Source organism: Thermobia domestica, chromosome 2 (assembly GCF_964235325.1).
Source record: "Thermobia domestica chromosome 2, izTheDome1.hap1.1, whole genome shotgun sequence".
In the NCBI taxonomy this organism is placed as follows: domain Eukaryota; kingdom Metazoa; phylum Arthropoda; class Insecta; order Zygentoma; family Lepismatidae; genus Thermobia; species Thermobia domestica.
Genome location: NC_137455.1, coordinates 275,502,364 through 276,047,285, shown reverse-complemented (window position 1 = coordinate 276,047,285; position 544,922 = coordinate 275,502,364). Strand labels below are relative to the sequence as shown.

Below are 544,922 nucleotides of genomic sequence, written 5' to 3'. Positions count from 1 at the left end.
AATAAGAAAGGAAAGAAAATACAATTTTTTCGACCTTCTACGAGAGTTTCCTATGCAGTATGTACTAGAAGAAATATTTTTGATAAGTCTGGAGCCAACACTTGAAAATTATTCAAGTAGTGTGAGTGTCAGTGTTAGGAGGTGTGTGTCACAATTATGAATATGTGTTACCGTTAGAAGACAAACATGTGTACAAAATCTCGCAGCCGAAATATCGCGGCCAGAACCTCACTGCCCAAAACCTAGCGTGCCAAAATCTCGCCTGAGCGAAATAGCACCTGCTCAAAATCTCGCAGATCAAAATCTTCCCTGTGCAAAATCTCGTGAGACCAAAACCTCCCGGTCAAAAATCTCGCCCGACCAGATCCTCACGGGACGTAATCACACCTAGGAAGGCAGTGGCGGATCCAGGATCCAGGGATCCAGGATATGATCAAGAGAGGGGCTAAGCCATAGTTTGCCGCTTTATCCAGTGTAAAGCAGGATTGAATCCCATTTTATCCAGTGTATATCTGGGTGTCAAGGGGGGGCTATAGCCCCTATAACCTCCCTTGGATCCGCACCTGTAGGAAGGAATGCCGCCAGTTCAAAACCTGTCCACAAGAACTTTTTCAGTGTAGACTGTTATATATATATATATATATATATATATATATATATATATATATATATATATTTATTTATCTATATATCTATACCTATATCTCTAAATATCTATCTAATATATATATATATACTAGTTGAATATATCCATGCTTCGTACGGGGGCTGTATTTAGAAGTCAACGCCTGTGGGAGTATCACCATTGATCTCAGCGACCGCGAAAACTATGGATTTGATACTAATATCGGTCATTTTGGGGTATTTTTTCCATGTCTCGGTATCCCCCCCCCCCGCTGACTGTCGGCCCGCATATAATTGTAACTAAATTTGCAAGTCATCGGTAATGGAAGTGTCACCATTGATTTCAGCGATCGCGAAAACTATGGATTTGACACTAAGATCGGTCATTTTGGATTACTTTTAAGTCTCGGTATCTCACCCCCAACCGGTGACCCCAGCCCGGAGCCGAATAGCGTGAATTTGGAAGTTAATGCGATCAGAGTTTCACAATTGATTTCAGCAACCGCGAAAACTATGGATTTGATATTAATATCGGTCATTTTGGGCTATTTTTTACATGTCTTGGTATCCCCCCGCCGACCCCCGGAACGCATACAATTGTAGCTGAATTTGCAAGTCATCGCTAATGGAAGGGTCACCATTGATCTCAGCGACCGCGAAAACTATGGATTTGACACTAATATCGATCATTGATTATTACTTTTACGTGTCTCGGTATAACCCTCCCCTGGGACCCCCGGCCCGAAGCCGAATAGCGTGAATTTGGAAGTTAATGCGATCGGAGTTTCAACATTGATCTTAGCGACCGCCAAAACTATGAATTTGACACTAATATTGGTCATTTTCTACTATTTTTACATGTCCTGGTAAACGTCCCTCTGACCCCCCCCCCTGGTTCGAATTTTGACAAAAACGTTTAACTCTGGTCTGGAGCTTGGACCAAGGTATTCGTGACTAAAATTTGGTAACTCTGGGTCAATTTGTATGGTTCCCAAGCCGGTTCCGGTAAATGCCCCTCTGAGACCCCCCTGGTTCGCCCACAACTGCACAACATAATATTTAATACTCTTGTACAATATAGAGTATCGTTAATTTTAAGGAGAAAACAAATGAAGAACGAAACTAGATTCAATGGACAATAATTCTCTTCATTTGGGGCACAGTGGCTAACTGGTAGAACGCTTACTTCTGATGCGTAGGGTATCTGGTTCGATCCACGGTCAAGTAAGTTTTCCTGGGTGCTCCCGTCTTCTCCCACATTTTCATTCCGCCAATTATTCCATCATCATTCACTTGCCTTAACCATCTGTCTCCCTTACCTTAGTCGTGAGATGTTAAACTGAAAGATTTCACTTCATTTTCACAAGGTTGAACATAAGACTTGGATAAGGCAGTTTAAGAACCAGAAAAAGGCTTAAATTCATAAAATCAGGTTTGAAGAGAACGTACATATAATACGGAATGAAACTTTGTTTCTATAATTTATCTTATCTTACATCAGGCATTTTCCCTTCATGAAACATCCCCTAAATAATATATAGCCGCTTTCCGTTTCAGCGCCTCCTTTGGAAATGAGAACTACTCCTTACTTTTGTGCTTTTAATAAGTTGATTGTTTGCAGTTTAATGTACCTTTCCAGCACCAAGGCTGTAAGAAATGTGAACCTACAGTTTAACTTGAAATCTGAACCACATATGGTCCCACCGTGAATCAAACATGAGGCTTCCGCGCTCAAGGCACGTATACTAACCATTTAGGCACGAAGTTGTTCATTTAGCAAATTTTATACGGGTTATATCAATATATTCTGTACTATAATGTAGTCGATATTTCATAGACAAATCAAGGTATATAATCATAAAAGAGCATTTCGAAAAAAAGTTTTGTAGTTAAGACAAGTGTCGAGATTCGCTGCGTGATGGACTCTCGGGCTCAGGTTCATATCCTTCAACTGGTCTCTAGGGATGAGCAGGAGCAAGTTAGAGTTTTTTTTTTTTAATCGACTCGACTAGAAACAGACACCTTTGAACTCGACTCGAAAACTTTCCTCTAACTCGACTCGAATTCAGGTCGAGTTTCGAGTCAAGTCGAGCCAAAACGGGCCAAATTGTACCAAATCCTGTGTGTAGTTTCAAGTACGTACTCTCTTCAAATATCCTATATAGATAATATAATTATTATCAATGATACTAATAATTATCAATAATAATAATAATAATAATAATAATAATAATAATAATAATAATAATAATAATAATAATAATAATAATAATAATAATAATACATTATTATTATTATTATTATTATTACTATTATTATTATTATTATTATTATTATTATTATTATTATTATATTATTATATTATTATTATTATTATTATTATTATAACATCGTGTATAAACATGAAAGATAGGCGTTTTATCTGAATATTAAAAACTAGTTGACTGCCGACCTCGATAGTCGTAAAGTTTAGGAGGCAAGGACATCAATTACGAGGTTCCAGTTTGAGCAAGTATTCGGGCTCGAGTCAAAAATTGTTAAAAGTTATAGGAGCATGTTCAAAATTGCTCGGCCCGGATTTAGGCTTGTCACGATTCGAGCGGCTCGACTCACAGCTCATTCACTATCGAGCCAAACCGAGAAGTGAGCTCGGCCAATAGCTCACCCAACCGATCCGGCTCAAGCCGATGGCTCACCTAAGCCGAACCGAAACTTGATGATGGTCCACTCCAATGGAGCAGACTCGAGTCATGGACTCAGTTGAGTCGAGTCGAACAGAGCCGATGGATTCTTTTCAACTGATGGCTTACCTGAGTAGAGTCGAACAGAATCGATGGCTCATCCCAACTGAGCCAACAAAAGACATCGGCTCAATCGAGCCGAGATGAGCCATCGGTTCATCCCAACCGAGCCTGCTCGAGCTGTTCACTCAGTTGGACCGAACCGAGCCGGTTGACATCACTATACGAGTTGGGTTTCTGCTTGGGCTAAAAAATTCGACCGTGCAGATTTCAACCTTGATGGTAAGAACTACGCTAGCTAGCTATATACTTACATTGGTGCTCACGACATTTGAGGCTGTCTCGTTATGAAAATCTATTGTCGTCTCATTATCGAGACGAGACAAGATACGAGCAGTGTCTCCTCTCGAGAGCAAAAGCACTCCACATTACTTTTACATTTCTCATGGCTTTGCTTTCCAGTCTAACCAGGCCATGATTTCAGAACGATTTAAAACGAGCTGAACGGGCGAGCCATTTATTAAACTCGAAACTCGACCTCAAAACAGTGACTCGACTCGGAATTCGACTCGAGAAAATTACCTTTGACTCGACTCGTGCCCATCCCAATTGGTCTTGCACACACTAAATTCGATGACGCATGTGCTCGCTCGAGACTTGGGATTCGGTTTCAATTCTTGAGCCCGATTCCGATTAAATGCGTGTCCCTGACTCACGAAGGAAGAAAATTTACACTTTATATATGTATTTCTATACATTGATCACTTGTGAAAGTTCCAAATATGAAACGTTCTTAAATCATTTACCAATAACTCACGAATCATGCAACATGTAAATAAGAGAATCGTGTGGAAAGAAATATTCAAAATGATGTTTAATGAGAAGACAATTCTTTTGTCTTCATTTGAATGATCCTTCTGCTTATAAACGTATGCACCAGTGTCCTTCGGTCACGTTCAAACTTACTACGCAACAAGTACAATTGACTTCGTATGGGAATAATAGGCAATCGAATCGGAATCAACAAAATATGTGTATAAAATGCAAAATAAAACATTTTCGTTGCGCTGTGGGTCTATATAAAATAACTCACTGAAATCTCTTTCTTCTGTTTCCTGTACTACTGTGTAGCCTCGGAGAAGAGACCAACAGCAGACATGTCAAAGAGACGAGACGAACAGAAATACAGATATGAGATTATACAGATATGAGATTATTAGTTCTGCCAATATAAGCAAATACACTTTCCGAAATGAGGGATGTCTTTCACGACATATTTTCGAGACAAGACATTCTCAACTCTTGTCTCGTACAATTAGCGTAACTAGAATATTTTGCTGGTGGTGGATATGTCTTCCTACTTCTTCCCATACCATAGTTGCAACCTTTGATCCAATGGCGTTCTAGGGAAGAACAACGTTCCTGGGAGCAGAGATGACATGGGTCAATGTAAACTTGACCCACCATCCATCGTGACCCACGACCCACCATGATTCACCACCCACCGTAACCCATTCGTGAGATAGCCTACTCATTTTTCTGCAAAAATTTGGACCCCACTTCCCCTTTAGGATATGTATTATAGTGAAAGCAATATCATAACATCCGTTGGAATTGGGACCTAACTATATACCAAAAGTCATTTCATTTGACTGTCGTTTGTTGTGATGATCACGCACACACATCTACATTCAATTTTTTTATACCTAGGTACAATAAGTCATATTTAGAAGTGATTCAAAACATTTTTTCCCAGTAGTCAGCTCCTCAAAAAACGCACAGGTTGTGTCTCAAAAACCAAATTGTAAGTTCTGTTGCTATTATTACCATTACAAATATCAATATCCGAAAGTGCCTGAAATTCTTTTTCACTTAAGATAGATACTCATTTCAGGTAAGTAAAGAGAAACAAATGAAAAAGGAAGAAAAATCGAGGTCTCGAAAGTAAAACGTACCATCTCAGTCACTTTTTAAGATACAATAATGATATTGGTATCGTTGGAAAGGTCATACTCTGCTCCATCTCGTTTATGTCAAGCTGTTTACCCCTATCTCTAGCGGGTTCATAGATATTTGCCATGAAAGGAATACAGTAAAGCAAAATAAACTAAATTCTAAGCAAATTACGCGCCATATTTAAAAATGGCGGCAATATATGTAAACAGCAATGACTTGTAATACTTAGCACATCCATTACCATTAATTTGGCACAAGAACGAAGTTTCTAGCTTCATTGATTGGAAACTTACCCCTATTTAAAGACAGTGCTGTGAATTGTGACGGCGGCCATATTGATGACGTCATATTACATGCCCCTACCACTGATTTTTAGTAAGATTTCCATATTTTGATTGTGTAGGTGGTAGGCTTTTAGAAAAGCATTATGGCGCCTTCTGGTTTTCTAGGGTAAATAAATCGGTCCTAGCTCTTGGACTATTGGTTTTATCAAATCAGGAACCACACTAACCCATGCTCTCTTCAAATACGTACAAAATTCATAAAAAGTAATGCGTCTAAGTTTGTTTCATTTACTTTTTAAATCTGTATAATATTTGCAATATAGTAACTTATTCTCCTAAACAAGATTGAGGTGTAAATCGTGCAGCAAAAACAGAAGAAAAGATACTCTTCAAATGCCGAAATGAAAAGTGTTCGTGGTTTTAGCTCTTGCAGGTTAAATATACAATAGCGAAGAAAAAATAAAACAAGAAAACTTTCGCTGTTTAATAAATGTCATCGGACTGGGAGACAAAGATTATTACTAGTATTATAGCAAAAATATGAATTATATAACAAAAGAATAAATTGTTGTTATGAAATATTCAAATAAAGCTAAACATGCTCCTTGGTTTACGTCATAATATAAAAGTATGGTTTTTCGTATTTGTTATCAACGTTATTAATATTTTGTCGACTTGACATGACAGTTATTCCGCATTCCTAAAGGACACGCATTTGCTTTACCTATAAATATATGTTTTGTTTATCCTTTTCTTCTAAACCATTGATCCTCCCTCACGAATCGGAACCTTGAGACCATTCATCAAACACACTAGGAAGCTGCGTCTTGCTTTCAACGTAGGCCGGAATGATGATAGCTTTCATATTACTTAACATCTGCCTCATGATGACTCACCACACATGACACAATGAGTTTCCAACAATTTGAAGGAGGTGCAGCCAGTAAATTGTCCAGTCCAAGGTGATTTACTATATTCAAAATCTACTTGTGCACTATACAGTACAAAATTACAAAGTGAAATGTTTGCACACCCAACCGGAATATTTGATGGAATTACTGCAGTTCCTAACTCTTTCAACTTCGAACGAGTAGGTTTTGAGCGTTCTACTTTTGTATATCTTAAAGCGTTGTGGTCTTGGAATGAATTTACATTCCTAATATGTAAGAAGTTTCATTGACTGTCTGCATGTTTCCGAAACTGCTAGGGGAGACCAGGGTATTCACGGACACTTAAGCTTTGATTATAAAAAACTTTCGATTTTGAAGATAAAATTAAGATTTTTATGTATAAAAAGCTTGGATTTTTTTTCTGTTTACTAAAGTGCGGATGAAAGTCAAAATTAACATTTTTTTAACAAATCATTGAGATGTTTTAAAAATGTACCTATGTTCGGGATTGCCCCAGTGGTAGGGGTAATCCCGAACATATTGTTTACTTTAAACTTTTCCTTACGAAAGAAGCGAAATGCATTAAAATACATTAAAATTATACCATAATTTAATATTTAAATCTTTAATAAATCTTTAATCTTTATAATCTTTAATTATAATTACAGACATAACTAATAAATATAGCAAATAATAAATACAGCAAACTATTCTAATTAATAAAGCTAATAGCGCTTATTATCAAGGTATGATCTATTTCCCAAACCAATTTCATCAACTTATTACTTACTTTTCAATATATATATATATATATATATATATATATATATATATATATATATATATATATATATATATATATATATATATTGAAAATTTTATTTCACACCATGATGCAATCCCGATTACTCCGGGGTAATGGTGAACATTCTGTCTGGCATTTCCCCATAAGACACCTATGTGGGGTGTCTCAAAAATCCCCTAACATAGGGTATCTCTGTTATTATCAAAGTTACAACAAAATGTAAGAGGGGAAACCGTCTCCAAATATGATGTTTTCAATCTAAAGTGAAGGAATTTTTTAAATCGGACAAGCCCTTTGAGCTGTACATTCTTTATGCGCCCAATGTTAAATGAAAATGCAACGGGAGATGTCATTTAGCGGGAGATGGATACATTTTGTAACAGTATGGTGAATGGGGACATGTTTAAAATGGGGCCTAATCGACACGTTAGCGTGAAAGACAGTCAACTTCATTCACTTAAGTTGTGGGTCAAGATAAACGGCACGTTGCATTTTCGTTTAACATTGATCGCATATATATCCTAATTTTGAAGTCATATTTCGCGTGACTCCATGAATGGATAAGTTTTAAAATACTTCCATTCTATTCAGAATCCTCAAATTCGTATAAAAATGCAGCTAGGAACGTATCCTAGCGTGAGTATTTTTACTATTGACATAAGCGTGCTTCAAAGACTTCAACGTTGAAGTCATTTTTCTAGTGACGTCATGGACGAATAAGTTTTAAGATAGTTTCTTTGGATTCAGAGTCCTCAAATTAGCATAAGAAGCGCAATTGGAAATTTATCCAAGCGTGGGCACTTTTTATTAGTGCCATGATCGGATGTTCTTTTGCTTGCTGGGCCTTAAACTCAAAACCGTGGCAATCAAATCCAATATGTTAGTACTTTAGTCACTATTATTTATAATAATTTAAGTGTTTCTGTTGTGGATAGCAGTAACTTCATTATTAAACAAGTCATCAAGTCATGCATTAGATCATCATTCAATTGCAACAAGGAAGAGTCAAATTGTTTATACCTTTTACTCAAGGCCTTTTGATGCTTAACTGTAAATAAAAAAACAAAAATAAGTACCTATATTTCAATCAATATCAATTACTCATCAATATCCGCAAACAGTATTTTATTTGTGATTATTGCTAAATGTCAAGGTTTATTATTTGTATTGTTTTGGTTACTTGATTGCAGGTACAGCGATAGTTGCTATTTTTATTAATCAAAAATGCAATTTCGCAAATAAAGCAATCAAAACTGTCGCTATATTTTCAAGGATACTTGTGATAGTTGCACTTATTTTGTTTCTTGCAATGAGTATTTCTTTTCGTTGTTCCAGAACTGTATTTATTTACCATGAATAGGGCTATAAAGACTTCACTGTATATATTAATAAGTTGTTATAATTGGAATATTATTGATATTATAGCAGTAATGGTCTATGACATCTTGCAGTAATTATAGCAGTAATGGTATCTTTTCTAATTTAAATGTTTACACATCTGCTTCATAAAATAAGTTTCAGCTGTCTACTGCATTCTCACTAGTACTATCTAAAGAGCAGTAAGAAACCGTCGTTATCGAGTGTGCCAGATAGTAAAGTACTGTATGAATTCAATTGAATTGAAGCAAGAATGCTTGTGCCAAAATTTTAATTGAATATTTAATCCTAGACATCAAGGAAGAACATTTTGTGATAGAATTTTGTTCCAACACTGATTAGTTGGCATCTAAGATTTGAGAATTGGTCATTTTCCTTTCGTATCGTAATGATTTTCCCCTGTTGTATGAAAATTCACCGGCTCACTCGGGATAACAAATTTTGCATTTGTTTTCGAGTATTTTTCGAATGGTAAATATCTAGTGGATAATTGATCGATTTCGCCTAAATACGCACTGATAATCTCCAATAATTTTTGGTAAGTATGGTGGTCAATCTTGCTAATAGAATGTTTGAGAGGATTTTTTTAATAGGATGTTGACAGAAGAAGAATGTTTCGATAATTAGATTTGTCGCCTTTCTAGTGAATTGGAGCAATGATTGATTCTTTCCACTCTTGTGGCAATTCCTCCTTGTTCCAGATAAGGAGATATCAGCTAACCATTTATATAGGCCTTATCTTTGTACAATATTAGAGTTGAACAAAAATTAAAATTTAATACTTAATCGTAATTTTGGACTAGTGATGTGAGGTGGAAGATTTTCCGCGGAAAATTTTCCCCTATATTTTTCCGGAGAATTTTCCGTTCTAAAAAAAATATCAGTAATCAAGTAACAATTCTTCAGCAATCATTAAATTGATTCAATTCATGTATAGAAATGTTAAAAAGTGAAAGGTCGTTTAAAGAATCTGAAAAGTTTCATGGCTCAGACAATTTTCAGTACTATGTAGGAACAAGTTAAACAATTTTTCATGAATCGAAATATTTTCTGTTTTATATGGAAAAATTGAAGAACTTTTTATGAGTCGGAAAATTTTCATCATTTTGAAGCAAAAAGTAAAACAACTTTTTGTGAATCGGAAAGTTTTATTGCTCTGTAGAAAGAAGTGAGAGGAATTTTCATAGATCGAAAAATTTTCATCACGATGTAGAAAGAAGGGGAAAAAGCTTTTCATAAGTCGGACAATTTTGGATATTATATATAGTGATGTTATGTGGAAAATTTTCCACTATATTTAACTGCACATAGAGCTACAAAATTGAATTTTTGTAGAGGAAAGTTAGTCAGCAACAAATTATAATTTTCCAATTGGCTTTCGGGAACCGGAAAGTTTTCTAATATTTCAAGTTGGGAAGTAAAATTTTACAAAGTGTTCCTCTCTCTCTCTTCCTCTGAGAGCTCCTTCGTTGCTGAGCGGTTAACATACGCGCCTTTGGCATGGAAGACCTGTCTTCGATTCCCAGCGGGAGCTCATGTAGTTCAGATTCCACGTTAATCAGTTGATCCCGTCTTATATAGTCTCGCTGTTGAAAGGGACGTTAAACTCAAAATCAACTCAATTGAACTCCTCTCTCTCTCTCTCTCTCTCTCTCTCTCTCTCTCTCTCTCTCTCTGTGTGTGTGTGTGTGTGTGCGCAAAGTGCACAGAACATACATCGAGTTCGTAGAGTACAAATATCCCATTCTATTAAAATTTCAGTTTATTAAAAGTCATGAATATTTTCAGATTCATAAAAATATACTCCACTTATTCCTACATCGTTGTTTAGCCGCAAAATTTATTGGTAATAAATATTGTCTTAAAAAGTTTCAAGTGTATACTTCAATATCGGTTTCCTGTTTATAGACGGCGTTGTTACCATACATTATCAATTTTTTAATTTACAAAAGAAAATGTTTATCTCAAAAGTACGCATGAGGAGTTACCTCAAGTCATGCAATTTCAACCAGCTTAATGAAGTCTTCGATTAATGTGTTTCATCTTTGGCTATTCGCTAACAATAGTGTAAAATTTCTTTTCCCATCCATGTCCATATAAGTGGGAAATTCCATGCATTGTCAGATTTAAAAGATAAAACTGGCAGCCAACTTACCTCTCTCCCGATGGATATCATGGCTAGGTTGGATGTTGACATTGTGTTCTTCAAATATTATTTTACACATTGTATAACAGAAAAATTGTAACTAAAATTGTATCTAATGTTTCAAAAAATTTCCAATAAAAAGTAAAAGACAATGCTTACTATAAACTTTCAAAAATGTATGGATAATAGCTTCAATTATTTTTGTCGCTCAAAGAATTGAGGAGACCTAGCCCCCCACCCCGGCTATATCCGCCACTAATTACATGACCCAAAGATACACATCGGAGCTCCTAGCTTTAATCATGTCGCCAGAGCACTGGATTTGCTTAGAAACCGTGTAAGTGGCTCTGGCCACGGTGTCCAGGCATGTATCAGTGTACTGTACGAAAAGACCAGAGACAGTAAAACGATTCGCAAACTGCGTTATAGGACCATTCCAATGAGGAGGAAAATGTAGATTGTCATTCAAATAGTTACTGGAAATCATTGTGTGCAAATGTAATCCTTGTGGTCATGACCATAAACATATGGAAAACACTTGGAATACACGGAGTTCAATAGTCTTACATTCCATTTATATACATATGGGAATGAAGTCATTGTTCTCATAAAACGGAAGATGAAATTTCTTTTAAAACGATGTCTAAGGAAAATAAAGGGGAAAAATATACAACGGCCTTCACGCTATATGATTCACCTGCTTTTTGTAAAACGAACTCTTCTTGCTGTTCATCGACCATGAATATTCAAAAAAAATTACTCGAAGGAATGTTATACTCGCATATTTTACTCTTGATTTTAATAGAACGTTTCTGTTTTCTTTCATTGTATTACGGGGACGTAGTATTTACCACTGGCGCAAATCTCGGGGGGGGGGTGAAGGGGCCATGTTCCCTCCAATCTTGGAACTGGGGGGACTGTCCCCCCCAATAATCCGATTTGAAATGTGCTTTTTGGAGAAAAAATGTGATGATTTGTGTCCGATTACCACAAAGGAAAGTGAGATGAAATTGATGTCCCCTCAGAATAAGCCTCAAATCTGCCCGCCTCCCAATGTTGAAGACAACTCTGCTCCCTGATCCTCCACAGGATTGTTTCTCAACTTCACAAATATTTTGAGCATCGCTTAACAAAAAAAAAAAAAAAAAAAAAAAAAAAAGTCTTACGTGTGGCCCCCAATGTTGAAGATAGATTTGCGCCGCTGGTATTTACGATAATAAATATGCTATTACCAATGATAACATATGATATCATGTGACATATTTGCCAAATAGCTTGCCTCCGTAAGAAAATACCAAGAAAGTTAGTGAGTATTGTGTACTGTTGTGTACACTTCCTCAGAAATATAATATAAAAACTAATTTGTGTACTTGCAAGTCTTTCAAAAATCCAATAAAATCCTAATATTCCTCAAAGGAAGTCAGGGATTCTCGGACATTCCGTCAGGGAAAGTAGATCTGATTGATAGCATATGGAATGACACTCCAGTAGATGCAATTGAAGGGAGTCGGTAACCACAAGACAGAGTCAAAGACAAACTCACAGCCAATAGTGTGCCTTCTCGTTTCGAGTAATCTGTATAAAAGTGGGAGAAGTCAGCATAGTGTTGTAACAGCGGGCGAAACTCCTGCTGATATTGGTGATCAGTCGTGGTAGACTTACTAGAACACGCCAACTGAAACTATGTATGAATGTTGAGTTGATTTTAGTTTAGCGTCCCTTTCAGCAGCGAGGCTATATGAGACGTGGACCTACTGATTAACGTGGAATCCGAACCACATGAAACTATGTATGAAGAGAATGGAGCTGCCAGGACGGAATGGATAAAAGTAAAAATCTGATAGAGCAAGAGCTAAAAAGTTCTAGTGCACAAAACCCAAGAGGACGGTTATTGCATTAAGTATTTGTCTCCTTTATTCCGCAAGACATAATCGTAGTTTATTAAACTAAAGATTTCATTATTTACAATTTGTCCGCTCCTCAGTACTATAGTTATGCAGGCGCCCTCCCTATTTGTCTTGTAGCTACAGCGGGTGTACCTTTAGTGCACGGGATCCCAGGTTTAGTCTCATATAGCCTCAGTGTTGAAAAGAAATCATCACCTAACATTGAAACAAACAATAAAATTCACCAATAGGAGAATACGGGTTCTTTTCAATAGCAACCAATACGGGCTCTTTTACCTCCATGCAACTTCCAAAACAACCACCTTTCAAGATGGCCAAAAGTACAGTAAAAGCACGACCAGTGGCCACAATAGCTGCAAGGCTACCAATAGTTTTGACCTTCTCACTGAATCTGAGACCCAGGTTGACCAGGAGAGAAATCCACTACCGCCACTACTACAACGACGCAAGACAACACTAGTCCTAATACAGCAAAACCTCGTACGGACGCCACTACTGGATACATCAAATCTCTCACCATTTTTGATTACCCAGATGAAAAAGTTTACAAGTTACGGCATGGAGCCTCATTTGTGTGTAAGGACATGCCGTACTGTGTAGTCTACAAGGATTATATCAAATTCAAATGTCATTCCCAAGAGGACTACGAAGCACTAATACAGTATTGCAAACACTTCAAGTTTCAATATGCCCTAGAAATGGCAAAAAAGGCTCCCTTGTTAAGGTTGTAATTCGACAGTTTCCGATAGATGCTTCACTGGAGAACATAAAGACAGACTTATTGAACAGAAATTATCCAGTCATTTCTGTTCAGCAAATGAAAGGGAGAGGAGGACTGGTAATATCCTTACTTTTGGTCTTTCTAAAGAAGACTCCGGCAGTGAAAGACATTTGTAACTTACGATTCTTAGAATTCTACCGCATCAAAATAGAACCATGCAGACCCAAGACACAAGTGCAGTATTATCGCTGCCAACGATTAGGACATACACAATCTTTTTGTCATGTTCTACGCAGATACATGAAGTGCGCCGGTAGTCATGTCACCTACGAGCGTACTCTAAATCAAAAAAGGCTGCAGTGGAATATCCGAACTGTGGTGAGAGACATCCAGCAAACTTAACAGACTGTCCAGTCATCCACAAAATACTTTCAAGGCGCACTACCCAGCAAAAAGTTCCTCATGCTCAAGACTTTTCATCTCTAAAATCAGACTCTCCTCTAGTAGTGCCGAGACAGTCCAGTACTCAACCTACCTACGCCAGGAAGAGTAGTTCATAAGCCAAGTCACAACAATCACCGCCAATTAATGAAGACAAATCAGAAGACCAAAAATCCAGTTTGCAGGAAATCCAAGATGTATTTCGTGACTTACATTTCACTAAGCTTCTTCAAACGGTCAGACACAGACTACCACGTCTCAAATCAACAGAAAATATTCTCACGAAGCTATCCATTCTTTGTAAAATATTTGACGAAATGACAGCTGAAACGCATTAACGGCGACCAAATTATACATATAGGAGTAAACTTTTGCCACTGCATTTGGTAACTTCCTATTCGCAACTGTCAACTAGGAGCAAACACAGGATGCCACTCTTCAACAAAACTAAGTACTAGTGGCGTTTAGTCGTTAAACTGTGTCGGAAAAAATCTATCACACGAAACAAATACTGCGACATTTGTGTCTGGAAAAAGCAACAACTTCTGCAAAAATATTACCACCATCTACAACACACATGAGAGGCAGGACTTGTAGGTCACTAGTCACCTATTGGAGCACCAAAATAACTCGGAACAAGTGAAATTATTATGTAAACCTTCGACCTAACTTGCTGGAGCTCCATCAGTAGATATTCCTACAACTATGTCCTAAGACAAATCATTTTTTAAAACATCAGATCCTTTGGACGATGTCTCCAAACTTTTTGAAAACAATATTTCTTCCATTAACCTCTTTTCATTTATGAACCGACAGTACACTATTAAATGAAACCATCATGCTGGCTTTCTTCCACTAGTTCAGGTTTGGTTCCCTTAGGTAAGCAAGATTTAATAAGAGCCTCACCAATACTCGTAGTATGATTTTTTTTTTTTTAATCTTTGGCTATTATAAAGGAACGTTCGTATGATGCTTCCACCACTTTCTCATTTTGCTCGTGAGGAGTCCATACGTTTCAGCGAATTTCTTTAAAAAAAATAGATTTGTCTTTGAGGGCTGGATTGGATGTACTGTTGACAAATGTTCCAATCTAGCGGGGCGGAGAGCATCATTGCTAAGGACAGCAACCCATACAACACACTGTGGTGGTCAAATACCACCATTTCAATGAAGTAAAACTGTATCTGATGTAATTTTCACTATATAATCTTCTCTTTGAATTGAAAGCTACCATTTTACTTTACACATACACACACACACTGATACAAAGTCTACACAAGCGTCATTAATTTGTTCTGCCACCAACGAATTTCGAGGTCAATTCCTTCACATCGTTCTGTGCGTATTTTGAGCCGCTCTGTGCGCACATTTCCAAGTTTTGTGCGTCACTGGAAGTGGGTCAAAATCGGCCTCCAAGGTGGGAAAAAATGGCCCACTCTCCGCCACTATCGAATTCAATGTCCTTTCCTTCATATCATTTTGTGCGTGTTTTGTGCCGTTTTGTGCGCATATTTTCAAGTTTTGCGTCACCGGAAGTGGGTCAAAATGAACCTCCAAATACGATGGAACAATATTAACGCAGGGGTGCCCACAAGGGGGGGCTATGACGCAAAGTGCGTCATTGAAATATTAGGGGGGGTTAAAATCTGTATAAATATGTTTCAGGAAGTGTAAAAATTAATCGAAAAGAAGATTTTTTCATGGAAGAGCACTTACGGATAGACAATTGGGAGGGGCGGTGCGTCATGGACATAAGGGGGGGCACCACTGATTAACGTGCTCCGCCACCAACAAATTTCGAGATCGTTTCCATTACATCATTTTGTGTTTGCTTTGTGCCATTTTGTGCGTGTATTTCCATGTTAAGTGCGTCACCGGAAGTGGGTCAAAATGGGCCTCCAACGTGAGAGGAAAATGACCCCTGTTCCGCCACTATCAAATTTCGAGGTCGTTTCCTTCACATCGTTTTGTGCATGTATTGTGCTATTTCAACGTTTTGGCGTCATCGGAAGTGGGTTAAAATGGGCCTCCAAATATTGTGGAACAGCATTAACTTGTTCCGCCACCAACGAATTTTCATATCGTTTCCTTCACATCGTTTTGTGCGTGTTTTGTGCCGTTTTTTTGTGTGTATTTCAATGTTATATGCGTCACCGGCAGTGGGTCAAAATCTGCCTAAAAGTTGAGAGGAAAATGACCCACTGATCCACCACTATCGAATTTCGACGTCGTTTCCTCCACATCATTTTGTGCGTGTTTGTGAGTTTTCTGCGCCTATTTTCACGTTTTGTGTGTCATCGAAAGTGGGTCAAAATGATCCTACAAATATGGTGGAACACTTTTTCGCCACCAACGAATTTCGAGATTGTTTCCTTCACGTCGTTTTGTGCACCACAGGAAGTGGGTCAAAATGGGCATTCAATATGGGACAAAAGTGACCCACGATTAAGAAAATATCGAATTTCGAATTCGTTCCTTCCCACCCTTTAGTGCCTATTTTGTGCGTCAACGAAAGTGGGCCAAAATGAGCCTCTAATGTGGGACGAAAGTGACCCACGATTAAACCACTATCAAATTTCGAAGTCGTTTCTTTCGCATCGTCTAGTGCCTGTTCTGTGCATCACCGCAAGTGGGTCAATATAGGCCTCCAAGGTCGGAGGAAAATGACCCACTGTTCCGCCACTATCGAATTTAAAGGTCGTTTCCTTCACTGTTTTGTGTCGTTTTCTGCGCCTATTTCCACGTTTGGTGCATCACCGGGAGTGGGTCAAAATGGGCCTACAAATATAACGGAACACTGTTCCGCCAGCACCGATTTTCGAGATCGTTTCCTTCACATCATTTTGTGCGTGTTTTGAGCGCGTATTTGTATATTTTGTGCGTGACGGGAAGTGGGTCAAAATGGGCCTCTAATGTGGGACGAAAGTGACCCACGATTAAGCCACTATCGAATTTCGAAGTCGTTTCTTTCACATCGTTTAGTGCCTGTTCTGTACATCACCGAAGGTGGGTCTAAATGGGCCTCTAAGGTAGAAGGAAAATGACCCACTGTTCCGCCACTATTGAATTTCGAGGTCGTTTCCTTCACTGTTTTGTGTCGTTTTCTGCGCCTATTTCCACGTTTGGTGCATCACCGGGAGTGGGTTTAAATGGACCTACAAATATGGCGGAACAAGTTAATACTGTTCCGGCACCAACGAGTTTCGATGTCGTTTCCTTCACATTGTTTTGTGCACCTATTTATATGTTTTGTGCATCGCCGGAAGTGGGTCAAAATGGGTCTTCAAGGTGGGAGGAAAGTGACCCACTGTTCCGCCACTATCGAATTTCGAGGTCATTTCTTTCGAATCGTTTAGGGCTTGTTTTTTTTTATCGATTTGTGTGACTATTTCCACGTTTGGTGCGTCATCGCAAGTAGGTCAAAATGGGCCTAGAGATATGGCGGAATTGTTTCGCCACCAACGAATTTCGAAGTCGTTTCTTTCGCATCGTTTAGTGCCTGTTTTGTGCGTCACCAGAAGTGGGCCAAAATAGGCCTCCAAGATGGGACGAAAATGACCCATTGTTCTGCCATTACCGAATTTCGAGGTTGTTCTTTTCCCATCGTTTAATGCCTGTTTTGTGCCGTTTGTGCGATTTTTTGCACGTTTTGTGCGTCACTGGGAGTGGGTTAAATGGGTCTACAAATATTGAGGAACAAGTTAATGCTGTTCCGCCACCATCGATTTTTGTGGTTTTCTTCACATTGTTTTGTGCGTCACTGTAATTGGGTCAAAATGGGTTTGCAATAGTGATGAGCGCAAGAGTCTTGCACAAGTACCGGCGCTACTTGAATTTTTTATATAATGTAAAAAAGAAGGGGATGGATTTCTTGGTTTCAGCAAAAATGCTGCTGGAGTGAATGTGTTCTCAGTAGTTTATACAATCCGTGTGAGTCGATCTGCTCCTGTAGCTTATAGCAACAGTATGTCGTTTTCTGAATTGGTTGTTCGCGTTTTCTGTAGATATTACTCGTTTTCAAGCCACACAGGTGTCATCTCGCACCATGTGAGTTTTTTGGTGGGCAAACACCGTGTGCGTGGGTTTTCTCGGTATTTCGTTTCCTCCTACTTTCTTCATTCCACCATTTCAGTCATTTCTCATCATCACTGTCTCTCTTAGCCTTGGTGCACAATCGTGGAACGTTAAACTAGATACTTCATTTCATTTCAAAGCATATTAGTGGTGTTCTTCTTCCAAAACTAAAGAGAAATGTAGTATTGAACATCGGTAATACCGTACACCATAGGTACATGGATATTGCCTTGGCTCCCAGACTCAAGCATCTGTTGGAAATTTTCAATGTGAACTCTTAAAACTAATATCGAAATAACATTTTCATGCCATTGACAAAAACTTAGTGCATGTGACCGCAAGTTTAATTTCATGGGCGGATGCTTATACATTGACTAATTGTTTATTAATATAACTTTTAGCCTCCTTAGGTATGCGGCACATCGAGGATTGAACGATATAACATTATACTACAACAATAAATTTATATTATAAAATTGAAAGAGACTATTATTGTGACTCTTAATCTCTTGAACCAGCCGACCGATCTCGATCAAATTTTCAAGATAAATGAGGTTTGGGCCTGGGAGTGTTTCCATCATTTCACGTTGACGGTAAAGCTTAAAGGAGGGGAAAGGGGGAGTTATAAAATAATAAATAAAACTTAGTAACTCTTGAACCAAACGGCCAATCTCGATCAAATTTTTAACATAGATTGAGGTTCAAGCCTGGAATGTTATCTGTCAATTCACTTTGACAGAGCAATGTAGGGGAGGAGGAGGAGGGGGAGGAAAAATCAATATAAATAAAAATAAAAATGACTAAGTTTGTGACAAGAACTCTTGAACCGATCTCAATCAAATTTTTAACATGTATGAGGTTCGGTCCTGGAAAGTCTTTTAGAGTTTGTTTCACTTTGATGGTAGAACCTAGGGGAGGAGGAAGGGAGGGAGATACATATATAAAACTTAATAACTTTTGAAACACCCGCCCGATCTTGATCAAATTTTCAACATAGATGAAGTTCAGGGCTGGAGCGATTTTTAATTTTTTTTTCCTTTGACGGTGCGACGTAGGGGAGGGGGAGGAGGTATATATATATATATATATATATATATATATATATATATATATATATATGTGTGTGTGTGTGTGTGTGTGTGTGTGTGTGTGTGTGTGTAAAAAATTAAAAATTCAAGTGCTGTTTTGTGACTTCATTACTCTTGAAGCAGCCAATCGGTCTCAATCAAATGTTCAACATAGATAAGGTTCTGACTTTTTTTTTTTTATCGAATCACTTTGACGGTAGAACTTAGGGTAGGAGGTGAGGATGGAAAATGTACAAAAATAAATAAAATTTAAAACTCTTGAACCACCCGACTGAACTCGACCTAATTTTAAACATAGATGAAGATCGGACCTGAGGTGGTTTCCGTCATATCACTTTTACGGTGCAGTTTAGGGGAGGGGGAATGAAATATATTTAAAAATGATCGAAAATGACCGATATCAAAATGGAGTCTATAATTTTAGGGGTTGCTGAGATAAACAGTGACACTTCCGATGCTATTTAAATCCAAGTTCAGCCCCGTAGCTTGGCGGAGGGAAGAGAAGATATATAAAAACTATCGAAAATGACAAATATTATTGTCGAATCCATAGTTTTCCAGTTCGCTGAGTTGAATACTAACACTTCCGATACCGTTTACGAGCAAATTCAGCCTCGTAACTTGGGGAGAGGGTAATAATGATAAAAAATGACCAAATATTAGTGTCGAATCCATAGTTTTCGGCGTCGCTAAGGTGAACAATGATACTTACGATCCCGTTTAAATGCAAATTCAGCACCGCAACTTGGGAAAGGATCAAGATATATAAACTTATCAAAAATTACCATTATCAATGTCGAACTTATGGTTTTCGAGGTCATTGTGATGAACAATGACACTTCCGATGTTGTACCTCGCAACATGGGGGTGAAGGAGATATATAAGTTTATTGAAAATGACCGATATTAGTGCCGAATCTTTAGTTTTTGGGGTCTCTGAAACAAACAGTGACACTTCTGATGCCGTTTAAATTCAAATTCAGCCCCGTAACTTGGGGAGGAGGAGGAGAGAGAAATATAAAAATAATCGAAAATGACCGATATCAGAGAGCGCTTTACTAATTATAAAAAGTGACTGACTAACGAAATATATTATTATTTTAAGTTTAACCCAACGAAGTGAGTAATTGATGCTAGTAATCCATATTCACAAGTGAGACTTCAAATAAGTGAGAGTTTGATGCCGTTATTTTGTATTTCCAATACAGGTCAAAAGTATTTATATAGATTGAATTTATACAAAAGACATAGACAGTTGAATCGTTTTCAGTTTTCACTTAAATTATTCTAAAATATTAAGAGGTCTGATTATAATAATTATTATTTTAATTTTCTCTCTTTCTTTTTTAGTCAATATTGCTAAATATATCATCTTCATAATAGTTATTTTGCCATTATTGGCAGGTTACTTACTGCAACTGAGAAGCTTCGACATTCGGTGATCCTCAGCTATTTTCTTCGTCTTGACGTAGCAATTTTCTGTTTTAATACCTTCCTTTAACTAGTCTACTTCGCTCCCTCCCTCTCTTTCCTTCCACAATACCCTCTACCACGTCCCTCATAATACAGTTCCTCCTTAGCCACATCCTAACCAGTTCCTCTTTCTCCTTTTAACAATATCTAAAATTCTTCTTTTTCCCCTACTGCTAATATTTCTAACACCTTCTCATTCGTTTTACGTTCAACACAGCTAATTGTCTCATTTTTTTCTTCATGCCCACATTTCAAAAGCCTGCAATTTTTTAATCGCTTGTGTGTAAGGTCCATGTTTATGCCCCATAGAGTGCATATTGGAATCAGTAAAACGAAATCTCAATATTTAATTGGAAGTTTGTTTAATACAAGGATTAGCTAATCGTGGTTGAAAAGAAAAATCTGACGCCTTTAGAGTGTAAAAATAATTTTGCAATTCATGGTATTTCAATAATCTGTGCCGTCTTGATTTTCTTTCATGCGTCTCAGGTGTAGCTTCTCCAGTTTGGGAATCAGTGGAGTGTTGCATCTGTTAAAAAATATAAACAGATTACGAAACGTTGTGATTTAGGCATATCTTACAAGTAGTGAAGCGTGGGCACCCATTAAAAAAGGAAAGGTCATCACCTATGTTGTAGACTATCATGATACTTACACAAAGTTAAACTTTATTACATTTAGAAACATGCATTATATTTCCGTTACTATTCACGCATTGTAGAGTTTATTATGCCTTATATACATAGTAAAATTTGCCTATGAAAAGTTTGGGACTTCTTAAATGCAAGACTTACAAGACTCTTGCATGCAAGACCAAGACCAAGTCTGGATGTGCAAGACCAGGACCAAGACCACCCTGGTCTTGGTCTTGATCTTGCATTTGCTCATCACTAGTCTACAAATATGGTGGACTAAGTTAATGCTTTTCTGCCACCATCGATTTTGGAGGTCGTATCCTTCACATTGTTTTGTGCGTGTTTTTGGTCATTTGTAGCATTCAAGTTAACGAAGTGGAGCCAATTCAAAATTTGGCCACTTCGGTCACCTGTAGTTCGACATCTTCATATTCGAATTTTAATTATTTCAGAACTTCGAACATTTTTTTACTTAGAAAAAATGTACCATTCAATTAAACCAGGGACGGTCATTTCAAAATTTGGCCACTTGGATCACCTGTAGTGAGACCACCTCAAATTCGAATTTTTACTAGCTCAGGATTTTGTCCATCTTTTGTCTATTTCTGTACCATCAAGAAAAATTCTGTATCATTTAAATAAAGGAGGGAGAGCCATAGCCACATCGATCATTTTTGGTGCGCTATCTTCAAATTGGAATTTTAACATGCTTAGAATTTTGTCAAATTATGTACATTCTGGTACCAGCAATAAAACGTTTTGTACCATTCAAATAAAGAACAAGGGGTCATTTCAAAATTTTGCCACTTCGATCATCTGTAGTGGGGCATCTTCAAATTCGAATTTTAATTAGAGCAAAACTTTGTCCAATTCTTGGACCAAAATTGGACAAAATTCTGAGGTAGTTAAAATTGGAATTTGAAGGTGTCGCATTACAGGTGATAGAAGTTGCCAAATGTTGAAACGGCCATACCTCTATAATTTGAACGATTCAATTTTTTTTCTTGAGTGGACAAAAACGGACAAAAATTGATACAAAACACGAACAAACCGATGTAAAGAAAACGAACTCGAAATTTGATAGTGGCGGAACAGTGGGTAATTTTCGTCCCACCTTGAAGGCCTATTGTCAGCAACTTTCAATGACGCATGAAACATGGAAATAGGCGCACAAAATGGTACAAGACAGCTAATCAGCTTGAAAGTAAATAATGTAGGCTTTTCATATATCAATTGTTGCCAACAGTGTCGAAAATAAATACTAAATATTGCTCTGCTCTCTTTGAGCATTACCCGTAACCCTTCGTTTTTAAAACTGTTTGTTAACAACTAGATCTACACCCTTAACTGGTGTGGTGATTTCGTGTCATATAACTGGCATGCTATGGGTCAGAAAGACCCAGATATTTTTACTAATTTTCTATAATCCCAGAGTAACAAACGAGACCCACAATACGTTTTCTCATTCTTTATTATCTAGTAAACATGAAAAAGACATTATTATAGGAAAAGGTGGTATCTCGAGCCCCTGCGTTTATCTCGAGCCCCTATAATTTCTCGGCAACAATTAGATTTTATGTAGCAACAACAGTTGGTATCACTGCGCTATGCACTGGATTACATGTTGTGGCGCGCTGGCGCCAGTCATTGATAGGAGCTGTCAGATGTATGAACGTGTCTGTCTTCCTCCTGCTGAAAACTTTGTAAGGTATGTTTTTGCACGTTGTCATACAATATATTTTTATATGCCTAAGTGTAATAATTAGGGCTATGCCTAGGTACATCTGTAAGGAATATTGTCGTGTATTGTGATAGAAAATTGGCGGTAAAATGTTAAGGTTAAAAAGTGTTGAATGCCAACATGGCTAAGGTTGAAAAATGAGCCCCCAAACCTGCTGGTAATGTGAGCCCCCTACGTAAAGGGGCTCATATTACAACCATTGCATTACTTTTTTTTTTTCTTGTTACAGATGCCTAGGAAAAATCTCTTTCCACCAAAAACCTCGCACAGAAGATCTTGGAAGAAAGAGGACATGGTTGAGGCCATTCGAGCAGTAAGAAGTAAATCCATGGGCTTAAAAAAAGCAGCAAAAACGTTTTCAGTTCCGAGACCAACGCTCCAGAGACTTGCCCGTCTTAGTGTGACACCAGAAGATTGTGTAAATCTTCGTATGGGAAGAAAACCCGTAATGAGGAAAGACCTGGAAGAAGAATTGGTCAATTATCTATTGATCATGGAAAGTAAATTCCATGGATTAACCAGGGCAGATGTGCGACGATTGGCATTCCAATTATGTGAAAGGAACGGAGTGCAACACCCTTTCAAAGATGGCTTGGCTGGGCGAGCGTGGTTTGATCATTTTTTGAATAGACATAAGAATGTGTTATCCCTATTAAAACCCACAGCAACATCATGTGCACGTGCAAATTCCTTTAATCGCGAGGCAGTGAATGCATTTTTTGACATTTTAGAGAGTGAATTCGAGAATCACCAATATCCACCACAATGAGTGTTCAATGTAGACGAAACAGGGATCACCATCGTGCAAAGTAAAACACCACGAGTGGTTGGTCTCAAAGGAAAAAAACAAGTGGGAACACTGAGTTCAGCAGAAAGGGGAGCATTAGTTACAGTTGTCTGTTGTATGAATGCTGGAGGAGACTTTGTCCCTCCAATGTTCATATTTCCTAGAAAAAATATGACTCCAACACTCATGAAAGGAGCACCTCCGGGTTCAATTGGAAGATGTCATCCATCAGGGTGGATTCAAGGTCCGTTATTTACAGAGTGGATGAGACATTTTATTCAAAGAACAAAACCAACAGCTTCCGACCCCATACTTTTAATTCTTGATGGCCATAACACACATACGAAAAACATTGATGTAATAGAGCTCGCACGTCAAAATCACATCTCAATCATCAGTATTCCTCCCCACACAAGTCACAAGTTGCAACCACTGGACAAATCATTTTTTGGCCCTTTAAAGCATCAGTACAGTGAACAAATAAGACAGTGGCTACGACACAGTGAAAGACCACTGGGTCCTTACGACATTGCAGAGATGTTTGGAAAGGCTTACTTATTGTGCCAAACTGGCACAAATGCAGTGAATGGTTTCAAGGCTACCGGAATTTATCCCTGCAACCGCACAGTATTCACCGATGCCGATTTTACACCTTCAGTGAACGAGGACATAGATGCGTGTATCCCATTAGATGCTACAAATAAAGCGCAAACAGTTCCACCTCATAACCCCCTGCCCATTCTATTGCAATTATGGATTCTGATGACCAGACGAATTGTGACATGAATCCTGATACTTCACCTCATTGCAACACGACATCTATTTCTATTCATTCTTCAAATGGCCCAACAGGACATATACCTAATCCTACTGAAGTTCATATCCTAAGTGCTCGTGATATTGCTGAGGCAGGACCATCTGGACTTTCTGGTGCATTACATTCACCACCAGGGGGCAACAGTAAATACGCAGTCTCACCAAGGGATATCTGGCCGATCCCAAAGCTTAAGAAGAAAATGACTAATAGAGGACGAAAACCTACCAAATCAGCATTGATAACTTCTTCTCCCTTCAAAAAGACTTTGGAAGCAGCAGAAAAGAAGAAGTTACTGAGAAAAGGAGTCACAGTAGATAAGAAGCACAAGACGGGGATGAATGGGACACAGGAGGAAGAAACGAGAGAAATCTCTAAAAAGAAACCTAAACTGTCGTGTAGACGTAAACGTATGCTTTCTGTGGTGTACTCTGATAGTGATCAAAATGACTCTGAGTTTGATTCTGGAGAATCTGTTCTCGAACCTTCTTTTGGTGTTGAGAAACCAGATGATGTCGATGCAGCTTGTTTATTTTGTGCAGGACTCTTTTCTGAAGACACGATGGGTGAATTGTGGGTAAAATGTATTTTATGTGGCTTGTGGGCACATAGTGAATGCGCTGGCTGTGAAAAAGATATTTACGTGTGCGATTTTTGTACATAAATCTTGTTAACGCCCAAATGCAACGATTACTTCCACATTTCAAGTTTTTGTGTAACTAAAGTACTAGATAATGTTAACTTTTTTTAATTTTTCATTCATATGTAAACATGGGAGCTCACATTGCCAGCACATTTTGAATTCAACTTTTGATACATTACTTCAAATCTGTTTTTCTTATGTACATTGGAAGCCAATTTCTTCCACGTATTGCACAATAAACAAAATTGAGTAATAGTTCATTTCTTGTTGAATTTCAGACCTTCAGATAAGATAGGTACCAACTTCCATTAGGGGGCTCATATTACCCACATACGTCACATAACTTACAAAGTGTTACCTTTTGCTAAAATATGTTTTATGTTAACTCACAATCTATTTATCACTACAAATGATGTGAATTATGGTGAGAGACATATCAAGGTATGTTTTCCCCAAGTTTTGCTTTGTAATTGCCATATTTGTGTGAGTTACACCCCGGAAAGAAAGTGGGGGCTCAACATACCACCCTTTCCTCTACACAAAATATTAAAAAAAAAAACTAGAAATATGTCATACAGAGATTTGACCCATACCATACCAGTTAAGGGTTAATTGACGAAAAGGTTTTCAGTGTGTTTGAAAGTATCAAAAAAATAAATAAATATATAAATAAATAAAATAAAAGCGACATGTAAATGCAATTCATAACTGATTCGCAGGGAACCAAGGAATGTACACTAAATTACGATTTTTCATTTTGGCTATTTAATTTACAAATATAAATGTTGTAACCGAGAGGCGTTAAATTAAATATCATAGAAACGCAAAATATCAATTGAGTGAAAACTGGTTTCATAAAGACCAAATTTGGTAATAATAATAACACAGCATTCTAATGGTACGCATTAGTGTTGCTGGAAACATATAAAATATAAACTAGTGAGAATAGGTTATTATTAGTATTGAAGATTTGAGTTGAGTTGAGTTGATTTTAGTTTAGCGTCCCTTTCAGCATCGAGGCTATATGAGACGTGGACCTACTGATTAACGTGGAATCCGAACCACATGAGCTCCCGCCGGGAATCGAACCCGGGTCTCTCACTATTGAAGATTTGAGAATTCAAAGCTGTATTTGAAGTCGCACAAGGGGTGGGCCAAAAACCACATATGACCAATGAGCAAATAGGACAGAGGACAGAGGGGCGTGAAGTATGCAAGGTTCATGAGGGAGGTGCCAGGTAAACAAGGTTAGAAACCACTTGTCTAACGTATGACCATGATTTATGATGGATTTCGAATGAATACGAACAAATTTACAAGGGACGTTTTGCTTTCTTCAAATTTCTTTATTTTTTAAAAATACCTAATTCAATTGCATACATGGTTTTCAATAGATGTGAAGATTTCAATGTCGTTTACAGCAATTTGATATCTCAAACCGTTCTGAAGATACGGTAAAAACTTAAAATTTGCAACGCTGTTAAAATTGTCTAATTCAAAGAACTTGTTGTGTTTACACTACGAAAAAGTATTTTTAAAAAGTTTCAAAAAATCCCCACAAATATGCCATTTAAAGTAATATATCGAACTTTATATTTTTCTTCATATCTCCTGAATGGTTTGAGACGTCAAATTTCTGTAAACGGCATTATGATCTTCATGTACACTAATAACAATGTTTGTAATTGTTTGTGATATTTATCTAAACACTTTTTCAAAATAAAATCATTTGAAAAAAAATGAAAGTTTCAATTCTTTGTAACTTTGTTTCTACTTGTTCGAAATATGTAATATGATAACCATAGTATTCGGCATTAAGGTACTATGGATTTCCATTACCCTATCCGTTGCACTTGCATTATTACTATGGTAGAATCCGGCACAGTTTGGTTGTTTTCAAAGTTTGTGATACTGCTGAGACCTTAGTTTGCAACACTGCATAAAAATGTCGCACAGTAAGTTTCCGTTTTAGCTATGCGTAAATTTTTTAAATGTGTAATAACCTGACGTAGTGCTATTTGAAAAAAATACAACTTTGTTGGGTTGGCAACACTGTTAACTTTGTGGTATTGCAGACTATGCCAAACAATGTTCATTTGTCGATATTAGCCTGATAAGCGTCTTTAATTCGTTAGTTTATAAGTTACAAGGGTGTACCAAGATAAAGGATCCACCCTGTACTGCATTTTCAGTATTTAACATAATGTTGAACGTTTTTAATGTCTTTGTTTTACTTTTAAATCAGTCAGTAAGCGAACAAAGGGACTGTTATAGCCATATGAGTTGTATTACTTGGGAAGAAAATTATACAAACATTATATTTTTCGTAATGCTCCTATAAACATTACTAAAACTCCCAGCTAGACTATAATTTTGTTTTTTAAACAAGGGTAGAGTATTTCGGTATTAGATATATTTACCTATATAAAAGGAACGTATTTACTATACTGCTCACAATTACATGAGCTGCGAATATTCTAAATCTGTGTAACCTTTCCGAAATAGACACCTCTCATTTGCAAACAAATAAATCCTATCCTATCGGGTTCGTTATTGAGAATTTCACTATACTGCAATCTTTGAAAGGAAATTTTAATACGTCAATAATAAATTGAACATTACAAGGATTTATTGGATGGTTTATTTGAGTTCATAGTTATTAAACTTTGAACAGTCAGATATTAAATTTTGATTTTTGGTTGAATTTCGTAACATAGTTAGAACAAAAGAGCTAAAACACACACACAAATATAACAGTAATCTCGCTCATCCTCATGGCCAGTTTGCGTACCATGAGATTGAGGTAGACTGATGTTCAGAAAAAATGTAGACCTCTGGATTACAGGTTCTAACAACCGATAAAACAAAAAAGAAACAAAAAATGCTTCAAACTTTGGTTTTCTTTGAGAAAAACATAATGCGATACCTACAAACTAAACAAAACATTTGGTTCTAGATCCAAAATGTTTGCTTAAGTTCATATTGTTTTGGACCTAATACTTGAATCACTGTAAAATAAAAAAAAAAAAAAGTTACGTAAGTATAAGGGAACATAACCTTGTTCATAAAAATGAAATGGACTCCGGTAGTTTTTGCTAAGGTACTCAAATGTGCTACTCTTCGTTGGTGAAAGGAGGCCACTGTATGTCTTAAGACAATAGCGTATTGCTTCCTTTATATACTTATATATGCATATGGCTAAGGCATAAAAGTAGGAACTCAATAATTGTCCCGCTTGTTTTACACACGTTTCTCTTCAACACTCAATATGAATCATTGCACACATCGTACAGAAACTTTTATTCTTCTATTTATTTTCTTTCTCTCTGCAGTGATAACCTTAAAATCCTCTTCGGTTGTTGCGTGACCCCAAGACCAGTTTTCAGCTGGAGCTCTGTCAAAGTGTTTCGCAAAGAATTCGTGACTGCGATGACCTAACCAACTCAAACTTACAGCATCTTCAAAGCATCTCCAGAATTCTTGCAGCATTCTAAATGCAGTTTGTGGGCGTGAAAGACGCCAGAGCTTTGGATTGGCTTTAAGTCATTGAACGTAAACATGATCAAGACAAAAGCAACACCTAGAACCTAATGCAGTATCTCCACTTTCTCTATACAAATGCAGTCATTCCCTTCAAACATCATGGATTTCCCTCGTTGACGAAATTGACATTAACATTCTATTTGTCACGATGATGTTTTATTTAGAAGCATCAGATAAAAGTCCAGCGTGGAAGAGTAAGTCAAGAACTCTTAAAACGAAATAATCTTTATTCTGACATTATCAATATCTAAGTTCTTTGGAAGCGTTATAATCTTTAATGTTAATTCTATCACAGAAGTGCCAGGTAATATTTCTTGTAGAGCACGAGATATAATGCATGAGAAGACTTAAACGAAAGGACGATTCTCCAATTGAACTCACCGTATTACCAAACCCATAGCCAGAAGTCACTTGCGTTAAAAAAAAAAAAATTCTCATTTTCTTCTGACAGGGCCATTTGAGGGTGACCAGAGAGATCAATAAAAAGGCTTCTATAAAATTCAAATCTCACAACCTCCAGTTAAAAATGTGTTTTGTCTTCATTAAGCTATAATATCAGTATACTAAGAAAACATTCTTAGATTACAATGTAAAGACAAACTTCATGTCTTCATTAAAGTACAATGTGTTTATGCATAATTCAGAATTTTAATAAACTCCTCCTTAGTAAATTATCTTATAAGATACTTTATGTTTCGAAAACAAGAAGTCATTTGAAATTGATCTAGGATAGTTTTTCGCTCCATCTTTCATCGAAAAAAACTTCCACATTCGCTTTGTCTATTTGTCACTGAGTTTGTAACATCCTAAGTTATCAACTCATGTGACACCAATGAGTCCATTTTTTTCCATCTTGCCGATTGCACAGATCCGTCGAACGCTATTGGTATTGTATATGCCTAATTTGTCTGCATTGACATGAACACTTACAACTATCCGCTCCCAGGGTATTGCTGAGGAGCTCCGAACTTAATGTGGTCGTTGTCCACGGAGACTCATTTTGCAATGGTGTCACTGGAACGAAATGTGACAAACGAAAGACGCATTGTGGGTTCATTCGTCATTTCTGTTATTTTTTTTTCGGCTTGCCGTGCAGAATGGCCCAATATGAATTCATACAGAAAAATCACTCGCAACTATGTTTTCCGTGGTGTACTTTCATACGACCGTGTTCAACAACACACCATCTCCTGTCTGTCTGGGTATCCCAGCTTATTTGGAGGATGTGTACAGAGTTCGTGACATTAGATGCGTGACCTCAGTCCATTCCCCAACAGACTTCAAAATGGACATTTTATTCGCACCAACCTAATACTAGCGGGAAGTTGTTTATAAAATCGTACTTAGTTAATAGAACAGTTCTGATTAAATAATATGGATAAAAATGTGGCCATCTACAAGCAAAAGCTGATTAGTTATCTAGTTTCAGCCAATCAGAAGCAAGCATTTGTTGACATTTTAAGCTTCAATTTTGTTGCATTTCTTATGCATTCACTTCTATGGGCAAACTAAATGCTTTTCCTAATTTTTTTCAGTGTTAAGAATTTATATAAACTACAGTACATACAATGTGTTATCTCTATGTTTTGAACTTGGAAGTAAAGTAATACATGTTTATTCAAAGAATTCATTAAAAAGAAGCCACTATCTTCCCCTAGAAACAAATATTGAAAGTACACTCTGTGCAAATTTATTCGGTTGGAAAATTTCAAATGTGGAAACATGAAAAAGAAAAAAAAAACTATTTTCAGAGATAGTTTAAAGTTTTCAGAGAAAGGTTAAAAGAGTAGGAGCCGTATTGCATTAGGCCATTGGTTGCGCCACCGGCGGCGCAGCCGGGGCATTGAAGTATACAGACCCTATTACACTAGGGAAACTGGTGGCGCCATCAAGAAATCGGTGGACGGCTGGTGGACTAAAAATAGTTGAGCAGCTGCTCGGGCAACCATTGGTAACGCAGGACCAATGAAGCCATATCTAGCATCTTGGTGCTAGGTCTAGCATAATTCACATGCATTTAGCATCTAGTATCTTGACTTTAGCATCTTGGCCAAATCTGGCATAATTTCATTCTTTCCTCTGGAGAACAGAAAAAGAACGAAAATATAATGATTCAAGGAGTTGGAAAGTATCCATTTTAGTTGAAGCGATGGTTGGAGCAATAAAACCGGTCAGTACTTCCGCTGTTGTATTGTTTAATTCAGAGAACTGTTCAAAACTAGCAAAACATGACTCTCCAAAAGATATTTACTTGACCACAGTTTTATTACTGTCAACTGAAACCAGAGTGGGATGTTTCTATTCCTGTTCACTTTACAATTTCAGAGGGGAGGGGGTATGAGCCTCAGGGAACAACTAGTAATACACCGCTAAAGCCACATTGCCACGTTAGAAGAAGTTGTAGCTCTCTTTTAAAAAATCTTGAAACTCTACCATATTTCACCATATAGACATAGCCTTGAAAGGATCACAAAACATTTTTTTTTTCCATTTTGCAAGGAGTTGAACGATGCGCAACTTTCTGGGACGTCTTGCTTGCTACCTGCTATCGCCCTCCCGCTGACATAAAAGAAAAACCAGTTTCGCCGCTTCCAAAATAACGGATTCTTTTGGACAGGGAGGGCAAGTGCGCCAAAAGACACGTTTTTCAGGAGGTTGACTGTTTGTCCACTAGAGTGTAGTGCTGCATGTGTGGAGAAACCTTTCTTGCTTTTAAGAAGTAACATGTAAAGAGTAAATAGAAAGATCGGGTTATAAGTTTTTTTTTTTTTTTTTTATGACAGCTACAAGATTCATTTAACGTGACAATGTGGCTTAAAAGAAATGCTTCAGGCCTTTGTCCGAAGCGGCATGTTTTGTATATATTGCTTAAAATGTTATCCATTCATAAAGTATAAATTTGCCCTCCCCTCTTTTCAATACACACACAGAGAGAGAACCGACTCTTTTGCTGAAGAAAATACCCTGAACCCTCCCAAAAAATGCTAAAAGCAATAACAAGTGCAAATATATAGACCCCTATATATATGACAAAACTGTGGGTGAATCAAATTAATGCAAACAAATGGGAAGATGATAATGAAGTTTTGTTTGATGCGACGCAACGCAGTCCACCGCATATAATTAGCCTTGAAGTGTTCATATCGATGGCGGCTTTAGCGGGTATTCCGAGTAGGCACGGGCCTATCCAAAAATTTTGAAAAATATATAAACGCTAGAAGATACAATAAAGAGTAAATATATTTTCCACTATTTATATTAATGGTAGATAATTATTTAACAAATAGCATCAACCACTACTCTAAAAGCAATTTCCTAGTATCACTAATCAATCAAATGTGTATATGTATTCATAAGCGAGGGAGCGAGTCTACCCAAAATTAAAATCCTAAAGCTGCCCCTGGTTCATATTTGTGTATGTGTACGTGCTTGATTCTGAATATATACTTGTGTCTTATATTTGTTAAATTAATATTCACTGGATTGAGTGAAAATATAAAACAGATCTGATGATTGCCAAATTCACGTCATCTTGGTAAGTCATTATTTTTTAATATACTACGTAAAGTAATAACTAACTAAACTAACTAACTCTATGGCCTATGGAACCCGGAGGTTCAGTGCCGCGTTCACAAAAGCTCTCCACTGACTTCTATCCTTAGCTAATTGGATCCAGTTTCTACTTTGTATTCCTATCTCTGCGAGATCCATCTTAATATTATCCTCCCATCTGCGCCTAGGTCTTCCTAATGGTCTTTTTCCTATGGGTCTACCAGTCAAGACTTTGAAAGCGTTTTTACTTTCTTCCATTCTAGCTACATGACCTGCCCACCTAAGCCTCCTAGACTTGACGATCCTAACAATGTTGGGTAAACCGTATAAACTAATTGGAAGTTCCTCGTTATGAAGCTTCCGCCATTCCCCATTCTCGTCCCTCTTGGGTCCGAATATGCTTCTCAGGATCCTGTTCTCAAATACTTTCAGTCTATGTTCTTCCCTCAGAGTAAGCGACCATGTTTCGCAACCATACAGAACAACAGGCATGATTATCGTTTTATATATTTTAAGCTTCAAATTCCTCGACAGAATTCGCGACTGCAAGAGATTTTGAATCGAATAGTAACACGAATTCCCTGCTTTTAGTCGACATTTAATTTCTTCGTGAATATGATTTTCGTCTGTTAATATTGATCCTAAATATTTAAAAGTATCCACTTTATCAAAAGTATTATTTAATATTTTAACGCCTCCACAATTTGCCGTATTACGGTCCCGACACACTTCCATGTATTTAGTTTTCTCTGCATTTACTTCTAAACCCATGTCCCTGCAAGCGTTTAATAATATCTCTGCATTTATTTCTACTGTTCTCCTATCATCCCCTATTAAATTTACATTATCAGCATATGCCATAACCTGGTGAATGCCGTTCAACTCTAGGCCCTGGTTGCTATCTTTGATTTTCCTTATGGCGTATTCCAGCACAAAGTTAAATAATAATGGCGACAACGCATCTCCTTGTTTCAGGCCATTTTCGACGTGGAAGCTCGTGGACAAAAATTTTCCTACCCGGACTTTACTTTGGGATTCACTTAAACATATCTTAATTAATCTAATTAGCTTTCTCGGTATTCCAAGCTCTGTAAGAACGTTGTATAATGTTTCTCTCCTAACCGAGTCGTAAGCCTTTCTAAAATCAATAAATAGTTGATGTACCGGGGTATTGTATTCCCACTTCTTTTCGAGAATTTGGCGAATGGTAAATATTTGGTCGATAGTTGATCGATTTCGTCTAAATCCGCACTGATAATCTCCAATAATTTCATCTGCGTATGGGGTCAATTTTGCTAACAGAATATTTGAAAGGATTTTATAGGATGTTGACAGAAGAGAAATGCCTCGATAATTATTACAGTCACTTTTGTCGCCTTTCTTGTGAATTGGAACAATGGTTGACTCTTTCCACTCTTGTGGCAATTCTTCCTTGTTCCAGATAAGGAGAATGAGTTTGTGTATCTTGTTCCACAATTTTTCGCCTCCAGCTAAAATTAACTCAGCCGGAATTTCATCTACACCCGGAGATTTGTGTTTCTTTAATTTCTTTATAGCGGCTTCCACTTCTATTCGATTGGGTTCTGGAATATACGGTTCTGCGGTGTGTATCTCCTTTTCTCCATGCACATTAGTTTTTGGCTGCGTGTTCAGCAAATCGTCAAAGAAATCTTTCCATCTATTTAAGAGGCTATCCGCATCAGTGAGAACTGTTCCGTCAGATTTCTTTAATATATAAGCACGAGGTTGATAGCCTTTCTTAAATTCGGTGATCCCCTTATATATGTCCCGAATATTTTTATTTTTACTATTATCTTCAAGTTCCTTAATTTTAGCTTTCAAAAAATCCCGTTTCTTTGTTCTAAAAGTTTTGGAAGTTTCCCGCCTGATATCTGCGAAATTTTGTGTAGTTATTTCATTCGGATTTTGTAGCCACCGTAATTTTGCCTGTTTTCTCTTCTCTGCTAGTTTAATGCATTCTTGGTCGAACCATGGTTTGTTCCTACGTATTTCCGCGTGTCCCAATTTTTCTTTTGCTGAACTTTTAATGCTATCTCTAATTTCAATCCAAGTATCCTCAACACTAGTGCACTCCGAGTCTTCTAAAACCGAGAATCTATTCGAAACTTCAATCTGGTATTCCTCTCTTACCTGACTCTCTTCTAATTTCTTTAAATTAAATCTCTCCGTTTTCGGACATTGAGTATTACCTTTATTCAACGAGAATCTCTCCCGTATTATCGCTGCTACCAGGTAGTGATCAGTGTCACAATCAGCCCCTCTAAACGACCGGACGTCAATTATGCTAGATTGTCTTCTTCTATCTACTAAAACGTGATCAATTTGATTATGTGTTTTTCCGTCTGGTGATATCCAAGTGTATTTATGAACGTCGCGATGTGGGAATTTTGTACTCTTCATGATTAGGTTTTTGGATGTTGCAAAGTTCACGAGTCTAACACCGTTGTCATTACTTTCCTTATGCAAACTTTCGTTCCCTATAATCGGTTTGAAAATATCCTCTCGTCCTACCTTCGCATTGAAATCCCCTAATAGAATCTTCATATGGTATCGCGGGAGTTGGTCAAATATCCGTTCCACTTCTTCGTAAAAACTATCTTTTATATCGTCACCCTTATCTTCAGTTGGAGCATGTACATTTAAAGCAATAATATCACACCACCGTCCCTTAAGAGTAATAAAAGAAAGTCTGTCAGTAACAAATTCAACCCGTTTAATTGCTGGTAATATTCGTTTGCGAACGAAAAACCCTGTTCCTAACTGGTTATTTTTATTTTCTTCCCCGTAAAAGAACGTAAAATTTCCGGAATTCTCAGATCCATTTCCTTCCCACCTAACTTCCTGAACTCCTACTAAGTCCATCCTGTATTTCTCTAACTCACTCGTTACAGATTTTAACGCGCCTGCCCTATAGACTTCTAATATTCCATGTTCCAAATCTCATGTCCATTTTCTTTTGCTGAGGTCGTGCCAAGTTATCAGTCCTTGTCCGAGGCTTTTGTGAATGTTTCTGAACAAGTACCTTTTTTTACAGGATGAGGGTGTTAGCCTTACCCAAACCCCCAAGCTGGAGGACCACTCCTAGTCGTCTGTCCGCGACTGCTTATTCAGTATATTCGCAGCTAACCTCTATATCTAGAGGCCTTCTCCTCGATCCGCAACCTGAGGACGCGCCATGCCGTGGTGACAGGAACCCACGTTACACGGACGTAAAGTAATAAATATATTAAATTAGATTATAGTTTAGCGTGGAGGGCGCGGTGGCTAGTGGTAGAGCGCTTACCTCCGGTGCTTGGGGTCCCTGGTTCGATCCCAGCTCGTGCCATGTGGACTTTGTGGTGGACAAACACCGCGCTCGTGGGTTTTCTCGGGGTTCTCCCGTTTCCTCCCACTTTCTTCATTCCACCACTTCATTTATTTCTCATAATTACCGTCTCCTTTAGCCTAACCGGCATAACCATGGGACGTAAAACTTAAAGATTTCATTTCATTTATAGTTTAGCGTCCCTTTTAGGATCAAAGCTCTATAAGACATGAACCTAAAGCTTAGGGATTTCAACCACATGAGCTCTTAGCGGAAATCAAACGCCGGTCTCATGCGCCGAAGACGTGTACGCTAACCATATTGCCACGAAGGAGCTCAATATTTAGTAATATGTATATTGAATTGTAAAACTGCATCTGTATAACTTCCATTAATATAATCTTCACCATGCAAAGCCTTCGCTAGGCACGTTATCTTGCTTAAAACAGAAAAACCATCTCTTGTCTTTCGGTCTCGGATTCGACTGCGGGATAATAGAAATCCGAATGAGATGTTTCTATTCTATTTTGTACAGTAAATCCGTTCCTTCATAATCGTCGTGTTTGATAGGAATAAGTGCGAATAGAAATTTAAGCCACATACAAATATATTAAACTGGAGGTACACTATTTCGCAACTCAGTGGATACAATGTGAATGTATTAAAAGTCTGGTGATTTACCCATCAAATTTAATTTAAAAAAAAAAACTCTCTGTGAACGCTAACCTGAGGATGTTTTTTTTTTTAATTCGATCGCTAAAGTTTTTTTTTCCATCAAGTCTCAGTAATCGTTCGGCATAAAAACTCTGAAGTTTGCCCAAATGTTTTTCAGGCTGTTAATAAGGCATATTATTTTGAGAAAAGGGTCGTCCAGAAGCGTTGTGTAGTGGGTAATTCCAAAGTTTGTTACATAATATTATATGTAATATTATTTGTTACATACATTATATATAATGTACCATTTACCAATTTATTTCATTATCATTCGTGACAGGGTCATATTACTTTTGCACATGAATAGAGTTAACACACTTCATTAAAATAATGAAGATAAGTAGGAGCGGATCTTTCAAATTAGTTCGGAAAAAGAATTTGAAAATCTGGCATAATTTACAAAACTAGCATAATTCAGGACCGCATTTGGCATCATCATTAGTCTCGAGTGTGGCAACACTGCGCAGGACACACTTGGGCGGACCATTGTTCTTAACGTAGTGTATTATACTAAGCATCTGGTGGCGCTACCAGTAGCAGGTTCAAGAGCTGTTTGATCATCGGCGCTCGCTCTGTGACTCATCAGACCGCAATATATTGTCACTCAGTGTAGTGTTGGTAGTTTCTTATGATTCGCGAGAAAATGGCAAGTGACAAGGAAGATGGTGGCGGAGATGCAATGAAGAAAACCAGAGGAGAAGACAAAATGCAGGAATTAGACAAGCTGATAGATCAATAGATAGACAATAGATAGATCGATAACTGATAGTCAAAGATAGACAATAAAGTGAACACCGAGAATTTTATTTGTGAAATTGAACAATATCCTGCAATGTGGGACAGCACAATCGAAGACTACAGCAACAGAAACATTAAATTAAATGCGTGGAAATCAATTATAGTGTTATTCATATCACATTTTGAAGCAAGGAGAAGCATGCTTTCATCAGTGAAGACATTTTCTCATGAAACTATTCGTCTTGTTTTGGTTGCGCCACTGGTGAATGATACGAGAGAGTGTGGTGTCGCCACCAGTTGCGCCAACCGTTGGCGCAACCAATGGCCTAATATAATAGGGCTCTAACTTTTTAAGGATTTAGTTAAGGGGGAGTTATACATGTCTATGCGTCATTTTGCCAAGCAGATCTATAGTCATATTTGGAAACCTTAAAGAATCCAAATTTACATAAAATCATCCAGTTTGCTCATAGAAGTATTATCATGGCTATGAAATTCTGCAAAATTGCAGCTCTAAGCGACAACAGATACTCCCTCGAAGTTGGATAAGTCAACGAATTTTTTTCGTTATATTTGGCCTAATATTTTTGCACATTATTTAATCAGAATGATTTTTAATTTAAGTATATGATTGTCTAAATGGCTTTTCACTAATACGTCGCATGCACATTAATTTTGAATTTCATATAAAATTTACTTTTTCTGTTGGTAGGAACACACATATATTAAAATAATAAAATAGCAGAAATAAAACACGCGGAGAACCTTACTGAATATGAGTTGGCATCCAACACGTATCACGCATTTAGAAGATAAAATCTGAACTTTTGTTGTTTCACTCAAAGAACATTAGGTAATGCACAATAGTGTTTAGTGTTCGGCTCCTTAGAATAGTTTTTACTGCAAAATTTATATTACAATGATCCAAGGGCGTAATTTAGGGGGACAGGAGGGGGCAATTGCCCCCCAAGAGCTTGAGGAATACATATACTTTAATAGATTGTGTAGTAATAGTCTAGCCATAAATATTGTCACAAACTTTTGGCTTTGACTGTAGAACCTGTTCTGCAGGTGACAAGGTACAATTTAGCTCAAGGTCAGCCCTGGCCAGTATGTGTCGAACAGGGAAAGAGAACGGATGGATCTGCTTCGTTTAAGCATGGAATGGAGTGAGTACAAAAATAGAGTTGCAGTGTTTGCCTTGCTTAAGGGTGGAAATTCACCAAGTGAGATTTTCAAACTGCTGAAACTTCTGAAAATCAGCAAAAGATTTGTTTACCGCACAATCCAGCGGCTTACTGAGACCGGCAGTGTACGTGGCCGGCGAAGGGATAGTCGTCCTCGCAGTGTGAGAACAGTGGCAGCTGTTAAAGCAGTGGCTGCTCGTGTGCGGCGAAATCCACTCCGGAAGCAGAAGATCATGGCACGGGAGCTCAACATGGCCCCAAGATAAATATCCAGGTTACTTTCTGAAGACCTGAAGGTCAGAGCTTATCGGCGGAGCACGGAGCATTTCTTGACACCACAGCTGAAGCAGCAGAGGAAACTGAAGCAAGACAGCTCCTACAGCGGTACGCCAATAATGGACATCGGCAAATCCTCTTTGCCGACGAGAAAATCTTCACCATTGAAGAGAGCTTTAACCGCCAAAATGATAGGATATATGCAGCAAGCTCTCGAGAAGCTCGTGGGAGAGTTTCTAAGGTTCAGAGAGGTCATCACCTTTCCTCAGTCATGGTTTGGTGGGGGTGAGCTACGAATGCCGCACCAGACCTCACTTTTGTGAGCAAGGTGTAAAAACAAGTGCCAGGGTATATTTGGAAACTGTTCTGGAGCCTATTGTGAAGGACTTGAGTGACACCATGTTTAACAATGATCACTGGACCTTCCAGCAGGATTCTGCGCCAGCTCATAAGGCAAGGATGACACAACAGTGGTTGGAGGCCAATGTATCAGATTTCATCTCCAGTGCTGAGTGGCGTTCTGGTAGCCCCGATTTAAACCCTCTGGACTACAAACTGTGGGCAGTGTTAGAAGACATGGTCTGCAAGAAAAGACCCTTCACTTAAAAGTTTGAAGCGTTCCTTGGTGGCAGCAGTGGAGGATTTTCCGATTGATACTCTCCGTACTGCAATAGATGACTGGCCCAAGAGACTCAAAGCCTGTGTGCGTGTCAATGGTGGACATTTTGAAGTTTGATAGGTGCCAATTGTAAAGAATATATGTGGTTATAACATATTAAAAGCAGATTGAAAAATCTCAAACCATATTTCATATATTCACAAAAAAGTGTGTGACAGAATTTATGGCTAGACGTGTATATATTAGTTTATCATAACCAATCAACCAGTAATAGCTGAACTGAGTGCAATAATCGTAAGAAACCACATACATGTAATAGATATATTGTATTATAATGTATTTAAAAAACAAATTTACGTAAAAATCTTATGATTTTTAAAAAAGTAATAATAATGAATTCAATTAACACCCACACACCCACACACACACACACACACACATATATATATATATATATATATATATATATATATATATATATATATATATATATATATATATATATATATATATATAGATATATAGATATATAGATATAGATAGATAGATAGATAGATAGATAGATAGATATAGATATATATTCAAATAATTCAATAGAATTCAAATAACTAGTGTATTTAAAAAAACAACTATCTAAATTCATTACTATCAAAATAAACGAAAAAATAAATATTATAAAAATTTTAATTCTTAATTATTTTACATACTCTTTAATTTCTAAAAATCCTATCATATTCAAAACGATCATACTCCACTTTAATGGTTGTACTAATAAAACACTACGTTTACACTATTATTTGCAAAATTAATTATCTTATCTTTGCAAATGTCTTTTCCTTTTAGCACATTCCACTTCATCAATACCTTCCAAAGGTTATATATCAGTTTCTACCCACCATTCTTCTGTTGTGTATGAACAAATAGTTCATCGCAAATTTTATCAATAAATTTATCTTTAAAAAACAATTTCATTTCTAATTTTACTCTTTCACATAAATTTCAACAGCAGCAACATCTGTAATGCATACCTTGGAAAACCCATGCTCATTGAATTTATTATATTCTGTTCATCAGTACATGTATGAAAACCAGTCAATCCTCTGCATGTAAGACGTTTCTTTGCATATTTGTACTAATAGTATCTACACACTGTTCGAAATATTCATGCAACACAACACTCGAATTCTTGCAGTTTTTGCACTATGTTCTATACATGCTAAGACTCCAAAAAATAATGTCACTCGCATGTTTCGAGGGTCATGAAATGTTCTTTTCTTTTCAATTATCACCAACTTCCTCCCTCCCAATAATTTACGATGTTCAAGTGATTTAATAAATGTTATTTCTACTTCCAAATTCAAATCATCAGAAACAAACGGTGCCAAATTCACAGTTTTTCCCATTCAGCCAAATTTAACTTCACTATGAACAGAGCTCTCTGCCAATTGGAATAAATAGATCAAAAAGAATCACTGTCCAATTCAACACAAAAAATAACTTGGTTTTCAGAGAATTTAGACCATAATTCCACACTCAACAAGTAATCACGCATTATAATCTCACTACACACTAACACCAACACACGCACAAAGAAGAAGAAAAATTCATGTTTCAACTTGTTTATGTATGTTTGTTGCACATTTATAATGACACGAACTTCAAAATCGTGCATGTTACGTTCAGATAAATTTATCTTCAGTCCCTTATAAATTAAAGCTACACTACCACTTTGCAAATATGGTATTAATTACCTATTTGAATTCATTTTTTTCCCGTATAGAAACTACGTAAAATCACTATTAATCATTTAAGCCATCAGTAACTTCATCCTTATCGAAACAAAAGAAGTTTTACAAATTTCTTGCTTTATACATGAAAGCAACATATTAGAATTTTCTAATTGGCTGCATAGTAATGGATCATATTTGCTAATTAGAGTTAGAAGTTATATGTAATTTCCTTTATTTGAAGAATCTATGCTCTCATTTTGACTTCTGAAATTCTGTTCATATTTGTCCAAGACACAAACATCAATGAAACGTTTCATAATGTCTGTTTTTGCGAACGCACTCCTTGTGTTGCTAATAACTTACTTTCTTTTGTTCATCAAGCATATGATCAAGTCTAGGTTTTCCATTTTTATCATTTGAAATATATATATGTTTGTAGAAAAACAACTACAGAATCATGAATTGTTGTAACATTAAAATGTCGAATATGTGTTTTTACTTTAGTGGAAATATTAAATTGCGAAGCTGGACGATTATTCTGCACAATCACTTTTATATTTACGTATATTCGAGAAGCAAAACTAGATCGCCGAAGATCAGAAACTATGCAGTCACAATTACCGCTAGCTACTAACTCTGTGTCCATTTCACAGGCTTCTTGGTTCCATTGAATAATCAGAAACTCCTATTGTATACCTCCTTTCCATACAGAAGATTTAAGTGTATCACTACACTATTAAACAACATATCGCAGTAAAAGATACACATCAATATAATTTAGAAATGATTTTCTGACTAGTTTCAGTACAAATTTTCTCCAGGGATAACAAGAGGCTTTGACTTTCTTACAGTCTTTCTGTTTTAACCTTCGACCGGGTAAGCAATTCGTAGAATTGCTTCTAGACCTGCAATCAATACCAAAGAATGATGCTAATGAACAGGCCTAGGCTATTATGCTGCTTTCTAGCGAAAGTATGAGGCACTCGCAACGACTGTTCAGTTCCAATATCAAGGAAGGAAAGCAAAAGAGTGATTTCGGAAATCAGTTGAAATAATAATAATAATAATAATAATAATAATAATAATAATAATAATAATAATAATAATAATAATAATAATAATAATAAACAATGTTATATGTGCGTTTTATCTTTGGGTATACACTGTTTATCTTACATCCATGAGATAACCACCACTGACCATTACAGAACACAGCCAGAGCAATTGTTGTGGATCAATTACGTAAGACCTAACTGTTAGTAAAGGGTATCTCCAAAAATGGATTGACAAAGAAGAATCATCTGATATATTATTGTATCAAAATGACAGAAAAAAAATGTATTCCTCAAGCAGTTAGCCAACCAACAGAAGAAAATACTAAAAGTTCAGGTATAAAAAGAAATGTAAAATTTAAAATCTGTTTTCATCTTTTCTCTGTCGTTATACCACCATTACATGACAATTTTTTGTAAATTGATACCATTAGGTTCACAAATGTTCAAAGAGAAACAGGTGATTAATATAGGTTTTGTCACTTAGGGGAATAATAACGTAAATAATGTCATAAGGCAATTTTTAATTATGACACACAGTAATTCTGAGAAAAAAAAATAAATAAAAGCTAAAATTATGAAAAGTTTGTTTTTGTGGTTAATAACGTGGGTAAGCTGGTACAGTATAGTTAAGGTTCTTACAGGCGCTTCATAGTTGGGGAAGCGGAGACTTGTGGTATAGTCTCAGGTCATCAGCCATGAAGAAATGATTTAGCAGAATAATAATAACTGTAGAAATTTTTGTATTTTTCTTCACCAATCTAATTTTAAATTGTCATACTAATAATAACAGTACTAAATGTATAATGATAACAATAAAATAGTAACGATAGCAATAAGATAACCTTACAGCCACGAATTAGATATTATGTGGAAAAGAAAGATGGCTTCTCTGGTCCTGTAAACACAGTGGTTTTTATTTTATATTCACTGTGTAAGTTTAAAAAAAATAATTCAATAATTTAAATTTTGAAGTTAAAATTTTTGGATTGATAATCTTAAATGTCTAACTAATGAGTAATATTATTAAGTTATTGTTTTAAATCAATTCAACTTCGAAAATAAATAAATATGAATCATTCTTTCTAACTTCTCGTAAAGTTTAATAATTTTTGTCCAATATTTTTATAAATAAAGTGAATTTAATGGAAATTTAATTTAAAATTCTAAAACTTGAAAGATTTTAAATAATTTTCATGTATTAAAATAAAATTTAAATGTTACTTATTTATGTACAATTTCAATAACCGATCAGAAGGTTTTTTGGGGGGTAATTAGATACTTTTGAACTTAATCTAATAAAACTTGAATATTTTATGTTGAGAAACCAATAGTTTTCTATATTGGTGATTTGAAGATTTTGAACTTCAGTTGTTGGAACTAAATAATAACAATATTTTTATTTCAGGATATAACTTTACCGGACATAAGAAATAAGATTCTCAGCTAAGATTTGTCAAGGCGACAGATACATAAATATAACGTCATTATTCATTTTTTAGAGGTGATTTTGGAATCATATACTCCCATCGACTTTTCGTAAGCGTCAGCGTGTAGTGGAAGACGAAATTTTTTGGAAAGTTTATTATTTTTATATGCTAGATATTTCTTTATAGCTGGTTGATTTTTCCTCCAATTTTGTGTATTGCATCAGGAGCGTCATTTGGGGGGCAGGAGGGTGCAATTGACCCCCCTCCCAAGAATTTGAGGAATACATATACTGTAATGGGTTGTCTTCCAATATACTAATACAAAACGTGAAAATCTTATGTCGGTGGTGCTCTTGCCCCCTAAAGCGAAGTCTGAATGATGCTCCTGTATTGCATACAAATTCTCCTAGGGTATATACTTTTAAACGACATTTTCCTTATGCCGACCTTATGTCGACCATATATATATAAAATAGGGTGACTATGACCTTATCATTCCATCATGGGGTGGAGTCAGATTCGACAAATAGGAAGGTATAAGGATTCAACATTCAGCAGTCGCAGTGAGCAAGAGAGTTAAATTTTGGCATACTCTAGGTAGATGAATTGTCATAAATTTAGACGGATTATATGTTCTTTTGTACTCACTAATCATTTTTTAAAGATAATCCGTTGATGTACTTTCTGATTGAAAACAATTTCAAATGAAAAGCCCAGAAATTATTTCAAGAAGATATATTTTCATATTTCTTCACATCATTTCAATCTTAAATATATTTTCCTTACAGAAGACTTATTTTATAAAACTATGCAAATATTTTAGGAAACAAGATAATGAATCTATGTACGTTAACACTTCATAATTTTTTAGTGTATTTTTAATTTTTTGATCATGTCTATTAACATTATTTATAATTTTTAGTGATTTTTTGTCAGAAACAAAGTATTTACATGTTCTAGGTATGATATGTAGTTTCAAGGATTTTATTTTTAGAAACAGAGAATATTTGTGTGATGTACTGTATATATAGCTTTAAGGCTATTTACTCAGAGTTAACTACAACCTTTCCTAATAATAAATTTGATTACTTTCAAGACAATTACCCATATGCTCTTGTAATAATTCACACTATGCTAATAATAAATTGTACATGCTTGATAATTTTGTTTTCTTAAAGATTATATTGTGAATTTTCAAGTATTATGTGAATTCGTCATATGGATATTATGCGCATTTTGAAATGTTTGTACTAGAGACCGGATGTTTAGGCACTAAAAACCTGTAAAATAGGCAGGCAAATAGGCACTAAAAATTTAAAAAATAGGCAGTAAAATAGGCACTAAAATGTAACTCGAAATAATGAAGATAAATACTCAATACCATTAAAAAATAGATTTAGGTCATAGATAATGTTCAAAGAATATAGAAACATACTTGTTTGTTAATATGTTCTTTCATTGTTATGCATTCCATACATGGTGGGTGGACCTAAAATATCTGCACATACTTCGGGAGGTGATTCGTGATATCAAAAGAAGACCTATCGCATGATGCATATCAAAAGGAGACAAAAAGTTCTACTGCATGTTGTGGAATTCCGCGTCGTGTACGAGTAACAGGGGTGCCATCTTGGAATTGAAAATTGAATCCTGACAATTGGAACGAGACATAAAAGTGTGCACATAGTTCGGGAAGTGTTTCGTGACATTCAAGATAACTTTTTGTCTTCTTTACATGGCACGAATCGTCTGTCGAAGTATGTGCACGATTTTCGATTCCAAGTTCACACCCCTGTCACTCGTACACGACGAGAAATTTGACAACATGCAACAGGACATTTTGTCTTCTTTTCATGTCATGAATCACTTCCCAACGCATGTGCACATCTATCTGTTCCGTTCCAATTGTCAAGATTCGATTTTCGATTCCAAGTTGGCACCACTGTCACTCGTACACGACACAGAATTCGACAAAATACAAGAGGACTTTCCATCTTCTTTTGATGTCATTAATCACTTCCCGAAGTATGTGCACATCTTTGAAGTTCACCCTGTATGTACATTGTAACGTAGCACGTGCTTGTACTTACAAACACTTATTATACGTATATACGTGTATATTATATATATTGTATAAATTATATATTTTCCCAATGAAGGCTTATTTTAAAGAAAATGCATAGAATAGGCAACATTAGGCACTAAAGCAATTATTTAGGCAGTAAAGGTCGAAATAGGCAAAATAGGCAAAATAAAATTGGCTTAAATAGAAACTATAACCCCCACATAAACTTTAAAACGTTATTTTTGATCAAATCTTTAATATTAAAGAATAGGCATTTTGCCTAACATCCGGTCTCTAGTTTGTACTTTAAGGATTTTTGGCAATTATTTACCATGACAAATATCTACTAATAAGGTAATATTTCCTTTTTATTTATTGTGTTTAGTATTTTATTAACTATACATATATATACGAAATGTTTTGTCAAGCAAGATTAAAACCATAAAAGCGTTTTGTTTTAGCACTCGAGGACAGAATTATTATGTTTAGTATACTCAAGTGAAGAACGTGTTAGAATTTTGAATCTGTTTAGTGTATTTCAAATTTATTTCAGAAATCGAAGCAAAATTACGTGAATAACATTTTAATAACCATCTTATTTTAGCTTGGTCAGGAGCAATGTTACGACATTCTGACAACGAATCTCTTAAACGAGATAGAACGATTGCTAACAGTTACCTTTTACGACCTCAATTTGAAATTTATCAACTAATATCATCATTATATTTCCATCCACATAGAGGAAACTTGAAACACGATGAAATATTTCTGAGCATGTGTAGTTTTAATATCTTGAAGATTTAATTGCGTATTTTATTTCAGCCATGACGTCATTTTTACGAATACATAAAAAGCACTTAGTACTACAAAGGATACTCCATTTGTATATTTTTGTACTTCTCACTCAGGAACTTTGAAGTAATTGCTAAATTGTGATACATGAAGAAATACAAGAGATGTTCTTAGTACATTTTCTTATAACATGTTGGACTTATATATATATATATATATATATATTAAAAGGAGATTAAGAATATTCAAGGATATGTTTTGTTGAATAAACAAAACTAGATAGTAGGTAGAGTATGCTACGTGGTAGGTAGAGTAGATATTTTAAATGCTACATGAGCAGTATTCTATTATGTCAACAAGACGTAAATTTTGCGAGGTATTGCATATTTTGTCACTTATTGCCAAGTTACAATTATCAATGTTACTAACGGAAGTTTGTACTTTTAGCACAACGAGTATATGAGATTTCACTTATTAAGCAACTATCGAGATTGATATGACGATAATATCCCTTCAATTTGTTCCTGAGGACTAATTGATCTTTTTTCAGATGTCTATACCATATATTGATCTTCGAGACTACCAGTATTAGAAAAGGTTGAGTTGAGTTGATTTTGAGTTTAACGTCCCGTTCAGCAGCGAGGCTATATGAGACGTGGACCTACTGATTAACGTGGAATCCGAACCACATGAGCTCCCGCCGAGAATCGAACCCGGGCCTCCCACGCCAAAGGCGCGTACGCTAACCGCTTAGCCACGGAGGAGCTCAGTATTAGAAAAGGAGAAACAATTTAGTACTAACTACAAATATGTTTTGATAACTTTAAATATGTTTAATATTGAATTGTATCTTTTCCAGGATTATAATATAGCTGATGATTACTATTAAAACATTTTTAACATTGACAGGTCGAAATATATTTTAGCAATATGTTCGATAACAACTACTTTATATTTTCTTTTGGTAACTTATACATTAACCTATACATACTGGACATTCGAAAGATATAGGAAATAATAAATATAACTCGTAACTAATACAAATTACACACCTGCAGTAATGGTAAGTTCGGAATGTTTTGGATCCATGTATTGGAAAAACAAAATTTACAAAAATACTTGCCTGATGATTTTTTTAAAATTTTCCAGTTATCCCATCTTTTGGAAAGAAAGTATTTTTTAATTTTAGTATGCAGATGTGTTATTTACAATTACACATAGGAGTTTTAAGTAATTCTCTCACATGTTCATGTATAAAATTATTTTATGTATTCGACATGCATTACCACGGGTACGGGTAAGTAAAAGTTTCAATATTTTAATATTTGTATTTTCTTAAATAAATTTTAATAGATATTGGTTTAATGCAAGTTCTTTACCGATTTTAACATTTTGTGTGTATTTTTTCTAATATTCATGTATATATTTTGATTTTTACTAATAAAACAAAACGAGATAGATTTTAAACAAATACATAAAGATGTGTATTATAATTTATTCGATGCGTATTTTTTCAAAATAAAGTAAATATTGAGTGGCTGAACAAAAGACACACTATATATTTGAAAGTAATAAGTAATATGCCTTCTAATAAACGTATTTTTAGTGAATAAAATTCTCACAGTGTCAAAGAAAAATCTTCACATATTGAATTTGTGAAGAATCCCCTTATCCCCACTTCAAGAGGATATTGGAATTATTTTATCAACATAGAACTTCCGTCGAGAAAGCAGAATTTCTGAAGGAAGGATACTTTCCAAAAAAAATTTTTCATGCAAAATCGGAACCAGTAATCTCTAAAGAAGATAAATGAAATTTAAAATATCAAATGAAACAAATGATGCCCTCAATATTTATTAATTGGTGAGATACACATGCTTCGTTAATCTATTTCTTCATTAATGAAGTAATCCTCAGTGATAGCATATACTTTATCAAGATTTTTGCCAATTTTCATCTGACGAAGTATCAGTGCGAAAGAGTTTGTTTTATTTTTCTTCAATCTTTACGTTATTTGACTGGTATATCGAACAGTGTAGCCAGTGATAACAAGAAAAATTTTCACCGAATACTGCTGCCAAATATAATTTTTTGGTAAAAGTTAAAATTTTCAAAACTTCTTTTCGGTGAATTTTGAAACAGTTCACGGCCAGAAATCTTAATTTGCTTTAATATGTTACGCCAATTACTTCCTACTGGGAGCCAGTTGTAATAGATCCATGATTACATAAATTTATCCGAGTGTACAACGCATTTTAACCAGCATTTATTCCTTCGTAACATTTCTCACTTTCTGTAAAAATCTCAGAAGCTAAAATATTTTGAAATCATTTTCGTTTTTGCAACGAACAATGTACTTGTTATTCAAGAGATCAACAGGAGTTGATACCAGACATTTTGTCTCTAGCAAACTGTTAATAAGACACTCAAAATACAGTGGGAACACAAGTGTTTTGTGATTTCCAAAGCGTAACTGGGCAAAAGACCAAAACGAACAACAACACATTCAGAATTACCGATTTTTATAATTTTTGGATTTTTTTTTTTTTAATGTATCGTTAACTTACAACGTTTAACTCCTTACATTTCCCACTGAAGTTAGTTGGAAACTTGGAAATTGTAAATCATGAGAAATACTTATTATTATTATTTTTTTCTCCAGGTGACTACTATCAACACCAGGATTTTCCAGTTTACTGATAACTCCCCAAACCAACCTGAGAAACTGTTATTTCTTAGGAATAGTGTGCATCTGTAACCTCGTTGGTATAGAAGCCTCATTAGGTCAGCTTTCATTTAGGCCTATCGCGTACAGTACAATTATGTTCAGCGCTTGTCTTTTGTACAGGTAGTATAGTAATGTGCGTTGGAACGACAATTAATATTTTGTATCGCGGGAGAAGTCGAACGCTTTTCCGCCTATTGCAACATGGAGTGAAATCGCTGTCGGACTGTGAGTCCAGCCACCTATCTTCAAACCGCTTGGAGGGCAAGGAGTCGCACGGAGTGGAATCCCTGAAGTCCTGGATGATTACCAATCCCCCTACGCCAGTGACACCCGAATTATACTCCCTCTTGTGAAATAATTATCATTGTATTTAAGTGATTCGAAGTATGAGAATATCCGCGAAAGGGCATTAGCGATAAAATAAAGTACTTTAATAACATGTAATAATAATATCGCACTTAATACGTGCACTGGGTTTCCGAACAGAGTTTACCTTGACCAAGGTATGTAATATTTACTGTTTTCCGGGCCAATTCGCAATTTTAAAGTTACTAGGAGTAACTGAGTTCGACGTTTTATTCAGCATTCTTTTTCTAAGAACTAGGAAGTAGTGAACGATTACAATTGGCAAATACACCCTTTCTTTATTGTTAAAACATTGACAATGTTATTCGCAATACTAATGATCAATAGAAATCTTGATGATACAATTCAATATTTGGGTTTACAGAGCGAGAACTTTTCTCTATTTAAGGAACGCACATCTAACAATTTGCATATTCATTTTGCAACACTGAATTATTAAAAATACTAAAGCAAGTGATAAATTTATACCACAATAACATATTATCAGGCTGATGTGACTGATGTATGCGACGCTTCTTATCTTCTAACTTCTTCACAATAACAAGAGAATTGAGTTTCCAAATACATGATAAGACTATTCATTAATAATAATAATAACAGAAACTCCAAACATATTCAACGTATTCGTATTTCTTTTATATGGTTGTTAACGTTTCATATAATATATTCAAGGTTATAATAATAGTGATAAAAATAGTAGAAAAGTCATTTTGTATTATTTGTAGCTAGGTATTATACCTATATAATAAAAGTACAATTCATAAACTGTTCATTTCATCTAATGACGGAGAATAACACGGTAATTATTGTTCCGATATGATGACAAAAATATTCGATAAATAAGGCATGGGATCAGGCAGAATACTCCGGCTTTGGATTGTAACGGGAAAGAGAAATTTTAAAAGCTTCTTCTATTTTATCATAGCTGTTTCATTCTTGGATCATCCAATATAAATACCTTCCCTTTGACGTGAAACTACGGTACTACACTACACTAGGCAGGTGTAGTTCACTCCACTGTAGGCTATTGAGGCCCTTCTTTTGTATCCCGACGGCTGCATCTGAGGTAGACGAGTCTTCTTTGGTCATCAAAATACTTCCTCAAGGGACTTAATTTTTGGCTTAAGTCTTTAACCCCGATCCTTGGATTTACTCCTGTTTTTTTGTTCATCTGGTCTGTGATCGGACAATAGTTGAATCTGGCCGTATTAAAGTTCCATCACATATCTCAACTGAATTCACGTGCGCAATAAACACTGATGCAATTGTACTTCTTTTCTTGTGTTTCACCCAGTCGAGATAGTTATTAACGGAAGCTTGCTACTACACAACTATTTATTTACTCTTTCGTCGTTTGTAAACTTGAATGTTATTAAACTGAACATCTAAGAGATTTGCGAAAGAAATGTGAAATATAAAGAATATACACATATTGTTGAGGAACTAGTGCGTATATGAGCAGCGTCATCACCCGGGTGTACCCTTACAAAGTATCACTTTAGGTGGTCTAACTAGCCATATTCTAAGTTCGCATTTCCACACACAGAAAATGTCTCTCTAAAACGTATAAACATGTGTGTGGGGTGGAGCAGCTGTAGTGTGGTATGGTTCTCGTGAATTCTGCGTTTGAACTAACTGGATCCCTGAGTGTTGACCTGTCAAGCTTGGTTCCAAACCAATTTTGAAAATTGCAAAGGCCTTGTTGAGTTGGTGCCTAGTTTACTTCCTACAAAAATCCGTTCTTGAAAATAGCGTAGGTCATTAACCCATTTCTTGATCTCTACCTGTTTTGGAGCGAAATTATATATATTCGAGTAGATAACAGATTTCGGGAAACTTGAGATGACTGTCTGGTTTGTGCTTTCCTAAACATTTTGGGGTTCATGTTTGGTATTTTTTCAATAGCCAAAATACAAAGATATACAAGAACGTTCTATCACCTTCTTCCACTACCTGTTTTTCTGAGTGATCTGTGTATGGTGAAAGTATATAACAGAAACCAGACCATGTGCTTCCTTGGTTATCTGCAGGAGATCCTTGGTTTAGGACCTTATCCGCATGAAGAAGGGAAACCAAAATACATTTTAGTTGCCATCGAAACAAGCACTCGTTATATAGTGACGAGAGCTGTTAATAGCATAACGGCAAATACAACTGAACAATTCTTATTGGAAGAAATTATATTAAAATTCGGCGCCTTTCGTTTTCTTTATCTGTACAAACACCCAGTGCACAGAGCGAACAAACTTCAAAAATTAGCAGAAATATATAATTTTGAATTTAAGTTCTGCACTGCTTTTAATCACCAAGATATAGGATTAGTCGAGGTCATGAATAAAAGTACAGAATTCCTTAAAATCTTTCGTCCAACAAAATAATGAAACATGGCCAAAACTTACCTCACATCACTTTTGGCTTAAACAGTTTCGTCCAATTAAGGACATAGAAATCAAATTTCTTTTTAATGTACGGATACGAACTAAGGATAATCGGCGATTGCCAATTACATACTGTTCCCCAGATACAAATCGAAAGAGACCACCTTGTAAAATTAAGAGAAAAAGTACGCCAAAATCTACTAAGTGCTCATGGCTTGAAATAATATTTAGTTTTGTGGTAGAACTCCATCCAGTTTAAAAGAAGTTATATATATATATATATATATATATATATATGCGCCATGTTCAAAGAACTTTTTCGAAGTGTCCCTTTGTAACTTTCGCCCCACTGACAATTATTATTAAGTATTTTAATAACATACAAATTATTTTCCATTATAACATCTATTTGGTAAGCAGATGACTTTCTTTTTTATGAAGTAAACATCCATTGCTTTGATATCCGAGAACCGTTCTCCTGCAGATAACCAAGGAAGCACATGGTCTGGTTTCCGTTATATACTTTCACCATATAAACTTCTATTATATATATATATATATATATATATATATATATATATATATATATATATATATATATATATATATATATATATATATATATATATATATATATTCTCCGAAGTTTGGAAACAATTCTTTACACTTGTATCTTTTTTTTTTTTTTTTTTTTTGTAGTTTTTCTGGGTAACTTTTTAAAGAATTATAAATGAAACATTTTTTATAAGTATGTGTAGTACAATATGCCGGTTCTGCATCACTCCGTTTTTTGAATTTTTAAAATCAAACACCTACGGTCTTAAACTCTTCTGGTTGGAAAAAATATATTGTACCTCCAGGTCAGTATATTGCATCCACTTTTTCATACGATGTGATGTTGAATTACAATCACGCCACTCATAGAATGGAGGTAACTCCATCCGTAGAGGAAATACATATACTAAACGGAATATTTTATAAAAGTGTACATTTTGTACGTAAGTACATTAGTACATTGTAGCCAATTTTTTTTAAAAAAAAGTATTAGGGAACGTAAATTATAGATGTAAAGAAGCTCATCAAATGTTATGTGGATAGTAAGGATAAGTATTACCTGACCAGGATAATGCGGTTTTTGGCGGAGGGCGCTGCTGTTGTGTTTACATCAGTTTATAGGTAAGCGCAGTGGGACAGCGGAGCGGAGAGTTTCACTCCGCAGTGTATCCAACAGTTTTTAAAAGTTGCAGTTTATAGTCCAATTAATAAAGGAAAAAAATAGGCTTTTGTCGGGACTAATTAGTAAAAAGCTGAAACTTTGCCAGTTACTACATCATAAAGTGAGTATTTCCTCAAAAGTCCTTAACCCTACCCCTCTCGCTTCCCCCCCGACCCTAAATATGCAAATTTGCATATCTACATTGAAATGTAAATAACGCGATTATGTCAAATTGTATCAATATGATTGTTTGAAGTTAGCTTCCTCACATTACGTTCTTTAAATTATGTCCTTATGTGTTTTAGCTGAAGTAAGTATATATGGTGGTATTGAAATAAATTGCTGAAAAAGTAGATTTTTCAATATAATGTTCAACATATTATTATTACTAAAAAACTGATAACGCTCCAACAAAATGTTTCAAAAAACTTTTACATTGTTTTATTAGCTTTAACATGATATATGTATTAATAGGTTTATAGAAATGGGAACGATGTTCAGAGAGTTCTTACCAAATGACTGCAGGTGAGGAAAGTCATCCTTCCGGGCCGGCTAGGTGCACGCAGTAAACTGAGCTTTGACACTGTCTACCTTCATACGTCAGTTTCAGTGAGAGATTTAAGAAGTTTGTATGTGCTAAGTGATTTTGTGTAGTTGAAGTGAGAAGTACTTAATGAGTATCTTGTAGGTTCCTTTTTCTGTAAGATTTTTAGTTTATAATTTGAAATGTAGGCTATATTAGTATGCCTTTAGTATTATGATTTGTTATCTTTAACTAGAACGTAATATTTTATTTACTTACTAATAATCAATTTATATTTTTATGTTTTAAAAAAACCTACAGACATATTTACGTTACGTTTACCTGCAAAATAGCAGTTTTCAAGTGCAAGACAAGCATTGAAATGTTTAATCACTACATGATTATTCACAGTCAATTTTAAAAAATATATAAAATATGTAATATGCCTGGATAAAAGCCTGGATGTATGTGTTCCATTTCAAAAACTATATTTCAATTTAAAATACATAACTCTCTATAACGTTTTGTGATTATACATTTTCGAACTGGCAATATTACTATTTCCTTTTGTCAATATCACTTAACGTAATTAATAACAGCAAGTAGGAAGTAATGTCCCTAATTTTAAACCTGAATTTCAATATCATTTTGATTGATGAAACTCAGTATAATATATTACATTGACAAGAGTAGTAATTTCCTATTGTTCCAGGTTACCTGAGACACTATATATATATATATATATATATATATATTGATTTTATTTGTGTAATTTGTGGAAATGAACTTAACGTAGACACTGTAGTTGTAAAAATGGTATACATTCTACTCGTGACGCTGGTGTACAAAGAAAAGGCGATGTGCATGAAAAGTTACGGAGAAAGAGTATTAAGAACGTGCAAATTTTAAGAATACAATTAATTCAGAGGGACAAAAGTCTTATTCCAGAAAGTCTTGATATTTTTACATCACAAGTTACAAAAAACAAACTTAAGTGAATCCCAGAAAATTGGAAGTGTGTTATAAATCACGATGTATTTGCGTATTTCTGTAAGATCCAGATCGTTTCTGTCACCCATATAATATAGACAAGCCTTGCTCTAAACCTACATCGATTATACGGTTCAAAAAACTTCATAAACACAATTCATCAATGGGAGTGCAAGCATCTTACCATGAAGCCACAATCTACCTAAGATCGATCATTAACACTGACTCCCCAACTATTTATTCAATATAGATGCGTGGGATACGGATGTTGTGCATCCACCATTGTATTAGTCACGTACATAATTCCCAAACACTGATTGTGCATTTGGCTGTCATAAGCTGTTTGACGCGACGCTCGCCCTGTTTTGAACTTCCGTATGCCTCTGTAATTCCGTCTATTGGAGACCGTTACTTCATTTTCTTCCCACTCCTTGTACACCTACACTCCACAGGAACAGGTGTCTTCGAAAAGCACTGCCGTTTGGGTTATTGACGCACCTGTTGCTCGGCTACCCACAATCCTGCCCACCTTCCATTACAACAGTGTGCTGTCTGCCAACATGTAACTTCGAGTGTGTTCTTTCTCTGCAATACTACTAGTTCGGGGTGGTTACATAGTCATCTCGGCTGCTGGCCACACTTTCTTGTGTGGATGGGTAGTCGGAATTCAGTGAACACTCAGTGTACATTGTAGGCACATACAGAAAAAATGTCACTGTCGTTTTTGACGGTTAGCGTGAAGATAGAACATGTTAAAGGGAAGCTGTGATACCTCTACCAACCTCTAAGCTTTTGCACCTCATGATTTTCGTCTCGTTTGGCTTACAATTTTGTTCATTGAAGGAAATTATACGTATGCAGGCAGTCTGAATGACAAAATGCAGTGAGGTGAAAAATTATAAGGGAGAAAAGAAAGACAAGAGATCTATTGCAATGTGAATATTAAGGTACATACTAGATTTGGTCACTTGAAATAGTTAACCTTATCATATTGCATATCCTGTTTTCTGCTATTCAATGTTTTATATCTTTTCTGTTTTTCTCTTTCTCTACCGCTGAAACACGAAGTGTGCTCGGCGCGTTTCGCTGGTTTGTATCTGCTGGAATCATGTTATTCTTCTTTCCCTTCTTTTCTTCTTCCTGTCTGTTGCGTTCTTCATTATCCCTGTATTATATGTGTTCTTCGCTTCATAATATGGTTTTATTCTGTCTATAGATATATTCTGCTCTCTCTCCCTGAAATTGTCAGGCATTCGAACTCGGTAGAGTTTATTACTTAATTTTGAAATTATTGTGGCTGGCCCGCATACCTGTCGGACCATTGTGATGATTCACCGACCCGTTGAAAGGGATAATAAATTAATATTTTATCTCCATTTTGGAAAGTTTCTTGTTTGTCTCTTGTCAAAATATTTCTTTTGTTGTTCATGAGCACTTAGTAGATTTTGGCGTACTTTTTCTCTTAATTTTACAAGGTGGTCTCTTTCGATTTGTATCTGGGGAACAGTATGTAATTGGCAATCGCCGATTATCCTTAGTTCGTATCCGTACATTAAAAGAAATTTGATTTCTATGTCCTTAATTGGACGAAACTGTTTAAGCCAAAAGTGATGTGAGGTAAGTTTTGGCCATGTTTCATTATTTTGTTGGACGAAAGATTTTAAGGAATTCTGTACTTTTATTCATGACCTCGACTAATCCTATATCTTGGTGATTAAAAGCAGTGCAGAACTTAAATTCAAAATTATATATTTCTGCTAATTTTTGAAGTTTGTTCGCTCTGTGCACTGGGTGTTTGTACAGATAAAGAAAACGAAAGGCGCCGAATTTTAATATAATTTCTTCCAATAAGAATTGTTCAGTTGTATTTGCCGTTATGCTATTAACAGCTCTCGTCACTATATAACGAGTGCTTGTTTCGATGGCAACTAAAATGTATTTTGGTTTCCCTTCTTCATGCGGATAAGGTCCTAAACCAAGGATCTCCTGCAGATAACCAAGGAAGCACATGGTCTGGTTTCTGTTATATACTTTCACCATACACAGATCACTCAGAAAAACAGGTAGTGGAAGAAGGTGATAGAACGTTCTTGTATATCTTTGTATTTTGGCTATTGAAAAAATACCAAACATGAACCCCAAAATGTTTAGGAAAGCACAAACCAGACAGTCATCTCAAGTTTCCCGAAATCTGTTATCTACTCGAATATATATAATTTCGCTCCAAAACAGGTAGAGATCAAGAAATGGGTTAATGACCTACGCTATTTTCAAGAACGGATTTTTGTAGGAAGTAAACTAGGCACCAACTCAACAAGGCCTTTGCAATTTTCAAAATTGGTTTGGAACCAAGCTTGACAGGTCAACACTCAGGGATCCAGTTAGTTCAAACGCAGAATTCACGAGAACCATACCACACTACAGCTGCTCCACCCCACACACATGTTTATACGTTTTAGAGAGACATTTTCTGTGTGTGGAAATGCGAACTTAGAATATGGCTAGTTAGACCACCTAAAGTGATACTTTGTAAGGGTACACCCGGGTGATGACGCTGCTCATATACGCACTAGTTCCTCAACAATATGTGTATATTCTTTATATTTCACATTTCTTTCGCAAATCTCTTAGATGTTCAGTTTAATAACATTCAAGTTTACAAACGACGAAAGAGTAAATAAATAGTTGTGTAGTAGCAAGCTTCCGTTAATAACTATCTCGACTGGGTGAAACACAAGAAAAGAAGTACAATTGCATCAGTGTTTATTGCGCACGTGAATTCAGTTGAGATATGTGATGGAACTTTAATACGGCCAGATTCAACTATTGTCCGATCACAGACCAGATGAACAAAAAAACAGGAGTAAATCCAAGGATCGGGGTTAAAGACTTAAGCCAAAAATTAAGTCCCTTGAGGAAGTATTTTGATGACCAAAGAAGACTCGTCTACCTCAGATGCAGCCGTCGGGATACAAAAGAAGGGCCTCAATAGCCTACAGTGGAGTGAACTACACCTGCCTAGTGTAGTGTAGTACCGTAGTTTCACGTCAAAGGGAAGGTATTTATATTGGATGATCCAAGAATGAAACAGCTATGATAAAATAGAAGAAGCTTTTAAAATTTCTCTTTCCCGTTACAATCCAAAGCCGGAGTATTCTGCCTGATCCCATGCCTTATTTATCGAATATTTTTGTCATCATATCGGAACAATAATTACCGTGTTATTCTCCGTCATTAGATGAAATGAACAGTTTATGAATTGTACTTTTATTATATAGGTATAATACCTAGCTACAAATAATACAAAATGACTTTTCTACTATTTTTATCACTATTATTATAACCTTGAATATATTATATGAAACGTTAACAACCATATAAAAGAAATACGAATACGTTGAATATGTTTGGAGTTTCTGTTATTATTATTATTAATGAATAGTCTTATCATGTATTTGGAAACTCAATTCTCTTGTTATTGTGAAGAAGTTAGAAGATAAGAAGCGTCGCATACATCAGTCACATCAGCCTGATAATATGTTATTGTGGTATAAATTTATCACTTGCTTTAGTATTTTTAATAATTCAGTGTTGCAAAATGAATATGCAAATTGTTAGATGTGCGTTCCTTAAATAGAGAAAAGTTCTCGCTCTGTAAACCCAAATATTGAATTGTATCATCAAGATTTCTATTGATCATTAGTATTGCGAATAACATTGTCAATGTTTTAACAATAAAGAAAGGGTGTATTTGCCAATTGTAATCGTTCACTACTTCCTAGTTCTTAGAAAAAGAATGCTGAATAAAACGTCGAACTCAGTTACTCCTAGTAACTTTAAAATTGCGAATTGGCCCGGAAAACAGTAAATATTACATACCTTGGTCAAGGTAAACTCTGTTCGGAAACCCAGTGCACGTATTAAGTGCGATATTATTATTACATGTTATTAAAGTACTTTATTTTATCGCTAATGCCCTTTCGCGGATATTCTCATACTTCGAATCACTTAAATACAATGATAATTATTTCACAAGAGGGAGTATAATTCGGGTGTCACTGGCGTAGGGGGATTGGTAATCATCCAGGACTTCAGGGATTCCACTCCGTGCGACTCCTTGCCCTCCAAGCGGTTTGAAGATAGGTGGCTGGACTCACAGTCCGACAGCGATTTCACTCCATGTTGCAATAGGCGGAAAAGCGTTCGACTTCTCCCGCGATACAAAATATTAATTGTCGTTCCAACGCACATTACTATACTACCTGTACAAAAGACAAGCGCTGAACATAATTGTACTGTACGCGATAGGCCTAAATGAAAGCTGACCTAATGAGGCTTCTATACCAACGAGGTTACAGATGCACACTATTCCTAAGAAATAACAGTTTCTCAGGTTGGTTTGGGGAGTTATCAGTAAACTGGAAAATCCTGGTGTTGATAGTAGTCACCTGGAGAAAAAAATAATAATAATAAGTATTTCTCATGATTTACAATTTCCAAGTTTCCAACTAACTTCAGTGGGAAATGTAAGGAGTTAAACGTTGTAAGTTAACGATACATTAAAAAAAAAAAAATCCAAAAATTATAAAAATCGGTAATTCTGAATGTGTTGTTCGTTTTGGTCTTTTGCCCAGTTACGCTTTGGAAATCACAAAACACTTGTGTTCCCACTGTATTTTGAGTGTCTTATTAACAGTTTGCTAGAGACAAAATGTCTGGTATCAACTCCTGTTGATCTCTTGAATAACAAGTACATTGTTCGTTGCAAAAACGAAAATGATTTCAAAATATTTTAGCTTCTGAGATTTTTACAGAAAGTGAGAAATGTTACGAAGGAATAAATGCTGGTTAAAATGCTGGAATCATGTTATTCTTCTTTCCCTTCTTTTCTTCTTCCTGTCTGTTGCGTTCTTCATTATCCCTGTATTATATGTGTTCTTCGCTTCATAATATGGTTTTATTCTGTCTATAGATATATTCTGCTCTCTCTCCCTGAAATTGTTAGGCATTCGAACTCGGTAGAGTTTATTACTTAATTTTGAAATTATTGTGGCTGGCCCGCATACCTGTCGGACCATTGTGATGATTCACCGACCCGTTGAAAGGGATAATAAATTAATATTTTATCTCCATTTTGGAAAGTTTCTTGTTTGTCTCTTGTCAAAATATTTCTTTTGTTGTTCATGAGCACTTAGTAGATTTTGGCGTACTTTTTCTCTTAATTTTACAAGGTGGTCTCTTTCGATTTGTATCTGGGGAACAGTATGTAATTGGCAATCGCCGATTATCCTTAGTTCGTATCCGTACATTAAAAAGAAATTTGATTTCTATGTCCTTAATTGGACGAAACTGTTTAAGCCAAAAGTGATGTGAGGTAAGTTTTGGCCATGTTTCATTATTTTGTTGGACGAAAGATTTTAAGGAATTCTGTACTTTTATTCATGACCTCGACTAATCCTATATCTTGGTGATTAAAAGCAGTGCAGAACTTAAATTCAAAATTATATATTTCTGCTAATTTTTGAAGTTTGTTCGCTCTGTGCACTGGGTGTTTGTACAGATAAAGAAAACGAAAGGCGCCGAATTTTAATATAATTTCTTCCAATAAGAATTGTTCAATTGTATTTGCCGTTATGCTATTAACAGCTCTCGTCACTATATAACGAGTGCTTGTTTCGATGGCAACTAAAATGTATTTTGGTTTCCTTTCTTCATGCGGATAAGGTCCTAAACCGTCAAACATCCATTGCTCTCCTATACTGCCTGGCGGGAGATGCAGTTCTTGTGGCTTTCTCGGGAGTTTGTTTAAGAGTTGACACTTTGTGCAGTTCTTAATTCTAAACGCTAAGTATTGCCTCATGTTTGGCATGTAGTATTTATTGAGGACGGTCTTGTATGTCTTCGAAAACCCAAAATAGGGTGCTAACGGTTCTTCGTGAATAAAATCGAACCAAGTCCTGTCAAACTTTTCGGGATACATAAAGATAGATTAAGCCAAGTTCTATGGTGAAGTAGGTTGCCTCTTAAGCGAAAATACTTAGCGGCTCTCATAGAACTTCTTGTTGGTTCTTTTCCTTCTAAAACTGCTATTATGTCAGCGCACGGGTCATCTTTGCGCTGTTCTTTCCCTAAGTTCTTCAAAGATCCTTGTTGTATTTGAAGAATGGGTTCTAAAGAATTTGAACGGTATGCATGCATATCCTTGGTTGCTTGGTGTGAATCTGTGGCCTCTTGATTATTGTTGACCTCTATGTTATTGCTGTTTTGTTCTAAGCGACTGATAATATCGGCCGGGTGCTTGTTTTTCCTTCAATATGGCAGATGTCAAAATTATAGTCGGCTAAGAAAAGTCTATAGGGTATGTATTTTCCTACTTTGTCTGGTTGCGTGTTTAGAGAAGCAAGACATTTAGCGTCTGTAAACAATTTAAATTTACGATTAAGTAGGAAATATCTGAATTTGCGTAGAACATATATAATAGCGTATAGTTCTTTTTGCCAGACTGAATTATTAGTTTCGACTGTTGTAAGACAACGGTTACAATACAAAACAATTCTTAGTTGATTTTGGGGTTAACCCTTTTAAATTTTCGCCTTTTTAGGCGTTTTTCTCGAGTCTCAGATAATCAGCAACAGCGTCATCCCTATTTATCCTAGGATCATGGTTTATACCTTTTCTCAGAATGGAACAGCTTTTCAAACGGTATCACTTACATGTCCCTATAATATGCCAGAAGAGAATTATTTGAGGGAAAATCGGGATTTTTTTTACCAAAAAGAAACTTCTTTAAAGTTTGGGGCCCCCTGAGGCTATACCGGGTCTGCGCACAAACCTCCAAAAATTTGGAAAAATACTACGTAATGTACTAATTACTTGTGACAAATTCGAATTTCCTGTCTTGAATAGTAAGGGCGGGAAAATTTTTTACCCATGTTGAGAGAGCATCAAAAAAACGCCCAAAATTTCCCTAACATGCACCCTACAAATTTTAAAAAAATTTCTGACACGCCCCTAATAATCGTAAAATTATGGTTCATACGTCGTTTTGTTCAGAATGGAGTAGCCTTTCAGATGGTATCACCCGTATGTCCCTCGGATATCCCTAAGGAGGGAAAAATTTAGGAAAATAGGAATTTTTGCTGAAAAATCCCTTTTTTCCGGTTTGGAGCCCTCTGACGCGACCCTGGGTAAACATAGTGATCCAGAAATCACTTTCAAAAATACTACGTAGTGTACTGATTGCTTGTGCCAAATACCAATCTCGTTTCTTCAACACTAAGGACGGGAAAAATATTTTCCTCTTCTGGGAATATTCCCAGAAGGTCCCAGAATACCCTATATAAATTTCAAAAATTTCTTGACACGTCCCCAATTATCGTAGGATCACGATTCATACACCATTCTCTTCAGAATAGAGCAGAGTTCCAGATTGTATTACCCTCATGTCCCTCGGACGTCCCTAAGGAGAGAAAAATTGAGTAAATAGGGATTTTTGCTGAAAAATCCCTTTTTTCCCGTTTTGGGGGCCCTCTGGTGCGGCCCTGGGTAAACATAGAGATCTGGAAATCACTTTCAAAAATACTACGTAGTGTACTAATTACTTCACACACACTAATTAATTAATGTGCCAAACACCAATTTCCTATCTTCAATACTAAGGACGAGACGGGGAAAATATTTCCCGCTTCTGCGAATATTTCCGAAATTTCCCAAGGATACTATACAAACTTCAAAAATTTCGTGACACGTCCCTAATTATTGTAGGATGATGATACATACGTCGCTCTCTTTAGAATAGAGTAGGCTTTCAGAAAGTACTACTGAAATGTCCCTATCATGTAGCCGAGCGGAGCAAGAATCACGAAAGTGGGATTTTTGGTCAAAAAATATCCCTTTTTTACCTTTTGTTCCTCTGAACCCCCCTTCTATGTTGACGAAGAGATCCGAAAAAATTCTCATAAAACTAATTGGTCCACTGATTGTTCAGGGAAAATGTCAGGATTCTAGGATTAAAGAGAAGCTCACCAAAAAATGTTGAAGTTAGACCTCAGTAAAAAAAGGGAATTTGTAAAATGATGACGTCATACCCCCTATGTTCTGACGCTCGGAAGCGTATAGACCCTTCCAAGGCTTTCTTGAATGTCTCCTCTCTTGGAAAATAAAAAAAACGGAACTAAATAGCATTCTTAGTTCTCTTTTAATCGAATCTTTAAGACACTACAATCTCGGTCGAAAACGACCGAAAAAACTTAAAAGGGTTAACAAGCTAGCAATTCCCCCAATCGCCGGGAATTAGCATTTGTGTAAAATCTTATCTCTAGCTTTTCGTCAAAATGAGAGAGATGGGGAGTTCAAGATGTCCTCTTTCAGCTTCTCAAATAATTCATCGTGTTTTTATTCCATTTAAATTTAGCATTCTTGGTAAGGATCTGTTGAAACGGTTCTACCTTCGCCGTGAAGTCTTTAATATGACTTCTAAGATAAGAGCAAAGACCTACGAAGCTCTTCAGTATTCGTTTAGTAGTCGGTTTCTTAAAATTCTTTCTAAATATAATTTGCTATTTTCGGTGAGATGCTAATATTTCCCCTGATACAAGGAACCCCAACACTGGGAGTTCTTTGTATAGTAAGCGTGTCTTCTTGGGATTGGCTCTAAAGTCATGCTTTCGTAGTTTTTGGAATAAAAGCTCCAAATCTGAAAGTTGTTGTTCCCACGTATATGAACCAATCACGAGGTCATCTGCAAAACTGGTAATGCGTTTTGGTAAACCATTTAGTATCATTCTAATTACAATAGTCAGCGATTGGGAACTTGTAGCATGATCCATCACGCATCTTAGACATTTATAACTTTTGCGTGTATGATTCACCTCAAGTCACGTATTTAGTACTTTTTGGATGGAATAAGATTGAGAAATATCGAGCGTAGAAATTAGTTTTCCCTTTTAAAACCTGCAGAACATCCTCTGTAGACTGAAATGGGATGCTAAATATTTGGTATAACTGTTACATGCTTGAAGACTCAACACAAGCCTGAATTCTGAACTGGTTACTTTTTGATCGCAATTAGTGGCGAAGAGTAATTACTCGTTTGTGTCTCTGTTATGATTTTAGCATCTCAGTTGTATCTGCTTGTCAATTTGGTCCCTTATTCCTAATGGAATAGGTGGGGAACGGTGATGGAATGACGCACTTTTAGTTATGCGTATTTTATGCTCGTATTCCCTAAAATAACCTATATCCTCCGAACTGTATGAAAAACCTTCCTCTATTTGTATAATAAATTGCTTACAGCTATTCTCTGGTATTCCGATAAGTCGGGATTTACATTGAAAAGATCACTAATAAGTTTTAGCGGTCTGTTTTAGTCTTTCCCGTATCTCTTCTTGAGTTCTAAATTGATGTTTTTTCTTTTCGTCTTCTATTTTGAAAGAAAATTCTTTCACGTCTTCCTCGGTATACGCCACTGGTGTGCCTTTATTTAAAGTTATTATGCGCGCCGTAGGGTTTGAGATTAATAATGTGAGGTCGTTTCCTGATATTCTCATGGTCATTGCCTCCAATCCATATCTATCTAATAGTGATTGCAATGGAGTAATAATGTAAAATGCTGCGTCATGATTTTTCTTTGGCATTGAAACCGGGAAGTAGAAGTGAGATTTTGCTGGAGAGTAATTGCTTGACATTTCTTCCGTCTCTTCTTTTTTCCTTAAAAAAAAAAAAGGCTTCCTAGGATTTCTGTATAGCGATATACAATTATGCTGTAGGTCTATTTGAGAAAAAAGTCTAATAAGAATGTCATTTCCAAAAATTGGACTGAAGTCTGCATCTATAATGCGGAAAGAATGTGAAGAGGTAGTGGTGTCAATTTTAAATTTATTTAGAGCTATTTCCTTCAAAGTCAGAACTTTGTTAGCAATGCACTTGATAAGAGTCTGAAATGGTATTAATTTGCAATTTTGGAGGTACGTCTCGTCTAGAACATAGACTAAGACTGGATCCTGTGTCTATTATTACTGGAAGACTGTTTGAATTTACTATAATATTAAGTAATAATTTATTATTTTGTTCCCAATTTGAAGTGTTCTTGGTGGTCGTTGTAGGTCGCCTGAGTGTAAAAATTGTCCTCCGTATCACTAAAAATTTCGGCTATTGCTTGTTCTTTTTGAATGTGATGGTTTTCTAATTGTGGTGGTTTCTGTATGGCCCGCGAGACTTGACTTTGGCCTGCGAGCCCACCTTTGCGTTTCCCTGGTTGGAATTTTTAGGATTATTCCAACACGAAGATGCGCCGTGTTTCTTCGTATAACATATTGGGCATACAGATATTTTATAGCCTTTCACAAAATTATTTTTCCTACCACCGTTATTTCCTTTGGTGCTACTCTTTGCGCCCGCCTTTTCTTGTCCGTTTCTTTGACGATGTTTTCTTCCGTTATTATGCCTGAAGTTAGTCTTCATGGCATTCTGTGCTACCATTAATCAAAGTTCGGCCATTTGATTGGCTAGCTTAGGGAGGTCCGTATGAGGTTATGAGGGCGGGTTTTGACTGGTGGGGGTGAGGATTTGAAACTTCAGGTTGAGTGGAAGTTGACTGTGGAGGGGAAATATTGTGCAATGGAGGTGCAGAAGGTAACGATTGCGAATAACAAGGAGCAGTGGTTGTTGTGCATAGGTTGGCATTAACGAACTAGGATTCGTGTGGTTATTAAATTCATTTAAAGGAAATGTTGTGGGGCGGTTATGTTGGCCGATTAAAGAATTAATTGCCTGTGATAATTCCACATATGCCTGTGTTCCTCTTCTGCATGTTGTCCTGAGCCTTTTCTAATTCATGGAGTCAATCCTGTAACTACTGTACTGTTTGGAATGATTCCAAAGCTATCTTCTGTTAAAAAAAAAAAAAATCTTTGTAATTCTAATTAAAGAAAATGAATCTTCTGTTCCTCCGAGGCTGCTGACATTTGCTGTGTAATGGCACTTAATTTTCTTAAGAAATATAAGTCGACCGGTTCATTTTCGTTCTGCTGTATTTGAAAGATTTCTAATTCTGCCCTATATGTTGGTAAATTTGGACGAGGCAATGAAATCAATTTAGTTTTAAGTTGGTCGTAATCTAGATTGTCAAACTGATTGTGGTTTTGTAATTGTAATACAAAATCGAGGGTTACATTCTGTAAATACATCGGTAGTATTTCTTTCTTCTATTCTGGGGTCCATGCCTGGAGTATAGCTAAATGATCGAATAACATAAAAATCGATCCGGGTCGTCTGTACTGTGACCTGAGTATCTAGTTAGATGGAGAATATTAACAGGTATTCGGGAGCCTGATTCTACCATATTACTACTGTTCTCTCTATACGTATTTTTTTCAGATCTAGTTGTCGGCATAAATCGAATCAATTTACCGTTAAGAGTGTTATGGGACTGCGGATATTATCTTTATATAATCCTGTCTTATCATCACCAACAATAGTACACTGCACATTAAAAAGAGTTTCTAAGTCCGTTTCTGTTAATAAAAATAGCGTCTCGTAGGAAAGTTCTTAAGAAATGTCTGTTGAATAGACGCCGACACATCTACCATGTAAAAGTCTATTTATGTAGGGTAGAGCAATTATCGTACACGGGAGATTGGACTTTACCATCACCTTTCATGAAAGATCTTGAGTACAAAAGTATTACAATAGGTAGTTTTCTCTAATATATAGATAAAGTAAGGAACCCAATGACCAGGCGTCTTAGGACTTTTGTAGGTGAGGTTATTCTCTTTGACCAGGTGTCGTGAGAGGGAATGAGAGTTTGTGTGATTAGGTGTCTCTCGGTGTCCGGGCGTCGTGAGAGAGAAATGGAACCCAATGACCACGCGTCGTAGGGCTTTAAGGAAAGGTATCCAGGGTGTCTACTAAAATTCCAAAATGAAAATTCGTGACTTTTTCGTGACCTTTTCTTTACTAAATCATAAAATTTCCTAATATTTTCAAGAGCAAATTAGGCCGAATTTTCATCCATGCGATTAAAACTTACTTTGCTTGCGTTTGGTAGCGTCTAAAGCCGATCATAGACGTTTTTGGTGGTGAACTTTGACGTTTTATAGAACAAAATTTTCCAATCTGTACTTACATTTAAACAGTTTTAAAAAAAATCGTGACCCAAAAGCTAAATTTCGTGATTTTCAGGACCATTTTCCGATTTCGTGAGAGGGTAAGGTGTTCCCAATGGCGAGGCGCCTTAGGGCTTTGATGGTTTGATCAACCTGGAGAGGTTGATGATTCTTAAGGTGTGCTGCTCTTTTATCCTAAAATGTCTGCTACTTTCGTTGACCTCAGTCTTGCCAACTGTTTGCGATGGTGGGCGACTCCTCTTCGGTACTGTCGTCTGCGCTGTATTTATTTACTGCAAACACGTGTAATAAACATATGGCTACAGCCTGGTATGAAGACATGCGGAACCTTACAATATGTAGAAATGTAGGGTTAGATTGTTCCTACATTGTGAAAACACTAATGGACTTTCCTGAGATAATTCTCCTACCTAATGACGAGTGTAAACAGTGTAGCATTTTGTTTTAACAAGATTGGACAGAGAGCTGAATAGACTTTCATCAATCAACAAGCAAATATCGATTTAAAAATGTATAGTAATATTGTAGAAAGTAGAATATTTGATTCTACTTTCTACGTCCAGCGTATTTTGGGTGGGTGGTCGGTGATGGTTATTACAGTAAAAAGTACATTATTTTGCATTGTTAAGTACCTACCGATTGTTGCCAGTCCAGAACATAGCGGGTCCATAGGTAGTGGATAATGGAACGACTCTGATCTAAGTTACGAATAATTCCCCGAACCAAAATTGCCCATATTAATTAGCAATAATATAATAAAAAATAGTAACAAAAATTTGTAATGACCTTATAAATCATATACTAACTTATTTGAATATTAATAATATAATGCATGTATATATACATTTTAAAGCTAAGAGTTATATTTCGTTCCATTTGTCATATTTTCCTAGTATACTAGAGGGGTAAGAGTGCTGTTACTGGATTCGAATCTCCGAAAGTATCTCATTTTTATTGTCAAACAGAATTAAGAATGTTTTCCCCCGAAACTTGGCACATGCATTATATATAGAAAATAGTATTTTTCAAGATAGCTTATATTCAGGCACCTGCAACCGGTACTGCTTCAGGGTTCTCCAAATTGTAATAATAATAATAATAATAATAATAATAATAATAATAATAATTAAAAAATTGGCGTGAATTTTTCATATTTATCACAAAATCCTTTTCTTTTGTACATTATAAACACATCGCATGGTACCATTTAAAATCTCGTTTCATTCTGAAAAGAATGGCGTATTAACCAAGACACTTGGATGTATGGTACTGTGTTAGGAAACATATATAAGATCCAACATATTTCAGAAAAAAATGTAGACCTTATATCTGGATAACTACATAATGTAGCAAAACCCAAACTATCACTTATTCCGTAAAAAAATATGAAAACTCGACATAGGGTCCGTTCAAAAATTTTGTGGACCCTGATCCAAAAAATCCAATATATTTCATTCAATTAAACGTTTTCTTGTCTGCTTTATATCTGGAGAACTACAGTACATACAGTGTAACCAAATCCAAACTATCGCTTAACTCAGTATGATGTGCTTATTTCGTAAAAAAAAAAAAAAACCACGATTTAGGGGCCGTTCAAAAATTTTGTGACCCTTGATCCAAAAAAAAAAAAAATAATGTTTAATTCAATCAAACATTTTCTTGTACGTCTTATATCTGGAGAACTACATATAGTGTAGCTAAACTCAAATTATCACTTAGCTCAGTATACTGTGCTCACTTGATAATAATAATAATAAGAAACTCGAAAACTCGATTTAGGGACCGTTCACAAATTTTGTGGCCCCTGATCCAAAAACTAATTATTGGCCAAAATCGCCATCTTTTTATCCATTTTTTAGATCATTCCTAAAATTCTTTATATATGAAATTCGGTATTGTCAAGCAGGATTAAGAAATATTTTTCCCTCGTAACTATTCTAAATATTGCAATAAAACATGGTGCAAGGTAGATTATATTCAGGTACCTGTAGCCAGGGTTGCTCCAAAGAGCACCAAATTTCAAAAAAGGGATTTTTTTGGAGGAAAAGTTTACCCCGAATTTTTCTTCCCTCGTACATCTCGCAAACATGGGCATGATACCTTTTGAAAGCATGTTTTATTCTGAAGAGAATGACGTAAAACCCATGATAATCGAACGAATAATACTGAAGTAGTAGATACTTAACTCAAAGTCAACATTTTCCTTTAAAAAAAAACACGAGTCTAAAAGGGTTAATGGGGTACAGGGGGAGGACTTTTGAGAAAATACCGCGTATTTTGTGGTCTAACGTTCCTGAAAAATTCAGCTTGTTACTAATTAGTCCCGACATAAAACCCTTATTGAATGGACTATTAGATGTTATACGTAGTTCTAATCTCTTTGTGCTTAATGAAGAACACCATAAGTTATATAGTTGTTTTTAATGCAGGAATGGTGAACCATTCCGGCAGTAATGCAGATGTATTGTGAATAGTGACAATGAATAAAAATTACCAATTTAAGAACAACATAGCACAATTGGCAATTCAGCGAGCTTCTACCGTGTATTAAGCAGATTGTATAAAAATTGATTACGTTTTATTCGATTTCATTATAAAACAGGAGCAGCCTGTAAAACGCAGGAATGATGATGTCAATGACTAAAAGATTAATTTAGGGTTGATAGTTTAGAGATTTGCGCAATACCTTGTAACTGTAAGTTTAAACCAAGTTAAGGTTAAGGCTCACGATGATTGTGTGTGTTTTAAGTGTATGTTTATCGGATGACAAATAAATTATTGTTTCGAGTTTTAGCCAAGGAAGAATTCCGACACGTTTCCGCTCGAGAACTGTGGAAGTCCTCTCCGTTGGTCTATTGGCTAGCGCATGTGCTTTTACTGTATGTGGTTCTGGGTCCGATTCCCAGTGAGAGAACAATATTTAATTTTACAATTCTTTACTTTCTTTAATCATCTGTCTCCTCTAGCATAAAGAGTATAATCATGGAACGTTAACTAAAGAAATTTCATTTAATTTTTTTCGAGAAATGTGAATCCTTTGTGGGAAAGGTGAAGAAGAAATTTTTCCTTCATTTTTTAAAGATTTATGGGACTGGATAGCTTGCTTTCGGGATTGATTTGTAAAATTTGATTACAGTGCATCTTTCTTTTAGGATCATTATAGAAATCCAGCCCTTTGGTAGAGTTGGAATAAAAGTATTGGTAAAATATCAGCGTAGTGTAAGCGTAAGTATCATTGCTTCAGCACATAATAAATTCAAAACTTTTATTTATGAGGAAAGAAATTTCCCCTGGACTCCCTCTGAATTTTTTTCAGGTTCTAGCTATCAGGCAACAAAGAATTAATTCTACTAATTGTTTTCACACACGATATAATTTTGAAACTTGGGAGTCTAGTTATCTTTGTGTCTGTAGTATATAATAATGCTGATACGATATTCTATTGAACACCTTAATGGCATTTGCCGATTGACTTCAGAGGACTGAGTTTAGCCTGTAGTTAAAACATATCAGATGTACGGTCTTGCTTAATAAAACCTGCCCCTCCCTCTCCTCTATCTGAAAAGTCCTGTATTGTTATTCACATATGAAATACACAGACAAAGGCATTTGTCTTTAACCAGTTGTATATTTATTTCAACTCTTTAGTATTAAATGTGATACATATGGTTGCAAAAGTTTTTTGTTTCTTTGTTTGGTTAATACAGAACTTAGATACATAACATTGGCACTCATCTTCTTGAAGAATGAGAGTGCTGGACTAAGATTAATAGTAGTTCATGCGGGATCTGAAATAGGATTTAGAGCCGGGGCAGACCTAATCTAAAGATTATCACCAGGAGATGAATAATCATAACAAGTGACTGCAAGAACGATTGATTACTAATCTCCCGCCTGGTGCCATTATGGTTTTCGATAATGTATCGTATCATACCATTCAAGAAGATAAATTTCCTTTGTCCAGTTCGCGGAAAGAAGAAATTCAGCGGTGGGTCCGAAGCAATGGCATTACATTTGATGACCAAATTATAAAAGAACTCTTAGTACTACGAATTTTGAAAGAAAACAGATTTACTGTTCCCAGCCTTCCCCCAATCTCTCCCACCCCAATAGAATTAATTTGGAATTTGGTAAAACAGAAGATTGCAACTGCGAACATGTCTAAAATTCCCAGAAGCTGAAAGAGCTTACTCGAAAAGCAATCAACGAAAAAACTGCAAATGATTGATCGAAGGTATATAAATTTGTGAAAAATCGAGATGACTATTGGCGCAGACATGGACTAATGGAGGAAGAAATCGAAAGCATTATAGTTAATATTGGTCTTTTAGTACTGACGAAGAGAGTAATATGGAATGCCATTCTTCGGAAAGCGGCAACAGTGAAACCGAGACGGCCAGTGAAGAGAGAAGTGATAACAGATACGGCAGAAGGAGGACTATCAGGTGTGCAGTGTCTTTCGGCTTAGATATGCGCATTTGTAGTTACTTTATCATGTTGCTCTTTTTTCTTTCTCCAGACGTGTGTACTATTTCTTACTAACTTGTAATACAATTATGTAGTTACAAGGAAAGTAAATAGGCTCGAACGAGTGAATACGCACAAAAAGGAAAGCAAATGTAATGTAAGCATCCCGGAAGCAAACACTGATGTCCGTTTTTCTGCAAGATGATGTAAACGTCCGCAAGAGCAGGGCAAAGTAGAGCCCTTGACGTAACTACAGGGCGTCTTACCCCGGGCGTTTTTTTTTTTTTTTTTGTGCGGAAAAGGGTTGGGTGAATGGAAAAATTGGCGAGCACGTATCCCATTATGTTTAGCGGCAAACATTTTGAATGAAAGAGTTGTGTCCTAGAGTCCCAGACTGGAACCAACGAAATTTTCAAATGATAAGGGAGTCACGTAGTACATCGTTGGAACGGCATTGTAAAAAGAAACATGAAGCAAGTTCTGACTCTCTATGCTCACCCTGTAAAAAATGGTAGGAAATCAAAATGTCAACACAGTTGTCATGAAAGAGTCTGTGACCACCATTTTGCATAAGGTGCGCATACAGACTCGGGACTTATTGCAGCCTGTTTCTTTTCGCGATACCTTTCAAACGATATAGTACTAGAACCCCACTACTGTTAAAAAAAATGTAAGGTGGACCCTGTCTGGGACCCCGAGAGACACCTTTTTCATTCAAACTGTATTCCCCCCAAAAATAATGGGATACGTGCGCGCCGATTTTTCCATCCACCCAACCGTTTCTGCAAAAATGGCCGGGGGTCAAACTTTATAGACGCCTTGTAGTTATGGCACGTGCTCTACTTTGCTCTGCTCTTGGGACGTTTGCACCATCTTGCAGAAAAACGGACATCATTGTTTGCTTCCGGGGTGCTAGCATTACATATGCTTTCATTTTTGTGCGTATTCACCTGTTCAAGCCCAAGTACTTTCCTTGTTAGATGGTGCAGCTTAAAGGAACCATAATCATACTTCTTTGATTGCTCATAGCGTTGCTCTCGAGACAAGATGAGAATTAAGGTTTTCTCGTCTCGTGTCGTAAATTTTTGTAGAAGTCTTGTCTCGAATCAAAATTTTCTTATCTCGTTTTGTAAACTTATGTACAAAATGTTTCCTGATTTTCATCTTAGTTTCATGTAGAAGTTATAAGAAATCTTCCAGTTTACGACAAGTCCACGAAGGATTGATATAACATCATTTAAACCATATTTACTATTGAAGTAAATTGTGTAATAACCTGTGTATCTTTAAACAGTAATAAATGCTCCTGTGTTCATACTATCACTTTATCAAATTATATAAGTACTTAATTATTAAACATCTAATACTAAATAGTGTTTGAAACATTTGGGTGAACTAGTCATGCCATTAAGACTTGAGAATCTCGCCTCTTCTCGATTCTTGCCTCACTTAATATTTACAAACAAAAAAAAGAGTGTACAGGGGGTAAGAATACCCCATATTTTTGAAAACGGGCATCGTATGTCTACCAAAAGTTCTAGTTTTTGTTCTGAGTACAACACAATTTGTTTTATCCGATGATTTCTTGCCCCGAGCTTAACTTGAATTTCTTTCTATGCATATTTTATAGACTTAAAAATACTAGAAACAGTCACCAGAAAATAATGAGTACACGTCCTACACATCCTCTCGTCAATAACTTCGGAACGAGTCGAATCAACCAATTTTATTTTTTTCTTTACCATAGAGAGCATTTGATCCTTTGTACAATACTGAGATTAGTTTATTCGCAAGTAAATCTGAAGCGTGTATGTACCATTTTCTTTTCTTTTCTTTTTTTTCACGGATAACGTAAAATGTTCTGGAAATAACTTCAATAACTTTTGAAGCTGTGTTTGTCTTAGCTTGAGCATATGCGTGAAGTGGTTTATTACGAACAGAGCAAACAGAACTGTGATAGATAAATTACAAGTAATCCGGTTAGAAACGCCGCTGCTTGCATTTTAGTTACAAAACTGGCCTCACGCACTCGTTTACTGGTCGGGTAATAACTGTGGGTGAACATTTGGTCACATGTTAGTCCAAATATCACTTCTCATATTGAGGTTGTTACGTAATAGTTATAATAGTTTTTATGACTAGCAAAAGGTGCCAAATGCGGAAAATAATTATACATTGCCTGAAATTAATAGTACTGTTGAAAAAATACTACCTATGACTATGTCCTTTAAGCTAGAGGAGATGGACTGTTGATGAAAATGAATATGAAAAATGATGGAATGAGAATGTGGGAGGGAACGTGAAAACCTCGGGAAAATTCATGGACACGATGTTATATACCACACCAGGGACCTCTCATACCAGAAGTGAGCGTTCTACCACTAAGCCATCGTGAACGCTTCTCCCAATATGATAAAGTATACTGAAAGTGATCGATTAACATCTTGTGGAAGGAGACAGTACTCACTTATGTTACAAATGGAAATGATACTACTACGTTAATGTAAAATGGGAATAGCAACCTAATTTTGGAGATTGCAGTTTAATAAAAATAACTCAAAAGCAACGAAAGCGTTGTCGTATCTAACAGTGGAACGATGCGTGAAAGTATTTCGAGAAGATAGGATATTTTAGATGACATCAAACTTACAACCACATATTTTAGCTCCGTTCTTTTCTGCTAGAGATGGACCGGGAATGGACTACGCGACAGCGGAAGTAAGCGTATGTCACAATACCGTACTCCACACACTACAAGATGCAAAAATGCCTGGGCTCGCTCGTATGAACCACCCTTAGACCAGCAATTCCATGAGCATGGAGTACTAAGGTTTATTTTCAGATAGTTTTCGTCTGTTTGATGGCAGTGTTTCCAACCAAAACAATCAATTCCCGATTTTAAGTGAAAAATTCGGAAAATTTCCCCTTTCCCCTCTATTATTACCCTCTTGCTGGCTACATTGGAACAAACGTACCACTACCTGAAAGCTTCTTCTTTGCCCTACAGAACGCAACATAAAAATTTTCAATAGGATAATTAGAGAAGCTGTGGCCCCGGCATACTGTTGATTTTTGTTTCTGAGGCGTAAAAAGTGTCAAAATTTCATGTGTATGATGACAGAGAATTTTTTTCTTTCCCTCTTTGAATGGAAGCCAGCGACTTCAGGATTTCACTGTACCTTGTCAACACCAAATATTTTTTTTAGGTGACTTGAACCCATATAGCAGTAGTGGTGCTAGATACAAAAAATTTTGAAATTTGGTTAGGGAATTTTTTGCAAATTTTTCACCCCTACATTTCTCTCAATAATTTCCCACCCATTGGCAACATTGAAATGCAACTTACACCAAAAAATAGCCATATTCATTCTCTAAAAAAACAAGGCCTCAACCATATCAATTGAATGAATGGTTTCTGAGTAATAAGTCACTAAATGAAAATGTAGGAAAACGCCAAAAATGACCTGGGTCCGAAAGAAATAATCTCCCAATTTTGCTCGTATAGGTACAAAAGAAACAAACGATTTGTAAGTTACGAGGGCTTTGACTCAAGTTCTGTCGATTATTTCAATAATCTGCAACATAAATCAATAATATTTGCCGAAAAAAAAAAAACAGCCATTTGAAAAGAAAAAACAAAAGGAACGATGTTTTTTATTGAAAAAAAAAAACTTCACAGAAAAAAAAACGTTTTTTTACATTACTATTTTTAACTTATCAAACAACTGGACTGATCTTTTTGAGGCAAAATCAGCCAAAACCGCTTGATTATTTAAAAGAGCTGAGTCTCCTCTTACCTTCCGGTCTGCAGGCTCACACTTCATCTCATTGACAATTGTCACCTTGTCCTCACTGGATACTTTATTTGAGAATAAACTCAAACTAACTAGTTCATCCGAAAGGTACCGAAGAGGAGGTTTCAAAGCATTTTTCGCAACCTTACTTAATTCAGGATCAATTCATGGTATTTTGTCATGTCATTCCACAGGGAAAGATCTGACCAAGGAGCATTTGTAGCCACAGGTGTTTCAATCCAATATTTGAAATACACAAGAGCTCCAAATTCCACAAAGCGTTCTAACTGAGATTTTTCCTTTTATGTGGTTTTAAAACCATCATCATCACATATTTTGATAGCGTATAACAGCTTCGCCATCCAACGCGCGTGGTGTACTGCACCTGGAGCTCTCCAATGAACTTTGACTTGAGTATGGCCCAGAGCAAGTAAAGAGAGCTCTATTAATTCCAGATAAGTCACTCTGGGTTGGTTCTTGCTTCCTAAGACAACTAACACACTGATTGCAGAAAGTTTAATAATTCTTTTTCAACTTTGTGTTCCAGCAAAACACAAGCTCCATTTTTCAATCCTATGTTAACTGATGTAGTGTCAAAACACATGCCTACTTGTTACGCAAACCCCGAAACAGATTCTTTTATTCCTTCAAACACAGTTTTTCTTGCTGCTTTCCTTCTGCGTTGAATAGTGCTTCGTGATAATGCCAATAAGTTGGGGTCATGACCTAGTGCTGGTGCAATAGGGACCATTAATCTTAAGGCGTCCCTATCGGAAACTTTATTGCGATCTAATGCACTAGCGACATGTGTAGAAAATAAAGATTTCATCAAGATTTCTTTGCAATTGTCTCAGACTGCAAATCTGTACGTGATTCCCTAGTGGCCTATACGTACTATACAGCTTTTCTTCTAATTTATCTTTGACCGGATCAGAATTTTCTGATAAATCGTCTTCTGAATTTGAAATTGTCACAGCTGGGGATGCCAGGGACGAGAAACTTTGATCTGTACCTTTTTCAAGTCTTTTTTGTTCTTTAAATCTTCTTTCAAGAACTCTTGCTTGTTTCTGATTGTATTTCTTGTCTTCTGATGAAATAAACACATTTCTTTCAGTCCTTTGATCAATTACAAACTTCCTGTCTTCATCTATTTTGCACATAGTAAGTGCTTCATTGTGAGCAATGTCAAACATCTTATCAAGCTGCTCTTGAAATGATGTTTCACGTTTCTTTTGGGCATCAGACATTCTTCCTTTATTTTCTTTCAACAACAGCCATTCATTGTGCACTTTTTCAAGCTTATCAACACAATATTTTGTAAGTCTAGTAGGTATAGCGGCCTTTTACCACAATGAAATTAATTCGTTTATAGTGCTGTGACTTGCATTTCTCAGATTTTTTTTTCATGTAGAAAAAAATGGAATCTGAGAAAAACTTGCCTTAAAGTTGGTAACTTATTAAATCTAGATATTGGTTCTACGTCTCTGATGCCTATCAAAAATACACTGTCCGCTTGACCTGTTGAAGCTAATGGCAAAGCCATATTTTCACACACAGTCCATATTCCACAACAATCACATGTAACACAACAGTCCTCACGACCAAATATTGACAGTTCTATTTTTTTTTCCTTCTTTATACAGTTTTCTTGATATTTATGTCAGAAAACCAGCATCTGGGAAAAGAAATACATAATTAGAAATTTATATTTAAAAAATGAGCAAAATAATGCAATTTTTCAAATTTGTAAGACGTTGAGCACTGCCTTCTAGTCCACCTAGGACACTGAAATTTTGGCAATTGACTATTATTAGCTGCAGTAAAAAAATGAGATGGTGCCCAAGGGTGTGGGATAAATTTGAATATTTTGGGCCATTCTACTGCACTTACATTTGAACAACCAATGCAATTTGTAAAAAAACTTATATTACTTTCAATTAATAAAAACCATGTAAGGAAAAAATAATTCCAACAATGAACTCCCTAACATTATCACCAGTGTTATTTATTCCGATCTAATACAGGGTCATAGCATATTAAAAATGAATGCTTGTCCGTTTTCACTTTTCTACAAAAAGCGCGCAGTTTGTCCTTCATTGCACTATATTTGTATATATATTTATATAATCTCTTATTTTCTTGTTAATTTTATTTGATTGTGAAAAGGTCAGTTCAATTCACACAAGAATACATGAGGTACATATCTATATATATATATTTAAAAATTTCGAATCAGGAGTGATTTGCTTGAATTTCTTAAATTTGTTCAATCTTTGGGAACAACTATGAAACAGAAATTCATAAATTACAAATACACGCAAATATGACTTACCATTAACAAGAAGTTTGAAGAAACAAAAAGACACTTACTACGTAAGCGTTTACAAAAGGATTAAACAGAAAAAAAGAAGTCATCGATATTCATAAGGTGGAACCATAACAAATTCATAGAGATAATAAGTTTTGAGACAATTACACCTTTCTTTAAGAGACACATAAATAAGAATTGAACAAAGCAACTTTCTAATGTTCCCACCACAATTGCACTGCAGTTTTACCTCTCGTTCGTAGAGGCGGTAGCTTCAAGCTATTCACCATTTCGTTTACGTTGTTTTTCTGTTCTTTTCAAAAATTATACTATCCACACAAGTCCACCGCGGTTTAAATCACAAACTGGTACGTTCCAATTATAATAAATCTGATAAAGAATTCATTCGTCACCTTTTTCTACAAACTGAACATTTCACTAGCATTCGACACACACACACATGTATCCAATACATACACTGCTTTACACGATCTTGTAAATATACATTACCCATAGATACAGTATATGGATTTTTGTACATTATTGAAGCTACTAATATGAAAAGTGTTCGATATATTATATCTGCATGTACTTTAATGAGGTCTGCCTTTTTTATGCCTTCTTCCCTCCGAAAATCTTTGATGTGGTAGTCCCCCAGTTTCAGGAGGCATATTTGGACTTGCACTTTGCCGTGGTGTAATAGGTGTAGGAAGAAGTGGTCCTTTTCGAGGTGGTAGCATACCAACCGGGGGTGGTGGATCATCGGGTGGCAATGGAGGTGTACCAAGACCAGCAGGTGGTGGAGGCACTGCTGTTCTGACTGGAAGAGGGATATTCGCAACACTGGGAACCACTGTTTGATTTTGAATCACTGCTGTTCCTGAAACAGTTGGTGCATAATGCACTGAAGACATGTTTGGTGCAACTGTCTGATACGCGCCATGCTGATACAACACTCCATTTGCTGATGGTGTGAACTGAGAATATTCTTGAGAATACACAGCGTTCGACTGCTGTGGAGATGCAGTCGGTACAGAAGTCTGCAGTACTTGTGAATTATTTGGTTGCATTAAGTGAGATGACGGTGGTCCGGAAGCTTGCATCACTTGCTGAATTTGTGGGGACTGAATGACCTGTGGAGCAGGCGAAGCTTGCATTACAGCTGGTGATCCTGGGAGGGCTGGTGTCCCTGTAGCTTGTGCTTGTTGTAGTACAGGAGTGCTTGGCATCTGTGATTGGACTACTACAGTTGACGACGTAGAAGCAGGCATCACTACGAAAAAAATAATAATATAACATAAGAAGGGTATCATTTTACTACGTAAATTTTACTAATATCATTTGTTCATGTCAAGAAACACATCTGCGATCGTTTTACTCTCCTTTATTGTTTACTTTACACTGCGTGCTGCTGACAGCAGAATTCTTGGTCAAAGTTTAAAATAAAGAGAGGAATAGTATTTCAAGCGAGCAGATAAAACTAACAAACAGACTGAATAATATCGTTCATCCCAGATACGCTGATAGATCAAAACAAAATTTCTCGACACCACGCTGAAGCACGTGGTCTGATAAACGTGAATTTTGTTGTTCTTTCCACCGTCAACCCTATACGCAGTGGCACAGCATGTATATAAATATATCTAGAGAATTAATTATAACTTTCATAATAGCTCTACATATTTTAAAACACTATTACTGAGATAGGTGACACATTTTTTAGTATTATACTAAATTTAAATTAATAGTTGCCTTTTGTTTAAGTGGACGCTATGGAAGATGGAACTGCGAGCGACAACAGGGTTGGAATTGAATGGACACTTACTGTAGTCATGCAATAATTTCATTTTAACATACAATCAAAGAGTACATACAATTTGTATACGACAAGGATCACAGTGCTAAATGGTAATGATGGAATTTGAAATGTAAGAAAAACATGTCTCATCCGGTCCTCTTTTAGACACATGTTCTTACATTAAAATAGAAGATAGAATTCCAATTGGATTTGTTTGATTGACAACCTCTCCCGACTCTTAAAATGATCATGGAAATTTAAATGATAGATCACCAATAAGTTCTTATTCCTAGAATTTTGAAAATACGACTCAAACAGCTAGCACATAAATGATAACCAATATTGTTTTAAAGACAAAAATTTGAAATAGTAATTGTTAGTAGAGATGTTTGATAGAGCTTAAAATGAGCAGCAATATCTTTTTAACATGGTTGCTCCCATGTCCGACCTTAGTCGGATTTGGATTGAATTGTATAGCCTATCATTTCAGACTAAAGTCACATTATACTAGATCATCATCTGGCGGTATGTACAAAATTTGTTTTCTGATTTGTAATATACAAGTAAAACCAATTTCTGTTGTGGGAGGTTTTAATTAGGGCACAGGCACTTAAATACCTTTTTACCTGCCGGAAGTGAACGCGTTAATATCAGGTGCAAATGAATTGGGGTAAAAATTTAGATATCACACAATACTGCATCTTGAAAAGTCACTTCTGCAATGGCAAAAAGGTGGGAAGAAGGGGAATTTGTTTTGACTGCCTATCAGCTTATCTGGAATGAATAGTACAGTTTATAACATGTGAAAATAACCTTATAATAATTTGACATTAGAAGCAAGTAATTTGAATTAGTTTTATACTCTGATAATACTGCATATATTAATAGATATCTGACTCTTTGATATCTGATAGGTATCTGTCTTTTTTGTGGTTCATTTTATCTCTCTCATATTGGAAAGGGTCGGGCATGGATAAACTTTCATCATACATAAAACAAACCTAGTTACACGTTACTTGGAGTTCAACGTTTTTTTTTTTTTTTTTTTTTTTTCAGCCTAACACACAACTCAGCACCACGGAATATCAACTAAATATAGGCCTACCTTTGTCACAATCATACGTCGAAATAGAAATTTTAGTTAGGATGCAAAGAAAGCTATGCATTCCTTACCCATTGCGTAGACTGAATTGGTGTGTGCTCTAGAACTACATGGCACATGCGTAAACCGGGAACTTTACTGTTTGACTGATCTAAACCGTAGCAAAACATTTAAAAAATATACATTTGACTTTTAAAAAGAAAGTGTTTAAAAAGTCACATATAAAGTTAATAGCCTTTAAAGACTAATACACATAAATAGTAGAGATAATGTAGAATCAATCACATACAAACGTAACATCACTAAATTCACTTGTTTTTTAATTAAAGTGGGCACACACAATCAAGAAACTAAAAAGGAAACAAGTTTTTTCACGAATGTATTAACTAGGAATGAATGAGTGGAGGAACTTGCAGATTCATTATTTGTAGACTTTATGGTAACTCGGCAGCATTTATTATTATTACGACTAACATCGTTAAATATTCAACCCTTGCTTGAAAATAAAAAGCTTCCATGTATTTCCGGTCTTCCCGTAACTTCTTAGTTTGATGTAAGAATTACAGTGCTTCACTAGTAAACCTGACTTCATGTTTGCCATACAAAGGACACCCAACTTTTCTTATGGAAAAAAGCTTTCATTAAATTTCTTAAATGTGTGATATTTCGATTCTTCACATCTTTCTGAACATGAGTCCTAATGGGCACAACAACCGAGAAGCCCTTATTAAGACCTTAAGTAGAGTTTCCTACTAAGCAATCTTCGTAACTTCAATATAGTCGTTTCTAACTAAATGTCACTTTCATTTGACAAATAAAAATATTGACGTTTCAGATGGTTAAATAGTAAGTAGTTCGACAATTAAATTCTTAGATGACTGATAACCCAATGATGGACTTTTAATACACTTGTGTCCACAAGTTAAGGCACATAATGGAAATGTGATACACGAATGAAAACAGGGGATCGATGGCGATCTTAAGCCCTTTATTTAAGGTCCTAATAAGGGCTTTCCGGTTGTTGTCCCCGTTATGACTTATATTCAGTAAGATGAGGAGAATCGAAATATCGCACATTTAAGAAATTTAACAGAAGCCGTTTTTTCATAAGAATTTTTTTTTTTTTTGTTTTCATGAAAACTGTGCGAATATTATGTTTTCTTAGACCTTAAATATCACAGGAAAGTTCAAAATTACATTTCAAGTTATCGTTTGATACTATTCGGTACTAAAAACATTTCTTTTTAAATTACAGATATAATTTGTGAATACTATTTTTTTTTTTTTTTTTATCTTGATACATTTTTTCTTTTGAGTGTTGTGATAAGTGTAAGATCATACATGGAAAGAGAAAAATCTTAAAACCCTTTCGTTTTACAACTTCTACGTAATGTCCACCAAATAAAGATAGATAAATTTTTAAGTGCAACATGTAGACACTCCCCCCCCCCCCCGCAACGATTGCGCTGGAATAAGCTTTGGCAACTATATATCACCATGTAATATCACAGCTACTAACTTGACGGTAAGGGACAACAAGTTACTTTACAAGCACGCGGAAGTACACTCTAATGACATTATCTGTTTCAAATTTGGTGATAGCCTGGCGCACAATTTAACTTGCTCTGGTTTGCCTTGGTCACTGCTTCAGAATCGTGAGCGACAACGTGTTCGCTATCACAGTTCCAACTTAGAGATGTCTGAGTTATAGTGAAGGAACATGCACCAGTCGATAATGAAATTAGTCAGTGAGTTGCGGACAAAAGCATATAGAATAGCTATCATATTAACAATTTGCGGACAAACTGTTTTTCTCAGCAGATAGTTTTCGTATCTGTGTGTGTTTCCAAAGTTCGTAGAAAATACTTGCTCAATTGCTTTTATTTTAAACATGTCTGACAACTACAAAGCTTGCTATAAAAATGTAAAGCAAAGAGAAGGCTACATCCTTGATCCCTCTTCTGGACAATAGTTCCACGATGGCAGAACCCGTTACTTGTCCGGAGTGTGTTAAAATGCAAACTAGTTTTCAATATTGTTTTCACGGTATCTAGATAGCTGTGATTACTTTAAGAAAAATAGGAAATCGCAAAAGAGTTAGGCATTACTAAGCTCTGTGTAACGACTTCACCTCAAATTTGAAGAGGCTAATGCAATGACTCATTCATTAACTGCACAATAGCCAGTCACAGGCAACTTGCACACATGAAGGTAAACTTATCGCATGATTGGCAAAATTGAAAGATACTATGAAGATACCAATAATACAAGTAAATGAGTGACAATCCAACATGATTTTGTATTTGTAATTCAAATTCTATATATTAGGTAAAATCATTGGACGTGTCTTTAAATCTTACAGATCTGGAAGAAACTGCTAATATAGGTCATACAACTATAACTTTTTTCTGATAAATAAAATATACTACTTCTAAGCTATTCCAACTTTTTTCCAACTTTTGCTAGGTACTGTAACTAATTCTATGTCTTAACGAACCTGATATCTCATCGAAGGAGCAAATGCCATTCGATTCTATTCTGTGTTTAACCAACCTAATTAGAACTAACCTACCTACTTCTTGAAATTCAAGTTTTACGGTGTTAAAAGTCATGTTCGGTCAATCTTGGCCAGTAACAGCTGTCTAATGATATATGACAGCTGGAAGGGGATTGTATGCAAATAAAGTACTATTGAGCGATTCTACTAACTCACATGCATTAAGCATTAGGAAGGTAACAATTCCTACGATGGAAATGAATTTAAAGAAGAAAAAAAAGTCGCAGAACGTATCTAACATGACTTGGCAATGGTTTTAGGTATAGGCACACTGAGCTGTCGAATCATTGCAATTTGTGGTGTTCGCCATTTTCAGGTTGATGATAAATCAGTTTCTAATAACGGAAGCGGAAAAGTAATTTTCACAGAACATCTCTGCAACTGGCAACCCTATGACCATCAAATAAAAGAAAGATGTATGGGGGATAGATGCCTACATGATATAATACGAAAAATAACGAAAATCTATAAAAACAACATTACTACATTAAGTCAAGATTTCTACATGATATGACAAATAATGAAAAATCACAAAAACAATATTTCTACATTAAGCAATCAAATCTAAGTAATGTCTACATAGTATGCAACATTTCACTCAGTTAGTTGAAACTGATCTCCGTCCTCTTGCACGCAAATAGTAATGCGACGTCTTAAGTTACAAATCGAGCCAAATTTAAAAAAAGTGCAAGGGTTTTGCAATGTCTAATAAGGGGATACTCATACATGCGTTTTCACTTTCGAAGGACATACCATCTGCTCAAAACCGCAGAAGCAACCAGCTCCACAACACACTCGAGACACTGAGACACCAATGCGTAAGTACGGCAAGATGTGAGCAAAGAGAATCCCCTAACGTAACGTGAAATAGCAGCACGTGTCCGACGGTCACCAACTGTTGATCAGATCATCCGACAGGAGTCAGGTCTGAGAACGACGCACAACGCTGGTCCGTGCTATAAAACCAACGCACATGCAACGGAGAGATATGCAAACGTCTGTATGAGCGCTACCTAGTGGGTGACAAATAGCGTTAGTTCATCATCCTGAATGAGGTGTGGGTCCATTTGACCAGGTCAAAGCAGGTGTGTGCGATTTGCTATCGTTTTATCGATGAAAGAAAGCACAGTGGATTCACATTTGAAAAAAAAAAAAATCTCCACAAGGTTTATAGTAGTGACGAGTTCCTGTACCAAGGAAAACTTCCTACACACAAAGTGGCATCTAATATCAAAGTAATGTTGTTTACTATATTCAGCACGTTTTAGATTCCATATACTGCCAACATGTCCTTGCTTTGTATGGCAATGAGACTGCAAATGTAATCCACCGAAACAAAGAGCAGTCACACTGCCAAACAAACGGTGGTCTAAATGCCTCGAATGGAACATGAGTCTGGTAAGATTATCATTTAGACACATCCCTAATAAATCGCCATAGGCATCATCCATGAACTGTGCGCCTTTGGTCTATTAAACGGAACATTACAAAACGTCGAGTCACAACATTTGAGAGACTCTGGAAAGTGTGCAAGAACACGGGCTAAACTAGATTAGACTGTATTGACAGAAGCATCCTTTAATGGAAGCTCTGATGTGCAACTGTTCATCGTTAGCTACTGAATATGGTCAGTGATGGAAAAGAAGTTTTACAGTCTGGGGCAGGCGGATCCAATTCATTACGATACGGATGAAACAACCTTCTATATGAGAAGTTGTTTCATCCTCCTGTGACCGAATATCACTCTTATGGTCACGAACAGAAATTTCTATACATGTTAATAGACCGCTAGTCACAGTTTTATAGAAGGAAAAAGATCCGACAATGCATCCTCTTGATATTTCATGCCACCAACGAACAATTAACAAAGAATAGAAGGCTACATTTAAAAAGTATGTCAACATAGTGTCATAAACCACTGTAATTATTACACAATATGTAATGTCATAATTACTCACAATTAGATAACCGCTTTTGCTATTGCTTTTCATATTATCTTCTACAGAGATTTCATACGTATTATGATATTCTTTAGTGCTGCCAATCGCAAAGACAGTAAACTGAAGTCTGTATATTACTTTGCGGTTATGTCATTTAATTTATTACCAGCTCAAACTTCGCAAACCCCAAAAATTGCTTCGTTTGATAATTAACGAGTCTTATTCCTAAAGTCAAAACAAATATGATTACATTATCTCATTTCAGATGTATTCTCAGTAGACAAAACTAAAGGAGACTGTTAAAAAAGGCATACGTTTCAGTACAAACAATAAAAGTGATGCTGATGATACTCAAGAACTAGACGAATACTTTCTCTTTAAGTGTTACTGTTTGTGTAATAAATAGTGTTTTATGTAGAGTTTCAGTGTTGTGTAGTACGATCAATAGTGCTTGGTTTTGGGTTTATGCATGAAAAATAGAAAGTAGTTGCAAATCTTTCCAGTAATTAGGTGAAAATCCAAAACAAAATGAGAAATTAGTGAACATATTAAACGAAGATGTGTAAAAAACACAGCAAATGAAAGTAAAAAGTATGTAAATGGTGAAGGTGAACAAATGAATTAATAACAGTAAGTGAAAAAAACAGAAAAAGAAAGAAAAACTACGGGTAAAATATAGTGAATTATCTGAAAGTAAAACGTGATTAATGCAAATAAGTTTTTAAAGCAGTTTAGCTAACGAGAAACAGGCGAAGAACCAAAAAAGGAAGCAAGGTTTAAAAAGTAAAAATAATTTAAAGAAGAGAAAATGGGAACGTTTCAATATATAAGATAGCGTGTGCAGCAGTGCCTAGTCCCCAGCTAAAAGATATTAAATCAAAAAGAGAGACAGCAGAAAGAGAAGCGACTGCCATATAATGCTGAAGATACAGGCGACGGCAGAGGGAAGTAGAAGCTTTAAAAAATACGTACTGAGACTTTACATGCTTTCACTCTCCTTTTTAAGAGCTGTTATCCCTCTAATGTGCGATGTTAGGCATATGATTTCACTGCAATCCCTATTCAATGGATGAGTCAAGTAATTGCGTCACTTCCGCTGTGAACCTTCGCGCAAGATTCCAAGCAATATGTCTAGTAGGTAAAGGCTGGTACGTGTGTCATTTTGTTTCATGTAAACTGTGATCCTTCCTTTCCTTGTCTTTCATCCACTTGCTCTTCAGTTTCTCTTTTGAAAAATTAAACGAAACTTTTAATCTCTCTAACATTATAATACTAGTTGAAATCCCTGTTCTTCGCACGGGGAGAATATATTTCGGGAATATATCTAAATTCCCTTCCCCCCTTGGGATACTATTTCAGTCGAAATGTAATGATAAAAACACAGAAGACACTCTATTTTCAGCATAAATTTTGAACCCTCCCCCCATAGAACACACCCATTAATGAAAGCGATATAATTTTAAAATGCACCTTGAAGTTGGTACTGTGTTCCAGAAGTCATTTCAAAGGGATCAGCCGGTTTCAAAATCCTGAAAGCTATATATTCCACATTAATCTGAAGTAATTTTTGATATGTTATCCCTCCCCCCTCCCCGGTGGCGATGGAGCTAAACTTAGACTTAAATGGCATTGACAGCGTCAGTATTCATGGACTGAACAGTAATATTGGTCGATTTGGATTATTTTTACATGTCACCCTTCCAACTCACATCTCTTGGGGTGCCTTATTTTTTTAAATTGTAAGCCGTTTGGCTGAAATTGCTCCAGGTGTTCTAGTTACACTGGGATCTATATTATATATAATCTGGTCCTTATTTTTCGCCTTTTTTGAGTTTCACCTTCTAAAATAATTTTATATCAGACCAAAGTAACCCATGGAAAAATTAACCCAACTGAGTAATATTAAGTTCAAGCGATTTCAAGTTTTGAATGCAGTTATAATATACATGACGAAAGGTACCTTGTAAGAATGGAAAGACAATTGTAAGTCAATAAACAGATATTATGAAGATGATAACTATTAAGTGATTACAGATAAGTTGGAAGTACGTAAGACGTGTGTTTGTAACGAAAAGCACCTCAAAACGTGCCACATGACCCCTTCTTATTAAAAATTTTGGACCTGGATCCAAGATGGTGGACTTCAAGATGACCGCCATGATGTCACTATTCAGTAATAGATGCGGTTGTGGTGGACAAACACCGTGTGCGTGGGTTTTCTTGAGGTTCTTCTGTTTCCTCCTACTTTCTTCATTCCACCATTTCATTCATTTCTCATCACCGTCTCCTTTAGCCTAACCGGCAGAACCGTGGGATGTAAAACTCAAAAGATTTCATTTCATTTTTTTTTCTTTCTTTCATTACCCCTATCCAAGATATAGTATAACTCCCTCTATCTGTTCTAAACTTACAAGGTACCTTTGTTTCATATTGTATATTGTATATTGTAAACACATTGAAAACTTGAGGTTGCTTGGGGCACCATTTAATATTATTCAACTGAGTTAATTTTTCTCATGGGTTACTTTGGTATGATATAAAACCATTTTAGGAGCTTAGACTCAAGAAATCCCGAGAGTCGAAAAATACGGAATATACAACGTTCGGGCAACGCCTTCGTAGCTGCTGTCAGAAAATAAAGAACTAAATATAACAAACAACGAGCAACGCCTGTGGCGTTCCCCTGTAAATTTCCAATCCAGCTGACTTACCCGTTTTTGCCTAAACTTAGGTTTAAATGCTATCTGGATTGTCATCTAACAGATTACTGAACCTGAAAAGTATATTCGAAACTAATTTCAGCCATTTTAGACATTTTTCTCACACCTTCTCACTCCCTCCCCTTTCCACGCCGAGAGGGCTGAACTCATTACTGAATGCCGGGATGTCGGTAAGAAGATACACATTTTGTTATGTACATAAATTATTTGCTTACATCACCACTATTTTCATCGAATGTACGGTTCTCTCGCCTCGCTTGGACAAGTGGAAGCACTGCACATGCGCAGAGCTCCGGGGCATGTCTTCTTTCTTGCTTCTTGTCATATGCTATGTTCTTCGGGCGTCCAAGAGCTGCTGCAAGCATCGGGGTTTCTTGCAAAAGTTTTATGCTAGGATTAGAGTATGTATGTACACACTATTTTCCTACTACCTCTTTTCTTCCCTGACAACCTTTCGTTTGCCCTCGATACGCTGGTATGTTTCAGCATTACTCTACGCATTTTGAGCTAAAGTGAATTTTCTATGCAGAACCTAGGAGCAGTGATGGTTAGAAAACAGAAATAAAAAGTTCAATGCCTTTCTGAAGCACACTCCTTACATAAATGATAGAAACTAAGTCTTTTTGCGTTATACTGTAATCGTATTTAAGGAGAAGTATTAATCTCAATCACAGATACATTACACATCCTCCCGTTACTCTGCTTTCGACTAGCAACACTGTTCATAGAACACGGATTGGCGGTACTTTTAGTTCTATATTTTATGCTTGTGTTGCATTTTTCATGTGGAGTGAGTTATTGTTTTAGTGTACTGTAAAGAATTCGTACGTAAAATACCAAGATCTGAGAAGTGTTCGACTTCAACAAGGTAACATAATCAATCTTATTTCGAAGTAAATATTTTAGCAAATGATGACCGCGCAAACAGTGCCAGACACAAATTTGATAGAATTGTTATTAACAACTCTCGCGCTGATTGATTTACGAGCATCACTGCTCTTTAAATGGGAAACGACCTACCCAAAGTTTTCTGTTAAAATAACAACTACTAATTACTCACGAACATTTCAGCGTTCGTGCTATGATAGGATTTCTTGGCTTTCTGAGTGCTCTGTGCGAAATAAAATGTTTTGTTTAATCTTCATTATGTTTGGGGCAAAGGAGTCAGAGTCGTGTTCTGATTTGGGTAATTTCATAAAGAAAGCTCTAAAGCATGAATCATCGAAATATTTGCTACAAGGGAATCTCTCACTTGTTAGGGAAACTTCATTCTCTGTATTTAAAGGAAGATCTCCGAATATTCAAAATGATCATTTTCAATAAGCGTCCGTCCTCTTTAGCCTAAATAGTAGAACCGTGGCGTGTTAAAAATTGCATTTCTTTTTTATCGTACTTCGATAATGGTTGTAACATTTCATCTAAATTAAAATTCAGTGTTGTAACCTCTGAAGATATTTTGCGTAATGTAGTTACTACTATATGTAATTTCAATGTTCAGAGCAACTTAGGACAAATATTCTTTTCTCATCAGACGTCGTCACTGAAGTAGCGTATGCAGAATTTCACCAAGGGGGAGGGGGGAAGTAAAATCAAATTCATGTTATTTCAGTATTGTTTATATACACATCTTAATATGTAAATGTTTATCTTTTCATAATCTCTTTCAAGGGGGTGTTGAAACCCAGAAACACCTTGCGTTCGCCACTGATCACGTGTAGTTATATAGGGATTTATCTGGTGTACTTTTCACGTCCTACACGAACCACCCTTTTTGTTATATGGTTAGCAAATGCAACTTTTGGGAGGGAGAAATCTTGAGTAATCCTAATGTGAAAACCCTTTGGTTATAAGAAGTTTCAAATTTCAAACGTATAATAAGGGTACATTAATACTGTCAAACCCTATAATCCCCCTACTTAAATTAAATTATTTTCTGAAAGTATACATTGTTATTTACATATTGCATGTTAAATATGTTATTCTATCTGCAATTATTGACTTTTCAATCCTTACATTTTTCAGATATTTGAAGTGAAGTGTGATAAGTGTCATTCATAATGTTGCGGTTTCCGTGCTTGTGAATATTAGTCTTCGTGAGATCTCACTGTATGTATATTTTCTTATTTATATGCAATGGTCTTAGCTGAAAATCACCATATACCGATTAACTTACATTAGTCCTATATATATAGGGTGGCCCAGAAGTAGGTATACAGTCCCGTACTGATCTGTCATGACATTTTGTATCATTTACTTATTGTTATCTATACAGGTATTGATTTAGTTTCTTCTTTATTTGTTCTTAATTTATTTTCACTTATACCTTAAGCTCAGAACAAACCAAAGCAAATAAATTCATATATTAATAAATTAAAATGTCATACTTGATCGATGCTGGTCTGTATACCTACTTTTGAGCCACCCGTTATATTTGGAGGAGGTCGGAGAATTTATGTAACATAATAGACACATGAATGAGGAAGATATTTACACATATCTTATTTTCTGTATTGAAATGAGAAAGTAGGCACTCTATCCTTGAGTACGCTGCTGCTGCCTCTAGTACCACTTTCAGCAATTAAGGTCACCGCAAGACTGTTTGGCAAATTCATATCGCCATTGCAGAACTTGAACAATACCAAGCTGATGGTATTAAGAAATCGCCCTTGAACTACGAAACTTTAAAATTCAAACTTTACCTAAATGTACAAAAATGTCTCATTGACGTAAGTATGTACCTTTAGACACGAAGTAGCATAAAGGTTAACGGTGCCATTTCCCTGCAGATGGTGACTCAAGAGTATTCAAGAGTACGAGTGTGCCTAAAAAATTGTATTTTCAGAAACCACTTCTTCAAGGTATTACATAATTTATAAATATATTTCGCACATTACATTGTAAAGTAACAAAAGTGTTATACTTCAATATTTCAAGTGTAGAAATTATTTTATCTTTGGTGAAATATTTTCCAACAATATTTGCATGTGATTCGATGTTGCCATATCCTATTTACTGTGAAACTTGTTCTGCCTTCGGTTGATTGTACTTCAAATACAGACAAATAAATGGAACAGTACAACAAGATGAACTGATATTTAAAGTCTTAAGCATATTTTATTGCAAGGAAGTTGTATATTTTGTTATTGTTAAATTCTAGTCTTTGTTCGAAATAATAAAATAAAAAGATGTAATTCACAAAAATTATTTTCATGCAATTGTCAAATACTAGTCTTCGTTAGAGGATGAAGATGTTGGACAAATGGTAACACTTGAATAACCAAATTAACATGGTTTATTACTGCCGAGTTCGGAAATTATTTTCCTTGACCAGGCGTTGAACTCATCGGCGGTCTCTCTGGGTTAGGATCTTTTTGTGACTTTTTTTTTTTTTTTTTTTCACAGCAATGTTAATTTCAGAAGGGGTGACTAATATATATAAAAACGCAAAGACTGCAGAAATGTTAGATACATGAGACAAATCTCATACGCTATATGACGACCTACACGTACGCCTTCTTGAATATTTTTTTCTTTTAAACAATAGTGATTCGTATTACGTCTGACATACACTTTTGCTACAAACCGTTTTTAATAAGATTTAGCAAGATCTCAACTCAGGGAGAATTCGTTTCGCTTTTCTTTAATTAGGTAAGCATAGGATTTTTATGAAACTGGTGAGTCTACCTCTTTCGGGTGGGAGAGCAAAATTGTGCTGGGAGTATTTAAATTTTGGGATACTAGAACCGATTTAGTAGGTCCTAAAAGAAGTTAATTTTAAAATGGATGACAGTGAGCATCTGCCTGACTCCTGTTCTTTGTACAAGTTATATATTATTATTTGCTCCATATAGGTTTTATCCTTGATTCTTCCAAAATTTTGACCATTTTGCTTCAATATACATTAAATACTTTCTCCAAGTCCATAAATGCCACCTATGTATGTTGATTTTCCAACTCGAATTCTTTTTCCTACCAATCCCTTTGATGTAAGTAGTGCTTCCTGCGTTTCTATATTCTTTCTAAAACCAAACCTTTGCTATTACGTCTATAGAAGAGTCAAGTTAAAATAGGGAACTATCTTTATCAAGATCTTTGAAGCATGTGCCGCGCACACTTATCGTTCTTGAATTCTCACATTCCTCAGCATCTGCTGTTTCTAATACTGTCATTATCTTGCTCTTTTGGAAATTTCGGGTAACCTTTCCTTCTTTATAAATTCTCTAATTTATACATTCTGTCACTTACTATGTATTTTTGCTGGTCTCTCATCTATATCTGAGAGTTCTTCATGTTTCAGGTCTTGTTATATTTTATTGAATTTGGATCTTAGTATGAAATTCCTCTTAAAAAAAGAAAGAAAAAAGCTTGTTGCTTTAGTAGAACTTTTCTGATTATTTTTTTTTTTTATATTTTCACTTTAGTATTAGTTATAGATCTTCTTTATTTATTTTCTAGCATATTGTTCTTTCGGTCTTCGTGGCCTAATTTTCTCGTAAGTCATATACACTTCCTGCGTTAATATCCTTTCTTGTTTGACATTTCTGTCTTATCCATTTTCTTCTTTCGAATTTGCGATTTCAATTGATATGATTTCTTGTTCTTTTATAGTGCTCCTTTAACTTTGTTGTTATTGTTGCTATTTAAGTTTCTTCTGTCCATTAATTCTAGAATTTAAGTAAATTCTAGATTCATTCTTTTCTTGTAATTTCTTCTTCGTGATAAACACTCCCTTCACGGTGGTAAGTAGGAAAAAAACTAAGTTTTACGTCCCACGGTTATGCCGGTTAGGCTAAAGGAGACGGTGATGATGAGAGATGAGTGAAATGGTGGAATGAAGAAAGTGGGAGGAAACGGGAGAACCCTGAGCACGGTGTTTGTTTACCACAAATGGCGCGAGCTGGGAACGAATCAGGGACCCCAAGCACCGGAGGTGAGCGCTCTACCACTGAGCCACCGCGCCCCCGGTAAGTAGGCCAGTTTTTGTGTGTGACCCTTCCTAGTTAATTTTTTGTTCGTTAGTTTTCATGTTATCTATGTTATCTGTCTTTTTTATTAAACATTCTTGGATTTCTTAGTTTTTCAGCAATCCTGTATCGACTTTTACATGTTTTCTTTCCTCACTTTTTTTTAAATACATTTCCGCTCAGCCTTCACCACTAAGTTTGGTCATTGGCCACATCGCTCCTAGGTAACTTCCACAATTACGACAGAAACAAATAGTAATAATAACAACAACAGCTGTCTGGAAACGATATCTAGGTTCGACATATTTAAACCAATGGAGCTGTACAGTGTGATGATGTTTCTATGGTCAGAAGGGAAGAGCCTTGTCATCTATGGTGAGTTGTGTCCAACGTATGGTGACAAGTGTATTATGCTCACAAACATGTGTAACTGGTATGCAAAGTTCAAAGCAAAGCGCGATCCGGATGGCATGCTCTCTTAAGCATTTGTTCCGGTAAAGCGGAATGGAAGCGCATTCTTAGTGGTGTAACGAAAAGTGTGTTTCATTACATCCTGGAAGGAAAGCACCAGAGTATGACGTAAAAACAAAACAAAACAAAGAAAAAACTCTCCCACTAAAAATACATCCCCTCTAGAAGAAAGTTTGTTCATGGTCTTCTGGAACAGCTGGCATGTGATTTGATGATTTTGCAGTAAAAGTACAAAGCATCAATGTTGCTGTATATTGTGTCATATTAGATCGTCTACGAGCTGCTCTGCGCCGAAATAATCCAACAAAATCTCTGGAAGTAATAATCCTGTATGATAATGTGAATCCCCATATTGCTGTAACAGTGTTAACAAAAACTTCAATCTTGGAATTGGGAAACTATGATGCATTTAACATACAGTTCAGATCTGGCTCCGTCACTTTCCTTTTTCGAACCACTTAACGAACACTTGCTGCTCAATACTTTCGCAGTGACAATATGTTATCACGCCCTACGCAGATGGTGTAGCGCCCAGCCGAATGAATTCTTCCTCATGGATATCAAAACTTTGGTGTCACGTTGAGTGAAATGACTCACAAGAATTTTCCAGCTTCAAATTGTACATTTCAGATTTTGTGATTACGTTCCTGTTCTAGCCTTTCTTTTCCGCTGCGCATACTTAGTCTGTATTTTCAGTTTTTTCTTTTCTTTCTGAGTTCTACAACCACATTATATTCTTTGACCAGCAAAATGTTTTCTTTTTCTTCTTTCGTGAGTCTTTCAGCACCTTATTCACTTGCTTTATCTATGCACATCACTGTAAGCTTTCATTTGGATATACATCAAGGCAAAAGTTGAATCCGTTGATTTCGTAACTAGCTCTTTCGTTATTACTGTCGTTTATTAGATTTTAACTTCTTACACATTGTCGTATTTTCTGATTCACTATGAACGGAACTACATTTATTTCGTTTTCTGTTTCGAAATTAACAATTCTAGGCTCACCTGATCTGAAATCATCTTACTCATTTCAATTTACTTAACTAATCCCCACTGGCTGAATTTTTTTTTTTTCTTTCTTCTGATTTTTAACTTACCTGCTATGTTTGGGCACCTGCTGACATTCCATTTTCAATCCATGAAGTTTAATTTTGCAGTAAAGGATTCAGAGTTTTCTTGCTTTAGCAATTTGGGGATAATTCAGTTTTAACAATTGCCACTTCCATGTTACGTGTACTTACAACAGTTTCCCGTTAAAATGAAAAGAAATAGAATTTCTAGTTTATCTTTTACCTTGTAATCCACTGATTTATACCGTTACCAACTACTACCTCAAGAGCGCCTATGCTTCCCTATAGATTGGTCTGTATGCTCCTAAGAATCTTTAATCAGAAATGCTTTTGGTTTTCCATCTATTTAAAGTCTATTAGGATTTTCTAAGTAAAAATAAGATTGGTGAGAAGCTAATAGAAAATATAATTTCTATGAACTACATCATGGAACACCTTTCTAAGTGAATGCCAATCTAAAGTGATTTTTTTTTTTTGAAACAAAAAGAAATGAAATTAAGTTTTAAATCCTATAGTTATGTCCTTTAGGTTAAGGAGGCGGATGATTAATGGAAATGAATGATTGTGAAAGAATTGGCAGAATGAGAATGTGGGAGAAAAGTGAACTCCGAGAAAACCCACGAACAGGACTGTTGTTGACCACCAACTCATAAGGCCTGAGATCGAACTAGGAATTCCTATCATGAGATGTGAACATTCTACCACTGAGTCACTGTGCGCCCTTTTACTAAATTTGAGGTTATTAATGTGATAGGTGTCTTTTATTTTTTCTATCTGGTTATGGCCGAACTAAAGTTTACTACAGGAATAATTCAAAGGTGTGGAACCACTGCTACAATAGCCACAAATTGGATAGCATATGAATGTAACTACGTGTTTCTGTGTGCTATTGTATAGTGGAGACCACAGTATGGTTCAGTATTATCAACGCTAACAATTCGATACAAAAACACGTATGGTTACGATACATGGCTCATTGAGTTCAGCAACTCAAAAACTATTTTGTTTATCTGGCAACAAATATGTGACATCGCACAAAATGGCGCCGTACAGTGTAAAGCGTGTTTTCATTTTGAACGAGTATACAACAACGAAATAGAGTATACGAAAAAGAAACCACCGTTGACTCTGCAAAGACAGTTTAGGCAACTGAATGAGTTGCGCACCCTCCAAGCTAACAATTTTGAACTTTGTAAAGTGTAACACAAAAGGGACAATTCAACTGACGACGTTGAGTACCGATGTCACCAATGAGAATACCGTCGAAACTTGTACGGCTACCATCAGGAATGCCACCCATTCTGAGCATAAATGGCAAAAAAGTTGAATTCAACGAGATACGTATTGTTACTGTAGGTGATTTCTGTACAGAGTTACTAAGGTTTATAATGGTGAATCTTATTGTGGCCCGCAATGTATCTCTGACACATCCGTCGAATTTTCAGCTGTTCTGAGTCGGTCATATTTAATTTAATATGAAATGTAGATAAAGGTAGCTTACATGTAAAACTCACGGGAAATTACCTAACTGGTTAGAAATGCGATTACGGATGCGTTATCGTTAAAAAAAAAAACTTGTTTCCAAGCTATTACATGTTCAACGGTATACATTGTACTTCAAGGAACATGTTCAATATGTTGCCCTTTTGAGCTCTACATATTTGTGAACGTCGTTTAAGAGCCCATACGAAATTTTCTCAAAGGTACATCTTTGTATGCTGATAAATAACTTTAGGTGACAATTTGCTCTCTTCCTACCTTTAGGTGACAATTTCCTTTAAATTTCTCTACCTCTCTTGTTTTCCTTCCATCATATCTTCTACCATGTTGGGGGTACACATGTACAACCCTCCGATATATGCTCCGATTCTTGCTGATATTCTGTGTAGAATTTACACGGCATACAGAGGATATCATTTTGAAAAAGCCTTCCACCAGAAAATACTGATGATGAAAATAATGGCAAAGAAACACTCAATGCAAAACCCTTAGAATTAATTTTCAGCTCTGCTTCTCGGATCATGCTCCTATATACTTCCGGTAAAAGTAAGGATATAACATTGGCTAAAGAATCGATACATCCAAATCAAAGAATCAGATTGGATTCAACATTGAATATGCTTCTTATGTTTATTTACGAATATGACATCTGCGTTTCTATCAGATTTGCTCACTGCTCTGGTATTAATTGTTTGATTTAGGTATCTCATCGTCACGTTGATTAATTAAACACTTTTTATTTAATTTTATTTATTTAGATCAGGATTATGTCCATTATGTGCAAATAGTTCAATGAAAATAATTATCTTAAATTATTTGAGTATGCTTGGTTGCTTTCATCTCAATCAAGCTGTGGGATATTTATGTGTTGCTTCATGTACGTACATGGTGATGCCTTATCTGAGCAAGAGGTTAGGGTTGCTCTACTGACATCGTATTGGAATCGACATTTGCGTTCCGGAAATAAACTTCGGGACACACAAAGTAGACTCAGGACAGTTGATAGGGTCGATTGCACGTGTCACAGCATGGGATCTCTGGCCTGTAAAAATTGAGGAAGACGACTAGATTCAACAATACTTGTGAACTTCAACTAGATTTACGTCAAAATTGTGGGGTAAATGGGAAATTACTGGAATTCAACGGTAGAGAGAACTAGTTCCTATCTCTACTGATATAATTCTTTACAATTTTCTCCCACCACTGACAGTTCACTTGCTACATATTTAGAAGTATACTGTGATTCTAAGGGAGCTTCGTCTTGATGTAGGAGTTATATCATTAATACTATTCATTAATTTTAAATTTCTCTACCTTTCTTGATTTCCTTCCATCATACCTTCTACCATGTTACTAAGAGTACAATTTCTTCTGCAACAATGGCTTAACTTCTTTTTAATTTTCACATTTTATTATTCCTATGATTTCATTGGTGTATTATTCTAGTCAACTAAATTTATCCATTCTCATTAAAGAACGATATTTTTAATCGTTTTCTAGTAATGTTTACGTTTCTGTTTGTACAACGCAATGCCCTACAACCGAGTCCTTTTTGAATTGTAATTCTTCAATCAGTGACTCTAATAGTGTACTGTTTATCGTTCTCACCACAATCATCCGCTTTCTATTTATCGTTTGCTTTCATATCTTCCTTAAAAATTTTACCTAGATATTGAAAAGTAGTCATCTATTCTACTTCGACTTCTGTAATTATCAACGTCTCCATCATTTTAACAGCTTTAATCTTTTAAAATATTTTCATCTCAAATTATTTTCATAGCTTGGCCAAACGTACCAAACCAGAGTCTAACTCGGTAGTGTTACAACAATTCAACCTAACAATACCAATAAATACATTCATTTAATACAGAATGATTAAAAAATTTATTTGCCATCTATTTCGCATGTCTTTCTTTTATCTACTACCAATATATATGTATATATATAATACCAAATATGAATACTGCACTAATTTGCTTGTCATATTTACTAGTATTTTCTCGACATTTTTTCTGATTACTCATACACTTGAAAAACGTAACAGAATTTGTCCCAAACAAATAAGACTATTCTGGCAACAATCTATCTCAGTAGGTTCAAATATACTCAATATTTTTGAAAACAGGATCCTTCAGCGTTAATACAGGGATTCTGCTCATAGCAGACACCAGGTCTTGATTTAAAATACCCTGCAAAGCATTAGCCGCAGCTATTTGGATCTTTGAAACTATCACAAATGTGTCTTCAAGCCGACCTTGAGACTCAGCAACACAAGAAAAAGTCAGCAGGAATTAGGTCCAGACTGTACGGTAGGTGGGAAGCGTTGCAACATGTTTGCTCACGTGCGGAGAGATGATGCATATCTCATTTCGGCAGGTCCACTATATCTGTGATTACGTTTATGCTTTAAAAATCATACTTCATTTTAGCCACATGTTCGTGAGTTTTGGACGTTGTTAAGCGTCTGGAACGTTATTAGTCTTCCACGTTTTCTTTCATGCCTTATATCATCCTCAAACTTGTGTTTGGACAAAGTCTCGTACTCATAGGAAAGTATGGTAGAGCGCTCTCCTCTGCTGCAAGGTGTCCCTGATTTGATCCTAGGCTATGTGAGATTGTGGTGGTGAACATCATCATAATACACAGCAATTCTCACCATGACGCGAAACTGAAAACCATTTCATCTTGATAACGATCCGAGTGCTGTAATGCTATATAGGCAACTGAGCAGAGCCTGTGTGTATGCTTGACATTCCCCGCCAAACACCCCACTTACTCAACTCACCCCTCTTTCAGTCTTCTGACTTCCCCGCAACTTTTTGTGTGTGCACTTTCGACAGAAATGCGATTATTAAATTTATGAGGATTTATTTCTCGCTCAATTCAGTTAACAGTTATCGCACAAAATCACTGTGTCGAGTTAACTTCTGAATATACAAACTGCAAGGAACTGATGGTAGTATATGGTTGTAATTATGATGCTGTGTTAATGGGAAGATAACGGCAATAAAAGGTTAAAAGAAAAGTGCACATTTTATCGTCGGCTGAGTGAAAAACAGAATGGTGTTTTATTAGTTGCTGATGTAAGATATGCGTTATGATTAGAGCTAGGAATTTTAGGCGGAAAAATTGTGGTAAAAAGGTGAAAATTTTGGTAGTAGACAAAGGTGCAAATTTCAAATGCAATTCCATCATATAAGGACTCAAAATTCACTCATGTATTAAAAGTCTACCCAAATCAAATCCCAGAACGCAATGTTTTGTAGTACCTTATTCTTCATATATTTTGCACCACCTATATGCAGCGCAATACGACTACATTGGTGTTTTTCATTAACTTTTATTGAAATATCACAAACATTGCACTTCAGAACAGACTCGTTACTCTGAATATCATTTGCACTAAACTGTAGCAATATTATCTACAAAGTTACCGTTCACTCTTTGTTTCGCATTACTGGAAACACAGAATAGTGGGAGCACACAATACTAATCAAATCGTATTCTGTGCTGAAAAATTAAAACTTTAAATTTGTTCCGGCAGTAAACAATGCTGACTAATGATAGTCGTTATTGGTCAGTTGGACTTCACCATATTCCTTTACTTCACATTTCCTTTCACGCAACAAGGACTGCAATGAAATAAAGTAATGTGAAGTCGCAAACGTTCGGTGTTTGTTGTTTAAATATTATAGGAGAAAAATGCGGCAAATGAGCCACAAAAATGTAAAGTACATAAGTGTGATTACATCGAGAACAGGGGGCGTGCATTAAAAGAGAATGCAATCAAAACATAGTTTAGAATGTTTTTTGAATGGTTTCTTTGCGAGAAGCTAATTCGGGCACTTTAATAGAAAATAATAATACAAATAAGGTGTAGCACTTAAAAATTCCTAGCTTTAGTTATAAGTAATGGAATAACAATTGTGTTATAAGTTCCCGAGGTTCTTAATATTTCTATATGGATCTTGAAAAAGTTCAATGTGTGTTCAAAGTTAATACTAAAGAGAAACAAAACTAAGAGTAATCTCAAGATTAATTTTTCACTGATCTCGACTTCCAAGCTCTCACAGTACCAATTTTGATTTTTGAATTTAAATTATTTCCTCTACCCTAACTTTGACCTTAACCTTTGTGGATATGAAATCTTGCAATACACACAATACAAATTGGAAATAGAACAGATTAAGGATTGTCTTGTGCATCAATTCTAGTTTTCGAATTTAACTAGTATCTTATGTAGTAACTTATTTTGTCATTACACAACCGTACAATACAGGCTACTTACTGATTATATATTTTTTTCTATTGTTCTTGATTCAACCAGGTTTTGTGGGATTTAAAATTCTATCATGAGAGAGTAGTGTTCTTCAACAGTAAACAATTTCTTTCTTAATTCACAATCCTGTGTGTTGTACCAGAAAGTCTTAGAACTCCAAGGATGCAAACCATAAACGTACAACTCAAAATCTCTCGTATTATCAAATACTGAATTCTACTGTATATTTCAGCAGACTTGTTCACCGATGAAATGTTCGAGGTTAAGAAGTGAATATAAGGACTGAAATACGAAATAACAAGAGAATATATGTAAATCTTCAAAAATTTGCCAGTCATGTTCCAGAATTCAACACTGTCCCTCATAGTGGCAAACAGAATTAGTACTTTAGAAATACTATAATAATACCCTTCTTATTTTCTATTCCAATCCTCCTTATTTTTTAATTTTTTAACTTTTCGAAACAAAATGACATTGCGGTAAGGAAGAAAATTATTCCCGTTTGTGGATCACTAACTCCCATAATTACGGGTTGAGATTATCGCGTATTGTTAAACACACAATTAATGTATTTCTTATAACCTATTTGTTTTCATACACACTCCTCGACATTAACTTAAAAGATATTATATATATATATATTTATATTGCGGTACATTCACAGCATTCCCAAAATTTCTGAAAACACGATAATCACGATTTGAAAAAACAAAAGGAATTTAGTATCTCAAGAATATTACAAAACGAAGTATTTCTAGATATTGTTATCGCTGGGAGATATTTAAGTCAGTCAACTATGATCTCGCGAAGAAAACTTCAAAACATTTCGTGGTAATTTGTTCGTCATCGTAAAGAACTCACCATACAACGTCAACACGGTTATGTTGAAGGAGATGATGCATCTCACTAGAATATCTTGTTAAAGGGCTTTTGTGAAGCCCTAATTACATTGTTTCAATTAATTTATAAACACTTGGCCACTCTAATTTCCAAATTTTGATATTATTCTTGACTTACCACTATCTTGAAAACTGTAATAATCAGGAATAAATTAAGTCTTATATTTTAATGATCTGAGAATAATGACACTGTTATTGTTATTTGATTTATACCTAACAGGCTTTATCTTCCGATGACCCAAATTTTGTCATTTAATTAAAATGAAATCAAGCGGGGAATTGAGGTTAAGATGAAATAAACTAGAACATTATTTCTTACTAGTCACCTTTTATGTTTCTATATCTAACAAGTTCAACAAACAATATCACACCTTAGATGTTTCGTTTATAACGAAAAGTGTGAAATAAGCCAGTCACACATCCATATATATAAAATTTACTTGTACTGAAGAAAAACTTCAAGGAAGTTCTCTCTCTTCTTTTTATTTTAGCAACGATTGATTAAGAGATACGTATCACTATATCACGACTATTGGTGAGTAAATAGTCCTAAGATGGTCCATTATATCTTCTGTTGTACGCAAAAGCTCACCTGCAAAAGATCCTTGCGGATACACATAGTTCGCAGTTGAATACAACTGACTAGATTGAGCTGCATATCTTACTGACGGTGGTGGTGAACCAGGAGGTGGAGGAGGTGGTGGATCATCATCATCGTCATCCTCGTCCGCATTTCGCTTCCCCTGCAAGCAACATATACATACATATAATATTCATTTCAAAATTTGTGGCAAAAGATATACACTGAAATCGCGAAGTAACAATACAACAAATGATAAACAAACTATAATGATATAGATAAACAAACTATAAAAGATTTTTAAATTCAGTTCATAGCTTCTGGGTAGTTTTTTGAATTTAGGATCAAGTAAATCTGATTTGACTGGGTTTCGTATATTGGAAGTAAGAAATATTTGGTTTTAGTGCACTATATGGTATATCATTGCTTGGGTTTAAAATAAATTAAAAATGAAGGAGTAAATTTACTGTCTTCTCCCAGATACTTTCTTAAAAGAACTTACGTGGTATTTTTTGTAAAAATATTCAATTTTTATACCACACTGCTATGTTCTTTGAGGTTGACTGAACTTCAAATCAGTCACGACCAGGGAAGAATTTACTTCAGTGAGGGTTAAATTAACCTCCCAATTAAAAAATATGTTCGGGATAACTTTCGTAAAAAAGATATTACACTTTTTGGAAATATTTTAATAAAATATGCATTTGTCATTGCATTTCTGCATAGAAAAGTCACCTTAAGCTACCAAATTTTATACAGATATATCTTAAATCAAATCTAATTACATAGGAAGTTCTTTTCAATTTTCGGTTTGGGGCGACTGGCAGATGGTCGAAAAAAACAATGTATGCATAAATGAAGAAGATATTAGTGTCAAATACATAGTTTTCGGAGTCGCTGAGGTAACTAAGTCACGCGCCCGATGCCGTTCAAGTTTAGCTCAATCATCATGAGGTATGTGGGTTTGTGTGTGTTTTGTGAAAAGACATCCAAAATGACCACATATTAGTGTCGAATTCATAGTTTTTGGGATCGGTACGGCAATTGATGACAGTATGATATTTAAATCCAAGTTTAGGTAGGAAGGAACATCTCAGCTGGACGGGAATTAACAGTGGCAACTAAGGCGTTACTTTTCTTTCTTTCTTTATTTATTTATTGCACTAATTTCTTTACTTTCAAATATTGTATATTGCATAAACCTGGGTATTTCATACCCCGTGCGAAAAATGGGTATTTCTGCCAGTATCATATTCATTCTGAAGATTCACAATTACTACAGTTGTTTGGGTTGCAAGTCAGTCAAGAGTGAGGAGTCAAGAATTTATCCCTCTTCTTTAATTTTAAATTAAATTACATGCAGTGGCAGATCTCGAGGGGAATTACATCGGTAAACACTTAAAGTTTACTGTTACAAGCTAAGGAAAGAAAGCTTCATATACCTACAGAAAGCTGTAGGTTTCTTACCTTCGTTTTTAGCGATAAAATTGAAATTTTTATCTAAGTGACCACGATAAATGTCATAAAAATTATTTACGTTACGGTGTACCTGTTGCTTAAGTCTTTCCCACAATTCCTATTGCTTGGGGTTGAAATCAATCAAGAATGACAGTAGACTTAACTCCTTCATAAAAGAATTCTCAATGGCATTCATAATAAAAGAAATAAAGAAAAGAAAAACAGAGGAAAAAGAAAATAGCGTACAGTTTTCTCAATTTCACCAACAATCTTTTGGCATTCATAATAAAAGAAATAAAGAAAAGAAAAACAGAGGAAAAAGAAAATAGCGTACAGTTTTCTCAATTTCACCAACAATCTTTACTTTCTGAGTTGAAATGATTAATAAAGAAGTGAATTTACATTCTCCCTTCGATAAAAAAAAAAAAAAAAAAAAAAAAGATTCGTAACAATTTTGTAAAAATTATCAGAACTGTACCAGACAACAGTAAGTTTTATTTGATATTACATACTTAACTGCAGTTATTTGTGTTAAAAGTACTGCTACTTACTACTACTAATTACCATTTTAATTAATTATGAAAACTGCATGGCTTCGCAGCATTGAGACGATTAAATGAATTAAGAAGTTTTTTTTTCTTTTTCATGTGAAGTGTAGGAGGCCTAAAATCCTGCTGATGAAGAGGAATGATGAAAATTACTAGCTACATAAAGTGCTGCAGGCAACTTCTCGTACCATGAAGTCTTCAGTTCCACATTGTCCAAGAAACAATGCATAATAATAATAATAATAATAATAATAATAATAATAATAATAATAATAATCAGATAAAGGAGGAAAGAAACAAAACAATATGTTCAGCTTTTACCCATGTTAAGAGGATGCTTGTGTGTGCGTGTGTTGGATGTTTTAGTCATTCACATATACATACCCATATTGTAGAGATTTTTTCTTGTGGCCCTGGTCAACAAGCAGGTTCTCTCTTCTATTTGAGTGCAAGTAGTGCTATCAGCTCATACGTTAAAAAATAATACTGTAGCTGCGTGATAGTCTTGTTCCAATATCTACATTTATTGCCACGATTACAGCAGCAACTATCACTCATAGGGATGGGCACGAGTCGAGCTAAACTCAACTCGAAGCGAATTCGAATCGAGTTTCGAGACGAGTCAAAGGTAATTTTTTCGAGTCGAGTTCCGAGCCAAGTCACTTTTGAGGTCGAGTTTGTAAAATGGCTCGCTCGTTTTAACTCGTAATGAAATCATTGCCTGATTAGACTGGAAAGGTATGAGAAATGTAAGCAGTAATGTGGAATACTTTGTGTTGGTCACGAGGTGAGATACTGCTCGCATCTCGCCTCGTCTCGATTAACAATGATGCGACAATGGACTTAGCCTATAACGAGATAGCCTCAAATGTCGTGAGCACTAATGTAAGTATATACTATAGTTCTCACCACCAAGGCTGAGACCTGTACGGTTAAAGTTTTGAGCCGAAGCAGAAGCCCAACCCGTGTAGGTTTGGGTGGGTGAGCTGTTGACTCGGCTCGATAGGAAATGAGCTGTGAGCCGAACCGCTCGAGCCGTTGAGAACCCTAAACCCGAAACAAGCAGTTCTGAACATGTGTGGACGGCGCCCTCTAACTTTTAACGATTTTTGGTTCGAGCCCGGATACTTGCTCCTCCGGAACTCAAACCCAGAACCTCGTGAACGATGTCCTTGCCTCCTAGACTTCACGACTATCGAGGTCAGCAGTCAACTAGTTATTAGTATTCTTATACAAACCACCTATCTTTCATGTTTATACACGGTGTTATAATAATAATAATAATGTTATGGTAGTAGTAATATCATTGATAATAATCATATTGTCTATGTAGGATACTTGAAGAAAGTACTTGAAACTACACACAGCATTTGGCTCGTTTTGGCTCGATTCGACTCGAAACTCGAGTCAAATTCTCGAGCCGAATTCTAGAGTCGAGCTCAGAGATGTATGTTTCGAGTCAAGTCGAGTTTCAATGAAAACTCGCGTGCCCATCCCTAATCACTCATAAATTATTATACATTCAAAACACATTTCTCTTACAACATGCGATCATTGATATTAAAATTTAGAACTTCACAAACTAGTAAACTTTGGTGACATACATATGAATAAAGGTTTATTGAACGTGATGCAAGGATCATTGACGCATGTGGAATTGCTTTCTGCTTTCCAGGTGGCCTTCCCTGAAGGAGGAAAATTGCTCAAAAACACAATGCACAGCTGTAAGACAGGGAGCCTTTCTTTGAGGAAGATTCCACGGACCCACTTTTTTTTTTTTTTTTTTCCTGTACGTGTCTGCTTCAGATTCAGTGAAGTTTCAACATTTAACAGGCAATTAACGAAAAAGTAGAGGGAACCAATTTGTTTCTAACCAATGACAATGGTCATACGGAAGCCTGTAAGGAAGCGCCCTTTCGGAGGAGTATTCCAAACGACATGCTTGCCACTACAAGGCGTATATTGAATGTAATCGGTAAGCACAAATTCCCATTAGCCTAGAGTAACTATATCAATATTATCGAATTCCAGACATTCTTTCAGTAAAAGCACGACTTCCCAGTTTTTTTTTTTTTTTTTTTTTTTTTTTTTAAGAGACACCATTAATTTTTGACAAGTCTTTTATTTATTTATTTATTTATTTTACTTCAAAATTCTGTTCATAATGAAGCTGTCTAGTTTTAAACGGAAAAATCCCTTCTTCAGTCTTTATCCAGGCTCTCTCCGGTTCTAAAACAGTTCAAACCAAATATCAGGTTAGTTTTAATACATTAAGATTTTATATCATATCACCACTTGGGTACGCTGTTCACGTCATCCTTGGTTTCTGTGTTCAGTTGTTTCGTTTTGGAAATAAAAAAAAAAAAAAACAACAACAACAGACTTTTCAATTTTACTAAGAGTAAGGTATCTTACTGAGCGCAGTATTATGGACCTTTCAAGACAGAGTGTATCTCTCTCTCTCTCTCTCTCTCACACACTCACACACACACACACACACACACATATATATATATATATATATATATATATATATATATATATATATATATATATATATATATATATATATAAATTAAAACAATACTGTGTGTTAAAATATGTAATAAATTCTGTCGTTTCATTCAAACACACTGTAAAATCTGCTATCACTTTGGTTAAACAAGCAAATTCTCTTTTTAAAGGAGAAAGGTTAACGCATACTACCAATACACGTGATTTCTGGTTCAATCCTTAGTGGAGGAGACAGCCTTGGAAAGAAGACAGCAATACCTCAGGTCACATTGCTATATTAAATTCACTGTTGTTATATTTTCGGAGTTGTGTGAGCTAATGATGATTTCAAGGGATGGCCTGGGGAGGAAGTTCTATTGCTCTCCAAAATCTACGAAATTTTCTTAGGTGGATATCCCGGATCACGTTCAACGTATGTTATCCGTATTTTCTCAGTACTATTTTCACCCCCTCTCCATATGAGATGGTAGTGTAATTATGAGTTTGTACTACTGCTGACAAGGGAGTAGGTGCACGATGTACACTTCTCCAAAATATATTTGCGCACTTGATTTTTTCTAAGTTCCTTAAAATAGTGAGTTTGGCGACAGCGCGCTTAAACTTAATAAGAGAGCAGTGGAAGTAATAAGAAAGAGCAGTGACGCCTTTCCAACACACCTTCTTGTTTCCTGTTTTAAGTATTGAGATTCTCTTTCATTACTTAATGTAAAGTTAGTTTCAGAACAAAATAGTACCTTGGCAAATGCAGAAAACGTCACTGTTAAAAACCCAAGCTTTTGACCGAAAGAAAATTGTGAAAAAATAAATACGATTTTAAGGAGTTTCACTTCTATCAATACAACGGAACGGTACTTTTAGATTATGTTTCGGTAGTCGTGCGTGTTTAGATCTTTGTTTCTATTGGAACTCAAAACTTTTGAACCTGGTTGAAATCCCACTGGGTGCTTTTGCTTATTTTTTTAAGTAACATCTTCTGCTCTTCTTAGTTTACAGTTTTTGATTTTAGGATTAATTTCCTTCTAATTTCTTCAGAAGAAGTCATACTTTAGAAAGTCGCCAAATGATATTACCGTTTGTATCCGAAGATTTCCTAAACACCAAGAAAATGAATATTCTGAGCGTTTGTTGTTCTTTTAAAAGTTTCATAGATGCTACTAAATTGTCACTATAGTGTTAAAGCGTTTATTCTTACAAGTGTGTGCATTGACGGGGGAATGTTAGGAATTTCACCCTGACAAAAATATGTGCTCACTTGAAGAAGAAACTTTTCATCCATGGTACGGTTAACTTTCCACCTTCTAGAACGCTTTTGAATCTTCAGGAAGAAAGAAACAGGAAAGACTTTTATTTTGCAGACGGAAGTATTACAATTAGGAACAATCTTGTTACGGAGACTGGTTTATCAAAACTTCGTTACGTATTTACACAGTCCGTGTCTCCGTTCGTTCACAAGATGAAAACATCTGAAGGATCACTTGATGCATTACCACCAAATTTGTTTAGTAAGCAGTATGTTAAAAGTTAGGAATACAGTTCGATTACTTAGGCAATAATAAAACCGGTAATAAAAATGAACAATTACCGGTTTTTACTTTGATCACTATAGACCAAACGCGGTAAGATGTGCAAATAGGGAAGCGGTTTGCTGCTATCGATTAAACATTACAAGAGTATACTTCATCTATATTCTTTGCTCTATACTAAAACTGGAAGCAGTACAAGTCCACTACAATTTCCAGTTTCAGTATTGATCTATACAGGCCAAAAATGATAAGAGATAGCGATAAACGTTTTATTTAAAAATCAAGCTAGCGTCCTAAGAATAGAAAATATCTTGTTTTAACCCTATTGAAATCGGAAGTTTCAGATATAGTCCACTTTCGGGTTTAATGTTATTCGCTATAGAATTAAAACCCGTAATAGATAGCACAAAGCGGTTTCCTCTAGCAGAAAATTGTCCACTTCCGATTTTAACAGTCATCCCTATAGAATAAAAGCGGTCATAGATAGCAAGAAGTTATTTTCTGCAATTAGTGAAGCGTCCCAATAATATTTTCCGTCTTCAGTCTAATCTCTCTACTACAACCGGAGTGGTAGAAATGTAGTAATGTAATTTTGGTTTCAACATTAATTAAGTATCAAGACACACAAACTACTTCTTCATGTGTTACACGTGTCACTATACATACAGTAGGTGTATGTTTGCCCGTCAAACTCAGTACAACCATACGTTATAAAGTACTAGTTACACGTGTACACCACGCGAAGGGGTGGTTTGTAATGGCATAAATATAACATGTGATTACTGGGCGTATATATCTTTCCTGGGGAAAATATTCAATTCCCACACTGATTCTCCTTTATTTATAAGTATTCGAACGTTATGCCAAACAGTTGAACTTCCAGTTCTTAATCTTTCTCCGTTCTTTTTCATGTTTCAGTCCCACAGTCATTGCTGCTGCCCTGATTCAGTTGAAATCAATAGATCGTGAACTTTGTACCGGTATTTTCTGGTGCTCCTTGATACGTGTCAATAAACTCCGCGAATTATTTAATTATAGTCTAATAATTAATATTTTTGACAGCAAGAAGTTGTAAATTATAGTCCCTTATTTTTAAAATTTAAACTAAACCAACCTATACTGTATATTCGGTGGAAATATATTGACTTTCGCGCTGTGGTAGAATCTTAGCGCATTTGCCAAGGACGTCTTGTTAACTTGATTCTTGATAGACTGACCAAGGATTCTGCAGAAATATTTAATATACTAAAAAAAGAACCTACTTTATTCCTAGGTTGCCACTAAACGGAATCGTTTGCGATCTTTGATGGAATTCTTTTGGATCTCTGGTGTCAAGTATTAAATAATTCATCTGTTGCATCTGTGGATAGTGTTTTGCAGGTTCTGAAAGACTGTAATTTGACTAAGCAGAGCCATCCCGTGGATGGACCAAGGATAGCATTTACCCGACTCCGCGCTATATTGGTCCGACGTAGGCACTTTTTTAAGTTTCACCATTAATATTGTGAAACGTACTCATAAAGTTAGCATAGGCCACGTTAAAGACAAGTGTGATGCATTGCAAATTTAAACTTCAACATTGCGAAAATTTGTTAGAAACTTCATGTGTACTAGATAAGGATTTCTAGACTATTGAGCTCTAAATCTGGTTGTCTTATATTCAATAAAATAAAATAATGTATATAATAAGGGTTTCACAAACGACTTCACCAATAACTTATTATGTTACGTTAAGACTGAAGCGATCACTCCAAACATTGTCGAACCGAATGCTACAAGGCTAATTACCATGGGCGCCCAAAGGGGGACAGAGGGGCCACCCCCAATAGCTCACGAAAATGTACACGTGATATAGCAAACTACGTATATTAAACCATGGAGATAGGCCCCTTAGTAAATTTTCTTCGGGCGCCCATGCTGGTTACTGATCTTAATATCATGTAACAGTAGCCTCACCATTTATGTCACTGCTGCGTCTGGGGAACGTAGTTTTCGAAACAAATAATTATAAATACATAACAACATACAAAAAGCAATAACGCTTGAATGAACTCAAGTGAAATAATAAAGAAATCCACAAATATGAATTAGTGTAATCTAAAAAGAAGACTACGACGATTATGATGAGAAATTCCTTTATTTTAAGGCTAGGCACTCTTGGGCCAAATAAACAATTCAGTGTGACTATAAAAGCAGTACTAGAGATAATGGAAATATATATTTTTTTTAATAAATCAATAATACCTGTAAAATTAATATTTTCGAGTCCTACTAGTACTATTAACTGACAACTTTAATTATTGTTCAGTTAATTTTTTAATGAACAAATGGATTGAGTTGCGTATTGGGAAACAACGGTATATTTGTAAACTATGGGTTTTAATATTAAAAACGGAAGTGGCAGCGTTTGCATTACAGAGATAAGGTCGAAGATTGAACCTGTTTTTCACACGCTGAATCCACAAGGAAGAATTTTCTCAATCTATTACAGTTTATGATCCAAGAGGATCAAAAGTGAAATCAAAGTTATATAGCTTCACAAACCTTCCAGTTTTTCTATAAAGATAAAAACGAAAACAAAACCTATCCTTATATCAAGTTTGTTATAATTCGAAATTGATCTAATGACATACAAAAGGTAGCACATGCTGTTTAACATATACCAAGTACTATATTGTAATGTTATTAAGTGGGCATTATTATTATTATTATTATCATTGTCTGAGTTAAATATTTAGCGACATACACAGTAATTGATATAGACAGTTCAAGCTAACAAAAATAAATAAACAAATAAATAAATAAATAAATAAATAAATTTACCGAATTCTCACATAATTGGCCCTACAATTTACGTATGCTGCAAGCCCCGTAAAGCGACAGAATGACCCTACGAATAGACATGCCTAAGAGACAGCGGACGAAAAATCGAGCTGTTACTGAGTTTTACTAGAAGGATATGACCCCAAAAATCCATCTTGGTATACGTATGTCAATCGTTGAGGAACTGTGTAACTTCTAATGCTACTGTGGTGAACTGAGCTGCAGATTTTTAAAAATATCAGACGTTCATTGATGATGAACATCTCACTTCAGCAATAATGACCCAAAAAACACTGATGCCATCCATAACATAGTATTGCAGAATCAAACCTTTGGTGTGTTATAGAAATTATAGGCATTTCGCATAAGAGATTACAACACCCTATGAGGAAGTGTTGAAGATACAAATTGAGCAGAGCATGAAGAAAATATTGACGAGACAGATTCCAAAATCTGAATGCTGAGCACAATCTTCAGCGAGTTCAGTGTTTTTTTCCAGATATACTTCTTCCCCTCTCCCCTCAGAGTTGAAACAGCCCTGAGCAGGAGCTAAGGTATATCAAATAGTGTCGAAGTGTGGCCCAACTTATTTTGATATCTACCAGGACAAACTTTTCCACAGGAAAATGTGAGAGAGTGCTCGCTTGTGATCACCTAATTTATCTTCATGAAGAGGATACAAGCAGGTTTTAGTAAAAATTTTAATTGAAGATATTACTTACATTCATCACTTTGAGCCTGAAACAAAACATGTTTAAAGGGAGTAAAAAACATATCTAATCTACGCTCCCAAAATAACCATATGTGATTGTTCAGGATAAGGTGACGGCCAGGGCTTTATAGAACTCTGAGGGCATTCTTATGATAGACTTTCTAGCAAAAGGTGATACGTGACTGGAGTATACTATTAAGAACTATTAAGGCTATAACCGTCAACGCCCAGCGTCACCTGCAGGTGACACTACTTTGAAGGCATCTTCTTGTTCACCAATCGTCTACCAATGGGTTCTAGTGAACCACAATAGTACCAGCTACCTACCTATGTATGTTGCATCACCACACAAAAAAGTTTCGAAGTCGACATACTGTACAAGGAAGAAGGGACCTCTAAATTAGTGTAACCTGTGTGGCATTGGGCGTTGAAGGGTTAAGTGAAAAGAAATGAGATCGCCGCGAAAACCAGTCTAAAATTGTTTTGATGCACCAAGACAATATAAAGTTCACAGGTGAATCAACGAACTGTGAAGAAATAAAAAGTTTCCCTAATTTTAGTAACCTCGAACCTTTTTTTTTTCTGTTCCGTACATAAATCTAATTTGATTTGATTATAAGTTTAGCGTCCTTTTCAGCAGCGTGGCTATATGAGACGTGGACCTACAGATTATCGTGGGCTTCGAACCACATGAGCTCCCGCCGTGAATCGAACCCGAGTCTCCCACGTCAAAGACGCGTACAATAATAATAATAATAATAATAATAATAATAATAATAATAATAATAATAATAATAATAATAATAATAATAATAATAATAATAATAAGTACCAGCACACACGAAAAAAGACACTTGAATAGGCTGATTAATTTTTATTCCAAATGAAATAACAAAGAAATTTATAAATATGAATTGGTGTAGGGTTTATTAAAATGACAACAACAACTACGGCAAAAGTTTCTTACTTTTTAGGTTAAGTCCTCTTGGGTCAAATAGACAGCAAAGGCGAGTATAGAAACAGTAGTAGTAGTATTGGTAATAATTAGCCAGTTTCTTAGAAATTCGTTACAGAGTTTAATATTTTCTAGTCCTATTAGTGTTATTAACTGACCAATTATTATCCAGTTTAAATTTCCCTCTTCAATGAACAAATGATTCGTGTTCCGTATTGTGAAACAACAGTAGATCTTCAAATTATGTATTTTGGTATTAAAACCGAAAGTGATAGATCCATAACTTCCGGTTGCAACAGAGGGATAAGGTCGAAGGTGGAATCTGTCCGTCAGATGCTGAATCCACATGACAGCATTCTCTCTTTATACTGCAATTTCTGATCCAAGAAAATCAGAATTAAAATTAGTAGTTATATGGATTTCTACAGCTTTCCCTTTTACCATTAATATAAAGGTAGAAATATAATTTATTCCTATGATACTGGATCCAAATAAAGAGACTATTTTTTAGCTATCAATTATTGTGTTTCTTCATGGCGATCAGTGTGGGAAATAAAAAAAAGGTTATATCCGTCAAATTTGAGTAGAGGAATAAAACTGAGGATATTATATTTTGACAATAATGAACTACGTTCTAATATTGATGGAGACATTATGGCTGATAATAATTTTCCTGAAGACAAACTGATTTTTATTTTCAGGTTTACGAAAATCTTATGGAAAACTGTAAGAAGTGACTTGCACTAAATATATATATATACTGACTGTCCCATAAGTCGTGTGTAAACTTTAATTTCATAGTACTCAGCACTCATAAAAGCTAGAACTGTGAAATTTGCAGGCAATTTAAAGAAAGGTCATAAGATTTGTTTGATAACAAAACGAGATCATGGGTGTTTTAGTCTGCGGAGTTACAGGGTCAAAAGTCAAAATGTGATTTTTTCCTTACGGGATTTCAATGTTAAATAGTAGTCTCACATTTTTCTGAATATCCATCTCCGGTAGCAAAAATTGGTAAATTCTAATCCGAAATAATGTGGTAATGAGAAATGTGGGCAATCGTGACACGGTGACCTCTAGCAGGTCATCTGTGACCGTTGCGGAAAAAGCTCCCTTTTCAACAGCTTATGATACAGAATTAATTAGGTTGAAGATAATGTTAAAAAGCATATGCATAAACGATCTACCGAACATCCTTTTTAGCAAAGCGAAGAGGTCAGCAATATCATCATAGGTCAAAGGTCACGTAGTTAAAATGTCATATTTGATATGGTAACAAGAAACTGTGACGTTGGAAATAATGATTTGAGCTGCCATAGAACACATACATAAAGATCCTTCCAAGGAGTGTGTATGGGCATAGGAAAAGGTCAACAATGTCATAAAAGGTCAAAGTTCACGTAGTTAAATTTTCATGTTTGATATGTAAGCAAGTATGGAACTGCAACGTTTGAAAAATGGTTTGAGCTACCATAAAATACCTGCTTAAGGGTCCTTCCTACGGGTGTGTATGGGGACAGGAAAAAGGTCAACAATGTCATTAAATGTCAAAGGTCACGCAGTTAAAATTTCATGTTTGATGTATTAGCAAGTACGAAACTGTGACATTGGAAATAAGGATTTGAGCTGCCATAGAAGATATGCATAAAGTTATTTCCAATTGGTGTGTATTGGCATAGGAAAAAGGTCAACAATATCATAAAAGTTCAAAGATCACGCAGTTAAACATCATAGTTGATGTATTAGCAAGTATGAAAATGCGACGTTTGAAAAGTGATTTGACCTGTCATAGAATACATGCAGAAAAGTGGCCGTAGAATACATGCTTAAGAAAAGGTCAAAGTCCATGAAATAAGATGTTCATAGTTCGTATATTGGCAAGTATGAGACAGCAATGTTTGAAAACTGATTTAGTTGGTATGGTATTTAAAACTAGGAATATTTTATTAGGAAAATGGGAAACTGTGACCTTTGTGGGAATTGTTCTGCTTTCAACATCTTATAGTACAACATTAATCCAACCACAGATGCCACTGAAAACATGCGTTAAATGATTATTGAAGGTTTCGTTTCAACAAAAATGAAAATTTGGATGGTCATAAGGGGTCAAATATCACGAAGGGTTCGTTTTTCGTGTATTGCTGATATGGAACTATGCGAAATGTTAAATTGAATTCATATAATGTTTGAAAGTAAGCTCTCGGCTCATTTTTCTTGACTCGGAAAACCTTTTCTTTTTACATAACATGAATATGTAATTTTAATAAGTTTTTATAGAATGCGCATTATTGTGTTCAGGACATTCTAGGACATAGTAGGTCAGGCGCAAAATTTCCGGTCGCCAGGTCGCCATTGGCGACTGGAAATTCAGAGCTGGCGGCCAGTGTTCAGTAGAAATGATTTCTACTTAATCTTTCAGGGCTGCTCAGTTTCTGTTTCGCACAAAGGTAATTGCTACTGAGAAAACACGAAATGTGAAGTCTTCACAAGCGTTGTAATTCGTCCTTTTTTCCCCACCCTCAATCATTTTAAATATGTATATGAGTTGTCCAATTCAAAATTGATTATCCTGAGTCTGGTTTTGAAATGTTATACCCTGGTGTAATCTCTTTTTAAGTCAAATCAAAGGCCTTGGGAGGGAGGGGGGATGGAGACCTCATAATTTATACGTTGAGAGATACTGGCGACCAACATTTTTGGATTGGCGAGTATGTCTGACTTTGAAATTTTGCGCCCTGTAGTAGGTGCACGATTTTCCTTTGTTTCCTAGGTTATAAAAAGCATATTATTTGGGTAGCATATTCCACTGAAAATATCACAGGTAAATGCAAATCACTCAGGAGTTCTCCAAAAAAAGAAATTTCCTGAGAGCAGACTGTACTATAGATTGTTCGTTATTTTTTTGTATGCATATCCATTGAAATAGGATAATGCATTGAAAATAAACTGTTTCCAAACAATGCATTGTGTTGAGAAGTTTGAGGGAAGAACAAAGATGTCCCGTATTTTCATGAAAACTAATATGGCAGCCGTAATATTGCCTTGATGCTTACCCAGGAAATTGAGAAGAAAATAAAAATAACTCCACTGGAAATAAATTGCTTAGGAAGAGACGAAATCTTATCGTTTATTTACACCCCTTCGCGAGTGAAGCATAAACACGGTCTGGGCTCACGTCAAATAATCAGTCTGTTTCGTTCAGAAGGGTGGTTTGGTGTTACACGAATGATAATCTAGTTGGACAGAGACAGTGTGGCAGTAGAGTGAGGAGTTGAACTTAATATTAAATGAATTAGTGAATCTTGTGTGTCCTGTGATTGTGTAAGAAAATAAAAACTGTTGTATTTCTTATTTTCCCTATACTCATAGATCTACGTGTTTTTAAGTGTGTGTGTGTGTGTAATTGTGTAAGTCACAATGGATACTCTAACAATGGAACAACGTGCCGATTTGCTTGAGTGTTACGTTCTTAGTAGGAAGTCGGTTACAAAAACGCGGAGAAAGGCGCTTGCACAGTGGGATGTGACAATAAGCAATACCTAAATTCTTCGTGTTTGCAAACAGTTTCGGAATAACTGTTTTAGCAAGGAACATCTTGCTCAGCGACAACGAAAGGCAGGACGACCTGTAAGGATCTCTACCGAGGGCACTAAACGCAAAATGGTTCGTTCTGTGCTTAATTCACCAAGAAAATCAATCCGTCGCCGCAGTATTGCACTCAATGTTAAAAGAGATTCGCTGAGTAGGGTATTGCGTGTGCTTGAGGTTAAGGCGTACAGAATGAAGATTGTACATAAATTACAAGATGATGATTTTGGTACCAGAATTTTATTTTGTAACTGGTTGATAGACAAATTAAATGAAAATCACATGTTTTTATTTCAAATTATGTCAGATGAAGCTGAGATTTTTTAAATGGAACGGTGTCTTCATCACATGCACAGTTCTGGGCACCTAGTCCACCGCCGGAAAGAATTAAACGATATGCAGATAAGGGGTATTATGGTATGGATGGGACTACCAGCAATTAGTGTCATAGGGCCGTTTTTCTTCGAAGGAAACGTTAATCAACTTGCATACCAAATATGTTGCGAGAATTACTTTTCCCTCAACTTGATCGCTTAAATCTTGATCCACACAATGATATGTGGTTTCAATAGGATGGTGCTCCAGCACATCGTACTAGGTCAACATTACAAATTTTAAGAGGACGGTTTGAAAACCGTTTAATAAGTATGGGTTTTGATGTTGAGTGGCCAGCTAGAAGTCCTGATCTAACCCTCTGTGACTTCTTTCTGTGAGAATTTCTTAAGCAAGAAGTTTACAAAACTCCTTCAGCAATACTAGAACAACTTCGACAATCGATACAGCATGTCGTTGAACAGATAACTCCGGACACTTTTGAAAAAATGTTCGCGAAGACCCTTATACACAGAGTAAACTTTATGTTTAGCACATCACGGAGGTCACGTGGAATAAATTGCACTATACTAAAAAGATTTACAGTTTAAAAGAACGTCAGTATTTGTTGTACAGATAAGACAATATTTCAAATATTTCTGTGTAGTAAATAGCTATTAATATGTTTCAATAAGAAAAAGACATTTTGAATGGTTTCGCAAAGGTAAGTAATTAACAAAAGGTGGAACTCATACTATGTTCTATTCATTGTTTTAAACATCACAGAAACAGATACATACCATTGACTGCAGTACATGAATTAGGCTTCTTCACCTTATGGCAATATTGACCTTTTCATTATGGTCATGTGCACCCTTGGAAGGACTTTTCTGCATGTGTTCTATGACAGCTCAAATCCTTATTTCCAATGTCACAGTTTCATATTTGCTAATACATCGAACATGAAATTTTAACCTTTCATGAAATTGTTGACCTTCTTCCTATGCCCATACACACCCTTTGGACGGACCCTTAAGCAGGTATTTTATGGTAGCTCAAACCATTTTTCAAACGTTGCAGTTCCATACTTGCTTACATATCAAACATGAAAATTTAACTACGTGAACTTTGACCTTTTATGACATTGTTGACCTTTTCCTATGCCCATACACACTCCTTGGAAGGATCTTTATGTATGTGTTCTATGGCAGCTCAAATCATTATTTCCAACGTCACAGTTTCTTGTTACCATATCAAATATGACATTTTAACTACGTGACCTTTGACCTATGATGATATTGCTGACCTCTTCGCTTTGCTAAAAAGGATGTTCGGTAGATCGTTTATGCATATGCTTTTTAACATTATCTTCAACCTAATTAATTCTGTATCATAAGCTGTTGAAAAGGGAGCTTTTTCCGCAACGGTCACAGATGACCTGCTAGAGGTCACCGTGTCACGATTGCCCACATTTCTCATTACCACATTGTTCCGGATCAGAATTTACCCATTTTTGCTACCGGAGATGGATATTCAGAAAAATGTGAGACTACTATTTAACATTGAAATTCCGTATGGAAAAAAATCACATTTTGACTTTTGATCCTTTAACTCCGCAGACTAAAACACCCATGATCTCGTTTTGTTATCAAACAAATCTTATGACCTTTCTTTAAATTGCCTGCAAATTTCACAGTTCTAGCTTTTACGAGTGCTGAGTACTATGAAATTAAATTTTGCACACAAGAATTATGGGACAGTGTATATTATATTATATATATAAGGAAATATAGAAAAGGCTTCACGTTTGTACGACTTGGCTAAGTTAGAAAGTTGTCAACTACCGTCTAGTACATAAAACACACAACAAAACTTACGACAAAAATAGCAGAAAAGTTTAAACAAATAAAATCCAATGGGATTCGAACAAGGTTCGAAAGTATTGCATAAAAAACCTATCGTAAAAACTGCAGAATGTACGCCAATTGTATTGATAGATAACGAACTCAAACTACCTTTCTGTTTTCCACGATTTTCTTTTTTTCTTTTTTTTTTTTCCACGATCACGATGGATCCTACATGATTTGACTCCGGGCAAGAAGGCAACGTGAGCAGACACCTGTTTCTTTGTTGTCTCGTCTGAGGAAGGAGCTATTTCTGGACAGAGTGTTGACATGTGATGAGAGGTGGGTCCTGTACGAAGCTCTACGGAGCCGTCATCATTGGTTAGCATCCCATGAACTAGTTCAAAAACAGCCAAAACCAGCACTACACTAGAAGAAGGTCCTCCTGTGTGTTTGGTGGACTCCTCGCGGCATCGTGCTTCGGGAACTGCTACCAGCTGGTCAGAGCATCAATGCAACTGTATACTGTCAGCAGTTGAGCCGTGTTCAAGAAAAACTCTGGAACCAGCACTTCTGAATCGTAAAGGGGTTCTCCTGTTACAGGACAACGCTAAGCCCCACGTTGCTAGGATGACTCGGGACACCATTCTACGCCTTGGATGGGAAACACTATTGCATCCGCCATACTTCCCAGACATTGAACCGTCCGATTATCACTTATTCCATTCCTTGGACAATCACCTTAGATTACGCCAGTTCGAATTCCTAGTAGAGAGGCAAAATGCACTTGATACCTTCTTTGCTTTAAGGCCCACCAAGTTCTACCGTGATGGAATCCATAGCCTTTCAGAACGTTGGCAGAAGGTCGTCGATGTTGATGGGGACTTTTTTCTTGATCTTCCAGGTACGTCTTAGGTGACATATCGATGTTTGATGAAAAAGCGACAGAACTTTCTTGCTTACCTTTATATTAAAATACCCTAGTGTTGACTGCAAATTTCGGATAAAGTTGCAAATGTGTGACACCAGCAAATAATAATTACAGACAAGGAGGTAGGAAATTTCTTCGAATGAAAGGCAAAAATATTTAGTAGTTAATAATAATACGGATAATAATCCTGCCTGCCTTCTCTTTCACAGAAAGTTCTAACGTCCCTGTCTGTAACTATTATTTGCTCATGTCATAAATTTACTACCGTATCTATATCTTTGTAACCACGGCTCATAATTATTATCAGCGTAAGTTTTTTTGGGTTTCAATTGTCGCAAAATTAGAAGCCTTCGCAAACGACGCTTTGTCACTAATCACTTCGCTTTCACGTAAGAAATGCAATTTTTCCACCGAATATTTCAGATCAAACGACCATTTTCTATAAATCACAAATAGTTGGAGATACAAGGATGTAACAAAAAATTAAACAAATATATCAGAGGACGCATCAAAAAGGGGCCCTCTGCCTGCTCCACAGAGTCTCTTCCGAAAATTTTATATGGCAAGTTATTTTTTTTTTTACATCATTGAAAAAGATATACGAACACTTTTTTTTTTTCATTTGTTGTACCACTTACGAAATGGCCACCATTTAATTAATTGTGAAATCCTGCAGATTCGCAAACGGTTTAGGTAAAAGGAAAAAATAAAACGTGAGATAGAAAATATATAGAAAGCATTATTAGAGTGCTCTGCTTGCCTCACAGGCCTCATATCATGGAAACCATGACGAGTATCTGAAAATTTTAAATGGTAATGTGATTTGGTACAACAATGAAAAGATCAGGGCTATCAAATACATTTTTATGCAAAAGATTTTTGAGGGAGGCACTGTTTACGAAATGGCCCCTATTTAATCATCTGGTTAGCTTTATCAGACTGTGCAATAATTCACAATTCAAAGGTAACTATTTCATAAACTCTAACCCACATGAAAAATATTTTCCTACAAGAGTTGATTATTTTCTATGTGTTTTTACATGACCTAAATAACTACATGTTTTGCCGTTTAAAAATTTTTGGGTCATCTCCCGAAGCCCTACGATTGGACGTCCTGTGAGGAAAGCAGATCACCTCACTCAATGCGCCCTCTGACATTCTATATAATTTTTTTTTATTCTATTATTTTCTACTCTGTGCTTTTCAAGCGGTGAATCAAATAAAAGAAGTTCCTACGAAAGTAATTTGTTTCTCCTTCCAATGAGGTAAAAACTTCAGTTATTTAAAATTATAGGTAAATCCCATCCATCGGGGGGGATGATAGCGGACCTTCTGGGGCAAGCTGGTCTCCGTTCAACATGTCCCCCGAAATTTTTTAAAATTCATTTTTTGTTACATTCTTTTATCTCCAACAATTTGTGACTTATAAAACAGAATATTTTATCTGAAACACCCAGTGTATAAACAGAGCCATTTGTGTGTGTGAAAGTGAACTAGTTATAATACATTCGCAAGCTAAGATAGATCATTGATTCTAAATGTTGATAATCCATAAATGGATTGGTGCGATTCAAATGTATGTATCTGCCTTTGGTGGGAAACCGCCCCCTATAATACAACCAATGGATGGACTGAGGCCACGCATACTATGTTACAAACTCTATACACGTTCAAAAAACAGGTTGGAATGTCAAGTCAGACAAGAGGCACCGTATTGTTGATAAGGGCTATGTAAAAGTTCACCGTTGGGAATACACAATTCCAAGTGATTTTCCTTTATGAATTCAAACTGGGTCACTGCACATCTAGTCGGGATAAAACTGAGAAGTTGATTTGGACAAAGAGTGGTGAATAAACGTACCATAGGCCGTTAGTGTATAAAATTGCGTGCCGGTTAACAAATTAAAAATTGAGACCCACGATTAACGACGAACAGCACGTTCTCATTACCTCCTCAAGAACACTGTGGGAACTGCCCCTCGGAAATGTATTCAGGCTATTACAGAAGAATTAGCCATACATCATATGACTGTCGTACGGCGGATCTGTGCAATCGGCAAGGTTTAAAAGGTAAACTCAAAAGTTGCGACATGACCTGACACCAGCCAACTGAAGGACCACTGCTATCTGGATGTGTGTAATTCGCTAAGTGTGCGGAATAACTTCGAAAAAATTTCCTGCACCGCAATATCACTTTTGGTTAAAGACGGATTTGCTATGGCAATTACAGTATAAACTGTTTTGGATCGTGATGAACACTCATAATGATTTCCAAAATCTTTTCTCCATCTGCAGAAGGTTTCCTTGCTACTATTCTCATCTATGGTGGCATCATACCTTTCTCTGTCGAGGTAAAACCATCGTTGTAATGTTGAACTCCGTCAAATGCATTGCAAATCTATCCACAACATTCACTCAACACATACGATGTTTTAATGTTTTCTTCGATGCACGCCTATATAGGCACTTCAGTACACATCCTAAAAGGACGGTGTAGACTATAAACGATCTGCAGTATGAAATCCTTCCTCACTTACCCTATTCTCTTGAAATCTCACCGATTGCCACCTCTTCTTCTGGTACGGGAGACCTGTGTTCGGTTCCCAGCAGGAGCTAAGGTGGTTTGGATTCCATGTTCTTCATCTCATTTCATATACCTTTTCTGCTATTTAAAAAACCTCTTAATCCAACCAACTACCTCTTCTGGTATCTAGATTACTTCTTGGCAGGGTAAGAACTTTCCTGGTGTCCGGCCAGTACAACGTGCGGTGAACGACTTCATTCAACCGTAGACTAGATACTTCGTTTGTCAGGGAGTCCAATGGTTAGTTGAATTATGTCTAAATTATGTCGCTCTAGCCTTAGACTGATGATTAACCTGTAATTAGATTTTCATTTTCTTCACCCTTTGAAAGGCCATTTTAGTTGCACCAACTCAATATTAATAACGTATCTTGGATACCTTGGTAACATTATATTTTTAGTTTGACTTATTAGTTTCGTTCAGTTCATTTGGCATATCTCTTTTCGCCGACGTGATGTCCATGCTTTAACGCTGGATCAAAATACATTAGATACAATCAGATCCGCGATCATACACTTTAGTTGTTTGGCCACAAAGAGGCACATGGAATTTTCTTAGGCATATTGCGATAGGCATAATCTTTAAAAACATATTTTTAAAAAAGAATACGCACCGGAAAAAAGTATTATCCATAACCCAAGAAACTGAATGAAAATTGTTAATGTTGAATGAATGTTGTTGTAGCCATTTAATATCAGTATTTCACACTACTATGTGTTTTAGAATAGTGTAGTTCTGGTACATGCTTATGCTATCCTTTCGAAGGCTCGTGTTTCACGCACCTAAACCTGTGAAATGTATTTATTTTAAAAAAATAAATCATCCTTCTTTCCCTAGCCAAACTTGTAGTTGTGATCAAACTTCTAATTTATGGTCCAGGTCAGCCGAACTGGCGTTTTGCGTCAGTCTATGAGTCCGCAATGTCATCCAGCGGGCGAATGTTGCATGTAACAAAGGTACTCGTTCACTAACATCATCCAGTATGTTATAACAATATAAAAAATGACACTAATACAATCTCTAATGTATGTGTCTTATTAATAGCACTATTTTTTGTTACAAATATGGTACATGGATCACACACCAACCAAATAAATGTTGATATATTGTAGATCAGTTGACACAGTTATGCCGTTTATAACTACATTCAGATCCATCCAAGGATCGAACTTGGAGCTTTGCAAACCTACGGCCAATGCTCAACCATTTTCTTTTCTTTTCTTTTTTTTAATTTTTTAGTCTCGCACAAGGAAACAATTACGTATTATGAACCAATTCATGAAATGTACATATGAAGTACATGGTGGGCCAGTGATACAGAGCTTACTTCTGATGCTAAGCGTCCTTGACTCGATTCGGGAATGTGTTCGTGACTTTTCTCGGGACTTCCTGATTTCCTCCTATTACCTCAATTGCACTAATTATTTTATGATTAATATGCATTTATTATCTCCCTGCTTTAACCTACATGGGACAACTGCTGTACGCTGAATTAATAATTATGCGTCACCATACAAAGAATAATGTATGAACATTGTTAGCCATTGAGAAATTTTATGCTCTAATTCGGAAGATTATGGTTAGATGCTCATGAAATTAAACCGGAACCGGAAAAAAATACTATTTAAAACAAACAAACAAAAACATTAAAATCAGGTAGAGTTGTGTCGAAGACTTATGATTGAAGATACACAAAACACACTGTATATACACAAACGGATCGAATTGAGATCATCATTTTTATGAAGTCGGTTTACAAAGACGTATCTCACTGTCAGTTCAAAAGGTCAGAGATGCTACACAGTGTCTACATTAAGGAATTCAAGATGCCGTAGCTCAACGGATTTCAAAGTTAAGAATCTAACACTTTGAGTAACTTAATGCACCTATAACATGTTATTCTATATTGTTGTATATGATCTCTAAATCTGAAATAACCATATTACTTTAAAGTGTCTATTATCGAGAACGACTATTTTGTTTCCCTGACATTTAAGTGTTTTTTTTAATAATTTCCCTGTCATTAAAAAACTTTTGGGCCATCCAGGAAAGTGACATTTGAATGACAATACAGTCGAATAGAGGTGGCAAGTACATTTTATTAGCTTATCGACCCGGTGTGTCAAACAGGAGGCAATTTGCAAGTTGTAAGGCGCTATTACCCTTCACCCCTTCCACAATAAGTGCTCTTATCTTGCAAACTGCACATGTTTTACCTTATCATTGTGCTGAGCACCCAACGAAACTCCCAATACCAAAAATGCAACATCCATCTCAAGAAATGGTTACTTCAAACTTTGCAAAATCTGTTCAATTTTGAATTTTTAACGCTCGTAATACAAACATGCTTGCGATCGAGGATTTCTCCGTTTGCGTAATTATTTCATATGTAAAAACGAACATAGTGTCGATATGAAGTTAGAGTAACGCCCCGCGATCTTCCCTAGTAAGAAATGGAGGGGGGAGAAAGGAAAGGAAATACAGAATGAGACTGGATCCAATACTGTGCGAGTTTGTAATTCACAAACGGGGAATTTGTTGGACGAGGTTTTTACTATACATTCAAATTTTCTAGCAGTAGTGTCCTTCGAGTCTCAAAAGAAAAATTTTTCTGTTTATTTCTATATCTGCGTACGAAATGCGTACACAGAACCAAATATATGTTTGGTAGATATTTTAGACACTAGGTTTAAACCAATACGATTGAACATTTTACTCTCTTCTCCATCTCCTTTCGTGGAAATTCTGAATTTCCTTACGCTATTACGGGAATCTCTCGAAAGTGCGATTCCAAGGAGTCACTCAACCGAACTCAACTTTGTTTCTTGATAGTTTTAAAGAACACTTTCACACAAGGAATGCTTTATAGTATCTCCGCTTACTAATCACTCAACTTTAGCCAAAAGTGGAAGAAAAACCTAATAAATGTGGAGTCGTTAACTACAATATACGCGCAAAATTAAATGAGCATGAATGTACATGTAGTAGTGTGTGTATATATATAGAGAGAAGTTTTGCAAAACAAACTAAATTATTTAATAAAACATCTCCTTCCTAATAGGCCTACTTAAAGTCCTTGACTTTTCCAACATTTCCGGGTCGGTGGTAACCCTGAAATTTTGTACAAGTTTTCTCCTTGCACGTGGACAGCAAATAAGGCGAGGTTTTGGGATTGTATATCCTACGGGAGGATACAGAACTTAAAAAGTTCCTTTCGGCGCTCGCCAGATCTCTGAAACGAATAGATGCACAACTTGAAACTTTGTACAGATGTTCTTGTATCCTACGTTCCAAATAGAGGAAGGTTTCGGGAATTGCATATTTTAATGCGGATGAGGGCTTAAACAGTTTCTTTTGGCGTTCACCAGATCTCCGAAACTACTACACTAGAACCTTGAAATTCTATACAATGTTCTCTTCGCACCCTAAATTGAAAATATGGCGTGGTTTTGTGGATTGCGTATCCGAAGGGTGAGAGGGGCTTAAATAGTATTTTTGTTTGTTTGTCGGCGCTTTACCAGTTTCGAAACGATCAGACGCAGAACTTTGAAAGTTGGTATAAACGTTCTTCTTGCATCCTACGCTAGAAATAGGCAAAGTTTTGGAAATTATATTCTGCGAGGATGGGGGTTTAAATACATTTTGGCGTGTTTGTGTTATTTGCTTGCATTTGATATCAGACACACAGGAATGAAACGCAAGAAGAGGAAGAGATTACAAATACTGTCCGTGGTAACATGTTAGGTATACGCTAGTATTGTATATTTGTGATGTTATGAAATATTTGGAAAACCAAGGGTATTTGGAATGATGTATGGCTACAGGTACAGGTATATAAATTGTAGATTTGAGGACAATGTAACTATAACTAAGAGAAAAAGTGGATAAATGACGCATGCCGGAGATAAATTTTAAAGTTTTGTATTATTATTATTATTATTTTAAAAAACTAGCAATCTACTTATATCTGAAAATACAACCATAGACGAAGAATTTGGTGATTGCTCGATATTTATCAATCCATCACTTACAGAACTATATTAATAGGCCTTACCATTGTATGTCACAATGTGCTGATGCAAAGTATTCAAAAGGCCGTGGTGGCACAGTGGTAGAGTGCTTACCTATGATGCGTGGGATTCCTTGCTTGATCCCAGCCACTGCGAAGTGGGTTTTGTGGTGAACAAACATCGTATGCGTGAATTATTCCGTTTCCTCTCACTTTCTTCATTACATCATTTCGTTATCACCTTCATCAGCTTCCTTAGTGTCGAGCATAATCGTGGAATGCTTTAAAAAAATCAAACTCCTGCATACTTAGTATACTATTTCTAAATCAATATAGAAAGAATTATGTTTATAGGAACAGGAGAATGCCTATATTCAAAAATAATGAATATTTTAGTAACGTTAAAAATGTATGTTTCAACACACAGTAATTAATAGGCAAAACTTACTCCGCACGAATTCTAACGTTAGTCAAATACGTGTGCGCCTAGGAGTTAATTTTGCATCAAACAAAACAATACCAATTTCAAAAGCAATCAAGATAGCCAGCTCAAATCAAATCTACAATTAGAAGTACTGTAGGTTTAAAGGAACTTGTTTAATTGTAGAAACTACTATAGGAAAGCGAAGCGACTAACACAAAAAGCAAATGGAAATGAACACTTCGTTATTCCAGTTTCTTCCTCCAAGCCGACTTGTTGTATCTTTTAAAGTTATTTACAAGTATTCAATTGAGTCTAGCCAAGAAGAGGAGGTGGTTATGCATGTGACTGATGTTTCAGTGTATAAACAAGTTTGCCCGTCGTAGCACACTGTATTTCCTTCTCTCTTCTTATTTCTATTATTTCCGACCAACATATTCAGATAAGGTGCTCAGAAGCACCATGGAAGAGGATCTCAGAACGCTGTTCTTCTGTAATTCCAGACAAATCAGGCATACTGTCATTGTTCGATGACTATGCGCAAGCGATAAGATGAGAAAGTCGGACTTATGGGCGCCACATGAGTTGACAACAGCCACATAGGATCGGCATCCGAGGTGCGCAGTTCTCTGAGTGTACGGAATAACCAGAAAGGTGTCCTACGTCAGATTGTCACTGTTGATAAAAATGGATTTGCTACAACAATTGCATATGTCAGGAGAGAAACTGAACCGTGATTTATATCCAGGGAGGTTTCCACCCCTCCAACCACAGAAGCTGTTTTCCTGAGATAATGGTCTATGGTGAGGTGATCTATCATGTCATTCTCCGTTGAAGCGAAAGTTACAATGTTGGAATGCAATACACTGAAATTTGTTCGCAGGCATCCAGCAATGGTCAACAGACGTGATGTCTTTAGGTTGCATGAAAATGCACTCACAGGTACTCAAAGGACGGCGAAGAATTTTCACAGAGCTGCAGTATGAAACTTCATCCGCAGTATTCTCCTATCATTTCTTCATCCGACTAACCACCTCTTTCGACATCTCGATCACTTCTTGACTCAATAACTTCCCTGATGACAAAGTGTGCAGCGTGCGGTTGAGGACTTCGCATCGCAGACAGATACTATTTGCCCAAACACGTATTCTAGTTTCCTATTTCTCTCTCTCTCTTTAAATGTACACTCATGTCCAAAATTATTATCGCATGTCTATAAATATGTTGTTCTAGGAATACAATTTGGTAACGAATTCGCCCGGTATTTCTAATAATGTTAGTATGTGTATAATCGGCAAAGACAAGTATGTGGAAAATTTCATGTCAAAAGAGAAGTAAATAAGAACAATAAAACGAAAATAAAACTTTCTTGTCCATTTAGCAAAATTCTGTTTTACTCATTCTAATTTTCGTATTTATAATTCTTTTCATTTGAAATTTACCACAAATATACATTTCCCGATTATACACATAGTATCAGTATTAAAAGTATCCTGCAAAATCATCAAATTATATTCTTACAAGAAGACAGTTATAGATATACGACAATCATTTTAGGCATGAGTGCACATACGTTAGTAATATTTCAATTGCATCAATTTGTTACGAAATATTAAATTTGTATCTGTGTTAGAAGCCAATTTTTTGTGTATGGCAAAGCTAAAAATGAAATGAGGACATTGGCAAGATTTATTAAATGTTTCATCTAAAGCGGTGTTAAAGTATATAAAGCAAGCATAGTTGGAAAAAATAATGAAAAAAAAAAAAAATAACGTATTAAAATTAAAGATTATGAAAAAATAATTAAGTAAAGAACAAAGTAATGGTTAAACTTAAAATTAGTTTCAAAATTAATATACTTAAATTAAAATTAAAAACGACACTTTTAACTGTTATGCAATGTCTGAATTGTCTTCATTTGTGAACAATGTATGATTTAATAGATAAAACTAAGGGTGTTGATAAAATTAATAGATTATTATAAAAAGTTACTATTTTAATACAAAACTGATGATTAATAAAAAACAAATTAAAATGATACAAAATTGAAAAACAAATTACCAATTAACACTAGAAGAACGGGATGAGTTAAGTTGGTCCATTGACTAATTTTCTAGTAGAATCACCAATGTCATTTATCATGCAATTTCCTTCTACTCTTGTGACTTTACCCCCCCCCCCCTTCCTTTTTTTTTTAAGTATTCTATTATAAGTGGATTAGACATTCAGAATACTTTGTATCGCCTGAGGAAAAGAGGAACGGAAAAACGAAATTTCACTTGTTTTCCAGTAAGAAAAGAAGTTACCCCTTCTCCATAGACAACTAAATTGAGTGCGCACACAATTTGAAGTGTAAATGAACCTAACAAACAATAGAATCGGCTGATATTTTATTTAGTGCATTATTAAGCATCGAGGCTATGCGAGACTTGGACCTGTAGTTTAACAGAGGATCCAACTACCCCCCTCACCCCCCATGGAAGGCTTTGACATGGAAATACTATCAGTACGCGTGAACCGTGCTTAGGACAGCCTGCGTGATTTCGTACTCAGGACGTAATGATGCGATCCACCAAATCTTGGCCTTCCTTGTCATCATTCCAATGTTTTACACCGGCTGAGCGTCTCAGCGCCGTGCTGTGCTTACAGCCTTCTGTAGATATTCGCTGATATTACTCGTTCGTTCACAAGAAACTCCACCACGCACTCAATGTTTTCTGACGTCGTGATTAATGGTGTCTGGACTTCCCTGTGCCATGTGCGCCATTTCTACTGTGTATAGATTCCCTTTATATACCTGTAAATTGAAAGTCCCGGTTTGATTTGAATGTCCCTCCTCTATGTATAGTTAGAACAAAAGAATCCTGAAGTAGATTAGAAAGTTAATTACTTATCAAAAGAACTATCCTGTATTTGATACCAGTTTGACCTTACAAATGAGTTCATTACATAGCATTAGCAATATATGGTTATCTCCGGTTTAGTTTCAGAATAAGTGAAAAGAAGAAAATAAAAACAGTAGGCTGAACGTGTAATAGTTTCAAACCAAGACCGCTGGTTTTCTTGACCTTTGCTAAAGCGGTTCCAGCTCCCACTGTAGTTCACACACATATGATTAGTACCTCGGTTTGTTCCGATTGAACAGCTTTTTAGATACCGGTGCTTATGTAACACTATAATGTTTCTGTCGGGAGTAACAGGTATCATTTTCATAAATACCAATCCCAAATTTCCTTATAGAAGAAATTTGCCAGCTAAGCCCTGGAACCTTCGTAAGTTGAGCAGAATGTAAAATTTACTCAAAAATAACCTAACCTATACATATGAGGCTACTTTCTTTATTGTATTGTTGCGTAAATGAGTGGCCACTGAAAATTCTCTAACCAAGAAGCGCAGAATAAGACTTCATACAGAACCTTGTTTTAGGTTTGTAGTCAATATGTAAGCCCTGTCTGTTAGCTTCCCATGTCTCCCTGCTTTCGCCCTCTTCTCAGGTTCCGCTGAAGGAGATTGCGTCGATATTACAAGCAAAATACAAAAGAAAACTTTTATGGAATTTGAATTGGATGATCTTACCTTCTTCTTCTTCTTTGTTTTAGTTTTATAACGCTTCTCCTTGGGTAGCTTCCGAGGAGGTGGCGGTGGCGAAGACATCTCTTCGCCGCCCGATGGGGATGTACCTTCACCTGGTCGTATACCATCGGCAAAGGACACAGTCTTCCTCTTTAATTCCGGACTCTCCTCTACCATTATCGGTTTCTCTCTGTGAAGTAGAAATTAGAAAAACGATAATAATGTATGATTCTAAACATCAGTCTTCTTAATTAAAAGTTGAGAATTACAATGGTTGCACATCACTTTTGAATTATTATTATTTAAGTGTAGTTATGCAATGCGACGATACTAGGTATTCGGATTCTTCCCGACCCTCCTTCACACATACACGAAACCTGAATATTCGGCTTGAATTAGGCCGTACTTTGAAGAAAAGAAAGAAGCAAAAAAGTAGGACTAAATCAACAAAAGATATTGTGCGAAATTTAAGTGTAAATATGTTTTAAATCTAAACTCACCACTCTGCCGCTATAGCCCACTGAAATTCTTGTATATTGGATAGCATTCTCTACTAAGTGACCGTGGATGCCATTGCTGTTATTTCCAGCTCGTCGCTCCTTAATTCAAATAGTTTCTGAACAATGCGACCATCACTGGGAATCGAACCCACGAATCCTCAGAAAACAAGGACATATTATACTTATGCATTACAATGTTCATAAACATAAGACATATTTCTTACCACGAACAAGCGGCACACACGGTGAAATCCAGAAGCTCCCTCGCGGAACAGAGCTAATGTTGCGGAGTTGAGTATTCCCTGGTCGAGCTCGGCCACCGAATATGGCGATCTCTATGCTTTAGATGATGGGCTACTTTCCACTTAACTTGATTTAGATCCTGCCAGTAGTTACCGAAAAAGGAAATAGTAATAGTAGTAGTTGCAGTACCACATACACACAAACTGAAACTATAAGTCCCCGTAAGAGTTAATTGAAGCTGGAAATTGCGTGCTCAACTTCTTATGTGAAAGCCTAGAGAATTCGTTTTAGTGCCTACTTTTCGTGAAATTTTAAGGGCAATTTTCATATATACAAACCAATCTGACAGTGGTACTTTTTCATAGCTAATACAGAAATACCAAAAATGTGCGCAACGTACCGAATGGCTTTCACAAGCATACAATAAATTAAACATTTTAAAGATGACAAAAACGCCCATCGACTAAGATACCAGACCTGAACGATCTTCTACATCAAGAGACGACTAAGATTTACACAATTCGTGATATTCATAAAAATCGTCGTTCAACTGTCCGATAAGTTGTTGACGAACTGGGCATCAGCACAGAAATTTTCAAAGAATGTTGACTGAAAAACTTCCACAAATGGTACAGGGGATACGTCAATTTAAGATTAAGACGATTTATCGGGTGAACGTGTTTCGACTAGAAAAGCACTGTTATGAATATAATGGTCAGTTGATGAAAGTATTGCACTAGGAAATTTAGCATGATTTCAAAGATGATGTGCCAGGGCGATGACTTAATTTTCCTCGTCAATTTATTATAGAAACATTTTGATAATCAATGTAGATACGCATCTTTTCACTACCGTTTTACAAATGTATGTTTATTTATTATTTCTATTTCCTCTAGTATATGAAAACGAATCTCATCCTAGTGATTAAAAAATCTTTTTGTTCTCTCAACTTCTTCCCTTATCAATACTTCAATGCCGCCTTCTTTTCTTTCACTCTTTTTCTCTTGTTGATTCACACTTCTTACATTTCGGAAGTTACGACTGAACAAGTATTAACATTCTTGTCTGTATGTACAGATTCTTAGTTTATGGCAGATTTCATTGTCATTCTGTTGCACTTAAAAGTTATGTCGGCCAGAAATATTCTCACAATGTTTAAAATGCATTCTTGAAAGATTAAGAAATCCATCTGCACTAAGATAAAACAATATCAGAACCACCTTGGTAACCAGACACAATTCACTTTAATTCTGTATTCTTAAGACTATTTAAATTAACACTATGCCCCGAGAAACTTTTTTAAGCTCTCTTGTTTCTTGCTGGATACAAAGAGAAGAAACCCTTTACACTGACGTTAACCTTCTCTACAAAGGAAGTATCCACAGCCCACCACCAAAGGTACGAGATTGGGAACGTTTATTACTTATTTCAGAATTTTTGTTCAACTTCTTAAGTTCTACAACACCCAACGCATGTTGCAATGTTAGCTTCAATATTAAGTCACTTCAGATTTTGTACTACTATTTCTCAAAGATATCTTGATCAAAAATGTCTTTGTGCTTAAATTTGTCATTAATGTTTATTACCACTATGAAAAATTATTTTGGTCTCCAAGTTATAAGTGGTACACGAAGTGAAGACTTAAGATTTAATAAGGTTTACTAGTTAACGTAGCCTTACGAAGACACTTTCAAGTCACGGTCACGAGAGTTGTTCCTTAATATTGTTCACAAATAACACACACTCGCTGTAACTGATCACCATCGATTTCGGGTTTTATTACTTAATGTTTCAGATTACCTCATCGCAAGTTCAACTAAAAAAGTAAAATTCAAACAGTATAATGAAGCGTGTTATTAAAAAATCAACAAATTGATAATGGTTAGATAAAACTACGAAGATTATGTTCAAGCTTCTCTAACTGAAAGGAATGGCATTATCTCAACCATTCCGGATAATGTTTCACGTAACGCACCTATAATCATTTAACATATAACTGATGATGTAAGTTGGCTGTATCTAATTCGGAGATTATAGTCTAGAATCAATGCAGTGGTGAACTGATTTGACACCATACTGTTTATGTATAAGACGCATTTCCGTTCTAAGTTTGAAAATTTATCAAGCATTCCCTATAAAATTAGAGAACTTCTAAACAAATTGCTTACAAAATGGTGTCGGATTTGCTTTCATTATAAATTCCCGACACGGTTCCAAATGACATTAACAATTCTGTGGAATAAATGAAATCTTCATTTATCCGTTCTGCGGTTACATCTTAGAGACTAACAGAGATAGGTGTAAATAACAGTGAATGACAACAGTATTTACAGAGAGAAAAGAGCACAAGAATCTCCAGAAATCCCAGACACGACGCTGTCCAACAGATTTAAATGACCTGAGATCGAATCATGATCCTTGGCATTAGATATGAGCGCTACACTACCGAATAACATATTGTTTTCTTCCTACATTATTTGCAACGTTTTCTTTGATCGTGAAAATGTATTACCGTCTTACTATACGTTTCATACAGATCTTCAGAAAGCGGCAGGATCAATTCTAAATGATGTGTGTTGAATTGAATTAATTTACAGGATTACGATTCTAAAGTCTCGGCCTGTCAGGTATCTTCGGAAATTATCTCTCTTCTTAGTGTATATATTGACAAGGAACAGGATTGGTAAAAGTGAAATGGAAGAACCGAGAGAAAACCCACGCACACTGTGTTTGTCTACCACTAAGTCCATGTGGCGCGAGCTGGATCGAACCAGGGATCCCACGCACCAGGAAACAGGATTGGTGTAAGGGGTTACCAGCCAAAGGGGTAATTTAAAATACAACTACTTCTGAGTTATGAATCAATGTATCTCGAAAATCTCAGAGAATGTTCGAATTGAAAGTGACTCAACCCGAGCCGACGATAACCAAGTCATTACAATTTTACTGAAACAGCACACGACGCTTACAGTGCGCTTTTATGAAGACAATCATTAATACCACAACTCAAGCTGGCGAATTTTCAAGAGACTACCACACTGTTGCAAATCACCCAAGACCAATAATACTTTATTATGGCATTATCGAAATGCACATCTTTAACATATATATTTTTTCATACGAGTTCCACTAGCAGACGGTCATCCTTGTAGGATTTAAAATGAAAAGGGCCTGTCAGTTATTTTGATTTTATGTGCTTAGCTGAATTAGAAACAAATCATAATATGAAGTTCAAAGTTTTCAATCTACCTTGAACTTTAACATCAATGGTTCATGATAAGAGGATTTTAGACCATTCATAACAGTGGATAATTGGTATTTCACTGCTCAAACTACAAGACATCTTGATTTGATTTTAGCGTCCTCAGTAGCGAGGTTATATGAGACGTAGACCACTACTTAACATGGGATCCGAACCACACGAGCTCCCACCGGGAATACAAATTGGGTCTCTCACACTACAAGATATGTATATGGAGATTAAAAACATCATACTGCTGCTTCATACAACTTCAGTTACATTGCCTTCAATTGCTGTTATTTTTAAGGAACAACCTGTGGACTGAGATGTGCTTGTACTTTTTCTAACAGAAACTATAATCTAAAACCAAAGCATGTAGTGGTATTATTGTGGCGCCTAGGTCAGAAGAAAATTTTTTAACCTCAGTTCTATGGTAACCAAAAAGCAATTGTGTACTTACAACCACAGCAGCAATGCAATCGAACAGTATTCTCTGCAGAACGGAAACATTTTGTTTATATCAGAAATGATTTCAAAAATTTTCATCTGCTAGGTTGGTGCCAATATACAACAAATTAACACTAATAATTATATTCTTGACTAGCTTTTTGTAATTTTAGTATTACACATTCATTACCTATTATATATTTTAATACTGTTGGCATAGCACGACATGTTTTGTAAATTGGATTGATTTTCATTCATATTTATCAATATTATATGGTTTCTCAACTAAATTACTCTCAACGAGATCTGGTATCGAACTGAAACGTACACTGTACTATATTATATTCTAATCATACATCTGTGTTTATGTAACTTTATGTATTTGAAGCTAAATACAAACTTTTAATCTTGCGAAACTGGCACAAACATCCTTCAAGAAATAAATAAACAGAATACGGTTACTGTAGAAAAGCAAAACGTCGAACACACAAATAAGTGTATTCAAGATATGACAAATAAATGGGTCTAATAATACCTTTTTAAAATGTTACGAACAATGTATCTTATACCCAATATTACTGCACTGTTGCTATATTTTATGAGCTATAGGCGTGATTCCGAATTATTCCGGCTATTTTACGGTGATACATATAAACGGAACACATTTATTTATTTGGTCTAGGAATTAATTCGTGCGGGTGGACAAGAGATGGCGCAACGAACGGAGCGTCCCACAGTTCCGTGTATCCACACATGTGTTGCAAACCCCTGTCATCGCGTATCGTTCGTAGTATAGGGCAGTGGATTAAAGCGTCAACAACACCAGTTTGTAGTTAAGTGAACATGGCGCAATTTGTGCCTGATAAAGTGTTTTTGCGGGGTGTCCTGCTGCATTACTTTAACATGCAGAAAAGTGCGACTGAAAGTCATCGTATTTTGGTGGAAATGTATGGTGACCATGCTCTAGCTGAGCGAACGTGTCAGAAGTGGTTTGCACAGTTTAGAAGTGGTGATTTCGGCTTGGCAGACCAAGAGCGAGCTGGACAGCCAAAAAAATTTCAAGACGAAGAATTGACAGCATTGCTCGAGCAGGATTCGTGTCAAACGCAGGAACAACTTGCAGCAGCATTAGGCGTTGATCAAACAACAGTCTCCAAACGCTTGAAAGCCATGGGAATGATTCAAAAGATGTCACATTGGGTTCCACATGAATTGAAAGACAGAGACGTTGAAAGACGAAAAACCATTTGCGAATTGCTGCTTCAACGACAGAGCAGAAAGGGGTTTCTGCATCGAATTATTACGGGTGATGAGAAGTGGATCCATTACGAGAACCCTAAACGAAAAAAGGCCTGGGTGAAACCAGGTGAACCAGGTGAACCAGGTCCATCACAACCAAAACGAGATATTCACTGTGCAAAGGTTATGCTGTGCATATGGTGGGATATGAAAGGTGTGGTGTGCTATGAGCTGCTGCAACCGGGTGAAACTATGAATGGAGAACGTTATCGACGACAATTAATGCGTTTGAAGCAAGCTCTGGCCAGAACACGACCAGAATGGGAGAACAGACATGATAAACTTATTGTTCAACATGATAACGCTCGCCCACATGTCGCAAAACCGGTCAAAACCTATTTAGAAAATGTCGGATGGGAAGTTTTACCCCACCCGCCGTATTCACCAGACGTTGCTCCTTCGGACTACTACTTGTTCGATTGCATGAACAACGATTTGATTGGACAGCGGTTTACTTCTTCAGAAGATATCGAAACATGGGTCTCTGACTGGATCGCTTCCAAGGATGAGGACTTCTTTCGCCACGGAATCCGTACATTGCCTGACAGATGGGCGAAAGTGGTTTCTAGCGATGGACAATATTTTTCTTAAGGTATTTATGTATTTTGTGTTTGCACTACAGCTTCAATGTGTGCGTACCAACCGCACGAATTAATTCCTAGACCAAATATCTGTTTATTTGTTCAAATAGAATGATATGAAAATTGATAATATTTTATTTGATTTTGGTTAGTTGGACTTTAACGCCCGTTTTCAGTACTAAGGTTACACTTTGTACAACTGGACCTACAATTGAAGGTGGAATCATTCTTGAACATCACATGAAGAATATCTGTGGGTGATGTGTTGTTCAGTGTTCACCTTGTTATTAAAATGTTTCTGGCTGCTTTTTACAGAACTGTGCTCTGCAAAAATAGCATTGATACATGCGCAATATTCTGCTTCAAATGTCCAACGTCTGAGGGGGGTGGTATACACTTCACCAACGCAGTTCTGTATCATCGAGCTGCTCAGCAAACTCCACGAAATGAACTGGTGGGAGTGTACTCAGTATTGCTGAAATATATTGAGCTCACTATTCTTATACAGATACAGTAGTCTCGGTGATCTGAGCTGGATGGGACCGATGCTACCTCGGACAGGGTTCCCACATATTTGGTCAGCACAAATTCCCTGATCTTTCTAGGTCTATACACAATGTAAAAGAGCAAATATATTTCTCTTGACTAGAGAATTCATCATCTACTATACATGCGCATTTATATAGTGCATGTATAGGCAAAGAGAGAAATGGGTTCTGAGAAGTAAAAATCTGTATTTAAAATTCTCTTACTCTTCCAGATCGGTAGTATCCCTGCTCAGATTGTAGGTAAAAGTAGAAAATGTTACTTGTATAGATACAGTATAGTACAAACTATTAACTGTGTACTGAATCTTCTGGAAATTGCTTCTCACATTAACATTGTTCAATTTTGTTCGTATTTTGTTACCAGTCTCCATGGTTATTTCACTCATACCATTTTCTGCAAAATTCTTTTCGTGTAGGCACCGGTAGCTCAGTGGTAGAGCGTTCATCTCTAGTGCGTGAGATTTCTGGTTCGATTCCAGCCCGCGCAAGTGAATTTTGTGGTGAACAAAGTGCTGCATGGGTTTTCTCGACGTTCGCCCATTTCCTCCCACTTACTTCATTCCACTGTTATTATTCACCATATCATCACCGACTCCCTTAGCCTCGGTGCATAACCACAGGATGTTAAACTCAAAAGAAAACGTGTCCCGGACATCAAAGCAATGTTTTGCTGGTGCAAAGCACAAACTACAAAAGATACGTTTTATGTTTAATATTGTACCTTACATAGAACGTAGAGATGAAAAATCAAGTCTTTACAACATATGCTCTAAATGACTGCCCTGTTCAGTAATGCATGCGCGCGCTCTTTTCACCACGTATGAGGCTACTTTGGAAAGCATCTGTACATTGATACTGTTAACCTTGAGCATAATGTTCCTCTTTAGGACCTCTAGTGTATATGGCCTGTTAGTAGAAATCTTTCATCAAGGTACTCCCAAGGGAAAATAACCTATGGGTGATAAATCTGGTGAATATGGAGGCATAATCTTTTCAAAATGACATCGTTACAGAAAAACTCGCGCAAGGATTGATGACTTCACTGAAAGTATGACATACGGCACCGTGTTGCTGGAACCAACACGCGCTCATTGACTTTAAAAAGCGAAATAAACTGTGTAATGTAAAACATTGCAATGTTCACTGAGTTTTCAAGCACACCAGAATCCAATTTTCTGACAGTGCAAGGTATTTCACGTCACAGGTGGAACTAAATGAAATCCTTCAGTTTTACGTCCCACGTTTATGCCGTGTAGGCTAAAGGAGAAGGTGCTGTTGAGAGATGAATGAAATAGTGAAGTGAAGAAAGTGGGAGGAAACGAGAGGCAGGAGAGAGAAAGACGGAAACGAGAGAGAGGAACAATATCCACGCACACGCTGTTTGTCCATCACAAAGTTCACTTGGCATGAGCGGGGATCGAACCAGGAATCCAACGCACCAGAGGTGAACGCTCTACCACTGAGCCTCCGCTGCCCCGTCATACACGTTGATTTTCAGATGTCAAGCCCTGCTGTTTTGACTGTTTAAAATTTTATCACTATAGTCGAATCATGTACTGCACCCTACGATTTTTTTTTTTTGGTCCATTTCCTGCACACAGCGAACATGGTATACACAAAGATGTAACTTCTCCATCACTTCCTAAACGCTTCCATACGACATTTCTGATTGTGCGAAAGCCTCCTCTGGCTTTTTGAAGGCAAACGCTGCATCATTTCCTTAATTTATGCCAGCCTTTCCTCAGCCAAAATGCCCAGTCCCTTCCTGTCTGCAACTGAACCGAATTTCCGAAACCGAAAGATTAATCTAGTTACCGTCGAATTACTGGGCACTACCACATCCAGATATTGCTGCCTGTACTCTTCTACAAGACATGTGTAAGAATGACTAACGAAATAATGTTCTACAATGAAAAGTGGTTGCTCTCGAGAAAATGACATGCTCCTAACAACAATTACAAATCTATTGAAGACGCCAAAGTGTGTGCCACGGAAAATAGACCAAAAGCCGCTGGCAATACTGCCAACCGAAAGCTCGTGGAGGTACTAGATGCCGTTCTTCTACATCACAGAGGTTTGTCATTTAGTTGACATAGATCAATGAATGGCCAGTCCACATGCGTACCCAAGCAAAGGAAGCTTTCGTTCACGCCATGCAAGAACACTGCACAAGTTCGAAGCATCAGAGCATCGAATTTTGAAAAAAATTTACACTATCATCTGTACGAGATACAGACTGTGCAACAGCTACGGACCGTTGACAAAAAACATACAGAACATTTTTCGTAAACTTTCAGTGAAACTGAATCGAGATGATACATGGACGTCTGCAGATGTGCACTGAAATCAATGGAGGAAATTTGATGGAAGTGAGATTTCGAAGAAAAGCAATAACATCATTTTTAGTGAGGAATAATGTTTAATAATGTCTATCAATAATGGCAATGTCCGTACATGTCGTGGAGGCCAATAAAAATCATCAGTTTCATCTGCGTTTGTTTTATGAAAGTTTTAAATTGCCCATTTCCCGTGACGCACCCTGTACAACCACGATACGACAAATAACGGGTATACTAGTTGTTAGTACCCTACAGTGTCATTTATTAATAGAAGTTACTGTTAATAACACCTGTAATTCAATTATAATAATGTTCCTTGATATGTATTAACTTTTCAATCACTATGTAACTCGTCATTGTTGTTAAAGTACACAACGTAACTGGCTCCTAAAGGCGCGCCAGGAATGGAATTTCTGTTTGTTAGCATTAGGGTAGCTTGGGTTCTACAGAATATGTTTGTATTAATAAGACTAGTGTACTCTACACCAAAATCCAACTTTTAATGTATTCACAGGTTGTTCAACAACGTGTAAATTTTTGGCGGCCTATAAGCCTGTGTTCTGTGAATTGATATAGCCACACACATGAAACTATACCCTCTCCACGAAGCAGGCAATGTCCAATATCTATTCATAATTTCTCACGATAAACTTCTAAAATCAATAGCATTATATCATACGTTTCTCCTTGTCTGGTTTCAGCAACTGCTGGACAGTGGTAATCACAATACTCTAGCTGAGCTTTCTTCGAAGCTCTCTGGCACACTGAGCATAATTAGTGGCTCTCTGGCACACTTATAATCTACGACAGACATTTAATGCTTTTCGAAGTGACAGCTCTAGTCGATGCTTATCCTTTTACTCATAAAAGATTCAGCTGTTTCCAACATTAATATTATACTTCAAGGTAGTTACTGAATATCAAATTCTCTCTTATATACTTTTTGAGAAGTAGTAATTGATTTCATACTCCAGTAATTCTTCATACGGAATAGCCGTTGATGCAGCGTGTACTGCACTCTTATAATGTCTACCGCAACTGACGGAAACAACTGTCACGTTCGATGAGCACATGCATAATCAAAATAATCAAGTGTAACTCTAAGTCCATTTCGGTGCGAGCCATTACATACAAATGTTATCAAAACTAGAAATACTTGAAAAAAGCACAACTTCGCAGATGAATACGCCTTTGGGCCCCTTTCGCCATCAGAATGGCTCTGATGCGACACCGAATGGAGTCAAAGAGGTCACGAATTGTAGCGAGTGGGATATTACGCCATTCCGCCTTCAGTGCATCACTCAATTCCGTATGAGAGGATGAAGGTCGAAATCTGAGCCGGATTCGTGTCTCCAAAATGGACCAGGGAAGGTGTTCAATTTCATCCCGATGTTCCTCAAACTTACGCATGGTCCCTTAAAATAGCGACATAATTACGGGCACTGACACAACCGATAAGCATCAGCACAGAACACTCTGAAAACCAGGATACTGCGGCCCACAGAATCACAAAGCCGCCACCATGTTTCACGGTTGAGCGGAGAGACTGCGAATCATACACAAACAGGGCCCATGGCATTGAATAGTCGAGTAGTATGTGCGGACATTGTCATTAATGATAGTATGTCAACAGACGGACGGACAAACCCACTCTATAAGACTTTCGACTCTAATGCATAGCATAGTATGCAAGTCTAAGAAGGGGAAATAAGCATAAAACTCGAACTTCACACACTGAATGTTTGCAACAAGTGCCTTCCCTTTCTGTTTCGTCCAATATGTCTGAATTTCCAATGACCCCTTACCTACACCAAGCATCTTTCATTACACAAAGAACTGAACGGAACAGTTTCCTACTGAAAACCTTAAAACCTTATTGACTGGGATTTATAGCGTCTCTTTTGAGCATCAAAACTTTACGACACGGGACTATAGTTTACCGAATCACCATTTAAGTGTGTATAGAAGGTTTAATATACCCTCCGAGAATCAAATCCATGTGCACAGAAAGCACATGCGTTGGCCACTCATCCACAGAGAGGTACTAATCAAAAACTTATGTTTTTAAAGTATTATAGTGAAACTTAAGTTTTATTTATTGTGAACATTCACATTGTTAGAAGTAATTTTCTATTTTCGTTGTTTTTTTTTTTTTGTTGCTAAATGTGTCTATGTATTATTAAAAAAAAAAAAAGTATTTTCGCGAAAATGCACATTAAACAGCTTTTATATTGCCAAATCAGTAATAAAAGCCTACGATCAAAGATGAATCAGAGACAAAGTCCGTCTATAACAAATGTAAAATCTAATCTTTTGTTGGGTGGAATGAACAGCATTCATACTCGAAAAGTCTATTTTTGTTTACTACAAGTTTAACGTCAATCTTAGACTATATGAAATGTAAGGGCACTTACAGTTTACCGTATTTATCCCATTATGACATTCTTTATTGGTGCAATAGGAAAAAGTTTCGAAAAAGTAGCTACGCGCTTAACGAGAGAAAAGCCGGTGCTCTGTAGAAGATAATGACAAAGAAATAAGTGAATCATCTGATAGCGATAGCTATCTAAACAATTAAATAGACGAAAATTTATTCCTAATGCTTTGTAAGCCTCATTAGTAAATTTCAGTTTTATTATTATTATTGTTTTCGATTTCCGGGGTATAGACTTACAATCAGCATGGACTTACAATTGAATATATATGCTAATGTGAGATTTTGATCACATGCCCACGTCTCCCATTTTCAAATCAAATTCTTAATTAAATCAGACTTCAGAATCAAGTGGGAACGCTAATAATTAAGCAAAATAAGAGCTATTACATACACACTTTTGTTCAATCTACTTTTCCTCCGTAAGACACTGCCTAGGATACATACAAAGCGTATCAAAGAAGTCCAGGGGCATAAGCCAACTATTATGTTACGAGTACAGATACCAAAAAATTAAGAGACAGGTAAGTTGTTGGGAATACGTAGTTTCAATCTAACAGTGGAATCTTTCCAACTGCACCAGCCGTTTTGGCTCCACACTGGAATCGTGTCCTACTTAAAAAGAAGTCAAACGTGCACATTGACGTTTGAGGGAACGTAGAGCACTTCTAATTGGTTTCTCATCGATGCTGTATTGTTGATGTGTTGAAACCCGTACTTAAATATACACACAATATTCACTTAAATTCTTCCGTGAACTTTTATTCTTTATCTGTACCCTTCAGTACTCTGTACTCTATACAATATTTATTCACAAGTATATTAATCCTTTCGTATTTCCTCAAACAATACCTTAAATCAATTTAAATTTTCATAATCTCGTCATAATCTATAACTTGTTTATATTCACATGTTATAAACTATTCTCTCAAATAAACGTATCAGTATGCGCCTCATTTACAAGCACTTCGTGCCTTGTTCAAGTATCTAACAATATGGTGAAGGCTCAAGGGAACAGCTTATAGCTCCGGACTTTTGACACATCCGGTATAAGATATATCTTTGGTAGGATGAGAAGAGCGCTTAGAATTGTTCATGTTTGAAGCAAAATATACGAACAGGGTGAGTATTACGGACTAATACATGAACAGTTAATCTTGTTTGCTCGGGTTTCTCTACAAATAAATGATAGAGCATGGTGGTGTATTTCTATTATGGTGCGATCCCAGCTAGCGCCAAGTGAGCATTTTGGTGGACAAACACCTTGTGTGTGGAGGTTCTCTCGGGGTTCTTTCGTTTCCTCCCACTTTCTTTATTCCACCATTTCATTCATTTCTTATCATCACTGTCTCTTTTAGCTTAGCCGGCATAACCGTGAGACGTAAGATTTCTATTATCGTGCGTTATCTGTATACTATGTTTAATTTTCTGTTACAATGTATCGGTTAATACTAAACAAAATCTGCTTTAACACGCTGTTTGCTTGTAGATGGTGAGAAGATGTTTTAAGATACGTGGTAAAAATTTGCTCTTCTCTTTTGTAAACATTTCAAAACCTTAATTTCAAATTTTGGGATTTACTGTTTTCTGTGAACAAAATACCTACACACGATAAGGCAACACTTTCTGCAAAGTAAAGTAGGTGTATATTTTGAATATTCATACATTCCACTGGATAGTTTCAGTATGCGTCGAGGTATCATACAAAACATCGAATTCGTTGAGAATTCGACTTTACAAAGGTTTGATTCCATTAAACAAATTACAGAACTGTACTCTCCTTGTACTTCTGATTTCGGGGGCGTCGTTTAGGGGGCAGGAGAGGGCAATTGCAGAGAAATACTTTAATTGATTGTCTGCTAATATACTAGTACAAAATGTGAGTCTTATGTCGGTGGTGTTCTTGTCCCCCTCAAGTGAAGTCTGAAATGACGCCCCTGTTCTGGTTCATAAGCAGTTACGAAACATACTGATGCAATTCACAGAAACAGTTTACCTTTGAGTATTAGGAATGTGCTCAAAATATTTCAAATTTCCTCGAGTTCCATCTCAACCAGCAACGGACTGACGGAAAATGAGTTGCATACAATAGCCGTGCAAGGAAGAAACAAATGAGTCAAATTATGTACGTCAGATTCTATAGAAGCAAAACAAACACGCCCTTCAATGGGAACCATTGAAACTTCAGACGTCCCTTCATCAAAGAGATTTAAACAGGTAGGCGCAAAATGGATTGACATCAGAAGAAGTGAACGACGAAGGAATGCTACGAGTGATATCAGTCCGAAGCAGTTAGAGGAAAACAAATATCATTCAGAGCAAAAGACTACAGTAATGCCAGATCAACTGCAGGAACAAGGTAAAATTATTGCGCGAAACACTGAAAACCAAAATATACAGGCGCAGATCAATTTTCTGAGGGTCAATAGGTATAGGCGAAAGAAAAGTCAAGAGGAACTGCAAGGTAAGGAATTTGATTTGAAATCCTATATTTGGATTTGATATTCGTTGTAATTTTTTGTCTTTAGTGTAGGTTCTGATTTTGTAAAGGAGGGAGAAGTGTTAGACATTGGAACATGACATAAAGTACTTATAAATATGACACAGAGCGTTACGTAGTTAAGATATATAGCATGTGAAAACAAGATTAGATTAAAATGATAGATAGATTGAAGATATGGATTGATTTGTTAAGAAGATTACTAGAGAGATTATGAAGGTATAGATGAAATTATATATATATATATATATATATATATATATATATCTTCTTATTCACTTCAATCATAGGTTGGTGGGCAACATGGAAATTTTAACAACTTTTCTCTCGCTTGGGAGAGCTGTTTTATACCTTGATAAGGTCTTTTCTTCGTAACTACGTCTAGATATTCTATCCTTGGTCTTCCGATTCCTGGTTTTTCTTATGCCTTTCCCTCTATCAACACTGTGATCTAATCGGAGTGCCGAATAAGATGGACAAGCATGCTGTTTCTTCTTTTTCCAATTGTCTTCATGATCTGTCGTCCTTCATTAATTTCCTTTAGTACATCTTCATTCCTTTTCCTTTCGGCCCATGATATGCGCAGCATTCTGCGCCAACACCACATTTCAAATGCTTTCAGCTTGGATATTTCAGTTTTTTTCAATATCCACATCTCTGATCCGTGAAGCGTTACGCTCCATACACGTGTCTTAATAAATCGTTTACGAACATCCAATGGCACATTCTTGATGTAAATAGTCCTCTTTTCCTATTGAATGCTTGTTTAGCCTGCGGTATTCTGGAACTTAGGTCTTTTTCACTTCTTCCGTCCGAGGATATTAAACTTCCTAAATAGGGAAACGTCTTCGATTTTCTCCCCATCTAGCTATACGTTTGCTTCTTCCTGTCCTGCATTTGCGCACTTTATCACTTTGGTTTCCTTCTTATTTATCTTCATTTTGTATGTTTTTTCCAGTTGGTAATTCAAGTTCGAAAGTGTTTCCTGCAAGTCCTTTTTGTTCTCCGCTATCAATGCTATGTCATCAGCAAACCTTATTGTGCTGAAAACCCGAACATTTACTTTTAATCCTTTCTCATTTTTATCAAAGAATTCTTTCATAGCCTCTTCAACAGGGGAGGTGAAAGTCCACATCCTTGCCTTACTCCTTTACCTATCCTTGCTTCCTTCTGATCTCTTCCTATAACAGCTGTCTGGTTTCTATAAAATTGGTATATTATTCTTCTGTCTCTGTAATCCACTTTCAGATTCTTCAATGCTCTGAACATATTCCAATTTATGTTGTCAAAAGCTTTCTCTGTGTATCTACAAATGCTATCACAATTGGTTTGTTTATTCTGATGTGCTGTTCCATGATCAACTGTAGACTCAGAATTGCTTCCCTAGTTCCCCCTTTTCCTCCTGAATCCAAACTGTTTCTCCGATAGCATTCTTCAATTTTTCCTTCTATTCGTTGTGCGATAATTTGCACAGTATTTTTGATGCACGGGAAACCAAACTTAACGTTCTGTGTTCTTCGCATTCCCGTGCGCCTCTTCTCTTCAGGAAGGCACTAATCTGCTTTTCTCGAAGTCTCTTGGTATTTTACCAGAGATGTACATTTTATTAGCAGGATTAAATAGTTTATTCTTTGTTGTTAATCACTTTCGTTGGTTTCTGATCTATTCCTGGGACATTACAATGTTGCATTTTCTTCAAAGCATTGTCAAATTCGCACTGTAAAATTGATGGTCCTAATTAATTTTTACCGACGTCTTTTGCCTTCTCTATCTCTTCTTCATTCACTCTACCTCCTTCGTAGAGTTTTTCAATGTATTCCTTCCATTTTATTATTTGCTCTTCTTCTATTAGCGTTGTCCCGTCCTTGTCTATGATAACGTCTGTGCGTTTCTTTTTCTCACCAAACTGTTTTTTAACCTTTCTATATGCCGCTTCTATATTGCATTTGACAATAATTTTCGCAATTTCTTTGCACAAGTTCTTTACCCAGTTTTCTCTGGTCTTCTTTACTTCTCTGTTGATGTGATTTCTGCACCTTTTGTATTCCTCTTCTTTGTTTGTTATCTTGAACTGTCTTCTTTCATCATTTCCAATATTTCTGCTGTTATCCAGGGTTTATATTGGGTTCTCGTTTCTCTTCCTATGTGCTCTTCGGCAGCTTTGTAATCCCGGCTTTCATGGCTTCCCATTTCGAGTCGATGTTATCACCTGCTAAAGCTACCTTAGACGTCTCTTTGTCTGTCGCATTTGCAAATTTCCGTTTCATGTTTCCATCTCTTCTTAGCTTGATTGTGTTCTATATTTTGTTTGGTGCTACCACTCTTTTCTTCTTTAGTCGGAGTTTGCTCTTCATCAAACTAAAGTATGGTCTGAGTCAACGTCTCCTCCTGTGTAACTCTAACTGTTCTTCACTTGATTTCTAAATGCTTGTCGGACCAGTATGTAGTCTATTTGGTATCTTTCTTTGTCTACTGGTCTTGTCCATGTGTATCTTCTTAGTGGTTGTTCGAAGAGTGAGTTCGTTGCAGTCAGATTATCGCTTCTGCAGAACTCAACTAATCATGCACCTCTCGGATTCCTTTCTCCTAGGCAGAAATTCCCAATTACATTCTCTTCTTTGCCTTAGACGACTACTGCGTTCCAGTCACCCATGATGATTAAATTGTCCTGGTCTTGTACTTTCATCAATACTTCTGCCCAATATGGATTATATATCCAGTAAGAATGTATGGATAGTTCATATAAAAGACGTTTACCAGAAAAGGGATTATTGGTGCAAAAGTGTATTAATGATTTAGACAAGACAATTGTAATACAATAGGCACACTTAAGGTATTTCTCTACATTAATTAACAAACCGCTTCTAACAGTATTCACATTCTTGAACTGAGAAACCACTTTAAAATGACTTAAAAATCTTTTCAAATGTGTGTGTATTAAAGAGTTTCCATTCTAAACGAGTGTATGTAATGGTTTATTCCACGTATTTTGTAAAGTTGTTCTTGATGTCGATCTTTGTTTTCAAGTATACGTATACTATACACAAGTAACACAATATTGTAGTACTGCTTTGCGTGAAACACGCTGCATTCTACTATGATTTTGCTTATTCACTGTTTCACAATCTCTCCTTGTTAGACATTTATACTAACACGACATAAGGATTACGTAATGTTCGACATACAATGAATATCCAAATATTTCTAATCGATATACTTAATAGCATTTTGTAAGTTCTACGAGATTATTTTCTTTATTTTTTAGAAGCTGAAAAGTGAAAGAAAGGGAAAAAGAAAGCAAATTTTACTTGATAACAGTCGTGAAGTTCAAGCAGTGAACGATTTTCTACTTTGTGGTAATAGGCTAAAATTGTCAAAAGATTTGATTGATCTGTTGGCAGATAAATATAGATTCTTGCTATTGAATGTTACAACATACTAGTATGTATCATATTTATGGTGTATCTGCAATACACCTACCCTCCATGTAAAGCACGTGTGCTGCTTGTGTGTAGCAAAAAGGATCTTATACAACCTGAGGCTGTTGTATTATGTAATTGAAGTTACAAATATCAACTTCATACCTGGTAATCTAGTATAGAATACAAGACACTTAAGTATAACGTGATATAAAAACTTAAGATTAAGAGTGTATACGTACATAAAACAGAATCTATTACAGTTCCTTTGCACAAATTTAATATTACAAAAAACGAACAATAGTAAAGTAAATACTGCAATAGGTTAACATTTAAAACAAGCCACAATTGGTAAGTCCACATTTTATAAAATCTGACATACATAATATCTCAATAATTATGTCAACTTATCTGAAGATCTCTCGCATTTAGTGTATAACGCTAATGCAGAAGTAGTTACGCATAACATGTAATGTTAACTGTAATCAGACAAATAATAAATAAAATAGAAAAATATGATGTTTCTTCTTTCTTCCAATTTAAACTTAACTTCAACCACATACATACACTACACACAGTTTTAATTTATACAATTCTTCCATTTCTCTCTCTCTCTCGTGAAACTTTATACTAAAATAATTTCTTCATAAAACTATCATGCCAACATCTTGTATTAAACGTTTGAAATAAAAACAACTAGAGCTAGGATAATTCTTTTATGGTTGTACTTCACTGTGCTTTTAAGATTGGACAAAACACTCATATGGATAGTGACATCCGTTCAAGATTGTAACACAAAAAATACTTATGCTTAAACTGATAAGAGGCATTATGGAAGATCAGAAAATCTTGTTAAGACAAAACCATACAAGTGAACTAGAAATCCAGATTCCTTACTAGATAGACACCTTGAATTTGAAATATTTGCACAGAATGCTTATGTACTTCAGACCTTATGGTCTACGTTTCTTTTAACATGTTTCAAACATTAAACATCATTTGAAGGACAGTCAACAACACAATAAACTAGCTTCCCACGGTCCTGAAGTGTAGTATCATATAAATGACAGTAGCGAGAAAACAAATTTTAGAAGAGATGAAAGACTAGTAACAATTCTTTTTGTTTATGTGTCTGTCAGTATTTTATGTATGACTGCTTTTCTCGAATTCTCTCATCTCTTCTGCACGCTGCGTAGAAAATTTACAATAATCGTAATTCGCAAAATATACCGTGGTGAACAAAAAATAACAATACAGATGAAAATTAACTAAATATCACATATGGATATATTCCCAAATTTTCTTACTGTTACTGTAAGTATTACTACCGAAATATACTTCTAATACATCTTTTCTTCCTTCCAAGAAGAGTGATACATAGAGTATTTGATGAATTCTGTTCACAAAACCTATTCCTATCAGAATGTCTTCTGGAAATGCGATGAGATAGTATCCAGTACCTTTAGGAAGATCCTGGTCAAACTCCACTAAGATGCTCATGGATGATACTGAAACATGAATCCTCTTGCTAGGCTTGCACTGAAAGTAACCTGGAAAAAGAGTTACCCTAGCCAGTCAAGGATGTAAATTGAATAGAGCACTTCGCTGCATAGCAGAAGTTGTGGTATGAATCTCCTAAATTATTTTAATATAATATAATGCCAAGACGTTTTTACATATTCCTATGAGACATAAAACATAATTTAGGCAATGCAGAGAAATAAAGCAAGAAACTATCTTTAACTACAACTATTTGTATGTTGCTATATCTTAAACGCAGAATATTTTCATAATAAAACACCCTAGCTTAATACTGTGTTCATTATTTATGAATTCCTTCGAAGCGTGTCATTTCGAGTTCGATTTCCGGCAGGAAATCAGGACATGATCATGGGAGATAGAACTAAAATAACAAAAAATGTATGCACAGTGCGACAATTAAGAAACCAGACTAATTTCTCTTCTGCGAAGTTAGTTTCGGCAAGGAAGCTTTTTCATAGTGGTGAACCTTGCGTGTGACCTTCGAATTTTCTACTATGATCGGCAGACTGGTAATGTTATACCTCGTAACTGTTTAACCAATAGAGCAAAGAGTGAACATTACGTTCTGCGCGCACCTAAGGGAACTTGAAACTGAGAACTCTAACGCGTTGAAAAAGGTTTATGGGGACAACTGCCTTTCTCGTTGCTGTCTCTTTTGAATTGCGTAAAATTATGCCTACATCTTCTGTTTCTTTAATTCTCCGTTATCACTTGTACAACTCTCCTTATTCACCTCCATGAGGTCTGATATTAACCTGAAACTTGCATATCGGTCACTTAAAATGACATCTTGAACTTTGTCTATCATTTCAGCTCTGAAAGACCCACCTACCTATGTTCTTCATCTTCCACAGACTCACTGTCAGCACTGAACCTTCTATGCCATTCAAAATAGTATCAAGAAAAATAATTGTGCCCATGAACCTTATTCAACGTTTCAAATACTTCCGTTGGAGTTCTCCTTAAACGTGAAGAGAAACTGATATTCCCTTTTTGTTCCATTGTTGAGATGGTTATGAGATGTCACAATACCAGTATATATATATTTAACGGCGTCATACGCAACACATAGCGACCGACCGAGCTGGAAATGTAAATACTATTTGATATGAGACAGAGATAGATAGAGAGATAGAGATAGATAGATAGATAGATAGAGAGAGAGAGAGAGAGATCTGAAAGCATAATACATTTTTATTTTAAATATTTGAATGGTTTTCCGAATCTCAATTAAAATTTGGGAGTTTTAAAATACGCTGTAGCGCTTAGCCAAACAAACAAGTTCGTGTATTTTTTTATATGTCAAATTGAACCCCGTGTCAGCGTAGGACGTAGCACAAATCGTATGGTAACACACGAAAAAAGGGCATACATTTCTGAGTGTTAACGTGTTACTTGCGCGAATCGTATATCTGCAGTCACATAATTCCAAAACGTGAATGAGAAAACAATCTATTATTCGGCTGCTTAGTGTACAAGATGTGCTCAAAGGTGGCTATAGCAACTGAAAACAAGAGCAGAACGTTTGGAGAGAGCGTAGTTAAGTGTAAAAATAGTCGGAGCATAATTCCGAAAATTTTCATAGGGGCAGGAGTTCTTGAAAGATGAACCTCGTGCAGGACGATCACTTATCAACGAAAGCAGCGATTGAAAAGGACTCAAAGCAAGACTTGCAAATAAAACTATATGGTTATCGAATTAGTATGTGCAAGCTGTCCTAATTGATGGCCTATGAACTGAAATTAGACAACAATCTTCAACGTCTCAGCATATGTTCCTCGTTATCACTACTATTCAATCACAACACAGGCTCTTTCCTACAAAGAGTTTTAACGTGCAGTGAGAAATGGGTCTTGTTCCAAGCCGTTGTATCAGTGGTTCACGTCAGAGGAACCAGCACCAGACAGATCAGACCCCTCAATGCCTAAAGCTATTGTGTGTTCGGTGAACAAAAGATGTCTACCATCAGATGCTAGCCGATGGTCAAGCGATCAAGTATTGCGCCCAGCTACTGTGGCTTAGGACATACTCCGACACAGGCAGTCTGCATTGGTCAAGAGAGGAAGCATTCTCTACAGAACAAAGATCGCTTTCATACGACAAGGATAATTCTGAAGATTCAAATCTTGACTATTCTCCAGGAATCTCACCAACTAATTATTTCCTTTATTATTCTTAGATAGCCATGTAAAAAATAGTTTATTCAGAAACAGCAATGATCCAGAGAAAGTGTGGTGTCTGACTTCTCTGTCTCCAAAAATGCTTAATTTTATCCGAAGAATATTGATAAATACTGCCTCGTTGGCAGAAGTTCGTAGACTGCGCAAGTAATTTCTTCTAATAAATAAATCAACCTTCCAAATTTGCATGAACGTCTTTGATTAGCTGATATTTTAAAACGAAATACATGGAATTAAGTTCACAAAATTACTGGAAACTTCTTTCTAAATGAATTTGTATTACAGCAGCAAGCAATGTAGCAATTAACGAATGTAGCTTATGTATTATTATTATTATTATTATTTTTAAAAAAAAGTTTTGTATTTATAACACTACGTTTAATCGAAAAACCTACTTTCAAGAGACTGTCAAGGATTTACAAGAAAGTAGCTTGTAAGTGTATACGTACTATTTTAAACTTTTTAACAAGAGTTTGTTCATTATCCAATGGGAATCATGAATGAATTAAAAATGAATAATCTAACAAGAAGGCAAGTAAGTTAATTTTCTAGGACCGTAATTTCATCAAAAGAACATAACTGTGTTTCTTTCATTAAGATCGGGCACAATTGTGTATACATTTCTTCTACTTTCCTTTTATATTACTATTGTTTTACAGACAAGTTTAATATAATACTAATAGTATGAAAGTAAACACGCAAAACAATGTTATTGAACAAACTGTTTAGAAGTTCTTGATCGATCTACAAAGGGTAACTATGCATTTCTGTTCGTTCCAAATATTCATTTTTAATTCTAGTTCTGAGTTCTCCTTTCTTGTTTTCGAAACAAGGTATCCTAATTTTTGTAGATTACTTTTCTAATACAGATGCTTCCAATAAACAAGTTCAACGCAAAATAATATTGCTGTGTAAAGGGACAAAGATTGATTAATTTTATGCTTTTATCACAAAATAAAAATTTAATTTAATATAATTCTGCAGTTCAATATGACACAAAGCAACGGTAAAGTCAATTTTTTAAACAATGAGAAGAGTACCAATGTTGAAAAATGAAAAAGACTTACGAAAACTGCGCGTAAGGTAAACAATTAGTAGTCTTCCAAAATTCAAAAGCAACTTCTACTACTCGGGTTAACAAAAATAAGCAGATTTCACTATTGGAAAGAAAGGATTTGCAGGACAATCTCCTGGAATAAGACATTATGTTGTAACTTGTAAATTCACAGTATGTATATTTTCGAAGTAAATATTACTGAAATGTACTAAGTTATCTTTATATTAGGAAGAAAAAAAAAAAAAAAAAAAACGTTTTGCAATATTTAAACAAGGCAGGCGAACATAAATATAGAGGTTGTGGGAACTTTGCGCCCTATCCCAAACAGCGGGAAAAATGCGCCCGCTATAGATTTGTATCGGGATGTTTGCGCCCTACAATTCGTTTTTATATCGTGTAAAGTAGCTTCCCCTCACACATGAACCAGATTTGGTTCTATCAGAAAAGTGAACCAAACTTGTTCCTTTTTCTGGCGTGTTTACAAGCTCAAGCAGGAAACTCTTTCCCTTGTCATTTCATTATTATTATTATTATTATTATTATTATTATTATTCCTTGATAACATTATGCAGGGAATCCTTCCCCTTGTCATTTATTTTTATTGTGCTTTGATAAAATTATGAAGGAAACTCTGTCCTTTATCATCGTTTGTTATTCTTTATTCAATTATTTCCCTTTTCATCCTTGTTACTGTGTGTTTATATTGCTTCCTCGTTTTCACTCCAATTCTTTGGATATAAGCTTGACTTCTCAGACACTGAACAATATCTTTGAGTGAGCTAGTTTTATATCTGTGCAGTTTTTTTTCAACTCTGTTGTCTAGTCGTACTCGTACATATGCATTTTCCCTCTCTCCCCTTCTAAACCGAGAAAAATCCTATCATAATGTAAAGCACTGTGTTAGCTTCCTGTTTCAGTGTTTTAAGCACATAGAAATTCAGATGGATGCAAGTTAATCCTATTCTTGATCTTGTTGTTCCACCCATCAACGGCATTATTTGCTCGATGCCGTTCCCCTTCGCAGTTCCAGACATCGATCAACACATTCACATTTTGCATCCATTCGTTCACAAAGTAATCTATAAATACTGTAACTTAATCTTTAATTGGCATAGTACTCAGTATTATTAAATAATCATCATCAACGTATTCCCAGGAAATAATAAAGTGCTTCACATGCGGATAACTTTTCATTTTCTTTGTACACAAATGCCAAAGCTAGTTCTTGCACTTTACGCCACAAGCATTGACTCAAATGAAAATTGCAACCCTTAACCGTACAATCCGGAAAGTTGGAAACAAGCGCTAAAATACACACCTCTTCAAAGTCAAGCATGATCTTTTGTGGAGCCCAACCCGGTAAACACTCCTTTGATTTATTGAAAAGGAAGTCGTAAGTTCTCTTTTTATTGTTCAGCAGGAAGGCACAAGCTACCGAAATGATATAGATTTCATTCTTCATACTGCCAACATCTGCGTAAAACGTATACAGTTGAGCAAATTGCTTGCTGCCCAATTTGAAAGTTTCATCCAAAAAGAGTTTTTTTTTTTTTTTTTTTTTTTATGCTGCAATTGTGCCCTTTATCCAGCAAAAGAAAGCTTGAATTTTCCAGCAAAAGAAGGAAGAAAGAATTGGGAAAGGAAAAGAAGTAGCCTGGGATTATTATGCTAGATACCGTCCCGGCATTTGCCTAGTATGAATGAGGGAAATCCAGGAAAAACCTCACTCAAGATGGCTGGCCTGAAAAAGCTGTTACACATTTTCGACCGAGTATCCCCATCGGAAATCGAGACCAGGACCGCTCGCACCAAAGGCGAGAGCGTTAGCGACTACAGTCTTGAATTTGGGTCTCGAAGATCTCCTCGCTCTTGTCGCCTCACATATAATTCATGTTTCTATTGAAGCTATTGTAGTCGGAACTTCCGTCACGAAATCCAATCCACGATTAAACACCGTACCCATTTCTTCGTGGTAGATCTTCGATAGAGGTTCGTCACTTTCTCTGACTCTCTTCTTTCTTGCCATCCGTTGAACTCAAACTTCTGCTTTAGCGACGTCTGGTTGACATTTGTGTTCCATTGACTTCTTACTTTTCCCTTTGTTACTAACTGTTTTCTGCACATATCTTTCTTCTCTCTCACACACAGCCAAGTTGTTGTCTCAGCAATCTGCTTCTTCACATGATACTTGAATCTTTAATACGCAGCACAGGGCTTGGCTTTCGTCGTCCCAGAAGTTGTCACTTTATCCATTATAAAATCTCGAACTAAACGATAATAATAATAATAATAATAATAATAATAATAATAATAATAATCCGTATGATTGGTTGTCACGAACTCCCTCATTAAGTACATTATTTTATTTCTAACGAATTTTATTCAAGTTTCCTATTTTCATTTACCAAGTACAACCAAAAATTGTACAGTAAACATTGTACTCTCTATACTTCAATGGTTCAATTACACTACATGCAAATTTTAACACTCAGTATTTACGATATTTTAGTTTTAAGATGATACATACAATCAATGAAATTGCAAATGGAGAATGTACAAAATCCTCAAAAACGACATGATGTTCTAACATCACATAGTCCAACAATTCGAATAACTTCAAAAACATTAGTTCAATCACATTATTTCCATGGTTACACTGCATCGAGTATTGATCATTATAGGGCTCATAGTGGTCTGGTCTGTAAATAGTTGAAAAGTGACCAAAATCTCATCATGCTCCTTTTTTCCTTTGTCAATTTCTCCATCACCTCTCTCTTTGTTTGCTGTTTTGTTTCATCTTTTTTTTTTTTTTTAACGACTTCTTTTTGAGCTTCCTCCTTTCTTAGTTTTTCTAAGTATGCTTTGTAGTTACGGTAAGCAGACTTAGCAGATGTAAGAAGCTTCTGAGTAAGTAGAACCAGTTCTGGCCTATTTCCGAATTTCTTTATCCCAGACATTATATTTAACTTAGCATTGAAAGTTCTCAAAGCCATGAAATATTCAAATTCATCACCTACTCGTAAAAAGAACATACAAAAAGCATAATACAAGACGAACATGACGAACCACACAAATACACACACACACACAACGTTGAGCAGAGCGTTAACTATTACGAGAGAAAACTAAAAGACTATTATGATAGAAGAAAGAATAGACACAGAAGGGTTATCAACCCCACCTTGAGAGCTTCAGCATCCACCAACCATCCACTGTGCTTTAGAAAGAATAAAAGCTGACTGTTTCACATGTGGCAGCAAGTACTGAAGCTTTCAGTAGAGTAACGAGTAACAAGTTTCTGCCTTTTTCCATTTATTTTTCTTAGAAAACTCCCAATGCAAAACATAAATTACAAGAAAACGTAACTTTACCTCCCAAAAAAGTAACATTTAGTAACAAATTTGAAAAAAAGTAACTTTTAGTGATCAACTTGAAAAAAAGTAACTTTTAGTTAAAAAAGTGACTCGCTATGAGCCCTGTCATTATGAGTAAGTTACTGAGTGAAATTTAATATCCCTTTTCAGTATTGCGACCAGGTAAGGCAGAACTTATTGAGGTGGAATCCGAACTACTTCTTGGATTTGTATCCGATAAACCCCCACTAGGAAGTCAATAAAATCAATTTATTAATCAACTATTTTTTAATTTTTTTTTTCGGAACAGGTGCTGTAGTCTGTAACGTCAGAACGGGGGCGGTGTATTCTTTACGCCACTAGAAAATTTTGTAACTAATAATGCAATTTGATTTTATTTGGTATACTAAAGTATTTATTTTACCTTTATTGACCTTCACTAGTGATTTGGCAAACAACATTATCCTCATTGTTGTCACACCATACAAAACAAACAAAAAAGGCAGATAGACGGCATAGTAAAACGAGTGAACGAGCACGGTGTATATTTTTTTTACACCAAGATCAACTTCCACATATGACAAACTTTGTAACTACATTTCATCTAGGCTACATACTAGGGATGTCAAAATTTTCAGGAATCGGAAAAATTCCAGAAATTTTTCGAAATCGGATGTTTTTAAATTCCGAAATTGACCATCCCTACTATATACCGTATATTTAATGGCACATACATGTTTCATGTATGAAACTATATTTTGCATTACACCGCAATTATTGTAATATATATACACACAATGGAGTCTCGTTAATTCGAACTTAAGTTCATTCCCCTTGAAAACTGTATTGAAAACAATAGTAAAAAATCGTGGATAAATCGAACTTTTGAACCTATGTTTTGGATAATTCGAAGCAAATACAGTTAAAAATTTGTAATGTTGGACAGATGTAAACAGAGAAATACAGTTTTAACGTATTTTCAGTTATCCAGATGCAGCCATAGGGAGGAGTAATACAAAATATAAATAGAAAATCTATGTAATGATAAAGATGAAGGTGAGTTGGAGAAGAAGATAGAGAACGTGTGCCAATCTCATCTTGTTTCAGAATTGGTTGAAAATTTAAGATGAATTATTGATAAAGTCAACCAAATGTTATTAATATCGTATTCCACGCATACATGAAATTCAAGATTTATTGACCGTACAAAAACAATCAAATTTAAGCAAATGAGGTTTACAACTTCTTAAAAGTGAGAACAGAATATTCAAATTGTTACTGGTGTTTAATTGTTTGGGCTATTCAATGTATGTTGTAGTGTTGTACGTAAATATATTTTCCATTGTGCACGTAGTTTGAATTATGTGGAGTCAATGTTGTTTGTTAGTTTGCGGTATTCGATCACGCAAATAATAAGCTTCTTTAAAGATAAAGTCTACACCATATGAATATGTTTTTGATGCACAGTACTTTGGTTTGTTTGTTGTTATATATGTGAAAATGAACGTTGTTGGATAATTCGAATTTTTTTCGTATCCCCTTGGACTTCGAATTAAAGAGGATCCACTGTATATATATAACATGAGAAAGGCATGTTGCAGAAAAATGTACCAGACAGCAACAATTTCAATGTTACAGCATATTACGCACTAATGGGGCTAAGCAAGTTTGCGTCAGTGTAATAATGGATCGAAGAAAGTTGCGTTCGGCACAATAAGAAATCTATATATATTTCAGATCCTAGAAGGCCAAAACAAAATCTACTACTCTACAATTAAAACTTATTAATTTTGGGCGAAATTTATGTATTTTAGATATATTTCGTGCCGCTGGGTAGTTTCGATGTTTTAAAAAATATACTCCTGCCAAATATCAGGAACTTTCGTGAAAAGAAAAGTGCCATGTTGATAAACGTTGCTGTACGTTTTTTCCTTAATGCTTACGAAATATTGTTTCGGATTGAAATAGGTTAAGGATTGAGGATTAATTCGAAATTAAACCAAAATACTTTCACTTAAATGGCATAATTGTCATTTAGTATTAATTCCTAATGTTTTTTCTCCAGTTCGCGACTTGTATTATACGAGGAGAAAGGATTGATTTAAATAAAAAAAATCGATTTAAATCAAAAAATCAACAAAAATGATTTTTATTAAAAAAATCATGATTTTTTTCCACCCTGGTGAAAACCATCATGATCATATTGACACCATTATCAAAATCAGTTTGTAGTACATTGTGAATTTTCTCCCTCTATAATCACATTAATTTTAAATATTATATTTATATTTTCATAATGTCATGTTACATCAATACAAAATAATAAATATATACAGGATCTTTCAAAATGATGGTCGAATTTTCGTCATTGTTGCATTAGATCTGCGTGATTCACCAGTTAACGCAACTCATTTAAATGTAGTGTAACTGAACAACTTTTGTTCGTTATTTGTTTCGATACCTGTTTTCAGATTCTGCCGCTAGGCAGCAGCTTTGCAATTGTGCAGTATGGCTGATATTGTTAGTGAAAAGGCCTTTTGTGTCCTTGAATATCACACGAGGCCAGTTACAATTGTGCAACATTTTTGTAAGCGTTCTGGGAAAGATGTACCATCTGACAATTTCATTAGAAGGTGGTACGCACATTTCAAGGGAAAATGTTGCAATTGCAACGCCAAAAGCAGTGGTAGATCTTCAATGTCTGAGTACGTTGTGCAAAGAGTTCGTGCAACCTTTAAGTCCGAAGAAATCGCTTCCTGCTGAATCCAGGGAACTTGAAGAAATTCTACTCACAACATTATGGTGTATTCTACGTAAATGTCTACCAATGAAACCGTACCGAACTAATGTTACTCATATGATAACTGACGACCGTCGTGCACGAGAAATTCTGCATTGATATGCGTGTATCCATGGGTGAAGATGGCAATCTTTCCGAGAACCTTGTGTTTTACAGAAAAGGCGACATTCCATGTAAGCGGAAACGTAAACACATAAGTGCTTATTCGGAGCACGGAAAAGCACACGAGTTTGTTCAACTAGTTCGGAACTCCCCTAAAATAAAGGTGATGTGTGCTATCAAGAAAATAGTTTCTTCTTTGTCATGGAGGTAATGGTTACGGAATTTATCTTCCTTGATATGCTAACAGAGTGATTATTTCCTCAACTGTATGAAGATTGTAATATTTATGTCATGCAATCGGCTGGAACCCCATAACATTTCCACAGCAAGGTGAGATCATTCGTGAAAAGAAAATTATCACATCGTTGGATTGTTCGCGGAAGTGATGATTATGACAAATTTCTGTCACGGCCACCACGTTCCCCAGAGTTTTCCTGCTGCAGTTTACTCTCTGGGGCTGCGTCTAAGACGCAGTTTACTTTCCTTCATTACGGCGTACCCTTGATGAGCTAAAGGCACGCATAACCAATGCCATCTACACTATTACACGTGACATGGCAGGCGGTGTATGGTATGAAATCGAAGTATCATCTAAATATCTGCAGTGCTGCCAGAGAACATCTGTAATAGTTCACAATTAAACTTTGTGAATTTTCTGACATTTTGCATGTATTTGTATACATGTATGAATGTATCTTCATTATATAAAATACAGTGCTTGTTATAACCTCGACAATCATTTTGAAAACCCATCATAATAATACATTTTGAAAAACCCTGTGCAAGAATATAATTTTTGTATTACGCTAACTCCTTTCCTGCTAGTCGAGGTGAAAGATAAGCTCTTATGACACTTTACTCCTTTTACGTGGTCTCACGGCTCTCAATTATTTCAAAAAGTACGAAAACGACACTAAAAATTAATGTCAAATGAAGTACAACAAAAAAATAACAGATTAGTTTGACAGTGTCTAACATTTGTAGGAATTAGATAATCAAATCTGATTTTAAACAATATGTAATTTACAACCTTTAGGAAATAAACATATTGGACTTGAAGCATATTTTACGACCTTCTTTTCAGTGCTAAGCAGTTCCATTCAACAGATATATTCTGTGAAACAGCGATAATTATTTCCAGATTACAACAGAAAATATGTTATGTACAAGGAACAGACAGACCCTCGAACTTAGTCATACACAAGGCCTACCTAATTCTTTCAGAACAAAATGTGGAGCAAATACTATAACTTTGCTATTTTAGCATTTTTTAAATATCAATTTAAAATACTATAATAGTTAATCTTGGATACAGATGAAAAGATCGCTACGGACTAGAATTTATAATCTTGTTACAGTGGTGTTTATTTTGGCAACTGTCCCAATGTTAAATACAAATAACAACCTGTAATGAGAAATTCGTTTATACGCACACAATTGTGTACTGAATTAAATGGATTTGCTAAATAATATTATCAACTGCAACTTCTTTTATTGATTCTATTCTCTCTCATACAACCTACAAGTTTGAGATAAATTTCAAAATCTAAAGTTTATTTGGTTGAATTATTCATTTATATTTTATTTATTTTGCTAAACGTTTACCTTAGCCTCCCTTTATTGTTTAATTCCATAACACAACCAATCATGAAAACCCTTTTAAACCTCATAACTTGTCAATTCTATGACGTGTTCACATTTGAAACACAAACTATTTATCATGTGACGTTGGTCTAATTTATCTAATTTCTACTGAAGCCTGAGAAACAGTGTGCAGATATACATGATAGTTCATGTGTAGTCGATGGCCGAAATACGATAAAAGAAAGATACTTTGTAAAGGTATATCATAAAGTACCCCTCCCCCCCCAGGCCACAATTCACTTTTATTTTACAATAGTTTTGATAAAAACGACGGAAGTCTCTCATTTGAACACCACATGAAATGAAACTCTCAACATTTAACTACATAGTATGCCAAATACGAAACTTGTAATACCGCCCAATTGTCGAGTATAATCAAATACCTTGTGCATAATTTATTATACAAGTGCTAAATATCTCCCGTAAATCTCTTCAATGACCTTTCTTTATTACAAAATGTTTCCTACGATACATGAGAAGTTTCTTTAAGCTGCACACAACTGAGATATAAAGAAATGAAATGAAAACAATGCCTAATTTTTGAAGATACCTGTATCCTGACCCTTATTGATCTCTTTAACATAAACGCACAGCTTCTTGTTTCTGTCTATTTCACTTAAGCACGTCACTGTTTTACTAAACACAGGAAAGAAATAGAAACAACTACTAACATACCAATAATGCAGATGTACCCAGAGAGGGACACTTTTTCCAACCTTCATTCAACTTCATCACGAGTCATTATATTTGGCCACCCACCTGCCCCTGCACTCATTTCCAACTTCATATTTAATTTGATGGTCATATTTAATATGAGGGTCAAACTCATCAAGATGAGTCCATAAATTTGGGCAAGGATGCTCACTCCTGATAAAGTTTTCATCAAATTAGTATCATTATTAAGTTCCGGAAATGATTTGAATTTCAATACCCAGAAGTTACTGAAATTAGATTATTTGAGTTGAGCTTCGATTTCCTCATCACCAAGGGGCGTATTTATATTTTGACAGTAACTTAGTTTAAACGGTTATGATACAAGTTTAAACTTTTATTATACAAACATGAAAGCAATTTCAACTGGAAGCGATAGCATTCTAGTTACAATGTCCACCCAATGCCTATTTCAACCAGATACTGGGGCACTATGAACAAATGAAACAGATTCAATCTCGATTTCAGTTTACACGATTTCTTAAACAACGTACCTCTTTATATAAAAAAACAAGTCTACATGACGTATTAAATTACTACATTACTTGTAGATACCAATAACGATGAACAGTATGACCCCATAGATTTTTCGAAAACTCATGTTGTCTTCATCTACCTCTAGGTAGCTACGTTCCGGACACGTTTAAAAATACTTTTTTTTTCTTCTTTTTTTTTCAGAGGTGCTGGAACCTGTACGTTATATTCCCCAACAATGTATTTAAAACGGCCGTTATGTTCTTAAGAAGTATTTTACAGTACATTATTTTTATACTTCATACACGGTGGATTATGTTCAACCAAAACAAACAGCCTTTTTGAATTAGAAATAATTCTCATTCACAGTATGTTGTTAGAAAATTCTTGTAATATGATAAAAAAAAATTTCCTCCATTTAAGTGTCGCACTTTATGGCAAGGAATTCCATGGTTATGAACTCGGCTTTGGTTAAGGGACAGTAGAGGCAGGATGACACGAAACGAGCAGTACTCAAAGTAAATTCAAAAATACAAATCTGGCTCTGATATTGAAAGCAGAACTAGAATTCTGCTTTCCTTAGAACTTGAAAAGTTCACTAGCCGGGAATGGGATCTTTAATCCAGTTTTCTTTAAGCAAGATAATACAGGGTTCTAACTGATCTGGAGAAATTATTTCCCTGGCCTTTGGAAGGAAATTCCCTGACTTTAATGACAGGTGTCAGATGACGCTGACATATAAATAGGGAATAAATAACGGTGAATATTTATATATGAGAACATTTATTCTATAAAGACAAATAATCAATTGCTCATACGTACATTTAACTTAAAACACACAAAAAACTGAGCAACGTTCTATAATGTGATCATTAATGGTTGGCTAAGCTAAAATTGGTGTACAATTGATGTTCGAAATAATGCATTTTATAAAATTTCCCTGATTTCCCGTCTTTATTCCGGAGTTTCACTGACCTGCACCATTTTCCCTGAGGACACCCCCCCCCCAAATCCGGACTTATTTTTGTAAATTTAGTCTAATTTTAGGGGCAATTTTTAATCTAATTTAGCCTGAAATTGTGTTTGGACCCCCCAAAAGGCTTTGCACTCCTCCCGAAAGAAATTCCTGCGTACGCCCCTGGTTGAAGTGTATGTGAATGTTGATAACTTCCCGAAAACTGCGGACTTTTGAGAGGACAATATTTGTGCCCTTTCCGAAATTAGTTATAGTTTGCTGATTAAGTAAACAGTATGAGAATAAAGGTTTCCGTAAAACATAGGAAGAAATCAACGCAGTTTGCTGAATAGCAGCAAAATGGGGATCCATACTGTAGCTGGGATCCGCAGTGATGCAGATTGTATTGAAGTGCGTTTCTTGGTGCGTCGTGAGAGCAACGTTCTTCCGCGACGTTCAACTGTTCAATATTTACAACTTGTAAAGAAACTTAAGAGTAGAGTTCATATGCTACGTCTCTCACATACCATAGAAAACAAGAGCAATCGAAATATGAACGATTATTATCTTATAGGGAACTACTGGAAGTTTTTAGTGGTCCTAGACAGAACGTTTTCTCGACTCGTTCTTAGAGCAGTTCGACTCTAAAAAGGCAGACTCGACATAGATTGATTTTTCTTTTTAAAAATAATCTACTATTGTAAATGAACCCATGAATCGTTCTGACTGAATGCATGAATGATCTGAAAGTTTTCCCCGCGGCTTTGTCGATGATGGTAGTTGCCGTTACGATGGAAAACTTCCTCTATGCAACCCACTATCGAATCATTTTGAAGCTACTACACTATTATAATTTTTCGCCCTTGTCTATCAGTGACACATCTAGGGTTATCATCCACCAGAGTAAAGAGTCCAGTCATATTGCAAACTTAACGGTGACGAACATGGATCAGATGGATTGTGTCATGGAAATTCATGCAATTCCTTTTACATACATCCCTGTTAGATCTACTCATGCCTCTTCCATAGATTTCTGCGAGTTTCCGTTGTTGAAACGAACTCTGGGACGTCGACTGTCTTGCTAAGGAGAGCGGGGCAGAATTCAAAGTGGAAAATCAGATAAAGGACAAGAGCTCACAGACAGGACTATCACATTAAGCACAGCTACTGGTGGCGTCACGGTATTTCTTCAGGAGGTACAAGTGACACCTTTATTATTTAACATGTAACTACCTTTTGTATGTTTTTTTTATTCATAAGTTTTGAATAACTGTTTAATTAGAACATACTACTAATTTCATTTTTACAATTGTCTCATCTCTTTGAAAAATATTGGCAAAAGTAATCTTCTTGGGCAAATCCATTTTTGAACCTAACTGTAAAACTCATATTCGCACAGTTTAAATAATAAAGTATTAAAATAAATACACCGATACAAAATTTACTATAAATGAGTAGGTCCCACCAATCCAAACTGTAGAAGCAGAAAACAATATACTGAAATGAATTCCTACGCTTACCTGAACCCTGGTGATATAAGAATTCCTCTTCCTGCGGGTGGCAATGGAATAACTTCAACAGTCTTTTTCTTCTTCTTTTTCTTTTTCGCTTTTAACTTAGCTTTTTCCAGCTGTTCACCATCCTCCTCCCCAGGAACTTCAGAGATAGCCTCCTAGAAATACATAAGGTAAGGATTATACGAAATTCAAACATTCGTTGACAGTAATAACGGAGATTCAAGTGTGGAAGAGCAGGAAATAAATTACATGTATTTAAAATACGCATTGTGAAAACAACAAAATATATTTAACATACGCACAGTGAGAACATTACCCACCCCACTGCTTAAACTATTTTGTAACGATGATCGTGAACCAAAATTATTTTCCTCACTGAAATTAATGTAAATACAATTAATTTATTATTGTGATACAATTAATCTGTTCTAGCCATAGTATCTTTCTTTTAAGTGTTTTATGTAATGAATATAGAATGCAAATAACATTACCCTCCATAAAAGTAAATAAGTAACAAATAAGATTACACAAAACTGGATGATGGCTTAAAAATAATTTTAGTCACAACACTGACAGGTAACGTTTACGGCAAACGCGCAAAAGTGGTAAGACCGAAATTGCACCCAAACAACCATAAGAACAGATATTGTGGTTAATTGAAGCCGATAGCAAAAGATACGAAGAGAATACATGAGTGGTAGGTTATTGACGGAGATGGCAATGTTTCCCACCCTTTGTTTCCGGTAGGACTATCAACATTAATACGTAATGGGAAACATTTATCGAACCACGATTGCATGCCTTTATCAATGACCACCACGATCGCAAGGAAAACGGGACTATGCCTAAGATGTAGTGTCGTTCCTGCAAGAGTGGCAACTTCCATTGTTCTAAAAATAATGTTATCACAGAACATAGAATACACAAATTCTCGGTTGCTTACGAATCAAAATATATTTCCCAATGCAAATCTACACAGAAATCGTTTTCAAGGATTCACTTGTAAGCAGAATATTAGCATAGGATTCGTGTACTTCGTATTTTACGGGATTGCCTTGTATTACGATTATGTGTCTAGGGTTATCGACAAAATTATTTGGGGACGCAGAATTGTCTCGTTGTTGTGGATTTGTATTTAACCCGTTCTCACTCTTAAAATTAAAACTCTAATTGCCAAGAAATCGATAGCTGTCGTTATAAGAGTCATATCAATGAATAGGTTAAGTATGGTGTGTTTCCGCCAGTGGTTCTAGTATTATTTGTTTCTGGTGGGTTACAAAGTCATGAGCTACATATGTAACTTACAATTTTTATATTTTGCACTGACTTACAAATATTTTAATAAAAGGAAAAGTTAAAGTGTTTGTTTAAATTTACGAGAGGATTAAATTTTAAAGAGGAAACGGGTCAATGGTAAGGAAGTAAGGAAACTAACTTACATGAAAATAAAGTGAAACATATTCCGCCTTAGGCTTTCCTTTCCTAGCAGATGTAATGTTTGGAACCGAGTTGTGGGACCTTGCACTTTAGATTGAGAGCGGATGTGACGAAATTATTCGATTCATTCACTCGTAATACTTCAGTATTGAGGGAGTTGTGCCACTTGCGGATGCGGCACTGAGAACGAGTTACTTGATATGACACTGATCTGCTATGAATCGAAATTATTTCATATGTCTTCAAAATGTAAAAGAGAATGTGTTCTCACAGAAAATCTACGGAATAAATATTCCTTATTACACTACGTAACTGTGATGGAAGATATTCGGTACTTTTCTTTCAAAAACATGACCCCTAATTACCAATGAAATACACACGGGATATGATAGGTCAACGAGGAAAGCAGTTACGACGTTCTCTGAGATATAGACAACAAGTGAGTGCTGGGGCTACAGTTAAGCAAATAATAGCGATACGTTATCAATATTTTATACAACTTTTAAATCAGTTCATGTACCTGGCATACACTTTATTCTTAAATCAATAACAGGTCGCAAACTAAATCGATTCCATCCAATATTGTTGCCAGCTAACCTCTTCCTCTGCACTTCGTTTAACATGTTTTTCTTCTGCCTCGTTTTCAGTACTACATACTTTCTATCACGTTTCTGTAAATGTAATTTCTTCACAGTGAACAAACCAGTTTCTTCTCTTTTCAACTCTGCTTTTTGCTTTCCCATTGTTCACAACATTCTTCCATTCGTTTTCTCATTATTCTCCACATCCATATTGCCTTGTGTAACAGCCAGGGTTGAAAAAAAAAAAACGTTTTAAAAAACAAAAAGAACGTTTTTTATGTTTAAAACATGTTTTTTGTTTAAAACGCTTATTTTGTTTAAAACAATAATCTAAATAGGCATATATATTCCATTTTTACACGCTCACAGTTATTGCTTGCCATCTATATTAAACAGTTAGATCAAATTTCTGGAACTTCAATAATCTCGATCCGTCCAAATGTTCAATTACGGACAAAGAAATCGGGGTTTTCCCGATTTCTGTTCACTGAATATATAGTTTCTTTCTGTTACGTTCTACTGGTCGTCTGCATTCTTAATCTTTAAACGCCCATTGACGCAACTGCTGTATCAGGGCTTTAAACCTCAATGACTCAGTCCCTAATTAAGGCTTGAAGATAGTTTTGGAACCAATTTATTCCTGAAGGATGCAGCTTTCCGCTGGTGTGCATCTTATCTATGTGGGGGTACCACGTGGCGGTGGGAGGAGTGTAAATATCGTGTTCTTTTGTGTCTTTTTAAATGGTTTTTTGGGAGCCATTCCCCCTCTTTGGGGAGAGATACATAAAAATTGGTACGTGAAGCAATGAAGTAGGCCACTACATGGTAATATCGTGTATTTGTACTTCTTGCTTATATGGGGGAGCAGGGAGGGGGCAAAGCTAGACAATTTTTGGAGTTTGTTTTTTTGACATAAATTACATTTATTTTTACAAGCACCAATAGCTCAGCCCCTAATTAAGCTAGAAAGATGATTTAGTACCAAAGTATTCCTGAGGAATGAAGCCTTCCGCTAGTATGCATTTTATTAGGGATGGGCACGAGTCGAGTCAAAGGTAATTTTCTCGAGTCGAGTTTCAAGCAAAGTCACTGTTTTGAGGTCGAGTTTCGAGTCGAGTCGAGTTTGATAAACGGCTCGCTCGTTTAGCTCGTTTTGAAATCATGGCCTGATTAGACTGGAAAGCGAAAGTCATAAGAAATGTTCGCAGTAATATGGAACATTTTTAGTGTTGCTCAGAAGATAGGACACTGCTCGCATCTCGTGTCGTGTTGGATTAACAAGACGACTATAGATTTTTATAACGAGACAGCCTCAAATGTAAACACCGGTATATACCACCGGTCCTTACCACCGAGGCTGAGACCTGCACGATCTAACTTTTAAGCCGAAGCAGAAGCCCAACCCAGGTAGTGATGTTAACTAGCTCAGTTCGGTTCAACTGAGAAGGGGCTCGAGCCGGCTCGGTTGAGATGAGGCACCGATTCGTATCAGGTAAGCCATCAGCTCGAGCCGGCTCGGTTGGGTGAGCTGTTGGCTCGGTTCGATAGTGAATGAGCTGTGAGCCGAGCCGCTAGAACCGTTGAGAACTCAAGCCGAGCAGGTTTGAACATGTTTGGCCGAAGCAGTCTAACTTTTAACGATTTTTGGTTCGAGCCTGGATACTTGCTCCTCCGGAACTGAAACCCAGAACCTCGTGAACGATGTCCTTGCCTCCTTGACTTCATATTTTCCGAGGTCAGCTGTCAACTAGTTTTTAGTATTCAGATACAAACCGCTTACCATTCATGTTTATACACGCTGGTGTTATAATAATAATAATAATAATAATAATAATAATAATAATAATCATGTTGCAGTAATAGCAAGTATCACTGATAATAATCATATTGTCTATGTAGGATACTTGAAGAAAGTACTTGAAACTACACACAGCATTTCGTTCGACTCGACTCGAAACTCGCTCGTGGACATCCCTTCATATTATGTATGTAGTGGGTATTTATGTACGGTCGAGAGAGGGAGGATGAAGTTCCAGGGTGTCTACTAAAATTCTACAATGAAATTTCGTGACCTTTTATTTACCAAATCATAAAATTTCCTAAAATTTTCAAGAGCGAATTTGGGTGCGAATTAAGCTGAATTTTCATTCATGCGATACAAACGTACTTTGCTTGCGATTTGGTAGCGTCTAAAGCAGACCATAGACATTTTTGGTGTTGAATTTTGATGTTTTATAGAACAAAATTTTCAAATCTGTACTTACATTTGCACAGTTAAAAAAAAATCATGACCCAAAAGCCAAATTTCGTGACTTTCGTGACCGATAGACACCCTGAGTTCGTTTTTTAAATTTTTTAAATCAATTTTTCATCAGATTTTGGAGGTCATCCCTCCCCCTTTTAGGTACATCCACAAAAATTAGTATGTGAAACAATGAAGTAGTTCCCTACATTATAGTAACCTGTATATGTACTTCTGTTTATAGAGGAAGAGGGGGTCAAATTTTGCTAATTTACATTTAGTTTCAGAACGGTTCCATATAAGGCAAGATATATTTTACTGAAGTGGTCTAGAAGTATAATTTTTGTTCGTATACATGATATGTGCAGCAAAAATGATTTCCATATGGACGTGGTACTGTCGTGGGAGAGAATGTCTAATTCAATGAATGTTTTTCTGCACATTTCTTTTAAATACTTCCTACATAAAACCAATTCGTTACGCAATGGCAGCACTGGCTACCATTTCTTGTATTATTGTCACAAGTATGTGGCCTACAAATTAGCATCATTTTGTCAACGCAAAAGCACACATTTTGCACATTTTAAGCAGCATTTTGCGGTGACTGCAATAGTTGCCAGGGCCCTGCAAAGTCAATATTTTTATGATTTGATTTTTTAATGATTTTTGTGTCTGTTCGTTTCTACAAATACGGCAGGAATTTCACCTCGATGGAATCTGTGGTCTATAAGCTTTCCAACTGTGTATAAATCATGACTCTGTGATAATTAGGAGGGTCACCAGAGGCCCGAACGTGAGAGTCTACCATTTTGTTAAAATCCCTGGCGTGCGTCTAAAGGTTAATTGTGTTGTTATGCCGTAGACACTAATCATTGTTAACTATCCATGTTGCAGATAGAGATGTATCTTGAAAACTGTTTAGTTAAAAGATGTCATTTGCTCCTTGTAGGCAAGTCACTGCTCTTTTCTATGAGTTGTACTGTATTTGTCAGAGTATTTCTTCTAGCTTATGATGTGAGAACTGTTCATTATTATGGAAATGATAGTGACCAAAAAATACTCAAGTTTTGAATTTGTGAATTTGGATCTTAGAATTAGAGATGCAAGGGCTCGGAAAAAAACCGGCTTTTTTGGAAAAAAACTCGGTTTTTTCTGCTTTGCTTTTTTGCTTGGGAAATTTTGGGCTTTTTTCAAAATTCTGCTTTAAATCGATAAAGCAAACTTTGTTTCGTTTCTCTATAACACAGAAAGTCATTTAATTAGTGGTTGATGCCGATAATAATATAAAACCTCGAAAGTAAACCATGAATTTCGAAAAGATATTTTAAACAATTTTACTTCAACATTTTTACATTATGAATTCCAAAGGATTAACCAATGTATATAATAAACACATTTTAACCTCCTATATACAAAAGTAAGCAGAGCTGGCAAGAACCATGGTTGTTTCTGAAAATGCCAAAAACCCGTTTTGGGGGGACAGTTTAAACCAGGCTTTTTTGGGGCTTAAACCAGGTTTTTTGATTTAGATATTTTGCTTTATGTATTTATATTACATATTCACAGAAATAAGTTTGTTTCGCCTTGGTGTTATTATTCAACAACGGGGTTATGCTGGAAGAGGTCCCATAAGCTTAAAGAAGTCCGGTCAGTAAATTTCTTAAATTGAGAAACTCCCGCCCTAGCCATCGGGAAAATCCCATCATTCTTTTAAATGTAAAACAATAACGGGAAAATCCTGTAAAATTTAATTTGCATGTAAAATTTAAAGGTCAACGCATTATAATCAGTACGCTAAAACTGAGTGACACACAATCATAGTCAACGTCTTACGAATAAAATCAGAAAAATAAACACACTGCTGAACAAGACTGCACTTATTTAATATAAAAACACATTTACACGTGACGTTTCGATCTTCTATCCAAGATCCTCATCAGACGTGAGTGTACAGCAGTGTGTTTATTTTTCTAAAACTGAGGTATTAAATTACAAATTTAGTATGTAGGTATCATTGAAAATCTTGTTCAGCAGTGTGTTTATTTTTCTAAAACTGAGGTATTAAATTACAAATTTAGTATGTAGGTATCATTGAAAGTCCAATCCAAGCTAATGTTGGAAGCTAAGTAGGCAATCGATAAATTTTACCAATTTTAATCTATATATTTAAGCAACCTTCGCTTCTTTATAAAACAACAGGCATTCAGGCATGCAGAAATATATAATTTGGTTTCGTTTTGTATGTTTAGGCTTAACATCCTTACGTAATACCGAGGTTATCAAGGAGAAGACTTTCGCTTAAAGTGACATCCGAAAGAGTACTTGGTTTACACATGAAAGAAGGGTTGTGGTTCGACCGAGAATTGAACATGGGACACCTTAATTAAAAGGTGAAAAGGAAATAAGACTAATGCAGATGGTTTGACATGTGAAACGTCACCATGAAGTTCACACGATTCGCATTATTGTTCTTTTTAATTTTTTTAGTTTAAACCAGTTATTTAAAAAAACAGCTGGTGTAAACGAGCCAACCCTAAGAGTAAAAACTTCTTTCAAAAAATACACAAATAACTAGCAAAATTGTATGTAGTATTTTTACTTCAAAATATTCCATACCCTCTTTTTGAAACAAAATAAAATTAAAATAAAACATAAGAGAAATACTTAGATTTGTATGATACAATTAAAGGCTGCACATGGTTCTGTATATTCTTGAAATTCTACAGTCAAGTTTTTTATAACCACCATCAAGGGCGCCCATCAGAGGGGTTAAGGGGGCGCTTGCCTCCCCTAGAGGAAAATGTACTTCAGAATATTGAAAATCCAATAGGATTTTTACATTAGTTACAGCAAAATTTGAAACTATTTTTGAAACGTCGCTTATACTTGCCCCTCCTTGGAAACCACAACATGGGCGCCCTTGATCACCATCACGGTTTACCCAGTCCTCAAGTTTTCTGAATTTTTAACAAGAGGGATTCAACATATCATTACGGAACAAAAAACTAAGGAATATATTTAAGTTAAGCTAAATACAACTGCACAACAAACGTGACTGAGTGGTTGGCTTTTGCGCTTCTATCGGGAAGTCCGGGATTCAACCCAGCATTCGACCATTCTGACAAAGCCTTCCTTCATTCCATCTGAGAATGTAGAAATAGTGCGTGTACTGGCCGACTAGGAGTGTAGGAGTTGGCCGACTTCCTTTCTTATTGTTTTTAAATCGTTATTATTACTAATTACCAGCAGTGACGGTTTTGCGAAAGTTAGGGGATCGGTCTTTCGGACTGAAGCCTGTTCTCCAAAGTTGTGGAATGTTTAAAACGAACGAAATATCTATTAGTTATGCCTTTACTCATAAACTTTAAGCTCCCGTCAAATAAAAATTACGAATGTTTAGAAAAACTAAACATTAGTAGCAAGAAAACCCCTCCCAAAACACTTTTTTAAATTCGCCACTGATTCTCAGTATAAAATGATCTTCAAGGTTGTATCCGGAAGATTATTGCTAAACATATAAACGAAAAGAAATATTAGTTATGCCTGTACTCATAAACTTCAAGCACCTCCCAATAAAATTAGGACGTTTTAGAAAACGAAACAATCAGAGAAACCCCTCCCAAAGTACTTTTCTAAATCCACTACTGATTATTTGTATAAATTGGTATTCAAGGTTGTAACTGGGAAATTATTGCTAAATCATTACACAACTACATTATAACAGAAATGTAGAAGTACGGTTTGACGGACATATTGAAAAACGTATGCCTTGACGGATATATAGAAAAACGTAAGTTTAACTTTCGTGCTAGAAGCTGGAGTACCAAGCTCTTAGAAATGAAACACGGATGACAAACTAAAATGATCTAGAGAAGGAAAAAAATGTCGATAACTCAAAAGTTAAATAACCTGTAAAATTGCCCTCAAATACTACATTCTTCATGTTAGCTTTAATTCGTAAAATATGTGCTCCATCCATCTTGATGGTGAATTACAGAGCTAAATATGGCATTCAGGTCGTGGAAATCTTATCTAACTATAGAATATACTATAAGAAAGCTATTTGGATAGAAAAATCATGAAAATGAAAAAAGCCAAAATTTCCAAAATTCTCGGTTTTTTTCCAAAAAAGCCGGCTTTTTATGTGAAAAAAACTATCGATTCAAAAAAGCCGGCTTTTTTGCATCTCTACTTAGAATAGTGTATAGTGTGTTTAACCTCAAATTATTCTTGGAAATTAAGAAATGTTCAAATACTTCACTTGAATTTCTGTTGGTTTAGTTATACGCACATTGATGTACAGAATTTCGTTCAGTAATTGTTGTTATAATAAGAATATAACTCTGCTTGTAATTTACTTCATGCACAAATCCTGCGGAGGATGGGTTGTTTGTTAGAAAATTAAATTAGCTTCTTCAATCTGATATTTTAGTTGTTTTAAACATGTCCAACCACCATCGAAAAAAAAAAAATTAAAACAATTTGTTTAAAACGTTTAAAACAAACTGAATAAAACAACAGCCCTCGTTTAAAACATGTTTTAAACATATCAACCCTGGTAAAAGCACAAAAGAGTTAGCCTTGTAATGTTCAATCGTCTTGTAATATCATACGAAGACTTCCAATAATTTCTTCTTTAATTTTCCAACAACCCTGCTAAAAGCACAAGCTAACGGCACGAGGATATGGCAAGTTAACGTGCAAACGAATGAATTGCATGATCAAGTTTAGTAAGTGCACAAACTCAAAATTACAAAGTCACAAAGAAAGCTACGGTATGTAGACAGCAAACATCTAATATCCCTCAAAATAGCTCCCTACGATGTCTATACATCTTTCTTTGTCAACAATAAGCTTGGCGTTGTGTATACTATCGGCTGTGTGTAATCTACCAACGTGTACCACCTGTCGCCGAAATACCACTACGGTCTTATTGGTACCAATGCGCTTCCTCTTAAGACTTTCCACTGATACCAATGTAACAGGTCCAAGACGACTTGCTGACGTGAAGACGGTAGTGTTATTATTCTGGTTATAGCGTTGTCCAACAGTGCTGGACGTTTCCGTTGCAGTATACAACTCAGATAGTAATGTGGAAATGACCTGCAATAGTGGCTATTGACAGTGTGGTTCTCACGAACAGAATGACACAGAAGAACATTGAGTGTAATTACTGCTGTGAAGGTCTGGGAAAACCGGAAATTTTGGGTTAAAAAATAAAGTTCTTTGTTTTTCCCGAGCTCGGAAAAAAACGGAAAGTTCGGGAAAATTGAAATTTTCCAATATTTTATTACGTTATGCTTTTAAAATGAAAACTATTGAAAAAACGGGAAGTTTAGGAAAAGTGAAATTTTCGAATATTTTACTACTCTGATTTTCACGAAGCTTTGCACTCCTTGTAAACAATGCAGACTGCAGTGCAGAAATGTTGCCAACTAATTAAACAAAAAATGTTGTATACAATTTTGTGCTAAGAAATGAATAAACAAACTGAAGGAGCAAAAACAATTAAATTAAAAATAAAATGGCATGGGCTTGTGATAGGACAATCAGGAACCATTTTCACTCGTTCGCAGTGGCGTACGCACTGCTCTCCTGAATCTTTGAACTACTATGTAAACACAGACACGCACCAGGAGGAAGAAGTGAAGAATGTTGAATTTCTTCTACCAGTGTAAATTACAACTAAAACTTACTATTCCCATTCATAACGTTTTCTCTAGCTGGGAATCTACCTAAAATCTTAGGATTCAGAGCCACTATTACATGATGACTTAATGTTCCTACTAAGCAGATCTATGGTTGGGTGGATGGATTAAAGTTTATCGTCCCCTTCAACAACAAGGTTCTATGAGATTAGGACCTACAGCCGAACAAATGATCCGAACTACATGTATTTCTTCCGGAAATCAAACGCGGGTCTCCCGCCCGACGACGAGTATGCGGATCATATAGCCACAAAGGAGTTAATTATCAGATCTAGAAACATGTGCAGTTGTACTCACGACATCTATTCAAAATTGAGCTGTTGTGGGGCCGCGGTGGCTCAGTGGTAGAGCGTTCACTTCTGGCACATGGGTTTCCTGGTTCGATCCTAGCTCGCGCCAGTGAACCTTGTGATGGACAAACACCGTGCGCGTGGGTTTCCTCTGGGTCCTTCAGTTTCTTCTAACTTTCTTCATCCCACCATTTCATTCATTTTTTCATCATCACCGTTTCCTTTAGCCTAGCCTGCATAATCGTGGGACATAAAACTCAAAAGATTTTATTTCATTTCATTTCAAAATTGAGCTCCTTGTACGTTTCCATTACAGGCGAGCGAGTGTTTGGAACAAGCAATTGTTCATTCTGCAAGAACTTGAAAACTACTGAGTTTACTTATTTATTAAATAGAGAATTTATTATTTTTATTTCCTTTGTTATATGTAATAAATTACCTATAAAATATATTTTGAATCCTCGTGACTTATCCTTTCATTTGATATCTAACAGAAATGCTACGCCATAAACTAATACCAGTCGTGAGAGTATGAAGACTCTATCGACATCTTATTCAACAAATTCCAAGAAACTTTTTAGATTATACATAGGAATAAAGACACATTATTTAATATGCACATAGTACCCCCTCTTAATTTCACTGCAGCTAGAAAAAAATAAGACTCAAAACTATGAACATTCCTATCTAATATTATAAAAATTCTTAAATGTTGAAGATTCCTTTGTACATTATTTCATTTCTGGCACCGAATATTCGGTTTTTGCATCTTTAAAATGGTCATTTATTCTGATCGCATTTTCAAAAGGCGATATACAAATTATAGCTGAAAAAATTAGCCTCATATTACTTCGTAATGAATCACTAAAACAGGTTTTATCCTCTTTAACTTCTCTCTATCCCCCCCCTCTCTTTTTTTTTTTTTAATCACTATTTCCTCATCTCTAATGAAAGGTCAAACAAAGATCTGAAATACTATAAGGAACTTATTATCTTCAATAAGAACAGCGAGTTCACTTGATTTCTCTTTTTCATTTTCTTAGCCCATTTTCATGAAATGACACAACTGTTTGACAACCATTCTTTGTGAAAAACTTAAAAATAACCATGAGTTAACAACATTGAAAATTAGACCAATAACAGTTTATTCTTCCATGAGCAAATAGTACACAACAAATGCAATGTATTGTGGTAATTAATGTATTGTTGAGGCACAGTAAGAACATTTAGGATCCGACTCAAAGTATGTATCCATATGGGATCGAAATCTTGAACCAAAATCGAATTTGTAACAGAAAACTGTTACAACAAATGACTAAACACACGAAGTGCGCGACATAATTTAAAGATGTCGCCCAAGGAAGCCAGCAGGTTACCTGCTGCTCCTTGTTATTCCGTTAAACATAAACAAAGCATACCCGTACGTGCAGAAGAAAAGCAAATACTTTATCAAAAGATATCAACGTTGTTCAATTCACTTGAAGAAAATTAAGACTTATAATAGCTAATTGTCATGTTCTCATAGAATATTTATTTACTTACTTTGTAGTACTGAAGTTAGTATGTGTACATTCGTATGCTATACAATGTAAGAAAGCACATCAATAAATTGAATTTAAGGGGGAAAAGTACCATCTGTTTTTCATGGATATGCGTAATGATTTAGGTACTAGATGAAAAGGAAATAATCTCCCATAATGATAAATATGCTTGCTGTTACATACCAGCGCCATCTCTTTATCGTTCAGTTGATAATTTGACATAATTCATTGTAATTTCATCTATAATTACAGTTGGGAGAAAAATAACAATGTTCAGTTGCTCTTAAAGGAGGGGGGATTATATAGTATTGGGTATTTTGTCCTATGTCACGGTAATGATGTGAGAGTGAGGCGAGTAATGCACATCGCAGTAGCACAAATACATGCACGTGCTGCAACAGAAATATTGCGGGAAACAGACGAAACAATTTCCTCTTCACCAATCAGCAAATGTCGTGCGCGCAGTGATACAACATCAAGTTACGCGGTTTGTTTCTGAAAGATGCAAAGGACTGTGAAAAACGCTTTAGGCTATATTATGCTTTAAAAATTAAAACTATTTTATATTTACTAGTTTACAGTTAAGATCATTGATTACTTACATTTCCTGTATTAGAATAGGAAAATTTTGTGGCAACAAATAATATGCGCACTACTCATCTAAACACTTTAAAGTTAACACCGTGATAAAATGGAGCTATGGGTACAAAAGAAACTAAAATATAATCATAGTTGGATTAACCCCTTTCTGCCTTATTTTTTTCTTTTAGCGAAACAAAAAAATAATCAGTATTGGAAATCCTAATATGGGAACTTGAAAAATGAATTAACGCTTGAATTTTAGATTTTTCACTTAATTCCGACGAGAAATAAGTAAGTGCCATATATGACACACTTACAACTCACAAAGAACATGCCAGATGACAGCAAAATCTCTTATTCATACGCGTCAATATGTCATGCAGCAGACGAAACAGTCACTTGGTGCCCTTGATAAATCACAAAAAAAGCTAAAGTGAAAACAGGGTATGTGCTATATATGGCACGGCATGCGGTAAGGGGTTAATTAATATACAAGCATTAAAATTATCTTAAGCAATCTTATGAAGTTTCCTCTTGATGGTAGGGAAGTGTTAAAATAATGCGACCAGAATCATTTTAGTTCATATGTCAAAATCAAATATATATTTTTATAGAGATATCTTCCTTGTGCTGCGTAAAATTTCCGTAATTTTGAACCCATTATGAAAAATTTTTTGTTTGGAAATATTGGCAAAAATCCAAAAAACATTTCTTCGCCTGATGCTAATCTTATTTGCTGTAACCTTCTTCGCCTGATGCTAATCTTATTTGCTGTAACCTGTCTGAAGCATATGTACAATCCGCGGCAAAAAACCTGCAACATGAGGATGTAAGTTTATTGTGAAACTACGCCTAACAGCACAGGGAATGAACATAATGTCTAAGTGGAACGAATCACGCCAGGATAAACCTCGATCTCCTCCCGTGCACACTTATTTTGGAGCAAAAGACTTCGGCATTTCACAATAAACTTATATGCTCATGTTGCAGGTTTTTTGCCGCGGATTGTACAATGTATTTCGCGAACAGCAAAAATACTTAAAGCAACATTAGTGGGTAAGAAAGGTATACATGGCCTATCATGTGTTCACAGTGCTGACAGATACTCTCGACACTCCACTGTTAAGGATCTCATTATGAGAGCCCTCATATCCTCTGGAACGCCTTCCGTGAGAGAGCCAATGGGGTGTAGTCGCTCTGATGGCAAGAGACCTGATGGAATGTCTTTGGTGCCTTGGAACCGAGGGAAGGCTTTAATATGGGATTTCACTTGTACCGATACCCTAACACCCTCTAATCTTCCTTCATCCTCGACAAAAGCTGGGACGGTTGCAACTCGCAGAGAATATGAAAAGAGACGAAAGTATAGCAACCTGTTGGACAAATACCACTTCGTCACCACAGCCATTGAAACTTGTGGGTCCTGGGGTCAGGAAGGTCTAAACTTCATTAATGAAGTTGGACACCGTATAGCTATTAACACAGGAGACACCCGAGCTTCATCCTACCTTATACAAAGGATAAGTATGGCTGTGCAAAGAGGGAACGTAGCAGCGATGCTAGGAACCTTCCCTCCGGGAAAAGCTTTGGACGAAATTTTCCTTTTGTAATCACTTTCCTCTCACCAAACTCTCGAAAGAAAAAAATATTATTGTGTATTTAATGACTTTAGATTTCTGGAAACAATGTGTGCAGAATAAAGTGATTATAGTGGGAAAAAAATGTAAATCCTTATAGAATTGTTAATTTTCAAATAGTTGGAATGATCCCCAAATCTATTTGTATCAATCAGTTTTAATTTGTTGTTCCTTGTCGCCTGTATACCTTCAAGATTTTAGTAAATTGAACAATACTTAAAGCAACAGGTTTTAATTTTACTTCTTAGTTTTCTGATTTCTAGTAAAATTCCTCTTTATTATTTGTATATTTTTAGAACAACTCAAAAAGAAATATGATTTTATTTACATACACCGCAAGTGAGTAAATATATTAAAAGGTTGAATATATGAAACTTCCGTTAGTTATTATTACAAACTTGCGGAATACCAGTTTTTCGCACGGGGAGAATACGTTTCATTCTGGACATAAAGGACACCAAAACTGCCACCAATCAACTTAAGGACCCCAAAAACTATGAATTCGACACTAATATCGGCCATTTTCACTTATTTTTACATGTCACCATCCCCTTAGGAATACTAATGAGGACTAAATTTGGATTTAAACGGCATCTCAAGTGTCACTATTCATCTCAGCGGTCCCGAAAACTATGGATTCGACACTAATATTGGACATTTTCGAATATCTCTGCCCCTCCCTTCCCCCAATTTGCACCGTCCAAGTGAAATGATAAAAAAAAACATCCCAGGCGAAAACCTCATCTATGTTAAACATTTTATCCAGATCGGTCGGGTGGTTCAAGGGATATTTGTTAACATACAAAATTTTGTACATAAAGTTTATATAAAAGTGCATATTAGAATATTAAATAATAGTAATTATGTTTTCGTGCACGAGTATTAGTGAAATTCACCTACTGTTCTTTTTAAGTAATAATTTGGTTAAAATTAATAAAACTTTACCAGGGCACACAGCATATTAAGAACTCAGTTTCATTCAAAAGCCCTATTTCTTGCGACAGAAAAGTTTCATGATGGTAGACTTGTATGAATTATAAAAGTTCTGTAATGAATGCACATCCACGAATAAACGACTAAAAAGCACATAAAGGAAGTAAGTGCAGACTTTCAGAATTAATTTTCACGAATAATTGCAACATTTTTTTTTTCTTTTTTTAATATTCTAAATCATAATTATATGATTTTGAACCTGGATTTGCTTGTTCGCGGTTTTTTGGATCTCCTTTCAGCTGTAAGATGCGTGAAGTTCAAAACACAGTTTTATAGCAGCCACAGCTTCCAAATTATGTGACCTAACTTTAGTGGTTCTATGAGTTTAAATGTCTTTTTTCATTACTAAGGTTATTATAAGACAGAACCAACTGTCTAAAGTGGAATGCGAACCTTAGGTTCGTATCCAAAGTTAGTGCTCCCACCGGGGATTGAAGGCAAGACCACGTGCAGAATAAGCACGCGCATTGGGCGTTTGGATGAAAAGAGGTACGTTAAGTATTTCGAAATATAATTTTATTTAAATATCACTTTCGAACCATGTTATACGTATGGAAAAGACTTCGGGAAGAAGAGTAACTGTTAAAATTTCTGATAACCAGTTTTATTTACTTAGATAGGTTGTATAGATACAATACAGTTGGCAAACATAGCTACTTAAGTGGAACGTTTACTAATGTTTGTACAGTCTCTTGGAATGCTTACGCTAAGTTATATTCTACAATATTAGCGTTTAGTGGGGAAAAAGAAAACTAAAGATTATACATACACACAAACACACACACATATTATATATATACGAATCAACAATCTCACTACGCTGAAAAAATGATAAAAATGGATGTAAAATGGATGAGTAGTTTCGAAGAAAATAGAGAAAAAACAGTTAATTTGTAAACTTAAAATGTGATGCTGTACAAGAATCATGCGACTTATTCAGGTGAAACTGATACTAAAATATACCCTTACTAAGCTTTTCACTAGCCAGGTGACAGTACATGGTATATCCTGTGATATGGCCTAAAATTATCATTAATTCATTTAATATTGTCCAAATGTAAGTCATATATTAGTAAACAGATCATATCAAGCTGAATAAGGCAATATGTTTCAGGGAATATTCTCACGTCTAGTTTCGAGAAAACAAACCTGTGTGGTGCTAAAATGTACCAGTATTTTCGTTGCCAAAAACGATTGAAAATTTGAAGAAATTTGTTATTTATTTATGTATTGTATATGTAGCAAAATAGTGACACACTATTTGTAACTTACAAATGAGAATGCTAAGAAAACTTCTACTCATCGAAATTTTGACCGTACAAACTCCAAAACACAGTTTTGAAGGTAGGTATTTCCCGATCCACGTTCATTGGAGCATTTTTTTCTTTCTTTCATTTTGTGTAACGAAATACCTCTCGGAGTTTTGACTGATGTCTTCTTGTATCCAACTCTTTCAATCTACATTCAGAACATATGCCATTACTCTCAAGTGCATTATCTTCTTCTGTGACGGGAACTACATTTCTTTATTACACTGTTCAACCCAAATTTCTTTCCTGAAAACTAATAGGCGATTCTGAAAGGGTTTGTCCCACTGAATTCGAAAATAATAATAGTTTTTGCGTATCAGGTTTCAATTTTTGGAAAACCCGGAAAATGTAATTGTAAGTTTCTACATTCTGGGACTAATTTGGATTTGTTATTAAACATATCCTTTTTATAATAATGATATATATATATACAATGCACACAGCATGCGTTATTCATACATTGCAATATATAAAATACACACGTTCATTAATGGAAAATACATTACTTCCAGCCCTGCCGTAGATGAAAGTTGAAAAATGTTGCGGGAAAAAGTGGAAACTTTACCGTCGGAACTAACTTTTCCCACCTACACCTGGCAACATCGGACGGCGGTGAAACAACTGAGCATCAATATTGTGTTTACAACCTTGCTTGTTGGTGTGGTGAGCTGCAATTTCTCTTGGCGTACTGTGCTAATAGAAGATAAAATACACTGAAACGTATGTTCTTGTGATTCATAACTTGTGGATATTTTGTTGTTGAATTGGGTAACATTTGAAAACATTATTGTGTTTTATATTTTATAGTGGTACAATTTTGAAAATGCCTAGGAAGTATAAAAATGATCCTGACAACTTCTGTTATGTGTGTGGACGGATAACTCCAAAATCGAAGCTCACTAAGATGATGCATGTTGTGAAAAAAGCGTATGAATTGTATTTTTCATCGAAAGTCGACGTAGAAAAACCCTGGGCGCCGAAATTCTGTTGTAAATCCTGTGTAGTAAATCTAAGGGCTGGTTACGTGGTTCTCACAAGTGTATGTCATTTGCTATACCAATGTTACGGTTTGAATCACGTGACCATGTACACGACTGTTACTTTTGTCTATCAAATGTAAAGGGAATAACCTCCAAGGGTAAACGATCAGTACAATACTCAGATCTACAATCGGCTACAAGACCCATCCCACGTGGTGAAGGTTTTCCTGTGCCAGTGTCGCCAGACGTATGGACAGTACACACAGTGATGTTGTTGAAAGTGAAGATGTTATGGATACTGAGAGTGAAGACTCCACATACAATGCACGTACCAGAACCACATTTGATAACGCAAGAAAGTGAACGACCTTATTAGAGACTTGAATCTATCCAAACAAGCTGAACTCTTAGCTTCAAGACTTCAAGGTTGGAACCTTCTCCAAAAGGAATCGAAAGTGATATTTTATCGTGATAGACAACATGACTTCAAGTTTTACAGCAGTAGTGATGATTGCATATATTGTACTGACGTGGAAGGACTGATGCAGGCATTACAAATAAAGTATGAAATCAATGAGTGGCGATTATTCTTGGGCTCGTCAAAAGCAAGTATGAAGTGTGTTCTCCTCCATAACAGTAATACGTATTTTTCCATTTCAATTGGATATTTCGTTAATTTGAAAGAGACGTATCAAAATGTGAAACTCCTTTTCGACAAAGTGAGATATGCTGAACATCAGTGGAATATGTGTGGCGATTTAAAGGTGACTGGTTTGGTGTTAGGGTTACAGTTGGGCTATACAAAGTATTGTTGTTTTCTGTGAGTGGGACAGTAAAGCAAGGGATCTACACTACACACAAAGAGAATGACCTACTCGTACATCCCTCACTTCTTCCGGAATTAAGAATGTGAAAGAGAAACCCCTTGTTGATCCCAAGATTTTTCTGCCTTCCCTGCACATTAAATTAGGCCTTATGAAAATGTCCGTGAAAGGGTTGAAAAAGGAAGGACAAGGATTTAAGTATCTCCACGAAACGTTCCCAAAAATATCAGATGCTAAACTAGAAGAAGGAGTATTCATTGGACCCCAGATACGTCAATTGATGAAAGACGACATATTCGAATCAAAACTGACTGATGTGGAACGGAAAACCTGGAATTCTTTTAAGAGCGTCTCAGAAAACTTTCTAGGAAATAGAATTAAAAAAAGTGTGAACTATGTGCAACTAGGAGGAGTTGTCAAACCTGCATACTATGGGATGCAACATGTCACTGGAAGTGCATTTTCTACACAGTCACCTGTCTTTCTTCCCCGAAAACCTAGGAGCTGTGTCTGATGAGCACGGTGAGAGGTTTCACCAATCCATTCAGACTCTGGAGAAGCGGTACAAAGGAAAATCTGGTGTGCTCGCCGATTTCTGCTGGAACTTGGCACGTGACACGCTTCCCACATCACAGAAGAGGTAAGCTTCGTGTTTCTTTTTATTTGAGTGCCAATGTATAAATGCAGTGATTTCAGCCGCGGCTTTTCCTCACTTACAAGTGGAAACTTTGTAGTTTTCTAGTTTTCATTGTTAGGGGCATAGGAGTTTTTCGCAGTTTGACATACAAAATGTCGCATTTGTTTTTACAAATCTCGCATTTCGTCGCATTTTGAGCTATACAATTGCGCATTTTGATGCCAAGTAAATTAGTTTACAAGATTAAAAATACAATATTATATAACCTCTAATACAGGCTTAATATACGTACTCCATCAACTTGCGAAAAAACCCTTGCCCCTATTCATTGCTTGCCAGTTTAATATGAATGGAAATGCCACGAAATACAAAGATATACATTTTCGTTTATATTTCTGAGGGCCAGATATGCTACGTGTATATTTTTTGCACTACGTCGTTTTTACATCAAAGTCACAATATTTATTAAAATTCATACATTAAAAAAAGAAAAAAAAAAGCCTTACAAATTTCTCAACAACTAGACCTGATACAGCATGTCTGACTTCAGATTCGTATTAAGGTCAAAAACTGTAAAGAACACCTACTTTCATTCAGGAAAAAGAAAAGTGAAAATTTGTAGGACAGTGTTATCAAGTGAGTTGGCAACAAAGGCTGACCTATTTTTCTTCCTGACCCGTATTTACTTATTACCTTCCTACTTTACCCAAACAACATTTAAATCTCCCATCACAACTACTGTATATCCCATTGTTCATTGTTCTCTTCCCCTTTAATAGTTGGTTTCTTATATCCGTATTAACACAAAATCCTCTCCCTTTAATCTTACCATTACAACTGTATAGTCTCACTTCCTGTCCGAGTCGCTAACGCGAGTGTGTGAGAGAGAGTGTGTGTGTGAGAGAGAGTGACGCAGTTTAATTTCCGGTAGAGTTACTCGTATCGGAAACAAACCCGAGTAATGGATCGGATCCCACTTTAAACAGAAGCCTCGTCTCATACAAAACTTCACTCAACCAACTAACCATTATTATCCTATTATTTACAAATATGGCTTTTATTTCCTTACCTTTCAGTCGCTTCCCTCGAATAGATCCACAGGTTTAATATTTCAGGACTTTCGTTTAAAGATTAATATTATTAAACTTTTTCCATCAAACTTTACTTTCTTGGTTTCATTTACTAGTTAACAGTACAATCCTGTGATTCTTTTTATACTGATTAACGTGGAAACCGAACCACATGAGCTCCCGCTGGGAATCGAACCCGGGTCTCCCACGCCAAAGGCGCGTATGCCACGAAGGAGCTCACACACACTAAAGAAAATAAATCAGAGAGAGAGCGAAAGGCACAGAAAGAATGGAAAGATTACGTAACTTTCTCCAAGTATGTATGGCTTTGAAATTTGAACATTACAAAAAAGCTTTGATTAACTGTGATATTCATATTTCCATCCTACTCGTCAACACCGTTGTTGTTTTTGTTCCGTTACAATAAAACTCAATGAACAAACATTTCATAGACTTCGATCAAATGCAATGAAATCTGACATCTTAAGTAAGCTTCACCATGCAATAAAAGTAGTAGGTGGCAAAATAAGTACACTTATCACGCATTAATAATATTTGGTAGTTGTATTTCAATGGCATATGGTTTCTCCTTTCTATAACAATCGGCGGCGGACTATAAAAGATTTCCTTAAATGCAAGAATTAATTTCTGTTGTATTTTAAGCACACGAGTGAAAGAAACTAGTTCTGTTGCCTTTTTATCCAATACAACTAGCTTATTAAAAAAAATAATGAAAAAAAAATATTCTGCAAGAGACTGTTGAAAGGAAAGGACATTCTAGAGTGGTTTATGGAAAGTTGGAGTGTTTCAGAGAAGAAGCGTAACATGCTTTTGCTTTTTATTTATTTATTTATTTTATCGTGAAATAGTATAGAGTAATAGAGTACTTTGTTTATACATGTTTAGCACTGACAAAATACGGATCTTTAGTTGCACATAGGTAGTTTGAGTCTAAGAGAAAATCGAAAAGTCAAGATGGTAAGTGCAAGAAGAATAAGCCATCACATCAAGGTGTGGAAACTGAAAATTCCTTTAAAAACATAACATCATGTTACAGTGCAACAGAAAAATACACTTTCCGAATTGTAGACGCAAATTTTTACGAGAAAACACTTTGTTTAGAAGAATTTGGTACTCTATCAGATTTCAGAAGCTTCCCTGCTTTTACGGGGTACCGAGGAAGGTTGAAAGGGGGCAAATAAAAAAAATGAAATGAAATCTTTGAGTTTTACGTCCCACGGTTATGCCGGTTAGGCTAAAGGAGACGGTGATGATGAGTAATGAATGAAATGGTGGAATGAAGAAAGTGGGAGGAAACGGGAGAACCCCGAGAAAACCCACACACACGGTGTTTCTCCACCACGAAGTTCATTTGGCGGGGGCTGGGATTGAACCCGGGACCCCAAGCACCAGAGGTGAACGCTCTACCACTGAGTCACCGCGGCCCTAGGGGGCAAATAAGGGGAGATGGAAACAAAGAAATGGTTCTATTAATAAATTTCAGCTCACGTCTTACATAGGAGGCCCATGCACCCCATGTCACCCGTTCGTCAATTCCACAAGGTTATTTCAATTGCAAGTAACACCGAATGACTTCCCGTGAGTTCACCCCACTGTAAGCTTGGCAATTTGTTACACGCTAGACACGCTTAACGAATGCAAGTTTACCCCACTGTAAGCTTGGCAATTTGTTACACGCTATTACAATTACATGCATAATTCATATTACCACACGTTTGACACACTTAACGAATGCAAAGTAGATCTTTCTCAGTTATTAGGGCTGTGCGATATGTCGATATATCGATATTCGATATTGGCATTTGACATTGCCTCGAAAAAACCGCGGCGGGTTTTGCTTCATATATATATATATATATATATATATACACCCTAACGCTTTTTGGCTCGCGATAGCAGCTGCATTTGCATTTCTTAACCGAATAAAACCAAACTGCACGATACTCGTATGAGGCAGAAAAACGCCCCGTTTCATGAGTTAAATTAATGTAGGGCTTGGGGACTATGCCCAAAACATTCCATGTTAATATTTACTTTATTTATTTATTTATTTTGTTGCTATTGTTGACTTCATTTCTTAACAGAATGAAAACAAATTTACACAGGATTAGTATGGGTTAAAAATTTGGTTCCTTTTTGAAGATAGTCCAAATCGGCGGTGGGGTAGGAATGTTTCTACGTCTACTTAATCCACCTAAATATTGTACATTTAACTTACATTATCGGCTGCACTTCTTCACCGAATCAAACCAAACTTGTGCAAAAATTATATTGGGCAGAAATGATGTTCCTTTCGAAGGTAAAGCTAAAACCAGTGCAGAGCCGGGGAACTATGCCCTCCAAAATATTTCTCATCATTAACATGGCTGCATTCCTTAACGGAGTCAACTTGATATGCTCACTACAATTAATGTTTGTGCTGTATTGTCATTGCGAGTGAAGAATCAAATGCCAGTGCTAATATCTGCTTAAATCTAAACAGACAGGGAAGACAGGGAAACAAGAATATACTCGTTTCCTGTGCAAAGTAGTAATTTTCCGTTTATTTGTATGTGGTTACTAGATGTAAGTTGAGCCACATAACTCAGCCCACTAAAACAAACAAAAGCCTCCATTCTGTCATTTCACTACACAGACCTACATATTCTGTTTAGGTAGTATCAACACTTCTCTATTTCTTTGGATTTAAGTATTAAAATATGCATTATTAGGTGCACTATTATTAGGAATGACTTAGAACCTTTCTAAATCGATTTCATAAGCAAAACTGAATAATGGTGTAAGACATAAGCTTTAGCCTAAATTTAATGAGAAACATCAACACTTTTAGATACAGATGGTGATCAGAAAAATGGAAATACCTAAACGAAATTGCAACTTACCAGATTAATATGGTGTCGGGCCACCTTTCGCTTTCAGAACAGTTTTGATGCGACGTGGAATGGAGGCATAGAGGTCGTGAATAATAGCAAGTGGAATTTTACACCATTCCTCGTGCAGGCCATCGGACAGTTCTGTGAAAGAGGATGGAGGTGAAATCGTCGCCGGCGTCGTGTTTCCAAGACGGACCACAGATGTTCAATTATGTTGAGATCTGGGGATTGGGCGGGCCAGGGGAGGTGTTGAACTTCATCCCGATGTTCCTCAAACCACGCTGTGTGAATGGGTGCATTATCATCCTGGAAGATTGCGTCATTGTCCGGGAACAATATCCGGACCATAGGATGGAAGTGGTCTCCTAAAATTGCGACATAATCGTTGGCAGTGATTCGTCCGCTAAGTGTGACCACAGGACCCAATGAAAACCATGATATTGCGGCCCACAGCATCACCGAGCCGCCGCCATGTTTCACAGTTGGGCGGAGACACTGCAGATCATAAGCTTCTTTGGGCGTTCTCCACACAAAACACGGCCCGTGGTTGGGAATAGGCTGAAGGATGACTTATCAGACCATATCACACGTTTCCAGTCATCAACGGTCCAAGTTGCATGGTCGCGGCACCATTTGCGGCGTGCGAAAGCGTTATGGTTCCTGATGAGCGGTTTGGCCCGTGCAACACGACCCCGTAAGTTCATGTCATGTAATTCGCGGCGGACTGTGATTGTCGAAACAGGGTGGGGGAGGTGCTGATTGAGTTCCTCCGTCACTTGCTCTGCAGTGGCACGACGGTTCTGCGTGACAATGCGCTTTAATACCCGGCGTGACCTGTCACTCATGATTTTCTTCCGCCCACTGTTCCACTTCCCCGATGTGGTTTTCCCGTGTGTTGTGTAGGCCGTCATCACCTTCGACACTGTCCCACGCGACACACCTAACAGAGTAGCCACTGCCGTCACACTCACTCCACATAACCGCGCACCAACAATCTGCCCAATTTGAAAATCTGAGAGGTCTCCCATTTTACACTACCTCCGTGTGCTGCAGCCACTGGAAACTGCTGTTCCACTGCGCCTGACGTAGTATGGAGACCGACCTAACACACCAACACCAGCGGTCCGGCGCTGCGGGCGCCACAACACCACTGCCAACCCATACATCTGACGTGTTGCCAACTACAGGTGTTTCCATTTTTCTGATCTGTATGAGTTTGCACAAAAACAATAACAAGAAACCTCTCCAGTTCATGTGGGAGATGTCACGTCTTTGCGTAAAGCTCTTTAATACAAAAGATTATCAATTTATTAATAACATGACAGAGATCTCGATTGATCGCGTGTGTTTTTAATTGAATATTAAAATAGAACACTACAAAAGAATAAGTTCAAGTGTTAAATTTGTAAAGCCAACGGATTAACTTAGAAGAACACACACACAGAGAAAAATGAACAATAACTGCCTTGTTTAGAAATATGCGTATTAGCACTGAGTTTTCAACTAGAAATGTATGATACATTGTAGTTCATGACACATGCTATTTTGGAACGAGCTTTTTTATTCATGGAAAGAAAATCAGTTGTTTCGAATGTTCTGCACTAAGTGAACTATGAGCATCAGTTAGGATATTGCATCCACAACTAAATACTCTTTCCGATAGAACGCTGGTACCTACACAAACACTTACGAGCCAGAAAAGCTAATTTTGGAAAGTCACTGTCATGAGATTTCCTCCAGTGAAGATTTTCTTCCATATCTGTAGGCAGTGGTGCTATTCTAATTTTCTAACAATTTGTTATATATATGAGAAAGAGATAGTAGACGGATACATAGAAAGATGTCTCTCTCCCTCTCTCTTAGGAAGCAAATCATATAAGATAGACAAAAGCAAATTTTTCACTAGATGCCACAAGTGACAAGTAGAGACCTACACAGCAACCTAATACAAGGTGTTGTAGGTAGCATTAAGAATATCTTGGAAACGAATTATCCAAAATAGATGTTTGTCAAGTAGTATTGGAAACACCTTAACTTGGCAATGATCAACAAGTGTTGATAATGGTATATATGTGTTTCAAATGTAAATAACCCTCATCACTGCACTGATGTGATCCAATTTTTCATTGTTGATATCTAACCAGCCCATTTGAAATTAAGAAAAAATCGCTTATACCTTGTTCTGAGAGATCATATATCTAATCCTGTAGCTGTAAAAATTTCTAAGAACAAAGCTAAACAAACTGAAACTTTCGCGTTCTTTGGTATAACTGGGTAAAATTTACTGCCATGTCTGGGTATAACAAACGGTTTAGAAAACTCGAAATATATTAACAATGGTTATAGCGAACCGGCTGAATAGCACCACTGTCTAGATGGCACTGGAAGATATGCATCGATTTCCTGTTGCAATAAGGCATCAAATGATTAGCACAAAAGAGAAACGGGAATTCCCCGATTTTGTTTTTGTTGATCGGGTACGTCAATCGTCCATCTCTGAAATGAAATGAAATGAAATAGGCTAAAGGAGACGGTGATAATGAGAAATGAATGAAAATGGTGGAATGAAGAAAGTGAGAGGAAACGGGAGAACCCTAAGGTAACCCACGCAACGCTGTTTGTCCACCACAAAGTTTACTTGGCGGGAGCAGGGTTTGAAACCGGGACCTCACGCACCAGAGGTGAACGCTCTACCACTGAGCCACCGCGGCCCCTATTGTCCATATCTGGATCAAGTATTGTTTGTGCGTGAGCTTAAAATACAACGCACGCACGTGTTATGTTATAGAAAGAACTTTCTCTCTCTCTCTTTGAAACGCATACCGCCACACGTGCACATTCACAAATGCACGTACATAAAATAAACACCTACACACAAATAAAACGCATATTCTATGTTACCCTGTTTCACTCCCATTATTTCCGCAATGATAACGAATATGATAGCTGGGAAAGAAATTAAATAGCTCTTTTTATTAACTTTTTCAGAGGTAAGAGTGGTGGATTAGAAGGCACACAAGTCTGTTTTCTGTGACTAACAAGTATTCTGAGATATCCGCCATTAAAACGTTTTGAGACCAAATTGTCTATAACAACATGAATATTCAAGACCAATCAATATGTTGAATATTCATATTTGATGTTGTCGATATCAATATTGGATGTTGTCGATATCGATATCAGAAAAATATCGAATGTCAATATCGCACAGCCCTATTAGTTATCTTCATATGAAAAAACAATTACTTTTTGGAAGATTCGACACAGCTGTTTGATTCAAAGGCAGGCTTTTTGAAAGAATCACCTGGTGGAACAAAGAGGGTTCTGTTTACTGAGAACCTGAATCCGAATCAGCTACAGTGGAAATACGATGTTATCTACCATAGCTACTCAGTAATACGGAACCGATACATAGAGTTAACACTTTTTTACAAATCTGTGAACTGGTCCAGAAAATTTGAGTTCACATAGTCTACATCCCAGTACTTGTCCATCCAGTGTATTATCTGATTATTTCAATCGCAAATTTCTTGCAGGACAGACGCTGACCCCAGGCAGAGAGTGTGAAAAATGGCATCACAGAGTAATTTACCTAAGGGCTGCCATCTTGTATCGCCAACAGACTACTTTCAGTAGCGGATTATGCATTTACAACATTGGGAAATTACTGAACTGTGATCCCTTTCACACAGTTACAAGTTCTGAATATATATAAACTTCCTTCCACTCATGTGCTAATTTACCACAGAAATTTAAAAAAGTAACACAACAGTAATCAATACGCCGTATTTTCCATACATTGCATTAGGACGAAGGGATTTTAGAACGTTTTAAGAAATCTGAAGAAGATCTTTCTTTATAACCAAATTGCACCACTTAACACAATGATTTCAAGTCTACCTTTAAGAAATTCAAGCTTTTTTCTTCCTTTCTCACTGTGTTCAAAAGCAATATCGCTTTAATACAGTTACTCACACCGGACGAATGTTGTTTCAGCAGTGTCATCATTTATTTATTCAATACTAAAGCCTAACTACAAAGTCTGTTCAATGTCAAAACCTTCTTCAGAAAAATACTTCCCAACTTTTTCAATGTTCTCCAGACTAAAACACGCTGAAGCAAAGTGATTTTATGTCAAAATAATGACTAGAAGAACAGACAAGCTGCATAAACAACGACTATTCTATCAATGAGATGCAGATGGTACTAGTGTAACAGCTACTGCAATATTACCGATTACTGACGGCCTCTGTAGGATCATGTACAAAAAAATCTATCTCGGAAAAATTAAAGTTCTAATATTTTTGAGAAAGCAGGATTATAAAATCCGAAACTATAACAGTCCCATAAGGAATACCGATTATTTTACAGAAGTATTATGGAAACTTGTAAGATCTATGGCTTTTCAGATAAAGAACTTTTGTTAAAGTTCCTCACTAAGGTCTCCAACAGTTTTCTGTAAGTAACTTAATAACCATAAACAACATGACGATTCTGGAAAGCGTATTAGCTGTCCCACTCAACATTACAAAAATCTGAATACAGATGTCTGAGATATAAAAAAAAAAAAATAATAATAATAATAATAATAATAATAATAATAAACAACCTCGAAACAGTTAAAAGATTATTAATACTATTTACAATTATACGACTTCCTTATTTTTTTAAACACTTTTTCTTTTTAATTATTTAATTGATCAAAAGAAATGAGGCAGTGAATTCGCTCACGAAAATTTAGCGTGAGCGAAAATTCTGAATTTTTTATTACTTTGTATTTAGTGAAAACGTGTTAAGATTCCCCCCCACAGGGCAGGCAAGCGCGTACTCCCGCTTCTGTCTTGAAGGATTAATATCGAGGTTTTCATAATCCAAGTGCCTTGTATCTTCACACTAGTTTGAGAAATAAATAATCGTAAGACTGAGTATACATGCAAACCATCTGCAATGACTGGAACCCATCAGTTCAGCAAGAGAAACGAGATTTTTCTGTATTCATAAGACCATGTTGTTGGCGATGATGGTGGCTGGGAGACAACACACGAAGGGAAAATGTGTTAGAATTTCTACGCCTCTTTTAACATATTTTGATGCCGAAGACTACATTGAGCTATTTGGACGAAATGTAACCTGTCATCCCTGTCAATGACGGAAGGCTTGACAAAGAGGAAATATTTTATCACCCATGGGAAATAACACCCTGCCTGGATTTGAATTTATTAATTTCCTTTGTCACACTCAAACTATGGAAACATGTAATTAAATTTGTGACCGAGTGCACCAGAAAAACGCGCAGAGGATAACATATGACTATATTAGAACAACACTGCAATCTTTGATGCCTTAATTACATCGGAAACTCAAATCAGTGTCATGACACCCGAGACTGATAATGGTGGAACAACATGATTTAACATGTCCTGAATGGTTGGGTAGGACGTGAGTAAATCTCGAAATGCAGCCACCCCAACGTGGTGGAATCTGGGTTTATCTTAGCAAAAATAATTTTGCAAAATGGGTGAAAAATTGTAAGCTAATGTTTTCATCTCAAATCTGAATATATACAGTGCGTCCACAAAGTCTGGATACATAGGGAATTCTAATAATTTGTTTTTGTTTTTCCAGATTGAATGATAGCTCTGTCTAAAGGAGAACGAGTCGCGTTGGTACTATTAAGTGGACGAAAAGAATGGTCATATCGCAAAATTGCGGAAGAATTTAACCTTCGACACCCTCATCGTCAACCTATTTGCTATACTGCTGTCGGGAAATTAATCACCAAGTTTAAAGAAACAGTCAGTGTATTGGACAAACCCCGTTTCGGACGACCAAACACTTCAGACGAAACGAAAGAGGCTGTCTTGGCTAAGGTTTACACTAGGTCAAAGAAATTGCTTCATCGGACATCCACGCAGTTGGGTGTTGAAGGTCAACCATCCACAAAATCCTGACAGAGAAGTAGTTTCATCCGTACAAGTTACAGACAATGTATCACTTAAATGAAGATGAACCTGATAGACAAATGCATATGTGTGAATGGTTTGCAGATAAATTGGATGAACATATCAATTTTACTAAAGACTGTGTGTTGTTCAGTGATGAAGCTGAGTTTTACGTCAATGGTGAACAGACAAAATCTTCGATACTGGTCTCAAGGCAATCCACACTGGATGAATACATCCAAAGAGCAGGGCTGCCAAAAAGTCATGGTGTGGTGTGGTGTGGTTTATGGAAAGCTCATGTGCTAGGACCTTTCTTCTTTGATGAACATGTAACGGGCGAGACTTATCTGAACATGCTGAGAGACAAATTGATGCATCAAATTTAGCATTTGGGCGAGGGACTTCCAGACTGGTTTCAGCAAGGTGGGGCCCCAGCCGATTTTGCTGCAGCTGTTAGGAGATTGGTTAAATGACAATTTTCCTCACTGGATTGGGAGAAGTGGTCATGTGGAGTGTTCGCCTCGTTTGCCAGACCTTTCTCCCCTTTATTTCTTTTCTTTCTTTCTCTTTTCCTGTTTTCCCCTTTATAGGGATGTAACTACGTAACTTTTCTGCACCATTAGAATTCAATATTACAAAATTCACTTTTTCGACTCACTCCTTATATATGTTAGGTGCAAGGTACGTTGCATAACCCGTACTTACGATGTAACTGAGTACATGTAAATACCAGTAAGAAGACAGCATCGTTTCTTTTTATCGTACCAACATTATTTCGTTAGTTGCCACCAAAGAAAACAAAGAAACGTGTGTATATTTCGTTCTTTCTCGTCACGGAAGATATTTCTGAACATGATACGAAGGGAGAAGAAAAGCGAGCCCTTTACTGCAAAAATAAAGTCGAACGTCACTGGGTGCCGGACGAAGCTACAGCAGAAAAACAGCAGCCTCACCCCTGTAAAATGGTTCGGATTTGGTGGAATATGTTCGCATTGTTCACTTTGAGCTTTCGCCATCCGACCAAACACTCACGGCAGAGGTGGAACGGCTTGGGCAGCACTGTTGAAAACATGCCCTACACTAGTTAACTGAAGAGTGTGTTCACCCTCCACACATGCCAAGTTTGTGAAATTCACTGAACCTTGCACATAATGATTTTAGTTTGTTTCGCAATTTTCAAAACCACTTTGATAGAAAGACAATGCATGATGCAACATACAGCGTTCGGATTCGGATCAAAGTCCCCAGACTTACATAAACGAGGGATTCACTATCTGGCTGACAGATTGTAAAGCGTTGTAGGAATTGGGACAGGACTGTTAGGATGTTTGACGATGCTTTTACAGCACGTTTTCCAATGTTTGTTTCACTTCTATTTCTTGCACCCAAAGTAAATACTCTTCAACTTTCAACCAAACTGACTGACTCATTATTATAGTTACTGTTATACTTGTACCGTCTGTAGGACGATTCTATCCAATATCTGAAGACTGTTGTTTATCTGGATTATCTGTAGCAAACAGTGCTACTACAAGCAGGAAAAGTAAATACTTTGAAATCCTGTCACAATTAAAGTAATTCGCATCTTGTAAATTTATCACATTAAATATAAATGTAGACAACTACAGTTAACAAAATGCGAAGCTGCACAACTCACATACAAATTAAATTCCTACAAAAATTTATAAGAAAAATTATCAACAGCATAACCAAACACTTCTATAAAATATGCAAGTAATAGTAATTTTATAGTTGTTTTACCTGAATCAATCTGAGTTCCTCGGGATCCATATCAGGGTCGTTTAGCTGGTCGACAATACTACTAGCTGTATCATTTTCTGCCTCCCCAAACAATTCTTTCTGCATATAAAGAAAAGGGAGTATTACAAACCATTTCTCCTAATTAACCATTATTTTACTAATATTTTACTATACACATGAATACTTTAGTATCCACTACGGAATTGTAATATTAGAATGCTGGTGATACTTTTAACTATTCTAACACGCAATAAAATCACTGTAACTTATTTCGGAAGTATCTTTTCCATGTTCTTTTTATTTGTAAAGCTCTTCGTTACGCTCTCCACGTTCAATCTTACACCACAAAAAAATAGTTATTATCACACATATATATATATAAACACTACAGAAAATGTATAAAGGGAAAACCAAGTCCAATAATTGTCAAGTTTGCAAGCTACCGAACCAGGGCTAAGGTGTTCAGCAATAAAAGAAAACTGAAGGGCTTCAACATCACCATCAAAGAAGACTTGTGCCATCATCGATTGGAATTGTTCCGTTCTGCAGTAAGAAGTATGGTTACAAGCAGGTGTATACTCAAGACGGAATAGTTGTCCTTAAAAACGGAACTAGACATTTCGTCTCTACCAAGGATGAATTTAATAGCTTGTGAGGTCACATAGAAATAGCGAATATCGCCAACAGTTAGTGGCATAATATCGCAGCACGAAACGTGTACATATTGTACTGTGTGTGATATGTTAGAGATTTGTTTTTCTTTTACTATTTTATTAATACATATATCCTCTTTTGTTAAATGTATATCTAAGTATGAATATTGTGTGTATCTGAATTGTTTGTGCGCGTGTGCGTGTGTTTCAACGTCCTATGTCTCTTTATGTGTGCATATTTGTCAGTGTTTAAATTCTAAAATACACAGAAGCGATAACTGCAGTAGCTATGTGATTTATGAGCTTTATATTTGTCTGACAGTATTTTCAACAAGTATGGTGTGCTCGCTTTTTCTGAAAAATGTGTGGTTTTGTTGCTATTTTTATTTGTCGTCAATATTTTGTGTTGGATGTGGTTATCAATGATATGTTTACATGCATTTGTCAAGCTCAATACGAGTGAAGCTTCTAGTGATTCTAATGTGGGAATGGATACAAAAGTGTTCCCTCCCAACATCAGCACAGGAAGGCCTCCGTCTCCGTGTTCTTTCACCCCTGTTGTTTCCAGTTTCGGCTCGCCTCCTCCTCAAGGTCAGTGCTATGTTTTTTTCTTTTCTTCTCTCTCACCCCCCCCCCCCCAAGACACCAATAGCCACTCCGTTTCGGGAAGAGCAAGCAATAACCTCGTTTGAGGCACAATTCGCATGTTATGAGGCAATGGAAATGTTTTCTTTCTTTCTTTTTTAAACATAAGCAACAAGGAAACGGTAAATCTCCATTCTATAGTCTTTCTGTTTTTCGCAATACCTGCCATTGAAATATTCAATATTACATGAGCACAATGACTAACAATACAAGCAACAAACATAGCACCTCTTCATTCATTTTAACCAAACTAAATAAAATATGTCCCTCTATTTTCGAAGACAATGAACCTTTCGCCCGATCTCCAAGCGTCTTACGAAGGCCCTCAGTATTTATTGCAAACAGAACTTAATAAACCGAAGCGACCAACGTTCGTTGCTGTGCACATTAATGCCCAGAGCCTTGTCAGACATTATACTGAGTTCGAAGTTCTTTTTCATTCCGTTGAGAACTTGCATGCAATATTAGTTTCCGAGACTTGGTTAAAGCCAACTCTTTCTAATGATCTGGTATTGTTAAATAACTTCAAAATTATCCGAAACGATCGCATTAACAAAGGTGGTGGTGAGGTTGCAATCTTTCTGCGAAATGACATTGACGCAAAAATTCTTTGTCAATCAGGTGGTCATTATAGCTTCGAATCTGAGTACATCATAGTTGAGATATGTATTGAGAACCAAAAATTACTTTTGGCTTGTGTGTACCGCCCACCAGGGGCATCATTTAAGTATTTCGAAGATATTTCTCATATCTCACCACTTTATATGCATAGTCTATGATACTTGGAGACATGAACTTTGATTTATTGTCCTCTAAACGTGAAGTAGAAACATTCCGCGAGATTACTACATCCTTAAATTTTTCCATCTGTCCGCTCGAAGCTATGTTTCATACTACCACCTCAGATTCACTTCTCGACTTAATCTTAACTTCCGACATTGATCGAGTTCTTCATTTCGGTCAATTTTCAGTACCTGGCATTTCGCGTCATGATCTTATCTTCGTTTGCTATTCTATTAAGACTCCCAAATTCAAGCCTAAAGTTGTTTTATACAGAGATTTAGCCAACATTAACAATAAAGCACTCTTGCGTGATGCTGCGTTATTGCCTTGACATCTAATAAGTTCTTTTCCTTCTGTGGGTGACCAACTATCTTATTTCAATGAGTTATTTTTTTATCCTCTGAACATTCATGCCCCCTTGAGAGAAAAACTTGTTTCTCGTTCTCCTTCGCCCTGGATTACAGATGAAATTCGAAGTTTAATGGCTTGTCGCGACAGAGCGTATAGTAAATTTAAGAAAGCACGTAAACTGAATCTACCCAACTTAAATGACAAATTTGAGGAATATAGGATCCTTAGAAATAGATGTAATCAAGCCGTGCGTAATGTGAAGTTAAAATTTTCCTACACCCTGCTTGAGAACAAGAATCCGTCCCATCTTTGGAGAAATGTGAAGCTACTTGGCATTCGTAGCAGCAAAAGAGTCCAGCCGGATGTAGCTGCCCCTTTCTCTGCCGATTATCTTAACAATTATTTCTGTAGAATTGATATTTCTAGCTCACAGATAAATGCAAGATCTGATAATACAGGACAAATCCCTAATTTTGAAGAAAATGTTTTCTCTTTCACTCGTGTTACCCTACAGGATGTAATGAAAACGATTAAGAGGATAAAATCCACTGCTGATGAAATAAGCATAACACTGATCAAGAAAATATTACCTTTCGTCCTCTCCCCAATTACCAATTTATTTAATCTTTCCCTTACTACCGGAACATTCTCAGTCTTGTGGAAGACAGCACGAGTCCTGCCTCTCCCTAAGACTAAGGATGTCCGGTCTGCAGAAGACTTAAGGCCTATTTCAATATTACCTGCCCTATCTAAAGCTCTTGAATATAAGTGACCAAATATGTGAGCACCTTCGAACGTATAACCTTTTAGACACTTTTCAATCCGGGTTTCGTAAACATTGCAGCACTTCTACAGCCCTTACCAGTATTACTGATGATATACGTTCTGCTTTGGACAAGAGAGAGATAACCATACTTACCTTACTGTATTTAGCAAAGCATTCCAGTCAGTAAACCACGACATTTTGCTACAGAAACTTGTACAAAAATTTAGTTTCTCTACTTCAGCTGCTAAGTGGGTCCAAAATTACTTATGCGACCGAAAACAGTATGTGGTGGTTGCCAACTTAGTTTCTGGTCAGCATAACCTCCCTTGTGGGGTTCCTCAAGGTAGTGTTTTAGGGTCTCTTCTTTTCTGCCTTTATATTAATGACTTACCACAATCTCTAAAACACTGTATCACATGTATGCGGACGATGTTCAATTGTATCTATCTTCTTCACCAAGGCAAATAGATACTTGTATAACAAAGATGAACGAAGACTTGAGTAATTTAGCTAAATGGTCAGCAAATAGTTTGATTATAAATCCAGTCAAATCAAAGTCAATTTTAATTACTTCCTAAAGTGCAACGACGTTAATAGATGCTTCACTTGTTCCCAATATAACTTTAGAAGGCGTTAATATTCCCTTCTCTTCCTCTGTGAAAAATCTTGGCGTCATACTTAACAAATATTTAACTTGGTCCGATCAAATTAACGCATCATGCAAGAAGGCTTTTGGAATTCTTCATTCTCTCGGCAAATTAAAAAACTTTTTACCAACACAGTTGAAAAAAACTCCTGTTCAAACCCTAGTGGTACCACATTTGAAGTACTGTGACACCGCCTTAACTGACGCTGATATACATTTACAAAAGCGTTTGCAACGAGTACAAAATGCTTGTATACGTTTTATTTTTAACTTAAAATTCTCAAATCATGTAATGCCATTCTTTAAAAAGCTGCAATGGCTGAAGATGCAGCAACGGCGAAAACTGCACTCGACGGTAATGCTGTATAAAACACTTACTTTTACAGAACCTTCCTATCTTCTAAAACACCTTAATTTTTTAAGCGATTTCCATCAGAGGGACACAAGATCACGTTTTAATAGCCAGCTTGCAATTCCTATTCATAGATCAACTTATTCCTCCAAATCATATATAATTTCAACGTGTCGTGATTGGAATACCTTGCCAACCTCGGTACGTGAGTCAACTCTTTAGCATCTTTTAAAAGAGCAGTTAACAATTTATTGTTATCGAAGCAGGGTTGAATGGACACAGAGACAGAAGAGCCAATAGAGAAGCTTGCCATAAATATATAAAACTCAACATTTATTACATATTGTAACATGTATGTACTTTCGTGTAGCACTATATTATATTTGCGTTATGTGTGCGTGTGTGTGTGTGTTTTACTTTCTAACTTTTTTTTTTTTTTTTTTTTTGCTATTGTTAACTATATTTTTTGATCTTTCAATTTTATATCATGTGTAGGTGTTAGATAAGGCTTCATATAGCCTTAACCTCGACATGTAAAATAAGTCGAAATAAATAAATAAATAAAGTGAGCCATCTACTTTTAGAAAAGCTATTAAACTAGCACTATTTCCACGTCTTTGCCAACAATCTATAAAGGAAGTTGCAAGAGCCTTCTGGAGAATAAGTCTTGGTCAAATTTTTACATATTTGATTATTTTGAGCGAATGACCTGCTGCTCGAGTCACTCTTCAAAACAACACATGAAGAAAACATATATTATACATATTCTGAATCACTGGTTTATACAACTTTTAAACTAGCGACAGATCATTATTTTTTTAAGAAATAAGTGACATATAGGTCAAAATCAAAAAGGCGGAAAGAATCGATTTCCTGAGATTTCTCGGACACAAAGAAGGACAAAATAAATTTCTATGGGTACATGAATCGAGTTTGTAAAAGAGCATGTCCAATTGTATGGCATATTCATTTTCTTAACAATTTTATAATAACTTCCTAGGGCTACTGAATCATGTTATAAGAATGGCTGTATTAGTATAAACAGACATTTTGTATGTCTACATTAGCAACCAAAACTTAACGATTTTTTGTTAAAGTGGCATTCTCTTGTAATTTTCCAAAGGTTTTATTTTATGGACTGATACCCTTTCAACAAAACTCTATTCATATATTATATTATATTATACTTCACACATATCATAATATTATTATAATATGCTAGGTTAAACATTACAGAGCTCGTAAAGACTCTAAATTTTGAAGGAACCGTATGAAATTTAGGCGGCACCTTTCAGATACAAATCCCTACTAATACCTTACCGTGAGTGCCTCAAAGGGGGATTTGCCCCCTGGACTGTCATTTAGAAAAAGTTCTTTTATGCAATTGTGTCTACAGTTTGAACGATTTTGTGACAAAACTGCCTACTTTTCAAGGGTTTGTTCCCTTGTGAAAGATCCTATGGGCATCCATGGCACCAGAGAATGTTTGATGGACAATTGGGGGAGTAAATTCATCCACACACCCCATAGTTACATTACAGTGAGTCAAAGACCTAAATGTAAACTTGAACATTAACTTAAAATGCACATAAAATATGTATTGAAACAAAATTAGTGAAACACAACATACAAAAATGAAATAAAATAAGAATAATATACTGTTTCACAAAATGTTCTTTTCGGTATTACCTTTTGTACACACTTTCATGTTCTCTGTTACTAAAACAAAATACGAAAACTGTCTTGCTTAACGATATTATCGGCGCGGAGTTTCCTTTTGTAGACACCTTCATGTTCTATATGCACGGTCTAACAATAGTCAGTTAGCATAGAGATTCCCCATCACATTTCCCCGAGTATCTTTCTTTCGGATCACGAATTGTTTGATGAAATCTTTCACAGTTTTTATCTGATGCTGCACCTATATTCTCGGAAAAGAAGTCCAAGTGGTTGTGGAGAAAATGAAGTTTCAAAGACATATTGCAACAAATTTCTTGAAAACTCAGTATCAGTTCTTCAACAATTTGGACACATTGTTCAAATTTTCTGTTATCCCGAAAAAAAGTTTACCACATTCTTCAGTGCACCTCACGCTCTTCTCTCGTTTTCGCTCATGGTTTCGTAGAATTGTGGATCTTTCATCACTTTTCTTATTTCTGATCCAACGACTATCCTTTCCTTAAATTTTGCATCTGTGATGCGGGGAAATAGTGCCTTCAGATAACGGAAGCCACCACCCTCTTTACCTATAGCCTTGACGAAAATCTTCGTTAATCCTAATTTTATGTATAATGGCGTTAAGTACACGTTTTCCTGTTCAACAATAGGTTCGTATTTATCACTTTTCTGTCAGGGAGTCAAAAACTTTCTTGGTTTACGTTGTAGTGTTGATCTTTTGCCCTGCTGTCCCATTCGAGAAAAAAAAAAAAAAAAAAATCCATATACCCCGCCCCTAAAGCAGGCCAAGAACTTTAAAATCACCACAAATGTTCCGCGTACTCAAAGTTTTCAAGTAAAAGCTTCATATTTCCGTATGTTTCTTTCATACCTACAGCATAAGCTACCGGAATAGCAGGGTGGCTATTTTTATTGTGTAATAACATGACTTTTAGACTGAATTTGGAAGAATCAATGAATAACCGCGAACCATTCATATCGATATAACGTTCAATCCGGACATGAGTCCGCAAACATCTGTACAGATCACCAAACCTTCGTGAAAGTTGAAAAATTTCACTAGATCACATCTGCGAAAACGATACTAGTTCAGCCTGAGACTTGGACAAGCAAATCCCTAACAGGGTCATTTAATTTCTTTGATATATTAATTCCGGCTCCGACGATTTTTCAGTATAGACAGGATATTTCTCTTCTTCGATTTCGGAATCATGATCTAAGAAAGTAACACATTTATCAATCATCCAACCACAATTTTCTCGGTGGAACAGGCACATGTAACTCTTTGCTGTATGGAAAAGGTCGAACAGCGGAAAGTAAATTTGGGTATATCATTGACTTATTGGTTTTTGAAGTTATTCCGCTTACGTTTGTTAAACAAACACATCAGTCTGACGTGCGGTCTTTCGGCTCACGCCACACCATTGGCACGGAAAATGGTATTGTTTTGTGTGTTCCATTCAACCACCTCAGAAGATGCACTGTACAAGATATACAATTCAAACGTGGAGTCCACTTTTTAGCATCTTCCTCAACTTTGCACTCAAAGTTCAATTCATAAGCTTTTCACACAAGTGGAGTGTAATATTGGATTTAACAGTCACTCTCCCACATATGTAACAAGATCTGTTACAGTTATTCAAGCAATTTCTCGGCATGACTTACTTCACAAAACATACATACAAGTACTTTTTAGACGAACAAATCTAAGAGTAATATCCAGCAACACACTTTTATCTTTGTCCAACAAGTTCAGCTATCAACAATAAAAATGCTGTATATTTCCAGTGTAAAACTTGCCAGTCCTTCCACCAGCAGCAAAATCGCAAATAAGGGAGTCCAAACAATGAACACAATTTCACTGATAAATACTTTTACACAGTGTTGCAAATACGCAGCAGAAAGTGTTGCCAACTCAAGAAGGGAAAATTTATTATTAAAAATTCCCGTTTCCCCCATTTTTCGGAAAATGAAGGCTGACATAAATGAACGACTTATGGTTTTAAGATCAGAGCAAGACATACGACTACAATCAATGAATAACTTCCAGGAAAGAAAACCACTGTAACACAGTGTAATTGACGAGGTGGTTTGATTTTGCGATGGTTCGTTTATTTTTGAATATATCGCGATGGCACTTGCCAATATGAACGGACAAACCCAGTTGATTAAGAAAATATTTACTGCAATGTAGGCATTGCACTTCGTTTGATGTGTCAGAAACTTCCCGTGCATAGCTACACTTAACATATCTGAATCACAGACACAGGTGTTATTGGAGTCCACAGGCTCAGTCTCATTGCCATCTTCCTGATTAACGGTGGTTTTACCTGAAGAGCTGTCATTATTGTAGCATAATAAAAAATTGTATTCGTGTGGATTGCCCTTTAGTGAACTATAATTGTATTTTTGTTTAGTTCGGTATATTACAATGGATGAAATAACTATCACTGAGACGATGAAAGGCAAGCCCAGCGCGGTGTAAGAAGAATTCCAGTATGTGTATCATTTATTTCAGTGCATACTGCGGTGCAAGGTGGATGTGTTGAGTGAGTGCTCTCTGCAAATAATTTAATTTAAAGAGTTCTACTGATTTTTCAACTCATTTGAGACAGCGACATGAATATGAATAGCCAGAGATTGTGATAATACCATCTGTAGGTGATAGAAGTGAATAATTATCCAGTTTAGGCGTTTAGTTACAAATGTAAACAAACAACTGAGCAGAGCTGAGTCTGTTATTGCAATTGTGAAATTATCTTCAACAAGTAAGTTGAATAGTTAGACTTATATGCTAGAAGTTTAATCTAGTACATTACTGAAGTTTATTTTCCTTTACTAAATACTATTTCTGTGATTCAATCTCAGTATTAGTACTGTATATAGCATACAACATATTACTTATGTGTTTTTGCTTCTCCGAATCCCTGTGTTATGGAAAATTAGTGTGCCAATTTCTAAAACGATGACTAGCAGCATCCACTATTAAAACTTGCCGCCATTTTGGATCTCAATATAAGTATAATTAACATAGTGTGCTGTATAGTATAAATATACTGTTATATGTGGTTCAATTTGGTTATCGAGAATTAGAGTACTAGTGTCAAATTCTTTGATAAGCAGGAACCATACTGAACGGATACCGAAGCAGGAACATAAGCAGGAACGTAAACTTTGACGCCATTTTGAATCCCGATTTAAATATATTTAATACAGTAGTGCGATCACAATGTCTTCTTGTACAATTTGTAATTCAAAAGTTAGTCGCTATGATGACGCACTACAATGTTCAAAAAAGAATTGTAATAAATTATTTCATATAGTGTGTTACAAAATATCTGTGGAGAAATATACGGACATGAAGCAGACGGGTATTATAAAGGAATGGGTATGTAGAGATTGTAGTGGTTCTAAATCGAGGGAGGTAGTAATTACAAAAACTGTACCACCGAGCGCAACTGAGTCAATGGTAATTAACAAAAGTACATCCTCAAAATTGGATGACAAATCTTTGAATCCTTCTGATATAGGAATGAAGCTTGAGGAACTCTGTGCTCAAATAGCTCAATTAACAGCTAGTGTTCAATTTATGTCTAATCAACACGATGAATTGTTGAAGAAACTTGAACTAGAGATTAAGGGTAATATTCAACGGGATAAGGATATAGCCAAGCTAAAAGCAGAAAACATAGAATTGAAAAAGCAATTAAAATTACAGGATGTAGAAATAAATGATCTTAATCAGTATGGACGTAATAAAAATATTGAAATACATGGTATACAGGAGCGTACTGGTGAAAATTTAAAGGAAGTTGTAATCGACATGGCTCAAAAATTAAGAATAAAATGTGGGGAGGAAGATATTGATGTTGTTCACCGATTATCAAACGGTAAAAATAAACCAAAAGCAATAATTGTACAATTTACAACGCGCACAGTGAGAGATATGTGGTTGACTAAAAGAAATACGGGTTTAGTTAGTAATAATTTAGTATCTGGAAGTAATGATAGTAGAATATTTGTGAATGTAAATTTAACTCCTAAAAATAAGCAATTATTTTGGAAAGCTAGAACAGCTGCAAGAAATACACAGCATAAATACTGTTGGGTAAATGGCAATGGACAAATTTTAATTAGGAAAAACGAAAATAGCCAGGTTATGATTATTAAAACTGAAGAAGATGTACCAGGATTTCCAAATTCTATTCCAGTGTAATCTTGAAATATGTAGGCTATAATTTAAGATGGCAGTAGTTAAAAGTACGTTTGATATATATTACCAGAATGTGAATGGGTTAAAAACTAAAATTAACGAATTTTACCTAAGCTCTACCATGTTTAATTTTGATTGTGTTGCCATTACTGAATCATGGCTAAGACCTGAAATATTTAATAATGAGTTGTTTGACGATAAATATTTGGTCTACAGAAAAGATCGTAACCTAGAGCGTAGTAATATGAAAGATGGAGGTGGTGTTCTCTTAGCTGTTCACAATAATTATATCTCTGAAAGAATAACAAGATTTGAATTGCCAGATAATGAGGATTTGTGGGCTAAAATTCAGTTATCAGATTTAACATGTATATATATTTGTGTAGTTTATTTCCCGCCACATAGTTCAGAAGAATTATATTTAAATTTTTTTCGAAATATTGAAAGATTTAATGAACTAACATTATCTCAAAATGTTTTTATTATAGGAGATTTGAATTTGACGCTTTTAACAGATTATTTGGATGGTAACTATTTTTTAAATTTGCCTAATTTGGAGAACAATGTCTTACATAAAGTAAATTTTTTAAATTTCTCACAAATCAATAAAGTAAGAAATCTAAACAATAGAATTTTAGATGTTGTATTTACTAATGTATTACACGTTGAAGTTCTTGAATCTGATGTTCATTTTGTTCAACCAGATCGTCATCACCCATGTTTGAATATTAATATTCCGTTTTATAAAAACTGTAAGACACGAAATGAAATGGAAGACGTAGTCTACAACTTTTGTAAGTGTGATTTCTTGAAACTTTATCAGTTATTGAGATGTAAGAAATGGGATTCCTTATATGAGATTAAGGATATTGATAATTGTGTCGAGTTTTTCTATTCTGAATTATATGGAGTTTTAAATGAATGTACACCTAAAAATATCAAGAGGAAACATTCATATCCAACCTGGTTTACTCCTGAAATAATAAAAATGTTAAGGAAGAAAGAACGTTATAGAAAGAAATTTAAAAAATCAAGACTTTACTCAGATTACATGCAATTTATTGCACTAAGGACACAAGTAAAAAATAGTATTGAAATAGCTTTTCGTGATTATAACAACGCAATAGAAGAGCAAATTGTAAAGGAACCTAGGAAATTTTGGAACTATATTAATAAGAAAAAATCTTCAAACATAAATCAATTTGTACTTGAATATAACAAAGAAAAAATTGTTGACAATAAATTGAAATGCGAAGCTTTTGCTAAGCATTTTCAATCAGTATATAGTTCTGAAATACCTAATATTAAACTATCAGATATTTTTCTGAATGATGTTTCTACGATTGTAGATACAATGTCACTGGATAGGATCACTGAAACAGAAGTAATCGAAGCTATTGACAAAATGAAAGGTAAAAGGTCAATTAGTAATGATGGTATACCATCTTACATTTTTAAAGGTTGTAAGGAATTTATTGTTAAGCCATTGACCTACATATTTAATCTGTCTATCACTCAGTGTTATTTTCCTGCAAAATTTAAAATATCAGCAATATGTCCAGTTCCAAAAATTAATCCTGTAAAATTAATACAAGACCATAGGCCGGTAAGTTTGATTTCTTCTCCAGCTAAAATATTCGAATCAGTAATCTGTAAACACCTGTTTAATCACATCTCACGATATCTCTCTGATTCCCAATATGGTTTTAGACATAATAGATCAACAGTAACAAATTTGTTGAATATAAGTCAAGCAATTAGTGAAGCGCTTACCGTAAGGTCTCAAATTGATGTAGTGTATACAGATTTTAAGCGAGCCTTTGATTTGATTAATCACGAAATACTTCTTAAAAAGATTAAAGGATTTGGTATTTCAAATGAATTAATCCGACTATTTAAGTCATATTTAAGCAACAGAATCCAATATGTAACATATAATAATTGTAAATCTAAACAATATTCTGTATATTCTGGAGTACCACAAGGATCCAATTTAGGGCCTTTGCTATTTTTAATTATGATAAACGATTTACCTGATGAGTTTCAATATTCTTCGTGTCTAATGTTTGCTGATGATACTAAATTATACAAACAAATTTCTACAAGAGATGATTGTGCAAAATTACAGAGAGATCTGGTGAGGTTGAGTGAATGGTGTCAAAGAAACAAATTTGAACTCAATATTTCAAAATGCAATGTTGTAACATTTTCAATCACAAAGAAACCTGTTATATTTAAATATATTATAGGGAATCAAGTACTGGAGAGGAAAGAAGTTGTCAGGGATCTGGGAGTATGGTTTGATGCAAATCTAAAGTTTACATATCATATGGATATCAAAACAAATGAGGCGTTTAAAATGCTTGGATTTATTAAACGATCGTGCTGTCATTTTAAAAACATAAAAACAATATTAACTTTATATAACTCTTTTGTAAGAACAAAATTAGAGTACGCTTCTATAATTTGGGAACCATACTACCAAAAACCAAAGCAACAAATAGAAAAGGTACAAAAGAAAATGTTAAAATATATTAGTTATAAAATAGATAATATAACAACTCGTTATGTATCTTACAATATACTTCTCAGGAGGTTTCAGCTTTTGTCACTGGAGGATAGAAGGTTTATTCAATGTGCATTGTACTTGAAAAAACTTATTGATAACCAAGAGGATAATATGTCTTTCTTAGGTAAATTACCATTCTATTGTCCTCGTCAAAACTTGAGGTTCAGACAAATGTTTTATATGCCTGACATCAAAACAAATTTAGCAAAAAACTCTCCATTGTATAGGATATGTGATAGAGGCAATAAAATACATTCTATGGGTCTGGACATATTTCAATTAAGATGCTCAATATTTAAACAAAAATGCCTCCAAATGTTACTTAATAAAGTGTAAAGATTGTTATTATATCTGGTACTTATTGACTGTACGTGAACAAAACAAGAGTAATGGTTGGTTGTTAGAATTACTTTACATGTAGCACATTCTGCACCATTATAAAATTAACAATTTGTGCTTTGTAATTGCCTTCGGGTGTTAAGTACAAATAAATTATTATTATTATTATTATTATTATTATTATTATTATTATTACTCCAGAAGCAGAGTATTGAGACGAAAATTTGGTTGTGTGCGCGAATTGAGTTGGGTTGACGTTGAGTTTAACGTCCCTTTCAGCATCGAGGCTATATGAGACGGGACCTACTGATTAACGTGAAATCCGAACAACATGAGCTCCCGCCCGGAATCGAACCCGGGTCTCCCACGCCAAAGGCGCGTACGCTAACCGCTTAGTCACGAAGCTCAGTTGTGTGTGAGAGAGAAGAAAGATAAGTGCAGGCGACAGTAACAAAGGCAAAAGTACTAATTAAGTCAACGGAACACAAATGTCAACTAGATGTCGCTAAACCAGAAATTCGAGTTCAACGGATGGCAACAAAGAAGAGAACCTGAGAAGCCCCTATCGAAGATCTACTGCAAAGAAATGGATACTCTGTTTAACCGAGGATTTGATTTCGTGACGGAAGTTCCCGAGTATAACATCTTCAAGAGCAAAATGAATCATGTAAGGCATCACGAGCGTGGAGATATTCGAGAACCGGATTCAAAACGAAACATCGTGTGTTGACCGAGGAAAACCTGAGGATGGGCAGGAACTTTTTTTTTTCTCCCCTGGACGAAGGACACGGAACAGAGAATTCATGTTTTCTCGGAAGGTTAGGAAATATTGCAGCTTGGAAAAACCTTCTTTTTGGATGAAAATTTCAAATCGTGCAGGAAGCAGTTCGCCCAACTTTATTCGATTTACATAGATGTTGGCAGTATGGAGAAAGAAACAAATATTGTCCAGGTAGCTCTTGCCATCCTGCTGAACAACAATAACAACAAGAACAAGAACAAGAACAACAACAACAACAACAACAACAACAAAAAAAAAAGAAAAGAAAAGAAAAAAGAAAGAAACTTACGACTTCCATTCCAAGAAATTAAAGAAGTGTTTATCGGGTTGGGCTCCACAAAAGATCATGATTGACTTTGAAGAGGCGTGTATTTATGCGCTTATTTCCAACTTTCCGGATTGTACGATTAAGGGTTGCCATTTTCATTTCAATCAATGATTATGATGCAAAGTGTAAGAACTAGGGTTAGCATCTGTGTACAAACAAAATTAATATGTAAGGGCTACATATCCGCATATGCAGCGTTTTGGCTATTATTCCCGGGAAGACGTTAAAGATGGCTGGGTAGCAATACAGAGTATTGTGCCAATAGAAGATAAAGTGTCTGCAACTGCGAAAGTGAAGGGTATCGAACACATTTTGCCGTTGAAGGATGGAACAACAAGCTCAAGAGCAGGGTTAGCTTACAACCAAATTTCTTTGTGCTTTTTACAAGCACTGAAACAAGAAGCTGCTTTGCATTATGATCCGTTTGGAAGATAAAAAAAAGATATATGTACCACCTGACAACAAAATTGAAAAAAAAAATGCTGCACAGATACAAGTTCGTTCCAAGATATTGTTCAATGTTTGAGAAGTTTACCTATATCCAAAAATTGAAGTAAAAACGAGAAAACAATGTAAACGCGCAGTAACAAGTATGACAAGAGAAATAATTTCTCGCTAACAAAGGATGACACAGGACAGAGTTTCTTACATAATATTAAGGCCAAATACAGATACATGACAATGGGAAGAGTTCCCTGCGTAATATTACCAAGGCACAGTAATAAAAAAAGAAATGACAAGGGAAAGAGTTTCCTGCATGAACTTCTAAACACGCTAGAAAAAGGAACAGCTATGGTTCACTTTTCTGACAGTCCCAAGGGAAGCTACTTTACCACTGGCGAGTCTAGAAGATAAAAAGTGTGTGCAGCCAAAACCCAGACTAGGATAGGTATATCATGAGTTCACTACGATATAAACTTTAAAAATATATAAATAATAGCTTGAATTATTTTTGTCACTTAAAACCGGGGGTTCTAGCCCCCTTCCCATCCCCCGGTCAGGGCTAGATCCGACACTGTACTTTATAAGATACAAAACTGGTTGAATTGTAGGGCACAAACATCCCAGTGCAAATATATAGCGGGTGCGTTTTTCGCTCCTTTTGGAGTAGGGCGAAAATTTCTCGCATCACATAAGTATCTCTGTAAAGCCTATGCTCTTCAATTTGTGTCTGGCGGCCGCAGGAAACAGAACCAGGATTATACTAGGAAATAATCATCCAATTAGGATTCTCGGAGCCCACAGAAATGGTTCGTGGTTGTTAAACTAGTTGCGTAATTTGTTTATGTAAGCTTTTAATTATAATAAATGATTAGTGACATTTTTGATTATTTTGATTTAAATTTTCTTTCATACCTTTCTACATTACCATTCGATGTTCTATTTGAGTTTCCTTTATCAAAAATTTAAGTTTATATACTTTTTCATTTATTTTATCTACCTATAAAAATTCTACAATAGCATTTAAAAGCGCCTGAGCTCCAACCTATAACTTTAGCTTTCAAATCTTTCATTTACGGTTGTGTGTGATTTCACGTTTAACAGAGACAAACATTTTAAGTAACTGTACTTTGAATAGTCTAAATTAGTTAACTATATCTTTTTCATAAAGTTTATGTTATAAAATTATTGTTCAAAGCCTTTATATTTTAATAAGGCTTCTCTAAAATCAATGCATGTGAATTGTGCTTCCGAGTTCTTTTAAACTATATGTTGAGAATGTTTATATGCTTGTGGTCAATCCTTTCGACAACGAGATCTCGGAAACTACAGACTCTAGAAAGATGACGTTTTCACTGATCGATTGGAAATTTTGCGTATTGTCCAGTTCTAATTGAATATTTAAAAAAAAAAAAAAAAAAAAAAAAAACATGGCCATTATTTCTTTATTACATTTTTTAGGGTACACTGGAAGCGTTGAAACAAACAAACAAACAAACAAAAAAAACTAAAGCATCATATCCTATGCGTTATATATTCCAACAGCACATTGTTGTATATTGGGGTTGTATATGTCTCAGGCGTTTGTTTCATGGCCAAATAATAATGAAAAAGGAAGGATAACCATTTCTCGAGTCTAAGATAAATCTTTATTTTTTGTGTTTTGAACAATGAACACTATATATAACTGGCATTATAATTAATTGTATATGTAATGTATTTGCTTATTACATACTGCATGCAAGAAGAAAGAAAACACTGGTCATACATGAATTAGAAACTCCAACCGAAAGTAGGCTGAAATCTTGAAAACGGCGCAAGATACTGAAAAAAAGTAATCGAAAAAATCTCCCCTTTATGATACCCCTTGCCGATTTTATCAAGACGTCTTTCACTTGTGTCTGTAAAGGGACATGTACATATGTAGTGAGGAATGAGAAGGAGATTTATGCTCATATGCAAATGATAAGCTGTGTAGAGAGCGCAGGTTCAGCTAGTGAATTTTGAATATTCGATACCTTTCTCTAGCTCTTAAGCTACAAAACAGTATGTGGGATTGAGGATTTAGATTTCTGGGCTTTCGGCATCTATGGCCATTTAGCCCGTCACGTATGAAGGATGACGTCCCTCGGTGATCACACTATTTGAGAAAAGGGCAGGAAGAAAGGATTGGAGAAGGAAGAAAGTGGCCTGGGACCTATAAGTTAGATACCACACCAGCATTTGCCTGGTGCGAATAAGGAAAACTCAGAAAAATCTCATTCAGGATGGCTGGTCTGAAAAAGCTTTTTATACTTTTTCAACCGAATGCCCCCACCGGCAATTGAACCCGGGACCTCTCGAAACAGTGTGTAATTAAGAACTCTGTAAATAACTTCACTATACTTATAGTTTGGTGTGTTATCCACCTTGTCTTAATTCATCCTTATTTTTCCCTTCATTTTTTTTATAGAAAAGAAAAATTACTTTTGTTTACTTCATTTTTAACTTTTCTTTTTCTAATTTCAAATGGGCAGCTGCCAGGTTCATGTGTGAAATTGTTCTGCATTGAAATATTCATATCTGAATATTTACTATCCATATAATTTTTTTTTTTTTGTAATCTTGCAAAATGCTTTAATAAAGTATTATTAAGAAACAGATTGGTGTGTCTATTAGTATATGTGCTGCATTAAATCTAAATTTTAAATTAAATTCTCGAAACTTTGCCTATTTCCATAATTTCATCTGATGACTTACTAAAATTATTAATCTTGAATGTTGGTTGCTTTGCATGTATATAAAATTATTCGTAAGAATTTCATTCAGAGATTTGTGTAAAACTTGCACAAATTGTAACTGTATGTTTTTATATGTTCATCAATTGTTTTGAAAGATATAACATTAAGAGTATTGACCTGACCTGACCTGACAGTACTGAGAACTTAAGATAAAATTAAAATCAATGGAACAACATACTAAAAACACACCAATCTTTTTTGACTTAATATGTTTCTTAACTCTAATCTTTTTACCATTCTTATATATCTGCCTTCGTATCCGAATTAAACTAGATGTATTTTTATAGTTTTACATTGCCAATGAAATAATTTTCTTACACTTAAAATTAACAAATGCTAATTTTAGATTACATTTCTCGTAAATGTATCATAATTTCTTAGATACAGTAAAAGTATAACGGGAAGTTTTATCTGATGTTTTTGTAATTTTGGGAGTTTTCTTGTAACTTAAACATGGGACATTTCATGTGAAATCAACCAATGAAATGGCAAAATCTGACCTGACGATCTTAGATTTTTGTAAAAATTGGTGCATAGCTTTATGACAGTGGGAGATGAAAAAAATCCCAAATATTACCTCTCTCCTCCTGAAAGTGTCCCCATACAGTGTGTTCAAAAATGACAAAAAAAGGCATTTTTTTTTTTCAGTTACAGTGATTATTAAAAATTGTCATAAAATGGTTATAATGTGCACTAGAGACGTGGAACAAACACCATTGGAAAGCTTAAAGATTGCTCTAGAAGTTGTACTATATTGAAAAAACCTGTAAAATAAAAAATAATACTTCAAAAATTCAAATTAAGATTTGAATTTTGAATTTCGCATAGAAATGTCCCTCTGAATTTGTTCAAAATTGTCCAGATTGTAGTCTCATATGTGTACTAAAACACCACAAAGTTGCATTTTGGGCACTAAATGGGATCCGATTCAAAATTCAACATAAACCAAGCATTGCACGATATTGACCATGTGAATATCTGGGTTCAGATCGATAACCATTTGCCTGGAGCTATTTACCTGCATCAAAGGAATTTATATTCAATTTCATTTGTTTCTTGATGTATTCATTTGAGTTCACACAATTATCCACTTTTGGAGATATTTAGAGAGGTATCAAGTTTCCAAACAGTACTTAATACAGGTTATTATTCTTGTTAAGACAGTATGGATGTTTCTAAATATGTTGGCTACATTGATACATGTTATTTTCATTTCTTTGTTTCAGAATTGCTATTACAGAACATATTATGAAAGGGAGGGATATATTTTCCTCCATTTCACAATATTTGTATGAAATGTGTTATGAAACACAGTGACACTGCTCACAATCACTTCACACACCTGCAGCACAAACAATTAGTCAATAAATTCTTTTTCCTATTTCAATTATCCACTTCCACATATCTGTGACAGCAATCCTGAAACAAAGGAATGAAAATAACATGTATCAATGTAGCCAATATAAATTTAGAAACATCCATACTGACTAACAAGAATAAAGGCCTATATTAAGTGCTGTTCGGAAACGTAATACCTCTCTAAATATCTCAGAAGGTGGATAATTGTGTAACTTAAAATGAATACATCAAGAAACAAATGAAATTGAATATAAATTCCTTTGATGCTGCAGGAAATAGCTCCAGGCAAATGGTTATCGATCTGAACCCAGATATTCACATGGTCAATATCGTGCAATGCTTGGTTTATGTTGCATTTTGAATCGGATCCCATTGAGTGCCCAAAACGCAACTTTGTGGTATTTTAGCACACATATGAGACTAGAATCTAAACAATTTTGAACAAATTCAAAGGGACATTTCTATGCGAAATCCAAAATTCAAATTTGAAGTATTATTTTTTATTTTACAGGTTTTTTAATATAGTACAACTTGTAGAGCAATCTTTGAGCTTTCCAATGGTGTTTGTTTTATGTCTCTAGTGCATATATTAACCATTTTATGACAATTTTTAATAATCACTGTAACTGAGAAAATGCAATTTTTTGACATTTTTGAACACCCTGTATGGAGACACTTTCAGAGGGGAGAGGTAATATTTGGGATTTTTTCATCTCCCACTGTAGTAAAGCTGTACACCAATTTTTAGAAAAAACTGAGACGGTCAAGTCTAAAGACTTGTAGATTTGACATGGAATGTCCCACTTACTTATCTTATTTGTGTAACACACCCTTCTACACACTGACTATTCTTATTTTATATATGTACTCTATTTCTGTTCCTACTGAAGTATGGGCACTTACTCTGAGGAAGAATGCAAAGTATTTGAGAACAAATCCTGGGGCGAATATTCGGATCCAAGAGAAACGGAAATGGGAATGGCAGAAACTTCAAATGATTTATACAGTTTACTAAACATTGTTAGGGTCATCAAGTCTAGGAGGTATAGGTGGGCAAGTCATGTAGCCAGAATGAAACAAAGTAGGAACTTTCAAATTTTTAACTGGAAATCCAATCGGAAAACAACCATTAGGCAGACCTACGCCAACATAGAACAGTATTAAGCTGGATCTCTCAGAAATAGAAATACAAAGAAGAAACTAGATTCAGTTGGGACAGAAGTCAATGGAGTTTTTTGTGAAAGTGGCATTGAACCTACGGCCATACAATTAGTGTAAGATTTGAACAGAATTTTTTCACATATGTATTTTCCGCTCATCCTGAGTTTCGGATAAACAATGGTTACGAATCTATTATTGTTACTATATATAGTGTTATTCAGGTATTTCAAAGAATCCATTATCAATTTCATAGATTTGTACCTCTAACTTGATGATAATAATAATAAAATAACTTTACCGATTGCAGCACTACAGCAATTTCAGAAGAAAGTATGTTGTCATTGAAAATATAAAATACCACAACTTGCACTTACAAGAACTGATGGACCAGAACAATTGAAGAAGCAAGTGAGAAAAACAACAATCTTTCTTTTCAGCTTTTTCATACGGTGGCCCCAGAATTCCTTTTCAAATATCTGAAGATAACAAAGTATGCGTGCCAACTAGCCAATTAGTAAGGCCCTACAGAAACTATCGCCTTACAGTTTCAACTGATACAGGTCGAAGTTCCAATATCAGTGAAAAACTATATACATAAGTTAAAATTAAAAAGAAAATGTTTAACAGTTGTTTGTAACTTTGCTTAAGTATGAACTATATAAATAAAGAAAATACACTAGGATAGTTACTAATATATTACTCTCATTTACAACAGTTTTGATCATGTTCTACAACGTATTACTTCTTGTTATTTTGACACATAACAAGAAATGATAGAGCGCTTACCTCTGGTGTGTGGGGACCTGGTTCGATCCCCTGCCAAGTAAGTTTGTGGTGGATAACATTTTGTTCGTGGGTTTTCTCGGAGTACTTCCCTTTCCTCCCATATTCTCATTCCATCAATTCTTTCATCATCGTTCACTTACCTTAATTATCCGTCTCCTTTAACCTCACACGCATAATCGTGGGACATTCAACTAAAAGATTTCATTTCATTTCATTTTTCATAGGAAACGAACCTCAGATGCTAATCAAGCCTCAGTGATCAAACTTTAACCACTCATTACTACACTAACAACGACTGCAAATCTGAGTTTTACAAGTGTTTCTTTCGTTATATTTCAGGTTAAGTATAACCGATTGTTGAAAAATTGCAATGTTTGAACATCCACAATAAAAAGAGGGCGAGACACTTAGATGTAACACTTTTATAGGGAATCTATACCACAAAGCCTATATCTAAAATACATACATACATAACTGTTATTTTTTTTCTTTAAAATTTTTAATTTCAGAAATGACAGCGTTTTTCAAACTAACTTTTAACAAGTATTTTAATGTATTTGTAGTACAGTAGGCTTGAATGTGCACTAGACCTAGCACGTTTCACATTTAATTCTCTTCGAAATGATTCTTGTTTGAAAGCAAAATCTCCAAAAATAACAGGGTTAGAACATTTTCCGCAAACCTTCGTGAAGTGCAAGATTGGCTTATGTGCCCACACAAAATGAACACTCAGAAGAAAACTCAACATCTAAGAAGTGAATGAATGCTTGTTTTCTACTCTCTAAATATAGTACAACTTTGTACATAAAAATTTAAAAAATCAGCATCTTTTAAATATTGAGTGATTTCACATAGATTAGCTCTTTTGTTGTTACGTGCCTGCTTTTCAAATCGCAATATAACAGGATATAATTCAGATATCACGCCGTTTTGTTAAATAACCCTTGAAACGTTAAAGTATCTTTCACATTTACTGATACTTTTAATAAGGGTTGTAAATTGCATTTCGGAAGATCCTTAATCTTCATATCCTCGTGAACTGCGGCAAACCGGTGTGTGTTGCTTTCTCTGAAATTACTGCTTTGTTTGCTAGTCTTAACCATTACTTGTCCTCATTTATGTAAAGTATCCTTGTCATACTCTCGTTGCCTTTTCCTGCCATGTACACATATTCTTACTCAATTTCAGATCCTGATCTAATGCTGTTAATGTCCATTCTCAAGGAGGCCTCGTCTCTGAGAGCTTCTTTATCCCTACTACTCTCTAGAACGTCTAGTCTCAAGAGTTCCTTTTGTCAGGACGTCTGATCTCTGAGAGGTACCCGTACACACTGTTTGGTCTCAAAAAGTCTTGGATCCTGTTACCCTAGGACGTATAGTCTCTGGGTCCTTACACTCTCACCCACAAACCACCAAATACCCAAGAGGAACTTATATTTGAACAATAATTATTATTACTACTGTACATAATTAGAAATGTTATAATAAAAGGTGATTGAGGAAGTCCAAACTTCCCGTGCATCATTACTTTTAGCTCTACCCTAAAAGACAGATTTACAGTATACTCTAACTTACCCTAGCCACCTTATTCAGTTTATGCCTCTCCTGACGTTCCCTTCTCCTTTTCTCTCTTCGTCTTCTGCTACGACGAATTTCCTCCTCAACAGCTGCTATAGCTGCAGCCACTGATTTCTTTCTCTCTGCAACAACATTAAAAAAAAAAAAAAAAAATTAGAATTTTGACGCACGAAACAGCAACATATTATTTCAGGAATTTTATATTTCTGAAGTACCATATTGAACTTATTACGAGGGTAACCCCAGAAGTTTTTTTAAAGTATAAATACAAAGAAACATTTTCAATGTGTACATGAATTTAAAGCTTGTACATTTATCCATATTTCTCCATAACTGCTATTTCGGTCAATGCATTTTTGTCAATGCTTTTGTATATCGTGTCCTATCACGTCGCCAAGTCCGGACTACACAGTGGGTGGATGATGATGTCCCATCTAAATCGTTCAAGGTCTCAACTTTCTTTCCTCGCGAATTTTAGTACAATAAACTGCAACCTCCCTACACAACTTGGGAACGTTTTTGACACCAATGACGATTTGTTATACACTTCCGTCAATTAGCGATGAATTTCAATCGGCTTTACGCTTTTATGTTGAGAAATCGAATTGCTTGAATCTCGCATTTGGAGGTAGCTCCTTTACAAACGGCTGGCAAGCCGAGATTGAACGTCTTAGCCAGTTGCGTACAGGCTTGATTGGGATTGGACGAAACAACGAAAGTGTTACCAAAGCCGCAGGAACAGTTTTCCTGCTTCCTCAGTGCTTTGGAAATCTTACTTTTGGGATTACCCTAGTATATACCACAGAATTCGAATTTTAATTGACAATCACGTTAAACAAATGCTTCATTATCAACAAAACTTTCCTATCATTTGAAATTACAGTATTTTTTTTATTAAACAAATAGTCAGAATCTGAGTTACGTACCACTGAGCTCCGTAGTCTTTACGAACGACAGCACTTTTTCATATTTGGAAAAGTGTTGTGATTTTACTGTTATAATTTAAATACAGTAGTTAATGATTTCGAGATCTTAGGGGTTTACGAATATATGATGAACTGAATTTAACTATGTCATACTCTTTGAAGACCTTGACCTTACTGAACTACATAAAATATTTAGACATCACACTAAACATTGGGAATCACACATTCTGTGCTTGTACTGTTACAGCACTATGAAAAGCGGGAAAATTTCAATCCAATTCAATTTTTGGAAAAATGATTGAGTTCCGAATTCCCTTTTGCAAATTAAACTTTATATTATTATTATTATTATTAATTATTTTGTTGAAACTAACGAACACTGTCATACTTTTGGAGGATGCTACGAGTTTACTACTTGGTTTGCTGTTATATCACAGAAGCATCACATTCTCTGCTTGTAAAGGAGATTAAGACTACTTTTACACAGAAAAGTGTGTGTCACCGTTTATAGTAAGATCTCTGGTTATCGCTTTATTTATGTAACGCCACATAACCTACAACTTTCCAAACGACATGGCACATAATATAGAAATGATTCTCTGAACATATATATAGTATGATCTGAGTCCTAAGCCTTTGTCACAAACAATTTCTATTGCAGTACCCCAATATAGAAGGAAAATGAAGCTAAAATATAAATACAGGTACAGGTTGGGATTCGACAGCCCATAATTTAGAAAATATGCAGTACTTAGCAATGAAAGATGCATCTATATTCACAAACTGAAGTACTTGGCACAATTTTAACCTACACTTTTCTTTACAAGAAAAATGTTCACTATCTGTTATCATATTATAATTACTGTATTAATAACTTCTCTTTCCCACAATGTGGAAACTCAACTACGATAAATAAAAGAAACTGATTTGAGTCTCTTGTGTTTTACGTCTTTATGCAACACCGAAATTATGAAGAATGTTGGTTCAGAATTACGACCGTAATTTGAAGCCGGAACAGCTGGTGAGTGCGCAAGTTCTCACACTACAGGTCGCTCTCCAGTACATTATGTAGCCTAGAAGAATGAAGTTTTACAGGACCACGCCAATGATCCCCGGCAAAAGAAACTAGTAAAACTGAACTGTGCAAACATCTGTAGAAAGAAGTTGCAGCTAAAAGTAAGAAATTATGAGAGAAATGTTGATACGATCTGCATGAGAAAGGCTGACCCGATGTCAACTCTCTGATGCACATCTCTGTTTTACATTTATTAGTAATACAGTTATATCGTACTTTTGCAAAAAGCAACGTGACTTATACACACCGACGTCGATTCTAATAAAGAGAAATTACATATATTTAAAGACACGAAAAGATGATATGTTGTAATCTCCCTCGTTTCCTCGTATCATGATACAGAAGTTTCAAGGCTCTGTACGCATGTGAAAATTTCCGTAAGTAGAATTTTTTATTATAACCTAAAATCTGTGGCATATTTGTATGAAAAAATACTGTTTAGTAATACTGTAACGCAAAAACTAAATCACATAATATCCTTTACAAATAGGGTATAGAACCTTATTTAGTATCAACTAAATAACAGTTCAATAATAGTTAATTACCTAATTATAAGAAGCATACTACTTCTTACTTCAGATGTAAGTGTAACGTTTGTAAATTTTACTTATACCGGAAATTCCTTTTGTAAGTATGAATTTACGTGGCTTGGGAACTGTCCCTATATGTATTTATTACTGGATTCATTCCCCAGTTTATAGCTTACCAAAAATACGAAACAACCGATGAACAGTTTATCACTAAATTTTCCATATTACTACTGGTCGCAAGTCAATGTTTTTATGTACTAAACAAGTGTTCCTAATTTACAACCAACGTGGTCTTATTTTTAATTTTCTCTACTGGATTTTGCTTTTTCTTCACGTAAGTAGATACCCAATCACCTCACGATCCCGGGTCGACAATGATCAATGCATGTCCTAATGTATTTATTTGAATCCTGTACACGCATATCTGAACTATATCTTTGAACTTCTCTTATCTATAACAGACGTAAATCCACTTCGGACAAAGTTTGGATGTCGTTAGTGTTCACCATGGGTCATTACTCTTTGTGTTAAAAATAACAAAATTACGTCCTCGACAGGTATTCATCATATGAATTCTAACTTCACAGTCTGCCTCACGGAATAAGGAATGAACAGACTGACAGCAAAATTTTTTATATCGTTAGTGATTACAATTGAAAATGATTTTAAGTATTAAATAACTAAACCGTTCTTAATGGGTGAGGCGCCCTAAACATCAATGAAGGACTCTTGATTTCGATAGGATTATATTCTATCTTAACTAAATTAGCTAAGGAATCACTTCATGATGCTGAGTCAACTATAATGAATGTGTGCACCAAACGTTACGCTCCACAACTTTTGTGACAGCCGCTACGAAATAAGGCCCAAGAAATTACTAATTTACAGACTGGCACCCTAGGTTTTATTCCGTACTACTCTTCGCAAACTTTGAAGACCACAACGCAAAGCAAAATTAATAATTTGATAAACTTAATACTGCAAACTGAAACGCAGAATTTGTGTTGACGCAAAACGTTACGGAAAGAGCCCCCGATTGAAGAGTGCTCTTAGTTGTCACGAGATAATCATTTTGTGCATTTATTTATTTTTTTTTTAAAGTGTCATTAGAACATCACACATAATGACGTGTTTTTAATTTTCTCGGCCGAATTTAGCTTCTTCTTAAGTTAAAGTAGTTTACTGAATCGATTCACGATACTAAATCCACATTGATAAATAAACATGTGCAATTATTAAGGATTGAACATTACAAAATTACATATCATTACGCTTTTACTAATTACGAATTACCAGTTTAAAAGATGAGTTGCGTAATTGCCTGCTGATCTTTTGCTGTGTCTCACGTCTTGCATCTTTTCAATGAGTTTTCAAATTTCTCCTGTAACTCCTGTCCGCGAGCACCACAGTGATGGTTTTAGGTCCTACCAAATCGAATGGCTAATAATTAACTACTAAATCTTACGGCATGAAGAAACTGAGGTAACTCGCCATAGAAACAGAACCAATCTACTTGATTCTATCCATGCATCCCCTCTGCCATTCAATTTCCTTCCTCTAGGCTTCTCAGCCACAGTTTTGCATTACACATACATTTCCCTTGAGTTAATGTATTCCGCACCCCGCTCAGACGTCTCGTTGTAGTACGAGTTGCATTGGCATTCGATCGTCTCCCCTCTACATAGGTATGCTTATCTCTTGAAGTTCAAATGAGATGAAAGGTGAATGATGGCACAATTTATGGAACACATATAATAGAAGAAAACGAGAAATCTTTCAATGTATTATACATTTCAAATTACAAGACCCGAAATCAAACAAAAGACCCTTCGCATTGGAGATTAACTATATTACTAATAAATCGAATTTAACTTGGGATCCGAAGCATACCTACTACCACCTACGACCGGGTTTCCAGCACCAAAAGTAAACAAGTTTATACCCTACTAGCTAGAACATTATCATCACCTATACAGTATGTGGTATGTCCACCTCTGGCTTGCAGGAAAGGAACAATGCGATTTGGCATGGAAACAATGAGGCCTTGGTAGGTGGTTGAAGACATGGAACACCACACCTTCATACATGGTGCTTACAGGAATTCACGTAATTCCTGTAAATTCTGCGGAGAGAAGGAATGAACTCTTGATATGACTTTCAATGACATCCCAAAGAAGTTCAATTGGAAAAATGAAATGAAGTCTTTAAGTTTAACGTCCCACGGTTATGCCGGTTAGACTAAAGGAGACGGTGATAATGAGAAATGAGTGAAATGAAGAGAGTGGGAGGAAACGGGAGAACCCCGAGAAAACCCACGAGCACGGTGTTTGTCCACCACAAAGTCCACACGGCGCGAGCTGGGAAAAGTTCAATTGGGTTAAGATGGGCACGTGCACATTCCAATCGCAATCGACGATGCTATACAGTTAAAACTGGCACATATTAGGAACGTCAGCTGCGGTCTATATCTAACTGAATTGTGCGTTCAGATATCGTGCTTTGTCCAGTGTTAGTTGTGCCGTACTCTGTTTTACTAACCTCAATAGCCTATGACGTTCGACATCTTTTGTGAGATGTGGCTGCCCCATGCGTCTTTGGTTCACTTTTGAAACACACTAACCACAGCAGCTTGCGAAGTTTCCGAGATGGTCGCTCCCAGCCGTCTGGCAATCACAACCTAGGCCCTTTCAAACTCTGATATATATATACATATATATATATATATATATACACTGTTGGCTTTCTCAAGTCTACGCACAAGCATCATACTGTTCTAGTGAGATCCCTGTCATCGTCTGGCGAGCGGTTCTGCGTCTTACATCAGCCTTTTATTTCATCTCAGGATTTTATTTTCAGATACTTTCAGTCTACGTTCTTCCATCAAGCGACCATGTTTCACAACCATAAAACATAACAGGCATGATTATCGTTTTATATATTTTAAGCTTTAAATTCCTCGACAGAATTCGCGACGATAAAATACTTTCAACTGAATAATAACACGAAATTTCCTTATTTCAGTCGACATTTAATTTCCTTGTGGATATGATTTTGGTCTGGTGATATTGATCCCAGATATTTGAAAATATCCACTTTGTCGAAAGTATTATTTGATATTTTGAAATGAAATCTTTAAGTTTTACGTCCCACGGTTATGCCGGTTAGGCTAAAGAAGACGGTGATGATGAGCAATGAATGAAATGGTGGAATGAAGAAAGTGGGAGGAAACGGGAGAACCCCGAGAAAACCCACGCACACGGTGTTTGTCCACCACAAAGTTCACTTGGCGGGGGCTGGGATCGAACCCGGGACCTCAAGCACCAGAGGTGAACGCTCTACCACTGAGCCACCGCGGCCCCTTATTTGATATTTTAAAGCATCCATAATTTGCCATATTACGATCCCGGTGAACTTCCATGTATTTAGTTTTCTCTGCATTTACTTTTAAACCAATGTCGCTGCAAGCGTTTAATAAGGACTCTACATTTCTTTCCATTGTTCTCCCATCATCCCCTATTAAAATTACATCATCAGTATATGTCGTAACCCGATGAATACAATTCAGCTCTAGGACCTGGTTGCTATCTTTAATTTTCTTTATAGCGTACTCAGGTACAAAGCTGAACAATAATGGCGATAACGCATCTCCTTGTTTCAGGCCATTCTCGACGTGGAAGTTCATGGACAACAATTTTTCCGCTCGGACTTTACTTTGGGATTCATTTAAACACATTTTAATTAATCTAACTAGCTTTTTCGGTATTCCGAATTCTGTAAGAATGTCGTACAATGTGTCCCTCCTATGCGAGTCGTAAGCCTTTTTAAAACCAATAAACAGCTGATGTACTGGTTAATATATTCTCATTTCTTTTCGAGTATTTATCGAATAGTAAATATCTGGTCGATAGTTGATCGATTTTCCTACATCTACACTGATATTCATCTGCGTATGGAATCAGTTTTGTTAATAAAATGTTAAGAGAAATGCCTCGATAATTATTACATTGTCTTGTCGCCTTTCTTGTGAATTCGAACAGTGATTGATTCTTTCCACTCTTCTTAAATGTATTTTATAGTTTCATGATATGTTGAATTCCTGTCGTTAAAAATTCAGAAACCTTCGGGCTGGGTAAACCGTGATGATGGTTATAAGTCTAGGAAACAGCACGATCAGATGAACAGTCTATTAAGCATATGATCCATAAACAGAAAATTTGGTACTTACCCGATTCTAAACAAGCTTAAAGAACAGTCAGTGCATTATAGAATTCGAAATTTTACCGATTTTTCAGATTCCAAATACTTGATACGTGGTAACATTATTACGTATGTCATCAATGAATGAAAAATTTGTTCGAATATTCATATAATGTATATTAAAGTTAAAACTTTCAAAAATGTACAGAACCACCCGAAACAAGCTCTTGATGTGAAGCTTTTCACTCATGTTTTATTTTTTGTTTCAAAAAGAGGATGTGTGATATTTTGAAGTAAATATACTACACACAATTTTGCTAGCTATTTGTGTATCTTCTTTTTAAAAAAGTACTTATTTTTGTGTATAAGAATTTAAAAAATTATATATATATATATATATGGTTATCCTTTGGAATTCATAATATAAATATGTTAAGAATTTTTAAAAAATCTTTTCGAAATTCATGGTTTATTTTAGAGGTTCTATATTATTATCTACATCAACCACTAACAGGGTGTCTACTAAAATTCCAAAATGAAATTTCGTGACTTCTTTTTTACCAAACCATAAAATTTCCTATTATTCTCAAGAGCGAATTCGGGTGCAAATTAGGCCGAATTTTCAGCATGCGATAGAATATTTTGCTTGCGAATCAGTAGCGTCTAAAGCTCAACATAAAGACATTTTTGGTGGTGAATTTTGACATTTTATAGAACAAAATTCTCCAGTCTGTGCTTATATTTGTACAGATGAAAAAAAAAAAAAAAAAAAAAATCCTGACCCTAAAGCTAAATTTCTTGATTTTCATGACCGTGTTCTGACTTCATGACTGATAGACACCCTGACTAATCAAATGAGTTCTTGTGCTGTAGAGAAGCGAAGCGAAGTCTGTTTTATCAATTTAAAGCAACATTTTGAAAAAAAGTCCAAAATTTCCCAAGCAAAAAAGCGAAGCAGAAAAAAACCAAGTTTTTTTCACAAAAGCCGGTTTTTTCCTCGAGCCCTCTCATCTCTAATGTTTAATAAAACTTTTTTTTTTTTATCTGACTTCTGAGCTTGAGATACAATTCCAATATTTGCCCGGCGTGTTTTGAGGGAAACTAAAAGAACCTTCACTCCGAACGGCTGGCTCTCGGAGTTGAATCCTGAGTGTAATGAAAGATTTTATTCGCATTCTACATTGTGGAGAATTGTTCACCTCTTCGTTGTTTTACAAAATTGTTTACTTAGTTCTTTTTAGAAATCATATAATCAAGTGTCAATGACGCAAAGTGTCTCCCACAAACGCGGATGGATCTTTATGGATTTTCTTGCGAGACTGAAATAGACAAAAATTACAAAGAAGAAAAAACAATGTCTCACGATTACATTTTGAGACTAAGGGGGATGGCGATGGTGAGACGAATGATGATAACAATTAGATTAAAGTGAGGGGAAACGGGAGAACCCGAGAAAAATGTACACAGTGTCTGTCGATCACGAAGTCCATTTGGTAGGGACTGGGATCGAACCAGCACCCGAAGCCATGGTGATTTAGGCAACTGCAGCAAAATCCAAGGAGCTGGCATACTTTTGGCACACTAATGGAAGATTTTGAGGTAAAATTCAATATCCTGCATGAAAATATATATTTACAAAGAAAAATTTTTTGCTGGCGATAGAATTAAATACAAAGTAATACAGCCGTTATTTTAGATAACAAGTGCTTTATAACGGATAAAATAAGTCAGTGCATATGAAAGTTGTAATATTTTCCACTGGTGGTGTATTCCTGTATAACGTACAGAAAGTTGAATTTTATATATACATAGGGAGCACTACTAATTTGAAACCATAAGTGTTATTGAAAGTCATATTGCCAAAACCCACTTTGTTTTCACTACCATCCTTACGCGTATACCCGCTTTCGTTGACGAGCCTTCTCCCTTTGGACGGCCCGGGCGGACACATCAAGTTCGCTCTACTCTGACTCGGTTAGTTAGAATTTGTGCTTTTTATCAGCCACAAGGATGGATAGCAAGGATGGTGTGTGTTAACTGCACTGTAATTTTTATGCCAAACACCCGGACGCCGTATTTATACACAAATCGTAACGTACATAATTTTTCAACAATCACCTCTGATGCCCCCTTGAATTTTATCTATGCCAAGTGAAATGCTTTCATATCACTAGCACAAATTAATTAAAAGACAATAAGAAGTAAATTATTGAAAGAATTATACTTTTTCAACCACTATTTCAAGGGGTGTACCAAAAGAAAACCTGCGCGAATTCCAAATTTAGTTACTTCGGATTTCGTTATAATATTTATTTTGGGTCCTTCGAACAGATGGTTGGTTCTACCACATAGAACATTTCTAGGTAAAATACGTTGTGAAACATTTTTAGTGAAGGTATGAGAGTGTGAATGTAAGTAATTGCTGAGAGTGCACAGCATATTGAAATAATTTTTGAGTTATGATGGAAATATGGTGTGTGTGTGTGTAAGTGTGCTCTTCCACTATCCTCATTTTTGCGCGTATCGTACGTCGCAGACGCGCCTGCACCCCCTCGATACCGCTCGAGGGCCCTTGCTCCGCTGATGCGAGAACTTGGTCAGATAGGATTCGTTCTTTTCAGTGGTCACCTAGCACAAGTTGGTGTGCGTTTTATGCCACACAGTATTTACACTGAGTCAATCTGCAAGTACTAATGGAGCTCATTTAGTTGATGCCTTGTTAAAAGAAATACAACGCTCTAACCTAACCTGAAAATGTAAGAAATGCGTCAAAATTTGAAAAGAACCGGCTGCTCGAGTAATGTCTGTATTTTGCCTTACTACGTTAGTTGTACCTTGTATACATAAAGTCAACTCAAAATGTCTTAGGCATCACTTAGTGTGATTCTATCAGGCATGTTTACAGAGATTTGTTTTACAGTCCATTGGTAAGTCTACGAAATTAAGAAAAAATAAGAAATTAACGGTTAGTATCAAATGCGCAGGATCGGGCGCTTTTTAAATATACTCCTTTCGAATCTCCACGAAGTATTTTCCTGCACGTTACAATATTATTCCATATGCAACCCTTACATAGTGAGTTTTCCAAATGTTGACAGCTTGGCACCCATATTCTTAATTCGTACCGACTCACCCACATCATTTCTTACTATCGTTACATAGTTGTTACTATACACTGTCGATAACATTCACATGTATGAGTTTTCATCCTCTGAGCGTACAAGGGACAATTGATCAAACATAAACAATGATAAGATTCCCGCTTTTCTTTGTTCTTCATTCAAGCTTACGCCATTTATTCAAGAAGACACTTCTCTTCAGTTTCTCAAATTTGTCTCCAATCATGACAGAAACCGTATGTTAAATTAAACAAAGAAAAATATCGTAGCTGAAATTTATCATAATTATCCACTGTTGACATTTGTTATTACTAAATATTTATTGGGCCCGCGTTCACACATGGTCAGTGCAAGGAATTCGCCTATAAGCATAAGCAAGAAATGTATCAAAACGTACCTTATATGGTTTGTCTATCATTAAACTTCACTACTATTCAATATATAATAATTCTACAGAAGTACTACTTTTATGGATAGGGTTAGTTAATAAGAACAATTAAATGCTAATTAATACATAGCCTATTTTGATATAGCAACCTGTTGCTCACTTTGCACAACAAACTTTTCTTTATTCAATAATGTATTGAGAACTATCGCACTATATAACATGCTTTATAAAATATATTGTGAGAATGGTACAAATACTCACGCTTATAATGATACATATCAAAATACCCTGTTACTCTCCGACCGTTCATACTGTCCTCCTCAGAACCACATGAAAACACATCCACAGAGTTGCCAACTCCTCCTTGTTATTGTTACTAACTTTCGAAGGTAAGCACCATATTTAAATTACACACTAGGCAGGAGAATTTTTCTGTCTTTTCTCTGTTCCGATGCAAGAATACGAAAAAAACATATTCCAATGTGCATAATGCCCGACATATATTCGATTATGTGATTACAGAATGCAATGCAACTAATTAGGCTACGTGCGAAGAATTAGGCCTGTAATTATATTTTCATGCTGCGTAATACTTGGATTTATCGGATATTGAAATATCTGAACACTAAATAATAATAAAATATCTCCATTGTCAGTAAAGAAAATTTGTTCCAACTGATAATTCTTGAACAAAATGTTAACAGCAAAATGGCACTTTATTATTATTATTATTATTATTATTATTATTATTATTATTATTATTATTATTATTAAAATTGGAAACCTTATTTTTAACGAAAGTATTCTGACGCGTACGCACGGTATTTTTCAAATAATGCTAAGAAGAAATCATATTCTTATGAATTTTTACTGAAGGCCTAATCCTTTAATTTGCAGATGACAAATACCGACAGTTTTCGCGTGTAATAGACTAAAGCAAATGTAGATGTTTCATGTTATTTCCTAAATTCATACACATACAGATAATTTAACATCATATCCAAAAGGGGAAAGATATTAAGGGTCAGACTTAGTAACGATGCTAGAGTGGGTGGCAACGAGGCGAAGACCCAGACGACCTCCTTCCCCTTCAGACATGTTTATTGTAAGGTAGGTCAAGTAATATGAATAAATTTTCTGATGCAAAATAATTATTATTAATAATAATAAATAACGTGGATATTATGATAAAAAGGCGTTGTGTCCATCTTAAACACAAACTAAATACAACTTCCTTACAAGGCTGTCTATAATCTTTATTATAAATTAACTAGAAATGTTAGTTTCGGAAGTATATCACTTCCTTCTTCAGACTACTACTCTAACTGAAATCATAAATAGCATTTCATCATTTGTTATCTCTGACAATCAGAAATCACTTTTTATTAAAATTCAATATATATGTCCATTGTTGTGACATTTTTAAATTCTTAACATACATAATACATTGTTAACAAATCTTTATATTTCTTTTAACATATATTAACTAAAATAAATATTAATTAACTTCCGAATCTGTAACATTTCTAGTTAATTTATAATAAAGATTATAGACAGCCTTGTAAGAAAGTGATATTTAGTTTGTGAATAAATAACGGTTCTCCAAAAATATATTTCTACCTCTCTACTTACCTAGTGACGAAACTAGAGAAGGGGAAGGGGATAAGCACCCCCAGTAGCACCGTTCGCCCTCCAGATTTTGAATTGTAATATAGATCAAGTAATATACAACTATTATTTTCGATATACAAAATAATAGCAAGAAATAAAGCTGGCACCGTCAATGGCCCTCCTTAAAAATTAAGGTAGTGTCGTCTGTGGTCAGACTTTCACGAATTCTCAAATTTAATATGGATATTACATTTTGTTATTTTTAAGTCCACTAAGAAGTTTAATTTCTTACACAAATTTCTCTAATTTCTTTTTAAAACTGGAGCTCGTTACATGATTTTATTTTCATATTAGGTTTTATAATTAATCACTATATTTATAATTATACACAACATGAAAGTTCTTAAAATATATACATACATATATATGAATAAGTTCATGTAGTATGATAGCTTTCTGCATTTACTATCTGGCTCACTTCCACCTTTTTTTTTTTAAGTTTTTTCATTGTCTTTAAGTTCTTCATTACAATTCAAAAAAAAAAAAAAACTGAGGGTAGGCTTTGCAGAGAGCCTTAACCGCAATGATGAATACGTCAACAGTTGGTTATCAAAATAATAGAAACGCCTGTAGTTGGAAACAATTGCCTGGGTTGGCGAAGACCACAGCAGCGACCAATGGCAATGTTAAGGCAATTTAGTATTATGTGAGAAGCAGTATTACGGTCGTGTGCAGTGACCAGGGACGTCATTTAGGGGGCTGGGAGAGGCATTTGTCCCGCTGAGTGAGATTTATATAGATGTTATCAATAGAATAGTAGTAAGTCAGTGGAAAACGCAAAATTTTACTACATATATCAAGGGGTCTTGTCGCCCCCCCCCCAAAGCAAAATCCGAAATGACGCTACTGCAGTGAACCAAGCAGAAAGTGATAAGAGTAAAATGGGCTAGTTCTCTGATTTTCAAAGAGGGCAAATTGATACAGCTCACTTATGTGTTGCGAGCGGGACGCCAGTGATAAGAGGAACAGTGTCTTAAGTGATGACGGCCAACAAAACTGAACTAAAACCATATCATCAAAGAGAAGCTGGTCGCAAGAAAATTTTTGGGACAGATCCCGCCAAGCATCAAAACAGATTGTCACTCAGAATTCGGGTCGAATTTCGAGTCGAGTCGAGCCAAAATGAGTCAAATCTAGCCAAACGAGCCAAAAGGTATCTAATTTTGTGCTTTTGTGCGTGTGTGTGCGTCCTACCGGTGAGTCAATTAGTCAATGTTTCTGAAATGTATTAATTCTTGTTCGCTTCACTATCTAAACTTACCTCATAATATACATTTGAAGATGCATTTAAAAAAAATACTAAATAACTACGAATAAATTTTAGTATCGATTCTCGTAAATTTTTAAAGAAACACAGAAAGGGCTCGAAGCTGATGAACATTCTTAAACTGTTTTCTACATGTCAAATGTGACTGGTGCTGAAGAAGAAAAAAAAAAAAAACATTCCAACACCGTTATTTTTTTTTATTTTTTTTAATTTGTAAGATTGTCAGCACCAAGTTTACCTGACAGGCAAAGGCTCCGGGGTCATTTAAAATTCAGCGGAAAACTGTAAAAAGGACGCTATGAATGTGATATATTAATCCGGACTAGAATGTTTAAAAATAATAATAAGCCAAAAATGAAATCTGTGGAACTATAGCGTTACTCGTATATAAGAATGTAATTAATGTGGTAACTGATCAGGAGCTACGAACACAATATGTAATGTTCTGGCTGACAAAAAACACAACTGAGAGAGATTTACAAAGCAATAAATGGTACAATGACAGTCAAATGACAAGTTGTAAGCTACTGACCTTCAACAGAACTTACCCTTGTGTATCGCATGAGTTTTGATCTGTTGGGAAGCTAAGACATGTGTATGGATAATGGATATGTATTGCCACGGACGTAAACGGCGTTTAGAATTTTCGAAAAACGCTCAAAATTTCATCATACTTGCGCAAGAAGACGTATACTGATACGCATGTATGATGCGTGAATGGTATAAAAATACATGAGCACAAGAGGCAACAAATAGGTAAATAGATTACAGGTGAAATAAGAATTAGCACATCGCGGTAATAGACGTGCAAATCAGTACAAGAATGTTATTGTAACAGAGTTACAACGATATTAAGACGAGAAACAAATGAAAGATGCGCTACAGTGAAAAGAAAACTAGTGTTACCCATGCAGGTAACTTGAAGCACTTTTTTCAGTGAGTGAGTGAGTGAAGCGAAATGAAAATACACAAAAAAGATGCACATGTGGAAGTAAGAAAAAAACTGCGATTAGCGCATGCATAATACTAACAGTTTGGTACTAAAATAATATTCAAAAACCGTTTGAATTTGGTCTGGATGCTGTTTAACTCATCCAACTTTGAAAAATGCGTGGTGTACGAAACTGCGAAAGTGCTGAACAGATATTGTGAACGCTTGCAGGAGAATGTAACTGTCACGATGCTAGATATTGAAACCATCAACTGATATCACTGTCTGGGATAAATATCACAAGTGTTTCCTAAGGTATGAATAATCAAACGTCTGATAGTGGATGAATCAAACCAGTACACATGGGAGGTACTGACTGGTTATTAAACTGAACATAATCCGAAACAGTCGAGTTGACTGAGTCATTGTCTTGATTATATAACAAAGCAGGATGATATGCCTCACGTACATATCTGAGCACAAGGTATCTAAAGGAATGGTTGGAAGTCGATCTTGAATATATGGAATGTCTTTCTGGGCAAAAATGATATTATATTATTGCAAGGCTTGTTTGCAGTAAGTTTGCCAAGGAATTCCACCGTCAAACGGTACAGAAGGGTTCCATCCATCGAGATAACTGATATAATCATACAGATACGTGTAGTAGCTGTCATTGACCCAAATGTAGAGCGGACTTCCCCCCCCCCCCCATTTGTTGCCAGAGTTGTCCCAGTGTATATTTTTTTCAGAAATCGGTTTTGATCTGCAGTGAAGACTTAACATGACTGAAGGTCAAAACGTTTCATTAGACAACTTGTTCCTACAAACTCGTTCGCTGTGCAACGGAGATTCTGTCCACGCAGAGTGATTTTTGTGATTCAATGGGGTACCGTATCTTAAATTTCTTGAATCACGACAGAGATACCTTGAATTGTATGGTAGCCTATTCGTGGATCGATTTGTTATTTCACATGCAACGCTCCGAGTTATAGTGTTCAGTAATGAATGATAGCAAGTTGCGTCACATCATGTGAAAGAATTGTACCACAATTACTCGTCTGATTTTTCTCTGCATGCGGTGAAGTTGGGAACTAACTTCCTAGTTTACAAGTGGTAGGAGCAAAATGGCAGAGTCACCAGAAGTACTAGTTTCTTTAGATTTTTTTTTTATGGTCAGGTTTTCGAGAAAATCAAAAGGATATGAACAGAATCAAATTTGCGTGAGAGTAGTAAGTACATATTTCAAGTCGTTTTGCGAGGAATAGCCTGTGTAAAACTATATGATATGGAATCAAACATTAAAATATCTAGATGGCTACCCGACCTGAAGACGTACTGGCAACCCTGTAAAGGCATACAGAAAACCATTCCAGCCTTCCCTCCCACCAACCCCTTTGCCAAGTGCCAAAAATATAAACACAACAGCAGCGCCACTACAAAACAAATGCACTGACTCGTGCGACGGGTAATACATCGTTTATTTTCGTTAGAGAAGGCTGATTGACATTTCACTCGAACGTACAAGGGACAAATTAAAACTATTAATACAATTTATAACTATTTAACACAGAAGTTGGCTTCCTACTTTTCCGGAAGTTCTTTTAGTTTGAATTAAATAGATATAACCCGTTAGTAGTTGTTGTTTGGTAAGAAGGTAACCGCTCACGTGGTGCACATGGCAGGTATAAGGCGTCTGCTTTGTTGCACACTGCTGTCTTCTAAATTCGTCACGGATGATCCTACTGTTCGCAGTCACCCCTACAATTATCCAAGTCTTCATCATCCGATTTACTGATTATTCGTAAGTGACGCAACTGCTTGTGAAGCATTGCTTTGAATTGTTGCGTTCGTACCAGGGAACTACAGTTGCCATCACCGACCGCTCTCGCACAACTGTCTCGAGCAGTGTTGGGCAAATTTCAATTGAATTAACAATTAACAATTAATCTGTAAATTTAATTGTTAATTGCAATTAACAATTGAAATAAGTAATGGTTAATTGTTAATTGCAGTTGGCCATTAAAAAAGGAAAATCAATTGCAATTGATCAATTGATTGAAAGTAATTGCAGTGGAAAAGTAATTGCAATTGAATTCTGTAATTCAATTGCAATTGAAATTAATTGGCAATTGATTCAATTGCAATTGATTTCCACAGCAATTACTTTCAATTGATTGATCAATTGCAATTGATTTTCACTGATTAATTTTCAACACTGTAGTTCAGAGAGGGCGTGGGGCAATGAAAACTTTAGCCACGACCAATTGACTCACCACCCGTCGTGACCCACGACCCACCGTGACCCACTCTGACCCACCACCCACCATAAATCACTCTTACCCACTGTGACCCACAGACCCGCCAAAACCCATTGTCATCAACTCTGACCCATGATTCACGCCCTACTGACTAAAGAGTTTAAACTTGTAATAAAACAAGCCTATAAAATTATCACTCATCGGAGTTTGAATTTCTACGATCAATCGCTCAAGCATCGCACTAATACAATAACAGCGGATCTGACCTTTCTAATATAAATAAACTAGTTTGTTCGTGTGTCTGTGTGTCTATCTTTGTGCGGCCTGTGGACGGGACGAGTGGACCGAAAGTTTTCAAAATTTGGTCACGGGTAGCTTGGTCTAGGCCCCAGACCAAGACGAAGAGTTTTTTTTTTTAATTCCTTACTATGGGGTCTCCAGGAGACGTTTTCGGGACCGGCCTGGGGACCAGACAAGTCGACCGAGAGTTACCAAATTTTGGTCAAAGATACCTTGGTCCAGGTTTCACACCAAGGCAAAGCTTTTTCGAAAAAATTCGAACCAGGGGGTCTCAGGGGGGCGTTTACCGGGACATGTAAAAGTAGTAGAAAATGACCGATATCAGTGTCGATTTCATAGTTTTCGCGGTCGCTGAGATCAATGGTGAAACTCCGATCGCATTAACTTCCAAATTCACCGTATTCTGCTACGGGCCGTGGGTCAATGGGGGGGAGGGGGGAAATACCGAAACGTACAAGTAATCCAAAATGACCGATATTAGTGTCAAATCCATAGTTTTCGCGGTTGCTGATATCAATGGTGACACTACCATTAGCGATGACTTTCAAATTCATCCACCGTTGTATGCGGGCCTTGGATCACCAGAGGGGTGAATTCCGAGACATGTAAAAAAATAATCGAAAATGACCGATATTAATGTCAAATTCATAATTTTCGGGGTAGCTGAGCTCATTGGTGAAACTCAAGACCGCGTTTACTTTCACATTTAGCCCCCATCAGATAAGAAACGGGGGCATTATGAAGGGGATCACGAGACATGTAAAAATAATCCACAATGACCGATGTCAATTCCGTAGTTTTCGCGGTGGCTGAGATTAATGGTGATACTTTCATTAGCGATGATTTTCAAATTTAGCCAGCATTGTATGCGGTCCGGGAGTCACCGGGGGTGGGGATTTGCGAGACATGTAAAACTAATGGAAAGTGACCGATATTAGTGTCAAATCCATAGTTTTAGCTGTCGCTGAGATGAATGGTGATACTTCCACAGGCGTTGACTTCCAAATACAGCCCCCATCGGCTGCAGACCAGAGGCATTGTTTTTTTCAAAATTGGAACCAGAGGATTATAGGGATTTTTACCGGCATATGTAAAAAGTAGTAGAAAAGGGCAGATGTTAGTGTCACATTCATAGTTTTCGTGGTATTAGTTGGGGGTTGGTGGGGGCCAGAGGAGATTGTTTCACAATACGAACCAAGGGAGTCTGAGGGGGTGTTCACCGGGACATGTAAAAGTAGTAGAATTTGTGTCGAATCCATATTTATCGGGGTTGCTCAGACGTATAGTGACACCCCCGATAGTGTTTACGTTCAAATTCAGCCCCATCGGCCTTCCCAATGAAAGCACATGTACGTTGTTGGATATATATTCACACAAAATATATCCAATGTTAGAAATGTTTCTTAATTGTTCTCCCGTTGTTCAATTTGTTTACATTGATATTTTATCTGATCCGTGCGAAGAACGGGTATAACAGCTAGTACGAAATGGTAAAGTGTTTGTTATGGACCAAATTACAATGAATTCAATTATATAGATAATAATTATAATTAATAATTATTTCCTTGTTGAATTATAGAGCTCCTCCGTGGCTAAGCGGTTAGCGTACGCGCCTTTGGCGTGGGAAACCCGGGTTCGATTCCCTGCGGGAGCTCATGTGGTTCGGATTCCACGTTAATCAGTAGGTCCATGTCTCATATAGCCTCGCTGCTGACCGGGACGTTAAACCCCAAAAGCAACTCAAAATCAAATCAACTTGTTGAATTATACATATTTTTCAGTGGAAAAATGAATACAATTTAAAAGTCCCAAATCAACGTAAAGTAGACCAACTTAAAGGAAAAATGTATAAAATTTTCCATATAATTAAGCTTACAAACTTAAAATTTCCATGTAATTAAGCTAAATTACCATTTTTGTGTCGTTTTGTGCGCCTATTTCCTCGTTTTCTGCGTCACCGGAAATGGGTCCTACAAATATGGCGGAACAAGTTAATGTTGTTCCGTCAGGAACGATTTCGAGGTTGTTTCCTTCACATCGTCTTGTGCGTGTTTTCTACCGTTTTGTAAGCCTATTTCCACGTTTTGTGAATCAATGGTAGTGGGTCAAAATGGGCATTCAATGTGGGAAGAAAACTGATCCACTCTCCCACCAGTATCGAATTTCAAGGTTGCTTTTTTCGCATTGTTTAGTGCATATTTATACCGTTTCTGCGCATACTTTCACGTTTTGTAGGCCAACAAAAGTGGGTCAAAGGTGACCTACAAATATTGACATATTCATTCCACTTTCAAGGTCCATTTTGACCCTCTTCCACTGATGCACAAAGCGACACAAATCATGTATAAAAAGTGTGAAGGAAACGACCTCATTTGATGGTGACGGAACAGCATTAAGTTATTCCGCTATACTTGTAGGCCATTTTGACCCATTTTTGTTGTCGCACTAAAGTGGAAATAGAAGCACTAAAGTGGAAATAGGAGCACAAAACGGTACAAAGCAGGCACTATACGATGCGAAAGAAACGACCCCCCAAATTTGATAGTGGCGGAACAATGGCTCTAGTTTCTCGGACCATTTTGACGCATTTCTGGTGATGCTCAAAACGTGGAAGTAGGCGAACAGAACGGTACAAAATACACACTAAACGATGCGAAAGAACCAACCCCGAAATTCGATAGTGGCGGAATAGTGAGCCATTTAACTCCCACTTTAAAGGCCCGTTTAACTCACTTCCGGTGACCACAAGACGAGGAAGTAGGCACAGAAAACATTTAAAAAAAATAATCACTAAACGATGCGAAAGAAACGACCTAGAAATTCGATAGTGTCGGAACAATGGGTCATTTTGGTCACACTTTGGACGTCCATTTTCACACACTTCTGGTGACGCGCAAAACGTGGAAATAAGAGCACGAAACGGCACGAAACATTCACTACTCGACGCGAAAGGAAGGACCACGAAATTCGTTAGGTATAGTGGTGGAGCAGTGGGTCATTTTCGTCCCACCTTCGAGGCCCATTTTGACCGTCTTCCAGTGACGCACAAAACGTCGAAATAGACGTACAAAAGGGTACGCGATGTGAAATTAACAACCTCGAGATTAAATAGTGGCGGAACTCTCGGTCATTTTCGTCCCATCTTGGAAGCCCATTTTGACCCACTTTCGGTGACGCACTAAACGTGGAAATAAGGGCACGAAACGGCACGAAAATCCACTAGTCGATGCAAAAGGAAGGATATCGAAATTCAGTAGTGGCGAAACTCTTGGTCATTTTCATCCCACCTTCGAGCCCATTTTGACCATCTTCCAGTGACGTACAAAACGTCGAAATAGGCGCACAAAAGGGTACGCGATGTAAAATTAACAACCTCGAAATTCGATAGTGGCGGAACAATGTGTCATTTTCGTCCTACCTTGGAAACCCATTTTGACCCATTTCTGGTGACGCACGAAACGTGGAAATGGGGGAACGAAACAGCACGAAAATTCAGTAGTCGATGCGAAAGGAAGGATATCGAAATTCGGTAGTGGCGGAGCAGTGGGTCATTTTCGTCCCACCTTCGAGGCCCATTTTGACCGTCTTCCAGTAACGCACAAAACGTCGAAATAGACGTACAAAAGGGTACGCGATGTGAAATAAACGACCTCGAGATTTAATAGTGGCGGAACTCTTGATCGTTTTCGTCCCACCTTGGGGACTCATTTTAACCCACTTCCCACGACGTACCAAACGGAAGTAGACGCACAAAACGGCACAAAACGATGTGAAGGAAACAATCTCGAAATTCATTGGTGGCAGAAGAGCAATAACTTGTTCCGCCATATTTGTAGGCCCATTTTGACCCACTTCCGGTGATGCACAAAATGTGGGAATAGGCGCATAAAGCGACACAAAAGATGCAGAACAAAGTACCTTGAAATTCGTTGGTGGCGGAACAAGTTAATGACGCCGTGAGCACCAATATAAGTATATACTGTAGTTCTTACCAGTTGGCGCGGTGGGTCAGTGGTAGAGCGTTCACCTCCGGTGCTTGAGGTCCCTGGTTCGATCCCAGCTCGCGCAGTTTGTACTTTGTGGTGGACAAACACCGTGCTCGTGTATTTTCTCGGGGTTCTCCCGTTTCCTCCCACTTTCTTCATTTCATTCATTTCCTATCATCACCGTCTCCTTTTGCCTATCCGGCATAAGCGTGAGACGTAAAACTAAAGATTTCTTATCATTTTTTGTAGTTCTTACCATCAAGGCTGAGAACTGCACGGTCCAATTTTTTAGCCAAAGTAGAAGCCCAACCGGAATAGTGATGTCAACCGACTCGGCTTGGTTCAACTGAGCGTACAGCTTGAGCTGGCTTGGTTGGGATTACCCATCGACTGGGCTCAATTGAGCCAATGGCTTGAACCGGCTCGGTAAAGACGAGTCATCGGCTCGGCTCGATTGGAGCCAATGGCTCGAACCAGCTCCGTTGAAACGAGTCCATAGGCTGGGTTCGAGTCAGCTCAACTGAGCCGATGGTTCGAACGGGCTCGGTTGGGGTAAGCAATCAGCTCAATTCGGCTCGGCTCGTGTGAGCCATCGGCTGGAGCTGGCTCGGTTGGATGAGCTGTTGGCTCGGCTTACTTCTCGGTTCGGCTCGATAAGTGAATAAGCTGTGAGCGAGCCGCTTGAGCTGTTGACAACCCTAAGCCCGGGTCGAGCAGTTTTGAACATGTTTGGCTGGAGTCCCATAACTTCTAACAATTTTTGGCTCGAGCCCGAATACTTGCTCCTCCTGAACTCAAACCAAGAACCTCGTGACCGATGTCCTTGCCTCCTGAAGATTTCTTGACGACCAAAATCGACAGTCAACTAATTTTTAGTATTCCGATACAAACCGCCTATATTCCATGTTTATACAGGTACACGGTGTTATAATGATAATTAATTATAGTAGTAGTAGTAGTATCATTGATTATTATATTGTCTATGTAGGATACTTGAAGATAGTAGTACTTGGAACTACACAAAGGATTTAGCTCGAATTGGCTCGACTCGACTGGAAACTCGATCCGAATTCGAGTCGAGTTGGGGGAAATTTTTCGAGCCGAGATCTCAAGTCGAGCTCAAAGATGTCTGCTTCGAGTCGAGTCGAGTTTTAAAGAAAACTCGCTCGAACTCGCTGGTGCCCATTCGTATTGTATGCATGACGGGCATATAGAGTTCTTTCGAGGGGGATAGAACCATAAACATAATATATTTTAAAAAATACTTAGTTTCCTATCTTTCTTCCCAGGGGGGGGGGGAAAGGGATGGTAGGTATCCAGCATTTCTTATAAGTACCTTATTTGAAATATGTAAAACAGTAACAAGTGGACAACACAATACACACACATCTTCTTATCTTCAGTTTTAATTGCTGATTTCAATTACAATTAACAATTACAAGTTTCAATTGTCAATTGCAATTAACAATTAAATGTTTCAATTGCACCCTTTGCAATTGACAATTAACAATTAAAAGTTTCAATTGCCTGGTGACCAATTAACAATTAACAATTGACGAAAATTTAATTGCAAATTTTATGATTGAATTCAATTGCAATTGAAATTAATTGTCAATTACAAATTGAAATCAATTGCAATTGAAATCAATTGCAATTGATTTTCAGAGCAATTACTTTCAATTGATTGATCAATTGCAATTGATTTCAATTGATTTTGCCCAACACTGGTCTCGAGCAACTCTCCGTGTCCGTGCGTAGGGATCGAGACAGGGCTTCCGATTGACGATCACATACCAGTCAATCACGCTCGAGGATCAGTTAACAAACAGTACAAAAGAAACATTCGAAATTTCTGTATCCGTTGGATCTTTGTTCCTTCCATTGCACCAAAATTTATACACTTTCTGACACCAATCAAAAAAAGAAAAAGAAAGAAAGAAAAGAAAAGAAAAAGCGACCTACCACTGAGTCACCGTGTCCCCATATAGAATGGAAAAGAATGAGATTTGCTTAAAAAAAAAAAAAAAAAAAAATCCTTCGTTGTCTCTAGACCTTATTCGGTAGAGTTTTCGTCAACGCAATGCAACAATTACATCTTAATTTGCGATATAACAAGCTTAGCAGTTATAATTGCTCATTACTTTTTACGTTGCGTTGTGATCAGCAAATTGTACGATGAAAGGCTCTGTCTTTAATACGTTGTGAGAAACCTCGTGGTAAATAGGAAAATTTTAAAGATGCGAATTATTACAGATAATCGGATCTCAATAAAGTACATTGTACTATTCCCTGTACTTCTGCTGTGTGTTTACTTAAAAATGCGTAGCTGTTTGGTTGAATCGGAGTTCCTTACAATACTGAGGGGACATGATGCTTGGACCTACAGCCTAATATAGGTTCCCAGGGGGAATCGAAGCTGGGTTTCCCGCACTGAAAGCCCGTACGCTAACCATATAACCAAGGAAGCTTAAATGCTTGTCTAGGTTTTATATTATTTCTGTCCAAATTTATGTGGGTGCATATCAATGGCGAAACGTGTTAGGCTATATGTTTTCAGGGAAATCTCAATATTTGATCAATTTGTTTTTAGTTAAAGTATTTTATGAACACTGTCACAAAAGGCTGTGCTGTGATAAAGTAAAATATACCGATATTATAAGGATAATTCGAGGCTGTCCTAGGTCAGTCGGTAACACGGTGGACGTAAACGCAAGAGAAACGGGTTCAAACCCGGGTCCAAATTAAAAGTCTTGTGGATGCGGCGCACCCACAAGATTATTTGTGTGCCGGAGCAACCACGTAGTCGGCGCGCAGGTTTGTGTTGTTCACATTGAAGTTTGTAGAAAGAGGCGATACAACTTGTATTCTAAAGCTAAAAAAACCTTTTTTTTTTTTTTTGTAAACCAGAATCGCTTTTGATTTCAGCCGAAATTTCCTTCACCGTGGGAGCTTTCATTGCTGTTGTTGCTTCCATTGGATCAAAATTTATGCACTTTTTTGATAGATAATACGTGTATCTTTATTTATCGCCATGTCACTTGTTTTTACGGGTGTTGACACTTTCCCCTCTTCCAAGAATTCCTTTTTCAACAAAAAATCACTTCTCATAGCGGTAAGGCTAACATCATCACTCACATCATTACAGGGATCGCTATATTATAAATATGAACACGCGTTTAAAACAATTTGCCTTGCTTGGTTATTTAATGGACTGTCATCTCTATATAATCGAAAATAACACGCAGGTGAACAGACATACTGAATTTCCCTTGCACAGGACGCCATACTGCACCTGTACTGCAAGCAAAAAAAGCTATTTTATAAATATGTATGAATTATTGTACATTACAGATATATTGAAGGTCTGTTATCAAATCATAAGTGCACAATTTGTTCTACATACAGGGTAATCTTTAAAATTTAGGATTAATTGTTTGCCCGCATCGACAAACCGCATTGCTTGTTACAGAAAATGTTGCAGCCCTGTGTTCGTTTCTATAACTTAAGATCACTGCGTCTTTGCGAGCATGCATTATGTATAAATTAACTATTTGTCATTTCAAAGTACTAATAATTTTAACTATGAGCAGGTAAATCTAAAAAATGAGGTTCTGTAGGAGGAAACTCTTTCAGAATGGTGCAGTTCCAACATTACTTGGAATTACTTATGGTTAGCGATTTGGAGCTACTGAAATTACGTCACTGAAAACTTAGGTTGGCCAAGACTTTAGTAATGTTATAAATTCATGCCTTTAGGTGTTAATTACGGCCAAATGCAACGAAAATCCTTGTTTAAAAAGATTATTTACTAGTTAGATGGGCTATCCATTAAATATATATACTGTATATATAAGATTCTTTAATTCTTTACCCTAGTCCATCAAGAAGATTACGTTAGTGTAATGACCCAGTGTTGTCATTTTCCACGAAAAGAGATAATGTGATTGATTCAAGGATCGCCAGAAATTTTTCGTTTCTCAAGCAGACCGGTTCTCAAGCTATACGGGATCAGCGCAACACTGCGCTGCGAAATTATCTTTAGATTTGATGTTAGTTGCGAGATCTCCAGTGCCAACTCAGAGAACAATACACACTTACGTCCTTAGACTGATCATAGAAAGTAATTCCTCATTTAAATAAATAAATAAATATGTTAGAACTCACTCTGGCCTCTTTCTTCTTCTTCTTCTTCTTATTATTATTATTATTATTATTATTATTACCTAGGTAATGTTTGTGACTCAGAATCTAAGTGCTGGAACTAATGGTCGTATTTTTATTTCAGGTAAGGATTATGGGTCAGCAAGTAGAGTTCAATGATATTGAAACCAGAACAATCATCAAGTTCCTCCTCTCCAGGAAAGTCTGCAAAGAACATCCAGAATAGATACTACAAATAATGGGATTCACGCCCCATGCTATGTCACTGCTAAGAACTGGATTGTCAAATTTATGTACTCCTGGGAGACCCTCCATAGTGATTTGCCCAAAACTACTTAAAAGGTGAATTAAATGCTCTCAGACGATGCAGTTTTGATTTTTAAAAAATAGCAGAGGCTCTAGCACCTCCCGTGAACCCTTAGTGTCATTATTCGTGATCATCCTGACACGAGAAAACTTTTCGCCGAGTAAGTGCCCAGACCTGAAGCATGCAAGGGTGCTTGCTTCCAGAGAGTTTTCAGCAGGATGCCACTAATTTTGTTACACATTTGGTCATGGAGGATGAAATATTAACCTATTTGTATGATCCAGATACAAAAGACGATCTAAAGAATGCTGTCACAGTGGTTCACCGAGGCCAAAGAATTTTCTGGTGCAAAAATCCAGTTCAAAGCTTCTTGCTAGTGTATTCTGAGATCAGAATGGCGCCATTTTTGCTGTTATCTACAAAACGTAACACCATAACCGAGGACTAGCTACTATGCTTCGCTCAGAGTTATGGAAAAAATGTCATGGAAAGTTGTCCCGAAACGTTATCTACTCTTATGCTAAGAGCAAATCATTTTCTCACAGGAGTAATATTGCAATAAGCAAACTGGTTACATTATGTTTTGAAACCTTGAATCAACACCCTATTCTCTTAACGTAACCTAATGTGACTACCACCTACTCCCAAATTTAAAAAAATCTTGAAGGGAAAGAAATGGGCAACATTTCTACGCGACTGCAGCTGCAAATGTAGGGCTTGACACCCAACCGAATTTTATTTATTTCTGAACAAACTATACAATCGAAGCAAAAAAAAAATGCATCGAATTGGAAGTGGAGCATAGCAAAAAAAAAAAAAAAATGCACCGAATTGGAAGTGGAGCATGTTGAATAAATCCATCATAAAACTTAGACCATGACTTGTTTTTCTTAAGAAAGTTAGAGACTGTTCAACAAACCCTAGTAGTAAGAGACTAAACTCATTATTCCTCACGCATGTTTATTGCTGTTAGAGTGAGTGCACCGCAGGTCAAAACAAAGATGTGGCAATTGCAAAAAGGGGCATTGTGTTAAGGATTCCTATGGATACAAAATTGACTTTTTCGTGAATCAAACTAAGAAAATTACTCACAAGGAATGATCTTACACGCTCGTAAAAGCAAAACGGGTCTGAACTGCTGTCGCTGAAAAATCCTAAACAAGAGAGATCACGAAGGAGTTTAGCACCTGTATGCACAATTTTGCGAAGACTGGTACGGAATGAACGCCATGAAGCCGAGTACTACGAAAAATGCCATTTCTTACTGCGCCACATAAAGGTACATGTCTTCAATGGGCTTCAGAACATAGACACTGGACGTAGCAGATTAGAAAAGTGTAATTTGGTCCGACGAATCGCGTTTCTATGTTTACTCCAATAACACAAGTCATCGAGTGTACTGACAGATCAACAAAGAATTCCATTCGCAGGGTGCGGAGTATTATTCAAGCTAAAGGAGTTTTTGTGATACCGTAGCTTATCATACCATGGTTTGGACTAATCTCTAGAAGTGAACAGAGGCGGCTCTGTAATGAAGTTACAAAGCCACGTGCCGTTCCAACACAATAATAATAATAATAATAATAATAATAATAATAATAATAATAATAATAATAATAATAATAATAATAATAATAATAATAATAATAATAATAATAATAATAATAATAATAATTATTATTATTATTATTATTATTATTATTATTATTATTATTATTATTATTATTATTATTATTATGAACATTTATTCCTGTTTAGGAATGAGAAGCGACAGAACGAAAATTTTAATTATTGCAACATGGAGTCTGCAACACTGATTCATGTTTATAAGAGATTTGACAATATTGTGTACGCTACGATGCTTAATGTTAGTCTCTGTTCACTTGTTTTCAATTGGCTTTCGCTCGCGTTGTCCTTTCTTAGGCAACAGCCCTTTAAATGCCTGCTATTATGCACAAGGTAATCACACTTTTAATGACAAAAAAAAGTGCTATCTACCTACCTTCTTGCGGCAGATGAGCAGAGAGAGAGTGAAGTTGGTGGACAGCAGGATGGAGCCTTTCAGCTCTGTGGTGGTTTTGCGTGCTCCACACACTGAAAGTGGGCGTAGGACGAAAGACGTTATAGTCGCGAAAGAATTAATCATACTGTTTCAAGGGTGAGATAACTCCGCAATAGGTTTTTTTTTTTAGGACGCTCATATATAAATTATTATATAGAATAATAAAACACTTAATGCGCTTTAGGTTTTTGGAATTTAATAATACCTATTTTCTACAAGCATTTAGAGAATGAATGAATACTCTTAACCGCATTGTAAATTGATACACCACTGAAATGTTATTGTGGAAGCAGACATATTAGTATACAAGTGTTAGGCTTGTAATTCAAATAAATAAATTATAAAACAGCAACAAGTAGAGAATACCCAATTGTCGAGTCGTGTAGGGTAGTTTAGGAACACTCACGGGGGAAGGTGGTCAATAAATTCGGTCCCCACTGTACCTGAGATATTTTACGCACATTTTGGAGCTTTCACATTGATACATGGTTTCAAACACGTCTTCCGCATGGGATACCAGGGTTCGATTCCCGGTAGGAAGACATATCATTAAGATTCAACGTTAAACCGTTGGTGAACGTCTTGGTACTGAAAGTAAATGGTCAAATAAATTCTCATTTGCTTTACAGACGACCGAAAGCAAATAAATATTTGAGTTTCAATGCGCCACACCTGGTTTGGCAGTCTGTGCCAAGTAAACCAATTAATGCCTAATATAAAATTATTTTGAACAGTGATTTTATGAGGCATTAATTTGTCTTAGCACAACTTCATTTATATATGTATATATAAAATGCAATGAATTATTTTCTGCTTTTATGCACTTCATTACATTCTGCTTTTCAGCACTTTTGTTGGTTAGTTAATATTTTTTTAAAAAGGTTTTCTGTTTTATAGTGCGTTCTCATAGTGGATTATTTTTATTTCATTTTTATATAATTTTTATAGTTTCTCGCTATCTCCAGTAGACTGGTTAGATACCTAAACTAAAGGCAGAACACAAACTTCATATAAAATGGATCTGCCTACGAAACATTCGTGACCAAATCATATATCGGTGTACGCGTTACGGAATTATATACATCGTACTGACACTATCATCTATTGTGTAGTTTCATGGTCTGACTCCCAAGACTTTCATTAGATCATGACAAAACTTATATGGAACCTGTGAGAAAGTACACTCTCTGAAATTAAAAGCTAATAATTAGGATCAATACTTTAATAAGAGCTCTCTTCGAGAATATACATACAATGAAATCAGTTAATTACGATATTAACACTGTCAGCCTTTGAAGAATTGCATAGTCTAATTCCAAATACTATTATCAAATGCTAATAAAATTTATATGGAATCACCGCGAAAGTATACACTAAGTAAATAAATAAAATTTGGTGCACCTATGTCGAAGTTATGAGTGATCATACACACAAATATGATATGAACACTTTCAGCCATTGAGGAATTTTATCTGATGAAATTTACCTGAAACCATCAGGAAAGAATACTCTTTCAAACAAAAAAGAAACATCAAAATCGGTGTATATATGCTGGAGTTATGCGTGATCATACACACAATTATGGTATGAACAATGCCACTCATTGAGAAGTTTCATGGCCTAGCTTCCAAAACCATAGTTACATCCTTATAAAATTTATCTGGGAGCACCAGAGAAGAATACTTTTTCAAAAGATTAAAGAAACAAAGAACAATTAAAATCGGTGCACCTATGTTGAAGTTACGCGTGAAAATACACAATACCTATATGGTCGAAAATCGTGACGCATTTTTCCACATATCTAGTATGAAACTAACTTAACACCTTTCAGGAAGTTCTGCAGACGAAATAATAATAATAATAATAATAATAATAATAATAATAATAATAATAATAATAATAATAATAATAATAATAATAATAATAATAATAATAAATAGTCTGGCGGTGTCAAGTCCGGGGTGTAGGTGGATGCATTACAACCTTCCAGCCAAGTTCTCTTACTTTCTGACAGGTCGTTAAAGATGTGGTCTAGCGTTGCCAGCGTGGTGTACGACACCATTTCTCTTGTTCGATTCCGACCGTTTCTTTTGAATTGTTAGGCGCACTCGTACTAATTGTCGATAGTACAGGTCGGAATGTAGGAATCTGCCCGTGGCAACTGCTTGTGATGCATTATTCTCTTCCAATCACACCAAATGTACGGCATAACCTTCTTAGGCGTCAGTGTGGGCTTAGCCACAGATTGTGGAGCTTCTTCTCACTTCAAACAATCTTTTTTTGCACACTGCTGTCGTAGATCATCCATTTTTCATCACTCGCATCAACCGCTTCAGAAATGACTCGAGTCGTTACGTTTCAGTCGAAATTGCCAGAAATTCGATCAAGTAAATGTTTTTGAGTCAGATCATGTAGTACCCAAACGTCGAGCTCCTTTTTGTAGCCAGCTTTCTCCAAATGGTTTAACACTATTCGGTTATGGATGTTTAGGTCATTGGCGATGTCATGACTACTTACATGCCGGTTTTGCTCGATTTTGTCAGAATATCATTCATTTTCGCAATAATTGATCGCCCACTGCGAGGAGTATCTTGGGCATCGAAATTTATAGAACGAAAGCGACTAAACCACCTCTTGATAACGTATCTTGCCCATAAACAACACAAATTTCTTCACGAATCTACTCATCATTTATATCTTAATCGAAATAAAACTGTAAAGTGTAGCGCGGTTTTGCGGAAAACTAACCCATTTTCACGGCGTGATATTTGCGTCTCTCTCTACAAATTCTAACATTTTTACATATCTACATCGAATTTCGTTAGGCCTGACCCACTGCGACTCATACTCTGGCCACTAGTGCCATCTCGTGTGCAAAAGGCTCAATACTGTTCAGACATATGTTATCAAAAGTTGACTACTATACTGATTTTTCAGAACCTTCCCTCTTTATATATATATATATATATATATATATATATATATATATATATATATATATAAAATCCAGTTTGCTGGACTTGTTCTGTAAAATAAACATTGTTGCTCACATGAAAAAAGTTGAAGCATATGGTCGTTTCCACTTACACAAATGTATTGAGTATATTTACTTTCAATGAAATGCTGACCCTTAGCCTTGATAAGAGCATTACAAATTCCATTGTTTGATTAATTTTTTGATTAAGTAATTGTTCGATTTGTTTGATTAATTTATTCAACTTTTGTCAATCTATGTGACTCCAGTAGCTCGGAAGAGCCTCCCAAAGACCTTTAGTATTCGTTGACATCTATTTATGGACTATTCTGTCAAGTTCATCTTACAAGAACTCGATGGCTAACCAATCCGGTGACTGTGACGACTATTCCATTTGTTGGTGATGTAAGCGTCTTCTCTGCATTGCAGATAGTTACTGCATAGCTTAAAAGAATGTCTGGGGTGGTAATCCTGTTGTAGCAGAAACTTACTGCCCCAAATCCACGTTTCTGATGAAGTTACATTGCCTCACTGAAACGCTGTGAAACACCTTTGTATCAATTATTCTACTAATTTGAACTATCTTATCAACTTGGTAGTCTGTAAAGCATCCCGAAACAGTGACGCTATCTTCTCCGTGCCTTGCTGTAGGTTTACACGGTCGTGATGAAAGTGCTCTTAGGGACGACGACGCATAAACTTCTAATACCGTATTGGAAAGTGAAAAGTAGGAATTTAGATCCCCAGTTCAGAGTGTCATTTATTATTTTGGTCCAAGTGCATCTCTTTGAAATGTTTCCTGCTCTAAAGATTTTTTTATTTTTCTTTCCGGCATTCCTACCCCCAGGATCATAGATCTGAAGGTGCTGGGCCAGCATCCTATTTGATATCGATTGGAAATGTTTTCTCCATAGTTCTATTGATTCTTCCTGAGCAGTTAACGTCTATTCTGCTTGCTTCTTTTTTCAGTGAACTTACCCTTACGAGAAGCTATTTTTGGACGAACAGTGAAGTAATATTTACATCACTTTGTGACTATCTTTCAAGAGCCGACGCACTGCTCCGCCCGATCGGTAAGCGATGTTTCGCAGAGAATGAATCACTTCTCTCAAAATTGCTACTTGAACACGTGCTTCGACCCTTATTTAACAGTTTCTCTTCTGCATTTTATAATATTTGCATGTTCTTTGCACTATTTAACTGGTTCACGCGAATGAAAACAGTAAGATCGTATGTCATCGATTTGGATCCAAGTTTGCCCATGACTGAACAGAGCACATACAACTGTCCGTTGAAATAAAGAGACAAGTACTGACAAGGGTTTATACAACTACTGACAAGGCGTCGTTGAGACAATGCATCATCAAAGTGTATGTTCATTTGCTATCTGTTTACTGGAACGCAGGTTTCCTGAATAAATTTGCCTGATGTTAACAAGAATATGAATTTTCGTATCCTTTTTGTTTTTAAAAATTAGTCCAATAAACATGGTTGGACACACTGTCTTTTATTTGGAAAATCCTGAAATTCAATAAAGTGTACTCAGACTTTTGACAATAACTGTACATATATCGGATATTTAAGATGAAAAGTCTGATGCTTATAAATTACAAATGACTGGATACAGAAGAATAAAACAAAAAGTGAGATACCAACATGTCAGTACGTTCTTCAAATGGAGCGTTCTGCTTGCTCTAAGGGGTTCCCTATCACGGGCTCCGAGGGAAGTAGGTCACCCAAACATTTTACGTTAGTTAATACATCATTGAGTAGATGATGGAAAACAAACAACTTATATAATGCTTTATTTTTACACCGTTCACGAAATAGTTATAATTTAACTGTAAGGTTTATCTGGCCACTTCGGAAACGGTGCCCTACACGAAAAAGGAATCTACAATGACGGCGCATCAAACTATATACCATGCCACTTAAAATTTTGGGTGTCATCAGATACGCGAGTCCGAAGAATGGGAGGCAAAAGCACAGGCGTAAGTGGAAGTGCTTGAGTCCTCTAGAACACTGCTGGGCCACAAGCCGAGTGATTCTCATAATTAAGTGGTCATACCCCTATTAAAATATTATACTCACGCCAACAAGGAGATGGAGCCTAAGTTGTTAACAGCAGTTGTATGTATAGACTATTCCACTAGAAGCATCTTTCTGACACGGTATTGATCGAAGAATTAATCAGAAGTTAGCAGGAACATGGTCGGCTTATGGAACTGGCACATAAGAGTGAAACATTAAGAAACAAGCCACAGGGCGAAAGCAGTGGCGTAATAGTTAACGTACTCACTTTTGATTCCAGGGGTTCTCACAGCTCGATTACACCCAGGATCCTCACTAGTAACCGGATTCTTAGAAGCGAAAGCTGATATATATATATAAGGAAAAAGAAAAGAAAGCGAAGGACCCGAAGTTTGTAGCACTGTACAAAGGGCTAGCTCTCTATGATCCTGACTATACAGATGATAGTAGCACTTGCAAGCCAGATGAGACGTTATTTATTTTGCCTTATCAAGTGTCTGACTATTCTATCTTGAAAATAAAGCACATTTGTAACAGTTAAAGCTTCAATTTGACTGTCGATTCTTAGATCAATTACAACGGAAATAATCCAGACTGACCATACGAGCTGTAAAAGTGCAAGGAATGACACCAGTTCTCCTCTGAATCTGTTAGATGATGATTAAACAATGAAATAAACAAATAAATAAATCGAAGGTAACCATTTGACAATCCAAAACCTTACTGGAAAATTTCAAGATGGATCTGGCGCAAAGGCACAGAATTATACTGAAACTGGTATATATTCTCACAATAAGTTAGAAACTTCTTTCTTGTGCCAAATTAAAGATAACAGAGAGTAGAAGTAACATAAGTGAGTATGGTGTTTACACATTGCCGCCCTATTTAAAAAATGGAGGCAACTTTTTTTCTTTCTTTTTTTTTTTGCATACAATGGCTATTTACGCTTCTCCATAATCATTTCATAACAAATGGCTATGAAACTATTACGCAGTGATGATTTCAGGGGGTAACTTCATCCAGACCCATATCTCCGATCGTACTTTCTGTGGATTATCAGTATTTTTGCAGCGCTTTTCACTCCCCATATACTGAAATTCACCCCGAAGAAAATCTTCTGAAATCATCACTACTATCACAGATAAAAAACATCCAAAAATAATTAAAGGAACACAATCAGAACTTTTTAATCGATACTAAGATCTTTCCCATGTCTTAAAACACAATTAAGCTAGTTTAATGCGGCGTGTAGCGTTCTGGATTGTGTAATAAAGTACTGGTACAGCAAGAGCATTACGCGTTTAACTTTCAAAGCGATTAGTTCTTAACAAATTAATATAGTTCATTTATTTTAACGGGAAAATAAAGGTAATGAGTTACTATGTCTCAGAATGTGAAATAATATCATTGCATTTTTTAAGTATTGCTATTAACATATATCTTCATATATGTCGCTAATCTATTATTACTGTTTTATCTTGTAGAGTCTGACGTGGTGATAAGTTGCTTTAATTTAATGATAATATCGTATGTACACTCATGTCTAAAATTATTGTCGCATGTCTATAAATATGTTGTTGTAGGAGTATAATTTGATAACAAATTCGCTCGGTATTTCTTGTAATGTTAGTATGTGTATAATCGGCAAAGACGCGTATGTGGTAAATTTCATGTCAAAAGAACAGTAAATAAAACAATAAAACGAAAATAAAACTTTCTTGTCCATTTAGCAACATTTTGTTTTACTCACTTTAACTTTTGTATTTATAATTCTTTTCCTACGAAATTTACCACAAACATACATTTCCAAATTATACACATAGTATCAGTATTAAAAGTACTATGCAAAATCATTATCAAATTATATTCTTACAAGAAGACAGTTATAGATATTCGACAATCATTTTGGCGGTTTAGAATTTTTATAAAGCATTTGGTTAGCTGTACTCGAGAGAATATTTACACATTTCTCATACAATGTAAAACAACTGACACTCAACTTGAAATGCTCAAAATACGAAGAATTAAATTTTTACAAATATTTTTAATACTGATTGAGAGCAATATTTATAAATTTCTCGTAACCCAACAATTTTCAAAATAATGTAAAACTACTGGCACTCACATGAAATCATCAAACTTTTTTTTTCAAGTGCATCTAATTTTAGCTGTGCTTGAGAGCAATATTTGCATTTATATAGTTTGCATGTTCTTTGCAGTGAACTTCAACAGTGTGGCCAGTTTGTGCAATGTAAGCTTTAAAATTATGTTCAAAACAACTTCTTCGAATTATTTTCAATCCAAATGACTTTAGAAACAATTACATATGTGGAAATTTCCCCATCAAGTCGGTAACAATTGGAATTATTTAAAACTTTTGACATACGTTAACTTCACCTAGTCTTGATATTTTATTCGTACTTTATATTTTTAAGGTCTGGAATAAAATTTCACATTTAAAATGCTGATGCAGTCATTAACATTAACCGTAGGATTCTCAAGTTATTTTAGGTAACAGGTCATCCCGGGAGGGAGAGAGGGGGAGAAGCTCGTCAAACCTACTTAGTAATATGTTTATACATATAATGAAAGGTAAAGGACTTATTTTAAATTTTCTTAGCCCATAGTCTACATGTACTTAAATCACTTAAGAGTTATTTCGTTTTTTCTACAAAAACCTACAGTAATCCTTGTTAACTACAATGACTCACAAAAACAGACACAACTGCCCCCAATAGTACCTAACTGTTGCCTGCTTCGCCAGTGTGACCAGACACACACTTTAATTCGGGGACAGGGAAATAAAATTACCTTTTATATTCTGGCCACATAATAGTCTGGTATTTAAGATAAAATTTATGATCTTCAAATGAAATGAGTCAAAGTAGTCCTAAGAGGGGAGGGGAAGGGGACTCCTCGAACCCATTATTCTATTTTCTAACCTCCCTATAAACTTATTACTATGGCAAATTGTCTAAATAACCGCAACTAGGAAATAACTATATAAAAAAAAAAAAAGTTGTTAATTTTGAGAACATTTTGTTATCAAAAAACAAAACGTCGCTGCGCCTTGAAGAACCGCTATGTGACATTTTTGTCGAAAATGAGTTATGCCGTGCAAATAAACCTGAAAGCTGTCAAGCAGCGACCCTTATAATGTGATAAGTTAATATTCAATTGTTTCGCCACAACAATGAAAAACTTATAGACTGAAATTAAAGGCTTCAGGTTCTCATCACGTACCCGTGTTGATTAATGTATACAAATCCTCTATTTGCTTATAAAGGCGCAAAAGGTGCTACGTAAACACAAAAATAGTAATATAATATTGTTGAAGGAAGATACAAAATGCCCAGTGCATAATATAAACATAACCAATTTTATTACATTTTTAAAGTGTTTCCGTGTATATTTGGCAAAATTTTAAGTTCGGAATGTTTTGTGCTTCTTCTAAAAAGTTGTGGTTTTAACACACAGCGGTTCTTCCAGGCGCTGCGACGAAAAACTACCTTATTTTTGTTAAGGAGTCTCGCGCCCCAACTTGAGATTCCTAGGGTTAATTACTAGCAATTAAAGTACTAAGTGTTATTTCGCAAGTGTATTTTTCATAAAATAAGATTCAGGTTCTTGACCTACACGTACTTGTAAGGATCCTGCGCCTTTCAAACTCTATTCTTCTACGAATCAACTACGCTTCCAAAGTTTCTTTCGAACTTATTTCCATTATAGACGCGTATTCTGAATTCCCATTTCGTGTTCTTTTACTTCACTTCGTTCAATTTGCAGTTATGCAACAAGTAGTACACCTAATAACAGAGTTGTTTGGCGCTGGGTAAATCCAAAACTAAGACCAACACAACGCCTAGCACACCCAACAGAATGGTTACATGGAGACAAGTGACTTCAATTCGAAACCGGTGCACCTACTCCAATAAGTATAAGATTAATTGTTAATGTAACTCTCAAAAGACACTCATTGTGCTCTTCTCTATGTGTTACTGATCTCTAGGGCTCGGAAGATGAAGACCTAAAAATTGCCTAAAAAGGACCTATAAAAAAAACTAATATCTATATAAAAAAAAGGCCTAAAAACTGGAAACAAGGACCTAAAAATAAGACCCAATTTAATTAGAATTACATATTTAATGAATATAATGTTCAAGAAATACAAGTTTCTGGTAGGTTAACGATCTGTCCTTCCACAAACTGAAATACAAACTAAAGTAAGAAAATTTCCCCACCCTCACTCTCCCTACTTGGAGGACATTGTCACGCCTACTTATCTGACTTGTGATTATTGCAGATCTGGTCTTATCAGTCTAAGTCGTTGAGGAATATCTTATCTTTTGAATTTTCTTAACTAAAGAAAAGATGTTTAAGAGGGGGTGGTGATTCGAGTTAATGACCAGCAAAGTTATTGTCGAAAGACGTTAAGATCTATTAAAAGCTTAAAAAAGACCAAAACTCCGAAAAAGGCCAAAAAAGAGAGAAAATCCACCATCTTCTAACATAGTGACCAAAATGAACATATATTATGTTAAGCCTAGTCTTCGGGCATTCGTCAAAAAGAGGATTTCTCCTCAAGTTCCGGGCCCTACTGATCACTAATCGTCGATTCTTTCTTCCGTTCAGGGTAACCACTGTCAAGAAGAACAAGATATACCTTTGTAAAGGACATTAGTGAAGTAAGATGAATGTGACGGGTAATAACTATGTACACTAATATATAAGCATTTTGAGGCTTCCAATCTGGATTTCTTTACATGTTAATACCTTCTATTGTGCTTCTTTCATGATTGGTGACTTGGTGAAAGTTGTCAATTATGTTATTCTAACTTCTGTTCATAATGCCAATGTCCGGGTTGATTATTTAGAATGAACTAAGGTCTTTTATGTGTTACATGCCTGTCTCTCTATAGTTGCTGACAATTCGTGGTAATTTACGATTCATTATTTTTATTTATTTATTTATGGTAGTTTGTAGGTGTTTGAAATACCTGCTGATAGAGTATCGTTGTATCTGGCAACATGACGTTCTTTTTGTAGTTTTTCTTATTCCACGATTACTGATTTCAAAGTCACATACCTATGGCTAATGGTAATGAAATGAAATGAACAAACATTATTGATTATTCCCATGATGTAAAGCCTAATATTTTCTGCGTTAACTACGGAGGTGAGATCGTTTTAAAACACGCGCGATAGTTTGAAAAATATGAATAGTCGTATATTTTGAAAATATTTAGATTTCCTTAATCTTCGTTATGCTAGCAGAGGAGAACCACGTGAGATGGCAAAACGCGAATCAGCCAAACCTATTCATTGGAGATTACATATCCCCCATACTGAAGCACAGTCTCTGGTGTTCAATTACTGCGTGAGCCTGAAATGTATCGACTGCAATCGAAGCACCTCCCAAGATGAATTACATTAGTAATTCGATTTCTCCATGTGGGTGATGGGAACATGAGTGAGTGCTGTGTGCACAAGTGCTATGAGTGTTTAAATAAAGCCTTACCAACGTACGTAAGGAGAGTAGCCAGGGGTGCATATCTGTGGCGGAAGACAACGTTGATAAAAGCGTAAATCACGTGGTTCGTGAATATAGATTCTGAACTGTCTGATCTAGGAATTTCAAGGAATTCAGCAGCCGTCTTGGAGAAATCTAATTACATCACGTAGTTCACACTTGGCGAGTGCCTCGATTGCACTCGATGTTTTCTCACATTCGCTACTAAACAATAACTGGATGGATGAGCAGGGCCGTGCCGTGGAAAATCAGCGCCCGGGGCGAGAGTATGCGACGGCGCCCCCATACATATATTTCAAACAATTTTTCCTATCTTTTTACCTTTTTTCTCCCGAATTTTTCGACCCCCTTACTTCGGCGATCGGGGCCGTCGCCCCGCTCGCCCCCCTCCCTAAAAAGCACGGCCCTGTAGATGAGTCTATCTTCTGGTATGGTGGATGTGCGACCTCCATGAATAGATAAGGGTTATCCGTATTTCTTCATCTCACGTAATTTCCGTGTTGGCTTAACGGAAGTAACCAAAAAAAAAAACTCGTATCTTCAGTTTATAGGCTGGATACCATGTATAAAAAATACAAAGAGTTGGAATTAGCAGCTTACTTAGATTCGAACATATAGGTATAAAAACGGGCACGCACTGTGCGTATCCCGCTGGAATATTACACCCAGTGATATGCAACCATCACTGATCACATACTTGATCCAACTGAAAGCTTCACTGAAGAAACCGCGAAAGGAAGCGATGGAGCCCATACGCCAAGACACACAGCATAAGACAAACTGCAGGAGTTACGGTTCTAAACACAAGAGCATTTGTATTGTTTCCCCAGACTACACGGTATCATATAACTATTACTTCTTCTCATAACCAAAAAATGGACTTTACGGGTACATATTTTATCGATGAAGATACTATCACTGATCACAGACAAGCCTGGTCTGCAAAGTGATCTTCGAACTTCTATTGATTGGTCTACAAGCATCGTAGCTGCAATGTGAACTGCAATACGTTAAGAGAAACTAACCTTAAGATTCAATGCCACATTCACCAAAGCTATCCACTGACTTCTGTCCTTAGCCAATAGGTTCAGTTTCTACGTTGTTCCTATTTTTGCAAGACTCATCCTAATGCTGTCCACCATCCGCGCCTAGCTCTTCCTAATGCTCTTTTTCTGATTGGGTTTCCACTTAAAATTTTATAAGTATTTCTACTTTCCTTCATTTTGGCTACATGACCTGACCGCTTAGGCTTTATGCTTAATGACTCTAATAATATTACTTAAACAGTACAAACTATGCAGTTCCTCGTTACGAAGTATCCGCTATTTTCATTCTCGTCCCTCTTGATCCGAAAAATCGTCTCTATCATTTATCAGATTTACATCATCAGCATACGTCATAACTTGGTGAGTACCATTCAGTTCTAGCGCTGGTTACTATCTGATTTTCTATATAGCGTGTTCCAGAACAAAACTAAATAATAATGGCAACACATTTTTCTGTTTTAAACCATTCTCGAAGTGAAAACTCGTGGACCAATATGTCCCTACTCTCACTTAATTTTGGGATTCATTTAAACACATTTTAATTAATCTAACTAACATTCTCAGTATATCAAGCTCAATAAGAATACTGTGCAATGTTTCCCTCTAACTGGACGTGGCCTTCTGAAATCAATAAACAATTTATGTGGCGGAGTACTTTATTCTCACTTTTTTTGTAGAATTGGACGAACGGTAAATATCTCTTCGATAGTTGACCGATTTCGCCTAAATCCGCACTGATAATCCTCAATAATTTCATGTATATGTAGTCAATTTAGCTAACAGAATGTTTAAGAGAATTTTATATGATTGTGACGAAAGGAATATGCCTCGGTAATTAGTACAACTACTTTTGTCGTCTTTCTTGTGAATGGGAAGAATGATTGATTCTTTTCATTCTTGTGGCAATTCCTCCTTGTTCCAGCGTTCCTTAATTTTTCCCTTCAGTCAAAATTTACTCAGCAGGTATTCCGTCTACACCTGGAGATTGTGTTTCTTTAATTTCGCCATTGCAATTTCTATTTCTGTTTGGTAGGCTCTGGAATATATCGTTCTGGTGTATGCATTTCACTTTTTCCACGAACATTACTTTTTGGCTGCATGTTAAGCAAACTGTCAAAAAAATCTTTCCATCTGCTGAAAATAATATTCGCATCCGCGAGAATTATGACGTCCGCTTTCTTTAATATATGAGCCCGAGGCTGATAGTCTTTCTTAAATGTGTTGATGTCCTTATACATGTCCCAAATAGTTTTGTTTTTACTTCAAGTTCAATAACTTTAGCTTTCAAAAAAATCAACGTTTCTTCGTTCTAAAAATATTTTAGTTTCCCGTATGATGTCAACGATCAATTATATCATTCGGATTTTGTAGCCAACAGTTTTGCCTGTTTTTTCGTCTTTACTACTTTAATGAATTCCTGGCCGAACCACGTTTCTTCCTATAAATTTCAGCGTGTCCCAATTTTTCTTTTGGTGAAATTGTAATGTTATATCTAATTTTAACCCAAGTATCCTTAACATTAGTCATTCCAAACCTTCTAAAACCGAAAATCTATTCGACACTTCAATATATTTCCCTCTCACCTGATCCTTCTTTATTTTTTATTTATTTATTTATTTATTTATTTTTTTTTAATTAAGTGGATGTCTACCCATCATCACAGGCTTCAGAATCTCCATAAGGTAACATGTAAAATTTAATTCATAAATATCTTACTACATACTGCACCTAGAAACTTGCAATTTTCTATACGAATGCCCAAGAGCAATACACAGCAGATGGTTATCTCAATTTTAAACTTAATGACTTAGATTAATTGTAATAATTACTTCCGTAATGACTACTTCAGAGACAACTTTCATACTTCATAAATTACTACGGGTGACGTTCTTTGAAGAACACATGCTGGGGAGGAATGCATCATGCCATTTTGAGGAGCGAAACTAGTGTCTACCGCCTCCATTTTCATAATCATTTACGCCTTGAGCAGCCTTCCATCCCAGCCCTACCTCTACTTCCCTACTAAGTTCCTACAACTTTACGACGGCAACTATAGAACAAAGATAATGATCTTTGAAACCTCAGTATCGGATATATGTTTCCGATTGCTTTTCTACATCTTTTGTTGCTTCAAACGGAAAGATTCTCCGAACGGCTTTCATCTCTGCCACTGACAACTATAGTACTATACAACCAAAGTAAGTCTAAATGTTTCTTATTTGCCTATTTGTTTTGTTGTCTGGATGGATAGTTTTCTTTTCGTTTTATATTATTCATCACAGAAAACCATAGTATGATGTTTCTGCGGTTAGAACGTATTAATTGTAATGCAGGGGTGGCAAAAACCGTTTTCCATTTTTTTTTTTTTTTTTTTTAATAACTAGTTTGGTTTACCAAAACTCCTTTATATATTTACCATATCCGTGTATGCATTTCTGTCCATGTGTGTTGAAAAAGAAAAAAAAAAAAACTAAAGAACCACTTCCTGGATTATCACCAAATTTGATCAAAATATAGAGCCAAAAATCAGGAGTTGAGTTTGTTATTAAAACCATGTACTCAAACTCAGGCGTGCCCACAAGGGGGGGGGGGTGGCTATGACGCAAAGTGCGTCATTGAAATATTTGGGGGGGTAAAAATCTGTATAAACATGTTTGAGGTAGTGTAAAAATTAATCGAAAAGAAGATTTTTTTCATAGAAGAACACCTACGGGCAGACAATTGGGGGGTGCGTCATGGACATAAGGGGTGGGTGGGCACCACTGCTCAAACTGGAAGTGGTTTAAATAAACCATTTCCGGTTTGATCATTGATCACCATAAATCGAAAACGGTAATATGTAGTGAGATCCGGTTTTGTGCTTCGTAAGAACACATTTAATCTCTATTATTAACTCTCTACCAAAACCGAAAATGATTCAAATTAACTATAATTTTGGTTTCAATAAATATTGATCTACGTAGAGCAAAAACGGCAACAAACACACACACACAAAAAAGCGGTTTCCTCCAATCGAGTAGCTCTCGAGCGTCTCAAGTCTACCTTTCATCTCCTCTTTTGATCTTCAATTGAAACCTGAAGTCGTAGAAATTAACCACTTCCGGTTTCAATAGTGATCTCCATAGAACAGGAATGGTAAAAGCGAGAAGTGTTTTTTTACTTTCTATCCAGCGTTCTAAAAGTAACTACTATCTTCAGTCTTAGCCTCTATTCAAACCGAAAGAGATGGAAATCAACCACTTCCGGTTTTAATGGTGATAGCTATAGAATAAAAACTGTAATAGACAACAAAAGTGGTTTTCTGCAATCAATTAGGCGTCTCGAATCTATTTCGTCTCTAGTCTAGTCTCTCTATTAAAACCGGAAGTGTAGAAATCTACTACAACTTCCATTTTCAATATTAATTGTGAAAATATCGTACCACAGAAACCAAACTCCTTTGCGTGGTCTACACGTGGTACTGCTACTTGTTTTTGAACCATTTTCTTTACCTTATGGATAATCGTGGCCTCTATTTTTTAAACCATAAAATAAGTCAAACTTGATGTCATACGTAAACTAGTTGCCAGTAGAGCACAAATTATTTACTAGTCTGCCCATTCAGCACTGTTCAAGATTGACTAAGCCAAACCGAGTAGCGCGTCTGAACAAGGGATTGAGTTATGGAAACATATATAAGATTATTTGCATAAAGTTAAATCTACTTTAGATTTGTAATAAGGGATAAGAAATTGTAAACATCTGAGAGATTATTTGGTTCATACAGTTATAGTTAAGAAATAGATAAGAGCCTAAGATAGATTGGGTTAGAGCTAAGTTAGGATAAAGCTGAAAGTATAAAACCTTCCATTACGCTATTCTATGACAACCAATTAGGTTACATAATCTTCAATAAAATTCGTAAGCGCTTATACATTTTTGTAATGAAAGTCTTGATTCTGAGCGAAAAGAGCTAGTCGACCTTTGACCTCGAGTTGGGCCTGTTTGCGTTATTAATAAAATATTTATTTAACAAAGTTGTCTGGGTCATGATTTTTAGAAAATCGAAACTTATTTCCAAGAGTAAACTACCCCGTGGATTCTTTGTAGAACAAATGAGTACACTATAGTGTCAGGTTACAAACAGAATGGCCTGGGTCTTTTTTCTTTTCCGTCAGAAAAGAACTCAGCCCAAGACTGAAATACTTTTTTTTTTTTTTTTTTTTTTTTTCTAAAAACTTATAACACAGTATAGGGTTGTAAATACAATATTGATGTATGGAAACAAACAAAATCCGTTGGACACGTTTCCGAGAAAATCTTTTCTTCCCCTAATTTTCACTCTTCGGGAAACTACTCTTATTTTTAGAGATACAAGAAAATGCAACCCCTTTCCTGGAGAATCCTGGAAAACTGACACACTTCCTGTATCCACTAGAATCTAGGCTGAAAATAATTACTTATCCAACATTTCGCTCTCTAGTTATTTCTTTTTTGTACCATTACAACCAACTTTCTGCGGACTATATCTCTGAAATAACGCATTTGTGCACCAAGATTGGTCTATAGACTTTTTCACGTTTGCGTGTGAGGATTTACTTCCCAAAGTTATTTCCTAACACCATGTGTATATATTACACTTACTTACTTTCGAGTAACAAGAACTAGAAATGTCCGAAGCCCTACTTCTACTTATATTTATGACCATAGTCTGAAACATTATAAAATCGCCCACATAGTCTAAATTATGATGATATTACTGCATCCGTCTTTTATTAGCTTGGTTGGCTTTGTGGGTTTAGCGTTTAGCTTCCCTTTCTGCACCAGTGTTGTAAGAGACTGGTGATTACGGAGCCTTCAATGGGATCCGTATCCTTAGTAAGGCATTGAAATTTCAAGGCTCTTCCACCGGGTATCGAACCCGAGATCCGTGCTCCAAAATGAGCGAGCTAGGCACTATACCAGCGGGTAGAACTGCTGTATTTTTGAAATGTTACGTATGTTTATTCACAGGCAATTTGGTTCATGGGTTTCAGTCCATCGTTTCTGTTGAATGGATCCTGAAGTAAAGTTGATTTTTTCATTACTGAAAATTTGAATAATGTTGCCAGGAAGTGGAAGTAACTACCCGCTGCGAATTTCAAGTCCCAGTCACTAGAGGGAATTAAGTATTTTGTATTCATGTAAATGTCTCATACAAACTTAGTGCTGCAAAGGAACGCTAAATTTCAGCCATGATCTGTAATGAACTGTTGATCCTACTACCCACAGTATATTTTTAACAGTTGAGGCAGTGCTATTATAAAGTTGGAACTAACTAACGCAGCAGCAGGAAATCGTAAGAAGCAAAGAGTTCAAATTGTCGTGTTCTTTCTTTCTGGCGCTTACAAGAATGTCTACCTGCTCTGCAGAAACGAAGGAAACAAATAGGATGAGGGTGGCGTTCTACCACACCCATTGGAAAAGGACTTGAGAGGGGGAGGGAAATCCCTGCCTGTCAGCAGCACATCTGTTCGTGAAGACCAAATTGGAGCAGATACATTCAACCACTATGTAATATATATATATAGTCCACTACAATGATGCCAAAAAATGTTCATTACTCGCGATCTACGTCATTAAGCGTGAAATTGAAACAACGATTTAATTTCTATTGATTTTCTCTATTCATATGGAAGATTTTAAGTTGTTATGCACCATATTTCGTTAGATATTCATGAAGTAAAATTTACATGTTATCTTATGGAGACTGAGAAGCCAGTGGTAAAAGTTATAAGATCCCCTTAAACTCCTCCGTTTTCAGATGCTGAATATTTCCTTTTTCCTGGAAACACTGAAACACTGTAAAGCAAGTACATCTTACTAGATTAATATGGCGTTGAATCAACTTTCGTTTTCAGAATAGATCTGATGCGACATTGAATGATATCACAGGGGTCATGAATGGTAGCAAGTGGAATATTAAACCATTCTGCGTGTAGTGTATCTATCAGTTCTATGAGAGAGGACGGAGGTGGAAATCTCAACTGGCTTCGTGTGTCCAAAACGGACAACAGATGTTCAATTAGATTAAAGTCCAAACTGAACAGGCAAAGGGAAATGTTCAACTTTATTCTGACGTTTCTCAGAGCTGTGTGAATGAGTGCATACCATCCTGGAATACGGTTTTAATGCCCGGAAACAACATGCAGGCCGTAAGATGGACACACAATCCCCTAAAATGGCGACATAATCACGGATAGTGAAGCCAACGGTACGCGTCAGCACAGGACCCACTGAAAATCAAGATATTGCAGCACACAGCATCACAGGTTAGTCGCTGGGTCAATCCATGCAAAGTGATCGAGAAAAAAGAAAAATTGCCGCTCGACCTTTTCAAAAAATCCAATTTTTTCATGAATGTTTATCCTATATCAGGGTACTTCAAAACCACAATTAATTATTTTTTTACAACATCCCATGGCGACACAACGGCTGCCGCCATTTTGCATGTTTTCGATTTTAGGCGTTTAAGTTGTTTTGAATATCTCAGCATGTATTTTGTCCTACCAAACTGAAAATTGCTGGACGTCTCCAACTTGTGCAGAGCTAAAACTTTGATCTAACATTTTTGCCTAAAACCATTTGAAGGGGATGAAATCAGGGCCTACAGTAGCAACATTTTTGGATATTGAAAACATGTTTGAGAAGAGGAAACAACTGATGTAGAGGTCTGAATTTGTGTGTGCATGTAGTCCAGGGTCATTAGCTGATCCCAAAGATCGTAAAGTTGGGGAATTATGACAATTTAGAGTATTTCACTGTCCAATATCTCCAACGGGCCTTTATAAGAAAATCTGAAATTTTCGGAATAGTTAGTCGTTTAGTATACCATAACACACAACAAAGCGCGTTTTGTGCTTTTTAGCAGAAGGGGGTCAAAGTACTAAGTAATGACGTCATACTCTAGGAGATGTTTTGTTCATAAAATCTTTTTTGGGCATTGAAAACATGTTTGGGAAGAGGAAACAACTTACGTAGAGGTCTGAATTTGTGAGTACATGTAGTCCGGGGTCATAAGTTAATACACAAAAATTTACAGACCTGTAGCTGCTCCTAAAGGACCGAAAAAAATCTAAAGAGTGCATTTTGACTTTCCTCGCCTTCTGCTGATAGCGGCATTGTTCACCAGTCCTCCTGTGGGTCTAATAAGACAGTGTTACAACAGAGGAAAGAAGCAATCTTGAGAGCCTTGACTGGACTAACCATTCATCCTACTTTATTTTTCTTCACAACAACAAATTTCCAGTAGATTTTATGAACAAAACACCTCCTAGAGTATGACGTCATTACTTAGTACTTTGACACCCTTCTGCTCAAAAGCACAAAACGCGCTTTGTTGTGTGTTATGGTATACTAAAGGACTAACTATTCCCAAAATTTCAGATTTTTCTATCCAGGCCCATTGGAGATATTGGACAGTGAAATATGCTAAATTGGCATAATTCCCCGACTTTACGATTTTTTTAGGCCTTTTGAGCAGCTACAGATCTGTAAATTTTTGTGTATTAACTTATGTCCCCGGACTACATGCACACACAAATTCAGACCTCTACGTCAGCTGTTTCCTCTTCCCAAACATGTTTTTAATGTCCAAAAATGTTGCTACTGTAGACCCTGATTTCACCCCCTTCAAGTGGTTTTAGGCAAAAATGTTCTGAGATCAAAGTTTTAGCTCTGCACGAGTTGGAGACGTCCAACAACTTTCAATCTGTTAGGACAAACGCATGCTGAGATATTCAAAACAACGTAAACGCTTAAAATAGAAAAAGCGCAAAATGGCGCCAGCCCCTGTGTCATAATGGGATGTAAAAAATAATTAATTGTGGTTTTGAAGTACCCTAATATAGGATAAATATTCATGAAAAACTTAGATTTTTTGGAGATGGTCGAGCGGCACATGCTTGATCACTTAGAAAGGATTGACTCCGCTATGTTTCACGGCCAGGCAGTCGCTATATTTCATATGGTTCCTTGCATCTTCGCTATTCACGAAAACGACTCGTCGTTTGAAATAATGTAATCGATGACTCATCTGACAATATCTCACGTTTCCATTCATCAGAAGTTAATGTTTCACGGTACCACTGGCATCGTGCTAAAGCGTTATAGTCTGTTTTTAGCGGTTTCGTCCGTGCAATCCGACTCTGTATGGCTATGTTATGTGACTTGCAGATTACTGTGATTGTCAACACAAGATGTGGCAAGTGCTACTCGAGCTCCTCCGTTATTTCCACCACAGTCGCATGACAATTCTGGGTGACAATTCCCTCTAAAGCTTCGCGAAACCCATCACTGAAGGTTTTCTTCCGACCACTTTTCCTCTTCGCCGAAACCGTTTTGCCTCAGTTTTGTAGACCATCATTACCTTGGGCTGTTTTTCATATATATACAACACATTTCTCACTTTTGTCATGCTCACACCATAACCGAGCCCCAACAATTTGCCCCCTTTGAAAATTACGAGATTTCAACGTCACCTATTTCACAATATCACGTCTACTCAGTTTACTGTATATTGCTGTTTTTGCTTCTCACGCAGAGTCCTAACACACACATCACTAACAGCATAGTGCTACAGTCGGCGCCTTTCCATGACCAACTCAAACATCCAACCTAACCTAAGATGTTTTCTTAGACTGACAAGTACCTGCATGTACGATATTTATTGTCAAGTGAATTTACAGCCGCTTCTCGTCCTCGTTATCTTTACACTTCTTGTTGATCTGATATCAATTTTAAATATCATTACTGAATGTCAATTTTGGCTTTCTTTTGCGTTGAGGAACATAAGAAAGCAGCACCATTAAAATGCTGTTAAGTTACAGAAAATATACGATAGTTGGCTGAAAAGGCTTAAGACAGATGAAAGGGTACGGATAGACTAATGAAAGTTATCTAATATCACTGTCTAACTTTACTGTTATATAATCATAGTTCCACAGCTATTGCTTAATGCTTCCTTCGTTTCTTTTTTGCAATCTATTAAAAACAAGTACATGTAACCCAGTCTCAACTAGAGAGAAAATTGCAATTTGGACTGTGATTCAACATTTCAAAAAGAAAATTATGACGCCGACACATATGAAGACAATATAGGTATTTTGAGAGGAAAGATGCCACTGTCCAAAACTGGTTTGCAGAATTTAAATATCATCACTGCAACCTGAAGATGCCCTCCAAGTAGACACCCATGCAACTCTACTATGGACGAAATGTGGAAAGAGTGCATGAAATTGTAATGGATGACCGACAGCTCACAACCAGGACAATAAGTAAGACGTTCAGTATATCCTCAGTACAATCTTGGGGATCAATCAGATATTATAGCGATGGATCTTCAGAGTATTGAAATTTCATCAGAAACAACGTACCTGCTAACTTTCAGCAGACTTTGCAGTTGCTTTAAGCGGATTCTGAGGATTTTTATGCCAGATATGTAACAATGAATGAAACGTAAGTTAAACATTTCCAACCTCAATACAAAGAACAGTGTATTAAGTGGAAGCGCGTTTCTTCACTGACTCAAAACAAGTCAAAAGTGCTGCCATATACTGGAAAGATGAAGGGCTATATCTTTGAGATTGTAGGAGTGTTTTGTTGGTAATTTTTCTTGCTGTCAACCTGTAACTAAGCAATACTATGCTTCACTTTTCGACAAGCTGCGATTTACAGTCTACAATCAGGAAAAAACTAGGAGACTATTGAAGAAAGAGTCTGCTTAATGTCGAAAATGTAACCGCTTATGATTCAGCTATTCCAATGCCGCAAGTCCAAGAGTGTAACTTCGATCTTATGCACTCTCACCCACTATTTTCCAGATCTAGCCTTCTCGGACTATCACTTGTTTCCAAGCTTACAAAAACATTTTGCTGATACTACATTTTCATCGGACACTGAAGTCATGGAGTCTGTGGAAGCCTTTCTGAATATGTAGGAAGAAAGCTTCTATTTCAAAAGCATTCGAATGTTGCAGGATTGCTGGAGTACTCGTCTTGTAGTCGAGGGGAACTATGTAGAAAAAGTTTGTTCCGAACTCGACATGTAAGTGCATCACTGACTTGCAGATTTTCAGTTAGTCCTCATAAATGTCACCTAATCAGTATCTCTAAGTTGTGGAGGCGTAGTCAGTAACGCGTCTTCCTACTAACCGAATGCCCTAGGTTCGACTCCCAAGGAGGACAGGAATTACACAGATCTGCAAACATAAAACAATGCTAAACTGTTTCGGTTTAGTTAACTGATTCGGTTTAGTTAACTGTGCTGGGATGCGCTGAGTCCAGGAATGACAACCGTTTTGTCCTGGGACGTCAGAGTTTCGAACAAACGGGTGGTCATTGTTGAACAAAAAACACGAATACAAATATGCCATTTACAGAAACGCCATTAACAGCGAAACAAAAATTAATGTGCAGAAACACGCACACACGTGAAGACAAAAAGTAATAGCGCCCTCAATCAGATTGCTTGTGAAATCGTCTTTTTTTATAGGTCAAACTTCGTTTGGAGCTTGTCCTTTTGTAGGTGGCTGCCGGAAGATCCCTAAACAACATCCAACAGTAGTCTTCCATCATCGTAACACTCCAGTTCCTCTGATACCGTCGTCCCATTTCTTTGATATCTTGATGGAAACGCTACCCCTGCTCTTCACTCACTGCTCCCACATTACCAGAAAAGTAGTCAAAGTGGGGGTTGAGAAAATGTACTTTTAAGCTCATGGAGCAACCAAGCTTTCGGAACGCGTGCAACATTTTTTCCGCCATTTCCTTGTACTGTGGGTCCTTTCGGTTTCTCAAAAACATTTTGATGACCACAGTAAAGGCAACCCAAGCCTCTTTTTGAGTTGGAGTCATTGAACTGATGAAGTCTTTGTCGGATATGAGTTTTCTAATGAGTTAGGGCCAAAAAATCCCGAATACTCGTAGTATTTGAGCAAACAGTGTAGCCAGAACTAATTAAACGTTTTACAAATCTAAGATGTAATCTTACTAAATTCGTTTTATGAACAGATTTATGGCTTTTGGTTTTTCTTTGTAATCTCGTACTCTCATTCATGACACATTACGATCAGTGTCAGTGATCCCCATCCAGACCAATATACATGTATTTTCATGTTTCGGGGAGCACAAATACATTTAATCTTCCATATTCATTTTTATTTTCGTGTGATGCATTTGCAATTTAGCGATTTTCAGCCACCTGTTTAACCATGTTACATTTCGATTGAACAAAACTTGACATCCCACGAAGAAACGGGGGTCATTTTCGACTTCGGTGCACCCAGAAGAGTAAATAAAAATCAGCTAAACTTATGCAAACAGCTTTTCTGGTTAAAGACCTGTGTTATTTCTCATTTTACCCTCATTCACAGGTGACTCAGGGATTCATCGAGCCCTGTAAAATATATTTGGGTAAATCTGAAATGAAAGGAAGGCCGAGTATGCTGACTAAATCAACTTCTGTAATATGCAGAAGTCGAGTAAGTAAGGCAAGTCTTACTTCCACAATGGCTATGAGCCTCAATGACGTGTCATGAATGAGGGACACACAAATCAACAAGTATCACATCATTCTCTTCATTCCGAAACTCTGTCTCTCTTCATCTGATGGTCGACAAGCGACTCTTCGAATTTTGAACTCACGATTTGCACCCTTAATAACAACGGGGTGACAGAGGGACCTACTATTAACGTGGGCTTAGAACAACGATCAGTGCTTGAATGCAAAGCAGTTAGCAGCTGCACACAACATAATGCAAGATGAACTTTCACAGTGCTGGCCCTTCCTCACCAGACTATCTAGTCTCCAAGAGAGCTGGAACACAGGAACAAGTCACCGACCCCGCCTAAGCAATTCATCGAAAGCTAAATGATGGTATATTTACAAAATATTAATTTCTGAGGTTCACTGGTAGTAGTAAATTAGCAGGTAGTCGCTTCATCTTTAGTAACTTAAATACAAAAGATGCGTCTTCTGTTTTACACTGTTGATAACCGAGTCGAATTCATACGTATTTCTTATTACAATAAAATGTGCCGGTGAAGTAACACTTCGTTCACTGCATCAATAACAAGACCTCAAAGTACTAGAGTAATACGGCATGTACAGGTTTCACCATTCAGTGTTACTTCGCTCATTGTTTCCACTTCTTCCACCCACTTCTATATTGAATTGGTGAATAATTCACACAAAGAATTCCCGTACAATTTCTTCTTGATTGTCATTATCTTTGATTTATACATACAGGAAAATATTCTCAAGAACGTCTAAGAACAGAAATGGGGAAAAATTAATAAAAACTAGTTGTCATGTAATTCGAATATCAACCAGTCTTAAGTTTAAGTCTACCTAAGCTGATATTGGTTTGGAGAATACGCTTTTTAAATTTTAGTCGCAAGAATGAAATAATACGTATCATTTAACGATCTCTCTGAGTTATTATATATATAAACTTTAAATTAAACAGGTGTATTTCAATATCCAAATTGATTAAAATTTAGAAATCGAATACCAAATCCAACAAATTTACAATACACTTGTATGTATTCGTTTATTTAGTTTCACGTATCATATTCTACAACCATATCCTTTCAGTTAATTACGCTCAGCTTCGTAATTAATAAAATTCGAAGTTGGATTAATATGAAGTCAAATACCATACGTAACCCATTCATTGACGGGGAAATCTATTTTGCTAATGAGAATTTTTCATTTTTATTTACTTATTAATTTATTCAGTTTTAAAATGTACAAAGATATAAGAAGAATGTTTATTTTTAGTATATCAGGAAAATTATTTTCACAGGATGCGCATATTATATTCGCTATCTCCGACGATTTTATAATCAAGGGCATGAACTCAGTGCCTCTATATCATCGATTTCATAATAAAGCGTATGAACTCAGTGCCTCTATATCATCGATTTCATAATAAAGCGTATGAACTCAGTGCCTCTATATCATGTTACAGTTTTGCTCTACACCGTTACACCCCAATAACACAAGATTAGACAATGATTCTTTTCCTTCAATTGGCAACAATTGATTTTGTGTTTATTTACTTCCGCGCACTTACAAATAATCTATTGGTTGAATGTGTTTAGTTGCATATGCTTCATAACCAGAACTGACAAAATACATAGTAACCAGCTATAGAACTTACATTTTTACGTATTTTTTTACCGATTGTACGTATCGAGGAAACAAATTGGTAAGCAGCACCTGAATGAATATTTTAATTATCTGCTAGTGTCACGCGCTACGGGAATGGTACGCACTCAATCTGCTTCACAAACTGCACTACGGAAAACATGTTTCATCTACTATTGTAACAAAATGGTAGGCAATAGAGAACATACTGGAAGGTAATAAATGCCCATGTGCATCCTCTTCTATTTGGCAGAGGATATGCTATAAACACAGCAATTCTTGTCTCAATTACAATCCAGACCACATTGTGTGTATGAGAATGGTAAATAATGTCTTTGATTTCGATTATATTTCGAATATCGTGAATACCAATCTCTTTTGCACAAGCTTCCACTTTTATCTTTCGGTAATATACAAGACGTATTTCTTCGTTTCTTTGACATCATCAATCACTTGCCCTAATCACCCATTTCCTTTAGCTTAAAAGGCATTAATCGTGGGATGTTAAACTGAAAGATTTAATTTCACTTCGTTTCTTTGAAGGTTACTACAATTTTCATTGTAAAAACTAGCGGATATTTTTTTTTAATTTACAATGTTCATATTATCAGTGCAAATGGAATGATACTGAATAATTCCCGGAAAACATTAACGAATATTTCTCGGCACTGTGTTAAAACTACTTGGCTCAGGCACATATTAGCACTCTTCAAATTCCATAGCATTTATGCTTTCAGAACAATTGATATCAAAATAACGATGGTTTCTTATATTTTTCTTCATATGCATGCTTAAGTAATTTCTCAAAAATGAATGTACATTCATGTCCAAAATGATTGTCACATATCTATAACTGTCTTCTTGTAAGAATATAATTTGCTAATGATTTTCCAGGATACTTTTAATACTGATAATCGGGAAATGTAAATTTGAGGTAAATTTTATAGGAAAAGAATTATAAAGACGAAAATTAGAATGAGTCAAACAAAATGTTGCTAAATGGACAAGAAAGTTTTCTTTTCGTTCTATTGTTCTTATTTGCTGCTCTTTTGACATGAAATTTGCCACATACATGTCTTTGACTATTATACACATACTAACATTATAAGAAATACTGGGCGAATTTGTTATCGAATTATATTCGTATAACAACATATTTATAGACATGCGACAATAATTTTGAACATGAGTGTACATTATAATTTCACAAATATGAACATTTCTTAGTTTTCTGATATCTATTTTTAAACCTACGTCAAGCTCAACTAAAAGCATGTATTACTTTTCGTTTGTAGTCCACGGTTACGTGTTTAAACATGTTAACACTACAGTTGTAAGTACACTGTAGCTTTGTTTTATTTTCTTTATGACTAAACATAAGATTTCGAACAAACGACAGGACGCATAAAAGAACACCAAAGCAGAAGAAGGAATATATAGAAGGAAATTTGTATAATTGGCGGAAGCATTTAATTCGTCAATGCATGCCAACAAAACAGTTCATTTATATAAAAGGTATTATTAACAAACAAATTGCAAGTATCAGTGCAATTACTCGTACATACCTTGTAATGCAATAAACTATTCTTTGCTATACTACCAATACTACATATTGCAATGGTATTATAAAAATGTCCTTTGTATTTCAGATGGGCAAATCATTCAATAGATAAACATACATGCATATGTACCAATATAACCTAAGGAAATCACAAAATACTTGATACTGTTGGTATAAAATTACCGACATACTTAAGAAAATATCTTTCAAATACTTATCAATATGATTAACCTTATTATTTCAATGTGAAACACTGAGATGTCACAGAGCACAGAGGTCTTTACCACATTGTTCAATTTAGGTGTTACTACACACCATTGGCGTTACGTTTAGTGCAGTTACAGTATCTGCATTGACATATGATAATGATATCATGTACTGAACACAATAACTTATTTCAGATTCGGAGATAAGTTTTAATTTTGTTTTCATCACCTTAAACACTTGTTTCTTGCGCTTACCATTTTGTTTCTACCGAGACGCTCATTTACTGTATTTTTCTTCTTTTACATAATACAAAGACTATCAAATTGAAGAAGAAATATACGAATTTATTCTCATGTATAGAGATAATAAAACCTATGTAACCTTCACTTCTTTTGGACAAAACATATATAAAACTGATTAAGTCAGAAGTATTTCTACTTCATCTCGGTTTTGTAAGTAATTGGCTTTTAAATAAAACACAGTATGAACAACAAATTATTTTGATACTAATTTTATAGTCATACTCAAAAGTAGATTCTTCTTAAAAATATTTTATCTTAATTTGAATGAATTGCCTAATTAGAATACAGTATTCCTTCTTAAAATCAGTTTCTCTTTAATCTAGAGAAACTACGATGAAATCGGCCTATCAGTCTTAAAGACGTAAATACGTTAATAAATTAATACGCTCTGCATCCTGACAGACTCCAACTGAGGTCATGTCGGAAACCTAATAAGTAGTTTCTAAGAAAGCGTATCATATAAACAGCATAAAGGCCGATTACGTAGTTCAATCTATACGAAGATCTCTGCACGCCTGGAAAGATGCCTACGTAAATTGCTTATGATGGACGATTGTGCACATCCTTCTTCCTTTATGTTTACGTATGTTTCTTCGTTTTCCGGTACGTGATTTCCAACGCAATCTAACTTTGCTAATAATATTCTTGTGGCTGTAAGGAAAGATACTATATCGTTACTCTGGAGAGTTCTATGTTACAGTATTATTCACAACAATACAATTATCTCCACAGTAACACAAATGTACTATTTATTATTTTTTTTTCGTAAAAAGAAATACTTACTATAAAACAGAATTTTAAAAATAAAGATGCAAACGAGGTGGAAAATTGTCACATTTTAAATAAAAATAAATAGCATGTTAGTCGAAATATTCAAAGGAACAATATCAGATATGCATACGACAGCAGATGAAGTATGTTAATATTTGGTGTATTAAAATATCTAAATGCATTTAATGTAATTTTAGTGGAGTGAAGCAATATCTTCCGCGATTTTACCAATTAACGCTGAAATAAGACTTAAGTGATTCAAAATCTAAAATGAAAGGAAATTTATTGTTTTACTGAGTCGTATAGTTTGAACAAGAAACTACAAATTAGCGAATACTTCAGAAAAAAGCTTAATGAACTCGAACTAGTGTGGTATCTTTAACTAATCAGAACCGAACCAAAGTGAATGAGCTCAAGTTTTGTACAATCAGCAACAAAAATTTTCTCTCTTTTCTGAAAACAATTTTCTACTAATCACAACTGGCAGATTTGAATTTCGTCTTACAGTTTTATAGAGCAATAAGTTAGAAACTTAATTTTTTCATGGGTGTACTATTATCATCACTTTTTCTTTTCTAGAAGGGACAAAATCTTTGTCCTGACTGTACAAAAAACAAGAAATTTGGAAATACGTTTTTCACGCATACCAACGAAAATAAACTAAATCTTATTTTTACGCATATAGTAAGTATATAACAACCATACAACCAAATTCACTATGAAAAACAAATTAGCAATAGTAAAGAAAGATGTAATTGTAAAATCTATTGAAGTAATCTACATTTCTTTTAATAAAATTTGTTGTCATGCTTCGGCAATAACAGACGCTGCAATAACAATTTACACTTAAAACTGCTTTAGTTTTCTTTGCAAAAGACAGTTTTTTACATTTATTTATTTTTTATTTATTTATTTTCACTTTTACACCCTACTGCTCAGGCATTTCTTCAGCTTTCTACAGTGATATTTACCCTACATTTTTCTATTCTATAGTCTACATTATCCTGTTTCAGAAGATTAACTGGTCACAGTCGATTCTTCCGAAAACTATTTAATTTGAACGGTTGAACAACTCAAAGCAGAACATGTACATTTTGAGACAAAAGTCTCTAACGTTAACTAATGACAAATTTTGAACTGTATAATTCTACAAGTCTGTTTTATAAGTAAGATATACAACTTTGAATGTCATTTAAAAAAAAAAATCATGGAATAATAATGAGCAATATAGTATCTACCTTACTTTGCCACGCTCACTATTTCGTTACGACTTTGTACATGCGGCACATTAACCACCCCCGAAGAAACTCAAGAAACGGATACTCCTACATTATTCTTTCCTTGAGTCTTATAATAGTCAACTGCTCTAAAGGTGTTCCGCGTGTGGGAAAAAGTTTCGATCATAAATTTAAAAAAAAAAAAAAATAAATAAATAAATAAAGTTTTGCAGACCTTTTACTACTTATACGAAACTAATTACATTTTCATAATTCTCTCATTGATGTTTAGGCTACGGAATGGTGATAATTATTTTCCTCTCTTGCATTTCCTTAACCATATTTTAATTGCATGTATGAATATCTATTAGATCTAAGTTCACGTTATTAAACTGAACTTTTATTACGTTGTTATTATTGGAGTACTTAGACATAAGATAGTTGTTTCTTATCAATGGTTATAGATCATTAACATCCTAATGTTAATTTAACTAATTGTTCTCTTATTCTGCAAAATGGTGAAATAGTGACAAACTGTTTAACGCACTTCTATGTGTGTATTCCACTTTTTTGACAAGATGATACATTAAGTCTCAGTGCCCTTTATTGTAGTTTTCGCAAGTGTTAATATACCAGTAAGTTATCAATATTACGTTTTATACTGTATATATTATAAACATTATTCTTCTGTTTGATCCATTACGGAACGCCACGGTCTTAATCGCAAAAGTTGGAGATGCGCAATCCATTGCAGTCAGAACAACGACTAAGGACAAAAGAGGAGTCTAATGTATGATCACACTTTTGACCTACACGGAATGGAAATAAGACATTTAATTTACTGAGTAGATATTTAAAACATTGGAAACGAATAGACATAACAGAAATGCAAGTATAGTCATATGGCCTTAAAAATGTTGAGGTTCATATGCAGCACCGAGGTTATGAAACGAAACCTACTATTACAGGTGGGCTCCGAACTACGGCTTGAGCCTGAATTTGGTGCAGCTGCAGGTGCTCACAAGGAAAGGACATGAACCTGTCAACGGGAACTTCCTAATCAAACCTAGTCTATTCGATAAACATAACAAAGATATGTTCATGCACAAAAAATTAAGTGTCATGGCTAACGGAGTAAGTCCCTGGGGCCCATTGACCCTGTTAGTAGAAAGAAAATTGTAGACTCGCAGTGAAATATCTACTGCATCAACACTGTTCATTGGGAAGTCATGTTTTATAGTTCATTCTCTTCAGCATGAAGCAAGCTTTCCAGAGCTGCTATGTATTGGGGCCCCTAACATACTTGAACACGGAAAACTGGGAGAATGTCGGGAAACCGGGAAACTTCCCTCAGAAATTTCTCCCATCAACATTGGACCCCTTTGAAGTGGCCCAAGGTAAAAACACACAATGTATCTCAAACAATACTATAGGGATAAGAAATGTTTGCACCCAGTTTTGTATTGATAGACGGAATAGATATGAGGGAACAGCTTGTATACCAATACACGATTTTCCTTCATATCTATTCCGTCTATCAATACAAAACTTGGTATACACATTTCTTATTCCCTATAGTATTTTTCGAGATATAGTTGGATTGTGTGCTTTTATCCAGGGCTACTCCAAAGGGGTCCAAAGTTTATGGGAGAAAATGGGCCCCAGGGACTTACCCCGTTGTCCATGGCACCTAATTTTTTGTGCATGAACATATCTTTGTTATGTTTGTTGAATGGACTAGGTTTGATTAGGAAGTCCCGTTGACAGGTTCATGTACTTTCCTTGTCAGATCATACAAGACCAACCCTCATAGTATATACCGTTTCCCACTGCACTATCTCCCCTCCGAGAGAGCTCGATTGCAGGACTATGCCACTAGCCTTGGAGAAAAGAGGAAGAGAGAGACATATAAAGAGGAAAGAAAGAAAGTGTCACTACCTATTACCCGCTAAGTAATATGAAAATAGAATACATACCTAGTTTTGCTTTGATACTATTTTCTATCATCTCAGGAGTAACAGCACTATCTTCAGTGTTACTTTCCTCTGAAAATAATAATAAAAAATATCAGAAAAAGAATGTACAACACGACTATTTATTCTCATTTATTTTAACTCTTTCTGAAATTAATATATAATTTTATCACTAGAGATGAAAAAGCAGGCTTTTTTTTTTTGGGGGGGGGGATAAAGGAAATTTTCTTTTTTTTACTTTTTATGATTTTCTTATTTAAGTATTATATTTTTGACTGTAGCGACTTTAGAATTAAAAAGATGACTTTACAACGTTAACTACTTACGAGTTCTATGCTTAGTCCAGGGCTTGCCAACTGATTTTCGAAATGGTATTTTGTTAGTAGCCAGCAAGTAATACAACCCAACATATTACGAGGGTCATGTTGGTTGCCTACTCACCATACTAAGTATCTGAAAGTTACAATTTTTGTCGTATGTATTGAACAAGTTCCCTAGACTTGAACTGGCAAACAAGAAAGTGTCGTAAGCGAAGAAACAGATACAAAATCATATTTGTTTTGGTATAGAATTTCGCTTACATCTCTTTCTCCGGGAAACACTATTGTGAGCTTCGGGATATTCTGTTACAACCTAATATAAGTTCAGTTTACAACATTAAATACATGAACAGTCAGTATGATTAGGACTAGCCCTAGGCAAGTTGTCGCCCCGTGCAATGGCATCATCCGCCCCCCCTCCCGTTTTCCCCAGAATGAACAAATCTTAAAAGCTATGATTTTAAATATGCTACCCCATCATGGACAACGGAGGAGAAAGAAGGGACACTTTCATTTAGAAAGGCCTAAACACTGCAAATATAATCTCGTTGTCTCCTTTATATATATATATATATATATATATATATATATTTGGTCTAGGAATTAATTCGTGCGGTTGGTACGCACACATTGAAGCTGTAGTACAAACACAAAATACATAAATACCTTAAGAAAAATATTGTCCATCGCTAGCCACCACTTTCGCCCCATCTGTCAGGCAATGTACGGATTCCGTGGCGAAAGAAGTCCTCATCCTTGGAAGCGATCCAGTCAGAGACCCATGTTTCGATATCTTCTGAAGAAGTAAACCGCTGTCCAATCAAATCGTTGTTCATGCAATCGAACAAGTAGTAGTCCGAAGGAGCAACGTCTGGTGAATACGGCGGGTGGGGTAAAACTTCCCATCCGACATTTTCTAAATAGGTTTTGACCGGTTTTGCGACATGTGGGCGAGCGTTATCATGTTGAACAATAAGTTTATCATGTCTGTTCTCCCATTCTGGTCGTGTTCTGGCCAGAGCTTGCTTCAAACGCATTAATTGTCGTCGATAACGTTCTCCATTCATAGTTTCACCCGGTTGCAGCAGCTCATAGTACACCACACCTTTCATATCCCACCATATGCACAGCATAACCTTTGCACAGTGAATATCTCGTTTTGGTTGTGATGGACCTGGTTCACCTGGTTTCACCCAGGCCTTTTTTCGTTTAGGGTTCTCGTAATGGATCCACTTCTCATCACCCGTAATAATTCGATGCAGAAACCCCTTTCTGCTCTGTCGTTGAAGCAGCAATTCGCAAATGGTTTTTCGTCTTTCAACGTCTCTGTCTTTCAATTCATGTGGAACCCAATGTGACATCTTTTGAATCATTCCCATGGCTTTCAAGCGTTTGGAGACTGTTGTTTGATCAACGCCTAATGCTGCTGCAAGTTGTTCCTGCGTTTGACACGAATCCTGCTCGAGCAATGCTGTCAATTCTTCGTCTTGAAATTTTTTTGGCTGTCCAGCTCGCTCTTGGTCTGCCAAGCCGAAATCACCACTTCTAAACCGTGCAAACCACTTCTGACACGTTCGCTCAGCTAGAGCATGGTCACCATACACTTCCACCAAAATACGATGACTTTCAGTCGCACTTTTCTGCATGTTAAAGTAATGCAGCAGGACACCCCGCAAAAACACTTTATCAGGCACAAATTGCGCCATGTTCACTTAACTACAAACTGGTGTTGTTGACGCTTTAATCCACTGCCCTATACTACGAACGATACGCGATGACAGGGGTTTGCAACACATGTGTGGATACACGGAACTGTGGGACGCTCCGTGTTCGTTGCGCCATCTCTTGTCCACCCGCACGAATTAATTCCTAGACCAAATATATATATATATATATATATATATATATATATATATAAAGGGTAATAAATCTATTATGTTAATGAAAGATAAAGCAAACACATCTGCAGAGGAGATGTTAATTCTTTTTATAGAATTCAATCTCAATATACCAGTTTGCCTTTCCAATGCAAGTAGCTCTTTTATATTTATTTCTTGATATTTCCTTTTCCACTTTCAATGATAAGGAACTTGTTTGTTACAAAGACAATACTAGTTTTCATATCAGAACTGCGATAACTAACTAAATAAAACACATGTTCGCTACTTTTTCGAGAACTGAGTTCTTGTATTTGACAACCATCAAGCAATTTATGGTGGGATTTGTTTGAACATCTGCTTTAGCACTGTCCACGTAACAAACTAATGCAAACTTAACATGATTTACAAATGTAGTATTCAAATAGAAGATCAGGTTAGTAAATTTAACTACCATCATCATGAAGTCTGTTTCCAACAAGAAATATTCATTTTAAGTAATATAGATATGACAGATTTAGCCGCCCCTCAAAACTTGCCGCGCCATGCAAATGCACATATTGTAATTATGGTAGAGCCGGACCTGGGTATGATGTTAGTTTAACGACAGTAAAAGTTTATTTACAGATTTTTTTTTTTTTTTTTTTTTTTTTTTTCAGAATCTATTCTTTATATTGTGTTAATCTTTGATACATAAATATATTTTCTCCGCGTAACCTCCAACACAAAACGTGTCTTCAGCTCCAAGAAAGTTAGTTTTAACTGTAGTTTAACTTCGGCATAAATTCTAAACAGTAATTTTGTTTCACTAAGTCTAACTATTACATTTTTAGAACAGTTACTACTAACATTATTAAATTTTTACTGGAGCATTTTTGTCGTAGATTATCATTCTTAATAACTCTATAAACAATGCGCTCGAGCTGGAAAAGCCATTGCGTTCTCTGATTTGCGTTTTTCCTTTCCTATTGAGTGACAGTTTCTCTTTGATTACTGAACTTCTCATTTTTCTTCTTCAACGCGTTTTCGTGTACTAATGGTAAAAGTAAGATAAGACGAACTGTTATTTCTTCATTAAGTTGAAATATTGCTTAAAACCAAAATTTTCCAGGGAAGAAAGCCATGAAAAACTTTTTTTCTTTCTCTAAAAGTCTTAATAGATATACTCTGGCAAAACCAAAAGTAATTCTGTACATATAACGACTCAATTAGTTTGTAAATTATTTAAAATTTAAAAAAAAAAATAGGTATATATTTGAATCAAAGACACACTTTTTCTGCCAAAATTTCAGTATAAAAACAGGGATGCATGTACTGTCAAATTCTGAGTTTCTTCATTGAATATCCAGGATGTGTCTTAGAACTGAATCCAAGAAATTGGCACAACTTTTGAAGTTTAAAAAGATTCGAGTATATAAGGTATGTATAACAAATATTTTACGCACCAAATTACGCAGAAACACAAAATTCCAAACTGGCACAAAATATGAAAAAAAAAGTTACACAACCTTTTGTTAGCCATTTAAGCTTCTATATTTTATTATTTCTCTTCACTCTAATATCTCTCTTGGAAGTTACAAAAAATCCATGGACTCAATAAATATATATATATATATATATATATATATATATATATATATATATATATATATATATATAATATTAAACCAGCCATGATAATGTAGAAACTAAAAGAGGGAGAAAAGTGAAACTTTGCACGAAGCAACTATAAGGAGGGGGCATATTTGCATGTATTAAACAGAAATACCCAATAAACAATGTTGCAAGCCCAATATAAAGTTATATTTTTCAAATGGCATTACGTCAGATTATTACATATTTCAAATCAATATTCAAACGAAAACTTAAAATATTATTATTCAGTGTTGCAAACTAAGGATGTTACAGTATCACAAACATCCAAAGGAAGCCTTTAACATACATACATCCCAATAGAGATAGACAGGATAATACACATCGGAACCATCTCAACAATAGATACCATGTTCATGGTATAACTTGTTTCGAATGAATAGGAACGAAGTTTCTAGGTCTTGAAAGTTTGAATTGTTTTGAAATGCTTTATTTCGAAAAAATGCTTAGATACGTATCATATCTAGTCACTTGTACGGTTTGCAATCGACATACAAATTATTTTGCCATTTACAGCACTTCGATATCTCAAACGGTCCGGAGATATGATAAACATTGATAAAATTCGCAACACTACAGAAAATTGCGTGTTTGTTGAAAACATTCAAAATGATTGTTATTTTTCCTTCTCTTTTATAGCATTACAGCAATAGCTTTTTGTAGCTATAATTACAAGTTCTCACGACTACATGATTTAAGTAGTGTTGCAAATTTGAGGCGATAAAATAATTTACATGTCCATTACAAACATATAATAAACTAGAACTGATACTTATTATTTTTGTTTTTTGTTTTTTCGAAATAAAGAGTTTTTTAAAAAAATCAAATATTTAAGCTCTGGTAACTTTGTTCCTGTTCATTCGAAACAAGTTATGCTAATACCATAATATTCAACGTGAAGGTGCAACTAAAAACAAAATAAATTACGTGTCTCTTTATTTTGATTTTTTTTTTTTTTTTTTTTTTTTTTTTTAATATCTCAGTTTTCTTTATATGTTCGAAATTTCGGAAGGTTTCCCCAGCAGGAAAAGTTAATAACAAACCCGTTTTTAATATTTGTGTTAGATATTAGCTTCAAATAAATAAATTAGAAAAAAAAACATTAAATCGACCGAGATTATGAGAATTACCAACTCTACTAAAGTGGGAAATTTTCAAGAACGCGAGGGAATTCTGCAGTTCAACACGAAGCAGCGACATCTATGTTATTGAGAAAAAGTGGATTCAATCTACATACGAAACTTTTAACGAAACATTTCTAATATGTCTTATTACGTGCATTATCTGCAAATTCCAAATACATGAATCTATGCCAAGTATTAACGTATAGATAGAGCAAATAGTGGAAATTACCAGGGTGGAAAAAAATCATGATTTTTTTCAAAAAAATCATATTTGTTGATTTTTTTTTATTTAAATCAATTTTTTTGATTTAAATCAAATCTTTTTCTTCGTATAATACAAGTCGCGAACTGAAGAAAACACGTTAGGAATTAGTATTAAATGTTAATTATGTCATTTACGTGAAAGTATTGGGTTTAAATTTTGAATTAATTCCCAATCATTAATCTATTTCAATCCCAAACAATGTTTCTTAAGCATTAAGGAAAAAGTACAGCAATGTATATCAACATGACACTTTTCTTTTCAAGAAAGTCACTGATATTTGGCAGGGGCATATTTTTAAACAATTGGACTAGCTAGCGGCACGAAATCCATATAAAGTACATAAATTTCGCCTAAAATTAACTAACTCACTCTATGACCTATGGAACCCGGAGGTTCAGTGCCATGTTCACAAAAGCTCTCCACTGACTTCTATCCTTAGTAAACTGGATCCAGTTTTTACTTTGTATTCCTATTTCTGCGAGATGCAACTTAATATTGTCCTCCCATCTGCGCCTAGGCTTCCTAATGGTCGTTTTCGGATTGGACTTCCAGTTAAAACTTTGAAAGCGTTCCTACTTTCTTCCATTCTCGCTACATGTCCTGCCCACCTGGGCCTCCAAGATTTGATGACCCTAACAAAGTTTGGTAAATGGTATAAATTATGCAGTTCCTCATCATGAAGTTTTCGCCATTCCTCATTTCTGTTCCTTTTGGTTCCGAATATTCGTTTCAGGATTTTATTCTCAATTACTTTGTCTGCGTTCTTCCCTCAGCGTAAGCGACCATGTTTCACAACCATACAGCACAACACGCATAATTATCGTTTTATATATTTTAAAGCTTCAAATTCCTCGACACAATTCGCGACGATAAGAGATTTTGAACTGAATCATAACACGAATTCTCTGTAGGAATTTTCTGCAGGAATTCCAAAATAAGAAAATCAAGATGATCAGTTCCAGAAGAAGAAACACTTATGATTGTTAAAAATATGCTTTATGTGACGTGAAAAACATTTCAAATGCGAGTTGTCCGTGCATTTAAGACATCTATACATAACAGGCACGTTTTTATACTTTTCTGTTGGCTATTTTATTTCCTCTGACAATTTTTCCTGCACAGGCACGGCAATTTTTTTGCGATCACATCGCAGATCGCGGCATGTTCTGCAATGGGGTCAAGTATCCACTTTATCAAAAGTATTATTCGATACTTTAACGCATCCAAAATTTGTCGTATTACGATCCCGAGGAACTTCTTTGTGTTTAGTACATAAATTTGGCCCAAAATTTTAAAATCTAATTTTTTTAGAGGATCGGACCCTCTATCTGGAAACAAACAAATAGACGTGTACACAAAAGAGTTTTCATCTTAAATGTCCATGGTGATTTCCCCGTTGGAATAGAAATTTTAAAACCTTGTGTTACAAAGAGAAGAAAGCAGGGTTCACCCGTAACCCGTTCAAACGGGATTTTCCCTGATCGTTCCCTACATGATACTAGTTTTCATACTGTGCTTACATACATTTGAGTCTCATTGCATTATGATTATTATCTTCCATAATCGAAATAACAGAAGAGAAACGGGATCTACTTACTTTCACTTTAAATTAATTCATTTCGGAATTTGATTTAAATCAACGATTTTTATTTAAAAAATCAAGTGATTTAAATCTTGATTAAAATCGTGATTTAAATCAGACTGATTTAAATCAATCCACCCTGGAAATTACCTATGGAAAAGAACGAATTGGTAGCACGATCGTAATGGAAAACCGTCTTTACCCTAGAACATGTTCAGTTCACGTAAAAAACAAATCGCTCAGTTAGTTAAAGCAACGAGTCTGTATGCCGCAGGTAGTTGGTTCGAATCCCATAGATGTGCAGTTGTCATTTTTATTACTATGCTTATTTTATTTATTATTTTATGTGGGAAAGAAACAAATTGTAACGTGTGTAAAACTCATAACAATATCAAAAAGAAAGAAAAGAAAAAATATCGTTGTCGCACTTGCATTAGTGTGCCTAATTTTTTTTTTGTAAACAGTTTCGTAATTATTTCCTCTGCGCTCACTGCCCACTATATGCTCGCTGGTTTATAACGAATGTATCTCAGTAAATGTTAATTCTAATTTGCACAATTTTATAAAGTTTCACATTGGACATTTTGATAACAGATTCCCTAGGTGTTTAATTACTTTTTGTCTTGTTTTGATCTCAAGAATCACCTCCAGAAGCTTCTCCACATGTTTGTACTCATTTCCAAATGTCATGAGTAGATTTAGGATTTCAAGTTGCAACCCTGTATCTCGAAAACGAAGCTGAATTTGAAAAACTGCAACAGGACTTTTTGTTTTCTTTCGATGTCACGAATCACTTCCTGAAGTATGTACACATCTTTTAGGTTCACCCTATTTCTTTTATATTTTATGAAATACAAACAAAATCCACTAAGTCGTGTTTGAGAAACTCACTGGGAATAAATTCAACTCCAAGAATAAACTACTACTCATATATTTTATGCCACAGTCTTTTCTGAGAAAATCGTCGAGAAAAGGTCACCTCCCAGAACAAACTACCCCTCGTGAGAGAAATATCTGATACCTCAATATATGGTTGTTAATTAAATATGATTAATGAAAAATAAACAAAATTCTTAAAACCATTTTTGAGAAAGTAGCCTTTTTCGATTTTCGGCTGTTAGTAAACCACACTTATTTTAGGCGGTAGGAAAAGGAATGGAAAATCTCCTGTAGGAATACTATGTAAACCCAAAGTTTAAAATTTGGTGCAGATACATTGAACGGTATGGCCTCTAGGCGAGTGCACAGAAAAGTGTAACGAACGGACGGACCGGAAGAATGGGTATCGAAAAATAACATTTTTGGTATGTAGGAGCCATGAAACATCCGTTGAAATCTGAATTTGATATATTATTTTCACAATCACAATATTTTCTTCTCTGTTTTGTTGCTCGAAAAAGAAAAGCGTTTGTTTACCACAAAAGGGTACACAGAGTTTACCAAAAATATTCAATTACAGGATACGGGCCACCGCACTAAATTTTTTCAATTCAATTTCTTAACTGTGTTAGGCCGCAGTTGTTACTGAAGTGTGTATTTGAATAATACGAATAAAATTATCGTATTATCCAAATGTTGATTATCGAATAAAAAACTTCGATTGAAGAAAATCCAAACTACAAAACTAACTCACATTTTGAGCACATTTTTATTAGACATATAATAGAGCAATTAATCCAATAATTGTTTATGAAATATAAAAAAATCAAATGAATCATTTTTAAGAAAGTCGTTCAAAAAAAGAACACGTCAGGAGTAACCTACCTCTTGTGAATTGTTTCGGACAATGAGTTAAGATATACTTTTGGTTATTAATGAAATATTTATTTGCGAAATTTGAACAAAATCGTCTGTCGCTCGAGAAAATTGTCGGGAAAGACCTTGACCTTCCAAAATAAACTATCCGTCGTAATTTTTTTTCCATAGAAATAACTTATACTAAAATAAAGGGTTATTAATGAAATACTTATTTATGAATTATAAATAAAATTGCTCGAGTAATTTTTGAGAAAATCGTGAGGGAAAAATAACTCCCCGAATAAACTATCTCTTGAGGATTCTTTCAGGATAAGTGAGTTATTCCATATTATTAGGTTTTTAATGAAATATTTATTTCTGAGTATAAACAAAATTGCTTGTCTCATTTTTGAGAAAATCGCGGAGGAAAAACACCCCCAAGAGTAAACCATATTTTTTTCAGGACAAACGAGTTTTGCCACATCGTTAGGTTATTAACGAAATATTTATTTTTGAAATATAAATAAACTCTTTTGAATCGTTTTTGAGAAAATCGCCCAGACAACACACTCCACCAAGAATAAACTACCCATCGGATATTTTTTTTAAGGACAAATGAGTCATGCCATATTGTTAGGTTATTAATGAAATATTTATTTATGAAGTATAAACAAAATCTCCTAGGTCGTGTTTGAGAAAATCGTTGAAAAAGGCTCAGAATAAATTACCCCTCATACATTTTTCGGATCAAATGACTTATGCCATATTGTCAGTTTGATACTGAAATATTTATTTATGAAATATGAACGAAAACGCTCGAGTCCATTTTAAGAAAATCACTGAGAAAAAACTCACCCCTAAGTATAAACTACCCCTGGTAAATTTTTCAGAGATAAATGCCTTATACCACAAAAAAGGGTTAATTAAATATTGATTTATAAAAAAAGAAAGAAAACAAGATCGTTAGAGCCAGTTATGAGAAAATATCTTTTTTCTATTTTCATCGTACAGGAAACTACCCTTGTTTTGGGAGTAGGAGGAAAAAAAAAAAAACAGGAAATACTACCTAGGTATGAAAATCTTAAACTAAAATTTGGTGCAGGTAAGTTGAACGGTATGGCCTCTAGGCGAGTGCACAGAAAAGTGTAGCGAACGGACGCACGAATAGATAGATGTGTATCGAAAAATAACTTCTTCGGTATTAGGAACTATAATACGTGTAAATTCGTTGAAATCTTAAATTTGATTTGTTTTTCGATCACCATACTTTCTTCTCTCATTTGTCGCTTCAAAGTGAAAAGAACTCAGAACTACACATAAGATACACTTATTTTTACACATAGACATTTATTGATTTAAAACTGATTTAGTTTGTGTAAAAAGTCATTTCACTTCCAACTGAAAGGTTTTACCAATACGGAAGTTTCAGAAGTCTAGACTGCATTACGTCTATCAGCCTATTTTTACTTCTGCAACCGTTGACAGCTGTAATTTCGTCCAAACGCTACATGAAATAATTCTTGGTTGATGTCATTGTGTTACTGTTTTAGTATTGTTCTCTTCGGATTTGATTGAAGTTTTGTCTTAACGGTTATACATTTTTTTTTCTTATTTCATCGTTACACGTAAGAATAAAGTATTGTGGTGAGTGGATAGATTCGAACCTACGAACATTGAGTTTTCATTCTTCCAACACTTTACCAATGGACTAAGCTTTGTCTTCACGTCAACGCACGGTTCACGTCAACGCTCATATATTTCGATAAAAATTTGCATTGCTTCGTAGATACGTAGAGCAACGTTTAGATACACATTTTAGAAGAGTGCAGTTTGGTGTATATAATAATTTCATGCCAGATAAAGGCTGGATAAGTTCTGATAAAATGTTTCGTAATTATTCTCAATAATAGGCTTGCTATTCGGGGTAAAGTTCTAAGGTTCAACATTGATTAGGAGTTCTTGCTATTAATATCCTTTCTACAAGGTGTACAACTTTGCTTCCGCCGTTCCCCCCCCCCCCCCCCAAAAAAAATATGACGCTTTAATGAAAAAACTGCTTACACAGGCATTACTCATAGTATTGTTCATCGCTGGCCACTACTTTCTCCTATCTTTCGAGCAGCGTACGAATGCCGTGTCGAAAAAGTTTCATCTTTGGAGGCGATTCACGAATCGATATACTTTTTGACTTCTTCATAAAATCGGAAGTGTTGGTCAGCCAGGTCATGCGCCATTGATCGAAACAGGTGATAATCAGAGCGAGCGATGTCTGGAGAGTACGTCGGGTGGGGCAGGGCTTCTCATCTTAACGTTTCCAAGTACGTTTTGACCACTTTTGCAACGTGGGGTCGAGCGTTGTCGTGCTGCACAATCACTTTGTCCTGCCTCTCGCTGTATTGCGGTCGTTTGTCCTTTAATGCTCGGCTCAAACGCATTAATTGCGTTCGATAATGATCACTTGTGATTGTTTCATTTGGTTTTAACAGCTCATAGTACACGACGCCGAGCTGGTCCCACCAAATGTAGAGCATGATCTTGGAGCCATGAATATTCGGTTTGGCCGTCAACGTGTAAGCATGGCCGGGATATCCCCATGATTTTTTGCGTTTAGGGTTATCGTAATAAACCCATTTTTCGTCCCCGGTCACAATGCGATGCAGAAATCCCTTCCGTTTTTGCCTCTGAAGCAACTGTTCACAAACACACAAACGCCATTCAACGTCTCTCGGTTTCAACTCATACGGGACCCAAGTTCCTTCTTTCTGAATCATACTCATGGCTTTGAGCCGTTTTGAAATGGCTTGCTGTGTCACGCCCAATGATCGTGCCAATTCTTCTTGAGTTTGACGCGAGTCTTCACTCATGTCTCCAAATCTGCGTCTTCAAAAACTCTCTGTCTTCCACCACTATGCCAGTCTTCGACGTTAAAGTCGCCGTTCTTGAAGCATTGAAACCACTCACGACACGTTCTCTCACTAATAGCGTTCTCACCATATGTACTTGAGAATATTCGATGAAACTCAGACGGTTTTCTTCATATTAAAACAAAAAATAGAACCTCCCGCAAATGGCGAGAATTTGGCTCGTAAACTGATATTTTCAATCGAGAACAACTTTACGATGCACTCACAAATCGACTAATGCTTGAATGGGGTTATGTTGACAGAGGTCCAAGCTAACTGCCTGACGTCTGCGATCTGTTTATTTCGACCGCTACTTACCATTGTAGTCACCTATCGGTAAACGACGGAAGCAAAGTTGTACGCCTTCTAACAATATTGGCAGTGGACAAAAGTTAGTCCGTGTTGAAGCTTTTTGCTCCTAATTTATTTATTTTACTTTATTATTTAACGAATATATTGAAAATATATTTGTCAGCAGGCACGTATGCAGGAATTTATTTCGGGAGCGGTCCAAAGCTATTTGGGGGGTCCGACTTTAATGTTAGGATAAATTATAATAAAATTTTTAAAAATAACCCCTAAAATTAGGCTAAATTTACAGAAAAGTTGGATTTCAGAGAGGGTCCGGACCTCCTGGATCCACCCCTAAATGCGTCCTTGTTTGTCAGTAACTTTTTCTCATTTTGAAACCCTCAAAAACTTTGAATACACAGTATATAAATGAAAACGAGTTATTTTCGATAAAATATCACTTCAAGGAGATACGACATTTTTATTGCACATGGTGGTATCCCATGTTAACAAGGGCAAGAATTCCTTCCCTTTGGTTCTCTGCCATTGCGCTCTATCGAAAGGTTAGGTTTGTAAAACATTACTCCTAAGAACAAACGTGATTGGCAGATAGCATTACTGAACAGAACTCCACAGAAATGCATGCTGAACTTACGTTTATAGCTACCTTTTGGTGATTTGCCCTCAAGGTCAATCCAGTGATAACTCAGTTCGGTCCCTGTTCTTAAGCCGTGTTCGTATTACTTCGGACAGTTTTGACGTATTTTTTCCAACCACCACAGCAACAGACAATCACGGCAAATCATAGCATACAATACATTTAAGCAAGTATATTTGTCGTGAAATTACTACACACATTACCCAAAGACTCTTATTATATGAATCTATACATTTATTTATATAGATAAAGCAAAAAGGGGAAACTACCTATCGAAAGAGTAAATTAACAGCACGATCATAATGAAAAGCATGCCTCGTAATATAACAGACTTCTTTCGTGTAAGAAATCGAACCTCAGTTGGTCAGAGCAACTAGTCTGTACGAATTAGTTTGTCAGTTCGAGCCCAGTACAAGTAAGGGTCTTTATTGCTACTGTTTTTCTCTTTTTTTGTGACGCAAGATCAAATTGTGACATCGCGATATCAAATGTATTTGGTTAGGTAAGTTTGTCTTAGCTAAACTTTAAATATCAGTAACCGTCGAAATTATTTCATTAACCGATCAGTTACTGAACATTTCAAACACGTCACACCAGTGACATAACATGAAGGTTAACCTCTCCTCCGCAGTCTTTAGTTATGCGTCCGTACTTTCAAGAGCGGACCAAGAGCCGAGCAACCCGGGCGACTGCCCGGGGCGCCAGACTCAGAGGAACACCAAAACGAGCCTCAAAAAGTAAATTTTATATAGTGTTTTCTACACATTTTTTGTTGATATTCTTGTAAAGTTGCGGCAATTACATAATCTTTTTCCATTTCACCATGGAAGAAGAGAGTTTCATAGTACCAAGGGGGCTGTATCGACAAAGGGAGAGATGGCATGTAGAATAGAGTGGAGAGGGAGTAAGTATTGTTTGTTTGTTTGCTTGAGTTTAGCGTTCCACGGTTATTCCTTAACCTTTTCAGGTTATTCCTTAACCCTTGAGCCAGCAATTCAAACCTCTCTAGCTCAGCTCCTAATTAACTTAGAGATATGATTTTTGTATGTATCTCTTTAGAAAGGATGGAACTTTCTAATCCTGTGTATATCATTCATGTAATGGGTCCCGCCGGGAAGGGGGAGAGGGGCAAAGTTGGGTGTTTATAGCTTTCCCTCTCTCCCTTCAGAATTTGGGGGAGGTACCCCCTTGTTGGAGCTACAAGGATAAAAAATGGCATCCATAGAGACAAATGAACATACTTACTAGCCATACCCAGTCCATGACTTTTGGGCTTGAGAGGGGTGAATAGGAGGGGTATTGAATTTACCCTTTTTCTCATTGTATATTTTCTTATAAAGACAAAAAAATATTTCAAATTTGAGGAACTCTGGCAACATTGTTATTCATCGTATGCAAGAAAAAAAAATCTCACACTTACGACAGATATTTGGGACAATGATACACAAAAGTCAAACCCGTCGGTTCAATACAAATGGAAAAAGAAATTCGGAACCCCACGCCTACGTGATACATCCTGTATATTATTCAATATCCACTGTAATGTACTCTAACGTTGACAGCCCTAGCGACATTCCTAATTATCACAGACTCACAAACCATACCTCGTTGAAAACCTTATAGACCAGCCATTCCAACAATGTAACTTTTGTGTGTCTCGGGCCAAACCAGTAAAAGAAGAAGAAGACGAAAGTCAAAATTTTGGGTGGAAAATCAAATTTTTCGAAATTTGTCGGAGTATGGCAACTCTGTTATTTGTCGTACGCAAGGAAAAAAATCTAATTTACGCCAGACACTGGAACAACGATATAAAAAAATGAATGGTGTAGGTGCAATAGGAGTGAAGAAAAAATTCGGAACATCCAATCTACGTGAATCGTCCTGTATTTAGCTCGAGAGATTGTGGTATACGCTCATATCGGCAGGCTTGGCCACGCTCCTAATTGTCACAAGCATATCAGCTATACCTCGTTGGAAAGCTTATGGAACAAACATTCCAACAAGGTAACTTTCGTGTCTGTCGAGCCAAACTAGTAAAAGAAAAAGAAGACGAAAATGGAAATTTTGGGGGGAAATTCAAATTTTTCGAAATTTGTCGGACTATGGCAACACTGCTATTTGTCGTACGCAAGGAAAATAATTCTCACATTTGCGCCAGACATTGGAAACAACTATGTAGAAAAATGAAGGGTTTAGGTGGAATAGCAGTGAAGAAAAAAATTCGGAACGCCGGCCCTACGTGAATCATTCTGTATGTTTTTGAGAGATTGTGGTATAAGCTAACATTGGCAGACTTGAACACGCTCCTAATTGCCAAAAACATATCAACTATACCTCGTTGGAAAGCTTATCGAACAGATATTCCAACAAGGTAACTTATTGAACAAACACACACACACAGAGCGAGAGAGAGAGAGAGAGAGAGACAGAGCGAAAGGACAACAGTTATCACCTCAGAACTCACCGTTCTATTTTTAGCCTGGTCAAGGTCGGCTATAATTATCAGTTGAACCTAAGGGTCGTAAATATGCAATACAGGGTATCCGAGAAGTCCTTCCCTGATTACAGAAATTGATAACTCAGGCTAGAAATAAGATAGAAATATGAAACTGGTGTTGAATTGTTTACAAACTATAAAAGTTTTTGTCTGTGTTAGGTTTGTTCTGTTTTACCAAGTCTCAATTTTGTTTGTTTTAGGTTTGTAGTACGTAAGTAAGAAGCCCAAGAAGCCATGCCAACCAACCAGGAGAAGGCACAGTGTGTCCTGTGGTACCATGAGACACGATCACCAACCACGGTGCAGAGACAGTTCCAGACAACATTTGGGAGGGCTCCACCTGATGTCAAGAGCATCAAAGCCTGGTATGAGAAGCTCAAGAACACAGGGTCGGTTGCTGACCTTCCGAGGTCTGGTCGACCAAGAACCTCAGCAGACACGGTGGAGGCTGTGCGGCAGTCTTTTCTGAGAAGTCCTAAGAAATCGGGTTATGTCAAGGATGAGGTCTACCGAACACGTGTACCAGATCTTGAAACCCTGCAGCAACGAATAACCACAGTCGTTGCATCGATCCCTCCAGTGATGTTGGCTAATGTGTGGATGGAAATTGAATATCGCCTAGATGTGCTACGTGCTACCAAGGGTGCTCATGTGGAAGTGTACTGATGTGACCACAACTTTTATAGTTTGTAAACAATTCAACATCAGTTTCATATTTCTATCGTATTTCTAGCCTGAGTTATCAATTTCTGTAATCAGGGAAGGACTTCTCGGACACCCTGTACATTTCTTTCAACTCCAAAATCTTCCTGCCAAAGCAAAAGGAAAGAAAAGCAATGATCTTTCGACGAACAATGTTAGGTGAACCAATGCGAGTTTATTCTCTGCTGTTACTACGATAGAATTTTTCTGCATTCCTACTGCACTTACACGGTTTATTTTTTGCACAATTGTACACAATAACGGGGATAAATGTGAGATTTATTTTTCTTGCATACGACAAACAACAGGTTGCCATAGTCCGACAAATTTCGAAAAACTTTATTATCCCCCCAAAATGTTCATTTTCGTCTTCTTTTTCTTTTACTAGTTTGGCCCGACACACACGAAAGTTATCTTGTTGGAATGTTTGTTCCATAAGCTTTCCAACGAGGTATAGCTGATATGTCTGTGACAATTAGGAGCGTGGCCAAACCTGCCAATGTTAGCGTATACCACAATCTCTCGAGCAAAATACAGGATGATTCACGTAGGTTGGATGTTCCGAATTTTTTCTCCATTCCTATTGTACCTAAACCCGTCATTTTTTAATATCATTGTTCCCAATGTCTGGCGTAAATGTGAGTTCTTTTTCCTTGCGTACGACAAATACCAGTGTTGCCATAGTCGGACAAATTTGGAAAAAATAGATTTTTTCGCAAAAATTTTGATTTTTGTCTTCTTTTTCTTTTACTAGTTCGGCCCGAGAGACACGAAAGTTACCCTGTTGAAATGGGTGTCTCATAAGGTTTCCAACGAGGTATAGCTTATATGTTTGTGACAATTAGGGGCATCACCAGACTTGCCAATGTTAGCGTATACCACAATCTATCGAAAAAATACAGGATGAATCACGTAGGGTCGGTGTTCAGAATTTTTCTCTCCATTCCTATTGAATCTAAATCCTTCATTTTTTGATATCATTGTTCCCAGTGTGGGGCGTAAATCTGTTTTTTTTTTCTTTCTTGCGTACGGTATATAACAGCGTTGCCACAGTCTGACAAAATCTGAAGAAATGTATTTTTGAAAAAAAAAATGATTTTCGTCTTCTTTTACTAGTTTGGTCCGAGAGACACGAAAGTTACTTTGCTGAAATGTCTGTTCTATAAGGTTTCCAACGAGGTATGGTTTGTTTATGTGTGACATTTAGGGGCGTCGCAAGCCTGTCAACGTAAGGGTAGACGAAAATTTCTCGGGAAAATAGGAACAGGATGATTCACCTAGATTCTATCTTCCGATTTTTTTTTTACCTAGCTATTGTACCTTTGCCCTTCATTTTTTGCTATAATTATTATCAATATCTGGCCTACAGGTCAGAATATTTTTTCTAGCGTACGACTAGAAACAGTGTTGCCAGACTCACAAATTTCGGAAAAAATAAAATTTTTCAATTTTTCTCTTTCTTTCTTCTTCTTCTACGGGTTGGGTACGGTAGTCTCAAAGGTTATCTTACTAGAATCTTTGGTTCATAAGCTTTCCAACAAGGTATAATTCATACCCATGGAAGAATTAGGAGGGGTGCTAGGACCGCCAAAGTAAAGGTCTACGCTTTTCTTGAAATCCCTGCCCGTCCTGAAAAGATTAATGGTCAAAGGAGATGTGGATACTGATTATAGTGGAATCCGAAGCACTTTTATCGTTCAACAGTAACCCACCGGGAATTGGACCCGGGACCACAGAAGGCGGCGTGCTAGCCACTAGACCAAGCGGGGGGGGGGGGGGTGGAGTTGGTATGGTTTATAGCGGGTCATATTTTTTGTGTACTTTTCCTAAGTAATGAATGTCTTTTTGAAAAAATGGGTTTCAAATATCAAAAACACTATGATAAAATGTAAAATATAGGCTAGTACTAGGGGGGAGGGCGCCAAAAAGTCACTTTGGCCGGGTGAAAATTTGGCCTCGTCCACCCCTGCGCACTTTCTATATATTTTTTGGCCTTGCAGCTTGTGCGGTCCCCATGCCACAGGGTTGCGGGGGCACTATTTACGCCTATGTTCGAACGTAATTCAATAACTGTTTCAGATATTCTACCATTAGCGTGGAAACGGGAATACATATTTTTCTAACAGTCCTATAGAACTTTCACCCAGAACGCCAGATGCAATTTTTCAGAAGGGGCTCTGGCTAAGTATGAGGAGGATCTGATGTTTCCTAAGTAAGTTCCTTTCAGTAATTTTGCTATTTCTTTAACGGCATTGTAAATAAACTATCTACTGATAAACATTGTGAAACTTTATAAAATTCTGCAAATTAGATTTAACATTTACTGGAATACATTCGTTATGAACCAGCGAACATATAGTGAGCACTGAGCACAGGGGAAATAATTACGAAACTGTTTACGAACAAAAATTAAGCACACTAATGCAAGTGCGACGCCTTTTTTTTTTATCGTCATGAGTTTTACACCATAAAAAAATAAATAAAATAACCACAGTAATAAAAATGACAACTGCACTTCTATGGGATTCGAACCAACTACCTGCGGCATACAGACTCGTTGCTTTAACTAACTGAGCGATTTGTTTTCTTACGTGAACTGAACATGTTCTAGGGTAAAGACGATTTTTCATTACGATCGTGCTACCAATTCGTCCTTTTCCATAGGTAATTTCCACTATTTGCTCTATCTATACGTTAATACTTGGCATAGATTCATATGTTTGGAGTTTGCAGATAATCACGTAATAAGACATATTAGAAATGTTTCGTTAAAAGTTTCATATGTAGATTGAATTCACATTTCTCTCAATAACATAAATGTCGCTGCTTCGTATTGAACTGCAGAATTCCTTAGCTTTCTTGAAAATTTTCCACTTTAGCAGAGTTGATAATTTTCGTAATTTCGGTCGATTTAATGTTTTTTTTTTCTAATTTATTTATTTGAAGCTAATATCTAACACAAATATTAAAAACGGGTTTGTTATTAACTTTTCCTGCTGCGGAAACCTTCCGAAGTTTCGAGCATATAAAGAAAACGGAGATATTTTCAAAAAGCTTCAAAATAAAGAGACGCATCATTTATTTTGCTCACAGTTGTATTTTCGATGCGCATTATCCTGTGCATCTCCGTTGTGGTATATGTGCGTTAGAGGCTTCCGAACTTTGGATATTTGTGATACTGTAACATCCTTAGTTTGATACACTGAATAATAAATGTGGTATTGCAAGTTTTCGTTTGACATATGGATTTGAAATATGTAATAATCTGACGTAGTGCCATTTGAAAAATATAACTTTATATTGGGCTTGCAACACTGTTTATTTGGTGTTTCTGTTTAATACATGTAAAGATGGCCCCCTTCCTCCTTATAGTTGCTTCGTGCAAAGTTTCGCTTTTCTCCCTTTTTTAGTTTCTTCGTTATCACGGTTGGACATTATAAATGGTGAACCCTATATATGACTAAAGCAAGAATACAGGTATCATATTGATCTGTCCCCCACGGCACATATTAAGAAAAAGAGAAACAGCACGGCAATAAATGGAGAAAATGTAATCGCACAGTATAAACTGCTTCCAGTTGGTTGCGAAATAATGCACGACAATAGCTCGAATTCTTCAATAGAGAGAGAGCACAGGATAAGAAAATGAAATCTTTGAGTTTTACGTCCCACGGTTATGCCGGTTAGGCTAAAGGAGACGGTGATGATGAGTAATGAATGAAATAGTGGAATGAAGAAAGTGGGAGGAAACGGGAGAATCCCGAGAAAACCCACGCACACGGTGTTTGCACAGGATAAGAAGGTGGGACCGAAATAAAAGGTAAAAGTAAAACTTATACAAGAAATAAAGTTAGTGTAACACATACAATAGTGGTGGGAGTTGAATGGTTACACTGTAAGAAAAGCACAAGAAGAAATGATGGGGAAACAGTTTAGAGACGGGATCTTCGTAAGAGAACTTCACGGAATGAGAAAGCACTAACGGCAAGTATAAAAAATCAAGAAAATAGATAGGATGGAAGATGATAAGAAATAAGCAAGTAAGATGGCTAATGGCAAAAACAAAGGCAACGAATAAAGTTTATCAGGAACTGGAGAAAGGTAGTTACTGAGAATAGCTAAAGCTAAGAAAGCATCAAAGGATTTTAAATCAATAAAACAGATGAAAGACGACCATAATAGTTATATACGATCAAAAGACGATAACTGGAAGGTGAATGGATTACTTTAAGAACATACTAAATTAGAGAACTAGAATGAAATGAAGGCGGAAGTAGTGATGATCACGAGAAAGGTGAAAGAGATAAAACTGGAAACAAAGTTGAAGGCATGAAAAAAGGTAAGCATCTGCCGCTGATTATCTCGCAACAAGGATCTGGACAGACTTGGACGAAGAAGAAACAGAGCTGTATAGAATCCTATGAAGAAAGAAAGGAAAAAAAAAAAAACTAGCCAGATGTATGGAGAAAAATATATACTACTATCAATCTGAAGACAGAAGTGGCGTGCACGATCGCATAAATTACAGGAGACGAAACACAACGTTTTATCGCATGAAGATTTAAGGAGGAATTCTTGAAGAAAGGATAATGCAGGATAAAGCCATAGAAGTGGAACTGTTTCTTTTATACAGAAAACGGTACATCAGATACAACCTTTGCGATAAAGTAGTTGATGAGATGGTATATCTAAATAGATGCAACCAGAGATCCACAAAGTGTTTATGGATTAGGAAAAGACATGCACCAGTATGCCCAGATAAGAGTTATGGAGATACATGAGAGAGAAAGGAATATCGAAAAAATATGGGTGACTTTTGAAGGAGATAGGAGGGAGAAATGACAGAAGTGAAAGGCGTGTGTGAGGATTAGTTGCGATCGAGATCAGCTCTCAGTCCGCATTTACTCAATTTGATAATAGTGTGATTGTGAGGAAAGCACTACGGAGTATACTGTTCGCGGATGATGACGTATTGGACGAAACATTTAAGGGGTAAGTGAAGAAGAAACTGAAATTTCGAGACAGAAAATATACTGTTAAGTCTAGAAAGTTAGTACCCTGGATCATACTTTGAACAGGATGATGGATCAGATACAGAAATACTGAACGAAACAGGCTTGTTTTGATTGAAGAATGAAGTAGTGTGTGACAAGTAAATCAACTGTAGTTTGAAGGTAAGGATATAAAAAGTGGTAAATCCTGCAACGATGTAGTCGTGAAGTTTTGGTAATTACAAAACCCCAGAGAAAATGGAAGTGACGAATAAGAACGTTAAAATGAATGTACGGTGTGACGAAGGACAGTATAAAGAGCGACTATGTAAGAGGCATTGGTGATACCCTTAAGTAAAACAGTTGCAGGATTGTAGGCTGATATATAGTAGGCACAATGAGCGAACTGACAAACATGTGGTAAAGAGGAGGTCTGCAAGTAGCAGGAAGAAGACAGGGGCAGAATTAGTGAAATAAATAAGATGGCACAACAAAACGGAAGAGGACAAAAAGAAGAGGGAGAATGGACAAGAGAGACGCCCAAAACAGAATGAAATATTAACATTATGGAAGTAGTAATTATTTTCCCTACTGTAATTAATATTTGTTAACTCTATTTAAGCTACTAATCTACTATAGATTAGCATCTGTTTTCATTAGTATTATTTAATTATTTTATTTCACTAATTTATAGAACAATCAACACTTGATTCAATGAACAGTAACAGATGAGTAATAAAAGTTATACATTTGTTCTATACGACTTTAACAGAAATTAAATCAAGCTGATATAACAGGGCGATTTTATATTTAAAGCTAGTACATTGTTTTTTAAAAAAAATATGAATGTTCAATCACCTCGAGAAATTTCTGAATTGTACTGAGACAATGTCGAAAAGAATGTTACATTTCAGAAATCTATCTGGTCAGTGTAAATTAAGGAAAGGTATCAATTTTCAATGCCTCTACAGTGAAATGTAAGGCCAGATAAACGACAATAGGATGCCGCATTATAAGCTTCAAGTAAATACTTAAATAAAATAAATATTGCTTCATGTTTTTTTATTATTATTATTATTATTATTATTATTATTATTATTATTATTATTATTTTATTTTATTTTTTTTTAACATATTAACCAAAGTGTTAAATACATTAAAAACACTTGAGTAACAGTTTAGGCAATGCACTTTCTTCATCTGACATGTTATGAATGTACAACCAAAAATAATTACTTAAACTGAAAGTGAAAGTAGGTCAAGCCAACTCCTCACAGAGCCATTCGAGTACTGCGTTCATTTTTACATTCATATATACAAAACGTAGGGCACTAAGGCCTCTTTTATGCACGCTGTTGTGGCAGCGGTTTTTCAATCACTGCGTTTTCCAACATTGAGTCAAATGAGTTGTTTTATCCACAGGGCTTATCTCCAATCACCGCGGTCTGAAAATCTTACTGCTGGTATTTACAATCCGCAGCGGTTGAAATGTTTCTATTGACAGTGTGTCATACGGGACTTTCTATCCACAGCAGTTTGGTTCGCAAACTGCCAGCAGCGCTACCAACCCCCGAGGTCATAGCAACATTTTCAACTGCTTATCTGAAGTGATTGAATTTAAACACGAGTGACTTCGGAACGTTTCACTGATGAAATCAAAGCGAGACTGTGCACTTGAAATAGGCTTCGGAAAATTACAAAAACGAAGTTACTGAAATGTCTTCCTTGATTTTTCGTACAAATTCCTGTAAGCACCATAGTACTGTTATTAGAAAGGACATTCCATCGCTTTTCACGCTTTTTTCTACTCTTGTACAAGTAATATAGAACCACTAGGTCGATTTCACCTGATTTCAAAACTCCACTGAGTAGGTTTAGTAACATTAAATTTGACATATTGCTCCAATCTCCCCCACCGAAATCGTAAACGGCACTAGCGGATCTGCGGAGGTCGAGCAACCGTTACCACATCTACGTGTATAAAACACGCCTAAGGAGTATGCTGCTTATGGACGACGGTTTATTAGGCGAAACATTTAAGGAAGTGGTGAATAAGAAACTGCAATTTCCAAAATGAAATTTCTGGAAATTTCCTTTAACACTGTCAATGGGCAGATATCCAAAGTAAAGACAAGTGTGTATACATGTATAATTGGGGAAGTTACGTGACAAGCGACTAATTAAACATTTATTTTTATTTTTTAATTTTATTTATTTATTTAGTTTTTGCACGTGTGGATGTAAGAAGTAAAAGAAAAACTTAATTGAATCTAGGAAGAGGCGGCATAACCTCCTTTCACTTTCTGTTTAATTTTATGTTCATTATGTGTCTGATCACGGCGATGATACATTTCCGGAACGGGTTACATAAGTATTTTTAATATATTTAGTGTTCTGGTCAGTATGTTTATTACCACTTTTGATCTGATGTGTGTGTTACGTACGCGCAAGTAGTTTTCTGCGATCGTCCCATGCACGTGCATAGCACGCGCATTCTTTATTTCAATGTATACATTTAGAATAGTGTGCAGTATATGCGTAATGACTATATGGTATATTTAAAATGGAAAGACACAAGGTATGTCTTGATGTTTTTAGCTGAAGTCCAAAGGAGGTCCTGTCATGAAGGAAAAACCAAATCATGTGTTGAACTACAATAGAATTAAAGCTAGTGTGGACAGAAGTGATTCATTAGTAATTAACTATCCTTTCAGCACGAAAGAACTGAAATGGTGAAAAGAAACTGTTTTTCCATTTACTGATTATGTTCGAAGCAAATTACTTGTATTCTCTATATCAAGAACACAAGTGTAAGGAGAAAAATGGAAAAATTCATTTAGCAGATTTTCGACAAGTAGTAGAGGAAGCTCTGGTCCAAAAGGCTACAACTGGAACCAAAAATATTCCTGGGAGGCCATAGGATCCAATATGTCGATTGACAAGTATTTTGTGGAGAAGGTTCAAGCCACGGAAAAGGAAGAAAAGTCGAGAAGATATTGCAAAATGTGTTCTGACAAAGAAAACGCAATAGACGGCAAAAAGGAGGAAGAAAACACAAGACAACGTGGTGATGTTTTGAAAGCAAAGTTGGTCTCCGTGTGTCACAAAACTTCAAGCTGTATCACACCAAAGCCGTTCATACGTATAATTAGAAATCTTGGTTCAAAAATTTTCAGTTTCAACATCAATAAAATAACAAGCCAAAGCGAACTGAACTCAGAATAGCCTCTTTTGTCGACCCGAGCATGTCTCTGACCACTAAATATAGCGATTTTTAGTTCCTAGGCGATGAGCAACTTGCCCACCGAATTCCGTTCATATCCGGCCCGTAGTTACCGAGAAATAAAGTCCCACATATAAGACGAGTCGAGCCTGTTCCTGCCCAAGCCCTGTCACAAAATATAGCAATTTTTATTTCCTAGACCATGGGTTTTTTGCCAACTAAATTTGGTTCAGATCCGACCAGTAGTTGCTGAGAAATAAAGTACCACATACAAAGTGAGCGGAGTCGACCTTTTCCCTGGCCAATCTCGGCTATCAAATAAAGCATATATTTATTAAAATATTTCACAAAGATAAAGAAAGTATCTTTATTTTGATGTACAAGTCTTGTATATTGAAGAAATATATTTAACATTTTCACTTTCTTTATACAAAAAGAAAAAATGCTTGATTTTTGCATCATTATGTATTTAAATACCTTGGAACCAAAGCTATAATGAGCAACATACAAGTACAGATCCGTATCAAGCTGATGAAAACACCTCGATTTGGAGAAACACGTCAATATCCCGGTTGGCAACAGTAAGGCGGCGATCGCAACGCCGGGAGGTGGTGTGTTAGGGCAAACTCTACAGTACTTGGGGAGCAGTAGAACCATAGTGTGTAGTAAACTGAGCAGACGAAGGGATGTAAAATAGGTGACATCTTTGACTTCCAGAGTAAATTTTTGGCGATAGGTTATGAGCTGAGAGCATGACAAAGATACAAGTGTGTTGGATGTGTCAAGAGGGACAGTAGCCAAGGTGGTGATGACCTATAAAACACATGGCAAAACCATATCAATGAAGAGGAAAAGTGGTCGGAAGAAAACTCTCCGTGACATGCCCTGCCGAGTATTGAAGCAGACTGTCACTCAAAATCGTCTTGCGATTGCAGTGCAAGTGATGGGAGGGACTCACGCAGTACCTTCCGTGCCCTGTGTCGTTAATTACAGTTCGCCATGAATAACATGACCTGGACATACAGGGTCGGGTTGCAGGGCCAAAACGTCTAGATCAATGCGTCTGCTGTCGTGCACAGTAGTGTGTCTAAATTGTAGGTGGGTGAGTGTCGTCAAGCGGCGGCTCAATTAAACCGTTACTACGAAAAGTATGTCATAGCCCTCTTCCATGTTCGTTTTTCTAGGCATATGCATAGCGAAACAGTGTCGGAAGAAAGGCTTCACATTTGAGGTTAACGATTGTAGAAGCTATTATGGCCTACTATAAAAACCAACCTCCGGTGAAAAAGTCGCCAGGAAAAGAGCTCCACGTAAAATTACACCTGTAATACTATAAGGGATCCGTTGATTAGCGTTTCAGAAAAATCCTCCGATCCGACACGCGATGGATCAGCGATTCAATTTGGCACATTCAAGTGTGAACACGCTCATTCTTAATTAATCTGGCTTAATTACATCCGTAAACCCTAAATAAACTTCCTGCACTACATTGCAGAACGAAAAATGAACTGTAGAAAACTGTATGAAAAGCACTTGGCGGGGTCCAAATGGCAGACAGTAGTCACAAAAGCTGAAAAATATGTTCATCTCACTTTCTTTTTCTGAGTCCAACGTCCCACATTTATGCAACAAGACTAAGGGAGGCGGTGATGTTGATGATAAATGAAATGGTATAATGAAGAAAATGGTAGGAAACGGGAGAACACAGAGAAAACAACGAACACGGTGTTTGTGCACCACAATCTTGGCACGATTTGGGATCGAACCAAGGACCCCATACACCAAAGAAGACTACTGAACTACCGAACCAACAAAGTTCTCATCTCACTGTTGGTAGGCGCTTACATGTAGTGATACTTATAGAAAGGACCGCTGCAACTTTGTTCGTCTCTACCGGGAAATTTTCCAGTGTGTATTTATGATTGTTTTGGGAATCAGTTTTGTGGGGAAGTTGTTGGCACAACAAGCTGATAAAAACGTGAAAGCGAATGCAAGTATTTTCCAGGAATTCATTATGATATCTTTCGAATTCAAATTCCATAATTGTAAGGTGTGGACCATACGGGTGAGGCTTCAAGTCATACCAACAGAGCAACTCTGCATTTTTATCACGAAACGAAGCGGGAATTAGGAATTGATGTTTTATTTCGATTCAAGACATTCCTGTGAAGAGTACTGATGCTAGTCCAATGGATTTCTGTGGCTTTGGCCTATCAAGAAGATATATCCAACGCCGACGGCTGCGCACCGTCTGATCTCTAAAAAATTTGTGGAGAGTGAGACCGAATTCTCTTGGCCCATGCTTTGCCAGATTTTGCTCCACTCGATGTCGGACAATTGACCACAGTACGGTAGATCGAACAGAATACCATCGGTAGTAGGGGCAAGCTTATTTCTAAGGTGAGTACCTTTTCAACATCGCACAGTGGACCAGGAACTCCGAAAACCTGGTCGAAATAGGAAGTCGTGTTTCAATTTTATGAAGCTTGGTATACATAGGTTTAGAAGGTCGCTTAGTACGAATTTGATACTTAAAGGGGAAAATTCAAAATGGCGGATCCAATATGGCGGACACAAATTGCAAAATATGTGAATATGTGTAATAGGGGTATAGATATTACAGAACAATTGTATGTGAAAACAAGAACAAATGAAATCATGTTTGTCATACATTATTAAGTCTCGAAAGATCGCAAACTATCGCAGCCACTTTTTATACAATCTATACCACAAAACAGTCTTTTCTTTTATGTGCGAATTGTCTTTATTAAATGTGTTTTGGTTTCTCATGTGTTTCCCATGTTAATTCTTTATAAAACGTATTGTCGGATTTCCTGTGCTTCCTTTTTTACATTCTCATTTCACATCGTTAAATTCACATTACTCATTACTATGTATTATCCTCAAGGTTTGAATGTAAAGCAAAGTGAAAAAATAGTTACAGAGGTACTTACATGGCTAGTTATTCAGTCAGACTCATTACTTGTTGCATACATGGGGGGGGGGGGGCTTCAGGAGGGAAAGGACTTCCCGAAAAAGTGTCTGTTTTGTTCAGACGGGCTATCGGAAGATCGAAGAAAGGGGATCAGATGTCAGTAAGAGACGGAGCATAACGTCTTTCACTGTTTTCTTGCTAGAGCACTTCCGTGAGTGATATTCTCGGTGCTGCTTAATGTGCTTATTTCTAACCTCCTGGGCCTCTTCGGACATTTATCCTATCGGAAGCAAACAATGAGCAATGATGGACTGGCTATAAGCAAGAATCTTAAGAACTGAAGCCGGCATATAGAACCACGGATAATTTGCAGTTCCTGGATATTATTTGCCCACTCTTCAAATCTGTCTGCGTCAATGTCCAGCCTTAGAATAATGCCTGTAATAACAAGCACTTCTCGATGAGTTTCGTGTGGAGGCTCGTTATCATGGCTTCCGCTTCCGCATTCTGAAAAGAACCTTCTGGCCATGTTGCCTTCATTTGATGTTCGGCTGCCGTCTGCCCTTGTCTCATCAACAATGAGACCTAACTCAGCTTTCTTTTGGATGTCATCCTTCCTTTTCTTCACGGATGATTGATCTTCTTTCCGGACTTGCCATTTCTGTATGTTAAGTCTTTAGGCTACATGAAGCAGCCACTCCACGAACCTAATTCAAGCATGTAATATAGAAAGACAAAATCTGAAGGACTTGGGATCTTCAGGCTTGCTGATAGAGGTCTTCCTGTAATTGCTCGTATCTTTAGGTTTTGTGACATACATAACAATTTTGTGCAGTATTTGCCGTCTACCATCGTCAAATGGATGTCGTGTTGCATGTCGTACGTGCTTACAAGCGGGATAAATATCATGCCCCAGTTTCTTCGCTTCACTCCAAGGAAGCTGGTACTGGTGTTTAGTTAAATTTGTTTCCAAAACAATGCCAGAGCCTTATCTGAATCGTACAAAGTTGCCCTATGTATTTGGATTGTGTCCAGGACTTCCTAATCTTGGTCGCTCTAGTTGGAGTTACCTCGATTCCTTGTAGTACTTTAGACTTCCGAAGTTCTCTTTGTTCTCTGTACTTCATCGCGAATGCGTAAGCAAGAGTGGTTCCACTCTCGGTTTACTGAATTGCCTGTTTTTCTCCTCTTTGATATTTCACTCTTTCTGCAAGGTCTGCCTCTGTGCGTCCGACTTTTGCCGAGGTCGATGGCTGTGGTTCCCTATCACTCAGATTAGTATCAGTATCCAGCCAATTCGCATACTGCTTTTTGGTCAGCACTACGTAACATCCCACCATCTGATATTTCATCTTCCGCGAAGCGCAGGAGCTGCTGCTTTTTGGTTTCTCTGTTCCCTTCTGCATTCTTCAGAAACTTAAATAGCTTTCTTTTAGTTATTTTATGTGACATTACTTTGAAAAAAGAACAAACTTGGTATTAATATGGTGTATTTTGGTTAGGAAATTTCACACACTATCCTCAGTAAATATGCACTTACAATCTTAACGGGCAAAATTGGTTCACTGTTCCAGAAACATAAATAATTCGAAAATGAAATTAAATTTTTGAGTTTTACGTCCCACGGTTATGTCGGTTAGGCTAAAGGAGACGGTGATGATAAGTAATGAATGAAATGGTGGAATGAAGAAAGTGGGAGGAAACAGGAGAATCCCGAGGAAACCCACGCACACGGTGTTTGTCCACCACAAAGTTTACTTGGCGGGGCTAGGATAAATAATTCAAGTACCACATTAGCAAGAAACCTCACCTTGTATCCGCTTTTTCCGGATTACAAACCTACGAAACCATAAAAATGTGTTTTTTCTTCGTGATTTACAACTTACTTCTCCATAAGCATCCATAGAATTGATAAATTACATATAATGTGATAACTACATGTCTATCATTGAATTATAATATACACAGATGAAATAAACAATAGTTACTCATTCGTGGATATGACGCTAATATGCGTAAAAATATCGCGAACTTAACCTTCTCTAACAAAGAAAATACATATTAATACAGAACATTTACGAAGTTCACTTTGGCGTTCACTCCTGACCAAAACATTGAAGATACGTCAGTAACACTGATAACTGTACATGACTGGGACCTTCCTGGATTATAAATGTTAGGTGATAGACCCTTTCATAAACTTTCATTTTTGGTGTTTTAGCCAGGTTTTGGGTGTTTCTGGCCCCTGCGCATCAGTCCGATACGTATCAAACAACGTCTTATGTTACATGTTAACAAGGCATGAAATTTTGCATAGAATAATACTTGATGCACAGAATACAAATATCGCACTCCCTTCAACAAGTTTCGGAAATTCCCCTCTACAAGGGTGAACGAAGTAGACCTGAATCGTTGCACATAACGACATGTTATTTGAAGAATTTTGGAAATTCTACTTCATAGGTATAGGAGGCATTTAATACGGACGATGCATAAGGATGACTTCTTTTAACAAAGCATAAAAGAAATTCCAACTCGAAGATATGAAGAGGAAATTTAGTTACTTTTGAATCGCTACACATAAATCTATGAAGTTTGGTATACAGTATGTGCATTTTGAGACAGACAACAGGGATAATTAACCCACTTAGAAGAGTTTTGCAAATTTCACGCAAAGGATGGGAGGTAAACTTAATATTACAGTTAAGATGAAGAGGGAAACTCTTTTAACTATTACAAAATAGTTAAAATATTACGAAATTCTTTAAATGGATTTCCTGATACCAGAGTAGGAATATCGAACAAAGTTATACGAATTTACTATTAATAAATTCTGCATCAAAGGGGTCGAGAAAGAGATTATACAATTAATATAACATATTCCTTTTGAATCTCTTAGTGCAAAGAAACAAATTTTGGAATATACATACAGAGTAGGTAGCTAGCAGAAATTCAATATAGTGAATGCAAATAAGAATGAAGCTTCTGTGAGAGGCGGCTCTGGGTTGAAAAATTTCCGGAACTCAAATCAACGAGATTCTCGAGTAGTAAGTCGGAGAAGTCGCAAAAACCGATGTTCCAACAACCGAGTTCAACTGTACTTTTCACTTACCTCCTTCCGGGAAAAGGACGGATACTACTATTAGTATTGAGATAATTTATAACAAGATTCCTCTCTTTTTCTAATTCCTACAAGGTGTTACAAAACCTTGAAATTATGGGGAAGGTAATAGAATATGTACGGTACGTAAGTAAAATTAACTTACTTAATAAGGATTTAGTAACACGTATTTTTGTTGAGTTTTACGTTTCTTTGTTTTATTCAATAGCTTCTTTACGCCTTCAATGTCTTCATTACGTTTAGATGACTTATCGCTTATTAACACACAAATACAATTGATGTTCGGTTGACAATGGTGGGAAGTAGCTGTTAACAAGGAACTGGTTCTAGATGCCAGATACTGCAAATCGACAAAATGAAGGAATTCACTCTAATGACACTCTTTTGAGACACTACAGAGTTCACTTTCTCTTAACTTTATAAATGATTTTACCCTACTTATGTGAGTCCTGTCCAAAAGTAAAACTGAACACGTAACTCTCTCAGAACGGCTATACCATCGTCTAAAGGTAAAAGCGAAGAAAGTATCTTCTTCGTTCCTTTGAATTTTCCCCTGAAATCCTACCTATCGAACTATACAAGGTGTTCGATATCACCACAAAACGAGGCAGATGGATTTTCACACGCAAATATGACTAAAATTATTAATCAACATTGGTGCACGAATGCGTCATTTTGAAGTTATTGCCAGCCGAAAATTAGTCAGAACGATATAAAAGAAAAATGTCATATGAACGAAATGTCAGGTAAAAGAACATAGCAGCTATTTTGCACCTCGATTCAGTGCCAGTGGATATAAAATATTAGCCAGTCTTTAGATTTTAACCTATCACTTTTCGTTTCTGTAAGACCTAATTGATCTCCTTCTATGCTTCGAGGGTAACCCTGTTGCCGCCTCTGTTCCACATCCATTGGTACATTAATGGAATCTAGACTCGAATAAGTACTATGATCTATCCAACACTTCGTTTTCGAGTTCTGGTTCTTCATTTCATCATTTCGACCAATCTTCGGCGGGGATATTGCAATTGTCCACTCCTTTTGGTCAATAATACTCTTCATATTTTAGTGTGAAGCTTCATTTAACCAATTTTTTTTTTTTTTTTGGCGGTGTTTCCTAACACCTTTCTAATTTTGGGAGTGAATAGACTTTCAGTACTTTCGCGTATTATTTTCCGAATACATTTTGACACATATGAACAGAATTACTATCATTTACGTTATCTACATTGAAATCTCAAAGAAAGAATGACAGAATATTATATATTTCTTACATCCGTTACCCAAAAGCTACAAAAATAAAATTAACTTACTTAATCGAGATTTAATAATAACTGGTACTTTTGTCGATTCTCTGCGTTTCTTCCTCTTCTTCGTTAGTGAAATTATTTGCTTCTCTATGCTTTCCATGTCTTCATTACGCTTCGGTGATTCATCCTTGGTTGTATTTTCTTCCTTGGGTGTGGAATTTTGTGTATTTGCCGCAACCGTTGCACTTTTCATAAGAACGTTTGTATAGTGTTGAAGATAATCGGTAATTGTCATTCCTACAAGAAAACATAAAAGTAAATAGTACAGAAAATATGTTATTACACAGCAACATTGGATTATAGTTATATTAAGTGATACACGAGGTAACAAAAATATGGAATTACCTGACAAAAAGCACTTACCCTGACTAATATGGTGTGGGAAATCTTTGGTTGCAAAATAGCTTGCATTCTCCTGCAATGGATATAGAGAGGTCTTATATGGTTTTCAAGGGAATCTTGTAACATTCCGCAAAACGCGCTCGCACATTTGTCTCTAACACTGACAACAAAGACTTAATAAAATAAGAGGGTTGCGGTGGCTCAATAACAGAGCGTTCACCACTAATACGTGGAGTGCGCAATTAGATCCTAGCTCGCGACAAACACCGTGTGCATAATTATCTCAGGGTCTTCCCGTCTCCTCCTACTTTCTTCATTCTATTGGTCATTTTGGAAAATGGCATCACCATTGCGGAATGAAGTTTGAACAACTGGATGTACTATGATTACTCAAAATGGTCACACAGATGTTGGTAGTGATGATGTGTCTGCTAGAATACCATAATGTAGCTGCTCAAACCACGAAGGAAGCCTAGCTAAATAATAATAATAATAATAATAATAATAATAATAATAATAATAAACTCTTGGCAGCAAACAACCCAGATTGTGCGCTTGAGATGGCGTTCTCCACATGCAAATTCGGCCGGAAGTCTAAAACACTGTAAGGATTGACTTATTCGACTAAATGATTGTCTTCACTTGTTCCACAGTCCAGTTTTTATGACTTTGGATTCACTATCTTCTCTTAGTAGCATTTTGATCGATTATAAATAATTTTAAAATTCCAATTAGTCCATAAATACATTGTTCGTGAATTAATTCCCTTCATACTGTTTAGGTAGCAGCAGTCATTTTAGCAACTATAATTATCTACATTTCGTCACAATCCTATGCAATGTTTTATGCCTCTTATCATTCAATAATACATTCCGTTCATGCTGGTGATTAGCAGATGTCGTTTTCCTGGTCGTGCTATATGCGGCCATGATCTTGGATATGGTGCCTTGAGACATATCTAAAATCTTCGCTAGTTTGGTTACGGAGGTACCTATCATGAGTCCCAACAATTTGTGTTCGAATTCTATTACCTCTGATAATTCAATGGTAACTGTACACAACGCTGTTTCGGATGCAAATTTTGCTTGCCACGTGTTGAGATTGTACCGGTGGTTGAACTGGATAAAAACGGCAGTGACACGTACAAACTCCGAAACAATAAACATGTCAAGATCAGCCATGCATATCAAAACGTTTCTATATTTTTACCACTTCTATACATATCCAGTTAGTTAAACTTTCTTGTGTGTGATTTCTACTATCATTTTTCTGTACAGTATCGCTTTTATAGGTTCAAATCAAATAACAAATACACAAATAAAAATATATGCTGTCAATGTCTTCATAATTTGAACAGCTTTCTCCACGTAATACTATGCATATAGATATTCTTTCTTACATAACCGTTACGTACGAATTAAATCGATCAGGATCAAACACGACACAGCGGAAAAATGGAACTGATTCTGCGGGGATTCGAATTACTGGGGTAATGAGGGAAAATTACTTTCTGTAAAGAAACAAAAGTAATCCATGGGGGACATGTTTATATGGAGCTGTACTGCGAAATTCTTGTGTGATAATTTTCTTCTCAACTACAAGTCAAACATACTATTTGTATTAAATTCGTATTAAAAGTAATCCAGTAGGAACATTATTATTAATTACTGAAGATGCAGACAGACCTAATTAATTAAATGGTTTACGAATTTCTTAGGAAAAAAGGCTGTAATAATTGTCTTCCGTTGCCATATAATTCTGCGGACAATAATTTCTGATTGAAATTTGCTGTAATTGTTGGATCAGTTAAGGACATCAACTGAAGATTTATTTTTAGATTGCAGAAAGTACTTTCCATCCCAAATAAATACGAGCTGAGAATAATTCCTGTTCGTTATGAAGAAGTTACTAAAACGGTGGGAGTATAAAGATTATCCGTGTCTGTATCTGAGTGTGTCCGTAAAAAAGACATAGTAATACATATATTTTTGCCGAAACAAAAATGTTTCCCTGTATTATGGGTGTGACTCCTATTGAGAGGTGTCCGTTAATGGATGCTTCACTGCATTGTAAAGAATAGTTAGGCACATGTTAGAGTAAGCAGGCATATGTAAGACAGCATCTAATGACAGTATGTAAGAGAGAGAATAAAAAAGTAAGATTCAGAAGTTTAATCTGCGCATTCTCCTTGTAGTATTTGAATATTGTTTACCTCCGCTACTAAGTTTTTCGTACAGCCGTTTTGAAGTGAACAACACACTTATTTGAAAAAAGAATTTTATGGGGTTTAAATGTTCTCTTGTACCTTACTGTACATTGTATATAAACAAATACAAAGGTGAATCAGAAGCAGACTAGCTTCATGAAAAGGGAGGTGATAAGATATTGGGAAGGGCTCCACACCAATTGGTCAGAGAGGATGTGTTCGGAAAAAAAAACTTCCTTCTTGAGATTACTTAGCCTATGAAACCATCATCTACATACACTAACACCAACAGATAGAAACACAAGACTCTCAACATTAACTTTTGAGAATATCAAGGTGCTGTTTCAGTTAACATTGGATTACAGAAGACAGCTGTAACAACCTGGCAATATGTCTGTAACTTCAGGTTAGAAAACCTTATACCTACTTTGAAATGTTACTACGAACAAAGATTCACAAAATACACGAACTGTTTTATGTATTGTTGAATTAAAACCTGCGAAAAATATTAAAAAAAAAAAAAAATTAGTGATTTTGTTTTAGCTATATATATATTTATATATTTATATATAGGGTGTTTCAAAACAACACCGACAATGTTTGGGAGATGATTCCTAACACCAATATAAGACTAAAAGTATAGACCAACATGGGTGCACAAGTCTAACCGGCATATCCGTGGAACGTAAAACTGAAAGATTTCATTTCATTTCATTTTTTTCAAATGCTTCCTTACGGAGTTATAGGTTGCCGAAAACATAAAAAAAATGAACTTTAAACGTCAATAGCTCCAAAACTATGGGACCTACCGTAGTCGGGTCAAGACTTCACTTAGAAACTAATATGTGCCCTATCCAAAAATCTATGTTTGAGAATCTTAAGTACTCACGCAACAATTTTTATGGAGGAAGTTTGACTACGGGCATATAATTTGAAGTACTCACCAACTACCTCTATAAAAATTGTTGCAGAAGTACCGCAGGATTCTGAAACATGCATATTTGGGTAGGGGACATACTAGTTCGTAAGTGAAGTCTTGACCTGACTACGGTAGGTCCCATAGTTTTGGAGTTATAGACCTTTAAAGTTCATTTTTCCATGTTTTCGGCAGCCTGTAACTCCAAAAGGAAGCATTTGTGCACCCAGGTTGGTCTATACTTCTTGTCTTATCTTGGTGTCAGGAATCACCTCCCAAACGTTGTCCCTGTTGTTCTGGAACACTATATATATATATATATATATATATATATATCAAAATAGTACTTAGGAATTACCCACGAAGAAAGATTAGACAAAATCTGCGTGATCAGACGAGACGAGATCTTCTAGTAGAAACGGATACACTTTCCGAGATGAGACATCACTTTCATGACACCTTCCAAGACAGCTTAAACTCTTGTTTCGTAGGCATGTCAACTAAGGAACTTATTTGAGGCATTATGCTACACCTGAAACCAAACTCAGGATGACACGCAGATGATGCATGTAGTGTTTTTACTTGGCCACAAAGGTATACTCCTACTCTGGAAAGCTATTCGTTGAAGTTATTGGTATGTGAAGTGATGTAATATATGTATTTTTAATTTTCAATGTTTTTTCTTTCCTTTCTCTTTTTTAAGCATAAACATGTTGACAGTATATTTGAATGAACACAACATAGTTTGTCACTAATCTTAAAAAAGTAATTTCAAGTGATTATTACACCACGAATTGTATTATGTACGGATTCATAATGAATCTGCTGGGTCTAACGGTTATAAGAGGTATCGGTTCTGACGAGTCTATAGATTTTTTCGGGGAAATGGGCTGAAGGGTAATGACCAGAGCTCACATTCGATCGAGTAAAACAAGTCATCGAGTAACGAGCGGGCAGACGTGTCCCGTTTACCCGAAAATTCCGAGCACTACCGGGAAACGATATGAAATGTAAATCAATATCGAAAAGACGAAAGTTAAGAGAATATCCCGTGGAGAGACGCACTTACGGATCAGAGTACAACAAAGAAAGCTTGAAGAGATCAATCAGTTCAAATATCTAGAAAGTCTTTCGATGAGAGACGTTTACTGCATCAATTAGATCAGATCATGAACTGCTGTTGCTTAACAGGCATTCAACAAGAAAATATCACTCTTAGCTAGCACGCTTAATACTGAACTAAGGAAGAAGTTGGTCAAATGATATATATTGGAGTATTACACTGCATAGTTCTAGGACTTGGATATTACGGAAGTTCGAGAAGAAATACTTGGAATGCTTCGAAATATGGTGTTTGAGGAAGATGGAAAATATAAAATGGATAGAAAGAGTAACAAACGTAGAGGTTTTAAAAGGATGGGAGAGAAGAGGATGTTTTTAGCCAGTAATCTTCGTAGGAAAGCAAATTGGATTGGACAAATTTTCAGAAGATATGTCTTCTTCATAACGCTATAGAGGAGAAAATGGAAAGAAAGCGTAGAGAAGAAACTCATAATTGATCGATTTGGGGAGGAGTAAAATATCAGGATTAAAAGAGTAAGCTGAAGATCAAGAAACGTAGATGAAACAATTCCAGACTCGCACCTAAGGAAAGAAAGAAGTCCCTATTAGTTTCAAAACCTGCAGACAGGCAGAATACTTAATAATAAAGAACTCACCCGAACGGGATGAAACTTAGCATGGTGATACTCCTTGACCTGCTACATAAGCGCATGAAATATTTGTTATGTGGGCTTTTCGTTCCCGAGTTTTGGGTGTCAAATTTTGAGTCAGATTTTCAAAAGGCTATATTATGTTGTGCACGTTTTCTGTTCACAAGTTATGGAGCAGTAAATATATATATATATATGTCAATTTATTAGGGGTAATAAAAACGTAAAACATTGTATTAACAGCATTAAAAATCAGAAGATCAGTCTTGGAAAATAAATAAATAATTTAAAATCATATGAAGGTTTTTTAATTTTTTTTTTTTAATGCATAGTTTACTTTCTGGGAGGTTATTTGTCCTCATAACGAAAAGACACGTGCGGACACAATGCCGCTCATAAAAGGACCTTGAACATAAGAACTAAAAAATGACTTCTACAAGCAAAAAGGAGAACGAAAGATTAATGAATATAGAATACAAAATAAATAAACACCAAAATTAAAACAAAGGTCTTGAATTTGATAAAATAATAACTAACAAACATACAATAAACAAAAAGAAATAAGTACATAACAGTAATAATCATCAAACAAAATAATAGAGAAGTCTCAGACAATGTTAACTATCTCAGTCTCACGAATAAAATAGATAAAGTCACTAAAAACAGCCTTATGTGCCAAAAACAGGCGTTCTCTAAGATCACAGTATTCCGGATTTGAACAATAATGTGCTTAATACAAAGCAGGTTGATACATTCTTCGTAATATGGACGGTTGATGTCTCGCACTAAATAGAAATTTGAGAGATGTTTGTGCCCAATATGCAAGCGCTCCAGGATTCTTTAATTTGGCAATTATTACCAGGCATCTGCCAATTGTTCAAAATAGTTTTCATGGAATAGAGCTCATTATCATTGGTCTGGTTTCAAGCAAATAACAATGACATACAGTCCTGTAGCTATGGCACCTCACAAGAATGTCTTGCATGAGAAAGTGTTACATACGTACATTCTGCAGGCTTCATCCAAGGACGTTTTGAGACAGCGCAGACATGCTCACGACGCAGTGAAAGCTGAAGCACCGAAGATAAGAAAAAATTAACTACAGTTAATTTAGAAAAGAATACTGAACATGGGTAATGCAAACTATAGTCTGAGCTGTTTTTGACTACAACGATGGCACAGCTAACAGAATTCTTATCTTTCGAACCATCCACATACGTAACATTAAAATCACGACACTACCCTAACTCTTGCTGGTATTCCTGAGTTATGTGCTCCTTATCATTATTCCAGATGGCATGTACGAGAGGAAGGGATAAAAGATGAAGACAAAGGAGATAGATAGAAAGATTTTCTGTTTCATCATGGCCAACGCATGCTGTTAATAAAGTAATGTCACACAAAAACAATGATAAAATAGAAAATTATGAAAACAGAGAAAATAATATAAGGCATATCCCAGAAAGTTTTGCTCTATTTTTGTGTCACTGTTTCGCTAAGACCGGGTTTAATAATGAATTGATATACATATTGTGGAATGCGAGTAACTTTCCTCTATTAATGTGTTGCTATTTTTCAGCTAGGACATCCCGAAAAATAGAATGTGCCAAAACGTGACAAGGTGCGGGAACGAATTCTGCGTTGTTAGTTAGAAAACAAGACGAAATTGCAGAGACTCATCGTAACATCACCATGAACATTGAAACAAACAACTGAGAAGTTCAGGGATATCCACAGCACAAATGAAAAACCAGAAAATGAAAGAATAAATGGAACAATTGACAAAAATTTGGAACGGAAAGTACTAAAACAAATCAAAACGACACCTATTGTTCTCTATGCGTGATTTAGGCAAAATGTGTGGAACAACAAAATCGACCATTGAATGAATAAATATAAAATAATAATAATAATAATAACAATAAAAATAATAGGAACAACGTAAGTCCTACAGAAAACAAAAAGCGCCAACGGTATCAATTAACAACAAAATATTGCTATTAAACAAGCAAAATTGTTATATCGCTTATTGATTACCAAAAGAATCAGTCTTGTATTCGATGAAAAACCTTACTGCAAATATAATCTTTCCAGACTTGCAGGACCACTGTATCTTAGTCTGCATATAGAAATAATTCTCTAGATGCTAAAAAGACAACCGGCATTGAAAAATTTGGCCAGTTTTATTCAGAGCACTCTACTCAAGAGTAACACGTAAAAGGTTAACTAATCACAAGGTGGAATTTATGAAGAAAAATGCCATCTTCTCAACTCTTCTGAACTTTGATTGATTGAGCTATACAGGGCAATCGTAACAACAAAGGCTGCGTAAGGCGCAGAGAAGTGTGATGAAAATTTCACATTCTTCAAGATGATGTGGTTGTAGGCCAACAAAGAGTACAGTGCAATCTCTCATGTATAATATCACGAGAAACATTTGCTCATTTTCCAGATTCGTTTACTTTCCAGAAAAACAATGTCACACAAGCCTGACATTTTTTCTAATAATAGGTAAGATATAAAAGAACTGTGTTTTCATACTTCCTCAATCTTATTTTACTGCCTATCGATACATGTACCTAACTTTCTGGGACAGGTCTTAAAAGCTGGATGAAATATAGAATAAAACAAAATTAGAAAACAAAAATTAAAATTAACACTAGAATTCATGAAAACTAAAAGAAAAAATAACACAGCAAAAATAAATAAAAATATCAAATAATCATAACTGAACTAAACTGGTTAAAAGCTAAACAGGAAACCTCAGAAAACGTTACCTAATTATTTCAATCGTACCAATACACGAGAATTCTGGCACTAAAAAGTGTGTTATCGTCCAAAACCGGACTAGGAATTTTTGGCAGTACTAAACGTTCCCCCGGGATCTGTGTATTCCGGGCATCTTATAAGAATAGGCCGAATACTTATTAGAATAAGGCGATCTTCATAATATGGACGGTTGATATGATGTACTAAATAGGGAAGATAAGTAAAACGAGATCCAATAAATTTTTCGTGGACCTGTCCGTATAAAACATTGAAATCTCGGTATTGTTTCAGCAATACTCCAAACTCTTGCTGATATTGTTCGGTATTTGCATGTGGACCATTGTGCTTGGAGGTACAATACGCACATCATAAATAAATGCACCCAATTTGTTGATATGTCAAAGCTAACTCCCAACGGATGTCCAAATATCGATATACTGTATTACTAGCTTTAAACCTCAAGTCACCAATGTAACTCTGAACGAGATACTTACTAACATCACACCCATAAAGTTTCATGTTTAATACTCTAAATAATGTCAAATTAAGTAAGAATTTCTTCATTTTATAGACTGGCTCACTCCAACCAATTAAAATAAAATAAAATAATATGCAATGGACATTTTCTTTCTGTCCAAAATTTTAACTTCATGATTCCATCATATGAAACTAGTCTTCAATATAACAGAGGCCAAAAATCTCAGAAAAATAATTCTTAGTTACGGAGACTATTAGATTCCTAGACATCGGTATTAAATTCAGCAGAGAATTTAGTTTATTTTTACTTGAGGAAATGTTCACTCAGAGTAAATCTCACTGTGCTCTCCCCCTGAGCGGATTCCTTATCGAATCTACGACCAACCTGCATACCAGAAATTAGCACTCTACCATAAAATCACGTGCTTTTCCAGCATTTTTTCTTAAGTATGAATAAAATTCGCTTCGTAAGGTCGGTTGGTGACCCAAATATGACATTAATTAGTGAATTAACTCAGCTTCAAACAATGCCCATTTAGTGAAGATACTAAATAACATTATCACAACAGCTTTCGTGTCATACGTGTAGCTTACATTACAGATATTATACGAAATGTTAAACTTGGGAAGTGCGTATGTAGGTACGGACTGAAAGTAACACTAGTTACATACTGTATGTAACTGGTTTAATAAATTCAATTCATTGACTTTACAACTTATTAATACTTTAGTATATATATATATATATATATTTAAATAATCTTGCACATTAGTACACTAAAACCTTGTCTTTAGATATTCGAATCTATTCAAATAGTTTATTATAAACAAATAGCCATACAGTTTACTTTTCAAATTTCCCCTGGACCGACAGATAACGTACAAACATGACGACCATTGTTTTAAGTGTATAAGTAAAAGATCGAAATTCAATCGCAAATTTGTCCTCGTTAGAATCAACACAGTGAAGCTGTGTTTTCCGTAATCAGCCAGCTCTAAATTATTTACAGCACAATAATAATTAATAAAAAGGAAATCAGTGGAAGTGCCCATTGATGGCCATTTGAAGCAGAATGCTGTGAATAAGCCTCAGTTAAGAGCAACGCTACGTGAAGTGGTCAGCAAACTATGTGATGGAAAACTAGAAATGAGGAACTTGGTGATAAAGCTATTTTCCTTTGTACTCCAATGATGTGCAGTGACGAGCTAAGAATCGTTACAATGAAGCTCTTCATCGGCACTATGCTCCACGGGTTGTTCATATCAAAGAGGGTTCTTCGATAGTTTAAGGATATTTTTCGTTTCACGACTCTTTTGAAGTGCGTATAAACGACACAACCAGGATGCATTCCTTAACCTTTTCAATGACAAAGGGAATCCTTTAATCACTATTTCCCGAATGTACATTTACCAGTAAAGGTTGAGAGAATTAGTACAACGGAATGAAACGTTCTAGGTATAATCGAATTTATAGTATACTTAAAACTACATTAAATTTCACCCCAGTCGATTTAATTCCAAAGTTATATCGAATCTTTTAGTTCGCCTATTTTACATATTTCCTCCGAAGTAATTTTTAGCAACACTAGCTACTAGACAATATGTCGTGAAGAATGTGCCATTGAACTTGTTGTTTACTTGTAATGCAAGTGAATTTCTTCATGATTTACTACTCTTGTTGGCCATTCATCGACAGCATTAGGGGACTAGCCAGTAAGTCTTCTTTATTTATTTCTCTCTTCAGAGCTCTGTGGCGTATCTTTCTACTTCCTAAGGTATGGGTTCATCTTCTAAGGGATCGTAATCTGGATCTGAAGAGCTCGAAACAGAACATTTCCTTCACAAAGGTAAGCTTTCTATGTTGAGCTCAGTGCTGTCTGCAATGATGAAGTCTAACAAGTCCAATGTTGAATTGATTTAGTGTTTAATGGCCCTTTTAACAGCGAGGATACATGAGAAGGAACTTACTGATTAACGTGGAATCCGAACCACATGAGCTCCCGCCGGAAATCGAACCCGGATCGACAAGTCCAATGTATCAGATACAACGACGCCTATTCTGTAGCCTTCAATCAGTATATCAACAATGTTTTGTGCGACTCTTTGCTCGCGTTCGTTTGTTAATCCAGCTTTGATTCTCTTTCACACTGCTCTTGTACTGAAGTGGGTGCGGGAATTTAGGGCGAGGGGGCTCTTAACTGGAGACATACCAAGGTCCGGAAGCTCAATTTGTGCAACCACCTCAAAAAACGTTGTTCCTTTTGAGGCTTTACGCGTGGAGGACGGGAGAATAACCGCTGAAGATGTCTCTACTATTAAAATATTATCTCATTGCATCGCGGCCAGAATTTTGACAGACCATTTGAAGTTGTCAAAGTCGGTTCACGGTTAGGTTCCTCGATAGCTGGATACATAGAAGATGGGCCCCGTATAAGAAGGCTTTTACACAATAAGAACATTCGTCCCTGATCTATTCTGTTCACAAGAAAAATTTAAAATTCACTACAAATCAGCCTTTTCCGTTTAGAAGTAGCCTCGGAAGTGACATTTATGAGTGTCTAAAGCATACCCCACAGACTTCTCAGACGCTTTTGATAGTGAGATACAAAGATTGCAAAGGCATGTAGAAGTGGATGGAAACTATGTTGAAAACTAGCAGAAACATATAACTCGAAAATTGAGCATAATTGGAGTTATACGTAAACAGCTCACACTTTCGATATGAACCTCGGTAAAATATGACCCAAATTTCTGAAAGTTCTTAAGTTTATTAGATTTATGACATTTATCATTATTAAACTGAACATTTTTTGTAAGGTGTTTCAGCTAATTAGTGTATGGGTTGTTCATAAGCAATAAATCTACCTTCAGTTTTACTATTTAACTAAACATATATATATATATATATATATATATATATATACTTTATAAACAAGTTTTATGGAGCAAAGAGTGCTTCTGAGTTGACACAAGTACATAGCCCAAGCAAGTCATTAGAATAAAAATTGATACTTAATTCATAACTTTGTAACTACGCATGCCAGTCAACAGTATATGTACCACCTAAATTATGTCATTCTAATAAACCATACTATTTCTGCCTGATACTTCCCAGTACCTACGATTCTTATTACTTTGCCCTTTATTTTTATTAGAATCAGTAATAACATATTTTCATACAATCGACTTCGAAGATTCCCGTCAAGAGAAGAAATGCTTGTGTCATTTGCTATATTCATAAAACAAAAGCCGTATTTTTGATTACTTCTTCTTCACAATATGAATATCTTGTTCTTACTAAATACAAAACTAAATTCTGGTAAATAAACAGAACCTAGTTTAGTTCTTTAATAATGCTTCTGAAATTAAGAGTTCAGAACAAAAACAGCGAACTTGTATTTAAAAGGAAAACTTTGAAATTAAACATACCAAACAAAATTCAAAATATCGTAGCTTCTTTCTGACGAAATTATGTGTACTTTTCTTCCATCGCATTGCACATTCCGTATGGTCTACAGAAGTACAGTACTAAAATATCAACTTCAGATGTTAACAATTTTTTCATCCTGAACCCTTTATATATTTGACAAAGGGCAGTAAAATTCCCTACTCCTCTACAAACTAATGTGTATGTTAATTCTTACCTAATGCTGTAGCTCCTGAAACGACGGCTGCTGCTGCTTTGGCTTGAACTGGCGACAAGTTTTCCAACCCAGGTGCCTGAGTAATTTCAGCAGCTGCTTTTTCTGGAGATAAATGAATCGGATCTACTTTAGTAATTGGTAAAGGAGGCGCTGCATCCAAAGGTAACGGAAATTTGGCTTCCGTTTGAGGGACCGACGATGGAACTGCAGGAGACGTGACAGGAACGGTAGCAGTAGGAGTGGCAGTCAAACTGTTAGATGCGGGAGTGAAATTCGCTTTGATAGACGTTGTAGTTGTTTTATTTGACGGTTGTGTTGAAATCGAAGCCACAGTAGAACTAACAGAAGATGGTGCCTGAGCAGACGTAGGAAGCGAAGGTTTACTTGGCGGTTCTGGTGGTAACGGTGGCTTCACAGGAGTAGGAACTGTTCCAGCTTTGGACAATGTGGCTGTGGCTGCAGGAACTACCTGCAGTACATTTCCCACCTGGACTACTTGCGTAGTTGTTGGTGGTAGTGTTTCTGCTGGTACAACCTGAAAAAAGATTACATATAAAATAATTAACTTACCCATAAATGTGATTTAGTATTAACACTTAGAACTAATTGGCTTTCATTATATTTGTTGTGAATAACTACAACTATACGCTTACATACGGGATATTTGATACTGAACATGAAATATTGTTGTAAAATGGTTTGTATGTATATATATATATATATATATATATATATATATATATATATATATATATATATAAAGTAATAACTGAAGACCCAGCAGTAACAGAGCCGAATCATATGAAAAAACATGAACATACTGGATATTCGACTACTAGTAATTATCTTTTCTCTGTTCGATTGGTTAGTAACTGATTGATCCATTATTGGATGTTTAATGGCAGAAGTCAAGAGCGAGGCTAGTTGTCCTTGTCATGATAAGGTCACATTCTGTACATTAAAAATTCACAATAAAACTTTTAAAAAAGTGAAGTTCAAGTTTATCAATTTGATATATGCCAAAAATAAGACATTAAAACAAAACTAAAACTCAAAAAGAACATGAAAAGGGTAAAAGAATAAATAACAAAATATATATAATTAGAAAGTAAGTCAAAAATACCAATAATAATAACACACGTAACACAAAATTATAAAAAGAAATCTTCCGGGCGCATTATCTATTCTGATTTCACGAATAAGTGAGAAAATGGTCACTGCTAACCGAATTATTCTCTAAAACCTGATTAATACTTTTCGGTAACCCCAAACGTTCCCTGAGGTCAGAGTATTAAGGGCATTCCACAAGAATGTGCTGAATATTCAGTGGGATGATACAATCTTTACAATACGGTTTAGCGCCACACACTAAATAAAAAATGAAATGAAATGAAATCTTTGAGTTTTACGTCCCACGTTTATGCCGGTTAGGCTAAAGGAGACGGTGATGATGAGTAATGAATGAAATGGTGGAATGAAGAAAGTGGGAGGAAACGGGAGAACCCCGAGAAAACCCACGCACACGGTGTTTGTCCACCACAAAGTTCACTTGGTGGGGGCTGGGATCGAACCCGGGACCCCAAGCACCAGAGGTGAATGCTCTACCACTGAGCCACCGCGGCCCCCCCACACACTAAATAAAAATGAGTGAGATGAGGATGTCCAATATCCAAGCATGTAAGGATATTTTATCTCGGCAACTAGTACAGGACGTAGTCTGCCAATTGTCTAAAATACATTTTACTGAGTGTTTTTTTTTTTTTTTTTTATTCTTATTGTTCTGATTCAATCCACCTGCCGGTAAGAGTAAATCCGTTAAAAGACATAATTGCGGAGAAGCGAGCACGGAGGTGTGTGCTCTAGTGCAACACTGGACAATGAGGCGCTTTTGACTGCTATGTCAGCACACAAATTTCTTGGACGTGTGCCGGGACCGAACCGACAGTGGTGGCACAGCCTAGTTGCTGTAGCTGATGGCATCTCTCAAGAACGACCTGCACTAAAGGGTGTTCGGTAAAGGCATTCTGTAGGCTTTATGATTCAGTGCCACGATGCAGCGAAAGCTAAAGCGCCTGATCGAGAGCAAGTTTAACTGCTGTTAGTTCAGCAGTGAATACCGAACATATGCGATGTAAACTCAATTCCCGACTGCCCTAGTATGACGAAAGCACAGCCAACAGAACTGTCACATTTGAACCATCTGTATAAAAGACATTAAAATTAGGATACAGTTTCAGTAACGCTCTGAACTCTTGCTGGTATTCCTCAGCTGTTTGGTACGTGATGACAATCGAAGGACAAACCTTGATAGAATGAACAGTCACGGTGGAAGAGCACAAATATGTAGCAACAGCCATGCAAATTCGTCTGTAGTGAGACTCTCATGCATAAATGTATCACGGACGTGTAGCCCAAGAACGTGCTGCATATTGGTCATACAGATCAGGCCACCACGCAACGGAATGCTAAAGAACGTTCAGAAGAAACTGCACATAGGCTACATAATTTCTGAAAATTTCTCACGAGGATTATTCGTTTGCTTCTGCATAAAGGCTAACAACAGGACTAGAACGGAAAACATCGGTAGCTAGCCGAATGCCATGGAGCCAGTTTCTCACAACTACTAGTATAATACTTTACAAGCTACGAGTCTGAACTTTTCAATTTCTTATAACTTCTGTTTCTCAAAAGTTTAACACACGAACTACCAAAGGGGTCATTTTGACCCCTCACCGTCGTTCATCATCCTTTAATTTGAATATACAAATTAATTAAAATATACAAAACATAGGGCACCACTTTTCTTCTCTCTAACCAGTGTGATTATATCCTGAATAACATTTTTCAATTATTTTTGGTTTTCTTTAAAAATGCCGATTTACCTAGAGCTACCACGGGGGTCATTTTGACACCTACCTATGTACTTTGAAAATGAAAATGAAATCTTTGAGTTTTACGTCCCACGTTTATGCCGGCTAGGTTAAATGCGACGGTGAAGATGAGAAAGGAATGGAATAGTGCAATGAACAAAGTGGGAGGAAACGGGTGAACCTCGAGAAAACCCATGCAGGCGGTGCTTGTCCACCACAAATTTCACTTCTAATTTATCTTACCCTCGATAAAAATGCCTTTTTCAATTCTTGTTTATACTTTTTATCAAGGTGTATTATTGATGTCCCCGAAATAATTGTGAACAACCATTGATTTGTGGTGGTTGTTTGAAGAACGTGTTTCACTGCTTGCGAATGATGGAGTCTTCAGGTAGTAAACGACATGCAGCAGCAGCGTTTCTAGCACAGTTATGGGATATTGACGATAGTACTTCTGATGATGAGGCCAGTAACAGCTGGATTGAAAAGGAAGATGTTACAGACCTTGGAAAATATTTTTTTCCAGTAGTTATGACAAAGAAGTCAAATATACTGATTCTGATTCTAGTGGGAATGATTCAAATGAAGAATATCAACAAAAGAATTCTTCTGAAATTACTGGTAGGCCAAATGAACTGGGGACCAGACTGTGTGGGCGATAGTGAATATAAACTACAAGAGATGCGGAAGATTACAAGAACATAATATAGTTCGTATCAAACCAAAACAAACATCACTCGTTACGCGTAATATGGATGATGCTTGTGCAAGTGCATCCAGACTGATTGTAACCAATACTCTACTGCGAAATATAAAGAAGCGTCCAGAAGTTTAGGCCCGTCGAGTTTTAGATGATCCTAACTGGTCAGTTTCTCTCGATGAGTTTAATGCAATTATAGTTTTACTGTATTTCCGTGGAGCAATCAGGATGAAGAGCGTTAAGTGTAAAGTGTCTCTGGTCTGGAAATCTTGGGATTCAGCTTCTTTCGGAATGTCATGCCCAGAAACATATATCTTATAAGGTTTATCTCAAATCTAATAGGAGCGAAAGACGTAAAACGTATTGCGTCTTATATTGCCTTTGCTTATTTTCTGATATTTGGTATCAGTTGATTGAAAATTCCCGAAGGTACTACAATCCCCATACTTATTGCACTATTGGTGAGCGATTCCTTCCAATGAAATCTTGTGGTCTATTTATTCAGTTCATGGGTAGCAAGCCGGATAAATATGGCAACAAATTTTGAATGCTTGTTGAAGTGAAGAACAAATATATACTAAATAGTTTTCCATATCTAGGAAAAGATGAAAAGAGGCTAACGAACATCCCCCTTGCTGAACATGTAGTTTTACATCTTTTGAAACTCGGGATTGCATGTAACTTGAGACAACATTTTTACGTCTTTATATCTTGCAAGGGAACTGAAAAAAATAACCGAATAAATTTGCTTGGTAATATCCGAAGCAGCAGAAGAAAAGTTCCAGCTTCCGTAGGCTTCCATAATAAAGATTTGTATACCACAGAATACTCAAAACCGTGGGCGATATCACACTCACCACATATCAATGCAAGAAAAAAAAAGTACTGATATTGAGCCCTCTTCACACTAACGTACATGTAATGAATGATCATGAAATTAAGAAAACTGAAAGTTTTGTTTTACAATCAGGAGAAAATTGGTGTAGATATTGTAGAGAAGATGTATAGTAAATATTCTGCTAAGGTTGTTAGAAGAAAATGGCCGGTATAGCTCTTTTATAACCTACTTGGTTTGGCCGCCATAAGGTGTTACAAATAGGCATATTAGTAGACAGAAAATTGGAGAAGTTCAGTCTTTTGAAGTTGGCAAAGGAACATTCTGAGAAAGTAAGACAAAAGCGTGTTTCGAAAAATTTGCCAGCAGCATCAATAACTTCTACTGGGAAAAGGAAGAAGTACCAAATTGGGACATGTAGCGGAATCAGTGGATTGAAATTTATACCTATATGCCTCAATATAATACTATTGTCAAAATTTTGATTTTCTCTTGAAACTTGTACTCGATTATATACTCACATTTTATATTTTAAGTAAATGCGTAAACTATTCGTATAATAAATGTTCCTGAGTTTATCTTTAAAAATATTTCAAGTGTACATTTATTCAGATAGTGTCCATTTTGGGCGCGGGAGAACATTGTTTGATACTTGGTTAAAGCTAGTGTCGTTTCTAAAGCATATTAATTTTTATATCAAGTTGCATCAAACGTCTTGGTTGCTAAAGGAACTCTAAATTTCAAAGTAAAAAACCTCTAAAACACAAGGGGTCAAAATGACCCCTTTGGTAGTTTTTGTATAATTAATTTCCTGGTAGTGTTAACAAGAACTTGTGAACAGGGCAGACTTTCCACCAGTTACTTATTAAATCCACAAGTTAGCTGACAAATACGTGGAAAACCAAATACTATACGAAATGCCGTCGGTTTGGAAAATTTTGGCGGTGCTAATAAATGCATTCGAAAATAATAAAAACAGAGTTGAAATTAAGTATGTTGAATGAGATTTATTTTGGAAGCAATTTGACACAGGCAAGCCAAGCCCATCCACTCATTGAAACACACGAAGATTAATCATATGTTTGGGACATATGTATATATCAGCCTAACATAAGTAAATCTACATTAATAAAGTTAATACTATTTTCTGTCACAAGTTATGTATAGTAATTTATTACAGCAAGCAAATAAGGAATAATATATGTTTTAACAAATCATTTTATACTGAATTCCAATTACTTCACATCAAGGAGCATGTAGTAAAACACTAAAAACATAGACAAGTGAGATGAAAAAAGTCCAAATGCAAATTAAATGTTCAAAAATAAAAATATTAAATTACTTGAACGCTCTCTTTGGGATGCATACTTTAATTTTTGCATAGAATCAACTGAATTTTCTTTCTTCATTGACAATATTAGATAAATTAATGGACTTTTTTTTCTGTACAATTGCTTGGACACAGTTTGGACTGGGTTTCACTCTTTTCTTAATTATTTACACAGGAGAATATCTAGCTATTTATACCTGTGAAGTTACAGAAACGCTACTCAAGCCTCCATTCTTGTGAATACATACCAGTAAATTACAAGCTAACTGAGCCACACTAGTGTTTGTCCTTAGTAATAAAGGGAGCCTCGTGCCCTTACAATACTAGTCCACAGACTTGTAGCTACATTTTACTCTTGTATATTTACACCAGCATAACAAGTGTATGAACAAATATTACTAATCTAATAGCTTTGAGAAATAGGTCCTAGGTGATGAATTGTGTCAAGTTGTTTCAGCAGGGAGGAGCAAACAGATGAATAAGCAGTAAACTGTAGCCTTAATTTGGATCAAATTAGACTACGATATAATTTCAACAAAATAATGCGATCAGCAGCCAGGCGCAGTGGAAAAATACACAAAGCAAGTTTATAGTTCAGACACAGCAATACTTAAGATTCCAAATATATGGTGTTCTCTTAAGCGATGATCAAAGATCAAGCCAAAATATCGGACATTCTCCTTCCCACTTATCTTCGAATTTTTATTTGGCTCTACTTTTTCCCCTTGTTATCTCATGAAAAATCTTACTGCAAGGGCTCAAAAAAAAAAAAAAAAAAAAAAAAATATATATATATATATATATATATATATATTATATATATATATATTGTTTCTGTGCATTGTTTCCACTATTTTCGAATAAGCAGTTCATTTTCTATCCCAATTCGGGATTCTTTCATTTCAACCTTTTCTTTATATAAGTATGGCTAGAACAAAGAAATCCCAAAGCAGGATGAAAGATGAAGTACTCACAAGAAAATAGTGAAGATAATCAACACAAACCACGCTGAAAATTTACATTGTGTATATAAAATTTCTACGAAGTACATTACTGATGGAAATAAATTTTCTTCGGATGATTCTCTCGAAAACCATCCTAATAATTTTCTTTATATTTCATAAATATTTGCTGCCAACTTTACAATATGTCACAAACAATTCCCTTGCAAAAGAGCACGAACATCACTTTACATATGGGACTGAGTTGTTTTTGGGCGAAATTTTCCAAAACAGAACAATTCTGTTCATATATAAATATTTCAATAATAACTCCACAAAATGGCACCATTCATGATTCTATTTTAAATGAAAGTGAGAAAATTTACAGCACCGTAGCCCATGTCCTTTGTTTCTCACTCTTGCATTTATTTTTAAGAGGTTTCATTTTTAAGAAAAGCGTAACAAAACACACTATACTGGGTCGTTACACATAAAATGTCTTTCTTGAGTAGTTGAAAAGATGGCCAATTTGCTATAACTACAGACAATATTTTAACACGCTCAGGATTTCTTACAATCATTTTACTTGCAAGTAGCTGTAATTCCTAAAAATTGCTTGCACTTCCAAGCTTTCGGCTCTCCCCTAAAGCCTTGGTCACGGATATTAGAAACAAATAAACACGCAAGAAATATTAGGAACATAAATGGAATAGACTTACTTGGATATTGGAGGAGGAAGAATCGCTAATTATATTATCATTGAAAAAAAACTTTCTGTAAGATTTAAAATAATGTTAATTCTATAATATTAGACGATTTAAACTAGCACCCTATTATTTTTGTTTGCTTTAAGGCATAAAAAAGCAATGAAGAAAAAGAAGAACCTATATATCATTACGATATACGAATACAGATTAGAACATAATGCTGAAGAAGCAAGTTCAAATATATGGCGTGCATTATGTGAGGGCACAGTATGCATCAGCACCATTCAATGTTGATTTGTCAAATACAAGGGAAGATATATGCATCTAAGAAAAATAATCTTAAGGAAGGCTGCCATTTGTGCTTAACCCTCAAGATTCGGACTAACTATCCAGCAAGACCACACAAAATCAACCCCAAAATACAGAGGATCTTCGAGTGTCTACTGCAACTATGTGCCATAAACTGGCTACCTTACGTGAAGCGAAAAACTTTGATACGTGAGTACTCCATGAGCTGACATGTGTTCAAAAAATGCATCACTTGGAAATCTGCAGTTCTCTTAGTTTAAGATATCAAAGAGAGCCCTTTCCACATCCAAGTCAACTAATTAAAATGGGTGCTATACGATAATCGTAAAAGGTTATCACAACGCCTTGACGTTAACGAAGCTCCTAAACAATATCCAAACCCGTACTCCCTTCCAATAAGATCATGCTGATTGTCTGATGGACAACTCACCAGGTATGCTTCCCAACTGTACATGTATTTTGTATACTCTGATAACAGATTTCGATAGCCTTCCCAAAGGTGCAACATATCTCAAAGTTGTAGCTACTAAATGAGCAAAAACAATGAAGTTATTTGACAATAAAGATTTCAGAAAGTTGAACTAAGATAATGATAAAATTTTAGGATAAATTCAAGTAACTTCAAAGTCACTTCAAGTACTTTCAGCAGTCTGCGAGAAATTTTAGTGATACCATACATCCCCATTGAGGCTATATAAAAGTATCATCATCAATGCTGTAAATAATGCAGTGCTGCCAGCTCGATATGCGCTTTTTTTATTTTCAAATGGCATTACGTCATGTTATTACGTATATAAGATAACTACACAATGTATATCTAACACGTAGTAGCGTTACAAACTTCAAAAATTATTTGAGGAGATTGAATGATATAGCTTTGATCAATAGATTCTAAAATACATGAAAAAAAAAAAAAAAAAGATAGTTTCTAACGAAAGTAGTTCCAGGACTACCCTAATCTTAAGTACAGAAGTATGTACACTGAGTCAATAGTTCTGTCAGAATATAAAATTTATCGATAATTTTGTAAAGAACATTCCAAATGGAGTAGTTTCCAAATTATTACAACACGTCTCTCACATTGAAATGTTTCAAGTATACAAACCGTAGAATATTACAGTGAATTAAACAAATAATTATCAAAGAAGCAAGCAGGGATACGAGAGCGTCGAAAAAGTAAGTAAATGAAATCAATCTGTTAGTTCTCGGCGTGGTCTTGTGGTTAGCATACCGAAATCACAGATGGCACAGTAGGGTTCGAATCTTATCAACTCCATTTATTTACTTATTTATTTTTACGTTTGGTGAAAAACAATGAAGAACAGCAGACAACTTTATACGTATGCGAAATATCGTAAAATGCCAACACCAAGAAAATAGTATCAAAGCGATGGCTTTGATATCATGTTATGTAAGTATAGGTTTCACTGGAGACTCGCTGCTACAACCCCGACTCAAATGTTAGAAAAACTGGTAGTTTACGATTCAAGAGACTATCCTAACTTCAGAAACAAACATCGCTGTTTATTTCTATACCACCATAAATATTTCATGTGTAACGACCCAACATTACAGAGTTAAATTAATTGAATTTTCTGTACAAATGCAGAAGTAAACGTGATAAATATATATGAGAGCTCGGGCGAACATAGTGGTAAGGACCACTTTCTGTGAAATTGAGTTATTAGGTGAAATGGGTTGGGATCGAATCACAGAATAGTATGTGGGTATTATTATTTCGAAACTGTGCCTGCAAATGCCAGGGGAAGCTTGTTTGGTGCATGGGAATATTGAACCTTCCTTTCCAGTTAATCGAGGGGGCACCGTAGCTCGGTAGTACAGCGCTTACCTCTAGTGCGTGTGGTCCTCGATCAATCCCCGACCAAGTAAGTTTGTGGTGGACAACATCGTGCTCGTGGATTTTCTCGGGGTTGTCCCGTTTCCTCACACCTTCTCATTCCACCAATTCTTTCATCATCATTTACTTGCTTTAATCATCGCCCCCTTAGTCTAACAGGCATAATCGTGGGACGTTAAAGATTTCATTTCATTTCATTTTCCAGGTTAATCGAAAGTTAGAAAATGTGACACACTATTATGTTCTCTCAAATCGCTCGTATATATTGAAAGCCTAAACATAAATTACATCACTGCTTCGGTAAAGAGGTGAGTGCTAAAATATTACCTGCAGCATATTGCCAGCTTGAACCACGATTGACGCTTTAGGAGTTGAAGGAGTAGTTGGCACTGGTGGAAGTTCTGCCGGAACAACTTGTAAAACATTACCAACCTGAAAATTCCCATAATTAAATTAATGCTATCACATTATTCAAACAGCATTAAGTTTGTATTTAGAATATACTTTGTGTAAATACAATTAGGTAATACATACAACATATATCAAACTGAAGTCCGCCATTTCTTAATTCAGTTACTCTTTGGACTGCCTCTGCAAATCCAACTAAACAGACGGGGCACCCACTACATATTCGGCTACCACAATGGCGAAAAATCTAATAAATCATTTATTTTGGATATATATCCAATTGACGGGGCTGATTGTGTGCGACATCTTTGTATTTTAGCCCACTGGTTAATATGGGAATCGTTTGTGTTTCCTTTGAAATCAATAGGAATCTGCATTCTTTAATTTTACTGATTTCTTTTTTAGATCTACTTAGATATCCCTTATTTTGTATAACTAGAATTTGTCATATAGAATTGTAATATTTAATAACAAAAATTCATTCTGAAAAAGCAATGAACATATAAATAGATTTGAAGAAGAAATAAGCAAACTCACATAATCAAAATTTCAGTTAATTTCGAAGAAAACAGAAAAAAATATCCCACATAAATAAATGGGCTAAAATAAAAAAAAAAACAGTGTAGGTAGTCAACAACGTTAACAAGCTTTTCCAGGCTAGAGAATAATTTAAGCATTATGTATTTTGACAAACGTATATTAATTAAAGCGGAATATTAGACATTTTACTTTAATAAAATTTACTGTAAAATTCTTTTTCGGGTATTATCTAAGGCTTGAAATAGAATACTTAGTTTTTTGTTCTAAATTTTACATCCTTTGAAGAAAAAAAAAAAAAAAAAACATGAAGAACGTATGATTTATTAAGTAGCCTCTCACTTCAGATATTTACAACTACTTACATTTATGTTTTAAAGTCACATTTCAAGATTAAAAAACATTTCATTAGATCGAAAGCACTAGAAGGTGTCCACAATGTAAAAGTAAAGTAATGTTGCTTCTACTCTATTGCACCAATATTTACAGCAGTTAAGTTTTCACACAGTAAACATTTGGGAGTTTTTATGTACAGCTAATATCCTTCAATGTTAATAAGCAGCTGTTAAATTACACTTCTCGCCAAGCACTCTAAGGTATTTATGGAATAACTAATAAACAGGACCTCTCAAATTTCTCCCAAAAATCTGTGTTTCGAAGCATATATCATTTTCGATGAAGGAAAAAAGACAAGAATCAGGAGATATCGGCAGATATGCTCACACTTGTACTGTTATTCTTACAGGTAGTTTTTTTTTTTTTTTTTTTTTTTTTTTAAATTCAGGAAGTTACGTGCGTAAATAGCATCAGCTACTAATTTGGCACAATGTACTTCTAAGTCATACTAAGGAAGGTTTCAGCCTTAACCATCTTTTCATCAACGAAGAAATGTCAATCTACGGTATTTCACTTTGACTAAGTAGCTTTCATGCTTCAGTACATCATGGAATTTTCACTCCAAAAATTTAACTTTGTGTCTGTTTATCTTTGCAGATAAATATAATATTGCTTCACCCGGGAAGCAGTCTTCAAAAAGTTATATACAAACGTGAGTCACAAGTCTTGCAATATTTCCCAACCCAAACAGCAGGCGTGTGTATATGCCGTTATCGATCGTAAGTACAAGGTCAAATTGGTCCAAAAGATAGTATGGCAAACGGACTATTTAACACGGAGGTCATTACTCAATCAGTATCTTCTGTCAGTTTTTAGAGGCAGTGACAACGAGTACTCAGCAACGTCTGATACGTGAACTGTTACTGTATGAGTTCGAACTAGGGCACAACGCTGCGACAGCAACCCAAAACTTTGTCATGCGAAAGGGGAAAGTGCAGGGGACCACAACACAGAAAGTCGTTGTTTCAGAAATTTGTACAAAATGAAAAAATGTTTAAAATTAAAAATGTCCGAGGACATCAGGACAACAGATTCTGAGCTCATATGACACCACTGAGGAAAATTCATCCACCAGCACACACGATATTTGGCAAATCACTTCGGCATGTCCCAGCCACTGTAGTGTGTGACGTTCAAGTAACTCCAGAAAACAATCAGGAGCTGCTGTATTGTAACACACAAGATGATCTCAATTTAGGCTCAGAGGAGAGTGAATATATGCTGGCAACTGACGCAAAATCTACGCGATGTGCGTTTCCTGGAACGGAATTGTCACATGTCACGAAAAGAGAATATTTTTCTGAAATTCACATATGCAAAAACAGAGGTTGAACAGGGGCCAACTTTACGAACAGGGTCGTTTCGAGTGTAAAGTAATGTTGTGTGTATGGTAGCACTACGATGGGTAATTCACTTCTACTCCATTCTTAAAAGGTTGCACTATCAACGCTGACCATTATTCCAAACAGTTGGAGCGGATGTATGCTGCACTACACCAAAAGTATACTGAATGGTGAACTGAAAGCGCCCCTGCTGTAACATAACGCAAAATCACGTAGAACTCGTAAAACACAAAAAACAGGAACTTGATGGTATCAGACTGATGCCAAATCCGGTATATAGTCCTCATCCTGCCCATTCGATTTACAACCAGTTTCGGTCCACTGCGCATTGCCTGAAAACACAATCAACCGGAGCTGGAAACTGCAATGACTAACTTCTCTGTCTCTATAAAGACAAGACGTGGTATCGACCTGGAATCGAAGAACTGGGAGGAAAGTAGCTGCAGACAATCCAACATGAGGGACTGAACTTTGCATGTTAACCTGCTTTCATTGTACTGTAATCAATACAGGTACACTCATGTCCAAAATTATTGTTGCATGTCTATAAATTTGTTGTTGTAGGAATATAATTTGATAACGAATTTGCACGGTATTTCTTACAACATTAGTATTCGGCAAAGACATGTGTATGGCAAATTTCACTGTCAGAAGAACAGTAAATAAGAACAATAAAACGTTCTGTACATTTAGCAATATTTTGCTTTACTCATCCTAATTTTCGTATTTATAATTCTTTTCCAATGAAATTTACCACAAATATACATTTCCCTATTATACACACAGTATCAGTATTAAAAGAACCCTGCAAAATCATTTTCAAATTATATTCTTACAAGAAGACAGTTAAAGATACGCGACAATCATTTTGGACATGAGTGTACATCCGCGCCGACTACGTGGGTGCTCCGGCACCCACACAAATAATTTTGTGGGTGCACCGCGCCCACAAGATTTCTAGTTTGATAGAAACAAAATTAGATAAAAATTTCTCATTCTGCCATTATCTAAAAATAATAAGCAATTAAAAAATTGAGGTGGAAGTTAAAATTTCTAACCTCTGAAACATATTTGTTTGTTTCAAATATGTTTGTGCAGAGGCAACCAAGCAACATACTCCCCCCAACCATGCCTGTCTCTGGCCTAGTCAAAGGCAGTCCCATGACAGTGTTCATAAAAGGAAATCAATTTAAATATATGATTCATTTTTTACTCCATTGAATACATATAACACGGCCCGCCATTGATATGCACCCACATAACTTTTGAAAAGTCGGCGCCGTTGCACAGGTATATTACCTAGTTGTGCCATAAATACTGACACAACATTGGAAATGAATTATTACGAAAGTTTTTAAGATACTTTAATATCCTTAATGTATAGGTTACTTACAGGTCTAATGAATTGGTTTATAGCACCAATTACTTTTCAAATTGGTCGCCTCTGGCTTTCATACAGTTCTTAAGTCTGCGTCCACTCATCTATAGAATTACGCTCTGTCTCTATAGGGAAACCCGCCACTGCCTTCACCAGGGAAAGTTCCAGACTGTCAATATTGGTATGCTTCTCCTTACAGACCATGCTCTCAAGCACTGACCACAACTTGTAGTTTAATGGCTTGAGGTCAGGGCTGATAGCAGTCTAATCATCTGGAGCAATGAAGGCTGGGACATTTCTCCTCCGCCACTCCTGGGTGGAGTATTCATTGCGGGCTGGTGCGCAATCCTGTTAGAAGGTCCAATGTTGCTTCCTGAACAAAAAGTCACTCACAGGCTTCACAGCAGGGTTCAGAACAGTATTTTCGTATACTCTGGCTGACGCTTTCATCCCTTTTTCACAAAAATGCAACTTGGTGGTGCCATCATACGCCACTTCCCACCATACCTTGACTGATATCGGATGATGACTGCTATGGATCTTCAGGGTTTTCTCCCGAGATTCCTGGGAAGTTCCCCGAGATTCCTGGAAAGTTCAAGCATACACTTGGTCATTTTGTCGATTGAAAGCTTCGTCAATGTTGAATATCTTTTCATCTGTGAAAAGAATTCTCCTGTGTCCATTGTTTGCGTAACGCTGCAATAGGCGTTTTGCTTTTATCACCCTCTGCTCTTTTTGACATACATTGAGGAAGTGACCTGTACTTCGCCGGTAAGCCTTCAACCCAAAAGTCACTTCTTAAGACACGAGAAACGTTCAGGAAATGTTCAGTTGGAAATGTTCAGCTCACGAGAAACCACTGACTGCTTTCGTTACAGGATTTCTCTGAAAACGGGCCACCAATGGTTGCACTAACTTTTTGGTTCTTACTCTACGTGGGCGGCCTTGCCTTGGGCAATCATCAACTGTCCCAGACTCCATGAATCGCTTCATGGTTCAATACAAGAAAGATTTGCTAATATTCAACTTTTTAAGTGTTCTGAATATCACGGGGCTGATTAACACAATTTATGAAGAGCTATTTCTGCCACACGATTTTTGTAATCGACCCACTCCATAGCTACACTTCCACAAACACACACTCTCTATGACAGCTCAACTCACAATGACCCACTCCACTCTCTTGCACAGGCAGATTGACTGCGACCTTAAGAACTGGATGTACACCCTGCCTCAAAACTGGTGTCACTATTTATGATATGACTAGGTAAATACCAGAATATTGCAAGACTTATACATCTGTACTTTTTAAGCAAATCCTTCCTTCATAACCTGAAATAATGTAATTATTAGTGTAATGAAAAGAATGGGAGATAAACGTGAATATTTTTTAAATCCAAAATTGTACGCCTGGGATTGAATACGGAATCCCCTCACAACCTGAGACTTAAGATTTTCTCCTCGATGTTTTCCCAGCAGACGAATGAAATTTCGTTTTAAAAGATCGTTCACCAATACCTCGCACAATGAAAGATATTAGTCATGTACCAAAAGTCCGAAGTTTGCTCTGTTAGAAAGCGTAAGTATTTTACAAAATGGTGCAAAAACAGCTCTATATCTTACATGATTCAGTAAGTTGACACTGTAATACTTGCTTATTTTAAATTAAAAAAAAAAAAAAAAAAAAAAAAAAAAAAAAAAAAAACATTGACATTGTCATGTTCTACTTCTTACATTAAATAACTACCTTATGTCTTTTTTTAAAAGACTTCCTCTTAATTTATCTGAATTCTTCAGATCGAAAATCTGTAACTTTTTAAAGCATGGTTTATATTGACACTGAGAAATGTAAGGAAACCAAACTTAAAAATAAATAAATAAAAATTACCTGCACAACTCGAGATGATATACCCGCTGTAGTACTAGAAGTCTGTGATCCGATAAAGGCTTCAGGGTTACTCCAATCTGTAATATCAGATGCATCTTCCTTTCCTTTCATGTAAGGCAAATTCTGTTGAGCAGAAATGTATTCCCCCTTTCTTGTTATACCTTTATTTATCTTTTCACCAGTAGTATAGGAATACTGATTGTCAATTTCAGATGCCGAGACAAGAGTCTTAACTGTCCTATCTTTTCCGTAAGTACTTGCATCCCCTGAACCATCCTCTGAAAATGGTGGATAAAATGGATAATGACCTGTAGTATAAGCTACACGCTGTTGTTGGAAAACAGGAATCGGTTGGGGTTTTTCAGGAGTAACAGGTTTCTTAACACCAAGTTCTATTTCGATCCTGTCATCCAGTGATAACCTTTTGGGTGAAAATGGTTGTTTAGTTCGTTCTTTCCTAGGAGTACCTACTATTGGTACAGGAGGCTGAGGTTCTTTTTGATTATTTTCTGGAGGTAAGGGTCCATCAATTATAGGAACGGTTTTTAAATTTGAAGTTTGCTGGACAATAACAGGATGAAGAAAAACTTTATCCGAATTCGGCAGCATCACATCAGGTTCCTCTTGTTTCATGATGGTTCCCAAAAGTTCCGAATCACTAATGGTTGAATCAGCAACAACCCGTTTAAGACTAACAAGTGGAGAAGATGAGGGTGAACTTATTTCCATATCTGTAACACTGTCCTTCTCTTTCTCGCTACTCCTCTTGGTTGCATCGTCTGAAAAAGGCCGTTGATGAGGCACATCAGGTAGTGGAATGTTACCAACAGGAAGAGGAATGTTTTCAACTTTGTTATAACGTTCCTCAAAGCCTTTTCGGGATGGACTCCTTGGACTAGGACTTCTCCATCCACGATCTTTGTCCCTTTCAGTTCTTCTTCTGTAGTTCGGACTATCCGGACCTCGATGATATTCTGGACTGTAGCTTGCAGATCTCCTTCTATGAGGTGGAGTAGGACTTCTGCAGCGCCTCCTTCTGTCATCTCTATTTTCCCATCTTTCATCTCTTCCGCCACTTCTCCTACGCTTGTCCAACATCGCTCTTTCTTTCTCTCTGTCTCTCCACGATTTCTCTCTTCCACTAACGCCATCTCGACCTCTAAAGCCTCGATTTCGAGGTGACATACTGCGAGATCGTGACCTACGAGGAGATCGTGACCTCGACTTTGACTTTCTCCGTGGGCTTAATCGATCTCCACTTTCGTAGTTTCTTCCTTTCGGGGAACCACCTCTCCCTCTCATTCTTCCGGGACTGGCGCGTGAATTATTCGTATCTTTTCCTCCACTTCGGAACCATCGATCATCACCGGGACTACGATCATCTCTTTTACGTATTGTTGGACTATGGTTACGCCTATGACGAGAATCACTACTACTTCTATGACGATGGTCAGGACTTCTAAACGGATGTGGTTCAGGACTGTATCTGCCTCGATGATGGCGATCTGGACTTTGAGTACTCCGTCGAATATGATCGGGACTGCGATCAGTTCTTGAATGCACATCGGGACTCCGAACACCGTGACGTCGTTCAGGACTTAACAGGTTGCGATTTTGAGCATCTGGACTTCTGCTACCACGAAAATGAGGACTTGGACTTCGTTCTTGGCTATCAATTTTATTGCGACCGTGAACTTCTGGTTTTTCATTAAAGAACTCTGAATGTGACCGTTCATTCGTATGAATGAATTCTTCCTTTTCACCAACTTCACGATTAGGCGGGTACCCCCTATTGCTACTTTTGTCACCATATACACTATCCTCACTAAAGATTGGACTTTTTCCTCTTTGATCTCGATTTGAGGATTCTTTCTCTTCAAACGAATGCTGTCGGTCTCGTTCTGAGACAGAACTAAATCTCTGCATGTGTACTGGTGGACTTGAATTCCTGTACAACCGTACTCGCTTATCAAATATTTCGCCGTCACTTTCTCTTCCTAGCTCCGTCTTCGCAGTCGAATCAGTATTGTTACTATAAAGATCTTCGCCCGAAAACTGACGTCGTCGATCTGAAGGCTCATCCCATATTCTTTCTCTACTGTTGCTTCTCCAGTGACTAAATGAATGGCGTTCTTCAGTCTTTTTTTCAGGCTGCTTCTGATTCCCGTTACTGCTAACACTGTCATTCTCTTTAGATGGTTCGCTATGGAAGTCGGACATTTTATCTGGTTTGAATGAAAGACGAGGTTTCTCCTCTCCTTGATAACTATTGTCCTCTCTAAATTCAGGATGACTAGTTGTTTGAAGACGAGAATGCGAAAGTTTTACCGTTATAGGTTTGAATTCCAGAGTGCCAAAAACACCAGTTTTTGCGTTCGTTTTTGGAACTTGTTCCTCCACATTCTGACTTTCTTCTGCATTTAATTCCGGTAAAGAGACAGCAGATATATTAGATAAACTATGAACTTCATCTAGGTTTATATCTTCTTTTTTTAGTTCTCTCGTACTATCAGGTTCAGTTGATCCCTGGAAATCACCCATAGCGTCAGATGAAACATCGTCCAATTTTAAATTTAACGAATTTTCTTCCTTTTCGGATGCTACTGTGCCTTTACTTTCTTCGCTTACATGATCAAGACTTATGGTGCGATCATTTCCGTTATCCCCAGATGGAATATTTTCTTCTTCACGACTCCATTTCTCTGTATCATGTTCAATTTGATGTTTGTATTCATTTTTTGGTTCTGAATCTTCACTGATTTTCAATTCGCCTGGTTCTTCGTCTCCCGGTCTTTCAAGACACTGATGATCTTCAAAACTCCCATCCAATTCTCTATCTGAATCATCATCTTCCTCTTCAATGCCATCCTTATGCGCCTTGCCTTGATATTTTTTATCTACATACTTATGTTTCAATTTTTTATCGTGTTTTTCGCTTTCACCTTTGTTCTGACCATGATCTCTCTGATCATCAGATTGATGAGAAAGCCGGCGACGTGGTGGAGATGGAGAATGTTCAGATGTGGATGGTGATCTTCGTCGACGTCTCTTAGGCGTTGCCTTCACTGATGGGGATAATGATCTTGATTTTCTTCTTCGTTTCGTTTCATCTTCATCGGATACATTGCCAGATGTTTTGTCATCTGCTTTTCCCGTCTTCGATTTGGGTTTGTCAGGAACAACAGGAGTTATCTTTGTACTTGAATTGTGGTCCGATTCCTCTTGAGTATCTTTACGACTGTTTTTCTCCTTTTTCTTACTTCCTTTAGACCCTTTGTCTTTTCTTAATATATTTAGTAATTGTGGTGGTAAATCTGTGGCTTTCGTCGAATGAAGTAAAGTTAAGAGGGCATCGCTACTCATCGACAGTCCGGAGAATTTCTTCGCTTTCTGTACAAGTTCGGCAATCTCGTCCGAAGATCCTTTCTCGTCCTCACTGCCGCTTTCACTACGGTGTTTCTTCTTCTTCTTCTTTTTCCTTTTCTTCTTTTTCTTTTTCCTTTCTTCAACTGGAGAAATAGAGCTTGTGTCAACACTGCTTGTACTTCCCCTGGTTTTTGAATCTTTCTTCTTCTTCTGTCGGCGACTTTCCATCGACGTGTTCTCTTCGCTACCTTCAACTTTAGTAGATTCCTCTTCACTGTCAGATTCGTCAGTTGTCACTTTCTTTTTCACCTTCTTTTTCTTTTTCTTCTTTTTCTTCTCTTTCTTCTTGTGAGACTTCTTCTCACGTGGCTCGTTTTCGTCTTCCGATGAGTGTACCTCCTTCTTTTTCTGTTTCTTCTTTCTTTTTGTTTTCTTCATCTTTCGAGGAGCTTCATTTTCCGAATCAGATTCATCCGAGCTCACAGATTTATTGCGACCTCTCTTTTCTGATGTCTTATCAATCTCTTTGGCTTTTTTCTCTTTCATTTTCTTCCGTTTAGATTTCTTTTCATTGTTGTCGTCTGATGAACTAGATACTGATCTAGCTCTTCTATTCTTCTTTCTTTTATTGCTGATAGCCATTTCCTGAATTATGCTCTGCAGTTTGTCGCTTTCTTGGATTTTGTACAATTGCTCGACAGGTCTTTCATTAGGCTGCTTGCTGTTATCCTTTTCCTTGAAGTCGTCTTCACTCAAAAGTTCTCGTTTGTTTGAAGTCTCAGCGCTAACTATGAAACTACCCTCTTTGAATTGGCTGATATCATCATCAGTAATAGTTTGTTTCCGATCCTTTTTCTTCTTTTCTTTTATTTCATCTTCCCGTTCACCAGCTCCAGCTCGACATGTCTCGTCTCTGACGCTTTGTTTCTGAGTCTCTTCTCTGTCACTGTCTTCTGTATCCATTTTCATATCTTCTTCATCGAAATTATCTTCATCCACAAAATCTTCAGCAGCAGTGTTGCTGTCATTATTTTGTACTGCCTTTATAAATTCTTCATACTCTGAAACAAGTTTGGCGTCATTTTTCACTTGAGGTTCCTGTCCCACAATTCCTGTTTTTCCACCTTCAATATTTTCAGAGGAAGAACCTCGTTGCGAAACTTCATCATGGTATTTCACAACTTCGTCATTTCCTCCATATTCATTTTCATCGTCATCTAAATGTTCCTCACTTTGCTCATAGTCCTCTTTTTCATCATACTCCTTGCTAACAATTGCCATTTGTTCCACTTTCATTTCTTCACTGTGTTCCTTCATTGTCTGGTCAGATATATCTTCTGTTTTCACCTTATCAGGCTTAATGCCTTCCGTCAAGTAATTGTTATTCCCTCCAACGAATTCATCAACATTTGTATTTTCGAAATTAATTTTTCCTTCATGTTTTGCTTCTTCAGGCTTCTTAGGAGTACTCACAGGACTTTTGTCTTTGTCTGATTTGCCATCGTGAGGAACTTCCGAATCGTAGTCACTGTCCCATTTCGAACGGACAATCGAGCGCTCAACATTTTGACTTTCCTTATCCTCTTCTTGCGTTTCATCTTCGCTGTGATCCTCTTCGACACCCGGAAGCTCTGATTCATTATTGGAAAGTTTGACTGTTTGCTCAGTTTCGGTAATATGGTTGTTCTCTTCGTCTTCTGGACTTTCCTTGATTCTAGTTACTTCGGATCCTGGAAGTGTTTCAGCCAAGAAAGTGTCCACATGCTCCCACCACCAGCTTCGTTCGCGATGTTGCTCCTCTCCTTCTGCGTCTGACAGTTCTTCCTCGCCTTCGTAGGACTGCTGAAGAGCAGCTAGTCCAGATACATGTCTATCATTCGAATTAATTTCATTATCCAATCCACTGCCATCTATGATCTTTTTCATCAGTTCTACGATTTCAGGAGGCTCACTAGAGAACAACTCCTTTCTAGTTTTGTAATACCCAGGAAACATAGCTGGATTTTCACAAAATGCCACAGCAGGTCTGCACTTTGTATACTTTACCATATAAGCAGGATATTCCTTTTCAATTTGTTTAATGCCTTTGGCTATGTAAGGATAACGTAATTTCTGCTCTTTAAAGCCTGGTGATCTACTTCGACTTCGTCTTCCCCGTGAACCACTTCTTGAGCGTTTATGCCTGCCCCGGTTTCTTCTATCACGAGATCTGTTAAAAGAAGAAAACCATAAACTTCGTTATATAACTATCAACAGTATAAAAATAGAATAATGATTACAATCTTACATGTTTAATATTTCTACAAAGCAGAATATTTGGAACAATCGTCTATTTAAAAACTAGGAATATGCACCTGCGGGTAAACAGCCCATGTTCATAGTTTCTAGAATCATATTTGCACACATGCATAATCATAACTAGTCTCAATACAAAGAACAAAATGTGATTATTTTCTAATATGACATGTTTGAAAGTAAAATATCCAGTTTTAACATACCACAGTATTCATCAGTGTGCCAGTTTGCCGTACATGAAATTTCATCGACACTCAAAGTTTTCAAATGGAACGAACTGCCATCATGAAATAATTTTCTCCACTAAATGCTCTTTTAATGTCAATAACACACTAATATAAAACAGAACAGAAAAAATATAGTTTTGTTTGTTCAAGAAATAAGAACGAAGTTAATATATTTGTTCCACAATTTAAGAAGTCTTATGCTGTATGTACAAATTCAAAATCAAAGAATATTAACTCATTCAAAACTAATTGCTATATAACTTGCAACAGACACTTTCCGCAATTTCCGAAATCCTAATGTCCAAATCCGTTATTGGTTGACATTTCTTAAAGGTACTGTGGGTAGCAAAACGTTTTTCAAGGGAGAAGTTTTTCTTCGTTTTCCACATTAATTCGTATACAAGAACTTCTGGTTTTAAACTTATTTTGCATCACATTTTTTATCAGGTCCCAAAGTATTGTAAAGAAATGGACTGAGAGGAGAATTAACATAAAATTCAGTAAGAAAGATTAGTCATATTATCTTAGGAATAAGCTTTTTATCTTCTTCCAACATCCCTAATACGAACTGATGGCTCGAAGACGTCAGAACTTTCTTATCTTCCCTAATACTTTGAATAATATACAAGAGAGTGTATGGATAAATGTCAGTGGCTCACGGAGCAACACTACTACAAGTATATACAACAAAACTTCGCGATATTTTTTTCTAAGTCTCTATAGATGTACTCGACACGACGCACAGTGGTCGGAAACTGGGAAAAAGCAGTCAAAAATCGATTCTGTCAACTTCGCCGCCTATGAAATCGGTATTGATGTTTGATTATAAGTATCTCTCCTGCTTCCAAACCCGGAGTTTCAGGACATAGGAATATTTTCGCTGTCCATAAAATGCATGTAAACATGAACAAATAAAAATGCCAACAAATCAGTAAAAATGAACCAAACAATATGATATGTTTTAACCATTTGTATCGTTTCTGAGGTCGATGAAAGTGATTGAATAGTACAATGGACTCAAATACTGTGTGTTTAATGAAAAGTTTTATTTGTTATCCATTGTCATATTATTTATATAATGGCTTTGTTAGTGTTACCGAAAAGTTACATATATGCTGATGTTATTAGCTCCGTAGTCTAAGCTTATCCTTGCTCATCTGCAAAATAAGATTTATTGAGTTTACCATGAGTAGTACAAAGGTTGAACATTAGAAATAGCTGCACCCAAGTGCACCTGAAGGATTCAGCCCCATCTAACTGGAAATGCGTGATGAATAATGTTGTTGTGATCACAGTTGAGATCCGTTATGTGAGTCTTACAAAGGAAAAAGGCATGTTGTCTTGTACGTAATTTGGATTGTGGTTCGTCCTTGAATCAAAGTTGTAGTGAACTCATATATACTGCAGTGATAAACTATCAGTCATGTAAAGCTGCTATAAATTACACGTCAGTGCAGTAGTATATAAGAAGATTCAATATTGAATCTTTTAATTTTACCGAAACAACATAATCCTGAACTAAATTACATTCCAGTTAGTATTAGTGTTTCTTCGAAGATGGTGCGGGTAAAAAACCACGAACTTTAATTTTGTATCCTAAGCCCAAACACTCATTTGTTTTACATCATCTTTTCATTAGCTGCACATACAATTAGAGGGAAAGCACATTGAACCTGTAACCGCTTCTTGGATGAATATTAACTTCTGTCTTAACTTCGTACTGACTAGCGATATCCAATTCACGTAAGGCGTTAACATGTTATGTTTTCAATTTATAAACTGAATGTATGATATGATTCACGATGGTGGATTTCAAGATGGCGACTTTTATTGTTCTATGTCCTCCCCAATTGTTCCTCACCTTTATTAATTTCCTACATTGTTCCTTTGGTTATATTTTGCAGTATTTGACATTTATGTGAGGGGTTTCTACACTTCTAGACCACCCTGTATACATATAACTGCAGGGGTTCTTCGAATCACTTTTGCAGTAGTTGCAATCGATTTAGAACGGACAATTACGTATAGAACGATAGACAGACGTCCGTCGACTTCCACTATTTCGGAATAAACTATTTTTGTCCGCTTTTTCCAAGTTTCCGACCACTGTGCGACGTGCTGGAACAGCCTTGAATAAGGTATGCAAAGCACATAGAAACTACCTATTCTCCCATTCGTTATCTCAATTGCAGCCTTAAATGCTCATGCAAAATATCTAACTTACATATTCCTATATCAAGTATTATAGGATTATTTGACGACGCCTTGGTGTCTGACCTGAAGATATGCAGAAATGTAAAGTTTATACTAGGTCCATACACTGATATTTGAATGATCTTTTGAAGTTCAAGAACGAAAGCGTATCTTTGAAAGCAATGAAAAGGTCAGAAGCTGTAGAATTCCCTAAAACGCCGAATGCTCTTTTACGGTACTCCACAATCGCACATTTATATCTCCAACAAGTGAATTAGTTTACTTCTAAAAGCATGGTGATAACCCATAAACTAAAGTATATGCTATTTTGTCACGTCAAAGCTGCGTTTTCCAGTAATCTTACTGTCTAGGAATATAAATGATACCTTCATATTTTAGCAACAGTGCGCATTGATGTATGTCATTACACTTTAACAACATAATAATAATTCTGCTTTTATAATGCTATCTTTTACTAAGAATTTCTATAAACTACTTTCTTTCATACCCGAACTCATACTTTGCATCATAAAAGCCACATTTGAGCACGCAACATCACCAGAAACCTGTAAGTTCTGTACAGATGAGGTATAAATAGGATGACACTCTAACTCAGAAGATAATGGCTTGTTATTTTGATTCACAAAGGCACTAACTGTTCCTTATACTGTGGCGGATGCGACCATTTCCATACATTTTTACCTTTCATGTGACTTATTACCACTTGCCATCCGTTGTTATTCCTCGAAAAGACGCTCCAGTAAATGTTGCAGGGAGTAGAAAATTTGTCACCTAGTACTTCCTTGAATCCATGATTTAGAATAATAATAATAATAATAATAATAATAATATCTAACAATCAGGGATGAAAGTGGTCTTGGAATACTTGGAAACTGATATGCTTGCTATCTGCACAGGAACATGGGACACAACCAACTTTGAAAACCACACCTGCAATACCTCTACTCTTTAGATCTTCCCTCTGCAACATGAACAACCATGCTAAACCAGCAGAACGCTGTTAATATGCACTTCCTAGCTTCTCGAACAGCTTTCTATAGAACAATATGCTCTTGTAAATAAAAGTATGTTGAGGACGACTGCATAAAATATTTTGCTTTTGTCACACACGCTGCGTCGTATCAGCTTGCATCTGCTACTTCTTTTCCTTTTTGAGACACAGCCAATTTTTAGTCTAGGTTTTTAAGTTTTGTTAAATTTCTAAGAACCCAAAATGATGTGAATTAACACATTTTACCTTGAAATTTTCCAAAATGTCCCCCCCCCCCCATTCCCTATTTACACCTTACATTGCATCAATGAGACTTTGTGGAGATATATTTTAGATTAAGATAAATGTGAGAGTGTCAGAGCACAGAGAACTGCAGTACCGAGGGTAGTTAGGCTAACGTTCTTTGGAGTCGCTTTTACTTACAGCAGAGCATATATACACACAAACATTCACAACCAAGTGTTTCCATTAAGATGATTACGTATAATACAATATATATATATATATCACAGTAATAATTTTCACAAGAATACGAATACATATTCACGTACGCAAATGAAGTATGGTAACGTAGAGGAGATAGGGATTTTAAGGATGGGTTATTCGAACGAAATTAAGTATAATATTCCTCCTGTTACACAGTAAATAAACACCTTGTTTACTTACGCAAATTCCGCTTGGAATGGGCCAAACTAAATACACAAAATCAATATGGTGGTAGGACGGAAGAAAACTTTTTTCTTAATCATTGGGAATAAGGGCAAGGAAAATGATAAATATTCATATATAAGAGTTTGTAGACTTTGCAACTATTTATTCGTAAGTATGGGAAGGCTTAGAGAATGGCTATGTCCATCTATCTGTTTATCAACAGATGTCATAGCACAAACCGTAAAAAAAAAAAAAAAAAAAAAAAAAATAATAATAATAATAATAATAATAATAATAATAATAATAATAATAATAATAATAATAATAATAATAATAATAATAATAATAATAATAATAATAATAATAAAAAAAGATCGAGTACTTCTGAACACTGCAACGCAACAGAGTATAGTGCTTCGATCTGGGACGGTACCTCGACGTTCAACATTAAAACTTTCGACGGAAAAGACGTTGAAACTTAAACACAGAATCAATGTTTCTAAAGAACTGCTCGACCGCGAACACACGATGCTCTAATGCTCCACAGCGACTGAAACTGCATTGGCTGAAACTATCAGACTTACAACGTCGTTCAGCTCTAAGACCTAGTTGCTATCTTTAATTTTCCTTATAGTGCATTCCAGAGAAAACTGAATAATAATGGTGAACCGTGTCTCCTTGTTTTAGGCCATTCTCGAGGCGAAAGCTTGTGGAAAGTATTTTTCTACTTGGACATTACTTTAGATTTTATTTAAGAACATCGTAGTTAACCTAACTAACCTTTTTGATACACCCAATTCTGTAAGACGCTGTATAGTGTTTCCTTCTTAACAGAGTCGTAAGCTTTTCTGATATCAAAAATTATTGATGTACCGGACTGCATTCCTATTTCTTTTCGTGAATTTGACGATCGTTCAACATTTGGTCGATAGTTGAGCATTTCGCCTAAATCTGCACTAATGGTCTCCCAATAATTTCATATGTATATGAGATCTATCTTTATGACAGTGTGCTTGAGAGAATTTTATAGCATGAAAAAAATGAGAAGCCTCGATAATTATTACGATCAGTGTTTTGTCGCTTTCCTTGTGAATTGAGACAGTAATTGATTCTCTCCACTCGTGTGAATTTCTCTTTCTTTCATATGAGAAAATTTGTTTACCACAATTTTTTCCCTCCAGTTAGAATTAAATAAGCGAGAAATTCGTCTACACTCGGCGTGAGACTTGTGTTTCTTTAGTTTCTCGTCTACACCCGAAGACTTGTGTTTCTTTGATTTCTTTATAGCAATATCTATTCCTGTTTACTATTGTAACACTAGTTTTCCAATTTGTTTTGTCTCTGCGAGGAAAAGGGAGTATCCCAAGAAAACCCATCGACACGATGTTATTCACCACGAATTTACTTGGACAGAGATAGAACCAGGGACTTCACACATTAGTAAGTGTCTATACTGAGCCATCGTTCCCCTCTCCCTACATAGATATACTGACTTAAATTCAACAAAAAGTCTGTAACATTTAGAGAACAACAGAAGGTAATATTTGACACAATGTTCACATAGGTAGTTTGCAGCGGGTATTCTAAAAGATATTTACAAAATATAGATAAAACTCGAACAGAATGTTCTATTTCGTCCTTTCGTATTGAGTGTCCTTGTCCCGAATTAGCTAACATTGTGGGCATCAATTTCCCTTTACATCGTTTCTCCACAGTAGCTGTCTTCATGAAATCTTTCTCGTGATCATCCGATACATCACTGCAGCCTTCTAGAAAGAAATCCAGATTTGAATCCCTAAAATACATATTTTTATTAACTCCTTCTAAGCTTTGATAATTTGATTCATGAATTCCTTGTTTTTGGTGTCTCTCGTACCTCCAAGGAAACTTTGTGTTACTTTATTGCAACATAACGATGCTCATTACTGTCTGCAGTTATGCTTCAAGCCTTCGATTTTGTTGAAATTGTCATATCTTAGGACCCACAAACATTATCTTTAATTTTAGCATCTGATACACAAGAAAATTTGTCAGCAAGATGTGCAAGCACTTTCTCTGTTGGGTCCATAGCCTTAACACATGTTTAATTAGGCCCACTTTCAAACTACTGTCCTTGAATTATAAATACAGAAAAGAAAATTCACAGAAATATCCCCAATTTACACTTACTTTGTATTTTCAAAGAATCATAACAAATCAATTTACTTTTGTAGAAATCGAGATGCTTTCTCACTGAAACTGAGTTTAACATCCTACAATATCCGAATAGTAAGTAATGCAAATATCTGAAAATGTCAGAAATTCAAAAATAATGTTGTCAACTATTTACAAAAATTCGTTGCAAATTCATATTATTCAGCATGTTCAAATTACTGGAAAACTATCCCTGACAGCGAAATTTTGATATCAAATTTGAATTTACCACTGTAAATTCCCTTATAATTACTAAGTTTCATCTTAAAACCTTTTTAACACACTGGAACTCAATATGCATCTCTCACGATGTAGGTGCATATGCTAACATATAACCACGAGGGAGTTCGCGATTTGGCTGTCTTGCAAATTTTACAAGTTGAAAGGGGAGATCGAACTTTTATGTTCACTGTATTATTGTTTTACTTCCGTAAAGGGAAGAAAACACGTCAAGCGTGTTGAAGTTGCATAAGTTCACACTGACAATGCTCTACAAGAACATACTTGCCAACGATGGTTCACGAACCGTAGTGGTGATTCTGATCTCAACAACGTTCCTCAATCAGGGAGGTCCAACGATCTTCATGATGATAAAATGAAGGCATTTGACTATCAAGCCCACGCAACACGATACAAAATATTGCAGAAACATTGAACATTAATCATTTACGCGTGACTATCTAAAGAAACTGGGATGTTTGATGTTTAAATTCCCCATGAACTCAAAGAAGTTAATTTGACGGCGCGTATTAACGTCTGTGATCGTCTAATCAAATACTAAGAAAACGATCCTATCTTGAAGTAACTGATAGTTGGTGATCGAATCCATCGCCCAGAAATGTCCAGAGCTTGTTAATCGTAAACGAATTGTGTTTCATCACGACAACCACACCCAAGTTTGATCACCCATCAAAAATTACTGATTCTTGCATTGGATGTGTTGTCACTCAGCATACTTTTCTGACCATGCACTATCGGATTTCCACTTGTTTCGCTTTTTTTTAGCATTTTTTTGGGTGGTATAATATTCAATTCAGATGAGGCTGTAAATCAGCACAATGTTCAGTTTTTCAAGTACAAAGACAAGTCTTTTAGTGACTTTTCGACAACTTAATATTATCATCGTAAATGTTTTAAAAATGCTAACAATTCGCTTGTCTTGAAGTTCAGAAGCTTCCACGCACCATTATTCTCCACTTACATCTTTCTTTTAATTTACGAAAAGTCTTATTGAATATGATATATCTATTGTAATCTTTTCCCCCCATAGTTTTCTCTATCCCATGCATTCCACTTTTTAGCAAGTTTCTTGTAATTCTTCATTTTTAAAAGATTTTTTTTTTTTTTTTTTTTCATTGGTATGATCTGAATTCAAGATCTCACCGTTAGCTTATATAACATCTCCCAATGAACACACAATCCAAGAAAGAAATTAAGAGAACTACTACTTATTTAAGCATAATTTACATAATTTTCCTAATGTGACTGGACTAATTTTGATAAATAAATGAAAACAGATAATATTCGCAGAAAGAAACCTAACATATTTTTAATTCTTTCCCAATAGAACTTTATCAATTAAAGCAAAACTATTTATTGTAACAATCTGAAACATTTTATAACTCCATGGAAACAATATGGTAACACAAATAAATACAAAAACAAAAAGATTATTATTCTCCATTCTAATAATAATAATAATCTGTTGGTGTTATGGTGTAGAGGTTGAACTGCGAGCGATCATTATATTCACGTAAACTTAAAAAATACAACTACTGAAACAAACTATCTTCTACAGTATGCTTATGCTGACCAGTCCTTGTGAAAAGCATCATGTTACGGATATACCTGGTATCAACCAAGAATTTGGTATAGACATATTCTATGCTGAATATTACTGCAGAATTCACGTTACAAACGAACTCATGAATCATTTCTTGTAATAACAGAAGGATAAAGAAAAGAGCACCGATTGCTTAGCAGTAATGTCCGCAATGGTAAGGCAGATTTTATCCATCTCCAAACGGAATGGATGAAATTCAGCATGAAGTGCTACTTCGTCCAGATGCGTCTCGATTTATGAGGGAGATATAAGGATAAAGGGACACTGATTTCAACTGGAACTTCTCTTCGGACATGTACATAAAAGAGAGAGAGAGAGAGAGAGAGAGAGAGAGAGAGAGAGAGAGGCAGTAACCTGAACATACGATTGTCTTCTTGTTCTCTTATGTATGATAGTTTTGATTGCTGAGGTGAGTGTGTAGTGCTTAGCAATTGTTAAAGTTTTCATTTTATTACGAAGCACACTTTTGGAGCACTTTCTGTTAAAGTATATATATATTGTTCATTGTTCTAGCGGTCTGATATAATCTAAGTAAGTTGAATTTCCCCTTACCATGGTTAATTTTCTGTATTTTAGCTTCTATGTATACTTTCCGTTAAAGAATGTTTTTCTTTGAATTTTACTTGTATTCTTTTATGCGTATTAATTATGCTAAATGTTTCTCCTTATGATAAATTCCGTAGCACTTCCTTTGTCACTTTTCTGTTCTTCTTTGTAACTGATAAATTTCCATGACTAAGTCAGCTTTGTATTTTCTCTTATGCATTGTCCTCCTGAGCGGTTTCCTGCAGTCCTGTTATAATGTTTTCCCTTCTTTTTCTTAAGGGATTCATGAAAGCTGATATTAATCTTGTAGTCTTTTTCTTAAGAAGAATTTCATAACTTTAATTTTAGGTTAAGAAAATTATCCTAAATACTCCTTTTGCATAATTTATAGCCTGATGGTTTCTTCCTTTATGAGTGAGTCTGATTATGAAAATTTTTGTTTTCTCCATTTAGTATATCCAGTGCGATTTTGAAGAAAGGAAAAAAAAAACCTTTTCTATTCTGGCTACATCATAGATGTTTCTCTTATCCAATATTTGGTGCCCACGTGGTTCTGTGTATGTGCAGTTTGTTCCTCAAATAAATTTGCAATGTATGATTATATTCAACATGACTCGTTTCGCCTTTTCACTTTGATGGTGGTGATGGTGAAAAAATCGAATTGGAGATTTTAAAGAATCCAGGTGTTTCGTGGCCCCTATACGCCAAAAATGTGATTTCTGAATGTTCATCCGTTCCTAAGTATGTACATTTACCTAGAAGCCGTATCATTCAACGTATCCACATCAAATTTTAAATCTAAAATTTTTATAAGATTCTTCACGGGACTTTCCGAATTTTCTTCCTACCCTCAAAACTAAAGATAGTTTATTGAAGGGTGAAAATGAAAAATTGTTATTTTCTCGAAAACGGCTCCAACGATGTTGTTTATATTTCATTAATAACTCTATACTGTAATGTAACCAGTTTCTCTGGAAAAAATTAAGAAGGGGCTGTTTACTCTTGGAGGTGAGATTATTTCGGACAAGTTTCTCAAAACGACTCGGGCCATTTTGCTCATTTTATAAATAAATATTTCAGTAAATAACCTGACAATATGGCATAGCTTAATTTCTTCTGAAAAAATCTTCAAGGAATGAGTCGCTTTTTGAGAAGTGAGTTTTTTTTTTTACTATTACGAATGAGTTTTTTGGACGATTTTGTCAAAAAAAAAAAAATGAACAAGGGACAGTTTACTCTCGGTGATAGTTTTAACAAAAGAGACACTGACCAAAGCTTAAAACTTTACTTTATTTTAAATTATAATTTGTAACTGTTTCGGATATCTAGCATATCCTTCTTCAGACACATCGAAATTAATGAAAATACAGACATATATATAAATGTTGTTATAACAGAGTTTAAATTCTTTAACCGTCATATATATATTCATTGTTATAAAAAATTTTTAAATTCTTTTAACAGTCATATATAGAATCATTGTTGTACTTTTTTATTTTTATTTATTTATTTATTTTTCTTATTTACCGAGGCCTTCAGCACATCCTATAAGTCTTCGTGTTCACTTTCCATTTAATCACTTCCTTTATTTTTGGTTCTTATAAGGGCCTTTTATTTTTATTTTTATTATTATTTTTTTTTTATTTTTATTTATTTATTTTTTTTCTCTATGTTATTCAAACTTCCTTGCCATGATTCATTAATTGGTAATCCCCCTGTCCAGTTCATCAGTTTATCTCTTCCTACCTTCTTTATCCAATCCGCTTCTTTCCACTTCCTTATTATCATTCTTTTCTCCATCTCCAATACTTCCGTCTTATCCCAATTAATTGCGTGATTCGTCTCCTTAACATGTTTGTATATGGCATTGGTATCTTTTTTCTTTCTAACATCATCTTCATGTTGTTTTATCCTTACTTTCATTCTCTTTCCTGTCTCTCCTATATATGACATATCGCAGTCCTCACACCATACCAATTAACTACTCGGTGACAGGTTTGCTTCGGACGATTTTCTCACAAATGATTCAGGCAATTTTGTTCACATTTTATTGATCACCTCACAATATGGTATAAAGCGTTCCTTATGAAAATTCACAAGAGATATTTTATGGTGTGATGGCAATAAGCTGGCAGTTTCCTGTATTGATCATCTAAGTCGACGTTCATTAACTCGTTGTGATCTATGGTTTGCATAATTTTTTAGCCTGCAAATGTAATTTATCGGTGTTCGTCACTGTTCGGTGTTTTGCCTTTAAATTCTTCGTGCAGAAATGTAGGTTTTTGTTCTGTATTAAATATTGTGGTGTTTCTATTATATGTCATTATTTTCAGATTGTTACTTTTCACTAGGAAACATTATTTTTAAGTCATTTTTGGGTGAAACATTGGTATGTGTAAAAAATGTAAAGGATACTTTAATTTCCAACAAAATCTGACAAACGCAACAATTTCTTAATAATTTGTATCAAGTTTCGAAACTGTAGATTAATAATAATACGTGTTTGCTTTGGTTCAATTTTATTTCTACTTAAGTCGGGGTTGAAGGTGGTCCAGTAGTAAAAGTGCTCATCCCTACTGCATACGATCCCTATTTCAATCACAGCTAGCGTCAACTGAGTTTTGTGGTGAACAAAAACCGTGTGTGGACTTTCTCTGAGTTCTTTTGTTTCCTCTCACTTTCTTCTTTCTACCATTATCATCACAGTCTCCCTTCGCCCAGGAACATAATCGTGGGACGTTTAACGTAAAAAAACTCAAACGTGTTGGAAGGTACTCCGGCAACGTCCCACAAAAGGCACAATCCAACGGTGAAAGTATTGGCGGATTTGGAGGGAAAAGAACCCCGCATCCTGTTCTTCACATCTTCAATTATTCGAAACTGTTGTCCTCGTACGAAATACGAGAAGGAATAAAACAAACGATAACGAAATTGTAACAGAGATTACAGACGAGGTCTGAGCTGTATGGGAGGTGTTGTTTCAATAAGAACTCATGTAGTTTCCGACTAATTATCTGCCATCAATGACAAGGGCGTTTTCACTTTGAAGCAGAACCCTCTTCATGTTGGTCAAGGCGAACAGTTATTATATAACATCATGGACCAGCTGCAATATAAAGGTTCACGTCCACAGCATGAACATCTGGAGTGAATTTCCAGAGCACCGGTACCATCGATACTTCATTATATGCGCATGACCTTTGTTTCAAACCACTTTCTAAGGATAGCTGGCATACCTCCTGGCCTGACTGTAACTATTAACCACTGATAGAATATTGCAAAAAGATCAAGGATTAATCACCTGTGACGATCCGATGCTAAGCCCATTGAAGAATCTGTTGAAATCACTAACACAGAGTGAGTTGTCTTGGTCTGTTGTAGTGTCATCTCGTGACACACACATCATCTCTGTATTGTCAATTCTGTGCGTGGATCGATGATTATGGTCTGTGCCAGAATAGCTCTGTTCATGGCAAGTGGTTTCCTAGTCCGAAGATTGTCCAAATTGTGAGACAATGGATTTATCTACTGCAAACGTTGACCGAATTGTCACCCAGCATCTGGGAATGAGCACGGTTTCCTTGAAATGGGTGCCAAAACTTTTGACACCTAATCAAAGGCTCATCAGATTCAACAATTCAAGGGACAATTCCAGAGTCCGAATAAAGTTCCAAGCAGTGGAAACACCCCTCATCTCCCTCTCCGAAGAAGGACAAGTCGGTGCTCTCAACTGGAAAAGTGATGGTTACAGTTTTCTGGGATTCTAAAGGGATAATGATGGTGGATTATCTTCCAAAAGGGGGCGACCAGTGACTGGAGATTACTATACACGTCTTCTACGACAGTTGCATGCTAATATTCGGAAGAAGTGTCGTAGGAAACTGACAGCATACATGCTTCTCCATCAAGCAATGCCCCTAGCCACAAGTCAGTCATCGCAATGGCTGCAATTTATGATTGCGGCTACTGCGGTCCCCTGCCCACCTTATTCATCTGCTTCAGCACCTTCAGACTTTAATCTCTTTCCGAAGCTCAAAAATATGTTGGAAGGTACTCATTCTGACCTTGATGATATCATGCATGCAGTACATGAAATTTTACACGTCTTCAACAAATCATTTTTTAGTTCAGTGCAATTAGATAAAAAAAGGGGGGCAAAACCCGGACATTCAAAAAAAAAAAAAAAAAAAAAAACCGAAACCTTTTCTAAAATGATCATGATACTCCATTCAGTGACTCAGAGAAAATCCTTAAAAACGTCGTGTTTTGGTCACTATGGCCGCTATATTGAATAGTCTATTTCCAAAGCCAAAAGTTTTCGTGGAGACCTAGTATTCCCTTTAACTGACTATAACACAGGTTGTAAACACGGCAGAGATATGAACCATACCTCGTTGGAAAGATTTTAACTAGTTGTTCTGACTCTATGAAAATTGAAGAAATTTACATCTTCCGGAAGTGAAAAATTGAGTTTTGGGATTTTATTACAACATTGTATGCAGAAGAAAAAAAAAACGAAACCTTTTCTAAAATGATCATGATATTCTATTCAGTTCAGTAACTCATAGAAAATCCCCAAAATATCCCGCGTCAGGTTTGGTCACTATGGCCGCCATATTGGGTAGCCTATTTCCAATGCCATGCCATTTTAACGTGGGTTCCTGTCACCACGGCATGACGCGTCCTCAGGTTGCGGATCGAGGAGAAGGCCTCTAGATATAGAGGTTAGCTGCGAATATACTGAATAAGCAGTCGCGGACAGCCGACTACGAGTGGTCCTCCAGCTTGGGGGTTTGGGTAGGGCTAACAACCTCATCCTGTAAAAAAAAAACACTTGTTCAGAAATATTCACAAAAGCCTCGGACAAGGACTGATAACTTGGTACAACCTCAGCAAAAGAAAATGGACATGAGATTTGGAATATGGAATATTAGGAGTCTTTATAGAGCAGGCGCGTTAAAATCCGTAACGAGAGAGTTAGAGAAATACAGGATGGACGTAGTAGGAGTTCAGGAAGTTAGGTGGGAAGGAAATGGATCTGTGAACTCCGGAAATTTTACGTTCTTTTACGGGGAAGGAAATAAAAATCACCAGTTTGGAACAAGGTTTTTCGTTCATAAACGTATATTACCAGCAATTAAACAGGTTGAATTTGTTACTGACAGACTTCCTTTTATTACTCTTAAGGGACGGTGGTGTGATATTATTGTTTTAAATGTAATGCCCCAACTGAAGATAAGGATGACGATATAAAAGACAAGTTTTTACGAAGAAGTGGAACGGATATTTGACCAAGTCCCGCGATACCATATGAAAATTCTATTAGGGGATTTCAATGCGAAGGTAGGACGAGACGATATCTTCAAACCGATTATAGGGAACGAAAGTCTGCATAAGGAAAGTAATGACAGTACGACAGAAAGGAAAGTTAGACTCGTGAACTTCGCGACATCCAAAAACCTAATCGTGAAGAGTACAAAATTCCCACATCGCGACGTTCATAAATACACTTGGACATCACCAGATGGAAAAACACATAATCAAATTGATCACGTTTTAGTAGATAGAAGAAGGCAATCTAGCATAATTGATGTCCGGTCGTTTAGAGGGGCTGATTGTGACACTGACCACTACCTGAAGCAGCGATAATACGAGAGAGGTTATCGTTGAATAAAGGTAATATTCACTGTCCGAAAACGGAGAGACTCAATTTAAAGAAATTAGAAGAGAGCCAGGTAGGAGAGAAATACAAGATTGAAGTTTCGAATAGATTCTCGGCTTTAGAAGATTCGGAGTGCACTAGTGTTGAGGATACCTGGATTGAAATTAGAGATAGCATTAAAATTTCAGCAAAAGAAAAATTGGGACACGCGGAAATACGTAGGAACAAACCATGGTTCGACCAGGAAAACTAGCAGAGAAGAGAAAACAGGCAAAATTACGCTGGCTACAACATCCGAATGAAATGACTACACAAAATTTCGCAGATATTAGGCGGGAAACTTCCAAAACTTTTAGAACAAAGAAACGCGATTTTCTGAAAGCTAAAATTAAGGAACTTGAAGATAATAGTAAAAATAAAAACATACGGGACATGTATAAGGGAATCAACGAATTTAAGAAAGGCTATCAACCTCGTGCTTATATATTAAAGAAATCTGACGGTACAGTTCTCACTGACACGGATAGCATCTTAAATAGATGGAAAGATTTCTTTGACGATTTGCTTAATACGCAACCAAAAACTAGTGTGCGTGGAGAAAAGGAGATACACACCGCAGAACCGTATATTTCAGAATCTAACCGAATAGAAGTAGAAACCGCTATAAAGAAATTAAAGAAACACAAATCTCCGGTTGTAGATGAAATTCCGGCTGAGTTAATTTTAGCTGGAGGCGAAAAATTGTGGAACAAGATACACAAACTCATTCTCCTTATCTGGAACAAGGAAGAATTGCCACAAGAGTGGAAAGAATCAATCATTGTTCCAATTCACAAGAAAGGCGACAAAACTGACTGTAATAATTATCGAGGAATTTCTCTTCTGTCAACATCCTATAAAATCCTTTCAAATATTTTATTAGCAAGACTGACCCCATACGCAGATAAAATTATTGGAGATTATCAGTGCGAATTTAGACGAAATCGATCAACTATCGACCAAATATTTACAATTTGCCAAATACTCGAGAAACAAAAGTGGTAATACAATATCCCGGTACATCAACTATTTATTGATTTTAGAAAGGCGTACGACTCGGTTAGGAGAGAAACATTATACAATGTTCTTACAGAACTTGGAATACCGAGAAAGCTAATTAGATTAATTAAGATATGTATAAATGAATCCGAAAGTAAAGTCCGGGTAGGAAAATTTTTGTCCACGAGCTTTCACGTCGAAAATGACCTGAAACAAGGAGATGCGTTGTCGCCATTATTATTTAACTTCGTTCTGGAATACGCTATAAGGAAAATCAAAGATAGCAACCAGGGCCTACAGTTGAATGGTATTCACCAGGTTATGGCATATGCTGATGATGTAAATTTAATAGGGGAAGATAGAACAACAATAGAAAGAAATGCAGAGATCTTATTAAACGCTTGCAGGGACATGGGTTTAGAAGTAAATGCAGAGAAAACTAAATACATGGAAGTGTGTCGGGACCGGAATACAGCAAATTATGGATGCGTTAAAATATTAAATAATACTTTTGATAAAGTGGATAATTTCAAATATCTAGGATCAATATTAACAGACGAAAATCATATTCACGGAGAAATTAAATGTCGACTAAAAGCAGGGAATTCATGTTACTATTCGGTTCAAAATCTCTTGTCGCGAATTCTGTCGAGGAATTTGAAGCTTAAAATATACAAAACGATAATCATGCCTGTTGTTCTGTATGGCTGCGAAACATGGTCAGTTACTCTGAGGGAAGAACATAGATTGAAAGTATTTGAGAACAAGATCCTAAGACGAATATTCGGACCTAAGAGGAACGGGAATGGCGGAAACTTCATAACGAGGAACTACATAATTTATATGGTTTACCCAACATTGTTAGGGTCGTCAAGTCTAGGAGGGTCAGGTGGGCAGGTCATGTAGCTAGAATGGAAGAAAGTAGAAACGCTTTCAAAGTCTTGGCTGGAAGACCAATCGGAAAACGACCATTAGGAAGACCTAGGCGCAGATGGGAGGACAATATTAAGGTGGATCTCGCAGAGATTGGAATACAAAGTAGAAACTGGATGCTGTTAGCCAAGGATAGAAATCAGTGGAGAGCTTTTGTGAACGCGGCATTGAACCTCCGGGTTCCATACGCCATAGAGTCAGTTAGTTAATTTCCAATGCCAAAAGTTTTCGGAGACCTAGCACGAAATGCACTTTAACTGACTATAATGCAGGTTGTAAACACAGCAGAGATATAAACTATACCTCGTTGAAAAGATATTTAATTACTTCATTACTACTATATTAATTACTAATTATTTAATTAGTTCATATTGAGTGAATATTAAAGAAATTTACATTTCCCCGAAACAAAAAAAAAAAAAAAAAAAAAAAGGAAAATTCTGTCAGGTTGTAAAGAAAGATCTTGCTGTTTTCAACCTTCAATTTCAAAAGAGCATATCTCAGCTCAAACAAACCTTTATTAATCGAAATAAAAACCATGACAATCAATACACTTTTGCCAAAGAGAAACAAATGTGTTAATGCCGGTAACATAGAATTCTGGAGTTCTAGACGCGACGGAGTCGTTGAAGGTCGCTTCGGCATTGTTTCGGCTTTTGAAGCATTTCTCGCGGAGGGAGCTGTCGAGATGCTTGAAAAAGTGGTAGTCGGTGGGCGAGAGGTCTGGTGAGTATGGTGGATGAGGCAGTTTCGTAGCCCAATGCGTTCAACTTTTGCAGTGTCTGTTGTGCAACATGCGGACGAGCGTTGTAGTGGGGCATGGATTGGTCCCTTTTTGTTGACCAATGCCGGGCACACACGTCGAAGCTTCTGGTGCATTTCGCCGATTTGTTGGCAGTACTTTTTCGCCATAATAGTTTCGCTCGGATTCAGGAAGCTGAGATGCATGAGACCGGCTGCAGACCACCAAAGAGTCACCATGATCTTTTGTGGGTGGAGTTTCCGTTTCGAAACTGATGAGGAGCTTCGCCGACGTCCAACCACTGCGCCGAACGTCTCCGATTGTCGTAAAGGATCCACTTCTTATCACACGTCACAATCCTGTCGAGAAACGGGTCGATTCTTGTTCCGCAGAAGAAGAGAAGACTACACCTCAAAACGACAATTTCGATGATCTTCGGTCAATTCGTGCGGCATCCATTTATCGTGTGTTTTTGACTTCCCAATCTCTTGCAGGTGGTTGGAAATTGTCATAGGTGTTACACCCAGTCTTCAGCAAGCTCTCGAACAGTTGTGTGTGGATTGGCTTCGACTAAGGCCCTCAGTTGGTCGTTGTCAACAGCAGATGGCCGACCACTGTGCTCGTCATCTTCCAGGCTCTCGTCACCGCTGTGGAATTTCTTGAACCACCATTGTGCCGTACGTTCGTTAGTGGTTCCTGGACCAAACGCATCGTTGATATCACGAGCTGTCTGGGCAGCTTATTGGCCTAGCTTGAACTGGAACTGGAAAATCGTGCGAATTTTCCTTTTGTCCTGCTCCTCAAAAAAGTGAAAAAAAGTATTTTAAAACAAAACCAATTCAACGAACAGATAGAGTGAAAATGCGCTGTAAACTTACATATATAGGCACAATATTGTAACGACACTTGAATTGAAAATACATAATTGAAAATAGAAGTAACAAAAACAGCAAGAACTTTCTTTACAACCTGATACAAAATTTCTCAGAACAGAAGTGAAAAATTGAGTTTTAGGATTTTTATTATAGCACTGTAATGAGAAGAAATATAAAATATGTACAAAACTATTAGCTACACCTTAATTAAATTTTTGGCTACACCCTAATATTAATATCTTACAAAAGCTGGGATTTTGAAGATTCATATAATGCATTAAATTCCCTGTGGATCCATATTGTACGATTTTCACCTCTGCATCCACAAATTTTGAGTGAAGTTATCAGTAGTAGGTATTTGCAGACTTCAATAACCTCTGCAAACCTAAATATTGGCTACTTTGGAGAAAGGAAGAACGGGAAATTTCCGGTAATTTGAGGAAAATTTTAATATATTTTAATATATATAGTGGCTGATACAGGATACGATCAAGGGAGGGGCTAATACATAGTTTGCAGCTCTATCCAGTGTAAAGCAAGATTGAAGCCCATTTTATCCAGTGTATACTTGAGCGTCAAGGGGGGAGGGCTATAACCCCTATACCCCTCTTGGATCCGCGCATAGTCCTTGCATGTAGGAATAGTCGGAAGAAATTATCATGTATCTGCAAGCATGAGTAATTCTTCTTTAGTCAGAAAGTTAATCCAATTCCCAGGTTGAGACTTTTTCTAGTGGTTGTAATATTGATTAAATTTTTAAATAGCGTATACTTATTCACCCACTTAGTCATCATCATCCTATAGAAGGCAATGGGAAACCACCATGAGGTACTTTGCCCTACGACCTTTGGGTCAAAGACCTGCATTCAGCAAGAACACTACATTATCATCAATTCAGCCAATGATCCTATAAAACTAGAATCTATTTTACTAAAAAACGAATTCCCGAAGTTTGTAAAACAAAGTTACTTCATAGTTAGACAAAGTGAGTTCTTTGGTGCGGAATTTGGATTGACCTGAAAATTGAACAGGCTTTGATAAGAGTTATGAAAAGTAGTTGTGGTCTCACCTGGGGACGAGGAATTTTGCTTCAACTATTACTACATGGGTTCATTCTATGCCTCCATATTTAAGAATAGTGGAAACTGAGAAGAAATCCCTGATGTTATGTCCGCCTCCTCCGAACATGTTGACTTGCGAGAGTCTCGTCAAACTGACACCCAAGATGTCTCTGTTCCATCAACTGGCTCCGAGAACCATTCGACAGATCATCCCAACTTACATCAATATCTACTGATTTGGTATCTAATGAAGACGTAAATTGTGATAAAGCATTATTAGAAGTTAGATTTGCCGTGATGAAGAAGATTAAGGGAAAGCAATTCAGTGAAATTCATCTGAAACGCAAGTCAAGTGTGAAGGCTTTGGGCAGCTTAACAAGTTCAGTAACCACGTAATGAAGCAATCTGTGTAAACCCAAACTAGCTTTTGTACTGCATGGTATCTCTGAAGAACATTTGTTTGAGATCTTCAAATATGAACTATCTGCGTATCCTCCCTCCTTATTTGATAAAGGAGGTCTAATGAGGAAAGGTAGTAAATCATTGACAATATCCGTTTTGTCCTGAACTTCGACCCAGAAAACAACAAGTATTGCCGCAAAACAGGGTGTATTCTACATAGTTATGGTGGGTATATCTTCCATCGTGTTGACGGCAGCGTCCAGCCACGTTCAAAGAAATATGTCAGCAATATACTGCATACGTTGTCACACATTACGGGAAAACTCTCGTCATTTTTGATGGAAATAACGAAGGTATAGGGACAAAAGATGAAGAGCATCTGCGACATGCAGGAAAGACATAGAATTAGAAGATAATATTACTGTTACTTTAGGACAGACTGCATTCACAGCAACAAAATGAGTTTCGGACATCTTTGGAGTAACACCTCTAGAAATCAGGATGCAAGGTACTCCAGGCCAAGGCAGATGTGCTGATTACAACCACGGCTACTACAGAGGTCAAGAAAGGCTTTAGAGTTATTTTGATTGGTGAAGACAAAGATTTATTAGTTCTTCTAGTTGCTCTTTCTCCACCAGATACATCTTTGAAAATGATGATGCCAGGAACGAAAACTTGACCTGAAAAGATTCACCATATTGAAACTATTCAAGATGATATAGGTGATATGAAGGACTTTCTTCTAATTGTACATGGCTTCACAGGATGCGATTCAGTTTCGTCACTTTATCGTCCCTGCTCTGCTTTTTTAATTCTGCTTACAAAAAGTTTGAGTAATAAGGAACCTAGAGAGAAACTAAGTATTTTCACTTTCTTTCTGACACTGTATGAGTCAAATGTTATCGGGAACTTGGACACTTTATGTTTCCAACTATATGAGAAGACAATTGCCAAACAGCTTATACATTTGCAGTTTAACTTAGCTGTACTTCCTCCTACAACAGAAGCCGCTCGTGAACATTTACTCCGAGTCTTTTATCAACTGCAGCAATGGCGTGGTGTTAATATGGACACTTTACGCTAGGGTTTGAAAATAGTCAATAGTTATCTACGTCCCATACCAATTTCGAAGTCCGCTGCTCGTGAAGACTTACTACATCTTATCTCTTGTTCCTGCACCGACGACTGTGAGAGACGTTCTGAGTACCGGAGAGGTATGTGTAAATGCTCAATCATGTGTATGTACTGCGTATGGCATGTACGTAACAACAGGAACATAGAAGAGAAAGTGAAAGTGGATGGAGATTTGCTAGTTCCCGAAAAGGATATCGAAGAAGAGACATTCCAAGATGCCAAACATCCTCATCTGGAATAGATTCAAGTAGTAAACGTAAGTTACTTTCAAATCAAAATTATCTAAGTTTGAAACCTTTACATAACAGAATTACTTTTTAGGTCTTTTTCTAGTTCAGACATTACGAATTTTTATACGTTACTAAACATGACTTTTTTTCAACAATTTTGTATACATGGCAAATTCCTCCGATTAATCGAATTGAACATTTTTTCAAAAATCCCTCAAATTATGGGATTTTTTTCCTTTTCCCCTTCCCAAAAACAGTCAACATCGGAGATCTGTAAGAGATATTGAAGCCTTTTCACATGCCTATCCATTGATAACTTCACTCAAAACTTGTGAATGCACACGTGAAAATTTTACAATATTTGGACAAGAGGGAATTTAATGCATTACGTAAATTTAAGTTTAAAATTCCATCTTTACAAAGTGTTAATATTGTGCATTTTTAACGTTTTACTGAGAAAGGTTTAGCCAACAATTTGCACATATTTTTGTATCTTCTCCCTACAATATTGTAATAAGGATCAAAAAGCAAAATTTCTTACTTCTGTTCTGAGAAAGTTTGTTGAATTTCCCTTTTTTCCCTCTAGAGAAAGTGAAAATTTCCTCAACTTTCATACAGTAAGAACAACTAATTAAATATCTTTTCAATGAGGTATAGTTTATATATCTGCTGTGTTTACAACTTGTATTATCAGGGTGTCTACTAAATGTTCATTTTCAAATTCCAGGTTTTTTCAAGGTTTTCAAGGTTTATTTTTCCTTTTTTTCCAGGTCTATTCAGTAGAGTGACATTTATTGTAACACGTATAAGTTAATGCAATTTTATATAGTTCTTAACAAAAACTGGTTATAATTAGAGAATGCATATGGCAAGTGATAGTTTCTTTAAGTGACAAGATGAAAAGAAAAAAACTGATTGAAATGTAGGTTCTCAAAACATTTTACACAAGAAAATGTTTAATTAAAATATCCACTACCAGAAGGCCGGTTGAGAAAAATGTGCAGTAGCTTTAAATATCCTTATGTAGGAATACTATACAGGGGTGAACCTTAATTAAACCGACAAACTTCGGGAAATGATTCTCGGCACCCAGGGTTGGCAAGGTAATTTACTTGTTACGTATTTTACGTAAATTACGCGTAATTTACTAGTAATATACATCATGTAGAAAACCAGTTTTTTACGCAGACGTAGAAAACTATATTTCATTCATTAAAACTAAGATCATTTTGAATAGTCGGTTATATTGTAAGCTTAGTTTTCTTATTTAAGCATTAAAACATTATTATCTTCTAAACATTATATTTAAAAGTAATGATTTCATGCCAAATCATAGTAATAAAAGATAATTTTGGATAGCCCCTCGCCGGCCCACTACTACTTTCCACCTATTAGCGGACACACAAGCACAACCACCCACCATATAAGCACACACATTAAAAATATGTGTTGGTTCGGATATGTTATACCTTTGCAGCTTTTAATATAAAACTCGAAACATTTCAGTATACCGGTACTTTGAAACTTCTATTAGAAAAGAAAAACAGATTGACTGTTAGGCTCATTTCACCTTCATATTACACACTAACACACACACATAACTGATACGAAAAATACTGATCAGAATATTGAAATAATGAAATTTTAGAATAAACATTTGTTTTTCTTCCACGTCTCAACGATACTATATATACCACTTTACTTAGCACTGGGACATATTGAATTTTCGATGTAAAAGTTATTAGATTCTCATTTTAAACACACACAATTGAAAAAATATAAAAGCACCCAACAGAACATTATACTAAATTTTCGGAATGAACTCATTTATTTTGCTCTTTTCTTCCAAGTCCAACAACACTAAATATATTACTTCCCTTAGCACTTGACTATCATTTGAACATTTAATGTAGACATTTTTCATGCTCATAATAAATAGACAAAACTGAAGAAAATACTCAACAGAATATCAAACTACTTGTTTCTTCGTTTTGTTTGTGTGTGTGTGTGTGTGTGTGTGTAAAGAAACAATTTGTCTTTCTTCCTAGTTCGAATACTGAATATATTTCACTTGGTTCCAATAAAACTGCGTATATCATTTCATTTAAAACTTAGCCATTATTTTAATTCAAAAAAAAAAAAAAAGTTACATGCCATTTCAATTATAGTTTAGTACAATTCGAACATAATACTCTTAATGACACCAATATTCATAACTTGAGTGGTCTTGTAATTTGAGGGTGTAGTATATTTGAAGTAGTTTCTTCGAACGTTCGAAGCTGAGCCGGTTTCTTGTGACGTTATGGACAAAGGACCAATTTGAGAAAAAGTCTTTCAATTTGCGCTGAAGATGCTAGGATGTTCAGTAACTTCATAGCAAATTCCGACAACTCCTTATGTTGTCGAGTAGCGAAATACCAGAATGTGCGTGGTGTTGTAATTCCCTTCTTCATAAGTTCTTCAAAATTTCCTCATTTTCCCCGATATTGCTGGTAGCTAGTTATTCCTGAAGAGCCGAGGTTTTCCAACAGAAACTCCTCTACTTGTTCGTGGTGCTTTTCTCAGACATTGCAGAAAGTCGTCACAAATGGAGATCACGAAGGCTTACCATTGTTGTTATATTGCACAATAGTTTCTTCCATGGCTTCTCTGGCATAAAACTTTTCTCGATTACAGAGGGTTTAAAACAAGCAACATGATGAAATGGGTTTTGAACATTCACGCATGCAAACCGTATTATACAATGCTACTTTACAAAGCCAATACAAAATTCCCAGTTTATGGTTACGGATTAAGTATTGCAAAATCCAGCTAGATTCATACAATTTTAGGAAGAATTTTTTTTTAAAGCTCAGCGCGTAGAACGTTTTTCTTTTAATTTGTAGACCTGTTTCTAATTTTTTACGTACTTTACGTATTTTACGTAAATTACGCGTTTTTTACGCGTATTTTACACGTCACGTAGAAAACCTTTTTTTACGCGTAATTACCCAACCCTGTCGGCACCCAAACAAGAAAAAAAAAAGTTCTTTTAACTCTTCTCCAGGGCGCATAGTTTCCGAGCTAAAAGGTGCCGAAAATGTGGAAAAATGAACTTTCGACGCCTGCATTTCCAAAATTATCCAAAGTAGAGAGTGCTGCTTAAAATCTCACAAAGGAAGTCATATGTTCAGAACAGATAAGACTTCCTTAAAGAGATATTAAGCTGCACTCCCTGCGTTGGATAGGTTTGGAAATATAGGCATCGGAAGTTCATTTTTCCCCACTTTTGGCACCTTGTAGCTCCAAAACTATGTACCGTGGAGAAAAATTAGAGGAATTTTTTTCTTGTTTCGGATTCGGGAATCACCTCCCGAAGTTTATCGGTTTAATTAAGGTTCACCCTGTATAATAGTAAATTTCCGTCAAAAACATTACTTCAAATAAACTAATATTATAGTAGTAGCACGTGAGTGTTGATGAACAATGACAAAAATGGCGGGAAAATAGCTTACTCACCGCTAAGTTATGGGATAAAATACCACAAGAGTATTTTATTACAAGCACTCCCCTTTAAAGTACTCTTGTGGTATTTTATGCTAAGTACTGGTAGGACTTAGCGGTGAGTAAGCTATTTTCCCGCCATTTTTGTCAAGCTAGTATTAGTTTAGAAGTAAAAAGAAAATGATCATATATAATACAAATTCTTGATGCAAAGTAGTCTATATTGTTAAACGTTACTGCACATTCTTCTTGGATGGGGACTGGTCATCAGTTACATTTAAAAATTTATTGTAACATGAAAGTTTAAAAAAACTGAAAAAAATATGGAACCCCACACATTATATGAACAAATATAGAAAACAGCTTTCACAGTGAGCAGTTTTTTACATTTAACTTCTAGAGTTCAACATCCCTTTTAACTTTTTCGTCTGTTCTTCCAACGCATCTACTTCTGCTTCGGCGTCAGTTAGTATTCTTTTCTTCTTTAATTCCAACTCTTATTTTCTTCTTAATGTTTCTTTTCTCGAGCTACTCTGTCTTGTTTTTCACCGCGGTCTTTCAGATATTCATTTCTTCTGCTTGATGCATTCCTCACATACTGGATCATACCCTTTGTGATATTCATATTATGTATGTCACCAGCAACACGTACAGCATCCAACACACTTCTCTGGGCAATCAAGCACTCCTCTTGGAGATTTCCAACAATGCACTCTTTGTTAATGGAGAAACTCCTTTCCACTGCTGCGTTGCTATGGAAAAGTATACATCATATACATGAATGTTTTAAACGCATTGGAGACACCTTTACTTAACAGATCATGGAGAAAAACGTCTAATCTGTCATTTTTGTAACTGAAATTTGACAGTTCTCGTGCTGTGTCTTGGTCTGAACAAAATTTTAAATATTCCCGTTTCACCATATCAGCATTTACAGGTGTTATTTGCTCCTTCTCGACTAATGTCTCCAGGGCGAGTGTGATACGTGATTCACGACGGGTTTCGTTGGTCATAGTTTCTCGAGACAAGCAATTTGCGGCTCTTGTTACATTGTATTTTAAAGGACATTTTAGCATAAGTTTTTTACAGGTTCTTGCAAGAATCTTCTGCATTCTTTCTTAAAGTTCAATATATCAACATTCTTCACTCTTTTAAGCGATGTAACCGCAGAAAATCCAACATCAACTAGATTAAGTGGTTTTAAGATGTCCTTATTAAAAAAAACTGACCTCAATAGATGTTTTTGATAAGTTTTAGCTACTTTTAAGACATCATCTTTCACGAAGCGGCTTAAACTACGAATCAACGTGTTTAGGTCATTCCATAGAAACGGTAGTAATGGACTGTCTGTCTGGTACTTAGTGAGGAATTCTTCTAGTTCTACAGATACGGACTGAAGGAACCCTAATCTAGCAGGCAACAGTACATCAGAGATGTGGGCTTTTACTTTCAGACAAGTTTGATGTTTCAGGAGGTTTTGTTTTCACTGCATCAACATAAAATTTAAAGCACGAATCATAGTTATGGCACGGTTGATAACTAGAATTCTCCACCCACCTAATAGAACAAAACTTAAGAGGAAAAACTGCTGTTCCAGATGCTGCCATGAAATCTGCTGTTCTTGAAGGGAAGCCCTTGAATAAATAGTACAACGCTCTCAAAAACTCTGCCACATTCCAACCAGCTTTGGTATGCGCAGTCTTAAAAGCCCCATTAACAATATGTAAAGAGCACGTTCCTGTCTCCAAAAGCTGTGGACCTTCATTTTCTTCACTCAGATAGGCCTTCAAATCACTCAGAAATTTCAAGTTAACGTTGGGGCCATCAAGAGAAACCTAAAGTAACTTACAAATATCGAGACCCTTGTCCCTGAAAGTATTTATAAATGTACTTAACAAATCCTGGGCAGTACCATGGCCGAGGAATACTAATGTTAAATAACGTGTTAAAACTTTATTTTCGTCACTGTGCTAGAAACGAACTACTAAGTCCATTTGACTTTTCTGTGAGATAGTGTTTACGCTTTCGTCGAACGATACTGCAAAAAATTCACAATTCACATTCACCGCCTGCACTCTGCTCACGTCTGTCTGTCTTTCTCAACTACATCTCCACTGAATAAGTTATTATTGGCTTTTAACTTACGCTGTAGTATATAACTTTCTTCTATTTTACAAAAATATACTTATTCCATACCAATCCCAAAAACAATATTTGAAAAACAATTTTAAAACTTCCAGGTTCCTCGTCCAATTCCAGGCTATTTCCAGGTTTTCCAGGTCCAAAAGTAAATTCCAGGCTAATTCCAGGTTTTCAAGGTTTTCCAGGTCAGTAGACACCCTGATTATGAATAGTTAAAGTGAATGCTATGGTTTCCACGAAAACTTTTGGCGTTGGAAATAGGCTATCCGGGATACGGACAAAATCTCGCGGCCCAAACATCGCCGCCCAAAATCTCGCCGGCCAGAACCTCGCGGGACAAAATTTCGCCGGGCCAAAACCTCGCGGGACAAAATCTCGCCGGGCCGAAACCTCGCCACCCAAAACATCGCGTGGCCAAAACCTCGCCGCGAATGAAACTTTTCTTTAAAATTACCCAATGAGTTTCTTAATATGCAATTCCACATTACAAATAATAATAATAATAATAATAATAATAATAATAATAATAATAATAATAATAATAATAATAATAATAATAATAATAATAATAATAATAATAATAATAAGAAGAAGAAGAAGAAGAAGAAGAAGATACAAAACATCGTGTGCGTGGGCTTTCTCGAGTTATTCCCGTTTCCTCCCACTTTCGTTATTTGATCATTTCCTTCATCCTGGTCATCTACGTCTCCTTTAACCTACAGGACATAATCAACGGACGTCGTAAAAACTCATATATTATTTCATACTTTCATAAATATTATTAGATTTTTGTTAAAATTTTAAGTTTTTGGATGTTCCAAAGTTCACGAAACTAACCCCGTTAGTTGTCATTACTTTCCTTACGCAGATTTTCTTTCCCTATAACCAGTTTAAAAACATCCTGTCGCCCTACCTTCACATTGAAATCCTCTAATACAGAAATAGAATTTTCATATGGTATCGCGGGACTTGGTCAAATACCCGTGATACTTCTTCTGAAACGCGTCTTCTATACCGTCATCCTTATCATCTGTTGGAACATTTACATTTTGGTCAGGCGAGATTTTGGGTATGGCGATATTTTGGGGCGCGAGGTTTTGGCCAGGCGAGATTTTGGGCCGCGAGGTTTTGGCCAGGCGAGGTTTTGGTCCGCGAGGTTTTGTACCCAAACCAGGCTATCCAATATGGCAGCCAACCCGACGCGGGATTTTTTGGGACTTTTTTTGAGTTACTGAATAGAGTATCATGATCATTTTAGAAAAGGTTTCGGATTGTTTTTTGTTTCTTCTCCTTACAATGTTGTAATAAAAATTACACATCTCAATTTTTCACTTCTGTTCTGAGAAAGTTTGTAGAATTTCCCTTTTTCCTCTCTAGGGAAAGTGAAAATCTCATTTTTCATATAATAAGAACAACTAATTATTTTTTCAATAAGTATGATTTATATTGTCTGCTGGGTTTACAACTTGTATTATAGTCAGTTAAAGTGAATGGTATGGTTTCCACGAAAACTTTTTTTCGGTTGAAAATAGGCTATCCAATATGGCGGCCATAGTGACCAAACCCGACGCGGGATTTTTTGAGACTTTTTCTGAGTTATTGAATAGAGTACCATGATCATTTTAGAAAAGGTTTCGAATTATTATTTATTTCTTCTCCTACAATGTTGTAATAGTGATGCAGTACATTGCAAAAGCGAGCAATACTTGTTTTCTGATGATGATGATTATTATTATTATTGACGATTCCCATCGCCATATCCTTTAGCAATTTCACTATGTTTCATAAAAATCAGAGATTTATTACAAAGATTTCGTTCAATAGATATTTCAATATCAAGGGGGAGAATAAATTCATTCGCTCTTGACTGATTGATTTTAACTTCAAACAGTAGCCCGGCAACTTGACCCTATAAGGGGCCTGTTTGTTGGTGTTTGTGACCCTATGTATGGCATATTCGACAGAATGAAAATGAATGTTACGCATAAGTGCCTGAGGCTATCACGTTCCTTTTTGGCTCATTGCTAGAACATGAATAGAGCAAGAGTCTGATGATATCACTTTGCACCCAGACATACCCGTTTGGTCAGTGTAGCCAACGAACTATAAATACAATGTGGAAGATGGTTTCTGTACCACTGGATGTATATCCATAAAACGTGGGATAAACATCATTCGTCATTAGAGAAAATATACTGTGGACATATTCCTCTCCCAAGTACCCAAGTTTGTCAGTGTTGCCAACCAATTGTAAAATGAGAAGTTGAAGCAGCTTCCGTACAATGAGACGTTTATACACCAAGCTTGACAGAAACATCACACGACACTATAGCAAAAAGGCGTTGAGTGTTACGGTCTCCTAACCATTCTAGGTTGTCAGTGTTACATACATCCAGTGGTACAGAAATCATCTACCACATTGTATTTATAGTTCGTTGGCAACACTGACCAAATGGGTATGTCTGGGTGCAAAGTGATATTATCGAACCCTTGCTCGAATCACGTTCTAGCAATGAGTCAAAAAGGAACATGATGGCTTTAGGCGCTTACGCGTAACATTCATTTTTATTCTATCGAATATGCTATACACAGGGTCACAAACACCGACAAACCGGCCCCTTATAGGGTCAAGTTGCGGGTTTGCCCGTGATTTGAAAACGCTGTCGTACTTCTCATAGCAAGAGCTTTCAGAAAATATATAGGTTTTCCCCAGGTACTTGGTCCCGATATGGAATCATCCCTAGTAAGTCATATTTTTTTAAAAAATGAATAATTTATTTACGTTAAGTTTTCGTGGAACGTATTTTTAAATGGAAGGAAAGTAGATTCAACTTTCATTCTCCATTGATTTTTAATTTCATGTAGTGGAGATCACTGAGAAATCTCAAATATAACATATGTCATATTGCTTCAGATATATATATATATAGTGCGGCAATTTGAAATCGAGGCTGATTTTTTCTTAATATATGGCGCAGATATGCAGATGAGCTGTGGTGCAAACAAAAGAGATCTTGTCTACCAGTTACGTGTATGGGCATGGTGAGTGTACATAGATGTTGCTAAGTTGCGTAGAGAGTTCAACATGGAATAAAGAACGAACATTAAGTTTGTGCGCGTCTCGGTAAGACTGCTATAGAAACTGATCAAATGTTGCAACAAATGTACGGAGCCAACTTATTTATTCCGTGCGCACATATTTGCATGGCGCAGGCGTTTCAGGGAGGGATGATAGTCAATTGATGACAACGAATATCTGGGTGCAGCAAACGCAGTAGTACGGGAATTAGTGGAGAAAGTAAGAAACTGATTATAGAAGAGCGAAATGTAACACTGCAAATCTTTGGTGAGCAGTTGCACGCAAATTGGGAAACTGTGTGGCAAATAATCCCACGTTCTTAATACGAGGAAAATCTGTGGCCCTTTCATGCCTCATTAGTTAACAAATGACCAACAAAGAAACAGGGTTGATCATTGCAAAGAACTAATTGTTACAGCCAATAGGGACTCTAACTTCCTCCTGAATATCGTTACTGGGATGAGAATGGATTTTTCAATACGACCCGTCGACAAAACGTGAGAGTGCAGAGTGGAAGTCTTCTAACTCTCTAGAACTCTCCCCCCCCCCCCTCCAAAAAAAAATCTCCGCTAGTCAAAATACAAAATCAAGCTTTTGTTCATTGTTTTTTACGATAGTGAGGGCATTGTGCATAAGGAATTTATTCCTATAAGACAGGTAATCAATGCCTCATTTTACCTTGTGGTACTGAGGCGGTTACTGCAACGTATCACACGCGTGTGAGGCCTGAGTATTAGGGTGATGTTCAGTGGCGTTTCTCCATGACATTGTCCCAAATCACAAGGCAGTGTTTGTGGCTGACTTCTGTCAAAAAAGGGGATCCTGTGTGCTGTTCCACCCTTCCTACTCGCCAGATCTGGTCCGTGTGAATATTCTCTGTTTCCTAAATCAAGTCTGCATTCAAATGTTTATCAACCCAGGCTCTCGGTTCCCCGAAATATAGGTTATCAAATATCTGAGCAGTACATCCCAAATAATTTGAACACTGATTACCTAATTTGTTGCCACAGGTACTATACACAAAGGAACAGACTGTTACACACTCAGTAACGGTACGAAACTCGTACGCGAAGAGACCTCGCGATCGAGGTTGAGGTTTAAGTCGCGGTCGCACCTTCGATACTGGCACAAACCCATGGATTCAAATGAGTAAGCGCATGCCGAAGAGGTACGCTACATCGCGACCTAGAGGTCGACCGCGAGAGTGAACTACTGGTCGCAATGATAAACAACCGAGTTTGTTTTTACATCGATGGTAAGCAGAAGCATCGCTGTGGTTCGTGTTCTCATTGATTCTCCCTGATGCGCTGCACGGAATAAAGTCTTCATTTGTTTAGAATTTCGTCTGCAGTGTGCCTACGTTCGAGAGGGTTTGCTGCACTATTAAATTTGATTATGAAAGACAAGACATATTAACAGAACTAGTCAGGAATGTTCCAGCGTTATGGGATAAGAAACACAAACATTACAATAGGCAAGTTTTAAATAGATAATGGAAGAAAGTAGGAACTGAAATGGGAATGTCAGATAAATTATTCATATTTATATGAGAATTATACTGTAGCTTATTATATAAAGCAGTGGCCGTTACAGGGAGGGAACTTTCGGGCTGAGTCCGTAAATTGTGGGATTTCTAAAGAAAAAAGAATTTACTGTTAATCATATATATGTTTAAAAACTCCACCCCCCAATTCCGAGATTAATATAAAAAGGGTTTCTTCTAAATTCGTTACTGGTATATGGTAAAGAAATACTTGTAAAGACAGACACGTATCCATAGGGAGGAAATGTCGAATAATGGAACTGCAGTGACGAAACAATTGCTGAAGTTAATACTCCCTCCACCTCGAAACCTGAAGGCATACTTTTTTTTTTAAATAATAATAATAATACTGGGAAATGATTTCTCGCCTGAGTGCTGAAAGAGGGCACAGAAAATTGAAAAAATCTTTGATTTATTGATAGTGATGGACAAGAGACGAGACTCAAATATTTTTTCGAAACAAGGGACGAGACTTTGGCATTTCTCATATCTCGTCTCGCGTCCCTCTATATTTATATAAACTGTTTGGTCCTTTCAATTTCAAAATGTGGTTTCGCAGTAATTTTTATGCACTGGCGGAATAACTTCACACGCGTCACAGGAATGTTTCTCCTCAAACTGAGAACTTACAGCGAGGGTGCGACCTCCTCGCTATGTGGGCCCTTCATCCACCGCGACCTAAACCTCGACCTCGATCACGAGGTCTCTTCGGTCTTTACCCTAAAAGTTACCAACCACTCAATAACCCAATTTAGTTACAATCCACATCGAAAATTTACTGAAAATCAAAGTAATGACCACGCTTGTTGTTTACAAGTTGATTTCCAATTCCTTGTGACTACCATGTTTCACAATTTTATTACAAGTAATTGGTTGACTTTGCCACCAATGGAAATAATGTACAGTTGCTACGTTTATGATTATTTAAAAATCAAAATCATCAACAACTTTGCGTTTTTTTTTTTTTTTTTTACAACTATGCATAATTTACTTGCAAATAATAGAAGATATACTGTATAAATATATGTATATGCTATGTATGTAGGTAGATATTATTGTGTCATAATAAACAGTAAAATGGATCAAGAGTTACTGAAAAATGGTTTGCACAGAGACAGAGCACCCCGTTTTACACCATTTGTTACAAAGTAGAACATGTAAAGCTAGATAAGACAGCTTCATCAGTTTTGCCTCCCCCCTCTTTCCTCAACTTTGAAACTTATCCCTCACTTTCCTCAGCTTGGAAAATTTCGGGATCTTTTCAAAATTCTGTTTTAAATTGATAAAGCAAACTTTGTTTCGCTTTTCTGCAACACAAAAACTCATTCAATTAGTGGTTGATGCAGATAATATAAAACCTCGAAAATTCATCATGAATTTCGAAAAAATATTTCAAACAATTTTAATTCTTAACATATTTACATCATGAATTCCAAAGGATTAGCCAAGGTATATAAGAATTTTTAACCTCTTATATACAAAAGTAAGTACTTTAGAAAAACATACAAATAACTACCAAACTGTATGTAATATATTTTTACTTCAAAATATTCCACACCCTCTTTTTGAAACAAAAAATCCCAAATCCGTTTTAAAACCAGATGGTCAATTTGGTGGTGCCAAATGGGGACGGGGGTGACATCACATTTTTGTTTGAGGCAATTTTCAACGAATTTTCCCGCCCTTAGCTTTCAAGATATCAGACTGAAATTTTGTACGCGCATTGTGTACATCTCTAACTATTTATCCTTATATATATATATATATATATATATATATATATATATATATATATATATGATTGATTGATAGATAGATAGATAGATCGATCTCTACGTCAACCCGGGCCTGGGCCCGAGAGGCTCAAAGGTTTCAAAAAGGGGACAAGGCATGAACCATGATCCTACGATAAATAGCAATGAAGTAGTACCTGCTGGACTGAAAGTCTAAAAATTTACCTCAAAATGCCAAGATCGTAAGAGGGTTAAAGGCTGCACATCAAGAGCTTTGTTTTGGATGGTTCTGTATATTCTTCAAGTCTTACAGTAACTTTTATATGACCATCATCACGGTTTACCCAGTACTCAAGGTTTCAGAATTTTTAACAAGTTCAACATTATTAAGGAAATCCCCCTTTTTCTTAATAATAACTACCGAATACCTTTAAGTTATGTCAAGCACAACTGCACAATATTAGTGAGTGGTTAGCTTTTGTGCTTTTATTGGAAAAACTCCGGGATTCAATCCCGCATTCGACCATTCTGACAAAAGTTTTTCTTAACTCCATTTGTGAATGTAGAAACAGTGCGTGTACTGTGAATCTTGGCCGACTTCCTTTCTTATTGTTTTTGAATCATTGTTATTACTAATTACCAGCAGTGACGGATTTGCAAACGGGGTTAGGGTGGGGGTGGGGTATCTTTCGGACTAAAACCTCTTCCCCGAAATTGCGGAATTTCAAAAACAAACGAAATTTCAAGCTCCTCTCAAATGTAAACTAAGATTTTTTTTTGGAAAAGTTAAACACTAATAAGAAAACCCTTCACAAAATAATTTTCTAAATTCGCCACTGATTATCAGTATAGAATGGCCTTCTATGCCTGTACTCATAAACTTCAAGCTCCTCCCTAATAAAAATTAGGGATTTTTAAAAAGAACACCATTAAGAACCCCTCCCAAAATACAGTACTTTTCAAAATCCGCTACTGATTATTTGTATAAAATGATATTCAGGGTTATGTCCGGAAAGTTATTAATAAATCATTGCACAGCTACAGCATAACAGAAATGAGAAGTACACTTTGACGGATATATTGGGAAATAGAAGTTAAACGTATGTGCTAGAAGCTAGAGTACTAAGCTCTAAGAAAAGAAACGCTGATGACCAAAAATTAAATGATCCAGAGAAGAAAAAATGTCAACTCAAAAATTAAACAGCATTTAAAACTGCTCTCTAATACTACGTAATCTTTGCTTTAATTCATAAACCATGTATTCCATCCATCATGATGAATTCCAGAGCGAAGTGCGCATTTAGGTAATGAAATCTTATTTAATTATAGAATAGAACTTAGAAAAATCATGAAAATGAAAAATTCCAAAATTCCCATTTTTCCCCCCAAAAGCCATCTTTTTATGTGAAACAAAACATCGATTCAAAAAAGCCGTTTTTTTTTTTTGCGCCTCTACATTCTAGGATGGAGGTCGACTTAAGTGACACGAGTGACATCTGAGCGACGTTGATAAACACTTAGTAGCAAAGATCGACTAAACGTAGGCTGCCTTGCACCTTGTACTTCGATGACTGCTTTCGACTTTATGCAAAATAATGTTTGTGAGTGTGCATGAATATGTATATATGGATGTAACACTAGCTTAATTACATCCATATTTATATTCCTTATAGGGTAAGGGTTGTTTTATATTCCTTATTTCTAAGTAGAACGGCTTATTTTAAACGATAATTTTATAAGTGATTTCCCTTGATAAATCACTAACTTAATAATTTAAAAACTAAAACATCCTAAGAAAGGCAAATTTGAAATTCTCACCTGCTGTTAATGCGCCTAACCAGACAAAACATACGTTACAGTTAAAATATATTTCAATTTCTGAATTAATTATAATAAACACAAAATAAAAAATAAATAAAACTACTACCCACCTACTCCTTCGTTCATGGGATCTACTTCTTCTACGTCGTGATCTGCTTCTATCGTCGGCAAGTCTTCTCAATCGCCGTATATCCTCAAAGCGATAGTCTGTTACCTTAAAATCATTCCAGTCCGTAGGCATTTCCGTTGAGCGCTTTTTTTCGTTACGTCTTTGTAGTCTACGCTTTTCATCTTTTTGGGTCCTTTCACTATCTTTCTCCTTATCACGTTCCCTATCTTTAGTCTTATCCTTTCTATCTTCCCTGTTCCGCTCATAATCTCTTGTTTTCTCACTTTTATCTATCACACTTTTATCCACATTTTCATTATGAACCGGACTCATTTGTTTTTCGTCATTTTCATCGCCTTCCACTTTTACACTTACATCCACTTTTTCACCGGAACTATCTAACACACTGAAGTTACTTATTTTTGGTACTTCATCTGCTAATTCGGGTTTTACCTCCATTAGATACGATAAAGGAGGCCTTGTACTAAGAGCTACTCGCATTCTTTCTTCTTCTCGTTTGATTTCTTCAATAGCAAGCACCTCTTTCTCTTCCTTCTTTCGCTTCTTTTTCTGTTCTTTCTTTTCTTCGTCTTCATCACCAAATGCACTTGTCTTATTCATTTTTGCACTAGTTTTCGCAAATCCAAACGAGAGTCCTGAGCCACCACCTTGTTTTGTCATAGAAAACGCTAGAAGTCTTTTCTTCGCTTGCATTTTTCCAAGTACAGCCGTTTTGGGGGGTGGAGGCTTTTGAATTTCTGGTTCTACAACTGAAACAGCAGCAGGTGTCTCTTCTGCTGGCTCAGTAAGGGTTGTTTCAGATGCTACTGCACCAGCCTCTGATTTCTCAACGTCATCCTCCGGAGTCACTCGACTTGGGGAATATTTCGAATCATCAGTCTCTTCCGGCTTTCCTTCTCTGTCATTCACCTGGTTCAGCACCTCCGTTGGCTCTTCAATGGCCGCGGGTGGAGGCGAGAACTCAAGAGGAGGTGCCTGATTCATGTTAAATTCTGGAGGTATAGGATGAGGAAACTCGGGGTGACTTGGTCGTGGAGGAAATTCTGGGCGAGGACAGAAGTTTGGAGGAGGCATCCTAGTAGGATGTCTAACTGGACCAGGCATACCATGTGGAGGACCTGGTTGCATATGAGGTGGCATAGTAGCATGAGGACCTGGCATACCTGGTGGTGGAGGTCCAGGCATACCCGCAGGAGGTGGACCACCCATATGAGGAGGATAATTTGGAGGGAAATTTTGTGGACCACCGTAAGGTGCCCCTGGCGGTGGGCCATAGTTAGGATTAGGGTGACCGCCCTGCATGGGAGGATTAGGGCGGCCGCCTTGCATCGGAGGATTCGGATGACCACCTTGCATTCCAGGATTCGGGTGACCGCCCTGCATTGGAGGATTAGGGTGACCTCCATGCATAGGAGGATTAGGGTGGCCGCCCTGCATCGGAGGAGGCGGAAAATGCGGTGGACGTGAAGAATAATTAACAGGCGGACCATGAGGAGGACCAGAGAAATTAGGAGGTGGCATATTTGGAGGACGATGCATGAAATTAGGGCTAGGGGGTGGTACAGAAAAATTTGGTCTAGGTGGTGGTTTTGAGAAATCTTGGTGACCAGGCGGAAGCGGAATATGATCAAACGATGGTGGCGGAACAGGTCCTGACATATGTGGTACCATTGGTGGAAGTACTTTAGGTAAAGGAGGATCTGGCAAGTTCGTCTTGTGTTCTAATTCATTTGGGGGAAGTTCGCCTTGAGCTGGCATTTCATTTACGTCATTTGACATATCGTCTTCTGGTGGATCTTCTTCCCTTGAGAATTCTTCTTCGAAATTTGTTACTTCCCTTGTCGACCCATTGTTTTGTGGTCCATCTTCTATTTCAGACTGTCCAAATGGTGGAATTGTTTCTCCAGGAAGAGGAATGTCCATGACCTGATCCTGACTTTCAGTTCCTCAAAAATGTTCACGTGATTCTACTTCACACCTGAAATTAAGAAAAATAAGTATGAATATCTACTATAAATTAATAACGAATACAATATTAGACCAATTGAATCAGTGAGTAGAAAAAGGAGAACATTCCCCAACACGTTACTTTTGAAAAACGAAAAGTAAAACTGCTTACCGGAAATATCATTGCTTACGTAAAAATGTGTGTATGGGAGATTTGTAGCGTATGTTAAGACCTTCCATTTCCCAAAATTACAAAAACGTAATGGGATTGGATATTTAGTTATGGAGAGATTGTAATTGTGGAATGTTATCCTTTATTTTTGGAATGTTCTTCTTTTTCTACTCACCGATTTAATTAAACACTGAAATACAACTGCAAACTCTGCACTATTACATCTTCACCCAAAACATTCATGGATTCTGACCACGGAAATTGACAGCGAATTGCGAAGTACAGAACTGGATTGATGTGTTTCAAATGTTGTATAAAGTTTTAAAATTACAGTATAAGTTACTTAATTTACATTTATTGACAAGTGTCCTTGACAGTCACGGTACGCTTTCGTTCCATTTTGACGTTGTTTTACAAACAAACAAATAAATAAATAAATAAATTATATAAAAGACAACGAAAATAGCATACCCCCATTTCCATGTTGTCAATGTTATGTGGATATCTTCACACAAGAACAGTTCTGCAGAAATATAGAGAAATAATTCAAGGAAGATATATCGCACACCCACACAACTTAACAAATGGAAATTTTGAGTTATCATCGCTCAAAAGAGAATAGAGAGAAGCGAGCTCTACTTTGTGGTATTTCCGCATAAACGTAACTAAACAAATTAACCCCTAGATGGCAGAAATACCAGTATTCCACGGAGCGATTTTGATAGGTTAAACTTTAAAAGTCATGTTCCCACGAATGTGTAATTTTGTCTTGTAACAACAGTCTTCCACTGAGTGTGCGACATACAAGTGAAACTTTGCCTAACTGATTGTAAAAATTCGCGGAAAGAATAGAAGTTGACACAAGCAACTGATTACCGTTCTTGTTTGGCATTCGGTACTCCTGGGTTTGAACATGGCGGTCGGTCGTCCTGCTCCTGACAGGATGATGCCTTTAAATACAGGACTTCAATTAATTTCGTTCCCTTTTCTGTTGTTAATATTGTTTTCTTGTTAATATTTAATGATTCTAATGTAAATTGACTTCGGAGCGTATCTGAAGTTTGTTAAATAAACAAATTTCATGTTGTTTCAATTTTTAGAAAAAAAATTGTTAACTAAAAACGAACTAGTATAAATCATTATTTAAAAAAAAAAATGGACAATTCAGTAAAATTATACAAAACAAAGCATGCTTGATAGCACTGTACAACTGACTCCTCCACATGTATACAGGCTTCTTCCAAATATGTCAACAGCAGAGTTGCTCTTATCATTTTCGTACAATGGACGCCATCATATTAATGTACTATTTGCTCGATTTGAGTATTTCCGAGCAGAATCAATGTTACTGGACACATATATTAGTTTTTGCATGTTATTCTGCTATCCAATGTTGTATTAAAAAGGCTTTACTCGATCACTATTATCTATTTTCTTTCTGTACTGCTGGCTGTCCCCTTATTTTTAAACTATATTTATAGAGCAATATACGCAAGCTGGGATTATTATAATTCTTGTTACCATTATATAAGTAAAACCTGTTAAATTAGGCATATCACTAACTCACTCTCATTTTTTGTAGAACCTGCATTCCTTATTAAGACGTGTTACTTAATTCTCTGAAAGTCAGAAACCTGTATATCTTGAAACTCGGTCAGACTAAATCAAGTTCTAACAGACCAGATAAGAAATCAGTTTCCCCCCGTAGAACATACCGAATACCTAGTAACATCGCACCTCGCCTCAGTAGCCGCAATCCCCCCCCCCCCGTAGAACATACCGAATACCTAGTAACATCGCACCTCGCCTCAGTAACCGCAATAAGTTTTATTATTATTATTATTATTATTATTATTATTATTATTATTATTATTATTATTATTGATAAACTCCATCGAAATACATCCATTCTATCATCAGTAGATACTGAAGTTTCAGCAAAGTATGGGTATCCTATTTCTGCTCAACTCGCTGCTTCAAATAGTACAACATATTTTCAATTGGATCTGAATTTGGGCACTTTGCTGGCCGGACTAAGTACAAGGTGCCTAAATGTTCTTCAAACCATGTTTGAACTCTGTGAACACGGTAGGTGTCAATCTTGCAATATGGGAGTGTCCACTGCATATTCATTATGGAGATGGAGAAATAGCAATATCTGGTCATTGAGAATGTTCAAATAAATAACGATGTTTCAAGTTCATATCCACATATATGAGTGGGTCCAAGTCATGGTATAAAAAAATCCCCAACATAAACACGTAGCCTTGTCTTGCTTGAATCACATCCTCTACACGATGCGAGTGAAATACTTCATTGGACTTTCGATGCACTCCATCCTTGCATTATAGACAAAATTCAACTTTCCCAGTCTGCTACAGTACACTATCTGTATGCCTGAGTCTATTTAAGACGTAGAGCTTTATACACGATAATAAGAAATGGCCTCTTTCGTGACTCGACTCCAAATGTTCACTGGATGAAGTTTCCTTCGCAATTATCTTTCCGAAATGGTTGGGATAAACCTAGATTCACGGACTATAGTATTTCCAGTCGGATGTGGAAACTATTTTCCTTGGCCAGGTGTGAAACTCGTCGGTGGTCCCTCTGGGTTAGTATTATTTTGTGACCGCAGTTCTGATACCGTTTTCAGTTCAACGCATGTTAGACTACTCCTTGTAGACACGCTGAACTGTTTGCTTTAATACCTGAACAAATTAATTTGTGTCCCCGTGGACGTTTGTCATTCAATCACTACTTTGCTTAAGCCAGTATGTTTTTCCTTGCAGCTAACTTCAATACTCACTCCAGTAAACTGCAATCGCCATACAACAGGGATCATTTAATCACACGTTTACAGTGAAACGCGATTAATAACGACAGAAACACCCCAATGAGAGTTACAGATTGTGTATGGGTTGCGTGTATATGGTCTACTAGTCATGTTATGCATTGCTGAGACAAGCTAACTTCCTTCTCATTAATTCCAACCTCAAACTATAAGAGTAAGTCTATAGTTTCCAACAAAAGATATTCCAAAAAAATTTAGTATGATTAGGAATTCAGGAAAATATGTTACATAAAATTGGGAAGGACCAAGTTAAAATTGGGAATTTCCTCATTACAGGACCATTTCAACTGCAAACAATTGAGACGACTGAAAATTTTCAGAAAAATAATAGACCATATTGAATACAATTCTATATTTTGCGAAATTTATTGTATAATTTTTATTTAAATCTTTGGTAGGGAGGTTAAGTCAGTCCTGATATATGATTGACTTCAACTGCAAGAGGGAATTATGTGAAAACCGCACTACACACACACATCATATTGTATTAAAATCGAACAAATATTTACGAAAGTTATCACAGAAGATATATTTTTTTATAACCTGGTTGGGGAGGGGGGATTTATTATTTCTCGACTGACTAAACTCAAGTAGTGATCATGTGAAGGATCAAAAAGTATACGCCATATTCTATGAAAATCTAGTATTTTTATGGAAAATATCTTCGATATGTTTTTTAATATGGGAGAGGGGGCGGAGAAGTAATCCATATCACATTAGAGAATCAAATTCACCGCTCATTTTTGACTGATTTTAGTCCCAAGCACAAGGGATTGCAGAAAGAGTCAAAGGAAATACACAGAATATTGTATTAAAATCAAGTTAGTTTTAGAAAATTTATCGCTGAACTCTACAAGAAATCCAGAGCGAGGCTAGGAGGCTAAATCCACTATTTTATTTTATAGATTTTAACTTCCTGCAGAGGATATAATCGGGAGACCTGAAAGAAAATGATCAACATACTACGCCAAAATCGGAAGCTTTGTAACGAAAATTATAGTGGAATATATTTTTTAAATAAAGGAGGTAGGATGAATTTACATTTTCATTTTTGGCAGATGGTAGCTTCAAGTTGAGGAAATATTCACATTATTTAAAAACACGAAAGTCTTCATAATCGAAAAAAAATACAATGATTTATATCGGAAAACTGTTTTCATGTACATGTGTGAACTTGCAACATGGGGTTGATATTATCCCTTTTACCACCCCTCATACTTGATGGATTCCAACTCAAAACAATAGGATTATTTCTTTAAGCGGAAGGAAGACACGTACGAAATATGATCAAAATTGGATACACCTTGCAAGTTATCGTGGAACAGACGAACGATACACACACAAATATCAATCGAGTAGAATAGTAGCAATTGAAAAAATTAAAGTTCAATGCTTTCAAGAAATGCTGTGTAGCACATTGCTAACATTTCAAATGTACCTCTTTGACTGTTTTTCGTAGGATACAAGCTGAAAAGTTTCGAAATACCGTCATTATAGAACAATGACATTCACTATCAATCTTCCCATCTACCTCCCAAGAAAAAATCTATCTACTTGTACAAAGTGAAGCCGTGGATGATTTTTCACAGTAAGATTAAAAAAAAGAAAAAAAAAAAAACCTTCACGGTCTCTCTCAGATTGAAGTAAGTTGAAAATCAATGGCAAAGAACACTGTTCATTTATTGATAGAATAAACTACAGAGTCTATGTCTCAGCTATAAGAGTCAAGAAATGCTTTTAAAGTTCTATTTACTTGAGCTGTTTTGTGTTTTATGCAAAACTTTACGTGCAACAACGAAAGTGTAATAATTACGGAAATGTTTGGGAGGTGATTCCTGAAACCAAGATAAAGTAAAAAGTGTAGATAAACCTGGGTACAAATATGTTTCCAATTTCTTTAAGAGTCATTAAGCGCAACCCCTACACTTAAACTGTGCATTAATGGACTCTATGACAAAAGTAATGGCCATTTCCTTCTGCTTCACTTTGATCCGACATTTATTCTAGTTATGGTTATTTTTGTATTTCTTCGATAAATTTTCGGTTGGTCATACAGTCGAAAAGAAGCATTTTTACACCCTAGCTGGTTAATACTTATTGTCTTATCTTGGGGGCCGCGGTGGCTCAGTGGTAGAGCGTTCACCTCTGGTGCTTGGGGTCACGGGTTCGATCCCAGCCCCCGCCAAGTGAACTTTGTGGTGGACAAACACCGTGTGCGTGGGTTTTCTCGGGGTTCTCCCGTTTCCTCCCACTTTCTTCATTCCACCATTTCATTCATTTCTCATAATCACCGTCTTCTTTAGCCTAACCGGCATAAACGTGGGACGTAAAACTCAAAGATTTCATTTCATTTTTGTCTTATCTTGATATCATGAATCGCCTTCCAAACGTTGTCGGTAATGTTTCCTTGTATGCCTATCAAAACGCCATTATTAGTGGTGAGGGTGTCTAGTTAGACGATGGTTATGCAAAATGCGACATCTCTCTCTGTTTCAAAGAAGTCAAATTGTAGATGAGCGGTTAATTCGCCCAAGTGTATCTACGGTGGCCAATATGTTTAGTGTGTAGTGAAGAACAGTCTCCAACATGATGAGGGCCTACTGAACTCATGGCGGCAAAACATTGGTGCAGACGAATAGTGGACTGAAGGAAAGCCTAAGTGGCGGATCGTGAGCAGTGAAGAGGACTATCACTAAGGACCACAAGCAAATGTGACAAAAGGGACTGCTAAATGCAATCAGCACTTATTGCGACAGTACGATGCGAATTACACGACCTGAACACCCATTGGTCAACACTGTAATGAATCATTTCTAGTTCATACAAAAGAAAAAGTTTAAATTTCTGAAATGCAGTCGCTATCCAGATGACTGCACGTTGTCTAACAAGTATCCGAAATTAGTCAGTAAAACACAAACTTTTAAGTAACCATCGAAATTTATTTTGTCACCTTCAAAATATGCCCCATTTGAAGCAATGCATATGACAACGATTAATTCGATCATCAGAACACTTTTTGTGGTCATTTTCCGGAACAGCCTTTAGGCTCATTTCACGTCAAATAACCCAGAAAAAAATCCGAAATGTCCCACCGATTCAGATTTTAAATAAACTTTGTGTATTTGTTAACACTACTATGGTATGAAGACCTGCAAATTTTTTCTTCCCAAATCCTAGTAGTTTGTGAGAAATACGAGACCAAAGTTTCAGAATTTCAGGCATCCCAGTCGTTCTCGAGGCCATCTAGTATTTCGTAGAGCTTATTACAAAAATTCATATCTCAGTATCTACACAATGTATCACTTGGAAATTTCTACCCGAAGTTCATGTAAATTTGTAGAGCTTTTTTAAAAATCAAGATCGCTGTACATTAAGAGTGAAAAGTGCACTCTTGCACTTAGTTATTTTTTTGTGTAAATTTCTAATTTTACGTAACGCACATTATCACTGTGGGGCGGACCAATCACCTCGCCGTTTTTTTTTTGTTTTTTTTTTAATTTTTTATTTGAACCTTAAGGTATGTTCTAAGAGACTGTAAAGTACAATTAGTTTTTATTATTATTATTATTATTATTATTATTATTATTATTATTATTATTATTTTTGAATGCTTCGGTTAGTAATTCTCGCTTAACCCTTCCAGGATAACACGCCAGCTTGTTGTGTCGTCTGTAAAGTGTTATTGCCATTGATGCGAGCAGGATCTTGGCGTATAATTGCTCGATTCAGTCACACAGGTCTCAAGTAATCACTAAAGATATATATTTCTGCTTGCCGAACTATTACATAACCAAAGTGAATTTAATGTTAAAATTGAATTAATTTTTCAAATCTGCAGTCCATTATCTGTCAAATAACGTAGAAATGAAGGTTATATAATAATAGTCAAGGGCAAGCCAGTGCCTGATACAATTCGTGTCAACCAAACTTAACCTAACTGCGAAAACTAAAATACAAGAGTTTAGTAATAATGTAAAGTTTTATATGACTTGAAGATTACACAATTATTTAATATATTTGTTGATGTATTTGCCAGAGAACTTTTGAGACACCCTGTATATGTAACAACTATGAACGTAAGATCTTTGACACTATAGATACATACATCAACAACAAATATATTAAATAAATGTGTACTTTTCAAGTCATACAAAACTGCATTATAACTTAAAGCTTGTACTTTAGTTTGTGCGCTTGAGTTAAGTTTAGTTGGCACGAATTGTATCTGTCCCTGGCTTCGCCTTGACTATTATATATCTTTCACTTCTACGTTATTTGAAAGATAATGGACTGTAGATTTGGAAAATTAATTCAATTTTAACATTAAATTCACTTTGGTTATATAACAGTTCGGCAAGCAGAAAAAAAATATACAGTATATATATAATTTCGAAAATAAATGTTTCTAGTCTGGTTATCCCGCTTCTCTGAACCCCCACACATTTTAACACAAACAATATGTACACTTAGTGATTACTTGAGACCTGTGTGACTGAATCGAGCAACTATGTGCCAATATCTTGCTCGCATCAATGGCAATAACATTTTAAGACAACACAAGCTGGCGCGTTGATCTTGAAGGGTTAAGCGAGAATTACTAACCGAAGCATTCAAAAAACCACTAATTGTACTTCACAGTCTCTTAGAACATATCTTAAAGTTCATTTTTTTATTAAAAAAAGAAAGAAAAAAGAGCGGCAAGGTAATTGGTCCGACTCAGCAATAATGCGCATTACGAAAAATTAGAAATTTACACAAAAAATATAAATATTTTGTACTGCAAAGTGTACTTTTCACCCTTAATGTACATCTTGATTAAAAAAAAAAGGCAAGCTTCATAGACACAAACTACGGGTAGAAATTTCCAAGTGATACATTGTGTAGATACTGAGATATGAATTCTTGTATTAAGCTCTACGAAATATTAGATGGCCTCAAGAACGACCGAGACAACTGAAATTCTGAAACTTTGGTCTCGTACATTTCTCACACACTATTAGGACTTCGGAAGAGAAATTTTACAGGTCTTCATACCTTAGTACTGTTAACAAGTACACGAAGTTTTATTAAAATCTGAATTGGTGAGTGACTTGACCTGGGTGATTTGACGTGAAATGAGCCTTTAGCTCCTTCCATGAATTTCATTTGATATGTTCAACTGAGTCAAAACGCCCTCCGCGAGGTCGTAATTCGAGTTGGTAAACAGAAAAACGTCAACTAGGGCCATATAATGTGAATATAGAACTTGATCAAGAACATTTGATGATTTTTTTCCAAACGTTCGGTCACAATATCCGCCTTGTGTGCAATCCGTAAATTCTTCTTCCACAGTTCGAGTCTTTTGCGACTATTTCCACGTAAACGCCCCATGACGCTCAAGTAGTGCTTTTTGTTGACTATATCCCTTTGACAGAAATTCTGAATGCACACAACGATACTCGAGAAGAAAGAAAAAAAAAATCAGCATTACCTAGATTCTGGAAACTTTTGACCTTTATTTTTTGCTTATTTTTCCCTTCTCCATTCAGCAGTCTACCGATCTGTTTGTATGTCAAACTTGTCAGCCCGTCTCCCATAATAATGCGTTTCACAAAAATTAAGCTCTTTCGGAGTAAGTCGAGCGGCGATGCGTCTCATGCCTCAATTATTAATAAAAACGGTACGAACGACTTCATGTGAAATGCTGAGGTCAAGCGCCATCTATCTTAAATTGCATAACTATTTTCCATCACGATTTTTTTCTCTGTCTGTCGATGTTTTCGGTCACAACAAGGCAAATCTCCAGATACTTCTTCACCTTCTTTGAAAGCTTTAGCCACTCTATGCTTTAGTTTTGGATAAAACTGATTCACCATAGGTCTTCTTCAACCCTTCTAACGATTACAAACACGAAATTCCGTCGGCAACACAAAATGCCAGGCACTCTTTGCTCAATATATTTATTCACTGTAAAATCGCAAGACTATTACATGTTCACGAATTACCTGACCTATTGCGCTCATATTGTACAGTCAAAAACAATATTAAGTATAGATTGGAGCTACCATTTCTTATATCTCCAACCTATACTTAATATTGTTTCTGATTGTACATCATAACTAGGCATTATGCTGCCATTTTAAAGCAGAAAAAGATATGCCGGCTTTTTAAAGAAGAATTTCGGATACTTCTGGATAAGGAATTGGAAAGCGAAGCACTGTGGACACATTTCAAACAACAAATAGGCTTACTTTCTTTGATGGACTGGCTTATCAGTTAGATTGAATACGGTTGCCAGAAAATATAGGCGCAAATTAATTTAAAATCCCCCTTAAGCATTGAGAAATCTAACTGGTTTTAACAATTATTTCATACACGGATTAGTTAACAAAGCAAAATGCGCTTTTTTAAAAAAAAATAAAATAAAATAATGACAGAATTACTACAAAGGATAGAAGCTCATCTTAACTCCAGGCGCGTTATCTAGATGATGGAAAAGCAAAGCTGTGGTTTTAGTAGCGTAACTGAAGCACTTACTTATCTAAAACGGGTGAATCAGTTCTGTCTTATTGACGTTAAATACACTTTTGGGCAGATCGGAATTAATTCTCAGTGTCTGGACTATACCATCTATAATACTCACAAAAGCATTTACAGATTTAACGCGCTCTTATGGTCTCAACGATCTACTGTTCACATTGGCCAGACTTGATGCAGCAAATATTAGATTATTGGTATTTTACTACAGTAATCATTATTATGATGACGCCCTGATTTTTGAGGAATCCCCAGGAAAGGTAATCGAGAATTCAGACCAAACTTTGGAAATAATTTAAAAAGCGAGATTAACTTTGACCCCTCAAAAGGGAGTTCTGCTTTCGCAAAAAATAAGTTTCTAGAGCACAAAATTACCCCAAATAAAATCAGAGAGAAACTGTGACCGTCAAATCAATTTAGTAGGTTTTTCTTTTTAATTTATTATTTTATTTTATTTTAACAGTGAATGCCTAGCTGCATCCAATTTTTCTATGCTAAGATCAAAACTATTTCTCATACTATCGCCCTACTCACATTTTTGTTGAAGAAACACTTCGTTCGTCTAGACAAGAATTCGAAAAGACTTCTCGTTTTCATGACAGAAAAACAGGGTAAAATTTTCTCGAATAGATTCCTGCTCACTGCGTCTTTCCTCCGGTGCCAATGAATAATAATAATAATAATAATAATAATAATAATAATAATAATAATAATAATAATAATAATAATAATAATAATAATAAATCATCGGTATTCTGCTGTTATTGGTAGGTCACTTGCCGCAACTGAGAAGCTTCCATGCTCCACGGTTTTTCGCCAACCTCTTCGTCTTTACATACGACTTTTCTGTTTTGTTATCGTCCATTAATTGTAGTCTCCTTCGCCCTTCCCTCTCTTTCCTGTCACCATACGCTCTAAAATATCTCTCATGATACAGTTTCTTCTTAGCCAATAGCCCAATCAGTTTCTCCTCTTCTCTCTCAATCTCGTTCTCACTCACACACTCACTCACTCACTCACTCACTCTCACTCTCTCTCTCTCTCTCTCTCTCTCTCTCTCAAGACAGCAACATTAGATTGTAAACAAAACTTAAAAACTGTTACTTTGCATCGATGTTGATGTACTTTACATCGACGACATCAACTATTTATTGATTTTAGAAAGGCTTACGATTCAGGTGAGAAACACTGTACAACGTCCTTACAGAATTTGGAATAGCGAAAAAGCTAATTATATTGATTAAGGTATGTTTAAATGAATCCCAACGTAAAGTCCAGGTAGGAAAATTTTTGTCCACGAGCTTTCACGTCGAGAATGGCCTGAAACAAGGAGATGCGTTGTCACCATTATTATTCAACTTTGTCCTGGAATACGTTATAAGGAAAATCAAAGATAGCAACCAGGGCTTAGAGTTGAACTGTGTTCACCAGGTTATGGCGTAGCTGATGATGTAAATTTAATAGGGATGATAGGAGAACAATAGAAAGAAATGCAGAGGTCCTATTAAACGCTTGCAGTAACTTTGGGTTTAGAAGTAAAAACTACCATTAAGAAGACAATGAAGATATATGCAGTTGTATGCTTGATTCCAATTACCACTTCAATATGAGGCATTCATTCTTTGGAAAATTCTGACGTTAACTCATTCGCTGTAACAAGGTGCTAATGTTGAGTATTAACAAATTTTATACCAAGCAGTTGTTTCCCTATATTATCCCCTACATAAAAATATAAATAAATGAAGTATGAATAATTAAAATGTTATATGCATTTCCAAGATTCACCAGTTACGAAAACAGGAGAGTACATAACTAAGCTTCAAGCAAAGAAACGTTTCAGTATAACTAAAAATAATTTACGATAATGCTAAAACTAAATTATACAAACAAATAATTTAGTATGATTCTTAGAACAATAAAAAAAATCCATAAAAAATACAATCATATTTATTGGCTACATCGGATAAAATATCGAATAAACAGTGCACACTAAATTCTTTTTACGTAAAGTCACCGCTTTTCATATAATTAGTGAAAATACAGACACTATAATTTCTTGCAAGATTAGGGATTCTGCTTTACTATAATTGTTATCTACCTTATTGCAAGAAAGGCAATACGCGTAATTAATTTGGACAGACTAATTTGTTAAAATACAAATACTACCGACAGTCGTAAATTGGATCTTTTCCAGCACTTTTCTCTGTCTTATCAAAAATTTAAAATCGAATTAATCATTATATCAGGTTGTCCAAAAAGTACTGAACTTTTGGAGGTCAAAATTGAGAATATATTTACTGTGATTTGAAAGTAACATTATGAAATCATATATGCACTACTCTGTTCGATGATCTGCTGCCATTTTTCGGCAAACATTTTATTCCAGTCGCTATAGAACTTATGTGGTTTTCGATCAAAAGAAAAAAGTAATATTTTATTTATTATTATTATTATTATTATTATTATTATTATTATTATTATTATTATTATTATTATTATTAACTAGCTTAATATCATTCAGGGAGGTCTGCAGAGACCGAAACAAGTGATAGTCTGATCGTGCCAGGTCCGGGATATACGGTGCGTACATTGAAACAGCCAAGTTTTCTCAACCTCTGATAAATTGTTAAAAATACATGCAGCTTGGCGTTCTCAATGTGGAATGAGATATACTTCCTGATTACTAGTTAAGGCTGTTTCTTTTGAATTACTAGATGCACTCGTGCTAATTGCCGACAGTAGAGATCTGAGGCTACCGTTTTGCCCAGCGGAAGCACTTTTGTGATGCACGATGCCCTTCCAACTCCACCAAACGCACAGCATAACTTTTCTGGGCGTCAGCATGCGCTTCGCCGCGGATTGTGGAACAACAACTCGCTTCGATCACGATCTTTTACGCACATTGTTGTTGTTATTCACCTTCCATCATTCGTGATGAACCACTTCAAAAATGACTCGAGTTCGTTAGGTTTCAGTAAACAGAAATTCAATCGAGAAATGTTCTTGAGTCAGATCATGTAGCACCCAAACTTTTTTTTTTTTTTTTTTTTTTGCCAGCTTTCTCAAAATGGTTTAACATGGTTTAGTGATGGATGTGTAGGTCATTGGCGATGTCATGATTGCTTACATGCTAATCTTGCTCGACTTTTGCCAGGATATCATCCACTTTTCTGTCCACCCACAGAAAGGAGCATTTTGAACATAGAAATTTCCAGAACGAAAGCGATTGAACCATCTTTTGCCTTTTACTTTTATTAACGTACTTTGCCCATAAATAGCACGAATTTTTTCACCTGCTTGCGCAACATTTGAGTCTTTATCGAAATAAAATTGTAAAATGTAGCACAGTTTTGCGGAAAATTCACAGTTTTGCGGAAATTGAATGAATGACGCGTTGTGCCCATTACCGAGGTACCTCAGTTGTATGGTCTTAGTTTCTGGATTCATCATCGTAGGCGACACTTATTATTGAATTACTACGGTAATCAAAGCTGTTTAGATGTAAATGCTGGGCAACTGTAACTGGAAAACATCAATTTCGAACAGACATAAGAAGTTTTCAGAAATGTTACCAAAATGATATCGTCTGATGGCAGCGATAAATAATTGGCGACATTACGTAAAATCACACCTAAATTAAACACACATGAAGTTTGGTAACAACTGACCGACAGCAATTAACAACAAATAAGACCATCTGATTGTGATTGTCATGACAGGAAGAAGTTATAAAGGACTAGAAAAATGAGAAAGAATTGAACAAATAGAGAAGGATAGATTGAGAAGAATAGGTCAGCGGATAGAAAAGGAAAAAAGAAAATGGATAGAAAGGAAAAAGGGTGGTGTTCGGTTAAGTGTCTCAGTGTGAAGACTAAGATGATGGATGTGAAGGAACTAATATATTCAGCGGAACAGTAATTATAGAACAGAGTATATATAGATTGGTTGGATTAGAGTTTAGCGTCTTTTTCAGCACAGACGCTACATAAGACGAGGACCTACAGCTTAAAGTTGGATCCAACTTACATGAGCTCCCGGCGGGATAGCAGTATACGAGGTCTATCCAGAAAGAAATTGAAGTTACACAAAATGCTATCAACGAAACTGTCCTTGACTTTCTGCTTGCCAGCTGGTAACTGGATAATCCTGTCTTGTATCATTGTGAGTGCCAGTTTTGGAGTAAACCTGTTTCCGACCTTGTGGCGATTTTGTAGTATCACGGAAATGAAAATTTTGGAAGAGTAGCGTGTGAGGATCAAATTTTGTTTCAAGTTGTGTAAGACATTTACAAATAATTTGAAAAAAAAAATTGCAGGGAGTATACACGAAAAAAAAAAAAAAAAAAAAAAAAAAAACACGAGCCGAACTCGGTGTTATGACTGATTTGAGCGTTTCAAAGCAGGAAGAACATCTATTCAACAAGAGACAAACCTGGGCGCCAATCAACATGTGGTGACATTTACGTTCACGAAGTGCGCGATGTTGTATGGAAAAACAGTCGTTTGATTGTCCGCGAAATGGCTGAGAAAGTAACAAATAGTAAATCGCCCTGTCATATGACCTTAGCTGAAAAACTGAACATGCATTGTGTTGCTGCAAAATTCGTTCCAAAGTTGCTGACAAATGTGCAAAAAGAAACACGTCTGGAAATCCGTGAATGTCTTTTGAATCATGAAAACGAAGACAATAGTTTCCTGAAAACCATGATAACAGGTAACGAGACTTAAATCTACGGCTATTGACCGAAATAAAGGCACAGCCATGCAATGGGAGGGAATTTTCGCCGAGACGCAAAAAAAGCACGTCATAGTCTCTCAGTAGCTGAAGTGGTGCAATATTGTTTTCTTTGATTTTTGTGGTGTTTTCATCATGAATACATCTCATGTATTCAAACCATCAACAAAGAGTTATTTCGAAGCGATGTGGTATTAAAAAGAGACTGTAAGAAAGAAGAGATTGGAAGCTTGGAAAAAAGGAACACAGATGTTGCATCATGACAGTGCTCCAAATCATTCGTTATTCCTTATTAGGAAGATTTTGGCGAAAAACAATAAGACAGTTGCACCTTAATCACCACATTTGCCTGATATGGCACTTGAAGACGTTCTTCTATTCCTCAAGTTGAATTCCACCGTGAAAAATCGCCGTTTCCAATCCACTTAAGAGATAACAAAAACAATCAGTATGAAACCTCCAGGCTACTATAAAGAAGTCCGTTCCAGGTTGCATTCCAACAGTGAAAGATGCGCTGGGAACGGTGTATTAATAGTAGAGGGAACTGTAATATTTTCAAAAGCGCTTAGGCCATTGTGTGTCCCTGAAGATGAGTGGCCAAGAGTCTCACTCGAAATACTGGATGAAAAATTGACGAGGAACATTACTAGGTGAGTAATTTAAGGCATTTTGAAGGAGATAAATCTGCATGACTTCCACAAACATATTATATTACAAATTCAATTTCTTTATAGTCAGACTTCGTATATAAAAAAGAAGGCAATCCCTAGAATGAAAAAAAGATAGTTCTGAAAAGAAGAAAAGACGTAGTTGTACAAACAGCTGACAAAGGGCATACGGTTATAGTAATGGAGAACTGGGATCAATAGAATTTAGAATAAATATGTTATGAGACTTACGAGTGTTGGGAAAAGTTGGAAGGATACGAGACCTTAAACTGAGGTTATAGAAAATGTCGGGAAGGCAGAGCTTAAAGGACTAGTAAATGATATGGGTAATTAATATTCCTGAAGTGTAAGATTTCCAGAAAATGCATAAAAAGATATGAAGTTGAGACCACTGTTGGACTGTAGAAATTGATAGAATTCTGGGGAAGGAATTAAAAAAGTACAAAAGAGACTTGAATAATTCATAAGAGGGGTTAACGTGGAGGAAAGCACAAAAATGCTAACAATTGTACGCTTGAATAAGAAAATATACTATAATGAACTAATTTAGTATGTTATAAGGGTTGTTAATGTTCTATGTCATGTATAGATCTAGTTAGCATTAAATAGTATGAATTATTTTATATTTTATTGCCTATTTATATTTTATTACTCAATTTATTTTGTTAATATTTATCTGAAATAAGAGTCGGATTTTTTGTTCTTATACATGATTTGTAAGCAGTAGCCAGTAGCAGGTCACAGTTTATTGACATATCGTCTAGCCTCGTATTTAAGGACAATACGAAGAGGGTGCCACAATATTTTAGGTTAGTGCAAACAAGAGTAGTGGTGTTTACAGTGTGCTCTGTGGATTGCATGTGAGGAAAAAGTGAGGACACGGTAAAAATGCGAAGACAGCATGTGCGTGACGCTGGTCGTAGCCCGTAATAATTTAGATGTTTGGATAGTTTTCATACTAGATCTCAAAAACTACGCAAGGTTCTGCAATTAGTCCCACTTTCGTTTGCGTTCAGTTGTGCAAAAGTTTGCGAGTGGCGCCTGTTCCGTCTATCTATCTTCATGATCACTACCACGTCTATATGGGATGGGGGTTAGTTCCTCTTGCACCCAACACCAATCATCTAACTGGACCGCGGTATTAAGACACTCAATGCATCAGCAAAGTATCATTGAAATCCAATCCCAGTTAGGGAAGTTAATGTGTTTACAAGGTTGCTTTGCATCTATCTATATCTATTTTATAATGGATTGCATGGTAATAACCCGTACATTATTAATATTTGCACACAATTATTTTAGAGGTGTGTGGACTACATAATCAAGTTCAGTAGAAGTTATTTGTAGAGAATTTTTTCGCATATATTTTACCCGTAGAACTTTCAAGACTTAGTCCTCAATTACCCAATTGCGCTAGATTTAGTAGTATTCGTGTTATTAACAGTAACATTTCATGCAAATATTAACAATCACATTAGAGTTGTCTGTATACTTGTCCCCGACAGTTACGCTGGAAAATAACTATATATAACGATTTTTTTTAAAAAAAAACTTTTTTTAAAATGATACCGAAGAGTGGAGACTGCAGATAAACCGGTAACAAATAGAAGCAACAACTTAAGAACAAGAAGTGCTAAATTACTCCCAGATTGCTTATTTGATACTAGACGCATATTAGCATGCTACAATATAAAGAGGTAGCGAACCTGTTTGCACTTCCCTTTAAAAGGAAGAACTTTCAATTACAATTTCTTATAAACTTTTAAAATTTTATTTTACTTTTATTAAAATTGTTGCAGTGCTTGGACTTCGGAGTGCTGAAAAAAATTGAACTTGCCATAGTCGATACATTACAGAATGACTACACAGATTTCATGGACTACATCGTTTACGCATAAACATAAGATTATCAATTTTTTACACGAAGAAGTAAATCTACGTAATAAGAGACGTTTCGTTCAACCAGCATAATGAAACCAGATAAATATTTGGAGTCTTCAACGGGTTCTTAAGGCAGCCATTTTAGATGAAACCTGATGAGATGTTTAACTGAAAAACGCAGCTCCCAGAAAAGTGGGAATAGACCTTAGATACTGCAAACTTGAAAAATGTGGAATGAAAAACAGATTCGCCCGAAAATTTGAAAAATGCTTAAATTCAGGACAAAAAGAAATAGGTATCAACGGGCGATAAGTGCAGCTCAAGTTAACCGTGCATAATGCTGCGGAAAAAAATAGCAGTGTATCGTAATCACAGCAGATTCAGAAGTAATAAGTTATCGAAGCAATATGAAAGGTAATAAAAAAGAGACCATAGAAATACAGCAGTCACAGAAAATGATAGAAAGTTCATCAATGAATTACGAAAGGAAACTGACAAGCCGGAAAGCTTTTATACGCGAAAATTTGACAGAATATAGAAACTAGGAAGAGTACGTCAAAAGAAAGGAAAAACAAATACGACAGTAGAAAATAAGTGTGCAAAAATTCTAGTAAGGGAAAAATGGGTAGACGGAAGGAGTATATCGAAAATAAATCGGGCAATGATTAGCCTTTAAAATTCGGATTAATCACCTAGATAACAGAGAAATTCTGTTAATTTTAAAGTAATAATCTTGGAATATCAGGAAAAGATATGTTCTTAAATTATCTGAATCGGATTAGCCTTGACAAAACTGTATCAAGTGTCTAATATTCTAGAGTAGAAGTAGAGGTGTATATATATTTAAATAGCAACCTACGCTTAAAAATCGTTAAGGCAACATGTGCATCTGAGCAAGTTAAAAGGAAAAAAGTTTTTATTGTATTTGTTTCTTAATTAAAATATGAGTTCCCACAGAGAATCGAACATGGGGCCATGTGGGCTGTGTATCAAAGGCGTGCTAGCCATTAGACCAAGTGGAGATGGATTTTCAGCATTTCAGTATATGGAGAAATCAAGTAAAAAAAAAAAAGTAATAAAAATATATTGTGCATCTTGTAATTGCGCTTACGTCAGTATACTTCGAACTTTCCATAGCTGAAGACTAAACTGGACTCAGAAACAATAAAAAACAGTCAGGCTGTTTTGTTTTTCGTGAAACTTATCTGCTGACCACCATTGGTTACATTGAAAAGTATCTAACTTATAGAAAATACGCACATTTTGAAACTAACTATTGCTTCGCTGATAACGTCTCCATTAAACTTCAACCAATCAATCAATGCAGTTAACCGTTATAGATCTTAACATATGCATTTCTAATGCAATAACTATTTATATTTAAATGTAAAAAGTCATGATATTACGGTACCGAGCTCGCTGGCATCGCAGAAACTTGATCGAAAAGCGCGAAGCAGTTTCAGTGGTGTCGGTTGGATTTTCGTGAGTGCAGTGAAACACTGTGTAACGTGGTGATATCAAGCCGACGGGAATTATCGACCTTTGACCACGGGATGACAGTTGGCGCTAGACAAATGGGGCATTCGATTCCGGAAGTCGTCCGGATATTGGACTCATTACTCATCATCACCGTCTCCTTTAGCCTAGCCGGCATAACCATGGGACGTAAAACTCAAAAATTTCATTTTTCTTCTCGCTTCTCTCCACGATGTGAAGGGTGGACCGTGCGAAGGGGTACCGCATTCAAGGCTTTAAAACCCATCAACAACAATGCAATGGCCGCTTACGTGTGCTAAATGATAGTGATCGGTTCGTCCCGGCAAACAGACAAGCCACAGTGCGTGAACTGACAGTCAATGCAGAACGTCCCAATAACATGTCCCAGAGGTCTATGCAGAGCAATATGATCTCCACACAGTATTGCTCCCACATCCTACACGAAAACCGCCATTAAACGCTGACCATCGGCAGTGCTGCTCACGTGGTATTAGGAACACGTGGACTGAGTCTTACATGACTAGTAACGTAGTGCGTGGTCAGATCAGTCACGTTTCCAGTTGGCACGCGTGGATGATAGGGTTTGGGTGTGATGGATGACAGGTGCGGGTGTGGACCCATGACGCCATGGACCTAAGTTATCAAGAAGGTCTCTCTACACTGGTAATGGCTTCGTAATGATCTGGGTTTGGATTCTCTGGCCCGTTTGAAACTCATGGTGTAGTGTGGAACATGAGGAACATGCATAGTTCACTCGCCACTGGTTCGGCAGATGCAGACACGTGGAGTGGCAACAGCGACCCCACATCTCACGCCCCTGTGAGAACACGTAAAAGTCATTGTGTATCAGATCAAAATCAACAGTGTGTGTGAACTGCACCAGCGCAAGACGTACACCAGAACCTGCGTAAATCCTGATGTGCTCAAAAGGATGCACGAGGAAAAGATTTCAAAATTTATCAAGCGAGCTGGTCACCACAATAAGCACGTAGTATAACCGCTGATCGTCCAGACTGAAAAGGGAATCACTCTTAAAAAAGACGTGAAAATGACAGTCATTGTGGTCATATGCCGTCTAGGCAGAGTCACTGCTAACTTTATCCAGATTTTTTGATTCAACTTGTATGAATGATTCACTACAAAGATTTTAGCCTCTGAAAGCACATACTAATAAACAGTATTCTCTTAGTACAATAATGTAAGTACAACACATGATGGTAGTAACAGCGGACGGTACTGCTTTGCTTAGCACAATTTTCAAAAGCATGTTATAATGTAGCAAACAATATTCGCAGCTCTGTATCTATATTCACTTTTATGAGTAATTAAATTTTGTTAGCCGCAAAATTAGAATCCCATGTTCAAAATAATCTGTCTCTCTCACTAAGACGATAATGGAGAAACGTACCAAGGTGATGCAACGTATAGCCATAGCCTTTAATAAACATCATAAAATTGTCCTAAATGAGACACATTACTGCTTTCTGAAACACTGTCACACTATTTCAGAACAGTATTAGCTTATATATACTAAGCAATTCATTGATGTTTCATCATACAGTGTATATATATACAGATGGTGATCAGAAAAATGGAAACACCTGTAGTTGGCAACACGTCAGATGTATGGGTTGGCAGTGGTGTCGTGGCACCCGCAGCGCCGGACCGCTGGTGGTGGTGTGTTAGATCGGTCTCCATACTACGTCAGGCGCAGAGGAACAGCAGTGTCCAGTGGCTGCAGCAGACGGAGGTAGTGGAAAATGGAAGACACCTCAGATTTTCAAAGACGTCAAATTGTTGGTGCGCGGTTATGTGGAGTGAGTGTGACGGCAGTGGCTACTGTGTTAGGTGTGTCGAAGGTGATGACGGCCTACACAACACACGGGAAAACCACATCGGGGAAGCGGTACAGTGGGCAGAAGAAAATCATGAGTGACAGGTCACGCCGGGTATTAAAGCGCATTGTTACGCAGAACCGTCGTGCCACTGCGGAGCAAGTGACGGAGGAACTCAATCAGCACCTTCCCCACCCTATTTCGACAATCACAGTCCGCCGCGAATTACATGATAAGAACTTACGGGGTCGTGTTGCACGGGCCAAACCGCTCATCAGGGACCAGAACGCTTTCGCACGCCGCAAGTGGTGCCGCGACCATGCAACTTGGACCGTTGAGGACTGGAAACGTGTGATATGGTCGGATGAGTCATCCTTCACCCTATTCCCAACCACGGGCCGTGTTTATGTGAGAACGCCCAAAGAAGCTTATGATCTGCAGTGTCTCCGTCCAACTGTGAAACATGGCGGCGACTCGGTGATGCTGTGGGCCGCCATATCATGGTTTTCATTGGGTCCTGTGGTCACACTTACCAGAAGAATCACTGCCAACGATTATGTTGCAATTTTAGGAGACCACTTGCATCCTATGGTCCGGACGTTGTTCCCGGACAATGACGCCATCTTCCAGGATGATAATGCACCCATTCACACAGCTGGCGTTGTTGCAGCGTGGTTTGAGGAACATCGGGATGAAGTTCAACACCTCTCCTGGCCCGCCCAATCCCCAGATCTCAACATAATTGAACATCTGTGGTCCGTCTTGGAAACACGACTCCGGCGACGATTTCCACCTCCATCCTCTCTCACAGAGCTGGGCGATGCCTGCACGACGACTGGTGTAAAATTCCACTTGCTACCATTCACGACCTCTATGCCTCCATCCCACGTCGCATCAAGGCTGTTCTGAAGGCGAAAGGTGGCCCGACACCATATTAATCTGGTAAGTTGCAATTTCGTTCAGGTTTTCATTCCATTCCATTTCGTTTCGTTTCAATTTTTCTGATCACCATCTGTATATATATATATATAGTGTTCGAAGTGGAAAAAAACAGAGGTGGTATGTTTTATTACCATTTTGATTCGACATACCGCCTATCTAAATACTGAAAAACAACGAGGGTATGTTGCCCAAAAGGTTGCATTTCTGTTTACACAATGATTCAAAACCATGAACGAGTTTCTCCATAGTTACGGGGGGGGGGACATGGAGAAACTTTGCCTCCCGCCCCCAACTTTCTAAGAAAAATAAAAAATATCTCCTTATGTTTTATTGTAGTGAATTATACATGAAAATAATAAAACCGAGTTTTTATATTAACATTTTTTTAATCAATTTCCCGTGGGAGAACTCGCGGACCTCCTACTCGACTGATGTGTATTCCCGACTCCCGAAAGATCCGACCCCATAGCAGACAACCCTAAATTCACATATGCTCAAAATACAGCAATTAAGACATGAAGATGCACACATACATAAGAAACAATTGAATATGGCACTTAAAATATAAAACACTTAATATAAAACAATACGCGAAACAACAGATTTAACATAAAACATTTAGGCAAAACAAAAGATTCAGATTCTTTTTTGATTGCAGAAACTATATTTTTTTCTCGTAAATACCGAACTCGGTTACGTATTTCTTTATCATTGTTGACACAAAAGTAATCCCGGCGAAATTATGATAATACTTTCCAATTTCAGGTTAAATAAAATGAGTCCCATCTTCCATACACTGCCTTTTATTTGGATTGGGCCCATGGCTCATTCCTTTCTGTTATGTGACCCTTATCTGCAACCAACACGACTTCTTGCACAGAAGCAGGGAGTAAACTTTTCTGTAGACACCTCATTTTAAAAACAAGAGATAAGAAAGGGTATCAAAAATATCGGTGTTGTCAACTTAAAATCTTTGACGTGCAAAGATATTCGACAATTACTGTGTATAAAATGGATTTAATAAAGTATATTAGCACTCCCTTTCCAGGATGGTATTTCTTCATCACTGGAAAACCAGAGGCGGTATGGCATACCACCGCATACCGTATCACTTCGACCACTATATATATATATATATATATATATATATATACAGGGTTCCCACAGAAAAGTGAAGATCCTTTTCCCTGACATTCCCTGACTCAAATTCTTGTTTTCCCTGACTTGAATTCTTCAATATCAATGGGAAGATATGTGGTAAATCCTATCATACACTTTTTTTAACGCCCTCCTCCATCCCCATAGCCGTCCATCACACTCCTTTAATTACCATTTATGTATTTATTATATTAAACAATTTAGACAAAATTTAATATTTAAGTATATAACAATATTATATATGTATGATACAATACCACATACCTTGACATTGGAAATTAGTTATTTTTTAGCTTGACAAAACAACAAAATACACAGTCAAGAAAATCCTAACAGTGACAGTTCTGAGATATGTATTACACACATTTTAAACAGAACTATGTTTTGCTTTCAGTTCTTGAATTTGTTGTACGAGAGCGTCCTGTTCTTGTTTATAACATAATTCCAATTGTTTCTTCTTTGCTTCTGATTTCTTGCCTTCAGCACATACTTTTCTTTTTTCAGCTTTGACTTTACCTTCTTCTGCACTCTGGATTCGTTTCTGCTGAAGGTATTCATCATAGCGTCTCCGAGCTAAAGGAATTGAAACAAGCATTCTTCGATCAATGGGAACAGATTCTGCACCTCCACAGTACATAACTGCGTCATGCACCCGCCTCTGTGCAGCTAGAGAGTTTTCTATTGTGTGTTCTACAATATGTGTCTTATTGACTGAGAACCCGCCCTCCACTGAAGCATTGCCGTGAGATAAACATATTTTCAGAATATGCCACAAATCTGCATACTCTTGTTTCTTGGACAATACCTTTGCAAAGAAGTCATCTAACCTAGTGCTGCACATTTTCTCTTCATAGTCTCTGAAGTCAACTGCAAGGTATCCTTGGATTTCAGTACAGAAAGACATAAACTGACTCTTTGCTTTCTCAGCTATAGAATCAGATATCCTGTTATGCTCATCTAGAGTTTGTAGAATGCATTTCATCCTAGTCTGAGCACGTTCTGGATTGTTGTTCTGTAGACTGGGATACAAAGCTGACAGAGCATGTACCAGTTTGTACTTCAGAGGGCTCCTTTCCACAATCTTCTTGATTGTACCCAGCAAAAAGTTTCGACACTCAAGCCTGAAAGATAGTTTATCTTTACTGATGCTTTAAGCTCTTTCAGTAGTTTTTCTGTCTTAAAACCAATGTCTACCTTTCTTACTTCCAACAAGTTTTCATTGGATGTCAAATCTAATGCAAGAAGCTTCACTGCACTGTCAGCAAGTTTTATATTGCTTTGTTTGACACAACGAGTCATTAGATTCCTTAAAAAACTTAGAAGTTCTGAGTACAGGAAACAAACAAATGGCTCAGGACTCTGGAATTTTCTTAAAAATGGTTCACACTCTGCTGAGACAGTCTTGAAGAAACATAATTTACACTTCATCAAAGCATCACCTGTACCTTCCACAACAATTTTAAATGGTTTACTCTTGATCTCTTTATTTGTTCGTACAAACTGCTTCATGTCATCAAAAATAAGTAAAGCACGTTCCACACACGCTACGTTCTCTACCCATCTTATTGCACACTGTTTTAAAGGAAACATCTTGCTACCAGTGGAAGCAGTGTAATCTGCACGACGAGCTGGAGAATCACAAAACAAATAGTATATGTCACGAAGAAAACTGTGCAAGTCCCATCCAGCAGACTGAATACCACTTTTGATTGAACCATTGATAACATGTAAACCACACACTCACACCAATTTTTATATATATATATATAATCTGGGTAATCTTCATTCAGTTTTTCTTTCAAGTTCTTTAGGAAGCAATGATTAACATTGGGCCCATCCATTGACACCTGCAGCAAGTTGTTTGGCGGAAGAGGGGACAGTCCGCTGAGAAAAGATTGCAGTAGATCTGTTGATGTTGCATGATCCAAAAACACACTATTGTAATACTGATTTGCCACTCTATTTGTACACACACACATATATATATACACACACACACATACATAGACTACCTTATTTCCTCAGTATGAAATAGCAACACTGTACTATCACTATCATCACTGGGAATAATGTATCATTGCTTTTCTCTTCACATGTCCACATTTACATACAGTACTCTATCCTTGCACATTTACGTTCCCTGACTTTCCATGACTTTCCCTGATTTTCCAGAATGTGGGAATCCTGTATATATATAGTATTAACTTTATATATTTTCATGACTTCATACACTAATACTTACATTCACTCACAAGACTCTTCTAAAGGAATTGTGCCAGTTTGGAGTCCAATACACAATACTCTGATTTTTAAGAATTAAATATATGCTTACATTCTGCCAAACACTACTTAAGAAATTGAATCAAAAACGGTACACATTCGGACACAATACAGACGATTAGATCTTCACATTACAATACGAAGACAATATTCTGTAATATTCTGTGGAAGTAACAAGAAGCACTGCTATCCTAAGAACTACTGTGTTGACATTCTCGACAATATACAAACCAATAGGAGACAGACAAAGAAAATACCGAAGAATGATGTGCAATGTAATACGTCATCACAAGAAAATGACTTCCAAATCAAAACAAAACTATGTTACAGTACTACAAGTATGAGTGATACCACGCTTCCGGTGAAAAAAACAAATGAGTCATTCATTGTATTAACAAGAGAAAGAAATGTCACATTTCTACAAATAAATGACGATATATCATAACAATAGAAAATACAATACAAACTGTAAATTCTTTAAACAAAAACTGAAAATGGCATACATCGTAAATAATAAAAACTAAAACGAAGATATTTTTTGCATAGCATTAAAACCTATAAATTCCTGCATACAACGCCCTTCAAATTTTATGAGTACGGTACTATTTGAAGGGTAAGGGAAAAAAAGGATGAATATGTCAAAACTGCATTTTCGAGAAAACGGCGTTTTTGTATTTTAAACCGCGTAAAAAAGAACAGGGTAGTCAAATCTTTTGATCCTTTTTACACGGACATTTCGACATCTACGCATTCATGGCATATACTGTCAAATAGTACCAAGCGTCACCAACAGATAGGACAAAGCACCCGATAAAGGACACATATGGACATTCCTTGTTTTTTCCCCTTACCTTTCATTTGAACTACTTACATTGTAACCTGAAATTCAGGTCAAACTATTCTTGCTTAGAAGCACCATTAATTATTCTTTCTATTCAGAGCATTCGACAACCAGTAATTTTGTTGTCTAACAACGATAAAAACTTCAGTAGTGTGTGCTTTAAACAACAGTACAAATATAATGTTTTACCCCTCTCTTCTTATTGTTTAAGTCTTATTTGCAATTATTGTAGCTTAAATAATGCAAATATGATCACGTAAATTATACAGGGTGGACATAAAGTCTCTCTCTGAAAACAAACATTAATAACGGGAAAACAAAGAATGATAGAAGCATGCTGTCTGAAAACATCGCTTGCATGATACTTCAAGATTTTGTCACAGTCTGTGCTGCAATCTACTTCAGCTGACCACAGCACGGCAGTCATTTGTTTCAAAATGGCGTCAGTACAGCAGAAAGCAAACTGTAGAAAGCACAGCAGAAAGTACTGTGCGTTGTAGTATCATGAAACAAAATCTCCCGTCACAGTTCAACGAACATTCAGGAGAGAATATGGACAGTAACCACCAGATGTTAAGGGCATAAAGGAATGGTATAACAAGTTTATTGCAACAGGAATTGTTTTAGATTGTGGTAGAAGCGGTAGACCTAGTGTTAGTAAGGAATGTGTGGAAGCTGTTCGTGTTGCCCGACACGCAGGTTCACATGTGACATTGCATGGGAGACTAATGGAACTCATGTGAAATTTCTCTCGATCAGGTAAAAAAAAAAAAACTTCCTGAGTTTTCCTATTATTTACCGCAAACCCCATGCTTCTATCGTTCATAGCCTTCTTGTTATTAATGTTTATTATCAGCGAGAGATTTTGTCCACCCTGTACATTAGCTAACAAGGTATTGGTAAATAAGTCACTTTTTGAGTTCCAACATATTCATCCTAATGTGAATGACTTATTATTGCACTAGTGATGTGCATTGTTCAATCGAGCGATCCTCCCTCTTCCTTCTCGCTAATTTCAAAGCCAAACTATAATAGTAAGTCTCTGATATCCAACAAAACACACAGTCTGTTCTACAAAAATCTGGGTGTTTTTAATAAATTGTTACTGCAATTGTAATATACAAAATTGGAGAGAATGTACTCCCTCATTATTGACAAACTTCAAAGCCACGTAATTGAGACGGTTGGAAACTCTCAGGAAAAAAAAAAAGTAATATTTGAGCAATATACAGGGTGGCCCATTTTAATATTTCCACGGAAATATCTCGAAAACGGTTGAACATAAATGAACCAAACAAAAACTCAAATAGGAAATATCATGGGGCAAATCGAATGGTGATGTCGCTGTGCCCCCTAGGGCCGCCCTTCATGGCGGCCCAGGGCCCAACTTTAAAATTTTTTAATGGAAACATGGCGCGAGTGATACCTCGTTCGATAGATCTTTAAAAACTGAAAAGCGTTGTTACAAAAGATTGTTCATATCGGCCACCGTATTCAATATAACCGCGAAGATATGTTGCCTGTATCAGACAAAACGTCCAGTACCCCTAATATGAAAACGGTTGAACATATATGAACCGAACAAAAACTTAAATAGAAAATGACGTGGGGTAAAGCGATTGGTATTGTCGCGGTGGCTCCCAGTGCCACCGTTCAAGGGGGTCCAGGGTCCAACTTCAAAATTGTAAATTGAAACATGGGATAAGTGATACCTTGTTCGACATATCTTTAAATACTAAAGAGCGCTGGTGCAAAAGATTGTTTATATGAGTTACCGTTTTCCAAATGACCACCAAGACATGGTACCGGTATCAGATAAAACGTCCAATTCTACTAATATGAAAACAATTGAAGATAAATGAACAGATTGTTACTCGTATAGGAAATCACAGAGAGTATTTATCATTCCATGGCTCGAGAATGTTGCAAAGAGGAAAAGATGATTAGAGTGGAAGTGCCATAATGCAAAGGAGGAAATCTAATTCCTAGAAAATTATCGCTTCAATCTCCGTAGTGGGTGAAGCTGGAAGGAACGGTGAAATTCCAAAGAGAACTTTAGTTTTTGCAAATTGCATCTACGAAACAAAGTTACCTGAAATGTATTTTTATAAGAGATAGATGTCTCTGTAATGGGATAAAGTATGTAAAATTCTTTATCTTCGATTTTGTTTGCAGGCAATGATTTGATGCAGAAATGAATCAACTGAAATGCGAAACAAATTTGATGAACAATGCAATTTTAGAACAATGTGTACAAACGTTGATTTTGTTCAACAGTCGTCTGCACGATGTTGGTTCGATTCTGTTCTTTCTATGTCTTCTTGAATGTTATAGAATATGAGCTTCACTGAAGTGTTATTCACAGTTACAGTCAAAATAACTTTCAGCGGTAATCTAAGTTGTAATCCTCAGTAACCATACGGATGCCTCCGAAACATCTTGCACGCATTGTATTAAATTATCAGGGGCAGGCAAAATGTTTGCAAGTTCTGAAACTGTATTATTAAAACCTTTGCTTCTCTTTTCAGATGCTTCTTTTTTCCATCATTTCAGATGTTCCTTTTTTCCATCCAATCATACTTTGCAATACAAATAAGTGTTAAACTTGAATTTCACCTTATTTTTATTTACCTTATTTCACCTTAAATTTATTCATTACAGTACGAGTCACTTGTACATCTAACTGTTTTAGACAAACCATACCTATTGTAAGTAAAAGTGGGGTTCTCATTTGAGATTTTACCATTCGTTCCCGCTTTACCCACTTACGAAGGGAGCTTAAAAAGATAATGTTCTAAGAATCACATTTCCTCTTTTGTATTATATCAATTATACTTTAATAATCTTTTTCTCCGTTGCATTATTCTCGAGCCATGGAATAATAAATATCCTCTGTGATTTCCTATACGAGTTACAGTCTATTCATTTATCTTCAATTGTTTTCATATTAGTAGAATTGGACGTTTTATCTGATACCAGACAGTACCATGTCTTGGTGGTCATTTTGAAAACGGTAACTCATATAAACAATCTTTTGCAACAGCACTCTTTAGTATTTAATGATATGTCAAACAAGGTATAACTTATTCCATATTTCAATTTACAATTTTAAGGTTGGGCCCTGGACCCCCTTGAACGGTGGCACTGGGAGCCACCGCGACAATACCAATCGCTTTGCCCCACGTCATTTTCTATTTAAGTTTTTGTTCGGTTCATTTATGTTCAACCGTTTTCATATTAGTGGTACTGGACGTTTTGCCTGATACAGGCAACATATCTTCGCGGCTATTTTGAATACGGTTTCTGATATGAAAAATCTTTTGCCACAACGCTTTTTAGTTTTTAAAGGTCTATCGAACGAAGTATCACTCGCCATTTAAAATTTTAAAGTTGGGCCCTGGGCCCCCATGAAGGACGGCCCTAGGGGGCACAGCGACATCACCATTCGATTTGCCCCTTGATATTTCCTATTTGAGTTTTTGTTTGGTTCATTTATGTTCAATCGTTTTCGAGATATTTCCGTGGAAAGATTAAAATGTACCACCCTGTATATATATATATATATATATATAAAGGGTAAGGGGAAAAAACAAGGAATGTCCATGTATATGCTTTGTCGGGTGCTTTGTCCTAACTGTTGGTGACTCTTGGTACTATTTGACTGTATATGTCATGCATGCATAGATGCAGAAATGTCCATGTAAAAAGGGGACAAAATATTTAACTAACCCTATTCTTTACGCGGTTTTCAATATTAAAACGCCGTTTTCTTGAAAATGTTGTTTTGTGACATTCCTTCTTTTTTTCCCTTACTTTTTTTTTTTTTTTTTTTTTTTTAAAAATGGGAGTAAGTTTGTCTTCATCTTTGACTGAGAACCCCAAGCAATGAGGATCATGTGAAATCCTCAATAAATACATACACCATACTGTGTCAAAATTAAATAGTTTTACGAAAATTACCACAGAATAGGTATATTTTTCTAAATTCGTTGGGAAGAGGACATAAGTGCATTCTATCGATCTCGACTGACTAAATCTGAAGAGTGAGAATGATTCCGAAGCTTTAAATAAAAAGCACGTAAATTTAATATTTTTACCACACATATAATAGAACACACACTTGAGGTGGTGCCAACCAAAACGGTATATGTCACCATCTTAAATTGAGATTTTAATTGAATATGATTAGAAAAAAATTACCTAATTGTATTCCTAGAAGTAGCAGAAAACTGTCAGATATTTCGGATACATACACGAGTATTCTTTTACGAGGAACAAGGAGGCTGAATACATATTACCGAAAAAGTTTTTCACATGTTTCTGTCTTCAATATGAGTGTAACCCTTTAAAATTTACGTCGATTTTAATATACTAAATTTTATGTGAAGCATTATATTTCTGTCCCATTAAATTCAATTATCTGTAAGTGCACCTACAACAGAAATACCTGTATTAAATAAATTAATTTCTATTCTAGATATGTGAGAATATTCTCCCCGGTGATAGTCTTCCTGTATTTTCAGCCTTATACACAAAACCAATATGGAGCTCATGTATATGTAGTATAGAAATATGAAACTAGTAAATCGTCATGAATGAAAATAGAGCAAAGTAATAAAGTTATATGGACAAGGTAGCAGTTCAATTTTTATTAATGAAAATGGTAATAACAATATCCCACTCCCTATCCAAATTTCCCTTTTCACTATTTAGAATAAGCCTCTCAAACATTCCTTTCAATCGTTGATGTGGACGATACAAAACCTTCATACCCTGCACATAATGTATGGTATATATATGTTTGAATAGCTTCTTTATGATCCCGTAATTCTTTTACATGTTTCTTCACTCTGATACTGGTATTCCTTTTAATTATACAAGGCAAGACCAAGATGCTTAATTTGTAAATGCCACTAAGAAAATTTTTATCAACAAAATAGTTTTTGAGTTAGTTCAAAGACCTTTCCACATTTTTAGATGGTTTCAGACCACCTTTTAACTTACGCTTCATTACAATTTTTCTTAAGTCTATACGACAAGCTTGGAAACAGCAAAAGGGAAATTCATTTGTCTACTTGTTCATTCTGTATTTTAGTGTCACTATCTTTAGAACTTTTTACAATACTGAATGCATTTCGCAGCCAAACCTTTTACATTTACTAAATGCACTTTGTTGCCAAACTTCCATAGTGGCCATTTCTAAGACCTAAATCAGTTACATTAGAAGATGAAGTCACTAATCTGTAGTGGATATTACTTTTCATTTGCATTTCTATCCAATAAAATACACAATTCGAACCAGAAAAAATACCTGCCCTATATTTTATCACCTGAAAAAATGTAGTTTGCATATAATCCTATCATGGTCGTACAGTCTTAACATATTGCCAAAAACTATGGACATGTACCTTTTTGAAATGCTGCTGCTCACTTTTAATCGGTAGGAAGAGTAACTCATCCCACTTTAGCAGCCTAAATTCACTGCTCATTCTTCATTGATTTCAATCTGGGATTATGGAAAAGAGTCGAAGAAAACGTAGTATCAAAATTGAAAGAGCTTACGAAAGTTATTGTATATATATATATAACTGGGCGTAGAAATAAATCCACTACCTTAGTCTTTACTAACTCCATACACCGGTGACGATTGGGAAGCACAAAAGAAAATGTACAACATACCACACCGAAACCATAAAAAACGAAAATTATCGTGGAACATATTTTTTAAATAGAGTGGGTCGGTAATTTATCCTTTCCTTCTTGATAGATTTGAATCCCAAGATGTGAGAATGATCAGAATGTCCTAAAGAAATATACAGCATGTGTAATAATCGATTAATTTTTGTGTCCTATATTGGAAAACTGTCTTGGATGTACATGGGACGTTTAAATGAAACGGTCACAGTGGGACCGCGTGTGGATATATTGGCGTGATTTTTTAATATTATACACTATTAACCTATAAACTACGGGATATTTTGTTTTCAAAATACCCAGTTTCTTGTCTTAACTACGGATATTTCGATTTCGAAATGGTACTAAAATAACTTTTGTAACACGTTTTGTTTCATGTGTCTTCGATAAATTGGAGTAAAGAAATGGACTTCTTTGTAAACCCTTACGAAAACGCTTTAAATGTAGTTTATAGGTTAAAGGTAAATTACCTTCGTAGTTTAAAGAGTTTACCTCCGTAGTTTAAAGGTTAAGCGTGTATGTAAGTGTATAGTACTAATAAATTGTCTGTTCTATATCTTTTTCAGGAATATACAGTGAAAGATGGCATCTGAAATCCTTTCAAACAGGATCAACGTGTGGTCATCCAAATTCTCAGTGAGGAAAGTTGTCAACTCACGGAAGTCTATCGATGAAAGACCGTGTACTGTAAAGCTTGCGTGGAAAATAACTGTCGTGGATTTGTCCAGAATGTTTCGTAACGAACGAGAAGAAACTACTGACACGCTTCGTTCTGGCCAACCACAAATTGTTGCAACAGAGGACAATTGTGCAGCGGCGAATGACATAGTTTACTCCAATAGATAAGTAAGCTTTTACTTCCTCTCAGAGTTACTCAACATAAGTATTAGTACTGTCCATACGATACTGAGGCAGCTTGGTTATTACTAGCCAATTCTATATGAAGAGAATTCGCTGTTTAGTGTCGCAATGCAACAAGTACCTGAATGCTCCTAACGACTTCTCAGAAACAAATACCATTCAAGGTACACATTTCCGTATTTCTTGTACAACGTTCTTGTAAATACATTTATTGAGGCAAACCTTCTACCATTCAACTCAATCAGTATCTGCGTGTCCATCTATAATAATTTCCTAAAAACTCACCTGAATTTAATGAAACTTGGAATAATCCTGCCTTCGACTTACAGAAACAAATTTTTCCTTTTGTTTGATGTTACAATACATCAGGAATAAGGGAGTAAAATAAGGTAAAATCTACCCCATGTTGTAAGTTTGAATATGTAAGTGCATGACAATTTTTCAATATAAACCACATAAAAATTATTCGATTACGATAAAACACAGTGTGTAGTTTCTACTGGGTATTCTAATTATCCTCACAATTTGATGTTCAAATCTGCCAAGAATGAAAGGGTGAATTACCTCCCCCACTTTAAGAAAATGTTCTACAATAATTTTCGTTTTAAAAAATTAGATTTTGGTTTAGTTTTTTTTTCTTCTTACAAATTATCCCCCTGTATAGAGTTAAAAATCAGTGAAAATGAAGCAGTAGATTCACCCCTCCCCCCGGATCGTTGAGTTTGACACTGAGTTTCGTAAAACTCAAATGAGCAATGAATTTAATTCCCAAATGTGGGATGGATTATTCTTCCCACTGATTAAAAAAGTGTTCCATAGTATTTTTGGTAAAAATATTAAATTTTCATGTAATACACAGTATTTTCATCATGCTCATTCCTTAGATTTAAAATAAATTGAGAAAGAGCGAAAGCACTTATCTCCCTTCTTAACGGGTTCTAAAAAGTATGTTCTGTGAAAAACTTTTACAAAATTATTCAATTTTGACACAACACAGTGTGTATGTTTAATGAGGTTTTCACATGATCCGCACTGCTTAAAGCTGAAGTCAGTCATTGAATAATTCTTTTAAAAAAAATCAAATTCTTATAGAACATAACGTGTGTTCTGTTGGAGATTTGAGACTTATTCCTATGGTTTGTGATTCAAATTAATGAGAAGGAAAGAGGAGCAGAATTACTCGCTTCAACAATGTACAACGTCACTAGTTACTGTCCCAGATAATCTCATCGAACGGGTCTGAACGCTCCTAGTATTTGTCCAAATTTGCAACATTGGTTGAATTTTACTAGATTTTACCACCTTACTCTTGATCAACTGGAACCCCATACAATATGTTTATTTAACACAAAGAGTGGAAAAGTGACTGGACTGGGATTCGAACCCGGGACCTCCGGCATACCGTGTGGATGCGTTAACCACTACGCCACCCAGTTCGCTTCCCAGAATAGCCATTCACTCGAGGCCGGTGTTCTCCACTTGGACAACGTGAGTTGTACCACAGACCACTGCTGTGCTTGGACAATCCCTGTGTCCATATACTGAACACCTACGAGGGTTGTGATTTCATATATATCAATGAAGGAGGAAAGAACCGATTTTTTTAACACACAAGGACACAGGTATATGGACAAAGGGTTGTCCAAGCACACAACAGTGGTCTGCTGTACAACCCACGTGGTCCGAGTGGAAAGCACAGATCTCGAGAGTGAGAGCTGTTCTGGGAAGCGGACTGGGTGGCGTAGTGGTTAACGCATACACAAGAAAATGGGTTGTTTCCGCTTTCACTGCTAAACATGGTTATTTTTTCAAGTTGAGGGATGATACATATCAACAGACAGACAACAAATTCCGATCAAGTCGAATGGTAGAAGGTTCGCTACGCTCGCTTCAATTACGACTACTATAATTTATTATTTTATTTCATCAGACTAATAATGGAATAATATCTTGATTTACACAATAATGAAGTTTCTTTTTAACCCATTCAAAATAACGGTATGTTTGAAAACCTATGTAACTGGTTAACATATGCTGATGTTACTTTTACTGATGTCAACCGGCTCGGCTCGGCTCTGTTCAACTGAGCAATCGGCTCGGCTCTGTTCAACTGAGCAATCGGCTCGGCTCGGCTAACTGAGCCGAGGGCTCGAGCCGGCTCAGATGGGTGAGCTATTGGCTCGGCTCACCTCTCGGCTCGGTGGTGACTGGACTGGGATTCGAACTTTGTGTTTATCTAGACTTGTTTTATTACTTTCATTTGTTTATCAATAACTGAAAAAATATTTCTAAGCGAACTTGTATTTTTCTTTGTTGTTAATCAGGACAATGTTGCGCCCAATCGGCTCGGCTCGGTTCAACTGAGTCATCGGCTCGAGCCGGTTCGGTTGCGATGAGCCATCGGATCGGATCGGTTCGGCTCAGCTGAGATGAGCCATCGGTTCGAGCCGGCTTGGTTGAGGTGAGCCATCGGCTCGGCTCGGTTTGGCCGAGGGCTCGAGCCGGCTCGGTGGTGACTGAGCCGTGAGCCAAGCCGCTCAAGCCGTTGAGAACACTAGTTCCTTTATTGAAGGAAGCCTAGATTCGGTTTCCACGGGGGGGGGGGGGAGAGAGGTACATAGGATTTAGTTCGTAGAGCTGCACTCCAATCAAATAAAAATATGAATCTTAAACAAATGCTTTCAAAATCTTACAAGAATATGAATACTTTATGCCTTTATGAGTATGTATTACTCAATTTTAAAGTTCCAAATGCTTCCTTACTTCAACTTTAATGCAAACAGCTAATTTAGTTACTATATACTTTCTTCAACTTTCCTCTAATTTAATTGTTATATACTTTGTTTAAATTTCTTCTGTAAATTGCTATACGCTGTATTCAAAATTCCCATTTCGGTTCGTTGGATTAGGAATTGATGGAAAATGCGCTTCCTCTGATATACAGTCTCGGTTTGGATTCTTGGTTAAAGCATATTGTTTATTACACTGCAAAGCATGAAATGTGACGCAGAACTAAATAATTCACGACCCGATCAATAATGAATTACGACCAGATTATCTGGTCTTATTAGGAAGTACATGGAATAATACACTGAAATATGTTCATGCATTATTTAAAACTTATACACTTAAACTGTCAAGTCGATCACAAAACATTAACAGATGGTTCCATGAATTTCTCACCAAGATGATAACATGAAATATTTAGCAGAGAAAACACAGGAACTCAACTTGCACCTTTAATTTAGCATCCCGCAACTATTCCCTGTAGGTTTAAAAACAAATTATGGTATAATTCATGAAATGACAAAGAATGGAAGGAAACGAGAGTGCAAGGAGAAAAAAGTTACGATGTAAGTTACAATTTTACACAAGAAACAGATATTTCATATATGCGGTAATCGCACTACAACTATCCACCAATCTAATGCAACAATGAGCTATCATGATCAGATTCAAGATCTGATCTGATCAAAATCTGCAAATTATACTATTCATTACAAAAACAAACGATTCACCTATTGTAACACAAATCATACGTCAGACCCAAATGGATTACACATGAAAAGAATTTCTAATAAGGTATTAGATTTATATATATGTGAGGTGATTAACAACTCATACAAGAATACCAAACTTCTCTAATCACTACATAATGACAATTAAACCTAACAAGTTTACGTAGAAATCTACGGAGTTAATAATGTTGAAATATCTTACAGCTACTATGAACGTGTCAATGAAGTACATACCTTTCAGATACACCCAACTGCTGAGATCGAAGTTAGAATCTTCCCTTCCTTCTTCGTAGTCCTGTTGAGCAATCATAGTGATACGTAAACACCACTGTTGTCCTCATTCTTTAGTAATTCTCATCACAACTAGAGCAGAAAGAAAACAAAAAACTTAAATTATTAAATAATATCTATTAAGAAAGTTCATGAGAAAGTATTCACTTTTATGTCTATTTATATCTTGCAAAACATTAAAATTTTACTATACTTCTTTTGGAAATTCAAGATTTTGAGATTTCCTCATTGTTTAGTAACATATTCAATCAACTTTTATGTCACAAAAAGCGAAAGCTTATTGCTCAACAATGAGTATATTTTGAAAACGCTGATTATTTTAAAGAAAATAAGAATTATAATTACGTTATAAAATTTTACCGTGCTTTATTTTTGCAACATTTGCAAGGGAAGAACTAAAAGTCTTTGCACTTCATTTTTCTAGCGTGTAATACATTTTTATACAAAATCGAGATGTACAAGTGATGTAGTAGGCTTTTCTTGGAACGACTCCTATGTATCTTTCAATTTTTTCCATTACACGGTGCTATTATCAGTCGCCAAAGATGGCCGAAGTGCTCAGGGCCTCCACATCATATAAAAAGCAGTGTTAGTCATTTTCTATGGTGCAAGGGACACAGCCACAAATATCCACAGGGAAATGGATCCGGTGGCCGGGAACAAATGTTTAGCATTGCGAAGTGAGCACTGGTGGTGCAAGGAATTTGCAAATGGACGAGAAAATGTCTAGGACAATGAGCGATCGGGCAGATTTCGTTCCTTGATGACATGGGACAACGTTACGTGAATTGACGAAACAGTGAAAGCGGTTCGACGTGATCATCTGAAGGTCACTGCCACGGAGCTAGACATTTCCTATAATAGTGTTGATGAGACTGTCCATCTTTAACTGGGTTACCACAGGTGTCATATTGATGGGCTCCTAAGTTTCTTCCTCTATGCAACGCAAAACAGCACGTGGCGAACTAAACAAAAGCCAAACCTTACTCTTGGGAATAGGAGATTACGGAGCCTCCCCTTTACACTTCAGACTTTGGCCCCAGTGATTTTTTTAAAGTTTCAGGCAGGATAGAGGTTCAAGTATGACACCGAAGCGCAGAATGTTGTTCGTCGTTGGTTTCGTGGTTAGATGGCCGTCTACTTCCCAGCAGCCATCGAAAAACTTATGGTACAGTGAGACAAGTGCCTCAACAGATGTAGTGATTACATAGAAAAATAGACAAAGAAGCATAGAATATGAATAATTTGTTTTTCGATTATGGTTTGTAATTTGGCAATAAATCGAAAACTTTTCAATTTCCCCTCGTAGAAAAACAAAAATGGTGATCATATATCCAAGAACGACAGAAATATCATATTAAAATTAATAAAAGTAAAACCAAAATAAGTATTACGTCCGTAACTTGTACTAAAATAAAATACACAAAGGGTGATCAAAAAGTTTTGCACATTTTTTTTTTTTTTTTATTTGTTGCAGAAGGAGAATGAAATTTTTTGTGAACATACTTGGAACATTTAACTATACACTGAGCCTACTCAATGTTGCCTCCATCAGCTGTGACGCATCTGGTTTAACGTTCTTTCCATGATGTAAATGCACTTAAAATTCTGGGGATTGCCGTTTACACCATCGCTTGACACAGGAAATAAGGTCTTTCTCACTACCAAATGTTTTACCGCGCAGGTGGGCCTTCAGACGTGTTTTTCTTTCAGGTTAGGACAAAAACAACCATGTTTCATCCTGGGTAATGACGCCATCAAAACACTGTTTCCACTCTTCAGTAAATGTCGTTATGAGACCCTCGCACACATCCTTCCTCATCTTTTTCATTTCTCTTGTCAATAATCCAAGCAACCCTCGTGCACAGATTTTTCTGTACCCTAGTGATTGTACCATTGATACCACACTATCCAATGACAAACCAGTCATTTCAGCAAGCTGTCGTGTCGTCACACACATGTCATTTTGGATGATTTGACTAATGGTCTCCTTATTCACATCACTCACTCCCGTCGATGGTCTACCGCATCGTGGATTGTCCAGTAGAGGGAAATCACCCTCTTTAAACCTCTGCAACCACTGCTGGATACTGCTGCGATCCAATGTGTCCTCCCCATAAACAGGGAGCAACTTCCTGTGAATCGATGTGGCAGAGTCATCGCCGGTCTTGAAGAGGAACTCCATCACCGACAGTTGTCGCTACCTGACCATCTACTTCACGGTCCATTATGGCTCACCTGTAAATAAAAGAAAATACTTTTATATACCAACTTATAGCTAAATGTTCCAAGTATGTTCACAAAAAATTTCATTCTCCTCCTGCAACAAATAAAAAAATTTAGAGACCACTGTGCAAAACTTTTTGAACACCCTTTGTAATTTAGAGAAATGTATTTCCATTAGCACTATCAAATGAGATCTTGACAATATTTATATTTTTTCGAATCAAATTAAATATAAACAACAATGAGGTGGAGGAGGTTCAGTGGTTCAGCACTTACCTCTAGTGCGTGATTCCTTGGTTCGATTCCCGGCCAAGTAAGTCTGTGATAAAATTGTCTCCGTGTATTTTCTTGAGGCTCTTGTTTCCTCCATTCTCATTCCACAGATTATTTCATCACCATTCACTTACCTTAATCATCCGTTTCCCTTAGCCTAAAAGGGCATAATCATGGGACGTTAAATTGACAGACTTAAATAACGGAAGATGTATTAAAATTTATAGTGTTGGATTTAATTAAAATGAGTGTGTTTTTGGAATAGTAGGAGACTGTTTTCTATTTACAGGACAAAGAACATTATTTTGAATGGAATTAAAGTGATAGCTCACATCGCACATGAATGGGTAGAGATGCAAGGGCTCGGAAAAAAACCGGCTTTTTTGGAAAAAAACTCGGTTTTTTCTGCTTTGCTTTTTTGCTTGGGAAATTTTGGGCTTTTTTGAAAATTCTGCTTTAAATTGATAAAACAGACTTTGTATCGCTTCTCTATAACACAAAAAATCATTTAATTAGTGGTTGATGCTGATAATAATATAAAACATCGAAAATAAACTATGAATTTCGAAAAAATATTTCAAACAATTTTTCTTCAACATATTTACATTATGAATTCCACAGGATTAACCAATGTATATAATAAGAATGTTTTAACCTCCTATATACAAAAGTAAGCAGAGTTGGCAAGAGCCATGGTTGTTTTTGAAAATGCCAAAAACCCGTTTTTTGGGGGATGTTTAAACCAGGCTTTTTTGGTTTAAACCAGGCTTTTCTGACTCAGATTTTTTGCTTTATGTATTTATATTACATATTCACAGAAATAAGTTTGTTTCGCCTTGATGTTATTATGTAACAGCGGGGTTATGCCGGAAGAACTCCCATAAGCTTAAAGAAGTGCGGTCAGTAAATTTCTTAAGTTGAGAATCTCCCGCCCTAGCCATTGGGAAAATCCCGTCATTACTTGAAATGTAAGACAATAACGGGAAAATCCTGTTATTGCTTTGCATGTAAAATTTAAAGGTTAACGTACCATAATCAGTACGCTAAAACTGAGGTATTAAATTACAAATTTAGTACCAGTACGTAGATATCATTGAAAGTCCAATCCAAGCTAATGTTGGAAGCTACGTAGGCAATCGATATATTAAATATTTTGCCAATTTCTATCAATATATTTAAGCAATATTGGCTTCTTTATAAAACAACACGCATTTAGGCATACAGAAATATACAATTTGGTTTGTTTCGTATATTTAGGCTTAACATCCTTACGAAATACCGAGGTTATCAAGGAGAATACTTTCGCTTAAACTGACATCCGAACCGCTACTTGGGTTACGCATGAAAGAAGGTTTGTGGTTCGACCGAGAATTGAACATGGGACACCTTGATTAAAAGGTGAAAGGGAAATAAAACTATTGCAGGTGGTTTGATATCTGGAAACGTTACCATGAAGTTCACACGATTCGCATTTTTCATTCTTTTTATTTTTGTGCTTTACCCAATCACAGTTTACCCAATCCTCAAGTTTTCTGAATTTTTAACAAGAGGGATTCAACATATCATTACGGAACTCCCCCCCCCCCTTCCAAAAAAAGACTACGGAATATATTTAAGTTAAGCTAAATACAACTGCACAACAAACATGACTGAGTGATTAGCTTTTGCGCTTCTATCGGGAAGTCCGGGATTCAACCAGCATTCGACCATTTTGACAAAGCTTTTCTTCATTCCATCTGTGAATGTAGAAATAGTGCGTGTACTGTGAGTTGGGCGACTTCCTTTTTTATTGTTTTTAAATCGTTATTATTACTAATTACTAGCAGTGACGGTTTTGCGAAGGTTAGGGGGGCGGTCTTTCGGACTGAAGCCCGTTCCCCAAAGTTACGGAATGTTGCAACAAACGAAATATCTATTATTTATGCCTTTACTCATAAACTTTAAGCTCCCGTCAAATAAAAATTACGAATGTTTAAAAAAACTAGACATTAGTAAGAAACCCTTCCCAAAATACTTTTCTAAATCCGCCACTGACTCTCAGTATAAAATGATTTTTAAAGTTGTATCCGGAAGATTATTGCTAAACATATAAACGAAACGAAATATTAGTTATGCCTGTACTCATAAACTTCAAGCACTTCTCAAATAAAATTAGGACTTTTTAGGAAACGAAACAATCAGAAAAAACCCTCCTAAAGTACTTTTCTAAATCCGCTACTGATTATTTGTATAAATTGGTATTCAAGGTTGTGTCCGGAAAATTATTGCTAAATAACTTCACAGCTACAGTATAACAGAAATGTGGAAGTACGGTTTGACGGATATATTGAAAAACGTACGCTTTGACGGATAAATAGAAAAACGGGCAAGTTTAACTTTTGCGCTAGAAGCTAGAGTACTAAAAGCTCTTAGAAATGAAACACGGATGACAAACTAGAGAAGAAAAAAGATGTCGATAACTCAAAAGTTAAAATAAAGTTAAAAAGCCTCTAAAATTACCCTTAAATACTACATTCTTCATGTTAGCTTTAATTCGTAAAACATGTGCTCCATCCATCTTGATGGTGAATTTCAGAGCGAATTATCACATTCAGGTCATGTAATTCTTATCTAACTATAGAATATACTATAAGAAAGCTATTTAGATAGAAAAATCATGAAGTTGAAAAAAGCCAAAATTTCCAAAATTCTCGTTTTTTTCCCAAAAAAGCCGGCTTTTTATGTGAAAAAAACCATTGATTCAAAAAAGCCGGCTTTTTTGCATCTCTATGAATGGGATTATGGTCACAGAGATGACCGACATATAAAGAAAATCAAATAATCTTATACAGGAACGAAGTTCATGGTGTAAGGTATGTTTATTTGAGAGTATACTTCGGTCACCGATTTCGAGAAATTGAATAGAGATAAATCTGACTTATGCTATTTCTTTATTATTATTATTATTATTATTATTATTATTATTATTATTATTATTACGATTATTTGCCTTTAGTTCCGTACCTGATACACACATACAATCACATCACACGCACACATGTTTCTAGTTACGTGTGTACTACCATTACCCACGTGGATTTGAAAACTAACGCTTAAAAGGTACAGCCACGAACATAAATAAGTAGAGGCTGGAGCTATAAGAAATAAAGACTCTTACCTCTATTTATTTATGTTCGTGACTGTACAAAATGTGTATTTGCATTTAATAATTCTGCACGAAATAAACTGTCTGAAAAATAAATATTTTCTCACATTTTCCCCTTCAGTTCTTGCAAATGAACTTTTACGAACGAACGGTGTACCTTTTAAGTCTAAAATAAACGCTAATTCAAAATATTACATTTACACCGTTTTCCTTTTCCCCTAGATGTGAATTTCATAGTGCATAATCATGGAATTAAATTACTAAATTAAATGCTCATGCTTAATTCCATTAGGTATAATATTATCAGCGAAGTTTGTGTAATATGGAGATGAGGATATCAAAATTTGTTCACTATTAGTCACGATTCCGCTCTGAACAAAGCCTTATTCGTAATCATAAAAAGAAAATTGAGTTGAGTTGATTTTGAGTTTTACGTCTCTTTCAGAAACGAGGCTGTATGAGACGAGACCTACTGATTAACGTGAAATTCGAACTACGTGAGCTCCCGGGTCTCACATGTCAAAGGTGCATACGCTAATCGCTTAGCCATAAAAAGAAAGGAATATTTTCATATGCTTGCAAAAATTCTTCCTAACTTTCAACAAAGGAAATAGAAAACGTACAATAATAGTTCCCTAGTCTCCCCTCTAGGATTCTTGCCGTAAAGGATATATTATTAAAGTGTAGCCTCCTTCGTGAACACACCATCTGCAGCCATGGAGAAAATTCTTGATTACGTGTCAGACATAGCTATTGATGGGATTTTCTTATACGCAAAAATATCTTAATACAGACGAATAATTTGCGACCAGTCCATTTGTCTTATGAATACACATGGCTGGTTCGGTAGATTGGAGTTTTAGTATCCTTCAGCGCCAAGACTACATGAGACATGGGGGTAACAGTTTAAGGTAGGATCCCAACTGCCTAATGCATCCAATTTTAGTGCTCTCCCACTGGAAATCGAACCCGGACCTCATGTACCTAAGGCGCGCAATGGTCACTAAATCAGCAGGAAGAGTCTGAATCCATTTGTGTTGCACTCATATACATACGAGGTATGTAAATAAAGTAATTACACTGGATCAAAAAAATGAAATGAAATCTTTGAGTTTTACGTCCCACACTTATGCCGGTGAGGCTAAAGGAGACGGTGATGATGAGTAATGAATGAAATGGTGAAATGAAGAAAGTGGGAGGAAACGGGAGAATCCCGAGGAAACCACGCACACGGTGTTTGTTTACCACAAAGTTCACTTGGCGGGGGCTGGGATAGAACCCGGGACCCCAAGCACCGGAGGTGAACGCTCTACCACTGAGCCACCGCGGCCCCTACACTGAATCAGAATTCAGAGACTGACAACATTTCAAGTCCCATAACATCTTCCTCCGCGTCCTCCGCCAGCACACACACGTCAACATCTCATGCGGCCTCAATATGAATGATGAGTCTGCCATGTTAACAGGTGAAGTGGGACGTTCATGCTGTGAAATGAGCTGTTGAGCCGTGTTACGAACAACTTGGGTACAATGTGACCGAGACAGTGCAAAAAAAAAAAAAAAAAAAAGCCTATGGCGATGCTGTTTTGCCACGATTCCAGTTGTTTAAGTGGTACAAGCCATTTTTCGAGAGTCAGTGGCAGATGAACCTCGGTCAGGACGACTATCAATATCCAGAAATGAAACGAATGTGGAACGAATTCGAGATTTTGTGCCCATTACCCATCGGTTAACTTGTCGAGAATAATAACAGACAAGCTGAGTTTGAACCACATATCCTTCCATCAAATTTTGAATAGCGAACTGGGGTAAGAAAAATCTGTGAGAACTTGGTAAAGGAAAAAAACCTACTACCTAAACAGTCACAACACGGAAAACATGTGCCTGATCTTTTGACCGATACTGAAAATGATCCCGACTTTTTAAATTTATATATATATATATATATATATATATATATATATATATATATATATATATATATATATATATATATACAACAGGTGACAAGACTTGGATCTTTGACTATGATTTCGAAACCGAACGCCAAAGTGCAATGTAGCGCACTACGACCCAAAAAACCGCAAACAAGCAAATCCAGGTTCAAAATCATGTCATTATGATTTAGAATATTAAAAAAAAAAAAAAAAAAAAAAAAAAAAAATTGCAATTATTCTTTAAAATTAATTTTGGAAGCCTGCACTCACTTCCTTTATGTGCTTTTAATCGTTTATTCGTGGATGTGCATTAGCTATAGAACTTTTACAGTTACATACAAGTCTACCATTATGAGGCTTTTCTGTTGCAACAAATAGACCTCTTGAATGAAACTGAGTTCTTAATATGCTCTTTGATCTGCTGAAGTTTTGAAATTTATCCAAAATTACTTCTTTAAAAAAAAGGAGTATATAAATTTTACTAATACTTTTCACTAAAACATATATTTACTATTATTTAATATCTAATATACACTTTATATAAACGTTGTGTACAATATCTTGTATGTAAACGAATACCTGTTTCTAATGCGATAAATTTTATATATATATGAAAATGACTATTTTTAACTTGTAACTCCTGAATAACCCAAACGATCTCGATAAAATTTTTAACATACATGAGATTCGGGCCTGAGATGGTTTTTATCATTTCACTTTGAAGTTGCAACTTGGTGAAGGGGAGGAATCGAAAATGACCGATATTACTGTCAAATCCATAGTTTTCGGGATCACTGAGATTTCCAATACCATTTAAATCAAAATTCAGACCTGCAACTTAAGGGGGGTGGAAGGGGGAGATATCAAAAATGGCCGATATTAGTGTCGAATCCATAGTTTTCGGAATTACTTAGATAAACAGTGACAATTCCGATGCCGTTTAAATTCAAATTCAATACTGTAACTTAGGAAAGATGGCTGAAAATGATCGAAAATGACCGATATTAGTGTCGAATCCATACTTTTCGGGATTACTGGGATTAACAGTAACAATTTCGATGCCGTTTAAATCAAAATTCATCCCCTATTAGTACTCCTACGGGGGATAGTGATAAGTAAAAATAATGGAATATGATCGGTATTAGTGACCAATTCATAGTTTTTGGGCTCCCTGAGTTGATTGGTGACATTTCTGGTGACCTTTATGTTCAAAATGAAACGTATTCTCCCCGTGCGAAAAACTGGTATTCTGCAAGTATGTAATAATAACGAAAGGAAGTTTCATATATTCAACCTTTTAATATATTTCTCCCTGGTCAAATTTACTCACTTGTGTGGTGTATGTGTGTATGTGTAAATAAGATCATATCTCTTTTTCAGGTGTTCGAAAAAGTATACAAATAATACTGAGGAATTTAGCAGAAAAACTAAGAAGTAAAATTAAAACCTGTTGCTTTAAGTATTTCTCTTGTCAACGAAATACATTGTATATATGCTGCATACAGGTTACAGCAAGTAAGATAAGCATCAGGCGAAGAAATAGTTTTTAAATTATATTTTCCAGATTTTGCCAATATTTCACAACAAAAGATTTTTTTTTCTAATGGGTTTAAAATTATGGAAATTTTACACAGCACAAGGAAGATACCTCTATATTTGATTTTAACGTATTAACTAAAATGATTCTGGGCTCGTTATTTTTAACATTTCCCTGCCATCAAGTGGGACTGATAGTAAAATATTCGAAAATTTCAATTTTCCCAAACTTTCCGCTTTTTTCCCAACAATTTTCAGTTTAAAAGCATAATTTTGTAACATATTCGAAAATTTCAATTTTTCCCAAACTTTCGGTTTTTTCCAAACTCGGAAAAAACTGTAAAAAACTTTTTTTACGCAAAATTTCAGTTTTTTTCTCCAGGCCTTCACAACAAATAGTTGGCGTATCCTAAAAATTTGGAATTAGTTCAAAATGGTCCGATTTAAATATCTGACACCAACTTTGAATGAAATTCGATCAAATCTTTTAGCCTACCCTAAAAATGTACAAGTTCAAATTCTCTAAGTGCCAATATAGTTATTTGACATAAATTTCGAATGTACGCCAGTTCAAAAATTTTGCTGGCCTATACCATGGCTTCTGGTTTATTTTAGAGGCAGGCGTGGCGTGTAAGTACAGCTGATTTTAGTTGAGGACAGGTGTGATTTATAAGTCTGATTTTCGTTTATCAAATAAGTCATTCATAGCCAACCATAGTATTGGATAGGTTTTAGAGCGTCCATTTTTTCCGTCTCTGAAAAAAAGCTGATAGCTGTTTCCAAAAGGTTCTTCAGAGACAGACGTGGGATACAAATACACAGGGACAGTCGATCGTTCGTCGTGGACGGATGCGATACATAAACAGAAAAATCTGGACAAAGGACAGGTGTGGTCTATGAGCCTCACTTGCATATAATGTCAAAGAGTCATTTTATATATTGCTTTTTTTTTTTTTTTTTTTTTTTTTTTTTTTTTTTTTTTTGAAGAAAGACTAGTTTAAAATAGCGGTCTTTAAAGAATTAAGCTACAGAAAGAGGTGCTATCACGTCTAGAACGATGTACAAGATCAAATTGTTTTGTCTGAATGTAGTTCAGGTCAAAATTTTGAGAAAAGTGCAACTAATTTCGGTAATAATTATTTAGGACCTTTGAAAATGAACTTCTAATACTGAATAATAAATATACGTTTCATACAGTTTAGAGGGATGTTTAAATATATTACGTCATTGTTTACATTCTTCGAAACATGAAACGTTCCCTCAGACATTTGAAAGATGTACTACGTTAATTTGGCAATGTTTGCTTTCTGTATCGAGTGATCAGAATAGAATGAAGTAACGTTTGGTTTTAAAATTTTGCACAAAAACAAAATGCAGAGAGCGATAGCGAAAATGCACGTATTTATTTATTTCGTCTGTCGGTATACAAGATCGGTATCAGTACATTAATGAGCAAACACATTGGCAATGAGTCTGCTGACTTGTGACAATTACGGGGAACTCTACATAGCTCGAGCAAACGTGGATGGCACAATATCCTTCAAATATTTGCGGATTCTGTGAATAAATGTAGAAATGGGTTTTGGTTGGTGATTATTGCCATACAATTTGTGTTTAAAAATGCCCCAAAAAAAGTCTTCAATAAGCTGCAACTGCGGAACGTTAGGTGGATTCTGGTTTTTGGATATGTAGAAGATACGTAAGTGTTCCATGGAAGCACGACTTCTGGCAAGGGTTGCCATATTCAGTAAACGAAAACCCGAGACACTAATCTCAGGCTATATATAAGGTCTGGGTTTCTACTCTTTTGGTCAGAATCAACTGATTACCTGTCTTTCCCAGGTTACCAATCACAAATTTCCAGTTCATTCTACACACAGTTAACACAAATAAAGCCCCACAAGGGACATATAAAGAATGTGAAAAGGTAACATAAGAAGAGCTGCCTGGCATCCGTTATTCCGAACTCCAATTTGTTCTGTTTAACAGGTTCTAAATGTTGCGCGAATTATGATACCCTCTCCCATCTATGATTGAAGAGACACTTTTTTCTTCGTTGCGTCATTACCTAAGTCACAAACAGTATCCTAAATGAAATGCAAATTTAGCAAAAAAAAAAAAAAAAAATCATTTGCGGTAAATTAAGAATGATAAACAAAAAGTAAATTTTTTTTAAAGACTTACTGGTTCTCCAAAAGTTCAGCAGAAGAAAAATCCAGTATCGAAATTACACAAGAGACATCTCTTATGTGTTTAAACTGCTATTTCCTGCGCTAGAGTAAGCTGTTAAAGAATTTTAACCTGAAAATTACTGAAAATTTTACTTTTCCACACCGACAGACTTCACTCTACAAGGACTGGACTGGATAAACACTTCTTTATAAAAGCGTTCGTCCGAAGATGACAGACAGGACGAAATAGACAGTTTAAATGCGGTTAACATGCAGCGACTGAGAGAAGTATCACAATTGTTGATTAAAATCTCAACAACAAAGCAGTTTGCGCTGCGATGGAAGTATAAAATAACTAGTAGTTAAAGCCCGTCATCGGGGAAAAAATGTTATTTTCTATTGAAAGTGATATTCATGAAATTATTGCTATAACATATGCCCCTCTTGAATATTTTTAAATCTTTTCTTTCCTCTGAAAGATAAACAACCCATAGGACGAAAGAATGGATGTGATTTTCCAACTCCTTGTTGTTTGTTTAGTAAAATTAATTAGCTACACAAATCTTCCGTTTTTAGGTGAGATATACTAGTTCTTGCAGGTTGATTTTTTTCAATCTGAAGAACGAAAACCTGGACAAATAGACGTCCCGAAAGTCTTTTTCGAGACAGTTAATTCTTTCATTGAAAACCGGGACTGTCCTGAAAAAATAGGATGTCTGGCAACCTCACTCCTGGCACCGTAATAACAGCCGCAGAGATCAGACCAAAACATCACATTGTTCCCATGATAGTAGCGTTGATACATCGTTTAACTTTACGCAGTCAATACTTTATATCGTCTAGTGCTGAGCGCAAGGCCAGTCGTGAAAAACAGGGGTTGCGAGAGTCCCCTGGCATTCATTGTCAGCCACAGTAACACCTGTGGTACTTGCCAGGATTGTAGAACGTTTGCGGCTAGCAATCATTGACGTCTAATGTTAAAGAGGTCTCATTGTCCATGATACATCCTTTTGCATCGTGAACGTGTTGGTCACAAAACTGCATAAATGATGTTTCTGGATCAATACTTGATTTTATGTAACTTTTGGCATAATTTTTCGTTTACGTCTCTCAATATCCATCATCTATAAAGCTGTTTTCATTGTGCTTTTTGATTACACTGAACTCTCTTCCCAGTTCAAAATAGAATTTTTCAACCTTACCTGACTCCACTCATTCCAGTTGTTCTAACACTTTAGGATCATTTAACGTTGACTTTCGTCCACTTCCACACTTCCTGTTCTCGTTCATACCCTTCTCCGATTCTGACACATTATATACCGTATGACACGCAAATCCTAGTTTGAAAGTGTTTCACAAAATATGACTTGCGCGTATCCGGATTTGCGTTCCAATATTGCACCATCATTTTCCAACGAGTTTCTTCAACTCCATATTCACTTCGTTCCGCGGCAATCCCCTTATGCCAAGTGCATTGTATTACTGATAGACGTGCCTTACTGCCACGAGCAGCCGGTGTTCCAGTGTTTCCTGTTATTGGTTTCTGAAGAGTTGCGAACTATGTGCATTTTTCTTTAGCAAACGTTAGTGCATATACTCAAATTTTGGCGGATATACATCAATTTACCGATTTAATCTCTTCCCAGTCATTTGGCACAGTTGAAACTTGATAGGGGGACGTTACATAACTATCAATACTACTCTTTATATTGAGTAATAGGTTTAAAATGTACAAATTTTGGCTGATTTATATTCCTTTTACTAGTACCACTCACCGTAATGCTGACTGATCCACTTGAAATTTGATAGGTGTACATTCCCTAATTTTGGTGATTTTACTTTGAACCTAGCTGTATCATAAATTCTGTTGTCAAAGTAAGCCTTCAATATTTAAGCAAACAACCAGTATCACTGTGTGTTTGGTTGTGGTAGTGGAAAGGTAAACTGCACTGCGAGTTGAATGAGGTGAGATGTATATGAGAAGCCTGTGGCAGTAATCACACTGCACGAAGTTGGAAAATCACCATTATAAATTTTCAAAACCCTGAAAAGCTGAAGATTGGCAATATGTTTGATCATAGGGCAAGAAAAGGTAGACGTGAGGAGCCAGAAGCTTGTGAAAAGCTGTGGCAGCGCGAATTCAACGAAATACTATGAAGAAACAATCAGGGATGGCTTGCGAGCTGAACGTGTTCAAAATGCCAATGTAGCGCGTGCTCAGAAGTGACCTAGGACTCAAAGCTTGTCGGTGAAACACTGGTCACTTCTTCACTCCACAGCTGAAAGTCAAGCGATAGCGAAATGCGAAACGACTTCCTTAGCGTTGCGCAAATGGCGGTAAGATTCTTACGCCTGTGTTTATGGCTCAACATCACAGCAAGCTCGTGAAAACACGCCACGGATTCTCAGAGACCTTCATCTCGCCACAGTGATGGTTTGGTGTGGAGTGTCCCGCGATGGCATTAATGACCTCCACTTCTGTGAATATAAATGAAAATACTTGCTAAAGCATATCAAGTGACATTGTTGGAGCCATTTGTGAAACCGTTAACCCGCACCATATTCAACAATGAGCCATGAACTTCCAGTAGGACTTAGCACCAGCCAATAAAACAAGATCACACAACAGTAGCTTCAGAAGAATGTTTGATTTCACTGTTCTGGCTGACTGCCCTTAATTAGCCCCGACCACAGCCCATTAGACTACAGTTGTGGTCCGTTTAGGAGGGCATGGTCTGTTGGAAGAAGTATCCAAATCTTGCAAATCTCGGTCTCTTGTGAAGAAGTGGCGGAAATTCCCATCGAGACAGTGGGTGCTTGCAATCGATGACTGGCCTTGGAGACTTAAAGCCTGTGTGAAGGTTGAAGATGATTATTTTGAATAGAGATTGATGCTCTGTGATGACTAACCTGTACCTTTGTAACATCCAAATATTAATATATTAGCCTAATAACTCCTTGTAGTTCATTCTTAACTCTGTAAGAGAATTTATGACAGGACTAGGTATTGAATGATAGGTTTAAAAAATAATACACACTGATCACCAGTTGAATTAGAGACAGCACAACAGTTGCAGAAACTGCCTTGCAGGCTCTACTAGTGCATGTGAATGAATCGCATCGCGCGTGTACTGCTGCCGTGTGATTCCTCTCTTGGTATCAGGGTTAGTGCAATGTGTGATAGGCAAGATGAAGGACCTGAGTGCATTTGACCGTGGTCACATCGTAGGAGCCAAACAACTGGATGGCTGTATTTTGGAAGTGGCTGTGGCACTCGGATTTTCAAAGGCAACTGTGTCAAAGGTGTATCGTGAGCACCTGGCTTCCTGTAAAACCGCACCCGCACAGCCAAACTGCCGTGGTCACGGGTAGGTGCCGACTGGCCTGCATCGCAACAGTCGCTAGACGGATAATAGTGTGTCAAATCGCGGAGGGGTTCAATGCAGGACGACATAGCCGTGTTAGCAGCCACACAATCTGCAACCACCTACTCGCCATGGTACTCGCAACCACCTACTCGCCAATCCGCAACCACAGAAGTCATCGGCCCACGCGACTACTCCTTCTAACTACATAACACGGGAAACGTCTAGCATGGGCGAAGGAACATCTCCACTGGACCGTGGAAATGTGGAAAGAGGTTGGCTAGATAGGCGAGTCACATTTTACATTGGTACATGCCGATGAACAGGTACAGATGCGTCGTCGACCGCACGAGGTAATGGATCCATCGTGCCAGCAGGGAACTGTGCAGGTTGGTGGTGGTATTCTCGTCTGGGGCATGTTTACATGGGCTGAAATGGGTCCCCTTATACGTGTGACACGGTCCCTCACAGGTAAATGCTCCGGTGATCTGGATGGCCATGTCTCATCGTTTGCTCGGCTATAACATCCGGATGGTGGCAAACTGGTTTGATGAGCACTCCTGGCACTTCCCTGGCCATCACGGGAACCGGACCTCAATCCCATCGAACACATCTGGGACGCCATGGAACGAAGTCTTTGGGTGGACTCTCTTCCTGTGGGCTCTCTGGGAGACTGCAGCAGATATGGATTGAGATGCCACAATAACACTTTAGGAGTTTACAGCTCTCCTTAGGAGTTTACAAATTTGCTGCTTTCTATTTCTTTCAGCTTTTAATAGAAGAAAGAAAGGAGCAATATACAGGGCTGCATCTCATTGTCGCTCCATAGTACCATCCTTGACAAGGAAATTCTGATGAGTTGCAATGAGACTTCTGAATTAAATAACACACCTCAGAAACAAATTCGCGAAGCAGGTGTATCAATATTTCTAACAAGACCGACTTTAATATGTTAGATAGAGTTCATACAGATATTTGTAAACTGTTTTCCCGACTTTCCCCGATACAAAGGTTTACCTATTTCCCTAACAAAAGTTTGTTTACTTTTTCCACTTTTACGCAACCCACTAGTTTAATTAGACACCAAAACTAAAGTAGGGCACCAGCTTTCTCTAAATGAATCGGCCTAGGAAACATGTATAACCAAACATTACTAGATAGGTAGATAAATACACCTCGGTATATTTAATCGGTCTACGCGATACGGAACCATGAACATACACATGGTATTAAGACTATCAGCTGTTGAGGAGTTTCACGGTCCAACTCCAAAGCCTGTCATTAGATCCGGACAGAATTTATATGGAACCTGCGAGAAAGTATACTCTTTGAAACTCAAATAGTATAATCACAATCAATACGTATGTGTTGAAATTAAGCCTGAGTGAGTACGCATACAATCAAGTTGGTTAATTACGATCATGGTTGGCAAAAACAATGGTTTTTATTGAAAAATAAACAAAACCCAGATTTTTTGGTTTAAACCAGGTTTTTTGGTTTAAATAATTTGTTCTATGTATTTATATCACATATTGACAGGTATAAGTTTGTTTCGCCTTGCTGTTATTATGCAACAACCGGGTTATGCTGGAAGGGGTCACATAATCTCAAAGCGGAATCCAAACCGCTTCTCAGCTTACATCCGAGAGAAATTGTCCTCCATTTGAACTCGAAACTGGAACTAATTGGCCACAAATGCGATATGTTTGCCAACTCACTCACGAAGGACTTCTGATAAAAATATGTTGTACTGATCTTTACATACTTGTTAATATAATTGTCAAGAGTAATTTCATAAGGACAAAAAGACAAAAACAGTTGCACAAGTGAAGCCATTATACAGAATTACATATGGATAATTTCAAAATACTGCAGAGTACAGAAGAACTAATTTAGTCCAAGTTAGTTCACTACGATTTTTATTAGTCCAAATTAAAGAAATACAACGACTTAATTTGCATATCAGTAAGAAAAGTGAATAAAGATACAAATTATTTGAGTTCACTTTGGCTCCAACCCATTTATACAGAACCAGATACCAAAGATACAACTGATTTCAATAAATACCTCTCGTGGGGTTTGTATGACCCCTCCCCCAAAAAAGTATGGAATTTCAATATATTTTATAAATAGTAAACATTATTAAAATAAAATAATATTTAGAATTTTTCTTTGATTACAATTGCATAAGAGTAAAATGAAAAATGAAATCTTTGAGTTTTACGTCCCACAGTTATGCCGGCTAGGCTAAAGAAGACGGTGACGATGAGAGATGAGTGAAATGGTGGAATGGAGAAAGTGAGAAGAAACGGGAGAACCCCGAGAAAACCCATGCACACGGTGTTTGTGTACCACAAAGTTCACTTGGCGCGAGCTGGATCTGGATCGAACCAGGGACCCCATGCATCAGAGGCGAACGCTCAACTACTGAACCACCGCGGCTCCGACAATTGCATAATGGTAATAATAAACTAATTAAAAAATACAAAAGAAACGTTCATAAACACACACACATATATATATATATATATATATATATATATATATATATATATATATATATATATATATATATACAGTGGCCCAAAAGCAGGTGTACAGTCCGGTAGTCATCAGCTCATTCTATTTTATATTATTTCTTATTGTTATCAAATAGGTAGACCTAGTTTCTTTATTATTTGTTCTTAATGTTCTTTTACTTATAATTTAAGGCCGGAACAATCGAAGCAAATAAATCAATAAACTAGAATGTTATACTTGATCAATGCAAGGGTGAATACCTACTTTTGGGCCACCCTGCAATATATATAAAGTTACTTTTGTAGTATAATCCCTTTGAGTAATGAATGGGGAATTTAGATTTCAATATACTGTTATACAAATAATATACGGGACTGAAACGTGATAACCCACAAATGTGTGTTCATTAACATTTTACGAACACTTACACCTTTACGAACATTTTTCGTTTCTTGGTTTAAAGCAACCAACCCTGATTACGATATTAACACTAGGAGTTTCATGGTCTAACTCCGATGACTATCATCAAATCTTAGTGAGATTTATATGAAAACAACCAAGAACACACTTTTTCATACAAAAACTAAATCAACAAAATGGGTGCACCTATGTCGAATTATGCGTCATCATTAGAGTCCGGATTTTTATGTAATATCAACCCTTTAAATATGTACACTCATGTCCAAAATTATTGTCGCATGTCTATAAATATGTTTTTGTAGGAATATAATTTGATAACGAATTCACTCAGTATTTCTTATAATGTTAGTTTGTGTATAATCGGCAAAGACATGTATGTGGCAAATTTCATGTCAAAAGAGCAGTAAATAAGAACAATAAAACGAAAATAGAACTTTCTTGTCCATTTAGCAACATTTTGTTTTACTCATCCTAATTTTCGTATTTATAATTCTTTTCCTATGAAATTTGGCACAAGTATGAATTTTCCGATTATACACATAGTATCACTATTAAAAGTACCCTGCAAAATCATTATCAAACTATATTGTTAAAAGAAGATAGTTATAGATATGCGACAATCATTTTGGACATGAGTGTACATAAATATGTAACAAAAATCCCTTAAAAATGTAAGAAATATGTAATATTATATAAGAATAGATAATATTACATATGTTAGACACGGCGCAAGGTAACTTTGCACTTTGAAACCGTTACTTCCCGAGCGAGTGAGAAGAAAATGAGAGGAAATGGTTGATCCTACGCATGCGCAAGATATGTTGCCAACCGCGATTATCCAAACTTCTCAGTAGTATATCCTAAATCTTTTTTTTTTTTTTTTTTTTTTTTTAAATAGTTTGTTTATTACTGAATGTTTGCCTCTTTGCAAAGCATCACACATCCTCTCCACTACTTTTGCAACTGGTACAATTGACAACAATAGACCATCGTTTGCTCTTTCTTTCTCAAAGTAAGCTCTGACATTATATATCAATTCCCTACTTAGACTTCTGATCGTAGTACTGCTTCCGAGGGTTTTTTTTTTTTTTTTTTTTAAAGATCTTTTATCTTCCATATCATAGCGTTAATTAACCAAAGTATAAGAGAATTTGAAATCAATTATTAAAATTAAGAATAACTGAATGTATCAAACATCTGAACGTGCCGGCATAAAAATAGGGTGATACGCAATCCCTACAAAATACCCTATAAAATAGGGTGATAAAATACATCCACGCAATCCCAGACATTAACACACAAAAGAATAGATACACATAGTATTTTAGTTCTACAAATCACAAAAATTCAGATTTATATACACCACTATAATACAATGCTAAGTAATACTGAGTGGAAAACATTCTTTCACCCTTCTTATTTTGACCTTTGGGTTACCAAAAAAAAAAAAAAAGTAAAGAAAACGAAAGAAAAGAAAAAGGAAACCTCCCACACATCTGTTGGTCAACAGAACACATGGTACATTTTGGCAATCGTAGCATTCCATTCGCTTAGGGTCTAAAACAAGACATTGGTCACTCACCCCTCGAAATAAGATATTTCCGATGTTTGTGGAGGTTTTGTTCTTTCGCTGGGTTTCGTGTAGTGTGCTGGTAGATTGAAAATAAAGTGTTTGTTGTTACTATTGTATTCCGGTCCAGTGTAGTGTGGAGAGGCTAGTGTAATAGTTTGTAGGTGTATCGGTGTGTGTGTGTTGTAGTGAATTAACGTGACTATGAATGTTATAAACTCCAAAGTGAAGCACAAAAAGATCCATTCACAGGCTAGAGAGGTGATTTGGAATGTTATTAAATTTATGGAGATGGAAGCTCGAGAAGGTACCTTCACAATTCCTGTTGGAAAAGCTTTAGAAAGAACAGCGAAGGCTGTAGAGGTATCGTTACGAACGATCAAAAATATAAAAAAAGAAGGGCAGACAGTTGAAGCTAAGAAAACTTGTTTTGAAACTCCGAATAAAATCCGGCGTTGTCAGAAACCTGTGGTTGGGGTAGATGAGTTTGACAGTGATGTTATTCGGAGAACAATTTACGACTTTTATAAAACGGAACACAGAGTTCCTACTGTTTCGACACTGAAGGAAAAGCTTTCAGAATCAATAGGTTTTCAGGGTGGGTGTACAAGCCTTAGAAAAATTCTAAAAGATCTTGGGTTTCAGTGGAAAAAGACTAAAACTAACAGAACCGTGCTTGTCGAGTCTCAAGAAATTCGAGAAAAAAGAATTTCCTACTTGAGACGTATAAAGGACTATCGAAACCAAGCGCGAAATATAGTTTATGTAGACGAATCATACATATTATCATCTCACGTTTCCAACAAATCTTGGACCGACGACAGCTCTCACGGTCTATTAGCACCAGTCTCTCGGGGTCAGAGGTTAATTATGATTCATGCAGGAGGGGAAAATGGGTTTGTACCCAATGCAAGTCAGTCTACAGGTGACTACCACAACCAAATGAACAAAGAAAATTATGAAAAGTGGGTTACAGATAAATTAATACCAAATCTCCCTCACAATTCTGTCGTGGTTTGTGATAATGCATCCTATCACAACGTTATTTTGGAAAAAGTACCTACCTCTGGTTCGACTAAACAACAAATGATGCAGTGGCTGACAGAGAAAAACATTTCTTTTGATTGTAATATGCTGAAGCCGGAACTGTATAGTTTAATTCAATCACATAAATCAAGATTTAAAAAGTTTGCAATTGACGAAATTTTCAAACGCCATGGACACTCTGTGCTTCGTTTACCCCCCTACCACCCGGAACTGAATCCAATTGAAAAAATTTGGTCTTTGGTGAAAGGTTGGGTTGCGTCACGAAACACAACTTTCAAAATTAATGATGTTCAAAAACTCTGTGAAATTAGGTTCGGGCAAATCGGGAGGAACGAATGGATATCAGTTTGTAATCACGTGAAGCAAATTGAAACTCAGTATTGGGAATCAGAAGGAATTATGGATGAAATTACTGAGAGGGTCGTTATCAGTCTCGGTGGTGTCGATAGTGATAGCAACAGTGATTCAGAAGAGGATACTGACGGTGACTTATCCGGAATAGAAGAAATGTAGGTGAGTGTTTCCTTTTTGTACGCATACACATAGATGAAAAATATTTGACATTTCATTGTTATTTGTGGAATGCAACGTCTATTATTTATAGTAATGATCTAGATATACATAGATGAAAAAGTACAACGTACGAGTTATGAATAATATCTCACATTTCTAAATTCATGGCGAATATTTATTTCAGTTGGCAACGCTGATAAGTTCACTTTTCTGCCTCCTAAATCACGGTCAGATGGGAGCCAAATCGCGAACAGCATTACGTCACTCAAGTGCAGAGTTGTTGTGCGCCGTGTCTACATAGTTATGAAAACGTAATATTAACACGCGTATGAGTATGCAATATTTAAACGAATTATGAAAATGAAAAGGAAAATTACTACACTTTATCCTGCTTAATGCAAGCCCCACAATGAAGTGAAATGCTTGAACAGCTGAGACAGTCATACGTCACTGACGTGACTGATTGCAGGATAATAAAAAACAGACGCGAATGAAGGAAGATGTGAATCGGCTAGGGAGAAACAGGAAAGCCCCGAGAAAAGCAATGCATACGGCATTTCTACGTCAGAAATCTCATGTGGTGTGGTGTGGTCCCGTTTCAAATCTAGAACCTTTTACACTAAATGCGCATCCGTCACCACGGCCCAATCTTGAAATGAATTATACGCAATATACAAATTTAAATACTAAAAGCAACTTAAGACGAAATGTATTGTTTTATATATATTTATTTTGCAGGGAAAAGCAGTTCTATATATTTTAAACAATACCAGCTGATCTAAGATTGAAGAATATTTCCACTAATGAACATCTTTAATTTGAAATAAAGTACTTACAAAAGATGTGCCTGCAGTTCAACTGTGTGTTGTTGCACAATGGGTTACAAGGTACATTTCCAAATGATCAGAAGTAAAATTTTGTCGGCGATCGGATAAAATATTCTTGTATGCAGAGAATGATCTCTTCACATCACATGAGGTAACAGGAGCGTATTTCAACAGGGGGATGTAGTTGGGGGAAATATCTTCAGCGGGGTTCTTGTTTCATCACTGAGAATCTCACACACTGACAATAGGCTGTCATAACCCGAGTTTCTTTCCAGCACTGCATTTAGTTTCTTTCAAACTTTTTCTCCTGCATCTCCACACACACCTTGCAGCAGTCTCTTTGCATCCTCTATGATTTCCATGGATTCCAAAAGAGGCCGCCCAACAGTCTCTAGCTTTTTAATGCTTGTAGGTAGCCAACCAAAATTGCTGTCTATGTATGCGATATCACATGCTACTTTTGAATCATTAAACAGTTTGTGAGCAATGCCAACTGACACAGCAGACTCCGATGGAAATGAATGAACAACATGCTTAATTTTTGAAAATGTTCATTGTAGAAATATACTGCCTGTATCCAAGTGCTCCATCGCGTTAGCACAGGCTCCGGAGGAAGTGGCACGTCTGGCAGTTTATCTCTGTAAACTTGAACACGTTGTGGCGCCTTAATAAACATTTTGTTTCGTGGAAGAAACTAGTTGATTTACCTCGCAAAAGTTGTCTCTCACCTCTTCAGCAACACGCTGAAGAGCATGGGCCATACAGGTGAAATGAATTAAGTGAGGGTAAAAAACTATAAGTGCTCTAGCCGCTTTTAACATGTACGCTGCACTGTCTGCATAGAGGACAAGGACTTTTTTTTCCTGAACTCCTCCCGGTCACAACACTTAAGACCATCGTTTACAAAGCGAGAAATCGTGGAATGATTCGTGCGTTCCAGCAATTGACTCGCAATAAGATAGGATTTAGATGGACCATCTTCACTTAACTTTCCAATCACTAAATTTGCTACATAACGTCCCAAAACGTCTGTTGTTTCGTCCACAGAAATCCAAATATATGAACTACCTACTTCTGCCCTAATGGTATCTCTAGCTTCCCTATAACAAACTTCGAGATAACACTGTCGAAGAGTGGATTCATCAGGAATTCGACGGCCGCAGTACTTCACCAGGAAAGCATGGTATTTTGGCACTTGAACTTCGTTCCAAGGAATGTTTGCTGCTATCATTGCTTGGCACAAGTCTTTGAAAAAACTCACTCATTGAAGTATCTTGATGCATTCGTGTCAAAAGTACTTTTTTTTTTTTTTTTTCAGTTCGCAAATTTTTATTTCTTGCGTGGAGTGCACTTCGTACATGTTGTTCTAACTGAGATTTCATTGAACATCCAATTTTTTTATCACACACTTGGCACAATAGTACTTTACCGACCATAGTAAATGCATCATCGATAGTTACTCACGACCGCAATGTTGCGGATAAAGTTGAGGCAACCGGAGCCATTTCTAACTTCGACGGTCAATACAGAACACGTGCGTTTTGCAACTGCAATACTAGAGTACTGTCCTCCTGTCATTCAGTTGAACAAGCGAAGTTCTTTGAAAGCTTAGGTTTCCTGCTATGATATTGCCACTGTCGCCAGCTTCTTGGAACGAACTCTTGCAGTAAATTCCTGGAAGGACACTAGCATATAGTTTTAACTTGAATTGCAGGAATTGCTTTTTCCCGTCCGACCTCCGATAACAATCAAATAGACTTCATTTTAGAAATTTCCTGGCCAGTCGCCTGTCAGGCACGTGATCTGTCTTCCTCCAGAGTTGAAAATAAAGGGCGCTGCTAATGTACACTGGAGGGATTTTTACTTGTTTCTTCTTATATTTCTTTTGTTATCGGCGAAAATTCTGCGAAACATGGTTTGACAAATAAAAAAAAGATATATATTTCTCTTTCGGTAAAGAAACAAAAATATAGACATGACAAAATTGAATCTAGATGCAAGCCTTGCCAGTTGGAAAGCCTTTTTTTTTTTAAAAAAAAATTTAAATTAAAATTTCAGTAAACCCAAAATTTTAAGACAGTTTTATGTAAAAAAAAAAAAAAAAAAGGTAGAAACCATAGAAATATGTAATATTGATCAAAATATGTAATACGAAACTTAAGTTTAAGCACCCTACAGGTGTGAATCACGAACATTTAAGAATTTGACGAACCTACATATGAAGGAAAAAATATGTAATTACATACAAATCCGGACATTAGTCATCATACACATAATTATGATATGAACACTCTCAGCCATTGAGAAGTTCCATAGTCTGGCTCAGAAGACTATGGTTAGATCCTTATGAAAGGTAGTGGAACAACAGGATACTCTTTCAAACAAAAGAGAAATAAATAAATAAAATCGGTGCACCTGTGTGGAAGACTTATACCTGAACATGCGCACAACATATATATATAAACGGGTCGAATTGGAAACCTTGTCCTCTTTTCGGAAGTTGGTTAAAAAGGCGTAGATTTTCAGTTCGGAAGTTCAGAGATATCATACTTTGTCTACATTAAGGGATTCAAGATGCTGTAGCTCAACTGATTTCAGAGTTAAGAACCTAACCACAAATGATGGCACAACACACCTTGATATAACTTAATGCATATGTAACCTATTATTCCATGTTGTTGTATTGTATGATTTATACATCTCAAATAACTTTATTACTTCAAAGTTGCCTTCACTATCAAGAACGATTATTTTGTTTCCCTGACATTAAAGAAATTTTAAATAATTTCCTTGATTTTTCAGGTTTGTGGGAACCCTGTTAGAATATGCTGTGAAGTATTTCTTATGGCGACAAATATTTATGCTTACAAAATTCCGTTCTTCTCTCCAGCACAAAGCTAAGGATTTTATGAAAGAACAACCTAGCTTTGCCTAGTGTAACGAAGATTACTTTGCCGCTTGGCGAAAGTAAGAAACCTACTTATTTCTTAAATTCTAAAATTGCTACAGAAGAAGTGAGATTACTATCGAGTGCTCACCTCCGATTTAATGGATCGTTGTTTCGGTCCTAGGACATGTGGACGTTACGATGGAATAAGTCTCGTCCATGAGTTTTCTCAATGTCCCTCCGTTTCCTCCTACTGTTTCCATTCCACAATTCTTTCAATATTATTCATATCAATTTATTTATTCCTGTACAAGTGTTTCTGAATGGCAGCCATCTTTCTTGTCGGTGGAATGCCAATTTTTCCATTTGCAAGCGTGTGCGAGAACTGCAGTTGCTCAGGACGTATGAATCACACGCACACACACACACACACACAAACGAATGTTTAGAGGGGAGATTGAGGTGCACGGAGAATATATATTCTTGCTTCTAAAAAATATGCAGGGTTTCAAACCAATACATGAAATCACCAGAAAAAGTACAGAAAATTACACTTTTAACCCTTTCGAACCCAGGTGGCCAAAGTGGCATACGCGGGTGTGTCACTTTTTAAGATATCTGGATAATTTTATTTTGGCCAAATATGGTTGGACCATAGTTTACCATATTAGTTTCTTTTTCTTCTGGGTTTCGAATTTCCTTTTCAAATTTCAGCCCAAAATCAAAAATTCGAGAATTTTCAAATTTCGATTTTTTTTTCCCTGTAGCTTCCTTCGTTGTAGAGAGATCTCCTTAGTACTTGTCAGGTAGATACCTCAGATGGATAACTAATTGTTGACATCAATTGGAGCGGCCCGCGCGCAGTGTTGTCAACTAGGGAAATTAATATTTCCCTGAATTTGGGCAAAAAATGGAAACTTTTGTTTGTAAATACGTACCTATAAGTCCGAACGGAAGTCAACTTACGCCAGTCGAACATTGGTCCTTACTGAATAAAAGTTGGTACAGATCGTTACAATGGGGTAATTAGGGGCACACGAAAAATTCGTATTTAGGTTCTAACCTAACCCTTGATTTTTCTAGTTTTCCCTGTTTTTCTATTTAACGTAATCTATTTCTTGTAATTAGAAGCTTTGGTTCTTAAATATCGCCTTGATACTTGTAGGATATATTAGTGGTGTACCAATGTTTATTTTAAGGTAGTTTGCGTCTGTCTGATAGCGGTGTTGCCAGCTATAGAAAATTCCCGATTTTCGGGGAAAATTTTGGAGAAGTTATTTTCTATCTCTATTATGTCCCTCTTGTTGGCTACATACAAACAAACGTACCACTGTCTGAAAGCCTCGTCCTTTGCTTACACAACGCACGATAAAAAGTTTCAGTAGGACAATTAGGAGGAGTACAGTTGAGGTTTATAATAAACCATGTTCTGTAAATGGTAAGAAAATAGCGAAATTCTGAAGTAGAATGAGATATTAAAAAAAAAAAAAAAAAAAAAAAAAATCATGCATACTTTGTTAGATATCGCCATGATATTTGTAGGATATATTAGTTGGGTATCAGGATTTAGTTTAAGATAGTTTGCGTGTATCTGGTAACAGTGTTGCCATCTACAGAAAATTTTAATTCCCGATTTTAGGTGAAAATTTCCCTTTTTTCCACTTATTATTTCCCTCTTACTGGCTATATTGAAACAAACGTACCACTATCTGAAAGCCTCCTCTCTCGCCTACAGAAGGCATCATAAAATGCTTTAATAGGATAATTAGGGAAACTATAGCCCCGGCACATCTATTGATTTTTGCTTCTGAGGCCTAAAAAGTGTAAAAAAAATGTATATGTATGATGACAGAACATTTTTCTTCTTTCTCTCTTTGAATGGCAGCCAGCGACTTCAGGTTTTCATTGTACCCTGTCAACACACCAAAGAATTTTTTAGGTGACCTGGACCTATGTGACAATAATGGTGTCAACTACAAAAACTCTTGAAATTCGGTTAGGGAATATTTTGCAAATTTTTACCTCTACATTTCCCTCCCATTGGCAACACTGCAATGCAATTTATACACAAAAAAAAAAGCCAAATCCCTCTTCTAAAAAACAATGCCTTAATCATATCAATCAAGTACATAGTTTTTGAGCAGTAAGTCACTAACTGAAAATGTAGGAAAACGCCAAAAAATTACCTGGGTCAAAGGGGCTGTATATTGGAATGGCATAAAGTAGGGGGTGCATAAGATTTTGATGCTATTTTGGGGGTGTAATATCTCAGGATGGCAAAATGCTAAAAGTTGCTGCTTAGGCCACAGAGTAATTCTGCATGTGAATAAACTATTGCAAAAAAAAAAAAAAAAAAAAAAAAAAGGCTGATATTATATGGAGAAAAAGTAAGGACGGTAAAAATGCGAAGAATGCAAGTGCGTGACGATGGTCGTAGCCCGGAAAAAATTAAATGTTTGGATAGTTTTTATATTAGATCTCAAAAACTACGCATGGTTCTGCAATTAGTCTCGCTTTCGTTTGCATTCAGTTGTGCAAAAGTTTGCGAGTGGTGTTTGTTCTGTCTTTCCATTTTCATTGTCATTGCCACGTCTATATGGGAGGGGTTTAGCTCCCCCTTGCACACACGACACTCATCGTCTAACTGGACCGCGATACTAAGACACTCAATGTATCAGCGAAGTGTCATTGAACTCCAATCCCAATTACGGAAGTTAATGTGTTAACAAGGTTGCAGCACAAAACTTATCAATCCCCCACTTTATGCCATTCCAACATACAGTCCCTTTAGAAGCGTGATTTTCTGTACTTTTTCTGATTATTTCATGTATTGGTTTGCAACCCTGCATATTTTTTTAGAAGCAACATTATATATTCTCACCTCTGTCTCTCCTCTAAACTTCTGTTTTTGTTTGATGTTCGTGTAATTCGTACGTCCTGAGCAACTGTAGTTTTCGTACACGCTTGCAAATGCAAAAGTTGGCACTCTGCCGACAACAAAGATGGCCGTCATTCAGGAACACTTACTTGTACATGCGACAACGTGAATAGTGTTACTGACCGTCTCATACACAAGGTTCATCACACTCAAATTTTTATAATTTTCGGCGATGGTCGAGCAACCTGCTCTGGACCACTTCGTATAGATTGACCCCGACTTACCGAAAACACTAACTCTTTTAATTCTGTAAAATACAGAAAAAGCGTATAGATATTACTTTCCTAATTTTAGGTAGTATGTTAGCACAGCCTTCGATAGCAACTTATAAGTTCTTTACTCCAAGATCGAGAAGCAGTTTGACAGCTGGTACCAAAAATGTTACGATAACACTAGTTAACAAAGGTTTTGTTACATAAAAGGAAATACCTGTTCTTAAAGGAACTTTTTGCGCTGAATTCGAATATGCACTCGGTTTTTCTCCATCACGTACGATTTTCCCGTAACAGAGGGATTTTCGGGAAAATCCCTCAAAAATTTCCCTTTTCGTTTATTTTACACCCCAAGATCTTGTCCCCTTACATATACTAAAATAGAAATTATACCTAAGTATACTTTGATTCATATTTAACAAACCCTCCAAGTTTCGTAATAATCGCTTTATTCTTTCTAGAGAAATAAATATGTTTGTATGTATACTGTGTGTACTGTTTATTGCACCTTATAGTAATGCTTTCAGATCTCTTAAGTTGAGGTAAAACGTTTTGCTTTATTACCACAAACACATATATAAAATATAATACAATATAATTTACAAGTGTGACAATTTACAATAAACAATAATACAAATGTACCAAAAGGTCATGAAAAGACAATCAAAACTATCACAATATATGAAACTTCCATTGGGTTACAAAAACGTACACTACTTCCTTCTTTTGTAAGAAATGTTGCATTCTCTAACAAGACCCCAACAATAGTCCCCCATCATTGAAGGATCCCATCGTCCCTGGTACCTTTTCTCCATTGCCATTATATTTTGGTGGAATCTTTCCCCCTGTTCGTCGCTGAGAGCACCTAGGTTAACAGGAAAGAAGCTGAGGTGGGAGTGCAAAAAGTGGATTTTTAAAGACACCCTACAACCCAACTCTTTGTATTTCTGTATCATGTCCTGTACGATTTCTGTGTAACTCTCAGCTTTGTTATTGCCCAGAAAGTTGCGCACAACACACTTAAATGCTGTCCAGGCAGCTAGCTCAGCACTGTTTAACTTGCTGTCAAAGCTATCATCAAGCATTAATTTCCTAATTTGGGGACCAATAAACACTCCCGCTGAAATCTTAGCATCACTCAGGTTAGGGAACTTATCTCGCAAATACTTGAAACCTTCACCAGATGTCTCCATGGCTTTGACAAAGTTTTTCATAAGTCCTAACTTGATATGAAGTGGCGGTAGTAATATCTTATTAGGATCTACCAAAGGAGCGTATTTGACGTTGCATTCTCCAGGTACGTAATTCACTCTAGGTTCCCATTCCTTCACTTCATATTGTTTGTCATCAGCTTGGCTATCCCATAAACATAAAAAACATTGGTACTTCGTGTAACCGCACTGCAGTCCTAATAAAATACCAACTACCTTGAGATCACAACATATTTGCCAACAATGGTCCTTGTAATTTATAAGATTTAGCAAAGTTGACATGGTGTCATAGGATTCCTTAATCTTCACTGAGTGCGCAAGTGGTATAGAAGGTTTTTTATTTCCATTATGTAAAAGGACAGCTTTAAGGCTGACCTTTGACGCGTCGATAAATAACCTCCATTCTTCTGGAACGTAAGGAATTCCTAGCTCCGCCATCAACCCATTTATATCCGTACATACGCACACATTATCTTGCATTGAGAAATAGCTTGAAAATTGAACATGCCTTTTCCTGTACACTGATATGTTCGTTTCCGCATCCAATAAGTTCCAAGTGTGTTGTTGACTATTGTAAATATTCATTTTTATGTCTGTGTTTGTAGTAATAAAGCAAATCGTTTTTACCCCAACTCAGGAGATCTGAAAGCATTACTATCAGGTGCAATAAACAGTGCACACAGTATACATACAAATATATTTATTTCTCTAGAAAGAACAAAGCGATTTTTACGAAACTTTTAGGGTTTATTAAATATAAATCAAGGTATACTTAGGTATAATTTCTATGTTACTATATGTAAGGGGACAGGAGCTAGGGGAATAAAATATCTGAAAAGGGAAATTTTTGAGGGAATTTCCCGAAAAACCCTCTGTTACGGGAAAACTGTACGTGATGGAGAGAAACCGAGTGCATATTCGAATTCAGCGCAAAAAGTTCCTTTAAGATCAGGTGATTTTTCTCATGTAACAAACAAAAAGTTTAAATTTGTTAACTAGTGTATCCATGAACCGACCTTCAATATATTGGGAAGTCAAATCAATGAAAATATGTCAGAAAGGTAGGAACAATCCGGTAACAGGAGTAGAAAAAATAGTTACTGAAGAATAAGAAGTACTAGAAAATGGAATATACCACGGAACTGCACGAATAACTCACTAGTCAGGATAAAGAAGACGAGAAAATGCGAGGACTCACTGATGAATCTGAACAAGCGCTTCGGAACAAGAGCAATGGGAAAGCAATTAGGCAGACAATACACCTATTTAATCACGAATTTGAGGGAAAAAGAAGTAACTCCTATATACTTTGAAATAGGAGAATCCCTGTGATTTCTTACATACTAAGATGAGGATTCCATTGGAAAAGGAAACGAACACAGCAGCGCAGAGTAATTAATCTAACATCACATGCCACAAAAATTTCCAACGGAATATTCAACACGAGACTCTATGCCAGTACAAATGGCGAAACTGACGGGAAAGAGTTCAGATTTAAAAATAAAACGATCACAAAAATATAATTACTTTACTCTGGGAATACAGCACAATGCAATAATATATGTATGTGTGGAATAAACGTAAGAAAAAATAATAAGGGTTTTTAATTTACGAGATCTAATTAATTTTCATTAAGAAATATCATTTCACTTTTGTATTAATTGTATGTAATTACTGTAAAAGAAATTATTAATGTATGATTAATACTTAGGACTTACTTACCAGACTGAAATAGTGAAGTAGTGCTGGTTCGTGTCACATCAAAACATTGATGATGCAAAGTAATAATGGCACAAAACAGCAACTCATCATCAAACGAAACATAATTGGTATACAATATCGACAACCAAAAAATATCGACGCCAATCGACAGCCAAAATATTGACGATACATAACATCAATGGTACAAAACATACACGCTACTTAACATCGACAACGAAAATACCGTTATTACAGTGGATAGTCAAAGACATGGATGGTATATGATCTGACAACTAAAACTGAAAAATTCCTACATCGACGACCTAAATACCAACGATGCAAACTTATCAATGACACAACACGAACATCAATGATAAGAACCGTTTAATTTTTGATGATGATAAATGTTATGGTTAAGAATATTGATGCCATGAAAATATCCTGTTTATTTCAATTAACAGGAAACCTGCAAACAAGGAAAGATTGCCAAATGCTACTTTATATGGCACAATCTATTTTGGTTGTCATTTTAGGGAACAACTGGATTCTTTATTTGTACTAAAGGTAATTTGGACTAATATTTGCCATTGCTGGCAAGTCTTGACAGTTGACTGACACTCAGTGTCTCTTTCCAGCACTGAGGCTATGAGACATGGACCTACAGTTTAAGGCGTGCATTCAAATTTCAAGGCTCTCCCATCGGAAATCGAATCCGTGCAGCCGTGCAATAAAGTCGCGTGCTCTAGTCACTAAGTCAGTGGGAGCTCTTTTTACAGCACTACCGAAAGAAGGTACACGCTACGATGCTACGTCAGTTAGCGTAAGTAAGTAAATATCACTTGCAAATTAAATTACTTATGATGCTACAGCAATACCAGAAACATAAAAAGGAATATTTTTTTTTTACTCCGTAGCAAGACATCAGCATTTATTTAAAAGTAGTAAAAAGTTTATCTAGTAACAAGAGGAAAATAATACTAAAAGCAGTTAAATTCGCGATACCAAAATTTCACTGAATAATCGTCGTACCATCTGCAGAAAATAGAAGGAAAACATCTAGGATCATGATGGCGTCTTCGACCTTTCCATAGGTTGAACTGTTAAAATATTTTGTTAATGCCTCAAAACCTATTGTTAAAATATAAGCTAAAAAATAAAGCGATAGTGGTTAAAATGTCTTTCGGCAGCTTGTCAATCTTAATATGAATGTGTTAATATGCTAATATCCCGACGGAACTGACTGAATACTACTAAAGACATATTTACTATATGTAAATAGGTAGTCGGAAATACCTTCATCTAAGTTTCGCCTCCAAGGTGGTTGATTTCAACGTGTGTTGTCAGCTTGACAACAGTTAATTTAAAAAAGCATTAAAAGAGAAGTTACTAACTTTTATTAGATTAGAAATTCCTTTTAAAGGAACTTTTTTTTCGTTCTTGTAATCGATATTTGAAAACCTCAATCATTCGACAATGTTTTTTTCGAAAAATTCTTTAAATTCTGCTCTTTTTCTTATCCTAAATTAGGGCTACACTCCTGTCACTCCTCCTCCTTCGACCTAATTACATTGCACGTCAATAGACTGAAGAGAAGTTGGCCTATTCCTTGCTTACAGAACAACAGACAGATATCATGCATCAATATACAAGGTTTGTTCAGTAAGTATCAAGATTGATTTTCTCCTGCCAATGGGAAGGGATGAAGAACGGTCTCGATTAGTGGAATGGGTGACAGGGCATTTGACCTAAACTAGGAGAATCGTGTCAATTGCCTCCGAACCGTTTGAGTGTGTAGATCTCGCACAAAGTGAAAATATGTTTAGTGCTTGCGTCGAGTGTGATAACGTAGCGAACCATCGATCAACGATATACCACCAAATTTCGCGTTATATTAAACAAATCCACAACGGAGACTTTCGATATAATCCATGAGGCTTACAAGAACAAGCTAAGTCCAGAACGCGTATTTTTGAGTGCCACAAAAAATTCAAACATGGCAGTGAAGAAGTCCACAAAGGGTACCAAAGATGTAATCCACAAGGAGTTTGTGCCTGTGAGACCAACAGTCAATTGTACATTTTACACAGAAGTGTTCGAACGTTTGAGGAGTAAGGTCCGTCGTGTCAGAAAGGAAATCGCCGATACCTGAGTGTTCCATCACGACAATGCGCCCAGTCACACACTGCTACTTGTGAGTCAGGTGCTGGTTAAATCCAACATCGTAACGCTGCCCCAACCACCTAACTGTAGTGAAATTGCTCAAATCATACACTGTAACACTACAGTCTAGATTTAGCTTCCACCAAATTCTTCTTGTTCTGTTACATCGTCAACACCCCGAATACAATGACGTTCATTTGAAATTCCTTGCTTCACACTGCGCACTTTGCACTGAACACTTGTCACCATTTACCGTCTCCATTTCGCTGCAGATATCTATGGCTGCGCGTACTTTGCAGCATACAAAACAAATAACACTTTGCTCGTATATCCTCGTTTCGTATTAAATGTATTACATGCTACAAAGAAAAAGAACGCAAAGACTTCTCGATTTTTCCTCGTAATTTTTGATTCTGAGCATATAGCTATACAAAATTTATTGTTTAGCAGATTTTCGAAACTATTATGTGTACATTCTTGTAAAAATATTATATAAATATCGCCCTTACATCGTACGTTGTGACGTGATTTTGCGTGTGATTCTTAAAGGGTAAAGAGGACATGAAAGTATTTAATTCGTTCCCCATATCTCAAATTATTCTTAGAACTTTGTATGATTAATCTCCTTGTATCCTAGATGATGTATAAGACGGAACTTTGTAAGCGATTCCCGGAAAGGAGAAAGCGGACATGATTTATTTCTCCGTTATCCAGACCTCCGAAACTTTTAGGTTATTATTTTCCTTTGCAGTATAACACAATCCGTGCTTATGAACATTTACAGGCTTTCCAATGCTAATGGGAAATATATATATATATATATATATATATATATATAGGAATCACGGTGAAAAAATATAGGTGGTTTCGTTAAGCTGTGAAAAGGAAATTTCAATTATCCAATACGTAGGGATAAAAAAAATCACATGGAAATTACACCAATTGTTACATGAACATACATTCTACTCTAAATATAACTAAATGGGTAATTATCTCGTTACAAAATTTGATACGAGTCTCTTAGGGCCTTATGCAGAGTCGTTGTTCTGACGCGTCATTAGTGCCATACTAAAGAGTTCGACTAATATATGTTTTCTACAGTAGTCAGGCCTTTAGTATGACGCTAATCATACGTCAAAATAACTCTACATAAGGAACTTAGTGTTTTCGTACGTAGCTCACTAGTACTAAGCAACGACCATAAGGAAAGTGTAAAAAGATCTGCATTAAAAAATCAGTGTTTGTAAGTATACGTCTCCAAGCTGTGAATAATTTCATCACTTGCAAGATCCTATCATTTCTATGTTATTCTTTTAATTTTCAAATAACATACGTAATTTGGAAAAGTCAATACAAAATTCATTTTAAAAAATCACAAAATACATGATACAAAGATTTTGTTTAAGTATCTAAATACACATTTGCACGCAAAACGTAGTGCATCTAAGAAAATATATACAACAGTAAAAGTATCAGTTACATTTTCATTTTCTTCAGTGCCTCAAGATACTTATTTGCTATCTTCCGTTTTTCTTTGTTCTGCTCGTCTTGAATTTTCTGTAGTTCATTCATCTTCACGGGTCCGATCTGGATCATTGCCTGGGCAACAATAACGTCAGTCATGTCTTTTTGATAGCGCAGAAGGTAATATAAGTCTCTAAAATAACTACTCTATAGAACTTTTTAATGAATATGACGAAACTAGTTTATTTTTGTTTCATTTTGTAGGTGTATGAATACTTTTTGAACTAACTGTATACTGTTTGTTGCAATTATCTTTAGACAATTAGCAGAAAAGGACGAAATACAGAAGAGTCTTCATTCAACCACCCTACTATGGAGACAAAAAGGCCCTCCAACCACCCACACCTTATTTCCTTTGTTATTTTCACAGGTGGAAGTAGCACTGCCACAAAAATATAGGAGGTTTCGTTAAAATATAGGAAATATAGGAGTTAATAGGAAGAGATGCAAATATATAGGAAAAATAGGAAATATAGGAGCATTGGTAAGCCTGCATTTATAAACATCTGCCATTCTTTTAAAGGCTGTAATGTATGCTACAAGCAAAAGACTACGAAGGCTGTTGTTATAATAATTTTATTTAGTACCTTTACGTAAATGGGCATTGTTTGCAGCTTGAGTTGATGCATTAATTATCGTCCTCATGTCTGGATCTTACGAACCGAATTTTATTCATACTTTAAAAAAAAAATCAACGATATAAAACAGGGATTTCATAGTAGAGTGCTAATTTAAGGTTTGCAAGTTTGCCATACATTCGATAAGGAATGCATTAAAGGAGGGAGGGGAACTTTCATTCAGGAGAAAACATTTTCCTAGACAGCTCAGAAACGTGATTATCGTTAAGTTTGCACGTCCTAGTATTGCATTCAATAGAGAATTTATATTATTTTCTAAAAAATAAATTCTCTATTGAATGCAATACTAGGACGTCCAAACTTAACCATAATCATGTCTCTGAGCTTTCTGGGAATTCTCCAGTATTATTGTTGAACTACTTTACATATTAGAAATACTTCTTTCACCACATTTTTTTCGCGCTTACCATCTTCTTCAGCCAAAGGAATATACCCTAAATTATTTATATCAGTCCATGAAATGTATAATACTTATATGGTAGTTTGGTAAGTAGTCGTTCATGTAAAAATTTACAGATCGGCTGAAGTAATTTGAACACGAGTAAACTTTTAAATTAACAAATAAGAATACGATAACACAGTAATGATAAAAAGCTAGTTCCAACTATTGGATTACTTAATAGAATTTTTAGTTTCACGCCCCATTTTTTATGACCTGTAGGCTGAGAGACGGATGACTAATTAAAGTAAATTATAAAAGAATTAATGGAATGGAATGATCATGTAAGAAGAAACGCTAGAACTGCAAGAAAACCCACGAACACGATGCTGTCCACGACGAACTCCCAGGACTGTGATCGAACCAGGGACCCTGGCACCAAAGATGAGCACTTCACCATTGATCCACCGTGCAGACGTTTATGATGTCATGACGAGTAATATACGCAATATTCTGTTATAGGGAGTGAAGCAATATAAGGGAAACCAGCCCACACTAACGAAATTTAAAGAACTTTCCAAACATTTACTTCTATGATTTTTCTTTTTCGTTGTGCACAAAATGTACAAAGCGCAATATTTCCACGATATAATTTTTTGCAAGTGAACTACCATATATCAAACATTACTCCTACTCAGAGCTGAGGTGAGAAAAAATACAAGTATGTCCGTATGCTCAGAACATCATTTCGTGTGAAATAGTTGGAAAAAAAGTTTCAAAATAACATACAACACATCACAATTCTTTTTCTAATATTCTCCTTGTTCAGGTTCAAAAAACCCAGGGCGCCAGGTAGTCATAGTGCCTAGACATACGAATCTGCCTACATAATTTAAATACAAAATATGTGGGCCTATATATCAAATTGTATTTTCCTGACCTTCTCAAAAGCGAATTTGGGTGCGACTTAGGCCGAATTTTCATGCACGCGATAGAAACGTGCTTTGCTTGCGATTTGGTAGCGTCTAAAACCAACCATATACATTTTTGGTGAATTTTGACAATTTATAGAACAAAATTTTCCACTCTGTACCTATATTTGTACTGATAAAAAAAAAAAAAAAAAAAAAAAAAATCGTGACCCAAAAGCTGAATTTCGTGACTTTTTCTAGACTTTCATGACCGTTTTCTGATTTCGTGACTTTTGTGACCGATAGACACCCTGGTTAGGAGAGTCAATCCGTTAACATATTAACGGATAACGACGACTTTAACGAGTGGCTATCCACATCCTATAAATGTATTTCGCGTTATCCTATCTACTGTGTTTACCGGAGTTAATTTTTATAAACAATACGTATTTCGCTTAAATTATAGCTTTCCTTTTACTATTCCACTAAATGTATTTATACTTTAGCATAAGAAATTCCAATATAAAAGCATTCTCTAAAGCTTTTAATATGACTCAGTATGACTCAAAGAGGGGACCCGATATACGGCGTCACATCAGAACAGCTCGTTTCTCTTACCGTGACGTAAGGAACGTACTTTTGCATTGTTGTACGCTTCGTATCTCCGAAATATAAGAAATATCTATTTGAGATTTTCGGTATGTACTTGGAAATTAGTTCCAGTCAGAAAGGAAAAGTCCATCGTGATCCCGAAGGGAAGGAGCTAGGAGAACGCTTACTAAACTGTAGTAAAATCGAACTTACAACAACAAATGTTCTGAAACCATTAAAAAATTGCAACAATTTTTAAATCTTTTCCATAAATGTTATTATTTTCTCGTGCGAAAAAGATACATTATGTATATAGTCTTAGGGCTAAATTTGACAATTAGTATGTTGTACATAAACATGTGGTATTGGGAAGTATCTGCCAAAATCTAAATATGATTTTTATTCTATCTTTTCAGATATGCAGACGATATCAAAAGGAACTGCAATAGATGAGTGACAGCCATCGGAATATCGAAAGAGTTACCTGCATCATGATTCGTGACAAGCATCCATATTCCCGAATCAAGATAATTATTTAATACTGCGTGAACACCGTAAAAGCGGTATGATGTGAAATGGAGAGGAGCAACGGAGACTACGAAGTAGTGACTGAGAGGAAAACACTCAGATGATATTCTGATTGTCACTGAACACCAGAACTCATCCAATTGCAGGAGAAAGTGATGGATGCCCCAGGCTGGGAATTGAAGCTTTAGTGCAGAAAATGGGAGTAGCAGTGTTTATCGTGAAGGTCGGTATGAATAAGGACCTCCATTATTATTTCTAAAACAGACGTAAAGACCAACTCATGATAGAAACGGATCGGACAAATCGCCCAATCACGTTACAAAAATTCCTTCACAAAGTTAAACATTCCATTGAATCAGAAACAATGTGAGTCTTGCCTGATTTTAAAAATGTCAGGAAAACATTTTATTTATATATATATATATATATATATATATATATATATATATATATATATATATATATATATATATATATAGGGGTAGACAAAAAATCTAAAATCACTTCATACAAGTTTGACCCTCCACTGTACAACGCGAGTTGCGGTTGCCGATCGTTTTTTAATTTCAATGTGTCATGTGGACCTTCCTCTTCCGTCAGCAGTAACCCGTTCACCTGTGAGTATCGCGGTGTGAACGTGGTGCGGTCATGGCGACCTGACAGACTTCCAAAGAGGCAAGATCGTTGGTGCCCGTCTGGTTGGAACTTCAGAGGCAACAGTGGCGAACATTGTGCGGGTATCGAAAGGCACTGTGGCCTATGATACAGACTGTCTGCTCCCAACTGTAAAGCATGGAGGTGGTTCTGTCACAGTATGGGCAGTGATATCGTGGTTTTCCGCAGGTCCCATCATAGCCCAAAAATCTAGGGGTTTTCATTTAATTCTCTTGCTAATAATGAATAAAAACAATTAATTGGATACATTAAAATAGGAACTGAATAAAGGCTTTTCTGCGGAGAATGTACACAGGTGGAGTAGCAACATGATATTCGTGCTGGCTTTCAGTTTAATTCAGTTCAGTTCAGTTTAGGAGAGGAAATATTTTGTTCATTCTGGAATGTTCTGGTGGTATGCAACGGTACGATGTACCGGCACCTATTTATTGAGAACGGAATATTGCCTCTCCTAAACTGAACTGAACTGAATTAAACTGAAAGCCAGTACGAATACTCTGTTGCTACTCCACTTCTGTACTTTCTTCGCAGAAAAGCTTTTACTCAGTTCCTATTTTAATGTATCCAATTAATTGTTTTTATTCATTATTCCCAAGAGAATTAAATGAAAACATCTAGATTTTTTCGCAAAGTTTATCCATTACTTTAGTAGAGGTTTGTAGAACATTTTGGTAGCATGATTGGTACTCTGAAGAGCAATATGTGAACAATGCACTGTATGTGTTGTTATTGAAATTCACTATTTGTCGAACACTTGATTGATGACTTTTGAAAACAAACAGCAGCAGCTTATTTTCGCCCATTTCCAGAAAGAGAAAAAGCAAGAAACAAATCACTAAGAAACATTATCATTACGTTATTTTATTATAAAATTAAGATGTTAGAATCAGACATTCTAAAAAGCATCTTTATATATATGTACGTAAGATTTTTAGTTACAAGACTGCAGTGATATGCTAGTGGACATTATTAATATTGTTATTTATATAATAATTAACATATATATTGTAATAATATTAATATCCTGAAAGGTACGCAACTTTCTAACCATGATGAACCTGAAGTCTAGCGTACAGGCACCTTTATTTTAGAAATATATATATATATATATATATATATATATATATATATATATATATATATATATGTGTGTGTGTGTGTGTGTGTTGTCTCAAAAGTCCCTGACACAGGGTAACTGTTACAACAAAATGTAGGAGGGGAAACCGTCTCCAAGTATGATGTTTTCAATCTAAAGTGAACGATTGTTTTAAATCGGACGAGCCATTTGGGCTGTGCACTCTTTATGTGCCTAATGTTAAATGAAAATGCCACGATGCCATTTACCTGGACTCATAACATAAGTGAATGAAGTTACTGTATTTTTACGCTACGTGTCGATGGTCAGCCTCCATTTCAAACATGCCCGCATTCACCGTACTTTTATAAAATTTATTTACCTCCCGGTAAATGACAACGTTGCATTTTCATTTAACACTGGGCGCATAAAGAGTGTACAGCCCAATCTGTTCCCTGGTTTCATCCCAGCTCCCGCCAAGTGAACTTTATGGTGGACAAATATCGTATACGTGGATCTCCACGGAGTTCTACAGTTTCTTATCACTTTCTTCATTCTCCAATTATCATCCATCTTGTTATTACCATCTCCATTAGCCCCGGAGCATAATTCTCGGACTTAAACTCACAATATATACACATGGGGACCACTTCTCTAGAAACGCGCCTCTAATTTTTAAACTAACATAAAGATCAATGAAATTCTATACCATGAAAATATCGACAGGGTACATCGTTCAACATACTGTACAATACTGACAGATCAATAACTTTGCCTAGTCAATATAAGATTGTATTTTTCAAATAGCATTACATCAGATTATTACATAATTTAGGTTAGACGAACACTTACAATATCACATTTATTCTTCAGTGTTACAAATTGATACTTTGTGTTAATAAGACTGTTAATCTGATGATATTGTAGAGTATGTCAAATATTTCCTTCTTGTGGATATTTTGGTACAAAATTCCATCGTTTTTATTTGTTAGTTATAAGTTACAAGTGCGTTACAAGATAAGTGTATAATATATATGAAAGAAGAAACCCCGGGACTAACTCACTAAATCAACAAATTAACAAAATCGTTGTGCTTATCAAGATCAAATTCTCCTTGAAACATACGCTGTATATCCGATGGAGTTTTGCGAAACACTATGCTAAAAGGAAGGATGGGGTTTGAGCAAAATTCGAACCCTAACGTAGGGTGAGCAAGCTTGAAATATTCGTTGTTCACCAGACTATTGAAATCCAAGCACAGAAAACGAAATGCGGCCCCTAAAGAGTGAAAGTGAGGCCTGAAAAATATTTTTCGCTGCTTATCACATTTCGGAAGTTCTTAAATATAGGAATTTAAGATTTAAATCAATTCGAAATGGATGTATGAACTTAGTATCATAGAAATAAGTTATATTGAAATTCTTATCTTTATAGAAAATCTGGAAGCTTTAGGAATCTATATACCTTCCAGTTTAAATTCTGATCCTCTTGACTGAAACAGAGAAAATTCTTCCATATGATTTCAGCGTTTGAAGAAAAAGTTCCATCATCGACCTTATTATCCCTCTATTGCACCTGGAAGCTACTGGTCTATCACTTTGTGCTTTAATATTAAAACCCAGTTTCGAAATGTACCGTTCTTTCACAATACGCACGCAAAGCAATCTACTTGTTCATTAAAAGAAAAAAAAAATGACCTGTACAATACCTTAAGTTGTCAATCAGTAGTATTAACACGACTTGCAAATATTTAATTTTACACGTATGCTGAATTTCTAAAAAATCGATTAATTACTTCCATTACCATTATTACTGCTTATATAATCACACTGTATTGTTTACTTGATCCAAGAGGTCCTAACGAACCTTCTCGTCGTATATATATATATATACAGTATATATTATATATATATATATATATATATATATATATATATATATATATATATATATATATATATATATATATAGAGAGAGAGAGAGAGAGAGAGAGAGAGAGAGAGAGAGAGAGAGAGAGAGAGAGAGATATCAGGGCGCAAAATTTCAAAGTCAGACGCACTCGCCAATCCAAAAATGGTGGTCGCCAGTATCTCTCACGTACAAATTATGAGACACCCCCCCCCCCCCCCCCATTTTAGTTTGACAAAGAAAGATATTACATCAGGGCATAAAATTTCAAACCAGACAATTAGATTTAGGATAATCAATTCTGAATTGGACAATTCATACTTGTTAAGAAATATCTTACCTTAAGACTTCACGTTTGTGTAACGTTCTCTCTTTGCACTGAAATACAGTCACGAAAGAAAGTATTCTTCAGTTGACAAAATTTCTTTTCCTAATAACTCGACAACAAATTAACCTATTAGAGTACCGATTTTGGCAAGTTATCAAGTTATAACTATTCTAAAGACAGCAACAAAAAGATCCAAATTAATTCATTTGTTCCCGAGTTATTGACAAATGAAAATTTGTCAACTGTCAAATACTTTCTTTCCCGTGTGTACCAGTTGTCGATTGCAGTTTTCGGATCCAAGTCCTTAAGTGAAGGTCCATTGATGGAAATTGTCAGCACATCATCCAGTGTGTCAGTCTTCAGTGAATTCCTATAGGCAGTCTTAACTCTGTTGAGATTGCTGAAGCCTCTCTCACATAAAGCAGTACTCACAGGTAAAACTACACAAAATGTGACAATTGGAAGCAAATTTGAGAATCTCGTAATGAAGTTTTCACTCTAAATCTTTTCCAGTGTCTGATTCAACATAAGTGATGAAAACAACCATTGGAGGCAAACCATTTTGATTGAGGGTGGGAAAGAGGGGGCGAATTACAACGTTGTGAAGACTTCACATTCCGTGTTTTCTCTCACTAAGTGGCACTTATTTTCGTGCGAAACACAAACTGCGCAGCCCTGTGAGTTTAGAAACCATTCCTACTGAATACTATTAGCCAGGTTTAAATTTCTAGTCAACAATGGCGACCTGGCCACCGTAAATTTTGCGCCATATATATATCAGAACAAAGAAACGCGATTTTTTTAAAAGCTAAAATTAAGGAACTTGAAGATCATAGTAAAAATAAAACCATCCGGGACATGTATAAGGGGATCAGCGAATTTAAGAAAGGCTATCAACCTCGTACTTATATATTAAAGAAATCTGACGATACAGTTCTCACTGATACGGATAGATGGAAAGATTTATTTGACGATTTGCTTAACAAGCAACCAAAAACTAGTGTGCGTGGAGAAAAGGAGATACACACCGCAGAACCGTATATTCCAGAACCCAACCGAATAGAAGTAGAAACCGCTATAAAGAAATTAAAGAAACACAAATCTCCGGGTGTAGATGAAATTCCGGCTGAGTTAATTTTAGCTGGAGGCGAAAAATTATGGAACACGATACACAAACTCATCCTCCTTATCTGGAACAAGGAAGAATTGCCACAAGAGTGGAAAGAATCAATCATTGTTTCAATTCACAAGAAAGGCGACAAAACTGACTGTAATAATTATCGAGGCATTTCTCTTTTGTCAACATCCTATAAAATCCTTTCAAATATTCTATTAGCAAGATTTACCCCATACGCAGATGAAATTATTGGAGATTATCAGTGCGGATTTAGACGAAATCGATCAACTATCGACCAAATATTTACCATTCGCCAAATACTCGAAAAAAAGTGGGAATACAATACGCCGGTACGTCAACTATTTATTGATTTTAGAAAGGCGTACGACTCGGTTAGGAGAGAAACATTATACAACGTTCTTACAGAACTTGGAATACCGTGAAAGCTAATTAAGATACGTTTAAATGAATCCCAAAGTAAAGTCCGGGTAGGAAAATTTTTGTCCACGAGCTTTCAGGTCGAAAATGGCCTGAAACAAAGAGATGCGTTGTCGCCATTATTATTTAACTTTGTTCTGGAATACGCTATAAGGAAAATCCAAGATAGCAACCAGGTCCTAGAGTTGAACAGTATTCACCAGGTTATGGCATATGCTGATGATGTAAATTTAATAGGAGATGATAGGAGAACAATAGAAAGAAATGCAGAGATCTTATTAAACGCTTGCAGGGACATTGGTTTAGAAGTAAATGCAGAGAAAACTAAATACATGGAAGTCCGTCGGGACCGTAATACAGCAAATTATAGATGCGTTAAAATATTAAATAATACTTTTGATAAAGTGGATAGTTTCAAATATCTGGGATCAATATTAACAGAGGAAAATCATATCCACGAAGAAATTAAATGTCGACTAAAAGCAGGAAATTCGTGTTACTATTCAGTTCAAAATATCTTGTCGTCGCGGATTCTGTCGAGGAATTTCAAGCTTAAAATATATAAATCGATAATCATGCCTGTTGTTCTATATGGATGCGAAACATGGTCGCTTACACTGAGGGAAGAACATAAACTGAAAGTATTTGAGAACAAAATCCTGAGACGAATATTCGGACCCAAGAAGAACGGGAATGGGGAATGGCGGAAACTTCATAACGAGGAACTACATAATTTATACGGTTTACCCAACATTGTTAGGGTCGTCAAGTCTAGGAGGCTTAGGTGGGCAGGTCATGTAGCTAGAATGGAAGAAAGTAGAAACGCTTTCAAAGTCTTCACTGGAAGACCAATCGGAAAACGACCATCAGGAAGACCTAGGCGCAGATGGGAGGACAATATTAAGATGGATCTTGCAGAGATAGGAAAAGAAAGCAGTTAGCTAAGGATAGAAGTTAGTGGAGAGCTTTTGTGAACGCGGCGTTGAACCTCCGGGTTCCATTGGCCATAGAGTTAATATATATACATATATCATTTCGTATTCGTGGATGTCTGTTATTTCACATTTCATTTTGAATAGAAATCAGTCAGTCCATTCATACGTTGATGCTTTGTGCATGTTTTTAAATTTTTATTATTATTGTTGTTTTTAATTTTAAAAACTGCGTTCCCAGATGCACCCGTAATGCAAATGATGACGGGAATGCGATAGGCTACTGTTATATTATATTAGGATAAGAGCCTGTAAGATCAGTAACTAGCACTGTAGCATTCGGTGCGGCAATTATTGGATCGATCGCTTCAGCCTTAACGTAACATAATAAGTTATCAGTGAATTCACTTGTGAAAACTCTTTTATACACAGTGTTCTATTTTAATGAATATAGAACAACCAGATTTAAATTCAATAATCTATAAATTCTTACGTAGTACACATGAATTTTTTAACAAACTTTCGTAGTGTTAAACTTTAAGTTGGATATGCTTCACAGTTATCTTTAACGTGGTCCATGTTAACTCTGTGAGTACGTTTCGCGATATTAATGGTAAAACTTCAAAAAGTACCGACTCGGACCAATACAGCGCGGAGTCTGGGGTAAATGCTGTCCTTGGTCCATCCACGGGACGGCTCTGGCTAGTCAAATTACAGTCTTTCAGAACCTGCAAAACACTATCCACAGATGCAACTTACTTCATACTTGACACCAGAGATCCAAAAGAACTCTGTCAAGGATCGCAAACGATTTCGTTTAGCGGCAACCTAGAAATAAAGTAGTTTCTTTTTTTAGTATATTAGATATTTCTGCAGAATCCTTGATCAGCCTATCAAGAACCAAGTTAACATAGGCGTTTTTGGCAAGTGCGCTAAGATTCTACCACAGCGCGAAAGTCAGAATATATTTCCACCGAATATACAGTATGGATTGGTTTAGTTTAATTTTAAAAATAAAAGACAGTAGCTATAATTTACAACTTCTTGCTGTTAAAAATATTAATTAGTAGCTTGACACGTATCAAGAAGCACCAGGGAATACCGGCACAAAGTCCACGATCTATTGATTTAAACTGAATCAGGGCAGCAGCAATGACTGTGGGACTGAAACGTGAAAAAGAACGGAGAAAGATCAAGAACTAACTTATAACACTTGCAGAAGTGCCTTAAAAATTGATGGTTCATTTCTAAATATTTTTGTTTCCAAAAATAAATCAGAAAGAATAAATTGTTAAGATTCTTAAAGAGCCTGTCTCTTCCTACGGCGTCGGACCTATATATGGCGTGAGATATAGGGCAAATCCTTCCCTTGGTTCACCCACGGTAGGGCTATCTGCCTAGTCAAATTACAATCATTCAGAACCTGTAAAACAGTATCCACAGATGCAACTAATTCAACGTTTGCCACCAGCTCTTCCAAAAGAGATCCATCAAGGAGCGCAAACGATTTCGTTTGGTGGCAACCTAGACATCAAGTAGATTATTATTATTATTATTTAAGTGTATTCGACATTTCTCCACAGTCCTTGGTCAGTGTATCAAGAATACTAGCCTCTTTGGCAAATGCACTAAGATTCTATCATTGCGGAAAGTCAGACCGTAGGTCTACCTAGTGTATGGCATGGGTTGGTTTGGTTTAAATTTTATAAATGAGGAAACAGTAGTTATAATTAACAAATTCTTTCAAAAATGAAATCTTTAAGTTTCACGTCCCACGGTTATGCCGGTCAGGCTAAAGGAGACGGTGAAGATGAGAAATAAATGAAATGGTGGAATGAAGAAAGTGGGAGGAAACGGGAGAACCCCGAGAAAACCCACGGGCACGGTGTTTGTCCGCCACAAAGTCCACACGGCGTGAGCTGGGATCGAACCAGGAACCCCAAGCACCGGAGGTGGACTCTCTACCACTGAGCCACCGCGCCCCCTAACAAATTTTTTGAGTCAAAACTATTAATTATAAGTCTGTAATCACATAATTAATTCGCGGAGTCTATGGGAGCTTATCAAGAAGCACTAGAGAACAGCGGCATAAAGTTTACGATCTACTGATTTAAACTGAATCACGGCAGCAGCAACGACTATGGAATTAAAACGCGAAAAAGAACGAAGAAAGATGAAGAACTCACTACAAGTTCAACTGCTTGACATAGCGTCCAAGTAGCCCTACTTAAAAATAAAGAAGAATCAGTGCGCGAATTAAATATTCTCCCTAGGGAGGATGACTTCACTAATATACGCCCAGTTATTACAAATTACATATATGCCATCACAAACCAACGCTTCGGTGGTGTTCACGTGTAACTACTAGTTAATAACGATTGGTTGTCCTGAGTTTGAAGGACAAACATATATCACCTACTTCGATCTATGTATAGTGACACGTGTACACTACGCGAAGTAGTTGTTTCGGCGTGATATTTTCATGATTAGTACTGAAATCGTAAGTGGTAGTAGATTTCTACCATTCCGGTTGTAGCAAAGAAATTAGATTGAAGACAGAGTATATTCTTGGAACGCTTTATTGATTGCTATAACCGTTCTTACTCTGTAATGGTCAGCGTTAAAACCAGAAATGACACTTTTCTACCACGGAAAACCGCTTTTTGGTATCTAGGGTTTTATTCTATGGGGAACAACGGTAAACCAGAAAGTGATTTATATCTGAAACTTCCGGTTTCAACAACGGGTTAAGACAGAAGATCTTAGGACACTAATTTAATTTTTGAATAAAACTCTTCTCGCTATCTCTGATCATTTTTGGTCTGTGTAGATTAATATTGAAAACGAAAGTTGTAGTGGACTTCTACTGCTTCCGGTTTTAGTACAGACTAAATAATATACATGAAACGTACTTTTGGAATGCTTAATCGATAACAGAAAACCAATTCTCCATATGCATGTATTACCGTTTTTGCTGTACAGTGATCAACGTAAAAACCGCTAATTGAATATTTTTATTACTACGGGGTTTGATTACTGGCTCCGTAATCGAACTCGATTCGTAACTTTTGACTTGATACATACTCAACAAATTTGGTGGTGATCTATCAAGTAATTTTTTTTTTTTTTTTTTTTTTCTTACGGGTGGACTGGGTAAACATATAACGGAGTTTAGGTAAAACAATCTCCTTAACAAGATTTGGTCCTAGTTGTAGTACTTTCGCTTACAAAATAATAGTTGTTGCTTGTTTATATCCTCATGAAGATTTGAAAACATTCTAGACAGCTGGGGGTATGAGGGGAAGTTAATAGCGCCAGAGGCGAAAATTTTCTTTTTCAAGGAAGCATACATTTTTGTCAGGGTGAATCTCTAGCATTCCCCACAAATATGCACATGGAAAGAATAAACGCTTTACCCCATTTTAGTAACAATTTAGTAGCATGTATGTATCCTTAAAAAAAAAAAAAATACTCCGATTATTCATTTCCTTGGTGTTCGGAAAATCACCGGATACAAACAGTAATGAGCGACTTTCTAAAGTATGACTTCTGAGAAAAGAAAAAAACATATGAATCATAAAATCAGAAACTGTAAATTAAGGACAGCGGAAAGGATTTTTCTTTCTTAATAAACAAAAGCAGCCAGTAGGATTCGAACCAGGTTCGAAAGCAATAGAAAGTAAATACTAAGCACGCACGACTATCGAAACACACCGTAGCACTAGCTTTTAGTTGTACTGATAGAGATGAAACTCCTTAAAATCCTATATATATATAGCTGGTGCTTTCTTTAACTAAACAGCATTTGCCAAGGTACTATTTTACTCTGAAACTAACATTACATTAAGTAATGGAAAAGAATATGAATATTTCAAACAGTAAAGAACAAGGTGTGTTGGGAAGACTATTCTTTTCCTATGACTTCCCCTTCTGTAACTTCGAGCGCGTTGTTGCCGAACTCACAATTTTAAAGGACTTTAAAAAATTCATGGGCGCGCAATTAAATATTGGAGAACATACAAATGTAGCTATGTACAGGTAATTATATTGTAACAAAAAAAAAAATAAATAAAAAATAAAAAAATACCGAAATATTTAGTTTACCTCCCACGTTTATACTCCTTAGGATAAAAGGGGCGAATGAATTTATGAAAGTGAATGATTACTAAATAATTGGCGGAATGAGAACGTGGGAGGGAACAAGAGTACCTGAAGAAAATCACTGACAAGATGTTCTCAACGGCAAACTCGGGTCGGCAAGGAGCGAACCAGAGACCCCTCGCAACAGAGGTAAACGATCTACTACAGACCCGTGACCTCTATATTGTAGTGAAAATAATAAATGTGTATTTAAAAAAAAAAAAAAAAAAGAAAAAACAATGATGTTAACAATTAGCAATTTTGAGAGTAAGATTTAAAAAAAAATTAAGAAATAAAATCAAACCACTATTTTGGTGAATGGAAGCCACAGCAAATCTTAAAAACTTTGTTCGTCTTAAATGAGGGGGGAAATAGGTTTAGAAACGCAACTCATGTAAAGAATAGATACCGTAATAGCATATTTTACATGAACATTCATCTAACTGTTACGTAAAAGAACAGCAATTCACAGTACGATCGATCTTAACATATTGATTCTTACCTTGTTCATACATTCTAAGTTCCCCAGTGAATTAGCCTGGCAATAATGCTCTGTGCTCACTTCGAAACGGGTGAAGAAACAAATCTGTAAAAACCAACAAACACAATTAAAAATTTTTTTAAATGTAAACTAAAACCCATTTTCTTACATTTAAGCACACATACATATATGGGATATTCCATGTCAAATCAACAAGTCATCAGACTTTTGTAAAAATTGATAGACACCTTTATTGATATTACAGGGAGATGAAAAATCCCAAATATTACCCCTTTCCCCCATACAGCGTGTTCAAAAATTCAAAAGAGGGCCTTTTTTTCGTTACAGTGATTATCAAAAATTGTCATAAAATGGTTAATATGTGCACTGGATACATGGAACAAACGCTATTCCAAAGCTTGAAGATTGCTCTACAAGCTGTACTATATTGATAAAGCCTGTACAAAATAAAAAATAATAGTTCAAAAATTCAAAGTAAAATTTAAATTTTGAAAAATGAAATCTTTGAGTTTTAAGTCCCACGGTTAAGCCGGTTAGGCTAAAGGAGACGGTGATTATGAGAAATGAATGAAATGGTGGAATGAAGAAAGTAGGAGGAAACGGGAGAACCCCGAGAAAACCCACGCACACGGTGCTTGTCCACCACAAAGTTCACTTGGCAGGGGCTGGGATCGAACCCGGGACCCCAAGCACCAGAGGTAATTTCAATTTTGAAATTCGCACAGAAATGTCACTGTGAATTTGTTCAAAATTGTCCAGAATGTAGTCCCATATGTATACTAAAACACCACAAAGTCGAATTTTGGGCGCTCGATGGGGTCAGATTCAAAATCCAACATAAACCAAACATTGCAAGATACTGACCATATGAAAATCTGGGTTCAGATCGATAACCATTTGCCTGTACCTCAAGCATCAAAGGAATTTATATTGGCATCTGTCAAATTCATTTGTTTCTTTATGTATTCATTTGAAATTACACAATTATCCACCTTTCGAGATATTTAGATAGGTACTACATTTCACATTAATTTGCTTGCCGACAAATTGAATGACATCTTACACATGTTCTGAATGTTTACAATCTTTCTCGTAGTTTTTGTGAAGCTATATCTGCATCATAGTGACAGATCCTATATGTTTGTCCAGTTGCAGTTGTTACATCAACAATTGAAAGAACTGCTATGGATGGTACTGTTAATATATCAGGATTCTCAGGGTAGTAGAATGATGGCGAAGGTCCTTGAGGGTGAAGAAAACTAACGGTAGCAGTTCTATTTCGTTTGTCTGTACAAGTACACAAGCTAATCACCAAAAACAGTTGTATTCACAACTCACAAAACCACGTCTGTTCTACAAAAGAATACTTTTAATACCTTCACATGACCGTACTTTCATCAGAAAATGAGATGTGTTTTACCCTTATTTCACTTTCAGATGCTGGAAGAATCGCAACTAACATCCGAGTGCCTGGAATGATCTTAGTTTGAAGAAACCTTTCATCTAATAATTTTTCATCTTTGTCATGATCCTCATTTGTACAAAAGTGAAAGGCAACACATAGCAAATTTTTCATGGCCCTGTCATACACATTTTTGGATTAATAATCTGATTTTCCACAGGTCTTTGCAAACTTGGCTCTGGCAGGTCCCCTTTTCAGGCACCCTGAGAGACCATTGCTAACACCTTTACCATGGTAACTGGCACAAAAACACCACTCAGCATCAACATTAAAGTCTGCCTTATAGTAACATACATTAATGAAATTTTAGTTGTTTTTATATTGAGCGGCGGCCACATTAGAAAATTAAAAGAAAAAAAATCCAATTCACAATTGGAAATATCTGTAACAAGAAACATATTAGCTCTTTTTCTGAAATCACAATGAAATTGACGTGTTTCAAGAGGTCACCTTTTCTGTAGTATGTTACAAAAGGATAGATGGTGGCTTGAGAGTTTGCCCAGTAATAACCTGGTGAGCAGTCGTGTGCCAATATAAATTCCTTTGATGTTGGAGGTAAGTATCTTACAATGTTTGGTTTATGTTGAATTTTGAATCGGATCCCACTGAGTGACCAAAACACAACTTTGTATACATACGGGACTACATTCTGGACAATTTTGAGCAAGTTCACAGGGACATTTCTGTGCGAAATTTTAAATTCAAATTTTGAGTTTTTGAAGTATTTTTTTTTTTTTATTATTTTACAGGCTTTTTCAATATAGTACAGCTTGTAGAGCAATCTTTACGCTTTTCAATAGTGTATGTTCCATGTGTTGAGCGCACATATTAACCATTTTATGACATTTTTTTATAACCACCGTAACGGAAAAAATGCCCTTTTTTTGAAATTTTGTCATCTCCCATTGTAATAAAGCTGTTCAACAATTTTAACAAAATTTTAAAATGGTCAGGTCAGACCTTGTCACTTGACTGCTTGATTTCACATGGAATATCCCATATGGGGAAGAGAGGAACAAAGAAAGGAAAAAAAGGACGAAAAGAGTTCAAGTGATTCTGATTTCGCGTTAAGAACGTTTCATATAACCTACATACTGAGAGATATTAAGCTCCAAACCAAATAACAGTAAATATTTTTCTGATATATAAAAACATTATATATAAATATCAGAGATTGCATTTGCAGTATATGATTTTAAAATGTTGTGATTTTCAACATGCTAATTAATTATTCACAAAGAGCTACGGCACGTTCTTTATTCCTCTCTCCCTTTTACCTCTGACAATAGATGATCGTCAGTTCCGGGAAAAACCCTAACATTCACGCCCTTTTGTCCCTACTGGCTTTTAGTTCTGAATTCAATAACAGATCTGTTGTGTTACTGAGCCTTGAACACCAACGAGTGGATATAACCTGTAGTTATGTTTTCTCTTTTACACTTTGCAACATGAATATGACAATTACTTGTTATAAAAATTTCATGCCAGTTTCACGACAAAAAATGCTACGAACACGTGATGGAAGTCAGTTTTACGCGATTATTTTGAATTTTAAGTGTCATTTTTAGCTGTAACCTTTTTGACTCCCGAGCTAACACGAATATACGCGCCTATGAACGTTTTAGAGATCTATCAACTCTTATACAGTCAGCCACGGAAGTAATTGCACCACTGGCTGTTATAACTCTATTAGGCCGTGTCCAGCTATTATACTTTTGCCGGTATTGTAAACGCCTGCACAAAAGCAACCCAATTTACACGCAACATTTTAATCTGGCGACGACAGTTGGTAAGTCTGTGGAGCATTAAAACAAGCTGTGAAGTTCATATACGAAACAATTTTCCATCTTAAGATTTGTCTCCATTGTTTGGAACATGTTGTCCAATGAGCGCCACAGATACGTCTGAGTTTGCGGCAAATAATTGGAAGTGGCATCTCTTGCAATGTATAAACGTATTTTTCGCACAAGTCATATTTTCTTTTACGGCTCAAGTTGAATCTGTGAAATGATGCGAGTTGGGAGTGATAGTGCTTATGCTCAATGTAATAACAAAGACAGTCTCCTTTGGAAAAGGAATGAGATGTTGAAATGAGGATCAAAGGGTAGGACCACGAATGGAAGCAAAGATTTACAAAACTTATTTCCTTCAACTGTTCCAGATTTAATATTTTTAGTTACTTTCAACCATTTTCCAACTCATGTATGATCAGTTTTTCGTTCTTTTTCCTTATGCAGCAGGTAGTGAAATAATACATTATATACACAATGAGTTGGAGTTTTACCCAGTGGTTTCCCTTACTCACATAAAATACCCCAAAATTGCCCACTTTCAAACTTCAAAACCTGGATTGAAATTATAACCTCAATGTATTTACAATTACTTTCTTTAATGGTATTTGTTAGTACACGCCAGGTTTCAGAATTGGCTTAATATTTGTATTTATCAAAAGATCATCAGCAGAACAGAAAATATATATATAAGTTATCGGAATCATGCACAACAGAATTTTGTTTGCGATCGATCAAATTCGCTGTAACTTTATTCAACTGTAATCTATATATATAAAAGAGAACGTACAAATCCTTTGTTCCCTCATCACGCTAATACGGCTGAACCAATTTCTTTTATTTTTGGGGGGTTATTAGGATTTGGACCCTAGATGGTTTTTATCATATCACTTTAATTTTTAATTACCAGTGTCTTGAGATAATTGACCATTCAAGTGTCCATAACGTACAAATCCTTTGTTAGATCATCATAGGTAAAAATAAACGTATTTATATGCAACCCGCATGACCGTGTCACTCGGCGGGTTAACATAAATGACAGGCGCTATAATGTTAACATTTACTGCAATCACTTGAAAGCGAAAAAGTAAAAATTATCTAAGTAACAAAGTTTATTGCGTTCCGGGGTGACCGCAGCGAAGCGGGGCGGGTTAACATAAATGACAGGCGATATAATGTTAACATTTAATGCAATCTTCTATGGTTTTTATCATATCACTTGAAAGCGAAAAAGTAAAAATTATCTAAGTAACAACGTTTATTGCGTTCCGGGGTGACCGCAGCGAAGCGGGGTGAACGCTGCTAGTCTATTATATAAAAATAAACAGGACATAGTTTGTGGTCTCATCACGGGCAAACGGCTACAAAGTTGGAAATTAATTCTTTTAATGTAGTTATCACGTACCTCGAACTGGGTTTTTATCATGGTACTTTCATTAAAATACGTACTCTAATGGGGATGAGGACAGAGTGTCAAAATCTATGTGAAAAATTTAGTATCTCACGATCCTGTCAAGTTAGAAACATGAAATACACACTTCTCATTAAAACTAAGTAACCTGTGTTAAAGAATTTTTGAGAATTCTCGTTTGAAGGGCGGCATTTTCTACAATTTCTTTCTTTACACTGAAAGCGATGTTACTTGCTGTTTGTGATCGCCTCACGGGGAAAAGGTTGAACAGTTTGAAATGAATTTTAGAACCAAGTACCTACCTTTAGCTGAGTTTTTATCGTATTAGTTTATAAAGTCGTTTTATCTCTGGTTTCTGAACTTGTACTATCTGGAATCTTTCAGTTTTACGTCCTACGGTTATGCCGATTATGATAAAGGAAATGATGATGATCAGAAATGAATGAAATAGTGGAATGAAGAAAGTGGGAAGAAACGAGAGAGCCCCGAGAAAACCCACGAACAGTGTCTGCCTACCACAGACACTTGGCACGAGCTGGGATTGAACAAGGGCCCACATGCACCTGAGTTGAATGCTCTACCACTGAGCCACCATGCCCCTTCGGCGTGATTTAAAGAAAATTACTTGGTCTAACAACAAATACTGTTAACAAATTTTGACGCACGCTGTACATCTGGGGGTAGGAGGAAAGAACCGCTAGTGTGCTCACGGGAACATTGAACCATTGTGTGCATGTCTGTGAAAGAGGAAGCATTGTGCTGAAGGCGGAACTATGGAATGGGGCGGCTGCGAAAATCGTGTTGCCGTGATAGCGTTACGTAAAGTTAAATAATCTGCAAGTGACATTTTCAAGAACTCCAAAACAGTTTGTGTACTGTACCATTGAGCGCTGCAATGAAATCGGGACTGTGAAGGGTCGTCCATGCAGTGTCAGGATTTCAGCAGCCACAAAAGTGGTGACCGCCCGCATGCGAAGAAATGTGGTAAGGAAGCAAGCTATCATGGCCCGTGAAATGAACATTTCGAAACGATCAGAGTTCAAGCTTCTGTCTGAGGACCTTCGACTACGGCTTATCGCCGAAGTACAGGACATTACCATGACGCACGCCTAAAGAAGCTGAGAGTGGCAAAATATAGACCCATAATGGTCGTCTCCTGCACTGGTACACCCATAATCCTCTTCACCGATGAGGAAAATATTCACCATCGAACAGTCGTTCAATTGACAAAATAATAGGGTGTATGCATCAACTTCTCACGAAGCCCGTAAAAAGGTTCCACAAGTCGAGTTAAAGTCAGCGCACGAGTGTACGAAAGCATAGCTTTAGAGCCTATTGTGAGAAATTAAGCGGCACATTGTTTCACAACAAACCCTGGAACTTCAAGTAGAATTCTGCTCCCGCCCACAAGGCCAGGTCAACTCAAAGATGGCTTCAGCGTCACGTCCCTGACTTCATTTCGTCTGAAGCAGTCTGAACCTGCACCCTCTGGAATACCGACTGTGGTTAGTGCTGGAGCGCATCGTCTGTAAGAAGAGACACTCCACTACTGCCAGTTTAAAGCGTTTCTTGTTGGTAGATATGGCGGATTTTCTCCTGGATGTCATCCATTCCGCCTAGCCAAGTGGCCACAAAGACTGAGAGCATGTGTCAGTGCAAAAGGTAACCATTTCGAACAGTGATTAGTGCTGTGTGTAGAGAATGCATGTAAGAACATATACAAAACAAATTAAAATCCCTCTCATAGTAGTTGCGTCATTCAGTTTTTCAGTTGTAACATTATTTATGGCTTCACTAAGTACAGGAATCTTCTCTCTGGGCAATGACTCAGGGATTTGAATCCTGATTGTAGAATTACCCACCTTTTTGTTACTCTACAAAAAAGTTTAGTTCCTTCTTTGTAGAAATCGAAATGTAAGCAAATGTTGATCGTGCAAAGGATTTACCACGAAACGCGTATGGAACTACACGGATTCCTGCGTGCGATATTTTTCTTAAGTTTAGTTCAATGTCTAACGATCATGCACCGAGACTGAGAGAGACGAAGATGATGAGGAAAATGGGAGGAAACGGGAGAATCTCGAGAAAACCATTACACACGGTGTTTGTCCATCACGAAGTCTACTTGGATGGAGATAAGATCGAACCTGGAACTCGTGCAAGAGGTAAGTCACCGCGGCCCCACAATGGAATTGCATAGTTTCATGAGTACAATAGAACATAAATGTTTAAATGTTACTTTTAGTAGGAATATGCTTTCAAATATACGTACAAAATTTAGTAAAACTCAACTTTACCCAACAAAACCCACTGGTTATTTTCTTTCTTTTTTGAAACAACCTGGAGTTTTTACAACTATGATTATAATGCCTTTGCTATGTGGCACTCATTGGACAACACGCTCAGAACAATAAATAAATATTAAAACAAAGATTTTTTTCTTTCGTGAGTCAACTCTATAGCAAAACCTGTTTCAGTGCCCTGCAGTCTTAGGAACTGTTGACACTGGCTTGAAGTGTTTCGTGTAAATTGGATCGCAATTGTCCAGGCAATACCAGTAAAAGTAGTGGATCTGACATATTGGAGCCATAACACTAAGGGATGCAATTAATTGTGAAGCTGACTGTACCAAGAATGTTCAAAATTGCGCATGACACTGCTGAGTTGAAATTTTAAGCGCCTTAGTCTGTGTTCCCTTTTTCCTCACATCAAAATGAATATTTATATATATCGTATCATTTGAATTTTGTCACTCAAATATCTCTCTGGTTACCTATCCTCCGTGCCAATATAAATACAGGTAACTTTTTCAATGTTAAATTATTTTACTGTGCTAAATTCGAACTTCGAAGGCTCCCTCCATAGCGTATTCCCCTTTGTTCACCATGTCATAATATAATACATAAAAAACTCAGTCTAAGACTTTGCCAAGAATGATTCTAATTGATAATTTAAACATTCTAGGCCGCTACGTTCTCCAAATTTTATTATTGCATTCTGTTTCACACATTACTTATAATGTATAGCTGACTTTTTACCAATCCCCATTCCTGTCACTCTTGGGTCCGAACATACGCCTTGGGATTTTATTTTCAATTACTTTCATGCTGCGCTATTCCCTCTAAGTGATCATGTTTTAACACCGTAGAACAGACACATTTACTGTTTTATATATTTTAAGTATCAAATTCCTTGAAAGAATTCGCTACGACATACTGAAAATTAACACAGAACCCATGCTTTCAGTCGACATTTAGTTTCTTCGAGAATATGGTTTTGGTGTGTTAATGGTGATCCTAGATATTTGAAAGTACCCAATTTGTCGAAATTATTATCTCATATTTTGAGGTCCCTACCATAATTTGCAATATAACGGTGACTGCGAACTTCCATGTATTTGGTTTTCTCTGCATTTTCTTCTATTATACTCATATCATCCCCTATCAGATTTACATAATCAGCACAAGCAATAACCTGGTGAGTGCCAGTTCAACTCTAGACCCTTGTTGTTATCTTTGATTTTCCTTATAGAGTATTATTCTAGAATAAAAATGAATAATGGAGACAACGCGTCTCCTTGTTCAGGCTGTTCTCGACGTAAAAGTTCGAAGACATGTATTTTCATACTCGAACTTTACTTTGAGATTCATTTAAACACATTTTAATTAACCTAACTAGCTTTCACGGTATTCTAAATTCTGTAAGAATGTTGTATAATGTTTCCCTCCGAGTAGTACACCTTTCTAAATTCAATACACAATAGATGCATCAGAGTATTGTATTTGCATTTCTTTTCAAGTACTTGATGAATGGTAAATATCCGGTCAATGGTTGATCGATTTCACCTAAATCCGTACTGATAATCTCTAATAACTTCATCTGCGTATAGGGTCAATCTTGTAACAGATTATTTAAGGATTTTATAGGATGCTGAAAAACGAGACGCCTCTATATTTATTACAATCAGTTTTGTCGTTTTTCTTGTGAATCGAAACAATGATTTTTTCTACTCTTGTGGCAATTTCTCCTTGTTTCATACGAAGAGAACGAGTTTGTGTGCTTCTTTTCACACTTTCTCCCCTCTAGATAAAATAAACTCAGCAGGAATTTCGTCTAAATCCGGAGATTTGGGTTTCTTTAATTTAATAACAGCAATTTCAATTTCTTTTCGGTTAGGCTTTGGAATATACGGTTATGCTGTATGTATTTGACCTTCTCCACGTATATTATATTCTGGTTGAATACTGAGCAAACTGTTACCAAAGAAATCTAAAACACGTAAAACTGTGTACATCTCCCAATAAATGTCCAAAATATCGTAAAAAATAAAGCAGTATGTCACGGCTTAGTTATACCAACAATAAACTAATAAAAAGTTCAAAAATCAAAGAGTTCTTTTCAGGCAGGTTTAACCGAATTTCGGCTGGACCCACCTGGGCAAATCCTGGTAGTTTCTTCCACTTTTTTGAAATTAACCTATTTGACTTTCATGCTGCTTAAAGAATTACATTAGGCCAAACTTACATCAGCATCACCAGTGGGCTCCTTCACGCAGACAAAAAATACTTTCTTCCATGAAAACACATGCCAAATTGAAAGTGAAGAAACGTCGCTTTTCCCTACCATAACAAACCTATATGATACCAAATCCAGTTTGAACGCACTAAATAAATTAATACGAAAGAAAAAATGTATAATCAATAACACCCCGTACCCTACGGAACATAATAATAACAAATATCACTAACAATACCTAACCAATCACCAACCATTCGTCGTAACAAACTCTTCACACGGAGGATAAATAAACATCACAACAGCAGACTGCTAGAAAAAATAAATACGAAATTAAATAATCACTTACCATAGCATCAAAACTCAGGCTTATGGAGATCAGAAAAAAAAAATCCTGTACAATGAATGCTTGTTACAGAAAAATTCAACATCCAATTATCTCTATTCAGTGCATACATAAACCAAACCATAACTATTGGGCATAGTCCAAATCAATTCAAGCAGTAAGTTTTGTGTGAGTGGGGGAGGGGGGACGTAAAGTTGTAAAATCCACGGAAGAAGAATGTTGCTTGCTTTCACAAGAGGATTGCACGAATCATGAAAATACATCGGGATCATACGTCTTACATGTAAACTAAGGTAAAAATACGAAAAGGAAAGTGTGCCCTTTATCACATAGCACTCCATAAGACATGATTACATGAAGTACTATGTCAAGTCACTGTATAAAGTGATTATACAAGTGTCGCACACAATGCATGTATTTTATGACATATAAAATGTTTTTCCAATATCCTCGTTCATGCATACACCCACCGTTGCTGACACGCCAGCTTCCTACGGACGCACCCCCTCGTTACCGCTTGTGCCACTTCTGCGCTAGTGCTCTCACTGGTTAGATTGCATTATTGCTTTTCAGTGGCAGCCTAGCACAACTTGGTTCGTGCTTTATGCACTGATGTCTTTATGTCATACATCCACACTGCATTTACACTCAGACTACTTGAAGTCAATCTGCAACTAGTAACGGAGCTCCTCATTTAGTGCATGTTATGCTATTATTAAAAAACATCTATTATGAATATAACAATGTGGGACAGCATGCAGAAAGGAAGGTTTTATACGAGGCACTATATTGAAACTCCTATAAACGTTTGTTTTTAACACTGTAAGGATTCTTTGTTTTAGTAATTTCTGAGTAGTATACTATTTGCTATGCTTTACAGTTGGAGGGTACCAATTTTACGCTTGTAATGCTATATAGACACATACAGATGTAGGAGAGAGCAAATGAAGCATGAAATAATGAGAAAAAAAAATGACTGCAGTGAAAATTAAACATTGGACATGAAGCAGGAGTAACTGTAGGCAAGGTATACTAAACAGCAATAGGTAAGTAATAATACAACACTGGAAACAAGTTCATGCGTATCTCAGCCGGGGCCGTCGTCTGCGCAAGATTAGCCTAAATATCTGTTTTAACAATTTCAAAATTAATCTACCAACGTCACCAAACTACTTTCGCGACAATCCTCCTCCGGATACCAAACAACGAAGTAGATCCACGAAAGAGTATAGAGACAAATACCGGCACTGAAAGAACTTTAATTTATAAAGGCTTACTCCAGGTGGACCCCTCAACTTCATCTATGCCAGGTGCGGTATTTCACATCGGCAGTTGCAAACATCTTGGAGGATAATTATAATTTTCCACTAATTACATTGAGTGGTGTTCTTAAACTTAACCTGCACACAAACAGAAGTATGAATGTTCGAAAGAGTTCATTAGAACAGACGGTTCTACCGAATTGAAAATTTTCTAGGTAAAATTACGACGTGAAGGAATATGTGTGCACATAAAAAAATTGTCAATACACAGAATATTAAAATGAATTTTGAATGGTAGAATGAACCTGAAAAAGTAAGAAATTGTCAAAATTCGGTAACCAATATAAAATGTTTTGAACGTAAGAACTTACCAGTATTCAGAAGTTCTAACCTAACCTGAAAATGCAAAAATATCTCAAAATTACGTAGAGCCGTCTGCTCGAGTAATGCCGTTCGAAATTTCGGATCTCTGTTTCCTAAATAAAAAATAATATAACACGGAAGTTATAAACAGTAAATAAAATAATTTCATTAAACAGCGATATGAGAAATACAAAGCCAAACCTTACTGTTGTCCCTTGTACACAGCTCTTACATAACCATTTCTGGTGGTGAACTGCAATTTAGTGCTCAAAATTTATTAGTATACCACACGAGGTACGTCATTATTAAATAACGCTAATCCTTAATTTATACAATAGCACCTGTTATTCATAACCCATAAGAGGTATCATTCATTACCATATTGTCGACATATCTATACCACGTACACACTATCAACGGCTCTAGGAACACGAGTATACTGTTTATCTTGAGGAGCGATAATTCCTATATTCATATCGCAATTTAATGGAGGTAATTCTCACATTGCAGTATTCACTTCCTATGATACATTCATTTAGATCACAAGTTTTCAAATTATATTAAACTATACATGCAGTGAAACGCAACAATCACAGTTAAGCATTACCTCAGTAATACATTACCTTTAAGAAATATTATCTTGATAAAACAACACCAATGAATTAGCCATCTTCAGTAGCTAGCCTACTTTTCAAACCTTTTCCCACGGTTTCCAGTATTGGCCTTCTTTTAGCTTCTTCTCCAACTCAGCTTACAAGTCAATGCTTACAATGTACGTTTGATTGTATAAAACATTCCATTAGTTAAGGCAGAGTGTCACACAAATAAATCATGGTAATTCACTTCAATAAACAACATTACAGCCGCCATGAATACTGTCTTCGCAGTAATAGTTCCGTATGTTCACCATAGAGGGCATAAGGAAGGGACAGAACAAATTACTGTTGTCGAGCGACTTCAATTAATTTCCATGGAAACTTTTCGGTTATTCACAAATTATCTCAAAATAACCAATAAGTTAATTATCAAACACTCTTAACGTCAACCAAATTACGTTGAAAATTCATGTACTATATGCCAACTTCTCAGATACTCCAGGTATGTTACCTTAAGATAGTTTTTGCCCACTGTAATTGTGATGGGCTAAGGTGGTCATAGATACCGAAAACCCAGAAATCTAATTCCTAACGGTAATTGTAGGCTTCATCATCGCAAAAAAATTCACTTCCTTGTAATTATAGCCAATTAAATATATTTTGAATACTGAAACTCTGAGATTGCCTTATGCAGCGCAGGGGCGGATCCAGGACCGACTTCTGGGGGAGCGGTGAGTTGTCATACTGTTACTTTTAAGGGCTCCAAACTTTGGGGTGGGTTTTATTTATATATAAAAAATAAGAAAGCTTCATGTTCTGGAGGGGGCGGTCGTTCCCCCTAGATCCGCTCCTGATGCAGCGTGGAAAAGGCAACGAAAGGATCACCATGATGACTCGGGGATCATTCCGTAGCATTCTTGTTTACCCAAAGCAAAATTTACGTTTAATTTCTTAATAATCACCATAGAAGTTATAATTGCTTTTTGCATTTTTTTTTTTTTTTTTGCATTGATTTACGATCTTAAATTTTGTGAAGGCTCATACGGAAAGAGAACTATGATCTTCACAGGCATTTTATAATTACTATAGTGCTATCAAAATATCTTGAGCCGTGGCAAAAATGTGAACTAAAGCTCACACCCTCCGCACACCCACGCGTTGAGCGAATAAGGGTTCAGTTGTTCCTAAGTGAGAGAACCTTGCAGCCGTCTACGCCAAAGGGAGTGGAATTCCTTTAGCCGATAGCAGTGCTTGAAGTGGAAGATTAGGAGTCAAGTCAATGTGGTGTAACTATAGCAGGTCACTTTCCGTAAATTGACGTGCTCCAGACCCCAAGGCCCGGGAGATAAACTTTAGGGAGCACTGAAGTATAAAACACTCAATTCGCTGGGGATTTTCTTTTATAATTCTACAGGGAAAACCCGAAAATTTTTGTACCGCCACTGCTTTACAATCAATGCATTAGCTATTTTCTCTTCATATTTCTAATTGTCCGTATCGGGTTCGTGCAATTGAAATATTTACTTTTCATAGCGATACCATACATCACGATTTTCTGGGGTTGTCGCCGGATTCAAGTTCGCTATCCTTGGGCCTTATTTGGTGCTATACCAGCCTTTGCAAAATTTTATGGACCGCGACACAGCGCAAAAGCTGGAATAGGCTATACCGAGCATCGGAAATAAAAACGCATAGTCTGCTTTGCTTTGAGGAAACCTGTGCGGAATGAGGCCGATTGTATCACGACAGATTTGTTTGTGTGTTCAGATGTCCCGATTTTATGGAATAACTTTCTTTTTAATTCATTTGTGTCTATTTCGAGATTATTATCCATTGTTTATAAATATTTGCTATTTAATTTAACGTAACTTATTTGATAATTTTAGTTAACGGGCTTCTTTTATCACTGCATGGAGATTTTCGGCCGCATGCAGAGACGTTCTGACGCGTGATTAATGTCATACTAAAGATTTCGACTAAATGTTTCCTGTAGCAATCAGACCTTTAATATGATGCTAAACATACTTCAAAACGACTCTGCAAACCAAGGTCTTTTGGATACAATCTGCGCGAACAGGTAATGCTGGCAATCGCGAAATTATTTCTGAGAGTTGAAAAAAGGGAGTACTTTTGAAAATTAAGTCCTCAATTCTGCAGCGAAATAATCGGTTCTGGTTACGGAGCGGAATAGATTTTCGCCACACCACCCTCTCCTTAATTCAACTCTTGTAATTCAACAGTGTATTAGTGGTAAATTCCCTGAAATGAAAGGAATATTTTGGATTTTTCTTGTGCGACTTTTACGGATAAGGCAAAAAGAAGTAGCTACAAAACTTCTGCATTACTGTCGTTTCTGGCCAAATAGCCAACGCTTGAGCTTTCTATAAGATTAGGAACAAATTGAGACAGTCTTGCGAAGTAACGTAACGCAAGTAACGCGTTACATTTTTTCCAAAGTAGCTGTAACGGTAACGCGTTACAAAGTTTTAAGTAACGTACCTAGTTTGCGTTACTTTTTTCTCGTTACATTTCGGATGAGTAACTACAATATATGTATTTTTTTTGGATTGAGTATAGTCCGCTCCCCCAGTGATTTTTAACGAATCATAGTGATTCTAACGATTCATACTAGTTCATAATGAATCGGAATCGCATGTTATAAAGATTTAAGATGTAAATTTTGCGGTAAGGAAGCTTTAGTAAAAGTAGTAGTAGTAGTAGTAGTAGTAGTAGTAGTAGTAGTAGTAGCAGTAGTAGTAGTAGTTAGTAGCAATAGTAGTAGTAGTAGTAGTGGTAGTTAGTAGCAATAGTATTAGTAGTAGGAACGGGTTAGAAGCCCCGCAGGGGTTGGTTGGGTTCTGTTCTCGATATAAGTAGTAGTAGTAGTAGTAGTAGTAGTAGTAGTAGTAGTAGTAGTAGTAGTAGTAGTAGTAGTAGTAGTAAAATGAAATGAAATGAAATGAAATCTTTGAGTTTTACGTCCCACGGTTATGCCGGTTAGGCTAAAGGAGACGGTGATGATGAATAATGAATGAAATGGTGGAATGAAGAAAGTGGGAGGAAACGGGAGAACCCCGAGAAAACCCACGCACACAGTGTTTGTCCACCACAAAGTTCACTTGGCGGGGCCTGGGATAGTAGTAGTAGTAGTAGTAGTAGCAGTACTAGTATCAGTAGTAGTAGTGGTAGTTAGTAGCAATAGTAGTAGTAGTACTAGTAGTAGGAATGGGTTAGAAGCTCCGCAGGGGTTGATTGGGTTGTTCTTGATAAAAGTAGTAGTAGTACTAGTAGTAGTACTACTTGTAGTAGTAGTAGTAGTACTAGTAGTAGTAATAGTTGTACTAGTAGTAGTAGTAGTAGTACTTGTAGTAGTAGTAGTAGTAGTAGTAGTAGTAGTAGTAGTAGTAGTAGTAACTTTCAGTTCCGGTGACAAAGAACTGGGGGAGCGGGCTATACACAAGCCTTTTTTTTTCGGAAACAAATGTTTCTTTCCTGTAAGTGAATTTCTCAGAATGAAACAATCTAGTATGAACTACGTATATCAGCGACCGACAGTCACCGACACACAGAGAAACAAAAAAGATCATAATGCCACTTGCTGTTTTTGGAAGATGAGGATGTTTTTGGACCTGTACTGATTGCAAGCTCCTGGAAGATTTTGTCGTAGATTTTGACAGCTCCAAATCAATACATTCAGTGAGTGAACTAGGAGTGCAATGATACCTGTAGTCTATTTTACTTTTATTGGTGTTGTTTTTATAAAGATGGAGAACGGAAATATTTTGCAGCTCGAACATTTGAAAGAATACTTTTTTCTTAAGAACTGATGATGATGGTGGACAGAATTTAAAAGTAAAGTGTCTGAAGTGCCCCGGCGGAAAATATTTATCAACAGCTAGGGTGCCATAATTAACGATATACAGCAAGGTGTTAATATGAATAAACTGTGTTCTGATGAGCAAGCCTCCTTTATTTCTAGAAAACAGTTTGTTGATGGTATGTAATATTAGAGTTCTTTTAGATCAGTTTGCTTATCCTAGAGTCCCGTTGATTATAGAGCTTGAAACTAGCTTTAAAAAGCATGTATCGATTTTAGAGTTACTGGCAAGTTTTGATTCACCCCAGTTCATGTGTTCTCATTTTATTAGTTATAGTGTAATGTTTTTCTATATTCTGTATTTATAATTTTACATAACAACATTATTATTATTATTATTATTATTATTATTATTATTATTATTATTATTATTATTATTATTATATAATTAGTTTAGCAGAATAATAATAAGCAATCATTTTTTCTAACGCATAGGGATGAGCACGAGTCAAGCTAAAACTCGACTTGACTCGAATTCAAGTCGAATTTCGAGTCAAGTCAAAGATAATATTCTCGAGTCGAGTTCCGAGGCGATTCAGTTTTTCACATCGAGTTTCGAGTCCAGTCCAGTTTGATAAATGGCTCGTTCGTTTTAACTCGTCTTGAAATCACGGCCCGATTACACTGGAAAGCAAAAGCCATGAGAAATCTAAGCTAAACAGTAATATGGAATACTTTTAGTGTTGCTCACGAGAGGGGACACTGCTCGCATCTCGTCTCGATAGCGAGACCACAAGAATTTTTTTATAACAAGCTCAGCTGGGCTCGGCTCACTGAGAAAATGACTAGAGCCGGCTCGCTTGGGGTGAACCATCGGCTCGAGCTGGCTTGGTAGGGATGAGCCATCCGCTCGGTTCGGCTCAACTGAGCCGAGGGTTCTAGCCGAGTCAGTTGGGTGAGCTGTTGGCTCAGCTCACTTCTCGGTTCGGGTCGATAGTGAATTAGCTGTGAGCCGAGCTGCTTGAGTCGTTGATAATTCTAAACCCGGGCCGAGCAGTTTTGAAGATATTTGGCCAGTGCCCTATAACTTTTAACAGTGTTTGGCTCGAGCCCGAATACTTAACCTAGACTCTCAACCCAAATTCAGAAGCTCGTGAACAATGTCGTTGACTCCTAGACTTCGCGACTACCGAGGTTGGCAATCAACTAGGTTTTTTTTTTTTTTTAAGTATTCAAATACAAACCGCCTATCTTTCATGTTTATATACAGTGTTGTTATAATTAATAATAATAATAATAATAATAATAATAATAATAATAATAATAATAATAATAATAATAATAATAATAATAAGTTGTAGTAGCAGTAGTGTCATTGATAATAATTATATTGTCTTTGCAATATACTTGAAGAATGTACTCGAAACGACACACCGAGTTTGGCTCGACTCGACTCGAAACTCGACCCCAATTCGAGTCGAGTTGGAGGAAATTTTTCGAGCCAAGTTCTCGGGTTGAGCTCAAAGATGTCAGTTTCTATAGAGCGTCTCACCCTTAGATTGCAGTACAGGAATAAATGGCAATACTTTTCCTTATGCCCATTGTTGCCAAACTTAGCCTGAATTTTAGAAATAGTTTTATTTACTAGATATGGATAGATTTCTGTAGAACATTGCATTCTCTTTCAAATAATGTATTTTTCTCATATCAAGAATAATTTTCAAGTATTGAAATAAATTGAAATAGTGAAATCTTGCTAATGGCAAATTCTAACGTCGCGTTAAACATATCACATCATAAATTCGGAACTATAAGAGATACAACTTTGAAACTTATACAGCTATTAACACCATATTTGGTGCCAGTGTTCGAAAAGTTGGCATTCAAAAAAGCTTCTTGAATTTTAAAATAAAAAATAAAATGTAAGAAAAAGTGCATATATTATTGCAATGCAATATCTAAAAAGTTGACTAGTGACAAACTTTTTTTATTTTTCAGCTTAGATGGGGGTGCAAAGCGAGAAAAATATTGAAAAAGCATTGAAGTTATTTTTAAAACAAATTGCAGGTCAATATCTTTCTTTATTTAGGTTTTATGACTTTTAGTGTTAAGAGTCAACTTTTTAAAGCGCGCGCATCTGACCAGAAGAAAGGCAGTGACAAATCTTGCCAATGCTATTTTCCTTATAATGTTTGTTTTAAAGTTACTGATGTAAAGTGTTGTGCTATACCGATGAGTATTCACACTTGATGCTATGCGAGAACGAATCTACTGCTTAACGGAAGCATGATCGCAAAATCGAATCCTGGACCAGACATACGAGAAACATTGCATCAAGTCCACTCAATCTTACATTCCACTTACTTCGTTCCTTTACCTTGAGTTACACACACACACACACACACATATATATATATATATATATATATATATATATATATATATATATATATATATATATATACAGTATGTGTATAATCGGCAAAGACAAGCATGTGGTAAATTTCATGTCAAAAGAGCAGTAAATAAGAACAATAAAACGAAAATAAAATTTTCTTCTCATTTAGTTACATTTTATTTTACTCATTATGATTTTCGTATTTATAATTCTTTTCCTATGAAATTTATCACAAATATAAATTTCTTGATTATACACATATCAGTATTAAAAGTACTCTGCAAAATTATCAAATTATATTCTTACAAGAAGACAGTTATAGATATGCGACAATAATTTTGGACATGCGTGTACTTCAGTTTTGTCAGGGAGTGGTGCGTACAAAATTGGTACGATTTATGTATTCTCACTTGAACTCCCTGTGTCAGCATGAACTGTGTACAGCTGTGCAAATTGTTTTGAGCAGCTCTTAAAAGTTCCATCAAAAAAGCACTACTGGCTGTACCTCACAAGGGAAGTTCAGGAGGAAGCACTCGCCTACAGAGAAACTAAGCATGCCATTTGAAGTCCCAATTCATGCTGATTATAACAAGCTAATAAAATTCCTGTACGGTTGAGAACGGTTCGAGATATTCAACTTCGAATTTTATATGAGAAAATGAGGATATACGCATTTATATGCGTTAAGTACAACATAATTAGTAACGAATATTGACATACGAATTGAAAGCTATCGGAAGTAACAGAAAAAAAGTGTTTCGCAATAACTAACGGGTTTGTTAGATACAATTAGTCATTACATTGTTCACAATAATCATAGGTTAGAAATGAAAATTGATCACCGTTGTTCTTCTGTTTTATGAAGAAATGACGCAGGCAAAATACTCCCTTGCGCCATGAACATTTTATATGTGCAATTGTGTTGCATCTGTCAAGAGAACAGTTCGCAGAACCAAAGCAAAAAGCAAATTCGACAAGTGATTCAAAAGTTATAGGCCTATAATTTGTTCGTAACCTGCCTTGCAGAACTGAAACAATACAATGTATCGTGGTGATCGAAAGTAATTCGTATGGACACGAACTTTATTTGATTGTTTCGTTGGTACATTATAAGTCCAGATGAAGAAGATTCATACTATGTACAAATCTCCTGCCATAATCTTTGATTGATCGGAATCAAAACACATCAAATGGTTGCACAAATCGTGTGCAATTCGTTGGTATCTTCTCAACCATTAGGTCTTTGCCATCCGTAATGCAACTTGTAATGGACAATTTGTCTGTGAATGGACGCCAGTGATCAAGCAATAGCAAGTTCAAACTATCAGGCTTCGCCATTTGTGAGAATACTCAACGCATTGAAACGTGCATCCACTCATTTTCTCATATAAATTTCCAAGCTGAATATCTCGAACAGTTCTCAACGTAGAGGAGTTTTATTACCTGTTGTAATCAGCATGAATTGGTCCTTCAAATGACATGCTTATTTCTCTGCAGGCGAGTGCTTCTCCCAAACTTCCCTTGTCAGCTGGCTTCAGACCATCATATCCATTAAATAATACAATAAAACAATTAATATAAACAATGAAATGTGCAAATTGTACATATAACAGAAAAGACAATCCCTTTATAAGCATCCAAGTGTATGTCGTTCCACTTAGTGAGCAACTTTGTAGCTTATAGAATGCCACATATATTTGCTGTGATGATTACTAAATTAATCCCTACTAAATTAATTAATAATCATAAATTTAGTATGAGGGATTAATTCCTCTCTTTCCAAATACAGTTTCTCCCATACTCGTGGCAGTCAGCACCTTCATATTTGCAATCAGCGACAGTCGTGGCAGTCAGCGCCAATAATTGGCTGTGGCAGTCAGCACCCGTGGCAATCAGCACCTATCCACATCGGGTGCGTATAATTCGTATTTTCTCTCTTCCAAAAAAGACAAATTTCAACCGCGGATGAATAGTAAGTACAGTAAACACCTTAATCGGGATAGTAATTCGGTTAGCAGTAACATTAATCACAAAAATGCAGTTGGTACTCAAACAAAACAAACTGCTTCTTCAGAAGATCAATATCTATGGAAGGGGAAAAAGCAGACCAATATCTGTTAATAATAAAACTTCTCACTCCTGGTGATAAAAAGTTATTTGTTTTTGTAATTGATTCATTTACAGTTCACACGTGGTCCTTAATATTGTTTCTAATGCTGACAATTTTGACAATAAAAGTTGGTTTCGTTTAAATAATTCCACTTCTTAATTTACTTTGAATACGCAAATGACGATGAGAAAAACATTAACAACAAATAACGTCATGAGCTCACAAAGCAGAATGAAAAGGCTCTTTGTTATTTTCCCCGATGTTTCTTTAGGAAGTATGAAAGAAACAAAATTATTTTTCGGAGGGTTTGATAATTCTGTTTGGGTTTGTTTCCTCGTCCAACGATCTGCGATCTTGTTGGCTGTCACTCTACGTGATTTAAAGTCACAACTTGTTCGTTTCTTGAGAACAGATATAATAGGGTTTCTTTTCATTCTTCTTCTGCTTCCAGACTGACATTGTGTGTCTGAGGTGTCAGAAGTGAGTATAGAAACTACGGAGGTTCAGTGTCTATTCACCATTACATTTTGTCGTCGTCATCATCATCATTATCATCATAGGTGTTCTGCCATTTTTGTAGTTTCCTTTGTCCCCTCCCTCTTTTACCTGCCACCACACCCTCTAGGACAATCCTCATGATACAGTTCCTTCTTAGCCAACGTCCCAATCAGTTTCTCTTCCTCTTCTTAATTATATGTAAAATTGTTCTTTTGACCCCCTACCATTTCTAATATTCTCTTATTCGTTTTTCGTTCGACCCAGCTAATTCTCTCCATTCTCCTCCACACTTACATTGCGAAAGCTTCCAGTCGTTTTAAATCATTTTTTGGATAATGACCATGTTTCTGACCCTTACAGTACAATACTCCACACGAAACATTTTATGAGTCTTTTTCTCAACTCTTTATTCAAGGTTGCGGCAATAAAGGCAGAATACCTATGATGATGATGATGCTTATTATTCAAGGTCGCACAAAACAGACTTTCTTTCCTCCTAAAGGCTTATTTCACTATTCCAATCCTTGCTTTTATTTCACGTTTACATTTCGGGTTTATTCCACACATGCTCTTCGGGTTTTCAAGTACATTCTGAATACATGGAAGGGATTTTACCTTCAAGCGGAAGCAGCGGGTGATTAAAAGCTATTTAGCACGCGTTCTTTTCTTCTTTTTTAAATTTTAAATTTACAAATCTTTCGTTAATATTCACAAATGCATTTATAATTTCTATTATAGTGCGATGTTCCATTTAGACCTCCTGGTACTTGTTGTATCATACTGTTGTTCCGTGGGGAAAATCGGATCTAAACCATCGGAAATGGGGAGAAGCCGCCTTCACAATATACTTTACAATGTAACTTTTGTTTGACAAACGAAATTAGTTTTGCGGATATTTTGCGTACAGAGACAAATGAGCGTTTTCGTACGTCATATTTTCTCGTCACATATTACGATCACCCCTACTCCAACACTCTTATGCAGGTTCAGTAGTAGTATTTTACCCATTGCTATTTCTTAGCTTGCCACACAATCGGTACAGGAAATTTCTGTGTGAAACAGTTTAGCCTGACATTTATTTCAATCATATGTTTTCTATTCGTTTCATATATTCTCTCGATTTCGTATTGCTCCCATTAAAATTTTATTGCAACGATTTATATACCATCATAAAAGGAAACTCCCTACCTAACACACAATTATTAGACTGTTGTTTCGTACCCTCCAATTCGACGTTTCAAATGAATTTGCGCAAATGGAATGGCAAAAGCGATGAAAATATATGAATTTGAGAAAGGCTTTATTTACAGATTCAGGCACTCTTTCAGTCTTTCTTGTTCTTTCTTCAGAAGAAAACATACGGCGGAAGAAATGTGGCAACAGCGCGCTCCATTTATTCTGTACTGCAATCTAAGTGTGAGACGCGCTATAGTCGAATCAAGTTTGAAAGAAAATTCGCTCGAACTCGCTCGTGCCAATCCCTAGGAGTAACGCAGTATGGCATTTTATCAATGTTACATTACATGAAAATGTTCATATATCAAGGAAAAATTTGTCCTTGCATTTACATAAAGCGATTCAGAACGTGCAATAATAATAATAATAGGTCTAATAATAATAATAATAATAATAATAATAATAATAATAATAATAATAATAATACTAATAATAATAATAATAATAATAATAATAATAATAATAATAATAATAATAATAATAATAATAATAATAGCGGTAGCGGTAGTAATAGTAGTACGGGAAATTGAAGTAATATTTTTTTTTCGCATATTTAAAGTTTCAAACCTAAAAGTAACTGTAATATTTTCTATAAATAGAAGCTTTGCTTTGTTATAATTAAATATAAACTAATTATTTGCTGAGCAAAACTATATATTTTCATTAAAATTCAACACGTGTTACAGTTTCGCCAACTAAATCTTTGGCCTCATCAGACACTATGTGATACCTTATCACATAGTGTCTGATGAAACCAAAGAGTTAGTTGGCGAAACTGTAACACGTTGAATTTTAATGAAAATATATAGTTTTGCTCAGCAAATAATTAGTTTATCTAAAAGTAACGCGTTAGTAACGCGTTACTTTCGAAATAAAGTAACAGTTACTTTTTGGGGGCAAGTAACGCGTTACTAACGTGTTACATTAAGTAAAGTAACTTGTAACGCATTACGAGGGTCACTACGAAAGTTTTGAGATACGCATTGTTGTGGCACAGTATTTGAATTCCAAGAATTGCGTTCGGTAGTGGTATCCAGAGCGAAGAAGGGAAGCAAGTTTCAACTCGCCTCGCTTATCGGCGTGGCCGTATCGCCTTCACTTGGTTGTTGATGTGAGCAGTATTCGGCTGTCTAGAATGGAGCTCGAAAGGGAACATTTTCGGGCAATGATCCTTTACGGTTTGAAATGTGGTTTGAACGAGACACAAATCCTTGACCGTTTGCAGGGGCATTTGGGACCTTGCTCCTTCCCGTGCTATAATTTTTCGGTGGTTTGGTGAATTCTGAAGAGGCCGGACATCGCTTAAAGATGAAGAGAAAGCTGGACGTCCGGCAACAGCTGTTTCAGATGAAAACATTGCCGATGTGGAACAAATGATTCGAGAAAATCCCCGAACTACTTTCAAGGACATTGAATCTACAGTGAACATTGGGTCGCCAGCAGTAACAAAAATTCTTCATGATCATCTTCGGCTCAGGAGGGTTTCATCTCGTTGGGTGCCTCACACTTTGACTGAACAGCAGAAGCGCATGCGTGTGAAATGGTGTGAAGAAATGCTTCCAAGATTTGATGGAGGCAATTCTCGACGCGTCTCTGACATTGTTACTGGTGATGAGATTTGGATCTATCAATTTGACCCTGAAAATAAACGCCAGTCTACAGTTTGGATCTTTCCAGACGAAAATCCACCCACGAAAGTGAAGCGACCGCGAAGTGTGGCGAAGAAAATGATCGCAACTTTCTTCTCCAAATCTGGCTATGTTGCAACTGTTCCACTTGAAAAACAAAAGACTGTTACTGCTTAGTGGTACACCCCTGATTGCCTAACAAAAGTGTTCCAGAAGCTTCGGAACGGCGTCAAGAACTGGATTGCGTGGGATCCTGCTTCATCATGACAACGCGTCCGCACACAACAGCGAACATAACAATTCAGTTTTTAGAAACTACGGAAGTCAAACTTATGATTCATCCGCCGTATAGCCCTGACCTGGCCCCGTGTGATGTTTTTCTGTCCCCCAGGATCAAACATCGCATGCGTGGTAAGAGATTTTGCAGCCCTGAAGAAGCTGTAATGACTTACGAGAATGGACTTTCAACACTTGAAGAAAAAGACTGGCAACACTGCTTCCAAAAGCGGTTTTCGAGGATGCAAAAGTGTGTACAGTGTAATGGTGAATACTTTGAGAAAGTGTAAGTGTTAAATTAATTTTAAGTATGTAAGTTATTTCACATCTCAAAACTTTCGTAGTGACCCTCGTACATTTTTACAAGTAACTTACCCAACACTGAATTGAGACGTGTAGCACGTTGAAATACAACAGCGCATTAGTGGCAGGCTCTATGAAATGCAAACAAATACTTGGATTTTTTTCTTGTGCATCTTTTGTGGGTAAGGCATAAATAAGCAACAATGAAACCCCTACGCCAATGTATCTTCTGGCTAAGTAGACAACGCGTGAGCTTACTGTAAAGCTAGCCGTAAATTGAGGTGTATAAAGCGCTTGAAAGGTACTGTGACACAAGATACATGACATGAGCTCGGCACACGTGCGTACTGATACACAGTTTTTAATAGGCTCCCCTTCAGAAATGTCAAGCTCGCGAAGAAAACATTTATTGTTATTAAATGTGATACCCAAATCAAAGTCATATATTGATGCTGAAGATGAAGTCTTGCTTTATTCCTTGCTGAATTCAGTTGGATTTTTGAAATTGTAATTATACTTGTACATGAAAAGTAGGCAGTGCTCAATGTTGTCAGAGGTTTCATAATAAACTTATATGTGAAGCATAAGTAAATGTTCGAATAGAGAAATAATGGCAGAGGAGTGCGATTGGAAGCGTAGTTTGACAAAAATGTCTCTCACCGACCTCATTTAATATCTATTTAGAAAAAATAGCAGAGCTTGCATAATGGAAATTTATTTCGGTAAAAGGTATACCGTTTGCAGATGATATGGGAGTTGATTCTGAAAAGAAAATTAATGATATGTTTTAAAAAATAAAAGAGAAACTTCGTAGAATGTGGGATAACAATAAACGTTAGAAAGACAAAAGCTATAGTAATTAGAACGAAGCGGTCGGTGTCAAATATAGAAGTAGGAGAGGAGATAATAGAGTATGTGACTATTCAACACCTGAGAATATGAAGTGCGAACATGAAATAAAAGCAAGGATAGGAATGGCATATTAGGAGAAAGAAAACTCTATTTCGTAGATTCTTGAATAGGAGTTTTGTGTGGAGGCTTCTACTGAACTGGGACTGTACTGATCAGGCAGAAACATGGACATTACGCAAAGGCGATGAAAACAGAATAGAATCCTTCGATATGAGCGTGGGCATAACAATATAGAGAGGTCAAACGGAAAACGAAACAGTAAGGGAGAAAAAATGAAATGTTTGGCATTGTACAAACTTTAATTTTTATAAACTTAAATTTGATTAAAACTATACGCTGAGCAAAACAATATGTTTATTGTAAGAAGTATTAACGTGTAACAGTTTTGCCAACTATCGACTTCGGCTTCATCAGACACTGATAGTTCCATAACTCACAATGTTTTTTGTGGAACGACTTGTTAAAGGATGGGCAGTGTGTTTAAGAGGCCTCATCACTGCGAAATTAAAATACCCCTAATTTTACAGTAATTATGTAATATCTTCAAATAGATAAAAGATAATCGAAAAGTGGAACAAGACCTCTCTAGACAATATTATTTTGCGTGAGATACCGTTATCATGACTCATTTATCTGCTTTCGATTTCCACTCATATTGAAAATCGACATTTATTTTCGCATTTCTAAATAACTGCAAACGAAAAGCTACTAGGTGACTCGTGATAACGGTACCTCATGCAAAATAACATCATCTAGGGTAGTCTTGATCCACTTTTCGATCATCGTTTATCTATTTGAAGATATAATTATTAATGTAAAATTAGCGGTATTTTAATTTCGCAGGGATAGGGACTCTTAAGGTCACAAATTGATCCAGTCTTCCTATTTTTTAAAAAAAATAATCTCTTCACAGTTGAAGTTAAATCACTATTTCGTCCATATTTTGACCGAAAATTGCGAATTGTAGCTGCCAAATCTTCATTATTTTCAAAATACTGCTCAATAATGTAAACGCATTGTTCTTCCGTGTAGAGGTCCATTTTTAATAACCCTGAACTGTCAGCTGAAAGGCTGTTTTTTTTCCCGTTGGCAACACCTTACCGAACAAATGGTGCAAAAATTCAAATCTTGTGTGAATTTTGGAAAACTCATTAAAATCAACTGTTCTTTTGTTTCGTTTTCTTTTAAACATGGCTGGCATTTTAATTTATTTTCTTACAGCTTTTTGATCTTCCTCTGTTTTAAGACTCCCTTAGCAGACGCTTTGTACACTGTTGTTGTATAACTAATCTCTTTGTAATTTGTTTATTTGTATACATTCCTTTATGGCTACCCATTTTCTGCTTCTTCTTCATATTGATCGTTTTTGCTTTTTTTAAAATTATTTTTCTGATGCTTCTCCCCCGTCTTTGTAGTTCTCTTCTTTGTGCCAGCGAGCAGATTGTGTTTATTTCCTGTCTTCTTACTCCTCTGAACCACTTTGTATTTTCACTTTTCCGTATATCTCTTGTTGCTTAGCAGTGTACTATTTTGGCCAACCGTGACTCTTCTACAAACTTTGATCTGCCTAAATATTGCGGTTAAGCTCCCAAGTACTGAATCATGACTAGGCATTGAAAAATATGAAACGAATACATACCTTAAACTTATGATGTAAAAGTAAGAATGTTTCGATGATACAAGTCCCGTAGATCAAATAGGTTTGGTCCCAGTTCAGATATATTTTTTTAAAGTAAGTTTTGGTCGCAACTGCTACGATTTAGGAAAGCCAAATCGTTTTGTTTTTTGTTTAGTGTTGAGGTTATGCACTTGCTGTACTCGTGGTGAAATCGTAAGTGCGTGCACTTATGAAAATACTTTTTCCATCACATTTGTCAATGCATGAACTTACACAGCTGACTTTAATACTTTGAAACAAATTCCGTATAAGACGAGTAGCAAGATTGCTGTTACTTCAAGTAGTACTGGGAGGTGTTTGCGCGACCCAGTCAACAAAAATTTAGATATACCTTAATCCGAGCAACGTGTTCCTAATCTTCAAAATTGTTGTCAATTTTTCGGGATCAAATTTTGGCTGTAATACGTTGACCCAGAGCCAGGAACAGGGAACCTGATATATATATATACGAGGGGGACCCAAAAAAACGGGAATTGTGCTGCAGTGGGGAGGGAGAGTGGGGGAACCTATTGTTGTACCAGTTGTCCGTTACGATCACGCCACCTGCGTCAGTGTGCGAAGTTGTGTCGCTGTGAGTGCATCGGTTCGCTCTTGAGAATTTGTTTAGTAAAACAGCTTTTTCCAGTTCGGCGAAAACGTGATGGCAGATTATCGAGAGCAAAGGCGGCTGTGAAATTTTGTTTTCTGTTGGGGAAATCGGCCGCGGAAACTACTGTAATGCTGAAGACTGCTTATGGGGATGCTGTCCTAAGTAAAACTAGAGTATACGAGTGGTTTGCACGTTTTAAAAAATGGAGAAATGTCAGTTGAAGACAAACCCCGTTCAGGACGCCCCTCAACGGCAAGAACTGACGAAAACGTCGAAAAAAACAATGCTCTCGTTCGTGAAGACAATCGCCGAACCATTGATCAACTCTGTGAGATGTCTGAAATATCGTGGAGTTCAATTCAGAAGATTTTATCAGAAGATTTGCACATGAGAAGGGTTGCAGCCAAATTTGTCCCTCGCCTTCTCACAGACGAGCAAAAGGAGCATCGACTTGAGGCATGTGTTGAACTTCAAAATCAGCTCAAAGAGGACCCTGACTTTTTTTTCTTTTTTGCCAAGGTGATTACTGGTGATGAATCATGGTGCTATGGCTATGACTCCGAATCAAAGCAGCAATCAAGCCAGTGGAAAACAAGTAGCTCTCCTCGTCCCAAGAAAGCTCTCCAAGTGAAGTCACACATCAAGACAATGCTCATTTGTTTGTTCGATTGCAGAGGTGTCGTGCACGCGGAGTTTGTTCACCCGTGTCAAACTGTTAACCAGGGGTTCTACTTGGAGGTTTTGAAAAGATTGAGGGAGAGTATTAGGAAGAAAAGGGCAGATCTTTGGCGCACAGGCGAATGGTTCTTCCATCATGACAACGCTCCGGTCCACACCGCCTTCTCCGTAAAGCAGTTTTTGTCCAAAAACGGCATGACACCGATGATGAAATTGTATTCCAAGGGTTGGTAGAAGCTGTGATCTAAATAAAGGGAAGAAAGACTACAATTTATGGTGGTATTGATCCAGCGGAAAATCTCAAGACGAAGAAATTAGCCGAGAATTGTAGTACGTGGAAACTTCTAATTGCTTGCAAATGACCTACTCGTAATAGCATGATTGCTTTAGAATAGATGAAATTTGGACTCTTTACCTGTTGATTTAAATTCCCCCTCTACAATTGCCTTACAATTTTAGTTAGGTCCATAATCGTATGCTGCCATTGTCCCTCTCAATTTTAACATGTCAGAGACACCTATGGTAGAGACGAATGGAGAGCGGTGGTATTCAACAAGTGATCGTTTGTGCCTAGGACACAATGGCTGTCGTATGCGAGTCCGTAATGAGCGTAAAAAACAGTATATTTTTGCATTCGCTGTACAGAATCCACATATTGCATTCTGGTGTGGAAATAATGAACTATGCATCGCCTTTACCTCGGGTTTTCATTAAGGGAAATATGATTTTTGCATTATACATTCGCGGTGTTGCAAATCCTGTCCTCTAATCTTATCTGGTCCTTTTGTGAGACCCCGTCTTTTAGCAGAATAACGCGTGTCACCATACCGCCAGTGCAACCTAGCGTGCACTACTTAGTATACATGTTCTACTCTAGCCTGCCAGGTCTCTGGACATAATTCCTATCGAGCACGTCAAGACATGATGAGATAATTCTAGACCAAATCATGTGGCTCCGTCGCTCACACTGCTCTCCAAGTTCTAACAGAAAGCATAGGTTATCATACTGCAGACAAACATTCAATATCTGGATGATCGGTTACTGCAGGAACTGCTATTTGTGTGACTACTCGAGCTGTTATGCTTGCTATTAAGACCAGTAGACCATACTTTTATGTTTTCAGGATGTCATATCATCCCCATGTAGGTATCATTACCAACTACCATCACATTGTTTGGACTAAAAAATGAAATGAAATCTTTAAGTTTAACGTCCCACGCCTATGCCGGTTAGGCTAAAGGAGACGGTGATGATGAGAAATTAGTTAAATGGTGGGATGAAGAAAGTGGGAGGAAACAGGAGAACCCCGAGAAAACCCACGAGCACGGTGTTTGTCCAACACAAAGTCCACACGACGCGAGCTGGGATCGAACCAGGGACCCCAAGCACCGGAGGTGTGTTTGGACTAAATCTGTAAATTCCTACTGAGTAGTTTTAAAGGTACGGTGCCTCAGTGGTAGAGCGGTCACCTATGGTGCGAGCAATTCCAGACCCTGTGCGTTAGTGATGGACAACATCAACATCATGTCCTTCGGTTTTCTTGGAATTTCCCCCCACATTATCATTCCACCAATCATTTTATAATCATTTACTTCCAACAATCATCCGTCCTCTTTAGCCTCAAGAGTATAACTGTGAAACGTTAAATAAAATATTTCATTTAATTAAATTTAAAATATATAAGTGTAAACATAAGTATTAATAAAATAAGCCTAATGATTTTCTTCAGTTGATTTTTTTTTCATGATTAAGTTTTAGGCATCAGCAACTAAATCTAAATCCGTCTCAAGAAAAATGTCACATACGTCTGTTACTAAATTTTCTTCATCCACAAGTAATCCTGGGGAGCGCAAAGATTCGAGACACTCTGCCTGTGATAGTGAACTTCGAAAAGGTAACATTTTATATTACTTTACTATAAGCTGTCTTTAAAGCTTTATATGTTTAGAATCAGACTTCATTAATACATGTTCTATAACATATTTTAATTAGAAAACATAATGACGTATAAATTCATAGACTCAAAGAATGTATCATTAATAGCTTATTTATGTTTAAAGTTCTTCATTTATCTTTAAGGTCTGGAAGATAATATAAGTTCGAAAGATCCATTCCAGACAAATGGTTTATCAGTTTTGTAGCTCCTTTCCTTCCGAAACATTTTGGATTATGAATCAATTGTAATCTCACAGAATATTCAACACATTCGTGTAGAATCCCCAGAATATTCAGACCTCAAAGAACGTGTAGGGCCACATAAAACCTTAATTAGGTTTTTAGGGGATAATATGGTTCTTCCTAGTGACCATATTCTCATTTTTATTCGTGAGGTTGGAATACATTCTGAGGCTTTCTTTCTATATTTTCCTGTTATGCGTTTGCTATATTTACGAAGTTGCTAATTTTGACTTACTTTCTAGTAATGTATTCTAAATTTTGATAATTATTTATTTACCCTTTTCACGTTCCTTTTGAATTTTATGTTATTTTTAGTATTGTTTTACTGTCTTATTTTTGACGTGTTTATGCTTGAACTTCACTTTTTTTAGTTTTATTTTGAATTTTTAATACACAGAATGCATTCGCCTTATTGCGACGGGGATAAATAGCTTCGTTTGCTTACGTCCAGTAATCAATCAATGAATCAATCAATTTATACAAGAATTAACTAATTATTAGTACATTACATTGATATTCGTTTAAGAGTCATCCCCAGTTTTGACTTTTTTTAAAAAAAAAAAAGAAATGTGCCTTTCCTAATTGCAGAAGAATACTAAAACTTCTCTGCTGAATTGTTTAGTACAGTATTACATTAGAAAACAACACTTGGTGAAATAGAAATACATGCGCCATTGTCAAAGAATACGAATTGAAATAAATTATTACTTCATAAGCTTAAGTAACGAACTAACAAGGGACATCACCCAATTGTCCGGCTTTGATTTCAATGAATTTTTTCTAGCTGATAGAGGACATATATGTATTATTTGTGATGACAGAAATTTTTGCCATGGTGCATGTTTTCTATTTTTTTTTAAATAATTTTTAAGAGTTGTGATGTGATTATTAGAGATTACTTCAGAAGTCCCTTACTAACCTTTGTAAACGGAGCGTTAATGAAAGAACAACCATGTAGATAAGGTCTAGGGGAAAGTTGTATGGTAGGTATGACCTTGACGGCAACCATCTTGAAATCCACCATTTTGTATTAAGGTCAAGTTTTTTAAATGGGAATAGGGTAATATGATACATAATTTTGGGCTAGAATTTAATCAGAAAGACAATGGTGAAGCTAGTTTTGAGATACACTCATTTGGGAAAAGTTACAGGCATTTAATTGTTTACTTACTACGTGAGGAAGTCCCTTACCTCCGCTTCTAACTCGCGTATTAATGATAATAAGTAGAGAAAAGCTTTGGTAATACATATTATGCCTAGAGGGAAGTGATACAGTAAGGATATCCTTGACGGCAGCCATTTTGAATTAAAGTGACGTTCGAAAAATGAAAACCATAGCATGTGACACCTCATTTTAATAGCAAATTCTTCCAAAAAGCCAATGGTATGCATATTTTGTTGTATAATTAACCAGTGTGAATTTAGGACTGCTTTTAATGAACATCAAACGTCCATTATTCGATCTTTCAAACTGGCAATACTCCTAATATTCACAGCATGTTTCAAGATTCCAACTGGCACTTTGCAGTTGTTGCCATGGCTCATGTTTTCTAAATTTATTACATTTTTTTAAGAGTTGCGATTTGTCAGTTCATGAATAGTGTTGGGATAAGCATCCAGCAATCTTTCTGAATTTTGAAGACTTGCCATGTAATTATTTATTTCCTATACCTGCCTTTCAAAAACTCGTTTACTAACATGAATCATCTCACAACGGAACAACTCCAACTTTGCATTCAGGTAATACCGAGGACGTAGCTTGAGTAGTAGATGAGACGAAAAATCAAATGAAAATTCACTTCAAAAAGGAAAACGAAATATGATTGTTGTGTAAATCAAGGGTCTTTTGTTTTGTTTTATATTTATTTCTTTATTGTATATTTATTTATTTATTTTCTATGGCAATTTTTTAGCTAGTCAGACAAAAAAGTCATTTGTTTTCTAGCAATTGTTGTCGATGATTCATGATTGTAAAATTTGTAATCAGTATTGATCGGGCACTCAATTAAGTTACACCTCTTTATAAACAAGTTACCTGTTTTCATATTATGTTCATGGTACACACAATGTTGTGAGAACAATCATATAATGACTCTTTGATATTTTCTAGCATTGCTACTGTTTCTTTAATGTTGTATTTATTAAAAATATTTTATTGTTTGTCGTTTGCGCTTCATGTAGGCTACATTTCCTGATAATTTTGTGTTCGTATAACACCAATTCGTTACAATTTCATTTGTATTCCTTTACGTCACATAGGTCCATAGGTTCTTCATGTATTCTCGTTTAAAATCAATAATTACATGGCAAGTCTTCAAAATTCAGAAAGATTGCTGGATACTTATCCCAACACTATTCACGAACTGACAAATCGTAACTCTTAAAAAATGTAATAAATTTTGAAAACATGAGCCATGGCAACAATTGCGAAGTGCCAGCTGGAATCTTAAAACATGCGGTGAAAATTAGGAGTGTTGCCAATTTGAAAGATCGAATAATGGACGTTTGATGCTCATTAAAAGCAGTCCTAAATTCACACTGGTTAATTACAGAACAAAAATAAGCATACCATTGGCTTTTTGGAAAAATTTGCTATTAAAATGAGGTGTCACATGCTATGGTTTTCATTTTTCAAACTTCACTTTAATTCAAAATTTCGGATTTCAAGCAGCGGCGTAGCGTAAGGGAACGCCTGTATGCCCGGCATCCCCTGTTAATAAGAAAAAAGTACGTATTTTATTATATTCATAAATTGTTTGCTTATAATTATCACAATTATTTCCACTGCAATCTTGTGAATGAGCTCTCTTGCTTTACTTTGGCAAGCGGAACCTATGCATGCGCATCACTCAGATGCACATTTTCTGCCTTTCCTCTTGTTGTATGCTATGTTCCTCGGGCATCCATGCCTACTGCAAGCATCGGGGTTTTCGTCTGCTTTCTGTCGAATGCGCATGCCCAACTACTCCCCGCCATCCCTTTGCAACCCAACATTTGCTTTAGATATAAGCTGGCGTATGCTCAAGTACTGCGAACTCTATATATTTTGAACTAAGCTGTGGTTTCTCTATAGAACGTACGACCGCTGTCAAGGAAATAGAACAAAACATAAATAGTTAGTTCAACGCCATTATGAAGCATGTCGCTTATGTAAGTGATAGTATAAAAATAGTTATGCTTTAATCGTAATTAAATGCATCGTAATTGTAATAGTAATTAAAGGCAAACTCATAATCTACATCATAAATACATATCATGTCCCAGAATGTAGCCAGATATTCTTTGAGAGGACTCACATACACAAGCATAACTATAATGCATTCTGTAGAATCACGGTCACCGATCCGGTACGCCACTTTCTGCCCTTCACAGAGTTTACTTGTGCTCTTCCGTATCTGGGTATCTGACAATGAAGTAGATACACAGAAATAGGCCCCCAGAGTTGCTTTAAGTGCTTTCTATTTGTATCTTCAAATGATATAAACACTCAGGCCCATATTCAGGAACGGGCACCTGAGATCCGGACCCAAGATGACAAATTTCTAGGGGTGACATTAAAAAAAAAAAAAAAAAAAAAAAACGAGATTGAAGTATGGTATGCGGAGAAAGAAGCTGCCCACGAGAAAGAAATAAAGGGAATTATACTGAAAACAATATTTATACAAAAGTGGAGCCGGTTTTTCTCGTCAGAATGCTAGTGGCAGAAAAGGAGCTGAGACAATTGCTTATTGGCGTCTAACGTAATCTAAGCATTTGCTACTGTATGCCCCACCAGGCGTGCAATTACGGGAGCCTGGGCCCCTAAATGTTTTGGCCTCCTAATTATTAGGAGAAGTTATTGATAAAAGAGATCCAGAATTATGACGATTGGACCCCCTAGCATATTTGTGCCTCTCTCCTAAACTTTAATGGCTGGTTGCGGGCCTTAATGAGAGGACTCAGCCTGTTAATCTTCTATTTGTGTTGTGTAATCATATGGGATGGTTGCAAATTATGCCGTGCTAAATATAAAGCTTCTGCAAGTTGTTTAATGAACATGGCTTTACACTCCTTTCTTGTGATAAATTATTGGCTCACCTCTCCCTGGCTATGCCCTTGCGTTCTGTACTAGATTTATGCTTTTGATTAGCAACATTGATCGTTCGTGGTCAAGAAAAATTGGCGGTATATATATATATATATATATATATATGCGTTGTGATTTGAAATGAATATTTGTTTTATTGTTTTACTGTAGTATGAAGAAAATTACATTTATAACTAAGAGACAAAGCTGTGGAAAGTGTTCGGCTGCTACAAGGTATAGTACCTTACTATCTTTAAGCAAATGATGACTACGATAACAGTACCAGACACAAATTTAATTTATTTTTTTGTAACAATCACCATATCTCGGTTGACTTACGAGCAGCGCTGCTCTCTGAAAGGGATATGACCTACCCCAAAGCTTTCCATAAAAACGACAACTAGCAGTCACAAATATTTCAGTCTTCGTGGTATGATGATAGGTTTTCTTGGCTTTCTGGGTGTTCTGTAGGGAATAAAATGCTATGTTTCGTCTGCATTATGTTTGGGGCAAAGGAGTCGGAGTGGTGTTCAAACGGTATTTCTGATTTGGGTAATTTCATGAAGAAAGCTCTAAAACATGAGTTATCGAAACAACATTTGCTGCATAGTGAATCTTTTCACTTGTTAAGGAAAATACACATTGAACATGCATTGTATTGTATTGTGTTATATTAGACAAGTGACTAACTTTGGCATCCCCATTTCGGAATACCACGCTACGCTACTGATTTCAAGATGGCTGCCGTCAAGGATATCCTTACTGTATCACCTTCTTCTAGGCATAATATGTATTACCGAAGCTTTTCTCTACTTATTATCATTAGTACGCGGGTTAGAAGCGGAGGTAAGGGACTTCCGCACGTATAAGTAAACAATTAAATGCCTGTAACTTTTCCCAAATGAGTGTATCTCAAAACTAGCTTCACCATTGTCTTTCTGATTAAATTCTAGCCCAAAAATATGTATCATATTACCCTATTCCCATTTAAAAACTTGACCTTAATACAAAATGGCGGATTTCAAAATGGTTGCCGTCAGTCTTGGGAAGTAACGTAACGCAAGTAACGCGTTACTTGTAACGCGTTACTTTTTAAGTAACGTTTCCTAGTAACGCGTTACATTTTTTCCAAAGTAACTGTAACGGTAACGCGTTACAAATTTTTAAGTAACGTACCTAGTTTGCGTTACTTTTTTCGCGTTACATTTCGGATGAGTAACTATAATATCTGTATTTTTTTTTTCGGAAACAAATGTTTCTTTCCTGTAAGTAAATTTCTCAGAATGAAACAATAGAGCATGAACTACGTATGTCAGTGACCGACAGTAACCGACACACAGAGAAACAGATAAGTTCGTAGTGCCACTTGCTGTTTTTGGAAGATGTGGCCAGCCTCAGGGAAATCACGTGTACTGATTGCAAGCACTTGGAAGATTTTGTCGTAGATTTTGACAACACCAAATCAATACATTCAGTGAGTGAACTAGGAGTGCAATGATACCGGTAGTCTATTTTACTTTGATTGGTGTTGTTTTTATAAAGATGGAGAATGAAAATATATTACCATTCGAACATTTGAAAGAATACTTTTTCTTAAGAGCTGAGGATAATGGTGGACAAAATTTAAGAGTAAAGTGTCTGAAGTGCCCCAGCGGAAAATATTTATCAACAACTAGCACGCCATAATCAACTATTTACACTAAGGGGTCAATATGAATAAACTGTGTTCTGATGAGCAGCCCTACTTTATTACTAGAAAATAGTTTGCTGATGGTATGTAATATTGGAGTTCTTTCAGATTAGTTTGCTTATCCCAGAGTCCCGTTGATTATAGAGTTTGAAACTAGCTTTAAAAAGCATATATCGATTTTAGAGTTACTGGCAAGTTTTGATTCACCCCCAGTTCATGTGTTCTCACTGTATTAGTTGTAGTGTAATGTTTCTCTATATTCTGTATTTTTAATTTTACATAACAAAATTGTTATTATTATATAATTAGTTTAGCAGAGTAACAATAAGCAACGATTTTTCTAACGCATAGGGATGAGCACGAGTCAAGCTAAAACTCGACTCGACTCGAATTCAAGTCGAGTTTCGAGTCCAGTCGAGTTTGATAAATGGCTCGTTCGTTTTAACTCGTTTTCAAATCGTGGCCTGATTACACTTGAAAGCGAAAGCCATGAGAAATGTAAGCTAATCAGTAACATGAAATATTTTCAGTGTTGCTCACGAGAGGGGACACTGTTCGTATCTCGTCTCGTCTCGACAGCGAGACCACAAGAGATTTTTTATAACAAGCTCAGCTCGGCTCGGCTCAACTGAGAAAATGGCTCGAGCGGGCTCGCTTGGGGTGAACCATCTGCTCGAGCTGGCTTGGTTGGGATGAGCAAACTGCTCGGTTGGGCTCAACTGAGCTGAGGGCTCTAACCGAGTCGGTTGGGTGAGCTGTTGGCTCGGCTCACTTCTCGGTTCGGGTCGATAGTGAATGAGCTGTGAGCCGAGCTGCTCGAGTCGTTGACAATTCTAAACCTGGGCCGAGCAATTTTGAAGATATTTGGCCAGTGCCTATAAATTTTAACAGTGTTTGGCTCGAACCCGAATACTCAACGTAGACCCTCAACCGAAATTCAGAAGCTCGGGAACAATGTCCTTGACTCCTAGACTTCACGACTACCGAAATTCGCAATCAACTAGTTTTTTAGTATTGAAATACAAACCTCCTATCTTTCATGTTTATATACAGTGTTGTTATAATTAATAATAATAATAATAATAATAATAATAATAATAATAATAATAATAATAATAATAATAATAATAATAATAATAATAATAATAATAATAATAATAAAAGTTGTAGTAGTAGTGGTGTCATTGATGATAATCATATTGTCTATGTAATATACTGTACTTGAAGAGAGTACTCGAAACTACACACCGGATTTGGCTAGACTCGACTCGAAACTCGACCCCAATTCGAGTAGAGTTGGAGTAATTTTTCGAGCCGAGTTCTCGGGTCGAACTCAAAGATATCTGTTTCTAGTCGAATCGAGTTTCAAAGGAAACTCGCTTGAACTCGCTAGTTCCCATTCCTAGGAGTAACGCAGTATGGCATTTTATCAATTTTACAACATTATATGAAAATGTTCATATATCAAGTAACAATTTGTTCTTGCATTTACATAAAGCGATTCAGAACGTGCAATAATAATAATAATAATAATAATAATAATAATAATAATAATAATAATAATTATTATTATTATTATTATTATTATTATTATTATTATTATTATTATTATTATTATTATTATTATTATTATTATTATTATTATTATTATAGCTGTAGTAATAGTAGTATGGAAAATTGAAGTAATATTTTTTCACATATTTAAAGTTTTGGAACTAAAAGTAACGCGTTAGTAACGCGTTACTTTCGAAGTAAAGTAACAGTTACTTTTTGGGGGCAAGTAACGCGTTACTAACGCGTTACATATTAAGAGAAAGTAAAGTAACTTGTAACGCGTTACATTTTTACAAGTAACTTACCCAACACTGGTTGCCGTCAAGGTCATACCTACCATACAACTTTCCCCTAGACCTCATCTACATGGTTGTTCTTTCATTAACGCTCCGTTTACAAAGATTAGTAAGGGACTTCTGCAGTAATCTCTAATAACCACATCAGAACTTAAAAATTATAAAAAAAATAGAAAACATGCACCATGGCAAAAATTTCTGTCATCACAAATAATACATATATGTCCTCTATCAGCTAGAAAAATTTCATTGAAATCGAAGCCGGACAATTGGGTGATGTCCCTTGTAAGCAAAAATGAAAACTATCAAAACTACTAGCTTACGTAGTAGTATTTTTTACTTGCACAAAATTGCACAAAAATACATTATTTTGTATTGTGTCTCATTACTACACTATTTTTAACAAGCTAGAGTGAAATACACACCGACCGACAATTACGTAACAATTACGACAATTACGATCGACACAATTATTTTACTGTGACGAAACAGTAAATGCAATCCGTAAACCAGTGTTGCCAGCTCCCAGCTCGAAAAGTAGCTACTGTGCCTTCAAAATTCCACTACACTCCGCTATCCTTACTGAAATCCCGCTATTTTCTGCTGCATTATAAAATTAAACTAATGGTAAAAATAAAAAAATAAAAACTGTTAACAAACCTGCAAAATATTTAACACATTAATAAGCTTAAACTCTAAATGGAGGCCCCTGATTTAGTGCTTCACAAACACGTATCTAGGAATATTATTGAGAGTGATCTCTAAATTTTTACAGAGACTAAATTCAGCCTGAATATATAGTGTATATTCACTCTGTAAAATACTCATAAAGTTATATCAAATTTACATTGAAGTTGGAATTCCGGGTTATCTCTCGTCCTCGTACCCTCACCCCAGCTTACGTGCATAATGCTTTCCAATACTTCAAAATAATAGCATTTTACTGTATTTAAATAACTTACGGTTTAAATTAGCAAACTCTAAGTAAGACCAATGTTAGAATATCTAGATTCAGTTACAAAGAAGAAACCTTATCAAAGTATAAAATAGTTCTCCCAAGGGGGAGAAAAGTTTTAAAATTTCCATGTTGCCCACCAACCTACACAGTAAAAAATGGTTGTGTTAATTCAACTCAAATTTAACACAGGGCAGTGGTTCCAGCGTGATTACCACTATGCGGTGTTAATTCAACACAGACCCCTCGGTGTTAGCGTTTAACACAGGCGGTGTGTTACTTTTTTAACACACAACCGGTGTTGAGCGGTGTTAAATTCGGATCTGTGTTAGTATTTTCGGTGTTGATTCGACACCATGTCAGGAACGGTAGTGTGGGGAAAAGTGTTGAGTGTTACTTGTGCGGCGTTGCACCAACTCGAAGCATCGGTGTAGTGTGTTAATTATTTTGTGTTAATATTACACACCATGTCAAGTATTAATATAACACAGTCCCTGTGTTATTTCAACATCATTTTCGTATTATTCCAACATACAATCTGTGTCATAATTCAAGATTAAAGCCGTATAAGTAACACCGTTTTGGTGTTAATTCAACACTCGCTGTGTTAAAATTCAAGGTCGGACCACAAGATTAACAACGTTTTGATGTTAGTTCTACTCCAGTTCTGTGTTACTACGACACCTATTTTGGTGTTGAAATAACTGCATGTGCAGTGTTGATTGTTGATGGAACCATTTTTCTGTGTCGGAGAAGCTTGTGGTGTGCATGCTTACGATTACCGAAGATTCTACTTTTAAAATAAGAATAGTAACTACAGGACACTTCATTTAGAAAATCTGCATAAACTTTTTTGTCGTCCTCCCCAACACTTATTGTGAAGTATTACTTGATGGTTCGAAACACAACCTTCACCAACAACTTGTTCAAGAATGATAGGATACTCTTACCTATATCCTTATAGTATCTTTATTGGAGGTGCGGTGGCTCAGTGGTAGAGCGTGCACCTCCGGTGCTTGCGGTCCCTGGTTCGATCCCAGCTCGCGCCGTGTGGACTTTGTGGTGGACAAACACCGTGCTCGTTGTTCTCTCGTTTCCTCCCACATTCTTCATTCCACCATTTCATTCATTTCTCATCATCACAGTCTCCTTTAGCCTAATCGGCATAAGCGTGGGACGTAAAACTTAAATATTTCATTTCATTTCTTATAGTATGTTTGCCTCTTATTTGTGTTTCTACTGGTTTTCCGCCATTTTCGAAACAGTACCCGGAGTTGACTGATGAGCTCCAGTGCAGTGTAGAAGTGACACAGTAATATGGTGTTATTTTTGACTGTTGACATATTTCTTACGAAACATTATGTATAATGATTGAGAATACATCGCGCGGTTTGCAAGTTGAAATTTTGCTAATACCTGGATTTGTTGTGTTTGACTGTAGCTTCAGTACATAAGCCTTTATAATTAGATGGCCAGCATATTTGGCAATAACGAAGAAAACAACACCGAAGATTCTATGCTTGTGTTAATTTAACACACAGGCCGTGTGTCATTTCAACTACCGGCATTTGACACACAACTCCAAATGGAGAATGAGTTGTTCTAACCACCTGTTTGTGTTATATTTTAACACAATTGTGTTAACACATAGGCATGTCGTTGAAATAACACAACGATTTTTTACAGTCTATGGTTGAATTGTGAAAGAAGAAAAAGAAAGAACTTTAGCTTAGCTCGTCGATTGCTGTGCTATGTAACAGCTGCTTCTTGTAGATGCTGGCTACAAGTTACAATAACAAAAGATGCACCTTATGACTCAAATGCAATTATTTTGAATGAAAGCAGCAGCAGAGGCATGCATGGACATTTGTGGAATTCTCCTCTCTTCTTTTTGTGTGGTTTGGATAACATGTTAATCAGTAGATCCACGTTTCATATAGTCTTGCTGCTGAACGAGATATTAAAATCAACTCACAATCTCATCTCCTCCTACATACAGCGTTCTTGAAAACGGAACAATCCCGTTTATTGAAATTTGTATACTTTCCCTCTATAAAACTATATTAAGTATTTTAGAAAGAAAGAAATGTTTTCTAACCTAATTTGCTCACTTCTTTCAGGCTATGGGAGAAAATTGTAAGTTTTAAGATATGTTTCAAAAGTCGCTACATTTTCCGTATTTTTCGCCCGTCACCGCTTTGTCGCTAGAGCAACGAAAAGTCGCTACTCGTAGCGGAATTCCGCTATGGTCGGCAACACTGCTGTAAACCAATATGTGCGTTCGAAAGAATAATCCCTCCTCTACGATCTGGCAATACCACATTCTAGCATGCGAAGCTTGACGGCAAATACAACGCCATTACCAGGAATACCACATGTACGAGCAGTCTGAGAGTCCCTCGTCACACTATTGTGCTGCCAAAATGTCTTGAGCCGTGGCAAAAATGCGAACTAAAGCTCACACACCCACGCGTTGAGCCAATAAGGGTTCAGCTGTTGCTAAGCGAGAGAAAGCGAGTGGGAATTCCTTCAGCCGATACCAGCGCTTGCAACGGAAGACTAGGGATCAAGTCAATGTAGTATATCTTTAACAGCATCGAGCAGAGAGCGAATATCAAAATTCTGTGTTAAACTTGATAAAATGCCACACACACTATTGATTTGATGCGGAGAGTATATGGAAGATACGTGTATGTTTCGTGCACAGACCTTTAGATGGTATGAATGTTCTAAAATAAAGTGGTTGATTACCATTTTTATTATGCTATGGTTAATTTGGTTTCTGCTGAGTGTAGTAAACATATATTTCAAAAATAGCCACACGATATTATATGCAAAACTCTCCTAATCTGTACTTCAACGATAACAATTTCATGGTATTGACACAGCCCAGTAGCACAGACCCTTGGCCCCTTGGGAATGGTAAACTTGTTGGAAAATAGTTAGGCCAAAATTTGCGCTACTTGGTCGCGCGAGGTCTTTTGAAAGAGCCTAAAGAACTCTCAATAAAAGCTCAAGCACCCCAAATCACAAATAAGAAAGGTGAAGTATATATAACTAGGCGATGTACAACAAAATAATTTTATCCTCTGTTTTGTTATCAGAAGAAATTATTTATCAGTAGTACCAGCGTCACTCGGGTTAACTTTTGTGCCCATGAGTCCTTGGCTAAGGGGCCATGAACTAGAGGTGCGAAGGAGTGTATAGTTTCACTTCTTAAATTTTGGAAATTACCAAATTTAAAAATTTTGTATAGTAGTATAGGACTATTAATTTTAGGAGGTCCATCTTCTTCCCTTTCATGGATTTAAAAAAAAAAATAATTTCAGAGGTATTTGACCAATTTTGTCATTGCTAAGGGTCCTTATTGTTACCAATTTTGTCCTTATTGTTATCTTTTTATTCTAAACAGTTCTGAAATCTTTCTTACACTTGTAACTTTTTTCAATGAGCTTTACATTTTCAAATAGTGAAACATTTTTAAACAAAATTTTCACACTAATTTTTTGAAAACTTTTCAACAAATGCAAATAATTTTCAAACTAAAGCATGTTACAAAAAATATGTAAAAAGAAAATTCAATGAATTTTCAAATTTGAAGAATTTAAACAAAAATGTCCAAACAAAACATTATAAAATAGTGATGAAAACAATTTCAACCAAAATTTTCCAACTAAACATTTCAAATCAAAATTTTCAAACTACTCGATCAAGAAGTTTTAAATCGATAATATTCAAACCTTAAATTTTCAACCTAAAAATTTTAAAATTCAAAAGTCTGAAAATTTTTAGCAAAAAAATAGAAACCTCTTAGAAATGTATATAAAGATTTGAAAGCAATCATCCAATTAGATTCGATCAAGATTTACTTTGCACCAATGAGCGACTTGATTTGTAAGTACAATGCTAGAGTTCAAATATTTTAAATCTAAAATTGAAAAAAGTAATTGATTTTTTTTTCAAACTAAAAATTTAAACAAAAGCTTTCTAAAACACTTAAGCAAAAATGTTGAAGTAATCAATCATTCAAATTGCATTAAGAATAACTTTCCACCAAATAGATCTTAAACTATAAATTGTAAGTAAAGTTCAAAGTGCGAGATTGTTGTTGTTGCATTTTAATCAGTTTTAATAATTACCTATCAGTTACTACAAAAGCTTTCAGTTTAAAACCTCACTGTCATTCGTAAGCAAACCAAACATTGACAAGCAAAAATATTGTGATAAGAAAAACGCTTCAAGGATAACCATCAAACTTGACCTATTTTCAGCTATTCAATTAATATATAATTCTTCAACTATTCAATAATTCAACTACGTCTATTATCTTAGACTATGAGTCATGATTACAGATCCTAAAGTTCAAAATGTGAAATCGTCTTTGTATATCAATAAATGTTAATAATTACATATCAAGTTTCAAGTCCTAAAATTTTCCAGTAAAGATCTTAGACTGTGAGTCGTAACTACAATATTAAACTTCAAAAATGTTCAAACTAAAAGAGATTTTGATAAGGTTTTCGAAAATCTTTATGCAAAACTTTTCAAGAATATTTTAAAAATTTTTAAACAAAGATTTGAATGATTAGCCAATTAGACTGCACCAAAAATATCTTTTCCGCACATTACCTTAGACAATGATTCGTAACTACATTTCTTATATTAAAAGTGTGAAATTGTTGATGTGTAAAAATAGGTTATAATAATTACCTATCAGTTTTCAAACTTAAAATTTGAAGTTAGAGGTAGGGATCAACCAATCAGATTTCAACAAAAATAACTTTCCACCAACGACTTTATACTACCTCCTGTACTCATCTTTATGATCATATGATATAATAAAGCCTCTAAAATTAGATAATAAAAATCCCCAAATGTAAATTTTGATAATGTTTTATCCATGCAAGAGAATAGCCTGAACCATTAAAATTTATATATACAGGGTGGTTCAGTAATGTTGGACAGCCCTGAATAAATCAAAAACCACAAGAGATATTAGCAAGAGTTTGGTGGATCCAGATACTTGTGGAAGGAGGACGTCTTTTGAGGTAACACACAATGTTACCAGGTCAACAATGTTGCCAGCTCAGTACAAAGTTGTATTTTTTTAAATGGAACATATAGAAGTTTATGCCATCAAAAGAATTAGTACAGAATGTGAATACCAACAAGCGAAACCGCACCTGTCAGTGTTGCCAAATAAGGAAGTTATAAAGCTTCAAAGATCAAGAAATTAAAGTGTCCGTAGAGCAAAACTAGCAAAAAGGCAAGAAAAATAATACTACGGAATGAAAAGGAGTAACCGAAAGAGTAAACCAAAGAACGCACAGCATCCAGTGAGTAACAGGGATGCCACAGTAAAGGGGGAAAAAATTGAAAATTTTGCCGTTGCTATAGGAGGAAAAGTGCCCATATGACATAATGCTGGAAACACCATAGAAAGTTCATGTAAGATTCAGGAATCCTAATAGCGTTTGTTCGAAATCAATATCTCTAACCGTTTCCGAGATACACCAAAGGTGTGCGGAGTTTGCAACACTGCATAATAATTCCCTCGCCCTCCAAACTACAGAAACGAGTAATGAAAATGATACGCCCAACAAAATGTAAGAACTACACGGGTCTAATCGTCAAATCAATTATGCAGTGTTGCAAACCCCGTACACCTTTGGTGTATCTCGAAAACGGTTAGAGATATCGCTTTCGAACAAACGGTATTAGGATTCCTGAATCTTACATAGACTTTCTATGGTGTTTCCAGCATTATGTCATATGGGCACTTTTCCTCCTATAGCAACGGCAAAATTTTCAATTTTTCCCCCTTTACTGTGGCAACCCTGTTACTCACTGGATGCTGTACGTTCTTTGGTTTACTCTTTCGGTTACTCCTTTTCATTCCGTAGTATTATTTTTCTTGCCTTTTTGCTAGTTTTGCTCTACGGACACTTTAATTTCTTGATCTTTGAAGCTTTATAACTTCCTTATTTGGCAACACTGACAGGTGCGGTTTCGCTTGTTGGTATTCACATTCTGTATTAATTCTTTTGATGGCATAAACTTCTATATGTTCCATTTAAAAAATACAACTTTGTACTGAGCTGGCAACACTGTTGACCTGGTAACATTGTGTGGTACCTCACAAGACGTCCCCCTTCCACAAGTATATGGATCCACCACACTCTTGCTAATATCTCTTCTGGTTTCCGATTTATTCAGGGCTGTCCAACATTACTGAACCACCCTGTATATATATATATATATATATATATATATATATATATCCAAGTCGTAAAGAATAATTATGAATTTTTATTTTTGACAATCTAATTTCATTAAAGAAGTTGGTCATCGAATAGCAATTAAAACTAGTGATCCCCGAGCTACTGCATTCCTTTTCTAACGTATCAGCATTGCTATCCAGCGCGGGAATGTGTCATCGATTTTAGGCACATTACCTCCTGTTAAAGAACTGGACGAGATTTTTCTTTTATAACCAACAATAAGACTTGCTCATTGTCTATTATTTTTCAGCGGTTATTGAATATTCCTATATCTCGGTTGTACTGTACTTCCGTATAGGACACTATACTCGGTTGTCACTTGTATAATTTTATTTGTACTCCTTTTGCTATTGTAATCTTTATTGTTTTCAATATTTTTCGTATAGTGCAGACATTCCAGGGCTAGACAAATATGACGTCGATCTGCATTACAATTTAATGGCTGTTAGGAAGTGCTTGTACTTCATTAATTAGCGTTTATTTAAATGTTAAATTTTATATATTTTTTTTTTGTGAACATTCACAATGTCTTGTTAATTATAGTTCGAAACTTCAGAATTAAACGATTCCTAAATTTAAGAATGAGAAACTACCCCTTCCGAAAGTTAATGAGATTGTCTAAAGGTATTCATGTCAAATGAAAGACAATGGGACCCTGTATTTATCCATATCATCGTATGTTACTTTTATATTAAGAAACATTAAGCACAACATTGAAAATTTGCACCTCATGTAAATTCGATTTTCCCTCAAAATTTTAAATTCCTGCTTAAATACAAAGTGTTTGTTATGAATCGTCCTTCCCATTTTTAATCCTACACTAAAACCTTATCAAAGACGACATAAGACGTCATAAAGACTCCAAATGAATTGTTGACATTTTTAACTCATAAAGGGAAATAGGGAACCATAAAGAGGAATACCAACTACATTTAAAAATGTATATACGAGTATTCGAGTCATAGAAAACATTTACCAAATGTTTTTTCACAATTCCCAAATTTAATGGGTGGACCAATGTACCACTCAAAAACTTAAAGGGTGTTCATCAGCGTACATATGTCCTATGGAAGGAGAATTGACTTATACTAACCACATAATCACATGTTGTAATAAAGTCTCATCTAAGAATATAAATTAGGTCACTAATCGACAACTTGACAATATGAATAATTTGACAATTTTTTACCATAGAAGGGGATAAATAAGGCCACCCACAAACACAAATTTATCTATTTGAGTACTAGAGAACGTTTACCAAATTTTGTTTTTGACAATTCTCAAATTTAAGAGGCGGTTCTAAGTATCCATTCCAATTTTTAATAAGAGAACATCAATGCACCCATGTCCTATGAAAAGGAATGGACTCCTGTGCTCAACTATAAAATCATATAACATGTTAAAGGTTTATCAATAACTGACCATGTGGCATCACTAATATTTGACAGTTTTTACCCACAGAAGAGGATAAGCAAGACTACCCAAATTTACAGAGTTATACTGTATAACTTTGAAAATTTGGGACGTTCAAATCCTAGGGAACATTTGCCAAATTTTACTTTTTTTTATAATTCCCAAATTTAAGGGGTGGTCCAATGTACTACTTCCAAATTTCGAAAGGGATATGTCAATGTACCCTTGTCCTATGAAAGTAAATGGGCCCCTGTTCTTATCCATATAACCATATAAAATGACAAGATCATATCAAGGAGGATAAAGTAGGTGATAAACCTCTGAAATTTATAATTTTGGCAATTTTCTACCCATGAAAGATAGACCACTCAAACTTACAGAAGTACATATCCAGTCCTATGCTAACATACCACATTTTTAAATTTGGCAATTCCCAAATTTAAGGGATATTCCTATGTTCACCTGCAATATTTGAGAGGAGTGTGTCAATTTATCAATGTCCAGTGAAAGACAATGGACCTCAGCACTCAACTATATGACAATATAACGTAATAAACCCTCATCAAAGAGGATAATATAGTCAAAAACCTACTAGATTTAATTATTTGGCAATGTTTTACCCATGAAAGAGAACGAGATAGACCACCAAAACTTACAGAGGTACACTTCATGGCTCTATACTACCATACCAAATTTTCAAATTTGGCAATTTCCAAAATTGAAGAAGTGGTTCTATGCACCTCCTCCAAAATTCGAAAGAGTGGGCCAACGTACCCATTGAGAGAAATTAGAACGGTAGTTCTATGCACCAGTGGACCATTACCCTGAGCCAGGGTCCCAGGGCACAAAAGTTAGCCCAAGTGATTTTAGTACAATTTTATCTTGACAAACATTCTTAATTGGGAATCAAATTTCATTTTATTGGATTGGTTTCTATCACTTTTATTCTTGGGATAAAAACATTCCGTTGCGATGAAAATATATTGTTCCTGTAGGAATCAACTTTGATTGACAAGTTAAGCCTTATGAACTACCACAATATTTCCCTTGGGAAAACTAGACGAGGTATTTAAGGGCAGTAATGGTTTCAGGGGCTAGTGAGGGCAGAAGTTATCCCCTCGGGTCATATTACAGATCGTGATCAATTTTGCATTATCAATGTTTTTGAAGTACTTTTATCCCTTATGTAATGAAAGTCTCCCTGGAGAAAATCTGACATCATCACTATTTAAGGATAAGATATGTGTTTTACTTTCGAGGGATAACAGTACTGGAGTGGTTCAGATATGGTTAAAAAATAAAACAATAATAAATTAACTCGAGAGTTGTTTACACTTTCATATCCTGTATCAGCCTAGAAACCGTAAAATTTGTTAATAATTCTATCATAGCATAAATGGGTAATAATATTATTCATATTTTGTAAATAGATCTGTCATTAGTAGGCCTAGCCCAAAAATATGACATAATTTCTTTCTGAAAAACCCAAAAAGGGTGTTCCAATGAGAGGATGAGTTTTCTTCTCACGCAAAATTTTCCGGAAACATCTATTATAATTTTGTTTCATACATAAATATTTTAATATAATTTTTGCTTATATTGAATTCTGGCCCTCCTGAAGCAAATTCCCGCTTGCGTGCCTAATAACTGGCATGATTTAATTTAAGAAGTAGGAATGAGAAAGTTTAGTGCGGTGACCCGTGCTTCTTAATTCGAAACGTCACTTGACATTTTTTGGTGTTGAAGATTGTCCCATTCGTTTACACTTAAAATCAGTTAAATACAAGTACGTTGAATTCACTTTTAACTTGAAAATGTCTTTCCTTTCTTTTATTCTGAAAGTACCAAAATACTGTTATTGGTGAGAGTTAAAGGAGATGAGTGAATCGCATCAATATTTTTCTGCCAATGATAGTCATAAAAAGTAAAAGTGTTCATAAAAGCAGCCAGTGTATTGTATAAATATGAAGTTCAAGTATTACACGTTACACCTATGTAAGATTCATATGAAATATATTGTGGAAAGTCACATAAAAGAACCGCAAATAAAACATGGTTGTTGATGTTGCCAGTTTAGAGTTTTTCGAAATTTTGCAAGAACAATTTTAGCACGAGGTGCTTCACGAAACGTTATACTCTTTCGTAAAGAATATAGTTAATAAGCTTCTTAACAAGCATTCGTGTGGTGTAGTTCATGAAGCGCCTCATAGGACTACATTCTCATTTTCTGTTACGTAAATGAAAAAGAAAACAAACGTTTTCTTATTCAAAACTATAGATATTTATGTTATTGGAATTCCTTAGTCTTCAAGATAATCTACTGAAGACAACGGAACATTGAATTATATATATATATATATATATATATATATATATATATATATATATATATATATATATATAAAGTCATGTGTTCCAGAGCCTGATTGGCTTTCATAGCTTCGTCCCGCAGGACAATTGTGATACGGTTTTTATCAGAAGAGACTATGTGGATTGAAGAATGAGGAAGCAAACACTCAATGTTGCAACTTTTAATGACTACATGTGGAATCATCATTATCTTAAGTATTCTGCCATTATTGACGGGTCACCTGCCGCAACGAGAAGCTTCCATGCACCACGGTTTTCAGCTAATCTTTTTGTCTTCACATACAGGTTTTCTGTTTTGATATCGTCCATCAACTTTAGCCTCCTTCGCATCTTCCTTTCTTTACCGTCACTATACCCTCTAGCACATCCCTTATTATATAGTTTCTTCTCTGCCAATGTCCCAACAAGTATCTCTGTATCTTTTCAATTACCCCTATTAAATTTGTCCTTTTCTTCTTCTTAAATTTGTCCTTTCTAACACATTCTGAACTATTTTCCGCTCGATCCGGTAAATTCTTCTCCAGAGCTACATTTCTTAGGCTTCTATTCTTTTTGGGCAATATCGATGTTTCTGGTCCATATAAAACAATTCTCCACACGAAGCATTTTGTAAGTTTTTTCTCAGCTCTTTATTCAAGGACACACAAAATATATTTTTCTTCCTCCTAAATGTTTCTTTCATTATTCCTACTCTTGTTTTTATTTCAGTTCTCACTTCCTGTTAGCACTAATGATATTATCTAGCAGGTATCGAAAACTAGTCACCTCTTCCATTTTCTCCCCTCATACTTCTATATTTGACACTAATCACTTCATTCCAATCACCAAAGTTTTTGTCTTTTCAGTATTTATTTTCACCCCATATCCTTCAAAGCCCTTTCTAATATCTTATTGATCTTCTTTTCAGATTTCACAACAAACGCCGTATCATTGGCAAACTGTATACACCGGTGGGATTGCCTTAATGTAATAATGTCCTGTTTTTAATGTATGAAAGATGAATCTACAGTATAAAATAAAATTATTGTTATTTATGAGAGAAAGTATAAGTACTCTACAAGTAAATTTACATTTGTATTTTTGATCATTAAACAGTTTCAATGTACCTTGTTCTTGTAGATAACAACAAACACGATTGGTACAACGCTAATAATAAGATACTTTCCAGTCACACAATTGGACTGTCTCAAGAACTGTCGGGACACATTCCAAAGGAAAATTTGGATAAATTTCTGTTATCTTCGAAAAGTACGGGAAACATACAGGTATGTAAATTCATAAAAAAAGAAGGAGAGAGATATATATACCTAGGTAGAAGAAACATTACCGTTAATTGGTTACATTGTACCTATTTGTAATTAAGTAATTGTCTTAGAACCGGATCATATAGACTAATTTATGCAATTTTGTACAAACTTCATTGACTGGAGATGTATTACGTAATTAAGACTAGATCATAAAAAATAAAGAAAATGAAGAAATTGCTGGAATTAGAAAGTGAAAGAAATTGAAATAATTCCTAGAAAATCCATGAACACAATGTCAATCACAAGTTCACATCTTACGTGCTTAGGAATACTTTAAGAAATACTTTATTGAATTTCACCTGACGAATACATTACCTCACTCCCTGTACTGCTGGCTAATGATGATTTCAAGGACGGCTCGAGAGAAACTTTTTCCCCAGAGCTACCAGATTCACCCTTGCGACAAATCTACGATCGTACTCAATAAAGGTTATCATTAATTGAGCATAAGCAATATACCTTCTGTGTATTGAAATTCCCCCTCCACGGGTGAAATCCTTTGAATTCAGTCATTCTTGGTAGCACAACTAATATTCCCATATTTCTATATCAGAAACGAAATTTTAAATGTGAAGATTCAAAATGAACGAACCAGTGAATAAGCATTCTAAATGCTAAAAGAAATATAATCCTATTAATTTTCGCAAACTACTAAACATTTCAAATCTTGCTTAACTTATATAGCGCAATTATTTTTGTGATAACAGTAAGTTTTAGACTTAATGAGTTGTTACACAGTCGATTTTTTTAAAATTGAATTTTTATAGCTATCAACACATAAATTTATAAAATAAAATAAAATAGAACAATGACTCCTGTTACACAGTAAAAGATGGTTATATCAATTAAACACAATGACTGTATTACCCGAGTTATATTAAGTTTTGACACAAGCCTTGTACTACTTCAATTCCATCACACTGGAGTAAAGTGTTACAATTATAGTCGTTAAAACAACTACCTGACGTGATGAGGAATTTTTTTTAGTAACACACAATTGGTGTGTTTTATATACAGTTGCCAAACAACTGCTTTTACAAAAACATATTCTTTCTTATTAAACGGACGTGACTTTTACTAATGATAATTAAATGTGACAAAATTATTTATAAGTAGTTACGAGGAACGAAATTTATTCGGCCACAAAGAGGAACAGATTACTGGGGCGCTGTGGCTCAGTGGTAGAGCGTTCACCTCCGATGCTTGGGGTCCTTGGTTCGATCCCAGCTCGTGCCGTGTTGACTTTGTGGTGGACAAACACCGTGCTCGTGGGTTTTCTCGAGGTTCTCCCATTTTCTTTATTCCACCATTTCATTCACTTCTCATCATCACCATCTCCTTTAGCCTAACCGGCATAACCGTGGGACGTAAAACTAAAAGATTTCATTTCATTTTTCAAACTGAAAGAATCAACATATGGCAACACTCCTACGTCATATAAATGTTGCCAGAAAGCTCATAGATCACAAAACTAATTTCGTGAAATCGCAGGAAATATAATACTTGTTTGTTACTTGATATAAATGTCAAATATATCGCGTAAAGCTTTGCTAATAGCAAGAAATAAAAACTAATAGAAATTATTAGTGTTGGTTATTATGTTATTAATATTTACGATACATTTTGAAGGAAATGTCTATGACAATGGAAGGAACTTGTCTAAAATTTCAACTCCATATATGTGTATAATTACTAGTATTATCAGATAGCAGCAAATACTGACGACAGGAAAGCATCAAGTGAACTTGGTGGTGGACAAACACCATGTGCGTGGGTTTTCTCGGGGTTCTCCCGTTTCCTTCCACTTTCGTCATTCCACCATTTAATTCATTTCCCATTATCACCGTCCTCATTAGCATAGCCGCCACAAAAGTGGGACATAAAACTTAAAGATTTCATTTCATTTCATTGTTGGATGACAGGAAAGTTTACTGGACCGTGCAAATCCACTTGTGTGCTTGCTTCTATATTGAAGGGAAGTAAAATTCAATTGAGTCATTAATTCTAGCATACCTGGCGATTAGATGAGTAATTCATCGTGTTATACTGTATTAATTAACATATGGTGCATAGCTAATCAATCTCATCAACGTATGCGAAAGAAATTTTCAAGCATCAGCAAACAGTAATAGGAAGTGAACTTTTCATTTAGCTTTTGTAAATTTTGAGAATATTTTCAAAGTCTCGCTCGTAAAAGGCATGAGTAGAAGACGTACGGTACACTAGTTTTTACAAGAGTTGTTGCTTTAATAGGCCCCAGATCTCCTATATCTTGTTTCCTCCTGTGTTCACTTCAAACTTTCTTAGATGTAAATGGCATAACTCTCTTTCCTCCTTCTTTTCTTCTTCTTATCTCGCTTGAAATGTTCTTTTGGGCTTTACCAGCCTCCTTTGCTGCCTTCCCCCTAGTGTTTGTTGACATGATAATTTATTCAGCAAAAATTCAGAAGCTTTGCAAGGGGTAAGATGTTTAACAATGTCTTAAACTTCTCGAGGAGTGGTGAGAAGATGGGGTTGTATTAGCTCCGGAGGTGGAAGATTTCGGGGAAAGCGGTTGCCTGCTTGTGGTCATCATCATACATCTTCCGATTGGCATTGAATTCTTCCTCTATCATTTCGACAAACATTGCTACTTTGTCCTCCTCTGTGTATACTAAGACTTGTGGACCATGGAACGGTCAATTGGAACTGAAACTTTTAACTTATTTCTGTCTTTTTATTGTTTATTTATTTATTTTTTTTTGTTATAATCGAAACCTGTTTCTTTACTCTTAAAGCAGAACTACATACAATCACAATGAGATTTTGAAAAATGCATAAATCTGTATTTTCCTCACGTCTTTTCCACCGTCTACCATTTATTGATCCATCACTTCTTTGCAGAGGACTTCTGGTGACCAAGTAGTATAACGTGCGGTTGAGAACTTCTTCGCATCGAATACCTCAGATATCTCTCTCTCTTTTCTTTTTTACTTTGAAAGTGATACTTATCATCGGAATTTTTAATCGCACCAATTTAATAGTTTTCCAATTTAGATACATATTATGTTAGTTCACAGAAAACTTGGACAAACTTACGTAACTCTCTATGTTTGTAGGTTCCTAGATTATTTCGGACTGGAAGGAAACCTGTGTCCGTCACTGTAAACTCTGAAAGTGGAAACAATTCCTCGCAGAATATTAATAGAATCGAGACTCTTCTGACACCATACGAAGTTCGGCAAACTTCTAGTGACAATTCTTTAGATGCCAACTTTCCTATAAGTTGCCAACAGGTATCCTCAAGAATTCCTGGATCCCAAAATGCCACACTTCGCTTCATGACTACACCTCTTCGCCAATGTTGCCGTAGAGCTATAAACGAGGTCATTCAGCGAGAATATGAATTGAAGATCTTACGTGGACAGCTAGTTGAACTCCAGAAAGCAAACAAAGACAAAGTAAGTGATTTGTTTATGTTAACTTAAGAAAAGACCCTTCTTTAAAAAGTTAAAACTTTCATAGTTAGAATATATAATGTGTAATTCTACTACGAAATAATATTTAATTAAAATTGCTAATGTTCATGTTGAGCATCCAGAACTTTCCTACATAAACTACGTGCACCAATGATAAGACGCTAAACTATATCTACTAATACACTGAGTGCTCACTGAGTTGCGACCGCCTACCTAATACTTTGTTGGTCACCTTTTGCTCAGAGAACGGCCAGGACACGGCGTGGCATGAATTCTGGTAGTTGCTGATATGTCTCCAAGGAAATCTGACACCATATATTCCTGATAGCATCCCACAATGAGTCCCCAGATGTTGATGCCAATTCATGGTGAGAAGATCTAATTCCACAACATCCTATCAATGTTCTACAGGTTAAGAGCCAGTGACTTGTTGACCAATTCATATGCTGCAACTCCGTGCAATATTCCTTAAGCCAAGCAAGTAGAATCCTGGCTTGGTGGCACGGTGTATTGTCGTCCTGGAAAATGCCGTCTTCGTGTGGGTGGAATTGTAGGGTATATGTGATTCTCTAACACCTGCAGATACACGACGAATGTCTTGCTGTGGTCCATACACACCAGTGGTCCCAGTCCATGCCAACAGAAGCATCCCCAAACTATACAACCGTCCTCACCTGCCTGTACAATACACACCATGTATAAGGGATCCATAGCTCCGCGCTGTTGGCGCCACACATGCACAAGCAGTCAGAGAGGAATAGCACAAACCGTGATTTATCGGACCAACACACACTTTTCCAGTCATCCATGATGCAATTAGCGTGTTCCTGTGCCCGAGTGCGACGAAATCGACAGTGACGAGTCGTAAGGAGTGGATGATGTGTGTCGTCTGCTGTGGAACTGCATGCATGCCAGTGTACGCCATATAGTTGAGTGAGATATGGGTGCTGTGCATCCATCATTGTATTGGTCACGTAATTTTCCCGAACATTGATGATTCGTTTGGCTGTCACGAGTTGTTTGACGCGACGCTCGCAACACATTTTGAACTACCGTACGCTTCTATAATTTCGTCTCTTGGAGACCGATACCCAGTTTTCTTCTTACCACTCGTACATCTTCATTACACAGGAACGGGCGCATCCGACAAGTGTTGTTGCCTGTGTTATTAACGCACCTATTGCTCGAGTATCCACAATCATGTTCTATTAAAATGCGGATAAATTCTGCCCACCTCCCATTATAACAGTGTGCTGTCTGTCAACATGTAGCCTCGACTGTATTCTTTCTCTACAATATTATCAGTCGGGATGGTCGTGTAATCAGCTCGGCTGCTGGCCACGCTTTCTTGTGTGGAGGGGTGGTCGCAATTTAGTGAGCACTCAGTTTATAACTAGTATGCATTGTAGAAGGGAGAGATCGTTCTTCTTACTTCCTTCTCACTAACTTCAACCCCAAATTATAATAGTGAATCTACAATATCCAACAAAACACAAATTATATTTTATAAAAAAATCTTTTTATAAATTTTGATGAAAATATGTAATATGAAATTATAAAACATACTCCATCATTGTTGACTCATTTCAAATCCAAGCAATAAGGACGACAGGAAATTCTCAGAAAAAAATTATACCGTATTCGGCCAAAATCATTTTTAAAAGGAAAGAAATCTTAGAACATTTTTAAAAATCATGAGTAGGGGAAAAGGTTGGTTCATTGAGGCCTCATATGCGACTGGCATTGAACTTTAAGCCGTGGTAATCATGTGGAAACCTTAATAAACACATACAGCGTACTATGTCAAAACGAATATATATATATATATATATATATATATATATATATATATATATATATATATATATATATATATATATTTGCGAAAACTATTAGAACATATTTCTTTATACTTGTAGAGGTTACGAGGAGGGAAAGATATAGTTAAAAATATCCATATTGTATGAAAATGTAATATTTTACGAAAGATATCGTGAACAGAGCCATAGCTAGAGATATTGGTGCCAGGGGCGAAGTAGAATGATTTGGTAGGAGTTTTTGAAGTTAGATGGGAAGGTAATGGGCATATAATATTTTACTCATTTAAAGAAAAGGGGGTCATAATGGTGTAGGAATAATTCTTGGTAAGCGCTTAAGAGAGAATGTAGTGAAAGTAGAATGTGTTGATGATAGAGTTATGATATTAAGACTTAAAGGTAAAAAGAAGAATCTAGTAGTGATACAGACATATGCACCGACGACTTCGCATACGATCGAAGAAGTAAAGGAAAATTATGAGAATGTAGAAGAAATTATAGACAAGAAGAAGAGGGGTGCATATATAATTGTAATGAGAGATTTCAATACAGCTGTGGGACAAAAACAGGAAGGTAGTGTCGTAGGCAAATATTGTTTAGGCGAAAGAAATGAAAGAGGAGATTGACTGGTCACTTCTTGTAGACAGAATTCACTAGTAGTTAGAAACACTTGGTTCAATCAACACAAGAGAAGAAGATATACGTGGAAATCGTCAACAGAACGAGGAAGATGTCAGATAGACTGTGTTGTGATTCAGGACAGATATCGGAATAGCTTGAAGAAGACGAAGACTCTTTCCGGGCCTGACATTTTCTCTGGTCACAACTAGGGATGGTTAAAATTTTCCGGAATACGGAAAATTTACTTTCCTGAATCGGAAATTTCACTTTCCGGAATTAGGAAAAAATCCGAAATTTAGAATATTCCTGAATTCAAAAGCTGCTGAAGCATGATGTTGAAGCTAACTGTCCATCCACTTCCTCCTTAACTAATTTCAACTCATCCATAGGAATAAATCTCTAATCTCCAACAAAACACACACTATTCTATAAAAAACGAGATTTTAAAATAAATTCTGAAAATGTTATTCAAAATCAGGAAAATGTACATATAATTATTGACCCATTTCAACTCCAAGCATTTGAGATGATTGGAAAAGTCTTTAGACAATATTACGTTAAATTAGACTAAAATCTTTTTTTCGTTCTTTTTTCAGCTCGATATCATAGAACATTCTTTAAGCTTATGGGGGAGCACATTAAGTGAATACTCATATTTGTTCAACTCTATGTAGTGGGAATGTGAAAATCTGAATAAACACATACACCATATTGTCTTAAGACTAGAACAATTTTTATAAAATTTATCATAGAACCTATAGTTTTTAAACTTCCGAAGGGAAGGGAGAAGGCTTAAGTAGCTGTTTCGTCCTCGATTGATTTTAAATTCAAGTGGCGGGAATGATTGTGAAGTCTCAATAATATAGTCATGTTGCATGAAAATCTAACATTTTTATGAAAATTATCGAACATTATATTTCTAATCTTGAAGGGGGAGAAAGACTACTTCATCCCTTATTAATGGACTAAATTCATCTTTCATTCTTCATCATAACCCCAAACATCGGGATTACGGATAAAGACCCAAAGGAAATGTACGACATAAGTTATTACACCAAATCAAAATTTTTAAAATAAAAATTATTATGGAACATACATATATACAACTTGAAATTAAAATCTGTCAAGAATCAAAGGGCGAATAAGCTTTCAAACATAGCCGCACGATTCCTAACTCACCACTGCATACTTACATATCGCTGGCTACAGAATACGTGTCATTTTTAAGAATAATAAAATTCATTTTTTTAAAAAATAAATTGAAATATAGAAAATACAGCATAATAAGACATATAAAGTATATTCTGGTTCTAGAACGAAATGAAAGATGTAAATCTACTTTAACCTCTTTTATTTTTTTATACATCAAATTTTTGCAAAAGTAGTACAGCAACACATCAAATGTAAATGATTAGTTTTCGAATGTTTATGTCTTGCTAATTGGATATTATTCCTAATTAAGACAGAATTTGACAGTACATTAATTGCTAACTTCTTATATTTGATTTTTATCCACAGAAAGCCACAATTGATCAGCTTTCAAAATATATAGATAATATATTTTTCCAAGCAGAGCCTGAGATACAAAACCAAGGAAAGAAGAATAAACAGAAAAGCCAAAGTATGGATCGGAAGGTAAACGAAATGTGCCACTATTATAAATTATAAATGTATGGTAATATTTTAAATAGACCAGATATTATATATACAGATAGTTATCTAAAATAATGGAATACTTTAAGAGAATAAGACTTACCGTGATGAACGTTCATATTCGTTTATACTCGTACCGAAGTACAGTATGTAAGTCGTCAATGCGTCGATTTCCCATGTTCCATTGAGGGTACTGTCGCTCTCTCTTCCTCTCTCCCTCTGTGAGAGTGTGTGTGTATGTGTATGTGTGTGTTTGTGTCTATATGTAAGTAATGTAATGGGGCAATAAAGCCTAAATGCTTCAAGGCTCATAATTTATATACAGTATATATGACATTAAAAATTTGGTGACCAAACTTCTGGTGGTGATTCCTAATATCAGATGAAAGATCAAAATTGTAATAAGCGTAGGTCAAGAAAGGTATATTTCTATCTGCGATCATTTCAGTCAGGGACTATTTAAATTATTGTAAGTTTTGTGATTGACAAATAGGTAAGATTTGTCAGAAATGATAAAACACTCTAGTTTGTTAGCAGACAGTAACTGATTTCTGGGTGACCATCGTACTAAATATGAATGAATATAAAACTTCGTGTCGCGTTTTAAAATGTGAATTAAACAGTATAATAATAATAATAATAATAATAATAATAATAATAATAATAATAATAATAATAATAATAATAATAATAATAATAATAATAATAATAATAATAATAAATAATAATAATAATAATAATTGAATAGTGACCTAACTCTACTAGGTTAAAAAAAACTCTGAGTGGATATATAAAAAAAGCAAATCTAAGAGGGAACTACACATTTAAAATTCCGGTTGCCACTTTGACCTTCATTTCCCTTACATCTCTTCACCTTGATAGTAATAATTATCGCCGAATCCACGCCAAAAGTTCTTTCATGAAGTGGATATCGCTCGTTTTAAAGCATTTACTTTGTACTTCCCTCAGGAGAATGTTTATACAGTCAATTTCCTTGGGGATAATTAGGGATGGGCACGAGTCGAACTGAAACTCGACTCGAATTCGAGTCGAGTTTCGAGCCTAGTCAAAGGTAGTTTTCTCGAGCCGAGTTACTGTTTTTGATATCGAGTTTCGAGTCGAGTCGAGTTTGATACATTGCTCGCTCGTTTAGCTCGTTTTGAAATCATGGCCTGATTAAACTGGAAAACAAAAGCCATGAGAAATGTAAGCCGTAATGTGGAATACTTTTAGTGTTGCTCACGAGAAGGGACACTGCTTGCATCTCATCTCGTCTCGATAACGAGACTACAATAAATCTTTTTTAAAAAATACAAGGACAGCCTCAAATGTCGTGAGCACCAATATATGTATATAGTGTAGTTTTTACCATCAAGGCTGAGACCTGCACGGTCGTATTTCTGAACCTAAGCAGAAGTCCAACCCGGGTAGTGATGTCAACGGGCTCGGCTCGGTTCAACTGAGCGAACAGCTCGAGCCGGCTCCGTTGGGATGAGCCATCGGCTCGGCTCAATTGAGCCGATGGACTGAGCCGGCTCGTTCGGGATGAGCCACCGAATCGGTTCGGTTCGGCTTAGGTGAGCCATCGATTTTTGCCGTCTCGGTTAGGTGAGGTGTTGACTCGGCTCACTTCTCGGTTCGGATCGATAGTAGATGAGCTGTGAGCCGAACCATTCGATCCGTTGACAACCCTAAACCCGGGCCGAGCACCGCGGTGATTCAGATAACTGCTAACTCCAGAACAGAAAAATAACAAGGTTGTCGGGGTAGTCTAAGATGGATATAGGCCTATACATGATGTGTCTCATGTAAACCCTCTTTAATCAAATTGATGTCGGTATCAATTTATCTCCTGGTATATACCTTTATGCTATAGCCGTGTTAAAGCAGCTCTCACGTTATGAATACTCGTAATTAATTCATTAATACGTAAAATTTACCATATTTTCCAATATTTTATCTTATATATATATATATATATATATATATATATATATATATATATATATATATATATATATATATATATATATATATATATATATATATCGAATTACCCCCTGCAACCATAATTATCAACATTAAATCTCCTTGTCTTTATATATGTGACTGTGTACAGCTGTGTTGAAATGGCTTCCATTATGAATAATTAATAAAAGGGATAATTCAAAATTGATCACTTTTCTGAATATCTTATATGGCTATATGGAGAAATTACTAATTTTTCAGTATTAACATATTGCTTTATTAATCTGTTTTTCTGTCAATCATTATAAAGAATTCTAGTGACAAAAGAAATCATACTTAACTTTAAATTATCTTCATAATACTCTTTCGTAATATTCCTATATTATCTTTAGCTGTGTAATTTTCCTATGGTATTTTTAAATTCCTCATATTTAGAATTTCTTGCGAGAAGAATAATCGTCATCTAGTTTCTACATATTATTATTATTATTATTATTATTATTATTATTATTATTATTATTATTATTATTATTATTATTATTATTATTACCAATATTTGCAAAAAGCCTATTCCGGATAACAATGTTGTTATTTGTATAATATGGGCAACTCGTGGAAACATAATTGTATGCCACATTTTCTGACTTTCGAGTAAATATGAAAAGAAAGTTCATCATTCCTATGCAAGTCGATACAATGACACATACCAAAAAGCTTCCCCTGTAGTTTAATACCAATCCAGTCCACCTAATAACTTAATTTTACCAGGAGTGACAAAATCCTCTCATATCATGGTAAAAGTGAAATGAAATGTTTGTTTTATGTCCCACGGTTATGCCGGTTAGGCTAAAGGAGACGGTGATGATGAGAGATTAATGAAATGAAGAAAGTGAGAGAAAACGGGAGAACCCCGAGAAAACCCACGAACACGGTGTTTGTCCATCACAAAGTCCACACGGCGCGAGCTGGGATACAATCAAGCACCCCAAGCACCGGAGGTGAACGCTCTACCACTGAGCTACCGCACCCCCCACATATCAAAAGTGCTGATTTCGCTTCTTCATATTTTGTATGGCGGGAAATTCTCTTTTATCTTATTCATTGGAGGGTGTGCTGGACCGCAACTGAACACGGGTGGTTTATTGTTCAACAGCCCTGCAATTCTGCAAGTAAACAAGTTACCACCAAACGGAATCTGTAATCAGAGGTCCCTACAGAGGTTCAGACTTTTCTTTGCGGAATAGTTTTAAGCTCTATCCTTTTTTATAGTAGGCAATAAAAATAGGAGAAGAACAATATTACTTTTTTGCGGCAGTGTGTCATTTATTTGAGCAATGCTATAGTAGTCAAAATTTGCAGACACTCCTCAAATAACAGGAAGAATCCCACAGCTATTTACAAAGGCAATCGAAAAAATAAGTTCATTTCTCTGCTTTCACGAAATATTTACATGTGTGACACTTTGCGTGCTGAAATTATTATTATTATTATTATTATTATTATTATTATTATTATTATTATTATTATTATTAATAATAATAATAATAATAATAATAATAATAATAATAATAATAATAATAATAATAATAATAAATAGTGAATATCTACACATTATCATTATTCATACTTTATCTTATTTCTGACAGCAGTATTACATACATAATTTTGTCGTCTTCAATCACAAGCCACTGTTGTGCTTATCCGATTCAAATCTGTCCTCCATATCGTTCTGCCTATTTACTCAGTAAAGTACTACTAGACTACTATTCATTCACAACAATTCTTTGATCCAATACTTGATCCAATTTTTTGTTGTATATACCCACATTCATGTCTAGTTTCATCTAAAGAAACTAGTGTAAAAACAATTTTGTTTCCGAGCGTTATAGTAGTGTATGATTGAATTCCGGATATATGAAGGCCCATAAATATGCCGTTAAAATTAGTGCAATATGCACTGGGCCGCGGAGAACTTTGCATTTGAATAAATTTTACACGAATCCCGAGAGAACACTTCGCGAATGTAGCATAGATTGTGTCTTAAAGTAACTCATATACAGAACATAACAATAGTCTAAGAGACAAAGTTTGTGTCTGTCTCGTATCGAAAAAGTATCGTAAAAGTGGTGGTCTCTTAGGAAGTGTATATGTACCTGGAAACGTATAACTTCATGCCCACCATCAGCCATCTTTTTCAGAATTAAGTGAACGAGAGATATGTTTATTTATTTATTACTAAGCTACCAGATACAATCTCAGAGGCCATTTTACACTGGAGCACTCAACAAATCAACAATAATAACAACATTGGGAAAGAAAGTGGAAGGATGGCGGCCAGGGTCTGTATTTTAAGGTACCATCTCAACATTGACCTGGTGTAACTGAGGAAAACCCTGGAAAACCTGAGTCAGGATACTGAACTCTGGATTCGAGCATGGGACCTTCCGATTGCGAAGCAAAAACGCTGTAATAATAATAAATCTTTGAATTTTACGACCTACTCTTATGTCGGCTAGGCTAAAGGAGATGGGGATGATGAGAAATGAGTGAAATGGTGGAATGAAGAAAGTGAGAGGAAATGGGCGAGCCCCGAGGAAACCCATGCACACGGTGTTCGTCCACCACAAGGTTCACTTGGCGGGAGCAGAGATGGAACCCCGGAAGTCATGCACCAGAGGTGAACGCTCTACCAATGAGCCACGGCGGCCCTTATAATAATAATAATAATAATAATAATAATAATAATAATAATAATAATAATAATAATAATAATAATAATAATAAATTGTAGTAGTAGCGTCATTGATAATGATTGTATTGTGTATGTATGATACTTGAAGAGAGTACTTGAACTACACACACGATTCGGCTCGATTTGGCTCGTTTTGGCTCGACTCGACTCGAAACTCGAACCAAATTCGAGTCGAGTTGGAGGAAATTTTTCGAGCCGAGTTCTCGAGTCGAGTTCAAAGATGTCTGTTTCAAGTCGAGTCGAGTTTCAAAGAAAACTCGCTCGAACTCGCTCGTGCCCATCCCTAGGGATAATGCCCCATGGATAGGGAGTCCTTGGAAGCACACAACCATTTGCTCCATGTTGTTGGCGTCAATGTAGGTCTTGAATCTTTTCCAGAAGAGTGCTGGATTTTTTCTTTTTTTTTTTTTTTTTTATGAAATGCAGCACTCATTGTCAGTTGCGTCAACGATGATAGAAGGGAAATTCTGTGGTGAACTCGCTGTTCTATAACTAAGAGTAGATAGATGTTCAATAGCAAAATCGGGAGATTAAACTTGCCGTAGGTGGTAAAATATATCTTGATGTTCCTCAAATCATACTTGAACAGGTAAGGCTGTGTATGTTGACACATTGTCATCTTGGAAGAGTGTGTTGTTGTTAGGGAACATCATCTTTACTATAGGATACATTTGATCACCCAAAATATCCACATAACACAGAGAATAATTTATATTTGACAGTAACAATAAGCGCAACGAAATATTAAGAAACTGCACCCAGACCAACAGCAAACAATGGTAGCTAATAAGGAATCCAGAGAGTATGTCTCTTTAAGCGTCCGTTATAAACCCGTGCTGCTGTTGCCAACAAACAGAAAGATGATTTGTTAGGTTCACTGAAATTGCTCAAACTTTCACTCCCTTATCTGTCGACACAGATAAAGCCTTAATGAGCAGGTAACAAAATTGGATATTGCGCAAAGAAAATGTAGTGCAACGTTGCCATCATTACCATAAGCATTTCTGTATCATATCTATCCGTCAAATTGCCTGTAAGATTAAAACTGTAAGAAAATAGTTATTGGAAGCAAATAATTATTGGAAAACTGCAAGGAAAACAAACAAATAAATAAAAAATAAATATATCTAGAAATTTCCTTTAAATATCGTATAGGCCTACAGGCGTTCGACAGATCAGAGATAAAGATTTGTTTACATTTTCATGTTTTGACCAATCACAAACAAGCATTTGTTTACATATTTCAGGTATGTCCACTACGTATCTTAGTAACTTACCTTTCACTTTTATATAAATAATCCTTATATTTATATTTTCATCTTAGTTACTACTCTTAGGTGCTGTGAGAAAGACTTGTTATATATTCTTATTGTATAAATTGTCACAAGAATGAGTGGTTAGTGTGGTGGTTGCGGATATAATAAGACAATAATATAACAAGCCAATGAGAAACAAGAATCACAACAAGCCAATCAGGATCGAAATATTAGAATACAATACAAGTATATCTCAGAAAGGAATGGCGTTTATACATTTTATTTCAGTGCAAAATTTCACACGATTTCCTGAATCCTGTTATTGGCAACGTCGCGTGGAAATTTGCACAATTTCAGCACTTTCTGCTCTTCGTTAATAAGTCATAGATTACAGAGATTATCAATGATCTAATCCTTAGAAAAATTTGCAAATGTAGTTGCACTGCGTTCACTGCGTGCTCACTTGGGCTACGACTCATCCTCCAATAAGGATCACACTCAGGGTGGGATCCAGGATTTTCTGAGCGGGGGTACCCCAAAAATTACTAAACTAACCAATCACACTGAAACTCTTCAAAGTAACATGTGACAATATTATTTACCCTTGACAACGCTGACACATTGAACGGGGGGTATTTTAAAGAAGGTCGCATGTTTTCTGTCCTACTTGACAAATGTTATATTGTTTTCCTTGGTGAATCCTTTTCCTTCAACCTTCAGAAAATCGACTTGATGTATTGCTTTTGCAAAGCTCTGCTTTCTCTTAAGCCCCAAACGGAAAAATAATGGCAGAAAGTTCGGAAAGTGTTGCTATTTTCACTGCTAGCTTCTCATTTTAGATAGTGTATATTTACAACGAAGGGGTGCACGTGCACCGGTGCACCCCCTAAATCCGGCTCTGATCACACTCACTAGACTGCTGGGAGTTCGTGCTCACTAATTTCATTGGAGGCGCGGTGGCTCAGTGGTAGAGAGTTCACCTCTGGTGCTTGGGGTCCCTGGTTCGATCCCAGCTCGCGCTGTATGGACTTTGTGGTGGACAAACACCGTGCTCGTGGGTTTCTCGGGGTTCTCCCGGTTATTCCCACTTTCTTCATTCCACCATTTCATTCATTTCTCACCATCACCGTCTCCTTTAGCCAACCGGCATAAAACTTAAAGATTTCATTTCATTTCATTTTCATTTTAATTTCTTTAGGGTACAGGTTTATTGGGTTTGAGCTCACTACACTCAATAAAGCTCGGGCTTACTAATCTGAACTAGAGTCAGGATCACTACCATAAATGATCTCGTGCTCAATGACGTTAGTGGGGCTTGCAATGAGTTTATTACTTTCAGTGGAGAAAGCGTTCACTATTCTCGTTAAGGCTCGCTCTTACTCAAGCTCGAGCTCATATCCTTCAATGAGGCTCGCGTTTACTCGGTCTCGGTCTCACATCTTCCAGTGAGGCTCACTCTCACTAGGCTCCTTGAAGATCGCGCACCCTAATCTATTTCGAGCGAGCACGCGATTAGTTAGGTTCGGGGTCACTAAGCTTAATTACTCTTGCTCACTCGCGCGTGCTATCTTCCGTCAACTGGGCTCGAGCTCACTCATCAATGGGGCTCAAACTTACTGACACCAGTGTGTATTAATGTGGGCTCGAATTCCATATTTTCAGTGGGGTTCGAGCTATTTATTCTCGTTGAGGCTTGAGCTTTCTTGGTCTAGGACTCACATTCTTTAATGAGATTCGAACTCACTAGGCTCCTTGGAACTCGCGCTCTCTAGTCTCCTTCGGTCACGCACTTGCTTGGATTCGGGCACACTAATCTGGATTGGACTCGTGCTCACTTGTGTTGGCTCACTTCCGTCAGCTGGGCTTGATCTCAGTACCATCAATATAACAAGCTCACTGATACCAGCCCAGTTTTCACTAATTCGGGTTCATTACCTTTAGTGTGCTCGTGCTCATTATTCTCGTTGAAGCTCGTACTTATTTGGCCCCGGGCTCATATCTTTCAATGAGGCTTGCTCTAACTAGGTTCCTTGGAGCTCGTGCTCTCTGATCTCTTTCGGGCAAGCGCTTACTTGGGCTCAGACTTCAACACTCAGTGGGACTCGAGCTCACTGATGTTAGTAGGGCTTGTACTCATTTTTGCTTGGGCTCACATCCTTCATTCAGGCTTGTGCTTAGTCAGATCCTTTAATGAGACTTGCAGTTATTAGCCTCCTGGCACTCGCGCTTACGAATTTTGTTCGGGCACATTTTCCGCGAACTGAACCCAAAATATAGTAGAAACACGTAAAAACAAAAACATTTATTTGAGCAATCTCAACCTAAAAAAATAAAGCCCGAACACTGAAGAAACACAGTACAAGGAAAAACAATCAATGCGTTCCGGGTTCTGTGACTTCTGAGGGCTGCAAGTAGAATTATCACTAACATTTCCTATCAATATTCATAAAACAACAATGAGTGGATGATAACATTAACATAAATTTATTATTATATAGCAATTTACCCTACGTATTTGTAGTTAGAATTAGTAATATTTTTGTCTCTATGTAGTTTCAACAATCAAATGAAGTTAGAATACGTTCGTAGTATACAAAAAGTATATGCTAAAAGCAGAAGACGCGATTTCCTCTCTTCCGCGTGACGTCACATTTCCAGCGACCAATGCCAGTTCGAATCGCATATTTAGCAGCCCCTGTCTTTAACCATTTATTAAAACCAAAAGTGATGGAAATCAATCACTTCTGGGTGTAACGTTGATCACTGTAAATAAAAAACGTTAACACACACACATACACCCCCCTCCACACACATACATACATACATATAGTGATGAAAATTTTCCCGGAAAATTTTCCGATTCATAAAAACATACTCCACTTATTCCTACATCGTTGTTTAGTCGAGATGTGAGGTGGAAAATTTTCTTCTATATTTTTCCGGAAAATTTTCCGTTAACAAATATCAGTGATTAAGTAACAATTCGTCAGTATTCATAAAATTGATTGAATTCGTATATAGAAACGTTAAAAAGTGAAAGATCGTTGAAAGAATCTGAAAATTTTCATGGCTCAGACAATTTTCAGTAAGATGTAAGAACTAGTGGAATAATTTTCCATGAATCGAAAAATTGTTTGTCCTGTACAATGAAAATTTTCCGATTCATAAAAACATACTCCACTTATTCCTAGATCGTTGTCTAGTTAAGATGTGAGGTGGAAATTTTTCTTCTATATTTTTCCGGAAAATTTTCCGTTCTTAACAAATATCAATGATTAAGTAACAATTCGTTAGTGTTCATAAAATTGATTGAATTCATATATAGAAACGTTAAAAAGTGAAAGATCGTTGAAAGAATCTGAAAATATTCATGGCTCAGACAATTTTCAGTACGATGTAAGAACTTGTGGAACAATTTTCCATGAATCGAAAAATTGTTTGTCCTGTACAATGAAAATTTTCCGGAAAATTTTCCGATTCATAAAAACATACTCCACTTATTCCTACATCGTTGTCTAGTTAAGATGTGAGGTGGAAATTTTTCTTCTATATTTTTCCGGAAAATTTTCCGTTCTTAACAAATATCAGTGGTTAAGTAACAATTCGTCAGTATTCATAAAATTGATTGAATTCATATATAGAAATGTTAAAAAGTGAAAGATCTTTTAAAGAATCTGAAAACTTTCATGGCTTAGACAATTTTCAGTATTATGTAGGAACAAGTGGAACAATTTTCCATGAATCGAAAAATTGTCTGTCCTGTACAGTGATTAAAATTTTCCGGAAAATTTTGAAACGGAAAATTTTCCGATTCGTAAAAGAATAGTCCGCTTATTCCTACATCGTTGTTTAACCGTGATGTGAGGTGAAAAATTTTCTTTTATAGAGAGAGAGAGAGAAACACTGTGTAAAATTTTATTTCCCAATTTGAAATACAAAATGTTTCGGTTCCCGAAAGCTAATTGGAAAATTATAATTTTTTTCTGACTAACTTTCCTCTACTGAAATTCAATTTTGTAGCTCTATGTGCAGTTAAATATAGTGGAAAATTTTCCACCTAACATCACTATACATAATATCCAAAATTGTCAGGCCTATGAAAAATGTTTTCCACTTGTTTCTACATCGTGATGAAAATTTTCCGATCTATGAAAATTCCTCTCAGTTGTTTCTACAGAGCAATAAAACTTTCCGATTCAGAAAACAGTTGTTTTACTTCTTGCTTCGAAATGATGAAAACTTTCCGACTCATAAAAAATTCTTCAATTTTTCCATATAAGGCAGAAAATATTTCGATTCATGAAAAATTGTTTAACTTGTTCCTACATAGTACTGAAAATTGTCTGAGCCATGAAAATTTTCAGATTCTTTCAAAGATCTTTCAGTTTCTAACATTTTTATACATGAATTCAATCAATTTCATGATTGCTGAGGAATTGTTACTTGATTACTGATATTTTTTTAGAACGGAAAATTTTCTGGAAAAATATAGCGGAAAATTTTCCGAAAGATTTTCCGAAATGGAAAATTTTCCGCGGAAAATTTTCCGTCTCACATCACTACATACATACATACATACATACATACATACATATATACATATATACATATATAGTATAGTGACAAGCGTTTTTTTAATCGATTTAGTGTTCAAGGAATATATACCATCTTTTTTAACTATCTGTTGAAGCAAAATCCATCCACTTCTGGTTTAAAATTTATCACTACAGAGTAGTATTAGTATTACTAGTAGTAGTATTAATAGTGGTAATACTCTATATAGCATGAAGCAATTTTCTGCAATCAATTAACCGTCCCAACAATGTACTCCATCTCTCTCTGTCTTATGCAACGTACTTTTCGTGCCTTGAAGTACAGTGGTTATAAAGTTACATCAAGCGAGTCGAAAGATCTCTTTCCTCCTTACTCAGCATATTACAGATTGAAATTTCTATAATCCTTCCATAGCAAGCATCTATGAGTTAAAAACAACTCAACCAGGGATTCCAAGACATACGTAGCAATCATGAAAAGCGAGACATATTTAATTTATATTAGTACGGATTACATACGGTAATTAAAAGTAACAATGATAAAATGATATTAACATACTTTTGTTACTATTAACAGATAAAATCTTTAATTGAAGACACATTCCGCTCCAGCAAACCCGTTTCGTCAGATCATAATAATAATAATAATTCAGAGCCACATGTTTTAAATGGAAAGAAGATCTTGGATATATTGAATGGTCGAAATGAAAATTCTGTCTGTCAAAAGCTTCTGAATGATCTCATGTATACCCTTGGACAACGTGGCTTTACGAAAGTCATAGACTGTAAGGGTCAAGAGGTAAAGAAAATTAATATTCTTTTTATATGCTTAAGGAAAACAGATACGAACTTAATAGTAATAGAACAATTTTGTAGTGTGGTGTAACATAATAGTCATGTAGATAGTAAAATGTTGATTTCTTGGTAATGATTAATGTTACTATTAGCAATTTCTTGTTCTATTGTAGCAAGTTTACATTTTTATAAAACTCATTTTGGTGTCAATTATTGAACTTTTCTCTTTTACTCCATACCTTTTGTAGGTAATATATTCTCTATCGACAGTTTTAACTGTGTACTAAACTGTTACTTATACGCTTTACTTTAATATGAGCAAAGATTAGTATATGTACGAATTCTTTACAAGTATTTGATTTGACTTGATTTTAAGTTTAGCGTCCTTTTCAGCAGGGAGGCTCCTGCCTTTTCAGCTCCTGCCAGGAATCCAACCCGGTTCTCCCACACCCAAGCTGCGTACGCTAACCGCTTGGGCACGAGAGAGATCTTTTTACAAGTGTCATTACTCTAAAGGAAACTAGAATACTGTTACATAAATTTTGATGGCAGGTTTTAAAGAAATCAGTATTTCAAGCCTGAACATAAGTATTTCACTTCGGTGAATCTCTGGTACCTCATATTAATTACGTCCATTGATAGATTGATTGTTTACAATATAATAATAATTTACGTCAGCAGCGTGACTATTTGTACCCGTCACGAAAGCAATGTTAAGATGAATTGAAATTTTTCTTATCTTTAGTCATGCAGTTGAAAAACAAGGGGCCTTAGTTTGTCTCAACAAAGACTACAATCTTTATTTCTTGTTATTTATATTTGCACCTTAAAAATAGTGGCTTAGATGTATCATAATTGTATCATAAGAAGTGATATAATGAGAATTGATGGCTCACAACAATTCAGTTAATTTGCTGTTGAAATGAATTCCTTAAACACTATTAAATTACTTGACAGTTTGTACTATCGAATGTATTCGATAGTTTGGCACTATCGAATATATTCAGTAAGTCCCGACCGACTATCAAATATTTTATCCTCCCCGACTACAAACAAGACACCTATTTCTGCACATTTTCAGAACTAACTGTTTTATTTTAAAAAGACATTGCAAACTCTATCTATAGTAATGTCATTTCAGGATCCCTACTAGCGTGTTGTTGAGCTTTATACAGACTGAGCGAAAAATTAGCAGTATTAATAGTGCTTCCTCAGTGTCTCACAGAGTTGGTTATCTAATGGAAAATTATAATTATTATTTTTGAACACTATTGAATAAATTCCTGCCTGTACAAAGATCTAATGAAGTATCTAATATCCATAGTTAGATTAAACAGTTTCAAAAGAATGTCTTGCCATAAGGTCTAAAGAAGGTTTAATAATATGATAAAGCTGCAGTTCTTAGGTTTTATGATTTCTAGGATTGATTATTACTTAGATTTACAAAATTCTTGAAAAAGTCGTTAATCAAAAATTGTCACTTTTCTGAAAACAGATTATTTTCGGACAGCTCAAGGGAGGAAGTCTCTTAGAATTGCAAGGCCAGGACAAAGCAAGTTGTCAAATAACAGCAGCAACAACCAGTAATTCGCAATCACACAAGGTCTCCAGAGCGTCACCCCATGAGCGGTATCTGAAGGCAATTATCGGGTCACAAGAACAAACAATTCAGAGCCTTGTTAGTCAATTACAACAAAGAAACGATTTATGTTCACAGGTATCATCATGAAATCTTGAATTCAAATAATACAAAATTAATTAGGCTAAATATAAGTTACTTGAAAATATTGCTTAAACGTTTGTAGCTGAAAAGTAGTTCAATATTGCATATTTTACTACTTTTCTGGTGAAACAGTTTTCTCGATGGTTTTCTCTAGTAGCTATTGGAGAATTGAGAGATTTATAATTTGTGTCGTATTAAGGCTATGTTCAACACTCGGAATGCGATGTTTTTCCCTATATAATAACATGGCGTATTTCTTTCCAAAATATTATGAAAACTATTTATTTTATACATTTCAAAATTCGTCGAAATATTTGTTAGTATCAATATTGCCCAGTCTTGCCTCCCGCAGCCCTTTCTTCTTCCGAACTATATGATCAGTTTGTCAACCAACATAACTTCGAAAATATGCATTCTTCACATTATTAGATGAATGCTCTTTTCTCATTTCATAACTTGTTTCCCTCCCCTACTAACATCTTGAAGGTCAGTGAGGAACAATGGTCTGAATGGATCTGCACCTCCACGAGCATGAAAAGACACCCTGTTGATTCTCCCATACCTGAATTTGTGTATATATTTATCTTCTTCCCAGCGTTGCCACACTTCTTTGTAAACAGTAATATTAATGGACTATAAGAGCTAATTTAGAAATAAAAAAGTTAACATGTAGTATTAGGGTAGAGTAACATCTGGAGAAAAAAGTTAACATGTAGTATTAGGGTAGAGTAACATCTGGAGAAAGTTTTAAACTGCATAAGACAAATAATTTTCATAATACTTATTATATATTATTATGTATGGATTGTTATTATATATGGATTTATTATCTCAGCTGAAAACGTTAGACATGGCCTTAAAATGTTTAAATGTAAATTTGGTAATAACATAATGAACAACTATTTTTAAAATAGCAAATATGATTTGATTAGTATGGATGGGTATAATAATAATAATTTTTCTAGGATATGCTTTTATTTATTTTAACTTTATTTGAATGAAACAGATTAACATTAATTATTATATAAATTCAGATTAAGTTTTACTTTGTTGTCCATCTCTTATGTATTATACTTTCTCTTTTTCCTACGCGTGCCTTAATTACGGAAGTTTTAAAATTTAAATACTGTGTTTACACTTAAATCTTCTAATTCCTTTCAAGCACTTCATTTTTACCAACAGTTAATAACAAAATAATTATAATTTCGCTTCTGAGATCAATGTATGAGTCTATATTTATTATTATTTATTTTGTTATTTAAAAAGAATCTGATTGAATTTTAGTATATCACGAAAATTGTCTTGTTTTATGTTGTTTTAGAATCTAATTATTATTCCACGAAACTTTAAAGAACTTCTTAAGGAAAATTGTTTAAACAAAACTTACAAGTATGTGTTCTTATCAAGTACTAAAATTTAATATAAAAGTGCAAAATACAAGTTGAAACATCATAATAAAATTTTCCTTGAGTTACCAAGTACATTATTTATTATACGGTACATCTAATTAAGATGGCTTTAGAATAAGTTTTATTTGATTTGAAGTAGTTAATTGGGATTTAAAAGGGATAGTACCAAAATAAAATATATTTCAATTAGCTGAATTTTTGATTTATGTATCATTACTCTTTACACTTTTCAAAAGAAAACATATGCAACAATTTAGAATTATCGTTGAGCTTTGGTAATAAGAAACATTATAAAATCTTACAAGTTGGATTTTTGGTGTTTCGTTAACATTTATTCCAATAGATGTTTTTGACAGGATAATTTTCTTTGTCGCTTTAAATGTGTGATAGTTTTGTACGATCATTGTTTCATTATTTATATATGTTAGCCATTCATTTAATAAGATTTAATTATGTTGCTTTCCAGTGCGAAAGGAAGGAAAATAAGAAGCTAAATGCAAATGTAAATTATGACTCACCTTCAATGTACAAAGGGCAAGGTGAAGCTTTACCATTTTCATTTCAATTATTTGAACCTTCAAAAACAACAAAAAAGTTCGAGGAAAAAGGTAAAAATGCAACTAATTTATTAACTTTTACAAAGTCATGATTAAGGGAAATACGTCGCTTTAACTTCATCAAAGAACTAATATTCATACCTGTAATTGTGGAATTAAGAAAAGAAGGAAAGATCAATAAGCTTTTTCATTCTCACAAGAAACCAAGTAAATAAAAGGTTTGGAGAAAGCTAGTTATTCACTCAAAACTCCTTTAAATCACATTAAAACCCTTGACCAATTGGTTATGCCATGTAAAACGAAATTTGAATTACACTTAATATGACATCCAAAATAGTCAATACGAAATGTAATGATCTTGGTTTATTCACTCATGTTTTTGCTTTCTCAAATAAAGAAGACTGGTTAAATAAAATAACTGATTAAACGATTGGAAGAAAGTTAGGGGGAAATGGGAGGCTCCCAGGAAACATAATGTTCTGCACCGCAAACTTACAAAGTTGTGGTCAAATTTACGTCGCCGTTTGGAGTTACTCAACGGTCGGCTATGTAAAAGATATAGGGATGGCATAAGAATATGTATACCTGAGACTCTAGTAAGACCACTATTAAGCTATTATCACAAAGAAAAAGGATATTTTCGGCCAGCAAGTTGCTGACAATGTTGTCTGAATTCTTCGTGTGCCCCATGATGAAAGTATGTTTAAGGAAACGGTGCCTCATGCACGGTGTGTCAAAAACTACGTCTACACACTGATATTTTGGCATTTTCTATCCATAGAAGGAAATGTAATGGACCACTCAAACCTACATAAGTTCATACCGTCATCGTATTCTGGCACACAAAATATTTAGTGTTGGTAATTTCCAATCTTTAAGAGTGGTTTTAGGCCCTCCCAAAATTTGAGGAGAGCGTACCATGTTCTCTGCATCCTATTCAGTGAGTATACCTCTATATCGACCTACGTGATCATATGTAGTAGTAAGCCTCACTTAAACGATGAACTATGATAAAAACCACCCACATTTGAATTTTTCGCAGTTTTTTTCCTATAGAAGGAAAAGAGATGGAGCACCTAAGTTTTCAGAGGTATGTACAACGGTTCTGAACTACTATATCACATTTTTTGTTTTTGTTTTAGCAATTTGTAGAATTTAAGAAGTGATCCTATGTACCTCTCCTTAAAATTTAGGGGTGGATCAACATATCCATTCCTAACATTTAGAGAAAATGGTCCTATGTACTCCTGAGTCATGACTCCAAACCAAGAATCATGGATCCTGAAGCGAAGGGCATCACAAATCATTGCTGAGTGGAATAGATGAACGGATACCCATAATACTATAATGTTCTAATCTCTGAGAAGGAATTTTGCGTAGTCATTATTGATATAAAATTTGCTGTAAAATATTTCTGAACTGAGTGAAACTTGTGTGGTAAATTTGTGTGTACCACCTCGTAGGCACGAAGTTAATTTTTGTCTTCAGAACCAGCAATACCAAACTGATAATAAATTCATCACGTTCATTATTAATACTAATATTAATAATAACGGCAATTGATTTGTCAGAATCTAAAGTTCTTTGTCAGCACCGTATGTGATATGTATTTACAGTTTAAGGTGTAATCCGAACCACCGTATTGCGTTTAAATTTCAATTCTCTTCCATTGAAAGTAGAGCCTCGTACCTCGTGCACTAAAGGCCTGCACTAGCCACTTGATCAACGGGGATAGTAATAATACTAAAGTCCATAAAATTGAATGACTGGCGATGCTATGGTGCCTCTCACACAACTACGGCCCATAGTTTTCGATATGTTCTCTCATAATTCAGTTAACAGGATCATCTTGAAAATCCTGCAGGAAAGCTTGAACATAAGCCATAAATTTTTGTGTACCAGCAAAAATTACTAAGCATTTTGTATATATTGTAACACAACAAGGTAAAAATGTTATAATTATTTTTCTTTTAATTCTTAGTAGCACCGGAGATTCAAGAACCGCGGAAACTACAAAATAATCAAAATAAATTTACAGAAGAGTTGGATAGATCTGAAGGAAAAGTAATAAACAGTACAGTTTATAACACAGGAAAACCTGATTTTCGATCTATTAACAGTTATTTGGACTTACCAGGACTTGAAAAGGTTAGTATATCTTTTACTCGTAAGGTTATATACATAGTACATATGAAATTAAACTATTTTTCCTGTAGGTCTACTCCAGATCTTTTCATTTGATCTTTATGAAAAAGGGAATAAATCACAAGGACAGTGTATACCGTACATGACATACAGAACTCAGCAAAACTTTTCCAAATTTGTCATAAGATCTTAATCTTGATTTACTGAATGTATATGTGAAAATTTATTTTTCTGTGCAGGCCTTTAAGTCTCGAGTTACGAGTCATCGAATTTGGGATTCGTACGTGATTGGGGGTGTGGTCGAGAAACTTGACAAAAAAATAGGCAAATTTACATAATTATATGAATGCAGGTTAAGGTTTCAAAGTAGATATGTTACTATGTATAGAGCAAAACACCGATATTATTAAATAATATATGTTCGCTTTTAATTTAAAACCAACAGAACATCACTTTTACAACGAGATGCACTTTAAGAACTGAATAATTAATTTTTATTTTCTGGCAGGGGAGGATCCAGGAGGGCGATCGGGGCGATCATCCCCCCCCAGAAGAGGAAACTTTCTTATTTTATATAGAAATAAAACCCATCCCAGAGTTTGAAGCTCTTAAATGTAGCTCTAAATTACAACCCATTGCCTCCGCCAGAAGTTCGTCCTGGATCCGCCCCTGATATCAAGAAAATAATGTTAATTAATATAACTAGAAATATTAATGCACGATACAGCATGATTATTATTGATCTTTAATAAGTGGAATGAGCCAAATAAATTAATTCCTAAATATACTCAATCTTGCCTTCAGATAAGATTTTGAAGTTTTAGAAACCTACTTTTGTAAATGTACAATGCAGATCTACGTATTTCATGTGAATGGTTGGATGCTGTAGAAAGTACATACATGAAAAGACCATTTCAGGAATGTGAAATGAAACAAAACTATTTATAACTGCAGGTGATGTTCGCAAAAAGACCAAACATGCCTTGGTTACAGCAAATGAATTTCAATGAAGATGAACGTTGTGGTGAAATTTCGAATTCACAAAAAATAACACTCGAGGTAGTTTCCTCGGGGTCTCCCGTTTGCTCCCACATTCTTATTCCACCAATTATTCCATCATTATTAAATTGCCTTAATTATCCTTCTCCGTTACCCTAAGGGCATAATGGTGGGTCTTTGAAAGTCAAAGATTTCATTTCATTTCATTTCTTTATATTAATGCGCTTACTGAAGATAAAAAAAAATATTAAAAATAATATTATTTAGGAACATATTTTCTCTAAGTAGAACTTGCTTTCGCGCTTATACCGTGCGGTCTGTACTCCAGTATAAGACAGAAAACACCAATACTCATCAGCGTACTAAATAATTACACTGGTCAACAAATTTTCACTTTTTATTTTTTACAGAAAAGAAAGTAGCCAATCTTTATAGATTTCGAGGCGCTGAACACGAATATCACACTTAAAATTAGCTGGTAGCTCAGGGTTGCCAGTAAATGTGGAATTTACCTAAAAAAATTCATGTTTTTCACATTTATTTTGTTAGGTTTTACTCAGGAACGTATAATTACATCCCTACTTATCGTTGCGGAATGTGTTATACCTCTTTCTATTCGTCGATTACCGTACTTTCTGAAAATTTAACAATCGTTCCGGTAACCGGTACCGTTGGGAAATTATATACCCATATATTCGAAAATATCCCTTTTTTTTAGAGGAAAATCCGATTTTTTCATTTTTTACTAGCAACCCTGCAATAGTAAAATTATAATTTATATTTGAAAAGTAACCTGTCAATATTGGGAATGTTTTCTGCAAATGTCGTCACGATCGAAGCGAGCCGAACTGTGAAAAAAAATTATCCCTTCTACCGAAATGCCGAAATTTTACATACCTTTACAACATGTACATTAAAATTGTAATATTGACTTCCGTATGCCGAACAGAACTATAGGACAATACATTCAGACAATGTAACTATCATTTCGGTAGTCTGTACTGGGGTGGGGGATTTAATGTACTGAAACATTGCACGAAAAATTCCCTTTCTGCAAAATTCCGACTTTTTCTGCCTACAGCTGGCAATCCTGTAATAAATAACTGCACTGGCATCCTCGGATAAATATAATCATAAAATATACGTCAACACAAACTATTTATATTCTATTCACATCCACATAAAAAATGTTTTTCCCATGGGATGACCGTATTGTCAAGAAATTTCGAAGGGGTAAATGTCACATGTACTTAGGGAACAAATGAATTGCGTTGTTGTTATACTAGCAACATACAAAGGAGTGTAACAACGGTTTTGCTGCCGTCGTTAAGCAAGTTGTACTTGTTGGATCTGGCAACAATGCGTAAAGCTTACTCATGTGCCCACGATCCAATCACCTGATCATTCGACAGGCTGAAACTTGTTGGTGGTGCGTGTGTGTGTGTGTGCCCGCGCTCACCTTTACTTTACTGTATTGTGTCTTGGTTGAGAGGTGGTTGGTGGTGAATGTATATACAGTAAAGTATTTGAATTAAACTGTGAGTGTATGTGTTATTTGAACGAGTGTCGGTTTTCATGAAAATGCCCCGCACCTGCAAGAACAATCCTAATAACTTTTGTTACATTTGTACTGACGCTATTTGTGGTAATAAAAGGCGATCACTTACTGATGCAGTAAGGAAAGCCTATTCATTGTATTTCGGTTGTAGAGTGCAAGACCAAAAAAATCTTGGGCTCCACGCGTGTGTTGTACGTCGTGTTCTTCCGTACTAAATGCTTGGATGCATGAGAAAAACGTCTCCATGAAGTTTGGCGTGCCTGCTATTTGGCGTGAACCCACAAATCATGTGTCTGATTGCTATTTTTGTACGACCCCGCCCTTGAAGAAAGGAATCAATACCAAAAGGAAGAGAAATATCGAATACCCTGACATCCCATCTGTAATTCGCCCTGTGCCTCATGAACAAGGACTTCCAGTTCCTGTTCCCTCAAACGCAACAACATCAATCAGTGATAGCGAGAATGCTGATCCTACACATCCAGCCAAAGAAGTGCATCCACCCACCAGTGTTGTTGATTCTTCATTTACGCCATCTTCATCCAGCGAAACACACAAAATCACACAACGTGAACTCAGTGATCTGATTAGGGATTTAGACCTCCCGAAGTGTAAAGCTGAAGTGTTAGCCTCACGACTGCAGCAGTGGAACCTTCTAGCTGAAACAGTATGAGTGTCAGTTTTTCGGGATCGTCAGAAAGAACTTGAGAACCATTTCAGTACTGAAGGTGACATTACATTCTGCAGTGATGTTGAAGGTTTGTTTCATGACCTACATATTTCATACAAACCGGACGAGTGGAGACTATTCATAGATGGTTCCAAAACAAGCCTGAAGGGTGTACTGTTACATAATAATAACGAAAGACCGTCCATCCCTGTCGCATATGCTGCTTTAGCGAAAGAAACGTACACTACGTTGAAATCTGATCTACGCGTCATTAGTTACAATCAGCATGAATGGCTAGTATGTGGATATTTCAAAGTAATTTCGATTTTGTTGGGTTTGCAAGGAGGTTATACTAAGTATTGTTGTTATATATGTGAGTGGGACTGTCGCGCAAGAGATAAACACTATACACAAAAGAAGTGGCCTTTAAAAACAGCTCTGATTCCTGGCTCAAAAATGTCAATGAACCTCAGTGAACCCTCCCACCACTGCATATTAAGTTGGGAGTTATGACAGTGTTTGTAAAAGCAGTGAACACGAATGAAGCAGCATTCGGATATTTGTGCATGAAGTTTCCACGATTAAGTACAGAGAAGATCAAACAGGGAATATTCATTGGTCCACAGATACGCCAGCTCCTAAATGACCCTGACTTTGAGACCATTCTAACCCCTGATCAGCTGCATGCATGGCGTTGTTTCCGTAATTTGACCACATTGTTCTTGGAAAACAAGAGAGCCGACAATTACAGAGACCGTGTGGATGAATTAATTCATGCTTATGTAAACATTGGCTGCAACATGACACTTAAATTGCACTTTCTTCACTCACACCTCGATGTCTTCCCAGAGAACTGTGGGGCTTTCAGTGATGAACACGGCGAGAGATTTCACAGGGATATTTCACTCATGGAACATCGATACACGGGTCGGTGGACAGCTGCAATGTTGGCTGACTTCTGCTGGACGCTACAGAGGGATGCTTCAGACAAAAATTACAAGAGGAAGGCAAAGAAACGGCGCATTCATTGAAGGTGAGTGCATTCATTTATCCAAGGCAATAAATTTGTGTACAATTTACTTTTGTGTAGCAATAACGAAGGCCCGAGGACCAATTTATTTTTTTGGCCCAAAATTTAGTAGACAGGGGAAATTTGCGGTATTTCAGTTCAAAGGATAATATTTATTCTCAATTCGGTCTTCTTGATGGCACATAATGTTACCAGACTTAGAATAACTTTTCCAGCATTCTTTCCAGTTATTTATTGCAGGATTGCCAGCTGTAGGCAGAAAAAAGTCGGAATTTTGCAGAAAGGGAATTTTTCATGCAATATTTCAGTACATTAAATCCCCCACCCCAGTACAGACTACCGAAATGATAGTTACATTGTCTGAATGTATTGTCCTAGAGTTCTGTTCGGCATACGGAAGTCAATATTACATTTTTAATGTACATGTTGTAAAGGTATGTAAAATTTCGGCATTTCGGTAGAAGGGATAATATTTTTTTTCCACAGTTCGGCTCGCTTCGATCATGAGGACATTTGCAGAAAACATTCCCAATATTGACAGGTTACTTTTCAAATATAAATTATAATTTTACTATTGCAGGGTTGCCAGTAAAAAATAAAAAATAGAATTTTCCACTAAAAAAAGGGATATTTTCGAATATATGGGAATATAATTTCCGAACGGTACCGGTTACCGAAATGATTGTTAAATTTTCAGAAAGTACGGTAATTGACGAATAGAAATAGGTATAACGCATTCCGCAACGATAAGTAGCGATGTAATTATACGTTCCTGAGTAAAACCTAACAAAATAAATGTGAAAAACATGATTTTTTAAAGGTAAATTCCACATTTACTGGCAACCCTGAGCTACCAGCTAATTTTAAGTGTGATATTCGTGTTCAGCGCCTCGAAATCTAAAAAGATTGGCTACTTTCGTTTCTGTAAAAAAATCCACTGTAGACCAGTGTTATTAAATCTGTTTGGTAAATGATTTACTGCGAAGGAAAGCGAATAACCCACCATATGTTAACGCTACTAGTCGAGAGAAGGCGTTGAAGGGAAGTAATTCTCAATAGGTGGCAAGTTTATCGGTAAGGGCTGCCAGAATAAACAAGCTTTCTGTTCCTAATCGCTATCTTTCCTGGAGGAGGAAGAGTTTTTCTATTCACCTAATGTAAGATTTTAACTACTCAGCAGATAACTCGAATTTGCAGTTTTCAACAATAATTAATTGTATTTAGTACATTTTTTAATAATCTTTAACTTATTTCTTGTACATGGAGAGCAAAATACCTGTAATGTAGATGCGAACTACGTTAATCTGGTACCTTACGTACCTACCAAGTAGGTGCCAGTGTTGCACACCATGCAGCAAACATAGAGAGTTATTTGTCGGATAAATACATATCCACGACTTCCATTGTGAGAGCGGGGATACTGCATGTCGAAATAACTATACGTACAGCAGAACACTAAGTATAAGAAAAATGGTGGGAGCTGGAGACTAACCAAGATCCTCAACCGCTAGAATTTCGCGCTTCATCAATAGCTATCGCGTCTCACAACCAGGTAACTTAACAAGAAAGTATTTATAAGATAACAGTTTATTTGTTGATAGTTGGAATAAAAACCATTTTCTAATGGAACTCGCGGTCCCGGGTTCGATTCCCGGTGAAATGACGAGGTCGAAAAAGTGTAACACGCTTTTTCAGGCCAGCTACCCTGAATGGGGTTTTCCTCATTCACACCAGGCAAATGTCAGGGTGATACCTAACATATAGGTCCCAGGCCGCTTCCTTCCTTCCCTTTCCCCGGATTGTGTCCTCGCCGAGGGCCATTATCCCTCAAATCGTGAAGGGCTGAATAGCCTTAGACGCCGAAAGCCCAGAAATCTAAATCCTAAATCCTAAATCCTAATGGAACTAGGTGCTGTAAAAAGTATAATCCATGTCTAAAAGGCCAGTAGTTTTGTAACAGAACTGAACGGTAAAGAGCAAGATAGACAACAGGCAAATGCTAAACGGTGACTTTTGTACTCTCCGCATCATAAGAATTGCGACAGCTAACGCCTCGCAGTTAGGCCACCCAATATACACCTCCTTATCCCATAATCGTGTCAGGTAAACAGACCCCTCTCTCTCCTCCTTTCTTCTCTCCCATATTAAAATTACCAAACAACATGAGCGCAATTCTTATTTCAAAATACACATGTATTAGTTTCTATAAAATAAAATAACAAAACCGAGGCGAAACAAGATTTGTAAGTTGATGTAGAGAGAAACTGAAACACACACAATGAAAAATTGAAACCAATAGGTGTCTATTACACAGAGATTCAGAAATGAGGTAGAGAGAGATTGAGAGAAGAGGAGAGAAGGAAACGAAAAGGGAGAACAGATAAAAATGTGGGATTCAAACGTAGTAAGAAAAAAACCTAACATTATAAAGTTCCGTTTCCAGAAATCCAATACTAATATAGAAATAACGTTTGTTTTTACAATTTTTCAGAAGTATTCGAATATATTAAGGATGCTTTAAACATTGATTAAGTCACTTTCATAAAGGATAGCATACTCAATTTCCAGTAGAACTGTAGATCTCCCAGATACATCTAGGATAATGTCAAAAGTTTAACACACATGCTTTGTTTCCACGTGGTTCGATTGCAAATTCGGTAGTATTCATTGGACGTACTGATCCAAAATACAGTCTAATAAATCCAGTAGGTAGCGTTGGTAATATCCTCCATTTCAGACTACTAAAGCAAACTGAATCAAAAAAGAAAGAAAGAAAAGTAAAGAAAAAGAAAGAAAGAGAAAACTGAATGAGTGCTATTTTACTACTAAATTTCTATCAGAAATACCCTATAATAAAAGTCCAAACTGTATGGTAATGAAAAGTTACAAATGTTCGAAAGGAAACGTTTATGTTTCTTATAGACGTAGCATGTTTCAAATTTCAACGTGAATTAAACACATTGAATTATAGAATGGAAACAAATTTTGTGTCGAACTAGTATAAATAAAATTTTGTTTTCAAATAACCAAAGAGATTACCATTTTCTAGTCTTTTCCGAAGATTTATCTGTTCCGATCACCCAGCATCGATTTCCTCTCTTGCGGATATAACGTAATTTGCACAGATAGAATGAACACGCTAGAGCTCAAACGGATTATCATGTCAGTCGGATGATTTTGGTTAGGTTGTAGACCACCACTGGGTCGAGGATTCAAAAACGTAGTGATCCGGTAATTCGACTGAGACTCGGTAACCCAGAGGATAAAAAAGAGATTTCACTTATTCCCTTGCGTTTAAACAGTATTTCTATAAGAGATGACCAGGACTGGAGATATTATCACCAGAGCACAAAAAACACGACACGGAAGTTCCCAGTTTAGTAGATTTTCCAGACCAGGTATATCGAGCTTTTGCTCTGTTTTAATTTTGGAATACGCCCGCGCAGATGAAGTGCGTGTGTGTGTGAGAGAGAGAGGAGGGGAGAAGTGAAAGATACAAGGACAGGATAGAAAACCTCAAGAAAGAGATAGAGTGGGGGACGAATATAAATATGAAACATACTTATCAGTACAGTGTATGATATAGAAAGTACACACTGTTTATTCGAATTATCGCCAGCGATGCCTTGTAAGTTCTCCAATAGAAAATGAATCTCTGTTTGCAGCCATTATTATATAAGAAAAATCATACTACCTGAAGGGGAATCGAACCGAGGTGTTCCATTTGGAAATCTAGCAGTTTACCACTACACCACCGATTGCTTTACCCAAACCGTGTTTAACAAATGGTGTAGTGTTTCTTTCTGAGAATGATGATACGTAAAGTGTATATTGCAGATCAATGATGTGCTTGGAATGTCCTTGTAATTCAATTGCCCTTTCCCAACCAACATTCGTAAATCGTCCCACTCAGGTAAATCGTCCTCGGTGTTAGCTTCCACACTCGTAAGTATTGATTGTTCATTATGATAAGCCAATTCTTCACAATCACTTTGTGAAAAAAAATCAACTTTGGCACGAATATGATTTGAACCTATGTTAGGTAGCTGTATTATTCATGAGGTCATTACTGTACACAGTTTCAAATTTCAATACTTTTTTGAAAAATAATATAGACTTCCTTCTTCTTTTATTTTATTCGTTTCCGCCTTCACAGTTTCTGGTAAAATGCCTAATTAGTCTACATCTTTCACAATTAATTATATTTTTATACTTCTTTAATATATAGTAGATACATAAGTGTAGCAGAAACAGTATTTCTGTATGCATTTTAAATAAATCAGGGTGCATATTTACATATGTGTATTTTCATCTTTGCTTTCTTTTAAGGACAAGAAACTCATGAAAACAAGAAGCTTACCTACAACGAAAGCTGTAGTGTCTGATTTTGCACAACTTCCCATTCTAAGAGATAAGACACATCAACTGTTTAATGAGCTCTCTTCATTGTCAAATTTAGTAAATTACAATCTCAGCAAGAAGGATGTCACCCCACCAAAATACGAGAGCTAATATGTTTGAAAGTATGTATCATCCAGGAGTTAACTTGTTTGCGAATCTTAAAATGTAAATAAATTATTAGAATGATTCAAGTAATTTCGTTTGTATTATTAAAAGAGAAATCCTTTAAAATTTTGCATTTGTGACACACATTTAAAACTAATATAATATTCTTTTTTCTTTTTTTCTTTCTTTCTCATCTTTTCTTTTTTTTTTGGAATTTAGAGTCTAACGTTTGTATAAGTAATCAATTTATGAAATAAAAAACGAATTTTAACTAACTTTATACCTTAAAGAATTCGAAGATTGTTCACTACAGAAACAGAACTCCATTAGATTGTATTATGTGTTAAGTTAATCCAGTCTGGATTTTTGTTAGTCAAGTCCCTAAAATTATGTTCTATATCATCATGTCATTGGACTGATTTCGTAAAACCTACAGCATAATCCTTCAACTGACACTGGGGAAAATATAGGGATTCTAGATACTGCAGTGAATTTCTACATTTCTCGTTATCTTCTAACACTGATAGCTAATTGTAAAAATTCAGCGATTACAGTATAAAGATTTTTCGTAACTTTCGTGTTTTGCAGTATCATTTAGCGATGAAAATTGCATACCTCGGATTGACATGATTTTATAAATTAAATCAATGAAATCTTCGATTCTTGTCGTTTTGCTGGCTGTGTATTTATTATTATTTATTTATACTGCATGATATATTTTGTTTTGATTTGATTAGATTTGAATTGAGTTTACTGTCCCTTTCAACAGTAAGGCTATGAGATGTGGGCCTATAGCTTAACGTGATATTCGAACATGTGCTTCCGCTGGGAATCAAACCCAGGTCTCCCGTGTCAAAGAAATCTACGATATTTACGTAAGCAGTTCATATATTTTGTACAGACGCTTCCAAGACATCCACCAGTGAGTCTTACTATCGCCTAAACATATAGGGTCTTATGCAGAGTCGTTTTGACGTATAATGAGCATCATACTAAAGGCCTGACTGCAGGAAATATATGTTAGTCGAACTCCTTAGTATAACACTAGGGTGAAGCGTTTTACCACTTTTTTTCGGAACGAAATGTAATACCTGGCAAAAGTGGGCCACCCACATGAACATTACAACTATAGATTTTTTTTTCAAATCAGATAATATCTTCTGTGAGAACTATTGCCTGAAAGTTTTAAAATTTCATTGAAAATTAGAAAAAAAATACCAAAGTTCTTCATAAATTTAAGTTATGTTAAAGTAAACTTTTTTTTGTTAAATACATGTCAGTTGCTTAGAAAACTGACATTCAAGTATAAAAATGCCAGTTATGTGCCCTTGGGGAGATAGGGATGCCTCCTCTAGGGCCAGAAAAGGGGACAAATTCAGTACATTTAAGCGGTTGTGCAGGTCCTCGCTCACCTGGTCATATAGCCTGTCCAACCGTCCCAGAGTCTAACACGTCGAGATGGTTGCACCTAGGGATGCATTCGAGTCGAGTCGAGACAGAGTTTTCCTGACAAAATTCGAGTCGAGACACAGCTCTTCCAATAGAAAAATATATATTTTTCGAGTCGAGACATCACTTTTACAGCACATTTTCGAGTCGAGACAGTCTCAAATCTTGTCTCGTGCGCATCCCTAGCTGCACCTAGGTCTCCTGCGCCAGCCCTACCCAACCAACCAACCATGTATACAGACGGATGAACTAATCCAATTCGACACTGTCAGGAAAAATTGTCACAAATTGGGACTTCGATTGCAATTCAGACACAGCTTGACTAGAAAGTAAGGTTGACCGAATCATCCCGTCTCTAGCATCACTGCCACATACTCGAGAGGCTGCTGCAGTGACTAATTTCTCTATCCGTTCTACTGCCATCGTGTGGCATGGATAGACGGTGGAGGACTATTCTGGCACAGTGTTGTCAGAAAGTGAAAGTTAGTCCATGAGCTACTTATTTGATACCGTCCTTAGAACTGGTGGTATAGTTATTGAAATATCAGTGCTTTCCCAAAAGATCATTTCAGTGTAATCTTTCGCCTCAAAATTCAGTGTGGGAATAGTGTTATTTCTAATAGTGTTATGAAGATTCTCTGCTTCGTGTTTTCGAGCACTAAGAATCTTATGTAATGCATCTTGTCGGACAGCAAGTAGACCATCAGTCATCATGGCGAAAAGAACATTCTCTGGGAGTGCGATAAATGCATTTGTCTGAATGGATGAACAAATTACAGCCTGGTATTCATTTGGTAAGTATCTAGACCTATGAATGGTCTCAAAGACGTGACGAGGACCATTAGCAATGGAAGACTTGCGGTAAGTATCTCAGGTCTTTATTGAGTTTTCTGAGCTCTTCTGACTATGATGAGGTAAGTCACATTTTATTGGTTTGAATGACACCACTGGAAGCTTTTCACAGTCAGATAGTTTTGAACCTAGGGGACCTGTGTAAGAATAGAGGCTCGAATTAGCGCCAATATGCGTGAAGAGAGTTCGAAAAGGCAGTTCATTAAAATGCAAGAGACAAATAGCCTGTTAGTTCCTTTAATTTTCGACGAATACCTCCCTTCCAACCAGTGTTAGTGTTTGTCCCATCACACCCAAGAACTTCAACTTCATCAAAGCCACCTTCGATTTGGTTCATGATGGTCTCGTCATGGCCAGAGCCAGAGGATGGTGTCACGTCACCAACGTATTGAGAGTTAGGTTCAGCCACAAGTGATAAGTGTTCTTCTCTAACGATGCCTGAGTGTATTTTAGTATCTTCTCTTTGACCATCAAAGTATAGGCTTTTAATGGGATCATCATTTCTAGAACTTTCTTTTAAATTCCGAGCAACTTTAAGTTTCGCACGCCTTATTTTGCTCCTGTCCACAATTGAAGCAGAGTTATGTTGCTACATTGTTGAGAAGTTATAATTCCAGCCTTTAAAGCTGCCTGAAGCACAGTTGATGTTATATGTGCCACAGCCCTTTCGCTTACATTGTATCTTTGAGCAATCATAGCAGTTTCAGTCAAATCTAGCTTCGGTTTAGATATTCAGTCTCTGAGTTTGGTCTCTTCCTCAGAAGAGCTTTCCTCTGCTTTCTCTTCAAGATCTGCTTCATTGTCACTGAAGTCATTTTTGTGATATAATAAATA

General features: G+C 36.2%; 4 protein-coding genes across 8 annotated transcripts; 2 read left to right on the top strand and 2 right to left on the bottom strand.

Moving 5' to 3' along the window:
* Positions 1-23,860: 23,860 nt before the first annotated feature.
* LOC145679435 (uncharacterized) lies at positions 23,861-24,475 on the top strand. The gene has a single exon (XM_081750017.1). It carries the CDS (start codon positions 23,861-23,863, stop codon positions 24,473-24,475), a length of 615 nt encoding a protein of 204 aa, XP_081606143.1.
* Positions 24,476-76,740: 52,265 nt separating this feature from the next.
* Positions 76,741-470,425, bottom strand: LOC145678505 (uncharacterized). Of its 3 annotated transcripts, XM_081748725.1 has the most exons (15): positions 470,111-470,425; positions 458,339-458,422; positions 409,937-410,065; positions 372,288-374,285; positions 331,974-337,548; positions 326,351-326,455; positions 316,474-317,008; positions 304,411-304,644; positions 273,222-273,290; positions 215,259-215,383; positions 193,055-193,153; positions 162,629-162,780; positions 128,743-128,929; positions 100,957-101,107; positions 76,741-78,337 (listed from the first exon to the last, which is right to left on the bottom strand). In XM_081748725.1, exons 4-15 carry the CDS (start codon positions 374,228-374,230, stop codon positions 77,658-77,660), a joined length of 9,855 nt encoding a protein of 3,284 aa, XP_081604851.1. In that variant the 5' UTR covers positions 374,231-374,285; positions 409,937-410,065; positions 458,339-458,422; positions 470,111-470,425; the 3' UTR covers positions 76,741-77,657. The 3 variants fall into 3 exon arrangements, 2 of the variants coding, with proteins under 2 accessions (XP_081604851.1, XP_081604852.1); XR_014130402.1 differs by lacking the exons at positions 76,741-78,337; positions 100,957-101,107 and adding an exon at positions 147,751-147,840 and having other exon boundaries at positions 128,774-128,929; XM_081748726.1 differs by lacking the exons at positions 76,741-78,337; positions 100,957-101,107; positions 128,743-128,929; ... (1 more) ...; positions 193,055-193,153; positions 215,259-215,383 and adding an exon at positions 269,451-269,908.
* LOC145679434 (protein GVQW3-like) lies at positions 411,708-412,178 on the bottom strand. The gene has a single exon (XM_081750016.1). It carries the CDS (start codon positions 412,176-412,178, stop codon positions 411,708-411,710), a length of 471 nt encoding a protein of 156 aa, XP_081606142.1.
* Positions 470,426-470,438: 13 nt separating the features above from the next.
* On the top strand, positions 470,439-541,873 carry LOC145678507 (uncharacterized). Of its 3 annotated transcripts, none has more exons than XM_081748728.1 (10): positions 470,439-470,585; positions 487,960-488,101; positions 508,130-508,275; positions 511,416-511,757; positions 515,732-515,848; positions 526,973-527,194; positions 528,686-528,907; positions 530,789-530,930; positions 532,864-533,027; positions 541,611-541,873. In XM_081748728.1, exons 2-10 carry the CDS (start codon positions 488,002-488,004, stop codon positions 541,791-541,793), a joined length of 1,638 nt encoding a protein of 545 aa, XP_081604854.1. In that variant the 5' UTR covers positions 470,439-470,585; positions 487,960-488,001; the 3' UTR covers positions 541,794-541,873. The 3 variants fall into 3 exon arrangements, with proteins under 3 accessions (XP_081604854.1, XP_081604853.1, XP_081604855.1); XM_081748727.1 differs by having other exon boundaries at positions 532,861-533,027; XM_081748729.1 differs by lacking the exon at positions 532,864-533,027.
* Positions 541,874-544,922: the final 3,049 nt, after the last annotated feature.

Bases quoted from the DNA above. Each gene is read 5' to 3' on its own strand.
- LOC145679434 (XM_081750016.1), bottom strand. From the start codon at position 412,178: ATGGAGTTCCTCTTCAAGACCGGCGATGACTCTGCCACATCGATTCAC.
- LOC145678505 (XM_081748725.1), bottom strand. From the start codon at position 374,230: ATGGACATTCCTCTTCCTGGAGAAACAATTCCACCATTTGGACAGTCT. The intron at 304,645-316,473 runs GTAAGAATTAAC...GTTTTCTTGTAG, and splicing joins TTCAGGAGCTACAGCATTAG to GAATGACAATTACCGATTAT. The intron at 193,154-215,258 runs GTAAGTTAGAGT...CTTTATATGCAG, and splicing joins AACTGAATAAGGTGGCTAGG to AAAGAATTGTTTGGGGAGGC.
- LOC145678507 (XM_081748727.1), top strand. From the start codon at position 488,002: ATGTCACATACGTCTGTTACTAAATTTTCTTCATCCACAAGTAATCCT. The intron at 508,276-511,415 runs GTATGTAAATTC...CTATGTTTGTAG, and splicing joins AAAGTACGGGAAACATACAG to GTTCCTAGATTATTTCGGAC. The intron at 528,908-530,788 runs GTATCATCATGA...GTTGCTTTCCAG, and splicing joins GAAACGATTTATGTTCACAG to TGCGAAAGGAAGGAAAATAA.
- LOC145679435 (XM_081750017.1), top strand. From the start codon at position 23,861: ATGACTCCAACACTCATGAAAGGAGCACCTCCGGGTTCAATTGGAAGA.